We start from the raw sequence: 477,637 nt of genomic DNA, 5'->3' as shown, positions 1-477,637 counted from the left end.
CTCTCTTGGCCTGGTAGAATGAGATTATTTGGTTTTTGAAAGAGCCAATTGTTAATGACAATTGGTTTTTACAGTACATCTGTTGCTTTAATCCAAATTCTTAGTTGATGAGGTTCTAGCTTTACAGTAAAATTGCAAAAAAAGGAAGTGGACAGAGTTCTCATATAGGAATACAGGCTAGTCGGCCCGTGCAAAAGCCAGTTCACAAGGAGCAAAAAGGGGAGTTGTTGAAGAATTATTAAAAAGAAAACACAAATGACCTTCTTATAAAACCCCCTTTGGAAAGGTTAGGAAAATGCCACATATCTGGCCTACAATTATCCACACTATGTTGCACTGAAAAGTTTCTTCTTCTTCTTTAATGTTAAGAGTATTGGTGGATAAGAAAATATGTAAATGTCAATATGAAGGCTGGCTCATGGTGGCTGGAGGAAACCATGCAAATCTATAAGTACCCAACTCCATCCTTCCTAGCTTAGAGTCATGCATTACCTTGACCGATAGTCAATGTAAGTGAGAAATAGCTTGCTAAGACAAGTGAAAGATATGCAGCACAATATGTAAAACAAAAGGATAATTGTTTCTGATAACTTGAAATGCTTTGAATAACTATGCAATATATTCATAGTTATGCAAACGCTGTAATTTGTGTAACTAAATGAAGAAGAGGAATATCAACAGGTTTGTTAAGCAGGCCTGTCCAGTCAACACAATAAATAATTACAAAGTTAATTGCAATTCTCAAACCCATACACTTCCAACAGTTGAAGCCTGCACCTACAGTACACTATATACTGCACAAATATGACCCCTATTAATGCACCAGTTTCATCCATAAGACCAGGGAGCTTGCAACAACCAACCAAATAGTTACAAAACTGTGCAGCATAAGTAAACAGTCTTAAACTCTAGAGGCAGTTAAGACAATGGAGGCCCTACTTAGGACCCAATCGTGCATCCCTGTCGTTTCAGTCGGAGTTTTTGGCTGCTTCAGTAACTTCTCTAATGGTCTTAATTTGTACGTCTCGCTGGGCTGCCTGCCATAAGCCCCAACCAGGAATCCTCCAATGAGAGTGAGGTGGTAATAACAGTAATTCAGATCAACAGCAACCTACAGCAACCGACTTTCCAGCTTCACTGTTCAGATTTGTCTGGTTTCATAAAAATTCAACCTCTTTCCATCCACCGCTATCTTTTTGTAAGTGCATACCAAAGGCCAAAGAACAAAAGAACGATATTCCAATACAACAATCTTTGACCCTTTCTTTTATCTCCTATATAGAAACCATCATTCTTAGTCTACCCGCAGGCCAAATATTAAGGATGCATCTAATAAATGGCTAAATATTTCAATGTTTATTGCTTTTACATGATGTGGTTAAAGCACTTATTTGCGTCATTGGACTCACACTAGGATCAAAGCAGCCCACCAGGAGCTCCTTTTCTGAGACTTCATCAGTCGGCCTGACCCTGACTAACAGCACTCCCCTGTGGTAGGTCTGTATTGTTACAGTTCCTCGCTGTCCTAATGAGACTGCCAAGACCAATATCAAAAATAGTTGTTGCGTTCCTCCATTTATATATGTGCCTATGTGGATTTTTATTCATATATATATGCATTATGTGTATCACCTATCTTGCACACAGCCAGGACTAATGTATAAATACGCAGGTTTGTGTCAGGTGGTCATATTTATCTGACTGACAGGTAAAGCAATACATTGCTACTCTAAATTGCTCACTCTGCTTCGTCGATCTTTTGAGATCTAACTTATTATTCAGAGATGTCTTTGCAAATACATCTTGCCACTGTGATTTCTACACAAGCTATTCTTACGAGGATGACCGCCTGGTTACGCAACATAATTATTCTGTGCAATCATCAGCTCTCCAAAATAATTATGTTTTTTATGCATTCTGTGTGCAAGTCATTTAAGAGATGAGCAATCACAGTATAGATGGACCGGTTTCAGATGTCCCCGGGCTGGAGAATGTAGATTAGTATAATAAGAAAAGATGCATACAGGCACTTGTGGAAAGGCAATTCCAACTGTGAGTGCGTTCGTTAAAATTTTGAGGTTCACTGTCGCAGAGAGGATGAGTTGTGTTTAAATAGTTTATGAGACAATGTTTCCTCTGGTAAATGACACATCTCCCACGGTGCTGCAGAGATCACTGTGCTTGAAAACGGTCTTTTCCAGGTTTGAGTGGGTTACACTTAAGGCATTGTTAACAGCGTATGGCCTATTGTAAAACTACTTTCTTGCTACTTTCAATGCAACTTGTGAATCATTGTGATCTCAAAGCCCCTGAAAGCTGGGTTGATATCTTGCGTATTTCTCTTTAATAGTAAATATCACTGACTAATAAGCAAAATTAGGGAACTGCAGAGTCAGATGATTCTGCTAAATCCACATTGGTGCACAGAAATAAGTGACCGTGATGTCACACAGTTTCCAACAGAGCGCCGTCTACTTCAAACCAGCGAGAACAGCACGTAAACCTCTCAGGTAAAACAACAGAAATGTTGGGCTCATGAAGGAACCCATGGCTCTTAGAGAGTTTTCAAGGAGAAAAGGGTGAGAAGAGGAGGAAAAGCCAAGAGGGTGAGATAAGAAGAAAGGCGGACAGAGGTGGGGTGGAGAGGGAAAGGGCCTAACTGAAGAGAGGAGGAGCGGTGAGTAGAGGAACGAGGCTAATGGCCAAAGCCCACAGCTGGCTCACTTGGATTAGTGGGGACTCATAAATAAACCTGTGACAGCGATAAATATAGTATGGCTGGTCATCAGCACATTACCCCACGTCCCCCAAGGACATGGGGACTGCCCAGCGTCTCACACACACACACCGTGACTGATGAGCGGCTGATTGAGGATCAACATTACAAAAATCCTCAGAGGAGAAAAAAAAACTGAACACAAAAAGGTAAGAGTAGATGAAGATGACCTTTAACCTGCGCTGGATGAAATGAACAGTGAGGGATCGAAGACAGCGGCGATGGAATCTATCACTCACCCGGTGTGGAGATATATTGGTTCTTATATAAGGTGTCAGTGATCAAGCCTGTCAGGGTTTAAGGAATGATATGAAGTGCAATGTTTCTGAGCTGCCTCGTGGGCCTAAAGGGCAATATCTCATCCAGAGTGCCTTTGACAGAGTTTTTAATTCCTGCTGACGTTAGAAAAATAGTTCAAACTTGTAATAACAGAATGATGAAATTCAAACCAAAGGGATTATATGAATACAATCTGTCACTGTTGTAAATGTTCTGCAAACACACACAAGAAAAACTATTTACAACAACTGATTGTCTCCGCGATAGTTTGGGGAGGTTTGTCAAACTGACGTAGTATTTCAGCTCATAATACTCGTGTATAGCAGTCAGATAAAGATAAATAAACATGATAAATAAAGTCTTTATTATCTCAGGTCAGACTAATCCTGAAAACGAATGGTTCCACTCAGAGTCGTATATCACATCATGACACAGAGGGGGTTTTAAAATTACGTTACAGTTTGTCTACTAGAAGACACTCACGAGCTCAAACTCTAAATGTCCTGCTCAGTACACATGTTGTTTATACCTACATACATATCCATGTAGGTATTGGCCTCAAAAATCCAGTATCCGTCAGGCTATGATCACTATCATTGTCATCACTAAAGTATATTTTAATATATTAAGCACAGCTGTGTAAGTATGGCTCTGAAAGACTGTGGAGCTGTTGTGTTCTAAACTAAAGGCCAAGTTTAATGTCATCCTGGATACACCACTGTGGGTGTAGTATGTTGACATTTCTTTAACCTTGTGCTTTAGTCTCATCTATCAGCAGCTGTTTTATTATCGTCCATCATCTTTGTACTTATTGGCCTAGAATCAAAACACGGCTCAACTCCGTTTTGATTTCATCCAGCCTTCTGCTTTAGTTAAGGCTACATTTTACATGACGACATGCTCAGCGATAGGTTTTTAAATCTGATAGAGCAACGCACACAGCAGAACCAGACTCACGGTAAGATTGCTCGACATCACCTTCTTGTGGCCATAGATGGAGCTGCACTCCTTCAGACATTACAAATACTCAACATTAATGTGCCAACAGTGCATCTGTGCGACCGTGGAGACAGCGACAAAGTGTATAGTCTGATCCCAACGCACATACACCTGCCACAGATGTCAGCCTAACCCTCCCCTAGCTGCATAATTACAAAATGCATTATTCATCGGGAAATGTACTCATGGCATTCAGCACGCACGCACACACACACACACACACACTTTCTAGAACAGCTGAACAGTGAGTCAAGAGGTGTGGTATAATATTTTATTCTCATATTTTATGGAATACAAAGCCTCCAACCCCCCCCCCCCCCCCCCACAAAGAGTGTGCACATCAGATCTGGTGGAAACTATCGGGACAAGGAAAAGAACAGGCGAGAGACAAAAGGAAGTCGTTTCATGGGCGTGGAAGTGTGTGACTGCGATTCAATGAGTTGTTCATATAAAAAGTATACCCTCTCATCATGAATGAACCCTTTTAAAAAAAGCAGCCATATCTGGCTCGAGTCAGTTGATAAAAGGGCTGCAGCCATGACAGCTGAACAGAAGAAAGAAAAAAAAAAGAAAAAAGAAAAAAAAAAACACGAGTTTCCTTTTTGTAAAAATAAAACTTCTTTCCATCGATCTTTCCCATTATGACTACAGGTTAAGTGTTCAATCATGTGCAACAATAATTTAGCTTTACATGACTGTAGATTCAGTCGCCTTTTCATTCTTTTACAAAATCTCTCGCTAAGCTGCACAACAGGAATGAAATATTTCCCAATCTGACTTGGGAGAGAAACAAAATTATAATTACCAAAAAAAAAGAAAAAAAAGAAAAAAGAGACAAATAGCAGAAGGGATACGAACACAGCCAGCGGGGCTGCAAACGAATGCTAGCCTCGTATGTACTAGCAGCCAACCCTAGGTCCAATAATGTAAGCTTCTTCAAAATGGCTCTGAAAACTCTGGAGTGTGTTTTGACAGCTAGCCAAAACGCCCCCCCCCCCCCCCCCCAGTGAATCTGTACCACTGGATCCATAACGCAGCAGACTCCCATCAACTGGGACAAAACGACTGAAGCACATTTAAGTATTCTCAGAAAAGGTCTCCGCTAATCTCGTGACATGTAAAAACCAACCAGCTCGTAGACACACTGGGATGGCAAAAAACCACGGACAAGTATAGTGAATTAAAAATAACATTATTAACATCACTGCCATTGAATCCACACATTTCAATGAATGACTAAGTCCATTTCAGAAGATTGGGGAACCCCAGAACTGTGTCACACCAATTATCATGACACGGTTTGTTTTAGTTCATTCCCCCCCCCCTCCCCCCCAAGAATGAATTGTAATCTTTTCCTGACCACTACACATCAAAACACACCAGAAAACAAGTTAACCCAATACAATACACACAATCCAAGGTTCACAGTCCGAGAAGGTGCTGTTTGAAAAGAGCCTCAGGTCCTCTATGTCCACCTGTTAAAGTGTCCGAATCGGTGAACCGGCAGTTTCACCTTTCAGCAAGAGCAATTCATGTGGCGGACACTGAAAAAAGACATTTAAAAAAAAAAAAGAGAAGAAAAAGACATGTTCAGGATAATGGCGCTTCACCTTGTCAGCCACGTCTTTATTCGTCTTCCAACAGCTCTTTCTCAGTTGCTCTGGTCGGGAGAATAAACAGGCTGTAGCAGCTTGCCGTCCATGTCTACTCCTCTTCTTCAATCTGTATTTCAATCCGTCCGTCCCAGGTCCTCACACCATGTAGGAGTTCTGGTTCTTCAGCTTGTCCAGCTCTTTGCTCTGCTGCCTCAGAAACAGGATTCTGTAGTTGAGGAGAGAATGAGTGTGTGAATAACGGTCGGGGGACAGTGACATTGAGGGTTGATTTCTCACATCGGTAGGAGTTTTTTTTGTCCACGCTGCTCTTTGTGGATAGAGTCGGTGGCAGACTTACGTATTCTGTTGGATGGTGAGGTTTTTAAAGATGGAAAGCAGAGATTTGTGACGTTTCTATCCTCAATCCCGACTTGTTTGTTGCACGGCTCTCATTTCTCATTTTGTCAAAAAAACCAAAGAATCGACAAATAGGTGCAATTGCATTCAGAGGACATCTTTCCAGCTGGAGTTAGGGCTCCACGGGTAATTACTCGGGCTGTACCGAATAGTTTGACGCTTCATTCATAACGTTGACATTCAAATTATTATTATTTATAAACACAGAAAGCTTTTACCTTCTCTTCCCCTCCCTCTCTCTCTCTCTCTCTCTCAAACACACACGTCTCTGTAAATGTCTCAGTCCAAAAGTCAAGATTAATTGAACCAAGATAGATGAAATCTATTCTGCTTCAATCCATACTTTCTGGTGTTTTGCATTTCAAAAACTACCTTTTCACTCTCCTGCATGCTCTTGTATGAACAGGGTGGTCTAGCAGCAATCTAACAGCACCATAAACTACATTTCTACGACAATAACACAAACTCGGACACATTTTTTTTGACTCGTTACAACAATGTGGCGAAGCAAGAGAAGAAGAGAGGGAGAGCGCACAATTCATAACTGGCGATGCAGAATTGAATATGTTCCGTTATTGTGGCACAACAATATAAACGTGTGATGCGAGCGTGGGTGAAGATGTAACGGTTGCCTCACCTCTGTTCCCTCAGTGTGGCTTGGATTTCACAAACTCTGACCAGGGAGCGGAGGTTTTTCATCTCTGTGCAGATCTCAGACATGTACAAGCTGCCCATGTTGTGGATGTCCTCCCGCAACCGAGCCGCCTGACGGAGAGGGATGAGCGCTTATCGTCAAGTCAGGACTATAGATTTAATTTTTTTAAATCACACAAACATCAATGTTTTGAAAACAAAGATCAACATTGGCTCACTGATACTGAATTCATCGAGCTGAAGGTTTATTCTTGAGAAAAATCCCCATCACAAGGACCGCTTACTTGGTCTTTGCAAAGCTTTCAACCACAACTTCCTCTGAGCTTCCTCTTCAAAAGGAAGATGATTTAGCGATTATGGTTTATTGCAACCTCTGAGAAAAAGGCCACGTGATGAGCCTGAAAGCTTCGGAAACAACAAGGAAGTGGACCCTGCGATGACTTAAAGTCTCTATTTGGGCCGGCAGCCCCGTGAAGCGGTTGTGCTTCAGTAGCTCCGCAATGATGCTACTGCTAGAAAATACAGAGGTAACCAACTTGTAACACTTAAACACTGCTACGTAACATGTGTGTGTGTGTGTGTGTGTGTGAATCTCTGTGGTGGACAATACCTGTTTCTCAGTGTTCTCTGAAGGCCATCCTTGGATATGTTTGATGAGGCTCTCATCGAAATGAGACGCCAGGGAGGGGGTGAAGGTGCAGGGGTTGTCGGCCTGGGTTTGGCTGCTGCTGCCGGAGGGGACATGAGCCAACGCGGCACCAGATGCGTTTGATCCCGTGCACAGAATCTCCTGGCTGATGGAGGGAGACAACATGAGACAACTTCTTTCTCCCTTTTTACTATCACAGAATATTTCAAACACAGCTCATCATATTTTGATTCAATTTGGGTGAATAACAAACCTCACCAATGTATTTAACAAAGTCAAAGTGAGGCCCTATGATAGAACATAACATACTCCTGGTCCAGAGAACTACAGATTAAATAATTACATATTAAAAGTAGGCGCTCTGGACAGGCACCCCGCTAACAGGCACTGCACTTGTTACTCTAGATAATACACAGACGTCTTTGGAACAACTTCTACCAAAACAAATGGTCCGTTTGAAACCTGACGCATGCTGCTACTGAAGTTTGTAACGTGTTTTTTGTACACGAAAAGCCTTCTCGTTTGCTTTACCTCCAAGCAATTTGTCATCACAAACAAAACAATGTCTTCTACCTTCTCTGCTGGAGAGTTCTGGGGTCCTCTGGGCGCTTCTCTGCGGTCTGAGAGAGGGGCACTGATCCTTGTTTACCTGAAGACATGCTGCCCTGAAGACGGAAGAACAGACGGCGAGAGACAAATAAATAGGAATGAAGACAGAAGGAGGGGGAACCGGGACGAAAAAACGTTACAGTCATAACGAAGTGGAGAAGAACTCCTCCATTCTTCAAATTATTGGACTTTTCGGCTACTTTTGGTTCTGCGACTCACCCTCGTTTGTGAAGATGTGATGCTGCTGGGGTGCACGCCCAGAAGAGACTTCTGGCTGCTCTGTGGCGTGCCGTTCCGCGGTGAGACGTACGGCCGCGGTGATGACGCATCAGACGTCAGGGAGACGGGGGACTGACTGGAGTGCTGGGCTGAAGGGGGGAGAAGAGGTTTATTACTCCGCTTTCCTTTTGTTTCGATCATCTTACACATGACGAATATCAAGAAATTAAAACAAAACAAAGCCTGAAGTCATTTTCCTTATTCGGAGTGAAGAATAGCACACATACGAATAATCAGTTTAGCAACAAGGCCGTCACAAATCTGACGACAACAAGCAATTTAGAAGAGGACATCTTTTGTTTTGCCGTAGACACTCAAGGCATAAAATGAAGAACTTCATTGACTGAAGGTCAGCAACACATTGTGTCTTACACTGCATTTAAAAACCTGATTTGCAGGAACAGGGAGACCAAATAAAATAATAATGTGTTTGTGTAGCAGATGGTGAGAAACAGCGAGGCGGCCGTACCTTGATTGGAGTGCTGAGCAGCTGAGAGCAGAGCGGTGATGTTGAAAGCAGGTCCAGCAGTGAGGAGCTTATGAAGCACAGACCGCAAGGATGCTTGGGTGACAGCAGCTGCCAAGACTGAAGGGAATATACACACACAGGTGAGTGAGCAAGGGCACACAACAGGTGAGTGCACAAACAAGAACAAAAATCAATGGTAAGATTCATCTTTTCACCGGCACAGGAATTGGTTCATGTTTGTGTCATTTTACCAGCAAACCGCTATCAAACAATGAGCACACATGTAAGTCAGCCTCCCACAGAATACAAGAACTTCATCATGAATGACAAGTGCACGCCCTGGTTAGTAACAGCAGAACACAGTCACCCATTAATAACAGGATCAAAACACACACACACACACACACACAGATAAGGGTTGGAAAGATATTGACTTTTTTCCCGTACACGCAGCTGTGTGCACACACATTACTGCACTGGCCCGAATACAATAAGCCATGAAGCTACAGACTTGAGCCCGGCACTTGTTCGCTGCATGACGCACTACAAATCAAGACTCCACGGAAGACAGCTGGGTTAAAAGTGACACCTGGCGTGTCTCTGATCTGTTGAGCGCTCACCCTCGTTGAGTTTAGCCATGTCCATGCTGCCGTTGTTCATCTGCAGAGCGGCCTGCAGCGCCGGGAGGAGCTGATGCAGGAGGGCCGGGTCCTGCAGCAGCGCTGGTGACGGGGACTGGACAGACTGAGGCACCTGCCCCGAAGAGGAGGAAGAGGAGGAGGACATGGCGGAGGGGGTGGAGCCTAAAGCACCGGGAGCAGAGTTCAGGCTCTGAGAAGAAGAGGAAGAGGAGGAATGGCCGGAGTTGGACGCTGTGGACTGGTCCCCTGATGTGGTCTCTGTGGAGACGAGCAGAGCAGGAGGGCAAAGCATTACTTAACACTATATTTGTAGTAAATTACAGTAAAAAAACAACAACAATCTGTCTGTATATTAAATATTTCTCCAGACATTCTGCCATACTTACTTGTTGAGGCTTTGTCCTGCAAGGCCTCTTGTCTGTAGTCCATGTCCCTGGGGAAACTATTTGCCGCCATCTTGACTGGGTCTTTCTGTCGTTGTTCCCTGAAGCAGATTAAGCAGAAACAACAGTGACAATGTGCAGGTTGCAGTTAGACTCTGAATCCTAAGCTAATGATATTCTGTGGAGACCGGTGCGCTGTGTGATGTAATGTCTGACTCTGCATGAGAATGAGCAACTTGAATACCGTTTCCGGTTAAATATTGAATTGTCTCTCAGTGTACGTATGTGGTAATGTGATTTTAAGAGGGCTTGCCTCTCCAACAGGTCCTTGGGCTTCTCCCACTGGGACACCTCAGTTCTACAGTTGTAGTAGTACTTCTTCCCAGAGGAGCTGATGTGTTCTGTCCAGTCATCTGCTGGGTCCTGGTGCTGAGAGAGACAAGACATGGGACGTTATCAAGACCAATAGTTTATATACACTAGAAGACTTTCAAAAGACTAAAGACAACTCTATCTCTCCTCTTTAGTATGTGCCAGGCAGGCAGGAGGATGCCACTCGTCTCAGGAACGGGAGTTAATATAATATGCACACCACAGTCTGGTAAAGGTCTGGAGTGAGCGCACCTATTGGATGTTCCTGTCATTGACATTCACTATCTGCATGAGCCAAGACTAAAAACTTTTGGTAAACGTGTTTGATTTGATCTCAAGACGAGACAAAGACCGACTTAAGACGGCTCGAACTACCTCATACCAAACAATCGAGATCACAGGAGCTGGCCACAACTCTCAAAGTTCTTAAGTGTGAGACTGGCATAAGAGATATTAGGATAAGTTGAAGAGTACGACTAAAAAAAAAAGAATAATTACCAAGCTGAAAGCAGACTTGACATTCTCTGCGATGGAGTAAATTGTTTTACAAGCCTTAGATGTTCATACTTCATGGAAAACATGGCAACACATTTAAAAATTGTAATGACTTGCAGATAAATGGGCTATGCTCTACTAGGGATACTTTAAAAAAGTATTACAACATGAGACAATGCAAAAGTATGAATGAAGCATACATAAGTCTATGTTCCCTTAATAAGTAAGCATACGTGCTCCTGTCTTAGGTCAGCATCCCTGACTTTCCACCCTCAGTAATGGACAACAGCTGTTCAGTATGGATCGGTCCTGGTATGTTTAATATTCATGATCACGTATATGCCGACAATTCTAGTCATTACAACAATTCCAGGAAGACAATGTACTTTGCCTCATCTCGTTTTTCCTATTTACGATTGCACCGATTTCAAAAGAGACTTCAGCAGAAGAGGCTTGAGCCACAACAACATGATGTCATGCTATCGGGGAAGAAAATAAAGCTATGTGTCCTTAATTAGGATACATATGGACATTAGTAGTAATTGTTGATTATAGTAGGGTTTTGGCATTACAACAAACAAAAAGGGATACGAATTTACATCAACTACTGCCACAAAAACAGGTTTTTAATTGCAGTTTACAGTTGTACATTACCTCCCGACAGAAACGGAACATAATGTATAGTTTTGAATCGTCTTTTTATTCATCCTGCGTTGTAAACACTGCTGTCGCTTACTGCTCACGTCTGTTACAGCTCATACATGTTTATGGGTGATCGGCTACCCGGAGTATAGCATAGAGGTGGTGAGGGGGGTTCTGAGTCAATAAACTACAACAAAAGTCATTTTTGCAGCAGCAGCTACCGGCTAATCAAAGCGTTCCGGGCCTGTTAACCTTAAAGTAGAGCAGAGAAGAGCAAGAAGGCATAAGTATCAGTCGGCCTACGTAGCAAAAGCTAATGTTTAATAACTTAATCTGGGTCTCTTTGATCTTTCCCTGTGTGGATTTCATGATGGAAGCACCAAGGTGAACAAATGAGGAAAAACCTGCCTTTTGGCTACAAATTTGTCACAGTATCGCAGTATACATCAACACCATCAGTTAGATGGCCTGTATCCATTAGGCTGATGAGCCAATGTCCAACGAGACAATGATGAACATCCGAGTATCTTGCTTCATTGCTCAGTTCAACCAGATTCTGAGTGTGAATAATTCAATATTTTAATGAGGAAGTCTTAAATCAAATAAGACCTTTTACTCTATAAAGGGAGCCCGTTACATGAATGTGACGTTTTAATCATGCGTTGTTGTCGAGACAAAAAGAGAGAGACGCCGCTACATAATGACCCAATGCTGTGTTCCGAGGTAGCGTGACAGCGATTTCTACAGGAAATGCTGAGGGTATATCATCAGATAACACTGGACAACGTCTTACCCTGTCTGCAGGCTTGCTCTGAGTCGCATGCGAGTCGGAGCCATGGTGGGAGCTGTTGTTGTGAGAGTTCTCCTGAGGAGAGCCGCTGGTCCCTGAAACAAAGACACTTATCAGGTCACAGAAGATACACAAAGTTCTGCAGAGGGCTGAATCGTAGTAACAGCTGCAATTGCCAAATAATAAACACTCTGCTTGAGATTGTTCTAGGTTTGCATTGTTCACATGGCAGTAATAGCTATAATGTGATCTGATGGCAGCGAGATGACAATAATCTAAAGCTTCACTTTGTTCTCCATCAAAGTTTTAGTGTAAATACTTGTTTTTTTTGTCAACCTCTGCACTCACGTGTGCTGAAAATGAATATGGGTTAGAGTGGATATTTGACAAAAGATGTCCACACAGTATGTCAGAGATCAACAAAAAAATGTTTGTGTACAAAATTGATTATGCTAACTATTCCTTATCACAACCCTTTAGGATAACGACTTGAAAGCATGTATAAGATGACCGGATCCGGGCTTACCATTTTTCCCTCTAACTGCGTGAGAGGTTTTGGCCTTTCCATGCCCCGCGCCGTCTCCATGTCTGCTGACAGGACTTTCGTCTGAGCGTCGCAGCATCTTGAAAGGGGGTGTGGGGTCCGATGAGCCATCGCGCACCTTGTCATAGCGGTGAAGGCTGCTGGACTGGCTCTTTGGCTGAGATTTATGGGTCTAAATCGAAGAAAAAAAAATGGCAAAAAGACTTGTTGGGATGGGTAGTTTTAGTCATCTTTTCCTTGTTTTGTTTGAGTGAATATGTGTGTGAACTGTGTCTGTAATTAACATTACACTATGAGTATAGAGCAACGGTTCTCTGCATTTCTTGACAGTTTTTAGGGTTGCTGCATCTACAACATAACTTCATGAATTTTCCAATATGTCACTCTAATGGGAAATACTACACCTTGATTGGCTACTTTAGTGGGAAATAATGACAGGTGACTGTTAACAATTAAATGTGCCGTACCTGATAGGATTGTGAATCCCTTCTGTCGTTGCACCTGTAAACACATAGAACAAACGGCAATTTAACGGCTAGGTTGATTTTGTTAACCCCAGCTACACACTGTATGGAGCATAACGTCATTTAGCTACTGATAAATAGCTGCCGTTAGCTAGGTTAGCTTGATTTGCCACCTTAGCAACAGCTGTTTGCTCATTATGTCACTAGTAGAAAATAATAAATCGTGTTTAAATCACATCGTACATACTGTGGCCTATACACTGACGGTAACCATTACCACGTTAGTTAGCTAAGGTTACGTTCACATTTAGTTAGTCGATAAGCTAAATATCCGGAACCCAGAGCTAATTGCAGGAAAAGCTGTTAGCTCGTAGCACTGACAGCTAATGTTAACGGTTAACGTTACAGGAAAACATGAGTCACTAATCCACACACAAAAAAAGGTAAACCCCACGAATAACTTTGACAACGTTATGGTTTGTGCTTGATTTACCCATCGCTGACTCTTGTTGGTTTCCTTGCATACATCACCATCAAGGCCGTGGTGATGTGTGTGTGTGTGTGAGGGGGAACCGTGGCCTCCTGTCTATCTGCTCTCTCAGTTCTCTTTTTCTTCAGCTTCCTGATATATCTGGGCTCAATCTATCCTACCAAACAGATACCTACAAGCTGTGCACCGAGCACCAGCACTGCATAGCGGGTGGTCTTTATCGCAAACCACCCTCAGTGCATCACCTGGCATGTAGATATACGGTATACGCTTTTAGCTCGGCCGATGTTGCTCAGCGAAAAGCAGCAGAGTCAGGAGGAAGCGGCGCAGGCGAACTCCTCGGTGATGTTTAGCTAGAAAAAGGGGGTTCCGGTTGCATCTTTCAAATTAAAATTATTATCGAGTCGACTACAGCTCCAACCGTATTGAGTAAAGAAAAGTACCACAATGAAGAAAGATTACATTAGGTACACTTCATTGCGTTTTAGACAACCCAATGGATAGCTGTAAACTAACAAAACCGACCAACAAAAAAAGACAAATGGTATCACTAAATGATAAGGAATGAGCACTGACACATTGCTGCGGTTGTTTGAAAAGTCCCTCGTATAGAAAAAAAACGAATATGATAATGAAATGATAATCATTACAACACGGGAAACATCCTTGTACGCAGAGCTTTGACACAGAGACACATTTTAAATTGACAAGTAATGTAAAGTTGGTAGCTGGACTTGCCTTTAAGAAAAATACGTTGTATGTTATGTTATATTTTTCTACTTTTTATATAATTTCATTTTAGCATGACAAAGCAGAACAAAAAAAACTACACGACCTCGTTATAACAAATGTGACATTTGTGTTACCACAGTTGTAAGTCTGCGCTCTTATTTTGAAGTAAGTCGCTTCATTTCCGAAAGAGCCGTGAGAGTCGTGTCACCTCCGTTCACTAGACCTTTTTTTCTTTTTACAGCAATGGCGGATCATGGTGCCTCTGTGCCCGGAAGTTAGCGGCGTTATTGTGGATCCCACTGCTCTTCTTGGCAAGACCCGCCCTGCGTAGCATTCAAGCGCTGTGATTGGCCAGTGCCACATAGTTACAGCCTTTTTATATGCAGGCTATGGTGGCAGCGGAGAGAACCGACGAGTGATGCACTATAAAAAGGCGTTTAAAAAGAGACATTTTATTATCAGCACAACTGATTTAAATTAGCCTATGAAATGCAAATTCAATTTTTTTAAGACTATTTTATTAAACGGTGTATGATTAAAAGGGAAAAGTTAGATTTGAAATATTAAATATATATTATTATATGACAAAAGTATAATAACAAAGTAAAACAATATTTAAGAAAGATTTATTTTTATGATACATCTATTGATATGGATTTAGAGTGCATATTTGAGACTTCGAGACACTAATCACAAACGTAACATTTATTTTAGGCTTTGTGAATTTGTCTATATTATCTTGCAGCTCAGCTGATTTTATTAATGGATATGGGGGAGGGAAGTTGTAAGACCTATGTGAGGTTAAAAACAAGGTAAATTTACAATAGGCCAACGACTCTGAAAAAGATATCATACCAGACTAACTGGGGAATGTTACTCAGTACAAAAACTATACTGTATATAAATACTTATATTTTATACATATATTCATACTTTGTCTGCAAAGCTCTCCATGGCTGCCTGTCTCACTTTAGCAGAATAAAGTGTTCAGAGAATAACATCTCAGCATGTCTATCGTCATTCTAGCTGGTAACCAGTCATCGCTCTCCAGGATTAATCTGGATTAATTGGCATCAACACCTTCCATTCATGCCCTCAGCACCACATGTTCCCTGGCCTCTCACATCTCTACCTGCAACCCTGACTCCTCCAAAAAGAAGTACCCATAAAACTAAACTGCAGTCTTAATTAAAAATTTTAAATGCTTTAGTTTTAGACCTTTGACATTTGATGGTTGCGACCATCCCACTCGTGCCACGATTTCCTGGGAAGCAGCTTTCTTGCGGAGAGTTAGTCGAGAAGAGCGACACCAATCTCATATCTGTTAGCTTAGTTTATGGGAGCAGGAGGAAACTGCCTGAATCTGTCAGAGGCAGCTGTCGGTAGACTCCATGAGGTCACTGTGCCCAGCCAGGGAATAGTCCAGCACTCAAACTCAAACGTTTTGTTTTTTATACGGATTAAACCAGAACACCCTGGTAATTTATCACAACAGAGAAGTCCAAGTGTGAAATTAAAATGAAATGACAATCAAATAAAAAGTTACTGAAAGGATGTAACTGCTGGCCTCAGATTCATCATATGTGCAAAGTGAACATGGTGAACATTACGCCCCATGCTCTTTGATTATTGTATTGATTGCCCGTCGGCTTGATTTAGGTCAGACCTAGCACATATTCACTGAACGAGGGACGGTTTCTTTTACAATCTGAGCAGCAGAACACAACCTCTCTCTTCAAGTGGAGGTTTAAATGTTGCTCATGAGGCACTAAGCGATATGGCTTGCCTGAATTTATGGAATGCAATGTCTCTGGTGAGTGCAACTTCAATTTTGATTGATTGTGCTGAGCTGCTTTTCCTACTTAAAATGTGTTGGAACGGACATAAACATGTGTGTTACACTCCTAATCTGTACCCCAGATTAGGTGTATTAGTTCAAATAATTATTTTCTCACAATATTTTCACTTATCTGCTATTTAGACATTAGAATATAAAACAAACAGATATTTCTGTGGATATAGTATTGTACTTCTGTAGATGTGCTAATTGAGGGATCCTGGACAATATTTCTTTACATGTTCTATTATATAACAAGTGCATTTCTGTTGAACCAATCCTCATGTTTTTCAACGGAATTCTGCATATTTGCATATATTTTCTTAGATTTATCAAACTATGGTCTGAGAAAGGGTAAAAAATCTATTCATTTTATGCAGAGGACATCCAATATTTATCATAGTTATGTTTTCATCTTCTGCTTATTGTAATATTAGGTAATTAATACTGGCCAGTCATTCATGCAGACGTGTTAAGTTTAATCAAATGAAGACAAAGAACCCTGAATATTATTGATACAACATTAACTGATTGAATAGTTTACCAATTTAGCTGTATGGAAAGTGGAACATTGTTTTAACGTAATGTTTAAATACCTCATACCAGCATTAGGGGGCGGTAATATCTCAGAAGAAGCATCTTCCCTTCTTTCCTTTCTCTCATCATTTCTCCACCTTCTTTGTCATGCTCTAGTCTCCCTATCTGCCAGTAAAAACAAGAAATCTGGATCAAGTTACTCTCTCTCTATATATATATATATATATATATATATATATATATATCAAGGATTTCGATATTGGTTGAATTCTTCTTCTCTATTCTCAGAGTGAGGAAGATGCTAAGCCGAACTGAACACAGAGGTACATCCAAAGTGTAGCAGGTTAACAGGTTGTATGTACATGAGAGGCAATGTGTATGCAATTTGAGCACATTAGGTTTCTTTTCTTTTCACCTCCCTTATAGATGACATATCTGTAATACTGGAAAATAAAGCAATGATCCCCATAACAGAAAATCCTTTTAGGGCTTTCTTTTTTGTTATCACACCCTCTGTTTAACCTTTGATTTCTATCTCTGGGTTCTTGACCTCACCTCATAACCTTAAAAACAAGCTCTCTGAGTTAGAACCAGGTGCAGGTGGTGTATGTATGTGTGTGTGTGTGTGTGTGTGTGTGTGTGTGTGTGTGTGTGTGTGTGTGTGTGTGTGTGTGTGTGTGTGTGTGTTTATACATGTGGTTGTGCTCTGCTCCTCCTCCTGCAGGTGTGTGCAGGCTGCTATCTTCAGTGATGTCTGGAACAGAGTCTCATACAGACAGAGAGGAGGACTACAGGTTCCTCCACAGCATGTTGATGGAGAAGAAGCTTCATCTGCTCTTTAAAGTGAAGACATGTTTGTGCTACAAGGATTCATGCTTTATTACATCCACTCATTTCAGTGACAGCATCTATTTTCAAACTTGTTTTAGTAGAAAATACAGATCTTTTAGGATGCCAGTGTAAAAATACTGCATTGCAACTAAATGTTCATGCAATCAAAGCTTTACTGAAGCAAAATTCATTAGTATTGTCAGTGAAATAATCCAACAGTAAAACACCATACGTGTTATAGTACAGGACGAATGGCTGCTGTCACTGTTAATTTATTATATATTTTAGATATTATTACTAATGCATTAATATGCAAGTGGCACTTCAATGTTGCAGCTTTTCTGGATGCAGCTGATTTTAACAACTGGACTGTGTTGTATTTACTGTTACTGTCAAATATTAATCTCTATAGTAAGTCATATACAATACCTCAACATTTTAATTTTAATTTTAATTTTAATAAATGTACTTAGTTGAGTTAGTATTTTCTTCTTTTTTGTTTTTAAAGAAACATGTCACGTAAATGCACTTTCACATTAATTGAACTACAATACATCCTTGCATTTATTTTGTGGTTGTGTTGTAGCCATGGTACCATTGCAGTTCTTTCAATGAACAATATTTTATCATTATGAATGTTATTAGAAGTATAAGTATAAGGTGTATTTGGAGTTTTACTGCAGAGAAAACCTTTGTTGTGATACTTTCCTGACTTGACAGATCCACGAGCGGCTGAGGCGTTTTGAGAAGCGTAGCCCCGTCCCCGTCCAAGAGCACGCAGCGAGTCTGGCCTCAGATGTAAGTGACTCTCTCCAAACATCTTTTGCAGATGGACGCGTCGCCGAGGACGACAGTTTGACAGCAGAGGGAACGGGGAGGATTATTTCTTCTTTCAAATTGTTTCCTCCTCATACAGACGCCTTTGCCTGTCACAGAAGCATGAATGGAACGCACAGTCCTACTTATGTGTCGTGAACTATGAAATCTCATATCAAAACTCTGTGACCGCTGATATTATCACTTGAAAGGCTACGTTTTATAGCAGATATCGTTTTGCATTTACATGCCAGGACTTAGGCCAACAAGGACAGTGCCGAGCAAAAAGCTGCTCCAATCATTTTGTGTGGAGTCTAAAACTGCAACGACCAGTATATTCCCTTCAGTTGTGCTTCATATTTCATGTACCAGTCCTCTTCAATCCTGTTACCAACCAATCACTCCTGTATCTCCATCTCATCCCAATACCTTCCCCGAACCATTTTGGTCACGTTCCACTTTCATTCCCTGATGTCCCCATCTTGTTCCTGGACAACGTGTTGAACAAGGATGTTCTTTTTTAGACTTTTCCCCTTACTCTACGCTTCCATCTGTTCTTGTCTCCATCCCCAAACCACACTCTTCTTCCATTATCTCTATTCTTCTTTATCCTTTCACCTCTCTCTCTCTCTCTCTTATACCCTGTGTATTGTAATTCCTGCCATGTTTCCATGCCGTCTATCTAGCCCTATCCTCTCCCCCAAACTCCTCTCCTTCTCTTCACTCCCTTTACTTCAGATTCTTTGAGACAGCAACTCTCCGCCTGGCTTAAATCATCAGGACCTACTGAAGGGCCAAACCATGGGTCTGTTTCCCCTCAGAGAGGCTTCTGTTTGCTCACAGTGGAAACTAATGACCTTCATGCATTGTGTCTCTGGAGTGTGCCTCGACATCTTGAAGCAGTAGAAGTCATTACAGTAATATGCTTGACAAGACGGTGCGACTGTACACAGTCAATCGCCGCCTCTTCACTTGCCGATGACGGTCAAGGCTGCTTTGTTTTAGCCGTCGCCGCAGCCGTCGTGTAGCCTTGAACATTTGGGAGCTTTGTTTTTTTCCCCCGATGGTGGCTAAGAGGCACAAAACAGGAACACGGAAAAAAAAAAGTTATCATCAAGAAGAAACAAGCATTTCTTTGTGAGGTGAACGAGCCGAGGTCACATGAAAGTGTAGAAAATAAGGACAGTATGTGGCACTGCAGTCTGAACAAGACACAACTCTTTTTGTCTTTCTGCATGTTTCTCCGTCTCTCTTGGCTCGTACAGTGTAGACTAGAGAAAACCTCTGAGGCCATGATATAAATGTACACCTCTAATTATAAAAAAATACATATCCTGCCACTCCTCTTTTTCGTTGCTTCCAGTTGGCGGAGGAGCTGATATACCAAGACTGGAGAGACGAAGTCAAAGAACTGGTTGCCCTCTTTTCCAAACCCAACTTTAAGGTGAAGAGTATTTCCTTCCATGTGTTCGTTGTAGCTTCACACATGTGTGTCAACCTAAAACTCCCCCAGCCAATTCCTTTGTCCAGTTTAATCACATCATTTCTACCAATGGAATACACACACAAACCTTTGGGGAAATACGCTTGTTTGCTTTCTTGCCAAGAGTTATCAGAGAAAATGGATACCACTCTTTTGCCTGTAAGTAACGGCCCTCAGCCGGTAAGCTTAGCTTAGCACAAAGACTAGACTAGAGGGAAGAAACTAAAGCCTGGCTGTCATGATTGGAGAGCAGGCAGCAGGGGATGGACCCAAACGCAGACAAAAACGACTAAGGAGCCGAAACAATGCAGTGATTTATTTCTAAAAAAAAGCTTCCAATTCAATTCAAGCTTACAAGCTGGAGTTCAACATAACAGACAGGAAACAGCAGGCAAGACAATATGGTACAGAACTCCCAACATAACGGAAGACAAACCGATGAAGAACAAAATAACTGGGCTGGTATAAACAGGGACTGAGTAATGGGGAAGTGGGAACAGGTGAGCAGGAGCATAAGACCTAAAACATGAAATTCTCTGGCGACAGAAAGATGCAACACAGTCCAGAAATCAAAAAATAAAAAATAAAAAGTCAGAGTGAGTGACGCTGGCTTTTCCAGGGTTTCCTCATGAAACTGCAACTTGACATTTTTACACTTCATTATATGTAACAAAAATGAGATACAACTAGTTAAGTTAGCTATTTCCTCCTTTGTCCAGTCTTTGTACTGAGCTAAACCATTAAAAATGAAGCTACAGACAGGAGACGGTTATAGCCATACAAGCCGTTTCCATCTCTTTAGGCCACTTTCTTGCTGAGAGTTAGACAAGAAGTATCAATATTGCTTTCAAATCTACGCATTAAATATAAAACTACAGCCAGGGGATGGTTAGCTTATCTTAGCAATTAGCATAATGATGGGTGCAGTGGGAAACAACAAGCTTTGTTATGTCCAAAGGTTAAAAGAAACAGCTTTACTCTCGCAAAAGCCACAATCGCTCCTTTTTTTTTACACTTTAGTTTTTGTACGAATCAAACAAACGAGATGTAATGTGTTACAGAGTGAGGTTTAGAGGTGTCAGTCGACAAACTTGTTACATTTGGACAGAGCCAGGCTAATGTTTCCCTCTGCTAACTCTAGCTTCATATTCAACAGAGAGCGGTATCGCTCCTCTCATCGAGCTCTTGGCAAGAAAGTGAATTTACAAACGGTTCCCTTAAGTGACTTCCTAAAATCTGTAATATTACCGCACACTCACACTCACATAAACATTCCCCAAACTGTGCAAGAGTGCAGTTTTCTGTCCCTGAAGCGTAGCCTATGATTCCCATTCACGCGGACCATTCATGAAGCAAGAATGTAATTAGCTCGGAAGATGTTTTGCTTCCTACTACTTCAGCGCCCCGATGGATCATTAACAATAAAAGAAACCTTCTCATGAGTGATGTGGTTACATGTTCAGTCATATATCCTGTTTGACCTAACACTAGAAGTGTAATCTGAGAAACTATATAAATCCATGCAGGAATGCTTCATCTGAGCTATTCTGATGCTGTTCAGGCGACTAAACATAGGAGCTGACGCGCACATCAAAAGGCCTTTATGGCTCACACAAAGTGACAAATTCTACTGCAAATTCTAATGAAATGTATTTCACCTCATCATTTTGCCCTCTGAGAGGTGCTGACATATGTTAACCACACTGGAATTGAAGCTAATCTACTCTCTAATCATGTTTATTAGTGTTCACTCATGTAGAGGCCCAGACTACTCAAATGCATGTTTCCTTATTTTAGTTCTGCTGACAGTCATATTTCAGACAAACACACACACACACACACACACACACACACACACACACACACACACACACACACACACACACACACACACACACACACACACACACACATCGTTTGGTTTTCCAGAAGGCTGCAGGAGTCGTGGTTCTTCTTAATGAGGAGGCAAAGCCAGCCGAGAACTAACAGGTTTGTTTAAAGAGTCTTAATGACCTGTTTGTTCTTGGCCCGAACGCAGGAGCTCACACATACTTATGAGAGACTCGGGGTGAAACGTTCTGTGAATGAATGTTTGTTTTTGAAAACCCGTCTGAAAGTGTCCAGAGACACATTGCTCACGCGTTGGCAGCTTCTGAGCGGGCCAACTGTTGATGGACAACATGGATAAGCAGACGAACTGACAGATGGATTGACTGATTGTTAAAAGGATGAGCAGATGTACGCGCCCCCCCCCCCCTCTCTTCTCATTATTTCTTACTACATTAAATTCCCTTCTTTGTTTTTGTACCTTGTGCAGGCTGACAGTGAGAGATTAACGTTTAACCGGAATATTGTTTTTCTGCAAACAAACCTGGAGCTTTGGCACGGCCAAAGTTAACAAAGAATGAACTTAAATGAACTGTCTGGGCATTGATAGTGAGTCGTATATCAATTCCAAGTCCCATCACTGGAAAAAAACTTCTTCTAAGACGTGTGTGATGTCTGAGGAGAGCCAGTATGACTGTCAGCAGTATAGGGGTTGCTTTCAGGTGGCCCACAGGCTGGCAGTACATTCCAGACTAAAATTTGGCATGTTGGCACCTATCAAAACTGAAGGTTTGCAACCAAAAGGGAAGTGTTGTATTTGGATTCAATCGCTGTAGTGAGTGTGAGCAGGCCAGTCAAACTTAATGGAATGTTTGCGCAGTCTCAGTCACCTTTGATTAGTCAACAGTGATTGGTGGCATGTTTGTTTGAGTGCTTAGCATTTTTCAACCTTACAATTACATTTAACCATCTCTAGCCTAACCAGTTGGCCTAAAGTGTTTGAACCTGCACTGGTAAAACTGGTGACAGTGGTTCTTCAGTGCACTTCCATCTGGAATGGACGCCAATAAATGAGCAGACTCTTGCAGTGATTACACTGGCATTTGTTCACAATGCTGAATTTGAGTGGCTTGGCAGCTAACAGGTTTTTTGGGTTGTTTTTGTTATCATACTGTTGATCTTATCCAGCGCCATTTTTCCAAACAGAGTGATTAAAGGATACTATCCCTGTGCCACATCTTTTCACAACACCGACAATTCAAAGTTCCACACCTGAACACAGATCAGCATCCTCACTGTATTTCTGTTTCCTCCACAGAGTCTCCTGTCTGTCCATGACGCTGTTGCTCAGAGAGACTTTGAGCCTAGTCTGCCACCAATACCCGATGACGCACTGGAGGACGGCGAGGATTCGGTCAAAATCGTCAGTCTGGTCAAAACTAAAGACCCCCTGGTCAGTAAACATGTCTTCATCTTCCAGAAGTCAAGTTAGAAATTAGATTTGTCTCAGGCTCAACTTTAATACTTCAACATTTTGGGAAATACACTTAAATGCTTTTTTTGGGAGAGTTAATGAGAAGATTGTTACAGTATCACTCTCGTGCCTGTATGCTAAATGTGCAGCTAAAGCCAGCAGACAGTTAGCTTAGCTTTGAATGAAGACTGTAAACAGGAGGAAACTAGTCTTGTTCTGTTGAGAGGTTTGTAGATTTTTTAAATTTTTTTATTTTCTTAGCACAACAGGAATGAGATATAACATGTTAATTAAGTTCTGGAGCTGTCCGAAGGCCAGGCCATCTGTTTCCTGCTGTTTCCATCCTCCATGCTAAGCTACGATAACCTCCTGCTGGCTCTTGCTGCATATCATCATGAGGGTGGTATCACTCTTCTCATCTAACTCTCGGCAGGAAAGCAAGGAACTATATTTTCTGTATGCCTCTAAAAACAAGCACAACTGTACTTTCGGCCTGTCAGCCTGTTTCTAATTTGGTCTACCTGGCCTTGTAGGCTAATGAACACAAAACAAACTAAAATGTAAGTATTTAAGTTAAGACAACCATGTAACAGGGCAACTGCACTCAGCAATGTGTAATTTGTCCAGCGGCAATATCTGACACACACACATACACACAGGCAGTTCAGAGCAATAAACATATCCAAGAGACAGCTGATTTTTTTCTCTGGTGACTGAATGTATGTCATGTTGTCAAACTACGTGACTGCTCAAGTATGCCAAAGTGTAGCAGGACTCACAATGAATGACAGGACACACAAGGAAAAGGTCCCTGCAGCAGCCAGGAACTTACAGTCAATTCTTCCACATCTTTGTTGCCATATATCTGCTGTGACGCACAACATACTGTCAGCATTGTTCTGTGTGTGTGTGTGTGTGCATATTTACGCATGTGTGTTTTTATATCCAAAGCAAAACTATAAATGAGTCCCTTTAAGCCGTATTGCACATTAAAATGGGAGAATTTCTTTTCTGTTTCTGATGTAAATCAACTTGTTTCAAGGTCTTTAATCAGAGCTCATTCTCTTGATACTACCGGAATGATCTGCCTTTTTCCACCTTGTTCCAAGCCATTCTCACTTATTTCTGGAAATTTCCTGGATCAAGTGTAACTGGACTGAAAACAAACCAAACTATAAAGAGTGCATGCCTCTGCCAAGGCCGCAAAATCCTCTAAAATTTGTTATTTTAACAATAAAACGAGGCTCTTTTTTTTTATCTGCATCAAGATCTTCATAAAATACATATAGAGATGGACAGCTGTGGGGTACATGTGCTTGATTTTATTCCACTCAAGTAGATCCAGTAGTTCATAAGAAAATAGCAGAAATGTAAAAAAAAAAAGCACAAAATGTTGGATCCACAACAAAAACATTTGTCTCTTAGCCTGTGTGGACTTACTTTTCACCAAATTTCATTGAAAACTGTTTTAAAGTGTTTGAGATATCCTGGTAAATAAAACACAAACAAATGGTGCCAAATATATAACCCCTATGTCAGAGAATAAATTAGAATATTTGAGTTAATGGTGGACATTTATGTGTGTGTAGCTCGTGTGTTGGTGTTTGAGCTTTGAGAGTGGAACGTGCTCCTGACCAATAATAGAGAACACACTTTTGTATTGATCCCAAAACTAGATTGCAAAGGGACTGACCTTTTTCTGACATGGTCTCTTTGATCAATCTAACATGTTCCCGTTTTCCAGACAACAGGGTTACACCCGAGCATGAGCTTATTGTAGTCAGCAGCATAAGATGCTCTTTCCATCAACAAACATCTGTTGAAAATAAAGCTGATTTGGATAACCTTTTCCAGCGCTTTGTGTGTTACATGAAGGCAGCCCGCTAAATGATCTCGTCTTGATACAAATGACCTTCACTGGAATGAAGTGACTCCGAAGAAGAAGCTCGTGATAAAACCGGCATGTTATTTCCACTCTCCATCGCTTGACCTCTCTGCCTCTGTGCATCTGCTCGTCTGTTTGTTTATCATCCTTTCATTCACTAATCATCCTCAAGGGGGCAACAATTAAGAGGGATAAATCCACTGGGGCTATTGTTGTGGCGAGGATCATGCGAGGAGGTGCAGCTGATAGAAGCGGTAAGATTATGCATTTCTGTTTCTACAGTGTATTGTTGTGCCCACTCTACTCTCTCGCTCTACCTTTGTACTGTATTAGGTTGTAGTAAGATTATGATGGCACATAGTAAATGCACATGTTACAAGGAAGAGCATGAGGTACAAATTTCCATATGTATTTCCAACACTTTGAAGGCCTGATCCATGAAGGAGATGAGCTGAAAGAGGTGAATGGAGTCTCACTGGAGCACAGGGAACCAAAGGAAATCCTTCCTCTTCTGGTGAGTGTCACACACGTTTGATTCTGTCTCCTCATTGGATGGTTCTGTTTCTCTCTTTCCTCTTGCTCTCAACTTTTTCTTTCTTCTCTTCAGTGTTGTAACTTAGAATAATGTCGACATTTTTTGGGGGATATTTTTCTTATTGTCAGCAAAGAACAAAACCAAACAAAGCATCAGTCTGTCTGTCAATATCATTCAATGTCCATACCACGTCTGTGGCTCTCAGCGCCAACCCTTACCCTTATCATTTTATTGTTCCTATCAAAGACTGTTTCAGAAAAGATCTCAGTAATTCTTGAAAACAACATGTCACCGTAGTTTTTTGTTAATTAATATCCAGTTTAGGATTAATCCACATTTGGTGGACTCGAAAGTTTGTACAGGTGCAGTATTTTGTTCTACTTTGTTTTTACACATTGCTTTTTGTACGGATTAAAAACAAGATCAACATTTAAATGACTGGACTGATAGGTGGTAGGCTGGCTTTGTTACCTTTGGACAGAACTCAGCCAGCCGCTTCGTCCTGCTCTTATGTTAAGCTAAGCTAATCGACTGCTGGGTGTAGCGTCGTATTCACCATACAGACATTTATGAGAGTGGCATCATTCTTCTCATCGAAACCTTGGCGAGAACATAAATAAGAATTTTCTAAAATATCTAACAACTGTTTTTGCGCAGACTCGTTCTCAGGGTGAAGTTACATTCACCATAGTTCCTGCCTCCTCCAAGGAAGAAATGTCACCAAATAAGAAGGTACAGTGAATATTAACTGTCCATATATTTCTGCACCATGTGTTTTTTAAAGTTAGCATGCATTCTGGCTGCATGAGGAAAGCTACCCAGCTGGTTTCAGTAAAAACAGATGAAATCAGTGGCTTCTTGTGTGTTTGGTTATATTTTGTGTTTTTGCCACGGTGCTGTCACTACCGCAGCACATTGTCATGAAGTAAATCTTGCTCAGACAGTCAAGGATAAGACACTCACTAACTTCATTACAAAATACATCTTTTTATCATTTAAACACTTGGTTTATCATTTTTCACATCACATGTATTGAACCGCACCAATTTAATTTAACATTAACAATGAATCAGCACACCTGATGTGAAAAATAACCACAATCCTTTTTTTGGGGGGGGGTTTAGGAAGCATTCATGGCCACAACCACCACATACATGAAGTGGATGTCCAAGCTGGAAACTGTTAGCGCAGGGAGCATTTGCAATGGATTAAGACAAATTATTTTCTATGATCATGGTCATTTCTCAAAAATGACACCAACACATGTGAAAAAGCACCAGACAAAGATGTCGTGTCCACATCTAGGATTCAGAAGAACTTCACAAAGCGGCATTAGGAAAAGAGAAGAATGAATCAATCGATTACATAGAATGTGCATTTTCCCTTTGTCACCTGTTTGTCTGTTTGAAGGCAAAAACATGAAACTCTTTTCTCTCCTCAGCTGTTCATGCGGGCTCTGTTTGACTACGATCCTAACGAGGACCCCACCGTTCCGTGCAAGGATGCAGCAGTAGCCTTTAAACGAGGGGACGTCCTTCAGATTGTCAGCACGGAGGATGACACCTGGTGGCAGGCATGTCACCTCGGGGACAGCAACACACGGGCAGGGCTCATCCCCTCGCAGCAGCTCCATGAGAGGTCGGCGATAGCGACACGTTTACTCACTTGAAAACACCTGTTGATCAAATCCTGTTTGCACGCAGCCCTGTTCTATTTACTTGTGTGTGTGTTATTTGTCTATCTTCAGGAGAGTTGCCCTACAGCGACCTAAAGCCCTGTTCACGCCTCGACAAGTCAAACCACCAGGTGATGAGCCAACGTTAGTGCGTAAAATCACCACACCTGAAAAGAATAAAACCCTTTTTTAACACTTCCCAATAAACATATTGGGGGCTCCTTTAGCGCGAAGCTGAGAGGTAACAGGTCATGTCTGAAGAACCCGGTCAAGGTCATGGGTGAGCTCTGCTGCCACCCCGTTGTACTCACTGCTTTTGTTTTCTCCACATGCTCCACAGATGAGGGGGAAGGTACTGTCTGTTTGAATTTGCTTATGAAACTTACCTTGAGAGTAGTTTACATGATAAAATACATACATATTATTTTAGTTTTTCTGTTTGGTGTTTTCAAAGATTTAAAAGGATGCATTATCCAAAAATAATAACCTTATGATTCTCCGTGCACTGTCTTTCCAACATGGAAAGGATTCTGTTAAATGTTCCTCAAAACAGGTTATCTGGCCTTCTGCAGTGTGCTAGTTTCTAGCTAACAATCAATTTGCAAGAGTAAGGTAGTTATTAATATTTCTAAATTGTGGATATCATTTCTAAATAAGACCATTATTTGATTTTCCAAAGCAAAACATTAGGACATTTGGGTCAGTACATATGCTAATACTTTGAGTATGACATTTCAGAGCAGTGCACGTGTCATCCCTTTGTGGTTTGTGTCCACAATTTCCTCACTCTTTCCTCTTCCCTCTTCCTATTTTTTATCCAGTCATGGAGGATGTAGACTACGGAGCGATAACAGGGATCCACATTGGTGAGATGTTTGAATTGTTCCACTCTAATCCGACTGATACTAGAGAATGGACCAATATGATACAAGACGAGAAAACTCACGGCAATTGGACACGACAGCTCGCAACAACACACACATATTAAATATATATTGAACTTAGCAATAAAAATAGATGGAGCAAAAACAGTCACAAAAGGAGACCCTGGTTATAGTTACAGCACAAACCAGTTCATATGATGATGTCGTTTCGTGGTTTGGGGATTTGAGGGAGAAGACTGGAACAGCAAATGTGGTTCCAGCCTTGCCATTTATCCCATTTGTCTTGATCTCGTGGATTGGATATGATGTGCTGTGTTTGCGTGTGTGCAAATGAGCAGTGCAGGATGTTCATATGGGGGCGTGCACTTATGGCTGATTGTAAAAAGGCTCCTTGCGTCTGTACAAGGCAAGGTAATTACAGATGTTGCACTGTATCAGTTCCAAAAGTCATGTGCCTTTAATAATGTGCATTTCATCTTATCTCAGGCCAGCTTTCACCTGATGACGTGGTTCAGACTCTGTGTTTCCTCTTTGTCTGGCATGTAAACTTTTATCAATGCTGCACGACCAAATGACAGCATGCAGAGTAATCAGAGCAGAGAGTGGCTGAAAGAGAAGGGAAATAGTGGTAATAGTTTTCATACTGAATGTTCTTGTCCACTCTTTTGGACTGCAGGTTAAGGCTCATATCAGATGATCTTAACATGAAGGGCCCAGGTCCAGTTCATGACATGCATTGCATGTATTCACTCTCCTCGCGGTCTTATCTCTACTCTTACCCTTATTTCATACTGTTGAGTGAAGCAGAAATATCTTGCAGCATTTCCAAAAATGTACTACAGTTTTACAGCTGAGAGCTTTTTCAGCAACACATGATGAATTCCACTGCCAGAATTATTCAAGATTGACATTTCCGATATGTTTTCCTCTAGACCTTATTTCATTCTAGGAAATAAGATACATCATATGCTGTATAACATATGTTTAGTACAGTATGTATTACTCTCTGTTAGTGAAATCATCAGTTTCAATCCTGTGTAAACAAAAGTTTGAAATCTCTACTCATAGTGCCATGTCTCTTAGAATGAAGCCCAGAAAGGAAATAGACAGATATGCTTACAAAGTGAAATCGCAGCTGACGTGACGTCAAAGAAAGCCTGGCAGCATCACTTAGCAGCAGTTAACATCATGAAAGAGAGCGCGCGCCTGCCAAGCCAGGCCTGACCACAGTCGCATGGCAGACGCTGGCTGTCAGACGGCATACAAGCAACGCGTGACAGTCTGAGTGGTCGTCTGTTGACTGAGATTTGTGCCGTTCAGGATGGTGCTTGACACCAGAGTTTGGGTGGCGGTGTTGATGTATAGCTCTCCCTTCTGTCACGACCCTTGTGGTCATCTGAGTACCTTGTGTGCCTTTTAATGTTGAAGAGTTTTAATGTTCACACTTTCAATCAAGTGTTGACAAAGTGGTGCACAAAGGGAAGCAACGTTGGTGTTTCGTGGAAGTATCTTAAAAATAAATCAAGCCTTACAAGCCTTTGGAGCTTAATAACGTATGATGGCACGCAAGTTATCTCAAAATTATGAAGCTAAATAACATGAAAATGAACCAAATACATTGTCATGATGGATTAATATGGCCTGGATTTAGCATTCTTGAGTCAAGTTAAAGTGTTTAAGTGTTTTAAAATCTCTTTTAATATTTACAAAGGATAAAATGAGTATGTTTAATGTGACAAACTCACAGAGAATTATCACGTGTCTCTGCTGCTCCCCTCGGCTTTGCTGCACAAACCATTTTAGCCTCGTTCAGCTTGTTGTTTGAATTTCATAGCCTTCGATTTTAGTGTGTTGATTCACTCTCACACGTACAGGTCTCTCAAAAAAACCTGTACGCATACGTGCCCAGCACCAAATGACAGACAGCCAAAGTTAGCTATAGCTGGTGAACTTTAGTGGAGCATTTAGCGGCTAAAGAGACAGATATTTCGTTGGTAGAGACTAAAAACTGAACTAAAAGGAAAGTGAATATTAGTCTTGCATTCACCAGTTGAGTGAATGTCACTCTGTACCTGCTCAATGTGTAAATTAGTAGGGGATTGTTTCCGAACACATTAACCACATCAACTTCATAAAGCGTCACAATGCCAGATGTTGTGTCGCGCTGCTGTCAAATGGCCAAATCAAATCAATGAATGCAGGTCTTAGGACTGTCTGTCCTCCAGCTAGATCTTCAGCAATACAACTAGCAGGTCTGAGGTCCCTCTCTTTATTTTCCAGCCGGTCTAAGAAGGAGTTTTCGACTCGGGACAAAGAGCAGCTGGGACAGAGAAGCGGCTCAGTCCAAGAGGTGGAGCACAGGGGTACGCAGCTCAATTCGTCCCCCTACCTACAAAGAGGTGATCCCTTACCACAGAGACCCCAAAGACAGACACCGTCTGGTTGTTCTGGTTGGTACGTATGAGCTAAAAACACCGAAAGAAACCGGCACGCTCCATCTTGTGTGGAAAGTTTGTTTTGAAAGCACAATGCCAAAAGCTTGGAAAATAGGTTCCAATGCTATGAATTAGTCCATGAGCAACTGATGTGATACATGCACAGCATTCAACATTGCTACACAAAGCAAGGTAGCTACAGTGGTTATATGCACAACATTTTTTGGTCCATATAAAACACTAAAAACAACACAATCCCATTCATTAAAGGGACAATATTATAGAAGCTGTTGTTGATCAAAAGAAAAAGTAATGCATTGATGAAGATTTATGTCCCCACTGAGTGCAAGAACGATCTTTTCCCATCAGAACCACGTAAACACTGTCAGAGAAATCAAAGTCAGAATATATTGTGTTCTCTTAAGTTACCAAGTGGCCCACCCCAGATTCACATCTCTGCCAATCCTGCAGGCCTGCTCTATGTATTTCTGAGCTATATCTCTCCACTGGGACTTCTACATTGAGCCCTGCTGAAGGTCTTTTTAATGTCACATTATGACACAACTGTAGGTCATATGTGACCAAGGGAAATCAAAGAAAGAGGAGAAGGGGAGAGATGCAAAAAGAGGGGCAGAAAATCGAAAGTGGAAGGCTGAAAGGAGAGAAACACGGTGAACTGAAGAGATGCAAAAACAAAACCAGATAGAGAGGAGATAAATAGGCGAATGTAGAGGAAGGGATGATTGGATTGTGAATAAGATCCTTCATAATGTCAGCCAAGTGCTCCATCTTCAAACTGGAACAGTTAAGACAGCTTGGATTTAGATTTAGACTTCTTTAATTCAGTTGGAGCTTACCTCGACTCTGGATTATGTTTTACTGTCTGCTGTGAAGGCTCTTCATTGTCCAGAGGTCATCATTAAGAATATACAATATAGCTTATTGGCAATAAAAGGTATAGACGGTAAAACCAAAACCTGGATCTTCTAAAACAGGACCTGCTTGATAATGGTTGATCAGGTTGGAAATGTGTCTGTTTTTACGCATTTACGCACTTTTAATGAAACAATAGACCGTTATACCCCAGGACAGCTGGTGAAAGGGACTGCCAGCCGTTTTCAGTCCTACGGATTGTGTAAAAAAGGTTAGGGGAAAGTATCCTCAGAGCTCGATGATGCTCCTCTCCAGTTCTATGGAGCAGCTGTGAAAGAGATCACCAGTGTAACAGTGGAGAGTCTATAAACTTGATATTTGGTAATGTATCAAGCTCATGCAACGCTGTGATGGAAAAGGCAGGTATGTCAAGAATCCTACTTTCAGACACCGCTCCATTAGTCTGATGCAATCTGGGGCTGCAGAAACCTGCTTTAGAAGAAAATCCCAGATGCTGCAGTATGTGTGTGTGTGTGTGTGTGTGTGTGTGTGTGTGTGTGTGTGTGTGTGTGTGTGTGTGTGTGTGTGTGTGTGTGTGCTTCATCCTGTACATCCTACACTATAATGACACTGATACTGTGTGCCTTTGCAGATGTCACGTTTAATTGTGATGCTATGTATTTTCCAGAGGGCATAGGAGCATTTAACGTTCAACAGAGAGACACGGGAGGAGGGAGAAAAAGAGCGAGGTTGAATCATTTTCAGACTGAAATCAGTATGAAATCAGAGCTCTGTCTGTCTGACTCTCTCTCTCTCTCGCTCCCCTTCTGCTTCACTGACGATAAAGACAGATGTGTCACCAGATCACGAAGCCTATTTGATGTCGGACTTGTCGTGAGGAAAACATTAGTACACAGAGATATTAGGAATGAATACCCACATACAGAACGCAGTGTTTTCATCTCTGTCTCAAGGGCCCAGCGGCGTTGGCGTTAATGAACTGAAGAGGAGGCTCCTGATCTCCGACCCTGACCACTTTGGCGTCACTGTGCCGTGTAAGACAGACATCCAAAAGTGTCCCCTTTACCTCCCGCCCACACGATGGTTTCTCACATTTTTACAGCTGCCGTCCTGTTCTCTTTCAGACACCACACGTGAGAGGAGAAGGCGGGAGACTGAAGGGGTGGATTATCATTTTGTGTCAATTCACATGTTTGAAGAGGATATTCTCAACCATAGGTACATAAACAGGTGCCACCCTTGTGGTTTCCTTTCCCATGGTGTTAAAAAATAGTCCCACTCACTCTCCCTTTTCATTAGAGTGATGTCCCCCATTTCTACTGCTGTCTGATAACCATTTGACGCTGCCTTACCGTCTTTCCTGTCCGTTCCTCTCCGTTCCTGTCCCTGTTTCTGTTCGGCCTCTAGGTTTGCAGAATATGGGAGATACAGAGGACACTACTATGGAACAAGTCTAGACTCTGTGGACAGAGTGATGGCTGAAGGCAAGGTGTGCCTCCTGGATGTGCACCCTAATGTGAGTATTATGTCATTAAAAAGTTCATGTTCACATAGCCAACTGAATTTGGTAGATAAGAAGGAAGGTTTTTTTTTAAACAAAATAATTCACATGTCCCTGGTAAATCATTCACACTGATGTTTCATACCAAATGTTAATTGGCTCGTCAGTAATAGTTTTTCATGTCACCACCACAGGGTTTAGTTCCTGGCAGTGATGCTTCCCTCCTGGCCCCTCCATCGAACACAATTGGCAGTGGTGTGGTGGTGGGAAGCCAGTGAGGGATTGCATGCTACTGGTTTGTTGGGGTCCCCGAGTAGAGGTGGGATGACATGAACCTCCACTTGTTTCGCCCTGCCAATTAAAGTACTTGCTAACATATAGCGTCGGGTGACTCCGTGTGTGTTGGAAGAAGCACGGAGCACTCTTAACACTCTCTGCGTCAACAATGAGAGTTAGCAGTTAATTAGTACCGTGGTGCATGAGGATAGTCCAAAATTTTTAAATAAGGAGATAAAATGCAAAACAAAGACATTTATGAAATGTATACAGTAGGCTGTACACATTATTACCTGTACAGCATTAATACAGCTGGAAAGTAATCCCTCATGGATTCTTCATTCTACACAAAACTAACATATTCGGTTGCAACATTTGAGATTATTCAACTTCAAGAGATGGGCTCTTCACCTTATTGTTTTAATATGTGCATCACAACCAGGGTCAGGGGATCCGGGGGTCCTTGAGGGAGTTGTGGGGGAAAATGGGGTATAGTTTATTTTCACTATTTAATTCACTCCAGAGGCGAGCTGAGTAAGAGTCATGAGAGAAACTATTGTGATCACAGGTTTCACTTCCACAGTTATCTCCTCAACTGTAGTTGACAACTATACAATTCTGGTCTTAATCATATCTAACAACCAAAATATTTTCAGATGGAGGTCCCTGAAGCGAAGGCTTGTGAAATGGAAGTCCATGACCTAATGTGTATCAATTTAGGGGTCCTGGACACAAAAAAAGCTGAGAACCACTATGAACCATGAATATTGCTGCCTACATCTAACCTTCTTTTTTGTTTTCCGTCACCACAGAAAATAAAGCACGCGTACACATCTGAATTCAAACCATACGTGGTGTTCGTGAAGCCCCCACGTATAGAGGAGCTACTCCTCACCAGACGGAGAGCTAAAGTCATCTGCGATGTGGACGATAAGAACTCAGTCAGGATCTTTTCAGTAAGATAAACCACAACATTAACACACAAAACACATGCCACCAGGTCCATGTGTGAAGTCAGGTGCTTGTTCTGTGTCTGGTAACATGAAGGGCGGTGTGAGGTCAAACACCCTGGCCTTATTGCACCCACCCAACCCCACAGACATACACACACCTTGCCTTACACATAGTTGACCCTGTGGTTTGCATTTAAGAGATGTTTAAGAGACAGGGGGAGTTACAAGGCTGCTCGGTGGGTGGCTTCTTGGTCCATAACTAACATGCAGGTGAGTACTTTTTGTCCAGGAGATGAAGGGTTACATCTTGTGTGTACATGTGATGGATTGAAATAATGACTTAATGAGGCGATCGAAACAGATCTCAAAACGAGAGCATGTACGTTTGATGGTAGATGTGTGTGAAAGAGATGCTTGGTCACTCTTAAAACACCCATCTGGCTTCTCCTTCACTGTCTGACCCTGGCGGCCGATGTTGCCCTTATTAAACCCATGAGGTCACACACCTGTGTTGCAGCATGGCTGGGGGGATGTCCAGTGCCAAGCACCACAACCATTAGATGGTTCAGGCCATAGAAATAGAATAGGAGCAGAACGGACTTTCCCATTCAAATCAATGTAGCCAGATGGTCAGAGTGGCAGCCATTTTTTTTTATGTGTTCCGATGCCATTGCAACCGTTCTAGTGGGCTGACTTCCATATAAACTGAAGTGACAAACAGCAAGTCAAAGACTCACTGAAACATTCAATGGAGTATTAAAAGAGAGAAGCACAGAGAGCCAGAGTAACGTTAGCATTTAATCATGGTGGAATTAGCAGCAGCCAACAAGCAGGCAGCTAGGCTAACTAGCTTGTCAATTCCACCATGCTTTAATGCTACACTGGTTACAGAAAATGAGCCAAACAGCAGCGATGGGTCGAAGTGTCCCACCGGCTCACTCCCCGCCGCTCCAGAGAAGGACAAGCTACCGAGCCGTCCGTCTCTGGAGCTGCGTCCGCTCTCTTCCCGGCGAGCTGTGACAACACTTTACGACCACACTGGCTTGCTTTGTCACCATAACAACTGACAACAATTGACATTTTCTTTTGTGCTCGTCAAATGACCACAGAAAACAGTTCAATGTTCGATCTACTCCTACTCTATTTCTACGCACGAGGCATATCTTATGGGGCTGTGCTTTCAACCTGTTCGACAGCTGGTGTGAAAAGTCCTCCTCCGCTCAGCATGTAACGATGTGTTACGCCTTGGTAACTATAGCTGAATAGGATCCGTTCCATATCCTGTTACGTTACAGTATGTGCAGATTATTGCAAAACAACTTCTTGGAGGATGTCACCATATGCTCAGAGTTTAGCTTTTCTGTTTCCAGCAACAGCATTTGTCAGATTTACAGTAAAATCATAATTAATCATCAATTGCTTTTTTTTTAGTTACTTCTTTTCTGTGCAGATTCGTCTCATCTTTTACTAGATGGATTATCAAAGGAAACCCAAATCAAACGATGAAAAGAGCTGACTAGAGGTATTACAACATCACGATACTGCATTGTATTAACCCAGTCGTTCTCTTTTCACAGGAGGAGGATCTTGAGGACATGATTAACTTGGCTGAAACCATAGAAAGCCAGTGCGGTCACTTGTTTGACAAGGTGATCGTTAACGGAGATATCGCTGTGGCGTTTAGAGAGCTGAAGGTGGACCTCGAGAAGATGGAAGAGGCAGAAGTCCAGTGGATTCCTGCAAAGTGGATTTGCTCTTCACCAACAAAAGCACGGAGACGTTGTGGTCATTTGGAGGGCTGGATTTGAACTCACAAAGAAACAAAGAAGAAAGGAATCATTTCTTGAATGTATGTAGTTAGAATTCAACACCTTGAACCTTGAACATTTCATTTTTGTCATATTTCAAATATTTTTCCTGTCCTGTGATTACCACAGTTTTCCATGGTGTCCCTTAGTGTGTGTCTGATTAAGCAAACATAATCCATTTCTCTCTCTCTCCCTCCGTCTGTCCAAGAGTCAGATTTTCTGTTGGCATTTGGCTGAAATAACGTCGGCTTGCAGCAGGGAGAAGAAATAGAAAAAAAAGGAAACTGTCCAGAGAAACTCTACTTGTGGCTGAGTGTAATCCCTCCCTGCCAAATTGCAAACATCAGCATGTAATTATTCTGACAGCTGCTGCACTTCAATTAACTGTAATGTACACCAGAGAAATATTATTAGTTGCAGTCAGGGAGGCATTTTGCCAAAATGCCGTACAAAATAGGGACACAAACAAGATATCAGTCAATTAAAGACTGTAGATGAAGCAGAAGAAAAGCTAGTTTTATGGCAGCAAGTTTCAGAATGTGTACATATTGTAGATGAGCCTTTTAAATGCTTTAACCAGTGTGTATGTTTCCCAACTGTACTGTAGTCACTGGAGCTTGGTTCTTGAAGATTTCTAAGGGTTGAAATTGTGTATTTTTAAGCACCCTATGCTAAAAAGCTACACCATCATGGACCCTGGATTTTAAAGAAGCCGTTTTTATTCACAATCGTATTGAGACAATTAAGAATAATTGGCAGAGAGTCACCGTTAGAGACACTCCATTAACAAATACTCATATTTGAGCAACACAGCTGCCTGTTGGTTGCAGATTAAACTGTTCTCCTTCACACAAGCTGCTTCATCCAATTCTTTTTAATGATTGCATTCCTCCACATTCATGGTGTTTCCTTCCCCCTTTTTGGATGCTGTGCTCAATTGGGTGTGAAGGAGTGTTAATGTGTCTGTCATGTTGTGTTTGTGAGGAAGAGGGAACAGCGTGACGCGTGGAGACGGTAATGGCTTTCTAGGGACTTGGGCCATCGCAGACGTACGCAGAGAAAGTAACCGCACATAAAAGCTTATACTGTAAAAGCACGGTGATGCTTTATACATCGTGGATTAGGCTGCAGGGATAAAGAGCACACCATTTTGTCTCAGGTATTTATTTTAGCTTGGCAGGCTTATTGTCAGTGTCACAAATAGACGGGTAGAGATGCAAACATTAGTGTGTCGACATGTTCCCTGGGCATCAAAACGTACATAACAGACTGTCAGGGAATAACAGTCGCACTTCTGCCAGGCCTGAAGCCCGACCTCAGACAAGCAGTATAACTTCATCACATCACTGAGAATCTGCAGGCACCCTCTGAGATCATAACGATGCCATTTAAGACACCGGAGTGATCCAATGAAAACCCACCGAAGCTCCCACTTCAAACATTACACAGAAGTATGATGTCAATTGGTCTCGGATAATTTGGCTCAATCATCTAACTGTCTATTCGAAGTATGTAAAAATAAATATGACTGATGTTAAACAATACCTTCGTCTTTGCGTGAGAAATGCATAACTTTTAAACAAGCAGCACAGTAACGTACATGCTGAAAGTATTTGGGAGAAAAATTATACAAAACTGAAGCAGGAAGGCCAAAAGGTTTTTAGTTAATAACAGAGAAAAATTGAAGGAGTCATCTACTGATTTGTATTTCCTGATATTGACACATTAAAGCCAGACTGTGGAACTTTTGAAAGAAGAAATAACAATCTTCCTCTCATGAATAAAAAGTTGCTCAATTCAATACACTCAGAGCTCAGCAAACTTACCGCTGTAAGACTAACATTACTGACTCAGATCATTATCATTACGACACAGTTGGCTTTGACATGCTAAGTTGTAGTTAATCTTTTAAATGACATGTTAGCAAGTCAGAGGGAAACACTTCGCTGGAAGGGAACGTAACTAGAAGACATTCTTGTTGTTTTCAGCTTGTGGTCGTCTTGCTATCAGTGAGGTCACCTAAAGATAACGATGCCTGTAAACCTGCAAAGTTCATGACACATTGATATTTTATCACCTTACAGTTATTAAAGTGAAAATATTTGCAAACAATTGGCTATATCTCTAGTAGACATGAGCAGTCCAATATTCTCACCTTTAAGCTCTGTTTTGGTCTCCACCAACTCCTGAGGTAAATATCTTGTTCTTCAGTCGCTAACTGTTCAAGCTAGTTGCAAACTTTGTCCGTTTTCTGTCTGAAGATGGGCGGGGACTATCCAGTAGTGTTTTGCTAAAAAAAAAAAAAAACTTTGCCAAGTATTAGGCAACAATCTCCTACTCTAATCTGCTAAATGTAACATATTCAAGATCTACATTTGGCAAAAGCTACTTCTTCAAGATACTTGAGAACACAATAAATTTCTCCATCTCACACTTTGGCCCTTTGGATAGGCCTGGAGTTTGTGAACCTGCAAGACACACACACTCACACACACACACACACTCTTGCCAAACTACCCAAACAAGAGGAGATATATGTCCTTCCACAGAGCTTTTTACAGGTCTCCAGGCAGCCGAATGAAGGTGTGTTCCCAGCTAATATCAACAGTTGAACCGGTGAACATATCGCAGAGGGACGGGAGTAAATGGTGTGTGATAAGCATGTAGCATTCTCTGACTACTGCTGAGGAATGTGAGCAAGGAATTTACTGCACCTAACGGGGATGCTTCTGGTCCATGTGTTTTTCAGCTTTGACACCATTGAAACTCAACCTGCCCACCAATACAGCTGAATTATGAACAGGGATGAGAGTTATGGAGCCCTTTAATATGTTTAACGGTTGAACAAGTGCTGCACGGATTTGAGCCATAACCCTTTAAAAGTTTCAATTGCAGGCAGGAAAATTGCATTGTATCACATGTTTGAATAAAGATGATCAAGTTATGATTATGCATGGCAAAGTCATTACTGCACATCCAAACAGTCTTACATAAGACTGTTTGGATGTCAGGAGGAAAAACATGCATGGATGACAGCTCAAGTTGAACCACAGAGTCTCTGAATACTGGGCCAAGTGCCAGCATGTTGTCATGTAGTTACACTAATGACAACGCTAAGCTTCTGTCAGACCAACTTTTACATAATTGTTTACAGTCCTTGTTCCAAAATGGAGACAGACATTGACAAATGTGAGAATTATAGTTGGTTTCGCCTCACACTGCAGAGAGCAAAAAAAAAGATCCACATGTGCAACATTGTCTGAGGATTATATAGGCAAGGATCAAAATTCATTTTCCAGTGTCTGTGTTAACTACTCTATGAGCCAATTTGTACTGAAATCCATTTCAGCTCAGCAGGCATCACTGCCTATAACACGAGGCACAGTTTGGTGGTTTTGCTGGTTATTAGCAACCATGCAATTACACTCGTAAATTTCCAGAGTCCCCTGGTAAAACATGCATTAATATCTGCTGACATGATTTTTGGTAAAACCGCGAGAGATTCGTATGCTTCATGTAGAAAATATGAGTGCTTAGCACAGGCTGCAGACACACCAGGCAAAAATCTCACTAGTAAATCTAACGACCTTCTTTTTCTGATATTCAAGTTGCAATATTTTTCATATCCTGGAGTGCTCCCGAGGTCCACGGCTGCCGTTCTGCAAGCTTCTCTTTACAGAGCTCTCCGGAGAAGTGATTGGATGGTGGGAGAGCCAATAGGCAGCTGAGCAGCAGGTTATTTGAACTCTCCTCACACAACTCAACTAAACCAGACAACATCCTCTGACTTTTAGAACATCATTCTCTCAGTCATCATCTGTCTGCTCAGTCACTGCTCCCGTGGGCACAGAAAGAAGAGGAAGGAACACTTTTAACCTTTTTTTTCTTGTTTTCTTTACCTTTACATCAAGTGTATCCAGGATGGGAACCTGCTACTTCTATTTACATCTGGAAGTCTACTGATGCACCTGTTGATCAAGGACAACTTTGTATGTTCAACAATGATCAAAGTTGCTGAGATGAAGTCTGAGACTCTGCTTCATTTTGAGGACAACATGAGAGCAGAGGAGAGGAGCAGACTGAACTGTGTAGACTTACCTCGGAGCAGTTTAACAGACGAGCAGAACACAGAACTGCTGCGATGCCAGGACACCACTGACGACAGCTCTCCGATCAAGTACAGAAGATACGGGTACGCCCTTTTTGTCTGTGTTGGAAATATTGTTTTGAACAGTTAAACAGGTGGTCCTATGAAATGATGAAATGTATCGTAAAATGCAGTATTTTAAAGACGTATAAAAAAGATAATTCTCTAACCTGACAATATGTCAAACTAAAATGTAGTTTTATGTTCTGCCTTTTCATACATAGTTGAAAAGTTCTTTGCAGTTCTTTAGAAATGTCAGTCACAGACATTTGTTATTTATAAGTTTCATAGTTTGAACAGAAGTGATCGTGGGTGGTCTTTGTGAATCAACGAGGCAACTTGTGATTCCTCCAGGTCTCATCTAGGTGGTGTCAAGGTTCGCCACAAGAGACAGGTGCTGCAGGACATGGCCCGACCGTTGAAACATTGGCTGTACAAACACCGGGACAACCCGTACCCAACCAAGACAGAGAAGGTCCTGCTGGCTCTGGGCTCACACATGACGCTAGTGCAGGTGAGAGACGAGCTTGTGCAAGAGAGCATGGATGGAACGGATGAAGGAAAATCTACTTTAGGGATGTGTTGATTATGAGTGTTGTGGGTTAGCCCGTGCTGTTCTTTAACAAGGTGCATCTGTGCAGGTCTCAAACTGGTTTGCAAACGCCCGGCGGAGGCTGAAGAACACAGTGAGACAGCCAGACCTGAGCTGGGCGCTGAGGATCAAACTGTACAATAAATACATCCAGGGAAACGCTGAGAGACTGAGCGTGTGCAGCAATGACACTGACTCTGATGGTACGGGCTACAGCATCATTTCATAGTGTATTTAAGTTCATTACTCTGCATTTGTTGAATTATGAAAAAACAAAAGTTTATATCTGAAACTTTTTCCACTAAAACAGCAGTATTTATCATAGTTTGTGTCATCTTATTATATTTAGTTTCCTTTGCTGCAGATGAAGAGTGTCCCTTACAAACTCCTATCAGCCAATCAGACTTTGGCAGGTCATCTTCCCACAAGAGCGTGCCCGAGAAGCAGGGCAGCCTCCTCGCCATGGCGGACTCCGCCAACAGTGACGACGGCGCGTCACCTCCATCCAAGTACAAGAGCGGTTTACTGAACCGGTATCTGAACGACACCCTGCGGCACATGATGGCGGCAAAGGCCGAGGGCATCCCCTCGGCCCACAAGAGGAGGAGCCACTCCGAGTCATTCAGCTCCATTGAGTGTGATCGAGATGTCGTCTCTCCGGCGTCGTCCTACGAAACAGAGGCCAACTTCGTCTACCACATGGGTAAGAGATGTCGGTGTTTGTCACTGTGCAGGACAATATCACACAAAAAGCAAATAGATGAGAGGAAAATTGAGCTTTAACACAAAATCTACACTGAACATGTCTAAGTAGAATCAGGGAAAGCACGTAATACTGCAACATTGAGGGTAATTTGGGAGGAAAATTGGTGCTAGCACCCCCTGTCCACAGAAATGATGAAAGCATATTCCTTGTTAATTGCAGATTTATGTTGAATTCGAGGCAAAATGACACTTTAACTACCCTGCTTCCCCTCGGTTCATCTTTAACACACCACAGCGTACAGTAAAATAAGAACAGACCGAACAGAAACTTCCACATGGCTCCTCAGAGCTCCCTGACATTAATAAATCTCTGCCTCGGAAGCTCTGCGAGATTCAATTATAAAGTTACAGCGAATCTGGGAGGGAGTTTGACACCTGGGTGCCCTTTCAGACCTATAGGGAGCCCAGCACACTGACAACACTCAATCCGCTAAAGGTTCAGGAGCCAAAGCCTTTACAAACATTACTAATAAAGACTCATGCAGACGCTGAAATCCCTCATTTAAAAATTGGACGGAGCTCACGCTGGCTGCCGCTTCACACCGCAAATATAATTTCCATATACTAGAATGTGCCATTTGTTCCGCTTCAGCTTCTTGCCATAGTGGAAATGTCCAGTCCAGTCTCAAGGACAATTACAGAATGTCTGAGACTTTATTCTTCCCAGGGTGAGAAGAGGGAACCTCAGCCAAATGTAGAAATGGAGCAGTCTGTCAGTAAAGCACTGAAGACGTCTCGTTGAGCGACTGTCAGAGCTGCCACTCATTTGTGAGACAACCCAGAGCAAGATCACTAATATCCATTTGGCTTTTCCAATTGCTGTTAGAGGGTGTAGCTTTGCTTCCCTGACTGATGTGTGCTTTGGCAGGCGGCTTCTCCCAAGTGTTACTTTCCTACTCAAAATCTATCTAAATGGACATTATATTATAAGAGTTGTAAAAAGATTTTTGAAACCAGTTCTACTCTTTAGCATATTTCATCTAAAAATCAAACAAGGCATGTTTTAGTTACTTTTTTATTATTTCCAGGCAAACATTACAATCCTGGTCCCGGTCTAAAGACAAATGTTTAATGGATATTATGATTGACTGTGACAACACTTCTGATCTGTATCCGGGAAACTCAGTTTAACCTCAAATTCGAGCCTCGAGATTGGTAACTTGAATAATTAGAGTAATTCATCATTTTAACAGGCTTGTACATTTAACCAGTGAGATGGTAAATTGTATAAAGTGTACTGTCATGCTTAAACATGTAAAATACGAAATTCAGAGCATATCTATAGCCTCCACAAGGCTCTCAACGTGGCGACTGATTAGCCGGCGGCTCGCAGCTAACGGTGCTAACAGCGCTAATGATGGAAACAGTGCTCACAGAGCTAACGGTGTTTACCTAATGGGGAACCGGTTTGAACAAATTGAACAAAAGAGATATATCATGTTAATTAGTGAGCTTTAGAGGTTTCTTGACTGGTTAGTTGTTTTTTACCTTTTGAAAGCACTATGCTAGCTAGTTTTCTTTCTTTATGCTAAGCTAACTGTCTGCCGACTGCAGCTTCATATTTAGCGTACAGATATTTGATAGATATCAATCTTCTCGTCTAGCTCAGAGCAAGAAAGCAAATAAGCGTATTTCCCAGAATGTTACACAATTACTTTGAACATGTTATTGCTCTCTTAGTATTTGGGGGTTTTCTTGATGTTGTCATACACTATGTGGCCATCAGCACTCTTGAAATGTTTGTGCAAACTTTTAATGTATCCCTGCTGGTCACATTAACGGTGTTTGCAACCAAGTACGACTCCTCTATGAAAGTGAAGTGGAAAGTCAAGCTGCCAGATGCATGACAGGCACTAACACCATTAACACGTGTATACTCCACCCGGGAGACGGTTAAAAGTAAACCTCAACTGACGTGCTAATAAGTGATGCCACCACACAGTGTCTTACAAGGACACTTTTTACACATATCAGTCTGAATACCACAGGCAGTAAAGTCTCATGGAATAGTGGCCTATATGTTAGTGATGTTACCATTCACTGTAGCCTGCAGGAATGTGAAGGTGTTTATTGTGGTACTCGCATCAACTTCAGTGTTTCCCTTAAAAAGACTGGAGAGCCATAAATGTGACCACAGTTGTGTTTTATTGGACGCAGAGCGACGAAAAACATATCTGGACAAATGCCTTGCTGCGTTTTCCATCTATTTTGTTTCAAATGAAAACATGCATGCTGACAGGAGAGTCTCTTGGTAGTGAATACATATCGGCATTGAGGAAACAAGGTGTTACAATATTTTCTCAGCACACAGTCGTTTTGCAGTGTTGATCCCAATGACACACTTGTGAGACGGGGGTTTAAACTGATATTTTGTGAGCACACCCAAATACTTAAATCCCCTCTAAATTGTAGTTTCGTAAACATTCAAATATTTGTTAGTTTTTTTGCCCAGAAGATTGATACCTCCCTCATGTTTGTCAACTAAATATGAAGCTGGAGCTAGCAGGCGGTTAGCTTTAGCTTAGCACAAAAAATGGAAGAAGGGGAAGACAGCTAGACTAACTGTTTTATGAGTACAAACACGCAACTTGTTGTTTTTACACTTGAGTTTTTGTACAGATCAAACAAATGTAAATTGTTAGCTTCAGAGGTGCTGGTAAGGGAATTTAGTTTTGTTTGTTCAAACAGAGAAAGGCTAGCTGTTTCGCTTCCAGTCTTCATGCTAATTTAAGCAAACTAGCTGCTTGCTAGCTTCATATTTAGCGTACAAACATGAGAGTGCTATCAATCATCTCATCTGACTTTCGGCAAGAAAGTAAATAATAGTATTTTCCCAAACTATTCCCTATTTGTTAATAAATAAGGTAAGCTCTAATATAAAATTACAATACTGCAACTCAATGTAGGCTAATATAAAAAAGTGAGCAGCTTCATTACCCCTCGTAAAATTCAGTTGTAACTGATCCGTGCTGTGAATTTGAGACTCACCAGAGGTAAAACAATGTTTTTTCTTGGTAATAAATACAACAGAGGTACTCAAGAACTTTCTTGGCAAAGCGCGTGATAAGAGAGAAATACTCAGGGACGTTCAGTAGCAAAAAAACATAAAAGCAAAATGATTTACTATCAGCAAGTAGTTGCTCTTGGCTCCCGCCTGGCTAAAGAAATCAGAAACGGGGATGTTTCGGGCTGTTAGCATTAAAAGACTGTGTTGCACAGTGGGCCTCTAATTTCCCTGTCTGTTGCTCTCTGAAGAAAAATTGCCTTTGACCAGCTTCTATTTGCTTCAATGAAAAAAGGCAATATTCCAAAACTAAAATGGAAAATAAGTTCTACATATAATGCACGGACCTCAAACAGAGAGTGTGCATGCAATATAATATTACTCTAAATTTCTATTTATTCTGCTTCTTAAAATAGTCCGAGTTTCATTTCAGCTGGCATTGTGAGAGAAAGACCGTTTATTCTTCCACAGATGAGGCCCATAGGTATTCAATCATAAAACACTCCCCGGCCCGTCGGTATAATTTCACTTTGAGCTCAGGCCTTGGTCAAAAAATATGGAGATGTGCAGGGACAGCTGTTGGAAGGGAATAACATGCAGTGGATCAACTTTATAGATGCAAGCAGAGCTTTGGAAACCTGAAAACACAGAGTCAGTCCTCATGACACATTGCAGATATTGTAGTTGTTTTTCCCACTCAAAAGCTCAAGAGAAACACTGCATTGCATTTGTTTTGGCAGGAGTAGTTGAGCACAGCCCGACTGGTGCACTTCAGTGAGTCAAACCTATCTGGCACTGTAAAACACGTCCAGAGCGACACACTGGACGACGAGTAGCAACTGATGTTTGTATTTGGGAGCAGCTTCACATGAACAACATAGATACTCACACACATGCTGCAAATTTAAAACTCATGTATTATCACTAAAATAAGGTCATGAAGCCAACATTGATTGCCCTGTGAATATTCTCTGTTCACAATTTCATTGCCATCAAGAAAACTGATTCAAGTTACATTTAGGTGAGTCCTTTCCTTCTCTCTTGCAGACACGGCGGACTATGCTTCAAAATGTGACAGGTATGTGTAATTATTTATCGCTCTGCAATCGAATTGCATGTTGTTTTTTTTGCATTCTTTCATCAGCTTGAAAAGTAATACTCGATATAATCCCCCTCTTGAAACTGAACCACCACCTCTAATTCATCCACATCATTCTGGCTGTGTATCAGAAGGAGAAGCAAATCCACTATTTCTGCTTTGGATTTCTGAGATTGCTCTTTGGCTGATTTGGCTCTTTGTCTTTTTTTCATATAATCACAGGGAGCAGCAGCAGCAGAGAGCAGGCGATCAGGGCTGGAGGGAGATCCACGCCGCCGTGGCTCTGACCAACTTGGCCCAGGGGCAGAGCTGCACAGCGGACCAGAGCAGCGCGACGGTGCCCGGATCTGGCACGGGGCAGAGCTGCACCCGAGGGCCCTTCTCGGGTACGAGGACCACTATCATGGACAGGATGTTTGTCGCAGGACCCACCGCCGCTCTGAGGCAGAGCTGCACCGCGGGGCCCACTCTCACCAGCCGCATCATCCAGAAGTCCTCTCATATCTCAGAGGTCCAGACTGTTAACGTGGCCCTGGCAAACAGTGTGTAGGCATGTCACTGGAGCATCTGGTCTATCGTTCCTTAGAATACCAGATGCTTAAGTGCCTTGCAGCCTCGGTTATTTTGTAATTCTGATCAACTTTGACATTTTAAATCTTTTTGACATAGTTAAATAGAAAAACTAACCTAATGCAGTTTAATATTTTCTACTGTTTTTGCCATGTTTCTAATGTCTTCCTATTGTCGTCTGTTGCAGTAAGTTATATTAACTTCCATGAGACTGGATTATCATCCAATGCTTAAGTTTGAGCAAATAGCAGCTATTTGAATAAACCCAATGTGAAATCTTTCGACCAGTCATTTGCTTTAAATCATCACTTTGCAGTGGCTGGAGCTGCATACTTATGTTTTACTGAACTGTATTTAGTGGTAGTTTTCATGTGTGCAATTGTGGGTCTCGCAGTTTCATGATATACTTTCAAATTGCTTTTTAAACGGTTGTAATATGCGCAGAAGGGGTGGCATAGTGGACTGAGCATGGGGGGGAGACTGCAAGCGGAGTGCTGAGGTCCTTCTGATGAGCGTCGATCCAGCTAAAGCAGGATTTGCATAGTTGGACATTTTTTATATTTGTTAGAAAGTAGGTCAGTAAATCAACAGTTTTCAGAGAAAAAGCTCTAAAAACCAACTGTAGGCTAACTTTGTAGCACAAAGTGGCCGACAGCTATCGCCAACTAGCTAGTGAAACCTGAGCGTGTAGAAGCTAAAGAAGCCAGAGTTAGCTTTGTGGTGACCAAAAACAGAGCTAAAAGGACAATTGCCAGGTCACCATCAATGTGATTTGCAATTGACGGTTAAAAAAAAATTCTCCAAAAGAAAAACTTTTCTCAAATTAAACGATGTTTACTGAATTTTCCATCCGTTTTTTAATTTAAAAAAAAGATCTGCACACTGTATTAAAATTTTAACTTTGCAATGTTTCGATCAAACAGAGATCTCCGTCAGGCATTATTAAAATATAAAACAAGTACCTGTGTTTTTGACCAGCTTTTCTGTTAAAATTGTTTTCACGATATTTCTGAAATCCCACCAAATGTTGACAAAAGCAGCCCAAATTTCCTCTCCCACCCAACTTAATCACAACTAGTCCAAATGGGCAGAAACCAACCCAAATTGGGAAGACTGGCTCCATGCATGTATATCTACTGTATGTGTAGACAGGCTGCTGGTAGCAAACAGCTTCTCATGAAATAACACGGTAAGTTACAACAGGATGTCTTTCTGGGGAACAAACTCACAGCAAACGTCGTTATGATAAGTGTCGTCTGTTTTTGACGTAAAAACATAAAATCAAAGCTCAGGAATCGTCTGACTTCAATATGGGGTCATCTGCCCAAAACGTATGATGTTATTAATACGCACACACACACACACACACACACACACACACACACACACACACACACACACACACACAACACAATAAGCCGAGGGAGGATGCCTGGTACACTTGTGGTGAGCGTCCTACATCTGGGGACATCCTGACACCAAACATAAGCTTGTAATCACACTCAGTCCTCTGGGACTAACTCACAAAACATGATTACCAAGACTTTTCCACTCCTGGTTTTGGTCTGTTTTTTGACATTTTGTGCAAAGAATGTTTTTTAGTCTTGCATGTGCAACAGGCTAGTCATCAACAAAGTATTATGGAAAGAGCACCTCACTGCTGTTCCCACTGTAAAGCTGCTCTTGATTAGACGGGCTTCTGCACCACATGGACACGTCATGGCAGCTCTCAAATGGCAATTAAACAGTAATTAGTCTTGAGGGGACGGCATCTTGAGGTTGTCATTTATTTCAGTTTGAAACAATACAACGGTCACCGGACCATAACTCCAACACGTCATTCAATCTTAAGGCAGATATCAATTTAACATATCGCTGAATATGATTCAAGTAGGCGCACAGCAAACGCAACAGGAAGAAGTACAGGAATAAAAAGGTTGAGAGGATTTCAAACAAGAAAAAGGAATTTGAACAAACAGCAACAATACATGAAATCAATACTAGACCGTGGACAGGATGCTCTTAGGAATGCTCTCATACTATAATGTGTATAATGCCTTCAATAAGTCAGTGGGACATCGCACCACACAGAAACTGATAAATAAACGGGTAAGAGAGCCAAGCTGAGATTAAATGTACAAACGGCTTGCTGTTTTACCAGGCATCAGAGAGGCAAAAGAAAGTTGTGCATTAAAGTGAGTAAGAGAGCATATGTTATCGAGCTCTTATTACCGTAAACCTTATACTTGTGGAAGTTATGGTCCAGGTCAGACATGCAAAGACAAAGAAAAGGTTTAGTTGCAACAAATCCTATGAGATCCAGATGGCTACTTGTCTTGCATATTTCAATGTAAAGAGGAAGAGAGAAAGAAACAAATCGGCTCATTTGAAAGCCTCTATAGGTTCTGAAGCGCTGGACTGGATTAACAGTGAAAAATGCACTGGTTTCAGGAACCGGGGTCCATCGTGAAAGGTCTTGTTTGGGAGCATTCACAGTGTTGTGGTGCATTATGACGGATCACTCATGAAAAGAAGTCTCTTCCACCACTATCCGCAATCCAAGTGATGTGTTGTTTGTGTAATAATGCTTAGAAAGATAGGTCTTCTAGAACATTTTAACTGTAACTCTGCCGCTAGATTTAGACCTTCAGGGGACTCCTGTTTTGATTATAATGAACTATTTTGGGTAAAATTTGGAACGCTGTGTACTGTAACCTACAAATTGGTTCATGTAATAGGCACTACACTATTGACCTGATGCCTTAATGCACAACAGAATCGGCGCTGCCATTAAGCTAAATTCAAACCAGACGTGCACTTGGCGTTGTTATGTCAATTTAAAAGGCTATACTTCCTCAGGCAAGAGGTTGTGTTTGCATGATCCTTTCGTTCATGTGTTAGACAGAAAGTAGTGACAGATGATGGTGGAAAAGGAAGTGTGCAAACAGCAAAGTTCTTTAGACGGACAGAACTACTCCCAACAATAAACCTTTTTAAAGTAAAAGAAGTACTCATCCAGTTCCTTCACCCCCCCCCCCCCCCTCCCCCCCTCTCTCTCCCCCCCTCTCTCTCTGTTTCTGGTCTGTAGTCATTCCCATCACTTTAGTGCTTTTTTTTTTCCTTCCGTCCAGTTTCAGGCTATGGAACAGTATCCTCCACATGCCCGGCCACTGCCCTGCTCCTGTTCCCCCAGACGGACCTTCTGACCCTGGCTTTCACTCTCCCAGAGCCCCGGAGTCTGGAGGATCTTCTCCACAAGCTCCTCAAAGGCACACTGGACGCCATCTTTGGTCTTTGCACTGGCCTCTGTACAAAGGAAAGAGGGTTACCAAGATTTATAAGATCAGCTACAAAAAAAAAAAAAAAAACTGGTACCACACCAAAATGTTACAAAAAAAACAAAACACTACATGTCAGCTTTTAAATACCAAACAGAGCCAAACAGCCTTCTTTTTACATTACACTCACTAATGATAGATATTTTAAAATACCCATGTGTTGACAAACATGACATATAAAGTATGACATGACTTCATTTAAGGAGCCGTGGGGTGAAAACATCCTCATAGAGGATCAAATCCACGACATCTTCTTGCCCAGCCCTTTTCAAAACCCCGTAATTTAGCCCGTTCTAAAATGGAAACTCCATAAACGTTAACGAAATTTCCCAGAGAGGGGCAGATTGGAGATGAGAATCAGCAGCACATGTAGACATGGATGGGATAAATGAAAGCCCGCTATAGATTTTAATCATAATGCAGTTCTTCTGGAGCGGCCGCATCTTTCAGCGCGCGAGTCTCGGTAAAGCCAAAGCAGTATAAACAACGCAACAAACCCAAACTAAACGCACGACTTACTAAGTGATGTCTTTAATGTTCCAGCTACGCAAAAATACCGTTCTGACTTTCAAGTACGGTACGGTAGGTTTTAGTGGCTCGACACAGGAGGTTACACGTCATGGCTCTAGTAGTTTAAGTGACCACATCTGATTCGGACTCTTACCAATAAAAAGCATGGAGTGTTTCCGAGCAAATTTCAGTCCCTCATTTCTGTCCACTTCATGGTCGTCCTGAAAAACAAAAAGACATCCTATGTGCTTTTTCTCTATGCGGAAGTCACACGGTAAAGGATAAAACACCAAAGGGAATAACAGCAATGGACGGTGAACACATTTATTAAACACTTCCAGGACTTCCAGGTATTGTACGAGTCAAACCGGCACAAACAGGACTCACCCGGTCGATTTTGTTCCCGACGAGCATCTTTACGATGTCATTGCGTGTCGTGTAGGTTTCCAGTTCATTCAGCCAGTTTTCGAGCTTTGTGAAAGTCTCGCGCTTCGTGACGTCATATACTGCCAAAAGCAAGCAAAAAGAGAAAAAGGAGTTAATGGGAATATTTGACACGAGCGCAATTACATCTTTGTGAAATCAATAACTCATTTTAACAGGAAGCTGCAGCTGTCTGACGGCCGTTGATTTACAGTTTTTATCCAAAGTGACTGATAAGATAATGTGTAATGAGTAAGTGCTACAAAAAGCAGAGAGTGGATGTGATTCTTTTACTGGAGAGAGAACATCGCCTCTAGGTCTCGAGTTGAACATGGTATGTGGCTTTATAAGCATCGCTGTTTACCGAGTATGACTCCCTGTGCACCGCGGTAGTAGCTGGGCGTCAGGGTGCGAAACCTTTCCTGTCCGGCGGTGTCCTGCAAAAGTAAAAGACACTTAAAATCAAAAGGCAGCAAAAGCATCCATGACACACCAAGCTTCAGAGCAACAGGTACACTAGCCAGCGTCCCCTTTCACAGACTCTGACTTTAACAAGTGTTCCCGATAAATCTGCAAGGTTTCAGGACCGTCCCGCAGTGGAATCGTCCATTGATTGAGAACTCCGCCCAGATATTCTGCTTGAGGGAATTCTTCCTCAGAACACTGTTAACATGTTACATTTCCATGCATTATGAAATGTACGCAATTATTTTCTAGTAGTATATTTCTAGAAGTATTTTGAGACCTGGCATGTATTTGGGCCTAGGTTATGGCCTCACCATGCATGTTGTGTTGTCATTGGACATTTATACCTCACGTAAGGAGGTTTAATCTGTTTTTCAGTTTCTTTCAGTGACTCTGTCTCTGCAATGTCGCCATCTTGTGGAGAAACCCTGTAGTGCATCATGTTTTTCCTGACAACAAAGAATAAACTACAGACAACACCTAAGCCGGACTTCAGCCTTACCCATATGGCGAGCTTTGCTTTGTTCCCATCTATTGAGAGCGTCTTTACTTTGAAATCCACACCTGATCGGTCACGAGAGAAAGAAAGGGGTCCATGTTAAAAACATCAGAAGCTTCCATACATCTGTGTGTGTGTGTGTGTATATATATATATATATATATATATATATATATATATATATATATATATATATATATATATATATATATATTATATATATATATATGTGTGTTTATGTAAGTCTGTGTGTGAGTAAGTTAAAAACCTATCGTCGCAGACTGCTCTGGGTCAAAGGTATCTTCTGTGAACCTCAGGAGGAGACTGTTTGGGGAGATTAACAGCATGGAAATAAACAGCATACAGTATAATCGGCTTTTGTGGGTAACAACAACTATACAGTTTATGTTGATAATTAAAAGATGATGAGCAGCAGCAAACAAAATACCGGTGAACATGTTTTAAACTGCCTCTGTGACGTTGAGGTTATTAGTCACCTTAATGGTCAACTTGTTTCCAGTAAGTATTTGGCCTAAACTCAACAACACTACCGGCTAGCTGTAGCATCAACTGCTGAGCAACGGAGGAATAAACTTACATAACTAGGAGAATGTCAACATTCACGACAGGCTAACAGCTAACAGCGAGCTACAAACACACAGACACACACCTGGACTTTCCGACTCCGCTTTCGCCAATTATCAACAGCTTCAGAGTCGTCAGCACGTCGTCCTCCATATTCCTGTAGGAGCTAGTCTGACTTTGCACTTTGCGGCGCTTTTTAACGGTGAATTTCACTTGTTGTTTTAGAGCAGCAGGCGGCTAAGCGGCTCCGATGACAGGCTGCTGGTGATGCAACTTCCGCCCGACCTGCCACGCGTGACGTCACGGAGGTTCGTCACGAGGTTTGAAATGAAATAAAACAAAATAGAAAACAAAAAATGAATATGTCGTCAGTATGTTATTGTATTATTGTAGACTTGACGTTGTACAGCAATAGAGTTGAATAGAGTTTTGTTTAAATTAAATTAATTTAATTTAATTTAATGAAATAATTACGAGATAATTTACAAAATTACAAAAATGATACAATGTTTTACAATGATGAAATGAATGTGTTTTATTTTATCAGGAGGTTACGTTGTGGATTTGTAAAAAGTAAGTTCCGTGACATATTGCTAAAATTAAAAAAAAAATTAAAAAAATGTTTTCACATGGCTTCTATTTTGTCCACTGACTATAAATACCTAAAACATTTACACAAAATGTGGTTTTGTGTTCATGGTTTGTATATTTTAAACAAAGCCACATATGCCTTTGCTAATGTGGGCCAGTTTACCCTGAAGCAGAGGTGGGTGGGGGATTAGAGGGAAGTCTACCATAGAAAATGACTCTCAACTGACTGACTGAAAACAAAGTAAATAAAGATCTACATTATAATAGGCCTTTGTTCTGTGCCTTTGCTACATTTCATCAATCTTCAAGGGCCCAAAAGTTGAATGTTACCTCACCCATGAGAAGGAATCACCTGGGGCTTAAGCAAAAGGAAACCATTGACAGTAAGTATTGAAATGGGACCAGTGAACCGTACTACACCAACTGTTCTACAATAGACTCTTTGACCGAGGCCCTCCTCAAACCTCATCAGTCTCTGTTCATTGCAGAGTAGCCAACCCTGTTATTATGCAACTGTCATTATGCAAATGTCATCTAATGAAGGAGCAGAAAAGAGTCTGCAGCACAATAAATACAGCTGGTTGTGAATCCTCACAGCTCTCTCTAATGTTGAAATTCATGAGAAAAGGAGCAGCTCTTCTATATTCCCCAAAGTTGTTGCAGCTATGGCCAGACTCCGCACAGATTGCATAGAGAGACCTCTAAGCATCTGTTATGAGATGATGGGTCATTTTATCGGTTCCCATCCCTGGTGGTTCTTGATCGCCCCACTTATTCTCTCGGCGAGTCTGGGGAGCGGATTCTATCTCCTGGAGGACAGAATGTCAAACGATATCGAAGAACAGTTCACACCTGTCGACGGACAAGCCAAGCTGGAGAGGAAATACATCCAAGAAACTTTTCCAAGAAACGAGTCCACGTTTTCACGTTTACGACTGAGCACGGATGGGAATTATGCAACTCTCATAGCTGCGAGTGAGAGGAATATTCTGACTGCGGAGTCACTCCAGCACATCCTAGACTTGGACTTTAAAGTTAGGAGTATGGTCGTGCATTTTGACAACCGGCTATTTGAATATGCAGATGTTTGTGCTGAGGTGATGGGATCCTGCACCTCTAATGACATTTTAGATATTATTGAACACAGTGCCGACAATATAGATACAGTCAATTTGACATATCCGTGGTATTACTCTGATTTTAGGAATATTCCTTTATATTTAAGTCTGGGGAGCGTGAAAGTGTACGAGGAGAGCTCAGTTGTTGAAAGCGCTAAAGCCATACAGGTCCATTACTACTTACGTGAGGACAACAAAACAAAGACTGACCTTTGGTTGGAAAGCTTCATTGATTTGGTCTCAAACAAATCATCAACTTCCATTCAGGTAAGCAGAACTTTAACACGTTCCTTTGTTTAAATGAACAGCTTTTTGTTTAATTAATTAGCTTCTATTAAATGTATTAATCTTTTCTAGGTGTCATACTCCACCTCCATGTCAATGCAGTGGGAATTTAGAAAGTCTCCAGCATCCGTCATCTATTTATTCTCCATCACCTATGCCACTGCCATCACATTTTCAATCATTTCATGTTGGAGGTTGGTAGAACATCTGCTGAACATGTTACAAGATAGATTTTGTACGCATGGCTCTTTCTGATCTCAGATTTTCTTTTAGGTTGGATAACGTGAGGACGAAGGTGTGGGTGGCCTCCTGTGGGGTGCTCTCCACGGGTCTGGCAGTCCTGAGCGGTTTTGGTGCGCTGTTGTTGCTGGATCAACCTTTTGTCATGACAGTGGCCTCCTGTCCTTTCATGATACTAGGTAGGTTCTGTTGAAGTTCATCCAGGTCCATGAGGTCCCATTGTCCAAGGAAGAATCAAAGTTAGAGAACTCTCAAAACCAATATAACTTCCTGTTAACCTAAAAAGTAAAACATACTACATTAACATGGCATTCTAATGAATTTCCTTTTTGGTGTTAGCATTTTTTAGACCAGATGTATTGTCATTAGAATCTTGACTTCTGATTATGTACATTATACTTCTTTTCATGTCACACAACCATTGCCGGATTAACCAGTTTGGGGCCCCCTGGGCAAACATTTGTTGTTGTGCCCCTAAAATCCAAAAGTAATGCAGAGAGGGATTACACAACACCAGTTCAAAAGTCTGGAAATGAATGGAAAACAATGGCTGCTGCTGCATTGAACAGATATAAAATCATACATCCTGCATTTGAAAAGGATAAACAAAATACAAAGAAGTCTACACATCATTTAAAGAACTGTCAAACACAGTGGTTTAGTCCTTTAAAAGATCTTGCCAAAGGCTTTTGAAAAAGACAAAGTCACAAGATAAGGCCCCACCTCAGTTTATTGTGTACTTTAGTGGCGCAAATTCCCAAACATTAGCCTTGCACACAAAACAGGAAAGAGTCACAGAAGCTAAAATCTCTCTCTCCTCTGACCTTCTACCTCAAGGTATTGGACTGGATGATATGTTCATCATGATCTCATGCTGGCAGAGGACCAGCGTTCTGGACAGCGTCCCCGACCGGCTGGCCGACACCTACAAGGACGCTGCCGTCTCCATCTCCATCACCACCGTGACCGACGCTCTGGCTCTCTTTCTGGGCTACAGCTCGCCCTTTGGTTCAGTCCGGTCCTTCTGCCTCTACTCTGGGGTTTCTATCTGCTTCTGCTATCTGTACAGCATCACATTCCTGGGGGCGTGTATGGCTTTGAACGGACAGAGAGAGGCTGAGAACAAGCACTGGTTCACCTGTGACAAAATCCCAGAAGATTTACCATCCAGGAGTTCAAAAGCCTTCAGTATGTGCTGTGTTGGGGGGAGCTACGATAGAATCACTGAGAAAGAGGAAACGGAGCCCTTGAGTCTCATGTTTGAGCGGTTCTATGGCCCATTTCTGACCCACAAATTGACAAAGGCGTGTGTTTTTGTCTTTTACGCAGGCTATTTAGCTGTTAGTATCTATGGTTGTTTAATCTTAAAGGAGGGACTCGACATCAGGAATCTGGCTTTGGATGTTTCCTACATCGTCGATTACTACAACAATCAAAGGCAACACTTCTCTGAATATAGCTACAACACGATGGTAGCAGTGAAGCATCCCTTCCGGTACTGGGATGAAGATGAACAGAAGCATCTGTGTTCCTGCATTTCAAATTTTGAGAGTTTAAACTTTGTGAATGGGACTTTTGCTTGGTTTCTTTCCTTTCTACAGTACGCAAATGCAACCAATCTCAACATAGGTTCGCAAGAGGCTTTCCAAACACATCTGCCACATTTCTTAGACCTCAATTCCATGTTCAAACAAGACATCAACCTCACTGCAGACAATAAGATTCAGGCCTCTCGCTTTTTTATCCAGACGCTGAACAACACAACAACAAAGGACTTGATGATTGGACTCAGGGAAACAGCAGAGGAGTGTCCAGTAGAGCTCCTGGTGTACCACCCTGCTTTCATCTACTTTGACCAGTATACCGTCATTATGGACAACACCATTCAAACTATCCTGGTGGCTGTGATTGTGATGCTGGTCGTCTCGCTTATCCTGATACCCAATCCTCTTTGTTCCCTGTGGGTGGCTTTTGCAGTTTGTTCAGTCATTGTTGGCGTGACAGGCTTCATGGCGCTGTGGGGTGTAAACCTGGACTCCATCTCTATGATCAACCTAGTCATGTGCATTGGTTTTTCTGTGGACTTCTCAGCACATATTTCTTACTCTTTTGTCTCCAGCTCCAAGAGTGACGTCAACGAGAAAGCCGTGGACGCTTTGGCCCATTTAGGCTATCCGATACTGCAAGGAGCACTGTCCACTATTTTAGGTGTGGTGGTGCTGTCCATGTCTGGGAGTTACATCTTTAGGACGTTCTTCAAGATTGTGTTTCTCGTGATTACATTTGGGCTGCTCCACGGCTTAGTGTTCATTCCAGTGTTTCTGACTCTGGTTGGGGCCTGTGGGAAGTGCCGTTGAAGTGGGGATCAAGGGTGTGAAAATAGGGAGTGCAGGCATAGAGTTGCACCGGGGCCTGTGGTGGCGGGTCCACTATCATACTGTTGGGCAAAGAATAGGCCCCTGCGAGTGATTCAGATTGCCACCTCAGAAATACACCGTTCACAGAAGAATTATGAATAATCTTTTTTTTAACTGTTCAATAAATGAATAATTTCTTATTTTCTTTGGTATTTTTGTCATATAGAGAAATGCAATTATGATTTCTGGGTAATATGCATGCTCATGTTGTCGTTGAAATTGTAACTCCACCTTTTGGCCACTATGTCAAATTTGCTCCAAAGCCGTAGTGCTCAATATACACAGATATTGGACCAATCATATTACAGTGCTGATGACACCATCAATCAAATGCAAAAATGTATGTGCTGTAGCTGTCATGGTGGGAAATTTCTCCTTTCTAGTAATTACAATTTTGTGCACACCAAGGAAATACTACTGATTTTGTAGTATCATAGTAAAATCATTTGTTTTGACTTCAGTTTGAGTTTAATAATTATTTTGTGATTTTCGTGTCGATCAAGTGTTGAACTAAACAATAGAATGATTCCTAATCTATTCTGTTTCGACGTGTCAAACTTTTTGTCTAATTTGTAACAGAGCCATGTGCTGCCTCATTTTATGCGACAATAAATCTTAAGAACATTCCGACTCACAGACCGAACACACAAAAAAATCACACGTTTTTATTTGGGCTTCTTTTTATTTATCTCAGCTCAACAAACATTCATTAACCACATCCATCGCATTGTTGAGAGATTTCGTCAATCAACAGCAGAGAGCCATTCATCAACAGTTCTCAGCATAAAAGCATCACTATACATCTATATACAATGTTCCCGTTACATCCCAATCATATATATACAGCTAAACATGGATAAAAGGCCAATAAACTGAAGGAATTGCGTCTCAATTCCAATGAAAAAACTGAAAAGGTAACAACATGAAGCACATATGCTGGTGGTAATCTTAACATGAGTTACACTTTCAATAAAATGTTTAAAAAAAAAGATAAAATATGGATTTCATACACTGCTGCTGTAAATTCACTTGAAAATTGGAACATTTTAAGCATAACTACATGTCTCAAGATTTTCACTTTACAATTAGACATCTTAACGTCCTTTATACAGAGAGCCAGTAGGCATTGAAGATTGGCATCTTTCTTCCACTGCACACAATGTGTGGAAACAGAAAGGTAGAGAGCACGAGATGTGAGAAATCTCTCTGCTTTGATATAATGACAAAGGAGACACCAGCGAACAATAACTGGCCTTGTTGTTTGTCTGAATAATCTAAAGATTAGAGTCTTTCACAAATTCATTTGCATTTTCAAGAAAATGCTGATATTCTGATGAGTCTTTTTCAGAAGCCAAACTCGGACTACTTAAATAAATTAGGCCAGAAATCCTAAAGATCACAAGATGAACACAGCTTGTATTTGTTGCATGCTTTGTGAGGCCGAGCATCAGTAATTGTTCCGTCTGTACACGCAGCATGAATGCAATAAAATGACATGAAGAGAGCACAAGTGCATTTTCAATTCTTACACCTGCATTACCCAAAGTGCCGAGTTCAACTTTATTTACTACATCTAACAGTACATTCCCCAAAAGGCCACCATTCAAGATAAGTAACAGGGAGATATGCAGAGGGGGAGAGGCGAGTGTAGATACATACACGTGATCCTCAGATGGAAAGTCAAAGAGCAGCACGACATTGTGACACTTCTTGGAGCTTATTTAACAGAAGTAGAGAGTGTCGCCTGACCTGGAAGACGTATACTAGAAAAATAACATATGAAAACAAACCCTGGAGGACAAGTGACAAATAGGAGTTGAGATTTAGTTAAAGTTTTATTACGATTGCGCGGCAGCTCTTTGGGCTAAAGATCAGCATTTCCCATCGACGGGTCCAAACAGACCTGGCTCAACAGATTTCAAACAGATTTCAACTCCTCTTTCAACAATTAACACTATATATCATGCTGCTTTTCTGTTTGAGGTGCATAATTACATTCATGTATTATTTCCTCCCAGCAACTGATTGAGTGACCTGAGCAACATACTTCACATTTAACATGTGACACAGGGAAGCTTTGTTTAAGTGCCACATGACAGAACTACCTATCTAGGAATATTGACGAGATTACACAGCGTGAGGATATGACATAGTCCCACATGAGCACTTATCCACTGCTCATGAATTGAGTGCGTCCCTCCTTCCACGACCCCTGAGCTCTACAAACCTGACCCCCTTCCGCCCTGTTGCTACCCTCTTGATTGTTGCTGTGCTTGCAAGTTTCATCTGGCCTCCAGCGCCTTGCCCTCCAGGGCCTTGCCCTCCAGGACCAGCTGAATCTCTTTGGCATCCAGAGTCTCATACATGAGCAGAGCATCTGCCAGGTATTTGTGCTCCTTGGTATGAGACTTCAGCAGGGCTTTGGCACGCTCATACGACTCCTGGTGACAGCGAGAGAAAAGATGGTAAGAAACAAAAAAAGTTTTTACAAGGCTGGTTGGATTTGGAGTTTTTGGTTCAGCATCAAAAACATCACACAGACCTTCAATAATACTCTGATTTCATGCTCCACAGCTGCTTGTGTCTCCGGGCTCTGGGCTGTCATGTCAGTATAGGTCATCACACCCAACTGGGAGACAGGAAGGGGGGGAAAAGAAAGCGTGACACTTTGAAGGGTTTTGGAGCTTTTACGGAGTGGAGAACTGCTTTCTGAAGAAATCATCTCAAGTATAGTTTACACTGAGTAATGTAATGCAAAGTCTGTCACTTAGTTATAGCTGGAGCTGAACCGGAGCTTACCTTTCCACACATTCCAAATCTGGTCACCATCATTTTAGCAATCTTCGTGGCACCATCGAAGTCGCTTGATGCACCTGGAGAAGAAGACATATTGAGACTTCCAACCAGCCAACCACATTCCCTCATGTTAGAGAATCAGGAGTTCCCTTATGTCCAAACATGTTTTTGGGAACTCTTGTCTTACCGGTTGTTATGAACTCATGGCCAAATATAATCTCCTCTGCTACCCGGCCGCCCATGCTGACGTCCATCTGGGCCAGCAGCTGTGAGCGAGTCTCACTCCAGCGATCGTTCTCTGGGAGCATGGACACCTGACGAGATACATTGAAAAAGACTGAGAGGAGGAATGAAAAAATGAAAAGGATGAGAGGATGTACGCAGTTTACAGTTTGCACCGGACCTGGTATTCAGAACCTAATATGCAGAGTTTAACCGTTTAGTTTGGAAGCTCACGGTTTCCTTACATGTCCCAGACTGTGGCCTCTGGGCATGATGGTGGCCTTGTTAATGGGCATGGCATCTTTGGTGTAGTAAGCCACGATGGCATGGCCCGATTCGTGGTACGCTGTGATGAGCTTGTTTTTCTTGTCTATTTCTGCACTTCTTCTCTCAGGGCCTTGGAGAAAAGAAAAGACGGTGTGAATTTAATTATTTTATAGCGACATTCTCAAAATGACTTTTATTACAGTGAAAGGAAGCCTTTGCCATGGAAGATGAAAATAAAATTTAAAAAAAATCAGGATAAGGTTTAGTAAAAAGATTCATCATAATTTAACAATTGCAGGGAAACAAGAAAAGGAGTCCGTCTTTGCCGACTAGCACATCTTCCCGATTACTCACCCATGAGGATTTTGTCTTTCGCAAACTCCAGCTCCTTCAGGGTGACCATGTCCTTGCCATCAACTGCTGCCTTCAGGGCAGCCTGGTTGACCAGATTTTCCAGGTCAGCGCCAGAGAAGCCCACTGTGCCCCGGGCAATGATATTGGCCTCAATAGCTGCAAGACATAACACGCAACATCAAACAACAGTCCGTCTAGGCCTCAGACCGGGTCAGTAAAGTAGGCAAATATTCAGCCTATGATGGTAATGATGCTGATCTCACACCTGGATCCACTTTAATCTTCTTCAGATACCAGTTGATGATCTCCGTGCGTCCTTTCACGTCTGGTTTGGGTACAGTCACCTGCATGTCAAAACGTCCTGGGCGGATCAGGGCACTAAAAAAAAAGATCAGCTGGTTAGAAAAGGGCTGATACCGCGTCGGCATCTGGGTCACTGCATCCAAAACGGCCTCGGGGTTGGAGTCCAGTCTTTGTTATTATGAAGGAAAGCTGGGCGTGAATGTGCGTTGTAAGCTCCGACATGTTCACAGGCTACAGCAAGAGACACAGAGGCAAACGTACTTATCCAAAGCTTCTGGGAAGTTGGTTGCTCCAATGATGATCACGCCTTCATTTGGTTTAAACCTACAAAATAATAGCACAATAATATGCAAGTCAGTGTCTGCAATGCAGCAGCTCTCCTCTTGCTTTCTGGTCTTTATTATCTGTAGGTGAAGAAGTCAACTGCGGGCCACACTTATTAAAGTCCTGCGACAGCCACAGATAACAGATTATTTATTTTTTTGTCTGTAACTGAACTGTATAAACGCAACAGATTTTAGAGATTACCCGTCCATCTCTGCAAGTAGTTGGTTGATAGTCTGTCTGGAGTAAGGGTGCATGGGAGACTCAATCCTTTTCCCTCCCACACTGTCCAGTTCATCAATGAAGACCACACAGGGAGCGTTGCCTTTAGCCTCCCCTACAAAACAGGAATGTTAGAAACAAATGTAAAAATGAACACATATGTACCACAATATTCAGCACAACAATTATCATTAGAGAACAGGTGTGAATGCTGAAATTGCATTGCTGGTTTGTGTGTGTGTGTGTGTGTGTGTGTGTGTGTGTGTGTGTGTGTGTGTGTGTGTGTGAGAGAGAGATTTAAAAAAATTTGGAAAATTTAGAAATTTAAATTGGTGTTTCTACTCAAATGTAGGATTGAGTAGATAAGTTTAAAAGCATGAAGAAGTGTGAAAATGGGTTCAATTGAAAGGTTCACTTTGATCACTTGAATGAGGAAAATGTCCCAGAACACATTGAATATTTGTGAAAGTATGGACGGTTTGACTGATAAAAGTAAATATGGAGCAGAACGTTTTGATGTTTGAATAACGTTTCTCTACTGGAAGGAGTTAAGTATCAAAAAGTAATAAATATAAATTCACACGAATTACTTTTGTTGCCACAATCATGCAGCCCTTGTATCAGTAGAGGTCAACTATACACACTAAGCAAGTAAAAACAAAAAATTCAAATTTTTAAAATTTAAATAATAATTAAAATAAATCCCACTGAAAAGGTTCCGGATGCGGCTGGCTCCCACTCCAACAAACATCTCGTCAAATTCGGACCCGGAGGCGTAGTAGAACGGTACATCGGCCTCTCCTGCCACCGCTCTGGCCAGGAGAGTCTTCCCGGTACCCGGAGGACCAACCAGTAGAACACCTAAAGTAGAGGAAGGGATGAGGAAGAATGAGAGAGCGATGCAAAAACAAGATCCCGGAACAGAACTGAGGACAAATGCAGTGTGAGAGATAGCGATTACCTTTTGGCAGCTTTCCTCCCAAGGCTGTGAACTTCTCTGGGTTTTTCAGGAACTCCACTACTTCCTGCAGCTCGTTCTTAGCTTCTTCTACCCCTTTGACGTGCTCAAACGTCACATTCTTCATCTGGACGGGGTCCACAGCAGAGTCCAGGCCTGATGTGGTTCGGAACCGTACTATCCAAAATGGTTAGATTAAAGTTCGAAATCACACTGCATGGCACGGTTAATGAACTGACAAACAAGCTGCCTGTTACTGAGGATTATTTAAGAACCACGTCTGATTGCATATATATTAGTGCTTCAATACTATTAGTGCTAGAATATGCTGCTGTTGTTGCCTGCAAATAGCAGAACATGGCTCAGTTATACCAAGCTTAGTTCTTTCCTTTAAAGGGTTAATACATGTTCAAGATGCATAGATTAGTTTAGCAGGCAAATGCTGGGCTTTATTATTGACATTCACATTTTGACAGATTAAAATGTTAACATATTGGAGGTGATTTGGCGTGTGATATGAAATCAAAAAGCAGCTTTGGGTAGAAAAGGAGCCTTTACCCGATATGAAGGGGGTCTTGGAGATTCCATAGATCCCAACAAGAAGCAGCACCAGCAGGATTAGACGAGTCCTCCTGAGAGAGTCTGACCAGTTGGAGCACGAAAACTACACATCAGCAATGTTTTAATGCTTCTAATGGAACAACGGTTGTGTGACTCAATTTGAGTTTGTTTGTATTAAAACTCGCCTTGTGTGCGTTGTGTCAAGACTTGAGCTTTCAGGAAACCCTCAGCGAAGCCCCTCTTGAACGCATCCTGCTGCCCCTCGGGTACGCTCTTGTTCTTAACCAGACCGTCGAGATTTTCAACTTCTATCCCCTTGTCCCGTGTTAGGAATCCCTACGGAACAAGGTAGGACTGGTCAGCAGTATCCACAAAGCCACAATACGCCTTCACTTTAACCTCAAGGCCAGCACACTGGACGAGATGTGTAGGGCCTGAAAACTTAAGGTGCACAGGCTCCGCCTTTATTCTTAAGATTCCTGCATGGGCAGAACAGCTGGAGGCCCCTTTTGTGTGGTCAGGCAAGTGCAGAGGCAGCTGCTGATAATTACTTAGCTAACATAACTGATCATATTAGCTAACTAAATAATTTTTTTAAACTGTATCTCTAACATGCTTATTACATTAAACATGTAAAGTATATGCTTAATACAATAAGCACATTAAGCATATAGCGTTACATGCTTAAGGATTTGCATAAGCATGTGGATATCTCGGAGTACTTACCTTCATAAAAGACGGCGTGAATCCTTCAGGGTCCAGGGAGCGGTCGGCGGCTGACTGCAGTCGTCTGGTTTTGCTCTTTAAAGTTTTAAAGCCTCTGTTTGGAACCCACGCTTGAAACACGAGGTAAGCGTAAGATGTTTAAATAGATTAAAGAGCTAACCATGTTTCCACAGCATATCATTTAACAAGATTAACATAAACATTGTGAATCTAGGCCACCACAGATAATATTGACAATTAACTGGAATATTTGTTGCTCCCTCAGTAATATTATTTACATTGTTGTCAAATAACATTACAACCCAACTCTAGTAATGCATTAGTAACAACTGAATGCAAAGCTTTGGATTAGTAATAAAATATTACATAATCTATAGTTACCGGGCCAGTGTTGAAGCTCTGTGCAGGCAGACTGAAGAGGAGAGGGGTGCTGCCTGGAATAAGGCATGGCAGCCCACGAGAAGCCTGGGAACAGAGAACAAGGCTTAACTGTTAACTCTGAGACACCCTGGGGGAATAAAGTGGCAGCAGAGGCCCTAGTTGATTGTTTAGACGGTTAACTAGTAACTAAGCTCATCAAAAAAAAATGAGATGCTTTCCACCTACACTAACTAGAAACTCTGCAATTCTATGCAGTCAAGTGAAACACAATATTAACAATTCTATTTACGTAGTACTATTTCCAGTATGGGAGACCCGTTTATAACAACGATGTACACTCTCACCATGCTTATTGTAGTAAAAGGAGTGTGTAGAAAGATGCGAGGTCCTCCAGGCCGTCTGTCCACCCGATCGAGGTGGTGTCTCCTGTGGACTCAGGCGTGGGAACACACTGCTCACCAGCTCATCCAGCTGCTGCGCTCCCAGGTCTGATAGGCCGAGCTCACGCAGGTTCCACGTGGGCTGCACAAATACATTACACCACCTTGTGTTTGACATTTGATTCATATTCCACACAAAGTTATTGTGGAACAGGTTTTTTTTGTTAAATACGTGGACTTGGAATACTACTGTCTCTGACTGATGCAGCAGTTACAGATTATATCTAATTTATGTGTACCTCTGTGCGGTGTAGCTCTGAGTCTGAGGCGTGCTCCTTGTGTTTTCTTGATTTGCAGGGGGCAAGGCTGCTGCTGCTGCTGCTGCTTCCCACTGCGCTCTTCATAGAGTGGAGGACATTGATGAGGTGGCTAAGAGGTACAGTCACCTGTGATCACATCAAACAGTGACAGTTCAACCGGCTAGCTGGTGTTACGAAGTCAACATGATGTAAATCAAGCTTACACGCCAGTTATTTCTAATTTTTAAAAAGTAGCAAGGTAATAACCACGTATTATTCGGGTTTGATATTCACCAGCAGCCTAACATATCGCTCATTAACGCAGTCTCCCACCTGGCAGGTTAATGAATGCTCATCGGAACAGTTAGGTTAACGTTAGCTAGCTTTAGGTTAAACTTCTCCCAACGGTCCGCACAGTCTTTATTTAATACAACAGAAAGATAACAATATTGACAGGATGTCCTCTGACGTTAAAATATATTTTAAGTCATTAAACTATAACAAACGCTCGACAGCAGTCTGGGTCACTTTAGAGAACAAGCTAAGGTTAGCTTCACTTAGCTAGCAGGAGTTAAGAACCAAAACAATAACAATGCTCATGTTAGCTTGGCCTAGCGTCCCCTGCTTTCTTACCTGTGGTTGGACTGTCATTGACAAAGAAAACATGTTGTATCCTCTCTGGTACACAACGGCCGTTAAGCTGCACAAGTTGAGACACTGTCCTTGAGAGTTAAAGGACCGTATTTCTTTAACTTAGCTCACGGTAGCAGACATAGCAAGTGAAACTGCGAACTTCAGCGGTAGCTGAAAATAAACCCGGATGTGACCGCTATCGTGTTGTAACACATTGTAACCCTGATTAATGTTCTCCTTCTTCTGACCCAGTTTACGTTCCGTTCGTCTATCTGCAGTTAATGTAAAACTTTAACATTATTATTCAGCAAATTCACACCAGTCTAAACTGAGATAATAATGACTTACTATCTCATTGAGATACTAAGTCATTATTATGAGACACTAAGTCATTATAATGACGTACAGGATCTTTATTTTTTCCTCACAGTGGTGGAAATGGGCTTCCATATAAATGCGATTTAATAAACTATATTTAAAACCTATATTTCCCAGTTCATGGTTATAGCTGAAAGTAAGTCTCCCCATTCCACAAGCTGTCACAGCTTTTCAGCCAATTATCTCAATTTTGAACATCAAAATCAAAGATTCACTACAATAAATGTGTTTGTCCAAAGAATGTGTTTATTGCATGTCAAAATGTGCTTCATGTACTTGTGTTTAACAACTGTATATTTGAGAGCACCACACCCTTTCTTTGGATACATCTTCATTTTCACTGTACAGCTGACAAGAAACCAGAATGCATGTATGGATTGTCTTTTCTCTGTTTCTTCTTTATGCAAAGATGCAATCTTTCATACTATTGCACTGATGCCGTAAAATAAATATATACTTACACATAAATACAATATTGGTCACCATCTCTATTTGGTCTAAAAGGAAATGAACCTCAAATATTTCTATATTTCTAACAATAAATATAAAAGTCCTTAGTAATCAGAAATAAATATTGTCTGACAAAACATGAAAGAAACCTAAATAAACAATTAAATTGTACAATAAATAAAATAACTGGCAATGACGATGGGGAATCGGTTAAGGTCAACAGCGACTGTATAATCATGAATTAATTTCAATAAATAGTTGACTCAGTGATGTGAGTTATGTGTATATTGTGTTCCTGGTGGTCTGTGAGACATGTCATAAATAAGACCACCACCTAATATCACTACAACAAAGAAAATGTGCCAGCATTTATAATGCACAAATCTTCTGTTTCTTAAAACACGTAAAAAGTATCCATGAAGTCAAAATGCTACACTATATGGCAGAGTCTTACACACCTTTCTGACCATTCATTTATCTAAAGTAGCCTCTCCATTTCTACTGGAGCCTCATTATACTCCGTCTGTGAAGGGAATTGAAAAAGCCGCAAAGCAACAAAAGTGCAACAATTCCATCCGAGCTTCATGTTCTTTGATTGATGCCGACGGTTCACAGATAATTCAGGGGATTTTCCTGTGAGGGGGAAAGAGATGAAACTGAGTTTTGGTAGTTTGTAGTATGGCTATAAAGCTAAAGTCATACGTGATAATAGACCAGGACATTCTTGATCAGTGTTTTGCTCCTTACCTTCTCCTCCGTTGTAAATAAAGCTGGACAAGCCAATGGGCAACCAGAGGCCAGAGTGCAGTCAACACCACAGTGAGTGGAGAAACGTTAAAAGGCCACCAAGATGGTCTCAGGAACTATAAAAACAGAAACTTGCATTAAAGCGACTGTTTGTTTTCTGATTGGATAAAACTTGGTCATAAAATGAAGTATAAAAAAACATGACCCTATTCAGTTTGAAATAAAACTCTACAAGAACCTTTTGTGCTACAGCTAGGGAGTCCTCCTGCCTTGGCGAAGATGATCTTGACTGAAAAATTCAATAACGAAATATAGAAATCTGTTAATTAATATATAATAAATTGTCACGCAACGGTACATTTCAGTAAACACACTGTGGTGTAAAACCTCTGCTCTTTCACCTGTGACACCGCAACCGTCTCCAGAGCGTGCAGCCTCTGCAACACCGTGGCCATGTCATGCTGCAGCCGCAGCAGAGCTGTAGCTATTTGCTCATTGACGTTTCCTCTGGCAGAGCTGATTGGACGTCTGCTCTGTGAAACACAGCAGCAGGCAGCATCGACACTGGCACACCGAAGAGCGCCGCAGGCAGTCCTTGGTGACCGTGAACCTGAAACAGGAGTCAGAATGCGACAGGTTAAAGGTCTAGTGTGTAGGATTTGGCAGTGAGGTTGCAGATTGAAACCGAACTGAAACTTCTTCAGGATGACAAGCATGTAGGAGAACTACGGTGGCCAACGCCAAAACACAAAAGTGTTTAGCTTGCCGTTCTGGGCTACCGTAGAAACATTTGCTGGCTCAGTGAAGAGGTGATTATACTCTCAAGAAAAGATACTTAATGATATTATACTCCATTTCTGCCAATACATCTCCCCTAAATGCTACACACTAGTCCTTCATTGCTACAAAGTGCAACTTTTGTGGAAAACTGCTGTGTTTTAGGGTATCAGATGCCTTTAAATGCCACAGGAGGATGACATAAGTACACATCTTAGAAGAAGGCTAAATTAGGGATACAGTGTCAGTGTAAATCAAAGTCGACAGGCTCACCTCTCCCTCTTCTTGACAAGGAGCTGTTTGCACTCATCCCTTCTTTAAGGGTAGTGTTGCTCTCAAACACTGAGGCAGCTCCTGATCCAAGTGACAGTATTTTTGATGTAGAACGCCCCTTGATAGGAAAAGAAGAGAGTCGACCACAGCTTGAACGGGCATTATCAGGTCAGAACACATTACATTTATTGTATTGTATTTACTTTGCAACTCTTTAAGACTTTATTTCAATAATGTTGATGTGATTAAAGGGATAGTTAGTATTTTATTTGCTTTCTTACCGAGGGTTACATGAGAAAAGAAGCTCATCTGGCTCTCGGAAAGAAAGTAAATAAGGATATTTCCCGCAATGTCGAAACTAATCCTTTGATGTTGTGCACACTATGGAGGAGGGACACCGCACCTCTTCCATGGCCAGATGCTCCATTGAGTCACAGAATTCCTCATTATCTGAGTCTGTGGATCGATGGTTCTTCTCAGGAAAAGCATCAGTATGACCTGCACATGGACAAAATGGTAAATTATATTGTTCTTCAGTGTACATCTACATAATAAACATTTAGCTTGTGATGTTTTTTATTTTCTTTGATAGTATTTTGCTGCTGCACCAATAACATTTTCCAAGACTGATAATTTATGCTATACATATATAGAAAGTATATACACACAGTGTTATAAAAACATGTGTACACATTTTGCATTAATTAATGTAATCTTACCACTCGGGTGTCCATTAAAGTGCATATAGGAGTTATACTGGACACTGGGCTCCATGCAACAGGCGAGCTCCTCCTCCTCCACCTCGCTGTTGAGGGAGCTGTGTGTCCCGTTGGTGAAGGAGGACATGCTGGGCTCCATGCTGCTGCTGGACCCCCTAGTGTCAGACCTCCACCTCTTGTCCACCATCAGCAGCCTCGGGTTAGGCCTCCAGTCTGAGAGTGAGAGTGAGAGTGAGAGAGAGAACAACAAATGCATTCAATCAATTTACTTTCCTACACCCTTAAAATGACCTCAAGGGTGTCACATTGTGGGGAAAATGTTATTCTTAAAGAAAAAATAAAAGTGTGATGGCCAAGCGGCAACTCCTGATGCTGAAATATGAAGCCAAAAAATGCAGTTCCTCTAATGGCCACGCATTGGCTCCAAATGCGAGTCAATCCCCGTAGACCCCGATGTTACAATGCCAAACCTTTCAGCAGAATTAAACATGTAAACAGCCTGCTACAAAAAATGTTTTTGGTCTCTATAGCTAATATACATTCATGACAACTGTAGAGAATATAGAATATCACCTGCCCAACCCTTTAAATCATGTAAATACTGTTGGTTAGTGTCTAACCTCTACAACACAGCACATCTCACGGCACAAAACAGCCAACAACTTCTACTACAGATGGTACCTTTTTCCTCCTCCTCTTCCTCCTCCTTGTCTTCATCGTCTGTATTGTCTTCTTCATCCCCATTCTCCTCTTCCTCACTTTTCCTCCAATCACTACTTTCCTCATTTCTCTCGATTTCACTATTTTCATTGCTTCCCTCTGCCTCCTCGCCACTTAGGACGCTTATGCAAGGAGCACTGCTGTCATTTTCTCCGAGGTTTTGTATATCAGCCCACAGATCCCCATAGCCTGAGCGGTGAGGGAAACACTCTTCATCAACTCTCTATCTAAGTAAATGAACAATGTACATCTACACAAAGCAAAGACATACTCACAGTTGACAGTCGAACATTTTACAGCTTCTACACACTACACTTATACCACAAAGGCAACGATAAAGGGCAACAGCCAACACACTGACTAACTACAGCACATTCATGACAGATTACACAAGAACGTTTCAGCTAACAATCTCATTTCTTACAGTTCCTGCAATGTAAACCCGAGGACAATGTACACTTATCACACTTTTGTCAAATGAAACTGCATTGAAAGCAACTTAAAGAGGTTGAAATAAACGTATACAGCTACAGCGAACACCAAAGACTTGCCTTCCATTATCGGTTTGATAAACTGTTTGACCAGCTCGTCTAGTGATAAAAACACAAGTAAGACAGGCTCAGTGTTAGAAAACATGTCCTCTGTGTGACCGACAAAGATGCTTAACAGCAGTACTTGAGCAGCAGTGCTCTCCCTGGAGTGTATTCTGCTCTTATTGTGGCATCACTGATCGTGTGCATTACCTGCATGGTTCGCAAAAGGCCTGGTGAAGGGTCTGCTGTCCACCTCATCATCTTCTTCTCCTTCTCCTTCTCTGTCTACCTCTGCGTAGAAGCTGCCAAGCTTCTCGACCAGATCGGACACTTCATCCGAGACTGGGATGGTCTCCAGAATCTGACAACACATTAATAATACATGTGCATGCATATTCTTCCAATCCCGTTTAAAACTATTTGAAATGGTTACAATGAAGCACTTGCTTTTGCATTAAGAGGTTTGGTACAACTTTCAACAAGCCACCAGAAAACAGGTTAATTAGATGCAATTACACATAGCAAAGGCTGACTGACTCATCTGCTGGACCATGTAATTAAAGCTGATTAAAAACAGCTGATAACTGGAGGACCGGATGCTGTGAGCTGAAAAATTCATAATAACATTTGTAAAAGCAGTCTGTTGTTGTTTAAAAGCATCTGTCATTGTTCAACAAATTGTTCAAATACATGAAGTGAGTCCTTTTTATATTAACAAGAGCAGCTGCTCTGTGAGGCTGTACGTAACATCAACATGCTAACATGCTCACAATAACAATGCTAATGCTGATGTTTAGCAAGTATATTGTTTACCATACATTACATACACAATTATACCTGCATCTTGTTGTCCTCGTATTATATTGTATTTAATTTTTTTGTTGTATTTTTTTTTTTTTTATATGTATTCATGTGTCTGGAAAATAAATGAAGTATACTATCCTAGTTTAGCATGTTAGTACGCTAACATTTTCTAATTAGCAATAAACACAAACTGGAATTGAGGCTGATGGAATGTCAAACCAAACAACAACATTTTGACCTGAACAAAGTTATAATAATTCAAAGTCATGCTCATGGTGGCGCTAGAGAGAAGTTCATGGGGTCACTTAGGTCAGCATGATACATATCTGTGCAAGTCTCACAGCAAACCATCAAAGAGTTGTTGGACTAACTAACTCTGGCTTTAAAATAATCAAAAAATGATGTGCTTCATACTCAAATAAATTGTCCTCACACATAGTGTCTTTAACGATTCAGGAATCAGTAATCTGTGAAAAAATGTTTTATTTGAGGACGTATTATTATATATATATATATATTGTACATACTGTTCGTTAGGCACACACTTTTCTGACCAAGCAAAAACATCAATGTGAGGAGAGATGTGTACTCCAAGTTTATTAACTTTTTATTATGATGCATACTGCCTGTATTGAGCTTCAGTTTTCCTTTAAAGGACTTACCAGCTGGATGTCCTCAACATAATTCCTCATGGCTTCCTCCTTTGTCATATTTCCCAAAGAGCTCCATGCATCCCTGGTAACAGAAAGTCTTAGTTCAACACTTGAACCCTGAGAGGAAAGTGAACACTGAATAACTGTTAAACAAAGGGGAAGTTACAGACATATGCAGAAATCTCACCGATCTTAATCTATTCTGTGTTACTGCAGGATTATCCATATTGCAGTATTGTGCGTAATATCTGGGTATTACATTATTAAAATAAGTCACGGATTAGGAACAATGGTACAGCAGACATGTGCAGTGACTGTGCCTTTGATATATAGGCTCTGAATGGACAGAGAGCGAGACTCTGATGGTATGAATATTAGCGAGTTAGTTTGTGTGAAACATGCAAATGCACCAGCTGTCGGAATTTAGTGGTGGAATAAAACAATTGCGTGTGCATTAAGACAACATTTTATACCATTTAGCTTTTCCACTAGTGTCCCAGAAGCCGTTGGGTCTTGGGATGTTGCAGGGCCCCGAGGTGGCCTGCTTGTAGTAACTGTAGAACATCAGCATCATGTCATCAGATGGCTGGAAAGGACCTGAGAAATGAAAGAAGCAAATATACATATAATATATATATATATATAACATATTACATGTGAGCTACAGGAGTTGTTAGACTTGAGATATGACTGATTCAGTTAATCAGCTCTTATCCTTATAGCAGCTTTATCAATAGAGGGGCAGCCAAGAGTTACAGCTCTAACGCTCTGTATGTAGGTCGATCACCTGGAGTGTTTACGCACACACAAGGAGGCACAGACTTCACCGTATTGCACATAACGCTAACTGAACACCAATAAATTCACTTTCTGACTAAGATAGGGCAGCATCACCTTCTTCAGGCAAACTCCGGATCACTTTAACTGCAGCAACAAATTTCGCCCCCAGGCTGTGTATGTCCTCCTCCTGCGCCATGCTGAATCCCAACCAGGATGAAGTGAAGCAGTCCTCACGTCTTCAACAACGATATGAAGCAATTAATGGGGGAAAAAATCAAATCAGTTCAGAGCGGGTTTAGCGAAGGACACTTCAACACAATTTGGTCATCACTGCAGCTGGTTGCCACTTGTCTTATCTAAGGAGGCAGACTGTTTCCTCTTTAATCTAGGATATTCTAGGAGAAATGTGGTTTATTAAATAAGACATTGTCGGTTTAACACCAATAGATTACATTATTTAATTCTCCCTACGGCTGATTTGTGTGAAACTCACCAAAAAGTTCATATTCGCCAGTGCAATAATTATTTCATTAGCCCGGTGTTTGTCAGCAATATGCAGTAGAAAGCTAATTTCGACTCCGGTCAAGGATGAGCCAAACAGTCAACGTCTGGTTACTAAGTAGTCTGGGAAATGTAGTTTTTGTGGAACAAGCCTCGCAGAGTAGCGCGTCAAAACCTAACGTTTACTACTTCAAGCCCCACAAAGCCCTCTCAGCCGGGATTTAAACCGCGGTGATGTATGGGAAATGTAGTGTCGTGAGGTTTTAAACAGCACTGAGGAGCACAGGACCTGAGAAAAGTCTACAGTAGGCCTATGTCTTTAAAACTCAATAGTGCATTTTATCTGTGCTTTTCTTATCTCATAGAGACGCACATTGAATTCTCTGGATTTCTATAGTGTCAAATTCATAGCACAAGTTTTATATTGTATCTATATTTTTAAGAAACGTATTTATGTAGGCCCTACCTTTCTGTTACTACCATTACCAATAATGGTTTAAGGCTATATATTCAATTTATGTTTGTGTATTTTTGTGGTGAATAAAACATAAAAAGGGTGGAAGAAATGTTTTCTATAATATGTGTTATTTAACCTAAACTACATTATTAATATTACACGTGTTATTTTATAATAATGCTAATTTATTATTTTATAAAACTACTAGAAAACCAAATTGTTTATTAAAATAACCATCAATGTTATTATTTTTAACTGAATTCTTTACCGATAGACTTGTACGTCATCACAGTGAAATTTGATTGGTCCACTGCTCTTCTCCCTCGGCCTCTCAGCCAATCACGGGCCACCGTTTATAACGTGGCTGCCATTAGTCATAGGGCTATTGTGAACCGGAGGCTCGCGGCCCCACAATGCCAGGCGGGGGAGCCCCTCTCTCAGCTACACACCACAGCATCACCGCCTCGCCTCACTGACACACACACACACACACACACACACAAAAAGAGAAAAGGACAGAGAGGAGAGAGAAATGCAAAGGGATGTAAGATGGCAGAGCTACAAATGCTATTAGAGGAGGAAATCCCTGCCGGTAAAAGAGCTCTTGTAGAAAGCTACCAGAACCTGTCCAAGGTTGCGGAATACTGTGAAAACAATTATGTTCAGGTAAGAGACGCCTAAAACGGCCATTAAATTCGGTAACATTTTGCCAGCAATCTCCGTCGAGTCTGCGGTGCTTGTATGGTAACGTTAGAAGTGTAGTGAAACCACAGGGACAGGAAACGTTGGTCGGAACGGAAGGGATCCTCAAAACCGCTAGCTGCACGTAGTGGCCTCCTTCTTCTTCTCCTGGTGTAATGATTCATGGCTGTGATTTGGTATTTTCTCGCGGTTTACCGGAGCCGTGGTCTCGTTTGAAGGCTACTCGACGTGTTGGAAGCTGCTGGGGGGCTTACAGAGGGTGTGTCGTTGTTATGACCGAGTGGTTTTGTCACTGACTGCATTCTCTGATACCTGTGACACAATATATTTTATATATACACACACATGTAGACGTTAGCGTTAATTATCCTTGTTTCACGTGACTTGAACCCCCAAAAAGGCGTCATAACAGCATTATAAACGACTTAAATCTATAAAGAGCCATTGTACTCGTGCCAAGAAATAAATGTGACATTAGCAGAGCTGTAAGTGCCTCCTAATATTTTGTAGACGTTATTAACGTACGCTTAGTCACTTTAAACTCAGTATAACTGTAGCATATTGAGTAGAGCCCCTACTATAGAGATGTAGTCATTAACAGAGGAGCCAAGCATCTCTCAACTGTTAGCTTGCTTATTAGTGGATATATCATTATGTGGGTCAAGTCCTTAAAGACTTGGGGAAAAAACACAAGTCATTGAGGACTCAAGATGTGTAGATAAGCTACTCATGATGCTGAAAGTGCTGAAAACATGGCTGCAGAGCATGTCCCTGGATCATTTGCTTGTAATCAAATGCATGGTGCAGGTTAATGATAGGTGTGTCTGCTGCTTTTTGCATATACAGACTGAATGTTAAATCAGTGTCAGTCAGGAACAAGTAGTAATCAGAAGCAGTGGCTCTCAAACTGGGGACAAACCTGTAGGGACCATACAAGTTAGACTTATTGTTCTACTAATTTAATTGGACGTTTTGAAGAGAGTCAATATTACTAGCTATTTACCCACCAACAAAACAAAACGTATATCAGTTGTGTGAATGTTGGATGGTCTCCCTCAGACACAATCACAGTGATCCAACGTCTGTAGAATATTAAAACAATTGTTGGGATTTCCAGCCTGAAGAGTTCACTCACACTAAACTCTCATCACGCTGCTGCTTTGCCACAGTGAGAATGTATTAATTCAATGTATGATATATGTGAGATTGTGAGCTCACACCGCAGACCGTCACTATAGGTTCAATGGTCTGGTGTTAACAGCAGCGTCTGCTGACAGACCGGCACACACCAGAAACCCCACTGTGCTCCAGCATGGGGGGAATCTGGACTGTGTTGCTGAGAAAAGCCCACAGTTTGCCTTAATAACGCGTCGGATTCGCTTTTGCCTTGCTTGCCATCAGTAGGTTACACTCCACATACACAGCTCTGTGTTGGAGTGTGCTCGCCCCAACATCATTATGCCGAAAGCTACCCGAGAATTTGGACATTAAGCTCAAAGGTTGTGTTGTTAAGTAATTTAAGGTCTCACAGGTACAATTCAGTTGACAGTTTGAGAGGGAATGTCACGCTTCTGTGGCTGACATATTGATTCATACATGTTCACTTATGGATGTTTTACATTTCAGTAATTTGGGATTATCGTGTGGACATGAAATGATGATTTTGCCGGCTACATCTTGTCAGGAACACCAGGTTGATAGCTTGACCATTGTGTTCATAAACTCTACGGTGTGATGATGCTTCTATATCTATATCTATATATATATATGAAGATGCATGTACGCCGCTTCTCACGGAATAGTGATTTCTTCGGGGACATTAAAATCATTATCTACAATCCTGCATCTGAATCCACTTGACACAAACACAACAGGGAATTAGCAGTAAGCTGTGCAGTTCATTACAGCGTATGCTCCGGCTGTGAGCGGTAATATTAGACGTGCAATATGTTTCTGTAACACAGCTCTAAATTTAACGTTTTATAAATGCAGTTTACACGTTCACAGCATCAACCAGAATAGCATCATTTCTCAGAATACCACACTGCCAGCGATATGCCCTGATGTGTAAATCCACTCTTATTCTGAAAGAGTTTTATTTTTAGATGAGCAATGAAAAGCTGTCACCTACAAAATGATTGCTGATGAAAGCAGAACTCCGCTGTGTTGGTACCTTTCTTCAGGCCTTTGTACACTAAAATAGCAACTCTTTGGATGATATCGGTGTTAACACTGAAAAGTGCTGTTTTCGGATGATCCTTTGCTGCTATTTCTACGTAAATGGGTCCTAACATTTCGGCTTATTGAACAGTACTTTCATCATTTTCGAAGGTATCTGTTTCAGTTTTTGTTTCCACGATAAAGAAAAAGTTTTGTCCTTTCCACAAGCACATGTGTGAAGAAAGGGGTGTAGGATCGAAACTCATTCTGCTTAATATTTTCCCTGATGTCGAGCCGGCTAAAATCCCCCCCGTCAGCTCACATGAGACCCCTCTGACTCACTGCCGTTTCATTCATGACTCATGAGCTTCAGGATATTCCAGTATCAGACCTGGTGTTCGGTAGGATATGGCACTGTCAGCACTATGCATTGTTAAAGTTGAGTCTGGTGCTTAACACAAAAGACATTCCAAGTGGAGCCCTTACAAAAAGCCTTTTGTTGGCTTGATATGAAACACAATATCTCAAAGCAGGAGAAAGTGAGTAAGAGACAGAAAGAGAGAATCATAACGTGCATAACAAAGATTTAGGCAATTATTATGAAGGGTTTTCTATTCAGGATATTTTCAGACTTTTAAAAACGAATTTGATTCCGTTAGTAGTTTAAATCCCAGTTCACTCCGTTTCTTCTTCCATCTCCTTCTCATGCGAGCGTTGCACTTTGTTAAATATAACAGTGGGTGGCTAATGTTATCTATTATTTTTTTGTATTTCATTTTCACGGGGCTCATGAGAATAGTAAAATGCGAGGTGTTTTAGTAGTTTGTACGTGTCCTCGGAAAGACAAGTCAGCGTTTTCCTATAAGCTCAGGTATGAGGACCTGTTCCGGTCTCTGTGATAATGCTGAGTAAGCCGGTATTGTTTCCTCTTCAGAGATCAGCTGACCTGTTAGTACCACCAGACATCTGCAACAGAGATTGGTGCTGCAGGTGGGAAGGGGGGGGGGGGGTGTTTGAGACACACTTGTTGGCTTTAGAGTTAGATGTGAGGTTGATGTCACTCTCTCATATCTGTATGTTCATCTGTAAGTGTGAAACCAGAGTCACCAGAGGATTGGCTCAGCTTAGCATACAGATAGAAAACAGGTAGAGTGATTCAACACTTAACTTCCTGTGAAACCACAACTTCTTGTTACATTTCTGTTGTGCAATATGTTCTTAAGTGAGCATTGGAGATGCCGTTACGTAGGCTTAGTTCTTGTTTTTTTAAGAGAAAGTCAAGCTAGCCGTTTTCCCCCTACTTCCAGTTGTTATGCTAAGCTAAGCTTATTGATTTCTGCCCTCTGGCAACATACTTAATGCAGAGATATGAGCCTATATCCTAAAATATAAACATAGTAAGTAGCAAGTCATGCGCTGAAGTACTGAAATTGTTGTTGTTTTTGGGCTTTTGCTGAAAGTAGTTAGTTTAGCATGTGGTAGTCATTTTATGCACTAATTGAGGAATTTATTAATGAAAAAATAAAATCAGGATCAGAAAAAGGGATCAGTTATATTGACAGTAGTTGCTTGTTGTAATCCTGCTTCCAGTTTCCTGCAAAAGACTGGCAGTCTCCCTGTTGGACGGGTTCTCCGTGTGGCTGCATTTCCCCCGTTTCGTTTCCAAACTATAAATATGTCCGTTCAGTCCCTTTGCTATTTAAAGGCATCTACAAACAGATGGTTTGCGCAGCCGGGTGGATATTTGGGATCCCAGGAACAACGTCTTGGCATTCCCGCTCCCTTGGCTCAACTCCCACCATGCACCTGTCCCACTTTGTCCATCTGGGTTATTCGACAATTATTGTTGTCCAATTCCAGGCTGCTTTGGGTCCACAAAGTCATTCCCTCTGAGAATTATGAACTCTTGTTTCACTTCCCTTCAGATCTTAACGGGGCTTTTTTTGGAGCTTATGCACCTTACTTCCCTCTGCCAACTTCTCTATTTCCTCCCGCCCCCACTCATCCTTCCACTGACGTGTGTTTTCTCTTCCTCCCTTTCCTTCTTTTTCCTCTTTCTGCCAGGCTCAAGACAAGAAGAAGGCCCTGGAGGAGACCAAGGCCTACACCACCCAGTCTCTGGCCAGCGTGGCCTACCAGATCAACGCCTTAGCTAACAATGTGCTGCAGCTGCTGGACATCCAGGCCTCGCAACTGCGACGCATGGAGTCCTCCATCAACCACATCTCCCAGGTCAGGTACACACCACAGTGCTGGAAGACACTCCGACCCTATTGCATTCATGTAAATGCATAATGACCAGGGGCCTTTATTTACCTATCTGCAAGGAGAGCAAAGCCCTTTTTTTTTTTTTGACAAAAGCCTAAAATTACACTTTAGTGAATCTACATTTCCACACAAGACACGTGACACTCACCACCATCTTTCACCTCAAACAGAAGAACGGTTTATATTTACAAATTATTTCCATCCGTAATGAGGGACATTGATGGATCAAGGTGTGTTTTTTTGAGGATTGTCTTCTGAAGCTTAAACCTATTGGAGTAGAAAGCTGCTGGTATTATCCATAGTGTCATAGTGACGGGGACACAGTCGCACTTTAGAAAGACGGACAGACACGGTGGGGCCGTGGATCACGCTGGAGCTGCCAAACCTCCACAGCCCCTCTTCAGTCCCTCTTGCTTCATCAGCAGTCCTCTCTCTCTCCCCCCCCCCCCCCCCCCTCTCTCACCCGGCCACCCTGCTAGCAGTCAGCCAGTGAATGTCCCCCCCCCCCCCCCGTGTGCTGTCGGGGATGAAGTGAAATCCTGACGCCAGCCTCTCTCGCCTAGTTTAGCATGTTGAGCTTCCGCTTTACTCCACAGGCAGCAGGATGGAGTACAGTCGGGCGAAGTCTAATGAAGAACAACCAAAGTCTTTTTTATCCTTCTTTGAGCTGCTCGGCTGATACTTCTGCCTCGGGTACAATAGCTCTACAGGGACTTGTAACCACACTGGACAGAAACGCTTCAGCCAGTTTATAGTCACTTAACTATAGTCGGTACTGAGTCAACCAAGGGGGAGACTCACATCAGCCCCGGTCTATCCATCCTGTTTAAAATACTTCTTTTTCCACAGCAGTCATTTTGATTACTAAAGCAGTTAAAGCACAGGTGGAACTAATAACATTAACGATGGCTTCATGTCTTATGAGAGTACCAGTGAAGCCAATATGCACTACAGCTGCAGAACTGGTAAAGCTAACCAGATACAGCCTTCTTTAAAGTTATTTATTTATTTCCTAAAAGGTCTATGAGAGGTCCTATCATATCAAGATTCCTGTCCTTGAAAGTGTCTCAATGTAGAGATCTCTCACAGGTAGAGGAACGTTCATTTACTCTGAGCTGCCTCTCATACGGGTGCGTCCCCGGGGCTTTGATTCATTATTCTAGTGGCGATGCTTCCAAGAAATTACATTCTTATCTTGCTTGGTTGTGCCAGGTGTTTATTTTTTTGTGCTTCCCAAATTTCTGCCCCGAAAGAGTTAAAATGGGATTAGAAAGTAAAAGGTAGCCGAGCACTTGCTGCCAAATCCCAAACCCCCGCCTCTGTAGGATTTAAACGCTGCAGAGGAGGCTGTCACAACGTTCGACCAGAAATGCCACGAAATGCAAAACCACAGCGGGTTTAGTAAAAGCAGAGCGGCTCCCCCCCCCCCCCCCCCAAAGCAGCGTGAGGGATTGTGTTGCGATAGCAAACACAAGTACCTTCCCATAAGTCTCTTCACTCCTCTTTTCTATTTCCTTGAGTCCCGCTGATTTGTCGTTTGTTTTCTGATTCATCCGATCCTTATTTCTCTGAAGTAGTCCTAACTCATCAGCTCAATCACACACCTGCGTCTCCATCTGCTCCATTCCAACTGGCCAAATCCTCTCAAGTGCAGGATGTATCGAGTTATATCGGAGGGTAAAATTCAAAAAAAGGATATTGACACTGTTGCGGGAAACTTGTGAGGTTTCATTCATAACTCCAGAATATTATGTCTACTGTCGAACTGGCTGAATTTGTAGACGTGTTACTGAGCCGCGTACGAGATCATTGATGCATGAACTCACCGACACGCCTCGTAGTTTCAATACAGACTGCATCATATTTTCCTCAAGCCAATAACGATTCAGCAAGAGTACACAAACATGTACAAGTTGTTTCAACTGCACTGCAGAGACCAATCCTTTTGCTAAAGTACAGATCTAGAGATGTGGAGCCAGTAGTGGAAGTTACTGCGGTGCCATCTGCTCACAGAAACACACTGCAGTGGTTGAGCAGACATCCAGATGTTTAATGGAGTAAAGATGTTACAAAAGACAATTAGACTGAGAGAGCACAGAGGTCCGTCATCAAGGATTAGGTAACAGCTACTATGTGTCATAAAGACACAAAACTTTGTGTTCAGTAATGCATGTGGAGAGGAAACAGAGACCAGTCATCAGCTGCAGATGTGCACCGTGCTTGCTGCACTGCTGCTTCAACTGTTCCTCATTGTCGAGAGTAACTCTGGATGCTTCTTTAATGTTATTACAGTACAGACACAAGATGGGTTGTGACAGTTTCGTAAAAGTGTCTATTTTAAATCTAGAAACTGAAAATGTTCTCAGCGTCTGTCCCATCCCCACTTTACTTTCTTCTTCCATTTATTTTTGATCATGACAGCCCAACAGAATCAGCTCCTAGTTTCACATTACAGTAATTTATCTCGGCGCCCTTCGGAGTTTTGTTCTCGCTTTCTCTAATCTGCGCTCCACCTCTACTCGCCCGTCACTGGCAGGAAATAGGCGTGTCTTTTTTCTTTTTTTTTTTCTTTCTTACTTCCCAGCCGAAGCTGGGCGTGTCGCCTCAGTTTCCTCTCCTAAAAAAAGAGCCTAGCATGTCCTCCCCAGAGAGAGGCGGTGGCTGAGCGGTGATTGATGAGTGACCTTGTTGCTGTCTGGGACTCTTTCACACACACACACACACACACACACACACACACACACACACATAATAACCAAACATCTACTTCCAAAACATGCCCTCACATATACCTAAATGAACACACACTTGTGTTTATGTTTTAGTTTAATATCAAATTAGTCTCCTTGACAATCAATGCTCAGATGCAGGGCTAGGTACACTATGTAGAGTATGATTAACAACATTCATGGATTCATGTGTGTCCTTTAAAACACTCGTCAGCGCTTTTCTCCCAAGCGTGACCTCATATTCCTGAGATAAAGCCGTCCGTCCTTCCCCACGTTTCGTTTAGCTTCCCCCTCCTTTAATCCCTCAATCATTCAAGTTTCATCTATCATTCATAAATTAAAGAGCCAGTGATAAGACCTGCTGTGAACGGGTGCTGCGAGCGATAACGACCGTAATCGCGGAAGAAACGGAGGTCGCTGGTATTTTCAGTTGCGAGAGGTTAGAGGAGAGCGTCGTCAAACGGGCCCCAGGGTGTCGGTCAACGGAGCAGAGTGGGTCAGGAGGAGTTCTGAGGATAGACCGAGAGTGTGTGTGTGTGTCCAAGCAGTGGGAGGTCGGAGGATTTAATAATGATAAACTGGCTGGATTTCTAAACTATCATTACTTTGATAATCTTCTTTTACACACACACACATGTTAATTTAGTTTCTCTCTGTTGATAACCGATGTCACACAACGGTGGACTCAATCAAGGTATGAAACAACTAAGTGTAGCAGGAAGCAGCAATTGTTCCTGCAAATAATTCTCATATAAAACACTCGAGTATTGACTCGGTCTCAAAAAATATAAATACACAAATTATATATATTTTAATAATAAATATGCTAAAATAAAAAGATGGGAGCGATTCCCGTCAGGTGTTCTTATTTCAAACGGGGCCATGTTCTTTCTGTCGCAGTCATTTTAGGACGGGTTCAGAAATATATTTAAAAAAAACATATTTTACAATAAAATCTCACCGGGGAGGTGAGGTGATTCTGCCCCCTGAGCTCCTGGGAGGCTTTTAATGTGAAACAGACGGAGGAAGTATTGGGTTTGCATTAAAAGCAAATAAGTGCAACAGGCACAGGGATCAAATCTCTCTCTCTCTCTACAAAACAGGGGGAACGTATAAATCATATATGCCTGTTATGTCTAAAACACATGCAATACGTTTGGATCATTTTGAGCATTTGAAACATGAAGAGTAAACCCTCAAAGTCTGTTGTACCCCACCACTCATGTCCTCCCTCGTTTCTCACCTCCTGCAGACGGTGGACATCCACAAGGAGAAGGTGGCCCGTCGAGAGATCGGCATCCTGACCACCAATAAGAACACCGCACGCACGCACAAGATCATCGCGCCCGGCAACATGGAGCGGCCGGTGCGCTACATCCGAAAGCCCATCGACTACACGCTGCTGGATGACGTGGGACACGGCGTCAAAGTAAGACAGATATTGGTCATTTTGTCAAAAATGCATTCCTCACACCAGACTCATTTACTCGCATTAAGAGGACCCTGGTTTCTGTACACTTCCACACTGTTCTCGCTTCACCACAACCAGTGTTGCAGCTAAATCCCAAAGCCATTACTTTGTTGTAGCATCCTGATTTCCAGTGATAATCAATTTCGCTGGACAGGGAAGCACATACTTAGTCGAGTTCACACTTTCCACTTTCATGTGAACAAGCTTGACTGTCTCTCCTCCACTCACACTGCAAGCCGATCAATACGCTGGCCTTTCAGTTAATTAAGTCCAGACACACCTAGAAATGTATCAGACAGAATGATGTGGGAAGTGGGTAGCTGACTGTGGCTGAAAAGAAAATCTGTTTCGTTCACGCCCATTAACATCGTCCTAGTGTGAGTAGAAGAGACGTGTTGGCCAAGTGCTGCACGCCATCACATCCTCTATTGAACTGTGGGAAAATATTCTTTCAACCCTCTTCCGGCTCCTTCTTAAATTTTTCATTCTCTCTCTCTCCCCATGATCCATCTTGCCGTCGCCCCTCTTCTTCTCCTCTTTTATGTGACGTTGTGTGTGTTTTTGCTTGTGTGTGAGTTTGTATACACACACACACACACACACACAGTTATGGGCATTGATTGCTGGTGTCCCACATTTCCGCAGCTTGTTTGAGTTCATCCCTCTCTCCCCCTGTCTGTCTCTGTTGAGATAGCGGCTGTCTGCGGATTTTTCAAACATCCGCTGATTCCAATTGAAAGCGCCAGTGTTTCCTCCTGCGAGAGCTGGCTCACACTGACACCAATTTGGCATCGGTCCGCTATGCAAATGAAGCATCATTCATGGATGCTGCGGATGATGGATCTCTGCAGAAATCACTCAGTGCAGATGCTGGAACATGTGCGAGCTTTCTTTCTCCCCCTTTTCAGTTATACCTGTGTAGAGAAGAAAACAGTTTAAGCTGCCACCACTAAAACTACATTACCCAGAGGTGTGTCGAGTCACTCATTTCAGGAGTCTACCTTTGGGGAGGACCGTTTGATTTAGTGGAGTTTAGATATTTTGATGAGGGTTAGATAAACAATTTTATGCTTTAAGAAAAAGGTTGTAGACTCCCTGGCTACTAGTCCATTTCTGTCTGTGTGTGTGTGTGTGTGGCTACATTTTTGTTCATGGACAGAAATGCATAATATCCCATTCCACATTTTTCTCGCAGAACTCTGTCTGTCTGTCTCTGTCTCTCTGTCTGTCTCTCTCCCTCTCTCACTCTGTCTGTCTGTCTCTCTCCCTCTCTCACTCTGTCTGTCTGTCTCTCTCACTCTCTCTCTCTCTCTCTCTCTCTCTCTCTCTCGCATGTTTGTGAATAATTCAGAGGGATTGATATCATTTCACACTCACTACTGCATCCCACAGAGACAGACGGATAGATGGTTTGTTGTTAATGGTGAGTTCATACTTCGTGGGGGAAATGGCAGCTTATTATTACTCCATCGTTACAGCCTATTTCCTCATCGTAGTGGTGGACCGGGATCATCACCCTTCTGATTTTCCTCCACATAACTAGAGGAAGTCACACATGGATAGATGGAAAGTCCGACTCGAGCATGGAAAGACCCCGTTCACACATTTACGGATGACTGTGCTCACCCCTCCACCTTAACAGCCTTTACTGGCACCACTGCCAGTTACCAGGGTGACATCGTCTTCGACCACATTACAGTCTGAACATCTCACAGCTGTTATTTATGACCTTGTTGTGCTTTACTGCCCGGGTTTCTTCTTCTTGCAACACTTAAAACGCCATGTAGCTCAGGCACTGCTCATTATTGTCTCGCGATTTAAGTGATTCCAGTTCTGATTACGGTCCATAACACAAGTCTAAACACTGACACACACTCACACACACACACACACACACACAGGGTTGGTGAGTAGTTTCACTATGTGTCAGTGGTGGTATCACCTTTTTCTGCTCCTTTTTTTGTCAGTACAAAAGGAAGTTATTTTTTCCTCTTCGTTGGGTAAAACCTAATTTGGGTTGTTTGGTGGGTTTCTAGCAGGCAGGTGACTGACGTCATGGAACAATAATTATGGTGATTTTGGGCTCAGGGAAATGAGCAAGCTTTGAGTTATTTTCTGACATTTTGTAAACTAAACAGATTAAATAATAATTAAAAAAGCATCACCAGCTTCAGCCCTAAATGTGCTAGAACCTGTTAATGTTGCATTAAATAATATTAGATTACGTCATTTAAGACAACGGCAATTTGGCTTTTATTGACATTAGAAATGTATAATTCAGTGTTATTAAATCACCAGAGGAAAATAATATTAGTCTAAATTAATGAACACTGATTGCTGTAATTCATCTTTGCCCAGTGTGTTGACGTTGGTAGCTTGAAAAGCTGCTATATTTCCCCAAGCTTTTCACACACACACATACGCACACATTCACACATACTGGCAACTGACGTAAACATCACACATTAGAAAGGAAGAGACCCTCGACTCAAACATCATGTTTTCAGTATGTGTTCATTCGGCCAGCTGGTCAGTTCAAACCACGTGAGTCTCGGGGCAAAATGTTTCATTAGATTCTAGATTTCTCTACCGTCTTATATATTATTCATGATGCTCTTCTTAAATGTTATATACCGTTTATAAATATGTACAGTATTAATTATGAATACATGGGGCTCCTGCATACTGCTTAAATATCCCACTTGCTTTCACTAAACTCACTTTAACCATTAACCGATGAGCATATCTTGTTTTCTGTCTTCCTTCTTGCCTGCTTGCTCTCAGTGGCTTAAGGCCAAGGTAAGAGATGGATGTCTTTCTCTTATTTTTCTTTCATTTGTAAAAAACATATACATGAATTTTAGATTTTGATAACCTGGAATTAAGTTTTCATTGAACAAAAGTGATTCCATGAAATAGCTGATTTATTACGATGCTACAAAGCAGCGTCATTACACCGACTGTGTCTCTTGTTTCCTGTTGTCGCCATTGATTCACTTTAATTAACTTAATTGACCTTTTTCAACTTAACTGTTGCGAGTATAAACCCGGTGTGAAATTCTACCATGAATATACTTTAGCGTCAACTCTATATGTATGTTACAGTAAATGCAGAAACATGGTAACAGGAGATATGAAATATTATATTTGATATTTACAGTAATTACCCGTAACACATGTTCCTATCTCCTGTTATATCCTCATCCATTTACAGAGAGACATCCACAGAGGCAGCCAGTCACCTACATAGTGCTGCCTTCTGTTCCCTTTGCCCCTTCATGTCTCTCTTCATGTCTTTATATGGACACAAAAAAAAAAAGCCTTTGTGCCAGTGTTTCTCCAAAAAATGTATCATTGGAACAAAATTCAAGTTTGTCTTAGTTCTTATATTAAGTGACTCCTCAGCCTAAATATTAATTGGCAGGAGAAACACTGGTGTCAGCACCTCAGATTATACAAAAATAATGTTTTAACTTCTCTTTGCTCCTCTAGCAACATGGGAACAATGCAGCAGGAAGAGGAGGGACACTTTCCAGGACCACCCCACCCTCACAGAAACCCCCAAGCCCCCCCATGGCTGGTCGTGGCACCCTGGGGTAAGAACATACAGCCGTGGTAGTAGTTTTAAAATATATGTATTCTGTGTATGTGTATTCTTGCACAAACAGAAATAAATACGTTCGCGGTATAGGCCCTCTGGACCATTACACCATTACATCTTTTATATGTTAATACTGTCAGTTTGAGACTATTCCTACATTACACAGTGGTTGTCATAAACACCAGGACCCACCCGATGTTCCATAAACAATGTCTGTAAAAGCCCAAAGTAGCTCCTCTCACTTCATGAAAACACTGAGAAGTAACTGCGTCCACTTTGGCTGTGTTTATCTGTGCCCAGGCGTAACACTCCCTACAAGACCCTGGAGCCGGTGAAGCCTCCGGTGGTGCCCAACGACTACATGACGAGCCCGGCCCGACTGGGCAACCAGCACAGCCCCGCACGCACAGCCTCGCTCAACCAGAGGCCCAGGACACACAGGTAATCCCGGGAGTGAATGCAGTGCTGCAAAGCTGTAATAATAATAAACCGATGTCTCTGTTCTACTTAAGTGACCCGGTATGACAGTGAGTCAGCATGCACAAAAGGCCCCTTTCACAGCAGCCATTTTGACTTGTCATAGCAGGGTAAACACAGGTGCAATTGATAAAAAGATAATTATGGTCCCATTGTATTTAGTGTGAGCCAGCATACACAATACCAGGCCGTAACAGGGCCATAATTAATCCTATTAATTACACCTTTGTTAACCCTGCTATGACAGCTTGATGTAATTCAGCCATCATTTATTTAATTATTTATAACCGTGCGTTTCCTACTGTGGTATGTCAACATGTCTGTGTTTGTGACAAAGGCCTGTTGCCTGTGACTTACTTCACTAAAGGCTCTACACACCACACTTCATTCACTCCCACAGGTGCTTCAGATAAAAGCTAATTAGACCTCTCCTCAACGCTGTGTGTGCTTAGTTGATTGAAATCCACACTTAATCCCGAGAGGACACCTGTGTATCTTTTGATCTTCAACTGCTCAGTTTATCGCTGTACTCGCTTGATAACTTTATAGTCTTAGCTTGTGTATTTTCTTGTTTTTACTTTGACCATCCTAGTCATTGTTATCAGTACAGACCCATGTGGCTGGAGCACCAATACGTCCATCCATTATACCCATGTATCCACAACAGCACAGTGTCAGTGCACCAGATTACTGGTGCTAGCGTTTGCTAAAATAAAGACTACATTTCCAATTAAAATATTGTCTGTTTTAATATCAGCAGCTAACTAAAGCTATTACATAGAGCATAGAGTTCAGCATGGCATTCAACTTTTATCTCTATTTCTTGCTCATGATAACTACACTAATATTTCAAATTAAAAGCAATAGCAATAGCAATTTATACAACATTCCTGCATCTAAAGGCGAAGTGTAATTACTTTTAGTCTGAGCTTTACAGATTTGATCGTGGTTCTTTATGCCTTCCAAACAAGCCTTGGCTCTCGTGTTGTTTTTTCATACACTGTGTAACTGCAAATGTGACTGTGTGCTCCCGAAATCTGTGCCCAGTATTCATGTGCGAATGTGCCAGACGGCGCATTCGCAGAACTGTGAATATGTTGCCACAGCGACGATGATGTTGTTGTGACAGAGTGACATGTGAGAGAGTAATGATGGGATGTCAAAACTCTTGTCATGTAAATTAAGTTTGTCACACGCACACATCCTCTGATGATCGCCATAAAGACTCTTTCTAACTCCGTCTGCAGTGGCAGCAGTGGTGGTAGCGGCAGCAGGGAGAACAGCGGAGGCAGTGGAGGCGGTATTCCACTGGCAGTTCCCACCCCCTCCCCTCCCAGTATGGGCCAAGGTGAGTCTCAGCAGCCGTACTCTAACTGCCCATCACAGATGTACACAGTGACGACTCACTGCTGGTTACAGTAATATTGTATTTGTAGGCTCGGTTTGTCCCTGTGTGTCACTTGTCCTCTTTATGCACACAGTCACATTCAAAATCAGAGAAAAATGATTAGCATTTAGCTTTATTCAGGCCTTAACTTAGTGTTTCAGCTTGTATAAAATACCTATGAGGAAACATTGCAGGTACACAGATTATTGTAAAGGTATCGTCTTATGATCAGGTTTTTCAGTTTTTTCTCAAACATACATTAAATATATACAGAATAAAGTACTTTTCAGGCAAATGTTTGCATCTTGCAGGAAGCAAAGGAAGAACATTAGGACAGGGGGCAACAAATATTAAAGTGGTTAAGAAAAAGGTTTTTATTGTACTGTTTTTTTAATGTTTATTTTTATTTATTTATTTAGTGTAAGTAAACTGAATTTAAATGCTCTCATCATAGCAGCAACCTATTATTTTTTTCTCACATTCTGCATGGAAATATACTGAAAATGAATGCATACTATTAACACTTCACCCTCTCCTGTCCTGCAGTGGTGACATCCTCTGCCTCGGTGCCCCAGGGCCCCGGCTTAGGTCCCATACCCATGTCCCAGTTCGGCACCATCTCCCGCCAGATCTCCCGTCACAACTCTTCCACCACCTCCTCGGCCTCCATGGTGTCGGCCACCGGCACCTACCGCCGCGCACCCTCCGTCTCTTCCCAGCAGCCCCACATCAACGGGGGTCCTGCCTACCCACAGAACTCAGGTAACTAATAAAACGTCATCATTAATGTAAGCTTGTAGATGGTCTGCTTTACGAGATGGTTGGTGCGTAGGAATAGACTTGTCTGACATGATGGAACTCAGTCATACAGGATGTATAAAGAAGAGAGGAAGCTTGTATTTTACTGTCCGTTCTTGGCAGTCGTGCGCTTTGACTCCACAATCTATAATTATGTGAAACTGCAAAAAAAAAAACGATCCTCTGGGTCTAAAAGATATGCTTGGGCTAGCCCTTCCAGAGGCTAATGAAAATGAATGATGAACCATAATTACTGAAGTCAGGGTATGTTGAAACCTTCCCACCTCACCACTGCTGTGCAGAGCGTTTCATTACCGTGAGTTATGACTTCATCACTTTAGTCAGCCGGAGAAGGCTTCTTGTTCAGGAGAGACAGGCAGGCAGGCGGGAGGCATTTCAGGGCAGCATACACATAAATAGCTGCGAGACAAGGGGAAACCCAGGACATATGCATATTTTCTTGTCAGAAGACATAATTTATTTTGGCAGCCATCACTCCGAGCCATTCTCATCTAATGGCTTCTCTCCCTCAAAGGACAAGCATCTTCCTTGGCACAGACGGAGGAGGCTGTTTGTCTTGTCTGGGAGGAGAGAGACAATGATGCAGAGCTGCATCGACCAGGGTCTGTAACTGGGTCAGCATACGATCTCCGTAATGTCTACTCATTGAAATTTAATTCAAGTGAAATATACATTTTTGGATTTCTGCTGAATGTAGTGGAAGCCTTATAGCAGGGGGAAAAAGGCTAGTTAGAGTATGAGGGAGTTCATTGATCTCTCGGGGGCGTAGCTGTGGATGGATGTGGAATAACATTACTGCCCACATTACTGCCCAGCGAGTTCACAGACGCCTTTTCCATTACATGTGATTTACGAGTCAGACCTGGCGTGCGCTCGTGTGACATCATGTCTTTGTCAGTGAGGAAAGCTGTGTTTGTCTGTTTGTTTATCTCCTTTTTAAAAAAAGCAAAAAGCCTCATTAGGCAGATGATGGAGATTGTGTGGATGCTAGACTGTTCAGTGAAGGGTGGACTAAATGTAGCACTTGATCCAGACATACCACTCTAATTTAGCATTTAATCAGATCAGATACAGATGCTGCAGCTCTACCTGTAAATGCTTTTTTTTACGAACACACACACGCCTTGTTATTCCCACCACACAGCCCCTGAGCTGCCACCTTGCCACCGTCATGTCTTTAGGTCCGTGTCGGGCTCTGCAGCTCGTTCTCCGTAGCAGCAACATGTTGCTAGCTACAGCCTTTCTGCTCTTGATGTGAATCGGATGCTGATGAGGTAGATTTCCAGACCGAGATGAGACGAATGCCTCCTTAAGCCTAGCTTGAAAAACGCAGCACACAAAAGAACAATGATTGGAAAATGTGTAAATGAGTTGCTCAGCAATGCTTTCTGCACTGTTTCGCTCACTCAGCAGCTTTTTTTTGTTTTCTTAAGTGCACCTCTCTTTCTCCATTTGGACTTTATCTCCTCTGCTATGTCTGTTTGCTCTTCCCTTGACATTGTCTGTCTCCCTGTGCACCACCTCCATCTCCCTCTCTGTCGCTCTGCTGCTTTGTCTGCCTCTCTGGGTGTTGCTGCTCCAGTGTCTGTGGCTCCTCCGCCTCCTCCTCCAATGGTCCAGCTGACCCCACAGATCCCTCTGACCGGCTTTGTTGCCAGAATGCAGGAGAGCAGTAAGTAGAAAGTCCATTTAAAAACATGCACGTGCACTGAGTTAAGCAGATACACATGTGTGAGTTCAATTAAACCCATTATAGATCACACACACACACACACACACACACACACACACACACACACACACACACACACACACTCACTTGTGCACATACAGGCTGTGCGTTTCCAAAAATCTCAAATAGTCTATTTTAGGTCCCCATTAACATACATAGAGAGACACCTTTCATCACATCTCTTATCAATGCTCTGAAACAGCCTCTACATCCACACGCAGCCTCACTTCTACACTCTTCTCTGTGGCTCGCTACACTCGGCACACCTTCCCGTGCACTGTATTTGGGGTCTGGGGGGGGGGGCTGTCTGTTGCCATGGTGATGGATCACGGAAAGCGTGCGTCCCGTTCCTCATGTCCACCGATGAGAGAGAATGTGACCCGATGCCGTGTCCTGATTCACCGTCTGCCTGTGTGGAGAAATGCAGCGGCGTAGCGATCCAACTGTCTGTGTTGGTCTGGTGATGCAGACTGCCGGCCTGCTACACTGCTGGATATGAGTCATACAAAGAATGGATTATTTACATACTTATGGTCTTAGACCGTTAAATATTCTGATATAAAGGACTGTGAACCTATATCCATTAAGCTTTCTTTTCCTTTTATTCTTCTAAGCAGACCGAGGCACACAGGAAGTGCAGCATGTCACAGGTCCCACCAGAAACAAGGGATTAATATGTAAATAAAAGAAGAAGGCTCGTTAGTATGACCAGCGATAGCCACCCGCCTGACTGAACAGACAAAGAGGGTCTCAGTAATGTCTTAACAAGTCATCCACCGTGAAGAAATATCCAAACAATAAGCCAAGAAATGCTGATCTCATATATAATCACTTGAAACACAAGCTTTTCAAATTGTAATTTACTATTGATACAGTCAGATATAGTCCCCGCCAACTGTAACGTATGCTGTGTTTACACACACCTTAAAGGGCCGGTGGACTGGACTTATAAAATGCAAGACAGCTTTTGTTATATTGTGAAGCATTTTCAGCTCTTAATGCTTAAAAAGATTAGAAGTCAGTTGTTAGACCGGTGGAGAAAAAAGGGTACGTAAGCAGTTCTCTGGTGCGTTATTGCAGTTTGTTTAATTCAAGAGCCGGCTTATGAATTAGTTAGACGAGGAGGTTCAGTTTTTCTTTCATCTCTGGACATGAATGTGTTTAAAAGACTGTAGCAGCTGCAGCGGTGGAAGAGTGTCGGGACCAAGTCAGGCTTTTCTCACGCTTAATGAATGGTGTGAGTTATTAAGCCAGTCAGAGATGCGGATGATGAACCTTTAGCCTTCAGACACAGAAGCACACCGACTGTGTGAGTAAATACTCAAAACTGACTCCAGGAAATATTCAGGCTGCATGCTTCTAATGCCGCTGCTCATTTCTCAGGGGACAAAACTAAAATACACATCCTACAAGTTTGTGAATGGAGGCCATCGTAAAAATAAATAGGAAGAGGCTTTAAAAACATCTGAAACATCCTTTTTATGCACAATAAGTAAAACAACATGCCGTAAGTTCAAAAATATATAGTAGATAGCCGTTGAAAATTGAAAACAACATTTAGAACTTCATGTTAGGAAATAGAATGTACAAAAAATATAACTGAAGTAGTAGTAGTAGTAGTAGTGGTGGTGGTGGTAGTAGTAGTTGAAGCTGTAGGATGACATACTAAATAGCAGAAATGACCCTAAGCTGCCCTCTAGTGAACATTTAAATGCATAAGTCTCCACAGTAACCGGGTTCATAAAGGTTTCTGTCGGCCAACATGATGGCTGTCAATATGGAAACATTCATTTAACAATATGTATGTAAGTTTAAAGTCCCGTTGTCCCTCTTCACAGTGACATTTTTTGTTGCAAAAAAAATAGTTACAGAATCAAAAAATAGAATAAATAAAAGACAGCCATTTTGAAATCGGCTGCAGTGACGGATGAGATCAGCAGAGCAAACACGTTATCTGTGCACTCCTTTTTCCTCTTGCTTATTGTCTCACATGATTTTCTTCTCCTCCGCTCTCCGTCCTCCTTCAGTAACAGACAGCCCCGCCCCGCCTCCTCCGCCTCCCCCAGAGGACATGGGTGTGTTTGAGGAGCCCTCTCCCCCTCCTCCTCCCCCACCTGTGGACTATGAGGAAGAGGAGGCCGCGGTGGTCCATTACAGCGACCCCTACGCTGACGGAGACCCCCTCTGGGCCCCCAAGGTTTATTTAGAGAAAGGTTAGTGGCAGCTTTCCACTTTTCTTCTACAAAACTGACTTTCTTACTGAAAAAAAACACTCAACTTAATGTTCGTTTACATTTTTGTAAACGATAACTTTTGTTGATTTTTTTATTTATTTTTTCCTCCAGTTGTGGCCATCTATGACTACAGCAAGGACAAGGAGGATGAGCTGTCCTTCATGGAGGGAGCCATCATCTACATAATCAAGAAGAACGATGACGGCTGGTATGAAGGTGTCGCTAACGGCGTCACCGGACTCTTCCCAGGAAACTACGTGGAGTCGATCATGCACTATGCTGACTAAACACAAAAAAACACACCCAGAATGGCACTGCAAGTTTTGAGCGGCGGTGAAACCGCGAGGATGTACAGATGTTTTGCAGTCCAGTGATTGCGGTTCATGAATGAAGTGCCATGGTGGATTTTTCAAATGCTTTTCATTTTTTTGCGGGCGGGGGGGGGGGGGGGGGGGGGCTTGTGCTTGCACGGTTTTGTCATGCTCCCAAAAAAAAAACACACAAAAAATGTGTCGCACAAAGACGGGGGGGTGCTGAAGCTTTGGACTGGGGTCTGTTAGTTTACACTGTGGACGAAAGGGAGGCGACGAAGGCCTTTCTGCTGCCGCTGGTACACCCGCGTAGGTCGGCAGCACTTCTCAAACTTTTAACACGTCACATTTTGCCTCGCGAGACATTACGGAGTAATTTCAAAACAATGCCAAGTAAATCTAGATTGAGTGGTTTAGTGTATATGCAGCCAGTATTTCCAGTACGCAGTAGATCCAGACAGTGAAGTATTAGTATGATTTCATGAGGCAGTGTAGCTCCCACTCCTTTATTTGCACTGTAGACCAGCAGACCGACCGTTCCCTCCTTTCAAAAAACATCCATCATACCTTACAAAAAACAACAACCCGAAAAGGACAAACAGACATCAACAAGTGCATTAGGACACGACTGAATGTTTGATGCCGTCGATGTCCAAATCACAAGATGTTTAAGAGGCAACAAAAGCAACCTCGAGTTGTGTATTTACTATGCTCTGTGTATGTGGGGCTGCTGTCAACAAAGGGTCAACTGAGTGTATAGAATGCATTACAAAAAAAAAAAAAAAAAAAGACGACCGCTTCTTCTTTCTGTTCTCTTGTATATAAACTGTGACGTGAGAAGCTGCCAGTACAGTACATTTGTCAGTTGCTGTGTTTCACCTGTGAGTTTTCCATCAGCGTCAGCGGAGGTGATGCCGAGATCGGATGTTGTTTTCAATTGAATTGTTTATTTTTTACTTGAATATTCATTTTTATTCATCACTCACAGTGCCATTTTAACTTCATCTATTTTTCTATGTTCAGTCACCACTATATCACCTTTGATCATCGCTGTCCAGCTACTGTAGCAGAGATTGCTTCGCAAGGAGCAGCAGAGGAAGGACTAATCCGTGTGTGTTCATGTCCTTTTCCATTGTGTTGGAATAGCTGCACTGATTAGTCATCAACAACCGTGATGACTTCACGATTTCCCTTCATTGCTTTTGATTTTGACTCAAGAGTTGCTTATCCAGAAGTGTCCCCTAAACCTTGACACTCGTCCATTCCTTCAGTGGTGTGTGGTGCTTTACATCGGTGCTAAACAACCTCAAACCAAGACTGCTCTGAATGCTGTAGAAGTGGAACAAGGGGTTTAAAGTCGCATTGCTTCGTTTCCGGAGGATGAACATTTATCAGATTTGATTGTTATCGTCTTCAATCACCTCTGCATTTTTTTTAGTGAATGTAAGCAACCCGGCAGTGATGTGCTATAGCTCGATTCTGTCTGCTACTTACGGTGTGTTTATGTCGATCTACACGCAAGATACAAGTCTGTGCTACATATGAATGACCTGCTAACTGCAGTGAAGGAATGAATCGCGATCCCGAGGTCTTAAAAACAGTGCCGATATGAAGACCTCTGTTCTGATTTCTACTACTTTTCTTTTGCAAAATAAGATGCCTGCTCTTGAAAAGTGATTGTTGGTTCAAGTAAAAAAATCAATATCATTGAAGCTTATCCCAGAATCAATGTTTTTTTTTTTTAACTATCCACATAAACACAATCATACATACTTTGGGAATAACGGGCATTGAACACATGCTTTTATTTTGAAATGGATAATGTGTTGTGAGGGGATTATTATCCAGAGGTAACATTTTCAGGTTTCCACACAGACAATGACTCAAATCAGCAGTATTCATTCAGCTAAGAAAAGAAAATCGTTACAGTGAATGATTTGCCACTACATCCCATTCTTGATTGTATTTTTTCCATCATGAGGTAATCTTTTGTGAGAAAACAACTTTTTCTACCTAATGTATTTCTAGCTTCGCATTCAACTTGTTCTTTGTGTGTCGGATACTGCTGAGGAACGTCCGCTAGCAGTTTGTATGTAACGGATTAATTTATACTTTTTTCATCGAGAAATCATGAGACAACCACTGATGACTTTGTAATGTTTACCACTTAACGTCTCGCATTTCAGGGCATCACAGGTCAAGGCGCCTTTCTTTGATGAGTGTTTTCTTAATGATGAAACGTGGGTGGGGGGGGGGGGGAAATCAGTAACTTAAATGTTCATGGGAACAGAAACTAATATTTGTCTTCTCCTCTCAGTTTGTACATATTATGTGTTCATTGAAATTTATGTACAGTCTTTTTTTAATAAACAGCTCATTGAAACAGTGGACATAAGTGTGTGTGGTCTGTGTGTTGTAAAGCTGAATGAAAGTATACGTCTGGGAATAAGTAAAAGCTTTTAAAATGTGATCTATTGCATCATATTCATGTGACGCTACTGCTACACTGGAGCGCATTACTAAAAACATATTATTGGCACATTTGTCCAGACATGTGCATAGGGAGGCTAAACTGGCTTAATCCAGGCTGAAGGGAGGGGAGGATGTGTCTCAAACGTGTGTTTGTCCGGGAGGAGGAGGAGGAGGAGGAGGAGGAGGGATGAAGTCAGGTGGTGGCTCATGTGGATAGTCCTCCACGTTTGTGGTTTTGGGTGGAGCCGGATCTGGCTTTGGGCTGTTGTATCTGTCTGTAAAGACAAATGAGAGTAATTGCAGAGATGTGGGTTTTAATAGTGGTATTCCTATTCTATATTATTTTGTTTTTTCAAAAGCAGCTGTTTTCTAACCTGGGCCTGTCTGTACAAACAGCTCCAAGTAAAATGTTGGTCTTAAGTACATCAGAATTCTCAGACTGGTTTCATTTTGATTTTATTAGAGTCAAGAATAAATACCATGCATGCATTTTTTTTTTACTTTTAGGTTGAGTTCTGTTTTGGATGGAAAAGTAAAACGTAAACATGCAATTGAACAACATACAAACTAATTCTAACTACGAACAAATTCTATACTGCCTCCACCCAGTACAGACATACCACCTTTTGAGCTGAATCAGCTTTTGGCTGATTCAGTGCTTGAGCGAGGGAATTTTGGGTAATCATAGTGCTTAGGAGTCACTGCAGTCTGCACTTACTACAAAAATCACACACGAACTTTGCAAAACGTCACTTTAGGTTCCTTAATGCAAAGCTTCTAAGAGATTACAACAGCTGCCGTTGAAACGTGTAGACTCACCTTTGTGTGCAGCAGAGTGGGGAGGTTGCGAACTGGAGGCTCTCTTCATTGCAGCCTGGTAGTTCTTAAACAGGACAGTCCCATACTGAACACATAGACAGAGCACACACACTTAGATGAAATGTCTATAATTGCTTTTTAAATTCCCAAATTTGAAGCTGCAAACAGATTCAATAGATTTCTAATTGAACTGCTCACATTAAAGTGATTTGTGTTACTGACGGTGTTGAATCTGACCTTGGCTATTCTGATGGAGTTCAGCCAAAGCAACAGTGTGTGTTCGTCATCACAGCACAGGAACTTGATGTAGTGTGACTCTTTCTGGATGCAGGGATGCTGGGGAAAGAGTACATGCAGAGAGAACAGTGAGGTTAAAGGGCCATTCCCTTGATTTAGTATTGCATATATATATATATATATATATATATATATATATATATATATATATATATATAATAAAAACAATGGTCAAAACTGATCTCTGCTGCCAGTTTGTGTATCTGTTGTAGTACACGTACGAGTCAGCAGAGGGCAGCTGGTACCAAACTGTTGCTGCACTTTGGACCTTCACTCATGACTACAACTGTTAAAACAGGACCAGAAAAATATTTTCACTGGGAATGTGGCACTTGATTAGTTGAATTGAACAATTGGAAAACTTAGATGTGACTTTTTTTATTTATTAGGAAAACAAACGGTTCTCACAAGCAATTCTTTGAAACAACAACAAGGTGCCAGAAATACACATTGCAGTCACAAGTCAAAACCAGTTGAGGGTTGTTGGTTTCTCTTAAGTCGTCTCACTTCCCCTCAACATGACAAAGCTGTCATTGCCAGCCACACGTTTCGTGTCTTCTGACAGCTTTGCTCTTTATCTGTTGACGTGTAGGAGTGCAGTCGTGTAAAGTCCTCCTCTCGTTATCTTCAGCCTCCCTCTCAATCTATGCTCATGTTTGATGTAACCAAGCTGTTGTACTACAGAAAGCACCATAGTGGATATAGTGTGATTTTAACAGTGCTCATTGTCATGGTCCTGGGTTGTTTTTGTCATAGTTTGTTTCCTGTTTTATTTTGAAGTTCACTCCTCATGTGCCATGTTTGGCTTGACTTCCTGTTTTGGTGAGTTTCCCCACCTTTTTGATTGTCTGCTCTGCCCTGATGAGCTTCACCTGTGCCTCAGTAGTCCTGCACTCACCTCACCTCCTGGTCACCTCTTCTCACTTCCTTTTGTTAGTCAGACAGTCACTATTATACTACCTCAGTTCCTAAGCTCCTTATTGGTTTGTCATTGTTGCTGTCTAGAGTTTTTGTTACCAGTTACCTGTCAACCGATTGCTTGTTACCTGCCTGCTGGACAAACATGTCTCCTGCATGGACTCTTAAAGAGATAAAATTCATTAAAATATTGAAGTTAGCCTACTGTCTGTCCCGGCTTTCTGCATTTGGGTCCGATCAAGATTTCACTGCACCATTGACACTCAAAGGTTGCAAAGTCTATATTGACCACCAAGATGTTAAACCCCGCATATGTTCACCTCTGCCCAAGTGACTATACTTCTCTGCTTTTTTCACTTCTCTCCTCCATCCCATCTTTCTCTCTCCTGTCTCAGATGCGTTGTTAATCTAAGCTGCATGGGCCTCCAAGTGTAGTGTCGTCATACTGCAAGAGGCCAACGAGTGCCCAACACAGCTTCATTTAAACATACACATGAACTGACAAACCTCTGACCATGTTGTGGAGAGACTACTTGTCAGATAGAAAAAAAAACTTTTTTTATCCTCCCGCCTAAAATCACAACCTTTTTTTTTGTTAATGCAGATTTCTCAAATATCTAATTTCCTCACATTGGTGATGATTGGCATTTGATGTTGGAGAACACAGAAAGGTTTGAGTGCAGGATGATGATGACGAAGATGTTTTGGGGGGAAAACAATTATATGTATCTTGTAAATCACCTGAAAGTGCACTAGCTCAATTTGAACATCAAGTTATGAATATGACATGGTTTGATTCTTAAAACAGTAAAAACCACAGATGGGTAAGTAAAATTTTTAAGAAGGATTTTTAAGAAAAAATACCAGAAATAGGTGCTGCTTGTTATTTATAGTTGTAGACGTCAGCCTGCGTACATTTTTCTCTCTTGTCAAGCCAGGACCTTTTTGATCCACTAGGTAGATTACACAAATGTGCTCTGCAATGACTTTACCTCATTAAACTTTTAGTGATCACATGTTTTTGAGTTTACCTTTAGCATGAAGCAGAAGTTGGTGGGAGCTCTGTATTTCTGTTTGTAGTTGTTGGTGGTGTAGATGTTGACTTTTTCAAAATGAAGAAAGCAGATGAGATCACTGACAGCCTGCCGGGCAGAGAAAAAAGCCAATCACCATCGTAGGAATGTTATTATGTGGAAAATATTATACACTATACATATTGTACAAATGTAGGTGGTTATATATATGAACAATTATTCTCTGGTTATCCTGCAAATGTGTTGTGCACAGCAGAGATTCTCTTAAGTGGTTGGAGGGAATAGTGGAAAAATTCACATATGGGCTTTACGGATTACATTTACGCACAAACATAGAAATGGTAATTGGAGTGGTCTAAATGCTGTTTCTCTATTTTGTCATCATGTCGTGGAGATGAAATACATGTTCTCAATCTCATTGTATGGAAGGTATTTAAAAATGAAGACACGTCAAAGAAAACAAGTCAGTGCGAGGTCATTTGTCTTCATTTAATTTCCAAAGAAAGTCCACCATGAAGCTCCGTGTCAAGGGAAATATTTTGTTTTTCTTTCTAAAGCATTTCTTACATTTTTGATTTGAAACACATCGTGTTCACACATGAAACCACACTGACATCGCTGCTGTGATTCAATGGAAACTACAGAGTGAAGCTTCCTGGAAGTGGAGGTGACCCTAAGAGGATGACTGTTGCTCTGACTTCTCTCTTTTCTGCTCTCTCGGGTTTCCTGACTTGATCTCCCACCTTTGTCCCCCTTTCTTCTTCCACCTCTTACTTTATCTCTAACTTGGCCTGCTTGAGGATCACAGCTCCAGTATTCTCTTTACTTATGATAGTAGCTGTTGTGTTTTTTTTGTTCGTTTTTGTTTCTGTCTGATTTGGTATATTTCTCTTTCCCCTGCCTACTGAACTATCCTTTCTAGATCGTCTTCTGCTTCGTTCTTGTGTCCTGACCTCAGAAGATTCCTGCAGCTCTCTTATGTTTGCGATTTGCACATCTGCTTCGCACAGTTTGCCCTCCATCTATTTCTTCCTCTTGGATGATTTTTTTTACAGTCTGCATGGACGGTGTTTTTCCTTTCTGTGTCAGTAACACAGTTACAGTGACGAGGCCTCAATTCACACAGTCCATCTTCATTTCTCTTTCGCTCTCTCTTGCCTTTCTGCCTCTGCTACACTTTGGAGCTCAGATGTGAGCAATCATAGACTTCACAGGGGGGAAAAGTATCTTGTAACAGACTGCATGAAAAAGCTGACACCATTTGTCAACATTGCAAATGTATAGATGCACCGATGCATCTTAAAAGCACTTTGTCATGAGTCATAGTTGAGAATGTCAATACCACACTCGTGTCTGCACGTCCAATATAACGCTATGGCTAGAGTTAGCAGCTGGTTAGCTTAGCACAAAGACTGTAAACAGGGGGAATAAGCTAGCCTAACTCTGTCTAAATGTAAAAAAAATAAACCCAAACAATATTCCCACTACTACATTTAAAGTTAATCATTAACATGTTATATTTGTTGGTTTTCTACCGTTAAAAGTGTTTGATAGACAGGTTGTGGTTTTATAGGGGATTATGTGTCTGTTAGTTTAGCTAATGTTAGCTAAGCATGGAGCAACAAATAGCTTGATGACAACTTGTTATTCTGACATTTAGTTTTTTTAAAGGAATAAACAAACAATTATAGCCTGTTACTTCATGAGATTTAGATGGATTTTTTTTAACCCTTGGAAGGAGCCTTTATGCTAAGATAAGCTAACCGACTGCTAGCTATGGCCCGTGAGGCGTTTCCCAAAATGTCAAACTATTTCTTAAATATCGCAAGGAAGGTAGTTAGTTAGTTACAATGTTAAATTTATGTAGTTTATGTAAATGAACCTAAAATAACGCTATATACTTTCAGACACAAGTCACTTACAGCTATCTAAGAATAGTAAGAAAGCTTCACTGTCATGACGATGTTCTCTAGGCTTTGTGTCGGGAGGTGGTTTCACCACAGTCGCTATATTACTAACTGTAATCTCCCACCTTTACGGGTTGTCTTGAATATGACGTGGATTTTTTCATTGAAAAACGTATTTGATCTGCCATACCTTTGTCTTTCCCTTGGGTACATAGTAAATGCCCGAGGCCCTGAGCATGAAGTAGAGAGGTTTCCAAAGCTTTTTCCCATCTTCCTTTAGGTACAGCTTGCCCTCAAGATCAGGAACAATCAGAGTGGAACCTCCAAAATGCTCCTAAAGGGTCAGAGATTACATGCAAAACTTAAAAGACATTCAACTTAAAACATAGTTCCAGTAATATGGTATGGCAATGTAACTGACCTTGAGTAAGAGCTGTTTGGCTTGCTCGTTAATCCCACTCAAACATGCTTTCTTCTTCTTCCACATGTAAAATAACTGCAAGGTGAGAAAAGCATAGTTCAATTTACCGAATAAGCATTAAACAGTGTAATAAAACGTTGGCAAGAAGAAAACTCTTACTCACTTGAGGGTCAGTGAACATCACATACTTCTGAGGTTTTGACACAAAATAGATTTTGTTTTCACTGACGCGAGTCCACGCAGACAGGGGCTCCACTAAGTGCTCATGGTCCTCAAATCCTCTTTCTGAAATGATGAGAAAACATGTGGGCTGAAAACAGTGTCTCCTGCCTCTGTAGATGATTTATTTTTTGGCATGTGCTATGTTTTCTGCATGTGATCTGAGTGCGTATGTACAGCATATGTACATGTTCATCTCACCAATCTGCAGCTCAGGGTTGGTCTCACACAGGCTCCAGTCGATGCTGCAGTCACAGTGTGTCTTCTCAAACAGCTTGTCCAGAACCTCTCGGACAGTCTGTCTCTCATCCACCATCAGTGTCTTGGAGCTGCCGTCACTCATCAGCACCTTGACTATCAACTAGGGGAGGCAGCAAGCTGGGTTTAACTTCATAGGACTGCTTAGTTAAGAGAGACTCACACAAAGCTGCTGACTTACCTTCCTAACTTTGGCTTCTTTCAGCTTCTCCAGAGCCAGTTTAATTTTCTCTGCCTTTGTCTGGGGTTCGCTCTGTAAGAATAATAATAAGAGGTAATCAGTTATTATTTTCATGACATTACAACTTTATTTTTTATGATCAGTGACGTATTCTAGTTTACCATCTGCAGCCCGTCAGAGGATTCGGTAGAGTTCGATGGTCGAGGACGGGCAGCTGCTGGCTCAGGTTCCCAAGCCATTGCTGAGGCTGCTGCACAGCTGCTGGTCTGTTGATCTGCGGGGAGTCGCCCATCTGAGGTGGTTGATTTTGATCTGAGGTCAGCCACCAGAGCATCCAGGTCGTGGTCCTCCAGTTCATTAAGAGACTCTGTACAGAGATCAGGGCACAGTTGTGGCCCCGAAATATTAGAGAAGAGGACTTATAAAGGTACCAGTCCAGGTTTAATCCCTCAACATCACACTGATGACAAGATCCTCAGAGCCAGGCTAGCTGTTTCCCCCTGTTTCCAGTCTTTATGCTAAGCTAAGCTAACTGCCTCTTGGCCTTAGCCTCACATTTAACGTACAGACATGAGAGCGGTAACAATTTTGTCATCTAACTCTCGGAAAGAAAGCAAAGTTTATTTCCCAAAATGTCAAGTCATTTCTTTGACACAACTCTCTCACTTTGCATTGAATCAAAGGTAAATATGTTTTGCTCCTTCACTTTTGTTGAAGCAAGAGACTAGCTTGGTTTTTGACCCAACTTAATTTTTTCCCCCCTCGTAATTTAATTTGATTTAATTTATCTTTTTTTTTTGTATATCTAAATCCCCAAAACATCATGGTGTTTCCAAAACATCTCCACTTCTATCCCTCCTGGTTGCAAGAGGTTGGTGTGACCTTCTAGCGCAAGAAAAAACGTCACTCCCCGTCTCTCAAATGAAACCTTATCTCTTGAAAGACTGCATCACATCTCCTCCACTTCTACATCACACTTTCAGCCAGGGCAGTGTGACTCTTAGCTCTGTCACATTGCTGATCTGGAGATTGAAGCTTTATTATCTGCCATTCTTGCTTTTGATGAGAGCATCATTATCTGAACGAGCACTTACTGTACCGTTTAGGTCTGTGAAGCCAATGGAGAAGGTGCTGTGTGTCTGTGAGTCAGGGTCCACTTCTGCAGGCATTAAACTCTGCAACGAAGAAATGAGATGGTAAATGAACAACACCTCACAGCACCCATGGCAGTTGTATATTTTGAAAAATGTACTTTAATTCCATTGGTTGTTTTAAATTGCATTTTACACAGAAGTCATGTGGGCCATATGTGTCCTTGAAAGGCTCTGAACTGTTTGAAATTGTTACATGATGAGCCTGTTATTTATCAGTGATTGTTTCCCGCCATTTTATTATGCTCTGTTTTCCAGCTGTTCCTTTAATAGAGAACACACTGCACTCAGCTCCTGCACAGACAATAAATCATACAGTCCATTAAAGAATACAGATTTTTCTAAACTGGGATGTTGGTCATGCTGGAGCTGCTGCTCAAATGACACCTCCAAAGTTCTTAAAGTCACGGGTAAAAAAAAAAGAAGCAGAGAATGAACCCAATCAAGGCGATGAGTGGAATCACTTTAAATCCTTCTGTTTCTCAGACTCTGAGAGGATCTAGGTTTCAATCAAAAATGCTCTTCCTGCCAAGTCTGTTGACAGTCTTTGGAGTGGTGTTTGTCACTGTGATGGCTTTCTAAGAGGGCGCATGCCAAAATGACATCTAGAGCCTTTTTTTCTAGTATGGCTGATGTAATGTTCCAGATTGATCCTGTTCTCGGGGCTGCACTCATTTAGCTTGCATCAAGAGATTTGAAATGGACAATAATGAATTGCACCTCAGGGTCGCATCAGTCAGAAGAGTGTAATGTTTTTCTTGGCGAGCCGCAGTTATATTATGAGCAGCTTATGTGTGCTTAAGGGAATCTGCAACGATGGCCTACGGTCCAATCCAGATGCGATGACTTCACTCTTCAGCGTCGCCTCCCATTTCTCTGTCTGATGCTTCAGTTTCAAAACAAAGACTGCCATGTGTAATCAGATAATGTCCAGATTAGTGAGGTAAACATTGAGTGATTTTTCTGATTCGCTTCTTGTAACAAAAGCACTCATGGGACCAGTCGGCCAAAGTGTAAGAGTCAAAGATGTTTGATGTCACACTGTTGTTTCTCAAAATTCCAGATCAATTTTACTAATGAATCATGGGATGTGTTGTACAAAAAGCATGGCAGTTTGAGTCGGATGGTCCACCAGTTTGGCCCAGATTGAAATATCTCAGCTACTGTTTGATGAGTGGATTGCAATGAAATTTAATGGAGCCATTCATGGTTCTCAGAGGATGAATCACCATGACTCTGATGATCCCTTGACTCCTCTAGCGCCACCACGAGGTCTCTTGTTTAGACATTCATTAGGATAAATTGTATTATTTTTGTCTCCCGTTTACTTTTCAAAGCGTCATCATCAGGTTTCTGACTAACTACCTACAAAACAAACTCAAAAAAACATTTGTAGGCCCTTTAAATGTCTTTGAAAACAAAGACATTACAACCAGCTTAAGTTGTACGTTACATAGTCTCATTTAACAATTGTTGGGTGAATTAATCCAGTAAACATCATACATGCTAAACATCAACATGTTAGAGTTGTCACTGTGAGCATGTTGTGTTGATGTTAGCATTTAGCTCACAGCAGCAGCTGCTGTACGTCTCACCTGAGAGAGATGATCCATCTCTCCAAGCAGGCTACTGAACATGGCGTCTATGTCGTCCATCTGAGAATGGTACAGAGAAACATTTTAGATTTTAGCCGCAGTACAGGGATTAAACACAGTGTAGGAAGTGACTAATGCAGTACCATCAGGAACTGAAAAACTTTGGATAATTTCAGTTCAGTTTAATTTCAGTTTCTACCGGCACCAGCTGTTGAATAGCTTGTCATGCAGCAAGCAGAAAAGTTAGTAAATAAACTCTATAACAACATTTTTGTGGTATAGAAATAAAAACACTCTTGGACACATGCAAGCCCATGCACATATACAGTTTGGATATGTCTGTCAGAGTTGTAAAAAACAGATAAACAATATGCAAAAAGAGCTTAATCACTCCACACAGAAACCCCCCCCCCCAGAAATGTGATCTCTATTTCTAGACATGCTCAAAGTTACAAGCACTGCAATGCAATGTCATTGCCATTTCTTCACGAAGTGACAAAGCAGCATGCGTGGCAGGTCCAAACAGTTTCCATGTTGCTCTGGCAGTGAAGTTGCACACGTTGTTTTTTTCACTAGTTAACCAGTGACCTTTATCTTCAGTAAGCCGTGGAGCGAGGTGGTTTGAGAATAACTCTGCTGAGTGTGTCACAGGTAAAGAAAGCAAACACACCTCACCTCATCTGCATCATTTGGGTCCACATTCCACTTACTGATTTACTGGTCATTACTTTGTCTCATTTTGCTGAAAGACACCATGTGAGGTGCACATTCTTTGCATTTATAATTGATCATTTCTGGTGGAAACAAATTGCTTCATTGAGATCAAAGATTTTTATCAGGAAAAACATGATGGAAGTCTGGGTTTGACCATATGGAGGCGGTACTTTGCCAGCTTTAGGGTCATCAATAATACATCTCGCATGTGGAGCGGCTTAAAAAGCAAACTGAAGAATGAGCTCTGTTCATCTTGCCAACTATTTGAGACCGTTGCTGTGTGTGGTTATCAATAATAATATATTGTGAAAGCCGGAAACAGCAAATGTAGAGGCAGTATTGGTGGTAAGATTTACAACCAGCAAGGATTGGAACCAAAGTTTGACGTGCTGGGCTACCCAGCTTCTTTAATACTATACGTTTTTTCAGCTTATTTAACTTTCTTAATACTTAAGACACGGGTTGGATCACATTGTGATATAGGTGAGTGCATCAGAAAGAGTGAATACATTCTCAGAAGTAAAAATCCCGGTGACTCTAAATAGGCGGCGAGCTATAACATCTGTTTGGCTTTGTTTACCTTTACGCTGATACATTTTACACATTAAAGCTGCAGCTGGAAGTGTGCAAAGTGCATATTCTGTCCTATATACGGAAACTCATCTGGAGACATTCATTAGTTTAAAGCCTCTGTCCTGCTGTCTATCGCTTCATGTACCACTTGTTCTACTTCATGCACAGTTATATATGTATATACACACACACACACACATGCAGCCTAATGTGCATACCGAAGTACATTCAGTATAAAGTCCTGCCTGTGCTGTTCAGTCTGTGTTTATGCTGAACAGTAAACAGACCATCCATTAAACTGTAATGAGGTGGAGGGGGAAGTTGAGAGGACGGTAGTGGACTAAGTATTGCTTCCATATGAAAGTGACTTTTGTTAATCAAGAAAGTGAACTTTGCCTTTGTGGCCTCTCAGGACTTCTGCCTCACATGTGTGAAAGTCAATCCTGACTTCTGTTTCTGTAACTTCTTTATTATAGGTATGTCTATTTAATTACTGGTACTTGTCAGTGATCCCTGGCATGTGCTCATCAAAGCATCCATTACAAAACCACCGTTTGTTTATATATGCCATGCTCTCATCAGGCATGTCAGAGTGTTGCTGCCGTCTCCCACTGTGGTCTCACACATCAAGAAAACAAGGAACCGCCAGGAGACAGACGGACAGGCAAGCAACAGGCGGACGGGCCAAAAAGACAAAAAGCGATTTCTGGAGACTTATATGCATGAAAGGAATCACAAAGCATTGCCTAATGACAGTAAATCACCATGTTTTCTCTTCTCTTGTGGTTGAGAGCTTTACTGTTTTCTAATTAGTTGCACAACTATCCATTGGCGGCTGTGAGAGGACATGTGTTTGCCCTAAGCAAAGCTGATGTGGCTGCTCAAGTATTTAACTCTTAAAGGGACCAACAGAAAGGATAATATATATATATACATATATATATGTATGTATAAAATACATACATATATATATTTACATAATATATACAATTAGTATAACGATTTAGTATACAGTTGCCATAATACATATCTATCATTCATAAATGTCCTTAAGAAAACATTGACTGTCATTTAAAGTTCTTACCTTCTCTGTCTCTTTCACACATGGGAGCATCATAGAGTGTGTGTGTGTGTGTGTGTGAGTGCTAAAATGCTCTCAGAGGTCAGTCTATAAGAAACCACTTGAACACGTGACTTTGCCTGCACTGCCTCTGCAGATATTAGCTGAACTTCCTGTGATACCAGGAAATAGATTAAACTGCATTTCTAGTAAAGCGGAGTGAGGTTTAGTTTTCTAATTATGTGCCACAGCTACTGACCATGATGTTCTTTCCTCTTCTCTTCATTGCTTACACTCCTACACAATCATGGTTGAGCCATGCAGGTGTCACCACCTATTTTGCCTGATTATGTAGCATAATTGATGAACATCTCTCTTACTCTTCTGTTGGTTTTGTTGCACGTGTCAGGAGGGGATATATTATATCATGTTGTGAAATATAAAGAGTTTGGTGACATCAGCAAACTTCCTGCATGACTCTTGAGGTCCAGTTCTTATAAAATGTTCTCTTTGCAGTGCTTTGAAAGAATCATTTAAAACTATGTATTCATATCTTCCCCTGCATTGTAACTGCAGTGTAATTCTCCTGTTTTTTTCATGTGTTTTGATACATTTCACTTCTACTTTATTTGTCTCTTATTAAATCCTATTTTGTGTGTCTTTTCATTTCGCCTTGTGTTCCTTTTGCATTTATGCATTTTTATGTCTAATGTAAACATGTTCCATTACCACGTTGTTGAAAGGTGCTTTACAAATATTCAACCTTGCCTTAGCGAGGGAAAATAAAAAAGCCTAACTGGAAACACCAGCATGTAACTAAGTAACGACTTGGAGGTTTTGATGAAAGAAGCAAGATTGAAGCCACTATTGTTTTATAATAAGACAACCTTTGTTGACACTCTGCAGGGAAATTGATTCAACTGCGTGATCATTTTGGAGGCTGCTGTTTGGGCTGCTGTGGAATTAAATTGATTCATGCTGACTGGTCTTTAGTATTGTTGTCCATCCCATTTATATAAATAAGGGCATGCTGAATAACAGAAACAGCTCTCTTTATACTGCACTACAAACCGCAGCCACCACAATGATCATGAAGTTGACTCAGCTCCTCTCGAAAACAGCTTCAACAAAAACCTTCATGAAGTAGGATGCATTGTGGGATGTTACTGCATTTGTTTTTGGTTGGTGTACAACATAATAAACCTGCAACTGAGTGTAGACTATAATAACAGTTGAAGTGGCAGCAGATTTAGAACGTCACTGATGATAACAGCATCACTATAAACAGTGCAGACTTTAAAAGCCTCTGAAGCTGTGACCGTTTCACAGTGGTTTCTTTTTTAAAACATAGTTGTTGTCAGTTTCAGAGTCATGTGTGGTCCCACTTTAGTTTAAGTGAGTAAATTAGTAACTATGTCTAAGTGCGACTCTGCTGTGTATACGTGCGGAGTGTACATCCGTCCTTCAAAAAAACAAAAATTTCCAGACTCAATATATTTATCATGTGACTGTTTATAAGCAGAAGATTTATAACAAACTACTTCTGAGAGGTGGAGGGTTTACGTACTGACGTGCATATAGTCAGTGTGTGTGTGTGTGTGTGTGTGTGTGTGTGTGTGTGTGTGTGTGTGTGTGTGCGTGTGAGAGCGAGAGAGAAAGATCCATTTTGCCAAGAAAATGAGAAGAGTGGGAAACATTTAAATGTTTCTTATGTGGGTTAAAGCTTTAATCAAAGCCATGTGGGGTCAGGGGAGGGAAATGAGAGTAGCAATAAACTGTAATAAAGTTTACATTTTACAGGAGAGGCAGTTTTGGCTTCAAAATATGACAGAGTCCTACCACAGCACCCTAATCTAGTTATACAGAAGAGATTAAAGCCTGATGCCATATAAAGCAGAGGCTTTAATTCTGACAGGGCTTGTAAAAAAAAAAAAAACACAGGGCTGTTCCGGTCATCAAAAGAAATGGAAAAAGAAATGGAAAAATTTAGAAAGAAATAACTATTTTCCCTTTGAATAATGTAGTTAAATGTGGAAAACCCCATAAAGTAAATATCTGAAAGTCCACTGGACTATTTGGAGCTTCCCACTATAGTTCAGGCCACTGTACAAATCTGCTCATGAATGATCCACAGGAGTGTGAGAACAAAAATAACACTAGAATAGTCGAAATATCTACCACATGCACAGCTTCCTAGGAATGGGGTGACTCTGCAGAGTGCTATGTCCGGGAAAGCTACGGGTTAATTTAAGACTAGGAGCAAAGCCTGTTGCCAATTAGGAGCAGTGAGCGCCACATGTGGGCTAGACGTAGCTATCTCCAGAAGGGGCAAAGGGGGCAGAAACCGCGGTGTGCGCAATGGAGACAAGCTAAATGTCGGCGCAACCACTTGTTCAAGATCAACTGGCACTTTATGGACAATTACTAATTTGGGCGATTTTGTTTAAAGACATGATCAAACAAGATCTACAGGACTGAAGGATTGATGCGCAAAAAGGGGCCACCATTCACTCGTGGCCTGATTTCGTTTTTACCTTTAAGCATTGCAACATGGCACGTATCTCTACCATAATTTTACTCTGTGTAGCCTCTCTACTCAGTGGGGCTAAGAGCGTATCTGAGATGTGCAGGGGGACGCATTGCTTCTCTGGCCAGGATTGGAGACCGTGCGTCGGAGTACACTGCCAGGGGCGCACGGAGTCAGCGGCGTCCCGACGACACCTTCACAGCTCTGCACAATCCAGGCAAGGACAAGCCTACCCGAGTTACCAACAGGATGCTCATTTCAGTCACCGCCAAGCTCAGAGCGCGCCGTTAGCACCGTACACCATCATCCAACCTCAGCAGCGAGACTTTGCGCAACCAGCGGGAACGGATGGCACCAGGAGGACGAACCCGAGAACCATCACGGCGGAGGTGTTCCATCCTGGTTGCGCCGGTGGGACCTGTCCGACTACTGTCGCTCACCGCCCGACGAGTGATGACAGCCCAACATTGGAGTGCAAAGGGATTGGATGTAAACTTCCTCTTCGGATGCGCCAGAAGCCCAAGCCTTGCGTCGGAGACGGTTGCGGTACGCATGGAGGAGACGACAGGAGAGGACACTCTTCACCGGTTCATGTGACAGACAGAGCGGCGCAATTTCTGGATGAGCTTCCAGACTTCGGGTCGGAACGTGGTGCATGGATACAGTTGACATGTGACATGAAACCAGGTCAGTATAAGCCTGTGAGTGATTAGCCACAACATGGAAAGATAGATAACCGAATCTACTTTAAACGACAGCCTTCCCAGTGAGAAAATAATCTCTTAAAGTGTAATAGTTTTCTTTCTTTGTCTCAGGGACCAATGATCTTCCCGCAGAGGACGCTCTTGTGCTGCAGCTGCAGCTGTCTAAGAGCCAGGAGAAGCTGGTTGAGGCCCTCAGGGGCCAGCAGGACGAGGTCCAGGAGCTGCAGAGGCTCCTCACTGAGCAGCAGGGGACGCTGGTCAACCAGCAGAGAGAAATACTGGAACAACAGAGGAAGATGCATGACCAGATGGAGCAAGTAAGGCTGCTGTGATTGATGATGCAGGAAGATGTTGGAAGTTGTTTGTTACGGGGCAGTAGAGAAGCATGAAGTGGATGGAAAACACCTCACCTACAGAAGTTGTATGTGTTGGATGATACTGACCGCTGACCTCCCTGTGGTGGATCTTTTCCATATGGGGATCAGAGGAAGGGAATGTTCTGCACCACAATAGTGTTGCAATTATAATGATACACAGAGCAGACTGATAGGGGCTGTACTGAATAATCATACATATATTTGAATTTGTGTACTCATAACATAAGTGATGGTGATTATTATCAGGATCATACAAAAAAAGGTTTGCACTTTTTTTAATTTTTCTGCTTCCAGGTTAAAGCCCAGTACAGCACAATGATGGACAGCATCAAACAAACATCTCTCCAGAACCTCCAGGGGGCGCTAGACAGTCACATGGAAACCATGAACGGGCAGGTTAGAGCTCACTCAGTACAGCAGGCTCTCTCGCTGCACAAGGTGGACATGGAGGCCAGCGTGATGGAGGTGAATCAGGAATCAAGGGTGTACGAGTGTATTATAGTGTACAAAAAACAACCACCAGACAGTCGATATGATACCAGATGTTTCCATCAAGAGAGAGCTAACTAGTTTGAAAGAAAAGGCACCGTGATCAAAGTCATTTGTTTCTAAAGTCATGTACAAAACTTAAAAAAATAATAATGTAATTCTTATACCAGTTTGGAAATAAACTTTGTCTTGGGCTACTTCAACTAGCAAAATGGATTGGACAAGTAAATGACATATATGCAATATATGACATCTGGTTAGCTACTCCACATAGCCATCTTTATACGATGTACAGACCTGACTGTCATGTTCAATGACATGTTTGATGCCCCCAGGTGGGGCGCCCCCTGATGGCCTGTGGGAGCTGCGGTCCTGAGGAGTACTGTGGCTTCAGCAGCGGTCATCCTCGCTGTGAGAAATGTACCGTCTGTCCTGCCGGCTTCTTCCTGGTCGCACAGTGTTCAATCCACGCAGACAGAATCTGCCAGGTTAGTAGTACTATCTTCATGACAGTTGAACTGGTGGACATAAACGAGACTAATACGATATGACAAAGCTTTAGCTCAAAGCGTGGTGATGGGTCCCTGAGTTACAGCAGATGTGTCCACTGTTTCACCACTGAATACTATCTAGAGTAGAAATTATCTAGATCAGTCATGACCCAGAAGGCAAACTAAAGAAACATGTGAACAGGATAAGTGTGTGTGCAGTGTGGGGGTTTGGGTTTGGGGAGGGTTGTTTTGCAGGAAGAAAGCTGGGTGAGACACGGAGTGAGAGGGAAGCAAAATATACAGTTGTGACCGGAAATCCAAAACAATGAGCTGAAGACGGAATCACAGAGTCGGGTGACTTTGAGTATTAATCACAGCTGCTTTGAAATTGATTCAAAGTGTCGATTTATTCATCGTTACAGGACAGAGACGAATGCCTTGAAATAGGTGATCTGTGTGGAGACCAACAGAAGTGTCTCAATACTCCAGGTAACATGAATTACTGAAAACCTTTGTCAATATTGCCTGCAGTTGATTACAACTTTAATGTCTTTTGGCCTCTCTTGCATTTGTTGAACTACAAACTTAGTTTTAGACGTAGCTCTTTGTTTCCCTATCATCAGGTGGATTCAGGTGCCAGGGCATGACAGAGCGAGAAGCCAATTCAGGAATGTGTGGCCACAGCTACTTCTACATCTTGGACATGGACGAGTGTCAGGCCTGTAATGAGTGTGATGGAGAGCCCGTGGCTTCACCTTGTACCTTTACCACAGACACCATCTGCTCCGGCCATGCTGCTGCTGGTGACAGCGCCCTGTCTTTGTCCTGGTCTGGAGACGTGAGGCTGCCCGGCGCTAAAGGCCAAACCCTGGCTCACGCCTTCCCTAGCGTGCAGCTTCACATCCAGGAAAGAGGGGACACCGCTCTGCTGTCCGCTGAGGACGGGCACCTGGTGCTCAGGCAGCACGGTCTGGTCTGGCTGGATGAGAATCTCTCTGTAAGCCACGGCTGTCGGAGCTTCATCCAGTTGTGCGTGCATATCAACAACACAGACGGCTCTGAAGGCCGTGACCTCAGTGGCATTAGGGTGGAGCAGCAGGAGGGAAGGTCGCTCCAGAGCGTCAGCATCAGCGGGGTAGCAGAAGTCGCCCCAGGGCACATGATCTCCCTCCTCCTCCGGAGCGCCAGCCACCACTGTAACCAAAGCGGTGAAGGTCTGCGGCTGTACGACCCTTCAGCAGCTCCGCTCAGCCTCCTCTGGCTCTCCCATGACACCGGGGCTGTGGCCATGACAGCACAGGCCATTGTGTCTGCGCACTACCACACAAACTATCGCCCGGTCTTCCGCACCACCTCCACCTCTGACCCTTACGTGGTGGGGCTGACTCATGATGGCCGTGGGATCCGTTTTGCAGAAAGTGGCACTGTGCGTTTCGTGTTTCAGCAGGCGTTGTACTCAATGGGCCAGGCGTGTGTGAGTGAGGGCTTCCAAATGTTGGCGTATCTCAACCATAATGGAACGGGTATGGAGCTGTGCCGTAGCTTCAAACCAGGCGTCCACTATCGAGACACATCCATATCTCTGTCGGGAGCGGCAAACGTTGGCCCTGGGGACACACTGGGCTTTGAGATCCTCTCTCCTGCTCAGTGCAACATACGGTTCTTTGGCGACGAGACAGGCATCAGTATCCTCAGCTTGGTTTGGGTCCCCGCTTCTCTCTCTTCTTCTCTGTCTGCCTCCGTGTCTCACACCGGCCTTCCCTCAGGAGCAGTTCGAAACAAGCCTCTGTTCTTCCGCCAGACCAGCGCTCAGGTGTCCCAGATGGGGATGCTAGGGAAGGGATCCACCGATCAGAGACGAGATTTTGTCTTCAGGGAGAGTGGCACAGCCGGTGTGGCTCTGGATCTCAAACTTATTCACTCCTGCAACCTCATCAAGGTGACTCTTCTAAGGCGAAGTGATCCAGAGGGGTCAGGAGGAGGACGGGAGGCGGAGGGTTCGCGACCTGTCACTCTGGCCCAGCAGGTTGGTGGTCAGATGCCTGAGGGAAGCCAATGGGCCAGTGTTAGCCTGCGGGCGTCTTTCCAGGTTCGTAACGACACAGCGGTGTTCTTCACAATGGACTGCGTACGCGGACGAGTCAACCAGATCAGCTACGAAACAGGAAGCGGAGTGTCAATCCTCTGGGTGGCAGCATAACATAATAAAGACAAAACTTAACCATGTTTTTTTTATGTGGTTTCCAGTTCAGTAGACCAGATGTTAAGCAATTTATATGATTGTGTAGTTTCATTGGTTTGATTTAGGAGAAATAGTTTAACATTTTGGGAAAAATGCTTATTGCTCTCTTGCCTGGAGTTAAAAGAGAATATTAAAACCACTCTCATAGCTGTCTGTTACATATAAAGCTACAGCTAGCAGCCTGTTAGCTTAGCTTAGCATATAGATTAGAGACAAGGGGGGAAAAGTTAGCCTGGCCTATCTCTGCTTATTAGCACATGTAAAACTCACACATTTTTGTTATGTCTTGCTTGTTTAATCCACACAAAAAGAATAAAAGTGGAAACGCAATAGATTGTAGTTTTCTGCCAGGCTAGCTGCTTCCCCTTGCTCCCAGCCTTTGTGCTAAGCTAACGGTCTCCTGCTGTAGCTTCATGTTTAATGAACAAATATGAGAGTGGTAAGTTATCAACATTCTCATTTCTCTCTCAACTCTTGGAAAGGAAGTGAATAAACATGTTACCAGGGTACCCCAGTGTTTTAAAAGTGTAAAAAAAGAGAGCTTGCCATGAGTCAAGTTTCATCACCTGCAGCCCGAGCAAATAAAGTGACGCCGGTAACGGCACAGTGGCCTCATAAATAAAGTTATGGACTAAAACCACCATATTATCTGATGGAAAGTAACTAATAACATTTACTCAAGTATAACTAAAACATACTGTACTTTACTCAAATAAAAATTTGAGGTACTTGAACTTTCCTTGAGTATTTATATTTTCTGCTATTTTACTGTATACATCTGCTCTACTACATCTCAGAGATACTTTTTTAACATACTGTATTAATATTGCAATAAGGCTTTTGTCATCTAAGTGGTATTAAAAAGGCCTTAAAAGTATTACATTTAACCTGCACAACCCTGGAGGTACCCTGAGTACCTACATTTGAACTATTCCTTTAAGCTGCTTTGTAGTGAGTAGCCTACAGCTAATTTGACTTTTTTATAATTTGTGTAAAAAAAAGCTCTAATATGACTTTTATTTTAAAAAGTAGCATTAAGCATCAATCATTGTATTTATATCAATGCGAGTATTACTATTTGAAGGGCCTATTCATTTCTACCGAAGTAAATGATGACTCTAAACTATTTCTCACGCTTGAGTCTTCTGCTTTTTCATGTGCTGTATTTCTGTCTTTTATTTATGTAATTCAATTACTCTGTTGACGCCAAAGGACCTCCAGCTTATCCCCACTGTGACTACAGCATTTTCTGCTGTCACCATAAGCGGTTGACTGGTGCTGCTTTCATTCAGGAGTGGGTTTTTTTAAGAGCATGTGTTTCATGTTAGCCGCCATTCTTCTAATGTGAATATCTACTGCAGTGCATGCCTTGTTTAATGACCACTTTCTGCATTTCATGGACTTAAAGAGAGTCATGTGTCTCACTAAGGACTCGTTGACACTAAAGTGTCCTGGAAAGACAGCATGCTGTCTTAAATATTAACACCTTAAGATATAGTCACTGTTTACTCAAACTAGACTGTAACTAAGTGTATATTTGATGTTTTATATTAAATAAAAATAAAATTGTTTTGCTGGATTTTTTTGCGGCTGCACTCGTCTCATCCCCAAAATCTCCCATATAGAGACTGATAGGTTGTGCTTCAAATTGCATACTGTAAAATATGCAAACTCTAAAAAATTACCGGACTTCTTTAATTTATGACCTAAGTAAACATTTATGGTCTCAATCGCTAGTTTGAAATCTTCAATACAGCATGATGTTCATTTCGTAAATGATGGTCCCATTTAAAGTAACATAGATGAATACCAAGGCGTTGTGCGGTCTTGGAGTTGTACATGTTTTTGTCTTACAACTTTAACCCTTTCACAGCGTGTTTTCAGTTCATTAAACATGTTTCATGTTTTATTCAGCGTTTGAAAGTACTTCGCTTCACCCTCTCGTGTCACTGCTGATTGCAAGAACCAAGATGGCGACGGCCAAAATCCCGAACTCGAGGCTTCAAAATGGCAGCAGACCACAAACCAATTGGGTGACGTCATGGTGGCTATGCCCACTTTCGCCACACAAAGTATGAACAGCGTATTCGTTTGTGATTTCGAACAGAGCCATAAGCTTACATGTACTAATCCTATCATGAGATGTGCCGCAGGACAAAACGTGGAGACTGAATTGAACATGTTTGCTCCAGGCAGAAGCTGCCAGGTGTTTCCTATTACACATCAAAGAACAGAGGTTCTCTATCATGCATACAAACAGTTGAAATTATATTAGCCGGGTAGTTAACCTCCTAATGGCCTTCCTACGCACGTCCACCGACATCCCCTCTCATTCTTAATGTGCTGCTGCTCTGCTTTGGCACAAGATCAAAAAGCGTATTATGACCCTGGGCATATGTTCTATGAAAACCAGTAGACCAGTTGATGTTATAGTTTCAGCCTTTGAAGCTATGACCCCCAGGTTAGTGTGTGTTATAGATTATTCAATAAATCATGACTTTTAGGGAATTAGTGAGATTGTTATGCAGGTTTGTGTCTTGAAGGTCCTGGAGTCTCTGGGATCAAAAGAGTGCCGACACAACCATTTCCCGCTCCAGTCGTCTAATTCTCTCTAGTTCAAGGTTGCTTGACCAGATTTTACTATGAATAAAGCATGAGCTGCACAGTTTATAAACTAAGCCTTGTGAAAAACCTTTGTCAGAAACTAGACGGAAGACAACAAGCAGACCTGAGTCGAGTGACAAAAGAGAAAGAAAGCGTATCATGAGACAAATCAAATTAAATTCTGATGGATGACTTGCTGGGTGAGTTGTGGTGGTCTGACGATGATAAACGTTGAAGGAAAAAGGTCAGAGCCCCACAGGATAAAGAGTGGGGCTCTGTCTGGCAGGGCTAGTTGCCCTTACACATTAGCACTCTGGGTAATAGAGCACAGATGGAGGGAAAGACAAGCGTACGAGTGTGTCGAGTTGGTGTGGGTGTGTCTTGAGGAAGGGCATAGGTTGTTTTGTATGCATGCATGATGGAAACACAGATGTTAATGATTAGGTCCTACCTAGAAACATTATCACATGGCTTTGAGAATTTCTTTGGGATTCTCTGCCAATTTTCACAGCCTCCATATGCAAAAGAAATCATATTGAATGCCATAACACTAAATTATAACACCTAAAGTGATATACTTAAAAGGAGCAAGATGATTTAGTCCATTAATCTGTGAAGTCTTGCATCATGTTGTATGGGGATTGTACGGAAATTATTAGGGAATGAGGAGGGTCATGAAAGGGGAATGTTGTGAACAGTCTGACATTTTTAAGAATGGAAGAAATTGTCCGTGCAAGTTTTTCTTTTTTTTTTAGATTAATTGCAAAAAAAAAAGATGCTTGATGCTTTTCCTCTGTGGGTGATTAATCTTGAATAGAGTTGTAGGCTACTAACTTAATACTTTTCTATTGAGATATTAGGTGAATGGTATTGCAGTTTTCTATTCTTATTAGGTGGAGGATATTGCAGTGTTTTTTTAAGATTTACACTCCGCACCTTTGTGTTATATTAACAGGCATGTGTGGTGCACACAGCCCTCTCAGCCAGAGAGATAGGCAGGCTGCCAAAGTGTAGCAGGAAGTGGCCGTAGGGGCTACTGGGCTGCATATGGTGCACAGACTGTGGATATACAGGTAGCAAGAATGTGCATAAAGCAAGTTTTTCTTCAAACTTTGCCCTTCATACTGAAACAACCATTACATCAAGAATATGAAGGGAAAGAAAGATACAGAGGAGTGGGAGAACGAGAAGTAGAAAGCTGGGGGGGGGGGGGGGGGGGGGGGGGGAAGTGACAAATCTGCATCTGGAAGCAGTTCTCACTTGTTTTTAACTTTTTTTCCCCTCTTATCTGCTTTTAAGGCGCCCAAAGGCGTCCCACTGTTTCTGTACTCTCTATGAAGTCTAAATGTTTTGCTCTAGATGTTGTAAAAAAAAAAAAAACACTTTTATATGGCTTGGGTTATGAAGCCACAACTAAACATTATGAAGCGATAGGCACAACAATACGTCTTCATCTTTAACATCAGAGCAAAAATGTTTAGAATAATACCAAAATGTTCATTAAACAGTAGCATACAATAGGTTGTGCAATTATAAAGAATATTATACAATTGATTCCCCTATGATTTCACCAACTGTCATTTCTTCCTGAAATGCACAACATACAATACTGCTAGTGGTGAACTACTGCCCTCTACAGGATATAAGAACAATCTTATTTTGATGGAAAATAAACAAACATTGCTGCATATGTATGCCACATTATTTTAATGCCATTACAACAGGTATCAATAACTTCTTTCAGAATTTACTGTTTTCGTTTGCCATATGACAATACAACTGTAGATATCAGTCTTATACATTTCTGTTATCTGGGGTTTAAATATAAATTATGCTATAATTCCATACATGGGTGCAGACTGTGTTTATCAGCGGTTGTCCTACAGGGCAAAACATCTCTTTTTTAATGTTATCATCGTCTAATGATGCTAAATGCACAATCATGTCCAAGTTTTACACAACTGTTATGTAGGACTATAACTGTAGTAAATCTAAATGGAGTAAACCGTCTCATAAAGTGTGTAAACGTGAGAGGCAGCATGTTAGCTGTGACTAAAAATAACACTACAAACAGTTAAAAATCCCACATGACATTTAGGGACGTGGTTACAAAAACCCAAATACTGCATACTTAAAAAGAGTGTAAGCTTTTGATATCAGGGCAATATATTCATGTATAATTATTTCTCTAGTGTACACAGATATCAGAGATCAAACGTGATAATTCGGCACTTAAGTGTTGAGTGTTGCAGCAAAAAGTAAATTGCATCGCTATCATCTTATGAGAGGCATCTTTGAGGCAAATGGTTAATGGATGATGATGAGAGAAATGAGTAAGGTGTCAAATATAAGCGGCCATATAATTTATGTTGAGCAGCAGCTTAATGTTTACAGCCGTGGGATACGCTTGAAATGGTGGACTACAGCTGAAACATGACAAAGACTGTGAAGCTGTTGATTGTGAATAAAGAACTGGACTAACGCTATTCATTTGGACAAATACATTAACACGATGCTCAGCTGCACAAGTTCCACATACGTTCAACAACGCTGCTATAATATTGGTAAAGGATTAACATTCATTGTATGTTGGAATAAAATAGTTAGAGAAGTGTATCCAAAGACTATGAATGTAAGTTTACCATTTAGAAAACACAGTATAAGATAATGAGTTGGTTTTTGGTCCATGCTGCAATGAGAACTGACTGTCACAAAGACGTCCACGAAGGGAATGAGTAAGAATGGAAAAAAGGAGTATAAAGAAGAGGAGGAAGGGTGAGAGAGAGGAAAGACTGAGTCACGATGGTTAAATAAGGCCTGTAGGAAGGAGGGGGGAAGTTTTAGTGCAGGATCTCGATGAGGAGGCGTTTGAAGTCTCCACCACACTCTGAATCCAGAGCGTCTTTCAGGGTGACATCGTATTTCTCCAGGTACATGTCCTTCACTGTCTCTAGGTCGATCTGTGGGTTAACAAGATAGCACTGCTGTCACAACAAAATCCCCCTTTTCAACAGCTGTTTTTTTTTTTTTTTTAATGGGATTGAACATTAACATGGCCCTAGAGCACATTTAAGACCAAAGTTTAGTTTGGGTAATCTGGAAATAAATTAGACGTTTGACTAGCCTCAGAGCGGCCTACAATCAACCGGATGAGTGTGTCTTCATCGGTGCCCAGTCCCTTCATGGCGGCATTAATGCGTCGGGCAAAATACAGCTGCGGGTTCTTAGCACACCTGACTTTAAAACACACACAAAAGCAGGAGGTGTTATTACAAGAACTGATATTTGATTTTTCATGGCCGTTGAAGAATTACAGTATAACCCACCCAGAGTTGTGTAGCACTCCTTCAGAGTTCCTGTTGCTTCAGAGTCAATGGTGTCCAAAATGTCTGTTCCTGAAAGCTGCAAGTTTTTTAATTAGAAGTTAACATGATAACTTATAATATTGATAATGATGTAAAGCCCATTAGAAGCGTTTTTTCCCTTACCGACTCATAGATCTTAAAGGTGGCCTGAAGCTGCATGTAGTTTCTGTTTGTCAGGATGAAGGTGAAGGTGGACTCATCTGTGCCACATCTGCCTTCTCCTGCCTGACAGTCACAGAGGAGGAAATAATGCAGCAACATTGAGTATTAAGGATAATTCCTGTTTTATTACAAACTCGTGTATGCCAACCCCAGACCTCAGCATCGCACTGGTTCCCCACATCACTGTCTCTGCACACATTTATATTTGTACAGCGTTATCAGCGTGAAATTTGAGATGAACCTTAGTTGTGAATTTCCACAAAAATCCCATAATCCTGTTCTGTAATAAAAACCACACTACAGCATAACCACAAAACAAGCTTTGATTTAATAAGATCTGTACTTGTGAGATTTGCCAGTCATCCTGGGCTCACATGCTCGAACTTCTAAATCTAGGATCACATTACCATTATCAAAATACGGGTATTATTTAAACGGCAAACTCTAATTCGAAGGAATCGTGCGGCACCTCAGAACGTACCTCAAACAAAGATGTGGCATCCTGTTCGGCTAAACCCTCATCCACTTCATAGCCCTCTTCTCTGCTCGCCTGCAGATATGAGAAGAGGGGGACACAGAGATACGGGTGGGGAAGAAAGGTTTAAGTGGATGGATAAGGGAGGCGATGCACGTATAGAGAGTGAGGGCAAATGTTTAGTGAGGGGAGGAAAGGTCAAAAAGATGGATTACTAAATAATCGCAGGCATTTAATGGGATAACAATCATCTGCTCCACATCAATTGGAAATCTTTGAAGGCCTCTTTGGATAGACGTCGCTGTAGAACATGAGTCACACTGCGTTTGTCTTTTTGTTCTGGGGGAAGGAAGCGAGAGAGAGGGGAAGCAGAAACGGTCTGGGAGCGCTGAAAAAGTTGGCATAGAGGCCGAAGCATGCCCACTGAGACGAACGTATTCTTCTTCTCTTTATGGCTTCCATCCAGATTCAAGACTTCCACCTAATTGTGCTTGAAAATGTGGAGACTTTTTTTCTTCTTTGTGTAGTGCAACTCCCCTTGTCACTATCAATGCTGGAAGTGTCGCTAATGTTTAAATAAAGTCAAAAATAAAGAGTCTTCACCTGCAGCAGTGACATCAGCAGGTTCCTCACGTCTCCACTGGTGTCATCCTCAATGTCTGCCTCCAGTTCACGCTCATGCACTGTCAGGTAAGAGGCAAATATAGTGCTATTCTTTACACCATCAGCACATGTACAATATCTGTATTAAAGTCCTAAAAGCAGAGTGCTACAACATATTTTGCGTTAAGTGAAATTTGACGCTGACGAGGATAAAATCCGACTGCATTTGTAGCCAGCAAGAGAAGAAATCATGGCTCATTACACCATGATTCACTCCTAAAACTGAAACACCCACAACATTATGACACATATATAACTTGGTATGTATTCGTTCCACATGCTGGTTGAGTTACGAGTCTTTTCAGTACGAGAGGAACATCCTATTGTTAACAGTTTGTAAGCTACATGACCCATTATGGAAGACAACTCACCCTTTGCATAAGTGTCCTTGAAGCACAAGATGTCCTGTTAGAAGTAAAATAAAGATGACACTGTGAACAGTGAAAACAAATAGTGCGTATCCGCCTTCGTGATCCAGATCCACCACAAACTGTAATGGGTTCTTTCTTGGCTCGTGCTACAAGCTTACATAAAGTTTCATGAAAATAGGGCCGGTAGGTTTTTCCTTAAGTCTGCTGATGAACAAACAAACATAAACAATAAAATAATGACCTCCCCACAGCTTAAGTTACTCTGTTTTATTGACTAAATACTTTTTTTAAACTATAATAACCCATCATATTATTATATTGAACCTTTTAAAAACGAGATGCAAGAATGCCTTATTAGAATATGGTGGCCAAAATGGAGCCCATACCATAATGTGTTCTTTGAATAGAAACTCAACTGGCGTGAAAATAGAAACATGTAGTATTAAAGAATAGAATCCCATATTGACAGACCTGATTGGTGGCTGTGCACAGGATCTCTACCAGTACATCTTCGTCCGTGCCCGCCCCCTTCATGGCCTTCCTCAGCTCCTTGGCGAAGAAGATATGAGGAGACTCCAACATGGCCATGGTGGCATTCTCAAAACTACCTGTCAGCTCCTTCTTCAGGACCTCCTCCAACTCCTGAACAAAGACAGAATCAACTGCATGCATGTGTGCGAGTGTATCTAAGAAAGAGAGACAAGGCGTGGAGGCAGGTATACTTACGTCATCATACTTCTCAAAGTAGGCCTGTTTGATCTCCACGCGCTGAGCTGCAGAGCGATTGGCCAAGATCTGAATAATGGGCTCTTCATCTGTGCCTGGAGAATATACAGCAGCGCACACACACACACACACACACACACACACACACAAGGATTGACATCAGGCTGCTTCAAAAACAGCTTAACCATTATATTTTACTACTACTAGACACATAAAGCGTCTTGAAGACGTAAGACAGGCCTTTTATTACAATGGCTGCTGTCAGGCAGACATCCGTCTGGTAAAAATGGGGTAAAATTGCTGTTTTGAATGAAATATTCAAAATACAATAACCTCATGTCATATCATTGTGCATAACTGACAGTAATGTGCATGTCATACTGAGGTCATTTAAGACCGAAATTCTGTTAGAATTATGGTAACTTGCATATAGTTGTGACATTTCATTTGACTGGCTGGGTAGCTGCAACGGCAGTAAATAAAAGCGTCTGCAAGTATTGCCAATTTATTCACAACAGCGGTTAATATAGCATCTCCCAGTGGACAGGGGCTATTGACAGATTGCCTTAAAATGTTCTGCATGGTCTCTGGCATCAGTCCGCAAACTTCTATCTTTAATTACCTTGAAAATTAAGGATTTTTGTTGTTGTTATTATTCTGATTTAGGAAAGATGTAGTTATAAGTTGATCCATTGTAAATGCAGTCTAATTAGGTGATAATGGATGCATCGTTCACACACACAAATAGAGATACTGCATGACTAAACAAGAACAAACGGAACCAACTACTTGTAGAGGAATGAACACAAGCTCTGTTCACTTACCGAAACCTTTGCATGCTTTCCTGATAGCCTTGATATCAGCGGTGACATCGAAGTCCTCATATGGGACGATGGTAGGCTGGAGAAGGAAAAGTGTTTGAATCATTGGAAATATAAAAAAATCATTTATAAAATACATCTTTATATGTAGAAATAAATAAATCTAATCATGATCTCTCAACACATACTTTGAGGAGTCATGTACTGTTTATGATAAAATATACACAACAGCAGCCTGCAAAAATCTGAGATAGTAAATATATATATACATAATAAACCTGCTATATAAAGTGAACGCCCTCCACGCAAATAGATTAAAGAGTGGGGCTGTGGAGGCTCCATTACATCACTGTACATCCAGGCCGCAGGAAAAGGGTGCAGCCTGTGTGTGATCGCTGAGTCATGGGGCAGCAGCAGTATGCAGTCTCCTCTCCTCCCCTCCTCCTCTCCTCCTCTCCCACCCTCCGTTTCATACAATGCGTCCTTATTGATCAGCGTTTCTGGTAGATTCCTCCCTGCTGCTGCTCGCTGGGCTCACTCCCTCTGCTCAAATTAACTGCGCAAGTTTTGCTTCTCAGTACCGACTGTTTACAGACGAAAAGTCTTCCTTTCGTGTCCTGAAGACAAATCATAAGCGCAGTCGGTTGAAAGGCTGTCTGTGGTACAGAAAGACACGTCAGTGGTCTTTTTAATCGTGTTAATTCATGACTATGACTTATCAAACCCGATCTTCCAGAGCTGTGAAAGTAGCTGACGCGTGAAGTCGCCCATCGCAGTTGCATTGCACTGATTAACAGCTTATTTTGGAAGTTACAAAGCTAGAATAAATCCAGTTGTCCTACCTGCACGTTGCCCATGTTGTTCCAGAGCACTCTGTCGTGTTGTAAAGTGACAAACGGGAGCCGTGGTCGTCCTGGAGTGTTGTGCTGCGTGTCAACTCGGGTCGGATGTTCCTGAAAGGACTCAGCCCTGTCCGGTGCGGCGGGGGTGACGTCACTGCCGTTTTTTTATTTGGTAGGAGGGGAGGGGAGGGGAGGGGAGGAGGTCTACTATAATATAATGGACTCGCTGAAACATCAACTAGATGGATTGGTTCTTTTGAATTATTTGAATTAATTTGTATTTGTTTTACTAGTACTCATGTGCTTGCACTCAAGTAGCCTAATTGGGTTAATTGGGTATGGCTATTGATCTATTTATTTGTTTATTTGTAAGGGAGAAGTAACGAGGAACATTGACAGTTGCAGAAGCAGTGTCTGAAGTCGCTTAAAGCTAACTCACCAGTTGTCACAGTCAGCTCCACACGCTGCCCGTCAGCCACTCCCTCCTCATCAGTCTAACTCCCTCCAACCGGTTCACTCACCTGCCTCTGATCACTAATCAAGCCACTATATAAACTCCTGCCTCTCACACACTCATTGCTAGATTGTTCTACTTGCTATCCCATGCCAGGCTTTATCCCGGACTGATTTCCTGATCTACCCGCCCCGTCCCGCCTGACTCCTGGTAAACTCACCAGCCTTCTGTTCCTGACCTGGATTACTTCTGCCTGCCTGCTCTGCTGCTCTGCCAGAGACGTTGATGTATCAGTCTGTGTCTGTTAAGTTTATAATAAAAGCCAACAGTTCCTGGAATGTTGTGTGCTGCAATTGGGTCCATATACAATCCGTTACACCAGTCCCTTGGTGGGCATTGATGAGTTCTCGTTAAAAGTACATAAACAAGAACAAACAAAGCAGAATGCACAATGACTTGGTGACTATCCATACTTTATTTAAGTATCACAGATTCTAGTACTCTTTTCACCTCATGGTTACCAGTCACGTAGGAATTATTGTTATTGTGTAGCATCTTATAAAATATGATGATTTGTACAATAAAACTTCCAAACAGTAACCCAAGAAAGTTATTGTTTTAAGATGAGCTCAATCTCAATCAGGTAAAACATTAAAATGCTACTTAAACCATAATACATCAGTAATAATAGTTTCCATTAAATATGTAGAATTGTGAAAGCATATATGGAATATTTAGTCGATGTTTCTTGCACTCGATCCCTGAAATATAGCCCTCATTGATTCTCAAATCTACACTAAATTATGATTGTATCAAATTCATTCAGACAATGGTTGATTCCCTGTCTTAGGAAGGCTGCATCATCCCCTGTTAGGTAATTATCATGCTTCTATTTTGAGAGGTAGCAGAAGTATTCAGATCTTTTACTGAAAAAGTAAAAGTAGCAATACTCCTTTACAAGTGAAAGTCCTGCATTCAAAAGGTTTACTCAAGTAAAATTATCATCAGCAAAATGTACAAAAGATAAAATTACATAAGTACTTCACTTACAGTACTTGAGTAATAGTTCCCTTCCACCACTGACTAATCTAGACATGAAGAGTGTAATTGTCCTCATGATGGCAGTGTTGCACAGGCTGCTACGATAGAACTAGAACTCATTTAGTTGTATTCCAGATGTGGCAGACAGGAGCAGCAGGTAAGGTTGAAATAGTAGAGGATGTGTTGCTTTGTATTGAAGAGCAGTTTTTCAACCTTTTTTTGAATATTTTGAAATGTTGGTTGTGATGTGGATTGTTTTGGTTTTATGGAAAATGTAGATTCCTCTTATGAATTTCAGTATCTACAGCGAGTAAATGTGATATTTTGAAAGAAGTATTTAAAACATACGATGATGACGTTGTTTTATATATGGTGATCCATCGATGACTGATCAATGGACTGCATGTACGGAAACCACAAACCCTGATGACGTTAAGATAAAATGTTTTCTTGAGGTGATTCAACCACAGTGTATGAGAGAGGAGTTGGACAACGTGTTTTAATTTGGACAGACACTGGCAGCAGGTCAAGATATTATTATTATAAACATTTTACAAACAATATTGAAAAGACCAAAGATATGAAAAGCAAACTGGGGTTTTATAGAAAGATTTAATCCAGAATTGAGAACGGGGCATTGACTGAATGTACATGCAACACAATATGAATGTACAATATAAATACTCCCATGTGGACGCTACAACACATTACAGTATAACTAGCATAAAATACATTTAGTGGGCAAGTTGCAACATTCCATTTCATACAGCCGAAAACCATCCGATAGAAATAAACGTGTGAAAGTTAGAGAGTTGCGGTTATTCATGTTCATGTTTATTACTTTATGGACGCTTGATGAGGTTATCTTACACACGACAACGTCTGACATCTATATCTGTGCTCCTAATTCCCCTTTAAGTATTTCACAATATATGCAATGATTGTTATGCTTTCTGGTGACTCTGAGTGTATCATTACTCTGGTATTTTCTCCGTCATGCACACATAACATTAATGAAGCTGAACCGACTACCGTGTGTGGCTGCATTTCAGTAGGGTGCAATTTGGTGGGTGGTTTATTAACAGGACAGAAAGGTGGTCTGTTGTTGTTGTTGGAGATGACGTTAAAATGTTAAATTACTCATCTTCTGTTCGCGATAAAGTGGCAAAAAAAAAAAAAGCTTTGGTCATGCATAGTTGTGGTTTTAGCGATTGAATATGTGGAACGCTTTGAAGGAAAGGTGCTTTCAAGCAGATGTAAAATGGGCAACTAAGTGACAGTGGGGAAAAAAATGCATTATTCACATCGTCCTCCCTCGTCAGTCTTGGTTTCGGTCCCTGAAACAGCCTCTTCTGAGAAGGGACATCCAGGGCACGAGTAGCGAGTAAACTGCAAATAAATATCAACCGAAGGGAGAGCCTCATGGATATTTTAGTACTGCGCCACGACATGTAACTGCACGCCATTTGAAATATGTACGTACATTATTGATGGCAATGCACATCATTTCAAAAGCCTTGTGTGTGTGTGTGGTACGTAAGGAGACGCACATAAGCAACAACATCAAAAATGACCCTGTCACAGTTGAGTACAAGTTAACCAATGAACATTTAGTTATTGGATGCTTGATAGCTTGCCACATGCAATGGCTTTTCTAGAAAAATACCTACTGTATATTTTACTGAAACATACGGCTTGTCTCTTATTTTAAAATCAAGCTGTATTACAATCCTTTTGTTATTCCCATGTTTCACTAATCAAACGGATCATTTTCATGCCATGCATTATGGCGTCACAGCTGTGTCTGGGGCTTTGGTCCTGCTTCTCAGAGCTCGTATCATATTGTTTCCTTAGGTCTTGTTTGTCGCTGCCGCCTGCTTGTTTTTCCATCATCAACGTCTGACGCATCAATCTCCACTGGCTTATTGCGTAACGTAGACTATCGTCAGCGTAACTGGAGACGATAAGCTCATCAGGCGAAGCGTTTACTGTGTTTGTGACTGATGATTGTCTCACCTGCTGGTAAAATACAGATATGATTCATTCTTCAAATGACCTTGATGTACTCAATGTGATAAAACATACAACATACAATGTAAGTCTGACGAATGTGCAAGCAAAAGTGTAGATTAAAAAGTCCTCTAAAGTGACTTCAAAGTTGCATTCACTGCAATGTAACGACGACATGTTGGTTATTTAGCAAGTAGTTATGTTTAGATTGCATCAATGGACGGCGGAATAAATGTTGTTCTCCTTGCAAAATCTTTTTTTTTTTTCCACTTATGTCATCCAGAGAAAAATGTTCTTGTCAAATGCAATCTAACATCTTTGTCGTTCGGTAGCTCTTCCCTCTGTGCTGTCAGTCTGTGAATACAAAAGAAAATACAGTCATCACAGCAGTCATCATGCCCTCTCCCCAGAGTCTTGCTCCTGAATGTCCCAGGGGCAAACATCAGCCACCTTTGCCCCGCTGATGACTGCAGGTTTGTCACTAGTACTCGAAGAGCTCTCTTTCTTCTTCTCTGTGGATTTCTTAGTCTGAGCAAAGCTGGTGTGCGAGGGCTCGGTGTCCCGGGAGAAAACCTCCGCCCTCCTGATCTCCATCACTTCTGGGTCTCTGGTCGAGCTCCTCCGCCGCTCAGAAACCGGCCCGCCGCACTCCGACGACTGGCTAACGCGCCTCCTCTCCGATACCGGCTTGCTGGATGAGCTCCGTCTTTCTCTGCTCTTCTCCCTCGCTTTCTCCTTCTCGGCTTTGTGGTTGGACGAGCAGGAGCCTTTCCGCTTCTTCTTGTGCGTGGTGGGGCTGTTGCAGGACTTCTCCTGCTTAGGCGAAGGTGGGCCGTTGTAATCCCACGGGCAGATCTCTACCATCAGGGAGGGAGGCTGCAAAAGGCTCCCTGTGGACTTGGAGTGGTCTGAGTGGAGCACCTTGGGTTTCCCATCAGTGGGCGTGACACTTTTCTTACCCCTGATCCTGTCTGGGGAGATGGAATCTGAATCTCCTCCCAGCATGGGCTGCTCATCGAAGTCCCAGGGACAGACGTCTGGTTTAAGAGGGAGCGGTGACCTGGGTGGTCGAGGTTTCCGTGCTTCCCTGCCTTCCTCCCTTTCTCCTCCTTTATCTTTGGAGCGGCGTCTGTTGGAAGGGGACTGCCCCGCTTTCTGCCTCTGCTGGGACCGGCTACTTTTGCTGATTCCAGAGCCGCTGCTGCCTCTCCGGTCTGTGGTGGTTTCTTCAGGAGCAATGGAAACATGTTTCTGGGCCTTTGCTTCAGAGGGAGTCTGCTGTTCTTCCAGCTCCCAGGGACAAACCTCGGACACGTCGTAGAGGTTCCTACCCGTCTCGGAGCAAATGGATGGCTGGCTGCCACTCACCTGTTAAAGTCAAACGATAAAATATCCACCCAATAAGTTACCTGTATGCTCTGTTAATCAAATTATTAGAGAGCTAGAATGTCCATAAGCTTTAGCTTATGTCTTCAAATGGCTTGTTTTGCCTGACCAATGGGCAAAAACTAAAGAGACAAAATTAATTTGCTCCATTTGCTCACTTTTTCCAGCGTTTTCAAATGCATTTCAAGACCTTCGTCAGAGCATACATTTGCTCAGTTGTCATGGAGATGTCTTGGTTGTATTAACACGAACCAAGTATGTACATTCTCACATGAAAACAAAGGACTTTTGATGATTTACAAATTGAATGTTGACTACAGCTGCTGCATCTCAATCTCAGGAGCCTGCCTTTAAGGTGTACCAGCAGAGAACAATTTGTTCTAAATGCTGACGTTCTATAACTTAAAGTGGCTATAATCAATATGTTTCACATTGACAATGGATCAAATATCAAATGACTATGTGACATACGCACAGATATATACCACCCAACTCTTTAGATCAGTCTCTCTCATCAGTGTTCCAGCAGGGCAGCCGTTTTCAGTAAAAGTCTGGTGAACTGTACATTACCTTCACAGCATTATATGGCAGACAAAAGTCAGCAACTAGCTGGTGAACATAGTGCAGCATTTATCAGCTAAAAGGCTATTTATTTCCCCCAGACATTTGTGGAGACCAAAACAGAGCTAAAAGTAGAGTGAGAATTGGACTTAACCCAATAATGCTCCGTCTGCTTTCTGTAAATAGGCATCTGTTGGCTAACAAAATGGCTTTGCCATATGAGCTAAAAAAAGTGATATAATAAGTGTTGTGTTTACAGCTTGGTTTAAACCTGGTCTAACGTCTAGCCAGTTTTCTCATTATCCACTTGTCTTTGTTGGCCAGAGAAACGCATAAGAAACAAGCCCCAACTCAATCCCTCTATCATCCTCCTCCTCCTCCTCCTCCTCTCTAATGTCCTGATCTGTGTATAAAGGTCTCCATCCTCTAAAATGGAATTAGCATTTCTGTAAAAAGCTGGTAAGTGGAGGTTAAGATTTTGAGTTATGAGCTACTATTTCCAAGGTAAAGATTACATTTTTGATCAAAAGGTATTTTATTCAAAACAATTAAACAAAACCTCAGATTTGAGGAGCTGTTAAAACAGACTGTTTAGTATTTCTTTCACAAATTACTTATTTAATCTGGGTAAAGGAATGCCCGAGGCCTGGTGATAAATTAGAAGGTTAATCGTTACCCATTACCCAATTTTCTGTTGATGGACTAATTGATAACTTAAGTAAACATTTCATCACTAGAGCTAAATAACATGGTAATGCTTTAATCAATTTGGATTTGGAATGTAAATGTTAACAGTACCTGTTGTTTCATGATTCCCATCTTCATGGGTGTCTTGGAGTACTCCACTGACTGACTAATGATCATCTTGGGGTAATGCTCAGGGGTCTCATCCACCTCGGACAGCATCCTCTCCTCCTGTCCCTTCGGACCCTTCTTACTGGCGTCCTCCACGCTTTGGGTCTTGATGGTCAGCCCCGGCATTTTCTCCTTGGCACTTGCAATCACACTCAGAGACTTCTGCATGATGGAGGTCCGCAGGTGGACGGGTTTCTTCTCGTGCGTCAAGTTGTGAGCGCTGGCTGATTTCCAGAACAGTGGAACAGACTCGGTGGACTCGGCTGGTTCCAGTCTCGGTGGGTTAGCAGATGGTTCCAGCTGCTTCTTGGTGTGTTTCCGGCCAATCAGAGAACCCAGAAGAGATCCTTCCCCACCACCTCCAACGGGAGTCATATTGTCTCCTGCAGTCGAGCCAGTTTGACTCGCAGTTTCTTCATCCTGGTCACAAACATGGTCATAGCTGAGCGACTTCTTCAAGCCTATGACTTTGTTCTTCAGGGAGTCATCCCGAGGTTTGCCTGAGGAAAGATTAAAATGGCATCAAAGCGGAATACATTTACTGATATGACTATCATTTTTAAGTGTTGCTCGCAGCCACACTGCTAACTTTCAGACGTGTTAGGCATTGGCCTGGGGTGGTTAGGGTCAGGGAAGGCCATTGGTCAGGGCAGAGGACCTGAACAAGTTGGGTTACCGTTAACTTACGCAAGCATGGATGCCTGGCCAATCCTAGCGCTTGCATGCTATGCAGGGTGTGTCTTGCCAAGAAAAGCAGTGGGATTCATAATAACACTGTGTTTCTATGGTTGGTGATATCTGCCCATCAGTCAGTCATTCTGCCACTTCCAGACTGAAATATCTCAGCAACTGTGGTCAAAATTACACGATGGTCAAAATATTAAAAAAAATTGGTTTATTTCTCTATTTTGGTTTGGGGACAAATACCTGTGAATTAGCAAGTGTTGGTGTGCTAACACGCTAAACAATGGTATGTGTACAATGCTGTTTACATACTAATAGGCCGTTCACACAGAAATAATTTTGACATGTCACAGTTGTAAAAGATAACATCAAAGATGGCTGAATTCCATTCAGCTGCTTCAGTTTCAGGGTCCAGATTGAACAGGTGGAGCCATGATCTCACCGTGATGACTCGGCTCAAATGGGTTTCTCCTCAAGGTGCTGCGGTTGCTGCCGTGTTCGCTGTCGTCCTCACGACTGCACTGCCGGTGTATGTGCATGCTCTCTGGGATCTCCGTTATCCGCTTCATCAGGGAGCGACCCAGACCTTTCTTGGAGTTGCGTTTCTTTTGGAGGTGAGGGTTGTTGGCTAGCATCTTCTTATGTTTGTAGACTTCCAGCTGGGCATACAGCTTCTTCAACTCATCCTGAAAACAGCAGTGAGACTGTAAATGCTGGGCCTCTTTTGAATAAATGCATTGATACATTGACTTCCAGGTGTACACACATTTAGAATCATCTTGCTATGATTCTAAATGCTACTTTACCCGTATATCCTCAGGGTCCAAGCTGTGCTCACTCCAGGCCGAGGTAATGCTGTTGTTGAGGTAAGAGCCAGACCTTCCCATGTCCAGCTCCTCCTCGTAGGCCTCGGTGGCAATATCATCCCTGGCCTGAGTCCCTTTGGACAGGAACTAAGACAGATGGAGAGCAAGGTTAAATAATGGTATCACTGAGCCTGCTGGAAGGGTGAGAAAAAGATGTCAAATTGGAAATGTAGTTCCTCCAACAATATTACTCAGGCTTATGATCAGATTTATTGAATGACAGAATAAATATGTTGGCTAAATGGGTCATTGGAGGTAAACAAAATTCCCTGCAGCAAAAATATTTACTGATATAGATCTCATATAATGAAAAAGTTACCTTCCTAAACTTAAAGAAATGACAAACAAATATGAACTGCAGAATACAGAACAATGAACACTACATGAGATTTGCCTTTTTCTAGATTGTGTATTTACTGTGTTCTTGATTGCTGCATTCAATAATTACCACTAAACTAAATACATGTTTAACTCCAATGTCAAGTTGTCTTAATGCAAGTTGATCCTCCTCCTGTTGACTGCTGGAGCAAACACGGCAATATCAACAGGTTGATTATTGCTATTTTTGCTGGCACTAATTTCCTCCTTGATTAAAATAACACATTTATTTAAGAAGAGAGAATAATCTGTTTGATTTTGACTTTTCAGAGCCAACTTATTCATCTTTGCTTCAGAGAAACCAAATATTTAGCCGAGATTCAGGAACAGAAGCGGCGTGAGAAGAACATCCTCCCATTGTGCTTAATTATCCTTGTGTGCTCAACTGACTTATACTTCTGAGGGGCCTAATTAAGAAAGGATGAAGGAACAGAGAGCGCTGAAGGTGTATTGCATTCCTTACACAGCAGGATAATTAAATGTTTTCCATCAGACTTGAGAGATTGCACATAAAGACACCCACGGGAGTGCTTAGCTAAATTACAGTAACTACTAATGCTGTTTGAGTTTAATGGCAGCAAATGTGCCTGTTTGCATCTGTGTGTATGTGTGTGTGTGTTGTGGACCGCTAATATCAAATGAACTTAAGACGATTAACGGACTATTGTATACACAAGCTACAGTGCAGCAGAAGCCATTAAGGAAATCTCTCTGTACTCAATGTAACCTTCTTGACAATTGCATTTTCCAAAAAAACGGTCTCGTAAGAAAGAAAAGTATACGACTGCTGCACTGATCTTATTGATGCAGCACTTTCTGTAAGAGCTGCTTCTCCTCTACTGATTAGTTTCCCCAATCAATTAAACAAAATACCTGAACTCTATGCCATTAAATATGTGCCGATATTCTGAGCAAGCAATGACACATTTTGAGCAGAGAAATGTTACGTAAGCACTTAAATTGTATTTTATAAAAAAAACAAAAAAAAAACAGTATTCAGATCCTTTACTCAAGTACCGCTTCAACAATGTAAAAATATACTAGTTGCAAGTGAAAGTCCTGCATTCAAAATCTTAGGTAAAAGTATTATCAGCAAAATATATTTACAATATTTTAAGTGAAAGTACTGATTCTGCAGTAAGATGGCCTTTGTGACTAATAAATTATACCCAATTAGGTTGTAAGAATGTACTGTTGCAGCTGGTTGAGATGGAGCGAGTTTATCTACTTTAGAAACAGTTTGTTTTGTCCAGTGGTTTCAAACCTACTGCAGCTGGCCCCTCCAAAGGGTTACAAGATACATCTGAGGGGTTGTTAGAGTACTTGTTAACTCTTTTTTATGATGAAAGAAGAAAGAAAGAAAGTTGTGCTTAACAAATGTTGTACTAATTTTCTGGACTATATAATATTTGCTCTCATTGGCGAAACTACAGACATCTCATACACATCTGAAACATGACGAGGAACCCCAATCACAAATCAAATGGTTGAGAACCAATGATTAAATCTTAGCTTTGTCTGTTTTTGTTTGTAAAATCTCAATATATAAAGTAACTAACTATATATGTCAGATAAATGTAGTGGAGTAAAAAGTTCAATGTATTGCTCTGAAAGGTGAAGGAGTAGAAGTACACGTACAATAGATATACAGTATGGTGTACAAGTACCTCAAACTTTTGCTGCCCGCACAGTTACTTCCAACCACTGACCCACAACCCAGTAAACTAATACCTGACATGGTTCAAGGGGTGTTACCTTTGGAACGAGCAGCAGGCCCAGAGTCACAGTCACAGTCAGATGAGTGTGAGCAAAGAACAACATGAGCATCCAGTCGGGGTGAAGCCCCGGCACCAGAGAGAACCTGCAGAAAGACATGAACAGGAGAAATTCTGTTCATTCACCGGCACTTTATCAAAGCAATGAATCGAGTACCCGGTGAAATATATTCAGACGCACACAGGCACAGACATTAAAAGCAGCTTTTAGTGATTCTTGAGAACAAAATGTAGGCTGCTACTAACCCAGAGGCAATCACTACTTCAAAAACTGTACAGAGAGATAAAAGCAAATCGGAGGGGAAATGATAAAAGTAGCAGAATATAGAGCGCAACAGTGATCCCCAACTTTTTGAACGTCTCCACTCTGGAAGGGAATTAAACTTCATTCACTCCATTGTCGTTTCAAAGAATCCTTTTGAAAATAGTTTTTAACCTGGAAGTAAACCAACATGAGATGAATAGCAACCATAAAACATTTGTTTTCGAATAAAAAAAAGAAAGAAATTGGAACAATGGAAATAAGCCAAAGGTACAAGGATTGTGTACACAACTATGTTAAGAGTGAAAGAAGCAAGTCGTCCCATTAACCATTATGAATGATACCTTTCCAACCAAGTCCAAAGTTACTGTTATCTACACAAGTACCTAACAAAATAGGTATAAATATATATATATATATATATATATATACAAAGCAGAAGTGACCAACAATAAAATAAGAAAGAAATGTCTATATTCTAGTCAAGTGTTCTGTATATTGTAAACAATACACATAGTGTACAGTGTGTACACATAAAGGAGTCTATGTACTGTTTGACAGACGATACATAGTAAAAAACATGTTGTGCATTAAAATCTGTAAGATTATGATCCATAACGGCAGCAGTAAATATCTTGGTGTTAGAGGGCTACTAACAGTGCATGACTTTTTTTGATTTGTTTCTTCTGCAGGAAGAAACTGTTCTCTCTGGTTGTTTTGGCGTTTTCAGCGTCGTATGTAACGGAGGCTGTAACATTTCCCCATAGATTAACAGTGATCCACAGCTGGTCACAACATATGAAATTATACTAGCTGGCTTGGTAGCATGTCAAATGTATCGTACGTTCACAAAACCTGACCTGGAGTGCTACCTGGACACTACACAGAGAAACTACGGTAAGGATAGTAACCTAACATACCCTTGTGCATCTCCTCAAATGGTATCCCAGATAATGGCCTCCACCCAAACACAGACTTCATGTAGAATCTAGACTGATGTGATTTTGTACATCCTTGCTGCCCTTCACTGGCTGACTGATGACTTTCAAATTGATTTTACTGCTCGTATTTTAAAGCCTGGCATGGCCGCTTATATTTGTAGTCTGATTGAAATCCTCTGGTAGGCACAGGATAAAGTACAAGTCCCCTATTAAAAAACAATCGTTATCAATCATCAGTTTGCTGTTTCACCTTATTAAGTATCTCATTTAATTTGAATCTGTTGCCGGTATTTTTACACAGAAGCAATTTGTCACGTTTTAAAAAGTGCTACACAAAAAATGTATGGGGCTGAACATAGACGTTTGTTTTCTGCCACTGTCTGAAAAACACCAAAGAAGTATTTTTTTTTTTTTCAAAGGAATTGTGTCCCATTTCTGTCAGTACTGACTCAATCCAGACATGTGGAGCTCCATGTCAAAGCTCACAGCAGCAACGTTCTTTCCAACATGACATCGTTTCCATTATTGTGGCAGTTTTTAGTCATAGTTTGTATTGTATTCACAATACAAGTACCAGCACAGGTTATCGCTCCAAGTATTGCTGGAAAATATGAAAAGAACACAAAAGCCTCAATAGGCTCTAACAATGGGCGGCTTTTTGGCACCAATTTTCGACAACCAATCAACTCCAGACTCCATGACAGATACATCAATGGAACTATTAGGCGGTAGCAGTATTAAGCTGATTTAAGTGTATTTCGTCCAAAGTCTGTGAAAGATACCTCTGCGCTTCTGTGTGTGTGTGTGTGCGCGGGTGGGCGTGAGTGTGTTTGTGCACGCGTGCATGAGACAAAGTTGTTTCCTTTAAAGTTTGTGAGAGATCCACCAAGGTGGCTCAGAGGTTGTTGGTCCTTTGTCATCACGCCCAGAAATCACATTCATAATTCAAATTAGATATCCAAAAGCATTGTGTGCGTGTGTTTTCATCAACCCTACCCCATTGCACACACACACACACACACACACACACACACACACACACACACACACACACACACACACATCCCGCTCAAGTCCAGCCTTATCTCCGGGACGCAGCAGAAAAAAGAAGAAAAAAAAAACACTTTTGTTCTATTCCCCAGCAAGCGGCGAGCGAGAACAGCTTGATTTATAACAGTTTCACACCACTGATGAAGGTGTACCCATTTGACTTTTCAGTTTCTCAACAGATTGAAAGAATGTGATCTTTTTCTTTTTGTCCAACTGAGCACAATAGGGCGCTGCATAAATGAAAGAATATTCAATCACCAACAGTTTTATCGGAGGAAGTGTGACAAATGGAATGTTTTCGCCCTCAGGCTCCTGCAGACATAATATAAAAGAAACACCCGACAGGTTTTATTCCCACTGCAACAGGATTGACAAAGTATTCTTTGCTTTAGGAGTCTTTTAAAAATGTAGGTACTACTACTTCCACCATTCTTTGAACAGTTCTGTTTTTTTCAACTCGGATAGTCAAAACCGATATTCAGACATAGACGCATAACACACAGCTTATAAGCTTATTTAAGCAGTAAATAAGCTCCATGAGAGCCACACAGGAAGTGTGCCTCTCAGGTAATAGTTGTAGGTGAGTCAGGATCAGGCGGCAACCTGCAGCGCTGAAGAGTGAAGCAGAAGTCCCTTCAATTTGCATTTTTTTTGCCAGGGACGACTCATTTGGTTGTAAAAATAAGTCAGATTGTATATAAGTCTGTAAGAAAAGGACTCTATTTCTAACTTTATTTACTACCTCAGTAAACATGAGTTTATGGTCTCAATTGCTAGTTTCAAGTCTTCAATAAAGCATGATGTTGCGTTGTCCTGTCTGGGAGTTGTCCATGGTTTCGTCTTAGAAGTTCAACCCTTTCATAGTGTGTTAATTGTGACATTTTAACATTTGTGGTCATTTAAAAATGTCTTACTCAGCATTCAGTTTTACTTAACTTCACCCTCTCGTGGCACTTCTGCCAAAAGTCAAGATGGCAACGGCCAAAATGCTAAACTCAAGGCTTCAAAACGGCAATCCACAAACCAGTGGGTGATGGCTCGATGACTACGTCCACTTCCTATATACAGTCTGGTCAAATCATTTACAATATAATTTACGGGTGGGCAAGTAATGCATTGTTTTACAAACCTTCCACATGCATTTAATGATAACAAAAGAAGAGTTTTTCTTTACCCTCAACTGTGTCACTACTCAACAACATTGTGAGGTGTTACTTGTATTGTAAGGTGAAAACATGGATCGCATTCAAGTTTCAAGTCTCCGCATCTGATTTCCATGCAACACAGACATGAAAAAGGCTGCCTAAAGGTAGGGAAATAACATTCATCAAACCAGCCTCCAGTATGTTTTGCATTTGACACAGTTTGTCTTCAACGCGTGATTATATTTGCATCCAAAGCAGGAGCTGTTGAGACGTTTAGCTTAGGTTTGAGACAAACTAGGTTTGTAAAACTTTGTAGCCTAATCTGTTGCTGCATTGTTTTGTGTGAGAAATGACACAGAGGGAACTAAAACCAAACATTGGCAGAAGATGCAATTTTCTTGCCACATGGGGGTTAAACAAGCTGAAAATAACATATTATTATTTATCAGTTGTTTTTGTCCACCTGATGAATGTAAGTCCAATACTCTCTCCTTTTAAGCTCTGTTTTGGTCTCCACCACTACTCCCGACCTACATATCTAGGGCTTCAGCTGCTAAATGCCCCATTATCTTCACTAGAGACTGAATCAAAAGTGTTGTGGGCCCTGAAACTAAAGCAAAGAGTCAAAGATGTTAAAAGGCTCCAGATAACTTTGGGTGAAAGCTCTCTGTGAGTTTGCTGCTTAAATCAGAGAACCCCTTTCACATTAGCCTATACATAGTTACAGTATTCATTCCATTGTTGATATCGAATAATATAGATTTTTGATAAGTGCAGCTTTAAAGACAGAACTATGATACTGATTCTTCCTGCCCATGTGGAATTCAAGAAATAACTCCATGACCTATTATCACGTCAGGTTTTGGGAATCATTTAGCTTATTCAAGGTATTTTTTATAGCAAATATATGACGATTACTCAATTAAAAAGCCGTTCAAAATACATGTTACAAAGAGTACTGCCTGCTGTGTCTCTGCCTGGGGAAGACATTTTTTATTCACCTCCCTTCAACTTGCTCTGCTGACGCTGTTCATTTCCCTGATGAAGGGGGCGGGTGGAACTCTCTGCCTTTCATCTGACATGTTCAGCATTTGTAATGCCCTGGTCTAACACGCAAATATCTCTATGATTATGATTAAACAACGGCTGCAAGAAGGGGTAAAGTCGTCTAAGCCCCTTGTCATTGTTCACGCTATTTCCTCATTACTGTCGCAGAGATGTTCATCAAGAATAGTAAGACCATTGTTCTTCCCCTGTTTTGATTTTCTGTCAAGACATAATTATTGCCATTCACTTCAGGCCAAGCGTACTGTTCTTCACGCCCACTCGTGCCCGTTCCACCCGTTTCCCTCACCTACCTGATGATGTGGAAGATGGCGGATATGAGGAGCTCATTGTAGATGGCCACAGCCATGTAACGTGGCTCGTGGAAAGCCGAGGGTACGGTGCGGACTGCGTAGCAGAGGTACACCCCCCACAGCAGGAACAGGAACTCCGCTGGGACAAACAAACAACAGAAAGGTCACGGGGAGGGTTAGAGGACGGATTTTAAGGCTTTATTGTCTTTAATTAATCATTTTCCTAATTTGATTTAGTGCCATTAATTAAATCGTTGTATACCCCGCAAGCTGGAACAAGCCCATATAATCCGAAAAGTATTTTTATGTATAAAATGCCTCTCTTGAGATTGGAAACTTTTCTCCCTTTTCAAAGTGCCAAACTCAATGAAAGCTTAACAGTTATAGTTCAACTTTTAGGGAAACACACTAATTAGCTTTCTCTCTGAGGGTGAGATGAGAACAATAACCACGATCATGTCTCTGAGTTAAATACAAAAGCTGGAGCTGGGAGACGCGTAAAGACGGAAAACAGACGTAAAGGGCGAGCCTGGCGCTCTCTAAAGTTACTAAACATGCCCACCAGTGGTGAGCACAGATTATTTGAGTATACTGCAGGGCTCCATACAGGCATGATGGTGCCAGACTGTGACAAAAACACCCATAAATATATATTTTTTTGTATTATTTATTATTAACTTTTCTGTTTGTGTATTGATTAAACAACTGAGACACATGTTAAATAGTCAGCTTTAAAAGGTGCTGGTAGGCAGATTTTGCTTCACCTTTGGACGGAGCCAGGCTAGTTGTTTCCAGTGTTAATCATCTCCCGGCTCCTCATCATCTCACTCTCAAGAGAGAAATTTCCAAAAACGTATCTCTCAAAATGCTAAACTGTTCCTTTGAGCATTGATTTAGTCTCCGTTTATATTATGTTAAATGATAGCAGCACTGTTGCTCTGACATGTTGGATGCAGAGTCACTGCGATAGTACAATACTGTTAGTCATCGCGCACTGCATGAAACAAAGATGTTGAAAGAAGTTGATTGTTGACCCGGCGTTCAAGGCAATAATTTGGCAAGAGTTCCCCGTGTTTCTGCAGTGTTTCCTTGACAATGTGTTGACACTTTACTGCTGTCATCTGATCTCACCGAGGTCACACAGCCCGACTGCAATTTTACAGAAAATATGTATTTAGAAAATGAGCTGCTGTCAGCATTATCAACATAATTCAAAATATACTGGACATTATATGTGCACAGATTTAGGGTGGCTGCGTTTTGGAGGTATGAAATTATGTTATGAAGCAGTCTGATGGCTCTTATATTTGCTGCTCTTTGGTGAAGAACAAAATTATGATTCTTGCTTTAAAAAAACCTTTACTTTCCGTTATAATACGCTGCATAGAAAAATGTCAAATGAGGTTTTCCTCTGATGGTAAGCTCAATGAGCTTGTTGTTTTGTTTGCAGACATAAAGGAGCACCAAAAACGGTGCCAATACTGTGTGTTGGCACATGAGTCCTTAAAGTCCTTATGGTGATTACAGACCATTAATATTCATGAACAGGCCCAGTCTATAAATCATCACTAATTACTTGGTACTTAGCATCTGAATCAGGATGCACGAAGAGCTGCGTGAAAGAAGAAAGGGATAACGATTCCAACTAATGCAGATTCATTTCAGATTCAAATGAATTGCTTATTGTTGGCAATATCAATATTGTTTGGCTTCAGCTCTATTTCGCAACGCATTTCAAGACAAAATAGGATGATTTATTAATTTCCAGACAAACATGTGTTCCCTTGTCAGCATTATAATAAAACAAGTGAAAACACAAAAAAAAAAAGGAATTAGTTTTTTTTTTTTCTTAAGCATCGCATGCATTGTTAAAATCCTCCAAAGCAGCTTTGCAGGGTGCTTCCTGTCCTTCAGTGTAGCCTCAGCACACCCGTGTGTTCTCACTGGCTGTCACAGTGAACAGCGGGGATCCTTCATTTCATATCTTGTCCTGAACACAAATACACAAATACGCACAGACCCGAACGGAGGGATTGTTGTGCTCTACGTGTTTCATTCCATTTAACTGCGATTGTGGAAAGCTGTCATGGCAAGAACACACCGCCACTTCCTCTGAAGCTGCTGCGTTACTCAGTCGTGTCTCTTGAGTGTCCCTTCACCAGCTCCCTCTTCTTCTTCTTCTTCTTCTTCTTCTTCTTCTTCTTCTCTTCCTCTCAAGTTCTCCCCCTCCTTCTTCCCCAGCTGGTGAAAAAAACTCTCTCTGCATCGTTTCCCACATCCCTCCAAGCTTCATACTTCACAGACTCCACTCTTCTTATTCCCTGCCACTTCCATCCCTCTCTCTCTCTCTCTCTCTCTCTCTCTCTCTCTCTCTCTCTCTCTCTCTCTCTCTCTCTCTCTCTGTCTCTCTGTGTCTGCCTGTCTATCAGTTTACAGAGGCAGACCAAGCTTCTCTCAGGGATCCATCCTTTGCCTCTTTCCAAACAGGATTAGTCTCCCCTGCTGTCAGACCGGCTTCAGTGAGGTGCCCATCACTGCCTCCTCTGTCATTAGGAAGCTACTGTTAGCGCACACACAAGGCCCTTTGGGTACTCACCGGATACATGAGGGAAAGGACCTGAAACTTCTCACCGATGCAATCACTCTTAATGCTTCTTAGCTTGACAGTGTTATAGCTTCTGGTCATTTTCGGGACTGTACGGAAATGATTAGTCGGGGCCAGAAAAGAGGGAGTTGTTGTTCTTATTGTCTCATTGTTTTGAAAGAGCAGAAAGGGGGTCTTGCGTTTTTTTCTCTCCCTATATTTATAATTGAAGTCATGCTTTGCTTGTGAGATTTTTCGGAAAAAAAAGATTGAATAGTCGCATAAAAATAGTTACGTCCAAAAATGCTTTTTGTGTGTGTCATGGACCGTAACTGTGAGTTTTACCATATGCAGAGGACATACATTTTTGTATCTGTATTGTGGCTTCATTTTCCAATTTGCATATTAACTAGTAGTGGCTGGTAGAACCATGAAACATAACAATAGACGGAGATCTTTATAGTCAGTAGGAGTTTGAACATTATTGCCCGTGCCCCACTCATTTATTCAGTGACGATGGTGATAACTGTTCATCAACACACCATTTGTTGTATTTCTTTAATTCTCAGCTTGAAATTGGGGATACATTTAGTTTTTGTGGGGGAGTGTGTTGCAATATATTTAAAGGTTAAGTGAAGCTTCCAAAGGAAATGTTAATAAGCCTGTGTTGTGTTTCCAAGTCAGCCATAAGATTCATTTTGAACATTTCTTATGCGGCTTAGTTGTAAATCATGATGAATGGATGAATGGGAATGTAAAGAAAGGGAAACTCAAAGGGGTGTGAGCACAATATGAAAGGCTTGGATGAAATATATAAGAGAGCGGAACGGCGCGTGAGAAGTTAAGGTGAAGTTGCTGTAGCTACAATGTAACAAATACACTTCAGTCTAGATAACAAAGCCAATAGATTGTGGTGAGTCTGTTATTGTGCTTGGATTTGTTTTTTATATATCCCGTAATACATCATACCATTTAATTCTGTGATCGATCTTTGTCTGTAAAACTAGATGGGATTGTCCTCCGGAGAGCTCTTAGAGACATGCTTGTGGTGAAGGGCTGTAAAAATACATCAGGGACTTCGTGGCAGCTCCCGCCCTCTGGAGGTGTTCTGCTTTTATGGTGGCAGCCCCAAGACACTAAGAGGCGCACTCCATCTTCTTTTTATCAGAGCATCCCATTGTGAATTAAATATACAGCATCATCCATTAAACTGTTTGTGAGCAAACCCTTTAGGTAAAGGTGAATCAAACAATGGACACTATCGTCAAAATTCACAACCGCATCCATTTAACCTCAAGTCAGAGAGCCGAGGTTTTCTTTAAATGCTGCTTCGAGGGCAGGGTGCTGAATAAACTGCCCTGTTACAGCATAACCATGTCTTCAGGCAAGCGGGCGGCATGTTTGGGAGCATTTTAAACCTCACTTAAATAAGTGGCTCCATTTATCGCCAACAAGAAGTCTGCTCAAGCACAGAAGTTTATCGCATTTATACGATTCCCCAACCCATACCTGTTTATTTCTGTCTGAAGTGATTTGTCACTTGAACAACTGTGCATTGTGCTGAAGACTCGCTGGAAATTGCAAGATGCAGTTTAACGACTTCAAACAGTCCCTTCTATTTTATGCAATCCATTTGCTGTCGGTACCATCAGTTTCTATAAAGCATAGGAGAGGACTAGACTGTTCTAGATAAATGGGTCAGATACGGTGCAGCTAGACTATTGAAAACTCAGTCTTTTTTGCCTCCCTGTGGCAATCTGTCTCGGTTTACCTTTCGACCACGCCAGCATTGGAGCCTCAGGACTTTAAACTCACTCATAAAAACATCGCTGCACTCAAAACAACTTCCCAGGGTACCTTTAAGTTACTCTTTAATGAGAACCTCGCTCTCAGAATAAAAGACTATGTATGTGTGTGCATGTGGAATGTGTATCTACACAGTATTCAATGCAGAGTCAAACAAAAGTTTTGGAAAATCAGTAGATTTCTAGCATTTACAATCAAAATGTTCAGAGTCACTTGAAGGTAAGAGGCAATTATTTCCCCCTGACCCTGCCTGCAGTCTTTTCCAAAAGTTTCTAAACTAAACTTGTTCTTTAGCCTTACCCGAGCAGCCTACCCCCAAGCTATAAGCCCAAAAGCTCCTTACAGTTAAGTGGTAAGTAGGAGCAAAGTTTTCTCACTCGTCCTGCAAAGACATCACTATACACATCGGGTACATGTACGTAAATACAGAAAACACACACTTACCGACAGCCATCATGTAGTCCCATCGATCCAGCAGACACATGCTGAACTGCAGCCCCTCTAGGGTGAGGCCTGCAGCGATCATGGCCCGACTCAGCTCGGGGTTCTGGCACACGGAGGAGGTCCAGGCCACCAGGAACCACAGCACCACCAGCAGGATCACCACCAGGAGCCGCAGTACCCGCCAACTGGTCATGTAAGGCGTCCTCTGGGCCGTGCGGGACAGGAACACCTTTAACACCCTGAGAGAGAGGAGGAGGAGGAGGACAACATGAGCCTGAATACTTGAGACTGCTGAGTGAAATCATGATGAGCAGTGTAGGTGAGTCAGAGATTCTCTCCATGCGATTGACAACTCACACCCCCGGCTGTTGCTCTTGCAAACACGCCAACTTGAATTAAAAGGATCAGGGAGAAAAGGGCGCTGTTATCTAATTTCATTCAGGTTTGATTAAAATATGTTGTAATATGTCTTGTCCTGACAGGAGAATCAAATGAATGTAGAAGACTGAGAGTAGAATGAGGTTACAGATTATTTATTTTTTTCAATCCAAATTTAACAAATTGGAATTTTCTTATGGGTGTCAGTTTTTTAAAAACTTTTCAGCTTAGAGGTGGTCCAACAAATGCGATCGGAGCTAACATATTAGACTGCAGAGGCAGTTTATTTGTAAGCTGCACAGTATCCTCACTGCAATCACACAAGACAACTCTGCCTCTGTAAAGGGAATTAAAAATGCAACACATCAGCCAGAATAGTTTCAAAGGGATTTGATGCTGGGTAAGGAGAGCTATAGGGGACAGAGATGAAGTTATATAAATATCCCCATCTAGACAAACAGTCACTTCTCCGTTTACTATCCACTCTACACTGTGCTCATCTTCCCTCGCGACCAGAGTGTGACAAATCTATCTTATCTCTGATATATATTCAGTGAGACCGGGCTATAAGAGCTTGGCCTTGGGGCACACTTAAAACCCAGCGAGCCCTGAAAAAAAATCTAAATGGTAATTTTGCCAAGGGAACACTCTGGGCGGCCTTTGACCCCCCCTTCTACCATCTCGCCAACACTTGCTCAGAGCAGGAGAGCAGGACGAGAGTATGTGTCTTAATAGATACTTCAGCAGGCAGATGCAGATAGACCTTACCTAATGGGAAATAAAAATGTGCTTATTGACAGCATGCATGTGTGTGAGTGCAGACTGAGAGGGAGAGGAATAATTAAAACACTACGGCTGACTCAAAGGGCAAGTTAATATCTGGAGAGGATAGAGAGGAGGAGAAAGTAGTTGGGAAGAAAAGAGAGGAGACAGGAAGAAAGAAGGGGGGAGAATATGAGGTGATTAGAGGAAAAAGAGAGGCGACGGAACGACACAAGGAGAGGAATATAGGATAGGAACTAAGAAGAATAAAGATGAGGAGTCAAGGAGACGGAAAGAAAGGAGAGACAAGGAGAGGAGATAAGGGGACAAGGAGATGAGAAGATAGAAAGAGAAGCAGAGCAGAGACAAAATTAGATGAGGAGAGGAGGAAGGGAAATTAAATGGAAAGATAGGAGAAGGGAAGTGGGGGGGGGCATGGTTTTTTTAACATACAGGAAATGTCATTTCTCATATGATCACTCTTTAATTCCAATAATTTGAGTGTACAGTACCTGTACAGCTTGAGGATGACAGTGCCGTACATGACAGCGAAACCCAGGAGGCGAACCCACCTCAGGAGGATGCACCGAAACACACTGGGATGGAAGTACATGATCATCACCTGCAGAGTGTTGCAACAGTTAGTGTTCACACTGATAGACACAGACTTTATACATATATTTATTTTAATTTTTTTCTCCCCCACTCCTGTCACAGTCCTCTCATGCTCACACAGAAGGAATCGGTAATGAAAACGGGTCTCCAGCATGTGATAACCAGAGCCGGAGGCAGATTTGGCCTCGCTGATATCCTACGCTTCCAGAGCTCCCGCTGGCATCTCTTAACTGCACGTTGTTCATATATGTCAGCTTCCAGAACAAACTATGAGAGTTTGAAGGGTTAGTTCTTATCTCACTGGTGGTATTTAAAAAAGCGGCTGCATCGAGTATTTGCAGGTTAATTTGTATCAACAGTGCGTAGACTCTCGCATGCTTCTGATTGTGCACATGTACGGTCATTTTTGGTCTCCGTGTGATTCGAAATATATAAAACGGAGAATTTGCCGGTGGCTCACAAAACGTCAGCCTTTCATTTCCTTCTTGGTGTGAGCACCTATTACTGTTAAAGATGAGGCTGTGACAGGCGGACGCGACATGTCTCATGTCAAGCTGTGGAGATCCGAGCTTCCATTTGCGCTTCTGTTGCTGCTGCGTTTTATTTCATTAGTGTGTACCTCAGAGGGGACGCCCCACATCAAATCTCCAGTGACCCGAAGATCCAGCGCAGTGACTCTATTCTCATTTCCACTGAAGCAAAGAAAACCTGCTGCTTTACTCACCAGGCGGATACACATCCTCCAGGGTGTTAAAGAACGACTCCTTCCTGAGTCAGTCTTGCTGTTTTTAAATATGCTCCGCATCAATTCACACAAAGCATACACAGGTTCTCAAGTTTTAACCTTGATGATTACAGACTGCCGAGAGCAGTGTTCCACATGTAAGTCACCCGATGGATGATGAATATAATACTACAAATCTGTAATCCTTTCTCATATAAGAATTTTTTTACAGGCCCTTTATGATGGTCATCTTTATACCAGCTCCCAAATTGTACAAATTCTGAGTTCAAATTCCATACCTCTGAGATGTGCTTTAACTGAGTTCTCTAAGCCAGCAGTGAACCATGTAGCCGACACCGAAGTATGGAGGAAAACTTCTCCTGCTCCTTTTGTAAAATGTCAAAAAAAAAGAGACGGGGGCTGGATCACGGTGCCTCCCGCTTTGCACTCTCCAACCAGCCAGTATTTTTGACTTTGATATTTCAATTTTTATCTTGTATGAAACAGAATATGAGGTACAAAAAAAAGCTGAGCTCTTGTGGTGAAGCTGCTTGTTCCATTAATAGCAAATAGACATATTCTTAAAGCCAGAGTTCCAGGTTGGCACAACTATAGATTTCCTTTTCACGAGTATGATCATCTCTACTGGAGCAACACACTGCACCAATTTACTGTCATATCTGTATTACTGTACATTTCATATAGTCTCTATACTTTTGCACATTTCCTGTTCAATATTTCGCTCATTCCTGCACAAAACGATGCAGCTCTTTCCGTTTAAAACGGATATACTGTACATATTGTCTTTAGTATATTTCATATTTTTATCGTACATTCTACTATATTTATGTTCCTTGGCTTTTACGGTACTTGATTTTATATTCATTGTCTCTTGCTATGTTTATTGCTATAGCACCTAAACACCAAGGCATATTCCTTATCCTAATCCATAAACTGGAAGTTATAGTTAACCATGAGGCCGGGATATCATTTCAAATGCAGTAAAAACGCATTCCAGAGATGTACAGCCAGAAGTTAATCCCAGCTCCTATGATGCCTTGGCATTCAAGAGCATACAAACGGCACCTGTAACCTCTTTCCCTCAGTAAAGAAGCAGAACATCTGTGGCAAACTCCACTAAGAAACCAGCCAACCCTGAGGCTGCAAAAGTCTGGGTGTAAGATATCTTCACAGAACGGGGAAACTAATGTGTGTACTACGGCCTCAGCAATCGAGTATTTTTGTAATCAAGTCCTCTACCGATTATTCCATCGATTTAATAGAGTTGTCGGACAAAAAAAATAATTTTGCTTTAAATATGCAGCTATAGTAAATATACAAAAGAAAAAATAAGACGATAACTAATTGGTCCCAATTTTAGAAAAAGCAACATTGCTTAAATTGCATACGATGTATCTGTCGAAACTAAACTAGTTAGCTGTTAAGCTAGCAGGAGTAAAGATGCTAACTGCTCAGCTGTAGGTTGCTAGCTAGAGTTACTTGAACTGTATTGGTAGCATCGGCCAGCAGAGCAGTCTCTTTAGGTTAGCTTGAGTGACTAGTGGAGAAGTGTGACAAGTCACGGTGACCCGGAGCCATGTGGGTACCCCGATGAAGAGAAGTCTGTTGGGCTGTTCAGATACCACAAGGTCGAAGAGCGCCATTCCTGACCAGAACCGCTGCCGTCTTCTCTCGAACCACGAACTGTTTCTCCAGGACTGACGCCAAACTGTGAGTTGGACTCGGTGTTTTTGCGCCGTTAAGGGTAAGGATTCTGTCGGCCTCACTCGAGCAACACCTGGGCCTTTTGCGTGTGTGAGACTGGTGTTTAGAGTCCAACGTTTGTTAAGAATGTTAGGAAAGTAACGGTTAAAGGGGTGAGAAAAGGGGACTTTGCCAAAGAAACCTGAGATGATTTAAGTTGTGTGTAATACTATTTTGGTATAAGCCAATTCCATTTTGTTTTTTAGGTAATTAATTGCAAATTTATTGTTTATATTATTAGTAGGTTACTATTTGTTATTTTAAAGGAGTCAAATTTGTGTTTTTGTTATATTTTCATAACATAAAGTGTAAATACATTTTAAACATTTCAAAAAGCAGTCAGTAAACTATTGTTCCTTTTCATTCCAAATACTTGTCTGGAGGCAGTTATTCATAATAGAGCACAGTCTACATAAATAGATCCACTGTTGAGTTTATCAGTGGCTGAGTTTAGCTGTAGGGTTATGTAAGTTTCACCCAAATCAGATGAACCTTTGTGGTTAGCTATCTTAGGAAACCAAACCCGATCACAAATATACTATATGTGACCTCCAACAGAAATGCAGAGTAAATGGTGTGATTAAAAAAAGACAAAGCGATGAAATAACTAACTTCTCTATTCAGGAGGTTAAAAATAGATTCTCAAGATGACACATAGTGAATATGTATTGAAGTAATGTCACAGGAATATAAACAATTAAGTGATCTAGCTTGTATCTTGCTTTCATTTTCACATTTTTTGCCATGTTTGTTTGTATAATCTATAAACAGAACTGACAGCAGTATCACCCATTCTACCAAAATGTGGCTCAGTGTGTAATTAAACTGTCATAACGTCCCTATTTCAGCCTTCAGTCTGTCCACTCTCAGTTCAGCTATGCCATATAGACATTTCTCTCACTTCCTGACCAAGAATGTGTCACACAGAGTCGAAGCCGTTTCCTTGCAGACACAATCACCATCAAAACCTTGCGGTGACAAAGTCCGTCATTGGTATGCTGGTCATGAGAAAGAGGAGACCCAAGTCCATTTTATCATAAGAACAGGAATAATACGGGTGGTTCCTTTTTAGTGCTCCACTACTGACTGTGAGTCACTGTTGCAGCTCACAATCTGATCAATTATTTGACATATGGTTTTAATTTAGAAAAGAAATTGCAACCAAATAATTATTCTCTCCATATTTCAGACAGACAGATTTTCAAAATGAGAGTGATTTTGTGGAAGACATCCTTGACGTGATTCATAGCTTTAATATTAATAATGTGCTTTACTGAAAGAAGAGAAGTTGGGTAAGAATCACATGATATCAGTTTCATGTCTGTGTTTATGGAGCTAGAACCAGGAAGTGCTTGGCATAAAGATCCACTGGGAAACATCTAGCTCTGTCCAAAGTTTCAAATTCTTTCTACAAACACCTTTAAAGCTCATTCATTCATTTGTTTAATTCGTAGACAAACGGAGGTATGAAAAAACAAACAATCTGTGTCTTTATGAGCCAAACTATTTCTTGGCCAGCAACAATCGGGTGCAGTGACTGTGTGCAGACTCTCGTTTGTGAGGTTGCCATGTTTCGTACCATTGTGGCAGCAGCCCCAACGTAATCTGCCAGATACTACCCGTCAACCCACAGAGAGGTGCTGTTCTGACTGATAGACTCTTGTTTGTCAAGAAATAATTACAGTGCGTAATCCCCCCTTCATGTCATTGTTTTTACGGAGGAAGCAAACAAGACGCAATGTTTTAGTCAGCTTTAGATGTATTGAGAGGTGTGCCAGGCTAACTATTTACCCCTGTTTGCAGTCTTTATACTAAGCTATGCTAACCAGGCCCGTGGCTCTAGCTCCATACCTAACACACAGACATGAGCCTGGTATCAACCTTTTTATCTTGGTCTCAGAAAGAAAGCATTGAGTGTATTTCATAAAATATTGAGGTATTCTTTTAAATCTGCATTAATTGATTTTGTGTCCACTTCATGGTGCAATGCAACAAGCTGTATACACATCAACATCATCGTTGTATTACCCTGTAAAGCTGATATGGTGGACGTTTTAGGAAACTGACTTATTTACAGATTAAGCAGATGCAGAGCAACATTTGGTCTTACTGGCCACCTGATGAATATCAGGCCAATATTGACTCTCCTTTTAGCTCTTTTAGTCTCCACCAACTCCTGAGGGGAATATCTTGTTCACCAGCCGCTAACTTTGTCTGTCTCTGTGTGTTTGTCACATTACGTGTAGTCTTTTGATCTCTTGTTAATATACCAATATTTATTAGAGTAGCTTTAAGCATTATGTATCTTTTTAGTACGTAGAAATGAATTTGACAATTGATTTGATAATTGAATAAAACACATTTGTTCCATTTTTCCTCAACGTGACACTTGAATGAAGTAATTGCAACTGTTAGTGCTGAAACAAATAATAGAACAGACATATACACAAAGAAATAAATGCGTTAAGAACAGATTAACAGACCAGATGCTGCCAACCCTTAAGGGTGCAACAATTCACCGTGCACTTATGTTAACCTGCGGTTAGGATTAGCATCCTGCTTGGCACCTTCATCTCTTTGCCTCCTGAGCAAACAATCCTGCCTCCCAGCTCTCTGGTATAGCCTACATGACGGACAAAAACAATAAATCACCTCCACAAATATGAGGTAAAAGTAGGCCACGCTGTTTCTTACACCCACATACCAATGCAGAAATGCAAATCCCTGCACAAATGCACATGAACACATTCATGTGAAGATTTAAAGCCACTCCATGCTGCCCATAAACACAGACACAAACACACCCTTTCTGCAGTGCTACCCATGTGGACTACAAAGTCACGGGGGATTGCACAATAAAAAGCCACAATTTTATATCGCCCAGAAGAGAAGGTGGCCCTCCTGGTTTGCATCCAACCTCCCATGCCTCCACCATCAATTAATCAGCAGATGTATTTTTAAAACAAGTTGTGCTAGAACTTGATGGACTGTTAAAAAATGCATCGAGCACCAGAGCGGAGCAGCTGCGCCAAGCTCAGCCGAGGAGGCTGGTTGTGGCTGCAACAAAAGAAACGGCAGCAGCAACAAACGTTGAGACTGCGGGAGAGGAGACAAGACACAAAGGTGGGACGGCGAGAGAACACGCAGAGGGGTAATGAAAGTAAAACATGGGGGAAGGGTGGACGGGGAAAAGGTATAGTCTCAGGCAGGCAAGGTGCTTGGAAATGAAGAGGCGGAGGGAAAAGCTTGAGTTACAGCAGAGCAAAGGGAGGAAGAGGCTTTTGATTGTATCAGAGTGTGTGTGAACATAACAGAGTGGCAGGATATTTTTGGGGAGGTTTTTTGTGGTACTTGAGTTATCCTTGGTGTGAATGGAGGAGAGGGTGGATGCAAAATCAAATCCATTTTGAGCATCGCAGCTAAAGTTGGCCGATATTGAAACTCCCTCAACTGACAATATTGCTTTAAAAAATATATATATATATAGATACGAAATTGTCATCCAAAAAAAGCTGAAAAGAGAGACGCACGTTGATATGAATAGTTATGGCCTTGAGACGCATATGTTGCAACACCCGTGAGTCGCCACAGCATATAGGCAGTAAGAGCTATTTTACCCACGAGCATGCTGAGATCAGTAATTGGGATCAATCAACCCGTAGTAACTGGCCTTGTACAGTGATTGTCACGGTTATATTTAGTTCCCTTTGCTAAAGCCCCGATGATTGTGAGAGTTTTGGTCCGGCTGCTCTTCGTGGGTGCGTCGGTGGCAGACTATTTTGTTGGCTGGTGAGCTGTAAATCCCTAATGGAGATCTGTGGTGTCTTCATCTTTAGTCCCCACTTGTTAATCGCGCAGCTTAAAAATCACTTAGCTCTTCTGTTTAATTTTGTTTAAAATCTAAGAATCACAGTAGAAATATATACGCCAAGTCACTCCAGGACAAACCTAGAATACCTGCGGCTCTTTATCTGCTGCACCAAAACTATCAGGCTTTCCATTCTAATGCAAATGTATTTCTTACGGTAACCCTTCAGTAACTTTAGAATGAGGACAAAGTCCTTTATCCCAAGAGTCAGCCAAGCACTCTGAAGCTTTTTTCTTCTCAACAGATTGTTTCTCCTTTTTTTTTAAATGGCTACCATCCAGCCATCAGGCCCTGTGTTTGAGGAGAGCAGTGGCACACTGTTCGCATTCTGTGCAAGTATTTGAAGGGGGCGAATTCCCCAGTTACGTCTGATCTCCCTATTACATGGCGCTCGGGTTTCTTCCATCTGTTCTCCTGCTAAAGATGGGCTTCTGACGCAGTGCTCCAGGTGCACTGTGGGCTGTGTACACAAGTGCAAACACACACCTATACGGTGCTCGCTGGCACCTAACTGGACAGGTTTACACATTCAGACAACAGAAAGGCTGGCAGAGGCACACGCACAAAAAGACACACTCGTACTGATCATGCACACCAACTCTTTGTTTTTGTCCAGACAATGATAAGTACAGTACTGTAACAGCACCTAGCTGCAGCAGAAGAAGTAGGAGGCAAGGTTTACTGCCTTATTTACACACTAATATATTCAGGACAGGAATCCTTTTTTAATAAAAGTAATGTAATAGACTGACTAAATGACTGAGTAGATTGTGGGTGCTTTAAGATCAGAACACAGACTTACTGGGAAGTAGAGCAGTAAAGACCCAAACAAGATGGCTTCCAGTAGAATCAGACCAGATGCGCGGATGTTCTGTTTTGGGGAAAGAGACACAAAAGAAAAAAAAGATCAATTTATCAATCACTTACAGGGAAAAGGTGATGCCTTTAGATTAGTTAAAAGTTTCCTCAGCTTTGTGGATTGGCACCAAGTCATGAACTGCAACATGGCAAACATGTCAAAAATAATGCATCAATTCTTGCTGCTGTAAATCTTTTATCGCTGTTTGTTTTAACAGAGTACTGTGAGAAGTTGTGGCTCCAGCTTCTTTGCCATTGCAGGTCATTGCCTCTTTCAAAGCAAACGGAGAGGAGTTGAATATATAAACATTAGCAAGTATACATATACTTGCTAATGTTTTGCCTTCCCCTAAAACAAGAATATAAGTGACGATAGCCGCTTTTCTGGGTTGGATCCACATTACCTCTTATTAAAGGACTTTCAATGTTTTTTTTATGTAAATTCAAAGGGCTCCGGGGACATTTCTTGTGAACTGAAGAAATGTAGGAGATTTTGAGGCAACAACGCACAAATGTCTATAAATAGCACACCGGGAAAGATTCGACTGAACTTTGCCTGAGGAGGGGTTGTAATAATTCTACACCGTGAGGATCTCATATTTATTTCACTTAATTCTATGAAAGTCTATTCTGAGCAAAAGATTTTTTTCCTCTGGGATTAGATAAAGGCTGACTGGAACGCTTCGAAGCTCCTACCGTTGCCATGATAATCAACGTCAAAATCAGGATTCCAATGCCTCATTTATATTTTTATATACAATACCCCCAAAAGTCCCCTAATTCCCTTGAAATAAGGAAGAGCAGTCACACATTATTTATTATGCATCAACATTATTATTATGTGCCGTTGTGTGTAGAAGGTTTGTGTGTAGAGCTAAGCCAGGTTTTTAAAATGTTAAATGTTGGCATAGGCCACAGTTAACTGTATGTATTTATTCATTTGTTTTTGCTATTACTGTAATTAATTTGATGGTAACTTTACACATTTTGTGGCCGTTTTCGTTTCAATAAAAGTAAAATCCTTTTGTCCTCATCTTTCATTAGACGTTAATAGCAAAGTAAAGGGGGAAGCTAAGCCACTGCACAATGCACTACTACTACTACTACTACTAAATGAAACATTCAGTTGGTTTTAACTGTATTCTCATTGAGTTCGGGAACTCATGAATGACAGATTATTATTTTTTTAAATGGCCAAAATCCAAGCAACAGAAGATGAGATTTTTTGACTTTTAGTCCAAAGTATGAGTCAATCTCCAAAAGTTGGATCCTACAATTCCCATAATGCAGTTCAATACTAGCTCTTTGTTGATGTACGGTAACGTTAGTTTTTTTTAAAGGATGTGATGGAATGGCTATAGTGTCGGGAATAGATAGAAATGAAGTAGGGCGATCAGAAAACTGTTGTTGTATTGTACTGGCAGGGAACAATAACCTTTACATTTCCAATCACAGCACATACTTTAAGTGCCGTTTCCCTTTGAATTCACAGCATTTGATTTCCCCCCCCCCTCACCTTCTTCCTCCTGAAGTGGTATACCACCACCATGCAGGCCAGGTCCAGCACCATGCACAGACCCTGGAAGGAGGCCACAGCGAGCCGCAGGGCACCGTCCTCCTGCACCAGGCAGGGTGTGTCGTCTCGGCAGTAGGGGCAGCCCTCGCGGCACGGCAGGCACTTACTGGACACGTCGGACGTCTCGTCTCTGTTCGAGCGCTGCTCCTTACCTGAGGCACACGACAGCACTTTAGTTGACAATCACAACACTAAATGTTGTTGTTTATTTGCATACTATATAGTACTGCAAAGCAGAAGTATTTGTCTTCTAACCGATGAAAGACAGCCTTTTGAAAACGTATCTAATCAGAATTTAGAACGTGGGTCTGATTATAGTGTTTTCAAGGATTGTCAATGTAATTCATTTGGTTCAGCTCTCACACACTGACTCCTCATTAAATGCTCAGTTGATCAATTTGAAGGAATCAAAATCATCAATCCAATAAATCACAAAGCCTTGGGGGTGATAATTACAAGAACACAGCCTTTAATGAGGCAGATGAGGGAATAATGAAGGAGAGGACGACATGGCTCCCTTCATCACTCTGGTCTGCATAATTGTTGTTATACCAGCATGTGGCACATTTTTCGAACATCTCATTTGAGAGTGTTCACATTAGCATGGATGTGTTATGTTATGTGCCTTTGAAACCAAAATGTAATCAATTACATGTAAAGAAAGGACAGGCGATGCCAAAAAAAGAAATCTGTTTTTCATTCTGTGTGATTTAGAGTTTGGAAAAGAAGGGAAGGAGGTGACTCGTGATCTTCCCCCTTTACTGTCTTTTGCCTTTTTGCTGTGAATTCCAGTTAAGCCTTTTATCTTCTCTTGTATTCATGACTTTTTTTAAGGGGTGGGCCAGGTGATTCCACACCTCTCCGTTTGGGGGCAGTGGTCAACACGAAAAGTAGTTTTTGTACCTGCATGAATAACAAAAGTGGAACCAAAAAAAAATCATAATCTCAAGAAGGACAACCTCCTGCTTAACTCAGAGTGCAGAATTAGTTATTAACTCCAGCTACCTGGTGAAGGGGTGAAGTACTGAAAGGTGGTGAAAGGTTTTGCACAGAACCTGGTGAGGAATGGCTTCTTTAAGTCCAAGTGAGACCGTCTTCATCTTCCATGTTGCTAAAAGTTGCGCATTGATTGATGAATGGATGCGATGATATCATTGCTTGAAACAGTCGGTACTAATTTACCAAAGCACATTTGATATTTTGTTTTACAGGAAGAAAAGATGATTGGATTCTGATGACGAGATTTTTCTTGAGTATATTGTTAAATAGGTGCACAATATGACTGGGGATGTGATCTAAAATGGTGAAAAAGGGCTTGATTTTAATGAATTGTGCAAACATTTGTCAGTTTGACGTGTTTTTGTTTTATTATCTAAATTGTCTTTTAAGCCTAACTTCTATATGTCTAGACACAGATCCATCTATCTGATAGAGGATCTCCAGCAAAAGTGTCATTGTGACGTTCTAATGAAATGTCATGTTTCATGAGGTTCTACTGCACATTTCAGAATAATTCATTGTTTTTGCTGTTTTTCTCCCTCCATCTTTTCTCCCCTTTGATATCTGTCCTATTGGCCTGTTGCTAGGAAACAATACAAAATCTATTTCCAGTCTGGTCTGTTTTTTGGGATGCACGAGGAATAACAGGCAGGTTCCAGTGGGGCGAAATCAGGGTCGCAAACTACTGCGACCCAATCTGAACCGCAGGGATTTGTAATGACTGGGTCTGCGTTGGGTCTCTTCACAGACTGAGGAGACTCATCGCGCTGCATTACAATAAAGCTCCTGCTTAGCATATCATCCCCCTCGGGGTGCTGTATTGTTGGAGTCGGGGATGAAAACCACAGCAGTTGCTTGATTATCTCACTCATCAGGGCCAAGCTTTGTGCCCGAGGACACTGCAACGCTTTCAGTCAAAGTGTCAGAATACAGGCGTTCACAACCAAAGCAGGAGCATGAAGGTAAAGTTAAGGAGAACAGGTCCATAAACAAGCTGTGTGCACATGTTCAGATGTATACGTTTTCAGCCCATATTCATTGTGTCTGTCACATCTGAATAAAAAAATAAAGAATAGTGGAAATATGAGATGAATAGCCAGATTAGGACAGACAATATCAATTGACCATAAGATAAACCTCTCCCTCGAACAGTGATTGTCCAATCATAGTTTAGCAAAACTGGATTTCTCCAAAGCAACTCCGGCCAAACTCGAAGTGTCATTGGTCGTTTCTCATCGTGGAATACTTTTCTCTTGTAAAAGTGGTGCAAACTGTTATTAAACTGCAGTTTAAAATCTAAGCAACAAAGTGCACAAACCATGAATTAAAATTTGTATTACATTTTTACAAATACAATATAACTACAATAATCGAGATAAATATCTTTACCCCCAGATTAACGATACTGCTGCTTCATTTCCATGTCTTCTACAGAGTTCAGCTGGAAACATTAAAAAGTACAATTTTGTTTCGGTGTTAGCATTAGCTTATGCTAGCTACAGCTGAAAAAAATCTGATGGCGACATTTGTCATTTCAGCCGACGAAATCCATAGTTGTTGACTTCTGTTACTTTGGGTGAAATCAAAGATCCTTTTTTTTTAAATGACTAAGAAATTTAAATAGTAAATCTGCCGTTATGAGCCGCATGTCAATTAAAGTGTGACTAATCCTTTCTTCAAGTTTTTTTCCATCAACATGCGTTCTCTGTCGACAGTACACAGCCATATACTCCAACAGGTCTGTAATTCAGAAGCCACCAGTATCTCCCACTAGAACTCAGAATAGAAACATAGTAGACGTTTCCACAACAAGAACAGTCACAATCCTTTGAATGAAGCTTGAGGTTTCATAACCTCACAGGCCCCAGGATACCCATTCAAAGACAGAAGAAGAAGTTCAAACAAAATGTGTCACTGTCGGCTGAAAAAAAAATGATGCTTTTTTTCTTCATGAATCCCAAAAGCTTGCTTTTGAACAATTCAAAGTTTTGATCTGACAGCTCACTGCAATATGTTTTTTTTTTATATCACAGAGGGATTTTTAACCTACTTTTGAAGCCATTGAGCACCACTCGGCTGGGATGGTAGAATCCTCTCCTGCACTGGCACTTGTACTTGTCCAACACAAATCCATGGCCGACGATGGGAGTGCACTGGGAGAAAGAAAAAGACAGGTGGATATTGAAACAGTGTTGGTTGTAAATAGAATATCACAGGAGTTAGTTGCATGGGGGCAAAAGTGAGAAGCATAAATGGAAATTCCGTGAAAGTGAAACAACAGGATGGAGGAGGATGACTGGGTGACTAAGCCGATGTAGCTTTGTTTTGCTTCTTCAATCCAAAAGCAAGTGGGAGTAAAGTGATGACATTCTTTTCTGGTATTTAGGTTAATATAGGACACAACAACAAAATCTGTACAAAACAAAAGCTGTGAAATTAGATATTGCATTGTAATAAGCCTATTACAAAATGTACTGTTTTATTGTTTATTAAATTGAATATTTGAGGCTCTTCATTCTTTTCTGAAATTGCAGAGGCCAAATACGAGACAATACTCTGTAGAGTAATACAATATAATTGTTAGTTGAAGCCCTGCAGTAATAAAGAGCCAATTATATCATCAAGAAATGAAAATGAACCACAATGTACGTCAAGAAAGCATTAGGTCTAAATTAGAGTCGCTGTGTTGATTTTTCTCTTCACACATTCATTCATATTTTTAGCATTTCTTGCTCCAAGGTATGCCTTAAAATGCCTCTTGAGTAAATGAGATTTGCATTTGCAGTAAATATTGTCAAGAAATGGATGATACACGAGTTTACAAATTGAGAATGCTGTAACATTTACAATGTAAAGAGCTAGACGTAATCTACAGTGTTTTACAACCTTTATCTTTTTACTGACATCAAAGAATTTGAATGTTATGCAGCGTCTCAGTGCTGTCGTTGCAAACTGACGTGAGTACAGTCCTATGTGTTTTCACTTCCGGCTGATGATTACGCTCCCCGCCAGGCCCCTGCAGTGGTCCCAGTTAATGAACTTGTTTCAATCATGTTATTGAGTCTCCTCCATCGTTTACATGCTCCTCTGCAGCGTGAAGCAGAAGACGCTCCAGTTATAAACATGCGTGGTGTCAGGGGAAATCACAGGGCTTTGCCAAGTAACAGGGAAACTAATTAATATCTAAATTAAGAATTAAGGGTTGTTTGCAGAATTTAGGCGTGTCTGCATAATTCCACTTTGCATTGATAACTGCAAGAGCTCTATGGGCTTACACACCATCTGGAGCAAAACACACACTCACATCTAAAGCCACACGTCCCTGTACTTAAATAAAGCTGCAATAAATTTGACATGAATGTTCATAAATAGTGCATCGCCTGCTTACAATACAAACAGTATATCTTCTCTGGGACGGCTGCTGGAGAACAGCAGGACTACATTCATACTTCATGAATCTGTGACAGTCGCTGGTCTTTATATATGTTTCTGATTTTCAAATCAGAGCCCCTGCTGAAGGAACGGACATTTTGGGAAATAAGCGTATTCACTTTCAGTGTTCGATGAGAAAATCGATACCATTCTCATGTTTGTGCGCTACAAGTATGGAGCTACATGTACCGGCAGCCATGAGGCAATTAGCTTAGTGTGGCATAAAGACTGGAGGCAGGGGAAACCAACAGCTAGCCAGGCTCAGGCTCAGCTCAGTAATGAACAACTTGTCATTTTAACAATTTACCTGTGAATGTATAAAACACAACAAAATACATTACTGCAGAGGTGTATTTTTGCACTTTCATGCTTAGCTAAACTAACTTCTTTCAGCCTCCAGCTACACTAAAGTTCACAACACGCAGTTACCATTATTTTTGAACAACAATTCAGTGTATTTATATGTATGTTCTTCACATTTGTTTTACTTTAAAGCTTCTTGCTGAACTTCTGCACAGATCAGCTTTTTTTTCAAAGCTGACAAACAGCCCCAAATCTCTAAACTGGGAAGCAGCAGCAGCAGGGATGAGCTGCCTATAGGGTATAAATGTCTGAACTGAAGTGCAAATGGTTGACAGAATAAACATATGGTTCTGATGAATATTTCTACTTTTTGGAAGAGAGTACTAGCTTCTTTCTTCATAAGAAAGACCATGTATCCTGATAGTGCTGCACCGTAGTTCTGTAAAGTTTATTTATAAGAAATGGATTATTCGCACCATAACTAGCCACAAGACAAGAGTACATATTTGAGAGAATTTTGAAGTATTTTTAAATACTTGTTGCATTTCCCTGACTGAAAACATCAAATACAATCCAATACAGCATTGTAAGCTTCCTCCTGGACAACGGTTACAGAATAATTCTTTCCACCTTACAACATTCACCACCTCGCAGCCCGAGCCTTTTCTTTTTTTCTGTACCTTTTCTGCCTTTCACCTTGGACACAATTTCAAAAATGTCTAAATTTCTTTTAGACATTTAGACAGAAGCTATGCTTCTCTCTTTTACAACAACTTCACTGCTTCCTCCATGATGAACCTCGAGGTGAAAGTAATTCATTATGTAGATAAATGGGGATATGGCAATATGCTGATTATAATTAGCAGCCTGTCAGTTGAGAATGATTCTGATTCACGAACATACGCACAGTGGTAAGAACTAAATTGGCCGGTGTGCACGTGTCATGAATCCGACGGTAATTTTGCATGTGCAATTATTTTGTGCGCAAAGTAAGAACATTTCACACATATTAGTGAATGAGGTCCTTTTTATATAAAGACCTCTCTCTCCACACGAGACATGAATAGAAATTAGTCATGAATAGAAATTAAAGAGCAAAATTCCAAACTGCCACAATAGTGAGTGCATATAGTCTGAAGACAGCTGGACACCCACACAATGGTAGGTGCTTAGCTTCTCATAGCCGGGTTGATAAATGGCTCTCTCCTGCAGGCAGATGAGTCGTGTTTCGTGGTTTTGGGGTTTTTAAGTTAAAGTACAATCTGCATACAAAACATGAATTGGAACCCAGCAAACATAAAAAAAAAACAAAACCAAGCTGCAGCTCATCTACTGCTGGAGCAAATATGTGCATGTATGTGTATTGTCTCTCAGGAGATAAGCATACTGTACCTGTAGAGTCTAAAAAAACACAGGAAGGGGGCATTTATTTGAACTAGAGTCTGCTCATTCTTTATTTTTTCAAACAAGGAATAAGGGTTTTTGACAGGATGTTTCTACCTCTCTGAGTGAAGGAGCAGTTTGCGAGCAGAGGACTCAGCCTCCCATAGGGCCCCAAACACAATTGAAGTCCAACTTTTAAACAGAAAAGATGAGAGACATAGATGGATGGATGGATAGATGGAGCATACATAAAAAGCACAAATACTGTACGGCAAATTGAGAAAACTGCCCAACCACACACACACACAAACATAAACGTACACCACCAGCATTTGTTATCTACTTATTTTCTGCTTACTCCAAAGGAAGTCATTAAGATACAACATACCCAGGGACAGTGAGGTGGGCAAGGATGAAATATGATGCTTATTTTAGACTGTTATTGGGCTCTGTGCATCCGAATCGTTGCAATTATTAAACCTGTCTGCACTATCACAGCGGAGGCATTTACTGATTCCCAAGTGCATTTTAAAGCTCAGCAAATAAGTGTAGAAGAAATAAGTGCACATTACTATAATATCCCCATTCATTTCAACCTTGTCTGAGGCGAGTAACATTATTTCCAACCTACCTACAATACTTGAGTTCTCAGAACTAGTTCAAGTGCAGCTCTCACAAGTACAATGCGGGAAACATTCATGGCACTCAGAAGATTGACAAGAAGCATCAAAACTAGATTAATGCACCTAATACTCCTGACCTGCCTCACTAGCAAACCACTCCATATGTCGTCTATCACCAGCAAATTACACACAATCATGCAGCAACACACACACACACACACACACACACACACACACACACACATCTAAAGGCAGGGGGTTTAGCTGTGCCACGGCCGGCCTCACTTTTCCTCAGCCACCATGAAAGGGCTGTGAAACGCTCGTTTGACGTGTCTCAGTTTGATGGATCACCTTCATCAGACCGCAGGCTGAAAGTGAAAAAGTATTTTATAATTGCACCTTACTTTGGATGCAGTGGGAGCTTCTAATTCCACTTTTTTTTCTAACGCTTGGCTGGCAGGGTTCAAGGTTGCATTGTCAATCACAGAAAGTGCAAACGACTTATCTTTTAAGAAGGACAGCCTGAGGAGAGGATGTTTTATTACAGAGCCCAGACCTGATCCTTCACTTTCTTCACTTTCACAACAGGTATAGTTTTATCAATGGCACTTCATTATTCAGACTTTAATTATTTTTCCACATGGTGCCAAAGACGGATATTGAGCAACCAGTCATGTCAACATTCATTTGACTGTGGTTCAGGTTTTTAATCGTTGTAATCTGATTGTTGTACTGGATGAATGTGCTGGTATTCATATGTTGATGTGCATGTGTGTGATAGAGACTATAATGGTGTTGCATGTAAGTGAATGTATTTAGTGTCTGGTGATTGTTCTGCGTGTATACCTCCCCAGAGACTGCAGTAAATTAGCTAGTAGCTAAATAATCTCTTCTTATTGTGAGATTAATGTTTGGTTCTTGTTTAATACAGACTAATAATAATTAAAATGCTTATTTTGAGGGGAAAGAATCATTAGCATACAATAATAATGGGGTTGTAAAGGTAAACAATGTGTGAAGGTTCATGCAATACAGCAGTGGTCTTATGATATTTAGCTAACTCTAAGCATAAAAAAAAAACCACCAGTGCCCTACATCACTGAAACTGAGCGCAAACACACGGAAATAAAATTGCTCACTGAAAACTCGACTGAATAGCGATTTTGTTTCATTCATTTAGCTTGAAATTGTGTTTGTTAGCCAATTTTATGTTTGTAAGAGAAGCTTATCTTGTGTTGTGTTGTGATTCGGTGGTGTGTCTATTGGCTGCATTGCATTGTGGTCTTATGAGGCTGCTCTCAATTCCTGCTTTTGGACTTTTCTAAGTATAAAAGATGAATGTTGTTGATAAGTGATGGGTCTGTTGTTGCTCTTTAATTCCAAAGGACAGACTAATGCTTAAATTATACTGTATGTTTTTGAATTGTAATACAATTTTAGTCTATTGTAGCTCAGTTTGAAATATCTCCACTTTCTCCAGGATTAATACACACTACCAATTAGACGCAGCTGTTTAAGATGACTTTCCCCTTGAAAAAGTTTGAATTAAACTCTATAAAATTCAACTTTACCACTGCAAAATATTAAATCAACAATCACATAAATCCCAGTGAGCGCATGCTAATCTGTCTAACAAGTACAAAACCACAGGTTTTAGCAGCGCCCGCAGCACAACACCACATAACAATATCTCTTGATACGCAAAGTGTAAAACATACTTCACATGTAGACTGAAGCGTTAAACCTTAAAATGAATTATCTGTATAACTTTCACATTGAGGCCCCTCATGTTTGGACTGCAGTCTGCTGTTTCAGGTTTCTCGCCGTACAATTTGATAAAAAGCTGTGAACATGACACCAAGATGGGAGTTGGTAGGAGAGAAAAAGAGGGAGGGAGAGATAGAGAGAGAGAGAGCACTCTGCGTCCCTCAGAGATCTATAAATATACTAAAAAGCATTAAACCCTAAAAGCATTACAATCACTCTGTCCCCTGGGTGTGGGATCTGCCTGCTGCTGTTTCACAAGACTACCAACCACTGCCACAGTGGATATCTGAGGAGAGGAGACCTTGGACTTAAGCCTGTCTGGTATTTCTCCAGCAATTTAAGAGGCAAATACTGCGATATATAGCCGCTTATTGATTGGTGGCTTGTCGCGGTTACAGTGCTGTGACTAGAGATAGAGTCGCCAGCTGAGTGCTGCTGTTGGTCTCGCTGCATTCTTAGAGGACATTATCTGAGGGAATAATGGGATTGTGAACTCAGGACCTCAGGGCTCTGATATAACGTTAAAGAGGAAAAACATTCAAAATGTCACTGCTGATTGGCTGTGGAGCCTTAAAGATATATGACAGCAGTGGAATGCAAGTCTCACTTGGAGTTTTAAGACTTATGAGATGAACGCTCAGTATCCCCACACAGACATCTGGGTGGGTGGTCCCCAGCTCCCTACGTGGACTCGATCGGGAGGCCTCATTCAATTAAGATCCAACTGCTCTTGCCGACTTGACAAGCTCTTACACTTCTGGTTGTGGCAGACGCTGAGCTGCAGGCAACAGATTAGAGAGTGAATGGTGTTTCTCTGTGGAGGATGAATCTTCCCCGACGACTGTCCCCCTCTGCTGTCACTCCTCATCCCTCCCTCCCCGTCTCATCCTGCTCTGCATCCCCGTCCTTCTGCTCTCCTTCCTCACTTCATGCTACAATGCATGCGTCATCAGCCTAATTAAAGATCAAAGAAGGAATATGTTTGACGGAAAATACTACAAAGTATATGCACTGGCTACCTTCAGCTTTGTTAAAAAGAAAAACAAATCATGAATCTAATCTATGTGGTGTTTTATTGATATAATGGTATACTGTTAACTAGAAAGCGGGCATGAAAAGGCCACTCCAGCAATTTAGTCATTTTAGTAGAACATTTAAAGTGAAAGTTGGGGTACTTGTAAGAGTTTAAGAAAGAGTTCAGCAACAGAGGTTAAGATGTTTTGGGTCCTGGTTTGTGTTGAGAAAAAAAAATCCCCAAACTTCATTAATAAACCGACTCCAGCACCAGTTTTAATATACAGTTTAATGAACTTCACTGATTTAGGAAGCCTTTTCAGAGAGGAGTGTTTTCCCAATGAGACATCTGGACGTCCAAGCGATACAGCCCAAAACAACATCCATCGGCCCATCTATAATGTTTAACAGCAGTCTAGTCCATCGCGTTGCACAGTTCTGAATGCCGGTTGAAAACAAACGCTGATGTGAAAATGATTGATGCGTTCCACCATAAATGCCTGAGAAGGCTATATGGTGCCTTCTGATTCAACAACATCACAGCCTTGGAATTATACAGAAAATCAAAAAGCAAGAACATCATCACATAAATAAGGCAAGAGGTTACTGTCATGGCTGGGCTTTGTGCTCCGAATGGAGGCAGATTGCATCCCAAAGTTTGCACTTAACTGGGCTCCAGGCAAAGAGAAACCTGGAAGAGTATAAATAACCTGGTGCAGAACTGTTGGAATATGTTGCCAGGGATAGGGAACACTGGAGGTGGCTTTATGTCCCAAAATGTAACTTGACAGCACTTTTTAATTAAACCCTCCCTGCCATCTCTATCGAACTTAATGCCCCTAGCTTGTAACCCCGGCTTTCTGTGGAAACTTTCTGTGGAAACTATGAGGCTCCAAGTTTTTATTTTAGTAGTTATGCCTATGAATATACATACACTGATACAGATGTGCTAAATTGGTGGATGTGAAAAATTCTCCATATAATTCCATAAATCCCACTCAAACGGGTGGTTTTCCTAGAATCAGCCTCATTGTTGTTCATGCAGCAGCAGAGCACTGTCACCTTCTTTACAGGCTAGTAATGCAACTAATAAATACATGAAACGTGATTTTATGATAAACTCAAATATTACTATCAAATATAAGTCAAGTTTTAATCTGCAAACTTTGAGTTATTCACGAACACTAAGAAAGCTGAGACATTTACCTGCAATATTGTTCTCCCTGAGGAATGGAACGATATTGCAAAATTCCCTTTTTAATAAAGAATGTTCACCGTCAGTGCACCTGTATTGACAAGATCATAAAGTTAAACTATGTGGATATCCATAGTGGGCCCATTTGTATTATTGATGGATGTGGTTTTCATATTAACAAAGGTACAGCAATACCTTTCTGGTGGTAAATAGTGCTACACAGCTTTCATCTGGACTGTGTGTTCAGTGTGTCTAACATCTTAATGTACAGTACAAGAAGAAATAAGCAATGACCAAGAATTATCACATACACCTTTTGTTGGATACCAGACACCTTAGAGTGGCGTCCGTGTTTTGCACAAGTGGGCCCATTTGGAAAGAAACCCCTTTGTGTCACAGTCATGGTGTGTATAGGATCACTTCAGATGGCAATAGGCATTAATGGATACGATACTGTATGTAAATTAACAAGAGAAATTTGTGCTCTACTATGTGTATTCCCTGCAGCCCCCAGAAGAAGTCATTTTCACAGCTGTGTACTAAAGCTTGCTTCATAAATTTACCTGCGTTTGACCTTTTCTTTTTTTAAAGAAGCTTTGAATATTAACACTTATGGTCTCTTTGATGATGAAAAAGAAAAATACTTAAACACACACACACGCATTGCCAATTGGTATACAGATGCAGTAAGTGTTGCGACACTTTAACCCAGCTTTAGCTGTGCAGCTTCAAACTCCCCGAGGAAAGACGGAGAGCCTCTGGCAGAAGAAAACAGAAAGAGGAGAGCGAAACAGGAAATGACAGAGCAGAACTGGTTATTTTATGTCTCTTCTGCTCCTCAAGTCACTTTTTTTTTTTTTTTGCCTGCTAGAGATAAGGCAGGTAAAAAAAACAGGTATTGTGAGTGTCTACTTTCCTGACAAATACAGAATGACATATCTAAGAAGAAACCCAAAATCCAGCATATTCTTTCAACCTATAACCATCCATTACTGCTAACATTCTGCACAGGCTTTTGCTGTCTTATTCAGTTGGATATCCCTCTCCTTACATGCAGTATTTATACTGACTTTAAGACTTTTGAAGCTTAAATCCTCTTCTTTCTCCGCAATGTGCCAGAGACGATAAGGATTGCAAAAAGACACACAGTAAGGCAGAGACAAATATTTAATTGATGTCCCTTTTTTCACCCCATACAGCCTGAGACTGCAAAGCCTGGTCTCTTGCAGTGGGGCAGAGCAGGGCCACATATGTCCAGGTAATTCATTTTTTAGAGTAGAGGGACTCACATCACTGTCAACAGTAGCTGAGCTAAAGCTGGAAATAATGACGGCTTTTTCTTTGTCATATTGTGCTTTTCTAAAGGTTTTTGCTGCAGCCTTTACTGTGTCAAACTGGCAAAGGCAGAGCAGAACATGCAGACAGATGGATGGATAATTTCTGACTTGTCTTGTCTTTCTGCCCTCCTCGGAGGAGTTAATTAGCTTCAAGAAAACGGAGACACAGAGAGAGCAGTAAGGGCAATGGAGGAGGCTAAATGAAAAGCAAAAGAGAGATGAGGAGGGAGTGATAGCCAAAGAAAGAGAGAGATATTTGGGGGAGTGTGAATAGCCATGGAAACAGGAAATGTAGCTGATTGAGGAGAGAAAGCGCGAGGAGAGACAGAGAGGGTAACCCTCCTTGGCCGTCACAGCAGTTTAAACTCATTAGCAGAGCTCTGCGTTTGATGCCCGTTATCTCCAGCGGCACGTTTCACAGGACGGGCGAAGAAAACACACACACACACACACACAGACAGACAGACAGACAGACAGACAGACAGACAGACAGATGCATTACATTTAAAAAGCACACACAAAGAAAACATATAAACCTACTCAGATGCATCACGTCACAAATCACCAACACTAATCATTCTTATTCTCACAGTACTCGTCTAATTATACAAGCAATGGCTCCTTATGTAAGCTGCTTCCTCTACGACTGACTGTCCATAATGCATGAAGTCTTGTATTTGGTTCATGGTGACACATCCTACCTTCCTCCACAAGCCTCGCTGTATCCGGGCAGACCAAAAAAAAAAAGGCCTAGAAGAAGCTCATGTAGCTGAGCAAAAGGATGCTCATCTGTAGCAAATTTAAACCAAAACTGTTTTGTGTGTATTCTTCATTTGAACCAGGGCACTAATATATCAATTAACCTAAGTTCAATTAAGAGCTTAAAGATTCACTAATCACTATTGTGGATATTAACAATGGACCAAATGTCAATGTGTACTGTGAAAAGGGACCCAAAGATAAGCATCTCCAAACTCTGATGTCCTCTCAGCTCTGGAGAGGCAACATCAGCATCTGAGAACTGTAAACATGGGAAAACTACCCGTTATTCCCACTGGGAGTCTTCACGTGTTATTCCAAGATGGCTGAATTCCCTGAATGAATCACATTTGCGTTCGGCTGATTGGGCGATATTGTATCTGTTGGAAATGTAATAACGGTGCGTTCCATTTGACCGAGTTCAGAGTCAAAAATCTCAACTTGAACGCTGCGGTGTATTGCCAACAATGGCTAACATGGCTGGAGCAAAGCCCATCAACTTTCCGAATTGTTGTACTAGAACGGGTTCGGGTCAACTTGAGTGTGACCTCTAAGCTCCAACTTCAGATTTTCGAGATAAATCGAACGCATTTCGAGATAAATCGAACTACAACTGGGAGGCTAACATGAGGAATATTTACCACTTGTCTGGTCATAATAACATTTTATACAACATAACAAACTCAGACGTTCTTGTTAACCGACATATTTAGCAGCTAATGCTAGCTGTTGAATGTAGTGGAGCTATTAGCGAGCGTAAATATTCAACTTACATTCGTCATGTGGTCAGAGACACGACTCCAGATAAATGCTGATGCGGCTACATGTTTGATGTACCTTTAAATAAGTAACTGTTTGCTAACAGTTTTTATGTATTCTGCTTGTTAAATTGCCCCCAAGTGGCCAAACGTTTTTTTTTATAATTGCATATTTAATAATGATCCTCACTATTTCTGAAACAACTTGTGAATAAAAATGTGTCTCATTGAAATGAGACATACAGTTTGGGGGATGAATTGCCAGACATTGCGAAACCTCCTCAGGTTTCACTAAAGTGCCTTCACAGCAAATCAGAGGACACAGAATTCTCCATCATGCAGAATAAACAAAGTTGAAAAACTGCAGACTTAACATAAAAGTTGTTCAGTTACAGATTAAGCCATTAGGCCTACATCTTAGTAACAATGAGATGTGTACCACTGTGGTAATACTCTGGACTGTCACATTACTGGAGTCTGTCTCGGTATTATCCTTCTCTCTGAAACAGAGCCTCGGGGTGTGTTTGTTCTCAGTGGGGAAAGCAATGAGCCTCACACTGACTTTCCACAGCCCATTTCCCAAAAAAATCGATTTATCAAGATATAGAAAAGCTTTTTAATAGGGACTTTGGGACAAAAGGCAATTCTTACTTGGTCTGTGAGAACAAGCCAAAAAAACCTTTGTATTTTTATTAAAGTTGTTTCTAAATGTTGCATTGTGTGTGGTGCACTGGGACGGGATACATTTTAGCTTCCAAATCATGTTTTCCTGAAAGCTTTTGACTGCACTGTTTTGAGACTTTTGATTTGAACAAGAAAAATTTAGGTAAAGTCTCAAAAGTACTACACCAGCATGTGGGTGTTGCACTGGCAGAACAACAGCAATAAGCAATTGATAACATCAAGATGGAAGAATCTGGGAAAATAAATGAAAAGAGAGAATATTGAGAGGGAAATACCACAAAAGTAGAAACCACAGGGGGAAGAAATAAACAAGACATTGAACATTTCACAACCTAAATTTAAAACTAAATCTAAATATAACAGTCTACTGTGATCATCAGCGAAACTGCTTGTATTTCCACTTGTTTATAGTATGTCTTGTTCAATTTTATTTGCTTTAGATTCCCTTTTCTTTGAAGAAGACTCTTGATGACGTCTCCTTCTATAACTGTGCCGATTCTCACCTCTCTTTATAGAACAGGGATTTAAGTGACAGTCTGGAGATATTACAGAAGCTCAAACACCATCAGCAGACTGTCAACTCCAATGATGGAAGCATTTTTGTTGCTAGAAGTGCGGCTCTGTGAATGGTGGGGTCGGACTGTTGGTTGGCCCACCACTTTGGTTCTGATTCAAATGTCTCGACAACTATTGGATGGATTGACATAAAATTCGGTACAGACATTCATGGTCCCCAGAGGATGAATTGTAATGACTTAAATGATCCCCTGACTTTTTTTCACATCCAGCCACATTAAGATTGACCTTTTTGGGATTGAGTGAAATGTCTTAAAAACTATTGGATTGATTGTCATGAAATCCGGTACACACATTCATGCCAAAAAACTTCCAAACATGAACATGTTAGCATCGTTATTGTGAGCATGTTAGCACGCTGGTGTTACCATTTCACACAAAGTACAGCTGCAGTACAAATCTGTAAAACTGAGTTTCTCCAGAAAGAATCACACAAAGCACCACTTTAAATCTTGTGTTGACCAGAGATATGCTCATTAGTTTCTTGAACATAATTCATTCGGCATGAAAAAGCATGAAGAACAACTAATCGACTAAAGGAATCTTAGACCAAAACAACCAATTAGTCGACTAATCGCCTAAATAATCAATCCATCGAAGGAAAAGATTGATGGCATTGTTAGAAACAGATTGATTTTATTGGTCAATACTTGTCCCCTCTAACAAAACATTTCATCTTTCAAAGTTTCAATTCTGCTGTTTTCTTAATTATTGCTTCCCACATTTGAAACAAGTAACACTGCTGATTCGAGATGGCACTGAATCATTGACTGCCGCTTTGCCAAATATGGTGTGTGAAGTAGAATCATCAGACGAGGAGAGTAATGAGTGGTAAGCTCTGTAATGATGCTCTGAATATCTCCTCTAATGGTGTTTCATGTTCAGGTCTAATTTTATCTACAGAACATAAGCAGTTTAAATGTTTGCACAGAGAGAAGAAGGAAAAACGTATGCACATACTGTACACAACAATGTACATATAGTAACAACTAAAATACATAAACTTGCATACACACACACACACACACAGGAGACACCTCGGATAAGTCCATGAAAGTAGTCTTCCATGGACTGGTTAGAAGGGCTAAAAGGCACACAAACGCATATCTGAACAGAAGATATAATTCTATAATCGGCGCCATTCAGATTTGATCAGACAGTAACCATGAGAGAGTTGCTTATGACAATGGAACAATGCAGAGGAAACATCAAAACAGATCTAGACAAACATGGAGACATGTTTCCTCTTTAGTTTCCCCCCCATGACAAACCGAGAGCGGTTGAGGCACACAGACAAAGAGCATGGTCAATTATTCACCACATCTTGCAGCAATCCATTACACTGCATTTATAATACATCATATGGCCAGCGACATGCCACGCAAGCCTTAACAGCTACTCTGCCCTGGTGGAGTGAGAGAGGCTTCATGCAATACATAACACTAATGCATTGGCCCTGACATGAGCGAGGCACCAAACACACAGCCAAGCCCACACACTGACACACACACACACACACACACACACACACAGGAGCTCTAATAGATACAAACATGATGTATGGCTGCTGCCAGTTCCATCACAACGGTCACACAGGTACCAGCACTATACCGTGGAGAAGACACTCTCACACACATATCACCATCATCAACCCTCATCATCACAGACAAGCACACTGCAGCCCACTCACTGATGTCTACAGACACACTAGGGTTTTGTCTTTTTACACAATTTACCATGTGATGACGAGTGACGTTTTAGCCATGCATTGTGGCTCTATCAATGGCATCTATCTATCATTACACCGCTTTGGTCCAGACTGTATATATATATCCCCTCAACTAATTGCTTGCCATGAAATTTGTGCGAGCATGCATGGTCCCCAGAGGATAAAGCCTATTGATACTGATGATCCCCTGGCTTTTCCTCTCGCGCCACTGGTTTACTTTATTTTTTGTGAAATGTCTCCACAGCTGTTGGATGATTGCAGAGACATTTAGTGATGATACCCATGGTACTCCAAGGATGAATCCGAACCACTTTGGTGATCCTCTGACCTTTTGTATAGCACCACCAGCACGTCAAACTTTTCACGTATTCAGTCAAATATCTTAACATCTACAGGATGGATTGGCACAAAACTTTGTACCGACATTCATGGTTCCCAGATGATGAATCCTGATGCCTTGATGATGATTCCCTGGCTTTTACTCTAGCACTACCATGAGGTTGAAAATAGTGAAATGTTGCCATTCAATTTGATTCAAACATTCATGTTCCCCTCAGGATGAATTGTAATAACTTTTCCACTATCAGGTCAATTTAGATGTGTTCAATTATTTCTATTAGGAACAAATAACTAGCAAATAACAATGCTAGCATGCTAACATGCTAAACGCAGATCGTTGACATGGAAAACATTATACCTGCTAAACATCAGCATGTTAGCATTGTCATTCTGAGCATGTCAGCATACTTGCATTTGCATGTACTTACAGTAAGTAGGCTAAATCAAGGACACTTTATAATAAGGAACATTTGTGTGAGAGGAAATGGTGAAAAACACTCGTGTCCAACAGGGTAGGCTCTTGTCAAACACCTCTTTAAAGTCTTTACTCTTTGATATTACACAGCTGTTGATCATCTTTTTCACTTGATGCACACTTGAATGCTGTGATCGCAGTGTTTGGTTGCATTTTTTCAGACAAAAGGGTGTATGGTTGAACATATGGTTGAATGTAACAGTGAAATACACTAACTTCACTTACAGCACACCAGCATGACAAAATAGACAAGTGACAAAAGACTGTTATTGCTGAGCAGACTCACTTCCATGCTAGTGAGATTACAGCGGTGAGTCCCAGCGAACCAGCCACTGTTGGAGCACTGGTCAATGTCCACATCCTGCAGGTTCACATCCACACGAACCACACCCCTGCCAGAGAGAAAGAAGGGAGGAAAGAGGGAGGAAATAAGGAGAATGGGAAGCATTGATGAGTAGAGTTAGAGGAAATAGTGAGAAAATCCAAAAAGAAAGAAGCCGGTACAAAGATAGAGAGAAGATATAGTGATCACAGAGATGTTACGAAAGAGGGAAGAGAGAAGATGAAGGAAATGATAAGGAGTAAACATTTTAATTGTAAAATTATTAGATTGTGTTATAGTTAAGGAAAAAAACGGGAGGGGGAAAGGTGACACAATAGTATGAGGTTAGGCAAATTAGTGTGAGGGAAAAGGAGGGAAGAGGAAATGGAGGCAGAGAAAACCAGAATAAAAGAGAACAAAATTATAAAGAACGAAAGAGTGGCGCTCAGGGGAAGTAAGGTCAATGGTGGGCGAAGCAGGGAAAGGGAGGGTGGTAATAGAGAGGAATGAATGAAATAGATTGAAAGTGAGAAATAAAGTAAGAGTGATGGAGGTGAAACAGAGAGAGAGAAAGAGAAAGAAAAAAGGAAACAGAAGCAATGTTGAAATTTCAATAAACAGCACAACAACTATATGCTCCCCAACGGCAGACATTAAAAATGCACTGAGAGATATATAAAAGTTGTATTGTTTTGCTCACACGAAAAATAGAATAAATTCATTCTTAAACCTCCTCTAATACGGTATGCTGAACAACAGTACTGATTTAACAAAATATGCTTTATCACGTCCTCAATAAACAACATGTGTATGTTGTTAATGTTGTTAGGTTATGGATGTGGGGAGATGTGTAACGATCGGAGCTGTCTCTAGAGCTGTCCTTATATTTGCACCAGCTGGCGTAAATCTCTCCGTAAACACCGAGCTGTTTTCAGTGAAGGGGCTCTGATAAACCCACCGAACTCAATCAGCAAAAAAACAAAGGTACCGACAAGCTGGTGAGCATAGTTGAGCAGCTATAGAGTCAGATATTTTACTCAGGAGATGGTGGAGACCAAAACAGAGCTAAAAGGAGAGTGAATATTGAACTTACATTCACCGCAGTTGCTCAGAAACACGACTCCAAATTGAATAACATTGTTGCCCTCTGAACTGTTGTATACTGCTTTTTAACCTATATAACCTTATAACCCAAAGCGTTCATGAAGAAAGGAATGCTTTAGCGTTAGCCTGCATTATTTTAGTTTGGTGTTACTTATAAACTGGCAACTGAGTGCAATTACCTCAAACAGCAGTGCATTGTCGTTTACGGCAGTTATTGGGGACTATTTTCAGCCGCAGATAAATTCACATTCAGCGTGTATTACAGTAATGTTTGTTCTCAGTATTCATTGAAATGAAGGAATATGTTACCCAGTAAAACAGCGTAGCTCATTTATTTACTTTTTGGAAAACGACGGAGCTCCAAAGCTTTATCAGACTTTGGATATACAGGCAAGACTTTTTAGAAAAATCTATTTACTGTTTGGTTTGTGTGTTTTCATTGGATTTTTCAACAATAAGAGGTATATAGTATATGTCACCAGACATATTCTTTGAGATATTGATGTAGTTCAGTTTATCTGTGGCCAGTGCAAATAGTTCTGGAAGTAGCTTGTCCTTGTTTTGTGTTTCAATGTAAACTTTTAAAGACGGTAATTGGACGTGTGTTCTCTACTGTTCAGGAACACTGCAGACTGCAGCTGCTTTCCCACCAAAGGTGAGAAAGATTCTCACGTTTCCTCGCTGCTTGGAGACCCAAACATGTCTGCAGGACGTTGGAACAGTTCAAAACTCGTATACTGCTGGCCCATGCAGCCGTGAGCCATCACAAATCCATACTGCGAAGTGAATACGTTTAAATATTGCTCAGGGATGTTACTGGAATACAGCAATATAGAGGAAAACTACCTCAGACTTAAACCAGTGGTGCTAAGTTTAAGCTGTTTTCATTAGTCTAATGTGCATCGCCAAGCCCATCATCTCTCTCTCTCTCTCGCTTTCTTTTTCTCTCTCTTTCCTCTTTCTCTTACACACACATACCCACATGAAAAGCATTCTTTGTCTTCTTTGATTTACATTCTCCTACCCATTTCTTCCACCATCGTACAAGCTGAACATTCACGTTCACTCTCTCATCTTTCTCTCTCCTCTCCGGTTCGGTGGATGGGTCTGACACCCGTTACTTCCATCTGCCTGCTGGGAAGTGGAACAAACAAGCATGGAGAGAGGCTTTGGCCACCGGCTCTCCTCAAGTACACAATCCGACAGAAAGAGAGGGAGGCAAACGTGGTGACACCGGAGTGACAAAAAATATTGAGCTTTATAAATCAAACTTACAGCCAAGTTCGATTATATTTTTAGTCTGTCGTTGTTTTACATAATCTTTAAGATTGTTAAAATGTATTAATTTTATTGTAAATCTACAAAAAAAAATCATTAGTCACTCAGTTTTCTTCCAAAACTGTCCACAGCATTAGCTTCATGTGCTCTGTTTAGTGCTGTTCCTGTGCAGTCTGACCAGTAGAGGTTGTGTCTTCATATGGTGAAATTTGTTTCTTCTATCTATTGTTGTTCTGACTTAGAGAAAATGGTACTTGTTCCCCCTTTAAGTAGGGATGCACCAATCTGACTTTTTAAGTCCCGGTACAGATACCAATATCTGGGCTCAGTGTTGGTTAATAAGCTGTATGCCTTAATGTGTGGAAGTGAATGGGATCATTCTTTTATGCAGGGCAACATTAGGGCTTGACTTAAGCATTGCTTCCCTAACTTTATAAATCAAAAAGTAAAAATGTACATATCTTCATTGATATAAAGTTTGTGAAATGTTATTTATTATTAAAATAATAAGTCTTGCACCAGCAAATTGGTAGAAACAATCTTCAAAATTCATTAATTTCTTGACGTGATGCTTCTGGAGGTGCTTGATTTAGTTAGTTGTGTTATGTTTTGCAGCGTTAATGCCACACATCGAAGAATTGGCTTTGCAGATATTGCAAGTATAGCCGGTAGAATTTGAAGTGTAAACTACTTCCAAACAACATGTTTGTTGTTATCTCCCTCAGCTATGCAGTCTATCAGCTTGCTGCTGGCGTATGACGTAGCACGAGCACATGTGTAATCAGGCGTACACACAGAATTGAATTTAATCGATTGGGCCCATTGTCTCTGATCTCCAATCCAGCTATTTGGCTCAGTGTGGGCCCGATATCCAATATCAATATCGGATCAGTGCATCCCTACTTTAAAGCCAGCTGCAAACCTATAGTCTGACAGCTGGTCAGAAATAAAATCACCTCTAACAGTGCTACTGAACGTAAAGAGTGCCCTGCTGTGTCTCAAGGCAGTCCCAGCTCCCTACTTCATTATTCTGATTCAAATCTGCATCGTGTACATTTAGATTTGGTTTGCAAAAACAAATAAGCTCTGTTCTGTAGTGCGAAAGCTGCTCCCAAAACTAATTGCACTGGCCACAGACTGAGTTTTGAATTTGACCTTTGAAGGACAGAGAGAACGACAAAAAAAGATGAGAAAGAGGTTGCTTTGAGGTAGAGTATAGTGGAACTGACTCCATCATCTACACTAGCTTATGCTCTGTTCAGAGCCAACCGGCTTTCTATTTTTAGAAATGTCCCCACAGGACTGAGATGAGTGGCAGAAGTCATAGAAAATTGCAGACCACAACCCACTTTATAAGAAGTAGAGTGAGCAGGAAAACAGCATGCATCCAGTTGAGTCGTTGTAGTGGATAGTTCTACTCAATTGGGGAGTGCATCTTTGTCTGAGACACACTCTGGCCTTCACGTTCCCTTCCTAACGTGGTTCCCTCTGCTGACATCAGACCTTTTGCTGACCAAGTCAAAGACAAACTCAATGTCCACTTAATACATTTTTTTCTGGAGCTTTCAACTATTTGAAATGGTTATTATCAGCAGATACAATTTACTCGGCTGTCACCGAGATCGATCTGTTGACAGCTCAGCTCAGTGGCTGTTATGATTTCATCAATTGCATCTTTAGGGCTTTTCTCCTTGTTGGCTTTAAGTTAGGCATGAACCATGGGCTAAAAGTGCTTTGGATGAAATTATAACAGCATGCACTCGCATGTCAACGGATCCATCTCACAAAAAAAGAAAAATGACACATGGGATTTGGATGCACAAGTGTCTGACTTCTATTTTTCTGTCACAAATCATAGTCACTTGTAAAATGTCACTCATTTAAAATCCCTCTTGGCTGAGCTTGAATAGTCAATTGATGAATTGTGAATTAATTCACTGAATTAATTTAATGAAACTTAGCATCAGCAGACACTTAACTGACACAAGCAGATCTTCCATTTCTCTCAACTAGTTAAACATCCTCATTACTGCACATTGATGGTTTCAGACAGACAATAAGTCATTTTTGGAGACAAATGGGGCGTCTCAGCCAGAAATATGTGAGCTGTGATAGCAATTAGAAACTGTACTGTATAAGACTCTTAACTCAAGGGAAGTGTCTCACTAAGCTAAAATGGAAGACCGTGACGATTCTGATCAAACTGATTCTGTGGTAACTCCACAGTTACCACAACTGCAACCGCAGTACAACTCCCAGAAATGTCCAGAGCAGCTCCTGGCCAGATAACGAGCTCCATAACCCAAAAGGGACAGTCCCTATGGCAGGTAGTGATGCAGCACTTTGCTCAGGGACACCTCAGCAGGGTGGATGCCTGCCAACCTAAGGCCCAAATCACGAGCACGACACACTGCTGCGTGTGAACCACGAAGCAACATTTCAGTATTTTGTCACCCACATTCATTTGTCCTATGTATTCTCTAGTGTTAGGGTGGATTTTACTCAACATTTGCTGGTGTGTAGTAGAATAGTGGCTCCAAAAAATTAAGAAAGTGGGGTTTTTGTGCACTAAATGATTTATGATGAGTAAATCACTGGACATCTTTGTGTGTGTGTGATACATCTCTAGACAGCCGTAAGGGTTTATTGCACCTGAAATTCAGAGTGGCATCATATTGCAGTGTGTGCTCTTTCATCGTTAATGTCTTAATTGATCTTTTCAAGACACTCTTTGAAATATGAGAGCACTGGGTGATTGTATATGCACCTAACACAAGCACACAGATGCCAGCTTTAAACACTTTCCCAACAAACGCACTTTGTAAAGCGTGCAGTGTTCATTAGATGCTATAGGCTGCAGCAGTGGAGATGCACAGCTGCGCTTTGACAGGCGAGCATATTAAATGAGAAAGGTCTACCTGTGTCTGTGAAGCCTCTTTTACACCATCTGTTTCTGGCATCAAGGCTGCAGATCATCATGATCCATATTTAAATTTACTTTCACAGAGCATTAATATGTGGGATACTTCTGGTTGACTGAAAACCTTAATATGTGTAAAATGAACTTGAATACATTTTTATGCATTTAGAAGAAAATAAATGTTGTCTCAAAACGTATCAAACACAAATTGCATGTAGTTTCTCTCACTTTCTCACACACACAAACACCTCCTCTCACCTGAACTCTGGTGCAGAGTTGCTCTTCAGTCCATAGAAACCAGCGGACAAGGTGAGCAGCCAATAGGGCACAAACGCCCCATGTTCACACTCCAGGTACGGTGCCGACCACTTGATCTGGTTTTTGTCCAGAAGGTAACTTCCACTCTTGGTGCCGGATACCTCTGGGACTCTTCTGTGCATGTGTGGTCTCCTACCGTCCCTAAAGTCGTTGAACCAGTCGGACTCCGGGCTCCTGCTCCTCAGCTGACGGTGCGCAGAGCCGGACAAGTCCTGCAGCACCACCTCCTTCTCGGTTCTGGTCGCCTGGAGGAAAACGTTGGGGCCCGGCGTCGGCGCGTCCGCGTGGAAAGTCACCACCGCCCTGTGGATTTTGGGGTCCCCCTCGAGGATGCTCTGGACCAGCGCGTGGTACCAGTGGATGTCCCTCCGAGAGGTTTGCTCCCGGGACCTGTTGGCCTGCAGGATCATGTTCAGGAAGTTTGTGGCGTGCGCTACGGTGTCCAGGATGCTGTGCAGGGAGTAGTGGGAGGCGACGTGCAGGCCGCCTCGCAGGCTGCTCAGCTCGTACCTCCGCGAGCAGTTGACCTGCCTCAGCGCCGAGGAGTCTCCGGTGTGCAGGAACGCGGTCACCACCCTCGGGAGGTCCTCCTCAATTTTGTGCGCCACCACCGCGCGCTCGGTGCCCGGTACCGAGTAGTAGGTCGGGTGGTGGGGCGGCTCTCTGTTCATGTTTTGGGTGCTGAAGATCGGTGGGTGCCTTTCTTCCCGCTCATTATCCGACCACTCCACATAACCGTAGTTTGCTCCCAAAACGAGCCCCGTTTGCAGAAGCAGCGGCACGACCAGGAGAGCCATATCGTTCCGTTTTACAGGCACAGAGAAGAAACCGTGGGCACTTGGCAAAGTGTGGCGAGCATAACCAAAGCTACTCTATTTATTCTACTGCTTCGCGGTATTAGAAACACTTTAGGAAGCACACGCCAGAGAATGTCCTGAATTTCATACCCATGAATCAAGCTGAAAACGATGAAGCCTCTCCACTTCCCGTCCTGGGCATCTTTTATCCGCGATAACGCAGACTTTTCCTCTCTTCTTCTCCGTTTTTAACAGTAGCACTATATGATCCAAACACCCCCCAGCCTGATAACTCCTAAAAAACAACAACTACACAACCTTCTCATCGGCCCCGCAATCCATTCATGTGTAGCGACGTTATGAACGAGCGCTCGCGGTCTCTTTTGACTCCTTCTCGGATGAATCCATGTGAGAGGAGTACGATGACGAGACACGGAGCAAATTCTTCTTGAAGTTCCGTCCCTCCCAATATAACCCTAATAGGCCACTTAAAGTGTCGCCCACCGGTGTGTGTGGTTGTTTCTCACTGCCAGTCTGCCGGAGGTGGGCGGAGCGTGGGAAAGACCGGAGCTGTCCGGTGCTGAAATTAGCAGCCGTAGGATGAGAAGCGAGGGTGGCGGTGGGGATCAGAGGCTGTCAGTGACGAGGACGGAGGAGCAGCCTGTCAACTGGATCTGACAGGCTGCTCCTTTGGATGATTTAAAAGAGAATACAAATTAATAGTGTGCATGAGAGAGAGACCAACAAAAGCCAACCATACAATGTGTTTATGTTATACTGAATATACAATATACTTGTTATGTGTACTGTTTAAGGCCCAAAGTGTGTGGACGGCAAAACATTACACATTACAGGCGTTACAGTTTCCCCTCACATTTCTAGAGATAAACATTACCATCTGCTTCCTAAAACCATACACTCGTTTTACTTAACTTCATGTTTCACACCAAAATGATGCCTTTTAATACCTTTTTTAATCCTGATTGTTCATACTGTCATTTTGCTATACATCCCCAGTTAAAGGGGTCTTTGAGAGAGTTTTCCTTGTCCAAATTGTGGGTCTACGAATAGAGGATGTTCTGAGCTGTAAAGATTGTAAAGCCCCTTGAGGCTAATTTGTAATGTATCTTTACACACACACTTACCATATCCATTTGAAATGTACTAGCAACACATGCTCTGAACTAAAACAAATTAGAAGTAGAATATAGCAGAATATAGCTATGTGTAGGTCTCTCACAACTGCCATAGTTTGCATATTGGAGACCTAAACTGAAACACAGTTGCTGAATCTGCTGTTGAGAAGAATACTGGATCCTTTTGCTGAGACACTCATTCAGTCAGCAGTGCAGAGGATACATTTTGTCATCTTGTCCTTCATGACTGGTGATCAGATGGAGAAGTGAAGACAGCAGTGGGCGATATTGTAAATGCAGCAATGTTCAGCAGCCAGAAATCATTATATCGTTATATATACATAGACATAGGAATGTCCAATCCCTTACCCATCAACTACATGCCAAGGCCTGGTGATATTATTGGTTAATCGTAAATAAAAGAATATGTGAAAATGTGAACAAGGGAAGTCAGAGAGATGATCATTTGTGTGCCACCTGCCTCTCTTTCTCATTCACACTGAGGTTGGAAATCCCACTTTATGTAGCCTACTCCATGTGTTCATCTGTTGTTGATCAAAAAAACAAACAAACATGAAAGCATTGTTTTTCTTGTAGTGCAAGAGTTTTGTGTGTTCACGTGTCCGTCTCGGTCTGCTCTGACGTTCTCTGGGGCTCATCGGGACTCGGCCCCGGATTTTAAATGTGCGTTGCAGCGTATGACCGGCCCGGGGTGACTCACAGGACGTTGTCATGGCAGTGGAAGGTGACGACCGCAGAGTTGTCCCCGTGCTGCCCGCTGCAGCAAGAGACGGGGAAGGTAGCCTGTCTGGCCCTGCAGCACAAGATCTACAGTATACACCTCTCACACACAGACACACTCGCACACTGATCAATCTGCTCCAAATCAGACTGATATTTGGACATCATAAGGACAGATATTCATAAAGGTAGATGGATAACTGGTGTTAGAACAGATAATACTGACATGGAAGTACTTGTAAGTCTCAGAAATCACTAAGAACTCTTTCATTCATTTTGTACATTGGTTTAAATGACTAAGCAGCCTCAGGGCCCCATCAAAACCACTGTGCAGTGGTGGAGATGGTGAATTAGGTGGAGGAAAGGAGACGGTACCGAGCAGTGAGAGAGCATCAGAGGGAAGGAGACGAGAGACTGTAGGAAACGATTGCTCCTGCCCCCTCTATTTCATCTTCTTTTACAAGCTGCACTGCCTCCCCTGGCCCGATGAATATTTGATAGGCATTTGCTGCTTCATCTGCATGCTTTACAACTTGAGTGCGTACAACTGCAACAGTGGATGAGAGGCTGCTGTACCAGCCGTTCTTTCACCCACGCTCTCTGTTCTCCCAGAGGTTCCTTTAGATTTTCTTCAGAAAAGAGCAAGTGAAGAAAAAAATAAAAGGCTCATGAGCGAAAGAGTACTTCCTCTAAAGCTTTTTTTTTTTTTTTTTTTTTTTTTTTTTAAGTGCATGCTGTAGTTTGCTGCGATGCCTCACCCATGCAGGGAGACGTATTTGGAATGAAACAAGAGTTGCTGTCAGTCGGAAGGTGACCAGGGCTCAATAGATAAGTTTACAGTTTCTTGCTTTGAAGTTTGTGTTGTAATGAAAAGGGCATCAACATTCCTTTACAAGTGTATGGATGTGTGCTGTATGCCCTGAATTCAATTGTCATTATCCAACACAGGGCTGCACAACTAAATGCAGTTGAAGCCCATTTGCTATAAAAACAAAAAAACAACAACAACAGAAGTGCATTCCTGTCGTGCTTTTTTTCACTTGCATCAGGAGGAATGCTAACAGTAGCAACAAAACAATTATTTGGGCAATATGGTCGACATTTTACCATTAAAAGTTTGATGTCAGGGATACACTGTCCATCAGGTGCAGCTTGATCCGGGATGCCATGACGGAGCCAGTCATTTTCAGAGGCTGAAAAGTTTTTTCAAATTCTATAGAGTCATCTTTCTTCACACTCCCATGCAATTTGAATACGTATGAATTATGGTGTTTTTGCTCCTTTCACTGCAGCAGTTTACTGTCATAACAGCATCTTCTGATGTAAAAGGTTTATTTTCAACCATAGCTCTCCATCATGTAAGCTGTCAACAACATGAAAGTGGGAAAAATGTTTAATCTTCGGTTGCTGGGCAGCTTCTGTAGCAAGACTGTTGGAACCTATGATTACTGACTTGGTTTAGCCTCAGTTTGAAGTCTCCTTCTTTGACCATGCATCTCAGAGGGTATCAGGAGGGTAACCAAGAGTGATGAAGAAGAATGAAGGGGAGATGATAAAAAATAAGAAGATGTGACTTTTAAAAGCTCCATTTTATCTTTAACGTTCAGCAGAATTCTGAGTCAAATTGGCCAGTTTTGTGGCGGTATAAAACAGAAACAGGCCATCAAGATTAAAAGTAGGAAAATAGTATAAGTTTCAAAGTAATGATTTTGTTAAATGCTAATGCTCTGGCTGCCAGGTTACCTGCAGTTGTCTAATGAAGATTAAAAAGGCTGCTGAAAAGTGTAACTATGCTAATTTCCCTGTACAGTCTGCCAAAGGAAAGACAGTTCAATCAACTAACGCTGGTGAAAATAAAATTAATTTCATCTGCAAATATCAGCACAATGTTCCAAAATAAATGGTCTGATAGTGTATTGTTACAGTATCTTATCAAATGTTAGCAAAATGTTGTGTTCTTTATCTATAGACACGTGTCCCCCTTGTTATTGGTAAGTAAAATACAAAAATACCTATTCCAGCACACTAAGAGCCTGTGTGTAAATGCTGGATAGTTTGCCAGTCTATCACAAGCCAGACAACATACACAAACACATTCACCTGAAAATGGACAACTTAGTGCATTTGTGTCACCATGTTGAAGTTTTGTAACTGTTGTAAGGAAAACTCATTAACAGAAAGGACCCATCGCTGGTCCTGCTTACTCTGCAGCAACAGTGTAATCACTGAGACACTCTGTCACCTGCAGAGACAAAAACACATCAGACATAATGTCTGGGAACATATGGAAGACATATTGATTGGTGGGTTTTCTCCAGCTTCCTCCAAACCAAATACAAGCAGATTAATAGAGCTGTAATTGGTCTCTCTCAAATTTGTCAAAGACAAATGTCCAGTGTTGCTATTAGTGATAATGTCCCTTCTCCTGTCTATAAGTCATAAGGGTCCCTCAGTACTCACCTGGCCTCAGTACCAGTGCAGTATATGACCCCCCTTGGCCATATTAGTTTAGTTTAGTATTAGTTCAATACTGTTTCCAACAGCAATTATACTGATAACACCCAGCTGTAATTATTGTTAAACCAGAAAGGCACATATTGAGTCCATTTATTATAATGCAACAGCAGCTGAGACTTAATTAAATCATATAATTAATCCAATTACAGCCTTATCACGTCAGCTCTGTTTGACGAACAGGTGGGTTATTATAATTAGAAACCAGATGTTTCCACAGACAGTCTGATGGGGTTTTGTGGAAGTGTCGGAAAATATGTGCATTGTGATGTTGTCAGTGAGGAAGTGGGGTCACAGGACACCGTGTGTAGGGGAGCTGAGTGAATTCAGCCTTTGCAAACTCATGCTGTTATGAACGTCAAAGACATATGACAGTTATGAGCAGCAGGTAAGATAAAATATGATATTCTCCTCAATCATGCAAAGCTCTTACTCCCACTAACGTAATCACAACCACTACTGAAGGCGTGCATCAGCGTCTGTGCATAAGATTTGCAAGACATTCTGGGCCTTTATCAAGGTGAGACACGACAACCTCATCTACATTACACCCTCAGGTGTCTGAAAGCCCCATCTGACTGCACACATGCACCTCGCCACAAATCACCTCCACATTATCCCCGGGAATTATACTGTGGAATGTGTGAGTGTGTGTGTGTGTGTGTGTGTGTGTGTGTTCTTGAAGTAGGCTTCATAAATTGTCTTGTACTATGCAAGCGTGAACAGACAGGTGTGAAATCAGCTTGTCAGGAGACAGGAGTGAATCTCCAGCTAAAATAGGGGATAACTAAGAACTATATTCATCCTGTAGAATAACACATGCTTTCAAACACCCAGACAGCACACAAACATCTCTGCCTGACTGATTGTTGAGTTTACTTTCTTCCTATCGTTTTAGTCTGACAGGATAAGTTGTTTGCACAACTGGCACACAGCAATGTGTCACAGTATAGTCAAATAAATTAAATATTTAGTCTTTGCTGCCCTCTAGAGGTTGCTTGTGTCCTTCTTATGTTTCCAGTGGTCTCATTTTGGAGTTATGTTTGACACAACAAATATATGAGCCCACAGAGTCACTCATTAATTCAGTGTCATTGGGCACATTTTCAAAAGAATACCGCTTGGTTAATTAAGTAGCCTAATTAATTCCGGGTTTGATATTCAAATGTCACAATCTACGTAGCAACATAATTGTCGCTGACTAATATTTGATAAGAGGACACACCAAATGTATACTGCAGAATATTAGTGTAGTTATATTCCCACAATTTTTCTTGCAGAGAAATCTTGACGGCGTGTCTGTGCGTTCGGCAAATTCTGATATTTCCAATAGCACTCAAAGGTAGCACGACTGTAACCGTTAATGACGACGGAGGAAGTGAACGTATCAGTTAGCATTCTGCTCCGCACGACAGCTAACGTTACAGAACTTACACACAGTGAATAAGGTAATGTTTAAGATTTTAAGTTTGACAATATTTTCATCCATTTTCAAGCCGTTAGTCGTGGTACGGGTTGCGGTCTGACTGACATACAAGTAGTCAGTTAGATAACGTTGAACCAAAAACCTGCCGTTACAGTTAGCATAGCTGGTGCTAGTCATGCACAGCTAATAACTGTTAGCTAACGTTAGTGAACTGTTAGCCGCTAATAACTGTTAGCTCACGTTAGTGAACTGTTAGCCGCTAATAACTGTTAGCTCACGTTAGTGAACTGTTAGCCGCTACGTAGGACAAAAGACAATGGGATGATACAGAGTTTGTTGTCTCGTATTGTCATCATCCAAATGTACGTTAACTTTATGTACGATTAAGTTGATTAAATGTCAGTCACGTTTACGTTAGTTATTATAAATAATGCACAACTAATTTATGCTTAATGTAAAATGAGAGGACTGCGTTACGCAGCAACACATAAGCTACTGATGTAGCATTATAGCAAGAGCTTTGATTTTCTTCAAATTCATTTAAGATAACTATCTCCTATTCTAAACATGCTTTTTGAGTGCTCTGAATTGTAATCATTTGTTTCCTAAGTTAAGCTCCCTGAATGAAAGGTATCATACTGTGTCTACTGTGTGATCGAAGGGCAGCACTCATAATTTATGCCATTTGCCTTTTCAGTGACAGCCTCTTTAAGGATTGCCATATGGATTCCCCTCGGCAGGCGAAGAACCTGAATCGAGAGCCAAAGCGCAGTCAGAATCGGTCAAGCAATCCTCCTCAGAAAGATGCCTACGCCAGGCTCCTCAACCAGCACAGCAGCAGCAAGTTCACTCTGTATCTAGAGCAATATGCAAAGGACACAGCATTTCAAAGGGAAGGAAATGGGCCAAGCACCCTGTTCAAAGCCCAGAGTGACAGGCAGAACATACCACAGCGACAAAGGGATCAGGTGCCCAATGATTTCTCTGATTCAAGTGACTTCTCCCCCTCTTCCATGAAAAGTAGAGGAGAGGAGAGTTCACTGTCCTTGTACATGGAGAAGCTAAGCACCCGCAGTGCTCAGCAGGACTTTGAAAGGAAGCAGGGTGTGTCTGACAGACAGCGATGGGGACAGAGAAGAGACACAGCCACCAGCCAAGATGGAGACGTCGAGTCTGGTGAGGAACTTGGCTCTTTAAAACCCAATGAACCAAAGAAACACCAGAAGCAGCAAAAGAAAACCAAGGACTCTCACAAAGATGTTACCTCAAAAGAGACTGACGCCTTTGTTGGACGTCCTGAGTCCCCAAATACAGCCGGTACAAGTGGACAGGAGCAAGAGAAGATGAAGAAGTCAAAGAAGAAAAAAAATTCAAGGCAGCCAGAAGAGGACAAAAGCGGAGAAGGGACATTACAGTCTGGGGTTGATGCTCAGAATTCAAGGCCCAAGTCCCCTTATGGCAAAGAGAAAAAACTGCAGCAGCCTAGAGGTAAATTGCATATTATGTTTTTGAGATAATGGTATTTATGGTAATGTAGTTGTATACATTTGATGGTTTATGAGGGATGAAATCAATTAGTTAAATATGTTTCAGCTTCAAGTGCCAATTCTCCTGCTGACAAGAGTAAGAACAGAGGACCCAGAGGATCAAAGAAACAAGTTTTTGAGTCCTACATGACATGTGAGGAGGTTTCCCATGGCCTTAAAAGAGGAGAACTCCTTCAGGTAGAAACCCAGAGTTACTGTTCCTGACCTGAGACTGTATTCAAATCTATTGAGTATGGATAGTTTTACTCAAGGTGGTCAAACTATTAAAGCAGTTAATATCACAATATACTGGTTGATTAATTTCTAAATTCTTCATGCTTCCTCTGCAGGGACAGTTGAGAATCAACCCAAAGAAATACCATGAAGCTTTCATCCCATCTCCTGTAAGTTCAACCCCAAATTCATTTCGCAATTAATGTTTTGCTGCCTCAACAACTTGTTTAATGGGTTCTATTAAAACTCTTTATTGTTGCAGGATGACGCACGAGATATATTTCTGGATGGGATTGTAGCTCGCAACAGAGCACTGAATGGCGACGTAGTGGTGGTGCGAATCCTCCCTCGGGAGCTGTGGAAGGTAGACTTCACTCACTTATTTATCTATGCACAACATTTGTAAGACATCAGTTTTTTAACGTTTGATTATTATAACAGGCTCCATTTTAGCTCCACCGGACAGCAGCGTGGCAGAGGATGATGACTGTTTGTCTGTTTTAGGTTGTGAGGTCAGACACAGAGTGTGAGGGCGCCAGTGAATCAGACACCCAGAAAGAAAACACGGTGCGGCCAGCGCAGAAGAAGACGGAGCGCACGCCCAGGCCTGATGGTGTTTCGGAAGACCAGTGTAGCGACCAGGATGAACTCACCCGCAAAGTGCAGAATACCTCCCTCACTGACACAGGTACTGGGATGGAGTTGTGATTATAACAGCTGTTGCCAATCACAATTAACATGGGTATCAAATTATAATAGTTCAGTTGGTATTTGGTAATGGTCAGTGAACTGTGTGTTTGAATGTTTATTTATTGGTCTGATGAGAGTATCAATGCACAGAAGCAAATGCAAATAAAGGCAGTAGTTCAGGTAATCTAAATCTTTCCTTTCATATGATGGAAATAGGGGAACATCTGGAAGACCCCTCAACCCCACGGCCCAATGGGGAAATACTCCAAAAGACTGCTAAAGTGAGCGTCTCGCCTATCAGCTCTGATGTATTTCTTACTCAACCCTTCCTGTTTTTCACCCCAAGAATTTTCCAGATAAAAATGACCACAAGAAGCAGGGTTTGTGCTCGGCTCATGAAGCAACGGTAGGGGCATGACGAGAAGGTTCTATGTGATTTTGATTGCCTCACCCTTCACCAAGTTGCCACAACAACTTAACTCATTTGGCTACTTTACAATACAAGCTAACTATAAAAATAAACTAACATTAACGATATCCAAAGACAATTAAAATATTTTAAAAAACACCTATTTGTCTTCCAGGTGGTTTACATTGTTGAAAAGAAACACTCGAGAGCTGTGACGGGCTTCCTGAAATTCCTGCCAGACAAGCCTTTTGCCATGTTCTCGCCTGTGGACCACCGTGTGCCACGGATTAACGTTCTCCTTGCCGACTGTCCCGAAGACTTCAGTTCCCGCCCGGGCGACTACGCCAAAACCTTGTTCATATGTCGGATCACCAACTGGGCAGCTGACAGCAACTTTGCAGAAGGGTGAGTGTTGCATTCAAAGCTTGATGCGGGGAACCATTTCAACGACCAAGCTGACTCTCTCCTCGTGTTTTTCTCCAGTCAACTTGCTAAGACTCTGGGTCAGGCTGGAGAAATCGAGCCAGAGACGGAGGGCATCCTGATAGAGTACGAAGTGGATTTCTCCGAGTTCTCCGATGAGGTGTTGAACTGTCTGCCCAAGAACCTGCCCTGGACCATCCCTGCTGAGGAGATGGCAAAGAGGAGAGACCTGAGGTAGCGCTCTGAAGCCAATACATGACTGCTGTATTTATTTAGCTAATAACTGGGCTACTGAGAATTTCAAGATTTGCCATCCGATGACAGCAAACGCATATCTAGTTTTAATTTAGGATTTATATGATTCAAAAACCACTGTTTTATCATGTGTAGGAAGGAGTGTATCTTCACCATCGACCCGGCTACCGCCAGAGACCTGGACGATGCTCTGTCCTGTAAACAACTCCCTGATGGTAAACTGTCCTAACTGAGGAGTTCCGTAATGATGATGAATTGTGATTATAGATCTAGATGCTGTTTTTTCCTGTGGGATGTGAGGCTGTGTCATAGACTGTCCTTTTTAAACACAGGTAACTTTGAGCTGGGAGTTCACATTGCTGATGTGAGTTATTTTGTGGGGGAGGACAACGCTCTGGATGCCATCGCCAGCCAAAGAGCAACTAGTGTGTACATGGTTCAGAAGGTGAATATTCCTTGATCATCTTCATCAGTGTTCTATTTAAAACTACTACTTGATCTTACCCCAGTCAAATAAAGCAGTGATGAATGATAATAAACATACCTGTCATGTTTTGTCCAGGTGATCCCCATGCTGCCCAGGTTGCTGTGTGAGGAGCTGTGCAGTCTCAATCCTCTCACCGACAGACTCACTTTCTCTGTCATTTGGACAATCACACCGGAGGGGAAGGTATGACCATTTAAAACTTAATGGACCTGTTTGAACTGCTCTCAAACAATGAAAGGTTAAGTTCACAGGTTGATTGATTGAAGCTGAAGTTGGGATGGCATTTGCTGTTTTCCTCACTGGTTCCACTTCGCCTAACTCCCCCCACAGATCCTGAGAGAGTGGTTCGGCCGCTCAGTTATCCGCTCCTGCGTGAAGCTGAGTTACGACCATGCTCAGTCCATGATCGAGGCCCCTGACAAGATGTTCGCTGCCGAGGAACTGCCACCTGCGGACCCCGAGCACCCCATTGATGAGATCCATCGGGCTGTGCTCAACCTGCACTCCATCGCAAAGAACCTCCGGGCTCAACGCTTCTCAGGGGGAGCCCTCAGGCTGGACCAGGTCAGCCCTCTCTCCCTCTATGGTTTCCTTTCATAATGTAGCTGGTGATCATGGCTTCAGCACTCCACTCATGTTCCCTTTTTATCTCAAAATAAGAGTTCATCAAAGATAATTGAACAGTTTGTTGGTAGACATTATTGACATTATTTTCACATACATGTCTTGTGTTTTTTGTTTCAGTTGAAACTGTCCTTCACCCTGGACAAAGAGACCATGATGCCTCAAGGCTGCTACGTTTACCAGTACAGAGACAGTAACAAGTGAGTAACAAACCCTCCTCCGATACATCTGTGTTTTTGTCTTCAAATGAAACTATTTGACGTGACATCTATATACACTTCACCTCTCAATCATTCTGGAGTGCTTGCATATCAGTCCTCGTTTGTTAGTGTTTCTTTTTTTTCTGCCGCTCTGGTCATTTAACCGCTGTATCGTTCAAACCTGTGTTCTGTAGGTTGGTGGAGGAGTTCATGTTACTGGCTAACATTGCTACAGCCCACCACATCCACTCCAGATTCCCCCAGCTGGCCCTGCTCAGACGCCACCCTCCACCCAAGACCAAAATGGTGGATGAGCTGCAGGAGCATTGTGACCAGTTGGGAATCGACATAGATCTCTCCTCTGCAGGAGCCTTGCATGTCAGTACTCGCAATACAGCAAATGTAGCCCAGTTTCTAATACCTCAGAAAAAAATAGAAGTTATATTTTGTCTGTATTAATGATTGAAACCTTTTATTCTGCATTTCCAACATGCAGAAGAGTCTCAACACTACTCTTGGGGATGATGAGTACACCACTGCCAGAAAAGAAGTCCTCACCCACATGTGCTCCAGACCCATGCAGGTTAGAGCCGAGTGACACCTACCGTCTTATTTATCACGCTTGTGTGGAATACATTTGCTTTTGTAAACCGTTTAATGCGGAAAATGAGACACCCACTGTCATGAATAGTTGTTACCATTAATGAAAAACATGCAAGGATGGGCATTTCAAACAAACATAATATTTGATAATTGTTGGGCACTATTCTATCATTCTTTAAAGGTTAAAGTTGCATAAACGATTTGATTTTTCTTACCCCATCCCTACTTAACATAATACAGAAACATTTAGTTTTGTCAGATTCAAACTGAATATGTACTATGTGAACATGAAACCTTTTCAGTGATATTTCTGTGTTTAATGTGTGTTATTGTTATTTCACAGATGGCGTTGTACTTCTGTACAGGTGAACTTAAGGATGAGCAGTTGTTTAAGCACTACGCCCTCAACGTTCCTCTCTACACTCACTTCACATCGCCCATCAGACGCTACGCTGACCTCGTAGTCCACCGGCTGCTGGCTTCCTCACTGAGTGCGTACCTTCTCCACTAAAGTCTCTTTTAGACACAAAAACAAACGCACACATTTAAATGGATAACAGAAGGTCCTGTTTGCTTCATACAGTGGTGCGGTTGTACTGCAGGACATGTCTGGTTGATGACGTAGAATTTGAAATGCAGAAGAGAACAAAGCAGCCTCAGAGCTCACGTTGAGTTGATGCATTGTTTGTGCTCGTGCCTCTGCTGTTGTCTCTGCCCTTCCTGCTTCTGTCTGGCCCTACTGTGCGTGTACGACAGTTTAAAATGTGTAATTTGTTTTAATTCTAGTACTCATTATGTGCATGTCTGTCCATTGAATGTTTACATGCAGATTGTGGGCCTAGTTTGGGGCTGTCGACAGAAGAAGTCCAAAAGCAGTCCTCGCGCTGTAACGACAGGAAGACTGTGTCCAAGAGAGTCCAGGAGCTCAGCTCTGAGCTCTTCTTTGGAGTGTTTGTAAAGGTGGGACAAGTACTTTTCTCTCTATCATTAAGCTAAGTGTTTATAAATATAAACATAAATTAATTGTTTAGGAAATGTGGTTTTACATAAATTGAATGACTCACCTTTTCAGATGTTATAGATCTTTTCTATGACATTAGATGCATATTAAATACATACATTTAGTTGTACACTTCATATTATTCAGTGGTTATATTTTCGGGGACTATGGCTTTGATGCTGAATGAAGTGAGTTGAGTTGGAGCTTATTTGTTTTTCTCCTCAAAATAAAAAGGGTTCAGCCTTTCAACTGGATGACAAAGCCAAGGATTGAACCAGTTTATTAATATCAGGTGTAAAAGCATTCCATCAATCTACTTTTTTGGTCTGTGCGCCACAGGACTGTGGCCCTCTGGACTCTGAGGCCATGGTGATGGGGGTGCTGGATCAGTCCTTTGATGTGCTGGTTCTCCAGTACGGAGTGCAGAAACGCGTCTACTGCAAGGTGAGCTCCAATACACAACTTCAAGAGAGCTATATTAGTAGTTTAGTCATAACACACAAAACAATAAGTTTGAACAACATATACAATCTAGTACAATATGACTGAAAAGGCACGGGCAGACTTTTCAGTTTCAGCTTTATATACATTTGTAGTATTGTTATATTGTTTCGTGTTTTTAGATGTTGCCTTTTTAAAACTGCACACAATTATGAAACGTGGAGCTAATGCACCAACAAGAATACTTACTAACTTCTTGTTAAACTCCCACAATCCCGTTCATTTCACTCAAATATAAATTCTAAATCAGCAAAGACTAACGTCTTAAGGATTGCCACTTTAAGACCTCTTTAGTTTTTAATTGTTGTTGACATAACTTACATTTTTAGAGATTATTTTGACTCTTCAGATGGTTTTCAATTCAGCTATGTCATCTCACTATATAAGCAAGGAGTGTGTGTGTGTCCTTCACATATCTTGAGAACCGTGTATTGCCGTTTGTTTCCACCTTCAGTCTGTTACGGGCCTGGACTCGTTCCGCCATCATAAGGTGGGGAAGAAATCTGAGCTGACTCTTATCTGGACAGCAGAGGACCACGAGAAAGCTCCAGTAGAGCAGGTGAGAACGGCAGACACGGAAAACGCTTGTGTCGTGCTATATAGCCTGTCAATAGGAAATAGAAATGTTATTCAATATAAACAGAAAGGGAGAAATTAATCTCAGGTTTCACACAGAGAAGCTACCAAAACAATTGACGGCATAAAGATTAAAAAACCAGGAGAAGACCAGATTACTACCTTGTTCCTCGAAGAGACGGACCAGACCAGCTAGCTGGGGTTAAGACAGTTAGAAAGTGTCTTGGACCAAGCAAGGTGACAGAATGTAAATTCATCATTTCTTCTTTCCACTTGCAGGTCATTTCAATCTTCACGTTGGTGGAGGTGCAGCTCAAAGCTGACGGTGCACCCATGAAATACAGCGCAGTGCTCAAGAGGCCCGAGGAGAACGAGTCAAACACTTAGACGTGCTGAAGAGCACTCGAATGCTTGAATGGAAATTTTGAATTGCACATTTTCTTTTATTGATTGGGTAAAAAAGAATAGTAGTAGCTTAGAAGCAGTATTGCTTTGGTAAGCAGGGCGCATCACTGATCAGCTCAGAGTCACATTTCAATTGAGGTTCCCACTGAGTTTCAGTGACCTTTATGATTTATAGTGTTTTAAAACATGTAAACTCTGATGTTCTAAGTTAAGCCTTGATGGGCACACTGTTTTATGTAATTCAGTGGTTGTATTTCAAATTGATTTGTGACCCAGGTCTGACAGGAAAAGAACCGAGTCAGCATTAGTTGTATTTTGCTGTTGATTTATTGACCTTTTATGAGGACGGTATTGATGTTGTTATAACTGTTGTACACAGTCTAATGCGTGAAAGCTGATTTTCAGTTTAACATCAATATATTTGTGTTTACAAAGCAACAGAGTACAACACACTACTAAAGTTGACTTATTTGGCTGTCTTGACTTGCTATGCTGGCTGTAGAATACCTTCTCGTGGCGCAACAGTAAAACGGTAAAAGCTTTGACTGCATCAGATGAACAGAACAGGTATCTTAACATCTGCATAGAGACAAAATAACAGTTACCACATGCCATCCAGGATTTTTACATTGTCGTATGTATTTATAGTGTTTTATACAGGAAGGTTTTTCTTGTGTGTGAATGAAGGGGCCGGAGGGCTTCTTCAGGTCACAGTCATGAAGAACAGCTCGTAGGACCTTTCATTTGATTTCAATTCTTAACATATTGTTCAGTTCTTGTCTAAACTAAGGCATGTTTTCTGTACTTGGTTTGAAAGAGGAGCCAAAGCTTAATCATTTCTCAACGGTTATTGTTTTTAATAGAAAACATAGGAATGACTTGAATTGCTGCTGAAAGTGGATGTTGATGAGCTCATGTGTTTGTGGGTTTTTTTATGCTCTGAGTCAGTCTGACTTGATTTGTGCAGCAGAAATACTTTATGGACCTTATTAATATCGACTGTGAATTTCAGCCTTAATGTAATCAAGCAGAAAAACACTTATTTTTGTGTGTGAAGCTGCACATGTTTAAGTGTTTGTGGGCCTCCCATTTAGTTTTGACTGAGTCAGTGTGCCTCTCTTTAGTCCTCGGTGCCATGTAGTGTCATAAATCAGCTGCTGCTGCTGCACAATTTTGTTTTATTTTTGAACAAACGAGCTTGTCACATTTTTTTTGCTAATGTTTTTAAGTTATTTTTGCTCACATAGACTGTCAGTCTGTGATGTGAACTTTAAATGTATTTTAAACCAGCAAGTTAAATGTTTGTGCAAAACAACTGGACTGACTTAGTAGGATGTGTTTCTGTGATTTAGGGTTGGAAAAAAATAATAATTCATTCTTAAGTTTGAAAACCTGAGAATGCAGTCAAAAGTACACTTTCTGTCTTTTTGAAAAGTTATATCATGACATGTAACTTTGGTTCTTGTCTGTATTGAAAATTCAGTTGTACTCTGCTAAACCACCATGAGGCGCAATACATAGTTGTCCTTGTCACTATGAAAATAAAAACATATGTGAATGACTCAAACCGTGTTTTTTTTGAATACCAGTGTAAAGATGAATACGTTTTGATGCTAGAGTCACTGAAGAGGGAAAAACAGAAAAAACAATGTGGCACTGCCCTCTTCTGTTTAGTTTATATTATGAATAAACACAGATAGTCTCTGTGTTATTTATTACCAGGGAGTATTTGTAATTAATCCACCATAAACCCACTGCACCGTCATATAGAAGATAATGAGGAAGAGAGTCGTGTCGCAGTTAATGACCGCGCCTTTTTAAGATACAGGTATTGTATACATCAACACCCCACGAAATACTTGTTGAAAGAAAAGCTTTGTCAATATTTTTTCTCCCCTATATTTTTACAGAAAAGATGATGACCATCATGACCAGAAGACTGTTCAGTGTGCCACGTCCTGAAATTTCAGGTCTGCTTCAAGCTGCTATAATAAACACTTTTTCTTAACAATGGATCCAATGACTTTTTATATATAAAAGAGCCATTTGTAGTGAGAAACACAGAGAACTGATTTAATCCTGAACTCTAACAGCATCTTTTTAGTCATGGTTTTGGTCGGCCGGCAACTCGACTGCTTTGATTCCCCATCACGGCTCTCGTAGCGTAGTTTTTGTTACTGTTTGTTTTCAACAAAAACTCTGATAAACCCACTGTACACTGTGCAGGAAAATCAAGCAGCAAACCAAGTTAATGACCACTAGCGAGTGAACGAATGGAGCATTTAGCGAACTGATGAAGAGCTTTTCCAGCAGGATAGAGTGAACAACTGGTTATGAACGGGCACCGCCTCCATCGCTGTATCCAGCTCTTTTTATACAACCATGAGTAATACCCTTTAGTGTATTGAATCAACAAGGTTTTTTTATTGGCTACAAATTAAACTTTTTCATTTGTAAAAAAAAAAAAGAATAAAAATGAACTTAAAGATCAGGCAGATGAGTTGAGACAGGAAGCTAATCTGTGATGTAAGAACATTTTACCATCACCACACCTAAGTTCACAGGCAGTGTTGAAGTGACTCACCTTTGGAACAGTAGCACGGGCAAATTGCAGTGACGTGTTTATGGTTTTTTATATTCCTCTCTATACCTTGAGAAGAATTCCTTATCAGAGCTAAACACATTGACACCAGTCTATACCCGCATTGACTCCCATCTCAGCACAGTGCACTGTTTGACTTTAACCCCACAACCATATGACTGTAATTGTATAGTAGTGCAGATAACTCACATTTTCCTTTTAGAGGGAGGTTTCCCTTAAGGTATGAAGTCCAACTTTTAACCTGACACAGCAGATAACTGATAGAATATCATTACAACTGTACCACCACACAAATAATAAGCCTAAAGCTGGTCCTCCTTCGATTCGAAAGATAATTTGTTTAATCTCATATTTACATCTTTGTTGCCATGGCTCCTCTGATTTCTACAACAAGGGTCCAAAGGTTGCACATAAATGCATCACAATGACTATGGTCAGTCTACGTGAAAGCCATTTATACAAAGAGTTGTTCAATGACAATATATGAATGAGCTCATTGTTCTAAAATAGCATCCGATTTGTATTTTTACATGAACGCCATTGATTTTTTGATCAGACTGCATTTGCAGATTTCCCCATCAGATAAAAAAAAAAGAAATTTGACCAGCGTGGCAGCTGAAGACACGACTGATATGACATAACCTCTGTGTAAGATCAGTTTCTCTTCCTCCTCATTTCTGCTACAGCGGGTTCAAAGTCAAAGTGCCATAAAATGAATCTGTCAGTCAAAGGAGAGCTGCGTCTCTTCCTCATTCATATTGAGACGGATTCAAGAGCTCGTCGGGACAAACAGCAGCTCTACAGCCGGCTCAAAGACTGGGAATTAATGAAGATCACTGATAAAAGGACTGATAGGTAGATCTCTTTTTTGTTATATGTTACATTACATGCTTTATTATTCTGTTACCCATGTACACTGTAACCATTGGCATTGAGCACAACAGTGGGCTTTAAAATAAATACTGTATAACAGAAGTTACGTTTTCTATGATGCCGATGAGCTAAAATTTCAGCTGAATATGATTTTTTGGAATCAGTTTTGCCTTTTCTTTGAAACTTCACAACTCATTATATGGATTTCTTTATGTAGGGAGTAGGAGAGCTGAAAATTGGTGATGCTGAGAAAGGTAAGCTGAAAAAATGAGTCATGAGTACGGATTTTATTGATGAGATTACTGCTTCCCAGAAAATACTTTCCTGCAGTCATTCATTCAAGGAAATACTGTAAACCGATAAAAGGTAGTCACATCAAACATTCTGTATTCTGAGGGACATTAAAACACAAAGGTGGATTTGTTAACATATTTATTGTGCTCTGTATTTTCAGGGGGAGTGGGTCTGGGTGGACTCTGACATCGGGGTACCCATTGGAGCGAAGGTCAAAGTAACCCCATCTGGTCAACGGTTACTCGTGGACGATGAGGGAAAGGTAAACACTATTTACTGGCTAGTTGAACAGCAAAATATATATGTTGAAGCATCGTAAAAACATTTTCAGTCGGGATCCACCTTTTATTTTGCCTCTGCGATGGCATTAAGTTGTTGAGTTCAGGTCGTCCATATGTCCGGATCATTCTCGTGAATGCGATATCTCAAGAACGCCTGGAAGCACTCGCAAAAAATTGCCTCAAATGTCCACTTGGATTTGAGAAGAATTCATTTTTTTTTTTTTTTTGTGGTCAAAGGTGAAAGGTCAAGGTCCCTGTGACCTTACCACAAAACACATTTTTTGGCCAAAGCTCAATAATTGATATGCTAGTAATGCCAACTGACCCTTAATCAAATGCAGACTGGCCAATAGTAGCGTCGCATCGGCCGGCTCTAACCAGGGTACGTCAACAAACCGGCTGTGCTCCGTAGACTCTCATCAATCGTTCCAGATGTTCTTCATTTTCAGGCTGGTTTTGTGGATTTCGAGCGAGTCATGGTTGAACGTTGTGTAATAAAGATACTCGTTACCCGGAGAGGTTGGAAGGAGATATGCGTTTGTTAAACTGTGGAGCTAACATTAGCACAGAACGTTAGCACATAATTTACTAGCGTTAGCACGCCCATGCTAAACAAGCTACTGAAGGGTCCCCGAATGTATACACATGCTGCTTTTTGCTTTTTAATGATTGTAACAGTGAATAAAATAGCTTTACAGGCACAGTGCTGCTCCTTAATTTCATTCACTTTTACACTGTGATCTGTTGGCTTTAGCTTCTATCTTTATCTTTTTAACCAGTTTTCGCTGATCAATCAGCTTGACATCCAGGATACATCCTTCAAATGCAAATTGTAGATCCTTCTCTCTGCTTCTTTCTGAAATCGCTTTTTTTTTTCCTCCAAAATATTAGATATTTATCGAGTGAGTGCAGTTAGTGACAGTGTGAGCTCCATAGTTAGCTCTGACAGCTTGAGGAAGTAGCGGCGGGGCTTAGTAAGCGTCATTTTCACTTTAATGTGTAATAGGATACAATGATGAAGTAATGTAATTTTGGACATAAACTGCACCTTGACTGTTTGGCGGAGGCATACAACCACGAGGCGGTAATTGTAGTTTCTTACTTTGACCTCCCAGGAGCAGAGTCTTTCCCAGGAGCAGGAGGCCTCTGTCAGGATCATGCACCCTACGTCAGTGGAGGGTGTGGATGACATGATCAAACTTGGAGACATGACCGAGGCCGGTCTCCTCAGGAACCTCCTTCTCCGACACAAACGAGACATCATCTATGTAAGGCACACATGCAACACGCAAACTGTAGTATACATTTGAAAGTGAGCAACCTGCCACTGGGGTGAATGAATTTGACATTTGAAAGTACAGCTTCACCTGAAATGTTTCCTGACAAGAGTCAAGACCAACAAAACCAAATTTGACATTTTTCAATGAGCATTTCAAACTAAATCCTGGTAACCCATAATCTGGGTAATTTAACTGTCCTATGCACTAAATGTCTTACACAGCCATTTCCCTCTGATTGTAGACCTACACAGGCTCTGTGCTGGTGGCAGTGAATCCATATCAGGATTTCCATTTGTATTCAGGTGACCAGGTAAGGCTGGTAGTAACTGCTAGAACTACTAATAGTACAACAGTTTCAGATCATTTTGCCTTTATCATCTAACTTTGGATCTCGTCGTCGTAGATTACAGTGGTGATTCATGTGTGTATCCTGTTGTCCTTCAGGTGCAGTTGTACCATGGTCGAAAGCTGGGGGAACTCCCCCCGCACATCTTCGCCATCGCTGAATCCTGCTACTGTAACATGATGCGTCATCTCAGCAACCAGTGCTGCATAATCAGGTCAGAATGAATCACTTGTAAACTGTTGCCGATAGGCAGTCTTAAATAGAGTTAGTGTTCAGGTTTTTACTTTCTGATCACTAATTCATTTTTTCTGACTTTTCCTCAGTGGGGAATCAGGAGCAGGGAAGACAGAGAGCACTAAGCTGATCCTGCAGTACTTGGCAGCAGTCAGTGGTGAGCTCTCTGAGAAGCAGATTGAACAGCAGATCCTGGAGTCTAACCCAATACTAGAAGGTACCACATCAACACAACTGTGCTTCAATGATACCGAGACATGCAGTTGTACTCAACAGACAGGCAACAACACAGAATAAGGGGTAAAACAAAAACAATCAGTGCTCAAATATCCCTGTTCTGTCTCGTGCAGCGTTTGGAAATGCAAAAACAATCCGCAACGACAACTCCAGTCGCTTTGGGAAATATTTGGAGATCTTCTTCAATAAGAACGGAATGATTGAGGGTGCTCGTGTGGAACAGTATCTTCTGGAGAAATCTCGTGTCTGCCATCAGGTGGGTTAGCTCTTTCCAAACACCTAGCTCCTCTTATCTGGGCAGATAACCTATAAAGGCAGGGCTGGTTAGATAAACATGCTGTTATCATGGTCAACAAGCGATCTATGTCCTGTAGAGCAAGTAAATCATTCCATGTTGCCTGTCATCCCTCTCGTTCACTGTACTGAGGAGCGAAAACACACAAAGCCATATGAAATATTACTAGCTCATTTGACTGTGTTCATTTACACCCACTTGACAGAAAAGTGACACCTTTCACACACTTTTAGTTTATCCTTTTGTAGCAATAATAGCACATTTTTTCTCCACAACCTCAGGCCCTGGAGGAGAGAAACTACCACATATTTTACTGCATGCTGGCAGGAGTCACGGCAGAGGAGAAGAAAACCTTGAGCCTTGGAGATGCTAAGGAGTACAAATTCCTCTCTAAGGTATTACAATATCTACCTGCAGCTCATTCTGTCACCTTAGCCAAAACAAGCACGTCATCTACAGACAGTAAAATAATCTAAACCTTTGCTCACATGTGCTGCAGGGCAGCAGTATCGTGTGTGAAGGCAGGGACGATGCTAAGGACTACAAAAGAATTTATTCCGCGATGAAAATCCTGACCTTCTCAGAGAGCCAGTGTCAGGAAATCCTCAAGCTGCTGGCAGCCATATTACACCTGGGAAACATCTGCTTCCAGGGTGAGTGCATGCATTTTAGATTCCAGGTCATACAGTTCTCTTTCCCCCATTTCCAGTCTGCCTCTACACCGTCTTCTGTCAAATACTTTTGGTGTTGTTGTTGTTGTTACATTTGATCTCGTGTTCCCACCAGCAAACACGCAAAATAACTTGGAAACCAGTGACGTCAGCAAGTCAGAACACTTCAGCATCGCAGCATCAATACTGGAGGTGGGCACTTTCTTCTCTACGCTCATATTTAGTGAGTGATTGACAACGAGACTCTGTATGTTTTTCACAGTGTGTTTTGCGAATAGGAGATTGAGTGAACATGAACCAGCTTGCACCATCAACGGATCTTCATTCTTCAGCATTAAATGATGACGTTCTTATCTGTTCTTTTCAGGTCCACAAGTCTTCCCTGGCGACGAGTTTGACCCATCGTTCCTTTATGACCAACAGAGAGAGGGTGACCAAACCCCTCAGCGCCGATCAGGCCTCTGACTGTAGAGACGCCTTTGTCAAGGTAATGAAGCCAGTGGCAGTAAATCAGAGAGTTGCATACTTCCTTATTGGATCCTAATCCCTGTCCCTAGATGAAACTAATGAACATTACCCTATGAATGCTGGATAATAATTTATAAGGAAGTATGCCAATTCAGCTGCATGGGGCAATTTTGACCTTTGATTGCACAGAGAATATTAAACAAACAACCATACAGTCACGAATACATTTTAGGGGTTAACATTCCTTGGTTATTTGTGGCCGATCTCTCAGGCAATCTACAATAAGTTGTTCATATGGATCGTTGGGAAAATCAACGGTGTCATCTATAAGAAGTTGACCAGCAGCCCCAAATCCTCCTTCCAGTCCATCGGCCTGCTCGACATCTTTGGTTTTGAGAACTTCAACACAAACAGGTCAGGACATTTCTTCACACTCCCTTAATTAAAGCTGAGCGTAGCACAACTCTGTGGTAACTTGAAAGTTAATGTCATCCTGTCGCTTCACAGCTTTGAGCAGCTGTGCATTAACTTTGCCAATGAAAAGCTGCAGCAGTTCTTCGTGGGCCACATCTTCAAGCTGGAGCAGAAGGAGTACCGGAAAGAGGACATTGTGTGGAATAACATCAAATTTAGTGACAATCAAAGCATCCTGGACGTTCTGGCTGTGAAACCCTGTAACCTGCTGGCTCTCATAGATGAAGAAAGCCAATTTCCAAAGGTGGTGTATTGCTTTTTAGTTGATTCACAAACCAAACATTAGTTAAGCTTTTACTGTAAAATCTGCCAGTTCAGTCAAATATTTCCATTTGTTTTTAATTCGAAATATGTTTTGATGTGTCACAGGGCTCAGACTTCACTTTGCTGAACAAGATGAACCAGCAACACAGAGGGAACAAAACCTACATCGCCTCCAAAAGTGAACACGACACAGACTTTGGGATTCGCCACTTTGCAGGCGTAGTTTACTACGACTCCGAAGGTACAAAGGCAAAATGCAAAAAAAAGTCAAACTAAAGACTAAAAGCGTAATGTGAGCTGAGCAATGTTTTTTTTTCTTTCTGTTTAGGGTTCCTGGAGAAGAACAGAGATGCCGTCAGTTTTGACATAATCAAGATGATTGAAATGACCACCAACAAGCTGCTTCGTCAGGTTTTTGAGACTGAGCTTTCAACCAATGGTGTGAAGATTAGTAAAAACAAAAAGATCATCATGACACCTAAGACCTCCCTTCGGGTATGAAACTATAACCTCACCAGCCAGTTACTTTCATTTTGCTACAAATATAATCCACTTGTTTTTGATGGACATTTATTTGTGGTGCATATTGGGATACAGTGAACAAGCACCGATAGTGACATTGTGTGACAATTTACAGTTCGCACACATTTCCACATTTTAGTGTCCTCTCTATCATCCGTGCAGGCTCAGACTGACAACCGTAAACAGGTGGCGACGCTGAGCGGTCAGTTCCGTCAGTCTCTGGACTCCCTCATGAAGGCTCTGTCCGCCTGCCAGCCCTTCTTCATCCGCTGCTTCAAGCCCAACAATGAAAAGCAGTCTAAGGTGAGTGACACTAGAGCTTTTAAACATAACCGTATAATTGAGCAATTATGTTCGATAAACAAATGACATGAGGGTTGAGAAAAGTTGCAGTACTGTTTACAAAAATCAAGACATTTCTCCTAAATCTTGTTGTTGTGAGTCAACCGTCCCTGTCTGCATTTGTTTGTTTCTCCTTTGCCTTAACTGAAGAAGATACAATTAATTTCCTGCCATTCAGCCCCGCTACCATCTGTCCTTGCACTGGATAAACAACGAACTCTTCCTGTTTTGTGCCATAAAGTAATTGACCAAATTTCCGGAAAAATAAGACAATATAATATAATATACCATGTTGGGATAGTAACCGGGAAGCTTTCCGCACCCTTTTAAATTAAAATGTATCTTCATCCGTCCACCATTATTTTATGTTAGTGCCATGGCTGTAGTGAAAGAAGTTGGTCTACCACATTGGTTCTGATTGGAATATCTCAACAACTACTGGATGGATTACCCCCCACTTTTATACAGGCATTCATGGTCCCCAGAGGATGACTTTTCTTGTTACTACTGTGTTGCAATCCCCTGAGTTTTCTTATTGTGCCATTAGCAAGCCAAAGTTTAAATCTATCCTTTGAAATATCTCAACATACATGATGAACATGCATTCATGGCTCCCAGACAATGGATGATAATACATTTGGTGATCCTCTGACTCTTCCTCTAGCAATGAGCTTGACATTTGACATTTAAATTGAAATTTTTGATGGATTGTGGTACACACGTTGATGTCCCCCTCAGGTTGAATATATATATATATATATATATACAGTATATATATATATATATAACAATATGAACAGTGGACTTGCAGAGGTGATTTTGCTGGTGCTGTGTAGGAAGAAAACAAAAATGATACTCTGGCCCGTATAGAAAGAATATACAAACCCCCTTTAATGTGCTCTCCTGTAGGCGTTTGACAGAGAGCTGTGTATGCGTCAGCTGAGATACTCCGGCATGATGGACACCATTCGCATCCGGAAGCTGGGATACCCAATTCGCCACACCTTTGAGGATTTCCTGAAGCGCTACAGGGTGCTCCTGCAGACGACCGTCTGTGACCCCAGAACTGTTAGTCGTGATGATCATACGTTACAATGATTTCATAAAATCTTTCTGGAATCTAAAATGTTATTGCTAAATGTCACTCAAGATAATACTGTTCATGCGATTATGATGGCCACATGATGGTGTACTTTTTTATCGTCTTTCCCCTGGAGGAATTTGGGCTATCATTAGTGTCTCTTCATCATCTTTATTGTCTCCAGGAGACATCTGCTGCCTGTTGTGAGGCCATCTGCCAGACAGTGTTTGAAGGAGCTGACGAGTGGAAAATAGGCAGGACCAAGATCTTCCTGAGGGTGAGGAAAACTTTTAATTCAAACCATGATGTAACACAGCTTTACTGCAGATTAACAGTAACAATATTAACTGGTAAAGTAGTAACAGTATTACGAACTAGCAGCTAAACTGTTGACATTACTTCCTCTCTTCGGTGATTTGTGCATATTTAAGTCCTTACTGTATGCTGCAGTTTACTTGATTTATTTTTTATAAGATTTGGATGATTTAATCTTGGAACATCATGGATCGCAACGATGTTTTTCTGGATAAATCAGAAAGTAGAATTGTGTCTTTTCTCACTTTATTTCAGGATGCTCATGACTCCGTCCTGGAACGAGTGAGGGAACACAAGCTCAGCAAGATAGTTCTGGTGATCCAGAGGGTCATGCTGGGACACAAAGACAGGTGCAGATTCTAAGAAGACTAAAAGGGGAAATCACATAGATATAAAGAACTCAGAACTGAATGAGGTCATGGGTACATTTCTTTGTTTATCTCTAAAGGTCTGGGTATTACTAAACTTTAGCTACAGATTTGGTATTTTTATTGAGATACATATACTTCCAGATGAAATGTGGTGTCACAGAAAAAGATGTGTGATGGAGGTTTCTTTTTTTGCTTATTTTACAGAAAGTCTTTCCTGAAGAAGCGGAGGGCAGCTGTGGTGTTGCAGAATCACTGGAGAGCTTACAGACACAACCAAATGACAAGAAAGGTCTGATGCTTAATAACCTTTTATAGAACTCAGAGCTTGCATAGTTGACACCCTGCTCTCTCTTTGATGTTTGCTATAACTTATCTCAAGTCCAGTGGCCTTGTCCTTTGTTTCCACTCTTGCTTCAACCAGCTCCGGCACGGCTTTGAACGGCTGGCATCAAAGATCCGCAGCCGTAAGCTGTGGTTACAGTACCAAAGACAGCGAGCAGCAGCACTAACCATACAAAGCCAGGCATGTACTATACATACTGTACATGGTATTTACAGTGTAGCGTTACTACATTTTCAGTGTCCGAGGTTGAAAGTTTAACTATTTTTGTGTGTAGATATATACACGTACGTTAACGTGTTTAAAATGCATTTTTGATTTTAATCAATTTTACTACTATTTTTATATGTTAAATGTGTGAATTTCACTTTTATTATTATTATTATTACAGCGAAGCAAAAAACTACTTATTGTCGGTCCTTTTGCAACACAAACTTAAAAAAAAGAGATTAGTTAATTATTTCGTGAGAAAATTAATCATTTCTGTTAAACTGCAGGTTCGAGGCTACCAGGTGAGGAAGGACTGGAAGCAGAAGAGAGACGCAGTCATACTGCTGCAAGCTCATAGAAGAGGACTCCTGGCCAGGAGAACAGCTCAAAAGATGAGAGATGACGTAAGAACTGAAAGTCTTGAAACTAGAGATAACATAATCACTGTTAAGCAATAGGCGTGTTGTATTAACAAACCTTTTCACCTCTTGTTTCTATATCTTCTCTCAACCCAACCCCTCCTCACAGGCCTCTCTTTTGCGCCTGGCGAAAGAGAACGAAGAGAAGATTGCTTTGGAGCTTCAGCAGCGACTGAAAGTTATCGCTCAATCCCAACTAGCTGAAGAGGAGCCTGAGCCAATCTATGAAGAGCAGCCGGAGCCAATCGATGAACAGGATTCAGAGGAGCACACGTATGATCTCCAGCCCACGCCTCCTGTGGAAGTGGTAAAACAGGAAGCACACCGTTCAGATGAATTTGAGGTTAGGCAATATTTCAGATGTGAAATGTGACATTAATGCATGGTTAGCCTTTTTATCATATATAATTAATTTACTGAATCCTTAAAGTTAATTATATTTTTACTGTTTAGAAGAAGAGGAACATGCCAGAGCCGGTGGAGGAAACTTCAGTTGAGACATCAGAGCTGGAAATCATCGCTCCGGCCTCACGCTCACCAACCCCTACCCCGTCGCTGGAAGAGGACGAGGACGAGTTTGATGACGCCAGTGATGAGTTTTCCTTCTTCAAGTTCAGCATCCTTCACTTCGAGAGCAACACCGGCCACACGCACTTCAACCAGAGACTCAAGCAGCCGCTTCTGCCCCACGATGACGAGGGCGATGCACTGGTGAGTGGACCGAGAGGAACAAAGAGGCAGCTGTCTTACCGTCAGCTGCAAAGATTTCCAGCTTTTGCCAAAGCTCACCCCCAGTTTCGTCTCATCTTTTGCTAATTTTTCCTTCAGGCGTGTCTGACTGTATGGTGGATTATATTGCGTTTCATGGAGGACTTGCAAGAACCAAAATCTGTGGACGCAATGTCTCAAGCATCCAGCACCATCTCCCGTCATATGCCTCAGAGGCAAGGCAGGAGGCTGAGCAGCCTGGTGGGACTGGACCAGGTAACATATTACAAAAAGTTTCTTTTTCTGCTGCTGCATAATACAGAAGATCACCTTGAATGTCAAACAACAGCCTCTAATTATCATGTCTTTTCTGAATAGAAAATACTGAGGAAGAACAAGAAAAAGCTCGGAGGTGGAAACAGAAAAGCTTCCGTCATTCTGGAGGAGGTCAGCACTAATGTTGCTCTAATATTAATCAATCAATCTTTATTTCTCTGTTGCTTCAGTATGAGCATCTTATGCTAATTTTTACTTTTTTTTGTCATCTTTACCAGCCAGAGAACATTATGGAGGACGACGACATTTTGATCGGAGAGGGCCCGACACTGGATCGGCCACTTTCATCTTTGGAAAAACTACACATTATCATCGGATACGCTCTATCGAGACCAGACATAAGGTAGAGATGGAATGATTGTTGACACTATAGGGAGGAACAAACATAGATATGCAGATATAACGTTTGTATACGGTGGAGCAGCATTGTGCAGCCATATAACATAAGATTTATATCAATCAAATTTGTTCCTTTTTTTCCATCATTAACGTTTTAACCGCCTTCTGAACTATTGATGTTTCTCTTGCATCTTGTTGCATTCATTGATCAGTTCTTCTTATACTCTTCTACTGTCTTGTTTATCACTGTTGCTCTCATGTTTCTCGGCCTGTGCAGGGATGAGATTTACTGCCAGATCTGTAAGCAGCTGGTGAACAATAAGAACAGGAAGAGCCGTACGCAAGGTTGGATCCTTCTTTCCATCTGTCTTGGGATCTTCCCCCCAACAGACCTCTTCGAAAAGGTCAGTCTGCAGCAAGCATTCAGTAAAAAATATAAATTTAGTAAAAAAATAGTTTAGAAATTGTCATCATTCTTTAGTTGGTGGTGTATTCTATTGACACTGTTCTATTCTCCTCTGTTCCACAGTATTTGGAGACTTTTGTCCGCAGAGGTCCAAGTGGTTACAGACAATACTGTAGTGAGCGGCTGCGCCGTATAATAGCCAACGGAGGAAGAAAGGAGTTGCCCTGTTGGATAGAGGAACAGGTAGAAGCACTGAATCACATTTCTTTGTCTGCGTCGTCTCTTGACATTATTTTCTTGGCCAAGTTTATTGTTGAAGAAAAAATATTTTCTTGAGCAGCACACGTCGCATCAATCAGCTATGAAACTTTAAAGTATTGAATTTTTTTCTTGAATTTCTATAAGCATTTGGCGTTATCTATTTTTCATACTTTCCTGTCATTTCACACGGGTATATGAGGTATGAGGGGGGGTCTTACCCTACATCAGTGGGCAGAGATGATTTGCAGGTGGCGGTGGCAGTTGAATACAATCATGTAGCTTAAAACTGCTTCTGTAGTTTAAAGAAGAAAAATCCATAATTCCCCCAAAATGCGGCAGAGGAATTTTACTTTTATTACTAGTCCTGTAACTTTATCCACACCAGTCGAAGTCACCTGTTTTTTCGGCTCAGCTGCCTGTTCCACAAGTAGAGACTAACCTCTGGTGGCGCGTGCGGTGCACTACAATAAAGCACATCGATACAGCGTCATAGAACGTGGAGCTTCTGTATTTATGATGGTATTGAAAATCCTACCGTCAGGATTTGTAAATACCCTGGTATACCTTAATAAAACCAGCTAGGCCTAATTTCAATTCAGTCGACTCTTTCTTCTCTGCTGACAGGCTGCCAAGTCCAAGGAGCCCATAGATGTGTCTGTGACCATACTGGACGACCGCACTGTCAGTCTACAAATGGACTCGGCTTCCACCTCTGCTGAAGTCTGTCAAGCTGTGGCTGACAAGATTGATCTTCGAGACACATACGGATTCTCCCTGTATATCAGTCTCTATGACAAGGTGTGCTTCACTTCCACATGTCTTGTCTCGTCTTATTCAGTCAGACCTTCCCCTCTTTTTTGCAAACAAAAGTGCACATGTGTTTGGTTGTCCCATAAACTGTGATTCCAGTTTCTTAATATCAGTGCTGAATTCCAGTTCAAAATATTGTAGTGAACCACGCTCTTAAACCGTCTTTCGTCTCCAGATGTGGTCTCTGGGCAGCTGTGGGAAGCATGTATTCGATGCAGTGTCTCAGTGCGAGCAGGAGATGAGGAGGCAGGGCAGGGAGGAGAAGGACACCCCCTGGACACTTTCCATCCGCAAGGAACTGTTCACACCCTGGCACGACTGCTCAGTAGACCCGATCAGCACAGATCTAATCTACAGACAGGTTATCGAGGGAATCAAGACGGGAGAGTACACCAGTGATAAGGTGAGGCTCAGGAGTGAGAGGACTTTGTTTACTTTTACATACTTATTATAACTTCATTTCTCTTGTAAAACTAAAAGACAGAACCCAACATTTGTATGGTCACGGGTTGGATTTTGTCTGTGAAAGATGTGAATTTTATATCGAAAAAGCACAGAATTTGTACCCCTACGTCTTCTTCTCTCCACCTTTTTATATGAAGAAGTAGCAGTTCTTTAACAGGCTAATTATATTGGCCCTTTGGTGTGATGCTACACTAGGAACAAAGAACAATAACGAGGTTAGCATCATAATGTTGCTCCCTATTTCCTAGATGTGTAAATGAGCGACGTTGGCAGCATGTTACATGATATAAATGACCAATTCAAAATAAGGAACAATTTCTTCAGATTTTGTGTAAACTGTATCAAATAAAAACATGTTGCGTCTCTCAGGAGGATGAATACGTCCAGCTGGCAGCAAAGTACTATTACATCCAGTTTGGGTCTACATACAACAAAGACAACGTCCAGAAGGTGGTGAAGGAATGCATCACCACAACCCTTATTGAGAACAAATCGATGACAAAGTGGGTCCAACTCATCAGCGCAGAACACTTAAAGGTATAGTGCATGGAATTAAACAACAGGCCAAAATTAGACTCTGTATGCATTTTATAAGCCTAAAACTAATTTGTGTGTGCCATGTGTAGTGTTCTAAATACAATTTTCAGTTTTATTTCTTTATCACATACAAAAAAAGGTGAGTCACCTCTGGATAATTCTTACCTCCTGGTCCTACAGGGTCCTTATGTCAACGCGAAGCCGAAAACAGACAGCGTAAAAGGAGAACTGGTCAACAACGCCCAACACGCATGGCCCCTGCACTTCTCCAAATTTTATGAAGCTACATTGATATCAGGTCAGTCATCATACAGTTTATATTACCCACAGTATTTAACATGCAATACATGTTTTACTCAACACCCAGAGAGGTTTTAATAAAATATATTTTAAAAAAAATCAAAAAACGAATTTGAAAAAGGGTAAAAAATATTTTCTTACTGCAGCTGGGTTTACTGCAGATGAATGTCACCATTTAATGTTATTAGTATGTCTGTGCATCCCCACTGATCTCAGATTACTAGTTGTAATTTAAGAAATGGCAGAGCGCTGCTTCTGAAACATTGCATTCCTATATCTGTCCACAGGACCTCCTTTGTCCAAAAGCAGATTTGTTGTGGCTATAAACTGGAGTGGCATCTTCTTCATGGATGGCAGAGACAAGAGCCTCCTTGAGATTCCTTACCTAGAAGTAAAGGAAGTACACATGATCAGGTATGGACAATTCATGTTCTGCTGATATAATCATTTTTTTTCCTTGCAAAACATTCTGAGTAAAAACATCAAACAAATAACACTTTGATGTATATAACCGTTCTAGTGACAGTCATTTCAGTAACACCCAGTCACTGAGTTTGACCACAGTCAAAGGAGAGTATGTCCTGAAATCATGGGACGCTGCGGACATGGGCGCACTTATTGAGAAAAACCTGGACGGGCTGAGACAGCGCTCAGTGTATGCACTGGCTCAACAGGATGCCAGTAAACCAGGTAAGAGTCTACATATAGTATTAGGCTCAAACACACTTGCACATATGAAGTCTATTTTATCCCATTCATGCACAAAAAACACACATATGTCTCTCTTTCTCCATCCTTCTACAGATGACCCCATGTTCGTGGTTTGTAAACGAGGCGACCTTCTGCTAGTAGAGAAAGATGAAGAACGTTCTCCTGATAAGAAGTTGATGGAAGTTACCAACCAGCGGACCGGTGCCAGTGGTGCGGTCCACAGGGATACAGTGCACTTCCTGCCGACTCTCGAGAAGCCCACTGACGTTATGCTGGTAGAGTTATCCATCTTTTATTGTAAAATTATTATATTTCAGCATTCAACTTCACTATTATAAAAAGAGGACATTAGAAGAGAGTGAATATGAATAATTTAAAATCAGTTTATAGAAATAGTGGCATGTATAAATATAGCCTGTAAATAAAATTGTTGTTTGTATTTACATAATGTAACAACGTATCAAAAACTGTAAAGGCCAAATTTAGCAGTGGATCCATGAGTGTGATGTTTCGTATGAGCTGCCCTTGTGGTGTAACTAATGAACTGCCTCTGACCCCTCAGGAGCTGCTCAGTCCAGGCCAAAGGAAACCACCAACAACACAAAACGCCACACAGAGAAACGAATCAGTGGCTCCTACCTCTTTAAAAGAGTTTGCATTTGAGAACTTCAGGTATTATTATTTTTCAAATTTACATTATGAATATTCGTCAAACAATATGTCAGACATTTATTTTACTCTATATGAATGGCAGGTTGTTTATTAGTGTTGCAAAGAGCAAAAAACTCTCAGGAAGCAAGTAGGACCAATGTGCTCACACAGTTTGCTCCCTGTCTGTCGCAGGCCTGCAGGTAATGCCGGTCGACAAGGTGCGTCTAAAGGGGTCATCAGGGAGAAGCTGTGGGCTAGCTCCAGAGAACCTCTCAAACAGCCCCTCATGAGAAGTCTGGCCCACAACTCTGATCTCAGCAACCTGGCCTGCAGCACCTTCACTGATATCCTTCAAACTAATGCTTCCCTGTTGCAGATGAGGGAAAGTTTGGACGCCGTTCCACTCACATCCCTGTTTCAGTAACAGCTGAAACATTTGATAATGTTGACCTTGTTAAAACCCCAAATTCTCAACATGGTTCAGGGGATTTTCCAAACCGTATTCTGTTGCAGGGAGTTTCTCCCAGCTTCACTGATGACGAGAAATTTCAAGTTTCGAATGAAAACATCAGATAATAATGTTGTTTTCACTCACAAAATTGTTTATTACACCTAATTAACTGCATGTAATCTGCACCTTTTTTTTTTAGAGGAATAAGTCACTCTAACAGGGTTGTCAAACTCATTTTAGCCACCCATAGGCCATACAGCCCAATTTGAGCTCGAGTGGGCCGGAGCATTAAAACCATTGCATAATAACCTATAAATAGCAACACCTCCCATTTTGTCCCTTTCTTTTAGTGTGAAGAGGTACGAGAAAACATACACAATTGATGAACAATCCATTTACTAAACAGATGATGAACAGCCTGAGATGTCTCGCTGATCTCTCGGCTACGACTAAAAACTGTTTCTTCAAACCTCAATTAAGTTATCATTTCTGCTAATTAATTTCTTTAGCAGGCCTCGTGTTTGACACCCCTGGTCTACAACACATAAAGGACTATGTGATACAGAACTTAGTCTGTGTGAATCCTTAACCGTGGCTGCTACCTATCCTGAAGTACATGGGCGACTACCCCATCAAACATGCTCGCAGTCCTTTAGAGCTGACTGACCAGATCTTTGGTCCTGCCACGCAGCATGAAGCTCTGCAGGACGAGGTCTACTGCCAGATTATGAGACAGATGACCAGCAACAGCAACAGGTGCTCCCTCCGCGTGTACTTCTGTATGTTAAAGCATTCACACACGATCAAGAGCCAACATATAAAATCCCCTATGATTCCCCCCCCCCCCCCTTGCTGTTCTGGCTCTCCCTCCCTCTCAGGTTGAGTATGGAGCGTGGGTGGCAGCTCATGTGGCTGTGTTTGGGCTTGTTCCCGCCCAGTCAGAATTTGATGAGACACACAAAGTGCTTCCTGGAGTCACGTCCCAGAGACCAGCTGGCTCCTGGCTGCCTGCAGAGGCTGAACGGAATGTGCAGGTCAGCCTGGAGTTAGATACTGAAATAAGAAAAATAAATGTAGAATGTAATGTGATGACTGCAACATCCTGTGCAAAGGCTTTGTTACTGGTAGTTAGGTCATGAATGAATAACTACATTTGAAAAACTGTTGGTCCATATTTAGTTCATTACTGTTTTAGTCATAATAAGTAATAGGAATCATCAGTGCATGTTTTTAAATCACAATAGTGTGTACAATACATGTATTGGAATGCTTTGTAACCTCAGTAAGGAGCCCAGGAAGCTTCCTCCCCATCCGGTAGAAGTGGACGCCATCCAACAGAACAGCACCCAGATCTTCCATAGAGTCCACTTCCCAACTGACACAAGTGATGTAAGACACAACACTCGCCTCTAAACACTTAGATGAGATGTCCATTAGCTTGCACTTGATCGTGATATTGATATTAACTAGCATGATTTTTTTTTTCTGTTTTGAGCTTAGCTTTATTTTTGGTCATTCTATTATTATCGGTATATCCATCTGTGAGGAAACATCTTTTCTCCCACATTTATTTCTTAACATGAGGTTCTAAAATGACTTCCAATTTCCATATTTAAATCTCATATCACAGTCCATTTGGATAGCAGCGAAGGTTTCTATCCTAACTGTTCTTTGTGCAGATATTTGAGGTGAAATCGACGACCACAATCAAAGACCTGTGCTACAGTATCGCCTCTCAGCTCAGACTGAGCTCACCTGAAGGATACGGCCTGTACCTGAAAACGACAAGCAAGGTGGGGTTGGCTAATATTCCTGCAGGAGTTTGTTTGTTTGATTCTTTTTAGCCATTCACTACATTGTAGTTTGACAAAAAATATGAAGATGTATTGATTTCTAGACAGCCGAAGGGGATATTTTGTGCTTTGGTTTGCATTGAAAATATGACTCACTTTGATTTAAAAACTTTGATACAATGAAGTCATACATTTCAATCTTATCTACACTGATGAATTAATAGTCTTCTTCACAGTTAGTGATTGGAATAACCCCCTGTGCCTCTAACCTGTTTAACATACTGATATTATTCTGTTTTTAATTCTTAGCTCGTAACCTTGGAGGAGCAGAAATACTTTTTTGACAGTTTAAGGCAGACTTCAGAGCCTGTTAAGAAAGGAAAAAAAGTGAAAGAAGGTAATGCTTCATATACTGACACCTTCAGGTCTTTATAGTCGGTGGTTTTCCATATTTATAATTGAGGTTTTGTGTCCCAGGCAACCAGGCCAATGTGCCCTACCGGGTGATCTTCAAGAGGAAGCTCTGGTTCAATGTGAGCCCGGGGAAAGACCTGGTTGCAGACCTCACTTTCCATTTCCCACAGGTGTGCAACCAAAACACACTCTTCATTCTGCTGCTTTTTACTCTTTTTCAACAGGCGGAATTGTCTTGACACATAACCTCTTTTTTTTGCCGCCACATAGGAGCTGCCTAGGTACCTGCATGGATACCACAATTGCACCAAAGAGGACATGACCGACCTGGGTGGGCTGCTCTTCAGAGTCGAAGTAGATTCAGACAGGTCGCAGTTTGTCATGATCCCCAGAATGCTGAGGAAGCTTGTTCCTGCTGACCAGTTAAAGATGATGTCCCCTGACGAATGGAAGAAGGTAGAATAAGGAATATACAGAGGCAGGGCAGACATTTATGACAATTCCTCTTTTAAAAAAACATCTCTTTTGGAGAGGCACCAGGAAGAAAACTGGCTTTTTCCATGAATGTGTCTAAGTTAAGGGAAGTCCACTGAGTAGTTCTCTCTTTGCTTTTTGTTCTACTTGCAGCACATCATCGCTGCCTATAACAAGCAGAGTGGCATCACGGTGCAGGAGGCCAAAATCGCCTTCCTGATAGGCATCTCGAGTTGGCCGACCTTCGGCTGTTCCTTCTTTGAAGTTAAAGTGAGTCCTCGGGATGAAATGACAGCAAAGTTGGCAGACAACAATTTGAGGAAACTGTTTTGCCTCATTATGATTTCATTTGCATTTGACTTTGCAGCAAACTTGTGAATCTAGCTACCCGAATGCAGTTTGGATCTCCATCAGCAAGCAAGGAGTTTGCATAATAGACCCAATTACAAAGGTAAGTTTACTAATATATATCCTCTTCCTTATTAGTAATAATATATGTACAGTCTTGTCATGTTTCTTGTTAGTATTTTATTTCCCTGTTAATCAAATCTAGTCTGTTACATTTAATCTCAGTATATTATATTTTATAATAACCCATTGTGGGTGGAGGATTACATCTTAATGTATCTTAATCATACTGTCAACCTTTTAGGAGCTGCTTGTCATGCACCCATTCAGCCGCATCACAGATTACCAAAGTGAAGGCAACTACTTCGAGATGACCATCGGCACCCTGGGCAACATCTTTGTCTGTGAAACCTCAAAGGTAAGTGGCTGTCTTTTAAATTGAATTTCACAAAGTCCAAATCCACAGAGCACAAGCCAACACACATTGTTCTATAAGTCAGTCTGTTGAGTTTTTTTTTTTTAAATGACACATTTTCTGACAAATACTTCCATTTCCTCCTTTATCAGGCCAACACAATGGTGGACCTCCTTATATCGTACATCACCATGTACGAGAGGCAGAGGCAGAACTTTCGACCAAGGAAACAGATGTTTTCCTGAGACTTCAAGAGCAAAAGCAGAGACTGAGATGCTGCGATTTGCATCTTTCAGTGATGACAAATGACAATGACAAAATTATATAGATTTGCTTCTACTTAACAAGATAGTGATGTTCAAATTTGTCTTATTGTAATTTATTTTGTTTTGACCGCAATTCCTAACGTGTCATTGTGAGAACTGTTGAGAGTCTAGAACATGAATTGAGATGCATGTAAAATTAGTGATATAAACCTTTAACATGTCCAACATTGAGTCATTTAGATTAAAATGATTGACTTTTTTTTGTCATTTATTAATAACTATTGCAGTCACAGAGGAGTGAATACATTTTCCTGCTCCATCATTAAGTTACAGTAGATTAATTAGATTACGATTAGTAGATCGTTTGCCTTAAATTAATGTTTTTATATATTTTATTAAACCTCTAATTTCATTATGGTTTGGATTACACATTTAAAGTTACACACTCGATGATGATAATGACCATTTTGCATTGTTTTGCATTGTTTTGCATTTTGCATTGTTTTGCAAGTGTCTGTGTCATCACAGACACTTCAACTCCTTTCACTGTTTCAAAACGCTTCTACTATACATTTTTAATCTCAGTATATTATATTTTATAATATAAACATTTCAAAACATAAATTCATGGTGAGGTTTTCCTTTTCACCATTAGTCCCATAGTGCCCTTTACACTGGAATATTATTTTCTCTGCCAGTACAATGAGACCCCCATTTTTTATTTTATTTAAAATGCAATTTAACATATCATTATACTTAACATACTTTTTTATTTAATAGAGTTACAGTTTTCTGCACATTAAAATATGCCAAATGCAGGATTTTATCTGAAAGTCAAATCCTGCATGAAGACATGTTCAGTCATCATTTGTTCATCCGGCTTCACAACTACAACTCTTCAACAAAAATGTGAATAGAGATTTCTTAATTTATTATTGTTAGCATTTTCCACTGAGAAAGTTAGCCTACAATGCTAAAAGATACATTGCAATTCATACCATCAAACATGATTATATTATCTAGGATCTAGTTGATGCATATTGTGTTTATCATATGGTACTAAATAGAATTTCAAAATACTGTACATATGTTCATACATTTATATATGGACACATATACTTTTACATTTAATTACCTCGTTAATTGATATCCATTGAAATTATATGAGAGGAAAAGGGCTATTATAAAACTGTAGATAGCATCCATGAATGTAAATATGAAAAATGAAATATCACACCTTGTGTAAATGTACGACTTCTTCTTTTCCTCTTTAATTTGTTTGTATTTTCAAACTTGTATTAATATTTGAGGGGCCATCATTGTTTTAGGCAACAGTTGTGTGGCTTATACACAAGCTGAAGACAAAATCAGCTAACACACAGCTTTCCATCAGACATTTGATGCTCCTTCAGTTTACTACAACACAACTCAAGTGTGTATACCTGAAATGACATCACCAGCTGTGTGTGTGCGTGTGCGTGTGTGTGTGTGTGTGAGTGTGTGTGTGTGTGTGTGTGTGTGAGTGTGTGTGGTGTAGCACGAGTAGTGTAATGTAGTAGACTACTTAAACAATCCTCCTCATTGCCTGTCAAGACTATTGCTCTGTTACTATGGAAACCATGTGACCAAAAAAATCAGGTTACCATAGGCAGGTGCATATGAGGTGCAGTATTATCGTCTGTGCCTCACAGTCTATCCCTGATGCAATCTGACTGCAAGTGGAGCGGGGGTGGGGGGTAGACCGACACGAGACCCTTTAACAGTGTAATTACTATCATTTTAAATCATCTGAACCGATACAATTACCATAGACATTACCATTCAGATAATAAAGGTTAAACAGTGTTTCTGTATCAGGAAAGACACATTTGCCGACTCTCATCTCACAGTCTGGCTTAAAGTAAATGTATTCTGTTACATTCAAAATAAATTAGAATGGAATGTAGGAATAAGATGGAGGCCAATCAGTTGAATATCGAAGTCTGTATGTTTTGTGTATGCTGCCCTACAAGAAGGCAAAGGCATTTTGATGCACTGCACCAAATTTGAAACAAAAGACCTTATTGCCCAGACCACATCACTATCCTCCCACCTGCATCCAACCCCCCCCCCCACACACACCTCCCCCACACCCCTTTTTGTATTTTAAGACTGAAGAACAGCATATCAAGATCAGGCCTAAAATCTACTCACTCATACAAACAACATATGAATAAATGCCTGTATATCTATATATATGTATATCTATAAATATGTATATATATAAATATGTATATGTGTGTATATATATATATAAATGTGTACATATGTATATATATACACATATATATATATAAATATATGTATATATATATATGTATATCTATAAATATGTATATGTTAATATATATATTAGTAGAAATATGTATATGTGTGTATATATATGTGTATATATATATAACTATATATAAATATAAATATCTAATATACAGTAAATATGTATATATATATACATACAGTATATACACATATACATATTTATATGTATGTATATATATATATATATATAAATATATCAATATGTATATATACAGTACAGTATACACACACAAAAATATGTATATGTGTGTGTGCGTGTATGTATATATATACACGCACACACACACAGACATATGCACGCACACACAGAATATGGCGTGTGCGCACGCATATGTGTGTGTGTGTGTGTGTCCCTATTTTCTGTCGTTCTCCTCAAGCAGAAGCTGTCAAGAACTTTCGGCCATGTTTTTTCGGGGTGTCTGTTGTTTTCACCCAAACAAGAGGCTGTTCTCAGGTCGACGCTGAGACGTGCCCACCAGTCAACCTATGGCTAGTTTGGAGGAGGGTAAAATGATCTCAGATCAGTGTCTGTTTCAGTGTCATGCCATCCCCTATCGCGCTGCTAGGTGCGCGGCAGCCTCGCGATAGCCTCGCCTACTAGAATCAAAGCTCCGTTCGCGAGCTGGATGCTGACAGGCGCGCGGTGCGGTCGTCATGCAAAGGTTACATTGGATCCGTTTCAGCGAGTCTCTGAAGAAGCTGCTCCTCCACCGGACCCGCACGGAGCACAAAATGCGAGACGTGTAGCAACACAACAACGCTCGGACTCGCGTTTACAGGCCTGTTTGGCAACAGCAGGTGTCAAACGATGGACGAAAGTTTGGGATTTCCGCAAACGGCAGTGTGTACGCTGGCTCTTATCAGCGGTAAAGTGGCTTCATGAGTGTCCAAAGTAACAGTGGAAGTGGTGGTGGAAGTTTGGAGGCGACGCCATCTTGGTCGCAGCTCTCCTCGTCCCCAACGATTTCTCAACAACATATAACGGCGACCGCAAAGAGCAAGGAAGGTATATTAGCTCGCCAAGTGCACAACTGACTCGTATCCTCCTTAAAGTGTGTCCTTAACAGGAGAAGTGGACTATTATGGCCGTGTCGAGTTAACGTTTGTTGAAGTAAAAATGGATGTCAAGTTCACTGATGCCGTGAATTGGAAGCCAAACGTCAGCTGTCAGTTCAGTTGATGGCCAGTCTAAGTAGCAGCGAGCTATCCTGTTTGCACAAAGGAAGCGCTAGCTTGTTCTGTGTGTCAGCTTACATGATTTCTTGTTACTTGTAGCTGTTGATGCGATAGCTGTTTTTGTAGCAGTTCGTAACCCCCCTCCCTATCAGTATCATCTAGTTGGATATTCAACAACATGGCTATGCATGCATCCATTAAAGCATTAACATGCATGCTCCTACTGCTATAAACTTGAGAACAGGCCCTGGATTTTGCATTTTTTTGTCAGTTATGGATGCATCTATTCATCCACATTGTGTTGTTCAGACTGTATTTACTCTATGTTGCGGAGTTGCTGGATGTGATGTGACAAAACGGTGATCACAAGTGGGAGCTGTTAGTTATATTCTTCCAGTATCTGTTACATGACATGATGTGTAACGGAAAGGTTTAGACAGCGATGGTTGTAAATAAGTCGTTAAGAAAGAAAATCCTCGTTATATGGACTGTAACGTTACGGAGGTAATCGTGTGATAATTAATGTTCCACCTGGGACATGTTGATACTAATGTACTGTACAAAGTAATGCTGTAATATGAAGCTCTAGCTAAGCTTATATAGATGAATTAAGCTAAATCACCCCCCCCCCACCTGTCCTTAGGTAACCTCACACAGGCGCGTTGTTATGTGCTCTCTGTCTCACTGCTCAGGGGTTTCATAATGTCCATTATGCCTTTTAGGGCTTGCCCCTGTGCCAGAAGCTACATAAAGATGACAGCCAGGAAATATCCAATGAGGAAACAAACACTTGCAGCAGTAGAGTCAGCAGGGAGCAGAGGACCCCTGTGTGTCTCTCCCTGGAAACTGGTTGTCACAGAACAAGGCCCAGTCAGGCAGCATATATGTTTAGTGTGTGATCATCGTCGTATGAACATTGTGGTTCAGATTTGCAGTGGTGAGGTCTAGCACTCGGACATCTGCAAATCTGGCTATATAGTGTTAGCAAAAGTCCTGTTTCACCAGCATAAGGAACATCGATGCAGATATGTAGGATTTGAATTGGCCCGACTCGATTCCTCATTTCCTCTGAAGCTTTTAGATATATATATCTTCCAGCGTCCTTATCTCAGCTGGTCGGGCTCTATATGCAAGGCTTCTGAGGTATTGGGAGAGTAATTTAGCTCTGTGCAATGAGGCCGTTGTGACGGTCTAACTTATGAGATAATAGAAGGGCTGGTTGAAGATTTCTGTGGTGACAAACTGGGAGACTCGCTCAGCCCGGCCTCGACTCTTCCCCCTCCTGACTTCTCAGTGGTAGAATGACCTTCCTGCTGATGTTAGAAATGCAGTGTCACTCATCCGCAGTATCTTCCATTATAGCATGAACGTGCATCTTTTAAAAGAGCTACCTCTACTGCCCATTTAATCGAATCCATTTATCTGTTTTTACCGTCTAATCTCTCGATTTTCTCTAATCCTCCCCCAGAAACTGTCCTCTGTTTCTTCTCTCAGTGCCTATTTTTTTTCGACTAATTTGGTCACAGAAAAATGTTCAGGGCTCAATTGCTCTTACGCCTTTTTACTTGTCGCCACTGTTTGCTTCTAATGGTGATAATGTAAGCGTCTAACCTTCCGCTGTTGATCCCCTTATGCCAGGCCCCATGGAGGAGCTGCACAGCCTGGACCCCAGGAGACAGGAGTTGCTGGAGGCCAGGTTCACCGGAGCCGTCAGTGGCAACACAGGAGGCAGCACTGGGAGCACCAGTGGAGGTGCTAAGGTAACCATGATACAGGAAAAACTGAAGCCTTGTTTTTGAGATACGTCGCACACACACGCAGTCGACCCAGGACCCCTCATAATTCCCTTTGTTTGGCCAGTGAAGGATTGAAAACTCACAATCTTTGTTCAAAAGACGACACTTATTTGAGACTATTCAAGAAACGGATGCATCGCTTAGATATCAATAACAACAAGAAATCTCCAACCTTCTTTACTACTATCAACACTAGCGACAACCAGTGCTTGCTTGCAGCAGAAAGAATGCTGTAGACGTTAGAAGTTGTAGCAGCCTGGAGGCTCGTGTTAGTCACTGACTATAACTCCACCATGATAGTTCCTAGGTCATCAGAAAGTACTGCCTCAGCAACAGGGACCTTTTAATAGGCAGGAAATTTAAAAAAAACACAGCCCGGTCTCATGGTGGAAAAGCAGGTAAAAGTTCCTGTTTTCTTAAATAAGGACGCAGGCGTCTCGTCAATATTAATGCGGTGGAAAAGAGCCAAGTGACACACCTAATAACTAGAGATCTGGATTCCTATTAGACGTGTCATACTACGGGCCTGCCTCAGTCTTAGTTTGACTTTATTTTGGACAATATTTTCGCAGTGTATGTGTTGACTAATTTGTTTGAATCCTCACTATGTGCAGGGTCTGGCCAATGAGTCTTCTAACCACAGCTATGGCAGTCTGGGCTCATCTAGTGACAAGGAATCGGAGGTAAAACACACACACAGTAATTTTTGCAATGGGCGTGGATGACTATTTATTTTGAATAGACGGAACAAAATAAATGGAAATCATATATTTCTTACTTTATTACACAGATACCAACAGTGAAGTCTGGTTAGACAAAGTTGCATGTTGTCAGTCCATCCTTGCTCTGCCCACTCGTCTTTCTGTCTCTCCCACTACCTCCACCTCTTCTCTTCTCTTCCTAGAACTCTGATTTGAAAAGAGGGAGCTCCCCTGCCTACTCAGTATGTACTCTTTCTTCCTGCTGCTCTTTCCTGCTCAACACCGCCACTCGAACCAGCTTTGTTAGGTAAAACACAAGGGATTTATGCCTTCTTTTTCTCTCTCTCTCTCTCTGTGTTATTTCATATCGATTCACAGACCCCGGAGAAAAAGCACTCGGAGTCGTCCAGGGGGAGGAAAAGGAAAGCCGACACCTATTCAGAGAGCAGTCAAGGTATGACTGACACCTGCGTGCAACAAACCGATATGACGTAGATGTCCATGCCTTACCGATGGCTTACATTAAATCTTTTGTAAATTTTTCTATACAGGGAAGACCTCCACACGTGGGCCCAAGATCAGCGACTACTTTGATGTGAGTATTAAAGCAACTCCCGCCATTCCAAAAAGTTACAATCCGTATTATTTTGTTAAATGGGTTTTTAAGTCTGCCAATTTTCTCTGCAAAGTTCCAGGGTGGGAATGGTTCCAGTCCAGTCAGAGGTCTCCCATCAGCTCGCCGCTCTCCACAGAACTCACACTCTGCCCCGGGCTCAATCGTGAGTTTTCCACAAACGATACAATGCCTCACACATTATTGATGGAGTAAGTTGCACATGAGGTGGATGTGATTCTCTGTGTTTCATTACAAGGTTTGAAAATCCCCCTTTGTCTAATAGATCCGGCAGAATAGCTCCTCCCCTACGAGTCTGTGTTTTGGTGAACACAATCCTAAAGCCTCCTCCAGCAAGTGTGTCCAGGTAATGCGATGCATGCATTAAACTCACACATGACACACTTTGCTGTATAATTATTAATACACCTCTGTCTGAATCCTTTAGACGGAGCTAACGGGGCTAAAACTTGCCGCTCTGGAGAGCAACAAGAGTCTGGACCTGGAAAAAAAAGAGGGACGAATAGATGACCTGCTCAGAGTAAGTTCAGCATCCGTACACCGCATTTTGATGGAGAGTGCATGAAAGGACAACTGTCTAATGTTTATAACTACACAACCAAACATAATGCAGTCCCTGCTATCTTTCCCTTAACAGGCTAACTGTGACCTGCGGAGGCAGATAGATGAACAGCAGAAACTCCTGGAGAAATACAAGGAGAGGCTCAATAAGTGCATCACCATGAGCAAGAAGCTGCTTATAGAGAAGGTATCTGTCTTTGCATGCGTGCACCCTTTTGTGTATTCATCATACACATGATTGGAAAAAAAGAAAACATCTGTATTAAGACATTTCTGTTCCCTTGTGGGCAGAAAGAAAACCAACCTGACAGACACATCCCACTGTTTATAAGCCTGACAGACGCTATCGTCTTATCGTGTTCTTACAGTTAATGTGTTAGCAATATATAGAAGTTTTGAAACGTATTGCTTGCAAAATAACTGCCTTCTTGCACCTGCTACTGACGGAGAGCAACAGCTTCTCCAATAATACGTTCAATATTCTCTGGTGTTTTAGCTCTGCTTTGGTCCAACTCTTCAGGGGAAAGTTCTGTCTGTGGGTTGGTAGATCTTTGAATCTCTTCAACAATTACCTGTTTTCCTCATGGGCTCCACCATTTTTGGGTTTGGAGTTGCAATTAGCTGCACAGTAGCGGTGGGGATTTATCGTACAAGCTACCTTTTCACAATATGATAGACGTATGACATATCACAGAGGAATTTAATGCGGACCTACCGATGCGTTGGATCCGTCACATTGGTCAGCCGTCACTCTGGTCAACCGTCACTCTGTTAGTAGAGACTTCAGTCTGCAGTGTAGTTCATACACAAACCAATTAATTCAACATATGCTTGAAGGTATTTTTAAACAGTTGTGCGTTGGTGTAGACACATTTAGTCTGGGTGGAGAGAAGTTCCAGGTGAGGGCTTTTTGTCACTCGTCACATTTGGTTTGTCTAATGTAATGTGTGCCTGTTTGTGTGAACAGAGCACCCAGGAGAAGCAGTCGTGTCGCGAGAAGAGCATGCAGGACCGTCTCCGTCTCGGTCACTTCACCACCGTCAGACACGGAGCGTCCTACACAGAGCAGTGGACGGACGGATACGCATTCCAGAACCTGATCAAGTGAGTGATGGCACACGCGTGCATATTTTTACCTAATTACAGGAAGTTTAACACTCATCCTTTGCACGAGTGTTGCAGCTCTAAATCATGTTAAAAGGTCAGAAACACAGTGGCTATAAGAGTAATTTCTGTGCATGCTTCTCTTCACGGCCAGGGGCAAAGCATATGAAAAGGCTGTTTATTGTCTGCTACAGTGTTTCCCACATGACCCCGTTCCTTATACCACACTGTATAGGCAACAGGAGGGCATCAACCAGCAGAGGGAGGACATAGAGCGACAGAGGAAGCTGCTGGCCAAGAGGAAGCCTCCAAACCCTGCTTCTCCCTCCCTCTCGATCGCCTCCTCTTCTGAAGCCAAGCAGCGGAAAACTAAGGTGGTCAACGGCAACGACTCGGACCCGTTTCTCAAGCCCTCCTTGCCCCAGCTGTGAGTACACTGAAATCACTACGTACTGTCAGTGGAAGAACTGGAAGATGTTGAACCATAAAGAATGAGGGATGATTGTGCCCTGTTTGTGGTGTTTTGTCTGTAGAACTGTCAGTGGCCGTACATCATAGGCCTCTTTTAGATCTTCTCAATTTTAGTCTTCACAATTGGAGGCTTAAAAATATCATTGCAAGATGACTTTTTTGAGATTTGTCTGTCCGGAGATTTTGACTTGTACATATTTTATCAGACTGACGCTCGCTGAGTACCACGAGCAGGAAGAAATCTTCAAGCTTCGCCTCGGACATCTAAAGAAGGTTGGTAGAAGAAGAAAAATAAATCAATTGACTCAACATATTGTGCCCATTAGACATGTTTGTCTATTTAAATGGCCATAAATGTACATTGAAACATTGAGAATGTAATTAAAACAATGCATAGATGGTTATTCATTCATTTAAAATGGCAGCTGGAGTATTACATTGTTTGATTATATTCATGCGTTTTAAGTCCATGGAAGAATTTCACACGGTGTAATTATTCAGGAGGAAGCAGAGATCCAGGCAGAGCTGGAGCGGTTGGAGCGGGTGAGGAACCTCCATATCAGAGAGCTGAAGAGGATAAACAACGAGGACAGCTCAGCGTAAGTCTACATACACTACCACTAAGACTTGCAACATTTAGGTTATTCTGTCAATACAAACCTTTAACTAATGGAGAATGCCTTTTCTAGTTAAAAGACAAAATATTAGAATATGGAAGTGCAGTAATATCTCATTTGAAAAGCGCTTGTTTAAAACACAAGAGTCGGGTACAAGCAGTGAACATGAAGTGTTGTTCCTCCTCACACAGGTTTAAAGACCATCCTACCTTGAATGAGAGGTACCTGCTGCTGCACTTGCTGGGCAGGGGTGGCTTCAGTGAAGTCTATAAGGTAATGTCTGTGTGGTTGGACTAGATTTTCTTTTCTATTCCGTCTCACTGTAAAGAATGTTTTAACAGACAAGTGTGTGTTTTCTTGTCACGCAGGCTTTTGACCTGTTTGAGCAGCGCTACGCAGCTGTTAAAATCCACCAGCTCAACAAGAACTGGAGAGAGGAGAAAAAGGAGAACTACCACAAGTAGGTCTCATACACACACACACACACACACACACACACACACACACACAACTTAAGATACACAAAGACAAGATGTTTCTCCAGCAACTCGCACACTACTTTGACATTTCTTTCCTTCCAGGCATGCATGCAGGGAGTACCGGATACACAAACAGCTGGACCATCCCAGAATAGTCAAACTGTATGACTACTTCTCCCTGGATACTGACACGTGAGTCACCTCCGACCTCTGCCAGCTGCAGCGCTGCTTCTTTGACATATTCTGAGGTTCTTTACCACCCAGCACTGGGTTAATAAGCATTTCTACAGTGGCTTTAAAACAACATGGTGCACATTAGGAAGATTCAAACCTTCCAAAGGGCCCTACCCAGTAAATATTCAAATAATGCACGAGTTGTTTGTATTGTGCCTCTAGGCTCTACGTCAGTGCTACACGTAAGAGCAAACATCACAGGGGTGTTATCGGATCGGGAAGGAGTAAATAGCAAAAGCACTTTATCCTCATCCACATGCCCGGACAATGGAAGTATTTTTTAAGGTTTAATTGTTAACTAAGCATGTGAACTTTAGTCAGCTGCTCTCAAAAGAGAGTTAAATGTTACGATACTTTATATCTGCTCAAATACACGGATGAAAACATCTATATGTTGAGCGTGTGCCCAGCTCATATTGTACCATGTTAGCAAAGCTTTCCAGCTCACATTCCCGACTGGAAACTTCATTCAGTAGCAGAGAGTCCTGACTCTGACCCCTGACCTCCATGCGGAGGAGGGGAAAGTTGCCTTCAGTCTTTCCAGCTCTTGAAAGAAACTCTCCGTCCTCTGCCCTCGCAGGTTCTGTACGGTTCTAGAGTTCTGTGAAGGAAACGACCTGGACTTCTACCTGAAGCAAAACAAGCTGATGTCGGAGAAGGAGGCCCGCTCCATTGTCATGCAGATCGTCAGCGCCCTGCGCTACCTCAACGAAATCAAACCCCCCATCATCCACTACGACCTCAAACCCGGTGGGTCATGTGTTCACAACTGTTCTGGATGAATCATACGTGTAGCTAGATGTGTTTGATCTGAATCCTTCCCTGTTTGTGCCAATCATTCTGTCTCACACGCTGTTCTGAGTCTCGTGGTCTTGTGTGGTGCGCAGGTAACATCTTATTGGTGGATGGTACTGCATGTGGAGAAATCAAAATCACAGACTTTGGCCTGTCTAAGATTATGGATGATGATAACTACGGTGTGGACGGGATGGACCTCACATCACAGGGGGCAGGCACCTACTGGTAAGACACACACACACACACACACACACACACCAATGCCCTGCATAGACTGACATAGTAACGTGTGTTAACGCCTCTTTTATGGTCAATCTGAAAGGTTCAACACACATTATCCATCTTGTATTTTGACCATTTTCTTGTAGCATATTACCTAAATTCCTAATACTTTTGTGTTATGAAATAATCACGGGAAAGTCAAGGAGTCTGATTCCTCTTTAACATTGTATGAAATTGATTGCATTCTGTGTGTTTCAGGTACCTCCCTCCAGAGTGTTTTGTGGTGGGGAAGGAGCCGCCTAAGATCTCCAACAAGGTGGACGTCTGGTCTGTGGGAGTGATCTTCTTCCAGTGCCTCTACGGACGCAAGGTACACTAAACATCTCCTGCTACACTGGAGAACGCAGACAAACTCAGAAGACCATATACACCTATATGTATTTTTTTCTTAGTGAATATATTTTTCCGGTTCCAGTGACAATAGTCGAGGCAATGGAAAAGACATCGGCTCGGTGGTGATTTTATGTTTTGTTTTCCCAGCCGTTTGGTCACAACCAGTCACAGCAGGATATTCTCCAGGAAAACACCATCCTCAAAGCCACAGAGGTCCAGTTCCCTGCTAAACCACAGGCTAGCACAGAGGCCAAGGTAGCGCGCGCACACACACACACAAGCTCAATACCATGTTACAGAAATGTCACTGACCAAAGATAATGATATTTAGCAGCAGTCCCGTGGTGTCGGAATAATCAGAAGAATTAGTTCTTGATCATATTTCATGGTTCATCTGATACGTGATTATGATGCCTCCTGGCTGGCTACTACGTATCCTTGTGAAATTTCTTATTTAGTGAAGCACATAGCACAGGCCTTCGTCACATGGTTATATGATATTAAGCTGTCCTATTTTTTTTTTTTTTCCCACTTCGGGTGGCATCCCTTTATATACCCAAAACATCAAGGTATATCAACAAATTCAAAACGGCCATAAAGCAGCCCTTCTGAGTGCTACTGTAATGTATAGAGCGGGATATTAAAGGGACGGTACCCTCGGTCTGAACAACAAAGCAAAGTGAATTGTCTCAGGGTATTTATCACCGTTCTGCCCAACCCTTGTAGGCATTATCTTAACTACGTTGAGACATTAGTGTGTTGTAATTTAAGTATTAATGTCAACCACAACTTTTGAAATGTTTGGCTATTTAATGACGTGTAAACATGCTGGAACATCTCCATCATCTATAATGTGTAGCTGTGTGTTTACCTCCAAGTAGACAAAAGGTAGAATTGGTCAAAGTAAATACATTGTGTCTACAGAAGCTCACAGCCTGCAGCTCTTTTTATGAGATGTTCTGATCTGCAGGCATTTATCCGGCGCTGTCTGGCTTACCGCAAGGAGGACCGGTTTGATGTTCACCAACTGTGCTCGGACTCCTACCTCCTCCCTCACATGAGACGTTCAAACTCCTCCGGCACCCTGCAGCCCTCCGCCTCATCCCTCCCCACCTACTGACTGGCTCTCTCGCATGACTGACAGGACCCTCCGGCCAATCTCAAGGCAGGATTGTTGGAATCTGAAGATAATGGATTTTTTTACCTGAGCTGTTTCCAAATGGATGAATAAGCAACAGAGCAGAATTAAACGGAGAACGTGAGATGGAAAAGAGTGAAGAAGTGCAAGAGGGATACTCCCTTTGCACACGTTGTGGCCGAGAACTCGACTGTGTGAGATGGGGGGGAAAGAACATAACTGGAAGATAGAAGGGAGGGAGAGAGAGAGAGAGAGAGCAAGAGCAGGGCAAGAATTGAAAGAGAGGCTCAGCATTGTCTGGAGCCAGAAAAGAAAGTGATGAATCTAGTGGATTTCTGTTTGGACTTTATTGAATAAACCCTTAGGAGACATTTCAACAGCTATAGGAGCTCTGAGATGCCGTTACCAAGCCCACCTCTCTTAGCTCTACAGCATAGTACATCTCACAAGATGGCTTAGAATTTCTTTAACATCAAGCTGCTGTTGTAGATGTTCTCTTATTGCTGATTTGAGGGTGGCATTGACCAGCAGGAAACTGAATAAAAAGGGTGAACAGGTGTGCGTTGCAGAGAAAGTGTGAGTGTCTGAGCATCAGACATGGCTACCTGCTCCAAGTAAACTCTGCAATCCATTGTTATAAGGCACAAAATGATGGTTACATCTCATCGAGTTTACCCTTATAATCTTAAAAGTGATGTTGTAACCTTGATGGGACTCCACTTAAAAAAAAAAAAAAAAAAAAAGAAGAAGAAAGTTCCAGATAAAATGTCTGGCGTTGATTTGCACTTCCGGTCCAGGTCGTGGTGATCTGGTCTCGCACATTTGGCATGAAGTACTACAGCTCGGGCTGGTTCTGAACCAGCACGAGCTCGCCAAGTCCTCTGTTCACATTTGTTCTTTCGTTGCAAAGCAATTCAGATCAACTGCTGGGTTTACGGGAAGTAGGTCTGTGAATCTGTCTTAATCATTTTTTGTTGTTCAGGTAAGAGTCTTAAGTATTACAGTACCACGTTTTCCTCGACGTCCTCATCAACCTGACTGAACTGAGTGACTGGATCAGCTGTTACTGTACTGCAAAGACTCGGGACTCAGAATCTAATGTACATTTCACGTGCAGGAGACATTACTCACTACCAAATCCATCATAACGAGGCTTATCCTTGCTTCCCAGTGTCTCACTTTGCTCTGTTCATTTGTGTTTCCTCCTGAAAGCTGTTCTCAGTTTGCTGCTATAAATTTTGCTTTTAGTTTGTGATGTGTGAATGGTTTTTGCCTTGAATATGTGCATACTTGAACTGTTAAGAGGAACAGTCTCCATAGCGCCTCTTCTGAAACACCCCACTGTGCTATTCGGGGTGGGCAACACGTTCTCGTGCCACCGACGTCAATGTCCACATGGGTTTCTGTTTATTTTCAAGTCCAACACACATGGAGCAAAGTCCCAGAACGCTGTGTAGTGAGGAGTGAATCGCACCTGTTCATGCCAGTAGAGGTGGGCACGCTCCCCAGTTGGCTGTGTTGCAGCATGATTTACTGCAGCTAGAGCGCAAGTGGACATACCCAAATGTTGTCGTCCTGTAAATAAAACACCTGTACGTTGTTGTGACATTATAAACCCTCTGACATACAGGCAACCTGGACTCTGTGCAAAGCACGTCTGTCAGATGAAAGACGAGCGGGAGCAGTTAACGGCAACTTGTGGGTGTTTCATCTTCTCGCTTCGCTCTCGTTTTAATTTTTTTTTTTTTTTTTAATGTGCGAGTCATTAGATGAACAAATTAACCCAAACAGGGATGTAGTTTCAGAAACATGACAGGCAGATTAAACTACAGGAAGTACCGGCTTACGGTTTGCTTCCCCCAAATGAATGCAAGTGATGAAGAGCAATGAAAAAGGTAAAGTCTTTGTTATTTTTTGGCACTTGGGTGCAGTGAGGCCTAAAACAAACTTCTCCCCTTAGGTCAAACATTTTTTTTTCTCCCTTCTATTTGACAAAACAACTCTAGAAAATAGGTGCTAGCATCAAGTGCACGTGATTAATGACAACCTTGTGTAGACAGATGTAAGTACAGACATTTGTAAGCTACTTGCAGCGGTGTGAGACGCTAGGCCACGGTATTCAGATGCAATAAAGCTTCCCTTAGGTCTTAATTCATGTGGTGTGACCCATCTATCCTGTGGAGGGTTATGCAATGTTACCAGAATGAGCACATTAAGCTATGTGTGGGGGGGGGGGGACATGTCCTCCACCCTTTTCCAGAAGACTATTGGACCCCTCCAGCTTTTGCAGTTAATATCAAACTAATATAAAAAGGTGAGTGAGGTCTTCAAACAATCTATATCAAGTCAGCTAACGTAACGAATATTCATAGGTAGATCATGTTGGAATATCTTTTATCACTTTGTAAACGTCTTAATGCCTAACTATAAATATCACTAAATTCCATAAAAGTGCATTGTTGTATGTTTTTACTTTAACTGTCAGTTGTTTTGCAAGTTAAGACAGGTGCTTTTATTTGTCACACACGCATACATAATGTGGCTTTAATGGATGACGTCTGTGAAGAGGGAACGTCATACAGACCACCTGAGGCGCCTTCTCTGTGCTGAAGCTCTGAGGTAGGATGCTTGTGCTCATCAGTAAAGCAAATGGCTAAGATATTCAGTCAACATTTATGCCTTTTCTATCGATAGATGGTTAAAAATATTAATTATATAATTTTGTGAAATACTACACTGACTTTTTGTCACAAGACATATTTTGACTTTTTTGTCTTACTATTCTTTTATATGACCATTTTTTAATGTATTTTTTCACGGTGTTATATTTTTCCTTTTTGGCACACTAAACTGACATTTTATGGCATACCATACTATTACATTTGACATACAACAACATACTATGCTATGACTTCTTAATTACTTTTTTTTCATGCATTCTATACTATGACATTTGAAATATTTTCTTTAATTTTTCATTTTTTGGCATTATATAGCATATTTTGCTTTTTATTCCACGCTACAGTGGCGGGCCGTGCATGTTATACCTGGGCCTTCTGTGCTGTCCTACTGAGCTACGGTTATTTGTTGGTCTAATAATACACGTATTCGTATTAAACCGTTTGGTACGAGGCTTACGAACCGAACAATACGTTTGAATAATACTAGTGTATTTGGAAAATGCAGAAGCTTAAATTGTGGGAAATATGTTTTCGGTGGACTGCGCTCACGTAACAGACAACGGGATGTGTGACCTTTTGAACCCGGAACAATAACAAAAAACTGAAATAACCACGCGATGGCGGGATGCTTCGTCATTAACGGACAAGTCAGAATCAATGTAATTAACACAATGACAAGAACCGCATAAAACTGTGACCGTGACCCCCATGTCATGGGGGCATTGATGGAGCACTGTCTGGGGGGCGGAACACCGGGCTGAATCTCTCCTTACAACAAGCTGTGCTGGAAGCAGAGCAACAGAGGAAGACAGGAGCTGTGCAATGAGAAAATAAGATAAAGGGAAAAAAATTATTAAATTATAAAACAGCTGTAACTTTGTGATTCTGTTTATGCCAGCAGAGAAGGCTTAGCTGGCCCTGACGGCCCACCACTGCCATACTATGACTTTTTCGTGACATACTATACAATTACTTCTTATTCACCTTTTTTTTCATGATATACTCTCTACAATGACATTTTTCTGACATTTTCATGGCATACTATGCTATGACATTTTTAATGAAATACTATTTTTCTACACTATATGACTTTTCCCATGACTTTTTCATGACATGTTAAACTATGACTTTTGTATGCCTTTTTTCACGACCTACTATACTATGATATTTTTATGGCATAATACATTATTATTTTCGAGATACCAAATTCTTCTGAAACAGGACCATTGTTAATGGTATGGTGATGTCGCCACCTACTGGTGAAAGTAATGATTGCAGACTAAACAACCTGCATCACCTCGTCGGATTTAAGATTGTCAATTTGAGGTTTGATGGTGACTCTGATACAATGTTCTACTTGTCTTTACCTCGAGACAAATGTCAACTGTATCTGAACAATATCTGTCATCTAAGAGGTCGACATTTTAACAGAACCAAAAAAGAAAGAGGAAGAAAAACAATATTTCTTAAGATTTTCATATAATCATTAATTAAAGCTGTGCAGATAGAATCATGCCCCTATCCAATTAAAACAAACAAGTTCATTGATAAAACAAGCGTTTATGTGAAACTAGAGCAGGAAACCACCTGAATTGTAACCTCTGACAGTGTGGGAGATGCATGACCTAGACCTACATTTTGGTCAGCCTATCTGTGAACGCCCACGCTATAAACTCCTCCTTTGCACGCTAAAGCCACAACAAAGCAGAATGTGATTGTATTTCTCTTGTATTGTCTCAGGTTTTTCATTAAGAGTATCGGCCCGCTTTGGCAACACCTCTCATAGTCACACTTCTGCCCCAGAACAACAACGGGTCACCATGAAGTTAAAACAACTGGTGTCTGCGGTGTAAATGTGCTGTCAATGTGCAGGGGCAGTGGGTAGCAGTACTTCCTGTTGATGTTTTTAACGTGTTGATAACCAGAATAGAACTGCCAGGTGCCATTTTTTCTCTGTTTTAGAACCACTGAAGCTATCAGTTGGCTTCTTAATGTCTGTTATGTGTAATTTATTAATGTTGGGAATAGAGGTGGATGAATAGCGCCTCTCTAAGGGTGATGGTGCTGCAGTAAGCTGGTCTGGGTGCCCTTTTTTTGTTCTTGGTGGCAACTAGCACAGGAACTGGCGCAGGAGGATTGTTTTGGCCCGCTGCCACAGATCCACAGGTGTTCGATTGCCTGCCACGTCTCAGAGGAGATTGATGATCCAATCTTACTCTGCAGTATTGTTCGTTTTCCCAGGAGAGGGTAATGTAACAGCATCCATCTGTCGTAGTTATGCTCTCTTCTTCTGTTTTAAAAGACGAGGAGAGTCGTGTCCAGATGGTTATTTGCACTGGCCAGAGGCACCATTGTCTGTTTCTTACCCTGAGGTTTGACAAGCGTCTCAATGAAGGTATTGTCCTGATGTTTTTAGTAGTGGTGATGACTAATGGCTCTTCCCCTGGTGTTTGGAATGTCCCTCAGGTAAGGGTGGTGTCTAGACAACCATTTCCAATGGTGTCAAGTCACAAATGAAGCTCTGATGGTGGAAAGGGTGACCAGAGTATAGGGAAGGGAGAGACCCTGTGTATGGCCAGTGTGACCAATCCCCCCCCCCCCCAACACGTTTTGAACCAGGAACTGCATATCTGCAGTAAAAGCCTGTCGTCTATTCATGACCAGCAGATGGCAGGAAAGCACAAATCTACCAACTTAATCAACACAAGTTTTAATAAAAGTGATTTGTTGAACAATGAGGCAATGGTCATCTCTGGAGTGGTATCCGCAACCTTAGAATATGCTATTCAAATAATGCCCAATTTTAGCATGCCATCTCATGAAACTTTTATTTTTACAATCAACACCTGAAATGATGAAGGCACTTGCAAATGACAAGGTAGTGCAAAATGTAAACCATGCTTTGGTGTTTAATTTGTACCGCTTTACTTAAGATTTCATTAAACTTATTTTATTATTTTTACCAAATGTACCAAAATACTGGCAACGAGGAAGATCTTGGGTAGATGGTAACAAGAATAAATATGAAACAAATTTAAATCATACCCTAAACATACCCTTTAGTCTATTGATCATATAATGTGGTTAAACACAATACATACGATGAGTTTATATTCCATCTCACTTCCTGGTGGTCTATTATATTCCTATAATATTTCCATAAGGGGTTTGTCTAATTTAGCTCTGGCATGTAGGCTGACAGTCTGTTGTATTTTTAAAGTTTATTTTAGGGTTAAGAATTTGCTGTCATCGGGCCTAGGGATAGGGTCATTTATATTTTTGGTTTTTGGACCTCACCTGTGGTCTCAGTAAAAGCCGCGCTCCTTGTATCAGCAAACTACGACTCCCAGCATTCACCGCGGGGATCCTGGGAAGCAGTGCTCGGCTCGCCCGGACCAGGCTCGGACGCGGAGCTGCAGTTGCACCTCTACAGCGGGTTTGGGAAGCCGTGAAGCCGCTGGATAAGCGTTTTTAAACAACGAGTCAACGCAGCGTGGCATTTCTTTTCACCGTTGTATTTTCCAGACGGGATCTTTCAGCATGGGGAATGGCATCAATAAGGTATGATTTCCCATCTGTTGCACGCGACCATCGTTGAGTTCACACTCACGAGAGGTCTTTCGGTGTTTTGAGTGCAATTAAGGAGATGTCATCCTCACTAGAGTCTTTTAGATGTTTATTAAAAAAAAGGTTGTGCTGATTATATTTGACAGGACTCGGTTAGAGAGTAGACGTGTCTTCAAAATAATCAAACATAAACCATGAACTTAAGTGGTCAAACTATGAATATTTAACATGATGGGGATTGTTTTACCTTATATGTTGGTTATAATTCTAATCACATGATCTAAAGTTTAGACTTGAACCTATTATTCTTAATAATCACTGTTTCCAACCCATTAACGACAGATGTAAATTAGTTTATAGCTAACTCAGCTAAGAAGCTGTGCACTGTCCCTGTTAAACACACAAATAACTAAAAAATGCTTTTACCATGTCTTCCTTATGTGTACATGTGTATCTCTGCCCTTATAGGTCCTGCCTGACCTGTACTTGGGGAATTTCAGAGGTTTGTCTAAGTGTTCTTTTTTTTTAATCATTTTGATTTGGTTCGTGCATATGACAACACAAACCCATTATATTTGTTTGTGGTGTCATTTGTTTGTGTCAGATGCAAGAGACCGGGAACAATTAGCCAGAAACAACATCACACACATCCTGTCCATCCATGACAGTGCAGCTCCCATACTCCAGGTGAGAAGCTCTCTATTGTTATAATATATATATATATATATATATATATATATATATATATATATATATAGATACACATATACACATATACACACAACATCTTTGCCCTAGTGTGCATCTTAAATTGCCTATTAATATGTTAAGTGAAATGGACAAGCAAATGAGGCTGAACAGATGTGACTGGGCCCTCTGCATGTGTACTAGTACCGTGCACATGACTCGAGCTCTCAGACCATAAACTGGTCTGTCAGGTCGGTCGGGAAGAGGCGCCATGCTACCTCTTGAGCAAACGGTATTCCTTCCCGAGTGAGTGAGTAAACAACAAGCAGGAGACTTTTACCCTCATGTGATAGTTGGAGTATCATGAAAAACGCAAGTCAACCACAGTTGGTTCGGTCAGTGTGCCGAGTTGTGTGCCTGCGTGGGTTTGAGAGTAGGCGGTTGTTCTTGCTTCAGCCAGTGTGGACTGTGCTGTCTCGCTCCATTATTTGTTTTTCAAGGTTTTTTTTTTTTTTAAGTAAAGTTTCTCTTAAAGCTGTAGGTACAAAATCTGACAATTTTCTCAGTTTTGTAATTTTTTTTTAAGGAGGGATGCACAGGTGTGACTACAAACCTGCGTAACATTGCCTTTATTCTTCCACATACAAAAGCACGGCGTGTGCCCACCATCAGCAACAGGCACATGGAACCTGGAGAGCGTTGATGATGGTGTTCACCAGCTGCTGATTATTGATTTGTGTTATCAGAGCCAAGTGGCTGCTGACGGGTAACAAGTAGTATACTCTTTCCCTTAGGAGATGACCTATCTCTGCATTTCAGCAGCTGACCTGCCCACACAAAACCTGTAAGTACCAAGATGCAGCACAGCAACACAGCACAGAACAATGAACGGCTGAGGCACAGAGAGAGAGAGAGAGAAACATCCATTCGTGTGGGCGTCTGAGGTTCATTTTCTTCAAGCTAAGGTGTAAATGATATGCTTTCACAAGCTCAACATTTAACTGTGCACTTGATCACATGTAACACGGCTGGATCCGGCTCTTGGTGCATGGTTGTTTGCATGTTTTATGTAACGTGCAGGGAGATGGGAGAAGAAAAATCAAGGTTTGATCATGTATCACCAAATGACACCCTGGTTTAGACACACACACACACACACACACACACACACAAATCCTCTATGGCCAAATTGACATATCAGGCGGCCTTTTAGCAGGAAGGAAGTCTCGCAGCTCAGTTCTGCAGTTTTAGCGTTGTGGTTGGGGCTGTGCCTCTATTTATACGCACCCCCCCCCCCCCCCCCCCCCCCCCCACACCCTCCACACATTTGCACATGGACATGCACATATATATATATATATACACACACACATACGCACACTAAATCCCTTGTCACCATTACTGCCCCGGTTGCCTCATACCTCTTCGGTTCAGACTGCGAGGTGTTTGAGACCTGTTATGCGATATATGACACCAACTCTCTCAAAGTTGACGTGAACACACCCCCATCCTTATCCATCAAGGATAAGAAATAAAAAGGTTTGACAAGTCAGGTGCATAAACATACACTCGGCATGTACAAACAAGTGTTTGTACACTACCAATGCAGCTTTAGAGGCATGCAGGCGCTGTGAAGTGCCAGCGAGGACAGAATAACAGCACATAGTCACAGCTCGTCTAACAGATCTTGCTGTGATCTCATAATGGTTTAATTATAACAAACATTCTTATGCTCCACAGAACGAAGCACTTTAAACAAAGTATAATGTTCATGCACGAGTCCCGCCTGAAAGGAGAAGGCTGCCTCGTTCATTGGTGAGTGAAAGACATCTTGCTGTATCTTTACCGCAAAGCTATAGATTGAAGGTTCACTCACACAAACAAGAGAGAATGCAAGTAGCTGAACTAGATCGGTTTCCTCCATCTATCTTCTAATAAAATCTAGATGTGTTGAATAGAAGTGTACAATTCATCTACAGCTGAAAAAAAAAAAAAAAACCAGAGATCAACCAAGTCAACAAGTGAACTCGTGTGTGTCTGCTGCAGAGAGGCGATTAAGTGATAAGCAAAAGCCTATTCTTGAACTTCCTAAAACAGAGTACAGTAACAAGTCTGACCCACATTGTGTTTGTGTAGTTGGGTAGCTGACCTGTGTTCACAGGGGAGAGTTATATTTGGTTAGACAGAGGGTCTTCTCAGAAATACAGGGGAACAAGAGGCTATTTATATGGCGCTGTGTGTATTTCATCAGTTTCTACACTTGACAAATGATGTGTTACATGCAGTGTTGGGAAGGTTATTTTAGAATAACCCTGATAATATGTAACTAGTAATCTAACTATTTGAATAACTTAAGTATACAGTGTAAAACCTGACCATAACCCGGATGCTCATGTGCATGCTGACACACTTATTGGTTAAAGTGTTGAGGAGAAATTGGGCTGCTCACTTTAATTTCATGCATCATACTATTTGTCCACCCCTCTCTTCTTACAGTTTGGCAGGCGTGTCTCGCAGTGTCACCCTGGTGGTGGCTTACATCATGACGGCGACGGGACTGGGCTGGCAGGAGGCGCTGGCTGCAGTGAGGGTGGTCCGCCCCTGTGCTGGCCCCAACCTGGGCTTTCAACGGCAACTCCAGGAGTTTGAGGCTACTCAAGCTGATCAGGTCGGTCCTAGGAATTGATCAAAGATGGAGCATGAGAGAGTGTGGAATATCAGTGTTAAGCCTTTTGTAAAAATGTTTACAGCGTCATCAAAAGACAATCTGTTTTTTTTCTTCCCCCTGTAGTTTAGAGAATGGCTACAGAAGGAATATAAGGACAACTCCTTCAATGATGAGGCTGATCTACGAGACCTGCTTGCCAGGATGTCTAAAGTCAATGGTGAGGGGGTGGAAAAACAGGCATCTACCCCACCTGGAGGCAGCTGATCAGATCTTTTGATAAGATATCTCGCCGCTCAACCTGGAGGATTACACCGCCGTTCAACGTTACAGTATTCAGGACCTATCTGGAAGTCAAATTTTTCTTTGGCGTGAACTACCGTCAGGATGTTTATCACAGCTGTGATCCTCAAAATATCACGGACATGAACACTGAAAGAGTCAATTAACATGTGAAGCACACAGGCACTGTTTTAGGTTTGGTTGATGTTTATGGTGCAGGTTTCTTTTCCTAATTTATGAATTGTTTATTGTTTATTTATGCACAATGTTTTTTTTTGTTTTTTTTTGTACTGTGTCACGATGATTTCAAACTGCGAAATAAAAGGAGTAAAGTCAAGTGTTTTGTGAGGTTGTTGTTGTAGTGAAGGTGATACAAACGCATGCTGTGCCCTGTTTACATCACTGTTTCCTGGTTGCCTTCCTGTTTGTCTTATTTGCAAGGGAGGTCATGCATGTGATATCCAAAACACCAAGATCACGTTATTTTATCAGGCTCTCTTCAACATTGTCTTAAGAGTCTATAGAGCATAAAAAAACAAAACATTAATTTCAGCACGACGAGATATCGCATTAAATAGCAGAAAGCTGGGCATGCGCGTGGAATGCCACTGGAGGGCAGTAATACTAAAGTAGCCGAAACATATTTTGGATTCAACCATAGCGTCTTCTGACCTTGGTTCCTCATGCCTCGATTCAATATTTCCCCAATAACAACATTATACAATTATAGTGAACAGGTGTCACTGAAAATCAGGTTGAAGGCTACTTATAGGCTTTCTGATGACAAAATATGTGTGAATATTGTCGTATTGGTAACATGCACGGGTATACTGTTCCATTCCGTCGCGGTGTCTGCTCGTGGTGTCACGAGAGGGATTCCCCACCGAAGTGCTGCGCTGGAGATGAGTTTCACAGAATTAAGCGCATCTCCTCTTGAACTTCTCAGAGCACGAGAAGCTCCTCCCCGTAACAAATCAAGATGTGATAAAGGACACCGAAAAGCTTCAAAAGAGAGTTCAGCGGGGAGAGCTTGCATGATTTACGGTAAGCGGCAGCAGCTCCCTTTTTTTAATGCATTGACTGCATTTTCCACATTGAATTCAATAAAGACTTGTAATTTAACAATTAACCCCAATAGCTTCAGTCAGGAGAAAATAGGTTCATCATTCATTTTAGAATTTCTGATATTTGCATAATTGTTCAATCTTACTGAAGTTGAATTATTGTCATGTGATAAGATACGTCGTATCAGCATATATTCCACCATGCATTGTTGTTAAAATCCTTTCTATAATTCTCTTGTGTTTCTATTCATGCACGTGCCTCAAATGAGTCATACTCTCTTTTCACTGACAAAACTGTGTTAAACGTGATGAAGAAAGTAACACTTGAACCTCCACCCTCATACCCTTCCTTTTATAAAACAGCAAGACCAAAAGTGTCAAAAGCATGGCTAGATGAAATATATTACAACTATAGGGCTGCTGAGGATAAGTTGTGTGGAGCACAAACTAACCCTGGCATCTCTTTGATCACTAAAAGAGTTGCAATTGTAACTACAAATTGTAATAATGGTACCTTAACAGAGGAACCTTATTCTTCCAGTCTTTCTCGGTTTAATTTCAATGAGTGAATCTTACATGATAAAAAGTAAAACATTGTGTCGCCTAGCTGTGCCTATACTGTTCCGTTATGCGCTTTTGTTTTATTCTAGTTTGCAGAGATGAACCTTGATGAGGACAGTGGCCTGTCAATCAGCTGCGGCAATGGAAAACTGAGACAGTGGCTGATCGATCAGATTGACAGCAGGATATACTCCGGCCTGGTTTGGGAAAATGATGAAAAGAGCATCTTTAGGATTCCGTGGAAACACGCAGGAAAACAAGACTATAACAGAGACGAGGATGCAGCGCTCTTCAAGGTCCGACCATCCCACCTATACCTTCTCACACTGCACCCGAAACCTCCAACAGTTCCATTTTTCAAACACACTATTGGATATGAATCACCAAAAACTGTTGTAATATAGTTACTCTGAAAAGCAGATTTAGATTTTGTTTACTTTTTTTTCTCGTTGCACACGAAGTGTTCATGCAATGATCCATTCTTCAGAGCCACTCTTAGTATATAGGCACGACTAAAGAAGAAGTGTAAATTAATCTAATCAATAATTGTTTCAGGCATGGGCGTTGTTCAAGGGAAAACATAAGGAGGGAGTCGACAAGCCAGATCCCCCCACATGGAAAACCAGACTACGCTGTGCTCTTAATAAAAGCAATGACTTTGATGAGTTGGTAGAAAGAAGCCAACTGGACATCTCAGACCCCTATAAAGTCTACAGAATCATTCCAGAAGCAGCCAAAAGAGGTGAGTGTATGTCAACAGCATCCATCAAAACTGCAGTGTAGTTTGTGAAAATTACATTCAGCCACACTATGAGGTGTCAGATGTAATTTGGTGAGTAAAATAGTTTATGGTTGAAATTTGACAACTGTAAAATCTAAAGCCCATTGCAATGGTTACTGTATCTACAGACCACTGGTGCATTTCACACAGAATCTCACATTGTTTGCAGGCTATTGGCAATTTTTCACATGCGCCACTGCAGTTGTTTCTGATGAGGCAGGAAGCACAAAGGAAGCCAAAGCATGTACCAAAAAGGCCGTAGTGCTTTTTTTAGAGGGCTTCGGTTAGTAAGCGCAGGGTGCACATAACACAATCAGGCGACCTCCAGCCTTGCATAACTAAGTTTCTGCCATCGTACAACAGTTTTTGTCACACCAGAGCAGTTTTTGCTCTCTGAGCTAACAAGTCGAAATCAACAGGTTTCAGCCTCGGCCGTCTGTTGCACTCACTTTGCAAAGCACCCTGTCACTCAAATGAACAAAGCAGGACCTCACAAAGTGCACAAAACATAAGTTTGAACCTGCCAAAATGAATTAGGTTTGTTAAGTCCATAGAATCGTTTGCCTTATATGTTCTCAGTTTACTGTTAATCTGCACAATAAAACTATTTGATCATCCTGGATTATTGTCAAAGATGTTCAGTTTTATTTTTTTGAGGATTGGAGACACAATGTCTTCAAAACAAAGCACGGACAATATTGTGGACTAATTATCTGACAAATGCATTTCTAATTTTGTATGTTTACAGGAATGAAGATAAGCATGGAGGAGACTCCATCACATGTAAATGCCCTTGGCTATATTCCTCCATATACGTCTTCACATGACCAGGTCAGCATGCTGGTCATGAGCACATACATGAATGTGTAGTATTACTGATTGCACATATATTGTTTAAATGGCAACTTGTCTGACTGACCATCCGTGTGGTTCTTTCTCAGGTATCTGGCTATATGGTTTCTCAGGAGAGAAGGGACTGGAGGGACTACTCACCCTCAGAACAGCAGCCGCTTCCTCCTTCACACCAGCACGGGCCACTTGCAGAGCTGCAGTATGGTCAGTTCCACTACCCATCACCGTTCAGCCGGGCTTGGCCCGGGTCACACATAGAAAATGGTAAGATATGTCCAGGATTATCAAATAGATTTAATCATTGCCTCTGTACGTGAGTGTGGATGTCGTGCTCAGCATATGATGCATGTCTTATCTTCAATGTCACCTTATTGTCTATATTCTAGATTTTTAGATTGCTTTAATGTGTGGAATTATGCTTTTTTTTGGGAATAATGTTGTCAATTTACTGACGTAAAATGTATACAGATTAGACATCAATAATTAAAAACAAGGCGCTCACCTCTGCACAGCGGCGTAATGCCCTATGACATTCAGTACTCAAATTATGACCATTATTTATTTGATTTATTCTGCACAGGTTTTCAGCTCTCCTTCCACACCTACTTTTCAGACTCCCAACCACCGGTGTATTCTATCAACCAAAACAATGGCATACAAGGTAAAGAATCATCTGGGGCTCATTTAGAGACAGACGCACACAGAAGTTCTCTCACATGCCTGTTTACTATTTTGAAAATATTTGCGTTTGCAGATAAGAAACTACAGAAAACTTTGTACAGCACTTACTTACTTCCCTATTTTGAAGAACAGCAGACCATGATAGTGAATTGGGAGTTTTTTTTATCTATCACCCGATGATAGATTATAAAAAAGGGTTGAAAAGGAGCTTGAAATACTAAGAGAGAAGTGAGTAATTCTCTGCATGCCAAGATTATTGATAACAAAGTTGTATTTAGCTTGTTATTCCAGGGCTGCCATCAGATCCGGCTGTGAGGCTCAAATTGTTTCCTACAAGGATGTATCTGCTGAACGCTCGTCTCTTTCTTCCAGATTTCAGCCTGCATGTGTCCCTATACTACAGAGAGTCTTTGGTGAAGGAGGTTACCACCACCAGCCCAGAAGGTTGCCGGATCACCTCTCCTTCCTCCTCCTCTCCATCCTCTTCTTCCTCCTCTTCCCCATGCCCAGAGGACAAGCTTCATAGCGGGGCAGAAATCATCCTTTTTCCATTCCCGTACCCTGAGTCTCAGAGGCAGGGTGCTGAGATGCTTCCTAATGTACTGGAGAGGGGGGTGCTTCTGTGGATGACGCCTGATGGCTTATATGCTAAGCGCCTCTGCCAGGGACGGGTTTACTGGGAAGGACCTCTGGCTCCTTATGTGGATAAACCCAACAAGCTGGAGAAGGAGCAGCCATGCAAACTGTTTGACACCCAGCAATTCCTGATTGGTAAGCAAATATGTTTCTTTTGTGTTCGGTTCACATCTGCAGCTTTGGAAGCAATGGCGGAAACACATCGGCAATATAATGTAGTTCATATAGTCAGAAAGTGGTGGTATTCAGAGAACGGCCAAAAAATATAACTTCTCCTCTGAGGACACATTTAATATTATCAGTTTGGTGTTTTACTATTTTGTCATTCATTATCTGCACCAGCATCGACATGTGAGTGCCAATAGGAGGACTTGACAAACCCATGAATTAACACTTCTGCCACATTGTAGAGTGATATGAACAATGTATTAGTGTATGCACTGCTCATACTGTAGGCTTACACTGGGAGTCAGGTCAATTGTTACCACGTAAGCAGTGGATTAGAACTTCTTTATCTATTTAGCTTGATCGTAAGCGATGCGTCATGTTTTATAAGATGATCGTATATCCCCTACAATGTAGTTCAGTATAAAGTATCGCATAAAGTGGACTCCAATAAAGTACAAGTGTTTTAAAATTGTGCTGAAGTACACTAATTAAGTAAAAAATAGCACAGGTGTTGATTCTTCTTCATAGTAATGTTTAGCTCATAGTTTAGGGTGTCATTGTATTTCAGTATGTATTTTGTCCACTGGTGTTTGTACAGTTGGTTGGTGTCATGACAACTGTAAAAAACAACAACATAACCTTTACAGAAGGTATTCCACCTTCTTTTCATTTTTTTTAAAGAAAATGCTTTTCACAATTCTTCAGTCAAGTTCTAATTAAAACTATACTTGACTCTCTCATGCTGAGATTGTAGTCGTGAATAGTTGTACTTTTTATCCAGTTGGTGTAGATGCTCTTTGGTAACCGAGGTCATGGATTTGGGTTTTACTGCTCATTAAACTCTTTCAGCGATCAGAATAACTAATGCACTAATAACCATGCTACTTCAGAAAACAACCATTATGACAATGGTTGTGGTCCTGTTGATGATGGCTGTGATGTTAATGATTACGATGAAGGACGGTCTGCAGTTGCTTTAGCTGGGTAAATCCCGCACAGTGTTGAAGTATAGCGTTAAAAGCCTTGTCACAAAATCATCAGGGGGCTAAAGTGTGTGAAGTCCCCACCCACCTCCTGTGGTCCAACACGCTGTATGACAAGATGGTGTTTTATGAGCCATCTCACACTGAAATTTCCATCATCCAGATCAGTGGTTTCCAGAAAGGACACAATGATAAGGGAACGTGTTGTTTGAGAAATGATTATTTCTTTTTTTTAATGTTTCTTCACTGTATTTTTTAAAAGTGGTACACTGGAGTGTGTGATAAGTAGCACAAAGGGGATTTGTTTTGCAGCTCATTCCCCTTTCTGTTCTTGCTCCTCTTCTCCCAGAGCTTCAAGAGTTTGCCCATAACGGCCGACATTTACCGAGACACCAGGTGGTGCTATGTTTTGGAGACGAGTACCCCGACCCACAGCGCCCGAGGAAGATGATCACAGCACAGGTAGCCAAACATATGTTAGACTTATTTGTCACTCTAACAAGCATTTATGTATATTGGCAAATTCATATATGGTTGTTAGAAATACGACTGTACTACAAACGCAAAATGCCGTAATTAGTCTTCATATTTGGTTAACATTAACACCTGAATCCGACTTTTAGTTTACTGTATACTATGTAAATGTGTAATTTCTGTGAAAAAAAACCCTTTTTGAATTTGAGCTTACTCCAAAACAGAGTTAGAATAAAGTCAAGCTGCAGCCAAAGCAAGAGAGCTATATGTTGCCAGCTGGTGAGCTAGTCACAGCTAAAAGTAAAGTTAAATTTACTCATCAACTTTCCCTGGTTGTTATCTGTAATTGAAGATATCCATTTAATATGACCTGACATGTTCGGTATTTAGTTAGTTATTCCCCTTCTTATATACAGTCTATGGCTATTACACATAAATGAGGCAGTATAGTTACTGGGTATAAGGGTAATTAGCTTAGCTAGTTGAATTCTTGCAGTTCAGTTTGGTTAAGCTGCCATTAAATGTACTAAATTAATTAATTACATTGAATGCAATAGCAATATGAAAAGTATTTATAATACGACAGACAGACACCTGAACAGAGACGCATTTAAGTCATATTCATGGACCGTCAATAAGCAAAATAAAGTTTACAAGAAAGCTGCAAGAAGTGCAGTATTTGCATATTTTAGGTATTATGTAGGTTCTATGACAATAACCCTATCTTCATATAAAAGACATTAAATGAAGGCATCGTTGGGGCACAGTATGCTAGCCAACCAGAACATGCACTTCTAACTTCTTTTTCTCAAGTTCACTGCTTCTTTAGATCGGTTTAAATACTGCTCTCTTTCTTTATAGGATGACATAATTAATCAGTCACAGACATATTTCATACATAGACCTAATTTCATTTTAGGTGGAGCCAGTGTTTGCCAGAAAACTGGTGTACTATTACCAGCAGAACAATGGCCACTACCTGCGGGCTTTTGATCACGTCCAGGAACAGAACACATCTACAACAATCGACTATCCTTCCCAAAGACCGCTACAGCATATTCAGGAGTGACAAGCACACACATACACACACACACACACACACACACACACACACACGTGTGAGGGCATGAATGTAAACGTAAACCACTGACTGTTTCTCATGCCCTGTGACTGCAGTGTACTGTAAATGATAGAAGGTGTCCTGGAACTGAGGGGTAAAGATGGGGAAGACCCTGTTGTTTTCACTTGCACACCTATGCGTCGTAGTCTTTGTGTCTGTGACTGCAGAGTTAAGTTCTTTTTTTTTCTACAAGTATTATTGTGACAGTGTGAAGGATGCGGTTTGAGGGTGAGGGGATGAGGGGAGCGGAGGGCGAGTGAGACAGGAAGTACTAGCACAGGTGCACAGGAAGAATGGCCCCTAACACAAACACTGATATGTCAAAGGGACAAAACTGAGTATGAATTAATAATTATTGTATTTTCAATGTGATTGGTGCACTGAAGTGGCACAATCACAATCTTTGCTTTTTAAACTGAAAAAAAAGCTCCTTCTGTGATTCAAAACTTTTGTTGAATACAGTTATTGAAGAGCAAAATAACAAAATTAGCTTGGTGCGCAAGTGTCAACAGTATCTAAGTCCATTGTAGACCTCAATTCTGTTATGGTGGTGTAGTTGAGGAAGCTGCGATACACATTGTTTATCTTTTGGCTGTATGTTGCAGGATGCACTTACGAAAATGTATCGATCTACTGAATCTGGTCAGCTTTTAAAAACATGTGATTCCTTTAAAACTGAACATTGTTTTGAGATGATTACAGAGATTGTAAATATTCATTTTTTTTCTATTCATTGTTTTTTTTTTTGCTTTGTCTTGTAAAATACTGTGTAGTTTTACTTCTTCGGGTGTCAGAAACAATCTGATTTGAAAACACCACCTTCGGTTGAACTTCTAACAATTGATAGAGATGAAACTTCTGACGAGGGTTCGCAAGTAGACATGGCTTCATATTCGATGCTCACAAGCAACATAAGGTTGGGGACCACTGGCTTACAACTCATGATCAGAGAGAAGCTTTGGCCTGAAGGTCTGTGTCACCAGAAAGAGTGGGTGGCCTCGACCAGACTGGACTCAGGTTGACTGGAAAAATCACAATCATCCCGTAACTTGCAAGGAAACCGTTCCTGTTCCTCTTTACCTGAAACTTTAGGCCTCTCAAATGGGAAGAAAAACTACCTTTGTGGTCAGCGTGCAAGTTGAGCCATGGCGGAGGCCTCTGGTTCCCATGCTGATACTGTAGAGGTTCCCATACTGGATGTAACGCTCACACAAAACTAAGATCCTAACAACCTACAGAGGAATGTGTATACATCATAAGACGTATAAATCCAATAGTCAGGATAATGCAATTCCTCAAGCTCCTGAAGTAATAAAGGCTGATGCTGCAGCAAGAAGGGATACATGTTTTGTTATGTTTTTCCTCTGTGGTCCAGAGTTTCGATCTCTGCATTTACTTCCCTCTCACTTAAACCACATCACTTTCACAATGGCTTTAAAAGTCTGACCAAAATCACAGACGGGAATGTTTTTTTTTTTTAATGTGTGTGTGTGCATGTGTGTGTGTGTGTGTGTTCTAAACCATAAATCATTTTCATATCATCTTTCTCTCTGATTCTGTGCTGGGTGAAATTTAGTTTCTCATTATTTCACAGTCAGACTCATTCAAAATATAACCCTTATAGTGAAAATGTTGCTAGCTCCATGTACAGTGTGCTGTTGTGGTAAACACTGTGTGTGTACATGTGTAAAGGGCTGTGTGTGCATGTGTGTAGGTGGGTACATATGCGTGTCACGCAGTTGCACTATTACTGTTGTCAGGAATTGACATTTATGGACTCAGGATAAAACATGTGACTCCCCCGCCTACAACATCAGTGACTCAAACACAGACACACACACCCATTTCACATCGTGCTTTACAGTAAAACAGTCAAGACAAGCTACACAGGAAATCACAAAATAAAGTGTACACTGAAGAAAATTAGGAAACACTTTATGTCTAAGTCTGTAATGCGTTATAAACATAATTGTAACCTGTTATAATCTGCAAATATTCACAATACTTTATCAAAATAAGTATAACACATCATAATGCATTTTGAAATTACTTTTATGCTCAAGTATCATAATTCTTTATAATTGATGGTCACTCATTTGTTGTTACAAGTATGTATGTATGATTATTATACACATAATAGAAAGAGTTGCTGAAAGTTGTTCTGTATTTTGTACAACATATATGAATAATCACAAGGAATTGAGATTTTAATGAGATAGATTAATAAATGGATGCACGATTTATTTTGAAATAAACACACCAATCTTCTACTTCTCATGTCTGATGTGCTGTTTTGTCTTTGAGCTCTTTTTGATTGTCAAACAAAGGGAGGGAGAATGAGACTACTTTTTGGTTAAAAAAAAAAAAGGAAAAGCACACTCACACATGGTGTTTCCCCCTCTGCAGGAAGCCACATCATTTGTAGTCGGGCTTCAGTTTTTCCGCCTGTTTGAATCCGTTACTCCAAGTGACACGGCCTTATTCCTTCAGTCGAAGCTTTGAAATGGACAGTTTAGTTTTTGATGCCCGCAAACATCACCGAAAAAAGGTTTTACACAGAAATGAAACTACCGCGAACATTTCAAATGCAACACTTTCTCCAAAAGAAAGTTACATCTTGACTCAGTGATGAGTAATCTGTCTGGGCAAATACTGAAACATTATTAATGTGCACTGTGTCAATCTTCATGCTAATTGTTTCCACCTCAAAAGAAAGCAACAAAACATTCACTGTAACATTGTATTTGCTGTGTAAATATCTCTATATTATTCTGTTAATGCTACTTTTAGTACCCTTCACACATGGATCATCTTGTCATTTGGGGGTTTCACTGCCACTACAGTGGCATCAACACTGTTCACACTTACTGGAGAAGTTGTTCATACTTATACTCTGATGTTCATTTTAAAAGGATTCTGTTAAAAAGCTACAGATTCAGAAATCATTGTTGATTTGTTGATCTATTAATGCTTGATGAATACATCAAGGGTCTGAGGCAAGAAAAAAAAATATGGGTGCATCACAATAAAACTGCAGCAATGTTTTGCTGACATCTGCTGGTTAGCGTAGTTGTAGCTAAACAAGAAGCTCTGAATTTAAAAGGGATGATCATCAAGTTAAAAGAGAAGAACAAATACATGTTTCTGCTGCATAAAATAATGTTTGTTTCTAAAAACATTTTTCTGGGCTTTCTTCTCATAAAATACTTTTACCTCTTCAGGCCTCTAACAATTATTTAATCTTTGATGAGGAGATTTGACTCAATCTAAAACTGTCGGGAACCACTGGGTCATAATACTAAATCCTCCCCACAGTTAGAGTTGTCTAACCAAGGTACAGTTAATACAAATCTCCCTGTTTGTTCTGGGTTGTCTGGTCATTAGGTGTTACATACAGTATATGACATGGCTGTATATGACATGGCTGGTAGTAAGGAGGGCATGAGGATACTGTAAACCATCTTTAGCTGTCACATGGTGTCAGACATAAAAAAGGAGTCCAGGGGTTAACACTAAAACAAAAAAAAAAAACAAATAAAATGAAATAAATAAAATTAAAATCTGGTTGGTGTGCTTGCTGGTTAGATTTCCCTGCTTACTGAGAACATACCTTTGGTAATTCTACACTAGACTCAGAGTCCATGACCCCAGTTTGTTTAGGGTCAGACCTCTGCCCTGGATTTGATGACAGTCCCGTTTAACCCTCAACTCCTGCTTGTTGACCCTGCGGTAAGGAAGGTGTTGACCTCATTCTCCCTTTTTTTAAACAAATTTTGACCCCTGAAAATGATGCTGCAAATCCACCAATCATCACTCTCAGGCCCACTGCGGATGCTGAGTTCTTATGAAGCAGTGACTGATGGGAACAAATACTGAAATAAACTGCTGACAGATGATCATGTTAAGACTTTTGTAATGGCAGAACAGAGGACAATAAAACTGCCTTGTGTAAGTGTGGCTGAGTACATATCATTACTCTCTATAATCCTCTTATTATAATGTCAGTCACTATCATTATGTTATTATTATTATTATGAATTCTCAGGATATGACCTACAAGGCATGAGAATTGCTCTCCTTCACCAGTAAATAGAACTGTTATCGCCACAATGAATCGGCTTGAATTGTTTTCAGATGTCTGTGTTTATCCGAGACTCTTCAGATAACAACGTACTTGACCAAATACATTATGATGTCGGTAAAGCAATAACAGTTGTCGGATAAGGAGCAGCAAAGTAATGGAAAACAATAGGAGGACTCTGGACAGCAGTGTAAACAGATAAGGGTGATAAGCAGAACAATATGGTGGTCTACCTGGCACTGATGCAAGGGCAGGGCTGCTTGTTTAGTTTGGCTGGGAACTCACAGAGGTTTCGGCGATAAAGGATGTCACACTGTAACGTCATTAGACAAAGTAGGAAATGCTGCATTTTCACCATAATCGAGATTTCCTCCAGAGACACACAACAGAGATACAAAGTTACCAACCAACCAGAAACAGAGGGGGCTGTGCACGGATGTGTATGCAGTGAAATAAATGACCAGCAGGGAGTGATGTATCATTGGTTGGTTGCTGTACTTGAGCTGGAGAGAGTGGAAATATGAATTCTCCACATGCAAAGAACGACATGATGCTCACACATTTGGGCGGTTGGACTGCAGTAATCAGTGCATTCACAAAACCCTTTGATCACGCTTAATGGTGCAGGGACGTGACTCTCTGTAACACCCATGCCTCAACATACAATCATACATCCACACATGCATACGCACACACACACACACACACGCACACACACACACACACACACACACACACACACACACACACACACACACACACACACACTCAAAGTTATTATGAATTCCCTCAATTGATTTGGATTCATCAACATTATCAAATCATGCTCTCTCTGGATTTCCTCCTAACATTTTCCTATCAAAATAAAGAGTTTGTGACTCCACTTCTTTCAATTTCCATCTTTCTAAACACAGTTGCTTTGTTCCGAGTGTCAAGTGACGGGCAGAACCAGTGCTGACGGAGAGACGGAGGTGGTCAGAGTGACAGCTCGTGGGCTGTGTTGCGTGAGAGTGACTCGAGCTGTTCTCAGACTCTGTGTGGTCTGGGTGTGTGGTCTCCAGCTGACGGGCTGGGAGGAGGACAGGAGAACCCTCTGAGTGTGTGTGTGTGTGTGTGTGTGTGTGTGCACGCTCATATGTTTACTTTATCCAGACTCAGGTTTGGGGCTCTCTGTAGCCATGGCTTGACTAAAAAGCTCTGCCTTCCGCCACTCAGCAGCCCCGGTCTGAAGGATAAACACATACTGCCTCTACTCTGACATGGCTCATCTCAGGATCATTGTTATCCATGTATACATGTGAGACCTGAGAGACCTTTAGGTTAGAGGGTCTTAGGCTGGTGTGTATTTTCTGAAACTATAGCCTTGTATAGAGTAATTGTTCGACTGCCTTTTCCTAACATTATTGAATTAGAAATTGACACAATTTCTTAATCTTACCTTCAGAGTGTATTCATAGACTTTTAGCATATTTGCACTTGTGACAGGTGTAACCATAGTCATGATTTCTCATCATACTTATTACTTTTTATCCTTTACATTTATTTTTTACTAATACAGTCTTTTAGCAAAACATCAGAAGCATGCCACATTGCATTTTACCCAAAACATAATACTTACATATAAACCTTTGAATCCTTAAGTATAGTTGATGACCAGATTCTTTCTGTCATTTATGCTCTGAAGTAAGACATGCATACATGTTGGTTTTATGACTCAGCACTATGCATAGTGTAAGTATAATGATATAATTTCCTTTTTTTTCTTGTTTGTAAATATTTTGACAAAAGTGTTATGTTCAACTTATTTATGACACAATCAAATTTGTCAATTTTATTTTACTATATTTTTTATAGTGCCTTATTCCTTTTTTATTAAGTCTGCAGACAGACCCAATTAAAAAAAACATAGGCAACACAGAATATTTAAAGGTCTCACCTTTAAGATCATAAAGTGCATATTCACATTGAAGAACATTAGACCTCATACGACCTCTATCACGCTTCCCTCCTGCACACATACATTCAAACATTGGGCTACTCTACACTCTTCTCCCTCTCCCACAGCGATCTCAAGGGAAGGCGATGTAATGCAGCACTGCTGAGAACGCGCCATGAAAATATAAATACAACCTCGCCGCATTTCAACCATGTAAATAAACAGGGCCACCCAAATTTCCAATTAGAACTGGTGTGGAAGGCAGGAAATGGGGTAGACAAGAAGAGACCACACCCCCTTCTCTCACTCCTGCAAAGAGTCCAGGTCCAGGTCCAGGTCCAGGTTGGGGACACGGGACAAAGGCAGAAGAGAGGGGAATATAGCATTCAACATCCCACTCAAAGCTGTTTTTGCACATCCCCCTCCAGCTCCACTGCTCCTCCTCATTACCTCTCAAGGAAGGGACTCTCAGTCTTCCACACAATTCAGATATGGACATGGAAAGAATGTGTGGGATTTAATGCTTATACCTATGAAATCACTATAATCTTGGTAATACATACGATTTTTTTTGGTTCACATGCCTTCACCTCACGAGCATTTGATTTACTTCATTTTGAGAAACCAAGCTTTACACCAGCTTGCCTTATCAGTTCCATCAAGGTTATCAGGCGATTCCTATCTGGCTGAAATGAAGCATTCTTGCTGTATTCCACGTCTTCTTGGAACAGCTAGGCACCGTTATTACGCAGCTAAGCCCCGAGACCACCCAGGAGCTTGGGTCCAGTTGTGCGAGGCAAAGGCAGGGTCGTTGTTGAGATAAGAAAGACAAGCATTCTCTAAGGAGGGATGGTGCTTTGATAGTATAGCGAGATTCCCCTGATAGCTGCCGGATCAAAGTCTGATAGACCCCCTGGCATTCAGGTGGAACTCATGTGCCTGTTGGTCGATCAGTGCTTCAGCTGATGCCAGTTGGCAAACATCATGGGGCCTATTAGTTAACATAAACATACAACTTAGTGAAACTACCCCAGAGAGTCAAAGAGCTGTGTCATGAACGTCACTTTCACTCCACATATGGCTGTGGGATATCACCACAGTTCTTAATGACTTTAATTCACCCGGAAAGGGCAGAGCTCATTTAGATAAAGTAGTAGAGAAGAATCTGAGGTCATGATTTTTCCTCACTTTGTATGTTTGCAGCAAAGCTCGGCGGTTGAGTTGAGTTGAGGGCACCCACACAGATAGCCTGAAAAACTGTGTCTTTGGACAAAATTCTTCCCCGTCCACCATCCATTGTTCAATGTTTATGTTTGAGTGGTCTCTGACTGCAGTGTTTCTTCCCTCATAGGCTCCCAAACAGCCATACAGGAAACAGACAGTGTAAACACGGGGCTCAGGAGATCCTCTCTGCCTTGACTCTGGACTGCAAAACCTCAATGTCAACACACAGAGACACCGGCTAACGTTTACCATTTTCACTAACGTAGTTCAGTGTGTTAGCATGCTAATTTTGCTAATTAGCGCGAGAAGAAAAGTGCAGCTGAGGCTGATTGGAATGTCATTAGTTTTGCAGGTTTTTTACACAAATATCAACTTCATGGCACAGCTACAGGAAAAGTCAGGAGGTCACTAACGTCATTAGGATTCATCGTGTGGGCACCATGAACGTCTGTGCTAACATTTGTGCTAATCCACCGTTTAGATGTTCAGATATCTTTCTGAATGACTTAAAATATTGACCTTCTATTGTCGCTACAGGAAGGTTCGCACCAAAGTCATTAAGATTCATCCTCTGGGGACCATGAACATCATATTAAATTGTTGCGATATTTTAGTCTGGACCAAAGTGTTGGAGAGACCAACATTGCTGTCTTTAGAGCCACACAGCTAACATGGCTAAAAAACTCAAATGTAAGAAGATGTTCACATTAGAAGTTAGTCGTTAAGATAATTAAGAATCAGAAAGCTGCGTATCATGTCTGACTGCACAAAATAAACCACGGGTCAAAGCTCTCATGAGTCACAGAACAGTCAAATCCTAGAGATATACAGTCCATTAGGTCTCGCGTTTGCTACTTGACGTTCCACAGTTCAGGATTCTGCCAGACTGGATTGAAAATATGGGGAAACACAATAACGCAGCATTAATTCTTAAGTGCACCACTGCAATTACATTCTTTGAGGTGTAAAAATGAAAAGGACACACTGCAAACCAATATTGACCTTCCATTAAATGAGACTTAAAGCTTTCTGTCCTGCTTCAATGTTAAGACCTCTGCAAGCCCCCGGGGGAATGTATTTTCATCAGCAGTGTGGTGGTTTTAACAACCTCGGTTAGAACAACATGCTACAGACTGGTACAGCGGGGAAACACCCCGGTGCTGGATTAAATGGCCTGCTGAACATCAGTGGGAACAACTTTGAGATCTATTTGTCTAGAGAATGTTAATTTGGTGTGTGATAATAAAGATTAGTGAGAAGCTTGTCTGTCTCTAAAGGATATGAATGGAGCTCTTGTGTGCTGGGTTATAGTTTTAATGTTGTTAATCTTGTCTAAGGTTTGACTTTGTCTCATAACAGGGTGCATTGCTACTATGAAATATACTGTCTGGAAAACGGTTCTCAAAGCAGAATGTTTGGGATATTGAGAATGTGCAGTGTACTTGTGTTGTGACCATAGAAGGCAATCATTTAGTGTAATATAATTCAGCGAGTGTAAATGGTGAGATCCCTTTCCACGATTTGTTTTAAACAAATTCCATTAACTTTTACTAAGTTTTACACAATTGTTTTGGGCCTGAATAAATAATGAAGTGTGTGTGTTTAAATTAGAAATAAATGACAATTTGAGGCTTAAACAGGCCAGTGCTGCAGTAAATGTTACTTTTTACTATTTATTTTAATGAGCTCCAATCAAAACAATTACATAAATAGTCTAATAGTACCCTTTTCTGTCTTATATCATTTTTGGAGATACATTTCTTGAGATAGAAACTTAAAAATAAATTTCCTAAATTCATTTTCAGAAATAATTTAAAGAGGAAAATATTTCAAAGCAATTAAAACTAAATGTGTTATTAGTATTAGTTTTTTTAATTTTTTATTTCATTTTATGAAACCATAAATATACATTTTATTTCTTATTTCTAGTGACACAACCTGAATGGATGCTTTCACATCAATGAAAATGCACCAGAATCACCAACTAAATCAAAATCAGCACACACTCAATTCCTTGATATGAGCTCGACTGTGACTTTTCTATAGCACTGCAACTTGCAACTAGCTTCTGCAAAACTATTCTAAAACCTTTCCTAGTATTTCCCTCATGCATTTATCAATACATATTAATACCAATACTATTTAATATGTATTGATTTAGTGTATGATGATCTTCATTGTTATCTTTCCCACTCTGATAAATATGTATCTGTATAAACCACATTATTTGCACTTTGCCAAATACATATTACAATATTGACAATATTTAAATACAGCATGCTATTATCATATTGTATATTATATTATATAATTTATGAAATTTTGACAGACAACAGTCTTATAGACCAAAACATGTCAGTTTACACATCACTTAAATTCATCAAGTCATCGGCTCTTTCCAGCTGAGACACATTGGACCACCTGTCTCTTCTGCCCAACAGGGGGCATGGTTGATCCCACCTCTGGGACCATTTTGAATTTACTTACATCGATTGTTCGCAGAGGCTTTCCAGTGTACTGTGCACGATCTGGATTTAATCATTTGAATGTTAAGCCTAAAAGCAAGGAGGTTAGAATGGCAGACTCTTTGATAAATAACATTGTTCACAAAATACGGGATGTTTATTCTGCCAATACAAATCATAATGTTATCATTCAAGCCGTTGATTTGAACCTCTGTGCACCTTTAACCCGTCCACTTAATGTTCCATGGTGGTAGTAGAGGTGTGTGTGTGTGTGTGTGTGTGTGCGTGTGTGTGTGTGTGTTTGTGTGTGTGTGCTATGGCATTTCAGTTCGGACCACATCAGACCTTTGATCCTCCCACTGAGTGACCGCCTTGCTCTCTTGCACAACGTTTATCTGCTCACTACTAGTGCCACATAACCACTCCTTCCTTTGGTTATTTACATAGACACTCAGACATGACCTTGCAAACTCATTTGCAACTTTTCTCTATTTTCCATGTCATCAGTCAAATTCTTTACACAAGATTATTTTCAGTACGCAATCAAAGTGAAAATTCCTCTGGCCCTGCAGGATTTCATAAACTCCCAAAGCAAAAATCTGAAACTGAAAATAAGTACTTGTGAAATGACCCCTTAATGTCTCCAGAAGACTAAATAACATGTCGTATAACGTATATGTCCGAACTAGACAGTTCAGGAGTGCAAGTTGGATCCAACCTGTTTACAAGTAATTTCAACTCTCTACACATTATGTCATGAGGAAACCTTCCTGAAAAAGTATATTTTTAAAGCTATTGAGCTACTCCTGTGACTCTCTGACCATAACAGAATGATTGTAAAAGTAAATACACTGACTAATCTACTATTATGTATTGCTACTGTATATCATCAATATTAAGTCATTATCTAACACTATGTCAGAGAGAATAAATACAGCATTTAACTAAACATAAATGCATTATAAGACATGTGAACGCTGCACCCTCATGGGTAAATACGTAACTATTTGGTTATTAAATGGTCTTTGTCAGCTAAGATAATATCATCATTATGTAAGAAGCACTGTTAAAGTGCAAATTACCCACACCTGGTTTCAAAATGGAAACAATGGTGATGGAATTTAACTGCAGCCCAAAATAAATACGACATTTGCTTTCTTTCTTTAACGTTCCTTATTATCCTAAGCACAACAATTACAGTCGTTGGCAAAGTCTTTGATCTCAGGCTCCCTCCAAGAATGCTCATTAAATATATACGTATAGTAAAAGCAAAATGAGAATCCAAGTGTAAACAGGAATGTAGCAAATGCCAATTGTACGGTATATGCATAATGATAAGTAATACAAATATATACAGGTGTAAACAGTTTGTAAGACAGTATACTTGACTGTACTACCCTCCTCCCTTTCTTCTTCATCTGTTGATTTCAATCCATCAAGATAGATTATGTGATGGATAAACCGCTCTACAGCCTTCTGGCTGATTGAGTTTGGCAGTTTTGGCTCCCGTCTTTCTGGTGGTTTTGGTAATATCACAGGCATTTCTAAATCAATAGTCTAAAAAGATCAGAGTGTAACTCAGAGAGGCTGTGACGCCATATCTCGCCATATTTAATTGACTATTTGACATTAGGTTTTTATGCAGGTTTGCAGTCTTCTCACTCTACCTCCTTATTCTCTCTCCGACTGCTCTTTGTAACTTGATTAAATAAACGACATATCGCTCAACAGAAAGATTAATAGCTGATTGTTGATCATTTATCATATAACTAATGCAGCCATGTGAGGACAATGCAGTCTAGGGTTTAACCACGGAACATGGATCAAATTAATCACTTTATCAAAAGCAGTGTGTAGAAAGTAGGAGTGTCACTTTTGCATTGAATGCCTTAATGTGGTTAATATAGTTGTCCATTAAGATATCATTGTAACTTGGACATTATCCTGCAATTAGTGCCGTCTAGGTTCGCTTGTGGTCAGGGTATTATCAACAAATCAGAAGAAAAGAAGCGGACTCTTTAACTCTAGCGCTAGAGGGCCCTGCAGTCAGAGGTGGAGACCACTGCTGTGCCTCTATAGCGTGACTGGGCAGAACACAGCTGTCAGGAGGTGCGGAGAGGCCTCTCTGCTGCTCTCAGCTGTGAAAACAGTTAACAAGAAGCCCTTCACACACACACACACACACAAACAAACAGGAAGATATATTGCGATATTAAGCCTTGTGACTTTTTATCTGTTGATGGATAAAGTCCTGATCATGTAATAGATGTCTCTATTCTCTAAAGTTCTTTGGCATTGTAAAAGAGAAATTGCTGCTGTAAAAGTGCAGTTCGACCTAGTGTAGTACATCCGGAGCTGATAACAGTGGGTCTAATTAGCCACAATACTGAGTCAGAGAGCTCAGCACAATGCGTCTGGGAAGCTGTACTGCATTTGCTTATCTAAATTAAGGCAACATGACGCACCAGATCACAGCTTAGTTACACAAAATTGGTGGCTGCTGCTGAAATGCAAATATAGTCTTTAAATATACAAACAAAACAAGGCATTTCTCGCATACATATATTCTAATCTAAAACTTCACATGGTTTTTGCTGATACGGAGTCATCTCCGGTCTAGTAGGTGACATATTAACACACATATAACGACTATAGTCAAACCAGGACATATCACTTGTTAAAGGTATGTCACGTGGGCTATAAAGAGGATATTGTTTCACCATTCATTGTTCCAAAGAGTAATATGAATCCTCGGTTAGTATCAAATAAATACATTTAAAATTGAACTGAGGCACGGCCCATAAAACAGGTCATTTGAACAGCTTCGTGAGGCTGCCTGGCATTATCATGAAGAGAGAGGGGGAGGAAAAAACAATCATGTATCACGTATCTTTAACTTGAAATGTTATCTCTGGTGTTCATGAATAAACTTATAGAGCAAGCATGATGCACTGAGATAGACAAGCTTTTGTCTTCAAGTGCTCATCAAGCATCTGCACCCTCTCTATGCACAATTGAAACATGTGAACAGACTCTTTCTTGTTAACCTAACATAATTGTCTGTTTCTAGTTCTTAGCATGTAATACAAGGTGATACGTATATGATTTCCCACATCAGATGGATCGTACATTGGACCAGTCTCTATCTGGACCTGGTGGGGTGTTCCTGTATCAGGAAAGTTGTGAATGTGAGCCTCGGGCGGAGCCAGACACAGGTTTGTTTATGTCCTTAAGCCCACATCGCGTGCCAGACAGGAGTCACCCATGTCAACACCGATTCCGAAGCATAGAATTCCCTTCCATGGAGACATTAGTCATGACTGTTTACTGTGTCTTACTCATCAGTTAGCTTATTAAGTAAGCTTCAAAATCCTTAGAAGAATAATACTGAGGAATGTCAGGGCTATTTGTAAATGTGTGCCTCGCTGCTTCTCCTCAGATTGTTTAGATATGGGCCTCACCCCAACTGACAGCTTCCATTCAAGTAATGCTGCTTTTATTGTGGAACTATTTCGCTGTCGCCACTGAATTCATGTCCGTGCTTAGGTGCTGGGTATGGTTCCATTTTTCTTAACTGTCATGCAAACCTTATGCAAGATATTTGACTTCCTTCAAAATGTGAACGCGTAGGATTTTATTCGACATTTATTTGATTTGTCCTTAGGTTGCACAGAAAGATACAACTCATAACAATCACACGCCAAAAATAGCTTCGCATGCTACAAGGGTGTGTTTAACTGTCAGCCGTTGCCAAAATCATAATGAGAAGGTGTTCAACACTACAGTTAACGTAACGTGTTTTCAACGGTTGCTTAGCAGCGTGTGTTTATCTTTATATGTTTTCCACCTTAAGAAACAGTTATAAAACATAATTTAGTGCTCATGCACAGCAGTGATTAAAGTTTCATAAGAGCAGTTACTATTTAGACAGCCATGCTTTTGCAATTACAAGCATTACAGTTACAGGACAAAAAAAACCTGCTTTATACTTTCAGTTCTGAGGTCTTTGCACTGGCTTCTTGTCCAACAAAGAATTGACTTTAAAATCCTGCTGTTGGTTTGTAAAGCACTGAATGGTTTCGGGCCAAAATACATCTCTGATCTGCTGCTACCTTATGAACCATCCCGACCCCTTAGCTCATCTGGGACCGGTCTACTTTCTGTTCCCAGAGTCAGAACTAAACATGAAGAAGCAGCGTTGAGTTTTTCTGCTCCACATATCTGGAACAAAGTCCCAGAAAGCTGCAGGTCTGCTGAGACCCTCAGCTCCTTTAAATCATTTAAATCAAGATTGAAGACTTTTCTGTTTGCTGCTGCCTTTAATTGAACCACATTCAAGGATATTAATCAATTTCCTGCATTTCACTACTGTATTTTATGTCTTACACTGCACTGCAAGTTTTATTCTATTTTTAGCTTTTTAGTGTTTTAATGACTTTTTAATGTTTCAATCAATGTTCTTAATTGTTTTTAAATCTCCTTTTCTTTTGCCTTGTGTTTTGATGCTTTTAATGGATTTATGAGCACTTTGAATTGCCTTGTTGTTGAAATGTGCTGTACAAATAAACTTGCCTTGCTTTACACCTTTTGCCTACTATTCAAAGTGTAAGTAGGCAGAACACCTGTGGTATAAAACACCAGTTATTGAATAACTTACTGAACAACAATGTTTCTGTAGTTGTGTTACAACTTGTGTCTCACAGTCATCATTTCTGTCAGTTATAGTAACACTATACTCAAACTATTTGTTGAGAAAATGACACCATTACTACAATGAAATCCAATAGGGCAATAAACACAATCAGTCAGACTATCTAAACCATTTTATTTGGAAGTAACGCTGAATGTGTGTGCACCCGAAATGTCAGGAAATCCGTCATTGCTCAAGAAATCTGTTTGCATGCAGAACTACCATATTACAGTAGGTCAAATATGAACCAGGAAGTTGATCGGGAAACTGTGATAGACACCTGAGGTCATATTTATTTTATTTTCTTCTGGCTAACCCTGTTGTTTGTTTGTCTTATTGTCTGCCTGCTTGTGTTTCTTGACCTGTTGGACTTCATAAAGTCATAAAATCTCAGACTTCATCAAGTCTCGGGATGAACACAAATGTTTCGCTCAAGTTGAAACATCTTCAACTTGCATTGTCCCTTCTTCCCATAAAGTGGGCCCTGGGCCAATTTTGCACCCACTCATGCATTTCTGTGGATGTATGCAAATGCAACACCTCTGAAACTCACTTCACATTCGGTCTCCATTCCGCTTTGAATTTGGTCCCCCATCACTTTCATTGGAAGCAGGAAGGGATCCCTTCATGGCCTGTTTGAACCAGAGGAACAATTACAGCAAGCAAAACCAGTTTTAATGTTCAGGTAAGCACCTGACTATTGTTTGAAGACAGACTTGAAAAATTCTAAACCTCTCCTTTAATTAACCAGTCATTGTGTATGTTAGAAAGCTATGTGCTATGTTAGAGGAAGATGGCACCACCCTAGTGCGCCTGTTGTTGTGTACAAAAAGATAATCAGTTTGGATATTTGATGCTTATTTTCCTGGGGATACTGGTACTGTGTTGTAAGGTGCCAACGATGAGTCAGAATATAACAGAAGTAACAATGTGCTAGCACATAATACTAGCTGTTGTTATGCGATAGCAGCTAAAAACAACTTCTATTCAACACCGTTCATTCTCAGTGATCTCATTATTACGCTCTCATTGTTCTGTTCTTGAAAGAAACAACTTCGTCCACATTATATCTGAATGGCTCGCTTACAAAGAGAAGCCACTGAGGATTTACAAAAATGTTTTTATAAAGTTGACCTAATGAGTCATACCGTGTTTTTGACTTTATGAATGGACATCACAACCTCCTACACTCGGGGAGTGCTTGTTGGGGCCAAAGTGTTCATAGTCGTTGCATGAAAAGGGCTATAAATCAACAAACACACCCAACATGCTAATAATTAACTTACATTAACTTTTAGATGATTTGCAGGGTGATTTAAGGAAGAAATCCGTTAGAGGTTTTTCACTCACCACAACTTTAATGACACAGTTTGCAGCTGTGCTGTGAGGAATTTGAGCTATTTCAAAAGTCTTATTCTCTAGCTCTCTTGAAACTTGATAGACTGTGTAAATTGTTGGCTCTCTCAAGTGTTTTTTCAGAGATCAACATGTGTACTGTATTAGATTTATTATTACCATTTATTGCTATTTCTTGTGTAGCTCTCCTGCATTACGGTTGCTTGCCATTTTTATTTTGAGTTTCACGTCTAGCAAATTTATCATCCCTGTGACTGAATGACTTAAAAAATAGACGTAGAAAGCAAGCAAATTATGCCAGTCTCCCATGTCTATTTCTGCGGTTACAATGGCATTGTGTTACGGCCCTCACCCAGACTATTTTTGTGCCCTTTTACCTCATAGTTTGTTGTTTTGTTGGTAGTGGTTGTTTGATCCTGAATGTAGATCAGATTACAAAGGCTTTGTTTTGATCTTGCTCCACAGCACGGCGGGCTTGGAATGACAAGAGGTCAATAGACGGGAAATGCTTTCATCGTGCCTGACTCTGTGACTCCGGCCCACCATTGTGTTTATGGGCCAAGTTCACGCCTCATGATGGGGTTCCCAGATCTTCATTAGGTACCAAGTGAGCACTGCTTTATTTTGAGAGACATCTTTATATGTTGCTCTATACTAAAGTAGGTTACAGGTGTACTGACAAATGTGGTGGCAAAGATGCAAACAAACAGAACTTTAATGTTAAGGACAGGTAAATTATATTTTTAGTTAATATTCGCAAGATCCAAATATATTGCAATGAAATTAAACATCACAAAAGTAGGATTTGTTTTCTTCTCCCCCTTGACGGTTTGCGCTTCATCTCTCGATTCACAGTCTGAGTCAAAGGAAGGAGTCAGTCCGCAGACCCCCAAAGGACAGATGACTCCGTCCTTCAAAGAGACTGAAATAGAAATGACTATTTACCTCCTTCGACCTCATCATAACCCACCTTCCCTCCTCAGACCTGACAAACACTGGGCGTAGTAAAGACAACATCCTTTCACAAGTTGTCCCACTGCCAGTTTCCTGAGAAAGATGTACCCAGTCTCTTGCAGAGTGTCGCAGAAACCTGAACTTCCCTGTTTAGCAACAACAGCTGGTGAGTCATCGCAGTGGGCTGTGAGATTCCCGTTGAAGATAACTGATTCAGTGAGTGTAAAGGTTTGGTCTAAAAATGACAGTTTTTTGGCATAAAGCCTATAAAACAGATTTACTTTCCGTAGACTATGTCGTTAGGCAGAGGAAGAGTTTAGTCTGCCATGATGTCGCTGTGTTTGTTTGACAATATTTTTGGTCATCATATGTGCACTTTAACATGTGCTAGAATAATGTACTGTATTTTTAACTTCTAATAATCGAACCACCTGGGAACATGCTAGCGCTCAACAGTCACAGTGGCGCTTCCTTCTAGCTAGCTTACTATAGCCTTTTTCTCACAACACCGGACAATGTCCTGAGAATCAGGTCCGGACATTGTTCGGAGTTGTGAGAAAACGGCTATGGAGTTTTCCTTTCACATATGTAACACACAGCAGGAGATTGTGTCAGATGCATTCTAACCTATTGACAATACTAACTTTGACAAGAGCGTGCAGGAGGCAGGTAACGATGCGAGTCACACCGTGGTCACGTAGCCGGTTCATAATTTGGTCATAAAGAACAGAGTCTCATGCCATTCCTTGACTTTGATGATTTTTGCGTTGGCCCTACCAATGGAAGTTCACGAAGCTCGTCGTCTCTCCAGTGAGACACTTTCTTTGGCTGAATGGCCCTTCTTCTTCAAACTCGGATGTTTGTTTTCTTCAGGTTTGGTGCCATATGTATGATATATGAAACATCATGAACACGCCAACTCGCTCTCTGTGAATTCTCTGGACAATGAACTTCCCTATACACACGTGGGCTCAATCGCACATTACACAGACTTTGTACTTGGGAGATGGCAAGGTGAAGTCTGTTTAATGTGCCGTACGAATGATTGAGCCATTTGCGTTCTCGCATACGGCCCCTCCGGGTAATGTCACGATAAGTTAAGGGTTGCAGTGCATGTGTGAAAGGGGCTTAGCAAGACAGTTATCTGTACCATCAACTCCTGCCTCCTAACTGTTTGTAAACCATTCCTCTGTTGTGGAGCACTTTGTACTCCGGCAGAGGAGGGTTGAATAAAAAAGATGTGCAACACAGCTAATGAATATGATAGCTTTCTCTGTTTTGGACTCCTCAGCTCTCATTTCCCTCAAAGTTCAGCACTGTCAAGAAAGTTTGCTACTAGTGCCAAATTTGCATGCCAAAGTTCCCTGAAGTTGAATTCAGGGAATCTGACAAGGTCAGAAAACACTTGACATTTCTACTAGCTGACCAGATTCTGGATACAATTCAGATTCCCATTCCCTCATCTGGTTTGAGCCTTACCGACATAAATAATGCATAGACTTGGCTCCTTTTCAATCACTCATGTTCACCAGTCATAATCTTAAATGTTTATACATCGACATCTTGATTTGTGTTGCTTTAGCTGATGTAACTGATCAGATAGATGAGGAATGATTTATGAAATGGGGTGGAGCAGAGTCTCTCACGCACCTTTACTGGCATGGACTGATTGTCCTTGCAAGATTCCTTGAAAGCCATGCCCAGACAGCCTATTGAATTGACCTTGGCAACTGCTAGTAAACTGCAGGAAATAAAAACACATGAGCTGTTGCCTTGGCCTCAGGTATAGCTCACATAAAATTGAGGGAATTATTAATTAGCATTCACAACTATATGGTGAAACCAGCTTTTAAAAGTCAGCAATCACTGCTGACGACTTCAAACGCCGCGCATGCGGCTTTAATCTCTCTCAGATCTCTGAACCTGTGAAGAGTACAACAGCAGAGATCATATTTCAAGCACAGTTTACATTATCCTCATTGTGAACATACCACACACCAAGTCACACACTTGCTGTGCTGGAGATTGAAAGAATTCATATCTTGGTAAGCAGAGGCATGTGGCTCTTACAGATGTGTCCCGCATTCATTTTATGGGTTATTCCTCAGTTCTTTAGAATTGTTTTTTTTGATGACTCCTTTATCCTGATTTACATTTTAAATTTCACATTTATATTGTAGAAGGAACAACTACTAACTTTGGAATGTGTTGTACTAAAACCCAGACTGAAAGGATTTCTGTGTGGGCAGGAATACAGCCATTACTTATTTATTTGTATTAAGCTACTATTAGGTGTGAAGGTGCTGCATTACAAATTCTGAATATTGCTCAACATGAGTAACGTGACTTCTCTCTGTCTGTCAGGTCTAGACTAGTGGCATTCTTTTAAATGACATTTGCCATCTGAAAGTCAAACATAGATTTCCAAAGATTATGACGAAGATAAAGAAGGTGTGCTGACTAACAACTGAAACTTGGTTATCGAAGCTGATAAAAAATACTGCTGATAATAGATGTTTAACTCTAAACAATGCTAAAAAGACTACTCAGTTGGCCCATACTGTAAAGGCAACTTCATCAAACTGAAAGATAATCACCTCTCTCCTCCCCCCGCCCTTTTCGTCATACTAATATGCAATAGATGACTCTCTTGCAAATGTTAGTTGTTGTGTTTGAGTCTTCAGATAGAACGACACCTGGTTGATTAGACAAATGTATCGCTAATACGAATTTACAAAGGCTTATCATTCTGAGGTAATTCATCTATAACTATTTCCATTCTTAAGCTTCACTCCTATTTTTCAGTTTCAGAGAAATGTTAGCACACTTCTATAATACACTCTGGTATGTGGAGACTCAACAAGCAGTGCGCTACACACCTTTTTAACAGAAGACATTTTAACACGTCAAATTACGAAAAGCACGGTTGAAAATAAACTAGTACTTTTCTAGCATAACCCGACCATTAGGTTCCTGATGCTGGCTCACTGTCACACTGTCATGTTCATGTTATTAATGATACCTGTGCTTCTTTTACTATGATACGTCAAAGTGTCGGCTGTGGAAAAGGGCCTGTTACAATAATCTGATATTTAAATGAAAAAAAGTAATTGTGAGCATCACAAATCACACAGTGGTTGAAATGACAACGTCAATACATCACACTGGCAGCATTGCTAGCAGTTGCATCTCTCAAAATTGTGAGACACACAATTACACCTTACTTAAAAGCAATAAAGTATAAAACAATCTCTCTTGTACCTTAAAGAAATCCCGCAGACAACATGGAATGTGGAGATTTTTCTAAATGTCTGAAAAGTAACATGGTGACAGATTAGGTGTTAAAGAACAAAAGCACATCGCATTGTGTGTTTCTGATATTATAACTGTTGTAGATCTCACTAACAAAATATTAAGGTTAAGCATAACCAAAGACAACATACTTTATCAAAAGTAAAAGTCAACCTTAATAAACACCTAAAAACACCTGACATTTATTGTTTTATATGCAATGGCATAAACTATAATTGCCTTTGTTCCACTGATAGTTAACGCAGTATATTTAAACTTGTGCTTACAAATCAGACCATAAAATGCCGTACGACATGAGGTAATGGTGCTATTGCACACCATCTGAAGGTTTACAGTCACTGAAGTAAGTCATCTTTGGAAAGTATTCCCATAACTTGCAAAAGCTTGTCTTCGTCTCCAGACGGAATGAAAAATTGCCAGTATGTGCTGACATGAAAAAACAATTAAAACGTGTTGAAGAATTCTCTCCATCCTTTTATTGTACATGAGTTAGATTCAGTAAAATAGAGAAAACAGTGACCGATGTTGCAGCTCGAGTCTGTGAGACCTGGTCTTGAGCTGATGCCGAACAGAGTGAAGACCTGATGCAGCTCTGCGGTGGAGCTGAAGGAACAGAGATGTTTGGACTGCAGCCCAGATTGTTAACCATCTTGGCATGGCAGGTATAGGAACAGGCTTATTCACCTTTTGGAGGGTTTGTGTGTATCCAAACTGTCATAAAAGATCCATTACTGTTGTCAGCATGTGTGCAATCACACTCTTACAGAGACAGTCGGTACACATACCGATGGCGACGCACGCCCACACACTACTTCATACACACACTCATCAAACATGCTGTAAACATTCCCCGTTCACAGACATTACAAGTAAACTCACACCAGGCTTGAGGCATTGTGCTGAGCTGAGGTCCAGCTGAAAGAACAGATCCAGAACAGGTCTGGAAGCGTGTGGCTTGGAAATAAATATCATTAAACTCAGCTGTCAGACTGCATTTGGCTCTGCTGAGCAGCGTCGCCATCCATAAGAGCTTGGCTTTCCTCCACGCGAACGCTGGTTTTCTGTCTTTCTTGCCTCTTAAACACACACATGCTACAACCACCATTCGCAAAGAAAGACACAAACACATGCAGGGACAAATCCACACACACACACACACACACACACACACACTCAGACCACCAGGGAGATCTGTTTATGGAATCCGACGATTCCATAAACAGACGTTGAAACAGACGTTGGTTTTATTTCGCTTTAAGCACAAAACATACCACATTCATTCACAGCCTCATTCATTTACATTCAAAATGTACTTTTGTCGTTGTGGAACATGGATTACAAAATCATGCTGCGAACACAGACAAAGGCCTGCTGTTGTACACGAGAACGAACACATTCTGGAGTGGAGTTACTGGTCAGTAGCTTAATCTTTGAGAGTAAATGTTTTTAACATCTACCTTGCGTTGGGATGTTTTATAGAGCCAAGGCAATCAAATTAGGAAAGACAACCCTAGTAACAAAAGCAACAAATATATGGCAACCAAACACTAAAATAAATGGGAAGAAAAAGATTATGATTATTGTACCACAGTACATTAAATCTTCTTGACAAGGTAGCATTTGCCCTCTGATTGACTTCGATCTGAGTAGGTGTAAATAAGGTGTGTGCTGGTAAACCTGTGTTGCTTTCGTGCAAAGCCAACCTTTTACAGGCACTCACCTAAAGGGAGTTCCTCCTTTCATTTGCACGCAGGGCCCTTTGTTGTCATCGCTGAGAGCATTTTTTCCCCCGTCTTCTTTTCTCTCATTTGAAAATAACCCAAACAGGTCCTGCAGACGTAGTAACAGTGATATTATCTCAGCATATTTTACCTCAAGGGGATCCCATCACACAGATTTTTCTTCCGTGTCGCACGAATGAGGCCCGGAAGCCTGAAGGCAGGCAAACAAGTTGAGCACAGTTGGGGCTGGCCAGGCTTCTGTTTTTAAGGTGTAAATAGCAATTTTGGCTGATACACACAAAGTGTCAGGACCTTTTGGTTTGTATGTACATTAAATGACTGAATGAATCATTTACGAATTCTGACGATTCTGTTCTGTAACATGACTTTAAAATATCCCAATCCAGGTTTTGTGTCACTATAAGCTTGAGATGATGTTTCACTGAGACCGCTGAAGTGGTCAGTGTGTAAAACATGAAAAACAGAGACTTTAAATACAGTGTGATTCAAATGCTGATGCTATAAGAACTTCCATCGAGATCCCACATGTCGATTACGAAAGCAGCCTTAACTGCTTAGGCACAGGGCAGCAGAGTATGGCCTCACGAGACTGTGATTTCTGGTAAGTAGTCGTGCTGGAATATGAACTTGTTTGTAACAAGGAAAAGAAACGCACTCAAAAGCAGCAGTAAAGCTACTGGGATACACACAGTCCACATTCAAAACCAGACTTTCTTTTGCTCCACTCAAGAGATGGAGTTTCTATCACATCACATCAGGCCATCTCTTTCCCCTCTTTGTAGTTTGCCAGAGAGCCTTGAGAACATGTCACAATGTTTACACTGTCTGCTTCAGATTTGTTACATTATTTACTCTGGTAGCTGGATATATGGCACCCTGATCAGAGAGGGAAGTAAGAGCAAATTGTTCAGCAGTTTCAAGAGTTTAACAACGGTTCAACTTTATACTGGATCCCAGAAAATGCTGAAAAGATCCGGTGATGTCTTTAATAACGCAGGGGTGTGGAGCAAACTAATGTCGAAGAAATGCAATTTAATTTGTTTGAACATAATTTATAAATATATAATATCCTCTTTCAGTTTACACAAGGCACTCACTCGGGGTTAAAAGATCCGCCGTGTTACCTTGCATATGGCTCAAGCTTCCTTTATGAACCTCTTTATCTCATGTGATTGAATTTGACGGAATTTGCCATTGCAACATAAGTTATACACAGGAAGTAAAGAGAGAACTTGCCTTTGCTTGTTTACAGCTTTATTTTATTTATGTGGTGTCGTGTTCTGAGGCTTTGGTTACGGAAAGAGATGGCAACAGAAATATATCGAGACTGAAGACAGACTTAGGGTTATTTGCAGGTGATGATGAACCTCTAGTACACAACATAATGTGTAACAGCACACCTTTAAAATGAAACTTGATAGCTAATCATTGACTGGCTATTAAATGATATGGAAGTACTCCGTTTACTTATTTATGTACATGTATGTCAGTTCATGGATACAAAACAGTGAATAATACAATTCAAATAATTTACCAATGTGATTGCATGGTGACATTAAAGAATCTTGCCGTTGTTGAGAGGGGTGCAAACATGTACAAGTATATGTATATGTATATGTATATACTGTATATATATATATATCATCACACGGATTTCATTTTATATTTCTCTCTGGGTTACAGTCTCTCTAAACTGTGACATGGGGGAATGAATGTGCTACAGCTAATGAAAAAAAAGCTGTGGGTAGCATTTATAATTCCCACAGCAAAATGTTGCACTGACACTGCAAAAAGTGTTGAATGTAAAGCATATGTTTGGAGTTTGGTGCCTTTTAAACTAAAACAATGCATTCGAGGGAAAAAGTCGGGAATTATTTCTGTCAAATTGTTCTCATTTCAGTTTTGATCCTAAGTTCTAAGAAGAGAACTAACCACTGAAAAGTTGAGACACCTCAGATGAAGATATTTGTCCGGCATTTCTCTCTATTTTAAAGTGTGATGATGTTAAGAGTTGTGTAGCCCTGCTGCTTGTCGGCAACAGCTTACTCTATCTAACTTACACGCTAGGCCTCAACACGGACCTCAGTACCCAGAACTCCTAGAATAAATAGAGAAGATCGACCCCTTTTCTAAATATATTCACTGTCATCACTCACGCTGTTTGACGTTATACGCCCATTCAGTGTGGAAACTGTTTCCCCATTTCTTCCCTATCTCAACCCCACCCTCGCTGCCGAGTCTTCGGCAGTGCTTACTCCCATTCCCCCTTTTTTCGTCGAAACACGAGAGAGGGGCGAGGCGGTGTATTCACACAGATGGCTTGCATGAAGAACGCTAAAAACAACTAACAGCTACCTGGCCTCTCAAACCTAGTGCCAGGGTGCCTGTAACGGTTTCAACTGGAATAGCCTCTGATGCAAATATGTAAACAAAATAGGAACTGCATCAGGACGTTTTCTAACTTTTCCCCCCAAGTATACCGGTCTAGTTAGCCTGACTTTTACTCTCAACATCAGTTTGTCCCTGCTTTTGACTGATGACATTATTTCACTAATATATAGCTGGTATAAATAAAACTACAGACAAAGCAGTGTATTTAAGAACGGAGAAGCTGGGTAACGTGGCTGATTGCAATATAGACCATATGAAAAAGATGTATCATTGAAATATGACAATATGGCAGGAGATACAAAAAACAACAGTTGACCAAGTAAGACAAGATGAAAAGTATAGAGTGATAGAGCAGGAAAATATATGCTGCATGAAACTGAATGAAAAAGAAAACGTATGCATATTATTTGATAAATGAGAGTTAATTGCACAACAAAGTATAGACAGAAAATATGACTGTGTTTCTTATTATGAGTCTTTGACAGTATGAATCTGGTTTCTGTAGTGATGAGGAAGTGATAAGGAAAATGCAGGAAAAAGTACATTTCCATCCTTCTCCACCTGTAGATAACATCTCTTGCTTGATATGTTTACTGCTTTTTCAATACACTTGTTCATCCCGTTAACTTGGCAGCTCATTCGTTTTAACGCAGTGACAAGACCAAAATAGAAACTTCCCAAACCAGCAACAGGCGGGGGCCTGTTTGCATTCCTTTTTGTATTGCTGCTTCTTATATCAAGAGACATGAGAGAACTTGAACTTTGTTAGCTGTCATCTTTAAATTTGTGTCTCACACATCACCTATATTTAAGCATAATAAAGTGGAAAGAACTTACGACAGAGTCTTCCATAGAATAGGTACTGACAGGTGAAAGAGTGCATAGGGCGGGACCAGATATACATGAAGAAACATGTGGAGCCAAGTATACACGAAGAAACAAACTGACGATGACTAAGAACACGCACATGTTTGTGCAAAACCACAATGCTCCAGTCAAATACTGAGACCATAGTTTCAAAACAGAGCTGTCAAAATATAATTAGTGGCTCATGAAATATTTTGAGGTGGGATGTATTGTACAACGATAATAAACACACAGCTGCCACAAATAGCATGAAGGAATGCCTGGAATCAACATGAAATTCAGTTTCTATTTTGAACCTTTGAATACTTCCCAGACTCTGAAGCCACTCAGTGATCTTTGCGCTCTCAGCAACATAATCCTTTGTAAAACATCTGAAATGATCTGCTGCCTCGCACGCAAAAGCTTTTGTGTTTGTATAGAGAGAGAGAGAGAGAGAGAGAGAGAGAGAGAGAGAGAGAGAGAGAGAGAGAGAGAGAGAGAGAGAGAGCGAGAGAGAGAGAGAGACTCAGAAGCCTTGAGTAGGTGTTATGCAAACTAAATCCTCTTCAGGTTGACATCTTTACAGGGTTATTTTTAGACATTTTGTGGAATCTGCTGCAACAGTTTACATCACTGAAATGCTCAGCGGGGTTTGGATATTTTTCTCAGACACTAGAAAAAGGGTCATAATCGGTCACTCGGCTCTGTTTTATTTACATTATTATTGGAGACTTGTGTATATCCTCAACATAATGTACACTCTGTACGCTAAATATATTGCGTGAGTTTTGAAGGCTTCCTCTTCACCGTCTCATCTCATACAGTGCATCATAGTCTTAACACCCGTTGTCAACTAAGAATATTTACTCCTTTCTCGTGCCCTACAACAAATGACTGGAAAACAATTTCCCTTCACAAACATCTGAGACAGAGGGAACGTATTAGAACTCATGGACTTGTGACTAAATGTCTTTCTTGAGCTACGGCTGGGCCCGATCACCTTCCAGAAATCAAAGTCCTGTTGAGCTTTCAAAAATGTGGAATAATAAACAACTGCAGGATCCAATATATTGTGCACTACATACATTGAACTGTAAGTGAGTTGTCTGCTGTATGTGTGTCTGCAGTAGTGCTTTGTATTCATTAATCTGTCCATGCAAGTTATTCTGTTGGCATCAGTTTGCGATTCTTAAATGTTTATGAACTGAGCACTGTGCCAACGAATCCCCGAATGAATTAGCAACAATAAGGGTGTTAGTCCCTGATGTGACGTCTGACTACGGGCTTCACAGTGTTCCTCATTCCAACACATCAACACATCATACCTGAAGGCCAGAGTCAGAGCTGCAGCGACAGGACACGGCACCCAAATTGACATTGGCATCTGAAATGTGTTGATCAGTTCAAATGTGACAAAGAAATATGAAGCGTTAATGGACGGAGTGCTGCTCAGAGTTTAATGTCATTATTTAATTACGACATTGTTCATACTGTACTTTGAAAGTTTTCAATTGTCATGGCTTACAGGTGTGTGCTTTAAAACTGAGTTATTGAAAACTGAAAGGTGTTATCTGATCTGGTGTCTGCAGAATGCCACCACACTGTTACCTAATGCACTCGTAGATGTCACCACATGGTCTTGACAGAGAGTCAGAGAATGATTAATACAAAAAGAACCTCTAGTTTAAATGATTAATGGCAGTGAGTTATTGTCTGAGGAAAATGTGACACATATCTCAGTGGCGCAATTTCTTTATTTTTTTTAAAATCTATTGTGTAAGATTAATATGCCTGCCAAGCTTATGAGCTTCCATAAATATCCTTGTATGCAGTACTTGTATAGCCTCTATAGTATACTATGTTTGTAGTAAGTAAAGCCAGTTAAACAAGCTGATTCAATGTGTTTGTTGTAAAAAGATACAATGTGACAAAAAGGGAAATATAATCATTAAACAACTACCACTGTATTACAAAGGGCTTGTAAGTTGTTTAATGATTAATACATTAGTTACTAATGCTTTATAGATAAGAACCCATTTTTGGTTGCCAAAACGATAACAATAATGCTATTGTTATCGTTTTTGTTTTACTTTTAACATTTATAAATGTTGGTAATCCATTAATTAATGGGTTTCTCCCTTTCTAATAAGCCATAAATTCAGTAGATAACAATGTTAATGAGAGAAATAATGAATAAGCATCAAGTCTGCAGCTGTACGTGTTCATAAAATGTTAATACAAAGGTTTATGATCTACGTTGTTTGCGTCTCCTTTCTAGAAATAAGTGACATTAGTAAATTATACAAAATTCTCATGAAGCCAATAGTCACTTATAACTCCTTTTCTAAAAGGTGCCTTATAAAAAGGGGGCCTTTGGCAGCATATGAGTTGCACGTATTGCTCTGTGGTTCCACCTGTACAGCTGTAATTAAGTAGATCCTGATGTATTCAAGAACACACTACGGCCTCACAAGCTGCTACACGCAGTGACCAGAATGAATACGAGGTATTTGAGCTCTTGTCATTGTGTGGTTAGCTTACAGGAATCCATCTTTCAAATGCCACCTTTCAAAATAGTGACTTCACCCTGGATTGGGAGTCACAGACAACACAAACAGATTATCTGAAAATCAAAACATCCACACCAGCACAAACGTGCAGAACTACATGTGAAATATAGCACCTTGACACATACAGTTTGCATAAACAAAAGCTAAACCACTAGTCCCAGTAACAACATGTCAGCAGCTGGTGTGATGTCAACATTGGTTTCCAGTTGATGTATACGGTTATTATTTTTGCATTTACCAATTTGGTGACAGTGTTGCAGCACAACCAATGAACCCAGTGATACAGGAATTAATATCACCAATTATACAGGTTATCGACTGCCGGATTAACCTGAGGGAGTGAGTGGGAGGAGAAGGTATCCGGGGTGTGGAGCGGCAGTAAATGATAATGAAAGACAGACATTAGCTATCAGAGGCATGATATACAGTCTATTCAATGGGTCTGTTCACCTGTCGGCCTTGTTGTCATAATTGCACTGTCTCCTTGGAATCACATCACAAGTGACAGCCCCTGTTCCATCCAAAACCTCAAGGCGGTTCATCCCTAAAGAAAATAAATCACAATCCATCTTGGCACTGAGCAACAGGAGGGACCAGACCAGCTGTTTGTTTTAGGAGAGATAAATAGAGTATAGCAACGGTTTCTATGTGGGCCGTTAAACATCTGAAGGGCACTTAAGTGGAATTCTTAGGTGTGTCTACAACCTTCAGGCACATGGGGCATCTTTTCTCACAGATTTGTTTAAATATCACTCGGTTTGAGTTTAATTTGGATGCAAAGAATTTCATCTATGAAAGGACAGATCATACTAGTGTTGCCTGAAATTCTACCTGCAGGCGCCACACCTGTAAATACAAAAGGCAACATACGCCACCTGGTTGTCTCAGGTGAAATAGTCCCAATGTGTCTGACGGATCCCATTTCACAGGTGAGAAAGAAATAATAAAGCTGCGCTGAATTTTCAGTGAACATCATCATTGCTAAATATTATATTAGAGGCTCATGATGCAACTTTTATTATGATCTTACAGACTATCGTGCTCGCAGTGTGAAGATGTTTTGTGAAGCTCCAAAATGTTTTGAAATCATTTAACTCCGCCCTCTTGGGTTGGCCTTGAGGTGAGCCGCATATAAACAGCTGCTCGCGCAGAAGGTGAGACTACAGTGCTGTGGCAGGTATGACAGCTATACAGGACTTCACTGGATTCACTTCAAAGCATTGCGCTTCTTGACGCACACAAGATCCGGACTTTACGCGGAGAGCATATTGGAAAGGTTTAATACAAAGAGGACAATTCTTCAAAGAACATGAAGTTAGAGGTGTTGTGTGGAAGCCACTATGGCATGAAGCATTTAGAGATGTCTAGTGATGCAGAGGGGAGTGCGCGCTCTCCTCTTTCTGCTGAGGAGGAGCTGGGGTCGGATGGGGACTGCGTGGCTTCCAGCCCTCCACCTGTTACTCCATGCACCAGCACCAAGTCCAAGCCGTACACACGGAGACCCAAACCCCCGTTTTCCTACATCGCTCTCATCGCCATGGCTATCCGGGACTCCACCTCTGGACGTCTGACTTTGGCGGAAATAAACGACTACCTGATGAAAAGGTTTCCGTTCTTCAGAGGCAGCTACACCGGCTGGAGAAACTCGGTTCGGCACAACTTGTCTCTGAATGACTGCTTTCTCAAAGTGCTGCGGGACCCGTCCAGACCTTGGGGAAAGGACAATTACTGGATGCTCAACCCTCACAGCGAGTACACCTTTGCTGACGGAGTGTTCAGGCGCAGAAGAAAACGCATCGATAAAAAGTGCAGCAGGGAGCCAAAGGTGTCCGAGCTCACAGAGGAGCCGCAGAGCATTCAGCGGTCTGCATCCGCCACCAACACGGATTCATGTGTCAAGTTTACTAGTTCATTTGCGATAGACAGCATCCTCAGCAAGCCGTTCAAGAGGGACTCAAACAAAGAACATTTACCACTCCACCCTGCCTTCACCTGGCCGCGCTACACTGACGTAATGATGCCTCATTTAAATACACCTGCCTCATTTCCATACTTCAAGCCAGCCTGCTATGTGGACTCTTATGCTGCGCCTGTGTCAAACGCCTATTTCATTTGATGATTAAAAAAATCATCATTGTTCACTGACGATGGACACAGACGAGAATTGAAAATGTTTTGGACTTTATTGTGGTGGCAAGGTGTTACCCTTATTTGTGTACCTCTTAATTAAAGCATTATAAGATTTGATATTTGATACGCAATTATTTGTTGAAAATGTTCCTGAACTGACCATTAACGTTGTTTGGAAAACGTGTTAAGAAATATGCACTTTGACTGTTTTTGTGTCTCTGTCTTTCAAAAACGAACGAAATAAAAATCTAACGATGGTCTGCGTTTTCTGATGTTGCGAAATTAAAACGTATAGTCATTGGTTCTTGTTGAGACAAATGGACAGACACATGAGACATCTACACCTGTTAAAATAGTTTTGAGGTCATGTGTTCGTGACTCCACCTTGCAACATTCTTAGAGAGCTCTACAAGGATTGGTTGTAAGTGTACTAAGGGCCTGATATATACACTAGCCTCCTCCTATTATGTAAAAGCCTCAAGCTTGCTGGCCTTTCCAGCCTATTATGTTGTACATATACAATATTTTGTATTAAAAGGTGAGAGATTTCTCCTGAATTGCTTAGGAAGAACAGCCAGTAACGGTGCATAAAAATAATAATAATAATAATAAACAAACTACAACAATAATGATGATGATAATATAATACAATGAAATGAAATAAAGTAATCGTAATATGTTATTATCTTATTATTAGTAGCCTAGTCGTTTTTTGTATGATTTCCGATGCAAAAAGAAATTGCCTCACAAGTGTTTCTTTTTCAGTGTTCATGAAGTTCGCTGCATGCCGAAAAGGGGCATCCAATATTTATGTTTTCTGTCTGGCGCTGCAAATAGCTGTCGCCTCAGTCACCACACATGCGCAGGAAAGGCTTTGTACAAATGATGCATCCTGAGCGACCTCAACTGGAATCCACAATAGGAAGAAATGTCTTCCAAGTAGGCCTCTTCTTCTGAGGCTAGAAAGTAAATGTCCTTTTAGACTATAGCTGTGCATCCTGGACCCAGCGGGGCAGCAGGTTTGATGCTGATATTCTGGGTAGATTGTGTTGTGCTGGTGTGTGAATTTATAAAACGACCTTATTATACTGCTGACTTGCTCTGTAATGACGCCTACATTTGCACAACTCTAAGTCTCAAAAAGACATTTCTAAACGTGGCACAATATATATGAATATGAAATGATCTGAATTGTTCCTTACAGCTTTAGAGTTTCTGATCAATTCATTTCTCCAGGGATGTAAAACAGGCTCAAGGAGGTAAACCGACACGTGTGCGCTGTGTGTGGTACGTTGGCACGCTCTGATGGAAAAAGCATGCTTCCTCTGATGTCAGAGTCTAATCTTGAACAGATCCCAAACAAATGAACACTGCAGGACTATTTCTCTCATATACCTATACAAAATAAAACCACCATCAGCCATCGTACTTGTTAAAAGGTACACGAGGACAAAATAAATCATTTGTCCAAATAGTTTCGCTTATACATCAGGGTTTGTCAGATTATCGTGCCGAATATGTGCCTGACAAATACATTCAGAGGTGTTTTGGAAAGTGAGTCGTGGGAGGAGATTTGTCTTACTCCACTGCGCCGCGTCCGGCTCCTAGTCTGGATCCTGGCCAGATGGGGAGGGAGTAGTTCCTGGCGATTTCTTGGAGGGATTTGGGGGGATAGAGGGGCAGAGAGAGATTTAAGAATTGATAGGTGGTCGGGTTGTGTTTGGCCGGTTGGATATGCGCAAGGAAAGTCGAGGAGATATATTTCCCCTCTCTTGTGGGATTATTGCCAGCCATGGACAGAGAGAGAAAGGAGGAACAGCGGCTGGTGTTTCTTGATTGTCACGGTTATAAACGCGCAGAGCATCGCCAAGGGACACTGACCTTTTAATCATTTGCCTTTTTTTTTTTGAAATATAAGAAACGTTAGTTGCTCAACTGTTTTCGAGTCCCAACAGGGAAGAGATTCAAAAAAGAGGCGCAACCATGACGACCGAGACCCCCAAGCAACATTTGGATCCATCTAATCCTCGCTCCAGCCCAGCGGCCGCTGCTCCGAATGCAGCTCTGCTGAGCGCACAGCCAGTGATGGAGAGCGCGCACAATGCATCACCCAAATGGAAAAAGGGAAACTCCGGCTTGAGGCGTCCTGAAAAGCCTCCTTACTCATATATCGCCCTCATCGTCATGGCAATTCAAAGTTCGCCGACAAAAAGGCTAACTTTGAGTGAAATCTATCAGTTCCTGCAGGCCCACTTTCCTTTCTTCAGGGGATCATACCAGGGATGGAAAAACTCCGTCAGACACAACCTGTCCCTGAATGAGTGTTTTATAAAGCTGCCTAAGGGTCTCGGCAGACCTGGCAAAGGGCACTACTGGACCATCGACCCGAGTAGTGAGTTCATGTTCGAGGAGGGCTCGTTTCGTCGCAGACCTCGGGGGTTCCGTAGGAAATGCCAAGCTATGAAGCCGATGTACAGGATGATGAATGGTATCGGGTTTGGTGCTTCCATGCTGCCGCAAAACTTTGATTTCCAACCACCATCAGGCTCACTAGCGTGCCATAACAGCTACAACATAGACCTGATGGGCAACACAGTGCCAGCTGGCTTCGAGGGCCTCGGAGGAGGACATCACGTCTCACATATGTCATCAGGCTCCGGGTCATCGCACATGGCCGCCTGTCAGGTGGCCTCTAATGCGGACTATTGCCCAGACAGCAGCAGCAGCCCCCTGCAGTCCTCCCCAGCGATGGTAGGCACTTTGGACTGTCAGTCTCCTTATGCAAATGCAGCCTCACACTGGAGTTCACCTGGTGTATCTTCATACATCAAACAGCAGTCGCTGGCAACAAGCAGTCCCACTTCTTCTGCTCTGCATACGGGGATGTCATCGTACTCTCTGGATCAGGGCTATCTGCACCACAATGCACGAGATTCCTCAGAGATCTCAGGTATGGCGCTGCAACCATTTCTGATTCCTGGTACATGCGCACCACGACGAGCCGTAAGCAATTGCATCAAAGTTCATGGTTACCTTAAACTACAGTGATGAGTTATTAACTAAACTTTGCGTAAAAGTCTCGAGACTTTCAGCTATCTCATAAATTGAACAGTATAATTAATAACAAATCTATAGAGCTTTGATTTTCAAAATGCATTTTTTATTAAATGAAGTTGCATTGGATAAAGTGATCGATAACATATAGCGATTCCGTTTGTGACCCAGGCGAACCGTTATGGAAATGCAGGAAGTAAAGCTAGAAAAATACCCCGACGAGCTTTAACTAATTAATTCATCAGATTGTAACGTTGCACAATTTAGACCTTTGCTTTTTCAGTTTCAATGTACACAATTTACTCTGCCCATGTAGCCTATTCGATTGAAATGTTTCACTACTCCATTGCATTCTCACTCAGGCTTTCTTTAAAGGCCTCTGTGATAGCGAAGGTCGTTCAAGTCGTTTACTTTTTTCATGTTGTTCATTGTTATTTGATGCACATAACAACAAACAGTGGAACCACTTTCCATTACAAATGTTAGTGTGTAACTGATATAAGATGAGCCTTTATTGATCTTCAGATGGGAAAGTCAGGTGATGGCTTTTTAAGGTTGTTAATCCATTTTATTTAATCCATCCATCAAAAGCTACTCATAGGCTACTGTAAGCACTAATGTTAGGATGCCATGTTGTGAAAAATCTATCTGGCTGTTAAAGATCTTCCACAACATTATACGTGCTTTATATTTTTATTTAATGTGGAAAGTCAGCCCTCTGAAAAAGGGCTGCACAGTATCTGTGCAAAACATTATTTTCAACCACTATTAATCAGCATTTGAAACAGAATATGACTTGATTACTGAAAACAAACAACACATCTATACCCGCAGACTACATTTTTATTAGAAATAAGAAATTCACAATCGTCTAATAATGAAACATTTGCATTATTGACAAATAAGGATAAACATCAGCCACAATATTTTTTGCTACCTGTCAACCAAAAAAATTGCTTTTATAATTCTCTTATAAATGATCTATGAAGCCTTAGTAAATTATTTGTAATCATAAATAAAGCCATTATAGAACCTAAAAGCGGCACCCTAATAGAAAGTGGTAGCCCACCAACACATTTCAGCAGGGCACATAATACAAACTCAGAGCCGTTTGAAAAACAATAATCCAGATTATACAATTTCGGAAAAGGGAAATGCTTTGACCTCATGTGTGCTGTGTTTTGTTTTTCAGTGGGACTGTCTCGATACTCCAGCCACTCCGCTCCTGTGTGTGACAGGAAGGACTTCGTTTTGAACCTAAATGGAATCTCTTCCCTCCACCCCAGCACCGGCGGATCGTACTATCACCAGCTCCATCACCACCACCAAAGCGTCTATCAGGACGTAAAGCCATGTGTCATGTGACATGACAACAAAGACAGAACTGCCTAGAACCTTTCTGCTAAATGTAACCCCCGGGTGCAATTATTTTAACAGAATATTTTGGTGACTTTTGTTGAAAATGGCAATTTTATGCCAGTAAAGTTTGACTTTTTTAAAACAGTTTAATAGCTTAATGGTTATGATGAGAGGACTTGTTTTGCCACTCTCGTAACTAGCTTTACACATATGAAGAAACAATATCAACAGTTTTACTGAAAAAAAAAAATACGTATACCTACCTGAATTATTCTTTATTCATGCACTTAATTTTGTGTTCCTGAAGTTGCTGAGATTGTTGCTGATTTTTTTGCAGCAGGCCATTAAAGAGATTTATTTTTTAAGGATAATTTGGAGGTGTTTTTAGCAATAAAAGTTTTTTTTATACACAGCGTTTTTCTTTTTCTCGGCACTGCAGTTCTTTCCTTGTATATTAGTATTGTTATTATTATATAACCAACTTATAAATAAAGGGTGCAGTTGTGAGCGATTTCTATTGACCCTCAGGGTTGGGTTTGATTTAGTTATTTGATTACCTTAATGGCTATTTTATTTTATTTTGCTTTCAGAAAAATCAACAGGTCCTCTTCAGAGGCACTGTCACCCCATTGAGCACCATCACGTGGTTATCATCAGTTTATTATATGAACCAGGATAAGGTGTAGTTTTTATTAACACTTGTACCTTTTTGTAATGAAAAGACGAGATTGAAATTATTGATGAGAAAGTAATCATTCTTTGATTCAGTTCACACGCGGAGAATAATTGAAATGTATTGTACGTCTCAAGAAGCCTGCCTATGTTGTCATTATGTAATTATTGTTATTAGATGAATTACTAAAGAGAAAGGAAGAAGGCAAAAGGCACATTTTATACACAACTCTGACCTGGATACTGAGCTTAAACACCATCCTTCATGTTGCGTCCTGTTGGTTTCCACGTGACTCTACCGCCACCTCGTGGTGATAGAAAGTTGAAGCGCTCAAATTATATTTCAATCATACGTTATGGCAAAATGCGTTTGCATATCTTCATGCTGCTAACGAAATGAAAGCGTCATGCAGAATAGTCAGTCGACAGGTTTCAGTTTGACTTGATGAATCCAGTTCTGACTGGATTGCCAAATCTTTCCAGCTTAATCTGATCAAGGAAGTCGACATTTCATCGTCAAAGAATGTTTGCACACAAATATGCTTTCAGTATAAAGAAAATGGTTGTTAGACTAACACACACACACACACACACACATGCAAATCCATTACACACTATTTGTTCAGAATATATCACAGTCTTTTCATTTGATCATGCTGTAGGCAGCATGGCAGACGTCAAACATCAGATGCAAAGCTGTGTTTTGAACCCCAAATCTGGTCATTTCATAAGTCTAATATTGAGTCCCGGTCTGAGAGACATTGGTATATAACCATAGAGATAATGTAATTTATGTTGAACAATGCTGCACAGATTAGAATGACAAGCGTCACTTCCCATAACCAGCTTTTAAGAGCGAATGCACCGTTGTTGTTATATTAAAAGAATAAGAGCTGATTCATGTCTCTGCTGTCCATGGTGCTGAAGAGAATTAGTGATACATTTTAGCTCCATGGTATATGTATTGAAATACATACACCAAAATAGTAAATCAAAATTGATAAATTGTTACACTGACTGCATCACTTTTACGATCAACTTTCAGAGCTTTTAGCTTGCTGCATTTGTTTGTAATGCTTTGGAAGTTAGTTTAAGTGAGCGAATATCTCAGATGTTTCATGAATTAAGCACTGAATGCAGTGTCCGTCATTAAATTAACATTTGCGTGATAGACTTCTGTCGGGAACTGGAAGAAGTAGAACATGTGGCTTTTATGGTGAGACGACACTTCATTGAGTTGTATTACTTGATACAATGTATCACATAGTGGCTGCATTCTATGATATATGTAATGTTCCAAACAATTGCAACACCTCTTCAGTGAGTTGTTCATTGGGGAAAATGGTTACTGTCCCTTCAATGTCTGTAAGGATATTCAACCACAATTCTTGAATTTGTTTTACATTTAATGTGATATTTTGCAATTAATCTGAGTCATGTTTCAAAAGAAAAATAAAGACTGCACACATGTTCACAAACCCAAATCAGTTATGGATTGTAACGTTTCTGTTTTTGATGTTTCTATCTTAAAAACGTAAAGTTAAAATGACAAAATATCTAGCTTGTATTGTTTGACCCAACCCCCTCTGTACTAATGGCTGGTTATGCTTTGTACTTTCTCCGTCCTGCTAGGATTTTTACCCCATGATCTTCATGTTCATGAGAGATATTCTTCTACCAAATTATTTTCAACATATGTACAACCATGCAGAAAAAAAGGATCAGGCTGAATCTGTAGAAAATGTATCCAAAAGGCAGAAAAAAAAAGACAACATGTCAAAATCATTTTAACTTTGAAACTGCATCATGCAGACGGAAGTAATTCAATGCATAGTCATAATATCGAAAGATACAACTCATCTTTATAACCATTATCATCCAAACTCCACATGCAGAGACATTTGCAGCTCGAATATCTCTGTCAGTGCCTTTAGACTTTAGACTTTAGAAGATGTGATAGTTGTGGGTTTTGCTCTTATTTTGTATTGAAAAATTATATTTTTATTTTGTGTTAGCATTCAACCAAGAAACAAATAGCAATGTTCTTGTGTGACCAATGAAGCCTTCTGCTTCCAACTACTGGACTGATACCACATGTTTAGTGCTAAAGAGTTAGTGTCCGTCACACAAAGCATCCCATTAAGAAAGCACTGCTCTCAATGTATGTCCCATTCTTCATGTCAATAATGCCCTTGCTGAAAAAAAAAGAAAAACTGCATGGACAAGGGGGAAAAAAACATTAGAAAAACCAAATGAGATTGATATGATATTTGAAATATAAGCCAAAATTGCCGGAGGATGATGGGGAGAGAAGTTTGCAACTGTAAATGAGTTGAGGGATGTGCACTACATGACCTGTGTGGTGCAATAACCCACTTCATTTAAGATGTTTCTGTAAAGAGTGATAAAGGGATCCTGGCGGGGCCGTGTCAGACCTGCTGTTTAGTTGTTTTCACTGCTGCATGGAGAGTAATATTTGTCTTTCCATTTAGAATATGTTATTCTATATGTTGAAAAAGTGTTACATTACAGTAAGATAAAGCGCATATACAAAGTCTTCTACAAAATCTGCACACCATGACCCGAGAAGAAATATGTGCCCATGTAGTAAACTATAGGAATACTAAAATGGCCTGTGGGTAAAAACTCTATAAGCATTTCAACTTACTGACAGCAGGTTATAATGCACACTGTGAGCATTATGTTTGAGGTGTGTATCTACCTCATAGTGTTCTGAGTAGCACGTCTTACTATTCAAGGTCATAGTTTTCTCTTAACTCCCTTCTTAATTAATGACCCATTGTGTCCTGTCAAGTCATGAGGCCCTTAAACTGAATCCAGACTGCAGTATACACATACACCACGAGGTGGCAGCAGCGTCTTATTAATGTTCTAATACTCTCTACTGCTAGAGGCTCCATATGGTAACGCCACACACACACACACACACACACACACACACACACACACACACACACACACACACACACACACACACACACACACACACACACACACAAGGTAATAGCTGACTAGTGAAATTAATCTCAGCAGTATTTAAGAATGCACATATTTCATGTTCTAGGCCAACATCAATGAAAACAGATGGCTCTGGTTTAATGATATTCTTCAACTGAATTGGAGCACAGTTGACAGTTATATGTTTTTTTTTTCTTTTTAATTTCTCTCCAGAAATGTGGGTTTGACAATTGTCTTGTAAAATGGTTGGTGGCCATAAAACAAGGGACTTCATCAAGGTTTGAAATAAATAACTCCAATTAAGTTACACAAATCAGCGCAGGCCAATGTATGGATAGCAACGAACGATTTCTAACTTCCCCTTTGTGAACACTAGAGGGAGCCAACATCACAGTTATGAAGTAACTTTAGTAGTAATAACAGCGCTCTCTCTGGACTCAATCACGTTAATTGTTTTTATGTCAACACCCGTCTGATTTAGTATAGAAAACGGCATCATTTTTATTTGTGCTTCTCTATAGACTTCCTTTTAATAACATAATTATATTGTAGTATTTGTCTCGTTATTTGTTATGATCTTGTCGTTTGTTTTAGGAAGAGAACAACTTTACAATGGGCGAAGATTAAGAGGAACAAATGCACCAAAACAAAACAAAAACATAAAATGGCGTTAGACAGAACACATGATATTAAAACAAGTTTCTTAGTCACTTTAAAATCAAAGCATGTATAGTGAAAAGAATGGTGTTATATTGTAGTTCGGCTACAAAATTCCATCAAATGTTTTGCCTGTTTTGTTTATTATTTTTGACATCCATCGTGTTTTTCGCTGCTTCACTCGTGGATACCTTAAATAAAAAAGCGTTCAGGAGGACTGGGTGGGCAGGCCGTGGTATTAAGTAAAAAGCCCGTCGTGAATTGTGTAAACAGCTCGGGGCGGTGGAAAAAGTTCATGCCCGGGTCCATGTAAGGAGAAACCGGCGGAGCAGCAGGCCACTGCACGGACATTTAATTAAGACGACCTGCAGAGGATTACGTCGATACGTCGACTGTAACTTTGCCTCACAATGGCCATTAACAATTTCATGCACAGTCGCCTTTACAGCAGGCGATACAGAGGCCTCGTGGGTCGGCTTGTGTCGATCTTTGATCACAATCGTCTTTTATTTCACACTTCAGCTTTATTATTAATTACGCAGCATTCCGTAAAACACCTAATAAATCTCCAGGGAATTTTGAAAGTGAATGGAGTTACATGTGTGTGAAGAATGAAGAGGTATTTTGTTTATTTGCTGACAGAGACAATACATTCTCAGTAGGCCTGCGACATCCCCAACACATATTCAAACATTTTGATGAAAAGCCCCACGTGCGAGGTGTCATGCTCTTCCCATTTGGTTCGCTGGTCTTTTTGTCTTGAATAAACTCTCACACCTCGAGCCCAAACCGTCCTTTAGTTCCCGTTGTAATGAGATCTCACTCAAGCGCCCATTGCCAACGATGCGAGGCTCTGACCTGCTTTGATCTCCCAGTGATCTGCTGCTGGTGTTGAGTCTTTTAACTAATTCAATGCATTTTTTTAAAAATACGTTAAAACTGGACGTAAACGACGCCATTTGGTTTATTGGTGTCACTATATTTTCTATTAAAAAAGGAAATAAGTAATGTCACATGGGAGGACCGCCACCATCAGAGGACATGATCTGCATGCCTTTCATGTTGTGTTTTTTTTTTTTTGTGAGGAGAAATATAAATGTATGTGATGCTATAACATTTAGATTCATGAGATCTTACATTTCTAATTTGAAAGACAACTCATCTGTTTTCTTAATACCGCGAGAGGTCTGATAGAGGACGTCTTTCTGTCACAAAGTGTGAGGGAATATGCACTCCATGATCTGACCGTGTACATCAGTATACGTCTGAAAGTCTTGGCTGCGTTCAGATGGGCTGGGGAGTTACCGACACCTCCTCTCCTTCTAAAAGCCCCGAGTGTGACCAGGAGCTTCCTCGCTCTCCTTGCAACGGCCTCACTTGCCATTGGACGACTCGCGCAGTCTTCTGGGAGGAGCTCCACTGGCAGGAAAGAAACTGCGCAAAAAGTCCTGTGTGGTGACGGATGTGCAAAGTTCAGAACTTTTTCAATTTGAGTTTCGTAGAGACACGGGGATGGGGACGGCTTAAACGCGGCTGAGATCCAGCACGTTGCATTGAAGACTTTCCTCTCCTTTTTTCCCCCTTTTTCAAGTGAGCAGCGCGGGACTGTGATTTGAGCGCTTCAGCATTCAGAGGAGGGAGAAGTGGAGCTTTTCCGTCTGTGTATTTTTGGAGCTTTATTTTCGCCGGATCAAAGTGAAGACATGCAGGCTCGCTACTCCGTCTCCAGTCCCAACTCCCTGGGCGTCGTGCCGTACATCAGCAGCGACCCGAGCTACTACCGGGCCGCTGCCGGCGGGGGATACACGGGGATGCCAGCGCCTATGAACATGTACTCTCATGCGGCCCACGACCAATACCCTGCCAGCATGGCCCGGGCGTATGGACCGTACACCCCCCAGCCTCAGCCCAAGGATATGGTCAAACCCCCCTATAGCTACATCGCGCTCATCACCATGGCTATTCAAAACTCGCCTGACAAGAAGGTGACCCTGAATGGGATTTACCAGTTTATCATGGAGAGGTTTCCATTTTACAGAGACAACAAGCAGGGCTGGCAGAACAGCATCAGGCACAATCTGTCGCTGAACGAGTGCTTCGTCAAGGTGCCCCGTGATGACAAAAAGCCCGGCAAGGGCAGCTACTGGACCCTGGACCCGGACTCGTACAACATGTTTGAAAACGGGAGCTTCTTGAGACGGAGGCGACGGTTCAAAAAGAAGGACGTCATGAAAGATAAAGAAGATCGGCTGCAGAAGGACGTGCCGCCGAGGCAGCAAGGCCGCGAGCAGGAGCAGCCGGTGCAGGGCTCCAACCCTGTGAGGATCCAGGATATTAAGACTGAGAACGGGACTGTCACGCCGCCGCAGTCCGACTCGCCCTCTTTGAGCACCGTGCCCAAAATCGAGAGTCCGGACAGCAGCAGCATGTCCAGCGGGAGCCCTCACAGCATCCCCTCCAATAGGTCCATCGGCATGGACAGCTCCGACCACCACCAGCACCACGGCCAGGCCTCGACGCAGGGCTTCAGCGTAGACAACATCATGACCTCCCTCCGGGGGTCTCCACAAGGTGCCACTGAGCTCGCCCCCAGCCTTACCGCGTCCACCAGGACGGGTATAGCACAGTCTTTGTCCTTAAACTATTCTCCGAATCAGACATCCGTCTATAGTTCACCGTGTAACCAAAACTCCATGTCCACTACCTCCAACGCAACCTATCATTGTAACATGCAGGCCATGAGTTTGTACGCGGGGGACAGATCTAGCCACTTGGCGCCGAGCACCACCGTGGACGAAACGTTGCCAGATTACTCGGTCACTACCACCTCATCTTCCATGGCCCACGCTAATCTGAACTCAGTGCAGGAGGGCCACCACCCCCACCAAGGGAGGCTGACCTCATGGTACCTCAATCAGGCCGGAGACCTGGGCCACTTGGGCGCAGCGTACCCAGCGCAGCAGCAGAACTTTCATTCAGTCCGAGAGATGTTTGAATCCCAAAGAATTGGCTTGAATAATTCACCGGTGAATGGGAATAACAGCTGTCAGATGTCGTTCCCACCGAGCCAACCCATCTATCGCACTTCGGGAGCTTTCGTATATGACTGCAGCAAGTTCTGACCCCCCCAAAAATAGGCTCGAATTTTTCCTCACGGTGTGTGAACTCTTCTAATAAAATCCAACGTGCCCCCCCCCCCCCCCCCCCTCTCACCTGCCCACACCATATGGACTAATGTGAGACAGAAAACAAACAGAAAAACAGAAAAGACTCTATCTTGGTTTTTCTAAAGAACAGTGTTACTGCAAATAACACGTAAGTCTCTCTTTGCTTTTGTGGCTTTCTGTGATATGTTAAGGATATGTCAGTTTTCATGGACGTGTAAATTGCATATAGTAATTTATTTCTAAAAATGTAGCCGGATATTATGGACCAAACACCAAAGAAGTGTTTCTAAATTGAATTGCCTTAATTGTCCAAACCATTGTTCCAATATAAAACGTAAGAAAAAGGAACGTGTATATCGCCGTACTATTTTAAAGATTCTTCATTTGTTGGAAAGTATTCTGAAGGATTTGTTTGTTTGTTTAATAAATTTTCATTTCATGTGAGTTAAAGTTACGCCTCGTTTCTTACAGACTTACAGGATATTTTACATTAAGTCTGGCTCGTGTTAGTCATTAATCTTAACTGACGCTCTGAGATTTAGCTCTTTTTTTATGCCGTGCGTTCGTCATAACACGTTTGGACTGTAATCTGCTGCTCTTAAATAATTTTACTCTCACCCAAAAACAATATTTCCCTTGTAGCATTTTGCTTCTCCAAAAAAAAAAAAAACTATCTTTGAGAAAACATGAAAAAAGTATCGAGGGAAAAGCAAATTTGTATCCCCACGTTGAAAGAGAAAACGCCTGTTATGGATGTGTTTATTTAGGTCTTCTAACATTCAAAATATCATGCACTATTTGTGTTTTTTTGTCATATTATACATGAGTATGGCTTTATACGAGATAACTGAGATGCTGTTGACCCGAGGCCTAGACCAGCCTGCACACAGCACAACTTTGTTTTGGATTGCATGTGTGTTTACTGGCGCATACCAGTGCTTACTTAATATCATACCACACATGCCAAAGATAGTCCCGTTGTCACTTCAGGTTTGACGTTTGAATACTCACCGGTCTGATGTGACGCCGACGTGAATGGAGACAACCACCGTCAGGTTTTATCATTCTGACACATTGTAGTTTTTCAGAGTGGGCATTTAATTGCAAGAATTAGTATTTATTAAATCGGCCCTTTATTCAAAATGTCAGATTGATGTTTATTGTAATTGGCAGTTTTCCCCTTAAATACAGGTTCCTTCAGTGACATTAATGAATGGGAATCGATTTATTTTAATTACGTTAAATGGAAATCACGAATTACTTCAAAATAGGCATTCATTTAGTGCTATTACGCTGAATGGAAATTGTTTCATTTAATACACGTCTCAAGCCAACAATCAAAGTAGGTTTTTTTCCTATCTATCTTATATTCTTTTTGTATTTAATGGATTTCAAATATTTATCAAGTACAGAAAGATATTTTTTTTAATATGCCAATAATATATACAGCATGTAAAAATACATTGAAATAGTTGTTTGATTGGTGCGTGAGGTGTGCGTAAAATTGCGCATGGCTACAGACCGTAAAAAGACAAAGTCAATAATAATTATAATATTTTGGCTATAATAAAATAACAATAATAATAATGTTACTACTAGTAGTAGCAATAATAAAAATAATAAACATAAGTGACGATAAAACATTTGATAACACATTGTGAAATAATAATACCAATAATAAAAGTTTGCACATTTAAATTCCAAAAGCGAGCTTCTTGAATTTTTAACAAAAGTCGTATTAACTTTTTGAGAGCAATGCGAGATACTTTTTGCATCTTTTCAGTGCAAGGCAACATGTCCTCTGACAGATGCCAAGTCATAACCCAGCCCAGAACAAGTAGCATATCAAACTTCAATATGTAAAGTGCGATTCTGAGAGAGGTTTCTGAAAAATAGAAGGCTTATTCCTCATATCCTTTTCGGCAGCTTCAGGCTTTTATAGACCAACAAGACACATCAAAACAAAACATCTTGAGCGCACTGTAGCTGGAGGCCACGTGCATATCCCAGACTATAGACCTCATAGGCATGGTGTACACGTGTGAACAACGACAACAAAGAACAAAGAACAAAAAGAATATTCATGAATTGTTCGGTGTCGCCAAAACGAAATGCTGCTCTTATGTCTCTCCCAGCTCCCCGATTGCACCAACTGTAGTCAGGCTCATAAAAGTCATTTCAGATACGTTCCCAAGTTGAGGCCTAATAAACAAACGTCGTGTTAGTCAAAAGATTGATTGCGCCCTCACAGAATAGACCAGGTCAGGAAGGAATAAAATTCAATCAGAGAGCTGGAATCGTTTTTCATGAGACGGAAAAGGCAGAGAGGGAGACGGGGGTCAATGAGGAGGATGTCGGCCGCCAGAGCACCATCAACAATATAACCGGACATGGCACACACACAGACAGACAAGGAGAGAAAGGGAGCTTATGGTTTGGTGAGACTCCTTAACATTGTAGTATACGGTTTGTAAAAGTTTTCATAAATAAAGGTCCAACAGACATATGCAGAAAACGGTGGATTTTAACTTGTACTTTTGGCACTGATAATGAACTGATACTGTAATTAACAATGAGCCTGTGTTTTCCTACGTGGGGCCCGGGGGCCCTCATCCTGTCCCGAAGGGTCCCACAGCAAACTGTACAAACTTAATTTCACTTTCATTTCCCTTCTCAGAAGGAGTGGAAAGGTTGTCTATATTTCCTGTAACAGTTATGCCCCCACAGACGGTTGTGGTTGCTATTTCTCTCTCTTCTTTTTTTCCAAACAACTCAAATCAGATTTTACTCAGGGCTAAATCTCACTAAACAGGGTCCCCTGTCTGTTTGGGGCTCCTTAACAGAATACATTTGGGGACCCCTGTTTCACTCTGCGTTTTCCTGAAACTCTCCGCTACATTCCTGAAAATGCACAACTCCCCTCATTGCTCTGCGCCAAATAACGAAGAAACAAAGCGCCTATGTTGGCCAAATATATATCTAACAAATCAAATCGGTACATTTGTTACATCATGGGTTTAAATGCAGATACGAAATTAATTCAAAATATCTTCGTTTTTTGTTGTTGTTTTTTAGCCAACCTCATTATTAAGATGAAGTAGGCGTATTTATACGAAAAATACAGATCCAAACCATCTAATCATGTAATCTGAATTTGACGTGACGCACTCGAGTGCCAGTAGGTGAGATGGACAGCGTGTCAGTCTGCTTGTTTGGATGTCAGGTCAAAGTTCGAGAAACGCACATAAAAAGAGCACATTGTTTTTGAAGACAGCCTGCATGAAACGTCCACTAAATGTATAATTATCTCATCAATGATTATAAAGAGAAGAGCCGTGATGTCTATTTTGACTCCTTTGTTGTAGGTAACAATCATGTCAGCTGATGATGCACAAATCAAATGTAAAACTACGATTTACAACCTTCAGTTTTGACGCCATTATTACCTTGTAACAATAGACCGGAATTCATTATCGGTATTGTTGTTATTATTATTATTGTTGAAGTGTTGAAGCAAACGATTATGTATTTATTTATTTGATAGAAGTTTTAGATGTATATGGTTTTTTTATGACAGCACAGTAGTAGACGAGATGAAACATCGATATAAATGAGCTGGAGCCCTGCAGACAGTGTGCACCTGTACTGCTGAGTTAAGGGCTCAGCTCACAATGGGAAATGCTGTGTTTTAACTCTCGGTTAGTGTACAAGGCCCGAGCTCCACGCGCCATCTGTTTCTAATTAGGAGTCCATAGACGCAAATTCTGTCTGCACTGCGGCCAAACGAGTGAAAGGTTGGAGGTCCAACACTTGTCTCTCATAAGGGAAAATAGCTTCTTATGTCTCATTTTATAGACAAATTAGAGTTTTCTAAAGAAATGATTCACTCGGCTTTGTACAAACAGGCAGAGCGACGAGGTGTAAACAAGGCTTCTGGATGAAATAATGATCTTGAAATTGTGCAGCATGTTCAAGTCATAAGAATAAAGTCGCGCAGACCCGGTGAGCGCTGGGCGGTGGGATAATGGGGTACTGTGGATTCAGACCGACGGGAACCGGCCGACCTGCGAGTAACCCGACAGCCTTGGCGAGATACCTTAAAAACGAACAGAGCTGCCTTCAAGTTACACAAAACCTGCCTTTCTGCTGCTCGGGCCTGCGGTTACTAATAATAGCATCTTTTTTAGGCAGCGAGCACTTGAATGCACCAATTATACAGCATGGCATACAGTATTTATGGTCAAGCGTTAATGTTATGAATATATATTTTTAAGGTCTCATTCTCGACGACGTTAATTAACAACCTTTTTTTTAATCCGAATGGTCAGGGTGGAAAAAAACTTCTTCATCTTGATTCTTAATTTAGATTTTTTGTAATTTCTTAATAACTATATTGATTGAATCTCTCGAATTTATTAAATTATATCAAAACAGGCGTGTGAGGTAATTCATGCACTTTATTAGTACATTCCATAAACAAAGGTGTTAACCGAAATAACGATTTGCTCTTCAGTGGATTTTACGCACCAATCATTATTCTTTTTTTTACTTTTGTAAAACACATGGCTTCTGGCTCATAGTAAAATAAACATTACAATTATGTGAATTAGAGTTGAATATAACAATTCAATAGTACTAAGCTACAACAATGATTGTATGTGTTTTGTCTGGTCAGTTGTACTGCTGAATATAGGTATGTAAATTGCAACTTAGCACAATAAATAAACAGGGCTAATGTACATAATACATTTTAATCACAGCTTAACGTGGGTTTATAGGAGTAAAAGGTCCCTGATAGCAGGGAGCAAACAGAACAAATTTGATCTCTGTAACTTGGGACATGAGAGGGCCACTTCAAAGCTGCCCAACTGCTGCTATTTGAGCCACAGTAGCAGTTGTCTGCATCTTTCGCGGGTCTCATCTCATTTTATGGTGCCACTGGGCTATGAAAACATCAACAGCAGACTAGCTGTAAGACTGAGGAAAGAAGCTGCATAGTTTTTTGTTTTTCATTGAGAAGGTTTAACAGTCACAAATAAGAAATGTGTAAACATCCTTTTTAATGTCATAAATATAAAATTACTTGGATGAGGCTATATTTGGTTATATGGTAGCAGACTAAATGCTGTTGGAGTTGTTTTTTAATATTTAACAACAAAATAGGTTTTAATTCTAAAAGTGAAAAAATAATTTAAATAAAGCTGATCAAGTCATAATTTGAAGACCCACTTTTGTCACATAATTCATCTTAAAAAAGTAACCACATTACTCAACAATCAAAAGAAGAAACATTCTGAAGACAATACATTTACATTATTAGATGTGAATTCATTTCCGATGAATATAAATGAATTTTTAATGAATATTATATGTGCCCTGCTTATATGTGCACCTGTCAACGTCACATGAGTTTTCACCAAACTCTTCCTGATCCTCACACATTTTAATCCCAGGGAGAAGTGTGTCATCCACCAAAAGAGGAGGAGACAGTGTCGGAAGTGACAACGTCCCAATTCGGAGTCCTTTAGTTAGTCGAAGGAGGAGACAAGAAATTGTCACACCAACCAGAGGCAGAATTGGACTGCAGTGAACATGTAATTTCCTTAAAATAGAACAAAAGTTGCTTCACATAGTTGGTAGGTCACTGAGGATCTTGAAATTTTATTTTATTAGGGGGAGCTTTTGTTTGTGTGTGGAGGTAAAGCCATCCCTCAAGCAATTCATTCCTGGCAGAGTCAGTGTAGTGTGCTCCTGCATGCAGTATTGAGAGAAATTGTGAGTGAATGAGGGGATTTTTATGTATGTGATTAAAAAGAATGACCACCAAAACATTCTGCTACAGCCTTCCTCTCAAAGTATTTCCCACTAAGCGCCTCGTCACATCTTCCCTCTGCTGCCTGCGCTTTTATGTTTTGAAGTTCAGATGGCAGCAGTGATTGTGTAATCAGAAAGAAGATAATGTTGACAATAGCTCTGTGCTCCCAGGGACATCAAGATTGGATTAATCCAATATATTGTAATGAATTCATAAGAAACCGATACATGTGCTATTTTTTTTTTTACAACCGTCAGTGATGATGATAAGGTCTGTCAATCATACAAAGAGATCAGTGGGTCATGACATTATCTGAATAAAAAGTGCCGAACATTCAAATCAAAAAGTCAACAACAAGACCTCCAGTTGAAGGAAATTCCTCTTCAGTCTCCCCTTCTCTAGCCTTGCCCCCCCCCCCTTTATGATGTTGGTGACAGATTTGGTTAATCATGATTAGATAAATGAGGTTCAGAGGTGTAAACACAAAATTGAATAAACCACATCTTATTGATTACTCGCTTTAAATTGTACTCAAGAACAAATGAAAAACTCACTTTTCAGGATTCTCTGATTTCTAGGATGACACTTGCCGTCATGATGAAACAATATGTCCAGCTTGAGACACGATCAAGCATTAAATACGTCAGCACTATTTCCTTGTAGATCGATAACAGTGTGACTGATTCACTTTGCAACCGTTGCCTTTTTTTATTCAACACTGCTTCCGAAAGACCGAAAGAGACTATGAAGTAACAATGACAATGTGAGCGAGTGAGTGGGAACCTAAAAGGCATGGTTGTGTTTGAGTGACACAGTCTTGCACTCATTCATTCTCCATGTTTCATACAGTTTATTCATACAGAATAGCAGGACGCAGGGATTTAATCTGCTATCCCTCAACATCACCACCACCACCACACACTTTCAAAAACACAAACACACACAAATAACATGCTGCGATGGAGAATTACAATGCAGAATGGGGTGTGAGGTGAAACACAGGCACGGAAAACAAGCCGGTTAAAAGAATGACACTGATCTAAGCAACAACTATTGCAACATTTCTGAGGAGATGCAAGTTGCAGTTAATTAAAAAAAATATAGAACTTGTGTGCAGATGGAACAACACATCCTTCACATGGATGCAGTCTGCAGCATTGACAGTGAATGAACACATTTCCTGTGACTTTAAACAGTATCAACATACAGTGTGAGGTTGTCTAAGCAATCAAATATACAACATGGAACAAAAATGAGAAATTCTTGGAAAACACGTAACAAACATATGAAAAGCACAACATAGCTCTTTTCAGTTTGAAATCTGTCTCGAATGTCAGCTGTCTGAGCTTGTGTCAATGGACAATCTAACCTTTGACTTCTGAGAGGAACACTATTCCTCCCAACGGCCTTTTACAGGGACCCATTGTTTACTCTTCAGCCAGTTAACTAATTTTCTTCAAGTCGTCCTTTCTCCGTTTTCATGCTTGGTTGCATTGTAAACACCACTCGAACACAGAGGAGGAGGAAGTCAAGGAGGAGAGTCTATGGAGAGCACAAAAAGGGGGGGAAAGAATGAGAGATTATAAACAAAACAAGTTAGTCGAATCTGATCTGTAGACACCAAAAGAGAGAATTAATACAAGAAAATGCTAGTGAGGCGGGGGTGAGGGATTGATTGATCTTCTTCTCAAGTGGTGATACTTCGCAGTATGTGTTAACCGCCTCATATGTGAACCATTGAAGCTTTTTCGAACATCAGTTGTACTTTATCTGTGCTGGAGACGTCCTCAACTCCACAGCACACCAGGCTTGAGAGAAAAGCCTCAATGTGGTTTGAAGAAAAAAAACTTTAGTTTTACTCTAAAAGCTAAAGAATTAGTCTGCATTAGATTTGTCAAAGCTAAAAGTATTCCGTGACCTTCTGTGACAAACATTTTCAAAATGAGCCAATATGAAAATCGTAGGTGGCTCACACAAAAGTAGAAGCACGTATCTAACATATTTCACATTTTTTTACTGTGTTGAACTAACCCAAACAAAAGACAGGACTTAACATTTACAACAACTTCATATCAAATCAGTGGTTCTTCATGTATTTCTGTGAGGTGAGCAGGTGTGAGGTCTTCTCCGTCTGGTGAGAGGCAGCCAGATGGTGTTTGTGTGTGATGGCGAGCAGCAGCGATACAGCGGTGGTTCCTTTCACAGATCAGCACCCATATCTCTGTTCCATCTCCAGGCTCTCGGCTCATATAAACATCCCCAGTTCATGGGCCTCTGATGTTTTCGCCATTGTGTTTACAGTGAGAAGTCAGGCAAATACGTGAACTTTAAGACAAAGAGAACAAGGATGAACAATGGACTGGGTGGCTAAGCGCTTGAATTCGTTGAAGTTAAAACCTACAAATGTTCTAAAAAAAAAAACATTTTCTTGATAAATCGTTAATAAAAACTTCAGAAGTAAAGTGTACTTTTAATTTGTTTGTTACCAAACAGGCAATATTGACAGTCACTCTGCTTCAGCACATTAGCATGACGTTCCCTTTCTATGTCAATCCCCAGCAAACAGCATTCAAACCTGTGAAGGTGTTTATGTACGCTCTTCACCCTCAACCGGCACACTCCACAAGCAGTAGGAAGTTCAATTACACCGATTCAGCATGGACATGGGCGGACCCCCCACAGAAAAAAAAGAAGTCACGTTTCAGCGCTTAGAGCCTGTGGCAACCGAAATGAAGAGTTCAGGAAAAGTGGAATGCAACACACACACACACACACACACACACACACACACACACACACACACACACACACACACACACACACACACACACACACACACACACACACACACACACACACACACACACACACACACACACACACACACACACACACACACACACGCACACACACGCTTACTCATTCTGACAAAAGGTTAAATTGTCTTTGCCATGGAGCAAATGAGATGTAGCAATCACTTCAAAAAATTGAGCTTTTTCCGAAATTAATCTCACAAAAAACAACCATGCACATTTCCAATCAAACCCCATGCAATGCTAAAGCCATGACTCCAACATCAAAGCGGGCTCAAAGCGATTCTCTCCCCCCTGCTCCTTTTAAACTGCCTGTTTTTCAACAGCAAAAAAAAGAAGAAAAATCCCCCCAACATCAAAGAGGGAGACAGAGAAAGTAATTTAGCCTTATCTTAATTGAGCTGCAATTTTAATAATGACCTTACACATTGGGACCGAGGAGGAGAGAAGGAGCTGCAGGCTTGCAGGGCGAGTGGCTGGCTTCCCCCGCTCTGTGCTCCGCTGCTCCACTCTGGTTGTCTAATCTCAGCTACAGACATGTCATTGGCCAGTGAATTATGATGACCTAATGTTTTGTTTACTTCATGCTCATAACAGGCGGGCGGATTGCATGGGGCATGGCGTATGGGGAAACATCAAAGCGTTGGGACTTGGAGGGCTGCAGTCTCCAGCAGTTTGCAGAAATAAACAGCTCTGAACTTCAGCCACCTGGCACAGCACCACCTTCAAATTGAGGGCCAGGGCTGCCGACCACTCTGAAGTTTACAAAAATCCCAGGCTGTGTTGGCTGCATTGGCTGTCATGAGGCAACCATCAATCTGTAATGGGGAGGATACACACTTGATTTAACCTCTGGATAAACAGGTTGACCCCTCTGTTCATGCACTTTCTCAATAATTGTCTTGCCTTTGCCATGCAAAAGGGCAAACACATGGGGTCTGACAACCGCCTGACGGAAAGGTCAAGAGTCCAGTAAGACTGTTCACTTTTAAGCATCTTTCATTTGGCTTCTGTTGGTGGTTTTTCTGGTATTAAGCGAAGCAATTAAAAAGGACTGAAAATAGTTTTACTGCTACAGATAAATAAACACAACAGTAGCTTTCAGTCATATTGGCTTTTCTTTATTGGTAAGGCATTATGTGGCATGTACACATATCTGATATGATAGTGAGTAAAGTGCCTTTTCTCTGGAAGTAAAGACATATTTTTGGAGTGGTGGTACATATAAGCGGACATTTAGGGCGGGGAGACATCAGGAAGACACCTGTCTAATGCGGGCAAGTATATAAAGGGTTTTCGTCAAAAAAATATTTAAGCTTCAATTACAAATTTAAGTCAAGCACATTCTTCATATGATTTTTAATTAAATATTTACTTTCTTACAAGCAATAAGGGAACAAATGCATTTTCTGTGTCTTGAGTCCTTTAATCCTAAATGAGCACAATTTCTTGGAAAAAGGTTTATGACTATTTATGATCATATTTAGGTGCAGGTTATATATGTTATGGTCATGCCAAAAATGTTATTATAATACACATTACAGAACAAATGAGTTAATGAGTTGTGTCGAATGTATCAACAAATTGCCTCTGGCCAATCTCACCCGATCTTTTAAACTCCATCTGTTTAAGTTGAAGTGTTTCTTATGTTTACAACACTGCCCAGAGGTCATGCCCACAACTCCAAGAGATGGAGATGTCAATTGTGTAAATATTTTACTCCTTCCCTGTCTGGCCATTCAAAATCCAATTTGAAAATCCCATCAGATAGGCATTTCCTCCTTCAGCTGCAGCAACCAGAGCAGGCGACTACTACATTCTTATCTTATCAGAAGCAACAATCTTGCATCTCGTCGTGCCCAAACAGGGAGAAACACAATCATATTGAAAGTGGTAATTTAGCTCCCACCTCCGCCACAAATAATGCACATGCTGAAACTAATACGCAGCCTCTTCAGTCATCGACTCAGATTAGATATTGGCTTTTTGTCAAGCAAAAGAGTATAAAGGAAAAACCCTCTTCTTGCACTTAATACTCCCCCGGCTTTCCCTTCTCTCCTGGCAGCGTGACATGCATGATAAGAGCGGCGAAGCATACTGTGAGCTCTGTCTGGGTCTGTACAGGAAGTGCAAGGGATTCAGTGGTGCTGTCAATCAACAACAGCTCTGCTGCCGTCAGGACCCAGAACAATGGCCACAGACTCGCCTGGCATTGGGGAAACTTTGTCAGCCTGCTATCTCACCAGCACAGAAGAGATAAAGTTAAGAGGAAAATGAGAGTAAGTTATCCAAAAATGACATTTACTGGCATGTACGTGAAGACACATGCACATGTAGATCCACCTCTGGTTTTTAAAAGCTAATTATTATCTCAATCAAGATTACAAGCCTTTTAGTTAGGAGTCGAGAAAGTGGGAGGTTCACTTCATAAGTCAAGCCAAGATTAGCTCCATGGGTTGGTTAAAAACACTTAGTTTTTAATGTTACCGGCAGACTTGTTTTAAAAAAGAAAATCCTTGTTACACGCACTTAATGCATGACGTCTCCATGCAAAAATTCTGCATCCTCACCAGTTGATGATTCAAGGCGATGCTAAATATAGAAACAGCATTGTTCTTGTATTCTGGTGCAGAGCTAGTCCTAACATTATCAGAAAAAACCCGAAAACTATAAGATAAAACTATTATTTTGTTCCAACTTAACCCGATGTGTCTGTTTAGCTTACATACATGTGTGTTTTGTTCGCTGCAGGTGTTAACATTAGTCTAAGCTCTGATAGCTTTGAGGACCGGCTTCCACATAGTGGGGGAGTACTACTAGGATGCGCTAGTCGTGAACGGTGCTTTTTTAATGTAACCCCACAAACTAATGTAGTTAGTTAATGATATCAGTATCAGTGCAGTTAATTAATGATGTGTTTCTTGGCTTTGGAAGTAGCTTATGTCAGACAACATTGGCAGCTTATGCATGTTAAAGCAGAAAACACCTTGTTTGATCCATTCCAAACTCTTTAGACACACAATAGCCAAAATCTTATTAGAGATGCATGCACACTGTTTCGGCAAATGGAAGAAGTTTGCACTGTAACCAGGTGTTTACGGTTGCTAATCAATCACTGTTCGTGGGAAAGATCAAGTACCACATTGAGACCTCACAAACTTATCCCACTGGAGACATTTTTAAGTGTCTAATACAAATTTTGGATAAAACACGGACATTCCTGCCATGGCTGTCTTTACACAGCAGGAAATCTAACCCCAATCACCCAATTGCTAAGTAAAGGCCAGATACTCAATGAAAACAAACAAAGCATAGAGTGTTGTTAATGTAATGCCATGGCATACATTATTGCAGAGGGAATGTTTTTCACTGCCAACACAAATACATTCTATCCTCACATTGCACATACTGGGGATGAAATACAATCAATAATGTAGTAACTAGTGTAAATAATAGCCCTCAGAGCAGCCGTAATGATGATAGATCTAATTGCTTCTGTACAGAAATGCTTTTAGGCTTCTGAAACTGAAACATGTGGGTTATTGACGGCTAAAATCCCCGAAAAGTCTTTTTACATTGATGGAAAGTATGGAACACATATCTACCGCCACTCTGACACACACACACACACACACACACACACACACACACACACACAAGCCATCTGTCCAGGACAGGACACAGCGCATCCTTTAGCTGACACTTACTGGAGGGGAAGTCGGGCCTTGAGGCTGTTGTATGACATCAGCACAGCAAAAGTGACACCATTTATCATCGACCACCGCACATGAAGACATTCATAACATCCTGACAGGAAAATCTTGTGGAAAATAATCACTTGGGCTTTGATAACAACTTGGCTCCTTCTTTTGCTCCTCATTTGGACAGTGTCCTGTTCTCGTAGCGGTTATTTTTCTGTCACTTTTATTAATCCTTCATGCTTTGAACCTGAGATTGTGGTAATCTGTGTTCATTATTTTTCACTTTAAAAGTTGTCATTTAACAAAGGCCTGCACCGTACTTACTTATTCCGTCTGTGATTGATATTTTCTGATGCTTTAAAGAGAAGTAGAAAGAAGAAGAAGAAGAAGAAAGACAAAAAGTCATTGTGCACTTAAGTTGATCATTTATCATTTCCCGTGGAAAAACAGTTATCAGCGTCATATCCATACTATGAGAAAGTTAAGATGACCAAATCTTTCCAGAGCACAATCATTTCAGTCCAAAGGTTAGTTAGCCCTTTCCCGCTTTTAGCAAAGCCCGGAGTCTTTCGCAACTCTTTGTAAACGACCTGCTCTCACATTTGTGCTCGCGGTGAGAGCGGAGCTTTTGTCATATGTCAGAGGAGCATGGACAGCAGCCAAGCCTGTCTGTGGGTCTTCCTATTTTGACACCCTAAAGCACCTGCCCTCACTGGAGCATGGCAGGGAACGTCGTGGAGAGAACAATAGAGAAAGGGCCTCTTTCCAGCCCCTCCTCACCGGCTGATCCAGCACTGACTGCCTGTCACTCAAATCCATTAAAGGTCAGTGTAGCTTGCTACCCTCCAACCCTCAGGAGGACACGCCCTGATGGACCCTGCCAGTTTTTACACTCACTTTTTCCTCTCCTGCATCTCTCCCTTTCCCCTCAGAGGTCATAAGGGGGGGATATCTCAAAAGGAAATGCCTGAGCTCTGAAGGAGGTGCCTGTGCCCCCCCCCCCCCCCCTTACTTTAAGCATAGCCCTGGGTGTTATCGCCCTTATGTAATGGAGTGCTCGGTGCTGATAACAGGATTTTGATTTCTTTTTTTCTTGGCAAAAACACAATCACTTAAATTCAGTTGGTGACAGACAGACAGTAAGGAATTTGGAGAAACTCTGCATGTGTGGAGCATGTGTGGAGCTGTTGGATAATCAAAATCATATAATATCATACAGTATACTTATATACATATATGTGTTGTTATTAATGAGCTTAAGTCAAAACAGGCAACATTTCAGATGGATTGATGTGTAGGTAATTTCATACAATGCTATTAGCTAGATTAGATTCAACTGTAATGTCATTGCACAGAGTTCAGGTGCTGAGACAACAAAATGCACTTTAGAATATAACCCTTTGCACAATAAATAATTCTCTTGCATCTGGAGTTACTAATTAGTGTCCAAAGGTAGAGATTTATTGAATGTTGTTTTGACCGTTTTTACGTTAAATCTAACCGCCATTTAACAAACAAAGGTGCCTGAAATAACCCCACTTAATTAAATGTTGCCAAAAATGTCACAGTGAATTACTTCTCGAAACAACTTTTCAGGTCAGGTGGCATAAATCAAACTATGAATGGATGGTTTTCTCACCTTTGTACCTGGCATAATCTCTCACATGCATTAGACCACAGTGAAGAGAGAACAGCAACAAGCGCATAAGCAGAGGCATGCACACAAGCAAGCATGCAAACTCCTGGCATTCCAACTCCTAGCTTGGGTGCAAAAAAATGATTTAGGCGTCTTCCTCTTGATAAATGCATACCTTCACTGTAGTAAAATGAGGGGGTGCAGGGAAGGAAATATGAGGCACCTGAAGCATTGAAACTAAGGAGACAGCTCGTGGTGGCGATACTTCATCCAACACCTCGTTCGTCTCTGGTGTTGCGAAGACAGATAAATCTCTTTTTTTATGGCAACTCCATCATCGAGTGCAGGAGGTAAGAGCACTCGCTGCCATGGTGATGACGACTCACCCCCATCACTGCACCAAACAGGCCTGAAGTAGGGAGTTATGTCTGCCCTCCGCCTCCATCAGGACCAGACATGAAAGGACTGTTTGTGATTGATGGAACATGTAAAACGCATTCAACAAATATGTTTTACATATGGATACAATGCACATCAAGAGCACAAGTTCACCCAAGAATAATAAATGTCCTTGTCGTATCTGGGATTACACATCCCATGACGCTGGAATAAATGGCTAACCTCAGTTATCTTATTCTCCCTGTTTAGCAGCTGAATCACATCAATATCCTTTTTTGTTCCCTACCAAAGAAAGTAGAGGACGTGAAGGGAGAAGTAACTCCTCCAATGATCTACTAACAGCCTCGGGCAAGCATCAACCACAAGGCTTTCCATCATCAAGCCACAGTTCCTGCCTCTGGGTTAATAGTGAACGTGTAGATAGTGTCAGTCAGTTTACCTGCTGCACTGACATCTTGTTTGCTCCTAACTCAGATCTGGGCATTTACAATATGTCTTTGTCTGCCTTGTGTTTTTAGAAGGATTAGAGTTAAGAAAAAAAAAACGAGTAAAAGTTGAATGCTATTTGTTCTTGTAATTTTAGAAGTCGCTAAATAGAAACGTGGGTAAAAAAATTGTTTCGTTATGTTATCATTCAATCTCTGCAATATATAAATTCCAGTCGGCACAGATGTTTGCGTTTTTCAGTTTTTTCCTTCAAGATCAGATTGCTTTTGAACTTGCTCGAGTACAAGAAGTTGAAGAAAAGGTAGTTGGATTATACGCAGGTTGAAAGTAATATGAAGCAGAATGAAAACACAATTGCTCCAGATGCCAAGATAATGTCAAGATAAGCTATTTCAACAGGTGAAATCATAAATGTGCTCATAACTATCATATCAAAACTGTGATACATATTCAACTGACAACTGAACTGACATTTGAACTCTTCTTTCGTTTGGAAATCAACACAATTTCAAAACATCTCATAAAGAACTTTGTGGTGACAAAAAAAACAAAAACAAAACCCGGACATATTAAACCATGAATTGTTAACATTTAAAAGTAGCCGAGTAGAACAGAGCTCATCTGAAACTCTTGAGAAGAGTTGCAAACCATGTGAGCCAAAGAGATGAGAGCAGGTCGCCTGCCTCGTCCATGGCAGCTGTCAGCCTTGGCTCGTGGTTCCCTTCTCTGGGTCAGAGGTCATCCAGCTGTGGCCCCTCCCCCTCCCCCCCCCCCCCCCCTACCTTCTCCCCCTGACACAGCAGATGTGGTTGGACCACCATGGCGAGGGCCCTGACCACATCTGGCTCTGATTACAGCCAGACAATCCAGCTTTATCAGCTCCATCCACTTTGCTGAGCTCTGCTACACTTACTCTCTCAGAGGTGATGTGTGACACATTCTCAACTCACCAATACTGGCTTTACAGGGTGATTTATGCAGAAACACAAATGGGTTATAGGCTGTTAAAGTTATATTTTGTTTGAATACAGAACACAAAACCTGACTTGTTATATTATAATGACCATAACTAAGACATTTCTTATCTACCTGCATGATAAACCTTTACGTTCTCTTGCCCTTCATACTTTCCTCTTAAAGAGATGTGACTTAATGATATCCGGCCGAACCTCCATCAGTTTGTCACCGTTATTGAGCCCGTCTTTAAATATTTGCCTTTACTGGAACATGTGCATTCAAGTCAACAAAAGATGTCACATAGCACTTTGTTACTCATGGCACTCCATACCTACCACCTTTACTCGGATGGGCATTCATGTGATCTGGATGAGAAATATGTCACACTTGTAGATAGAAATCCCAACATCCATAAACAGGGGAGTTTGAGTGGGGATTATGTTGCATACAGGGATCCCTGGCAGCAGTTTATTTTCCCAGGGTGCCTTTCCCATTATCTCCACCCCTTTGCCAACGAAACCTCCAAAGGCCGTAGTTCCTGTGGTTACATTGGGATATCTGAAATCACTTCAAACAAACAGTTGACAGATGAGATGGAATTCCACATTCATGAAAATATGAACCTGAAATCGAGTCTACCATGAAGCATCTATGAATACCAAGTGAGGGGCAGAAGCGTAGTGCTGGTTTTAACCTTTATGTTGCCAGTTCCAGGAGAGTGACTGTGGTGCTTGACATCTCATGCCATGTCACATTCATGCCATGTCTCCTGTGGCCCGCTGTCCTCATCCCATCTGTGGCTAATGAGAGACGTTGTCGGGGTGGTTATTGCAAAACTTTAAACCCTCTTCTTCCTTTCAATCCTTCCAACCATCATCACCCACTTTAACCTCACTCAACCCCAACGGCAGCCCAGTGCTGGGTCATTCTCTGCAGGCTTCCGCATGTCAGGGGTCCCTGTGCAGTCCACTCGCAGGGACACAGGCATGTGCACTAAAGCTGTCACCGCCTCCTACTGCCGCCAGAGCTGGAGGTTATCTTCCCCACAGAAGTCCCAACTGGCCCACTGTTCGCTGTTTGATCTTTAATACTACTGAAACACTTTTGTTTCCCCCACTTTTAACTGTCTTGGAATTGAGATTCGCACTTTGCAAAAGCCCTGGCAAGATATCTAGATTCGTGACATAAAAGTTCAAAGTTTGATGCACATGGCAACAACGCAGAACAACCCACAGCAATACGCGTCAAGAGCTTGGCTACAGTGCAACTGTAATTTTTTGACAGGCTGCTGATGACACTCTGGGTTTATGGATCATATCAGTAACAGGAGGAAATGGGTGAGGTTTCTGGATCTTGAACTGTAAGAACAAATAAACAGAATGCTAATTAGAGAAGTTTAGTTGTAACTGCCCCCCACTGATGGCAAAAAATGCTAATCAGTGACGAGGCTCTTCATTACTGGTAAGACCCCAAAAGTAAAGTAACTTTGAGGAAACTTTCCTTCTTAGCACTGCAACAAAACAGATAAGTAAGAAAGCATGAAAATTACACACATTAGTTATAGCAACAAGTGTAATGTAACGCTGGGCAAGCTTGATTTAAAGATGAACAGAACATAAAAGAATAGTTTGGCATTCTCGGAAATAATTGAATTTTGTTATCAATCTTCTCATCTCAGCTCTCCACCAGAAAGAGAATAAGTGGAAGATAAGATAAGGTAATGAAAGCTGTAGCTCCAGTTTTCAATTATGAAGGGCTATTTGCCTTGAGTCTGTTATTTAACATCACTCCATGATCATTTGCATATGACACCTAAACTGAGAGAAACGTATGCAGATGACGGCGCAGGTCTGCGATGCATTCACTCACATGGGACAGCTACAGTGTGAAAGCCAACTTCCACCAAATTGGTAATCAGGGTTTACCGACACTGAACTCTCTCTCTCTTTTAAAGTGAGAAATTATTCAAATCAGACATGCTGCCAACTGCCGGAGGAGTTTGCTATTTTTTAAAAGTGTCATCAAAGTAAGCCAGTTGGTTAAACCTCCAACATGTGTGAAGGTGTTTTTCTTTTGGGGGAGGAGAGAATGTCTAAGGGACTGCAGGGAGCTAATTAGAAGCTATTCTCTAACTCAGGGCCAAATGGTGCAATTATCTGGCCGAGTGAGTAGATAATTCCCTCACATTCATCTCTCACTGTCAGGCTCCCACTCCCCACCAACCTGCACTGAGGATTGGATGCTGGGGCCTGTTGACACCTAACCTCTTTGTCCTAGTCCCTTACTTGTAGGTAACTCCCTGCTGTCTCTTAGCCAGCATGGTGGATCACCTAGTTGATAATTTCTCCCATGGCTGTCACATACCATGGCCTAACCCCAACAGGATTTATGACTACTGCATCTCAGGTTCACCTAATGAGTCTGTTGGACACTGGTGGGAGAGCTAGCTTAAAAGGGATGATTAATGCAAAAGCCTGATAGGTCCCATGCTTGAAAACAGAGGAGAAAAAAATGCAACGTATGGACTTGATGATTGAATTAAACATGGGGTTGGCAAAGGGACAAAAAGAAAACCCGATTACCTAGAAAAACAAAAGCCTCGCTACAGCGCTATATACCTTCGAAGCACCCTCTTGCTCTATGCACGACTTTCACCAGGTAATCAAGTTTATTTTCATTCAAGTTCAGTATTTTGGAACGCTATGTGAGAATTGTAGGCTAATATTTTCCACACACTGGGAGTTGAAGACCTCTGTCCAAAAGTTTTACGTTTCATTGCACATCCAAGGTTAGCAGGAAAGTTCATGCTGCTGACAGGACTTGCCATTTATTATGGTGAGTGCCTCACTTACAACCAATACAAAGAAGGCATCCTTTCAACACGATCCCTGTACTGACAAGTGTTGAGGACTAAAAGTCCTCACTCGTGTAGAACTTCAGTGCGTGAGTCATAGGCAACATGTGAGCATAAAGTTGTTGGAGTGGGTCCGAAAACGAATGACACATTCATTAATAAAAGATGTACATGGCTTTTTCTTGGTCTAAGTCTCTTAATCAAGGCCAATACATATTTTGGTTAAGCCTCAGTGTCTGCTGTGGAATCCGATCAATAGAGGCCATGCCTCTAGCCTCTGCCACCACAGAGGGGTCACTGAGGCGGAGGGTAGATTTAGGAATGTCTGGGCGCCACTAATGAAATATTCAATCACTGAAGATGGAGAGAGCTCATGAAGGCAGCACCAGGCCTCCCCTGTCCTCCCACCTCCAGAAATACATGCCCCATCACACCTGAGTAATCTGTGCTCTCAGATCTGTTGCATGATGGAACTTCTCATTTCACAGCCAACAAATGTCTGTGTGACGGAGCTACTTTTGAAAGCCTCACTTTGTCTGCCCCCCTCTACCGTTTTCTCTCCCCGTCTTCCTTCCCTTGCAGACGAGGTAAGAGGACGGGGCGAGAGAAAACGGGCTGACGCATCCACATGACCTTGGAATTAGCAGAGCTCTGGGGACACAGCTTGCTGGGTGGGACTGCATTGGCAGCTGCTGGATTTTTCCCTCCCGGGTGTATAAGATTAATGCATGCATTGGGGTTTGGGGGTGCTGAGGCAGTGGGGGGGTTGAGGCATGTGCAGTAAGAGCAAAAGTGATTCAGCAGGACAGGTCTACACACTGTAAGGGAATCATGCAGGATGTTTTGTAATGGGACAACAACGTATAAGCATTTTAAGATGTCTGGAGTGTGATCAGGGATCATAATTAAAAGATTTATCTCTCGGTCTAGATCCAGTCTTGTTCGAAAACTCAACAGTGGATTGTGTGACCCTTGTGTCACACCGCTACACAGGACCTGTGTACTGCTTCCTGTAAGACCGCACACACAAACACATTTCCCCCTTTCTTCTCCTGTGTATTGTTTTCCTTGAGGTAGAACAATGATCCATCCGTACTGTGCATGCTTTAGCCATTTACTACAAATCATGCATATTTTGCACAATGTTCCTCATTGTTATATGCATTATTTCACCTTTTTGACGGGGTTTCCATCCAATTGGTTGACTTTTGAAACCCTGCAGTATCATGCAAGGAGAATTTGTAATGGATGTGATGGATCAACTGTCTAAGAAAGCTCATGGATTCTTTGAAAAATGATCTGCAATAACACAAGTTATACATGATTAAAACACTGGCATGGTCCTTTAATAAGACAAAGAAATTGAGCAGAGAGAACAATTGTAAATGTGTTACTTTTGATTTTAGCTGAAAATGTTTGCACCTTACAAGAAGTTAGCATGGCCATGCGTTACTTGATGTCCCCACTAACAAATCTTCTGTGGCTCTTTTCCCAGAGCTCACCACCCGGAGGCACTTTCCTCTACAGTAGCACTTTTAAAAATGGAGCCTCCAGACCTCAGTTTAGCTCAGCTGCTCAGGCAATCAGTGCTTTGGCTGTGCGCACACGTGTGTTTGTTTGTAGACTGCGAGTGTGTATCGTGCGGTGTGTGAATGTGATGCATATAACATATTAGTGTGACATAAATCCCATGGCCTCAGGTCCTAAGTGTCACCAACACGGGAAAATAAATACTGGAAATAAAGGCGCAGGCTGACTGACTGACTGACTGACTGACTTCTGTATGTGTACTCAGGCCACATATATCTATTTATCCAACTGTATTTTGATTCGGTGAACAAATGTAGTAAGATAAATGCTGGGCCCGTCAAATAAGATGTATATTTATCCTGGCACTGTGAGGTACTTTATAACATTAATCCTGTGGATTTTTCATGTTTAAACAGTATTTGTGATTATGTAAAACATTTTAGGATTATGTAAAAGGTGCAATTAGTCAGCAATGCTGCTGGCTCCGCAGCATGCACGAACACAGCTCAGAGTGGCTGTACTCAACAAGCCCTTTCATCTGGTATTAATTGAGAGATTTCATTTAAGTTTCTCTCCTCTCACATGTAAGTTTGTCTTTCTTTCTGACAGGTGTTGACAAAGGAAAGCTACCACACATTCTAACAAAGCTATCATGTCTGCAGTGCTAGGTTCAGCAATTCACTCATTTTATTTCATGATCCCTCTCTTTATTTGAATTCCCACTGACCTCATGACGTAGTGTGGAATCAGGGAATTAATCGGGACTTAGGCCCAGCCTGTTCCCGGCCTCTCATGTTGGGAGTGCCTACAAAGGTGCCCGAGCAGACCAAATCCTGGCTTCATTTCTCCATATGAACTCATTTCCTTGTGGTGGTTCTCGAGTTCATGGTAATGTAACCTGAGGAGAGCATGGACTGAAGGCCTCCAGGGGATGAAAGCATCCAAAAGCCTGAGAATTAACCCCTCGGGTCAACTGCATTATCCACCTCTATTTATAGTTAAACTTTAATTTTTACCGGGTGAAAAAAGGCAAAAAAACAGGATTACAGGGGTCACAGCAAGAGATTTGCAGTTAATTAAATCAATCGTAGAGATTGACAAAATCTGTGGCTTTTTCCCTTCAATATTCGATCCACTTAGTGTCGTCTTAATTAGATTATGACTAAATTTCACAATTAAGTTTTGTGCTCAGGATCCTTTTCTTTGTGAAAGCTGAAAAAGCTAATGTTCAAACGACAGTCCTATACAGTATTAATCTCCCATTGTTTAATTGGAGAAAAAAATGTTTTTCATCAATAACTCATATACTCAACATATATTGTAATTAGAAATCTGAGTTTTGTACTGGGTATTTCATTTTAACATTGGTTCATGATTAATTCATCATTCAGTCTCCAGTCCATAATCCCCCCCCCCCCCCCCCCCTTCCTCAGTTGCCCCCTCACGCTCACTCTCATGTTTGCTGATTGGTTGTGAACTAAAAACAGCTATTCACTGAACAGAAGAGTCCTTTTACACCGTAGTGGGGCTTTTTACCAATTTCTTCCTGGCTGTTCAAGTAGTTTAAGACACATTAAGAGCTGATACGTATACTGTAGAAACAATATCGTCAATCAGGAAAAAAACGTGCTACTGATGGCAGATTTGCCAGAGAGGAACATTGACAACAGTGTAAGCTATAAACAGCCACATCGTAGGAAATTCACTGAAATATCTTGACAGCTATTCCGGAATAACAAACATCTTAAAATATTCAGTTTTTCACTGTTCCTCTAGATCTTTTTGAACACCCACTCAGCTCCCATTGGGAGGAAGTAGAGCACTCTGGCCAGCTATATTTACTCAAATCTCATAATCAGTTATATCAGTTTTGTATGTGATACAAGGACATGGATGAGGGAACTAAATACAAACAGAAGCAAAGATTGAAGCAGTTATGTTTGTGTAAGTATGAGTATGTGTGTATGTAAGAAGGAGAGACACAATCAATGCATGCTCGGGTTTCTTTGTGCAATCACTAAATATCTCATTTAGCAAATAATTTAATAGTAAATTTGTATATTGAAACCTCATTCACCTCATTAAGCTTCACAGAGTATAGCATACTTCAATGCATATGCACCAATATTTTCACAATAGTCAGTTAATTGTGTGTTTTTGGGGTTGAATTCATGCTGATTATGAACAGTATAGTGTCTGACTAGCTTGAGTTGTTCAGGCTATATTTCAGCAATCTTTCCAAATTACTTATTGACATAGCAAAAAAAGCTCAATTCCATAAATGATAATTATTACAGTAGTGTTTCACTCAGGTTATTAGTTACACCTGTGTTTGATAAGTCAAACTGTGAAAAGCTGCACTGGTTGTAGGAGTGAGAGAGAAAGGACCTGGTCCTAGTCAAGCGTGGGATATAATGGATGGTTATTGAGTAGAAAATGCAGACCAGGTGACACCTTCAACGAGAAGATAGATGATCATCTGTTTGAGCGTGATAATGACCAAGTGGTAATTGCCCCAACAGTATGGTCTTCTCCTTGTATTGCTCTCATATACCCCGCCCATTTCTCTTACTGCAGTTTGCAGCTGCCCCCAACCCCATAGTAATGCAAACCGCTGCCCTGAGCACAAAGGGAGCCTGTGTGAGGTGTGCGTGTACCCCCACCCCCCACCTCTCCGCTCCCACCCCTCACCAGGCTCTCCCCATCAGTGGAGCTGATGTGCTCCATTTGCTGGATGATGGACTGAGCGGGACAAGGCAAAAGTTCACACACCTTTCCTGCTCACATGGCAGGGAGGCCGGCTTGACCCCGCTGGGCTGCTCAGGGGCCACCCCCCCCATGTGCCACTGCTGGCCCTCCTCCTCCTCCTTACACTACAATTTGTCCCCTCATTTAAGGCCAGCCACACCTCTGTTGTCTTAATGCCATAACTGCTCTACACTGCGCTGGAGCTGCCATTTCCTTGCCAGGGATGGAGAGAGGAGGGGATGAAGGGGGAGGTAAAGAGAGAGGAGTTTCTTTGTATAGGGTCAATAGTTCCTACTATAGGAGCAAAGAATGACCATACTATGGTTTAGCTAATATACCAATTTTGCTGAGAGAGAAATACCGGTCTTTCCCTAAATGAATGTACTAGTTCTTTTCCTCTCATAACTACACCTCAACATCCTGTTAAAAAGTCATGGATTGCAGTTTGCAGAGGCCACAATGTTCAGGAGAAATTTAGTCCACAATGTTACAGTGATGTCTATGTTTGCATCTTTAATCAGTATGTACTCAGCATGTCTGGGCATGAGGCAGCAGCCAGCAAAACAAATGGCAGAGCCACCATGCTTCCTCTTTTCCCACAATTCAGCTGTCTCAGAGAAAACGATCTGTCGGTTACCCAGCACAATTTAGCATTCCCCCCCCCCCCCCTTTCACCACCACCTACTCTCAGCACACAGACAGCCACCCTCTGACCCTCACACATGCGCGCTGTCCTCACTTACCCTCCTCGTGAACACGCTTCCCTTTAGCCCAGAGGAATTCATTTTCTAATTTTCCCTGACTGAGAAAACAATACACATGCCTTAACAATGTTGACATCTCTAATGCCTTAAAACACAGTAGTAATGGAGCTTTGATTGGTAGTAAGTGGATTCAGGATTACAAATACACATAAGGAGCTCTCTCACTATGCTGTAGTCTCTCAGGTGTTACGGGCAAACATATTGTAGGTAAAATAAAGCAAAATAAGGAAAAGTAATTTTTGTTTATGAATTTACAATGAATATCTTGGTAAAATAGGTTGGAAAAAGTAAAAATATTGGTGATTGATGGACCAAACAAAGTAACAATGTTGGGATTGGATTTCTAATTTCACAGTCTTGTGCATTCTCTGTTTGTGGTTATACACTAACTATTGAGTAACACATTTAGACTTTATATGTGATTTATTTCTATTGCAATGAAGGTCAGTTGGAGCTGGCGCACATGACTTAGGCACAGGACAAACACACAAGCTGGTTGATTTGTTTTATCCTTGTACGATGGGATGCGATTATTTGTCAACGCAGTATTGTTTAAGCATTAAACTGTGTAGTTAATTAATGAACAATAACTGGTGTGTCTCAGAGGACACACACACACACTTCAATTGACACATTTTATCCTCCTTTAGCAGTGATTTGGTTTACAGTTGAAAAGAGAGGAGACTTACAGGAGACATGATTTATTAGTTTATTAATGTTTTTTATTAATAATATGCATTTTTCTTGACAAAATAACTATTTAAAATTTGGCATTTTATTCTTCACTTTGTGATCGACATATTATATAAAAGCCTTATATATTGTGGGGGTGGGGGGTCTTCCTCTGCCACAAGTTTGATACTCTCAGCCCCCAGCAGGGCCATGACCCAAAAAGAAATCAAGCGCCTCATTCACAGTTTGTTGCTCGCTCATTGTGGTTCTACCACAGAATGACATGCGAGCGAAATAGAAAGCCCTAATTTGAAGGCTAAAGTTATGAGGAGTCGTCATAACTGATCAGTGTGGTAACATGTCATGGTTCAGTTGGATGAAACCTGGATGACATTCACCGTTATGCAAATTAAATATGTTATCTTTCAAAAAGTGAGACAGTTTAAACATATTGTATTCAAAACCTGCTGGCTAACCTGTATCTCCGTGTGAACAACAAGCATGAGTTATATCTCTGCCAACAGTAGATCAAATTGCATAGAGGACTAAGCTGCTGCATGTGAGGATAGACATTAAGTCAAAACAAATAAGCCATGCACGCAAGGTAGTTTGCAGACTGATGCAATTCGGTCCTTTTGGTTCATGCTAAATGTAATGAAATCTTTGTAGAAGTGCAGATGCTTGCATTACGGTAAAGCATAATGTAAAAAGAATCATTTATTTGCCAACTACAACATTGCAATGATCTTGTACTAAAGCAGGGTAGCAGAGTGCAAAATCATAGAAATGTTGCAAGACTGTCAACTATGATGGAAACACATATCTAAGGTTACTTTCTTCAGGCTTCCCGTATAGCAAGTCCTTGTCTGACAGCACTCATTAACCAGTTTGTCTCCCATGAACACCTCTGTCTGTTAGAAAGGCTAATTGTTAGCCAGGTTAACGGCAGCACCAACTTCCCTGCCTCAGCCGGCTGATTTATAGTGGTCCACATTTTAGCTTAAGACAATTCACGTCAGTGAACCTGTCACATACCACATACTAAAGAGGTAGTGGCGGGAATACTTTATGAGTACTTTGACACTTGCATTGCAATGCCACGCCATGCAATAAATGAATCAGCTGAATACACTATTGAGTAGAATGGCTGGAGAACTTTCCATTTAAATACTCAAATTGATATTTTTTACAATGACAAGTTTAGGAAGAAACTACGCCACATTTAGACTAAAATTAGCAAGCACAGTGTTTGCACATGTCAAAATTCACCGACCAGCACCACTGCTGTTCACTACAGTTTTTCAAGGACGGGCTCACTATGAGGTTGCAGGGCGAAGCATCACACTGATATAAGAGTGGTATTTTTTTATCGTACAGAAAATGAAACAGACAATTTCCCAAAATATCCAGCTATTCCTGTTGAACCTCAAGTTTAAAGGACATGCATGGAAAATAGTGAAAAAGTCATGCAGTCATTGAATAGTGTAGTATTTCTCATTTATTTGCATAGGCAGGACACAGGACCACTCAAACAACTTCTTGCCTAGTGATATGAGACTTCTGTGTAACCCTTGAGAGATGACATCTCTCCCATGTCCATGATTCCCTGACCTCATCATGTCCCCCACCATTTATGCGTTACCATAAAATCATCTGTTTCTGGCAAACCAGTCGCTGAATGACTTATGCCTGGCTCAGCAGCTGGGAGGCGGCAAGGAAGGCAGTCCAATCCTGGAGACAGGCTAGTTCAAGTTCAGCGGCCCACACACACCAAAAAAATAAAAAATAAAAAAAGACCCCTCAATCATTCCCATGGTTCTTATTCTGGGCAGCAAGCGTGGTGTCTACAGTTTCCCAGGCCCCTCCTAAAAAATGACACATTCTCAGACCAGATGCTTCAGACAGCCAGTTACAGAGCTGTGATTATTAGCAGGGCCCTCTTTTTTCGGTCCGACAGGGGGGCAGGCTATTTTTAACCCACGCTGAAAGTTTGAATATCCTTCCACCCCCTGAGCACACCAACAACCGCTGCCAGATATTGCAAGGTTTCAGCCTAGACAAGCGGCGTCTGGTAGGCATGGCTCCCATTCAGCGCAGCGAGACAGCACTATGTCATTACTGCCAATGCTCCATTTACTTTCTCTCACTGCACATAACCCAAAGTTGCTAAAGAGGGCTCTCGATGAGAGATTGAGAACGCTGTACGGTCTGTCAGGAGCTCTGTGACTGCCTTTCGGTTCCTTTGTTCGCTGGCAGTGACATTCCAAGAAGCTATATTTCCCATACATTCCTACATGTTTGGAGGGGGTTTCTGTAGTGTGGGCTGTCAAGAGCGACATGTGGATGACAAGCTGGGATCGAGAGCAGAATGAGGGCTGTCAAAGCGCCGCTGCATTAGATCTGATGAAGAAAGCCAACCGCTTAAAGACAACAAAATACCGTCTGGTGCACAGAACAGGCAGGAATCGTTTTTGGTGCTTGGAAACTAAAACAATGTTTGTCTCTCTGATCTTTTTTTTTTTTTTTTTTTTTTACTTATAGTTAAATGTGATGAAAACAAATGCTGCTGCACACATGTAGCATGGGAATAAGTACTTGCAAACAACTATATCATGCGTGTTCAAGCTCAATTTTATCCTTATATTTCCGATTTTATAAAACCGATCACACACACACACACACAGGCTGCAAGGCCTTTAAATCCTTTGAGTCTTGTGTGCTTTCTGTACAGTAGGGGGAGTGATGGAGATTAGTTGTGAGGTCAGACAAAGTGCATTTACAGTGCATCAATTGAGTCAATGTCAAACCTTCAAAATGGGTGTGTCGAGAGGTCCTGGCTGAAGTACAAGGGGTGTACAGTTCACACAGCCTGTCAGGCCCTCATAAGTTTAGCACTATACTGAAATATGTATATGTTAATGAACGTCTGATGGTCATTGCAATTCCCTGCTTATAATGTTTATTCTCCATTCATCTGATGAATACATAATCTCAGAGAAACAAAGAAAACAAAAGGCAGAAGCAGCCATAAATCCAGAGCCCAGCTCCAGTGTCAGCGTCTAAGACAAGGTTGATGGATAATGTGATTATCAATGTCCTGCACCCACAGTATTTGTCAAAATCTCAACCACCCCCAAGTGGTGTTAGATCAGCTGTGTGCACATAAACTGTGCCTCATAAACAAGTACAGGCACAGAATATGCAAATTGTTTTTGCATGCACATGTAAGCGATAAACCTGACATGCTATATCGTTATAACGATGGCCCTCTGCCAAACAACTAGTAAGAATTCTTCCTGCTCCTCAGACTTGTGCAGGCGCCAGCCACCACGGCACTGGAAATGACTTAGCCAAGGGGAGGAGAGGAGCAAAAGACTATTTTAGGAGTTTGCTTTAAAATATTTCATAAATAATGACAGGAATGAGCGTACACAGGTCAATGTGAGTTTATGAGTCACTAATAATGCCTGAGATTGCAGAAGGGCTGGAAAATGTATGTGATGCATGGAGAGAGAGTGTGTGTGTGTGTGTGTGTGTGTGTGTGTGTGTGTGTCTGCATTCATTGTTCTGTAAGGGGGGTAAATGGAAAGAACATGTAAAGTTCTGTCATTCTTCTTCTCTCTTAGGCTCCATCGCTCTTTCCCTCATCTCTCCATCTCTCTAGGGGAGGAAGGTCTCAGAGTTTCTCAGGAATGTTGACTTCTCTGTGCCTTGGTCCCCTGGGGGACGTTGGTAGGGGTCTTGACCCTTCTCCTCCTGTATCCCTGGAGCCTATCAGCTAACTAAGTTAGCATGAGATAACTCTCTGCTGCTGGCCCCCCACTGCAGCCTCTTTTCCTTTCCTTCCTTTTTGTTTCCCTCACCCTGGGCTAATATGAGACAGGAGCTTCATTAGGAGCAGGAGAACATCTATCACGCTACTGTCCAATCTTGGCCTATGGCAGAATTTGTCTTTCAACCCGTGTCCTCCTCACTCGCACTATGTGCCCAGACACCGAAATCTCTTTCGCTAATCCATTTCTGGGCCGTAGTGCCATCCAGACATCTGTTGGTATGTGTCTCAAGTTTCTCCTTCACACTCTGCATTTTCCATTTCAAGCAGTCAGCTTGAATTCATGAATGTGTGAGATTAAAGAAATATTATTATTATACGGTATGTGAGAGCAAACTCAGACATTCAAAACATATATTTGGAAGGAATTATACTGGGGTGGAATACCATAGAAAATACATTACAATGATGTCCTCTCCAGCTGACCTCTCACGTGCTTCCATCACCTGGAGGAAGCTGCAGTTCAGCCCTGCAATATAAACTGATGCCGTGGGGAGCATTGCATATGTCATCACAGTTGTACAGGTCAGTCAAATCCTTTGTGTGTGTGGTGTGTATGTCTGTTTGTAGCCACATGTCTATGGGAACTATAGGTCAGAGGCAAAGCAGCTCTCTGACAGAAAGAGGAGCGCTAAACATAAATATATTACACTTTGGTTGTTATACACAGTTAAGAATGAATTTGATTTGTTGCAAGATAAGACATTTGTATGCTACACATTTTTAATACTAGGTCATTATTCTCGTGTTGTGGTTAAACCCTGATATTTTTGTCTTTTGCATAATTTATTTTTACTTGACTTATCACCTAGTCAGTGGTTGAATACCCCATTCAGTCTGGATGTAGAGAGTGGGAGGGGCTTCAGTTTAGGCATACATTGCATTCAGACCCGTTTCTCTCTGCTGTCAGCTGTGAGACCTTATAGACAGGTGTTTGCCTTTCCAAATCATGTCCAATCAACTGAATTTAGCACAGGTGAACTCCAATCAAGGGAAGCACCTGAGTTAAATTCCAGGTGTCATAGCAAATGGTCTGCTTAATTATAGGGTTGGGTATCGTTTGGTTTTTTCTGATACCGGTGCTAAAACGATACTTTTAAAACGATACCGGTGCCTAAACGATGCCTGAACCGATACTTTTTTCTTCAAATTGAACAATATATTAACTGTTTAAAGTATACTATAAATACAAAACACTTGGCTTCAAACTTTTTAACTTCAAACTATGAACAATATATTAACTGTTAACAGTTTACAGTATACTTAAATAAATAAAAATAAATACAAAACACACACACTCTGTACACACACTACAGCTTCAAACTTCAGCAATTATTTTGCAGAAATATGAGCATATTTGCCTTCTCTGGCAAAATACGACCTCTCCTGACTTATTTTATTATAATTAACCAGTTGGTGGCGCTAATGCGCCAATTCATCGTTTGCCAACCGCCACTACACCTCAAAGAAGAAGAAGAAGGTTTCGCGTGCTTGTGGATGTTAGCGCTAAGTACCCGGATGTCGATGGAGGCAGCCAATAGCCTGCCAGCCGTATGACAGATCTCGTTCTCGGTTTTTTTAATAAATCATGGCCGAAGCTTCGCCAGAATGATGGAGGGGTTTGTTTCTAAGCGCGTACGGCTCGTCCGGTTGTAATAATACTATGAGTGAGGAGCGGAGGACCGATGGGTCCTAGGACGAGCTAACCTAGGACGGAGTAATCAGAGTGGTGTAAAAAAAAGTATTTCAATCGGCTCAGGCACCGAAAGGAAGCACCGAAATCTGCGTTGCATTTCGGTCCGGCGTAGGTTTGGTCTCAGCATTGGTAGGGACACTGCCACTCCCCCAACAGAAACCTTAAACAGAAAACAGACTGATAATATAGCCACTGGCTGATTGGCTGACCCATGCTGTGACCTCTCCATGTCACGCAGACAATATTTATCAGGACCATGAGTTGAAGATGACTGATCTGCCTCTTGTTTGTTGTCTATTTTCTCAAGCCTTTCTTATTTCCCTATAAAGGTCAGTAACCCGACAATTTTCTCCCACACACTGGTTAGTATTGCCTGGCTCTAGCACTGGTCCACCACTTGTTCTCCTCACATTGCCCGGGGTGCTGCTTGAACTTAGGGACACACTTCGTCCCTCAGCGGGAGAACTTGGAACCAGGAGGAAATGGGCTTTTTCCCAAGGTTGGGACAAGCAGTGCTAGAGACAACATGAGGATTGGCTTAAAAGAGGAAGTATGGAGATTAGTGGGGCTGAAAAAGAAATGGATAAATGCTGTTTAAAAAGCGTGTCACTGTAGAGAAGATGTTAAAGACTGTGTTTAGCAATGCGTGCCTGAACACGGTGACTTTTAAATAGCTTGAGGGTAGAATGGCTCGATTAGAAGGTCAAAGAGCTTCAAATAAGAGAGGCGTCTGTGAACTTCTAACCTGGAATCTGGATTTGGTTATTCTGTTACAAGTTATTTTGTGCCATCATTTCTGAGTGCACCCTTGTTGTGCCATGCACGCTTAATATGAAACCCCAAAATACTGGCTATTATTTACGATTTCTATACTGGAACTGAAAAACAAAGGAGATGGACAAGTCTATACCTTGCTTAAAATGGACCGCACAATTTTTTCCTCCCCCTCACATGAGCCATTTATTGCTCGTCTCTTAAATGGACTAGCGGCCTGAGGACGGATATTACTCATAACTCCAGCCACTGCCAAGTCCTGGTCTGAGGGCCATTAAGGTGTATAAAGTCAGCCATTCGTATTTGTGCTGGATCGCCTTTTGTCTATTTCAAATATTCCCCTGATTTTATTTTTCATGAAATACAGCCATGGTGATTAACTGGGAGTGCACTGCCTCATGCCTAACCATACTGCAATACCAAGCATCATACACTACGTATTGTATAGTCAACATTAACTTCAATTGGAGATTTGCACAGGGAACTTTCGCCAATCTGTGGCAATAAATAAAGACAATCAAATCCCAGAAAGTATGGTAATTTTTCTTCGTTTACTGTCTCTAGTTGTTGGCTGCTAATGGACAACTTTACAAAAGCTGGACGACATTTAATGGTTTGGTCACTTCATTTCATTACACTTGAATTGTATATAAAATTAATATTGTCCTTCCACAGCAGTTTTGGTTTTAAAGGTAGAATTCATAAATAAAACGTATTACTTGTTACAATCATGCACAAACCTTCCAATCTCATGCATAATACAGTAGCATACGTATTAATTTCTTAAGCAATCGTGTGCAGCTTAAGACAAAGAGGCTGCAAGTTTCCAGTCTAATCACTGAACCAGGTGATTTCACTCAACCACCCCTCCTCTCCGATTGAGGGTAATTAGTGAAATCAGCTAGTGTCAGTGGTGTAAAAGCCTGCACACACTTGGGACCCGAGGTAACACTGTTGCATGTCCTGCTGGAAATCATCTTCAGTACAGTCACTGTCATACCGTCTGAAAACACTATCTTAAGAATGATGAGTTTGCCAATTCATAGCTTGTCTCAGCATTGAAACTCCTTTTTGCTGCTTTGAATTACCAAACTATGAGGCATTGCAGTGGAAGTTCAATAAAGGAGTGACTGCAACTACCTTTTCTGTGTGCTTGTGCAGAAAGGCCCCTTGGGGGTGCTTTACCCTGGAAGACTCTTTATATGAGAGGCTGGGGAGGCGTCCATGCAGCTTGAGTTACACCAGGCCTCTGTGACCTCGGAGTCACAGGGCTAAATGCAAAAGTGACAATGTGGATAATTGCCTGCTAAGGATAATGGGCTGCTGATTGAGATCAATGACTTTCCCAAACACAGAAGTGGTGTAAAACTGAATGAACTCGAGGCTAAATTGTGTAGAAGCCCTCAACAAAAGGTGGCCTGAAGTAATGGAGATGCTCAGTTGACCTGGAATGTGTAGAGAGACAGCTTTCTAAACACCAGTGTCACTGAAAGCAAACACACATTCACACTCTCATTGATAGCTCACAAACAAGGAGGCAGGCACGCACATTCACAAATACGTGGTACATGAAGAAAACCTGCACTGTATTATCTATGTTATGATCTTCCTGCGTTTTAGAAACGTATATCTCCTTCCCACCTCTCTGGATAACGAATATCTTTACTACACATCTTTAACCATGACTAGCTTGAAATCCCAAAAAACTAGCCTGAAAACGAAGACATTTTGTAACAATTGGTGAGAGTCTATGGAGGAGAGCCGGTTAGTTGTTGGACCCTGGTCAGAGCTGACTGAAGCTACGTTCAAGAGCAGGACTTAGGGAAATGGGTGAATTAGTTGGGGATACGGAAGACATACAGTATATTACTTGTCTATTCTATGTCTTTTTACACACCAACTTTAAGTGTCTGTGGCTTAGAAGGTACACATATCTGTTACTCTTGGATTTCAGCTTTAATTACTAAGCCAGGTTTCCTCACAGTGTGTTCTCACATGGCGATAGTGGTTCTCTTGAGGGAACCTCTACTAAAGTAAATTCAAATGAAAGAAGCAGGGCTCCCTTGTGGAGTAAAGTGTAAAAATATTGTAACATAAGAGTTTTGGTTGGACATTTATGAAGACATTTGATAGGACTTTAGAATACCTTTTTTATTTCCCTCTAAATCGGCCAGTAGCTGCTGGAAGCACTTTTATTGTTAGACCTTAGACAAGTTAAAGAGTTATGATTAAACAACCTGGTCTTACTCCCAACTTGTCAAATACCATCGCTTGGTCAGTGCCCCTCGATGTCCGACACCTATGCGCTTTCAACTAAGTCCAATGTAGACCCATCCATAGACGGTCATAGCATTTGATGTAGTATAAAGCTCCGCTCAGGTGGGAGGATATTTGGATGTGTGAAACAAACGAAGGACTTTCATCCAGGAGACTAATTCAACATTGACTTATTTTACCGTAGTTTTGTTACCTAACTTCCTTACTTTACAAATACCAGTTAGGTAACAAGCATGTTATTTTTCATAACAAATATACTTATTCTAAACCAAACCATAATCTATTCTTACAGTCATGTATATAGTTTGAAGTGTAGGGCCACTGACCAAACTGTCATAGTTGATGATTTGGGAGTGAGAATGTGTTGGAAGAAAAGCCACATTATTGCATTGGCACGTTGACATTTTAAGGATGTCACAGATTGTTTAGGGAGCTAGCCACATCCCCTGCTTGTGAGAAAAGACATATGCAAAACTAGCGCAGCAGGACCCATCTATCCTCATCAGAGAGACAACAGATAGCTGGCTTCAAACAAAGTAAGTACAAAAAATAATTGACCTTGATTAGGACTAATGTATGGCAGGAAAAAAGGCAGTGACACACCATGACAGAGTTTAGCTTGGGTGGGGCTGATGCATGGGTCTTAAGTGAGCGAGGAGGAGCGGGGCGGGTATGGAGATGCTTTGCGGCTTTGATGTAAACAAGATGGATATCTGGCATGTTTATGCTTTAATTTGGTGCCCAATTGTAAAAAGATTGGTTACAAATTGAAAAATGAGTATCAGGTGCAGAGTCTGGGAGCAATACTCACCTCCCCTTGGTAAAAACTGCACACTCAAATGCTTACAGTACATTCGGCTATCGGCTATCACTTCCCGCTTCTGCCAGGCTGGAAATTTGCGTTACACAACTCCTTTTACTTTATACCAACCAACCATTCGCCCATAAACTCTGTGTTAATGTATTTTCGTCACATATTTAAGAAAGTCGTAAGAGTATTCATAGAGAGTCCGTAGTGAGGAGGGGAGAGGGAGCCCTAACTTGAGCTGCACTGCTTCTACCCTCTGTCCTGCGAGAGTAAAAACATCTGGTTTTCATTACTGGTGGGGTCAGGGGTGGGGGGGAGGAAGAGGGAGGAGGAGGAGTGGAGGTAGCAGTTTAATGTGTATGTTTGTCTGAATGTTTCTGTGCACACATGTGAACAGCAAATTTGTGGTGTATGTAATTGTCCACAGAGCCACTATATACCATCAGTTCTTTGGGGGAGATGGTTCATAGTCTGTGTGGACGAAGACAGAATGAAGAGCTGATGACATCCAGATATCAAACATTTCCTTTTACGCTGAGCCATCTGTCACCAAAGAACTGGCTGACATGACATTAAATAGCATCCCATTTACTACAGCAAAGTGCTGCTCTGCAAATGCGGTACTGTGGTCTGCAAGTTCGTCTGAATCACAACAGAATGCACAAACACAAAGCAAGAAGAATAGCACTGACAACCTCTCCTTATTTTTTTTACTTTATTACATTTATACGGACGGTCATACGGACTGTTTTACTGGGATGCGCGCACACAGACCTACCTCTTCGACCGAGAACAGTGCTGTTTTTTTCAAAAGCCGCTCTACATGCCTAATTCGGAGCTAAATAGACCATGTAGATGAAATTAAATTAAAATCTCTATTTATCATTGATATTACAAACTATCTATTATCCATCTCGTGAGCTGCAAAAACTACAATGAAACAATTTTAGGACAACTTTGGCTCAAAGGCGGTTTACACATAGCAAGACTAAATCTGGACTATATCTAGCAAGAGATTGAAATTACGCCTGTTTCTTGCTGTGTACTGACTTTAGTGAAAATTCTGTTACTGAATTTAAGCGTAACCCTTTTTATTAAGACAGCTGTGTTTGTTTTCCTAATGATAAGATGATATTACTGAAAACTTTGGATCAATCGATGAGCAGCAAAGTTGTTTATCAGTGCAGATTCAGAAGGACTTGTAAAGTGTCGGAGATCCTGTAAAAACATCACACACACACACACACACACACACACAGAAACAATCACATCCTACCTGAAACACCCTGCTGTTATCAACAACATGGGAGATAACACCGTTTCCTCTCCTTCCTATGGCCGTTATCGCTGCACATGTGTGTTTTATAAATGATGTTATCTATTCATACAGCAGGAGTTTTGATACAGAAAATCCTGCTTTTTTTCCTGAAAATGTTTTCCCTCTATCCTAATCACACATGGCTCATCCCCTGTCACAACCACAATATTGACTGTCCATCAGTGTCATCATAATACTGCACCGTATGCAATGTTCAAAACCCTGTTTTTCAAGAGACGGTCTCTTCAATAATCCGGTGGATGTGTGTTGCCGTGTGCTTTCATCAGATGAATGATCGTATATTCAAACCAAAAAGCTTTTATAGGCTTTGTGAAAAAAACGTTTTTTTTTGTTAAAATGCTAACACTGCTGCAGAAATAACACAAACTGACAAAGTGTATTAATTAAAGCGGTTATATGCAGAGTAGATCCAAAGGCAACACGACTGGTGTCTCCATCCTCCAAAGGCTCTTTGAACACAGCGGCAAACACGTGTAGTGGAAGTGTCGGAAACAGGTGCTTTGTGGCTCAGGCAGCTCTCCCTGTTTGATATCCTTTATAAGAAACAGACGGTAAGAGTCGGGCGTGTCCATAAACACAGCAAGCACAAGCCTGCAGAGACCACTGCATGTCAGCTCCCATGTGCTATTAGACGGTGAAGGATTTTCAACACACTTATTATGATGGAGGTTTGAGCAATAAGCATGAATAAAACAAAAACATTACACAGCTACATGGTCTCGTTTAAATATATCTTACAAATGTTTCTGTTGCATTAAATCAAACAAAACAAAAATCAATTGAATTGAACAAAATTAAACAAAGTCTGTTAATTGTTGATAAAATATGTTTTTGCTGAGCTTTCAGTTTTATACCGCTTTTCAAAATTCCCCAGTAGGTTTGTGTCCATTTTTATTCAAAATACAAACTACTGTTCAAATGCTCAAATTTAAAAAAGCATCCATGTCATAAGTGCGAGCTGGGTTTTAAAATGTTTGTCTTACCCAGTGGCCTCAGTACATTGTCCTATTGCTCTTCTCTTTACGAACGCAAAATGGAGACCGTTAAACGTGCGGACACCAAACCATCTGAAAAACAATGTGAGGAAGCATTTCAATTCAACAACACAGATGAAAAAAAAATGCATAAAGATGAGCCTGATTGCTGATTCAATAAAAAAAAGAAAAGAAAACTGCTGCACTAACCTCAGTTTGTAATTCAAGTGTGGCAGGCATCGCAAATGAGCAAAACATTGATTCTACAACATACTTGAGAATATCATGGGTTTTGTGGGTTTCATTTAAATTGATTGTGTCTTTTAATTCCTGCAGTGTAGATATTATGAAAAAGTGATAAAAAGACAAAACTCATAGCAGGCCTAAGTACTGTTTGGGCCTGTGACATCATTACAACCTAAATGATCAATATACTCGAACACCTGAAGCAAACAGGTCTTTGTAATTCTTCAAAACTGTCATCTTCAACTTTTCTATGATTTTTTTATTTCATTGTAATGGAGTTATGGTAATAATCGGCAGCTTAGTTTGGCTGACGGTTACAAGTTACACATCCCAAACTGTTCTACAACTGAAGTGAACACATGAATGTTAAGCAACTTCTTTTAAAACACTCTCATCCATTCCCAGAAGCGACCGTACGTCACAGATCAGTAAAAAGACATCAAGGCTTAACGTGTCCCTCCGATGCTTCCCCCGGGAGAAGCAGAGGCCCAGAACTACTGACATGCTTGACCTCCACCCAAATGATGCTGGCACAATAAAAATAAATCGTTTCTGATGATGTGTTAATCCGCTCTGACAAAGCGTCTTGCCTCTGAATTAAGATGTCATTTTTTTTATCACTAAAGTGACACCTGTTTATAATAGGAGGCCTGGAATGACTTATGTGCCTGTTGTCATTGCCTTTGAGCAGAGAAAGTGAGGGGAACTGGCCTTGTACTTTGCCATCAGTAGAGCTTGGTTGAAATGTGCTCACAAGGGAGTGTCATGAAATTTAACTATAGAAATGTATTCATTTGAACAGCTCGATTGCGATCGCATTAAATGTGCAGATACCTCAGTTCCCTAAGTTCCTTCCATGCCACCTGTCATAATAAAAAACATATATACACTCGGAACTTAAAATCTAATATATGTGATAAATCACTCCAATGATTGTTTACACCATCCTTCATTTATCAGGACTTGGCTTAGTTGACTCTAACACAACAGTACAGTCTGTACACTTTCGGAGTTCTTTCTAACTGCACACACACACACACACACACTGCACACAAAGGCTGCTGCCACCAACGTCACTGAATGATCAGAATCAGCTTCCTGTGCAGCTGAATGCTTCGGCTATGTTGCTGTCAGACTAAACTGTCGGGAGTCGGAGCATGCAGTCCAGATGTGAGGCAAGGTGTCCGCCCTCTTGGGCTAATCAGATTGATTAGGAGCAGTAATCTGGCGGGCTGGCACTGGACCCTGCACTTCATGAGGTTGAGCAGTGAGAACTCACAAGATGGCTGGATGTTACACAGACCAGAGCAGCGTAGGCCTGCCAGCGTAGGTTTGGTAGAGTAGGGTTCTATCGTATTGTGTGTCTGTTTTAAATCAAAACCGCAGACTAAAAAAGACCCCGCCGCATTGGGCATTCTCAGACCAGTCCTAAGCATATTTTGATCCTTTAAAAAAAATGTAATATTGAAATAATTTGTGCCTTTTCAACTCAACTTCCTTCCATCGGATGAAACTGCCCAAAAACTTCAAATCAAAGCAGCCAGCATATAAGAGTGGAGCGGAGCTTATAAACAGGCGCAGCAACAGGAGGTCTCATTCAGCTCCGGCCTGAATTTCAGACTTTGAATCCAACCCATTGAAATGGTTTGAGAGGGATGTGGGAACTGAGATAGTGGTGCTGACAAGCTCGCCGAATGATCAGAAAGGAAATGCTGCTCTCAATGACCTTACTGTTACCCTCAACATCGGCACATAAGTCTCCTCTTTCTGATACCGGTCTGGGTCCGAAACATTCAATTCAGTCCCATCCCAGGAACTAGCCTTTCTCTCATTTCCTGTCTGCACAACAGCCGTCGCCTGTTTAAATTACGCCCCAGTGCCTCCCGAGTTCCCCTGCACATTGCCTCTCTCTCCTCCCAATGTTTCTCTGGAAAGAACACAAGACGCTAAAAGGGTATATTGCTGCACTTATTGCCCGTGAACAGCTGATAAAGAACAAATACATCGGGTATTTTTTGTTTGAAAATGCCAGGAGGTGTTGAGAAATAGTTTGTGTGCAGTATTTGCTTGCCTAGTTAGATGAGAAGGTCAATGCAAGGAGTGTGTACTGTAAATATAAAGCTGCCGCTGGTTTGGTTAGCGTAGCTTAGCTTAGCACAAAGAGTACAAAAACTATCCTGGTTCAATGAACAGAATCCACATACCAGCCCCTTTTTAAAGGTCTCTTATTAACACATAATACCTTGTTTGTTTAATCTGTACAAAAAAATGAAGTGTGAAAAAGAAAGTTTTAAGTTTATGGGGGTGAAGTGCCGGGCTATTTTTTGGCTCTGAGCAGTTGCCAGGGAAACAGCAGAGACTCCAGAGGCTCCAACAAATAGTCCGCCACGTACCTTGGGTAAAATGGCAAGTTGTTTTTTTAACACTATTTTACGGGTTAAACAAACGAGAGATAGTGATAGAGCCAGAGTCTAGCTGTTTCCCCCTGTTATCAGTCTTACTGCTACGCTAAGCTAACCAGCGGCTGGCTGTAGCCACATATATGCTGTACATATGAAGAGTGGCATCCATCTTCTCATTGAACACTTGGCAAGAAAGCAAATATGCCGAACTCCTATAAGCCTCACTGGTTTTATGAGTAAATTGTAACTTGATTAACGTAAGGTCCATGAATAATATGCATAATACCCAACAGTGGTGGCTAACTCACTTGTCAGGCACAGAAGATAACCAGTTGCCAACAATATCATCTTTGCACAGTTGAAGCTGCGAATGGCAACAAGGCATAACTGTGTGAACTTGAATTTGAACCCTATAGAAAATGTGACTTACAACCTGCAGGTCCAAAAGAGGGCTTGTTCCTGTGGCAAACTACATAAATTGAAGTCGGAGTTAATTTATATACATCCATAACTGAAATCCTCTCCCTCTGTCTGACCCAGCTAACCTCCCCTGAGATATATTTTAAAATGTCATCACTGAAAGTTTTTTGTGCAGCAATTGTCTTCATCCGTCATTGAGTGGACACTTAGCAGAAACACTACATAAACATGGTGAACCATATGAAAACTAATCAACAATATGGCTATAAAAAGGTCAATTTTGGAAAGTGTGAGGAGATACTGGTGAAAACCCAACGCACTCATTACCTCCATGTTTTCACCGCAAACGTCTCCGAGCACAGATGTTATCACACAATTTCACTACACACATGCTGCAGCCTCTATGAGATGGACATTGTTACTTTAACAAGGAATGATGTGGCTTTTAATGAAAGTATGAGAGTTCCTTAAGTCCAGACTATGTGGCTGATTCCCAGGAAGGCAGTTAAAAGTGAATTTATTGTACTCGTTTACATTTCAATGCATGTTCCAGAGAAATCAGGGAATTATAAAGCAGGGGTCTATTTTTCTCCTCTGCGTATGCATAAATGTGGAGAAAAATGCAGCCAGTGTTTTACGTCTCCCCCATTGCTCTGACTGCAGTCTGTGGACACTGAGGGGAGGGTGTTCTACATCGCTGCTTTTCTCTATGCATCTTGCCATGCAGTAATCCCACACACACATACACCTTTGAGACATATTTTGCTGCACAACAATCATTTCAGACTCAACACGACAGTACCTCCTCGGCTGCTTTGCAAAACCATATCAAATTATAATTTGCAGAACAAATACTGTAAAGTTTATGTCTGAAAGTCATGATAGTTTCTGTAACAATTATATTCAATGTGGATTCATGTGCACATGTGTATATATGTATGGCTCCACAAATTGTTGTATGTGCACACAGACTCAAGCAAAACACGGGTGGAGGTGGACTTTTAGATAAATGGTGGTGAGTGGGATATTCCAGTTTAGTCTCCACAAAGAACCAGAACAATAATCAGGCAGCAGATAGGGTGTTTCCCCACACAGCATTTGTCACAGACCCACCCTGTGGGATCACTTGGTCAAGCCAAGTTTGTTGGTCCCTTTGGTAAAACCATCCACTGACTGGTAAGGCACGGTCAAGATAACTGGTTGCCAACAATATCAGCTTTGCACATTTGAAGCTTCAAATGGCAGAAAGGGGTATCGTGAACTTAAATTTGAACCCTAGATCCCCAAAATTGAGCAAAATGATGCCAGTGAGTTGCACACAGCTTGCTCCGGTACAAACCCGGCCAGTCTGTGTTCACTTTATACCCATTGTTAGCAAGTTTGTCTTTCTCTTAATAGTTTGCTGCTGTTTAGAAAATTAAAAGAGGTATGGTTTGATATTACATTCATCCAGAAACAAGAATTTTACTGTAGAGCCTGTAAAGACAACTTTATCTACGTCTGATTTCATCATTTAGCTCAATAAGATGGCTATAAATATCTCATCTTAATTACATTTAACACAATCACCTCAACATATGTTCACAATTTTATTTGCCTAAGGGGTTCTGGGAGAAATGTAATTCCTGCATGGATTATGTTCACTGTCAATATTTTTGGCAGTCAAAGAAGTGTAATATTACTATGGAGAGGTTGTAGGAAGAGTTCGGGGTGAATGGTTGACAACACAAAGTACAGAACTTTGGTTACTGAGACTGGGCTTTATGTCCTGCATTCAAAATGTTGTTAGGTTTAGGCTACTAACATGGTTAAGGTTAGGGATCATATTTTGAATACATTTTGAGGAAGTTAAAGGTGCAGCGTGTAGGATTTGGCGTCATCTAGCGGTTTGGGTGTAGATTGCAACCAACTGAAACTTCTCCTGTGTGCCAAGCGAATAGCAGAACCACAGTGGCCGACACGAAAATGTGAAAAGGACCCGCTCCCTATGTTGATATAAACAGCTAATTTTATGGTAATGATAAAAAACAGTATTTTCAAGTGATTTTTATATTTCTGCAGCATTGGATATAATATAATCTATATTGATAAAAATTAAATACATTTTTGAAACTCGAAACCGCGAGTATAATAATGTGATTTTTGGGAGAGGGTCCCTTTAAATCACATTATTATACTCGCGGTTTCGAGTTTCAAAAATGGTATCATTTTACTGGTATGTTTTTTAAACATTACACACACTCTACAATGCAGTATGTAAAATAGACGGAAAAACACTGGAAAATACTCCCATGAACATATATTTAATTACAATCAAGTAGTGACATTTCGAGCGTCAAGCTCTTCTTCAGTCTGACTACATTTTTTCCGTCTTCAACACGTTCTTCTGTCCAGCACCTAGTACTTATTGTCTGGATGTGCATGCTTTTGTAAACTTTCCTGTATGTAAAACTAAACAAGAATTTGATGTGCCCCGCAAGCAGGGTAAACTCAGCAAAATTGAGTTTTATGATCATCATAACTTAGAATTACCCACAGCATAATATTCTATATCATTGTGGTTGGATCAGTCATACGGGAATCGCTCTGTATATTGTTGTCTCTACAAATAGGACAAGAATTCAATCACCAAACCCTAACATATCATTATACTGCTGTTCAGCAATGTCTCTACAAAGACTTGTACTGTTGTAATGCAGGTCTTTTTACCACCAGACAGCCCGACATGGTGGCCAATAAAACCAAAAGTACAACAACCCCTGTTGGGTTTCATGGTCACATTTGACATCAATCACTGATATCCAGGGTCAGCAGTGCGATTTTGTCCGCAGGACTCCTCTGATCACTCCCTCACACTCCTCAGCAAAACAGGCCTCTACATCAATACTTCACTGGGAGGGCACTTACTGGACATGAGGTCGTTACTGCCAGCCGAAAAAAATATATATCTTCAAGCAGTAATACCGCTGGAGGTCTCTTTAACAGCTCTCGCAGGCTATGAGCATCAAAATGGCAAAACCTGCAAGTGGGCTTTTTTCTTTCTGAAGACAGAAAGAAAATTGTGTTGACTTTGGAGTCTCCCTTGTTTCTCTTCATCACAGGAATGAGGGGTCCAGTGATTTTTATAGGGCATACGGCTGACATTTTGATTTCAGCAGTGTACTTTTGACTTTGATGTCAACCCCTGCAATTTTCCTCGCAAAAAAAGGTTGCGACACGTCAGGGTGGTATGTCCAATATTTACTGTATATCCCTAACAGTACCTTACTCTGTCCTGAGAGACAGTTTAAGTGTGAGATATTACAATGGAAATGATCAATCACTAAAGCTCATAAATCCACAGATGCACAAACACACACATTGTTTTGTGTTTCACACCCCATCGTGTCTTCCATTCTCTTCCTTGACCTTTTAGTCATGTTGTCCATGAGAAACTGTCTGAATCACCTCAATAGGTTAAGACACATTGGCGTTGTTTTGCCTACAGCCCAGCTCTGGAATCAAACAACAAACATGGGGAATTCCCCAGTATGTGTACTGTATGTATGTATCTATCTCTACGTGAAAGAGCGTGAATTCTGCTGCTTGAACTTGAAATAGACTGCAAAATGTACACAGACATTGTTCTTGTTTATGGTATCAAAAGCTATAGTTACTGATTTGTATTCAAAATGTATTCAAATTTCATCCTCTGGTGCCTAAATTCTGAAGCCGAACCATGCCCATGTGTTTTTGTTCTTCTTTTCTTGCGCATGCAAAAGACCATTTGGAAGCAATTTGTCTTTGTTAATATGAGTATTATTTTAATTGTAGTAATTATAGGTTAAACTGTTCGACCACTCGCAAGGTGCTCACCAGCTTTAGACAAGAGGACAACTTGAGTCTTTTTCTGTCCATTTCTCCTCTACTTTACTACTACTTTTCCCCTGAAAATAAAAACAAGACTTTCCATGCATACAGTTTATTATTGCACTATTTCAAAAGCTGGATTAACTTTTGCACTTTCAATGATCCTGTAAGTGCTTTTTGTCTTTCTTACTTGAATGAGCGACTATGATCATTCCCTGAATACAAAATATATAATTATACATTCATCTACCCACATTTTGCTCAAACATAACTTTGACATTTCTTGCACTGTGACAAATGAGCATGTGATGGGCAGCAAAAACTCTGTGGAGAAGGTTTTTGGGAGCGCAACTGTTTGCTGGCTAACCTCTTTGCGGTTCCCTCTTTCTGTGACCCCTTTATCACAACAGAGATATAGTAGTCCAGCACAAAATGTAACCTTCAGCAGACCTTAGTGGTGGGTGGTACAAGATATTTCTCTTACATGAAGCTAAAACTCAATTATGTTAAAGGATTGCCTGGTTTAAGTGAAAAATCATCTTTTTGCATGAAAAGTAGTCTCCCTTTTAGTTTGTCCTTGCTACCAGAGAGTTGTATGACATGGGAAGCAAATTCTTTATCTGTTTGAACCAGCCCTGGAGGCTCATAAAGCTCTTTAAAGTAGGATTTTTGAGAGAATAGTTTATGTAAACTGTATTAGGGTTTTTGTGAGAAAGTGAAAGTGGTAATTGTCCACATTCCAACAATTTCAATATATAAACTATGGGACCGTCAGCCGTGAACAACCCAGCTGCTAGCAATTTGTGTAGCAGATAATAATCAGGCTACATGCAAGGCAGCGTTCCTCTGTCAGGCATTGAGGCTGTGGCCCATGCTGTAAGGGATTTGAGACATTTAAAGGAATGGTTGGTTTAGTTTAAATAACCTTGGACAAGAGGAAAAACTAGACCTCCTCTGGTCACATTAACAATCTCACTCCAAGAGCAATCCAGATCATTTATCAAGATGAACCAGAGCATGAGTACGCTCATACTGTAGTCTACACAAAGAACACATGTGGCACGTCACATATTCTACAGTCAATTTTCAGAGGCCAGCAGTGAGCATCAATCATAGAGTCCAGTTTTAGAAATGATATGAAACCAATAAACAGGCTTGTTATGGGCTTTTAATAGAATCTATTGTTTGTCATCTATAATTTAATAGACATTGTGGTAGTGGTTACTTTTAAGAAACAGAAGTGTTTATAGACAGCACGCGATTTATCACTGAGGGACATATTTACAAAACCCAAGTGTAAACATAACAATAACAAAAACACGTCTAATGACAAGTTCTTAAAAGAAGCTATGGCAAAAATCTCAGCGTCTTCACCACGTGCAGACAGAAGCAGCAACTGCAGCGTCCTCTGTGATTTATGTCCATACTCACCGAGTCCCACTCAGCACATGGTCACCTCATGAACAGCTGGCCGGGATATTTGATTGGTTGTCAGACAGGACACGTAGATTGTATGTCTTTTCATTGGTAAACTATTCTTACATGAATGATCTGTGTTTCATTTCGGTCAGATGTCTCCCTCAGCAAAGCCCGCTTGACTGTTTCCATGAGATTATAGTATTTCTGCAGCTAGAGAAGATCCTCAAAATAGAACTGATGGAGTGACTGAGGCATAATAAAATGCTAATAAACATACTTTTTTGCTGCTTTTATTTATGTGTATCGCGCCTTCTGTGCAGAATTATAATACAAGGTGCTAAACAATACAAAAAAAATACAGCAATAACATTTACATAACAGTGAAAGAGGGTAGATAAATAATAAATAATCTACGTATATATGTAATATGTTTTTTAATGGATTTATTTTATGAATGATAATATTTTCAAATCACAAATAAATAAGAGAATAACTACATAAATAGGTCTCTAAAAAGTTGTCCATCATTCATCTTATCTGCGCAAACTGACAAGTGGTTGTTGAGTAGCAGCCAGCATCATCTGATACAGAGTGAGATGTATCGGGTCAACACCGAGCTGCCACTGATGTGGATTTCCCCCCCCCCCCCCCCCCCCCCCCCCCCCCCCCTCCGCTCCAGCGCTGCCCCAACAGGTGCTGCTTCAGTCAGAGAGATTAGGTGATCAGTGTCCTCAGATTCCTTCCTACTTGGAATGTCATACATGCAGAAGAGCACAGGCCTTTCGGTAAGGTGGGCAGCTGGATGAAAGGGTGAGGGTAATAGACTTCCACGACCATATTGTGAGACTATGGAGCAAGAAAACGATTAATCAGTTATTGTATTTAAATAAGAGGGGAAGGAAATTGAATTCCAAATAAATATGAATTTGCAAATATTCTGACAATCTATTCATGGTTTCAATTTCGGAGTTTTGGAATGTTGATCAGACAAAACAAGCTGACAGGCTAACGTGTTAAAGAGGTTACATAATACATCAATGACCACTGCCTCAGATACACCATGATGTGTTACTGCTGCTTTTAAAATAAGATGTAAGATTTGTGGAGGGGGTTTAACTGAAAAATGATTTTGTCTGAGACTGTCAAAAAAACTAAAAAAACACTTTTACTTTCAAGTGACAAAGCCCGAGTGGGCGCTGACCTTATCACGGAAGCAAAGGCGAAAGTCACGTGATGTTATAGCAAAGATGTGAGGAGGTCTACGTGGACAAAATGTCATACTTTAACACAAGAGACCTTTGTCTGTTTCACATTTCCTTCTGGAGGTCAGTGCTGTTATTTTTTTAAGGGCGTGACCGCATCATTATTACTGGGATCATAACAACAACGGCCCCCTAAACTTAAAAAAGTAATGATGTTAAGGCTACCTGCCTGTCTGTCTGCCGCACACGCTCTGCCCCTGCACTCATTGGGCATCACTGGAGTCTTCCACAAGCTGCTAGCTTGACAGCTGTGAGTACTAACAATAGCTATACGTTGTGAACGTTCATTATGATAATTTGGGGAGAGTGGCTTTGGAGGGAGGCTTGAATGGACGCACTGTCGGTGTTGCCGACTTGGCGACTTATAGTGCTGATAGTCATTTTTATAGGAAAAGAGTTTCCGCAACGTCCCAGTTTGAGTCTGTGTAATAATTATAAGCATAGTAGGATGGAAATTTAAAAGTAAAGGGCTATTCTGGTGTTTAGTAAGAGTCTGGCTGTCAGGGGGTTGAGCGTGGAGACAGTGATGATACAGTGAGGGCACTGGAGGGTCCTGTGGAGATGGGGTTCCACGCTGGGTAAAGGGAGGTCACGCATGCTTTGTGTCCCCCAGGGAGTCGTGTGGGACGAGACAAGAGTGGTGCCTGCTTCTGAGGTGCAGCTCCCGGGCGCCACACAGATGAGCTCATGAAACGCTATGCTGTTCGCCTAGCCGGGGGTGGGGCGTGGAGGGTGAGAGGAGAGGGCATCCCTGCCATCAATCACTCAGGGTGGAGCTGGGACCCACTGCTCCCGGATCAGCCAGACAGGCAGGAGGAACATGGGGCCAAGGCCACATTAAAGGCATTGAGTGTCCCCCCTCAGCATGAGAGGGTGGGGATGGAGTCAAAGGAGAGAGGCTGAGGGGATAACAACCAGGAGGTGTGGTGCCAAGTAACTGGAGAGGTGTAGCTGAGCGTGGAGACAAAGTGAGGAGTCGAGACAGGGGCAGGGGAGGGAGACTTGTGAGGGAGAGCGGCCTGTGAAACTTGAAGACAGAGGCAGGGATGGAAAGAGACAGACATTGTCAGAAGCCGGGCTTACGACTCAAAGCTTAGTCCATGAACTCATCACCTTTGGTCACATGTTGTGTAGCTTGGACAAGAATGCTTTCTATGTCTTCAATGTGTCCGTGCTCCTTCGGAGCCAGGAGTCAATTTCAGGACCCCGTTATGTGTGCCGGGCTGGAGCGTGATCCACCCCTATGTGTTGGCAACAGTTACAGACTCTGGGTGGAATGGCCTGCCAGCACACAGGCTCACGCTCAGGGTATCTGGTGTTGACAGACAGACAGCAGATACACCAGGTACCAGTCAAAGTCCATCAAGAGGCAACTCTGGAAATGAATTTGAATAGAGACCATCCTTACAACGTGGACAGTGAAAGCTCATATTACTGAGAGCATGAACATTCACTATTGTAGCATTCTCAATAACTTTATGAAATGAAAAAAATATTGAATACGTATTATGTAATTTGTTTGGGGAAATGAAGGCTTTAATGAAGATTTTTTGATTGATTACAAACAAATATGTGCTTAAAATTGCATCACCTGTACACAATCTAACAATTTTTAACAAGTATTCCAATTTGAGTACACATACTTTTGTTTACAAGCCAGCACTTTGAAAAATACAGTGTTAGCCACACTCCACCCATGTTGCTTTGTTAAAATTGTACGGTAACCATTGCACGCTTTTTAAAGGGAGCACCTGTGATGCATAAATCTGTAACAAACTCCCAGACTAGTATGTTACATTTCTAATAAGCGTCACCAAACAGGGAGGGGGGGTAAGTGAAAAAGAATGGCTACTGTATGGGTTTGTAATAAGAGCCAGCTGTGGCTGGCCATGTGGGCTCTGCCGGGAGCATGTTGCTGGAAGATTTGCACCAGGGAGAAGCTGGGAGGCACATCATAAATTCAGCTTGTTGGGTATGGTTGCTTTTTCAATGAGGTTTGAAACAAGCAAATTGTCTTTTAATTAGTATGAGATCGTTCCTGAGCATGAAGCACGTGATCGGACAAATGGATTTCGCTTTATGCACTCAAGCTGTGTACATAAGAGAGCAACAACTCCCCTTACCTCAAGGCAACAGGTATTATGCAGCTTTGTCCACCTGACATTTTCTGTTGACACTAACAACAACCTTTGACAGTAAGCCTTACACTTACTTGTATGGAATGACACAACAACAATACATATGCATGGGAAGCATAACACCATAAAAACACCACAGAGTTAAAGTGGATGAACTATAATTAAAGTCTGAGCCCTGTCACCTTGGTATTCTGATCTAACAAGTTTTCTGGATTTGCTCCAGAAAGCAACAGGACAGAGCCGGAGCCCCTGTAATAATTCTGGGAAATGTGGTGTCATTTCACAGTGCTAAACCTGCCCCAAAAGAATTTCTCCGTGTCCTCTGCTTAAATAATTAAATCAGCGAGGGTCTGAAATAAACCATGCGTTCCCATGTTTTCTTCCTCTCTCAGAGCCACATGCAAACATGTGAAACTGCGTGTAGGTATGAAAAAGAGAAGTAAAAAAGAAACATTCCTGTCCGAGCAATCACTGTAAGCACTACATCATGTTTATTAACAGTACTAAATCAGAGCAGAGGGGAGCTGCAATACTCCTGAGGAGCCTCCAGAATGACTCCAGCTGGGTGAGCACAACATTGCACATTTGGAGTATGTAATATGAGGGCTGGGAGCTTTGGAGGCAGACATATTTTCTGGTTTCCCTTCTTTCACCTTTTATTGATCCTCTCGTGTCTAGCTAATTCAAAAAAAATGTGTTCATGTTAAGAATTTGCTCCGAGAGTGAGTAAGGTGAAAAGATTTAAATAGCCACAATCCTCAGTCTGTCTTGCTTTTGTTGTCTTTTTTTATTGATTTATTATAAACGTTTAGAGCCAGTGAGCATCTCTCTTTACCTTTCTCTTCTCATTCATCCACAGCTGTAGACCTTCAGGGCCCCCCGCTCTCTGTGTGGGCCAGGGGCTGTGCCCAGGACCCAGGCAGCCAGGGACGAAATGGTAAATTCACATACATGCCCTTCTAGCCCTGCACTTCCTCTCTCTATTGGCCCCTGCGTTTAGTAATTACCACTGTGAGCAAATGCATTCTCCCTCAGCTACAAATTGCTGATAAGTCCACTACTACGAGTGATTTGCAGCACGATTTCATACCGCATGCTCACCATGGCGCCACAGAAAACACACGCACCAAGTGAAAGTGGCTTCATGATGGTAGGCTTACTGTTTAAAAAAATAAATAGCTTTCCAGAGTGCCAGTGACATTTACCACTGTGCATCAAAGTCTTTGATTTGAATGTTCTGGAAATGTATTATGTTCAGTACATCTTCCCTGCTGCTTCCATGTCATGAGTCCTTTTATTAGCAGGCATGTTGTCATTTGTGACTTATAAACAGAACTGACAATGTTACCCAATCTACCTCAGCAAACATGCCCCCCGAAATCAGCACATCACTAAATGTTCTAAAGCTCAAGCGGTAAAGGAAGATGAGGTGATACATGTAATTATCCTGCAAATATGCAACGACATATTGACAGTGTTGACTAATGTGTATATACAAATGGACACCCAGACTGCTGGTATTAATAACTTTATTAGGTATCATTTAAATCAAGATATCTTTTTTGAAAAAGACTACGGAACAAAAGTAATTCATAGTCAGACAACCATACAATCAGCATCCAAGAGCAACGCATCAAAGGCTGGACAACCAGCAATCAAGAACAAAAATATACAAGAGGAATGAAATGATCTAGTTTGAGGGATGTTCATTGTACAGTTTATTCCATTTGAAAGATGCATATTTCCTGGAACTAGTTCTTCTAAGGTTAGTGCATAAATACGGGATATCTAAGTTTGATTAGTTATAGGCCCCAGTCGTCCAGACGAGCTAGCAGGCTTTGGAAATTGAATTAAAACTGTTACCAGCATCAAAAATGTTGTGTTTCTGCTTGTTCGGTTGTCAAAATCGATATTCCATTGGTGGACTCAAGTTCTACTGAATTCCACAGGTTCAGGATCTGGACTGTTTCAGAGCAACAGGTGTTTTAATTCATGAGTGACCTTGTCAATAGTGACTTTCAGACAACTGTGTCTGTAGTTGCTCTGAGGTAAATTATGTAAATGTTTGGTGTGGATAATAAACACAGATGAGTATGTATTTAAAATGAATTGAAGGCTTTTACAAGGACACCTTCATGTGCTGGTCATGCTTTCAACAGCTGCCCGTAACATTGTGCCATCTCCATAAAAATGAACTTATGTTTAATGGAATAATGGACCAAGAACAGATCCTTGCAAAACTGCAATATTAATGGAAAGAGGACTTGACTCAGCATCAAAGCTTGAGTATTGACTTACTGTAGACTAAAACCTTTTTAGCTTTGTCGATTAACACAATACAAGGATGTCAGTCTTGTGTGTCTTCCATTGATGGAGATTTGTATTCCAACTACGTGCCTTCCAGTTATCTTCATGACATCCAGGTGCACCTGCTCTTTTCTGTCTTGTTTGGGGAATTGACCTAAGGCAGCAGTGGTTTTTATTTGAGGTTTAGTAACAATGTGCTCTTGTTGGAGTTTGTTTTAAATTACCTTGATTACACTGGATGCTTTAAAGTGCTTTTCCAAGTTTTAGAAAGCTCTGACAGATTTTTCCCAAAAAACACAGAACAACAGAACTGTGTGATGAGGTGTGCATCGGTGTGAAAATGGGCAGGATTTTCAGTGGCTGCTAATTCTTCACACATTTTTACTCTGGTCAACTGCTTACAAAAACAACTTGGAGAAAAAAAAAAGTATCAAGCTTGCAAAAAGTACCAATGACGCAGCTGAGACGTGATCACACAAAACGTATATGAACTATCTCATCTGAAGCATGCCTCTGCTTTTACAAGAAATGGGTCGGGGGAGGTGAAAGGTGCAAGGGAGATGGGGCGAGGCAAGGGCCTGCTTGTAAGGCCTCCAGGCCGAGGGATGCTGAGTACTCTTCACCCGGGCAAAGGTTCACTCCGATCATCTGGGCCAATCTGTTCCAGACGTGGTAAATGACACATTATTGGATCCAGACCTGACAAGGGCTTTGTGTATATTACATTACCAGACACCAGGCTCACTTAAGCTTCATTACCTACATCCCTCCTCCCCACCAAGAAAGAGAAAAAGGAGGGTGAGAGAAGAAGAGAGAGGGCAACATAGATCTTACCCCGATCCATGCACATAGGGTGCTTTTACCTTCAGGTCAGGCTCTCAGCTTGCCATCGCACAGCTTTCTTTCTCCCTCTCTTTCCCTCTTCTTTCTTCTCCCAGCTCTCTGTGCTGGGAACCCGTTAAATATAACAACACCAGAATCCTCCCTGGAACACCCAAGACGACTCTGCCCGCAGGGATTTTTGGGGAGATATTAGAAACACACCAGAGAGGTCACCCCACCCTCCTCTCTTCCCACACTGATGGAACTAACTGCGTGGGTTAATTTGAGAATTACGAGGTTGTATGGAGGCAGAAGATCTTTTCAGTCAGGCTTGTTGTTGACACCGAGTCAACGCATTCGCTGTTGAGTAGTTACTTATTTGAATGAGGCATGTTTATGACAAAACCTTTACATCTGCCTTCAAATTAAAGATTGACTCCCTAAACCGAATAGCAGCAACACTCAGAATAACATCTTAACGACAGCATGTTATGGTGGGAGGTTTGTGGCTTGGATGCCTCATGGTGGTATATGTGCCATAAGCAGTCGGTGGATTTGGCCAAACCTTCCTTTATTTGGATGACATACGCACGAACACCCATACCACAAATTTCTGGCAGGGATCACTTGCTGAAGTTTCCATTTGTTGCTTATGAAACTGCAGGTGTCTGTGTGTCACAAAGCGAGCTTCTGTAGGAGAATATGTACATCCACAAGTGTTTGTATGACACTGCTCAGGTACACATTCCACAGTGTAGTCTGCTGGCTGAGGTTCCTTCATTAACATGTGGCAATCGGGCTACAATCTAAACATGTAATCCCAGACAGCGGCATATCATAATAACATTATTTTGTGCAGTAAGGACACATCCATTGCCTTAGCACTTCTACCACCAAATAGATTACCCATGATGATTTACAGCCTATAGAATAGCTCTCTATAACACACAGACCACCACACCCTTGTGACCTCCACCCACAAAGACCGTAATCGCATGGCAAATGGATCTATTTTCCAAACGGCAAGAATTTAAATGACGATCACCTTCCTCGGTTTCTCTGTCCCATCACCTGCCAGGGGGCAAGGACAGGGGATGCTGCAACAGAAGTAGGACTATAGAGATATATGTGCCTCCAGGAATGATAACTGAAATGTGCACTCACGAGCGTCAGTTAAGATATATGTGCCACAAGGATTTCTGTTACAGTAAGAGGCCCACAGCTGTAGCTTCCTCAGTAGCAAAAGAGAGGTTGAGAAACCACATTAGGTACGCTTTGCCATATGTAACATGAAATAATAACAGCTGCACCATGTAGGACCTTAAAAGGGATGATGTTTTTATTCTTTTTTTGTTCATACACCACTTTGGCTTATTATTTTTTTATGTGATAACTGGGTATTAGGCAGATTATATAAAGCAAAGAATAGACTTAAAGAGTGTAGTATATGGAGACATTCACTACTTGCCCGCACATATAATGGAGTCACACGTGCATTTTAGCATGGCATGCCTTTCAGCGCAGAAAAATACTTGGGAGTATGTTGATGTATCAACATCAACTTTGTCATTCGTCACTTTCTACGTGACATCACTTACGTATAATCTGTTTTCTTCCATTTCTCATTAATCGCTCTGCTTTCTTGTTTGTTTAAACTCTTTTCCTTACAACCCACTGGTTACAGGGTTCACTTTGATGCCAGGAACTATGAATACATAACGGTAAGTTTGCAACTTTGTTAACGTTATTGAAGAAAGAAATTTGGCACGCAAGTTTTTTTTTTTCCTCTTACTTCAAAAAAAGACAATGTAGTGCTTTATTTTTACAAGAAACTTCTTTATATTATTTATCTAAGAATTATTAATGGAAAATAAATATTGTTGCCTCATGAGAAATAAATGATCAAAAGTAATATTTTGATCTTGTTAATGCCTTTACCTTCAGTAAAAGGTCTGTGCTTCTTTATCAATGACCATGTTTAAATAAAATAGCAGACAATACAAATAAAAAGTGTTTGTTATTCTGCCCTTCACACCATGTCTGACATTTTACGTCTGTGTGCGTGTGTGTGTGTGTTCGTGTGTGTGAGTGAGAGAGAGTGTGAGTGAGAGAGGTTAGATGGTCATGGAAGGCAGCTCGAGCTACACTGTTCCAGCTCATTAGCTGTGATTAATCGGCATGTGAGCTTTCCCATGGTCCCCTTCGCCTGGTGGAGACAGAGCTCACCTTGGAGGGCACGGGGAGTCCAGGCAGCTACACACAACAACACACTCTGAGACGAGTACAGTTCAATGTATACAAGTCATTCTTGCATGTGGCACACATTATCTGCTTACATTCGCACTGCTTCTGTGGACATGTAGGAATGTTTAAATGGTATTTTACATTTAATTGATTATTGTCACATATTTATCCTTAATTATTCATAGTTGCTGATACAACCAAAGTATGAGATCATTATAAATAAAAATGAAATATATGAATGAAATATATTTTCCCAATATGTTTCGGTAAAAAGTAAACTACAATTAAAGTCGGTCATTATTTTAATCTTTGATTTGAGCTCATACTGTAAACATGTATGTAAATAAAGCTGTGTATTTGTATTTGAAGGAATTCATAACTGATCTTTAAAGAATATTTGAGAAATATAAGATACAAGGGTTTAGGATAATAATTGAGGGAAGTCAAGTTTATTTGTAAATCACATTTCAATAACAAGGCAATTCAAAATGTGATGGATAAGACATCAACAATAAAAAGATGCTTAAATAGGGTTTAAAAGAGAAGCAAAATAGAAGGTAAATTAAATAAAAAAGATACAAATGTAAATGCAATATACAGCACGCGATATACAACTTTTATTTTTAAATTTAAAATGTTCATGATAATAACATCTTACATAAGGTTTATATATTTTTTGCTGTATTTTAGTTACATAATTGTTATTTCTGTGTCATGCCAAACATCTGGCCAACCCCCATGATGAATAACAAGACACCACGACTTTACAAAACATGCACACAGACTGTACGGCATTATAAATACTTTATGCTTTCAAATAACATGTATTCTACATTATATTTTATATTGTGCTATTTCTCTCAATCCATTTGAATGCAATTTCCAACTGGAACCATAATCAAAAAAATTAATTAAGATAAAAATATAATGTGAATTTGGATCGGGAACCTACGAGAATTTTGTTTATAAATATCTGAACCCACAATACGGACAAAACAAAACAAAATCCTGGTTTGTTTACACAAAAATATACATTGATGTAGGTCTCCTCAATTAAGACGTAATAAATTCAGTGAAGCCTTTGTTTTTTTCACTTATTGGGGAAATATGCTCTCTAATCCACTTATATAAGAACCATCTGTGTAAATTTGTGCCCACAGAGGATGGACACTCACTGGCTGCAGTGTTCTGTATCTGCTGTGAACAGCAGTGAGAAAACTGTGATGAACTTGCAGTGACTGGCTGAAGACTTTCAAAGGGGGATCTGTCTCATCATCATTCTGCCCCTGATACCTCGCCATAAATGAACTACATCTGGATCCTGTTGGGTCCATGGCCGCCCAAACACATTTACTGACGTAACCGGGTTCATTGTCACATGTAAAAGTTGGGGAGTCGCATGTTTTATTCAGATAAATATAAAGCGCTTACACTGTTATCTGTCACACACACTCGCAGTACTTTAATCCAGTTTGAGAAACCAAACCTAGAGCACGAGTCAATGTGTTGTTGATATTGTCATCTTCAGGATCATAAACTAAATCGGGAAGCAAGGTTTTCTGTATTGTTACAATTTTTCTTAAGCGGTTCCTATATAGTTGCAGTAATTAAACAAACCTTCATGTAATACTCAATCATCATATTGAATTACCAAAACAGGTTAAGGTCACAGAAAAATACATACACATACAATAACAAAATGTATTAGAAGTACAACATTTACGGGAAGACAACAAACTATTTTATTCTCTTAAAATCTTTTACGTGTGAACTTTAAACCACGGACAACTCAATATTTTAACTGACAGTTGTTACTGACCACACATGGCCAGAACGAGCACATGCTGAACCTTGTTTCACTTTTGTTTAAATCCGCTGTTCCAAGATAATTCAGACACAAATATGCTTAAAGCTGCAGAGGTTTCTTAATTTCCTGTGTGGGCCACACGCAACTACACAGATATGTTGGCTGCAGACTGCTCTCTGAAACTAAGACCCAGAATCCCCTGTCATTATTTTACTGAAGAAATAGATGAAGGGTCTCCCACTTGTGAAAAGTTATCAAAATAATTAATGGATTCATTAAATGCTTGTTCATCTGTGCCCAGCATTTTTCTGATAAATATATATTTTTTCCCACAATCCCATGTCAGGAAAATGCCAAACGCCTATCATATGCACATATAAAAAACACAAAAGTGATATTAAAAGATAATAGAAAATAATTTCAGCATCCAATACGTTTATTCTCTAATGCATCAATGTTGACTCATGCTGATGACAAACCCCGTGTAATGTTTTCAAAGGTAAAATAGAAAGACAAGGGTGCAGAACTCTCTTACGGACCATTATTGTCCTTATTTAGTTATGTTTTTATGCTATGGATGAATGAGTGAGTGACCAGCGCAGTTTACTCTTTTTAAACACCTGCTTGTGTGACGATGTCCACATTGTCTGATTGGAGCCAATTAGTCAGCAATCCATCAGTGCCCAGTCCAGCTCAGCGTGCTGAAACCCATCTCACAGGACGGACCCAGTCGCCCAATAAATGCAGAGAACTTGCTGAGAAGAGAAAAGCAGAGCAGCAGGAGAGAGGCCAAGAACCTGGAATTAAGCAGGGCCACCTGATCCACACCAGCAGAATCACAGCCAGCCAAACAGAGCGCTCATTGTCTGTGGCAGACACCACTGAGCTCTGCTCTTTGTCGCCCCCCTCCCACCTTCACATACACTGGCCTTACTGCTAGCTGCAAGGACGTATCATACTGCTTGTTGTAAGTGCTGGGGGGGGGGGGGGCTTTCTATCTTCAACAAATCTAGTTTTAAAGAAAAGAACAGCATTTCTGAGTTTATAATAGCTTTTTAAATGATTTAGTCAGTTTTGAAGTTTTTTCATATAAGAGACATCATTCTACTGAAGTTGGAAATGAAAGTTCAAAAGCTTACCCTGCGACAGTAGACTGTCCTGCATGGTTTCAAATTAGAAGTTCATTCTTTTATTCCGCCAGACAATAACAATCAATACATATACATAAAGACACAATGACGTAACTTAAGATATACTGAGAAATGTACACGCATGCCCCAATCCACAAGCACACAAACACACACACACACAGAGGGGAACAAGAGTCAGCAGGCAGCACTGAAGGCTGAATAATTCAGAAGTGGAAATGCATGATTGATGTGGGGCGTTTCATTTCCACACCTTTAAAAGGTCCCTTTTAGCACTGGCACCAAACAGGCCAAGTGGTCTTTGCAGTTCAAAGCCTGCCATGGATCTGGCCTTCCTAGTCAGGCTTTTTGGGACAAGAGTGGCTTTATTCTGTGGCGGGGGCACCAGTGGTGGTGGTTGGGATTCCACACCTGTGTTTGCTCCTTACCCAATAATTGAGAGCTGCGTGCTATTTTGAGCCCCCGAGCACAAAGTGCCTCACTCATGAGGAACTCGGGGTGAAGAATCTTGGCTCCCAGTTTGATGTGGCTGGAAAACCTGAAAACCGTGTGGATAAGCCCGGCAGAGTGCAGATACTAGGGACATGCGAGTTTAAAAGCTAAACACGTCTGAGATGTTAGATCTACATATAGCTCCGTTGTGACTCATGCATTATAATTAGCATCTTACACATTATTAGTTTTGTCCTCAGAATTTTTCAATACAAGTGAAAGTCCTGGATTCATAATTGACCTCAGTAGAATTACAGAAGTATTAGCAGAATAATGTAATTAAAGTATCGAAGCAAAAATACTGATCATGCTGAATGGCTCCTTGCAGAATTTATATGAATTGTTATTATCGATGCATCCAACAGGATGTTAAAACGGGTACTCAAGTGTTTGAGCACTGCACTTTCATTTGCATGATGCAAATTTGTAAAAGAATCATCAAATTGAAGCCGCGTAGGCAAAGACCTGATCCTGACTTTTAGCCCCAAAAATGGACAGATCTGCATCCTGTGTTTTTAATGCAACCAGCATTAGATTTGTAGTTTAACTGATTTTACAGGCTAAATGTTACTCTGTCTTTACTAATCTGTAAATCATTGGAGATCCTCTGTTATTGCTGTGGGGATTGTTCTAGTTTGAACTACTTGATATACTCTTGGGTAGTTTATTCTGTAACAATTAATCACATTTTATCCGTCAATCATGAGTTTTGTATGTAAAACATTTTGGTAACTATAGCTGTCACGTAAATGTAGTGGAGTAAAAAGTAAATCTCCGTCTGAATTGTAGCAAGTGGAGTAGAAGTAGCAGCAAATAAACATACAAACCAACTACACCATGTGCTCTGCCAGTGCAATAAATGGGGAATATGAAAATTCATAGACAGGCTTAAGAAGCTGACTAAGTAAGGATAGATAAAATGGAAATGAGCAAATAAAACAGCGAGAGTGAGCCAGCACACTGTTACTGAGCTAAGTCAGTTTAGTGGCGGGTCAGTCCAAGTGCAACGTGAACTCCAAGTCAAAATAAACACTCACTTTGGCTTCTGATGGGACTGCACGCTCACTTTTTCCCACAATTCTCCAGAACAGCTTAATTCATACCCGCACACACTAGGTGGTCATCAAACTCATCACAACAAAATGTTCCAGATGTAATTTAATTTGCACGAAAATGTCCACTTTTCTGGCCACGTAATGCATGTTATAAATTTCCAGAGTGTGACGAAGACGGATGTCAGATTTAGAGTTGTGTTTCTTGACAGCTCTGTGCTGCCAGTTCATTATGACATTAATGGGGAGGGTCTAAAATGTCAAAACATTCCTTAGTTGTCAAGCAACCTTGCCCTAGTTAAACCTTTAAAATGAGAAAGACGTTGTTACCAACCAACAGAATCCAAATGGGACCCATTTTTATTTAAAATGTTAACTGGCTGGCCAAGCTGGCTGGTGATTTATTACCAAGAGAGAGGAATTTTGACAAATCATTCAGCTCAGCAAACTAGGCCGTGGCAAAGTTCAGCAATTAGGCTCCTATGTAAAGACAGTCGACTCCTCTGCATCGGGTGTGCTGGATTTATGTGCGCTCTCGAGCTAGCGGGCAGGTTCAAAGCCCTGCATAGGGGAGCTGGAGGTTGACACTTGGGGAATTTCACAAATACGGTGGAACACACACACACACATTTTGCAGTAAATCTGACCAGAGAACAGTGGTCTTTTGGGGAAAGGAGGTGGTCAGTGAGGGGAGAGAGGTGGAGTGCTGAGTGAAGGCATAGCTAAATAATCAACCCGAGATGGGGATCAACTGTTCTCAAGTCATCTGTGATATTAAAGAGGCAGAAAGCAGGATGACAGTGATTTTTCAAAGCCTGATTGCAAAATAATAGAATTGCAAATAGCTTCATAAGCTTTCAAAGCTACTTTAAAATGATGCAGCTTACACATGTTAAATTTTGACTTCCAGTCTGCCAAGCCTCTGTCAATATTTAGCTTTCTTTTAATGGGCTGACTTTATGCTACTGTCTGACCATGATGGCCAATGAGTAGCTGCTTTCTCAGTGTCAACGTGAGTGTACCGGAGAGTAGTTCTGGGTAAACCATTACGCTGCAGGGGAATCAGGACTTTTTTTGGCGTAAGATTGTAAGATACACACACTCGAATGTTTCAAGACACATTTGGTTTGCACATCTGCTTAAGCATTTATGTTGTGATTGAAATCCTTTTAAAAAGTGTTGCAAATAGAGTTTTTAAACAACTGCCATGCTTATCTATATCTTTAATCTGATATATTTAACTTTTCAGAAGGAAACAATGTCATTATCATGGCTGATTACTATGAAAGTCAAAATATTTAAAGAGCCATTCATATCTTTGCAAAGATGTCATAATTCAGGGAGTAATTCATTAATTCAAAGGTCCAAAATAATGTCAAAATGTGATATAAAGGTGGAATAAGTGAGGTTTTTACAGTCCCACTGCACTGAATGACCACAATATACAGATGTTTTATAGTTGTAAGATCAATACAGTGAGCCATCGAGCACTTTGCCAGGTGTTGATATTTTTGGCTTTTCCCACTTTCTGTCCTGTATGAAAACGCACACCTGCTCAAATTTCAACTTAGCATATCTTGATGAAGAGCAGACTTATTTGAATATGTGCAATGTCTCAATCTAATATTATGTTTCCTTAACCAAAGGTGAATGGTGCAGACATCAACTGTAAAGTAAGCCAAACTCGCCAAATGTTTGACAATCTTCGTTAATTCTTTAATAAACCTGAAACTGAAAAAAGTCAATCACAAATAATTAAGATATTATAAAAGCTGACGTTTCAGTGACCTGGACTCTTTTTTTTTTATTCAATCAAGGTTATATTTTAATAGAGCGATATGACAGCTGGCAAAGTGAGAGCACAATGCGATTACTTTAAGGGATCAACATTTAATCAGGCCTAATGTAGCAAATTCTGATCATTTGAAATATGCTTTGATCAGCTCTGGTTCTAGTCCAGTAAGTCAGCTTAGGACACCCTTATAGTTATGACAGCTTAAGAATGGAGAACGCTGCTATTAACAGGCGTTGGGCCTTGCAGGACGTTTCATCCTCAAGCCATGAAGCAAATAATGAAGCCGTATTTACAGACAGATATCTGTGTATTTATAGACCAGGTAACTTCCAGTGTTGCAACTCCAAGGTGAATAAGTCCTATTTGCCCTATTTTTCTTTACTCCACAATGAATCAGCACCTCATGGGTTCAGGAAGTAGTTAATTCTCCAATTAATTAATTCACTCACAAAATTAGACGATCTGCACCCTAGTGGTTATGAGCAGAGGCACAGATTTCAAACTGAACTTCTTTCACTCTTCTTCCCTGTGCAACAGTGCTGAACTGTAAACATTTTATTTGATTAGCAGATGTCTTGTGTTTTGTCGTAAAAGCTGTAACAGCGAGTGAAGTCAGAGCACCAACAGGCAGGTGAAACAGGTTCACTGTCTGGCTGCTGGCTGTACAATCGCGCAGGGTTTTATGTTGTGGACTGGAGTATTTTTCAGAGAGTGACCTCTTGTTATCCCCCCCACTAATGAAGACCAGACACTCGACATACGATGTGTATAAGAACATGAGCACACACAAAACACATACTGCCAAACTGATAAAACATACACATTGTTTCAATTGTCTGGCACTTCACAATTCACATTTTATTTTCTCTTAAATGCAAACATAAATGAGGTTTATTTCTAGTTGTAGTATAGTAGTGCATTAGAACTCTGAATGTTAATTGTATAATTTCTTTAATATTGATTGACAAAAATCCACTAAAGCACAAGAGGAGATATGTTTGGAATCAACTGAAGTAATACAACTAGAAAGGAAAGGATAGCACATACAAAGGTGTCATGACCCAAACATTTTGGTCTACACACAGACCACAGACTACAGAATTATTACATTCTACTACACAGTGGGAAAATACTACAAATATCTGCTTGTTAAGCTTGTTTTGCCTAAATAAAAGATAGCACAGATTTCTACTTTAAACTTGAAATAAAATCTGATATAATTGCTCTCCCAGAAAGTGGGTTTGAGGCATCTCTTTCAAGGGTTTGCAATATTACAAAATAAATAAAAAATCACATATAGATTCAAGCTTTTTTTAAGGCAAGTTTGCACGTTTACATACCAAAGGGATTTCATGTTTTCATTTGTTTGCATGTGATAGTAAAAGCCATATGGAAGACTCCATTCAATGACTCTTATCACCATTTTGTAGCAGGTAATTGTTAAAGGCAGTTGACAAGCATTAAAGTCTTCACACATTAAATGTTTATTCCAGCTAAGTACCCACAGGGTTGGTGGGCGGTTGATTGTAATCATGTCCTGACTGCTGTTGGGGAACGGCATCTGTCAGCAGACTTTAAGGCTGGAGATGCTGCCAAAAGTCTCTGAAAAAGGAAGGAAGTAGGAAAGGTGAAGATGGAGGGGAGGGAAAAAAAAGTCTGTCATTTTAAAAATACAATCACCAACAATTTAAACAATGTTGAAAACAACACTAGTTCCCACCAATGTTTTCTACAGCTTGGAAATTCAAGACAATTTTACTTGTGTCAAAATGTTAAGTGTGTAAAAATCACCTTCCATGTAAAACTGTCACTGGAGAGAAAGAGAAGCCCTTACAATCACCACTTGAACTAACTGAACTCCATTCTGATTGAAATGTAAAAACACTTAACTGCTACTTATTATGACTACTAACTGATTGGGTTGATAGTATTTGAAAGATTGCCAGTGGATGTAAAAGCTTCTGGTTACACAATCAGGGAAAAACAAGCATCTGTTTTCATCTTACACTCAGCAGGGAACACCTTAAGCTGCCTAACCTTTCAGCCATGGTGTGTGTGCGTGTGTGTGTGTGTGTGTGTGCGTGGGAAGCTGCTGTCATTATCCCCCTCTTCACCCTTCTCCCTGAAGTCAACTTCAGAGAGATGCAGCAGCGCAGCATCATATCCTCTGAGTTTCATAGACTCTATGCTGTTCATGGTGCTCTCTTTGATACATGATGGCTCTGTTACAGAATGCAGTACGATGTGTCTATAACTGCACTGCAACTTCAGCATCAGTTAAAAGCCAGTGCTGAAGGGCTGCAAAGTTTTCACACTGAGTTGCTAATGGGGCACTTGATTATGCCTGTAATTGCACTATTGTTTTGGAAAATGCGTGGGTATTTTGACCCATAAAGCACACTGGCACATACTGTAAATACTCAGAGTAGAAAGAGTATCTAATTTCAGATAGGATGGCATCCAGATGACATGTGGAAAAAAAGTTCATGGGAACTTTGATGAAAAAAAGGAGATATGCTTCTGCAAATCATTGACATCTTTGAAATGTGGACTCAGTCGCACACAAATCACAGCCTGGTCAGGGCTATAAGCTGTGGCTTCAGAATGATGTCACATGTGTTTGTCCTACTCCTTATCTCCTGCAGGACATGAGCAAAGTGGTCCGGGCAGCAGGACACGCACACTCATGTCTGCTACAACTTTACAGCAAATGTGCAAATCATGGGAGTCGACGTCAGCCATCATTTAGTTGTCAGTGGTGGAAACAAAATAGATGAGAAATGAAGTGCTGGGACTGGCCTGACCTTGTGGATGATTGCCGCCTAAATAGCTGGGACTGAAATTGGGCATTTTACACCCTGGCAGCTGCCCAAGACACAATTTGTCCCCAGGTTCAGAGCACAAGATGGACTGGATAGTACGCCACTTCAAATAACAGTTTCCTGGGAACTCTCATATCCCTCTTTGTATAGAACCATGAGTAGAATAAAACTAGTGTTCATCAGAAAATTACAAAAATAAACCGGTGATAAATCTCTATGGCCCCTTAAACTCATGGTATAATATAGTAGTAATTATCTCTGCCAGGAGGATCATGCGATTGGTTGCATGTGCTTGCAATCGTGACTGAGTGAGCGTGCACCTCTGTCTGTCCACAGCTAATCTCTTATTCTGATGCACCAAACTGCATTATATTCTGGGTGCCCAATTATGGCTGCATACTCAAGGACATCTCATGGTTGACTCGCACATTCTTAAAACACTATTGCCTGTTTTATAAGCCACTGACTGCCTGCACACCTCACTCACTTTTAACACGCTCACAGATGGTAGGGGCCGCTATGATAACAAAGCTGAGTGCATCTCCGACCCACCATCTACTACTGAGCTTCCAGAGTGGGGGGATAACAGTTAACGGTGTGTTTCGCTAACAGCTAACAGCACTATCATTATGAAGCTATAGTTCCATCAACCATTAGCATAGCACAAAGAGTGTAAACAGGGGGAAATAGCTAGCCCAACTATGTCCAAAGTTACCCAAATCCTCCTACAAACCCCAGGTGCCAGCTCACTAATTGAACATATTCCCCAAAAAGTTGAACTATTCCTGCAAACCAAAGCTTGCAAAAAAAGAAAAGCTTATCAAATGTATTTTTTGTAATTTTACTTCAGTTGTGGTTCCAACATCTGTACCATCCAGAAATAGTATCAGCCACAGGTATTTTGGGCTGCTACTGTCAAGCAAACTGTATGTGGCCCTTACCTCAGTTATTTTGTTAGTTTAGGAGCTTAATCCAGAGGTACACCTCAACAGCATCTGTCTGGGACTGGTGGGCTTAAGACTGAGCAGGGATCACTTATAATGGAATCCAATCCCTAGCTGTCTGTTTGAGAGGGCTGGAACTAATCGATCAGAGGGGAGCATCTGTGAAAGAGATGTTCAGAGAGGCAGCTTTGACTGCGATGGAGCCAGAAGGGCTACTGTCTGATGCCCCGGTTCTGGCATTACAGCACAGCATTACCACGTGATACGCCGGTCAAGCTGACTTTGATGCAAAATATAGTGAGATGTGAAGCTGGCACATTTCTGTCCCAACTTCTAATTTTGCCATCTCTGCTGTCTTAGACAGAGCCCCCCCCCCCCCCCATGGACCCTGTCTTAGAAGTTATCATTTCTTCCCTTCTATCTTTAATCCTCTGTCCATGTCTCTCTCCTTTTCGCTGTCTTGCATATTTTATATCAGTTTCTGTGTTAAGTCCTTCCCCTCTGAACTCAATCCCCAGTCTGGCCCTCTGCTTGAGCCCCTCAGCTGCTGGTCTGCTCTCACACTAACCCCGTTGTTTATATCAGGGACGCAATTAAGTCGAAGCCAAGTAGAGGAGTCCCAGAGAGAGAGGCAAGAGTGCAAGCTTGTGAGTCAAATTTCAACTTCTTCGCTCACACACTCCTCCCTCCTCTATTTAACTCATTTTCTCTTTCCCTCCATCCGTTTGGCTCCGTCTCCACTCTTGCACTCTCATTTTAAAAGATATCTGTTCCTCTTCAAAACAAAATAAATGAAATATTTTTTAAATTAATGCCCAATAAATCTGGCACTTGTTGGATTTATTTTATGTTACTGGAAAAGGTTCACTGGGAGAGAAATATTTGGCTTGATGAACCATTGAAAATGGCTAAAGGGAGACATTACCTCATCTCTGAGTGATGTAACTTGAAATGCAGACAATTTATTTATTCTTATTCCAACAACGTTGTGCAACCAAACATCAATTTTATCCTGTGATTAAGGCATCATTATATATATATATTTGTGTGTCAAAACATTCATTTTTTTTGAAGAACTTGTTTCATTGTCTACTGTTGACAACAATTTCTTGTATTTCCTTTTATGTTTGTCTTGGAGGAACTGGTACGAGGGCTGAGTTCACGTTCTCCACATGTGTGGTCTGTCGGCCCAGGGGACCTATCCAAGAATCCCAGACACACGTGTGCAGGCAGAAGCAGTAGTGCAATGCAGAGTAGATAAACAGTGCTCTTACCGGCCACTGGGCACACTCCACATCTAAACAATGCCGAGTTAACTACTTTGCAGGAGAGCAGCAAAAGCAAACACAAATACAAGCATGATCACCTGGTAATTTTGGTTAAAACCTTTTCTCACCCAGACACTGTGTCAGGACATATATTTTTGTAAGGTTATGCTTGAGTCGTAAATTGCATTTATGCAGTATACCTAAGTTTCAGCTGTGTGGGCATTAAATATGTTTTAAAACATCATTCTTTTCTCGTTTAATTTATTATCAAGCACCTCGATTGCCCTAATTCAACATTCCAGCCCAGCAGCGCAAGTGTGCCTCACTTTCTCGGGGGAGATGCGGGAGAAGCTCCAGGGATGTGTGCAGCGTTGACGGACAGGGGGATAAACAGAGGGATTGTCCCTGACCTCCCAACACTAGACTGGAGGAAGACGAATAGCCCCCCAATGGGCCCTGAGCAGATAAAATACACCCTACCGTCTTCAACACCAGGTGTGACAGCCATCAGGGGTGGCCTATCAGCAGGGGGTACAGAGAAGGGGAGGTAAGGGTGAGGGGGCACATTAGGAACATATCAGCAATTACTCTCTGGGTTTATTTTTCTTCCTGCTTTAACGCCTGGATACCAAGTTACATTCATCCTGGGTGTTGATTGTATCTTACGGTCTAAGTGAGAACACTTTGCGGTCATTTGTCGATTAACATGTTTGAGTGTATTATCAGATAATGTTATAGCAACGATTTAAAAGCCCTGTAGTTTGTTTATTTGTCAGAGTTTTTCTTCAGTGAATTCTGTGGCCTTGACTCTTCAGGCTTTAGGGCTTATCTGGTAAGCCCAGTTTCATCTTTGCTGTTAGTGTACTCAGAGTTGCAAATCAACTTCTTTATGTAATGGAATTCACAGGGTCGAGGACATGTTTACCTCTTTTTCCAGGCCCATTAGGCACCAAGCGGCTATATCATATCTGACACAAGAGAACAGCCTCAATCTGTTTAAGCCATGATCTCTGACTGCATGGGCCCCACATCTTCAGAGTGGCCTTTGCAAGCATAGATATGAAGAGGGATGATAGTCATTTATATGTCCTGAACTTTAAACAGTAAATGTGTTATGGGTGCAGACGTCCCACAGACTAGACAAATAAATGTGCTCCGCCATGTGTAGTTTGAGCTGTAGAGCAGGACAAAGCTTTTGCAGACGCTCATGTGAAATAGCTCCACAGAGGGGACATTTTAGTCTATAAAATGACATATTTTTATTCATATTCATAACCTTTTTCTCATGAAACAGCATATGCTAATTCTGTCAAAATAGTCTTTTGTGCATTGTTAAGTGTCAAACGGATCTGCAAAAATAAAAGAAAGAGGCTCTGTGCAAGAAGAGCTCGTGTGAAAAAGGGAAGCCCAGACCTCTAATTTCCTGTGTGAGCATTTGCCGTAGAACGGGAAGGCCAAACCGCTCTGCGGCTATCAGAAATCAGCCCAATAGTCCCCTGAGCCACCCCTGCCCTCGCGATACCCTCTCTCACCCCCCCCCCCCCCCGCCCCTTTCCTCTGAGCCCAGGCCTCAGGGCCACTGTGAGTTAACCTCGCTCAGCCGTGACCAGAAAACAGAGTGATATCTTACTCATCTAATCCCCCTCTCAGTCATCATGCAATAAAGTATGCCTTGCAACCCTTGACCTCACAAGTCAGAACTACCCCCTCCGCCCTGCAGCAACACCAGCCTGCCAACCCCCACCGAGGGACCTATAAAGACGGGAAAAGTCAGAAAGGTTGGAACCACAATTAAGCATTGCCATTGCCAAGTTAGAATGAGTTTGAAACTCAGCCTTAAAAATTCCCAGAACAAGAAACACGTCATTTTGCTACAATATAAACTTTGCTACAGGCTTGATATAATGGTTATTTTAAAAGGGAAAAGGTTGGTTTTTTTTCTTTTGATGGTTCTAAATACTGCACTATAATACTACAATACTATTGCTATATAGAAGAAACCAATCAAATACAAATCGGAGCTGTAAATACTTCTGTTTCATTTAGAAATAAATGCAGATCACCAATCATTGTCTATGTGGAAAATAGATGTGACTTTAACTTCCATCATTTTTCCCACTTCACTTCTTTACCTCTAATGAACTATTTGCCCACATGGATCTCCTCCTTCCCCTTTGAAATATGTTTACTACACCAAGGTTTTCTTCTTTCTCCAGCATCAAGATGCTTTGGACAGATGCAGACCACAGCAAATACATCTGCTGTGGTCCCACCTCTATCCCCGCCTCTACTCACTCTATGTAGGAGAATCACAGAGGGGGACTTTTTGGCAGAGAGGACATGAGGAGTACAGAGGACATGATGAGCACAATATGACCATGTGACAATTACAAGAAGAAAGACATGGACACATGTGGAGACCCTTGTTGTCCCGCGTCTCCATGTATAACTTGGAGTGTGCCTGCATGCTCCTCTTGGTTAACTTGTGTGTGCACATGTTGATACACAGTGCATGTATATGTGCATATATGTGTGTGCAGAGAGAAATCTGCTCACAGGGGTTGAGGGCTCCCTTGCTCCTGCACATCTGGGCTTTATATCAGGCCTTTAATTAATCCTGAGTGAAGGCCAGGCAGTGACAGGCTGACTGGGCAGGCTCCAGTCCAGGACAAGGCCTGATTTATTACAACTGAGCTCCAACCAGCATTGATTTATTTCAGACTCAGGAAAGGGGAGAGTGGAGGGGTTGTGTTTAAGGGGATTGGGGGGGGGTGAACACAGAAACAGCACTGTTACACTGGTAAGGGGGACACTGAGGTTGAGAGTGACTAAGAAAGGTGATTAACAGACGGATAGGCCAGGAGGCAAGACAAGGGATGTGGTGGCTTGGTGATGTTCTGTTTGAAAGGCAAGCTTTGCATATCGCTGGAGGCATTTTTTTTTTTACTGTTGGTAGGCAGTCAAGCGGTGGAGAAAGAGAGAGCAAAGGATGATGAATGTGATGGGGGAAGAGGGAGAGATTAGGAAAGTTGAGAAACCTCTCTTCATCAGGTGGGTTATGTTCCCTCCCAGGCATGTGCTGTCAGTCAGAGTGACTCCTCTCGCCTTATCTTCCCACACAGGGGGACTGTAAATCCTCCCTTGCTCATTTGACTTAATCATGACAGTCATCTGAACTCAGCAAAACACAGCAAAGCATGTCCCTTCCCCCTTCTCACCTCCCCCAGGTCTCTTGGCAGGACAGCAGGAGGAGTATAAAAGGATGTTCTTTTTATTGTCTAACACATGCATCAAGACGCCACAAATGGTCCACAGTGTTGTGGAATGTGATTGCCGTGTGCATGTCTGTGCATGAGGTTATATTGCTGACTCACTAATTGTTGTCGCATCCTCGTGTTGAGCAAAAATGCCAAGTGAGGCTGAGTTTTTATGAGCCTCGGTCGCCGTGTGCCCTCAACATGCTTCCCTCTGATGAGGACTTTTACGACAGTCAACTTTTACACCAATACACAGCTTCTTGCTTAAAAGATAAATAAAAAAGATTCACCAGAGCAAACATATGTTGTTGTTTTTCATTATTGTGCACATACAATTTGGTTTTATTCATATCTCAGTCAAAGCATCCCTTAAAAGGAAAATTCAAGTTTTAAAACTCCTGTGATCTGAATCCAGATTTTTGTTGGGGTTTTTATTTTGTGCTATTTCTTTTACCTTTGTAGCCATTCAAATAAAAAATCATGTAAAAACCATTACACTCAAAATCTCATTGGACTTTGACTTATTATCAATACAGCTGAGGACATAGATATAGTTGGTTCAATTTATGTTCGCAAGAAACAGTAGCTGGTGCCACTTTTAAGAAGGAAAACACAGATTTTTGTTTTCAGGAGTGATATTTTCAATGTTCATTTTAGTGCTGACTTCTGAAAATCTTATATTTTAAAGGGGCAACACCATCGTACTTTGAAGCTCAGGGCCACCAATTCAGCAGCCTGCTGTGATTAATGGGCCTTTTTAGCGATATCGTCTAGACTTCAAATCCCAAAATACCTTGGGGCGTTTGGACACATCATTGCTGTTAGAGGGTTGCCTCCCCCTTACCCTCCCCTTGCTCATTTCAGAATTTGTGTAAGAAACCGCTTATTGTTTTGACCATGAAGGGCCTGCCTATATATGATCTTGAAAATAGAATACAAATATGCTATATTTAATCATTTAAAGTGCTGAAAAAGCACTTTCTAACTTTGTTCTGAAAGGTACCGTGTTTAGTACATGTACACATAAATGAATGTGTATATGAGTACATGTGTACATGAATGTATGAATATTATGCTCTGACATCCTCATAGTCCTCAAACCTGACAACAGAGAATGGTAACATGTTTTTAAAGATGAAAGTAAGTTTAAGTAGTGAACTACATACACTGCTGCTTTAACACGAATAATTGTCAAGCTGATTTAATGTGTGAAGGCCTCTAAAGGGTTTAAACAGCGGGCCAGAGGCTGGTTGGATAGTGAACTAAGGATTCATGGAAAACAGGAAATACCCTCATGGGAGAGGCCAGACATGTTATTGTCAACATCTTTCAGTTCCTGCAGCAGTGCTACAATAAAGCGATTAAGTCTGGCTGATTAAGGATATAACTGTCAGTGTCTGAGGAGGTGACAAATGAGAGAGAAAAACAACAACCCAGTGGCCACAACCTGAATTGCTGCATTTATAAATTTGATCCAGAAGCCAGCAGGGTTCCTGTTGTGCCGAATCTTCCCGCCATCGCTTCACGGTCGCCAGAGAGGAAACAGAGCAACAGAGTTGACGCTCTTGCCAAGAGTGGAATGAGCCTGGGCTGTTTGTGAGGTCGAGGCATGGGCCTTTGAGTACCGCAGACTCGTATCTCCCTCCCTATCCCCTTCCCTCACATCGGCCAGAGACAGCCACTTTCAGAGCACCCATGGGAAATGGAGAATTCAGCCTGCCACCCCATAAGAACATATTTCTAAGCAAGCTCTTCTCATAGACATATAATAGCCAACATTGCAAGGAATGTGTTTTATAAATAGAAATGCAAAATAAAGGAATTTTGTTTAATCCTTTGCTCAAATATCCTTGTTTAGATTGTGGGGGTTTGTTGCATTAAAGACGAGAGCAACTCTGAGGGCCAGCAGCAAATTGAGACTTAGGGGGAATTTTAGGGATTTGTTTTAAAGACATTCAATAAAACATACCATGACACCCTAGAAGTGCTGGAGCAAATATTGTGAGACTGCTTGGACTCACAAACCTTCATTCATTAGTCCATTAATCAGGAAATTCACCATTCGCTAAATCCCTCCCTTCGATCTGTGATTGTCCAATCATAGCTTAACTTTAATGCAGACATGTCAAGCTTTGGCTTTCTCAGAATATATGAGCGGTGTGTATTGAGCTGTATAAGACCAGTACTCTGTATAGGGTAAGCAGAGTTTGGTGGTCTCTGATTATTTCGACTCCATCTAAAACCAAGAACAAAAGAGTAAGGAGCAGTGTAAGGATGGATTTAACGTAAACTGCAAATATTAGCTTAGACCTACCTAGACCAGAGTAATTCCTACTACATCATTTTTTGGCGCTACAGGTTACGCCAAAAATTTCTCAGTCATTTATGACTGTGTAGCATTTGGAGATTTTAACCAATCAGCGGAGTTGTGCCGTTAGCTTGTGCTAACTAGGTCAGTTGATCAATTCCTCCGGCAAAATTCATCATATCCACTTAGAAAATCCACAGATGTTTGCTACAAATGCCATTATTATTTTATATAAACAGTGAATTGGAGATAATCACTGGAGGGCATAGACATATAAGATTTTAGTTACACGGATCTTTATCTTTGTTATTATTGTCATCACCAGTATCTTCATCATCGTCTACACTTTCATTAATATCATCATCCATCATTATGAATATTTGCGCTGTCATCACTATTGTCATTAGCACACTCATGATATCTGGTGTTCATTTGGAACAGGCTGCACAAATAGTCCGTCTGTTCCCCTTAAAACTACAGAGATCATATTTCTGTTTAGGTCATTTTTACATGCTTGAGGAATCGTGTAAATCACATTTAAAAAGCATATACAAGTCATTATACCACTGAAACTCTAATTCAGCAGAGTGCACTGGAGAATATTCAGACCTCATTTGTGGTGTAAACATGTCTTTACTTATCCAGATTAACTCTGCAGATCAGATTACCCTTTCTTACCCGACGTCCCTCAACAGAGCAGTTTAGGAAACCAACCCCTGTATCCCACAGCAACTGGTGGCCCAACAATATTTTCTCTTAATTGGATGTGTTCTAAGTCTTTGCAATCTATTTCATTCCATGCTCATGTTACAGCAGTTAAGCATTTTCTTGTGTATGTTACACTGAAGTGCGCTCGGCCTGCTTTGCTGGATGTCTCGTGAAGCCCAAGGCCACAAGCAGCGAGACCCGTCCATCAGTGGCGGTTATTAGGAGAGACCACCGGTGAACCAGGGCCATTTGGTGGGCCTAATAACAACGTGAATGGCAGAGCTGAGGGACAGGAAGTGCAGCCAGACAGGTCGGTGCTGAGAAAAGCACTTCTCAGTGAGGGAGGCCTCCTTGGGGAAAAAAAACAATGACGAGGCCTATTTCAGCCTCAAACACTCCCATGGCTTAGTTCCAGATGACAACCCAATGCGATCTCTCCGTGCTTCTGCTCAGGGACGCGGTGGAAAAGGCCAAGAAGATAATCACAAATCCCATCTAATTTTACAATGATGAACAGAAGCGATCGTGAAAACAATTGCAACTACAGCAAATTGATTTTATCTTTCCTATATTGCAGGTGCTGGGTTAGAACCAAAGCCAGTTTGACGGTAAAGATTTGGGACCCCATATGTTTTAACTGCTCGTCAACATGGGAGGCTTTCACTTTACAGCTCAGGGTTTATTGCGCAACAGCTTAAACGTAGCTCAGGTTTCACACAGGACTGTTTCACTGTTCAACTGCTCTTCTCCCCTCTCCTTACTGGAAGATGAATGGGAAAGGAGGCATCTTGGCTCAGGCAACCAAAATGAATTAAGTGTAAAGACAGAACAAAAAAAGAAAAAACACTAAACTGTGATAACCTAGATAATATCAACAGTCAAACCTGATGAAAATAACTCACTCCTAAATGTATTTACTGCTTAAAAACCTGACCTGCTCTATGATACAGTACCACACAGTAAAATGCACTTTCTAGGGATCATCCTAAGTGAAGTCGAAATCCTATGAAGGGATCAATTCCAGGAAAAAGTCATTCTCATATTCAAAGATATATGAGTTGAGTGGTTTTGCACTTTGCGCAAAATTGAGGGTCACATGTGTGTCCAAGCTATACAATATTGTCCGCCTACACCAACCTATAAATATCAGCGCAGGCTCATTTAACAGTTTATTTCCTGCGATATGTAAAAACACCGAAAGCCAGCAAAGTCATTAGTGGCTCTGACATCAGACTTGTGTGAGGCCTGGAATCACTCCTTATCTGGTTAAATGGACCAATGGCCGAGACAGATTTACTGTTCAGCATAAAGTCAGCCCTGTAACAGGAGACGTTACACCAGTGTTTTTCTATCACTTTGAGCACTGTAATTGCACAGAAGGGAACAAGCGGCAAAAGCGATACTCTAAACTAGGGAGTCACAGTTTAGGAATTCCTAAGCTATCATTCTGAACAAAGGTGTATTCATCTCTTGTATATGCGACATGGCAGCATACTGTGCATATACTGATTGTAAATATGGCGTGGAATTTCTATTACAGAAATAAAAATCTGCATTGTTTTTATACTTGGTCACTTAGAAACAGATCTGGTTTGTAGGTATTGCTCCGCCAATATTTGCCATATCTGGGGAGCTCATTGGGTTGTCTGCTATGAGAGACTGAGGAAAGATGAAATGAAATGATGCTTGGCCAGACAAAGATCCAAATCAGCAGCCATGACGCTGACCACTACAACCATCCACCATAAAAACAGACAGAGGTTTTTATTTACCATGAAACCTATGAGACAGACGCTAAAACTAACAAATGGGGAGTTTTGCTGAGATTTTCAGTAGATCTGTAACTACAACATATGGCGATTTATTAAAGAAGAAGACCTGCACCTTTTCAGTGACTAATAGTGCAAACTCAAAATGATGGAATCTAATTAAGAGCATAATATCTGAGCAATCTGAGCCAGTAGTGGATGACTTTACGCTCGTTCACGTAGCTTACTGACCTCATGGTTTATGGTTGATTGTCTAAAGAGCCAAATAAACATTTTGATTATTCTGAACAAATCGTCAAATGTCAAAAAACAATGTTAGTCCATTTCTAAATACGTTCCGACTTCCTCTGTGAGCCCCAAGCCCATTTGTTCCTACTGAGGATGTAAACTTTAAAAAATGGTCATGAAAATATACTTCAATTTTTAAGAAAGGCTAGAGAATTTCCTAAAGCAGCTGGGCAAGCTCAAAATAAACTGCAGTGCCGGTGTTCATCTTAATAAAGGAACATGTCACCCAGTGCAACAGAGTGGCTCATTGATGTGTTTGAAACCCTGGACAACAATGGAGGTCAATCGCACAGAAGAATAAGCTGGATCATGCTTAGAATATACTGTGCTTGAAATTAGAATCATTTCATAATTGTTTTGTTCATGGGATTTGTTGACAATATTTAAGACTAATAAATATAAACACTAAAGAGAAAGGGAAAACAAGATAAGTAACTTCTAAGAACAATAAAGACAATAACCATTGATCCCTTAAGAGTATGGCTTTACTCACTGCCACCTTCTGTGACGTAAACCGTCTTCCTTGTCTGACCAGTTTTTGATTCCTTTGCAGCATTACTATCTGGAACAATAGTGCGTGTTTTTGGCCCTGCTGAATTCTGGGAATTTTAGAGTTGTTGTCTGAGGGTCTCAGCAGTTCTGCACTCCCTCTTGGCAGAACTTCATAAGAGGACTCATGCAGCTCAAATATTCCGGCTTCAAATGATCTAGAAAAACATATTCCCACTGGGTGGTTAAAAGTGTGTGTGCACTTGTGAAGGATGGGAGAGTGTGTGTGTCTGTGTGTGTTTATGAGCTGTTCTGTGTAAACTTTATTTGTCTATAACTTGTGACTAGTGACTCAGAGCACTTCAGATCCTGCCGACTTCAGATACTCTTCCAAAGGACTTATCTGTTACACTGTGTGATTATTTTGTTGATTAAATGAACCCAAACACGTCTTTTGCACGGATGAAAATTCAAATATGTCTAAAGGAATCAAACCACAGATCGGATTAAAGAGCCCTCACGGCCACGCATCAACTTTTCCCGGGAGCTATCGTGAGAGAGTCCAAAAGCCCTCATCATGAAAGTTGAAAGCTATGCATTCTCACTTCCATGATCCTCATCCAACCACGCAACACATTTGTATAAGGTCAGTATCAGCCGTTGGGCTCGTGGCCAAAGAATATCTGATGGAATTCAAGTTTATCAACGGAAAATGTACAAAGTAACACAAATGGCTTAGTGAGGCGGGTGCTGGGTGGTGAGTAAATCAGAGGCTATATTGCTTTAGGCCTGTAGACCACCCTGGCTTTCAAGCTCCTAAAGCCTACCCACAGGCCAGAAAACAACTACGCCGCCCAACCACTGAACTCCCCTACTTCTTATAGGATAAAAATCAGGCCATGGGCAGCCCGGAACCAGAAAAACAAGCAGTCTGATCTGCACACTCAGGCCGCTAAAACCTACAAAAGCTCCTTTCTACTAACAAATACTTGGGAAGACAAACCCTCCAGTGAGGAGGTGACTGTGCATGTATTTAATGCATGAACAATACCAGATCTAAGATATTACTGTTTTGGAGCGGGAAAGGAATATGGGGCGGGTACTATAAGTCAGTTATCATTCATTGTACACGTGCATATGCACTTGTGCTTCAAGTAGTCGCACAGTAAAAGATTGTTGATTTCAATCTCAGTCAAACACATTTTAATAATCTCCAACAATTACAATATATTTGTATTTTACTGGAAACAAGAAGAATGTTAAAAAAAATACCATTTTGCTAAAGCAAACAACCATCCTGATTTTGAATAACCAACATACATGTGTACTATACAATTAACAAAACATTTTGCTACCAGTGTTTTAAAAATTCTCACTGTAAATCAGTGCAATTACACCTTTGCTCTTTTCTCTGCTGGCTGGTGGTGCAAATTTTCCCTCTGCTGGCGTCCATATCCACAATCATAAAGATAATAATAATTTGCAATGATAATAAAAAATGTAGATTTTTTTTTTTTTCTGGGAGTTGTATTATTTTCTGAGGGCCAGAGTGATGTAAAGTTAATGCAACAAATAAAGAAAAACTAGTTGTTTTTTTAAACCCCGTGTATACAAAGCATTTCCCTAACGTATAGCACATTCACAGTTCCTATAGCAACCGGGTGTTGTCACAAAAATACAGGTGTAGAGACCTGGGAGAGCTCACAAATTCCCTTAGAGGTGTCCTTTACTGATGTGAAATGTCTTGAATGTGCCAGCCCCACACTGACCACCTCCCACGGGTAAAACCGGTGAACAGGCTCTGTGCGAAAACTGAGAGGATGAAGTAATTTCCTACTCATGTGGTCTATTAAGTCTGGCAACTGTGTGGCACCGTACCTCCCCGGCATTTCTGGAGACAATGATGTCATAGCTGTTACCTCAGTCGTACAGGCTAAGTGCTGTAAAGTACCACTGAGGCCACAGGCAGGTGACTCTTAGCATCACTACTGGCCCCAGTTGGGCTGTAATAATATCCTGACTTTTCATAAAATACTCTCCCTCCAGACTTGTATTTCTCAGGTTGAGACAATTATGTGCTTCAAGTTGAAGTTGTGCTGTATTGAGTCTCTTAATCTTCATGCTGTGACACACTATGTTTGTGAGCGTTAGCTGCAGTTCATTATAAATGTCACGTTTAATGTGTGAATTTTGGTATGTCCAGATTACTGTGGATACATTGAAAATCAACTTTTACATCAGATTCAGCTTTATTGGCCAGGTTTGAATACATATATCCGAAATGTTACTCTGATTGTTTTTGCTCAAATGCAAATCAAAACAAGGACGATAAAGCTATACATGAATAAGAAAGAAAGCCAAACCAAAGCTGCACGTCTTTGGAGTGATGGAGGAAGCCGGAGAACCTGGAGAGAACCCATGCTGCCACGGGCAGAACATGCAAACTCCACACACAGTGTGTGTGTATATATATATATATATATACACACACACACACAGGCGTGACTCCTCTCAAAACGAGTTATCAGGCTGCCTTGCTATTGCCATTATTTACAATGGCTCCACTCTGCTAGAAGGGTGCAAAGTGCTTCTAATAAACGGTTTAGGGTTTCCTCATCTGCTCGCTGCTTGCCAGCCGCTTTACAAAAGACCATTAGAGTACTGACAGTAAATTGAGGAGCCGGACCCTTCCCGAAGCAATAGCTGTGCGTTGGGTGGAGGCGGGGTGGCAAGTGGGTAACAGATGCATGTACGTAAGGGCAGAGAGACAGTCAGATATAGAGTATAAATAACAGGCAAGTCATGGCATCCACGAGTGAAACAAGAGAACTATTAGGCCTTGTTGAAAGAGCACTTGTGTGGAGACAAGCCAGCGATAATATTTCACAGGTAAAGAGATGTCCACATGATGATAACACCGACTAGCAGAGAGGATGAGTAGGGGATGAGTGAGAGGTCCCAGGCCCTCAGTGGATACCCCACCCCCCCCCCCCGCCTCACGGCTGAAAGGAGATACCACAGGAGCAGGGAGGCTGTTATTCTCATGACTATCCCGGTTCATCAGCAGATTCTTATCATGCCTACAGACTCAATCTTTACTCCAGTTCAATGATGCAATCTCCCACAAATTCCCTAAAAATGCTTAAACTGTGACCAGAAATGTCCCTCCAGGTCATCTTTAATTAGTGAGGTTATCATGGATGAGATTGAAGTCGGGGAAGGTGGCGTATGATCTTTAGTGGTGGAAATCCTATCTCCCGTAGGCTCTTTGCTATACTGTATTCTGACGCGTCTCATATCGCCGGCGTCATGCTGCCGTAAGTGATGCATTTAGCCAACAAAGACTATGAAACCTAATCGGCTCCTTGGCTTTATCTCCTTAAAGCATCAGTTGGCTATGGAATTAGACGTTTAATAATTGATAGCGCTGGCGTCGTCTCCATTCATGAGAACTCTGAACACTTACCCTTTTATATTTTCACAGAACATGTCCAGAATTTCCAGAATTTGTACTTCTCTATGCCACCACCCTGGTTGGCCTCTATACCCTAAATTATTATGGTTACAAATAAAAACTTCTCGCCAAGAGTAGGATGAGAAAACTGTACATGTTTTAGGTTGGAGATATAGTACCGTCCTAAGCAGCACAGTGAAATTGCATGTGAGAGGGGAGGAAACGTGTGGGCCGGGGGCCAGAAAAGGTCAGAAAGGATGAGATGTCCATCCCTCCTCCCCGCTGTCCTCAGGGAGATGGAGAGTGAAAGAGCCGCCTATCTGGCTCTGAATTAATCAGCCGCATCTCACCGGTCAGTGAACTGAAGTTCATTACACTGCTGGGAGAAGAAACTAGTGGGCGGACATAAAGAGGGAGGGTGGAGGTGTGAATACAAAAATGATCAGGGAATTAATTTAATTCAAACATGCATAGTGAGTCAAAATAATCATAATTTGGTGTGTTTAGAGGTCCATATCAGAAGGTGTTATTAAAGCTGGTGTTTCTTGTTTGTTTGTCTCAGTTATTCAAACAATAGTTGTAATTACAGGGTGAAAGAATGGGAAGACAACGGTACAATCTAATTGCTTCAATTTAACAGCTTGTGGTGTAATTATCCCATTATTATGTCAACAACATAACATCAAATCTGATCCGTTCTTTTCATGACGAGCAACCTCAAACAATATTGTTGTTGTTACTTTCTTACCCGGTCCAGAGGCAAGGATACTTGACACTCAAGAGTTTAGCTATTGTAAAAGTAGAGAATTCATTAATATTGATTGTGTCCTCACAACAGCAATGTCACACTCATGAAGTGGAAAAGGAGTGATTTCAGATACAGATTAGATCCGATCAAAAATCAGAACAACTATGTTACATATAAGAGTCACAAGCAATGTAACATCAAAGTGTCATTAAGGTAAACACAGGTGTGTAAAACCTTTGTTCTGATGTTGTGATACAGATTTGACAGAGTCCTGTATTCCAACATGTAGTCAAGTCAATCTATTTATAAAGCACATTTAAAAAGAGCAAAATGTGGACCAAAGTGCTGAGATTAGATAGAAATACAAACATGATTAAGATATTGTTCAGTAAATACAAACATGAGAATCAATCAAGTTGGATGAAAGTATAAAATGTCCTCATGTGACGCTTACATTTCAATATTTTCCCCTTTGAAAAGAAGAAGTGAAAAGAAACAAATTAGATCAAATGATGCAAAAAAGTGTAAGATTGTCAGAGAAATTGTGATATCCTCAAATAAAGGTGTGTCTGTTTTGATTCACTAAGTACAAGTGAATGCTGATGTGACCTGAAAGAACATTCAGCTTTATAATATATATGTTTTTAAACAAACGCAATAGTGTTATATATGCTATGCTGTTATTCTGTCTGGATGTGAGCATGTGCTTTTTGTGTAAAACAGAAAAGATACTATTTCCTTATATAAAAATGTTGATAATTATAAATTCCAATTCAAGAGTATTATGAAAGAAAATGAACTGAAATTACACAAAAAAAAGGACAAGATAAGACAAAACAATTCTTCACATCCTACCAATCCTAAAACGTGATTTGCACTAAAGAATTTTAAATATAAACATGAAAATGAATGCGTCAATCCTCTTTGCTTGACGTTCTCTAGTCAACTCTTTCACCGAGTTCATCCCTCTGTCCTGCACCCCTCCGTCCTTGCAGGAATGTGCAGATATCACTGATAAAGGAGGCGGTGAGCTGAGCGAGGAGAGGAGGGAGAGCTTAAGCTGCTCCTTGTAATAAGCAGAGCCGTAAAACTGTGTCAGAAAAATGTTGCCCCCTCGTTCTTCTTCTCTCCCCTCCCTTTATTTTTTATGGGTCTGTAACCGCATTTGTTACTCGTTTGATGGGCTGGGGGAGCCGTCCGGGCCCTGGAGTACAAGATATTATTCTTCACTCGCCCCCTCGCCCCTCAGCCCTCCCGAAATAACAGCCTCCAGCCTACTGTTTAAAGTCTCTCACCAGAGGGAGTGAGGGGGAGTAGAGCAGGAGGGAGGGCGAGGAGAGGAACACAGAGAGGCTGAAAGATGTCTCCATAGCTCTCCTCTGAGGAGATCAAAGTGGACTATTCCTTCAACCCTGTGGCACCATAATGGTTTGGTGGAGTCAGAGTGAGAGCTCTCGCTGCTCAAGATGTTGTAACATGGATGATTAGTGACAGTGTAACACTTTGAACATGCTCTGTACAAAAGGAGAACCCAGCTGAGCGAAAGGCTTTAAACTTTTGTTTGAGGGGGCTGGGGGGGTATGGGGGTTCCTCAGCCACCGGAGAGCATTCAGGACTGAGATGTACGAAGATATCGCATTCATTTTTCCGCTTTTTATACGCGTCTCGGGAATAAAGTACAACAAATAGAGTGTGGGAGGCAGCGGGCGTGCCTGTCATACTTTGCCTTATTAGAAAAGGGAAGTCTGGGACATGTTTTCCAATGTCTCAATGGCACGTTTGTTCAGGGAAGCGTAGATATTTGATCCACAAGCTTATATCCATTTACATTATATTCAAGAAGACATTTGTTTATGCACATTTGAATTTTGATCTGTAATTAAAAAGTTGGTGAGTCTGCACTGATCATGCAAAGTTTAAGATGCATGGATTACTAAAAGTGTCATCAGTAAAGTATCATCAGTATGTACATTACATGTACTCTACATAATCATACTGTTCACGTTTACCCATTCGGTACTTATTTATTTGTTTTGTTTACAACTCACATAACACTTAGCATGTAAACGGACATTTTATTTTCCTTCTATTGTTGTTGATTGGTGCTTTTTATACATATATCTATATAATATTTATCCTAACACCTATCTTTTCTTCACTACTTGTGTGTTTTACAGTGCTGTCTGTTATTTACCTTTATCTGTCCAGCTTTGTTCTCCCTGTCCCGAGTTGTTGTTCTCTTTCTATAAGTACATCAAGAGAGATGCAAAATAATAATTAGTAAGTAGAATTCCTTGTGTGAGCACACATACTAAATCTGATTCAGAAGTTTTGTGTTACTGTATAACAAGATGAAGTGATTATGGTAGTTTTGTTTTTTGTTCAAAATAGGAAACATATTTACAATATATATTTTGTTAGTAGATAGTGTACATACATTTTTCCCAAGTAATAATCTTACTTGCGTAGGAGAAAAAGTACAATTAATGCAAAAAGTTATTTGTAGCATAGTACCTCTGATTATCTGAGAATAGCAGTATAAAAGACGTCTTTCATATTGTCTGATTGCTCAGTCCGCCCACGTGTCAGTCCAACTCGTGCCTGCTCTGTGACTTTGTGCAGAGTCTTGTCAAAGCCTCCAAATTCCCATGTTGTGACTAAAGGAACATGCTTTCTCAATGATTACTCGCTGAGGGCCTTATATAGCAAAAACAACACGCACTGCTCTCCTACTTTGCGGTTCCACTACAGGGCTGTGTGTTGTGTAAAGTCAGTGCTAGATACCATGCATTGTTGATTACAGCGACAATCTACTTCAGTTTGGCAAAAGAGTTTGAATTGTTTCACTTCTTTCAGGGAACAAAAGTGGAAGTCGGTGGCAGTAATGTGAAAATAACTTGAATATAATCGGTAAAGGAGTCAGTTATGATGTGGAAGTGATTGTTTGTCTTTATTCCCTATGTACTGTCTCTGTACGTGTTTCACTCAACAAGCTTCTTCTTTCCCTCACTTTATCACTTGCGGAGAGGCATCAGGGGATCACAGCTTACTGACATGATGAATCTAACAGTACTTTGAGAAGCCGAAGCATTCCTCACAATTATGTAGCTTTTCTTGTGGCTGTGAAAACTATTATTCTGCACGGAGAGGTCTCTTACGCACTCCCAAAAGACACTTAGTTTCCCTGTATTCTCGCATCTCCCTCATTCTGTCTGGCTCTGAAAACTGACTCCAGTTGTGATCTCTGCAATCAAGTGTTAGTCTGTTCATTAAATCACTATCTACTGTATATGTGAAAGGTTTGATAAGATAAGATAAGATAAGAAAGACTTTATTGTCCCGAAGGAAATTTGTCTTGGAAACATACATACAGTGTACAGTGTCTGCCGTTAAAAAACAATACAAATAACATATTGCTTACATATACAGACTGTCGCCAGTCCACATACCCGCCCGCACACACAGTACCTACAGTACTTGCAAAAGACTGCCACCAGCCAACAAACACATTTCACACTGCCCATTGTATAACGCACCAGTAGTGTATTCAAATAAATAAAAATCGGTGTTACAGGGGTTAAGCTCTGGCTAGCTTGCCATTTAGGGCCAGGCCGAGATGCCAAACCGCAGGACGCTCTCAACTATGGCGTGATGGTCCATCCCCCGGCGTTGATGGTCAAGGGTTCAGACAAGGTCCTGTTCACCCTGACCTGCTGGGTACGGTTGGTGAGGAATGAGTGGTACCACTTAATAGTGAAGGGGTTGATCATATGATGAACCCACATGAATCATCACCCGACTCTGCAGAACATCTTTCAGTCTTAAATTTTTTGGTTCACTCTCACTGCTCTCATTGTGTTATTTTCATCTGCAGCAAGCGGCTGTAAAAACCCACTGTAAAAGAAAAATAAATAATAGACTTATATTTGTCCAACACGTTCTCACTTCCTATGCATCAAATACCACAGCTTGGGCAGTGCTCCTTGGCGTCTGATACCAATGCACTGATCATCTGTATACAGCGCACCAGCTTGCAACTAACTCCAAGTGAACATTCCCTGCGTTGTATTAGATGCTCAGAACAACACATGTAATGACACGTCATACCTCCTGTGAAGACAGAAGTTTATAGAAACTATGTAACAAGTATTGACACCCCGTCACTGACATGTCCAAAACTGACACTAGAGGTGTCATACTATGAAGGAGCACTGACCAAGCTGCGTTGTTTGACACTTTGTGGTGGCAATGTGTTGATTTATCAGGTGACCAGAAACATGACTCCAGATGAATGCTAATTTTGCTCTGCATCTGCTGCATGTGTAAATAGGCAACTCTTTGCTAACTCTTAACATAACAACTTTGCTTGTTGAGCTGCCCCAAATTGGCCAAAAATTATTTTTAAGTTGTAAAAAAATCATATAATTTTATTCTTCCTAAAAGAAATCTTTAAAAACTGCATAATCATCTTCTCCTTTCTTGCTCTTTTTACATCTAACGTTCTCTCCGACACATGTTAAATGAAATGACATTGTAAGTACTAATTGTTTTACAATTATTTAAAGCATCATATGTATCAATTATTTAAGACCAAATCAACATAATAAAAGAGAAACAATACTAGCAACCAGCCTGAATTAAATCTTAAATTGCACTTTTGTCACTCTGTTGGACATCATACACTCGTCTCTACTTCTTAACTATGAAAACATGCCCAGTGTGTCTGTGCAGACTAACAGGTTCACTGCCAGGTTTAAGATACAGGCTACGTGATCCATTTATCTTAAGTGGGCTTTACCTGTCTCACCTGCCTGGCTTTTAAGAGGAACAGGAAAGAGTGAGGGAAGGAAACGCTCACCTGGCCTCAGGCAGCCATGACAGAATGAACCAGTGCACTCTGCTCCACAGCACATGAAGGGCACATGTTATCACATGTTGGATCACTTCACAGGTGGAGGTGTTTTGGTGGTCGCTTTATGGTTGCAAAGCACAATGCCGGATGCTGTGAAATCGACCGTTACGTGACGCGCAGACAGTTGTAATGTGTGGTGAGTAGTATGTGTGTGATGTGCCGTGTTTGTGTGTTTAAAACATCTGCACTCGAGCGAGTTCCTCCTTTTCAAGCCCCGGAGACTTTTCATTTGGTCTAAAAATATTCTAAATATTCCTCTCAGAAATAAACAAGTTTAAAATAAGACAAGAAATGAGCCTTTTATGGCTCAGAATAGACTTGTCTCTTTCTGTGTGGCTTTCATGTTAGAGGAAGTGCAAAACAATCATATTGTTACATTGTTACATTTCCTTTTCTTGCTGTGAAAGCCTCACATTGATCTTTATGAGGTCACAGACAGTCCTTTGGGCTCCCTGTAGATTATGTTAACACTATATTTATAAATAGGTATAACTTGTGCTATAAGGATCTCTTTATACTTCAGTGAGATGTACAAGTAAATAGCACAGAAACAACCCCACTATTCTGCTTTTCAAAACCAAGTTTAAAGATGTATTGCTGCAGTATAACAGTATAAATATGAGACAATACAACCAATTCATTCTACATTATTGCAAGATTGATACCTTTTTTATTTTATTTTTTTGTTTGTTTAGTTTAAGCACCCTGATTGGACTGATATTTGAGAGAACTTTAAAAAAACGAATCCAATCAAATTGTCACTTTTTAACATAAACACAGATCCTTTACATGATGAAAAGGGTGCGTGTGTTCATGTGTTAGCATTCTGGAGAAAGATATTTCACATGTGGAATGTACGCAAACTACATGAGCCTATTCATGAATTAATTTCACATGAAATGTTGTTTCCTGTGTTACACTGAAAATGTAGTGGTGCTTTTTCTTGTACAAGATAACATAAACATTTGGACAAAGGTCCCTTAAATTTAGTTATCAATGAACAGTTTCCAGGATACATACTGAGAATGATTGATTCAGTGATGAATTGTTGTTATTTTTATATTTTTATGTAATTAACACCTTTTAAAAATTACCACAAACATACATTTGGCATTTTTGTATCATACATGCTATTCTTCAATAATGTTATAAGTTAATTATCAGCTAAAAATATCAACCTGCTACAGGGGCGGAGCAGGGATGTGGTTTCTGGTGCTTCAGACTTTTTTCCATGCCACCTATAATTTTTCTAGTACCAAATGGCTTTTGTAATTAGAATTGTAATAGTACATATTGCTGCTGTAAATGGAAAAAAGGTCTGGACTAAGCCCTTGTGTTTATAACGTCTGGCTCCACCTCTGCCTGCAAGTGTGAGAACGTTTAAGAGAACAACTTTGTCAAAGCTCACAATTAAATATTTTTCTAATTAATCAAATGGTAAAGTTAATTGTAAAATGTTGGTCCCTAAAAAGGTCTTATTCATTGGATTGTACTCCACCCTTTCGTGTCACTTCTGGTTGCAAAAAAAAGACAGATGGCGAAGGCCAAATTGCCGAACTCCAGGCTTCAAAACCGTCGTCCACAAACCAATGGATCATGTCACGGTGACTATACGTCCACTTCTAATATACAGTCTATGATTGATGTTAGTCTCGTTCAGCAATGCACTGTAGCTAGGTCACTACAGACACACGTGAGAAACCAAATAGAACCTGTTTTCCTTTTTTATTGTCTTGTTAAAACCACTGGCCTTTAAATGGCTGTGGTGCAGGACTGTGTAAAAACATACCTGAAAGGCGGAGGGGAGTAAAACAAGAGCAAGAGAGACATAAGATGAGACTGAGACAGGGGGAAAGATACATAATGCATCAGAGATGTCACGATGTTGAGTCATGCACTCAAACTTGGCAGGGAGTGCTGAGCTCAGATGAAAACAATAAAAACCTTGATTATCTCTTAACCGTCGCTGGCTTGCTCTCACTGTCAGGACCAATCACCCAGGAGGAGGAAAAACAGCATTCTTCTTCTGCAGCTGGAATTAATTAACTGACAAACTCTGTAAGAGTAAGAGGCACCTGTGAGGGGCACAGATAATGGAACAAGAGGAATACAAGGAGGTTAAATAGTCGGCTATTGCCATCAGCACAATTAGCATTCAACCCTTTTTTGTCTTGAACACATAATACGTCATAGAGATACTGGAGAAAGACTAAATTCCTCTGGTCAGTCCCAACAAGTGAAGTATTAGGCTGTATCTGAAATATTTTGGAAAGTCCCTACATGTAATTGCTCCTTTTGTTCCTTCTTACCCTTCTTACCCTTCTTACCCTCCACCTCCTCTCACCCACACACTGTTGTAGGGCCCAGCTGTTGCCGCTGCTGGCCCATTTGGTGGTAATCAGGTTCAGGCCAGAAGGCCCACATCCTCTCCCTGATTAACACTTCTCAAATTCTAACATAGCTCTTGACTTCTTCTCTTCTTGAATATTCGAACCACTATTTGCTCACCTTCTGAGAGATGAATAGCCCTGTTGTTGACATGGAAAACAGCTCCGTCTTTGCTACCCTGTGGTAGACGCTCTCTCTCTTCTCTCCTTTGAAGAGAGAAAATAATGTGCCCTTCGAGTCTAGCTCACAACTCTATTACAACTGATGGGTTTCGATGCCATATTTGTTTATTTGAACAAGCCAGCAGTGGAAGTGTTCTCCTTTTTTGTAATCAGCTGAGTTTCTGAAAGGTTCCTGGCCTCGGGTTTTCTACCTGTAGTGGAATCTGGACCATTCATACGCTCCATTACCAGGGCTGTCAGGCCCAACGAAGTCAAAGCACAACACACAGATTAATCTATGATTGTTACAGGACATTGGGCGCGGACATTTTTTTTTGTCTGGCCTGAAAAGTCTGAAGTGAGGGGGAAAAGTTCCCTTGAAGCAAAATTGTCCAATTAAGTTTTCCCCTCTGATCTCAGCGTAAATGAAGCAGAATATACAATGTTTCATTTTGAAAGTTCAGAGCTATATGCACCCACTGGGGTTTTCCAACACCAGTGATGCTATATGGAGCAATGTTTCGATGAGTTAGTCTGTCTTCAGATCAAATATATACACAAAAATAATTTGTTGCTCGTGGATTTCCGCTATTCCACGGACAATTGTTTGCAGTAACAAGTCCATAAAACATAACATCATTAATGGATATGGAAGCTAATTTCCAGAGCTGGGACCAAGTCATTGTTTTGCAAGTCTTTGCACTCAACTCCCGAATACTAAACTTTGAGTTTTGAGTCCTGAACAAGTCATATTCCGCTCTTAACTAAATTGAATGCCATCATCTACTTCTGTAATTTTTCGACCCGCACGTTTTGCATACTGCAATTCGTTTTTTTTCTTTACCACCACGTAGTTTTAGTTCATAAAGGAAATTCTTTGGATTGATTTTTTTTCCCACTGGCACTTGGTAACGTAACGGTATTTCTTCATGGTTCTCTCCTGCATCTGGATCGGATGCTGTCGGAATGGTTCAAACAAAGTGGATCTGAGGAATTAAGTGTAAACTTGCTGGGAATGAATAGCGTTGACGTGAGTTGGTTCAGGAAATGAATTGATTTGTGGCAAACATTTCAAATAACATGCTTGGCCTTTGAGGAACTCCAAATGCGTCATTGGTGTTAAAGTCCAAGTCGAGTTGCAAAGTCCTGAGACTCGAGTCCACACCTCTGCATATCAACACTTTTCTAATTTTACTTTAATAAATAAAACATTTGTGTAATTTGTTTAAAAGGGACTGTGCTTACACATGTGTATCTCTAGATGACTGTAAATTGTGGGCGATCATCTAAATGTCTTGAACGGCAGCTTTTAACTCTCACATTGTTTGAGCCAGAGGTGATTCAGTCAGTAGGCACGAGGATCTCTCTGTGTATATGAGTGTGTGTTTGTGTGATTGCGTTATTAGGATGCAGCCTGCTACCAAAACTGGAGCGGGCTTTGTGGTTAAATAATCACAGACTGCGGGGGTCTCTTCCCTCCTCGGCTCAGGCTGTGAAGTTTACAACCTTTCCATCCTCCTTTTATTTATCAGTTCTTTTCTTTTGATACATTCAACATGCCTGACCACATTTCCCTCCGGTGACATGCTCCTTTTCATTCAATCCCAAACATGGTCTTTTGTGGCAAGGCACCCCACTGCCAAAACTACTTAGAAGTTTCTTTGAAGTTTTTCACCCTCTGTCTTTGCTTTATTAACCTTAGACCCATGGTGACAACATTTTGACTTCACAGTAGTCCCATTGTAAACTCACAATGCTACTGACTTTAGTTCATATTTATCCTGACAGTGTGGCACACTTTTACGTGACCAACAAAAAGCGAGTAACCTTTTCTGAAATCCCATCAGCAGTGTTTGATTACGAGGGGATTGTTTGGCCGTAGATCTATTTCTAGTATGGCATGGCATGAAAAGGAAGTGACCTAAATTCATCTTGGGCTGATTGGCAGATGCATCTGCTTCGACTCCATTCATCACGGACAGAGTGAAGGCCAGAGGTCCTCTATCGGAGTTAACCCTTACTGTAAAGGCATTAGTTGTGTTTTGATAAGGTTTTTGATAAATATGCATAGATTAGAATTCAATATACAGTAAGAGGAAAATGTTTCTGTGTAGGCAAATGTATGGGGGGAAAGTACTTTGGTTTGTTACCCAGGTTTGCATGTTACCTGGGCAACTGCTGTATTGATTTTTCTTAAAGACAGCACCACCTGTTGGACGGCCAGGGTGCCGCCCTAATGAAACCGCATCGTAACTTCACATACAGCTGACAGAATGTGGTAGAGGTCAGTTACCAACTCCAAAAGTGTGACCACCCAGCACAAATGAGCTCCCCTGAGATGATTTATAAACTCCTCATCTGAAACCTCAGACCCTAAACTTTTTCTCTCTCTATCTATCTACAACAAATGACTAACTGAAATACACACAGAAATACACACATGACCGCCTTGTTATATTCACAAATGCATATACTCTCCCAGCCTTCCTGGAAACAGAAATGTAGGAGTGTAAAAGTGACAAACTGGGTGTGCAAGATGAGCCTTGCCATTATTTGTCTAATGGGGGTCGAGGACGAAATCTGCCAAGATCTTGAAAAGCTGCTAAAGTTTCCAGTTCCTCTTAATCATATTTGTCCTCAACATTCTTGCCGAAGCCTGGGATTATAAAGAAAATCAATATCATTTTCAACAAGTTAGCGGAAGGACAGAGATCTAGTCTCGCTGAATTTGCATTGTATTACATTTTAAACTCTGATCATGCATTAACACCAGTGTAGAGAGTGCTAATGGTATGTTATCTTGTTGGAGAAGTCAAGGAGTACAGACACTTGGCAGCGAGTCCTGATGCAATTTTACACTGAAGAAAACCAGAATAATTTCTTGTTTTAGAATAACAAACTGGCCTCTGAACAATTTACATGTATGGTATTTGTGTGTGAATTATAATATATGTTGTTTTTCTCTGTTGTTTCCTGCCTTAACTTGCCTCTTCAGGGATGCATATATGTAATTAGAAGTGAACTGAAAACAAGGAGTCATTCTTTGTGTGAAGTGAGCCACAGAGAGGCAGAGAAAGAGAGAGGGAGAGACTGATTTTTTTTTTACTCTTTCTGCACAATTTCCTTTCTATTTCCTCCCTGAAGACCCTTGTCTGCAGAATGTGCAGAGTATGCTTTCCACGGACAGGAGGCTATGGAACCTGCCAGAACAAAAAAATGTGAAAAAAAAGGGAGGGAGAGTGAGAGAGACGCTCCTCCTCCCTCTTGCACTGCAATGCAAAAAGATGGAGTTATTACCCAGAAATCCTCACCGCCTTGTTTTTTCACTTTTTATCCCAGAGTTCCCGGAACACTGAGCTACTATTACGACCAGAATACTTGGACCGCACACCAGTTACCCGCTCTGACGTTGAGAAGAGAAGAAAAAACAAATGGTCCTCATAGCAAAGTGCATCGGCCTTTATTTCTGTCCTACATCACGCCTAATTGGTGTTCATGTGAGACAGCCAATGGTAGACTGGGGCTGAGGTTCAGCTGTGGGTAGAAATATTAGAACAGTGGGATAAAGTTCCCAGCCTGCCCCCCTGTTAACCGCCTCAAACATTCGTCTTGCTTTCAGCTAATGACAGCGAGGAGGCTGTTCTAAGATATGCAATTTGACTGTACACTGCAAAAAATATCCATATGAAGTAAAACTAGTATTAAGTTCTTGTATGAATCAGTCGTTTTTTGGATAATATAAATATGAAGCATTATCACATACATTTTTGAAAACAAACGTATATTTTGTGTTTCTCCGCTGATCATTGTTTTAAAAATATGTACTAATACTATTCTGATGTGAACAAGCATTTACAACCTCTATTTTGTTTGAATGAATGAACTGTATCTTTTAAAATTATTTTTCATATTAAAATGTTGCCAAAAAAATACAAATAACATATTTTCTGCCACTTTGAGATACTCACACTTCTTGCTTGAAAATGTCTTTTAAATGAATGACTTACACTCTAACTTTTCAAATGAGGACCATGCACTATACATTCACATACTACTCAATGAAACAACACTTTTTTGTCTTGCCCATCAACTACAACAATCTTCCTTGAATACACTCCACCACATTTGGTGCTAAAACTCTACTTATGCTGAGTGAATATATATTACTCTCACAAAGTTGTTATCGTGTGATTTTTAATTCCTCGAACAACATGTTTGCCCTTCAGTGACAATCAGTGAAATAATATTTGCATTCACCAAATGAGCCTTGGTCATCCATCAATAGGTCATTATCCATTTTGGTCAATTTGGAGGAGAAAAAAAGAGTAAACATCAACAAACCCTCCCAACAAGGTCACACGTTTTCACTGACGGATGACTACATGTGAGATATGTCCTTTAAAGCCATGGTCAGTGCCGGCCCTCAGCATGATGTGTCTCAGGACAGGTGGTGAGAACGACTGCAGTTAGTGGCCATTTGTCCTGAACAAATTAAAGTCAAAGTCTAAGGGCCACTTGAAGCACCCTCTAATATGCAGCGGGGGAACCTGCGAAGCAATGCATTCCACAATGGGTGTTATAGAGCAGAGGAAGTTTGAGTCAAAGAAGGAAGGATGCCCTCTTAAAAACCAGGAAATGAGACTCCAGGATGCCAACTGCTCACCACCAAGGATCAGGTCACACGGCGAGATACTTACTTACTCTGCGGTGTCTATTTAGCCTTTCATGGTGGCAACACACCTAATTTCAACACACGTCAGACGTAGAAACAAACCACAGGGATGCCATGTTTAGTCATTGAGGAAAAAAAGGTGCTATGGTGATTAATATTCTACAAATAGACTACAGTGTTCCATGCGTCTGTTCGCATCCTGGTATTATTCAAGTTACAACAGGTGTGCTTTTATTTGTATCATATTTGTTTCTTGGACAACATGACATTGCTCATAATGTCCTCCTCCCTTGTCATGAGTCATCAGCCACTGCTGACACTGGCTGTCAATAAAGAATACCTTATTTTGCTCGTAAATCACACTTCACTACAAATCATGAGGCGGCTCAGTAATGGCGTACTCCCATCTAGGACAAACACACACACACACACACACACATGTAATGACAGAAATCAGCTCTGGATATTTTAACAGTGGGAGGATGCAGGAGCAAGGCCAAGGGCTGGGGAAAGGGAGAGGAAGGAGAGGGGAGATGGGTAGATAGACGGAGTCATTAAGATAGCTGGGGTGTCAATGTAATTCATCAGGCCTGATAAGGCCATGGCCCGCGGCCAAAGAGCAAGGTGTGGCACCTTCCCTCACCAATCACTGTCAATGGTAGCGTCCCTCGCAGCCAGTTTGTTGTTTTTACTCTTGCTATTAATATCAATATTGATGAAATGGAAATGAGAAGGAACAGCTGGATCATTCACCATCTGATATTATGTTCATGTGAAGTTTATAGTAAACGTTCTCTTCACATTTAAATGTCTCACATGATCACAATGTTACGTCTTTATGACACAGTACCACACGAATGGAGTCCAGGATAAATCATTTTATTCTGTGTTTAGTACTTTTTAAGCTGTTCTTATAGCTGAGTTTTGGGGAATAAAAAGGAGACCATGCAACAAAATGTAAAGCTGCCAGGAACCCCAAAAATGAAACAGGTGCCTATAACAATGTCCACATCTTTCGTGATATACATTCAAGATATCATTATAGAACAGTTCAGGGTTTCAAAATATGGTGTGTAACCATTTATAAATGAAAACAAAGCAGAACAATTTAAGAATTTTAAGGTTTTGCTTTTCCACTGCTTCCATCTCAGCCGATGCAAAGTATGAACTGTGCCTCTGCATGTTAACTTTCCACCCATGAATGCGATTTTTGAAATCCAACGTGGCGTCATTGCACCTGAAGCGAAATTGTAAGTTGCACAATCTGTCAAGGACACACCCACAAAGTCAAACCCATCCAAAATCAGATCAGTCCAAATTGAACACATTGCAACTTAAAGGACGTACAGAGAGGAGAGCTCCCTGTTTTTCCTCTTTAAATTACCCAAAAAACGATGTGTGATCCATCGCTGTGTCTCCAGGCGATGATGGATGGATCCATCAGCTGCGTTGTCTCCTGATTAAGTGGCTGTATCTAAACACAGCTTCCAATCTACCAATTTGTCTCAGTAGCAAACCACAGATGATTGATCTCTTGCACAGTATTTTCTCTCTTCACTCATCCATTTCCCCCTCTTTCTCTCTCGTCAGCAAGTTCCACCTCCACTCCGTCAAGCATCATGTGACCAAGGTGCACTGCTCCCCAAGTGGCCTGGCCTTGCAACAAGTTCTTTACAGTGAAAAGTCACACAAATGGCCATTCATATCAATCACTAAACACCATCAACCAGGCTTTCTGTTACCAATGGCACTGAGGCAAACACAGCCAGACCTGTTCTCAACATGAAAAGTTGCTTGTGCCCAAAATTCAAGGTGCTAAAACCGAGTTGATACTCAAAAGCGAGATTCTCTCTGTTGGGTTTTATCAAGGTGGCGGAAGTGAAACTCAAAAGGGTTTCGATTTCCAACACTGTCCTGATAAAGTTTGCAAAATATTTCATCCAGTTAGTGATGCTTTTGATGAAAGAGAGCACTATGGGGATCTCAAGGGGTGTAAGTGGAGGAAAAAGCTAAGGCCTCCTGCTGCATTTAGGAGGTGTGAAGGGCTGTCCAGGTTCCAGTGTTAAGCATCTGTCCCCCGAGCAACAAGCAAGGCTGTGTGGGGACCCGGCTTACCTCTCTGCACAAAGGATGTCCTGTATTTTCCATGCACATACACACACTTAAACACACACTGAAACACATGACCCCTTAAGCTTTTCTCTTTGTCACAACGCACACGTTTCTGAGGCCCAGCTTACAAATACTTGTTTGCTGACAGCCTGCTGGTTTTCTGAGCTGAGGAGCAGAAGAGTGAAGAGCTCTAACCCACATCTCTTTCCCTCAGGCTGATAAAGTGCTCTGATAAGCTCCGAGGTGCTGGTGAAAAGTGGCTGGCCCTCAGCCCCCAGGGCTACAATATGAAAGAGTGGCTTGTCTGGAGCAAAGCACAATAGGAGAGATGATGAAGCCAGAAAAAAAAAAAAGGCATGGAGGAAGTCCAGAAGAAAGGAACTGGATTGATGATGAAGTGGTCTGGGTGCAGTGTGCATGTCTGTATATGTGTTTGCTCAGGTATGCGTGTGTGTGTGTGTGTGTGCATACATTTGTGAGAACTTACTTTCGCCACCAGCTGTGGGCGGCGAGAGGGGGGCAGGGTGTGTAGAAACGGGGGAGTCCTGCCATGTGTTTATGTTGACTAATGAGCTAATTACCCAACCCCTAATCTACTTCAACTTGTGTCATTTCACAGGAATGCTGCAGCAGTCAAACGCTTGCAGATTATGGGTCATTTCCTGACAGTTAAAGGCAAACTACCACAGCAGTAATTCCTCCACACACCAGGCGCTAAACCACAAGGGCTACAGCCTCTCCATTTGCCTCTTCATGAGTTTATTGTCCTAAAATTTGACTCCAGGATTTACTCGTAAAAAGAGAACACGTTTACTTCAGCATCTTGCAGTGTATTAGTTAGATGATGTGACTCTTGGCGTACTTCTTTGTCGGCCCTACTATAGTATGTGTCAGCCCAGACTCCCATCATTTGTACGATAAAATGCATCATAAGTTTTTAATTATTTAATCAACACTGGCTCACATCTGTGCACGGTAGATCCAGATTGATAAACCAGATGCAAAGATAAGCATATACTCATTATCATTATCATTGTCATAATACTGCTTCGATGTTAAACTCACATTGTAGTTGTCTAAAAAGTATTACAAAAGAGTACTTTTGTTGTGAGATTTTTTTCAATATTTTTGCTGCGACCTGTTAATGTACCATACAGGGACCAAAAATGATCTTCAAATGTGGTGATTTTGATTTTTCCTCAGTAAAACTGAAGGATTATTTGTTCCTTGTATGGACATTTACCCTCCTACTTCATAAAAGGGCAACACCACCTGAATTCCAATATGTTATTTACATGGCCTATAAAGTACAATCAATATTTGTTTTCACAGCATGCAACAATACATAAAAGGCTTAAAAGGAGAACTGCACCTTCAGGAGTAGTACTTATATCTTAAATAAGTTGCATAAAGCCTTTTGTGCCTCCAGATGTGGTGGTGCAGTTTGATACATTACCTCAAGTGATGCCACTTGAGTCAGCGTCGGCTGGGGCTGAGGAGTACAAGTTTGAAACTGAAAACAAAAAAAACAAAGCTGGAGGTGTGGAGCTAAAAAGAAGTGAGGTTACCAAACCTCTGCAGCCCGCTCCTCGTCTCTGCTCGAGGCTGGCAGCTTGAGGCTATCAGAGCAGCCTACAGTAGCCAATAGCTATTATGTAAACATCGAAAGCTCTTCGTGACTTTGCTGATTAACTGCCACTGTCAGGAAGTTTCAAGTTTTTGAGAAATATGAGGCATTCTTTCTTACAGCAAAAACATTACAAAGCAGCTGGAAAGGCTACAAGTCGAGATATTTAACTTTGGGAATTGCTTTCAAGTGTTTCAGGTGAGTGTTGACGAATCCACTCAGCACTCCATCACTTGAAGTATTGCTTGCTTTCATCTAAGAAGTATTTAGAAAAAAACATACATAAAATAGCTACCTGTCCACACTGGAACTGTCAGAGGTGAAGTAAGTCATGTTTACATATTAACTACCTCTTGTTAAGTGAATGTTAATCGGCCGAAACAATTTAGATGAAAGTAAAAGATTTGAGGAAAAGCAGGGAAAAGTTTAAAGGAGTTTGGAGGATTGAATCAATCAAATTTCTAAGTCAGACAGCATGGGAGGTCTCCATCCCCTCCACCCACAGTGAGAGGTGTGAGTGGGGATTTAGTGAAGTCACCCCTTCCTCCCTCCTTGTTCATCATCCACCTCCCTGGGGTGCATGCTGCTCCGCTCCCCCTCAACAGGCTCCCATCCATCACTCCTAAGATTTCACTTTAATAGGTGGTCCTCTTCCTCTTCCACACACCCTTCTGGGAACATTTGGCTGAGGAGAACAAGACGGTGAAAGTGGGTATTGTTTAAAAAGTTGTTGATATGATTGGTGCCAATTGGAGACCTGAGTTTCCACTAAAACAATCGCTGCCAATACTATTTCTGCTGTTGTTTTTATATCTTCTCATTTTATTTCCGTGGGTATTCTTATTATTATTAAGATTTACGCATCAGACATTATATTCTTTTTAATGAAAAACAAGACTCATTCTTCATACGTGCGGCGGACAGCACTTATCATTCATCGCACTTCATACTTCTGCACTTTACTCTTTGTACTTCTTTTCTCTGTTCTTGCCGTAGCATTGAGGTTACTGTATACTGCCTGATGTGTTTTTCTTCTATTCAACAAAAGAAGACAAAGTTGCTGAATGTGTGGCTGATTAATTTAATCTTAACACAAAGTGTTTTATTTCACATACAGTAGTGAAGACCCAACCACATACAGTATATTCAATTTCACAGTATTGGCCTATACCTGCAGAAGTGAACACCATAATGCTTTGTTTTGCTGATGTTCCCCAGTTTAGTCCACTCATTGCTCAGAGGGCTGAGCACGTAACACCAGCATGCTGGACTAGCCCGGGCCGAGCAGTAGCTCCTCCATTCAAACAGGAGGCAGGTTGGTTGATATTTAAATGGCCTCTGTTTGTTTTTCTTCTGGTCCCGTGTGTGCATGTGAGCCCAGTATAAAGGGCCATGTCCTTTTGAAGGGGATAGCACCAGGAAAACGAGGGGGAAGGAAACCTTGCTTTGGTGTTTTATATATCAACGGAATGACTTCCCTCAAATAAAGACGTGCTCCATTCTGCCGGTCGGGCTGGAACAAGCTGCTCATTTCCTGTCCTGAAAATTCGCAGTGTGTTCAGAACAATGCGCCCGGCTATGAAGGAGATATCACGTCCTGAAGATTTTGGCGGACTGGTTTTCTTTGACCGCAAGTTCAGGCAGAATCATATGTTTACAGTATTTGTAACATTCGACTGAAGCAACACAATTGTGCCATTTCAATTAACAGAAATGCTGAAACAATAGAGAGCCATTCGGAACAAAAGGCAAAGATGAAAGTATTTCCTCCGAGGCTGGAAAGTCTCTTTAAACTCACTTTTCAGCCATAAACAGGAGCCACACAATAAATCTGACGACTGGGATAAAGACCCCTCTGCTATTTAATGAATTCTAGTTGAATTATTCTTCCTCTAAATGTTCATATTTCTGCCAACTGCCCTGGCCACGCAGCGGACAAAGGCTTCTCTTTGCCTCTCTCCGCTGGGAGCTCGCCATGCAGAGGTTCTCACTCGCACTGCCTCCTCATCAAATTACAGCCCTGCTCCCTCCTGTCATGTTGGCAAACAAAGGTCTTAAAGCGCACTCCCAGTGTAATTGCCTCTAATCTCGGACATAATGTGGCCTTTCATGTCAACTAGTCGGAGAGAAAAGGGAGCTGTTGTTCCCTCTGCCTTTTTTTTTCACCCACTTTCACGCCGAGGAGCACAGTTTAACAGTCCTGCTGCTGGGCTCTGGTTCCCATTTTGGAGGTGGAAACGAGATTTTTGTTGGGACACAGTGTAAACATCGTGACAATGTAAAAGTTTCCTCTGGAACTTAAAGACATGCCTGTCATTACCGAACCTCTGCAGATGAGCAAATATTTGGTAGTGTGGTTTAAATAAAAGTGTTTATGGTAGTGCAGTAGTTCTTGGTGAGCTCCTCCACCTTTGGCCTGGATTCTCTCCATGGTGAGCATCAGGCAGTCTGCAGCTGGAAGTGTTTCTGCGGTTTGGCCAGGTGTCTCTCTGCCCTGCCTGGGACAAGGCCTCAGCGGGGCCTGGGACTGGAGTCTGGGAGCAGGCTTGAGGCGCTGAACGAGCTGGCTGCCCCTCCGTGATCTAAAATGTCCCGCAGACCCACCTGACCGGTGGTCAGCTGTAATTGATACAACACGATAGCAGCGCTGGAGGGGAAACAGAGAAAATTTAGAAGTGTGTGAGCATGTGGGGAAGAGAAACATAGAGCTGTGGAGAAGAGGAAAGAGAAGGAGAGAGGGGATAATGGAAATGTTGGACAAATTCTTTAACTGAAGAGGCCTTTTGGTTAAATAATGGAACGCAGACTTTAATATGGTTTCCAGGGGCTTTGGCAAGCAAAGATGAACATATCAAGTAAAAAACACAGTATCTGATATCTGTGCTGTGCTAGATTTTAGAGCGAGTGAGGAGAGAGTGCAGGGTAAGAGGAGATGCGGTGTTTCTTAAACCATTCAGCTGGGCTTTTTTAAGGAACCCAGCTGTGCGCCCTGGAGGTCCTGAGCTCTAACTGTGGCAAAAGCAGCACAGTGAGGCCAGGCTGCAGCTTCAGAGCCTGGTTTGTGCCATGACCTGATGTTCCAGGAGCCTCTGTGAATTGATGGGCCCCAGGAGAGTTGTCACAAGGGCCCTCGAACAATCACCCATTCATCCCTGCAGCCACAGCAACAGGGCAAACACTCACAAAAGTTTAAAAGGCTGTTTTTAAATCTGACATGAAATTTTTTTTAAACACATTGTATTTTGGGGGGGGGTTTCTTGAGAATTTGAAATAAATAGCTAGCAAGACGTTGGAGACACTGACAATTACGGATAGGTTGTCCTCCACCACCCACATTGAGATTCTCAGGTGAGTAAAATAAGTGTAACCCCCCCACCCCCCCCCCCCCCCACCCCTCGTGAATATGGCCAGTATATTTTCGGATAATGTGGCTGAACTGGCTCGAGCCCATCACGCCTCATGTGCCAGGACTACACACTGCTGTTACATAAGACAGCTGAGCCAGTCCAGACATCTAGACTAGTCCTTATGTGGACAAATGGGTGTGTTTCACTGTGTCCCCTCGCCCCAAACCCATTTACCATGACTGTATCAACCAACTTCTCTCCAGAGTTTTCTAAGTCCCTCTCACTCTCAAAGATTAGAGGCCTGGAGGTCAGCTGCACATCAGTTACATTTTTCTATGCTTCGCCGGCCAGTTATTTATAGAGCGAGAACAAATATACAATGGTATACGAGGGTATAGTGGTTTGGGTAGGAGGCAGGTTAAGCCCAGGAACATCTGTCCTTTCAAAGGCATCTCTTCCTTGGTATGCTCAGAATCCACTCCAGGGGTGTCGGTGCTTCACTGGTAGTCAGAGAGATGGCATGCTAGTCAAAACAGAGCTGAAGAGGAGGGAATGAAGAACATCATCCAAGCCCAATCTCCCAAATAGCACAGTAACATGTTCCCGAAGTCACCCGACTCCTGACGATATTTGCAAGTATTTTAAAGGTTTGTCTCAATGAACAGAAAACACTCGTGTCAGGGCAGGGAAGAAACAGACCAGAAACAGCAACATTTATCAGGTGCAAGAGGAGAAATGACAGTTAAAACCTGAATTATTGACTACAGGTCTTAAGCAGCGATTATTCCAAGAGAAGTTTTTTTTGTTGAAGTTTAACCTAAAGTTACACGTGTGTTGTGTTCAATAAAAAGAGCATTCAAGGACAACACACTACCCTGACTGCTGATTTTAAGATTGGTAATTAGGCTATTAGTTTGCAGCCAATACCGTTACACATAGTATAACTGGACAACAGGTACAAATGTAATGTGTCACAGGATTTATCTTCGTCACTTTGCCTTTGTATTGTTTGTCCTTTGGGCCGACACATGACGTCTTCTCAAGGCAGGAACACTGTGTGTGTGTGTGTGTGACAGAGTCTCTGTTTAGTCTGTCAGCGTCAGAGATGCTTCATTACACACTCGTAAATCCAACCGCACCGACACTCCCAGTCCGACCTCTCACTCTCTCTTTGACTGATTCTTACTGACATGCATGGAAAACAAACACACACACACACATAAATGTATGCAGATGCGCTGGTTAGACAACGTCAACAGCTTTATTTACCTCTCATTTTCCACTGAGAACCTGAGATTTTTTAAATTAAAACAAATAATTGTGTAAATAATATAACAATCTGCATATTAAGATGACACAAATGAATAATCATGATTGTGTATAAACATCATTAAATACTTCTCATTTCTCACAAATGTACCAATTTCAACTTGTAATTTTTTCAACATTTAGCCTTATTCTAAAACGTGATTCAAACTGTTTTTTTAAATTCACTCAAGTACAATAATACTGTTAATAATTATTACATTAGTCTAAATAATGACAATTATTATTATTATATTGTCTGTTATTCGTTGAAAAAAATACTTATTGTTGCTACTTTATTTTGTGACTCAGGAGACAATAAGCAAAACTGTACAAAAGAACTAATTCAAACGTTTTTTTCTTTTCCTGTGGACCTGGTGTGTTTTACTTCCTCAGCCATGCGTCGCAGAACAAGTAAGGGAACTTTGAGGATGAACAGCAGACTAAATAAACTCACTGAAAATAGAAATATCACATTTGCACTGGCTGAGAGATGCTTTATATCTGAAACTGCTAGCTGTTTTGAAACATTTCTTGGTTTCTGGATATAAAATGTCTTCTATTATTTGACAAGTAGCAAGTTTTTATTGATATGAAATGTTTATTTTTCATTCTTTTATGATTATGTATCGGATCCATTGCAAATACATATTCTAGATTTTTGACAAATCATTTCTTACCCTTTTTAAACCCATTCACCCACTTCAAACACAGGCCAAAGCTCAAACCAACAACTTTTTATTCAAAATATGAATAAATCCCACATGATCAAAAAATCCCAAATCAGGCTTAACTTTATGAAATCTGTTTAAATGTATGCACAAGTCGTGAGAATAGAATTTCTATTTGATGTGAAGGCAATTAAAATGTGTAGAAAATGAGTATAAAATACAAGAAATATGCTTTTCTAACTTTATGGGAATTTATTTTTCAGGAAAGAGAATAAAGAGAATATTTTTTGACTAATAGTTGATTGAATTAGATGTTGGTGAAATGTTAAAAACTTAAAATCAAATGACGTCTACGATTTATTTTTTCATCAATAACATCAATTTACCTGCTTTTATTGTGCAGTTATTTTTCAGTTATAATGTACTTTATAATGAACCCCGACCACCTCATTCTATCACGATGCAATGTGTTGTAATATTCCCCCGAACAGGGACACATCGACGGTGATTAAACTTAGTTTCTCTGACCGACGCTTGTGTCTGAGGGCCTGAACAACACGCTCACCTTCAGCTTGGCTCGTGCAGAAGCGACAGCAACGAGGTGAGAGATGAAAGAATGAAATCCACGTTCAACACACAGGTCTGACCCTCATGCAGAGGGATCATTGCTAAATGTGTTCACTCTATAATCCTTAGAATATAGATATGTTTACACCGTAAAAACGAAGCAGAAAAAGAGCGGGGGCAAGAATTTAGACGTAAAAAAACAAACAGGCGATAACTTCAAAGTACACGTTTGCTGGTCCCTAGGGTGTTGCGAAACGCAATTTCATTATTTATATATGTTCACAGTGTTCACACTGAGGGTGTTTTTATTTTAACCAATTAGAAGTATTATATATGAGGAGGAAATTAGTTATTATTAAACCAAGCCCCAGTTACTTCATGGTTGTAATTGTTTTTGTTATTTCCCATCGCAGACTGGTTACACCGTACATCCTGTACCTCTTCAGGCAAAAATTATAAAAGGTCACAAATTCAGTGCATGCTGGGAAGTCTACAATGTTTCTCCGTCAGTTTGTTGCGTGGACTTTCAATTAGTAATTTGATTTTACAAAACATACACTTTATTTCACTTAAGTTTTGAGATAGTATTTATTTATAGTATTACTAAACAACATTGTATACCTGCTTATGTTTTCTATTATGAGAAATACTTGTATACAACATTTTAGAAACAATAGGGGGAAAAAAGCTAATAATTAAACCAGAAATAATGTTAAATAATATGTTTAACCAGAGGTGGATATTTATAATTCATCATGAATCAGCATATCATGAAAAGTTCAACAGAGCTGACAAATGGCTGCAAGAAAGGACTCCCCCTATAATTACACTTTAAGAGCAGAGGAAGCTGAAGGCCCGAACCCCGTCATTCAGTCGGCATTAAATAAACACAGGACCCATCAGTGTCAGATATGCCCCTCACACAGTTGCACTGTAAATAATGACTTTCATGGCCGTGAGCAAAAAAAAAAACCCCGGGGTCATGATCAGGCTACGTGAAGAACAGTCAAAAATTAAACGTGTTATCACTTTGGTGTATCCTCAATTCATATTCACCCCTTCTAAAAAAAATGTTTTTGAAGTATGACACATTATTCAGCATGGAGAAAGATCAGGAAGCAGCATGTTGTTACTTGCCCAGTGGAATAACACAACACAATATCAGCAGACAGTGAATGATGAAAACCGCTCTCTTGTAACAAATACTACAGTCCCATGGTGCAACAATATTGTTACTGAAACAAAACAATGGTAATAATGTGAGGAGAGTAACGTGTTGTTCACGGAGAGGTTTGCAGGATGAACTGAAATGTGATATCTAACACGTCATGGAATTTCTATTTTTCATCCACCCCGGCTCGCCTTTGATGCCGAGCGTAATAAAGCTCTAAGAACCTATGAAGACACGGATTAGCCGGGGATTACGCTGATTCAATGACAAACAATTATTTGGAGTGAAGTTAAGATCAAAAGCTGAAGTTTGTTCGACAGCGAAACAACAGTGTCAGACTGTGATTCCTGTCTCCATGTCAGTGCAACAATTTCTACAGTATATTAGTATGAAAAGTGGTGATTAAACTAAAAACTCAACATATTCATACCAGTCTTTTTAAGGCAAGGGAAATCATTTTTGAATCTATATATTTTTCCAAACCTAAATTCTGATTTACACCTCAATCACACAGACATTAGACGCCCCCGTTGAGCTCTGTCTCTCTCCAGTTGTAGCTTAGTGATTTAGGATGACCTTTATAACCTTAAGGTCAACATCAACATTGTTTTAAGGTGTACTTGTGTGGGCGAGCAGTGCTAATGCTCTGTGACACAATAAAGCATTTTTAAATTGGCAATAAGAAAGGTTGCAACTTTTTTTCCCCCTTGCCTTATCATTAATTCTTGCCTTGTGTACAAAAGTGCCTCTGCAAACACCTTTGGAAAAATACCCAATAATAAAAGGAATACCACAAAATATTTGAATTATAGTTTCCGTTACATTTCTAGACAATAACAACAACTACACTGTGACTTGTTTTACATTTTCTATCCACTAATGTGCCTCCAGAGGGCCCACGCTTATGGTCTTAACTGTGCGACGCACCAAATATTTAGAGTAATAGCTGGTTACTGTGCTATCTCTACCACTACAAGCTGTCAATCTCTACCCTGGAGCTAATTAAAAAGGCCCCGGCGCTTTATTTGTTTGCACACACTGAGGGCAGACTGGAACAGTCAGGCGTGGGCGGCATGACAAGCACGCCATGCCCCCTTAAATCACTCCCCTGTGCCAAAACGCTGACACCACAAAACAATCCTGACAAAACATTTTGCTCTGTCCCCAGTGTGGGCGAGACGAGAGAGGGGGGGAAAAAATCATGACTGGGATCATTTATAGGAAATTATCTATCTTTCTGTATCATTCCTCTCCTTCCCCCTCAGCTCCAAAATGACACAGCTTTTGTCCTGTTTGTGTCACACAGATTCACACCCTCCTTGTATTCCCTCTCCACATACAATAAAGGAGACTTTTGCATCGTTCAATATAAAACATGCTCTGACTTACTGTATTGTCCCAGGCCTGCATCCGATCTGGCGTGCATTGACTTTTCTTTATGTGTCACTGCTGCTGTCGTTGAAGTAGTTATGCTAGCCGCGGAAACATGCACGTCCCGAGAAGTGACACAAAGATGGAGCTGGCATGGAATAAAAGACGCGTGCATTTTAATTGTGTTGCAGTGGACCCTAGGGCATCAGCTGCTGTGGCCTCGTGGCTCTCTGCTGCCACCTGTCTGTCTGTCGAGAAGCACATCAGGACCTGCTCTGAAGATGGACCTGCAGAATGTGCTGAGTAATGCTGGGGGGGGGGGGGGGGGTCATGTTAAAATACCTTAATTATTGTCTCGATGTTGTCATTTTTTGGTTTTCAATTAATTCAATGTTAGATCGACAAAGCAAAGAGAACCAAACATGTCAAATATTCATCTTTCCATAAAATTCCAGCAGGACAGTTAAAATGTTGAGTGACTAGACCTTTTTGAGATAAATCATTTGATTGACTCTCTTGAGGGCAACAGTAAAATTGTCTTGATCCTGATTAAATCTCAAACCAGTGTTTGGAAAGCGAACCTCTGTTTTGCATGACTTCACGGCCCAACAGGAAGCCGTATAAACTGTAACATAAATAGCAATCAGGCCATGAGTAAACCAATCAGCAGCTTTGTTTTTAAATATGCACCAATCAATTAGCAAATGGATTTCCTTCCAAATTAAAAGACCGAATCAAAGCAACTCGTAACGGACAATTTACAGTTTGTTACAGTTGTTAGTTGATTTGCAGTCTTTGTAGATTTATACTCGCTTAAAATGTGTTTACATTGCAAAGATTTTAATCATTTGATCAATCATCGGTCTATTCTGTTTGATGGATATCTTTCTTTGACGCGATTATCGCCCGTTGAGCTCATCTTGATTTTATCTCTTGGCACTATCTTCTTATTCACTGTAAAGATGGGAAACAATAGCAGATAGTTACCACTTTTTAGATTCAAACAACTTTCCTTACAGGCTCTTGAAGACAGCCCGTTGGCCTCAAATGTACTCCAGTCCCACTCACACAGCTGTCTCCCAGACTACAAGCAGAGAGCTCCATCACCTGCATCCAGCTGCAAACCACAAACAGATTGAAGTATTCCCCTGGAGGGGGATTTTGTGGAGTCAAGCCATCATCGGCACGGAAAACCAAGAGGCCAAATATCAAGTACTGGCCTCATGGTCCATCAGCAAAGGACATATTGCACAGCTCTAATCTTTTGTGCCAGTGAGGGCTGATACAGTAGTAGCTAGGAATGTTGTCTGAGCATGTGACAACATTTCCCAGACCACTAAACATTGAAAACAGACCAACGAGGCAACATATTGCATCGATTTAGTAATTTGACAAATAGCTTTGGAATGAATATCCGTGTGCAGTCATTTGAAAGCAGTTGCCATGCAAGTATTGGATAAAAGGAAACATGGTTTCTTATTTTAAGAACAGGAAATGAGACAATGACAGGAGACAAACTTATCACATATTGAGATGATTGTGGTAACCGCGGTTAGAAATGCTCTCTGAATGGTGTCTTTATTGTCATCCCATTCACAAGATTTTCATTACGTCTGCTGAACTGCTGCAGTTCATGTCTACATGTTTACAGTACAGGATCATGTTATCGAGTGTATTCCAAGGAATTTTGGCAATAACCTGTTAATAAATTATATATTTCTTGTCTTGTTTTTGTTAATGCGATTTTCTGCCACATGTTCTTGTGTGAGACCCTTGTTTTGTTGAGTTTTACCGCAGTTATTTTAAATATAGCAGGTCAGCTGAGTGGTGAAAGATAGTCAGTCTTCTGTGGTATCGTTGAGCTCTGAATCCTGACACCAGCACCTTGGACTCTGGATCCTAACTGCTTGTCAGAAAAAAATCTTCCGATTACTGAAGCAATTCCTAAACTCATGGCCGTTTCATATCCTTTTACAGATCTGCTATCTCACCTTGAGAAATCCTAACTACCTGTGAATTAGATTCGTTAAACAGCACTTGTTCTGTCACGCCTGACAAGATTGTCTCAGTACTATTAATACGGGAAATTCAAAGCGCCCTCATACGGTTTTGTCGGCTTTCATTTATTATATATCAGTGTTCATGTTGTTTCCCATCAGACCTAATCCTAATTAACTTAATCCCTAAATCAGGATGGTTCTATAATAGCTAAATTCTTATCCAAATATAAGAAAGATTTTTCTTCCCTGAATGCAGATGCTAAATGCTGTAATACCAAATAATCCTAAAAGTCACCCTAAAGAAAGATAAGATAGGGTTTCAGATCTAGGAAGTTTCTGTAATGAGGCTCCTGGTGTGTGGTCCGGAGCAGGAACTTCCGTGTGTGAATCACCGTGGTGTTTTTCTTTAATCTCCCTCAACATGCTACTGGTCTGATTCAGATTACAATTCCTCACATTGTCTGAGATTGTATGGGAATTATTTTTACTTTCAACAACCCATATTTGATTTTGAAATTTGTCAACTGGACCAAAAATAGTACATCACACCTCGCACACCCGCCCTAAAGTATGTGTGAACACGAGGTTAGCTCTTACGTCATGCGTCAGGGCAATCGGCACCAAACAACCACCGAGGCTCACGATCCGAGTTTGGCTTCGCAAAACACAACACAGTCTTTGCCCTCCTTCTGATTCTACTAAACCCTGTGAACTCCAACGTGAGACTTCAGTCAGCGAGAGCAGAGCAGTTGAGAAAACAGGATTAATCGCTATAGCAACACCTGAAAGCAGCACGTGCAAGCATGAGAGAAAAGTGATCCCGGTTAACTGCAGCAGATAATAACACTGCTATATTTATATTGGCGTTTGGCAAATGGACAACTCAGCCGTTCCACTACTAACCACAGTCAGGTTTTTTTTGTCTAAACAGTGCCAGTGTGACTCTGAGCTCAGTGTTGGAGTGACGTGTAACAGAAGAGTTTCCTAATACTAACAGGGCCAATGGTGTCAAGTGACTTAGAGTCCTCAGAGTTTCTAATTACTGGAAGTAGGAGTTGCAGCATGTCAGTGAGTCAGTGCAATAATGTGGCGGACAAAGTAAGACCTGGAAAGTGAAGACAATAGAGGGTGTTTCATTATGTAAGTGACACAGTGATTATTCTGTGTTCTCTTGGGTTAACACATTAAACACACATTCTCTGATTGCACTAAAGCACCTGCAGAACATGGTTTCTGCCACAGAACACTGTTTATGTTTTGAAGCTGACTGACATTAACTTTAAATTTGATTTCTTTGTTTGATGAACTGACATTTCCTGAGTGAAGATGTTGAATAAAAGCTTACATTATTAGGAAGAGTGCTTGCAGAGCACGCTTTGAAATCAAAGGGGGAAATTGTGAATACTTGAGGAAAGGTTTGGGGACAAAAATCACTCTATGACCATATTTGTACTGAAAAAGCCACCTCATTATCGAACTACTTTTCTATATCATGTTCTACAATCAAAGTTAAAGACCCCCTCAAAATAAATGTATGACATAAAAATACTCGAGTCATAATTTGTGTCTGCTCTGCTTCTAGTGAACAACTCTTAAATGCACGTCTGCTCCTTCTCCCTCATTGGTTTACAAATTTAAATCGCTGGACACTATGTCTCCTGCTTCACTGCCAAAAGTCCATTCTCAGTGGTGCGTTCATGTGCAGTGCAGGTTTCAAGTTTCCACATCACACTTGTGTAATATATTGTTCAGTAACGGTACACTGTCAGAATGAAATATTGGTGTCACAGCCTGGCACGGAGTCCAGATGCCCTCAGAGCTGTTGTGGACTGGAACAAGTTGTTTTTTGTGTTTTCTGTTTTCTGTACTGCCTTTCCCTCCTTTGGACATCTACACACCTCGTTAGTTCGCCTCGTTAGTTCTTCTCAGTCAATCAACGCCCTGCCTGTTCTCCTGCCCAATCACCTCATTCACCTGAGATGAGCTTCTCAGCCCATCTCTCCACCTGCACTTCATCCTCTCGTCATATTAGTTTGTATTTAAGTCCCGGTCTTCACCTCAGTCTTTGCTGGATCCTTGATTTGTTGTGTCCAGTTCGGCCTTGCCTGCACAGACCCGCGATTAAGAATTATTTCTTCAAGCTCTCGTTGCCTGTAGTCTTCTGCGTTTGGGTCCACCTGCTCCACTCTTGATGACAGTTGGCATTGTTGAATTTGGAGTTTCAGAAATACATTTCACATGAGCCTTGTATCACACTTACAGCAGTTTGATTTATTGCTCCATATAAAACACTGGATCTGTCTTAAAAAAGGCTCATTGTGTGAAAAATCACTGAAGCGTCACACGTTTCACAGATTTCTCCTGTGGACGACCCTCCTGATTTATTCATCACTCCCATTCGTGCTACAGATAATGCCTGTCTCTACCCTCGCCAGGCCCCAGGTCACATTCAGGTGGAGCTTCTGTTTGACGCCACAGGGCCATGATCCCAGCCTGACAGACCTCTTTTTTTTATATATATAACTCTGTGACCCTCAGGCCCCAGACAGTACGCAAGGCTGTGTACGGGAGCTCGCTCTGCTTTTATAGAGGCTTTTCCGGTCCGTCACTGTACGCATTGTGCCAAAAAAGATGGCAACTATCAAAAGAGACGTAGAGGCCGAGGTGAGAAAGGGCAAAGAGATGTACAAACAATGGGAGTGAACGAGAGATAAGGTGTCAGACAAAGAGATAGTGATAGCAGCGGAGTGAAAAACGTGTTATCGCTGGGGCCTGTTCGACACAGACTGAGTTGCCAGAGCTATGAGCAGGGGCTTGTTGGAATATGTGTGGGGCCATAGGAAGTGCTGCGTGGAGAAGATAACAGTGTGTAAGTTTGTGTGTGTGTGAGTGATGGAGTGGAGAGGAGGCGTGGGGTGGGTGGGGGTTAAGAGAGTAACGGTGTCCTCAGCCCTGCCCTGCTTTCCTCTATTCACTGCCCGCATCCTGTCTGTGTGCTGCTCCCTAATGGCTTTTAATGAGCCACCGGTGAATCCTTCTCCTTCCTGCCTTCACACAACATGCCGGGCAAGAGAGAGTGAAAGGAAGAGAGGGAGAGAGAGAGAGAGTTGAAATATCAAAATATTTTTTGCCTAAACCTAATTTAGTGGTTTTGCTTCAATTCTCGTCAACCCCATGTTTACTGTGACCGTAGTTTAGTGTCATAGTTTGACATACTGGGATACCCAACATTAAGTGTCAGAATGTGATGAGTTAGGATGAGAACGTGTTGGTCAATATGTAGATCACAGATATTTATGATGTAATTATTTTCATCATGCTTCAAGTCTGTCCACAGATAACTTGAGATTTAAAAAGTAACTCGTGATTATCTGCTACACGGCCTTAGTTATTCAAGAATCACTTTCTGTTTATGATTTGTTCTTCTCACTCTCAACATTTTGTGCACTGTATTGTTACAGATTACTGTCGACACAGAAATGAGCAAACACACAAACGCTGTACAGGTTTAACATTTGTAGTTGCTCCCTCGTGTACAGTAGAAATGTTTGAAACACTACTTAGCACTCCCTTAAATGTCGCTCTCTCATTTGCTGGTGGGACTGGCTCAGCGTTGTGTCTTGTCGCTGTGATGGATGACAGGTGAGAGAGCCCCTCTGATCCCTCTGACACTCTGTAATCGAGTTAAGAATGCTGGATTAGAGGCTCCTTTTGAAAAGGGCTGAGGTCAGCTCTCTATTCTGCCTGATGCATAGCTCGGCAGAGCGTGAAAAGGGGGGAGAGACAGAGGGAGACAGTTATAGTGCTTGTGGAGCCTATAGGGTGCTTCAAAATGATCAGTTATTTTTGACACAATAGGTCTTAGACAAATGTTGATTTTATATCCACTTAAATGACGACAGTCGTCAGCAGATCCATCCATCTCTGTCCAACCCATTAAAGATGCTCTATTGCAGTTAATCACGTGGTAAATCTGTTCTTCATGCAGCTCTAGTCCACTGTGAAATGAATCATAATAAAAGGAGGAGAGAGAGATTCATTTTGATGAATGCTTCCTGTTTTCTCTTTGGCTTTGTGTTTCTGTTGCACCATCAATGTTTTGAGTATGACAGGCGAGCAGTTAGGGAGGCTAGAGTTGCAAAATGTGCAGCAACAGCAAGTCCTCATTTGTTACGGGTTAACATTCGGGTAGTGACAGCACAAGTCCTAAAAGTCCAACCCTCATCCTCACCATGGGAGGTAGAAACAAGCAAAGTACAGTAGGCCTATGGGACAGAAAAACAGGGTAATGTATGGCGAGATGTTTACTGCTGCCGTGGTTGTGTCCACTCACAAACCTGGCAAAACTGTGTAGGCCAGCGGGGGGCTGAGTTGATAACGATGATTACAGGAACATCTACAATGCCCAGAAAAAAATTGAAAAGCATTGCACTTTAGATGACCTGTGCTTCGCAATGAGAGAAAGAGCTTAAGTCATGTCACTGACAGCAAATATATAACGTAAGTCAGTATACTAAAATCCATCCACACGGCTTCTGCTTCCAGTGTTTTCAACCGCAGTTGAGTAATAGAGGGAACAGTCGTCTTTTCATACCTTTAAAAATCACCCATCATTACTTTGGGAAGCGCTTGAAAAAAATAAAAATGGAGCTGACCTCCAGCCAAGTCAGTTCTGCAGTGGTGAAAGCACCCAACAGCTGGTGGTTAGGTTAACATTAGTCATAATAGTCACGATGGCGATGATTATGACAATAATAGCTCCAGCAGCAGATGACAATTACAGTTGCAGGTGGGGGATACAAGGAGGAGGAAATGTGTGTGTGTGTGTGTGTGTGTGTGTGTTCATGCAAACACCTGAGTGTCTTGGCAACCCTAAGAGGAAGGGTCCCGGTCATCGGACATCCCTGCTGCAAGGCCCACTCCCTGCAGCAGACCCCCTAATCAGTGGGAACAAAGGGGGGAGGGCGTTGAAGAGCTCCAAAATAGCATCAGGAGTAGGAGGAGTGGAAGGATGTAGGGAATCTGATGCAGTGCCTCTTAGTGCACATATTAGTTATGGTCAACTAGAGAAACAGTACACATAGTTAATATCTGTCTTATTAAAAACAAATGCCTCATATTCAGGAAGCCAAGAGAGCAAAGAAGAACAGAACGTGAGGCTGTAGAAATGAGTGGATGGATTCACAGTTGTCTGCCTTGTGTTTACTTTGCGTTTTGATAATGTGAATCTGGTGGATAATTTTGCGTGTATATGCGTGCGTTGTGCGTGTATATGCGTGCATGTGGTTGTATGTGACTTCCTCAGCTGTTCATTATGAAGTGACAGCCTGACAAACTGTGGCTGTAGTGGTTGCATCGACTTCCTGACCCCACAAGCCACAAAGCTTTTTTCTGATTGACTTTTCCTCTTCGATGCCACACAAGATGGGGAAAAGAGCCACAGTTTCTGGGGAGGATTACATCTCTAATCTGTCGTCTAAACTATGGTAGATATACGATTGATCTGTACTTAAGCGTGTGTGCACACAGTTGCATATTTGCAGCCTAGATTGCTGTTATGTTAGAATATGTCTGTGCATATTTTAAAGAATAAAACCCTCAGATGTTCAAAAAAAATCAATGTTGATGACACGTGTAAGCTTCTTTGTGAGTTTCTCTAAGCAGCCCTGTCTGTCTGCTGTGGCTCTTTTTCATGATAAGTCCCTGTCCATATGGAGACTGGCCCATCAAAAGCAGGAGATGATAAAATGGACAATAAGCGGGGGCCACCAGGTCCCCCTCCTCTGGGGCCACAGATTAGGCCTCCTGACTTCCTTTGGAAAACAGGCACCGGACTCAGAGGAAGCTCCTGTCAGCTGCGCTCCCTCACCCCACTGGCCTCTCTTGCTCTAACTCCCTCTCCACTACTCTCCATCTCACTCGTTCTCTCTCCCTCTTATTCTCTCTGTCTAGGAGATGAAACACAGGCCTTTCCATCCACAACTTGCCACCGTACTCCACCCGGATACCACAGGCCAAGCCTCATCAGGCTACTGCAGCATGTCACACTGACACTCTCTTTTTCTCTTTTGTGTTGCCACATGCTGGAGTGTAGTTGTAGAGATACACAAATTGGTGAATAGAAATGTGGAGCTCTTGCTGAGAATATCCTGTTCTTCTGCTAGGGTAAGAGAGTCAGACAGTGGAAGGTGGAGAGGGGTCAGGTCAGGTGGTCAATAATGATTGAGTACGGACACTCCCTTGACTGGAGAGCCAAATTGCTGTTTAAGTCATCAGTCCTTGGTTGCCTCCACTACTCTACTGTCTTGAAGATGACCCAGAAAATTACGTATAGAGTTTTTTGGCCTCTAGCATCACAGGAGTATGTTGGGCTGCATCATTGCTAGCATATTTTTTGAGGTAACAAAAGTTGAATTTATAAGCAGTAAACAAACCCTTCCTCAATTCAGTTCGCTCCGGATTTTATTTTTTATTTTTTTGCTCTACAGCCCTTCCTGTTTTGGTATATTCAGTCACTTGTGTTGGCTAAAACCATTTTTTCAATCAACTCTCTCTCTTAGTCAGGTCGCCTAATGATGAAGTCTTTAAAACAAATTACTCGGGGAGTGTTAATTGTGTCAGCAAAAATCGACTGAAACTAAAGAAGTAACCTTTGAAAACAAAAAACTATGGCAACATAAATACTATTTTGAAATGGACAAATGTACTGATTACTGTTTTAATGCAATGCTCATTCAACAATGGGCATGCATCTGTTGGAATCATTGTATCCTCTTGATGAGTGAAGCCATCATCTGCCATCCAAAAATATGTTCTCTTCAGTAGTTCATTTAGCTGCCCGGCCTGTGGCACTAATAAGCATTTCAGGGACATTACATCTCTGCCAGTAATGTCAGCAGACTGTTCTTGGATGTAAAATGTTCAGACAGATCTATGGACTATATTTATCTACAATCCCCACTTGTATTATTAATCTGAATCTAACAAAAGTTATGACATAAATGAAGTGGAGTAAAGAGTACAACATTTCCATCTGAAATGTAGTTGAGTATAAAGTAGCATAAAAAGGAAATACCTAAATGGTAGTATCTCAAAACTGTACTTAAGTACAGTGCTTGATTAAATGTACTTTGTTACTTTCCACCACTGCCTTTTAGTGAGCATGTTATTATAACAGATTGAACCGCTGGCCACAATTAAAACCTACATTTTAATAAACTGCAGTTGTTGCAGTATTCAACCTTACAAATGAAAAATCTTTCACTGACTAGTTGAGACTGTCTGGCACACACAATGACAAAAACCATGCCGAGGTCACAGACCCCAATGATTGACATGCTTAGTGTGACATGTGTGGTTATTATTCCATCCAGGGGTTGAGTTCTGGTCTTTGTAGACATGACAGGCATTTCAGGAGACTGCAGCACTGTAGGTTCTATTTCCAGGAGAGCCGCCACAGGCAATTTGGATCTCCTGCTGGCCAAGTAGTGTGCCTGGTGCCTGCACATGGAAACCCTAAGTAGGTAACTCTGTCAGGCTTCCCTGCCGGCCGAGCGGCCATTGAAGGCTGGCACACAGTGCCCTCTACACCACAAACACTGCCACAGGTAATGTTTTCCCGAAGTCATGCCAGTGTTTTAAGAATTTCCATGCATTGAGGGAAAAGACCTACCTCCTGAAATACAAGCAGTCTTTTCAGCCAAGACCGGCACTAATGTAGTCCGCCTTTACAGACAGTGAGCAGACTAAAGCTCCCGTGTCCTAGAACCAAAGAGGTGAGAGGATTAGTGCTTGCCACAACATTTAACGACGCTGAACCTTGTTAAATTCAATCAAACGTGGTAAAAAAAACAGGCACAGACAACGACTCTGACCTAAACCTCCTGTTTTTGACCCTGCCATGCAATGTGTGGTTGTGTACATGTGTAAGGACATCAGTGTGTGTGTGTGTGTGTGTGTGTGTCTGCTGAGACTTCTGGCACTTTGCCGCACCACCACCGAGTTGAGAGGACAGATTGATCTTGAGGCAAATGTCATCATGTTTTCCCCTGACAAATTTGACAAATTCACAGGAAAGTCCCATCATTTGTAATCAACATGCACCTCTGTTAAGATTAAAGGTGAGACACTGGTCCTTTCAGAGAAGCGCTTACTTAATGTCTGAATGCTGAACAGCCCTATACCAACATGAGTCATTTTTACTGCTTAATGTGTCAACGCCTAAATGCTAGATCGACATTTTCTAAAACCGTGTTAGCAACATGTTTCTCACTCTTTCTTCCAGTTCCTATGAATGCCAACCTTGCCACCTCGGTACCCTTTCTGTATTAATTTCATCTAACATGCTAACCGAATGTTACTTTTTTCAGGTCAGAGGCTCAGCCCCTGACTGAGATGTGTCTCGCTATCTTTCCTTCCATTTCATATGAGCCAAAAGCCAGACCTCAGCCCAGACACCAATACACATTATCCTCTGGAGACAGGTTCAGTGATTTGACAGAGTCTGGGCCTCAATCTGGTCGGGCCGAAGCGGAGCGAGCCGCAGAGGAGCAACGTGATAAATGGGTCTTATCTGGAGGTTGTGGCGTTGAGAAGCTGACTCTGTTTCCCTTCGATTACATTAGCAGGCAGGAAAATGGGACGCAGGGGGAATGGCTGGAATTCCATAGAACGAGGGGCAGACGCTCGTTTTCACTTGTTTGCCGACTGATAAAGAGAGCAGGCGGAGGCACGGAGGAGGTGTGCCGGACACGGTCTGGGTATACATGTATACATGTGAGGTCTGTGGGTGTTATCTGACACTATATTCAAGTTTAGTGTACCTGAGAATACACAACCCCCTTTTTTGTTTTTTGTTCCTGAAAATGAAAGATGAAGGACACTCTATATGCTGCTCTCCGCTGACCTTGGCCCTTGAAAAAACAAACTGTTCAGAGCCAATATCCTGGTGACTGCATAGGTCCATTCCACGAGATTGATCACTAGGTACCAGAGTGACACCTGCACAGTCACAGACCTCCGCAGCACAGTTCGCTCTGACACAGGTGTAATCAGACTATGTATCGGCAGCATATTAAATATACTAATAAAACATAATAACTTTATTTGAGTTATTTTGAATGTAGTGAATGTAGTGACAGATAAGCAAAATATTGTATTGATTTTACACTAATTATATATTTTATAATATAATATATTTTGGTGATTGATGAATTCATGTTCATATTTCAAAGACATTCCAAAAGGAGCTAATTTACTGAAAGACGTGATTCCATTCTTGTTAATGGTTTTAAAAATATTCAACAAATAGCATATTTATTACACACTACATATTACACTTTTTTTTTTTTTTTTAAGTGGAATGTGAAAATTAGCTTTTTGCCAAAGGACCCCTTTTGTTAAATTTATGCTGAACATGTTGCATGTAAATCTTTGTAGATGATAACCCCCTAGCATCACCCAGTTCCTGCACAATTTGACTCATCTGCTCTGCTCTGGTTATTGTGCTCAGGAGTACATGAAAGCCATTGTTAAGTAACCAGAGAGGCTTTGAGACGCCATAACCTGAGATCATAACCTGCTGGAGATTATGGTTTTCAAAATATCAGCCTGCACCATAACATCTAACAGGATGGACCTTTTATGTGAAACTGTGATCAAGATTTTAAAGTCTATTCTTGACCCTGAATTTGATAAAGTTTGATAAAATAATCTTAATTCGACATGTACTTATAGCTTGTTCTTTTTTGACAACCATTTTCCTTTGAACGTGAATGCATTTGGCTACAATTACACCACATTCAAAGTTATCAACCTTGGCTCTTTTTCTTGGAACGGCTTTACGCATCTTGCTTAATACTTACTGGCTTTCAGCTGAAATAGTTTTTTTTTAAAGTTTTTTATGGGGTATACTTTATAAATGATTTTGTTGTTTAGTTGCTCGCCATGAAAAGAAATAACATTGTTTCAAGATTTTGGACGGATAGAAAACATAGCGATGTAGTGTGAATTGAGGAAGAGGAGGGGGAAAGGGAAGACAGAGCGCTTGTGATAAGAAGTAGGCAGCAGCCCAGACAAACATGGCGTGGCCCTTCCTCACTGACATCCTGAGGAGGAAGCTGTGGTGCTCTGGCCCCTCTGCTCCAGTCCCTCATCGAAGTGAGCCAGGATCAACGCATATTATCACTTTCCCTTCCTCTTTCTCTTCTCTCTCTGACTCACTGTCTATGGTACACACCCTCACATCAAAATGTACGTGCTGTCTGCCCATCTGTCTCTCTAGATATCTCTCTGTACATATCTTGTTAGCGTGTCTGCATTCTTTCTTGCTTTTTTTTTATCCCACCATTGTCACTTTTCTACAACCTATCTCTCTTTTTCCATCATTTCCATCAACTTCCTGTCATTCCCTTTCTTTCCACCCATCACATCACTTATTTTCCACACCTGCTTGTCATTGTTCTGAATGTAAATCATCTAACAAATAACTGCAGATACCCACCAGACACGTAGGAGAGCTAGCAGAGGGAAAACCCCACTCCCGGCTCCATAAATCACTATTCAGACAATCAAGCTAATTGCTGCTGAAATGGCTTCTAACGAAGCTCTAATTGAATCAGGTGACTGGTTCATTTAAGTAGCGCTGTAAGCTGAACTCTGGAAAAGGTATCTTAGGAGAGCGTGTTTTTAAGAGAGGCAGGCCTGCTGGCACCAGAGACACCGTGGTAAACGGCTCAGTTTAACATTACAGTGGTGGCTCCCTGTGGGCCTGTCCTCCACTGTAGCAGCAACCTGAGGAATTGCAGGCACTCTGAGAAAGGGCTGGAAAATAAAGAGTGAGAGAAGAAGAGAACCAGGTTGTGCCAGTAAAATATGTATGCTACAAACACCCAAGAATAAGCACATTTACCCAAAAACTTGCAAGTGCATTTTTGTTCGAAATACAAATGTGCCTGTACAGTGTAAGTTCTAAATATTTATAGATTTCTTTTAATTACATTTCTGTTTTCAAAGAAATGTGCACCCAGCTTTCAAATACTGAAGAGTTGATGGACATGTTTTGAGCAAGGCGTCACCGTCAAAAACACCATGTTGTGTAGATATTACTGTGTTGTTATTCTCTTTTCATTTTGTTCTCACATCTATTCATCCTCTGGCGTGGTTATCTGCCCTCTGCATGCCTGTCCAGCACAGCAGGGGTCCCCCGGGAGAACAAACCCTCACCGGCGTGTATGGAGCAGTCCCACAATCCCCTCTCCCACCCCTCCCTCTCACGGTCTGCCTCCTCCTGTCCCCCCATGTCCCTGCCTTTATGCCCCGCCAGTCGGCCTTATGACCTGTTTGCTGATAAGACCAGGGGCCCCGCAGTGCCCAGTGCCTGGTGCCAGCACTTCCCTCATACAAAGTTAGGGTTGCTGTGTCATAGATGGGATCGATGATCAAAAGCAGGAGCCCTGCTAAAAAAAAAGTAAAAACTATGAGACAATAGGGCTCCATGACATGGTAATATGACCCCTTAAACCCTGAATGGAGCTCCGTTCTCACAATGAGAGATTTTCTTTTTAGCCATGCAACCAGCATATCGCGATGGCAATGCTTATGTGTTGATCTGCACATGTGCTAAAGTTTATATTTAAAACTTTATATATTATTTGACATTATTCATTTCAGGATTTTGATGATACCATTAACTGTTTACTTTTTGGCATTTATTATCTAATTGATCATCTTTATTGTTTATATTTAGTTTTTGGTTGCACTCTTTCTAAATTTGTACTGCAACTGGCCACTTATGGCAACTTTGGGGGCAAGTTCTTAACAAACAGTTACTTATTTACACATCCAGCAGTTTTAGAGCAACACATTCATTAGGGCCCGAGCACCGACAACATCGGACCGCGAGGACCCTATTGAAACTGTAGGAATTATTATTATTTTTCTTTTTGGGGGCTTTATCATAAGTTGTCATGCCCATCAGGACTGGTGAAACATTTGAGTTGTTTTGGCTTGAACGTTTCAAATTGCCTCGATAGCACCCCCTACAAATATTCAACAACGCAGCCCCAGCGCTACGTTTGACCTACATGTATGAAATTTGGTAGGAACATGTATCACATAAAGACTTTAAAAAAAGTGTCTGGGACCTTGCTCTAAAATTAACAGGAAGTTGACCATTTAGATTTTTGTGTTAACCCTTGATTTCTAGTTGCTATACTAACTCCTCCTAAGGACTTTGTCAGATCCACTTCAAATTTGGTGCGTTCAATCTAAATTTAAATAAATCTAATTTGCAATTAAAAGATGCTAAAAGCTTTACGTTTGATGGAATGGCGTAGCGGCCATTTTACGTGAATCGCCATTAAGCAACAAGCTGATTTAACTCCACTAGACTTGCTCAAATCTGTCCCAAACTTGCCATGCTTGATAACAGTCATAGCCTGAGGATGCCTACAAGCCAAGTTTGACTCATAGTTGTAGCGCCACCTACTGGCAACAGGAAGTCAGCGTTAAGTGTCAAACGGAATCCGATTTACATGATGTGGTCTGCACTTGATATAGAGCAACATAATGCATGTTTGCACGTGTTCTCTAGCGCCACATAGTGGATACGGGAACTAGTGGAATATGTGCACTACATGATTTCTAACATCACACACTCCACGCATTAAAAATATGTCTTGTGGGCGCGCTGCCTGATGGTCGCAGATATTTATGGCCACGTCAGGCGTCATCCCGCCAGTACCCCCGGCGTGCAAGAGGATGCGAGGGCCAGTACATCGCTGCTTGCAGCTTTCATTTGGAATTGTGTTCCTGGCTAACTAAAGAACACATGTCTAATATTCACACATTTTTTGCTCTGTTTTTGGTCTCTACCGACTCTTGAGAATAATATCCGGCATTTTAGCTGGTAAATGCTCAACTGTGTTCACTTGCTAGTCGCTAAAGTACGAAAACATGTGCCGACGCTATGAAAGCAGTGAGTGAATCAAATAATAAAAACAATTTGCGGGCGGACAGCTAAACTATACTCACTATAAAGCTCCGTCAAGTGTAGGGGAACACGTTGTTAATCTCAAAGTATTGATTATAGCTGCCATTGTGAGCATGTTAGCATTTCGCTCGAAGCACCTTTAAGTACAGCTTTATCGAGTCACTAACATAGCTGTGGACTGGGCCCTGATCACACCGAGACGCGGCACTAGAAACGCTTGCCGGCAAAAAAAAAAAAAATTGTTTTCCTACGGTACCTGGCGTCCACTCCTCTCTTTAAATCCGTCTATTTTTGCTTTACTCGTATTTGATCGCCGGGTTTCAGCCCCGCGCCACAGGCGCATCACGGCACGCTTTGCTAAAGAGTTTCTGAAGTGGCTGCACCAGTAGCAACGCACCTCGGTGTAATCAGGGGCCTTGGTCTTGTTTTTTCTTTATAGGATTTTTACTGAAGTCGTTTGACCTGAGAAGAGGACTCCTCGTTCCAGTTAAACGTAAAACATGTTTTTGCTCTACACCGACACCTATACAAGGAGACACACACCTTTACACACACTCAGATGTTTACTTACAACCCTTCACTCACTCCCTCACTCAAAAGCACACCTATTAAGAGAGAGTGTGCGTGTGTGTGTGTGTGTGCCGTCTGGTTGCCGTGTAGTTATTATTTGTCTCGGCACATATAACAAGGCTCATCAATCTTCTTCAGGGACTGTTCGGAGTTTGGATCAAAAACACCTGGGCCTCCGCAGGCTGAGTCATGAGGTGGAAACACGCTCCTACCCTGTCAGAACAGCGAAGAGCGGTCAGTCTAACACTACCTCAGGCATATAGAGATGGAGACCTGGGCAGAGTACAGAACCAGGCTGGCGCTGCGGTGCTCTGGGGATCTGTCTGTAATTTATACCTTATTCCAGAGCAGCACTGGAAAGAAAAAGACAGTTTATCGTATGAGCCTCTTCCTTCAAACCCATAATAAATATGTTGGAAAAGATTAGAGGTAGAAGGAAGCAATAATTGTGCACCAGCAGTCAAAAACATTCACTCATTGACGATAAGGCTGTGACTCAACATACAATGCACCTCCTACTGGTCGTCGATTGAAGCAAAACATTCAACAGTCCCAGCAGTGAGAAGGATGTTAGCTTCCTTTGTGGTCTATGTGCCTTCCTGCGCTGTTCTTGGCTCTCACAAAGATTCAGTCAACTACAGAAACAAGAAAGGTGAGAGCTGAGGTAGACTTAAAAGTGTGCCCATGTTGAAAGGTTGGTATAATCCACAGAGGAAGGAAGAACAGGCAATCTAAGGGGGTGTTTCATAAACACATTCCAGACCAAAAGCTGTACAGACAATAAAACTTGCCAGAGGAGAAACTGAAGGCAGTCCCTGTTAAGAAAGATGATAAAGACATAGTGTGTGAGTCTATGCACATGTGTGTGTGTGTGTGTGTGTGTGTGTGTGTGTGTGTGTGTGTGTGTGTGTGTGTGTGTGTGTGTGTGGCTGAGAGAGGTGCTTTGACCCCGGTCAAGTCACTTGACTTCTCGGCACCTCTGCCTACCCCAGCTGCATCAACACATCCCCGCTCTACCCAGGCAGGCAGTGGGCCGGCGGTGTGTCAGGAGCCTGGCTTCAGCCCATCACACAGAGACTGACTGGGTGTTTGTGAGTGTGAGTGGAGGGGATAGAAGGTGGTGGAAAAGGGACCTGCAACCCTCACCACAACTCAACTCAATGGAATTCGAATCATTCCTCTCCACCCCCCAATGCCCCCCCCCCCCCCCCCAATGCCCCCCCCCCCCACTGGCAACCATGCCCTGAGTAAACAAGCAGCTGGGGTCAGGGGCAAAGCAATCAGCACCACTGGGTAGCTCTTAATGGATTGCTGTGTTTGCTGACAGGTGGCTTGGTGGTGCCTCCAAATCAATGTGGGGTCAGTAGAGAGCCCTTTTATGACATGTTGTAATGCAACAATGATAATGTTTTAATGTTCTTCTGGATATAAAAACATATATATATGATATATTGTACGTCATCCCTTAGAAACACCTTCACCGTCACAGCCTCATTTCATGAGAAGAAGTGTTAAATAACTTATCAAAACAATTTTTCATTTGGGAAATTTCGGCATATTTTTCGCTCACTCAAATTAAAAGGTGACAGGTAAATTATAGCAAATGATATAACCTTTTTGGAAATCCCATTGAGATTATAATATCTTTTCCAAGCGGAACCTATCCAAGACAGGTTATGCATCCAACACATAACAGGCCATAAACATCAGATCACAGCAGCAACAATAGAACGACAAAACAATACATTCAATTGTACAGTGCATTAACAAGGCCGCATTAAAGTCGTGTTAATTAAAACAAGAAGTAAGCACTAGGTGATTTGGGACACAGGCTAAGTGATGAACACCTCACAATCCTCCTCTTCGCTGAGATCTCAGCAGTTTATAGCAGTCTACATATAAATGCTTCACTCACTTTGGACGGTAGCCGGAAGAGGATATGGCTGAAGGAAGAGAGTGGAGGGGTGGGTGTTTGTCTAGACATATAATATGAACACATACAGAAATATGAGGAATGATGGTGTGTCTCTTCTTTAGATTGTTTCATACAGGGACTTTTTAAATTAACTTTATTTAAAAAAAGACCTATGCATTTAGCGATCACTACCACACTTGTCTTTAGGCTAACTCCTTTTCTATTTTTCCCGAACAAATTTGGATGATAAGACATTGCTATCATTTTGACACAAAAGTCACACCAGGGGAAGACTAAGGCCTTTTCAAATGGATTTAAGGATGTTGGATGCCCTTAGCAGTGACATTAAAATATATTTTAAAACAGAGTATGCTACTTTGCTAATCCTCCCTGAACCTCTAATATCATTACAGCGGTAAATTCATCTTGGGGGAGGAAGAATGAATGGGCCCCTTTGTTTTATTATTATTATTTCTGGCACGGAGAACCACACACACGTCTGTGCAGCGCTGACCGAAGGTCTTTACCCAGATGGCAATGGTGCTACAACTTATTGTACAACAAACACATCTTTCAGGGTTTCCAGCCAGCACCGGCCTCATATGGGCTGGGACAGAAGCCAAACAATGCATTACCTCTCACCGCCTAACCTCCACTGCTTCCATCCCACATAGTTAGCCCTCCTCTGAACGGGAGCATCCCAATCCCCAGGCTGATTTACTGTCTGAGGGACACTATGGGTTTTCCTGCTCCAGCGCACACAGAAGCAGCAGTATAGCACACAGCATGCAGTATCCTTGCACACAGTCTATGGAGAAGAAGAGAACGTTCACTTTTAATTGCTTATCAAATATTGCATGCTTGCGTTTGGATGACAAATGACTATTTGGAGTTGAAAGCGTCAGTGGGGCCTTGAGTGCTTGGGTGTGCGGTTCTGTACAGTCTGTGTTCTGACAGCTGGCAGAGGAAAAAATTAACCTGGCAGAAACCTGCTCTCCACAAAAAAAGCAGTCAATAACAGGAACTCAATCAAACTGCCCTGGTTTCCGGTAAGCTATGCACTCTGGACTGCCTGGTCTGACAGAGGCTGGCTTGCTGAAAGACTAGTTGGCTGCAGGTCGGCCCCCACCGCAGCACGGAGAACTCTCAGTTGGCTCGGTTGTACCACACTCATTTGTACCTCATCTGAATGAGGTTTCGTCTTTTTATCCAGCTGGGTTGAAATAAATGTGCCTGCACACTGCAATGGTTTGCCAAAGAAAGTACCGAGGTCAATGCAACACGTAGATTTGAGTTATCCTGTGCTTGCTATTCATGAAGTGATTAAAAATAGAACATTTTTGGAAACAGACACTTGCTATACATGTCAGAAAAATAAAACAAATTCGTTTTTAAAGTGGTATTCCACCAAAATGTATCCTTTAAGAATAAAAGGGTCATACATTCATAGCAACATTTCACCACAAAGGAAGGGTTACTTTGAGGTGGGGACGGTGATTGTACAATGCGCAGGACTTTGACATCAAAGACCCGGTCTTCATAAGTCCAGTGGTCACACCAGCAGTCCCGTGGTTAACTATAGAGAAAGAATCTCCCAACTTCCTGTCTGTGCTACGCGCAGCTAAACCCGCCATGTCTGTAGTAACTACAGAGATGGAGGTATTTGGTATTGATTTTTTCAGTGGATAAAAAAGCAAAGCAAACGAGTATATTACTCAAAACCTCAGAATTTAAATCTTGTATTAACAGATTTTTTTTGGCCAACTGGGGGCAACAAAAGTAAGCTGTAAAAGCAGCACTGACATATCACCTTTTGTCTACAGTTGTCTATTCACACATCCAGCACACAAAATCAGCATTCATTTGAAGTTGTCCAGCCATTTCTGACCGGGTAGTGACTTATTGTGGCCCCTTTTTAAAGTGCAAAAATTTTAATTACAAATGGTGCTGATTCTAAAATGTGCAAAGGTTGAAGGTCTGCATGAAGCAGTGTAAACTGATACAGATAGTTTAAAGCATGATGGTGGTCAGGAGACGGCTTGAGGTGGATGTGGCGGTACACGTGGCACCTAATGTCACAAACCTCCAGAGTGACAAGCAGTGTTGGCAGGGGTGAGCTCTCCACCCTTGGATTCCACAGCTCCTGTCATCACCTCCACCTTGTTTAGTCTAAATGTCACTGTCTATCAGCTCACCGTAACACAGGCATATTCCTCTTTTTTCCCTGCAGACAAAGGAGGAGGCAATGCCCTGACAATCAAACCCAGAAGCAAGCGAGACGTTTACAGAAACATTTAATGTATTTTTGTTTTTCAGATTATACCCTGAATGAGATTCTTTCCTTTAAATTTGGGACCGGTTGTTCAAATTATAACAAATTTTCTATTTCTAACTTTCTATATGCATTTCAGGTCTGCAGAGGCAAATGAAAGTTGAAAGCTCTTTTCCTAATTTCCCTTTAGATGGGAGGTTTTGTCTTTACAGTTGTTTGATGACACACACAATGAATTAAGGCTAACAGGTGTTCAATATCTCAACTGTTTCAACTGTTTTTGGCTTCCGTTTCCACCGTGACTCGGCTTCATTTCATGAGCCAACTCAACACCAAGGATCCTCAGTATAGGCAAATAAGCTTCACACATTTTTATCAGTGGTGACAGTTGGTCATCTGAGATACAGCAACAGTTTTTGATAACTTGGGTCGTCCAATCCGCACTCACATTTTGTACAGCATCTTATCATTCATAAATTCTCGTCTTCAATATCGTCTTTCACTTATTTTGAAGTGGTTCTACATTATTGTTTCACACCATGTATGGTCATTCATGTGGTGATGTCCCGTGCAGTGACATTAAATTATTACCTTTTTGAATGATGGCCAAAATTACAAAACGATGACCCAAATTGGACATGAAGAGGAGTTCCTTTTGGTCATTCTGACAGCCAGCAGCTCAGTAAGGCCCTGAAACAGCAACGCTCTGTTTTCTTTCAAACCCCCTGTCCAGTTTTGGGTCCCCTAAATAATTTCCTCATTTGGTGCCGCTGTTACTGTTAGAGGTAGCTCTATATATATGTGTGTGTTTGAATCATTTGGACAGCATCACAAATAAATGGTAACAACTGCAGTACAATATTTGCCTAACTTTTCTACAGTTAGTCTATGCATAACAATACATTTAATATGGCCAGACCCACTTATCACTGCACACAAAGGTAACAGCAGTGCTTGAAAGTTCAGCTGCTGCCTTTACCCAGTTGTCCTAGTGAATGCTATAAATGTGTTGCTTTTCTTTTGCACGCAAGTTTTACAAATGAAGAAGAACTTGATTACTTTGCATGGAATTTAAGTCCAAACTTGGTGACAGGGGCTTCAGGCTTAGTGATGACCCCTCAGGAATCTCCCGTCCCTTTTATTAAACTCCCAAAGTTATTAACACCCACTTATGAGATGTCATATAGGCGCCACCCTCTGGCGAGTGACCTCAACTACACTCAGCACTTCATATCACAAAATATTGTCTCAGATGATTCCTGCTTCTTCAGCGCTGCATGATAACAGAATGGCTGTCACAATATTCAATATAAACAGACGCAGCTCGACCAGCGGCCACACACCATCACCTCCAACAAACTCACACAGACCACCATCCTCTATCTCCACACTTTCTCACACTCTTTCCTGCCCTACCATGTTTAGAGCCAAAGCTTGGGACTAATTGAATAAGCAGCGACCCTGTGGACCGCCTCTCTGAGGGATTAGGATATGATCTCGAAAGAGCGCTCCTCTGAGGGCAAACACAGCCAATTTAGAGCCATTTCATGCTCTGCACTCTAGCACACGAGAGGCCGGCATGAAGGCCACACACACACACACACACACACACACACACACACACACACGAGAAAAGTAATTCATGGGCTCTCAAATCAAGCATGCTTCAAATTCTGGTCTTTCTCTTATGAAACACAGCTGTTTTCTTTTTTTGTCTCCCCAAATACTGCAGAGACCATTAATTATATTCCACATGTTCATATAACAACAGTGAAATGTCAAGTAATTATTACAAAAAGATCTCAGATTAGTAGTTGGAAAAAAAAAAGACCCCTCTAATGATTTCACTCCGCTGGCTCGACCCCACGGCTCTGTTTCATCAAATTAATTGTCTGAATCCTGTTTGTAATTATGTTTATTAAAGTACCCTTTATGGACTATTTCTTGTAATTATCAAGAAATATCATTGGTCAAGTGAAAAGATTTCATTTGCAGACAAGAATCCCTGGTGATCTTATGACCTAGTATCCTATTTTTGGAAAACTACAGCAGTCTATGAGAATTGCCGAATGATTGTCCAGTTTCGTAGCGTTCACTTTCGTTCTTAAATTTCTGTCAAGCATCCTAAATTATTCATGATAATTTCCCCGAATATAGTTTAAACAATCCTCTTTTTTTCATCTGACTTGAGACAAGATGTACCCCTCATTACTGAAACCATAGCTTTATTTGAATCATTTAATGATGCTGTATCGACGATGCAGTTACTTTGAAAACAGTTCTGTAATCCTCCAGTCTTTGCTCGTTTTACCTGCCTGCTTTTTGGGTTTCCACCCCCTTTCTTAAATATGAAATTCATAAACTTTCACATAACTTTAAACACCATTTCTAGGGGCTCTAGGGTTCAGAGGAATCAACTCAAACAGTGTGTGTTTTATTACATGCCTCAGTTATCCAGGAAAGGGGAAGCACATGTCTCGGTGAAATACGATCGAAATTCAGATTATCTGTGGATATTTTGTCCCGTTTTAACCCCTCTCATAAAATGAATCATATAAAAGTCTGTCCTAATTCCGTATACGCTATTTGGAGAGTTGTCTTCTTCTGAGAGTGACCAGGGCAGAAGTTTATGTCTGCCTCTCTTTTTCCAGCTGCCTATTAGGATTGTGGCTTCCCCTGTGGCGGAGTATTTCTCCCCCCTGGCAGAAAGAGAAGTATGCCATTAGTTCACCAGACCTACCATTGCTGTCAAAATACGAGTGGGGAGTAGATCTATTAGATACCTATATTTCCTGGTAGAACAGCCTCCATCTCTGCCTTCCCCCTTGGCACATTAAATAAGGAGACAAAACCCAGATGACTGGTTCTGAATCTATGAAAACATGCACTAAGTACACTGCTTTGGATGTGGATTCTAAAAGAAAATAATGAAAAAGCCACTGGTGGAAAAAAAAAATGTTTCTCAGAGGACAATTCAATTGAGAAGACACAGTTTGCTGTCATGGTTGGCTACAATGCCAACTGCATATTTTTCTTTTCTCTCTGTCTTTTCCTGTTGATTTTATTAGTTGTGTACCTTTTTGGAGAACTATTATCAAAGGAGCCTGGTTGCAAGAATTAAACTTTAGCTTCCATCTTTCCCACAAACAAAGTTAATCATTTTGCAGTGACAGTGCCAGTCGATCTCACCTCATCTGTCTTTATCATGAGATTCAAAAACAGTTGGAAGCCATCTATGGTATTTAGTACTGGGTTTCAGTTCAGCAATGAAGCAAGTCTGATTAGCAGTAGCAGAGGGAATGGTGCAAGAAAGATTTGTGATAAAAGCCCGCTCAGGTAAATCACTTTTCAACCTGTCATCACCTGCAAGGGTAATATTATTGGAAACAGGCGGTGTGTATAACATGTGGATATTGGCTACTCGTTTCACGGTCCCTTAAGACTTGGGCACCGGTGAATTCCACTCTTCTTTATGAATTATCTTTAAACCTCCATTTGGCAGACAAGTTGATGTCTTTTTCTTCCCACTGCCAATTATTTGTTAGCTCATCCTTTTATGTATAAACTTTAAATTGCAACTTTTATCATAGTTCTCCATTGTCAGTATTGGAGGAAATATTCAGATTTATTTAATTAAAAGTAACAACAGTCAAAAACAAATATCCCAGGACAAATAAAAAACGGCATCGAAAATGTTTCTTAAGTAAAAGTACAGACGTATTAGTCAAAGGTTTAAGTACTCAATGCAGAATATTGGCCCCACTCAGTGTTATAGTAATTAATTTAACATTATATGATTATTATTACTGATAAGTTAATGTGTAAGCAGCATTTTACTGTTGTAGTTGGTCGAGGTGGAGATGATTTTAACAATTTTATATACAGTACTCTTACAAAAGTTTGGGTCAATTTAGTCATTTGACCCAGTGTTAGTGTTACCATGATTATATATTGTTGTTATTTTTTACTAAACTAAGAAAGGTTATTTTGAATCAACAAGCTTAAGTTTTACCTTAAAATCAACACAAATGCAGTTATATACGTTAACAATCAGTCCCCAATAGTCCAATTTTGGCTCAGTAATTTTGCGTGTGTATAACACTGTATTGCAATCTGTTTTATATGTAAAAACCTTCATCTGCAAAGTAACTAGTAACCATTCCAGTCAAAATAAATGTAGTAGAGTCAAAAGAACAACATTTTGCTCTGAAATGTTGTGACGAGGAAGTACAAAGTCCTTCAAATGTGTATTTAAGAACAGTACGTATTGTATTTGGTAACATTGAACCATAGTCCAAACTGAAAGTTTTGTAGTTTAAAGAAATAAAATGAACAAATTAAGTAGCTGAAATTCGACGGACTAAACAAACCAAAAATAGCTTTTCTAGTAAAGTAATTATCTAATTAGCTTCTAGTAAAAAAATCAAGTTTGTGCCGTCAGTAAAATTAATTCAGCCGTTATTTGACTACCCCTTTGTCTGGCCAAAGCCTTATCCACTAAGCTGAGTCTCAGGGCGGTCCACTGTTTGTGTGAGCTCTGAATCTGCAGGCTTTACAGGCTTTCCTCTTCCCCAGGCCGGGCGGAGAGGCTGCTGACTCCACATTCTCATCCCTCTATCCCTCTTCCTCCATCCCTCCATTCCCCAGTGTCCTGTTTACTCTCTGCAGCCCTGCGGCCGTGCCACCTCGGAGACACTCCAGACCACCAAGGTCCTGGCGGCCGCCTGGGATTGGCCGTGGACGGCCCTCACCATGGGAATAACTGGGAGAGGTGCTGGAGTGGGTGGGGGAGTGGTGCTGACGGTGGCTTAGTGGTGGGGATTTTTTCATGGTGTGGACCAGGCGGGAGGGTGAAGGTATGATTACATGTGACCAGGCCTTGACGTTCAAAATATATGGGCATTGCATTGTGTGGCCAGGAGATCTCTTATAGGGCTCCTCCATGAAAAACCATGAAACCATTATGTAAAGAAATCTTACTGTGACTGCGGAGAAAAAGTAAGATGTTGCACCTCTCAGTAACACAGACATTGAATAAGAACAGTTTCTTCTTGCAGATTGTGCTGTTACATTCTGGTTGGCAGGAGGTTTTCATACCATCCTACTTAAATTTCCTCTAGAGCCATGAAGGTAATGGGAGATGTTATTTTTGACACTCTGAGAAAACTTGGCCTAATAATATGTTCTGGGATTCTTTCCAGAGCTTCGGTAGCCCTCTGCTGGTTAAAGCCTGCATTGTTCTCCTTTCCTCAGTCGGCAACAATGTGGTGCGTTTTGCGCAAAACTGCAGCCTGCCACAAAAGCAACTGCAGCTCCATCACGACATCTATTTTTTGCATGGGTGGTCCCCTTCACATTGTTGAACTCGGTGACAGCAAGCTCTTGTGACTGTAAGAAAGCACTGGTCCAATTTTGGGCAGTAAAAGGAGTTCTGCTTCGGTCAGTCTGTCAGCAACCCATCAGAGCAAGCGACATCGGCCAAGCAGTGCTTGCTGCTATTGAAGGGTTTTCTCAAAACGCTCACTGGCAGGACATTGTATTCTCTGCAAGAAGGCTGTCATTGTGGAATGATGAGGGACCAAAGGGGATATTGGTTTCTGTTTTGGAAGCGTTGCATATGAAGTGTTCAATGGCTACTTTTTGAGGGCAGACATCCAGACGGGGATTAAAAGAGACTGCTGGAGAACAAGGGGATACAGGTGTTAGTGCATTGGCCTCAACATCGAGCCACTCGGCACTAATTTTCTGCTGAGTTTTTGGAAAGTGGGTTCCCGCTCCCAGGCAATCAGCAGCGTTTTCCCCATGCTGATGTGTGCTGATGTGAGCTCTGTGGGCCTGCAGGTTGTGATGGCCTCCCCCCCTTCAGACAGAAGGGAAGGGAGTCTGCTGAGACAGCACATAAAGGGGAAGGGTGAGGCTCAGAAAGCCCCATGATGGAGCAAATTGTGTTTGTGTACCTTTAATAAGGAACTAGTACCCAACGTAAAGCTTTCTAAAGGAGTCTATACATTCAAATAGATTGCTGGAATATAATCTGTTGAGATTCCTGTATTCCCCAATGAGCAATCCTCACTTGTGTCCATAAATAGAAGCTTCCCAATTGAAACTCTTTTAGTTCAGGTTTCTAAAAACAAAACAAAATGAAAGACGGCTTTCAAGTCTCTACAAAAACTCAAACTGAAACAAAACCTGGAACACTGAGGGAAAAGGGGGACTGTGGGCCTTGACTCCAAAGTGTTTGTGTAGGGTCTTCAAGATTTTGACAGCCACAGGATATGTGTGGGCCATTGTTAGTCACTCTGAGTGCTACCTCAGTGGTACAACTTCCTTCTCTTCCACCAACCTCCATGTCCACACACACAAACACACACCTACACACCCACACACAAACACAACACGCAGGCAACAATCACGACTACGCACATTTCTGTTGTGTGTGATTTAAGGACTGAAACTTGAGTATTTTATATTGTTGTCTTACTCAGATGTTACATATTACTAGAATTAGCTTTTTTGTGGTTTACATTTAAATTTTTTGCATGAATCAAAAGTCTATTTAACTGAATGTAAAGAGAATGCAGACAATTTGTAATGATCTCAATAATATTCATATACCAAAATAGCTTAAAAGTCAGCTCCCTTTGAACCCAAAAAGAAATAAGTAAATAAAAAATTGAACATATGAAAGATGTAAAAACTGAACAAAGATGGATAATGCACCGTTTTTTAAAATGTTTGAGCAATAGTTGATCTTAATTTAGTCAATAGGTGGATTGTATGAAATTACAATTACATTGATACTTTACGTTATTCTTTTGTGACATGTTATATAAAAGTAAGTTTCATCTATTTACAAAATATGGTCGGAGGTTTAATTAATCAAAGCTTCATTATTAAAGTCGTTTTGGCATATTCAAAAAGAAGAAAGACAAATCTTTGTGTCAAAATTTTTTTACTTCCCTTATGTTGCATTTAAAGCGCTTTTTTAAATATAAGGCTTATTTTCAATCTGTAAAATATGTCGCTATAACACAACACTTGCTAAAGCACCGGACATCAGATCTGTATTTTAACAGTATGAAATCCAACCTCATTATGTGATAGAATATCAAGGAACTGGACCGCTCTTCAGAATTGCAGCGATAATTGTATATCAATACTTTTTTCTGGATTTAACTGGTAAACTATAACGGTGTGACTACCTGATATTCCCAACTGCAATAAATCCTTTACCAGTAAGAGCAATGAACATCATCCAAAACGCCTCTGAATAGACACAGACGCAGTAAATCTTTTCGCCTGCCACACAACACATAAAATGTCTCCCTCAAAATGGGCTCTTTGTGTGGTCAAGTGAATATGGCCTGAAGAGTGAACCGCAGCACTGTGACTCTTTTCCTGTTTCCCCCGTCTAAAAGCAGACTGGACTGAAATGGAGGCAGGCCCCCAAAAAAAAAAGCCCAAACCAAGAACAAACTATAGCGATGCATTTTTAGCTATAATATGGTCAGATATGAGTTATTCCCCTCAATGTTTACGATATATTTACATGATCAAAACTGCAAAGGATGTTCAGGTTATTTGGCTGCTTTTGTTTTATCATGTCTCTCAAAATATGTGGTGTTAAAAAAAGTACTTTCTCACGGTGCTGTACATTAACAAGACTCAAATCGTCATGACATCTTCTGCATCACCTCAGTCTGACCCTTGTTTCTCAATTTCAGGGTTGTGTCATGCATCGAATCCTCCTCTCCATGTCTCGAGCTCCGTCGTGGGAAACATTTCACACTACAATAGCAGCAGTCGTACGGGTTGCCATTTGGATGCCTTGTGCGGTGTTTTTGTTGGCCATGGGAGCTGTTTTTTGGGAGTCGGACGGAGAACGGGCTAAGGGGTCTTTTCCCCTCGGTCAGTACGGTCCCTGCTGCAGAGAGACCGGGTCTCAGCTCATCGATCACTGCGCACTGGGAGGGAGGACAGACGCTGTGGGTGGGATGGGAGAACATAACAGAGACATGTACAGTATGGGTATGTGTGAAGCTCATGGATGTCTATTTGCTACGTAACATATATGTGTGTGTGTGGGCGGAGTGCGAATAGATAAAGCAGTTCCAATAAAACATGTCAGGGGTATGTTGTGGGCAGGATGAGTAGATGTTTGCATGGGTAAGGGGTCAAGGAGGAGTTCATTTGTCGGCTGGAATGTGATAAAACATGCTCACAAGCGGCATGTTCATCCACCCACGCCTGCACACAAGCTTGTATTAACACACTAGCACAGAGAACGTGCTCCTTCGGTCTGTTTGAACAAGACGCTTGGCTCCATTTAGTTCCTTCAGCAAAGACCTCCTCAGCTTGAGCTAAAGCATAAGAGAGCGAAGCACGTACACACTCGGGGGGCCTGATGGATTATGGCCCTCTCGGCCACAGAGCCCTCTCAGCAGGGCTGGCAGACTGAACAGAGACCCCGTGCAGGCCGAGGGGGGAGCCAGAGGGACGAGTAAATACAAAGCTGATGGAAAGGGCCCCATGTGGGACCGCCTGACCAGCAGTAGGGCCCAACCTGGAGGTGATGTGGAGCCGAGCAGATGACCCAACAGCGGGGAACCTCCAAGATCATTAAAGGCTTCAGCGTGGCCATTTGATCAGTGTTGAAACCACCGACTGAAAACACCTGACACAGCAAGCTGCTGCGTTTCCCCCTCGTCTGGAAATCAATCTGCGCGTGGGTGGGAGATGGCTGTTTTCATTTCAAAAGTCATGTTGTACTGTTACTGAAAAGAATTGGTCGCAGAGTAAAAGTATGAAGCCCATCTACTTCAAGCTCCTAAAACGAATTGGACATTTTACAAACGAAAAAACGCTGAGTGTATTGAATTGAGCCCAAGTGCGTTTTATTGCTTATAAATTGTCCTTTTTATTCATATGAAGAGAACCTTTTTTCCTTCAAAAGTCACAAGGTCTTGCTTTAATTTAACAAAGAAGAAAGAAGATCCTTTCATAATGACTGGGTTATCAGGGATATCCAGGTTTAGGATGACAACCGACTTCTACTTCTCCTATAAAGGGATAATTGGACATTGTGTTCTTGCTGGTGAAAAATCTCAGCGGTGTTAAAAGCAAATCACTCATCCAGCATGTTCCCACTGGTGGACGTGACGACACGTGTTCTGCCATTAACTGAACTTAAACGTGATCTGTTTGCCCCTCACAAATCAGAACCACCTGCCCCGGGCCCTGAGAACTGGCTGGTCTTCTCTCCGGACCTCCTTGGAGAGCGAGAGCGCCTCTTGTTTGGACAAACGTCAGGGCCAGCTCCGGGGCTCTTACATGAAACAAAGAGCGGAGCAGGGAATCTTACCCTTCACATAGCCTCCTACAACCCCGGGCCCCGTCTCCTCCCTTCTGGGCAGGGCCCAATATTTTTTAATTACGTACAGGAAACTCCTGTTACAAAGGACACTTTCTTAGTCAATCTGCAGGGAGGCTGTGAGGAGTTCTGGGGTCACCCTACTCTTTTTTTTCTCTCTCTGTCCTTTAAGTGTGTGTGGGCGGTAGGTGTATCCACTAACAAACTAGAGAGCATGCCACCCAGAGATTCAGGTCACTGCTGACAGCCTACCTTCCCAAAGCCAAGATGTCACCTGGTCTGTGAACGCAACCCCCATTTAACACGCACATCAACACCAAAACTGTACGGTCAGCACCCCAGAACAAACAAACCACTAGCACCAAATGTTCTGTTATTCTCAGAAACTTTACAAACAATTATAATACTTGTCAATATTGATAATATTTTACATATCAGGACAAAGAAGTAGACCTTTCAGTAAGCTTTTTCTTAATGCTCAGCTTCTTAGCTCCGGTGGTCTCTAACTGACAAGAACTCAGGCACTATTTGTTGTCTTTAGGCCCAATAAGTCCATCTGGTTTTGGTTTGGCTCCTCGAGATCGCCCCTGGAGATGTGGATGGAGGGGACTTAGGGGTGAGGCGGGGTGGTGGAGGGGCAGTTTGAGGAGGCTTTTTTCTTCTTTTAAATTGAATTTCTCACCATTCCAACCTGGGCCTTGTACCACGGATAGAGCGAGAGCTCCAACCCTCAGGCTGCTGAAAGATATATGCAAAAAAAAAGTAAGAAAGAAAGGGAAATACGTGGAAGAAATCAGTATCACCTGTTTTGCCAAATGACCTGCATGTTTGGTGTAATGGCTATTAACTTGCTCTCTCGCTGCGGAGGAATGTATGAACTCTCTCTGAACCACTACTGACCTGAAACAGTCAGTTTGTCTGATGAAATGATGTGTGAAAACAAACAAATAGCAGACTAAACAAAGCTGTCAGTCCTTGATAGGAAATCAGGACGGAAAGTATTCAAAATACATGTGTAGGGTGTTAATGTTGATGTTTGATACATGTATACTACTCCAGGAGAAATGTTTTCCAAAAGATGAAAAGATAACCTCTGTGGCAAAGGTCCGTATAGTATTGATGGTTATACATGTACAGTAGCCAGCACAAAAAGTAATCTAGCTAGTTAGCTACATCTGGCTAGCCGGATGTACTTGTGAAAACATGTTTGTGGATCCCCATCAATGAATTTCTGTCAGATATTTTTTTTATATTTACACTGTACACTATCAATAACTCAGGTTACTGTTCTCTTCATTTTTCTTTTAAAGCCTTTGTGCTTTTCCTGTTTTTAAGTGAATTAAATGCAAAAAACAAAAGCAAATTGAGCACTTTTATTTTGGTTACCTATCACATGCTTCTGTGTTACATTTTCTTTTTCAGTTGGTTTTGATGCTCTGTAAACATTCCTGTGGTGGTTTTCCATATTTAGCTGCACATCTCTCCTCTTGTCCACTTTCTAGGAAAAAGACCCACAAAGGGAGCTCAAGTAGATTTCAGGTTTTCATACAGTTGGAGGACAGCATGTCTCTCTCATGCATCTCTCTTGTCACTGTCCAGTGCATGTTCTATAAATCAGAACTGAATAAAAATGAAAATAACCCCAAAACTGTGAATTAATTTGTCGGCCCTTACAATTTTATGGCCGTGACAGTCTCAAACTACTGGCTGTAAAAGTGGTCAACGACTGGGTTACTATGCTTTTTGGTGGTATAGTTTGCTTTTCTGGTATTTCTGTACAATTAAATACATGTTTCCCAAGGTACTCCTCCATAAAGTCTGCACTTATCCTTGACTAACCCTGCGGGTTCTGTAAAATAAGACCTTACCGTCTTTAAAAGGATAGAGCAAGCTGAACGTTAAGGTATACTTTGTGGAAATGTAGCTTGAAATGTACACAATGCTCCTCACAAATTTCCAAACTGTCATTCTTTTTCATTTTCAGTGTCTCCGTCCTTCCTGTGACCTCTGAAAAAAATTAAAAAGCTGATAACTTTTTTTTTGACCAATATATTTGAGTCAAAGCCCAATTCCCCTACATCATCATCATCATCATCCCACACAGTTTATTTTCTCAGGTGAAAAAAACATATTACGCACACTGGCTCCCTCAGATGCTCTTTATTAGGCTCCTGGAATCAGCTGTACTTTCATCCTGAGGAGTGTGTATTTAAGGTTTAAATAGACCTGGAAATAGTTCACTAGAGATAGAAAAAAGGCTTCATGAATAGAGTGTTGTGCTTCTCAGTAGTTTTTTTTAAACTAAATATACTCATGAGATCACGAGGAATCATGCAGTTTGTTAAAGAAATAGTGTAACACCACATCAGTTGTGTTTCTGTGACAATTTGAAAATGGATGGTTCTTCACTAAGACCTTTGTTCTTTTGGGTGTTACAAGGGAAAACCTCAATCTTCTTCGTAAAGGTCAGAATATCTAAAAATATATTAGATCCTGGAAATTGCTATTGCTATTTACGTGGTTTTCCTCTTTATTTGAAAGCCACTGGTATTTACTAAACACTTTCTTTTCTTTTTGCCCACATTAAATTCACGACTACGTTCATCATTCTTGATGCACTCTGCTGTATTGTATGATATCAAACTGAACTTCAAACAACAGTAATAAAAGGAAACCTACTCCCATTTAGGTCACTATTTCAGTTTAATGGACGTGTACACGCTTCACAAATACATGCTGAATTTGAAATTGTTAACACTCGGTGAGGATAACTTCTTTCACAAGCACTCATGTGTTTAACAACAATTAAAGTAACATTTACAATCAAGTTCAATTAAAACCACATGAATGTAGTTCCAACAATTTCATCAACTTGGGCAAATTAGGTAGGTAGTATATTACTTTAATAAACCTTCACAGAAGGCATGATAACTTTGTTTTGTGGAAAAAAGCGTCTACAGAATATGAGGCTAGAGTGAAAAAATAAGAGTTTAAAAAAGTTATTTCTCCTTGTGTCTAGTTCAAGCTTTAATGGCTAATAATACCTATAGACACATGCAATTAAGATCTAAAATGATACACTAGGCTGATAAGACCTAAACTGTTTTGGTTTGTTATGAAGTCAAAATATATTTTCTTTATAAACACCTGGACAGAGCAGGATGAAACAGAAGTAGGAAGAAAATATGGGTAGATCTGACCACACAAGCCTTTTCTAAGGCACTACGGTAGCTTATCTATGTTTAAATAAATAACATTATAAAGTGCACATACTACAGCTCATGACACCAACTGTGCAAATTCCATTCTGACCATACATACAATACACATCCAGCAATTTAATGGAGTCCATCCCCTAACATATGTGAAAATCTGAATTTTAAATCTACAGTTCAGCTTTTATTTACAGCCCGACAATAACAAGGGGGATAAATGCAACACATATTATTACAGTCAGTGTATTTGGTTAGAAATATATGAGTGGATATTTCAAAATTAAGTAGATAGTACAATGTGCTTTCAAGGCAAAGGTGCGACACACGATCAAGCTCTTATATGATAATACTGTCTGTCTAATGACAGGTCAGACTGTGACATTAGCACCGTTTTAAAATGCCACATATGAGGTGATGGAAAAAAAAAACAAAGACAAACAAAGTAAGCTGTTGAGTTGCCATTAATAATGATAAAAAATATGTTATAAAATGTTATTGTTATTTTTACTTACTTCTAGTCTAATGCATGGTGGGACTACCCACGTTTAATCCCAATTAAACAAAACTGCTTTTGTCTGCGTATTGTTTTTGTATATTGCTGACATAAACACAACAACAGCGGATCAGAACAGGATTTGTGGGGTAGGCAAAATTGCAGTCCATGCTACAGGTGCATGGACTGAAAATTAAGGTAATTTACGTGGACAGGAAGGTTGGTCCAAGTGGCCACGGCTGAAGCCATCACATCTTTATAGCCCTGAAAAGAAAAATACCGTGTACTGTAAATAGGATGACTGACTCTCAGTATATATACAGTAACAGACAGGTACTAAGTTTCTTGTTTCTTCTATGCTGCCTTGCACAAAATTTGAGACATGCTTCCCCCTTGTGGATGTTTTGAAAGCATTCCTGTACAGGCTTAATGTTTGAAGTAATGATCTCTTTTTGCAAAAAAAATAAGAAATTTAACAGCTCAAACATAATAACAATATATTATTTTAGCCTAAAAATAAGAGAGACCAACCTCAACTATCAAGTCGTGGGCACACACGATGAACGCCGTGATCTGCACATAGTTTTCTGTGAAATAAAGCAAAAAAAAGATGAATTCACTTAAGCTTCTCTACAACATTAAATTGTACATTTCAAATATTTTGAATGTTAATATCATATTCAGAAGGAAGAAAACATGTTTTCTAATCTACTCTTAAAGAACAATGATATTGAATTGTAGTGCTGTTCAGTAGTTTTGTCTATTTCTTCAATATTATTTTTGGAGAATTAAGTTATAAGATCAGCAACCTAGTGTCTCAGTTAGTTTATGATAAATACAGGCGAGGACTGTGAAGTCTACCTTCGTATGAAGGTGATGATGAAGGACTGGGTTAGACAGCCAAGGATGTCTCAAGGCCTCAGATGCCCCTATCCTCCAACTGATGACACACACAATGACACATTTGTATTCTGTTGAAGATCACCACACAGCACACACACAGCACGAGACGATGTTTACCTTTTATTCACAATGAGGAGTCTGGAGATGAAGTCTTTGGCTTCTTCAGACGTATCCACAAACTCTTGTTCCTCAAAGTTCCACTTACAGGCCAAGATGTTGTTCAGAGTCTCGTTGTCGTCGTCGCCGAGGAAGGGACAGAGACCGCTCAGACTAACGGGAAGAAACAGACCGTCATTAGCATTAGTGTGTGCGTGTGTGTGCATGCGTTTGTGTGTTTTACTTACAGCATGTAGGTGATGACGCCGAGGCTCCACATGTCTGTGTTGAACGACACAAAGTCGTAGTTGATGACTTCAGGAGCGAGAAACTCTGGAGTTCCAAAGTTCACTCGCAGCTTCTCTCGTGGTTTATATCTATGTTGGGGTAAAAGGGACAATTACATTTTTGGTTTTATTACAGCAGTCGATAAAATAATCAACAAAATAGAAGCAAATGCTGGTACTTACATCCTAGCAAGACCGAAGTCGATGATTTTGATCTTATTTGTGACTCTGCTCACACACAGAATGTTTTCTGGCTGAAATTTGAATAATTGATGGGTTCAACTTTGAGAATGCAAATAATATTACGATAAAATATGAGTGACTATGTTACCTTTAAATCCAAGTGCAGGATGTACATTTTGTGCATGTGCTGCAGGCCCTCACAGATCTGCCTGATGAAAAGAACAGCGTCCAGCTCCATCAAAGTGTGGTTTTCATCAATGATCCTGTCAAACAGCTCCCCTCCACCAACACTAAGGTTCAAGACAAATGCATAGAAAACACCAATCAAACACCCGACATTTAAAGCATTTCAAATCCGAAGTAGTGTTATATTTTAGCATAACTATCCACACTATCAAGAATACAATTATCAACAAACTTAACCAAAATTCTACTGGACATTAATGAAGTAGTTTAAAGTCTATGAAGGACAACTACTTGGTATACGGCGCTGTTTTCAAAAGAATATGTGCTGAAAATATGAAAGAAGGAGCATACTATTCAAGTACAAGGATGATGTCATTCCTTGACTCATAAGCTGCATAGAGTTGGATCAGGCTGGCATGGTCCAGATTATTCATGACCTGGATCTCATTCTTCACCACGTCCTACCAAAAACACAGGTGTAGACGGACAGACAGACAGACAGACAGATGCAGAGGCAGACAGCGAGACACAGTTGCAGACAAACACACAAACAAGCAAGCACACACACACACACACACACACACACACGGACACGGATGAGAGGTATCAGCTGTTCTCTGCTGTGAGACAATGCATCTTCTCTTCTAGGTCAAATATTTCTCACCTAGGTGAGAAATATTCCCTCTGCTTCTGTTCCAAGTGGCCTTGTAAGTGCATTAGTGTGCACTGAAAACTTTGCTTTTAATATCATGTGGTGTGGCTCTCACACTGTTGTATCAAAATAGGACTAAATCATCATGATGATACTGGACGTTACCTTTTCTCTCAGATTCCTGGCTTTGATGACCTTCGCTGCCAAAGTGAGACCAGAGGAGTTTTCAACACATCTGTGCACCTGGCCAAAACGACCCCTTGAAGAGACGGAGAGAAGAAAACAGAGAATCCTTTAGTTGCAGAGTCACCTCGACTCGTACATCACAGCAGCCTAGAGACAGTTGTGAAACAGGACAGAGACGGTGTTTCCATGAGAAATCAAAAACTGATCTTTTTGTTTTTGTCAAACGGAGAGGTTTTAGGACAGTGTTGAGCTTAATCTGTTATTTCATTAAATCTGAGCTGGTGCTGTGTCTCCTCTTTGAAGACTTGGATTAACACTTAGTGATTAGCTACCAGCTGGCACCAGGGATACTGTTTCACATACCACTCAATCCTGAAGTAAAAATAACTGGAGTGACTCTGGAGTTATGGGGAGAGGAGAGGGGAAGGGTTACGCAATTAGGCTTCATGGAAACCTCTTTCAACCTGCCTTTGATCTGCAATAGATCAACTGGTCGTCAATAGCTTTCATTTTTGACATGACTCAGAGATTTATAAGATACGATGCTCACCCGCCCAGGACCTCCTGCCAATTAATGGTGTAGAAGTTGATGATCTGGTTGGGCTTGGCAGAAACAATGCGGTGATTAAAAGGAGCCGCTGGAGGAGGAGAGGTGTCTAAAGTAGGATGGGGAACCCGAGAAAAGATATAATTGGTTTTAATAAGTTATGAGCAATGTGAGAACATAGGAGCTTCATTGTTAATCAACTACAGTGAGGCTTTGGAAAGGGTGCATGGCTGCGATAATCAAGTTAGCACATTGTGCATTAACGTGCTATGATAAACACCAACTACATGCATAGTTGTTGTCTAAATATTACCAGGAGTAACCATGCTTTAGCTCAACACATCCTCTAGTGGCAACCTACTTCATGTGCTTTATTCTACTTCATGCTACTGTACTGTACCAACTTAGCATTCTCCCACCGGCCATGAAGATGTTAAGAAAGTATTATGGATTTAATGTATGAAATATAGCTCGGACAATACTGGATTTCTGAGGCCCAGAATAATATTGATTTTGTTTTATTAAATGAAATCAAACTTTCACATTTGTGTACTGCAAGTTCTTGTAATTTATCAGCCATCATATACACCAATACCGATATATCTGGTATATTTGTAGTTCTAGTATGAAGTTATTTACAAAACAACTATAGACTCCTATATGTGGGCATTATAATTCAAACTAACGAATTAAAGATACACACACAGAGTCTTAAACAGTGTCCAACGTGTACATTTTCTAATGATTAACTGATTCTGGAACTGCCTCACAGTAGAAATAAACTGGGTTAAAATTGGGTCAATGAAGCTCAGCTACTCACATTCAACTCACATTCAACTTCCTGCCATGATTATTGTCAAAGAGTCCCAACTCACCGATAAAGTACCGCTCTACATCTTCATCATCCTCCCCTTCTGCATCGTTATCTGCATCATTCTTCTTTCTCTCTCTCTCCACCCTTTGTTTCAGGTTCAACTGGAATTGAATTCCATCTGCCCTGAAGACGGCCCAGCCCTCAGACTCGAGCTTCTGCTCGTCCTCCTCGTTGTCTACCTTCTTCTCTTCCTCCTCCTCTTCCTCTTCCTCTTCCTCCTCCTCCACTACCACCTGGCTCTTTGAGTGTTCCTCCACCACAAAGAGTTCCTCGGTCACACAGAACTTGCTGCTCGTTCTGCTGACCTCTGGAGATGATAGGGCACCTTTCTGGTTATCACTGCTGGGGGGAAAAAACGTTTTTTAAATTTTGTTTTTGTTTGTTAGTTTTGTCTCATTACAGCTTGCATAGTTTCCGGTACTGTAGATGTGGCTAAAGGCAGAGTTTCATTGATCTTTTAAAAAAAAACACAATATAATTGATTCATCCAACATAGCGAATATATAATAGGTCATGGCTGATAACAAATTACAAATTACATTTGATCTCTAAAATATAACTATCAATAACTTTTTATTAATGAAGCACTATTCTCCTGAACCGCTGAGCTCATTAGATTAACAAAGAACATTAATCAGAGAATAAGCTCAATATTTCTTTATTCTAATATTTCATTTTTTCTTGATTAATTATCTATTTATCTGTAAAACATCAGAAAACTGTAAAAATCGCCGTTGCAATTTCCAAGAGCACAAAGTGACATCATCAAATACAAATATATTTAATTTACTATATCGTAGGACAAAGAATTGCAGTTAATTCTCAAATCAAATGTTTGTTATTTTTGCATTCACATATAAGTGGTTAGATGATTATCAAAAAACATTTGCAAAATAAATGTATGTATTAATTGATTCTTATTGGGGTTAAACCTAAACTACCTTGTAGCAGTTTGCTCTTTTTCGTCCTTGTGGGCAGCAGGCAACTCTTGGGCTTTGGCTGCTCCTTCAGGAGGAGCAACCTGTTCCTTCTTTTCCTCTGGTAGCTTTTCTTTCTCTTCCTCTTTCACTACATCCTCCACATCGAGCTTTGGTTCCTTCTCTGTTAGCGCTGCTTCTGCCTCCTTCACCTTTTCCCTCATCCCCTCCTCACTAACCGCCTCAACAACCTTGCGTTTCTCATCCACAGCCGCTTCGGAATCTTCACGCAGGTAGTCCACCATTTTGCAAGCAGGGATTTCAGGTTGTTGGTCTTTAGGGGACACTCCAGCCTCCAGATCCAGATTTCCAGGGGTGAGCTGATGGCGACGTGATTTCTCTGCATTCTCCCTGTTGAGTTTCTGCACCTCATCGAGAAGCAACACCTGCTTCTTCAAGGAGATATTTTCTACAAGAAGTCCAAACAGGATTCAGATTTTGTCACTCACAACCTGTTAAATACTGTGAAAGGTTATAGGATATATTTCACTTTGACATTCTGAGCTTGTTTTCTGTGTCACAGTGTAAATACTATAGTCCGCCACAGCTGTACATGCAATAGAATATCACTCTAACGCAGATCTACAAATCTAAAAGGGCAAATTCATGTTTTTATTTACGTTTTGCTGCTGCTGTGTCTCGCTGATTATTTCAAATGGGCCTCAGAGTTTAAGCACTGACATATTTCTGTGGAATATAAGTATGCTGATCTCAGCACCTGCTGTGTCTGGAGGCTTCATCTTCTTTTGAGCTTTCAGACCCTTTGGGCTCAATGGGGGCTTATCTGTCCCATCTCTACCTTTGTCGTCCTTCAACTGTGGAATAGAAATAGAAAACAGTCAAAAAAGAAATCTGGACAATTCAGTTTATCGACATTCAATCTTTACAGTCTCAAAGAAATGATCTCAGTGAAAAGGGTTTTTTTTGTTCTTCGCTAGAACTTGCTTTATTGCTCCTGTCTAAAATAAACAATTCAGCTATGTCATAATGCACTATTTACTGTCCCAAAGCTAAATTTACCAACTGTAACGCACAGCTCTCCTCTCGTCAAGAAAATCAGAACACTACAGTATGGAGGCAACCCTGTAAGCTATGACATGAAGAACAAAGGGCAAGAAAAGCAAAAGCACACACACACTATCATAAATAAAAAAAGACAAGTTCCTGTACACATACAGACTATAAGCACAATAAACCTACACATTTTCCACAAATGCGAGAGGCGAGGTAATGCTTTGGTCCATGGAGCTTCATCTTGTGGGAAGTCTGGGGAGAACTGGGCTCACATGCAGGAGTTATCTCTTGATTCCCTTTACTGGCTTTATTAGAGGTGGGTTTCTAGCAAAGAGACAAGATGGCAATGCTTAGTAGGGTTATATGAAAAGGAAGAAATATCACATGTTAAGAATGAATGTCAGAAGGTTGATATGATGAAGTTAGGGTCACGTGTAATACACACGACACAACAAATGAATCAAACATATTAAATAACTAGAATAATTCAATGACATGACGTAAAATAATGACGAAAGGTAAAAATACAAGCAACACTTCCTCTGTTTTCATCTTGCAGATTAGCACATCCATTGCACGTCTCCATGCGCAGACTGAGTTGCATAATGGCATGCCTTTTGATTATTCATAGCAGATGGATAGACAGCAGCGGGGCAGTGAATTTATAGCTTATCACTTGTCGCACCCAGCGGTGGAATGCAATGCTGACACTGAGCGGAAAATATTACAAGCGACCGTAGGCTGTTGTTCAAATTTCTCAGCTGAGGAAACTCACTAAACACTCTCTGATCAGGTCAGCATGGAAATACCTGTCTCGAACTCTGGGCGTCTCACATTTGTTCTCCGAATGCTGTCGCGAGGTAAACAGTAGGGGGTATATTTCCAGTGCAGTGTTTCCCCAGTGACAGCTGTGTTTTCTAGAGTTCAAAACTCTGATTGGGAGTTTGGAGAAAGCGTGAGAAGGCCAGAGTAACAGCAGTTGCAAGGTATCTCACACCTCTGGAGGTGGAGGACGATGGAGCTACCACCTGACAGGTGCTCTGATGACCACAGAAATTCCCGGAAATGTGAGTCTCATAGAAGCCGTCATAGTGGTATGTGGTCGTTAATCATCAGGAAATAATCTAGCCATTAAATCGTGATCCAAACTTTTAATTGGCTTGAGCGTGTCATATCTTAAAAACTGACTGTACTGTTGCACACTGTGCACTATGACATTAATATCCCTTCAGGTATGTGAGAACCTGACATTACAACCACTCCAGTGAGTTTACTATTGTAGATCATGGAGGGAAAGAGATATGACTCTAACCTAGAGTCATATCTCAGCTATGCAAGCTATGCAAGTGATAGAAATGTGGCGTTAACAGATCTGTAAGTGCAGCTCATGCTGTTGATGCCAAGCAGCACTCAGTGACCTTAATATGAGATCAAATAACTGTATGATAAAAACCAAAACCTCCAGTTGGATTTGGAGGTAATTTAAGTTTCATAGCAGTAAAACATGTTTGATTCAGCTAAGCCACAGTTGAAACTAAAAACATTAAGTTACAATTCTGGATTCTGAGAAGAGCAACAGAAACCTCACTGAGATTATAGTTACAAAGCACATGTTTACTTTTTATAACATGTACAGATAATCCCTGAAACACTGCATGCAGTGTTAAAGACAGACATTTGCTGGAACCTCTAAATCAAAAGTGCTTTGACAGCACTATCAGCAGGACTCCCAGTACAATCTTTTGAAGAGCTATTATGCAATGCAGGAAGTTAGCCTAAGTCATTTATCACATGACATAGACACATGGCATAGACTTTAGCCAATACACTCTGTTACCCAATGTTACCCAGTGTCAAACACACATGTCCTTACTGGCACAGCTTTGAATCGGACACAAGTAAGACAAACAGTGTTCATATACAGGGTAGAAATGTGCCTCATTTAAGTGAGTCAGGGTTGATGAGCGAAGGGGAGAAAGTCTGACTCATCACAATTTGTTGACGCGTGAGTCCTGGTAAAACTAAAAGGGTTAAAGAACTTTTAGACCACAAAAACTGCAGCCCCGATCCAAGAACAGCATTTCTAAACCGGGACATTCGCATTTCCCCCCTGGCCTCACCTCTCGTGCCCTGCCAGGGGGTTCCAGAGTGAGCCTCCCGGCCAAGGAGGCCATGTTGCACTCAGCATGGGCAGAGAGCCAACAAGTGTGAGTTAAATCGGGGTTTCGTGTAAACTATAAGTGACATATTTATCGTGCAGCAGCTTACAGAACACTATAAAATTAGCATAAATTACCTTTAATCAGCAGTTGGCAAGTGTAAACATGCCAAATCCCAGACAGCTTTTTAACACAGCCCCATTATTCAACAGACACACACACACAAGCCAAGTCCCATTCATACGCAAGAGCTGAACTGTTGGAGTGGTCAACGTTGCTGCTATGATCAATTTCACATGTTCTGCCAAGAACAACAAGAAGAACAAGATCTTTGTGAGATCTGAGAAATCAAAGTCAGCAAGGAACACATATAGCATCTTTTGCAACACTATTACATGAAGACATGTCGGTAGTGATGGATGGGCTGCGATAGCATGGCAATACAAACTTAACAGTGTAGATATACACTGGCAAAAATATTAAAACCCTTAATTCATATAAAAATTTGGGTTAAATTTATCCCAAACTTACTTCATGCTAAAGAAATATAATGAAGCTTTTTCACATTTCCTTCTAGGAAAAGATATATTTGAGTTTCGGCATCACATTCCAGGCTCTTAGTCTCACCTTGTCAAGCTTCTTGTTTATTGTGTCCGTAGATGATTTCCTCTTAATGGCTTGCTTGCCTTTACTGTCTTTGAGTTTGGAGCCCTTCCGAGCAGCAGAGCCTTTAAAAACCAGCTCCATAACCCTGGAACTCTTCACCGTTTCCCCAATGAAGCTGATTACCTGCTGCATGCTGAGGACCAGCTGTTCCATCCCTTCGAGCTTCTGAGCATGCTGCTCGGACCGCTGGTTCACCACCGACATTATGGTGCTCATCTCTTGGCATATCTCCCTCACCTCTTGCCCCATGACCTGGGTCTGGCTCACCATCTTGGGTGGAATATGGATCTCCTCCTTGTCAACCTTCAGATTCTCCATATCTATTTCAATGCCGTCAATGTCCTGAGACATCCCATCTAATCGGTTTAGGACCTTTTCTTGAATGTTGATGAGCTTGTCCATCTTGCTGCTGAGTGACTCAATCCGGTTTTGGATGAGGTCAATACTTGCACCGTTGCCATCTCCTACTGTGTTCATTACCAAGGAACTCATGGCCTCCGGTGATATAAAAATCACGTTAAGTCACCAACTTGAGACAGAAATATGACCAATAACGTCCGTGAAACAGACAAAAATACTTTTTCAAAAATCGTAGCCAGCTCTACCCTTCAGTGCTCCCTGTTGGTGTGCAAACTAATTTAGATACAAAAAAGTGGTTCCAAAAAGTTTGTTTCTTTTAAAGATCACCAATCGACAACGATGCAGATGAAGATTTTAAAGCTCAAGTAAAGTGAGCTCTGACTAGTATATAGCCAAAAAAACACTTCTCTGTTCCTGCCACACTTTATCCCTGGCGTCTGCTTCTCTCCACACTAGAAATGGTATTAAGAATGGATTGAGCCGGTGTCCATAAATGTAAATGGACAGGTTACGTCAGCAGGGGTCAAGTGTTAGGGGAGGGGGCTTGGCACTGCTTGTGCAATGAGACATTCGAGAGCCTTCAAGTGTTAAGCCCACCACCGTCACTCCCCTGCTGGGTGTCAAAATGGTTACTGTACACAGAACTTCTTCAGTGTGACAATGCTCATTCAGTTTCACCGTTTTTCCCCGATTCAAATGGCAATGACATCAGCTCCTTGAGACAGATGGACACGTCTGGTCTACATGCTTGACTGGACAAAGATATCACAGGTGGGGTTCAAAGTAAAATAAGAGATTATATTGTCTACTGGCTAAAGGGACCTACAGTAAGACGTTTATCCCTTCTGCTGAAAGAAGAGATGGGTGACATGGGTGATTTGTATGATGCCTACTCACTGACAAAAACATCCACCGATAAGTATGTCATCTATTTTAACTTAGCTCTTGTAATATGACCTTAATCCATGTTCCCTTTAAATCAAAAAATGTCTGATTTATTCTCATAACGACACGTGTTTAACTCAACAGACAGGGCTATAATGCAGATATTAGATTCCTAAACAAACACTGAATGTATAGTCAAATATAGTCAAAATTATTCAAATATCTAGATGCGATTGATTACTGAAACTATTTCCGGACAATTTTTCCAAACTTCACAAACTCATTTTGTCACCATGAATTCATGGGCGATGGAGTTAAGGAGGAATCCAGCTTTGCTCAAGCCACCGTGAAATACCTTTGAGACACTCAGTTTGGCAAACTGAGGCGCAGGGACCCCAGCCAAACTCCCCCTCACTAGGACAGGCTGTCAACTTGGCAGTGGAGTCAGGTGGGGTAGGGTGAGGGGAAGGAAACGAGAAGGAGTTTACCTGTCAGTTCGTGATTACTGACAAGTCATCGCATTAGTTTGCATATTACTCTCTTTCACTCAAGATGGCTTCATCGGAAAGAACAGGAGTCTCTGACAGAGCAGAAACAGATGGGAGTGAATTCAACCATCAATCACTCAGGGAGGACAGGGACACTCGCACCTGTCCTTGAATGCCAACCGATGACAGACAACATAGGTAATTTGCAACATGTTGAGTCAACTTTCTTATGAAGGGGTGTGCATAGAAAAGACAGACCGTATTTTATCCACATAAGCAGCAAGAAGACTGTACAAAAGAAAGACAAAAAAAATGGATTTTGCCACACAGTGTTAGAACTGTTATTTTTGCTGCACTTTAAAAAGTTTTCCATACATGACTATGATGTCTTTCATTGATTCGAAGTACGGGGTACTTTAAGGTTATTAAACCCCGCAGGGGATGTACACAGACCCCTTAGCCTCTGAGGCACATTACATAAAGCAAACATCGTGTTTATATCACTTACACTTTACAGTTAATGCCAAAGAAAGTAACAACATCACGACTGGTGCTCAAAGTCCTCGCTCACCCCCTTTGCCAAGCTCAAGTAAGTTTGCACACAGAGTGAGCACACAAGCCGGCAGGTGAGAATTCACTGCCCCGTTTAGTGGTGCATGAAGAAAATGTTGTTTAGTTAATGTGACGACAAAATGAATAGGCTGTTTGAAGGCATTGACAACTGCATGAATTTTCAGAAAGTCGTAACAAACAATTTTACGTTGTTTTTTTGTGTGTGTGCTGGTTGAGCTTCTCTGTGGATGGTCACCTTGTCGTGGTGGAGAAGCTCGTGGGTTCCTGAGATCCCGAGAGCGACGCCGTCTGGAGCTACGCTCCTGGTAGGGTCGCCCATGGCGGTAAGGTCGAGGGTGAGGACTTTCACAAAGAGCAGGAGCAACCAATACCTCAACGGTAGAACAGGCGGAGGATAATGGCTGACTTTAAGAGAGCATCACACCAACTGGGAAGACGAATGAAGGCTGCAACGGGGCCCCCAGATGTCGTGGACTCCATGCCGTTGGATCTTGACCAAGATCTGTCAATGACAGTCTACCCATGTTAAATAAAGTCAGGCAAGCCTCGAGTGACTGCTGAAGATGATGGTTGACCTTGCAGTTTGAACACCTTCTGACTTACAGACATCAAGAGTGGAAAAATGTTATGGTAAAATGATATGCAGAGGGCTTAGCTCCTTTAAAGTCAGTGAAAGAAACGTTAGAGCATCTTCAGCTTCTGTAGAGTGACGTATTTCACAGTGAAACAGATTATTCGAGCAGAGTACAGTTAAAAGAGGGATTTAACTCAAGTCCTTCGCATTTGATTGGAATGCTAAAAAAGTGGGCAGGCTTAGAGTTTGGCGTGATACAGAGCTACGAAGGACTGTTGGCTACACCCCAGGCGACAACTTTAACTTAGACTTGCATTCTTTCTAATGGCCAGCAGGGGGCGACTGCTCTGGTTGCAAAAAGACATTGGATTGTATAAAGTGATGTTCATTTAGTAAATTATGGTCCCATTTAAAGTAAAACAGACGATAAAGCTACATTGTGATTGACAGGACGCCGCCACTGCATTGTCTGGTCTGAGAGTTGTCCGTGTTTTTGTTGTGTTTACATTTTTAACCCTTTCCTAGTGTTTTTTCAGTTCATCAAAGTTAATTGTAACATTTTGGTCGCCTAAAAATGTCATAGGTCTTAGGTTGTACATAGCTCTGCCCTCTTCTGGTTAAAAAAACTAAGATGGCAACAGCCTTAATGTGCACATGTGTCGTTATCGTTATTAAATAAATTAAAATCAGTTTTCCAAAGCCCAAGCTGACGTCTTCAAAAATCCCACTTTTGTCTGACCAACCCCAAAATCCAGAGATATTCAATCTGCAATGATACTTGACCGAGATAAACAGTATTATCTTAACTATATATAGGACCAGAGAATATATTCAGCATTTTTCCTTCAAAAATATTTCAAATCTATTAAGTGATTTTGAGAACACTTTCGATCAAGACATGATGATGGCAAATGAATGAAGACCAAACAAAGAAGTTGATCCCAGAGGGTATTACATAACCTCCTGTGAGTAAAAAGAGTAAAAATGCACAGAAATGCATGGACATCTTATTATTACATCTTCATTAATACAAGCCAGCACTCGTGGGAGGTACAGTCTGGTTGAATAATGTGACCTGCATGGCCTTCTGTATTAGGCCTTTTATTTGGCACAGGGACAAGGTGAACTGTTAAAAATGGAGCACCACCTCCCCAACAGAGAACACAATGTCCTGGAAGGCAGCAGGGCTGAGTGCTGTGGCTACTATCCATGTCGCCTCACCAGTCTCCACTCACACATCGCACAGCCTGCCAGCTCCGGCTATACTTTCTCTTGGAAACTTGTTGGCTTAAATGTGTGTGGGCAGCGGTGAAACTTAACTCCTCGTGCTAATGTCCAAGACGTCTCTACTGTTTTTCCCTCTCATGTTTTCTCTTGGCATGTAAACGTATTCTGCTGAGTGTTAGACTTTTTTTTTAATTTGTTGACATAAGGTTATTAAAAATACCTTCTGCTCATTCAATACGTTGACTCCCCACATACTGTACATACATGCGTATTCCACATGTCTGTTTGAAATGTGATAAATGTATCACGTCTAAACCAAAGTATCCAAATGTTGAGAGATTTCATTGGATATGCTCTGATTCCTTTTGCGATTGGACACGCCGTGAAGAACTAAATTATGTAAACTGTTCTAAAAACATTATAAAAAATGTTATAAATGTTAAACATGCTTTAATCTCGACCCGACTAGACTATTGTAAGTCCCTTTATGTAGGTGTTAGCCAGGCATCCCTTCACGCTTGCAGTTGGTCCAGAATCCCTCCATCACAAGATCAAATGACCACAGGCCCCTCGCTCTGACACCTGTGGTCAATCCTTTGAGAGACTGGTGTTGACCCACCTGAAGGACATCACTGGACCTCTGCTGAACCCCTTGCAGTTACCAGCCAAACAGGTCAGTGGATGATGCAGTCAACATGGGACTGCTCTACATTCCGCAACACCTCGATTCCCCATACGCAAGGACCCTGTTTGTGAGCTTTAGTCAACAAACAGGACAGTACCAGACTACAACGGACAATAAGAACTACAGAGAAAAACATTGGTGCCAGCCTGCCCTCCATCCAGGAAACGTCGCTGCAGGCCCTTACCGCCCTGGACTCAAACAGTTTGGACTTCTCCCCTCTGGGAGGCGCTAAAGAACGCTGAACGCCAAAACAACCAGACACAAGAGCAGCTTCTTCCAACAGGCCGTCACTCTGATGAACACTTAACATCAGTCACTCACTTTCAATAACCCTCTAACATCAAAACATCCACTGCTGCCATTAGAGAATATTATTCTCTAATAATGTACAAATGTTTTAAAATAAACTGTAAATTTAAATACTGTACATAATCACCCAGTCCATGTATTTCCACTCAGTATTTCTGTGTAAGCCGGCCAAATCCCTTGTGTGAGCACACATACTTAGTCAATAAAGATGATTCTGATTCTGAATGCTGCAGTTAACAGGAAACAGGAAAACGCAGGCGAGAGCACATGTCCCCGTACTGGCCTATCTTCACTGGCTCCCTGTACAATTTAGGATTTTAAGGTTTTATTGTGTACCTACAAGTCACTGAATGGGATAGCTGGTCTTTGTGTTTTTAGTGTGTTGTTTTTGTGGTTTAGCTTGTACAGCACTTTGGTCAGTGTTGTATGAATACATTTGGAACTGTATGCTCCTGGTCCCATTGACTCACTGAATCAGATTCTATTTTGAACAGCAGGTGGCATTGTCCATCTGTGTAAAGGATGGACAATGAGACTCCACAGCTCAAAAGTCAGATTTGAAATAATACTCCACTCAGAAACTTTTGTAACACCTTACCAATCGACTTGCAAAGTATCAATAAAAATAGTGGCAAGTTTTCAAAGAGGGAAAAAGTTGCATCTATACAACTCCTCCAGCATAATACATGTGTCTGCTCACGACCTAGAAGGGATTGTGTGTGTGAGCGTTGCGACAGCAGCAGTGTTTTCAGCCATATTAGCATACACATGTAGCACACAAGAGGATTGTGGAGTGGCACTAACTTTTGTTGTGTGCATCTGCAACTCAGGATTAGATTCATTTTTGATTAAATTATTTTTTTTTATAAAATATCAGAAAACAGGTAAAACAAATTGTCTATAACAATTTCTTAAAGCCCAAGTTAACATGTTTAAATCAACCTTTTTGTCTGACCAACAGTTGAAAACCCAAAGCTACTCGCTTTACTATAGAGCACAAGTAATCGTACTTGTTCTTAGAAATCATTTTAGTAAAGTACAGTGAGGCCTGTACTTGAGGAAGATATTCCCAGAAGCACTATTATTATCGATGTGGAAACGTAAGAAGCGTTTTACATTGAGGATGTCAAAGGGTAATAAAGGTTAGTGACATAACACAAAGAAAGCTTAGTCACATACTCATAGATCTACAACAGTAAATGTCAGTGTGGATCTCCTGAATGTCAAGAGAGGAATGGAAACAAGAGAGGGTGCCCGTCAGCTTGTCTCTGAGGAGTAATGTCTGACGGCATAAAGACCCAGTATGTGTATTTAGATGTGTAATGTTTATTTATTCTGAGGCAGATTTTGCTCTGCATAAATTAGCATTCCACAATGTGAAGCAGTTAACGAGAGAATGAGCAATATCCAATTGTTTTGAGGCAAATAACTGGAACAGAACTCCTCAAGTGAATATCGGCAGAGAAGCTCTCTTGCACTGATCTTGAAAGGTTTTCAGTCTGTTGCTTTTCCCACCCCATGCAATGTCACCATTGTATTAATACACCAATTACTACTTCACAGTCGCAATGCAGAAATCACTAGATGGCAGCAAAACACTACTATAACTCTCACGCTCTACCGTCAGAGCTCATTGTACCTTCACGCCAGATTCTCTAAACTCTGCACTCATAAACACCATCAACTCCTTATCTCATATGTTATCCTTCCTGCTGCTATCCATAACATAGTAAAACACACATGATTACCAGTCTCATCTTTCCTTCAACTACTGAGCACCACATTGCTGCTGGAAGGGTTACCCACCATATGTTGAGCTACCTAATTAAATTAAATGTGACATTTAGCTGGAGGATAATGTGGGGAAAGTGAGTGCAAAGGTAAGGAGATAATGCACAAACTAAATATATTTTAAAGACAAGAAAGAAATGGCTTAATATATTCAGGTATTAAAAAAAGTGCTGAGGCAAAACTGAAATATATAAAGTAATGTTATAAGTAGACAATAAATAAATATAAATTAAATTAAAATATCTAACCATAGTATGTTTACGTATAATTCAAATAAATATAGTGTAGCTGTCAAATAAACCTAAGTAGGCACAGACGTGTACAAATTATAATAGTTGTAAAGGTTATTCAAGTCTATATCAGTGACATTTAGAAAGCATGCATCTGTGGTGCTTGTTTGTTGTCTGAGGTTAAAGTAATAATAGTAATTAGAACACTATGATTAGTGAGGAAACTCATTTCCATCACCTTGTGGTTGACAGCCTTTCGTCATGAAATCTGATGCTACAACACAGCAGCACCAGGCCTCTGCTGCCTGCTGTTGTGTTTAGCAGAATTTATGAGCTGGATCTTTCCCGCAGAATTCAAAGTCTATTCTCTCAGTAGAACAAACACACACACGTACACACACATTTTTCTTGTCGTGCAACAGTGACATTGTGGTAAATCAGTGGTATTCAATGCCAACCCTGCATCATAGCATCTTCCAAGGATACTAAAAACAACATCAATGAGAATAAACAGAGCAAATAAAGTCGAGGCAAGGACATTGCTGTCTCTAGTTTCATTTTGAATAACTTTATGTTTAATCAACCTCAAGATTTCATTCACCTGCGAAGCGTCACCTTAAATATGCATATGTCTCTACTGTTAAACACTTTCTGGAATGACTATTCCTGGTGTCTAATAGGATATTCCTACAAGGACAGTGAGATTATCAAGTAAGGGAGGTTGTTAGATGCTGCAGCTGCTGCCTTCCCCTCTGAAGACTGTCCAAAAGTTTTTGACAGGATCTATTGTATTAGTAACTGGTCAAGGCATTGTGTTTAAAGCAATTACACAACTATTCATTGCTGAAAACAGTGAATTATGTGATTTTCATGTAGTATACACTATATTCCTGTTCATCTGATGCTTCCCATTTTAAACAATCATATTATTCCTACAGGAACCGTATGCAGGAGTTTGCAAATCGAGCAAAGTCTTCACACTTTTGTTCCGTAATCTCTCAGTAGGACACTTGACAATACAATTTGGCGGATTTTCGATAGAATACAATATAATACAACTTCTCTGTCCTCAAAGGTGGGAAACTGTCTTTCACCCACCTTTGTCATTCATTAAAACACACAATACAAAAATGAACTGTAAAATATTCAACGCCCTAAATCAACAACCACCATTACTAATAGGTTAATATTCTAGTCTAGTTCCTTTTAACAAAAATCTGTGAGTGTTCCTCAGCTAATTTTTCAATTATTATCATTCAACAAGTCAAACAGCCTTGTATATATACCTGAATGGCAGGCGAAGTGGATGCTCTGCGCCTCCTCCTGTAGCAGAGTAAATCACACAGCCTGCTCCAGAGGTAGGAGGCCACCAGACACATGCTGTTGACAAGCCAAGTCTCCCAGCCAGTGACACATTTCTCCACGGCTTTGACTTTACTCTTCATCCCACTGCTGGAGCCTTGCTTTTCCTATCTTTAACTACAGAGGAGCTCTTGGAGCTTAGGGAGAAGAGTTTCAAGAGGAGAGTAAGAAGAGATGGCGAAGACCAAACAGAACTACCCTCCACTGCCTCTGTTAATCCAGTCAATGCTCCACTCCTATCACCACTTAGAGCCAAAGGACGGACGGTTTGTCCTCGTGATAAAACAGTGACGGGTGCCAGTAAAAGGGTGTCGAGCTCTCTCAGAGACCGTCGTCCTCTCACATCATCTAATCCTTCCATCTTCACTACAAAGCAGGACTTTTGTTCTCCTCTCAGAAAATATCTGGATGAAGGAGACACTCCACCGACAGCAAAATGTATCTTCAACACATTACTGACATTGAAAAGTGAGAGAATAATGATAGGGGGTATAATCTCCCTGTCAACACAGACACTTGGATGGAGTGCTATTGGATTACTGTTCCAAATGTCACACAGACTATCGCCATGGGAGCTTCAACTCAAAGGTCTCGACTGAGGCAATTTTATATCATCTTATATTGTTTAAACCCTGAAGTATTGTGTAAATACTAAAATAACTTTATTAAATGCCAATCCAAATTAACAATTAACTCAAAGATAATTTTATAAATCAGGGATCTCTCAGGACTTTTAAACTCAACCACATAATCTCTGTATTGTGCAACAAGGGACCTTTGGCTGTGAAAGTCGAATGGCCACAAGTCCAAGAAGGCACCATCTGGCCCACAGTGGCCAATCACAGCTATGTTCAGCGTCTGGAAATCTCCCCGGCCTCCTCTGGCTTCGCCATCGGCTCTGCCAAATACAATAATGAACTAACTCCTGGATGGTGCTCTCACTGCTCAAATGAATCTCTTGGCTGCTATATGGAGGGGGGAGAAAAGCAAAATTGGTCTTTGATTACCTACAATGTCTCAGTTTGCTTTACAGTAGACTTACGTTACAACTGTAGCGAATGTGGTTAGTTGAATCCCAGACTAAATGTTTTACACTATTTTTGGCCCTCTTTGGTTTTCACAGGATTTGGCACATCGATAGAATTTAAATTTTGGGAGCGGCTGTGTCTCAGGGGATTGAGCGGGTTGTTCTTTAACCACATGGTTGGCAGTTTAATCCCATTCTCTTCCTGTAAGCATGTTGAAGTGAACCCCACTGGACCCCTTGCTATTCCCCAGGTGCTACACGGCAGCCTGCCGTTCCTAATGCTCAAGATTAGTTAAATGCAGAGGTCAAGTTTCATACCTACATGTGATCATTGTCAGAAAACGTAATATTATATTTCAAACTATTGCTGTGGACGTTTGGCTCTTATTTATGGTGTTTTGTAGGCACTCAACATCATGGTGTCATATTTAACCACTTTAAACTCTGAAAAATCATGTTGCTTGTTTTCAACCTGATCAAATCATTTGTTAGAATACCTGGAGAAACTGTCCCAAAATATTATTTTTACTATAATGAGAGCATCAGCAGTGTAGTTTCTGCTGAAAAATAGTAGCTTCGTGAATGCACCATTACATTGTTACTACATTCCTGTTATTTACAAATGTGACTTATACCACCCTCTGCTGGTGCTCCTGCAGACTCAAAAGGCTGATTCAAAAAGACACAATATATCAATACTCCGTGACATAACCTGAATATCTTTCAAATGAGCTTCATACCTCTGGTTCACACTCTTCCAGAAGCAAGCGCATTGGTTTTCATTTTCTCTAATTAGGGGAAGGAGGCCCGCTTGGTCATGTTTCAGCTGTTGGCACAATGATTAACTGCAGCTTGGCCATTCTCCCTGAGGGGGACACTTGGCTGCCAGCCGTCTCCTTCTGAGCTCTCTCTCAGTATTCCCGGCCTCGTTGACCTCTCTGGTGTGTTTCTGTTGTCCGGGTGTTTTATCTGAGTGGAGGGAGAGAGTGAAAGGATGCAGTGAAGTATCTTAAGTTAGTAAGAAAATAGCAGCACAAAATCAGTCGTGAAGCCAGCTGATTTTGAGCAATAACCCATGTTAACTTCATTTACAGACTCTGTCAACATTAGTATGAGCCATCTGAGGCCCCAACCAACCAACCTTGCATCAGCCCCAACCAACCTTGCATTTCAATGGTCACTTAGTAAATCCTAAGTGACCATTGAAACAGTGCTGGGTTGGTTGGGGCTGATGAACAGGCCTCAGATGGCTCATGCTAATGATGATAGAGTTGTTAGAGTTGTGTATTTCTATTTTCAAACCTGAACACGACTCTCTTGAGTGTAACAGCGATTATAACCGCACAACTATCTAGATTCTAATTAGAATAGAATAGAAGAAACCCTTTTTTATTGTCATATACACATACACGAAATTTGACCTCTGCATTTGACCCATCCCTGTATATAGGGAGCAGTGTTAACTGGAGAAAAAAAAAATTCTACACGTAGATCTTAAATCCTTGAATATAAACAGGACCCATTGAAATTGGATGGAAAATGTAACTCAGCAACGGTTCGAATAAGTCAATATATGTAACGTTAGCTGGTTTAAAACTGTATGCTGGTGTTGAGCAACCAGGTTCAACTTTATTTTGAAATTTACTTTATTGAAATACTTCCGCTAAAATCGTTATGATTTAGGCTGTTTTGAAACAAAAAGGAACAAAATACAGTCTTCACTAATTAGTAGGCCTACTTTAATAGTCATAAATAATCAGCTGTAATAATGAATAACAAAGTTTTTCACTTTTGCGTAGCATCTAAGCATCTGCAGAGTGCCAACTGACACTGACACTGTTATGCCTAAAACTTAAAATTTTGATTTAGCATTTGATAAAAAAAACATTTAATTAATTTCCGTTCTTATTTCTCAATAAATACCAATTAAATATGTAACATGAAAATGAGGGATTAATGAATACAGTGGTGAGACTTTTATTTTGAAATGTCAACGACGGAACTTGGAGAGGTTCAAGAGTCTCTTATGCACTTCCGCGTTGTCAGAATTGCAACGAAGTCCAATAGACGAGTTTCACATTTAACAATACCACCGGCAGTAAGGGTACGTTAATACTGATTCTAGACATCCCTCTGGCTCACCAAGTACTTTTCTCTCCGTAACTTCTGATTGAAATTAACGTGATTTTGTGGAGAATATACATCGTAAACGTCCCTGGATACACAAATTGAACTAACACCTAACGTTAGCTAGCTAGCTAGCAAATGTTAGCTCTTCAGAGAAGGAGCCGATACTCTTCTTACTGTGTCAACAGACTTTGGTCGCTGATTAGCGGGTTTCGTTTCACCTTTTAGACTCCAGTAAAAGAAAGCTGAATATCAAACTAAATCACAGGATTGTGCTACCGTTCGTTGAATGCTCTGTTTCTCAGGAACATTCGGTTGTGTTTGCTTTGTTTTGACAGGAGCATCCACGCTCAACCAGGCAGGACAGTGGTGTAATGTTAGCTGACGCCCCCCTGCTGCTGAGCTGCTGACTGTCACCTCCATCATCACCATCATCATGTCTCTGGGCGACAACCCTCACCTGCTGCTTGGCAGGATCCGCTTTCTTAACAGGTGTATAGAGTGTTTCAAGAGGAGCGAGGCGGTGCCGGAGTGTCTGTGTTATGTCTCCAAAGAGGTGTGCTACAAGATCTGCAAGGATTCATCGTCCACCTCCTCAGCCGCCGCCGGAGCATCTACAGGAGGCTCCACCTTAGGGAAAACGCTCGTCTCCGTCTTTGAGAGTCCACACCAGACTCCACACGTTAAGAAGTTAGGCAAGTTCAACATAGAACCAAAGAAAGGGACTTGTATCCGGACAACAGGGGAGGAATACTGCAACAGCCAGGGCCTGTGGGTCAAAATCAATAAGGTAAGATTCTCTCTCCTTTCCAGGTTACACTCACTGAACCAGAGCCATTAAATAGTATATCAGCTGAAAATGAAAGTTCCAGTTTAACACCAGGCTATTTTGTGAATCACATCCCGCACGACCCTACTTGTCCCTCTTTGGCGAGGATGCTTTTATTACCTGTTACTTCAGTTTAAATAATTTTAAATGTGGTGGGAAAACATGTTGACATAACAAGCCGTGTCTGCATCCAGGAGCAACTGGAGGAGCACCGTCCGAGCCAGGAGCTGGAGGAAGGCTGGATCCTGGTGTGTAAGCACACCGAGGGAGGCGACAGGCTGGTGCCGGTGGAGTCACCGGAGACCATCAGCAGACAACAGCAGCTCTTCGGCTACGACCACAAGCCCTGCAACAGGTGGGAGCAGGTGGTGAGTGTGGAGAACGCACTTTACATGGGCTCCAAACCCAAAATCGCTGAGTGTGATGACGCTGCCGTCCAGAAGCTAAGGTGAGCATGTTTGTGATGAATCGGATTAGAAAGTCAAGACTTTGTGTTTAGACTGAGCAGATTGTCAAATCAACCGTGTTGTTCCCCTTCAAATACTCAAGGTATGTCCCTCCCACCTGGGCATACGAATGTGACGAGGACTTGGTGCATTACTTCTATGACCACATCGGGAAAGAGGATGAGAACCTGGGGAGTGTGAAGCAGTGCGTGACCAGTATTGATGTTTCCTCATGTTCGGTGAGTCACGTGCGCTCAGGTGTTTGTATTTCGTTGTTTTTTCCTGTTCCTGTTGCAGTCCTTGAGATACGTACGAGTATTAAAGGCAAGCAAACATTCAGTCTGTTTATCTTCTACTTTTTTTTACTTCGATGATACAACGGATTCAATTGAATTGATTCAATTGAATTGATTGAATCCTGTGGAAAACGTGTAATAACAAGTCAGTCAGTGAAGGGTTTAATACATGGATTACCTTGATATTTGCCGACAGGAGGATCCCAGCGGAGGGGCGAGCTGTCTGACGGACGGCGACATTGAAACTTACTGGGAGAGCGACGGCATGCAGGGACAACACTGGATCCGCCTGCACATGAAGAAAGGCACTGTGGTCAAGTAAGCTGCTGAGCAACAAAGTGACAAGTCACAAGATATTAGTGCCATCTGTAGTGTGTGTGTGCGGTTTTCTAGGTTATTCATTGTAATCCGAACCCTGAACTTAATGTATTTAATGTTTTTGTTTGTCATTTTTCGATGTCAGCTACATATTATACACGTATTTCTATTATATTATCTCTGCCACATGAAACTTGGTGGAAGGGTGTAGCACGGGACAAGGAAGATCACATTTAATCTTGGCGCTTATCCATATCACGCAGGCGGATACACGCATTATTGTTCACTTTGGTTAACATTTCGAGATTGGGTATTTTTGCCTTGGCGGAGGTCTGCGCTCTTGGAGTTTTGTAATATGGTAGTTATTGACTGCATGTACTTTTACAATGCAATGTGTAAGACTTTGGACCGCGGTGTGAATAGACACTCAAGGTTTAACGATCATTTATTGTCATTCTGCAACAGACGGTTGTACAACGAAATGCCGTTGTGGCCTAGTCCATTCATGCTACACAAGAAGAACATGACAAAACAAAAACAGTAGAGCAATCATGTAGTGCATTTTTTAAATGTGCATCCGGAGGAATGTAAACCGCAGCAACAAAAACACTGGTGCTTTCTCTGGACAGATGTTATGGCCGGCATCTTGACATAAATAATTCGACATCAGGGAAACATTCTCCATCAACTATGACTGTGTTTGAGCACCAAGCATCATCGATGTAAAGACAGAGTCTGCCTCCTCCCGTCCCACTGGGGTCCTGCGCTCTGTCCGTAGACGTGTCTTTATCATATATATAACGTGCTTCTCTTTGCTCTCTAGTAAGCTGATATTGACAGTGGACTCTACAGACGACAACTACATGCCCAAGAGAGTCACAGTGTTTGGAGGAGAGGGAGACAACCTGAAGAAGCTGAGTGACGTCACCTTAGACGAGTGAGCTCTTTCTTTTATTATTATTATTGTTATTAAATGCAGGAACCTCCCTATTATTACAACAGACAAAATCTGATCTGTTAAAACGAAGGCCAATATCCACCTGATATATTGGTCTAGCCCCATTTACTTATTTCATGGTCTGTTTGACTACAGTTGGTTTGAACCACCTCTGCTCTTCTTTTGCCTGCAGCAACCTGATTGGAGAAGTATGTGTGCTGGAGGATATGACGGCCCACCTGCCTGTGATTGAGGTCCGGATTGAGGAATGTAGAGGTATGGCTTTTGAGCATGTTTTCTATGGAAATTTGAGCAGATATTTTCTGTGATTCTTTGGCTGCACAAGCTTCTGTAGTGTCGTAATGTACCTGAAACAACGTTTTTGTCTCTGCAGATGAGGGCATAGATGTCCGGATCCGAGGTTTGAAGGTGAAGTCATCATGTGAAAGAGACCTGGGTCTGAACGCGGATGTTTTCCAGTCCTCTAACTTGGTGCGTTACCCCCGTCTGCAGGGCAACACGCCCGACGTCCTGTACCGCAGAGCGCTGGTCATCCAGAGGTAACATTCATCTTACTGCCATGGCTCTTACAGTCATCATGGAGTTACATTTTTATCACCTAATGGTGGTGTTTTTTGTGACAACCAGACAAAGTGTATGTCCAGAAAGTTTTAGAAATGTCATGATAATTCTTTTTTTAATCAACCAGTGACTCCGAATATATAAATCTCTGAAATACAAGTCAGATGCAGTGCTGTGATTGTCTATGTTGCTTTAAGTATTACACCTTTGTCAATGTTTGTGTCAGTTGTATTCTTATGTCTTACTCTCTGCAGGTTCATTTGTCTCCTGGACAGCGTGCTCCCACACCTGGTACCAGCCTGGGACTACAGTCTGGGTACCTTCAACCAGATCAAAGTAAGTCATTGTGGAGTTTTTAAAATATACAAGACTGATACTGAATAACAACTAGGCAATAAGCAGCAATAATCTCCAAACCGATGTTCTTACCAGATTTATAGTAAATATACGAAAAAGGTAAAACTGACAATATAAAGTGGAGTGAAATAGCATTCTTTCAGTGCTCCGTTGTACACAATGAAGAAACAAACAGGTTTAGAAAAACAAACAGACGAATAAATTGCTCACTAATATTTGATACCATCCCACTACCACGAGCTGATTCATAAAGAGTCTTTTAAAGCTGGTAGAAGGTCATACTGATAATATGCTGATTTACCGATCTGTACTTCACTTGAGGCACACACTTTAAAAGTCTCCTAAATGACCTTCTCTGGCGCCCTCTAGAGCATAAAGCAGTTCCTGCTGCTGTCCAAACGCCGCTCAGCCCTCATCACACAGTGCCTGAAGGACTCAGAGACCAGTAAGCCAAACTTCATGCCCCGGCTGTACATCAACAGACGGCTTGCCATGGAGCACAGAGACAACCCCTCTCTGGACACCAGCTGCAAGAACACTGTGTTCAATCAGGTATAAAACACGTTGTGAGTGTGACGCCTCCTCCTTCGGTTTGATGAGATGCGTTTATACCAACGGGAGTGTTAGGGGATTCTGGCTTGGAGAAGAGTCAGGTTTCATGAATTTGTCTGATGCATTATGGGTATGGTTACCATTGCCTTATGGTTTTTATTTTTCTCCTTGCAGGTGTATGAAGGCCTCAAGCCGTCTGACAAATTTGAGAAGACTTTGGATTATAGGTGTGCAGGCTTCTCTGGCTCATCTGACATTTGTTGCCTAAATATAACTCAAACTCGAGGGGCCTTAAAATCTAAACTAACCATCTTTCCTCTTGGTTTGTCAGATGGCCTGCCCGGTATGACCAGTGGTGGGAATGTAAGTTCATTGCAGAGGGAATCATTGACCAGGGAGGTGGATTTCGGGACAGCCTGGCTGACATGTCTGAGGAGCTGTGCCCCAGCTCAGCTGAGTGTCCCATGCCGCTGCCATTCTTCAGCCGTACGTCCAACACGGTAATCACTCACCATTGCTGCCTGCATTTTTTTGACTGTAGATTTGACTGGACAGGGTTCTCATTGGCTCTGCCTTTCTTTTCACTTGCTGGCAGGGCTCCTTGGAGGCCAGAGATTACTACGTCCCCAACCCGTCCTGCAAAGAGTTCCAAAAGTATGACTGGATCGGTCAGCTCATGGGAGCTGCTCTCAGAGGGAAAGACTTCTTGGTGAGTGATGCTCATTCTCCACCTATTGTCGGTCGTTAACAACGCTGTGAAGAAAGAGTGGTTGGATGTAGAGGCTTGATTCTCTGGCTTCTTCTTCTGTGTCCCACCCTGTAGGTCTTGGCTCTGCCCGGGCTGGTGTGGAAGCAGCTAACTGGGGAGGCTGTCAGCTGGAATAAAGATTTCCCAGCTGTAGATTCTGTTCTGGTGAGGACATTCAAACCATTACATGTGATGTAATATCAAGTTTAGGCTCTGCAGACTGAGTTTCAAGTATGTACAGCACATTGAGTCTGAAACATTCTTTGGTAGAAGAATTGTCCAGATCAATATTTTATGTTTTTGGTACTTTTTTTATATTTGATTCAAGTTTACTTAAATTACCAATAAATCTCATTGTATCACGATTTTGAATTTGACAAAAAGCATGCCACACCGTCTTGTGTCTTTCCCAATGCTGCATTCCAATTGAAAAAAATCATTTATAATTTCTAACTTGTGGTGGGGCCACTAGTCCTTCATTGTCTCAAGTTAAATTTGTGTGTGTGTTCAGGTGAACCTGCTGGATGCCATGGAGAACTTGGACCAGGAGACGTACGAGTTTAGGTTTGGTGAGGAGCTGGTGTACACCACCCTGCTGAGCGACAACCAGATGGTGGAGCTCATCCCCGGTGGCAGTAACGTGGCTGTTCGCTACGAGGACCGCAGCGAGTTCATCCGCCTGGTGCAGAAGGCTCGGCTCGAGGAGAGCAAGCAGCAGGTGGGGCTTACTGCCTTCCTATACATCGCTTAATCATCGAATTGCGTTTCATGTGCCTCATTGTCTGTTTGTGTATTACAGATTGCAGCCATGCAGGCAGGGCTGCTGAAGGTGGTTCCTCAGGCGGTGCTCGACATGCTCACCTGGCAGGAAGTGGAAAAGAAAGTGTGTGGAGACCCTGAGATCACTGTGGAGGCCCTGAAACGACTCAGTGAGTGTCCAGCTTAGAATTCATCTTTGACAATAAACGCAATTTCTGCATTGATTGAACAGGTGACGCTATGTTTGTCCACTACTTTGGTCCAGATGGAAATATTTCAACAAGTATTAGTTGGACTGCCATGAAGTGTTGTACTGATATCCATGGTGACAAGATAAGCACCTTTCAGTTAAAAAGGATGTAAAGAAGCCAAAAAATGTACTCTGATCATCCAAACCACGTCATTTGGAGGATAAATTGAAAGTAAAGTTAATAAAACCCAATTTTTTATATACCAAATTGATCCTTTTAAGAAGGTGCCCAGCTATTAATTAAGTTAAGGAAAAGATTAATGATCGTCTTCAATTAAATATTGTCATAAGGACTCATTCATGTTTTTTTCTATCTCCCGACCAGCACGCTATGAGGACCTGGAACAAATTGACGTCAGAGTGCAACACTTATGGGAAGCACTGACGAGCTTCACCAATCGTCAGTTCACTGTTTACTTGTCAACATTTTACAGAGAATGTGTATTTGTTATGCCGAAAATATTCACCTCTGCTGTACTGAAGAAATGAGCGACATTTATGGTGAACACTTAAAATGTTGCTTTCAGAGGATCGAAGCAGGTTTCTGAGGTTTGTAACTGGTCGAAGTCGGCTCCCTGCACCTATCTACGTCTTTCCTGACAAACAAGGGTGAGTGCAAGTAAATCCCCTACATATAAGTATTACAGTCAAATATGCTGTCTGCTAGCGAAATGCTAACAATAGAACACGATGCTGTTCATTTTTCTGTTTTAGCATCGAAACGACCGATGCACTTCCACGGTCCTCCACATGTTCCAGCACTCTTTATTTACCCAACTACCCAAGGTATGTCAATGTTCGGCAGGATGTGTTACAATCGTGTTAAAGATGTATTGTTTTTATGGTGCTATGCCGAAACACAATTTGAATACCAGTTGCTTTCATAGTCCATCTTACACTTAATTAAATTCATAGAATGCTCTGAGCTCTTGTGAACTTTTTGTGAAACTGCTTTTTATTGACAGTAATATTACATTCATAGCCTCCAATCCTTTCCTGTCCTCTTGTTCATTCTGTCCTGCAGTGCTAAAGTTTGTGAGGAGAAGCTGCGTTACGCTGCTTACAATTGCGTGGCCATCGACACTGACATGAGCCCCTGGGAAGAGTGAACTCACTGCTGCTTCACTCAACACTTTACACATCTTGTTGAATGGAGAGACATCTTGTCATTTGCATCACCATATCTACACAACTGCCAATTAATCCTAGCTGTATATAATAAATATCTGGAAACATGGAAATGATATTGTTCTGAATGAAACATTAAATGAAGGGATGTGTTAAAAATAAATTTACAAGTTGTGGCAGGTTTCAATGTCAATGGGACATCATAAGACTTTTCTTCATGAGTAATGTTGTACAAATAAAACAGGAAACAGCATCCATCCATTATCTGTGAGTGTTTATCCTATTCAGGGTTGCAGGGGGGCTGGAGCCGATCTCAGCTGACATTGGGCGAAGTCGGCAGACTATTACAGGGCTGGAACTTAGAGACAGACAACCATTCACGCTCACATTCACGGGCAATATAGAGTTCTCTATCAACCTAAGCAGCATGTCTTTGGACTGTGGGAGGAAGCCGGAGAAAACCCATTTTTAGAGCTCGCTGATAATAAAAAAACAAATAACATTGTACGGTACATCAGGAGATGGCAGTTTAGTAACTTTATGAACATCAAACCACTGCATTCTGAGGGTAAAAATAAAAAACAAATAACTGATGTACAAAACCAGGTTTTTGTTAAATAAAATACTAGATTGTATGTAGATTGTATGACTCAGACAGTTGAATTTTGAATTATCTATCCTATTACAGAACAAATAAATGGATAATACAATTATAATAAAACAAATAAATGAAATGAATGTCCTTTCTAGCTTTTCACAGATAAATCAAAAATTATATATTTTTATATCTCTATATTCATCTGCTGTATGTATACATATGTTTTGTATTAATGGAATTAAAATAAAAGCATGCATATGTAACAATTGATCAAGTTTTATATTTAGATTATTTATAGATATTGACGAAATATAATTATAATTTAACAATGGTTAATTACAAGTATAATATATATATACTATAGAACAAATACAATAATGCAAGGGGTTAATGCTAATTACATTTTAGTAAAACATTTTTTGCTTTTGTACATTAAACTCATTTATTTAGTAAGATTTGTTAAAGGTGACTACATTTAGCAAAATTACAAGGATAGAATTATATCATTATTAATCAGTGGTGCAAAGCAACTGTGCCGGTTTGGTGTATTTGTATTTCACTTCTGTAATTCCATTTTACGCTACTTTGTACTTCTACTCCACTACATGGCAAATGTTGGCAAATATTGTAATTTTCTACTATCAGTTTCAGATTATTAATAGAAAATATAATTAACAAATAAAATATGATGGAATATCATATCGTAGATTAGACATAGTAATATCACAGTTTATACATTAAATAAATTTAGCGCCACATTTACCAGCTGCAATAGTGGTACACATTAATTTATGAATAACTATAATCAATCAATTTAATATTTTAGAATTGACCATTCTGCATAGTGAGTAGGCTACTTTTACTTTTGCCACTTTAAGTATATTTTGATGCTAATACTTTAGTACTTTTATACAAGTAGAATTTCTATACCGTGATATTACTCAGTACTTATTCTACTGCATTTATCGTTAATTAATTCAGAGGTACTACTGTATAATCTGTGTCCAACAAAACCCGTGAATGTATAAAGAAAAAAAACTCACCCTCGAGAATACCGTTCGCTTCGGCGAGAATTCTCGCGAGAACAACTTGCTTCAAGCTTCCCCATGAGCCTTTGCGATCCCTCTTTCTAGCCGGCGCCTGAGAATGGGTACGTGTTTTCATGCTCGGGTCGGAGGGAGAATCCTTGTCCATCTGATGTTTTATCGAAGGAATATTTCTTTAATGGTTTGCTATATTGTCGCTAAACGTTATTTGAAGAGATGTATCTTTAACTTAGCTGTCTACAGTCAGTTTGTTGTATTTTAATGAAGTAATCTGTTATGGATTTGTGAAATGCTCCAAGATGGCTGCACTCGTTGTCCATGGAGTTAGCTTCTGGGGCTCTAGTTTAATAGAAAACGGCACGGTTTGACGTTTGTGGGGTATTATACTATGTAAGCCTGATCCCGCGTTGTTGTATTTCTGCCGTTCAAAAGTATTGTTTAGTTCTGCGCCATGCTAGTGGAGAGGCAACGTTAATGTTAGCATTAGCTAGTTAGCAGGATGGTGGTGAACATGTCACGCTGCTAAACTGAAACTCTTAAAGTGAACCTGAGAATAATACTTACTTGAAAATGAAGTGTGGACACATTTAACATAACTTGTGTAAAAAATATAACTAACGTGAAGTTAACAAAGGCGCATCTTGGGTACACGAGTTGCATGTTATTTCTTAAAAGGCCATCGTGTGATAGTAAGGGCCCGACATTTCTGTTCTAACTTGTGTCTGGGCAGAGTTTAAATCACTACGTGCATCACATGGTCGTTCAGTAGAACTTCACACTGTATGGAATATTTTGTTTAAATTATCCTAAACCTAGTTCACCATGATCTTATTCAATTAACAGATATGCAGGCACCATTAAGCTGAGAAGGGACCTTTGCTTGAGCGATATGATGAAACTCATGGAATCCATAATTACAATTGCGGACAACCTATACCTTGGAGAACTGATCGCTCAAGCATTGATCATAATTTTGTGCTGAGTTTTCCTGTGAGTTGTCCAATAATCTAACACCGGTTTCTTGCTCTTGTTTAATCATTTATTAAGGTATCTCAAGGGATAACTGGCATAAACGCCGCAAGACCGGCGGTAAACGCAAGCCCTACCACAAGAAAAGGAAGTATGAGCTTGGACGCCCTCCTGCAAACACAAAAGTATGTATATGCCAGTGTTTACTTGCTCTAAATTGATCTGATGTTACGCGTGGGTGATGAAAAAACGACCTTAGGTATGTCTTTTTGAGCCGTTTTGGTTCAAAGTTCTAGACTTACCAATGTTAGGACTCGTCATAGTTACACTGACACGCTTCAATATATGTGCATAGTACTGTTTTCCATGAGCCATCAGAATTCAATCTCTACACATGGATAACCTGAATCCATAAGCACACAAATTGCACCAACACTAAAATAGGATGTGTCGATTTATGTAGATTGGACCTCGTCGCATCCACACGGTGAGGGTCCGTGGTGGAAACAAGAAGTACCGTGCTCTGAGGCTAGATGTTGGTAACTTCTCATGGGGCTCTGAGTGTAAGTTTATTTCAAATGCTACTATAATTGCATGACACTGCTCTTTGATGTTATTCATGTCTTTTTATGATGATAACTTTTGTCCAGTTCTGCTACTGAATGAAAATGGTGATAACGAGACACCTGAGAAAGACCTGTTGCACTTTTAAAGATCTAGTTAATGTTATTCGTTAACCAAAATGGGGGAGAATTTGCTGTTGCTAATGGCTTTTGTTTGTGTACACAGGCTGCACACGCAAGACCAGAATCATTGATGTTGTCTACAATGCCTCCAACAACGAGCTGGTCAGAACCAAGACCCTGGTGAAGAACTGCATCGTGCTCGTCGACAGCCTTCCCTACAGACAGTGGTATGAGGCCCACTTTGCCACTCCGCTGGGACGCAAAAAGGGAGCTAAGCTGGTATGTGTAATAATGTTGTGTCTCATACATCTTGTTTTTATTCGGTTGTGAGAAATATAACTGCGTCACACAACACGCGACCCTTGTGCCAATACATTGGAGAATGCATCTTTTTGTCCGATCTACACAAAGATGACACTTCCTCTCGTACTACTAGAGCTCAATGCTCAAGAGTCCAACTTTGTATGAAGTTTGTTCTTTGTGTAAAAGACACCTTTTTGGGGGTGATTACTAGTGGGCTCCTAATGTATGAATAGATTAACTTTTTTGATATGATATAATAGAAAAGGTTACAACCAGGGTCACCAGATTATATAGTGCTGTCTGACCTGGTGAATGTCTTTCCATGAAGATAACTTTGTCCAGTTCTGCTACTGAATGAAAGTGGTGATAATGATGACTCTGAGAAAGACCTGTTACCTACATGGGCTGCCGTGTTAATACCCATTCTCTACACTGCAGTGTTACATTTATTGTAAATCAACTAGTGTTGCTCAGCAGGAGAAGTGTGAACTTAAATCCAATGAACTTTATTCCCCCATCTTCTATAGACCCCTGAGGAGGAAGAGGTCCTGAACAAGAAAAGGTCAAAGAGGACCCAGAAGAAGTACGATGAGCGTAAAAAGACAGCCAAGATCAGCACCCTCTTGGAGGAGCAGTTCCAGCAGGGAAAGCTGCTTGGTAAGTCTCAACATGGCTTCGTCTACCAGTAGTTCATTTCAAAGAAATGTCATTGGCTCTTTGGGGGTTTTTTTCCTTCAATTTTTGCCTCTGGCTTTTGGTTGAATAATTCAAATTTCAGGTCAAATGCTAATTAATTTCATTAAGGCGCAAGATTCAAAAGTCTTGTAATATTTGTGAAAATATTTTTTGTTGGGGTTCATCATTTCAGATTTTGGGTGAACATTTAAATGCAATATTTCTCTTGTCCTGGGAAATGCATACTTTTTTTTTAGGGATGTGTAATTGTACTATTCTGATCCTGTGGAGTAACTCTCCTAGTCTGGGGTTGTTTACTTATTTAGACTGAAAATTCTACATGCAACCAGGGTCACAAAATAACTGTAAAAGGCATTTTCTTTACATGGCATCTGTTAAAAGTGCTGTCTGATGTGGTGCACGTCTTTCCATGAAGATAACTTTGTCCAGTTCTGCTACTGAATGAAAGTGATGATAATGATGACTCTGAGAAAGACCTGTTGCCTACATGGACATCTGCTGCAGCGTTAATTCACCGCACCTATCTGGGTGTTAAAGTTTAAGAAATTAAATGTAGAACTTGCCCCTTACATCTCTGTTGCCTTTAAGCTAGGCATTTGGCTGTTACGTGGCCGATAGATGACTGTACTTGTACTGGAATGCCTCCATGTGTAGAGTTGAACAGCTGATGATACAGCAGGGCGTTTATAGAATGGTGTCAGATTGGCTGTGAAAGAAGCACTTTGACACTTGTACTCGAATAAGATTAAATTAATCATCTTCAATTTTGCTTCTAGTTTTATAATCTGTCAATATTAACCGTACAGTGCCTTAAAATTTCTGCAACCTCAAAACTGACCTCGGCCTGAGATTATTTGATTGACGCACTATTTCCTCACTATGTTTTGATACGGTTTTTCCGCCTCATCACTGACTATATTCCCCTCTTCCCTCCTGCAGCTTGCATCGCCTCCAGACCCGGCCAGTGTGGCAGGGCAGACGGCTACATCCTGGAGGGAAAAGAGCTTGAGTTCTACCTGAGGAAGATCAAGGCCAAGAAAGGCAAATAGATGTTCAGCTGTTTGATACTTCAATAAAATCCAAACACCCCAAACTGTCTGCTGCCACTGCTTTACTTTCTGTTTATTGGTGATGTGAAACTCTATTTCTACGCTTGGCCACATGGCAATAATGCAATGTGTTTTTAATCTAATTAGCCAGGTTTGAGGAAGTGACACCTCATGAAAAATAAACATTTTAACATTCAGATTACCACTTGATGGTGACAAATGCCAAGAACCAATACATGCAATTACTGGTCTTTGTTAAATTCAGTATTACACAGATGGCTGTGGGGATAAACAGTCGGAGGCTGAGCCAGTAGAATGCAGGGTCACCTGTACTGGAAGAATAAATACACATAGTTATGTCTACATCAGTGGGACATTTGAATTGATCAAATTTAGTTCAGTCAGAGGAATATCGAGTTGCATTGCAAAGTAGGAAAGATGTACAAAATTGCCATTTTAGTGGCAATGACTATAAATTGCCCATACCTCAAGTTGAATTTAAAAAATATATATATATATATAGCAACATAACATCTAGCCTAATGTATTGGAGTAAAGGTTAAAATAGTTTCTTGAATAGAAATACTGAAAAGTATATAGTACTTAGTTGCCAGTGGCTTAACAGCAGAATATATTTACTTCATACAAATAAGAGTACCTTAGTACTTATGCCTCAGAACACACAAATTTAAACGGACAACACCTAACCAAAAAAATCTACACATGCATCTTTCTCTATTAAAAATGATCTGATTCAGTTCATAAATGGTCTTGACTATAGAAAAATATGATGTACAGTGTTGCGTATCTTACTCATTCAAACGTCAGTAATAACTCAGATTATACATTTAGCTGATTATTAAAGCAACTGTATTATAGTTTTGATACAGTTAGCTGATTCTGCCTTTTTTCTCAAGATATTTGCAGCTGCTTTCATGGAGAAGTTCTTGAACTGGAGTGTCAACAAGAGTACTGTAAAACGTTACATGCTTATGTCGGATATAAACCGCCATTCGAGAGTTGCTGCATATGACTACTTTGAACAAAAAGAGAACAAAGTTCATGGAATTGTTTGGTTTAATAAAAAGATGAATATTACCTGATCCTGTTGTAACATCCAACAACTAGCACATATTTCTCATGCCACCTAGCTCAAGACAGTGTTCCAGCCCTCATTCAATAGGCCTTAGGTTGGCCTACATTACATTACATTACAGTCATTTAGCAGACGCTTTTATCCAAAGCGACTACAAAAAGATGTCATCCCTGCACCACTCTATTGTTGAGCATGATGAGCGAGCAACAGGCGTACACCACTCTTCTGAATAGAGGAAACTAAAAAGATGAAAAGCATGGTTTCTCCACCTGAAATACTTGTTACAATTGAAAAACAAAAGGAAGGAAGTGCTTGTCTGTTCAAACACAAGAAACAGGCAAAGACAAACGTATAATACAAAGCACGTTCAACAAACCCCGGGTATCTTTACGTTTAACTAACCCTAACGATCGTGATCCCCTGGACTGTCCTGTAACGGTGGTTATCAACTGGTAAAGCAACCCAGGGCGCGTTCACATAAAGGTCACATAAAGCAGCATATGACCAATCACAAACATGGACAAGTGTACTGTCAGCCAAGTGGCATATCAGAATCAGAATCAGCTTTGACTCTGGTTTCTCCGTTGCTCTCAACGTACATACACAAATATCGACAAAAAACAAGGACGATGAAGTAGAACAGTAGAGGGTAAGCATAAACATTTAACTACTATGTACAACTATAAATATATATATGTACAAAAGTATATGTATGAACATAAAACACAACAACAATGGCATTAAAATGGAGGTAATAGTGCAGTCCGACTGCTTAATTGTTCATCAACCTGAAGGTCTCCACAGCACAGTGCTGTTGAGTATAGTGAGGGGGCTCCTCCTGAAGTCCACTGTCATCTCCACAGTTTTGAGCTTGTTCAGCTCCAGGTTGTTCTGACCACACCAGAGGACCACCTGTTCAGCCTCCCGTCTGTACACAGACTCGTCACCGTCCCTGATGAGGCCGATGACCATTGTGTCGTTTGCAAACTTCAGGAGTTTAACAGATGGGTCCTCTGAGGTGCAGTCGTCAAAGGGAGAAGAGCAGTGGGGAGAGCACACATCCCTGGGGGGCGCCGGTGCTGATAGTCCGGGAGCTGGATGTGATTTTTCCCAGCCTCACCTGCTGCGTCTTGTCTGTCAGGAGGTTTGTGGTCCACTGAGAGGTGGAGTCTGGCACAGTGAGCTGGGAGAGTTTGGGTTGAAGTACTTCCATGATGATGGTGATGATGGTGATGATGGTGATGCGTATGTCCCTGGGGGGTCACGGTGTTGCAGCATGTAGTGCAGACCTGTTTGCCAGGTAGGCAAACTGCAGGGGGCCTGTGATGTCCTTCAGGGGGGTCAACACCAGTCTCTCGAAACGATTTCATCTTTCATCTTCTCTACACTGACGCAGGGTTGTTGGCTGAAAACCTGTTTTCCAACTTTTCAGTGTAGCTGCTCTTCACTACCCTGATCTCCTTTGTGAGTCCCAAAGCTGCACGGTGGACTGACCTGTTAGTTCGCCTCACTAACACAGACCTGAGGTGTGACGTAAACACCGTCCAGAATTATACGACCGAGAAGGAATGGAAGACGAAAAGTGTTGCGAGGTAACACAAAAGTATTGCGGGCAGAACAATGTGTTTTTAATCTAAATTAGCAGGGCTTGAGGACATGACACCTCCTGAAAAATAAAAATGTGATATTCAGATCACCACTTGATGGTGAACAAAGCAAAGTTCACCAGCATGCAATTACTGATCTTTCTTAAAGTCAATAGTACACAGATGGCTGTGGGGATAAACGGTCGGAGGCTGAGCCGGAAGACTGCAGAGTCACTTATACTGGAAGAAAAAAAAAACTTGACAGATAATCAGTCGTTGAAGTATTTAGATCTTTTACTTAGTAAAAGCAGTACGCTCTAAGTTAGTTATACCATGACATTTTATAAAATACAGAAATGATCAGCATAGTGTACCAAAATATTTTATAAAATGTATAATCTTAGCTGGTTGGTGCTATTTAATTCAAATAGTCAGTCAATCAGTGGGTCATATCTGTGTGACAGTGGACGTATACACCTGCAGTGGACAAACTCAGGTCGTCAGCCATCGGGGCGACCGTGGATCACAGGGTAGAGAGGGTCTTCCGGTATCCGTGCGGTTGGCGATACGTCTCCCTGAGCAAGACACCAATTCCTTAAAATGCTCCCCGGGCGCTTCTCAATAGCAGCCCACTGCTCCCTGCATAGAGATGGGTCAAATGCAGAGAACTTTTTCAACACAACAAGTATTCTGTCTGTATCTAATATTTTAGTTATTGTGGATTTTGTACGTATTTAATATTCTTTACTGTTTTATTACTTATTTACTTATTTATAATACTTGTTTTGATCTTGTTTTTTACCATGTCCCTTAATTGTTTGCACTATATCCACTATGCTGCTGTAATCCTGTACATTTCCCCACTGCGGGACTAATAAAGGAGTATCTTATTTCATGTTATTCTCCACCGTGTGGGAGGATGGTCTCCTATAGTTGGTGAGGTCCTGCAGGCCTCTCTACACTGATGCAGTGTCTTTGGCTGAAAACCTAATTTCCAACTTTTCAAGTAGTTCCAAAAGTATTGCGGCAGAACATTTATTGCGAGTGAACGCTAAACGTCGCAGGGAAAGGTCATGGACTGTGGGTAAGGTAATGGAAAAAGCACGACATGACCCTTCAAGGGCTCCGTTGCCTACATAATCGTTACCTAAACTCTTTATACGTCTAATCTCTCACATATGCAATTGATTCTTGTATAGAATAATTACTGCAAAACCGGTAAACAGACAGATAGTGTGACACACCCCATGAATAAAAGAAGTGTAAAATCACAATACATGTGTCAGTTTAACCACTTTTCAGTTAAATATATACATACTAGAATGCATTGCATATGTGAGAGACCTAAGAGAATAGATCAACATTTGGGGTGAGTTATTGTATATAACGCTTTGTTAGGTAACGATCATGTAAGGTGAGGCTACTGGGGGAAAAGTCATTTTCCGGATGACGAGAACGACACGTGATCAATCCAGCTGCTGTGATTGGCTGAGAGGTGCATATACGCTATGTAGGACAAAGGTCTCGTTTAAGTCTGTGTAGACGGCTGGTGCAGTAGCGACACTTAACAATGCTCTTCAATAAGGTACGTATCGTTAACATAGCTTCAACTCACCGCTATATTTTCATAGTTTTAGTTAATGAAAGGTTTTCGTCCCCCTGGCCTACATTTTTACATTACAGCTACATTTCTGGAGTCAATCTAGTGAAGGCTTTGCTAACTACGTCAACAGCCGTTAGCTTTCCATAACATTGTGTTCACACCATCTTTATCATAATGCACATAAAGTAACGTCTGTGCCTCACATAGCTACATTACAACTAGCAAAGCGTATCGCTGAAATTACGGAAATGTGAAACTGTCTGCCTTAAAAATCTTAAAGCCCCAAAGCAGTTCAATGCACTGGTGAAAGACCTTGTCGTTGAACTGTCTAACTGGCAGAGTTTGAAGCTAAACTGAAGTATCTAAAGAAGCTAACAGCTGAATTACGATGCAGGAAAAGCTGGAAGCTAAAGAATGTTACTGTCAAAGTAAAAGTAGTAGTATAACTATGTATTAGTACAAAACTTACTGAAGGATATTTTTTTGAAAGATATTGTCATGCAAAATATTGCATTAATTTTGTTGTGTGTACAAAAAGAGCCACCATATGTTTGTAATATCCTGATGGATGGATAGAAGTAGAGTTGCAACTTTTTTTGTTTCTGTGATCAGATATTCATGTTGTTTAAAAGGTGACTTTAGTGATTTGGAAAATGCCTTCACTTGAGAAGTAAATGTTTACGTGATCTCTTTTTCTTTTTTTTTTAAACATGGTGTTTATTTTTTAATTTTAACATGCTCTGTGAATGCAATTGTGATGCATCAACGATGCAAACTGGGGCTAGCTAATGTTTTACTAACTTCTTACTTAAAACAGTAAAATGAGGTGTTTAAATGAGTGTGTTGCTGGTTTCTCTCTCCATGCTCAGGTGTTCAAAGCCGGTGTGCGGTCTGGGATCCGGCTGCAGAGATCCTGTTCTGCTGCTGCCGGCGCTGAATCGTCTCACTCAGGCCCACCAGCATCCACTGGCTACTCCTTTGGTGAGTATAGGATGTAGGAAGCTTTCCATGATTTCAAAGGATACCTTCACATTTTGTCATACCTGCTTCAAAACAATGCTCACTTACCCATATCTACAACTAAATAACGATTGGTCGCTGTAATCGTTCCTCCTGTCTGTACTGGCTGTGACTAGATCCCTTCCTCAAGCGAGCATGCACTGTCCTCATTCTGTGCAAAAATAAACTGAAGTTCATGTGAGGCTTCAGCAGTCAGACAGATCAAAGGCATATCAGTATCTTCCACAGTTAGGGGATTTAACCCAACAAAGACTATTTGTAGTAAGTATATGTACTTTATTTAACTTGAGGGAATTCTGTACTAAGAGACTGTAACTTTGGAAAATATTAACTTGATTTTACTAATTTTAGACTGCTGAAGCCCCTGACTGAGGACTTTGTCCCCATCATTTAAATGTTAGATTGCCTAAGGAAGGGATTTCTTCATACCCAGTATGGAGTGAAGGAATGATTACGACCAATAGCTCTTTCAATGTACATATGGTCATGTGGCTATTGTTTTAAACTAGGGATCCCTTGCAAAGCTTTTGGGGCTTTCTTTGTTTGTGCCGAAAAGATTTGACGCTTAGGGGCTTCGAATTCGGTAAACACATTGACATCTGGTAGTTTGTAGAACTTTTGTTCCGATGTGCTGCATTACGTGTCGATGATATTGTGCAATATGTTCCAGTAGAATGGTAAATAAATGCATTGTCCAAAAAGCCTAGATTTGAAATATTTGGGTTGGTATATTGACACCAAATATAAATCCACCTTTTTGGTGTAGTTTAGTTCCAGTGTCCACTGTGGGCTCATAGGTTTTACCTTCATGGTTGATATTTATGTAACCTTTCATATGATTGCAATGTGATAAAATTACATTATTACTTGGTATCAGGTTATGTCTTTCTCGTGTGCCATATTTCTCAGTGAAATTATTTTCTTGTCATTGTAACGTAGTTCAGCTGCTAAACTTTAAAAACTGTCAAACTGACTAAATGCATCAGTCACGTGGTACGCTTCACTTCACACAAGCGCCGACACCATGTAATGAAACATCGGGCTTCACGGGAGTCTGTTTCAAATAGAGTTTGGAGAAAAAAAAATGTGTTCCTGTGAGGTGAAGTTGCTTATCGTCTTCTTTCTGCTGCTTTGCCCAACAGAGCTGACTGATGAGCAAAAGGAGTTCCAACAGCTGGCGAGGAAGTTTGCTCGTGAAGAGATCGTCCCTGTTGCAGCTGCTTATGACAGGAGTGGTGAAGTGAGTCTAGCACACAGATTATAATGCATTCTGAAATACAGCTGGACTTGATAAGTTTACTGACCTAAAGGCTTTGAAATGTTATCGTACTACGCATTTTTTCTGTCTGTGTCAGTTAGTGACGTGTGCACGTGCCTCAATCTCCCCAATAGGTCATAAGAAAAGTTCAGTATTACATAGCTTTTCAATGTTTATTTTTTAAATCTCTTATTTCTTTCTTTTAAAGAGTTTATAAAATGTTTTCTTACCTCTTAGCCTGTTGCTATGATGACAATTTCTCCCTAAACTGCGTCTCAGACAAAAAAAGTTTGCATAACTCTTAAACATTATTTATGTCATTTTGCAGTATCCTATGCCCATCATCAAGAAAGCATGGGAGCTTGGTCTGATGAACGGTCACATTCCTCAGGACTATGGTATGTTACATTCTTGCTCGTTGTCTTTTTCAACATGGAGAAGATTAAACTTTAGCACAACGTCGTCCCGCGTGCCCCCTTTGTGGGAGGCCACGCAGATCCTGAAACATCTCGTCTCGTATCAATTTATAGATGACCTAAACAATAGCCACACTTAATAAATATATTTAGAATTTGCTGTGTGAAATTGCATCACAGCCTTAGTGTGTTAATTAAAACCCTGTGATGTTTGTGTGTTTGTAATTCAGGTGGAATGGGCTTGTCAATCTTTGATAACTGCCTCGTCACAGAAGAGTTGGCTTATGGCTGCACCGGAGTCCAGACTGCCATTGAGGCCAACTCTCTGGGAGTAAGTTGTCGTCTATCAGGGTTGCTAGCGTTTCATTTGCTTTTCACCAGTTTCTAAAGAAAGATGAAGTCATTTAAGATGTCCACCACGAGTGATGCCTCCAGAAACCCCGTTCTTAATTGGACATTTCTTTTAAAGGTCGGTGCTATTATCGGTACTACGGTAACATTTTACTCAATTTGCCGTCATCTGTGCTCGTTACTGTAAGTGCAATAAAACATTCACAAGTAAATATTCAATTAGAGTAATTTAGCGTCAAGCATAAACTTGCAGAACAATATTTTCTACTACTCTACCTGCAGTCCCATATTCAGCGCGGGTGTGTTTGAGCCACAGTGCAGTTCTTTGGCTAATAGACAATAGATGTGAACAAGCTGTAACGAAAGCTGACTGTACGTATGTAGACTACTAATTTAGCCCAATCATCCATGTATCCTAAAAATGAGGCAAATTCTTGGAGATCCATCACTTCATAGAGGTGTCTGTGGTGAATGTCTCAAAACTATCCCCATTGTTTGATATTTCTTTAGTGATGTGGGGGAAATTATTTCTTCCCCCCCTGCTGACTCCTATGCAAAGGAAGCACACATTTGCAAATTATAGGTCCACTCATCTGTGTTGAGTCTTGTATAATGTGGCTGTTTTTAATCCACAAATGTCACAGTATATACGGAACATTTAAAGTCACTTGTTGGGATCAAACATAAACATAACGTGTTCCATCAAACCTGTGCTGTGCATGCTGCTGCTGCTATGCAGTAGTGTTCAAAGGCATCTTAGATTTCCATTGAGTCAGGGAGGAGTGACTTTTTAAGGTTGCTCACTGACCATGTTATTTCATTACACGGGGTCATGCATTGGGGTTAATAGCACCGTGTCTACTGAGGATTATAGATATCATTTTCTACAGTCAATATTTCCAGAATGTGCATAACGGTGGTTAATAACAGTGGTTGTAGCTCAGTTAATAAGTTATTTTTGTTTCTCCCACATAGCAAATGCCTGTTATTTTAGCTGGCAGTGAGGCACAGAAGACTAAATACCTGGGCAGGATGACTGAGGAGCCTCTTATGTGTGTAAGTATTTAATAAATGGTGGAAATTAACAATGAGCACATTTACTCAAGGAGGTACTTTACTCGAGTATATCTTAATGATCTTGCTTGCTTTCATCTAATACTTTTACCAAAGACTGCATTACAAGTTTAATGCCACCAAGACGAGTACTGTATGTTGTAATAGGCTTAATGTATTGTATACATATGATGTTTTACTTCCCTAGCATGCGTACCTGGTGTTTGAAATCCAGTTATTTGCATCATGACATGTTAAATAGTAGCGCTGCAGTCACTAGTAGAGTTATTGATGATTCACATGAGTCAACGACTATTTTCGGCAGGCCTACTGCGTGACGGAGCCGGGGGCGGGCTCTGATGTGGCCGGCCTCAAGACCCGAGCTGTGAAGATGGGCGACGAGTATGTTGTCAACGGGCAGAAGATGTGGATCACCAATGGCGGGAAAGCTAACTGGTGTGTACTCGCTACCATTTCCCTTATTGTACTCTAACAATGCATACTCGGTTATGTGTGAAATTCACCTTATAACCTACATGAAGGAAGAATGCAGGACTTTTGTATTAGACTGCATTAGTTTTAGCCAGGTGTACCTAATAAACTGGACACTGAGTTTGTGTATCTACATATTCTTAAAGGAAATTAATACATAAACATCTGTTCGTTGCGCTGAAGGTTATCTGATGCATTCTTTGATGTTCCTAGGTACTTCCTCCTGGCTCGCACTAACGCAGATCCTAAATGTTCAACCGGCAAGGCTTTTACTGGCTTCATTGTGGATGCCGACACTCCAGGAATTCTAATAGGAAGAAAGGTACGATGAGGCGAAATAGTTTTGTCCTCTAACACATCAAGTGTTTAGTATTAAGATCAGTATTTTTCTTGGAGGTTAGAAACATTGTAACAAAGGTGGGACCGTAGTTTCGTAAGCGTATATATATATATATATGTCGTTACACATGTTATTACATGTGTGCTCCCAACAGCTGCAGTAATGAAATGTGTGTAGGTAACAGTATAGATAGCTGCCATTTCACAATTGATTAGTAAAAAGTCACCTATCCACGAGATTCCAACAACACAGAGTGCATTATAAACTCTACTTTCAGATTAGTGCTGTATAAATCATTATGAGATTATAATTGATGGGGAAACTGTGTGTGGGATTCTGCTTTCCAGTCAGGGTTGTCCAATAATGACCTCTGATGTGTGCACCACTAGATAACATGTTTGTTTTGTGCTCGTAGGAGATGAACATGGGCCAGAGGTGCTCTGATACCAGAGGCATCACCTTTGAGGATGTGAGGATACCGAAGGAAAACGTCCTGATTGGGGAGGGATCTGGCTTCAAGATTGCCATGGGTGCTTTTGACAACACCAGGCCACCGGTAAGTCTTCCATCTGTAGCACCATGTATCTTATCCTAAGATGGCTAACTATAAAATAAGGATAAACTTTAGTCAACAGTGTCTTCTAGAAGCAGACGAGGCAACCTTTGGATGTGTGTGGACATGTGAAAATGAGTTTAAACTGATGTGCGCCCATTTTCTTTCCATTAAAAAAATCTGTAAAATACAAAAATCAATGTTTCTTATCTACAGATTAACAACTAGTGCGCCTTTACATCGCATCTGACGTCACCAAATTAAAGGGCATTTTACCTTCATCTCCCAATATCTGATGTTCTATTGCTACAACCAAACTAATTCACGCTTTTAAACGTTGCAAATGAAACGCCCATGATTAATTGTATTGGTCACCATTGAAGATTTGTGTCTGCGATGTTACTAATGTAATTGATGCACTGCAGGTGGCAGCAGGAGCAACAGGCCTGGCACAGAGGGCCCTTGAAGAAGCTACCAATTACGCACTACAGAGGAAGACCTTTGGCGTAGCTATTGCTGAGGTTTGTTTGCTTATTTCTTCTATCAGCAGAAAAACGCGCGTTCCCTCACAGCCTTTATATGCTGGTGTACCCCACTTTGAGTTCACTGAATTACAGAGTTGACTGTAGGTTGTATAGTGGCAATACTGTAACTGTCATAACTGGTGACAACTCACTTGTACAGTGTTTTTAAGTGCGTCTTCCTGTTTCACAGCACCAGGCCGTGGCCTTCCTCCTGGCTGAGATGGCCATGAAGGTGGAGCTGGCCAGGATGGCGTACCAGCGCTCAGCCTGGGAAGTGGACCAGGGCCGCAAAAACACCTACTACGCCTCCATCGCCAAAGCATTCGCTGGAGACATCGCCAATCAGGTGGCCTCTGATGCCGTTCAGGTATTCGGAGGCAACGGCTTCAACAGCGAATACCCGGTGGAGAAGCTGATGAGAGACGCCAAGATCTACCAGGTGGGTGGTGATGTCGTGCACCTGATCTCTGCTAACAGAGATTTGGTCAAAACTTCATTTTCATGATGTTTTTTTTTTTGTATGTCCTTCGTAGATCTACGAGGGCACAGCTCAAATCCAAAGACTCATTATCGCCCGAGAGCACCTGGGAAGATACAGGAAATGAACACTTGACTCGTCCTCATTCAAATGTACATTGTTTTAACTTTAACTCTGCTTACATAGTTGTAAAATATTGTTTGGTTAGAAATAGTAAAGAATATTCTATTTCTATGATCGTTTGCCTTATCAGCATTCAGACTTGCTGTTTTCGATCTGATGCAGACCCTGAATTGGTCGACGGCTTTCTAATCGGAACATCAACCAGACCTATCGCATCTAGAAAAAGGGTTTTCTGAATGCAGCTCAGAACGGTGGCCTTATTTTATGACTTGTTGAGTTGAGGATCACCACATTCAGGCAAAAGATCACATGACTGTGTCCTGTCAGGCTGCACTAGATTGTAAATATTTGCTGCCAGGCACAAACATGGACATTAATCTGTTAAATTGTTGATATGTGATACAACAGTTTGGTGTCTGTTTGATGGGGAAACTGATGATCATAAACTAAGCAGAACCAATTAAATCTACGTCTGTACAGATCTATTTCTCACCAGAATGTGTTAGAAACAGAGCAATGTGTGTAATGATTTGTTGAACAACTGTAAAAATGCATGTTTTGTGTCTGATTTAGAAAATAAAGACCTTAACAACAGTTCTTTGTTCTAGATAGTGATTTGCATCTACCGTCTCCTGGTGGGATTAGTCAAATGTATTTTATGTTAATTAAACATAATCTCATGTTTCCTAAATTCAACCAATTATCTGCCATTACAGCCTCGTCTATATTCAAGGATCATTTATAGTCAATTTGCAACACAAGGATGCACAACGAAATTCAGTTGTAGCCCATTTTCAACACAAACGCATGCAAAAAACCATAGTACATTACTGTAGTGCATTTATGAATTTGCATCACAAGGAATGTAAACGGCAGCAACAAAAACGATTCTCTGAAAAACATTGTCCATCAACTTTGACTGTTTGAGCACCAAGCAGCAGCAGCAGCATCAGCATCATATAAACACAGAGTCCACCTCCTCTCGTCCCACCAGAGTCCTGCAGTCTGTCCTGCTGTCCTCCCGTCAAGTGCCCGCACTCATGCAACCGTGGTGTTTGTTTATAGCCTAATATTTGCTTTTTACTTCTGCTGATTGCATTCACACTTGTGCTCATTTGTGAAGATTATCCTGCTGAACAAAATGTGTAAATATAATTGTGTGTTTGCTAAAGAGCTTATTTTCTGCAATAACCCAAAATCTCGTTGGCTTTATGTCAAGGGCCGATGCTAACTTCCAGACATCACAGGGGAGTCTATGGTTTCAACATTGCATTTGTTTAGAACAACACAGAAGCGCTCAGACATGCATCTCTTAAGACAGAAACTATAGTCATTCTGTACAATCCCTCTGAGAGATAAGACCCCCGGACTCAATGTTGCCATAGACACAATAGCTGGCCTCCCACACACGGCTTGTAAAATCTCAATTGTGCCATCATCCCCCCCATAGGGCTCTCTCATCCGAGGGTGTGGCAAGTCAAACACACGACGGGTGCAACGCACCTGAGGCTGTCGGGTTGCTCAAGCTTCCAACGAGTCCTCAACAACCTCAGTCCCCAAATGGAGAACTAACTGAGATCACGAACATGATGGAACATAGATATATTATGGGAGGAGCTTCTGTTCGATATAACTCAAGGTAGAGATGGATGAGGAGCTCCTGCAGTAATTGAAAGACTGGATATTATACAAGCTAAAGCCCTGAGAATATGTAGTGGGGCGTTGCGCAATACTCCAATATTTATCTTATTGACAGAATTGTTGTAAAATCTAATGTAAGTCAAATCTAGCTTGAAGGAAATTTAAATTGTATTTGGGTACAGAAGGGAACAAGGAAGCAGATTACTTGGCAAAGAATGCTGCTATTGTGGAAGAAATAGAAATTGCCCTACAATACGGACTATCGTAATAATACAAATCTAAAATCTAAATTACTGTTAAGCGGATAATCTTCCAAACAGTAGAGGGCAGCAATACACCGTCCCGCCTCTGGTCTGCCGAAACCAACGAAGAAGAAGAAGAAGAAGCCTGATCATGCGAACACTTCCAGAATGGTAATCGGTGTCATGTTGTTAATGTTATAGTTAGTCAGTGTAGTTTAAGATAACATTATAGCCGAAGTAGATGGGCATGTCCACTTGTCTCCATTCTATCCAACGTTAGCGCCACAGTTGACCGTTATTGTGTGAAAGCAGCTAATCACAGTAAAGTCGCTAAAATGTAGCTAGCATCAGTGCTAGCATGTAGCTCGATGATAGCACAGTCTGAAAACAACTCGTCCTTTAGCTAACGTTACATTACCGGTTTACTCAGTATCGGGTTTGACAGCGACATTAGGGGGGTTGTAATTACATCAAATTGAAACAAGGCCAGTTAGAATTAGTTTTTATGTTTTAAATATGTTGATGTGTTTACTGTCAGGGTACCCAAGTGAAAGATGTCATCATTAAGCCTGACTCTCCCAGCACTCTGCTGCTGGACAAACATGCAGACTACATCGCTGCCTACGGCTCCAAAAAGGATGACTATGTGAGTAAACATCCATCCAATGGGGGTTATATTTGGTTGTTTTTCTCAACTTTCTACTTACTTCAGTGTACTTTTTCTCTGGGAATGTTTTCAATGTCACCCAAAAACAAAAGTCCAATGCATGCTCTCTTCTGACAAAGTAGTTCTGTTTTCCAACAACACCACGAGTTTTTTTTATAATAACAAAATAAAACAATCCAATGTAATGCATAGTGGTTAGATGACAGATGTTACCTCGTAAGTCTGTATTAGCAGTGGAATTAAACTTTTTAGGAGTAAGTATAGAAGTAATAGGCCATTTCCTCTGGTTAACAAACTTTAAAAGTACATTTTCTTTCATGCTATCAGTGTTAACAGAAACTGTTTTATACTTTAGATATTTGTGGGATACGGCTCCTGCTATATTTTTTTCCAGGCTGTAGATTTAATTCAGTTTTCAGCACAGCACATACACCCTGTCTACACATGGGCTTTTACTCTGTTAATCATACAAAATTCAGGAATTTGCTTCACAAACCTCTACTGAATAAACAAGAGGAAACCCTGTTTCCATCGGCTGTACAGTAAAAACAGTAACAACGTCCTGCTCTCCTGTTCGTTCGCGTCCTGTTTGTGTTTGTCCAGGAGTACACGCTGTCCGAGTACCTGAGGATGAGCGGCATCTACTGGGGGCTGACTGTGATGGACCTGATGGGGCAGCTGCCCCGGATGAACCGGCAGGAGATCATAGACTTCATCAAAGCCTGCCAGCACGAGTGTGGAGGCGTCAGCGCCAGCATCGGACACGACCCCCACCTGCTCTACACCCTCAGCGCCGTCCAGGTGACTCCATGAAATCTGACTGATTGACGGACTTGTTCTTGTTTTCTCATCAACATTCATGCCGCGAGAGGTCGGAATTGTTGCCAACTAGAAAGAGAAGAATACTTTGCTTTGATTTGAGCTCAAGCAGCCTCATTATCTGTTGTTTTTTAAGATTGTTAAAGTGGTATTTTGATTGAACTCCCAGCAAAACTTCTCAATTCGTCTGTTATCTTCCGTTTTGTCTTATCTTGTTTTTGACTTTTTATTTTTGGTTTAATCATTTCTTTTGTTGTTTTCTTCCTCAGATCCTTTGCTTGTATGACAATGTGGATGCGCTTGATGTGGACAAAGTGGTGGAGTACATTAAAGGGCTGCAGCAGGAAGATGGCTCATTTGCAGGGGACAAATGGGGTGAGCACTCCTCAAATGGGGAAAAAAAAGGAGCGAATGAAAATCACACAAGAACTTTAGTTGTCACAAGTTGACTTCTTTTCAAATATATTTGTACAAATATACGACTTAAATAATTGCTGTCATGTTGGGCTTTCAGCTGAAATCTCAGTAAAACAATAAAGTAGTTCTCATTTATTTAGATTATAGTTTGCTTTAAATATAGTATTTAAATACTAGTATAATGTTATTACAATGCTTTGTTTTTACAGGAGAAATAGACACAAGATTTTCCTTCTGTGCTGTTGCTACACTTGCACTACTGGTATGTATGTCATGTAGAGTTTTTCTCAAGTATTTCTCTTTTCTCAACACTGTCACACTTTGTAATCTGACGATGACTCTCGGTCCTCTCCTTCTTCCAAGGGCAAGATGGACTCAATAAACGTCGACAAAGCGGTGGAGTTTGTCTTGTCCTGTATGAACTTTGACGGAGGTTTTGGCTGCAGACCTGGTTCAGAGTCTCATGCTGGTCAGGTGAGTCCACCTAAGTACTCGTGTCGTGCAACACAGTTTTCTTTCATCTCTTTTTAAACAAAAGCAGCCACATCTGGAGATCTAACTTGTAGAAAGTGTGTGTGAAATTGCGGCTGTGGGCGGGTCTTGTGGGACAGAGTTTGAAAACTGAGAGACTGTCAATCCCCCGACACTAACGGAATGAAATGTTCACACCCTGAAAGGTGACTGGCGTTACATTCACACTCCTCTTGGGCTGTGACATGTGTGAAAGTCCTTCTCAAATATAATCTCTGGTCTTTTCCCTTCTGTCTGTCAGATATACTGCTGCTCTGGCTTCCTGTCGCTCACCGGTCAGCTGCACCAGGTGAACGCTGACCTGCTGGGCTGGTGGCTCTGCGAGAGGCAGCTGCCGTCCGGAGGCCTCAATGGACGACCGGAGAAGGTTTGCGCTCTCCAGACGCGTTACTGGGAAATCAAATGCCTCCTCCTTGTCATTTTTAAACTTTGATCAAATCAGAATAATTCTGGAAGTAGCTCTGCTAATTCGTATATTTCTTCTTCTCGTTCAGCTTCCAGATGTGTGCTACTCGTGGTGGGTTTTAGCGTCGCTGAAAATCATTGGTAGGATCCACTGGATCGACAAGGCCAAGCTGCGATCCTTTATTCTAGCTTGTCAAGATGAGGAGACCGGAGGTTTTGCCGACAGACCGGGGGACATGGTGAGCCGTCAAACACGTCTAACGGAAATGGGAAACGTGTTAGACCTGTCTTTTCATAAAAATCCTGTCTCCTCTTTCATCTCATGTAAGCGTTGTCTGCCCCTCCATGATCCCATCCTTTGTCTCTCTGTCTCATATGAGGTGTGAGACGAAAGCCATCTTGCAGTAGATTCACGGGGAGCTTATTAAGTACGAAGAGGTTTTAGATCAGATTAGACGAGACTAGATTGAACTTTATTGTCATTGGACAGAGTGCAGGTACTGAGACAACGAAATGCAGTTTAGCATCTAGCCAGAAGTGCAAAACACAGTAAAGTGCAGAGTATATAGATTTGATACGGTTATTCGGTCTACAATATGATGCACATCCTCAAATTTTTTCGCATTGTTTAAAACTGCTTGGATATTGTGTTAGTGTGTCATTACAACCCCAGATAATGGAGGAGGACATGCAACTCCTCTTTGTATTTGTGTCTATAGTTGTTATTGAGGCTCCCTCCTTCTCTGCAGGTGGATCCTTTCCACACTCTGTTCGGAGTGGCAGGGCTCTCCCTCCTCGGAGACGAACAGATCAAGCCAGTTAATCCCGTCCTCTGCATGCCCGAGGATGTCCTTCAGAGGATCGACCTGCAGCCTGACCTCCTCAGCTAGCCCTCTGTCATCACCATCCCACCACACACACACACACACACACACACACACACTCACTAAGGACAAAAGGAGTCGGGCGCAGTTCTGACTCGGTTCCTCCGAGTCTGTCTTTACACCCTCAGCCGCTCCTTATGTTATCACGTCACTTTTGTTGGTTTTACTGCAAGAGATGTTTTGAAGTGCGACCATCTTTACAAAATCCTGAAATTCATTAGACAACATTACTTAGCCTTTTGACTTACTCACCGTGTCCATGACTGTTTGCAAACTGTTTTGTAAGTCTTTATGGCTCTTATCAGATAGGTGGGATTTTTTTTTAATTGGACAAGCATGAGCATGTTTGCTCTGTGATTTCAATGTTTTTGGGGCCTAAGACACTTGACTGGTTTTAAGACACCACATCTTTTTTTTTTTTTTTTTTTTTTTAACTTTTTTGTTGGCGAGTTTTGCCTTTTTCACGCACCGACCGTTTCAAATAGAATAACTTCCCTGTTTGAAAAGTGAGCGTGTGAAGGGCGAGCTTTCCTCATCCTGTTTAAACTAGAGCCATCGCACCACTGTGCTAAAGGGTTAGAACTGGAGATGCAACACATGACTTGTTGCAAACAAAGATAGCTTTGTTAAAATGACTTCAGTTTACAGTCGAGGCAGAAACTGTTTTTAGCAGGAATTGGTTTACGGGGCGGTGTTTTTGTTTGTGAGATCCAGATGTTAAACACATGGCGGCGTTGTCGTCTCTTGTCAAGTATATTTAACATCTTATCCACAGTCTCAGCTACACTATTTATTTAAATCCCTGTTACTCAGCTGTGTTTTGTTACGCAGCTGTGGGCAAAGGGTTTAGATCCCCCCCCCCCCAAACTAAGTGTAAAAAATCCTGAAATATTTCCAGTCCTACGTTTTGATTCTCAAGCGTTGTTTTAGCTATACTAATTTGGTTATAACTGTTTTTTTCTTCCTGGAATAACTGACCTTTATAATGCTGCACTCTTGTCTTACTGATTGTAGTTGGATAACTGTTCATTATAATAGAAGGTAAATAAATCACATAGGTCTCAGTTCTTATCCAAAAAGCTGCTTACTGTTGCCAACTTTGTGTGTATATTAATGTAACTTATTTGTTATCTTGGTTAGTAATAAATATTTGATTTCGACCTCAACAGTGATTCAGTTCTTTTGTTGTTTTTTGCAATAAATGAGATTGGAGCCTTTTTAGGAAGCAGATGCCCGTGCCTCAATTTATTCATGAATTTATCTAGTGAAGAAAAATGATGGAATCTAACCCAGTTCACTTGGGTCAGTGGATATCACCAGACCACTCTCTGAAATCACTGGTGAATCTTGTTGGACACAAAAAAGCAGCTGCTCGAATACTGGATTAAACAGTTTATAAAAAGAATGTCTTTTGTTGATGAGAAATGGCGACTGTAAACATTGCCTGGATTAAAAATACAATCAGGTTATTAACTTTGATGCAATTCTTTAGTAATTTCCTGTAAAACTACGTTATGGTGTTGATCAATCTGTGAGTGTGGAAATAACTGAGAGGGTTTCTGCTGTAACATTCTATGGTTGTAACACTTATGAGCCAAGTACCACCTGCTGGCAGCAGGAAAAAAGGCTGCTTTTATACTGAGTAATGTAGAAATGAATATAATTCTGTTTTAATGCGCGCCTTGGTTTACATATGTTATTTATCATTATACAATTTAAAGTCAGCGACTGATATAATAGTTTTAAATGGTGTTTTAATTGCGCTTCTGTACTGCAACGTCAAGTTCCCTGAGAGGGAAAACGACAGTATGCTCAAAAGTGATTGCTCGGTATTTGTTGCCCAAACATTTTTTCTACATTAAACGACACTGTGTGTATGTGTGTGTGTGTGTCTGTTTTTGTTTGTGAGAGAGAGAGAAATCGGTGTAGTGGACAATTTGAATATAATATAAAGTGTTCTGTTGCTTTTTAGGTGATGCTTTTGTATCGTCCCATGGAGGGATTCTTTCTGTAAAATCCATTTAAATTTGCCCTCTGTGTGTCTGGTTGAGTAGATGCCACTAGATGGCAGCCTAATCTTTCCAAATGCATTTATTTTGATGCCAACCATGTGTTATTTTCTCATCAATGATCCTCTGGTTAAAAAAAACTCCGCAAATTATGGGTTGTTTGTGATGTGATTGCAAGCAAAAATGTAATTGCAGGTTTAAGTCTCTGAAATAAATGCCGCTTATATAAAACCAAAGCAGGGAGATGTAAATAGCAAAGATCTTTTACGTTTCTTCATGCATTTTACATCCTACATCACATCCACACGGAGGCTGTAGTAATAATGCTGGCACCCCAGAAATGCCACAGCTGATACTGTATGAGGAATGATGTTTCGTAGCCGTGGCAGATTGTAATAATGGAGCGTAAAGATTGATGCACGCCTGAGAAATTAGAGGCAATTCCTTCTTCCATGTTTTCTTCCTCGTAGTATAGATAATGACTTCTCCTGCAATGTACAGCCTGATAGGAAAAGGACACTTTACCTGGAACAACAATGACTAACAATGACTTTCATATGATAATTAATGAATACACGTTTGAATGGGGTTGTGGGTAGTGAGGATGAGACTTGTTGTGGTTGTTTTGCATGTCTTTGTTGTTTTGATTGACTTTCCAACAAGAAACCTCCTACAGAGTCTGTGGTCCAGGGTCCACCCAGGTTGGTCGTTTTTCATCTCTTTGTAATTGATTGCCGTCTCTTGTTGTTGTTTTGCATCCATTTTTGGTCATTTTGCATCTTGTTGTCGACATTTCGTTTGTCTGCGGTCGTTTTGTATCTTTGTAGTTGTTCTCTGTCTCTTTGAGGTCGATTTTAATCTTGTAGATATTTTGTGTCTCTTTGTGGTTGTTTACAGGGGCCAGTCAGTTTCTAAGGAGGGGGCCCATGCCACTTTTCTCTGGCCCTCCTTCTGTCCCTGCTACATGCATGTTTCATCAAGTGATATTCTCAGTGCAGCTCAGAACTGCAAAAGAATATGAAAAAAAAAATTGCCAGGCTTGTGAGTTTTCTATTTATTCCTGTATTTGTAAGGGCTATGGGGGAGCAGTAATCTGTGCCCTCCTGGTGTCTGGGCAGAGACAAACATGCTGGTTGTTAGGCTACTGAGAAATCCCACCGGCTCTCATTAGTGAGGACGAGAAAGACAGAGAGAAGGAAAAAAAGAAAAGTGTGAATGAGAGATAGAGACAGAGAAGCAGAAGGAGAGATGGATGGATCACAGCCTTACCCCTCAGTCTTGTTTGTTTGTAAGGAAAGGCGCAACCCATTTTTGCTCCCTCTCCTCTTCTCAGTCTTGTCATCCTCTTGTTATCTCAGCACAAAATGCTGAGGATTAGTCCAGGCCACAGGGGCTGAGCCAAATGCGGCTGAACCACAGGCACAGCAGACAATCACTTAATAAATGTTTAATTAAACCGCTGCAGTGTTGTGTCTGAATGTAGATGACTCACACGTTTGGTGGAAAATGGAAATGCTTTTAAAACGTCTCCACAGGAGATTCATGTTCAACTTTTCACCCAGGCTGTGGTTATTATCAGGGACTGACATGTTGTACTTATTTTCCCTCAACAGCTCTGGCAAGGTCTGATTTTTATAGCTCAACACTTTGGCACGGACAGAAGACGTTTGTTTGGAGAAAAAGTTGTTTCCACTGAATTAATCATTTACCTCATGTCACTGTGGCCTTTTTCACCCATCAAGTTACAACAGTTTCCTCTGACAGAGCAACAACTGCTCTGTTGGTGTGGTTGCTTTGGTCAAAGTTCTGCTGTCCTCTGACACAGCCGTCACACGTTCATGACAGTGCTTTGGTAAAAGTGGAAGAATGTAAGCAGATGTCTAAAAATCCAACCAACTCCACAAAACTAAGGTTCAGCAGCAGTCTAGCTGAAGAAAACAAAACAGCGATACTGCCCTCAAAACAAATTGATCAGTGAGGTCTGCTGAGGCAGCACAGACCTTCTGTCTGTTAGAGAATCCAGATATACCAATTCATGTCAAGGAGGAACCACAATGTTTTGTTTTTACACTTTTTTTTTGCGCGCATCAAGCACAAATAGAACTTGTTCATAGGTGAGTTTGAGAGGTGCTGGTGGATGGATTTTTTTATGCTTTCAGACAAAGTCAGGCTAGCAGTTTCTCTCTGTTTTTCTCTTTGCGCTAAGATAAGCCAAACTAAGCTGTTCCTGTTGCATTCATTCATTTGTAGTCGTGTTTTTGTCAACCATATAAATGCAAGTGCAACCTTCCCTCTCTTTTAGCTGTTTTTGTTCTCTAAGCAGCTCCCGGAGTGACAGCTTTCACATCGTCTCCATGCATTGTAATTAAGAAATTAACAATTTTATATGCTTAAAAACAAACAGCCATTTTTCCCCCCTGAAAGAGTTTTGAAAGAATCCTGAACATTTTGACCCAATATCATATTTTTTATATATATACAATTTTTTGATAAATGTAGTGAAGTAAAAAGTACTACATTTCCCAGTGACTTGTAGTGGAGTAAAAAGTAGAAATGGAATTACAAGTACCTTTAAAAATTATACTTGGTATACTATATATACTTTGTTATGATTGCACTGCTGCATCAATACAATAGTTAGTTAATTAGTTAGAGGGATATACTATTTGTCATGCACATACAAGTGCCCATCCTAATCACGCTCCTTCATTTCCTATCAACACATTGTTATAACCACTAGGGGGCAGTAAAGCACAAATGCTGCACAGACATACTGCACCGTGATGGTGACATTTATCAGAGGTTTGTTTTAGTAGACAGATAGAGATACTGTTAAAATGACCTCAAAGCTACCTGAGGGCAAAATAAATAAAAAATATGATTATAGATGACGCTTATGTTTTAAGATGAACCATTACACACATTATCAGAATGAGACAGCATGCAAAAATAACACGTGGTAATTAGATTTGAATATATGCTTCCTTTCAGTGGCAGGAGAGTCAAATCAGTCATATTGAGTCAAGATGATTCATCCTGGTAAACCGTCTGGGGAGCAGGGAAGGAACATGGGACAGCAGTTTATCCGCTGTTTCTGTAGCCGGAGGCAATCTGATGTGCGAGTACATCCTCTGTACAGAGTTGTGGTCTGAAATGCTCCACTTGTGTGAAAGTGCAGCTTGAGTTTCACTTTATCCAAGTCACAGCGAGACTATATACCTGTTCTAGAAAGTGACTATTGGATTACCACTCGATTTTAAACGGTTCATTAAAAGCTAATCAAGAGGTTATTTACAGGAGCGTGAAAATGAAAACTGTGAAAGTCAAATAATCATTCGGATTACTTTTTTTAATCTTTTAATTTATTTTTTTCCACGAGGCAGCAGAACAAAGAGGACTGAATGTTGTCGACGTTTTTTAGACAGCAGAGATTACAGCTGAAAAATGTCTCTGAAAGAGAGCGTTTGATGAACAAAAGTTACACTGATGTAACTTTCCGTGCTGCTGGTAAATTTCCATGGGAGTTGTAGTTTTTTTTCTGTACTCGGAGTACTCACAGTGTAATCTTTTTTTCTTTTTTGGTTCTAATAACGAGTACTGTAGTGGATGCCGATTTGTTTGTCGAACACTTAAAAACTGCTCTATAGTGCCACTAGAGGTCAAAAACTCCACAGGATACCACATCTGTTATACAAAAAGCAGTTCTGCTTATTCTTAGAGGGTCCAAGGGGCTGGATTGGGCGAGAGGCGATGCACTGGTCAGGACTGAGGAGAGCAAAGCTTGTCATGTTTATTATGTAATCATTGAGCATATATCATAGTTCAACATCTAAGACAGTGAAACATGCAGTAATGTACAAACACCATTATTCCTATTTTGACAGTTCTTATCCTCTTCTCTAACATACTGAAGCACGTTGGTTATTTGGCATAAAGATTTACATCCACTAATGAGATTATTTGTTTGAGTAAAAGATGTAAAACTCCAATCTACATATTTCCTGTTCCCTCCCTCTCTTTCCATATTTTGTCTTCAACTCCAGACCATGTCTCCTCCGCACTGACAGACTGTGAAGAATGACTTGTCTCCATCAGCTGGGAACCTCCACCGGTGTCTTTGTGCGTGTGTCTGTCAGCACAGGAGGAGGGTTTCAGGCATCATCACTCAGGCGTCGTCTTACTGGGCTCACTGGACTAAAGCCTGGGAACCAGACCAATGGTGACCGCTCTCATCAAGCAAATGGATCCAGGTACTCTGAAACTGAAATCAGAGCCCTGCTTCTCAGCTTGGTGTCCAGCATTTTTAGACATTAACTTGGAGAGAAAAAGTACTGAAATGTCCCCACTGTGCACATTTTTAGGTTTATTCTTCACTGATGAGGGGGGAAAAAATCCTTTCAATGAGGTCAAAATGACTTTTTGAAAATGTGTTAAACAGCTTTGTGAATGTGACACCCAGAAAACAAAATAAATCCTTTTATTAAATCTTGGAAAAACATTTTTATTTTAATTTATGTGATTTGTTAGTGACACTCATAAAGTCGCAGATCGACATGCATCAGCGCGCGTATTGGCTTAAAACTAGCTTTAAAGTTGATAAAACTATAACATTTGTTTTTATTGTATAGTAACTGCAAAAACGTTACACTAAGAAAATGAGTATATAGTATATATATGTTATAATGGGATGTCACAATATCAGATTTCGATCGATTAAAAAAAAAAAAATTCATCCCTAACTTTTTTTTATTGTGCGTTTTGTCTCTTTTTTTGGCAAATGTGTGTATATATATATATACATAACATAATTTTAGTGGTGCTGGATTATTAACATGATGATTTAATTATCACGGTTATCATCATTAATAGTATATTTTGACACCCGTAATTGTATACAGTTAGCATCTCGTATGAAACTGGGACACATCATTGTTTCCATTTGGAAGTTGGAAGTAAGCCCCACAATGTGCACGTTTGCTGCTAAATGGAGAGTAATTCAAGAGCCTTATCGCGAATGCATTGTGTTACGCTCCCCAGCTTTTCTGAGGCTGATAGCTCTTTATCACATCCAAAAAAGATGAGAGGTTGTATTATCCACAGCCTCTTAATCACCCAGAGGTAATTTCAGATGCATGTTCTGCAGATGACCTTGACTTCCTCTCTCTGAGCGGGATGCGCTCGCTGAGTATTTAATCTGTGATGTGGCACTCTCAGAGTTTGAGGATTACTTTTCTCGTGCTCCGTTTGAAAAGCTTTAACAGAGAAGAGTGAGAGTGAGATTTGGTGATAACCCCCGTAGAGCTCTTGATTTGCTTCGAGGACCTGCTTCACACCTGGCAAGATTCAAGAGAAAATAGCTGAGAAATGTAATCAATGTGCTGACGGCTAATCAAAAGAAGTGTTGCGCACTGTGGTTACCTGCTCAGAGGGTTTGAGTGTATGTTCCTCTTTCCACCATGCAAATGTTTGTACCTCGGTGGATTCATGCTTGTTTGTGTGGCAGTAATTACAGATGGTGTATATCAAATATATTCTGTGAGGGGGAAAAAAAGAAAAAAACTCAGATTGGTTTCTTTCATTTGCAAACAAGACTGACATCTTGGAGAATTTCTATTTGCTCAAGGTGTCATGTCATCTGGCAGAATGGCAGGCTGCAGCTGAACTCAATTACAGCCTCCCTGTGCAGGCAGCCCAAACACTAAGGCAGCATCTGAACAATTTACCTGAGTTTGCATCACTTTTTCATGATGATTTCAAAAGTGTCTGTGCAAATATACAGAAAATCTTCTTCATAAAAGCAAAACATTCCTAGAATGCAGCCTAGTATCAAAGAAGGTGAAATTGAAATATGTTGTCTGGTTGGTTTTGTGGCCAGGCCTTGTGCTCCTCTCCTTGGCGTATTTGAATGGCCTTATACCAACTATTCAAACCTTTCTCTGTGATGAATTCTGTCTTGTTGTAACTCCTTTCACAAACCTCCTCTCTGCATTCATACAATTTGAATTGTTGGACCATGGACCGTAAACAAAGCAGGGTCTACCACTGTAACCGGCCTCTTAAAATAGTTGATCTTTTTTTTCATATAGTTTAAAGTAAAGAGAGACAAGAGGACGACATGTAACAAAAGTCCCTGACTTCACAAGAGAGTTTAGGAAGCCTGGCAGTCTTCAGTAAGTACATTTAGTTGAGATTTTTATCATCTGTAATGACAGGTGTTGTTATTTACTATAGTCATCATTTGAAAGGTTGTGACATAGGCTTTTAAGACTGACCATAACAGTGGGTGCACTATTGAAGCCCTTCTTTTCCCTCATAGAAGGTCAACATATCTGCTTCCTGGGTGGTGCTAACGTGTTCTCACCATGTCGGCTCACGTTTCGTCTTGGTGCTCGTGTAGAAAGGGCGGACTGGACACTCTATTGTCAGCAGTGTGAATATGTTGTGTGATAGACAGCAACTTGACCCCTAAGGAGGCAACCACAGACTGAAAACAGAAGCACGGTCACATCTGTTTGCTGGAATTTAACAATGGCCTTTTTTAAGGTTATTCCTGAGATGCAATTGGAAAAATAGATGAACCTAATTTGGCTCACTTGTTAATATTTTGGGATTGAATGCAGAAGAGTTTCCCAATTCGAACCCTAAATGCAACTCTTTGAGGCAAATAATATCAACGAGTAGTACAATTTCTGTCAGGATCCCTGAACGGTGTCCAAGACGTCAATTCTGTTCACTGCAACACTTTTAGCATTCAATTCAGCACTTGGTGAAAACATATATTATGTCTGCATGCCCGAGTTTATCTTTCACTAAACTGTCTCCCCACCAGATAACATAAATATTCTCAGATAAGAAATGCAACTGACATTCTACAAGCACAGTAGCCTGAATGCAAGAGTTTTATTTCTCATTTTATCAGCATGACTGAAAGAAAAGGTACATATTTACCCAGTTTGTGTATTAGATAGCAATTGGTTCCTCTAAAAGATAATTTACCGTCGCCATTCTTACAAAGAGCCACCGCTTCCTCACTTTGAGAACCACCGCAACAGCAAATGTGTATTGCACTAAAAAAAAAACCACATCTGCATCACACGGAGGGGGGAACCAACTCTAATGGGTTAGCAGCTTCCTGGTGTCTCCAAAGTGGTCTTGTTGTCTTGCATTATGTTGTTTATCTATTGGAAAACTAGATAAAAGGTGGTAGAGAGTGCACTCAAGTTAAAGCACTGAGGTTTTGTTTAAAAGATTAAAATCTCCACCACTGATATAGAAAAGTAAAGAACAGAGTTGAAGAGAATGAAGACCATTTCATTTGATACTGTTACATATATGGTGTATAT

The 477,637-nt window shown here is 41.2% G+C and overlaps 24 protein-coding genes and 4 non-coding genes across 40 annotated transcripts; 20 read left to right on the top strand and 8 right to left on the bottom strand.

The window, feature by feature from the left end:
- Positions 1-5,230: 5,230 nt before the first annotated feature.
- On the bottom strand, positions 5,231-14,519 carry LOC142956278 (WW domain-containing adapter protein with coiled-coil-like). Of its 4 annotated transcripts, none has more exons than XR_012956014.1 (13): positions 13,551-13,891; positions 13,061-13,094; positions 12,576-12,765; positions 12,053-12,144; positions 10,064-10,179; positions 9,754-9,851; positions 9,347-9,625; positions 8,727-8,843; positions 8,198-8,346; positions 7,943-8,034; positions 7,331-7,514; positions 6,008-6,831; positions 5,231-5,875 (listed from the first exon to the last, which is right to left on the bottom strand). XR_012956014.1 is itself a non-coding variant. In XM_076097791.1 (13 exons), exons 3-13 carry the CDS (start codon positions 12,670-12,672, stop codon positions 5,806-5,808), a joined length of 1,422 nt encoding a protein of 473 aa, XP_075953906.1. In that variant the 5' UTR covers positions 12,673-12,765; positions 13,061-13,094; positions 14,414-14,519; the 3' UTR covers positions 5,231-5,805. The 4 variants fall into 4 exon arrangements, 3 of the variants coding, with proteins under 3 accessions (XP_075953906.1, XP_075953905.1, XP_075953907.1); XM_076097791.1 differs by lacking the exon at positions 13,551-13,891 and adding an exon at positions 14,414-14,519 and having other exon boundaries at positions 6,704-6,831; XM_076097790.1 differs by having other exon boundaries at positions 6,704-6,831; positions 13,551-13,890.
- A 2,432-nt stretch (positions 14,520-16,951) lies between these two features.
- Positions 16,952-35,930, top strand: LOC142956463 (MAGUK p55 subfamily member 7-like). The gene is made up of 18 exons (XM_076098069.1): positions 16,952-16,976; positions 17,378-17,496; positions 18,205-18,282; positions 19,664-19,744; positions 22,929-23,063; positions 25,142-25,223; positions 25,398-25,483; positions 26,162-26,236; positions 26,946-27,142; positions 27,252-27,310; positions 27,520-27,531; positions 28,001-28,045; positions 30,344-30,517; positions 32,346-32,426; positions 32,517-32,610; positions 32,800-32,908; positions 33,982-34,125; positions 35,700-35,930. The coding sequence occupies exons 1-18, from the start codon at positions 16,952-16,954 to the stop codon at positions 35,928-35,930; spliced, it is 1,827 nt and encodes a 608-aa protein (XP_075954184.1).
- Positions 35,931-39,637: 3,707 nt separating this feature from the next.
- On the top strand, positions 39,638-46,087 carry LOC142956250 (homeobox protein Mohawk-like). Its single transcript, XM_076097713.1, has 6 exons — positions 39,638-40,122; positions 40,432-40,591; positions 40,719-40,872; positions 41,034-41,372; positions 45,486-45,516; positions 45,760-46,087. Exons 1-6 carry the CDS (start codon positions 39,893-39,895, stop codon positions 46,085-46,087), a joined length of 1,242 nt encoding a protein of 413 aa, XP_075953828.1. The 5' UTR covers positions 39,638-39,892.
- Positions 46,088-47,880: 1,793 nt separating this feature from the next.
- On the bottom strand, positions 47,881-52,202 carry LOC142956251 (ras-related protein Rab-18-B). The gene is made up of 7 exons (XM_076097715.1): positions 52,013-52,202; positions 51,611-51,666; positions 51,346-51,407; positions 50,743-50,815; positions 50,343-50,461; positions 50,110-50,176; positions 47,881-49,413 (listed from the first exon to the last, which is right to left on the bottom strand). The coding sequence occupies exons 1-7, from the start codon at positions 52,078-52,080 to the stop codon at positions 49,241-49,243; spliced, it is 618 nt and encodes a 205-aa protein (XP_075953830.1). The 5' UTR covers positions 52,081-52,202; the 3' UTR covers positions 47,881-49,240.
- Positions 52,203-53,183: 981 nt separating this feature from the next.
- ptchd3b (patched domain containing 3b) lies at positions 53,184-57,056 on the top strand. Its single transcript, XM_076097639.1, has 4 exons — positions 53,184-53,903; positions 53,994-54,115; positions 54,195-54,340; positions 54,999-57,056. Exons 1-4 carry the CDS (start codon positions 53,184-53,186, stop codon positions 56,516-56,518), a joined length of 2,508 nt encoding a protein of 835 aa, XP_075953754.1. The 3' UTR covers positions 56,519-57,056.
- A 184-nt stretch (positions 57,057-57,240) lies between these two features.
- LOC142956202 (ATP-dependent zinc metalloprotease YME1L1-like) lies at positions 57,241-65,192 on the bottom strand. 2 transcript variants are annotated; one of them, XM_076097641.1, is made up of 18 exons: positions 65,005-65,192; positions 64,372-64,518; positions 64,037-64,214; positions 63,693-63,776; positions 63,312-63,421; positions 62,771-62,921; positions 62,583-62,666; positions 62,028-62,180; positions 61,775-61,927; positions 61,049-61,181; positions 60,782-60,844; positions 60,483-60,595; positions 60,218-60,373; positions 59,842-59,993; positions 59,562-59,688; positions 59,378-59,451; positions 59,121-59,207; positions 57,241-59,019 (listed from the first exon to the last, which is right to left on the bottom strand). In XM_076097641.1, the coding sequence occupies exons 1-18, from the start codon at positions 65,035-65,037 to the stop codon at positions 58,861-58,863; spliced, it is 2,157 nt and encodes a 718-aa protein (XP_075953756.1). In that variant the 5' UTR covers positions 65,038-65,192; the 3' UTR covers positions 57,241-58,860. The 2 variants fall into 2 exon arrangements, with proteins under 2 accessions (XP_075953756.1, XP_075953755.1); XM_076097640.1 differs by having other exon boundaries at positions 62,028-62,201; positions 65,005-65,191.
- Positions 65,193-65,606: 414 nt separating this feature from the next.
- On the bottom strand, positions 65,607-72,386 carry LOC142956203 (acyl-CoA-binding domain-containing protein 5A-like). Its single transcript, XM_076097642.1, has 14 exons — positions 72,332-72,386; positions 71,953-72,074; positions 71,532-71,655; positions 71,068-71,140; positions 69,812-69,962; positions 69,620-69,658; positions 69,030-69,257; positions 68,349-68,561; positions 68,033-68,127; positions 67,630-67,747; positions 66,981-67,189; positions 66,818-66,868; positions 66,580-66,695; positions 65,607-66,465 (listed from the first exon to the last, which is right to left on the bottom strand). The coding sequence occupies exons 2-14, from the start codon at positions 72,032-72,034 to the stop codon at positions 66,453-66,455; spliced, it is 1,512 nt and encodes a 503-aa protein (XP_075953757.1). The 5' UTR covers positions 72,035-72,074; positions 72,332-72,386; the 3' UTR covers positions 65,607-66,452.
- Positions 72,387-73,232: 846 nt separating this feature from the next.
- LOC142956300 (abl interactor 1-like) lies at positions 73,233-92,826 on the top strand. Of its 3 annotated transcripts, XM_076097823.1 has the most exons (10): positions 73,236-73,462; positions 77,723-77,890; positions 81,908-82,084; positions 85,619-85,722; positions 86,028-86,168; positions 87,452-87,552; positions 88,138-88,353; positions 89,993-90,082; positions 92,170-92,355; positions 92,488-92,826. In XM_076097823.1, the coding sequence occupies exons 1-10, from the start codon at positions 73,346-73,348 to the stop codon at positions 92,661-92,663; spliced, it is 1,476 nt and encodes a 491-aa protein (XP_075953938.1). In that variant the 5' UTR covers positions 73,236-73,345; the 3' UTR covers positions 92,664-92,826. The 3 variants fall into 3 exon arrangements, with proteins under 3 accessions (XP_075953937.1, XP_075953938.1, XP_075953936.1); XM_076097821.1 differs by lacking the exon at positions 89,993-90,082 and having other exon boundaries at positions 73,239-73,462; XM_076097822.1 differs by lacking the exons at positions 92,170-92,355; positions 92,488-92,826 and having other exon boundaries at positions 73,233-73,462; positions 88,925-90,023.
- Positions 92,827-94,468: 1,642 nt separating this feature from the next.
- LOC142956301 (amyloid beta A4 precursor protein-binding family B member 1-interacting protein-like) lies at positions 94,469-106,342 on the bottom strand. Its single transcript, XM_076097824.1, has 13 exons — positions 106,331-106,342; positions 103,960-104,019; positions 102,313-102,388; positions 101,375-101,580; positions 101,214-101,285; positions 100,976-101,135; positions 100,719-100,840; positions 100,556-100,630; positions 100,325-100,468; positions 98,225-98,335; positions 96,216-96,314; positions 95,979-96,063; positions 94,469-95,410 (listed from the first exon to the last, which is right to left on the bottom strand). The coding sequence occupies exons 2-13, from the start codon at positions 104,017-104,019 to the stop codon at positions 95,298-95,300; spliced, it is 1,323 nt and encodes a 440-aa protein (XP_075953939.1). The 5' UTR covers positions 106,331-106,342; the 3' UTR covers positions 94,469-95,297.
- A 10,653-nt stretch (positions 106,343-116,995) lies between these two features.
- Positions 116,996-123,259, bottom strand: LOC142956482 (annexin A13-like). The gene is made up of 11 exons (XM_076098095.1): positions 123,166-123,259; positions 122,327-122,402; positions 121,503-121,597; positions 121,248-121,418; positions 120,777-120,810; positions 120,346-120,425; positions 119,749-119,817; positions 119,229-119,330; positions 119,067-119,142; positions 118,865-118,977; positions 116,996-118,700 (listed from the first exon to the last, which is right to left on the bottom strand). The coding sequence occupies exons 1-11, from the start codon at positions 123,178-123,180 to the stop codon at positions 118,581-118,583; spliced, it is 951 nt and encodes a 316-aa protein (XP_075954210.1). The 5' UTR covers positions 123,181-123,259; the 3' UTR covers positions 116,996-118,580.
- Positions 123,260-127,063: 3,804 nt separating this feature from the next.
- On the bottom strand, positions 127,064-177,422 carry gpr158b (G protein-coupled receptor 158b). The gene is made up of 13 exons (XM_076098408.1): positions 176,566-177,422; positions 170,970-171,075; positions 156,360-156,462; positions 153,251-153,462; positions 151,679-151,747; positions 144,418-144,527; positions 142,766-143,004; positions 137,932-138,070; positions 133,156-133,261; positions 130,963-131,109; positions 130,599-130,842; positions 129,416-129,972; positions 127,064-128,038 (listed from the first exon to the last, which is right to left on the bottom strand). The coding sequence occupies exons 1-13, from the start codon at positions 177,420-177,422 to the stop codon at positions 127,064-127,066; spliced, it is 3,864 nt and encodes a 1,287-aa protein (XP_075954523.1).
- Positions 177,423-183,105: 5,683 nt separating this feature from the next.
- dis3l2 (DIS3 like 3'-5' exoribonuclease 2) lies at positions 183,106-192,733 on the top strand. Its single transcript, XM_076097678.1, has 21 exons — positions 183,106-183,261; positions 183,937-184,727; positions 184,833-184,963; positions 185,116-185,169; positions 185,262-185,363; positions 185,504-185,687; positions 185,906-185,970; positions 186,274-186,503; positions 186,582-186,755; positions 186,912-186,991; positions 187,109-187,221; positions 187,339-187,446; positions 187,594-187,827; positions 188,008-188,087; positions 188,282-188,465; positions 188,584-188,670; positions 189,034-189,181; positions 189,520-189,650; positions 190,030-190,134; positions 190,646-190,750; positions 191,047-192,733. Exons 2-21 carry the CDS (start codon positions 183,962-183,964, stop codon positions 191,152-191,154), a joined length of 3,189 nt encoding a protein of 1,062 aa, XP_075953793.1. The 5' UTR covers positions 183,106-183,261; positions 183,937-183,961; the 3' UTR covers positions 191,155-192,733.
- A 2,156-nt stretch (positions 192,734-194,889) lies between these two features.
- LOC142956314 (unconventional myosin-VIIa-like) lies at positions 194,890-212,898 on the top strand. The gene is made up of 49 exons (XM_076097837.1): positions 194,890-194,901; positions 195,102-195,203; positions 196,338-196,490; positions 196,744-196,812; positions 196,947-197,062; positions 197,172-197,299; positions 197,433-197,575; positions 197,896-198,009; positions 198,114-198,267; positions 198,401-198,477; positions 198,653-198,772; positions 199,025-199,167; positions 199,261-199,471; positions 199,597-199,732; positions 199,820-199,986; positions 200,176-200,316; positions 201,265-201,423; positions 201,621-201,713; positions 202,007-202,101; positions 202,327-202,411; positions 202,544-202,645; positions 202,960-203,092; positions 203,193-203,434; positions 203,548-203,802; positions 203,920-204,075; positions 204,178-204,246; positions 204,354-204,478; positions 204,752-204,878; positions 205,004-205,123; positions 205,766-205,939; positions 206,127-206,354; positions 206,786-206,953; positions 207,134-207,251; positions 207,529-207,667; positions 207,774-207,943; positions 208,058-208,239; positions 208,527-208,636; positions 208,808-208,959; positions 209,669-209,822; positions 209,945-210,100; positions 210,350-210,455; positions 210,746-210,859; positions 211,169-211,256; positions 211,337-211,443; positions 211,544-211,729; positions 211,901-212,017; positions 212,115-212,198; positions 212,400-212,513; positions 212,663-212,898. Exons 1-49 carry the CDS (start codon positions 194,890-194,892, stop codon positions 212,753-212,755), a joined length of 6,507 nt encoding a protein of 2,168 aa, XP_075953952.1. The 3' UTR covers positions 212,756-212,898.
- Positions 212,899-215,796: 2,898 nt separating this feature from the next.
- Positions 215,797-226,710, top strand: LOC142955919 (serine/threonine-protein kinase tousled-like 1-B). 4 transcript variants are annotated; one of them, XM_076097180.1, is made up of 22 exons: positions 215,797-216,000; positions 217,949-218,070; positions 218,721-218,789; positions 219,011-219,049; positions 219,186-219,261; positions 219,359-219,402; positions 219,497-219,586; positions 219,707-219,787; positions 219,869-219,961; positions 220,079-220,189; positions 220,970-221,106; positions 221,342-221,533; positions 221,784-221,850; positions 222,079-222,176; positions 222,386-222,467; positions 222,563-222,654; positions 222,776-222,865; positions 223,488-223,657; positions 223,795-223,930; positions 224,186-224,297; positions 224,468-224,575; positions 225,291-226,710. In XM_076097180.1, exons 1-22 carry the CDS (start codon positions 215,943-215,945, stop codon positions 225,438-225,440), a joined length of 2,217 nt encoding a protein of 738 aa, XP_075953295.1. In that variant the 5' UTR covers positions 215,797-215,942; the 3' UTR covers positions 225,441-226,710. The 4 variants fall into 4 exon arrangements, with proteins under 4 accessions (XP_075953295.1, XP_075953292.1, XP_075953291.1 ...); XM_076097177.1 differs by having other exon boundaries at positions 215,858-216,140; positions 219,503-219,586; XM_076097176.1 differs by having other exon boundaries at positions 215,858-216,140.
- Positions 226,711-230,767: 4,057 nt separating this feature from the next.
- dusp22b (dual specificity phosphatase 22b) lies at positions 230,768-235,677 on the top strand. The gene is made up of 7 exons (XM_076097175.1): positions 230,768-231,700; positions 232,175-232,208; positions 232,311-232,393; positions 233,188-233,237; positions 234,134-234,208; positions 234,890-235,061; positions 235,185-235,677. Exons 1-7 carry the CDS (start codon positions 231,680-231,682, stop codon positions 235,323-235,325), a joined length of 576 nt encoding a protein of 191 aa, XP_075953290.1. The 5' UTR covers positions 230,768-231,679; the 3' UTR covers positions 235,326-235,677.
- Positions 235,678-236,313: 636 nt separating this feature from the next.
- Positions 236,314-244,930, top strand: irf4a (interferon regulatory factor 4a). 3 transcript variants are annotated; one of them, XM_076097174.1, is made up of 9 exons: positions 236,314-236,384; positions 237,055-237,261; positions 237,521-237,707; positions 238,495-238,529; positions 238,688-238,862; positions 239,179-239,259; positions 239,652-240,050; positions 241,416-241,528; positions 242,460-244,930. In XM_076097174.1, exons 2-9 carry the CDS (start codon positions 237,064-237,066, stop codon positions 242,607-242,609), a joined length of 1,338 nt encoding a protein of 445 aa, XP_075953289.1. In that variant the 5' UTR covers positions 236,314-236,384; positions 237,055-237,063; the 3' UTR covers positions 242,610-244,930. The 3 variants fall into 3 exon arrangements, with proteins under 3 accessions (XP_075953289.1, XP_075953288.1, XP_075953287.1); XM_076097173.1 differs by having other exon boundaries at positions 238,495-238,577; positions 239,212-239,259; XM_076097172.1 differs by having other exon boundaries at positions 238,495-238,577.
- A 26,606-nt stretch (positions 244,931-271,536) lies between these two features.
- On the top strand, positions 271,537-272,343 carry LOC142956010 (forkhead box protein Q1-like). The gene has a single exon (XM_076097292.1). It carries the CDS (start codon positions 271,537-271,539, stop codon positions 272,341-272,343), a length of 807 nt encoding a protein of 268 aa, XP_075953407.1.
- A 1,705-nt stretch (positions 272,344-274,048) lies between these two features.
- On the top strand, positions 274,049-276,776 carry LOC142956730 (forkhead box protein F2-like). Its single transcript, XM_076098462.1, has 2 exons — positions 274,049-275,307; positions 276,604-276,776. Exons 1-2 carry the CDS (start codon positions 274,341-274,343, stop codon positions 276,774-276,776), a joined length of 1,140 nt encoding a protein of 379 aa, XP_075954577.1. The 5' UTR covers positions 274,049-274,340.
- A 5,098-nt stretch (positions 276,777-281,874) lies between these two features.
- Positions 281,875-284,200, top strand: LOC142956743 (forkhead box C1-A). Its single transcript, XM_076098478.1, has one exon. It carries the CDS (start codon positions 282,782-282,784, stop codon positions 284,198-284,200), a length of 1,419 nt encoding a protein of 472 aa, XP_075954593.1. The 5' UTR covers positions 281,875-282,781.
- A 135,208-nt stretch (positions 284,201-419,408) lies between these two features.
- Positions 419,409-428,091, bottom strand: mylk4a (myosin light chain kinase family, member 4a). Its single transcript, XM_076098578.1, has 14 exons — positions 427,561-428,091; positions 424,961-425,098; positions 424,467-424,575; positions 423,725-424,169; positions 422,785-423,125; positions 421,913-422,018; positions 421,342-421,435; positions 420,876-420,985; positions 420,487-420,628; positions 420,339-420,409; positions 420,117-420,245; positions 419,890-420,042; positions 419,731-419,809; positions 419,409-419,456 (listed from the first exon to the last, which is right to left on the bottom strand). Exons 1-14 carry the CDS (start codon positions 428,089-428,091, stop codon positions 419,409-419,411), a joined length of 2,496 nt encoding a protein of 831 aa, XP_075954693.1.
- An 11,060-nt stretch (positions 428,092-439,151) lies between these two features.
- On the top strand, positions 439,152-446,696 carry hectd3 (HECT domain containing 3). Its single transcript, XM_076098041.1, has 20 exons — positions 439,152-439,214; positions 439,576-440,027; positions 440,261-440,514; positions 440,616-440,751; positions 441,005-441,126; positions 441,950-442,063; positions 442,257-442,339; positions 442,458-442,623; positions 442,900-442,981; positions 443,372-443,554; positions 443,729-443,781; positions 443,886-444,054; positions 444,150-444,263; positions 444,378-444,467; positions 444,814-445,020; positions 445,102-445,231; positions 445,637-445,711; positions 445,839-445,920; positions 446,026-446,097; positions 446,336-446,696. Exons 2-20 carry the CDS (start codon positions 439,674-439,676, stop codon positions 446,418-446,420), a joined length of 2,571 nt encoding a protein of 856 aa, XP_075954156.1. The 5' UTR covers positions 439,152-439,214; positions 439,576-439,673; the 3' UTR covers positions 446,421-446,696.
- A 1,454-nt stretch (positions 446,697-448,150) lies between these two features.
- rps8a (ribosomal protein S8a) lies at positions 448,151-451,830 on the top strand. Its single transcript, XM_076098159.1, has 6 exons — positions 448,151-448,187; positions 449,131-449,237; positions 449,516-449,615; positions 449,842-450,017; positions 450,569-450,698; positions 451,677-451,830. The coding sequence occupies exons 1-6, from the start codon at positions 448,184-448,186 to the stop codon at positions 451,784-451,786; spliced, it is 627 nt and encodes a 208-aa protein (XP_075954274.1). The 5' UTR covers positions 448,151-448,183; the 3' UTR covers positions 451,787-451,830.
- On the top strand, positions 449,284-449,390 carry LOC142956957 (small nucleolar RNA SNORD46). Its single transcript, XR_012956070.1, has one exon. It is a non-coding gene; the product is annotated as a small nucleolar RNA SNORD46 (small nucleolar RNA).
- LOC142956956 (small nucleolar RNA SNORD38) lies at positions 449,677-449,747 on the top strand. Its single transcript, XR_012956069.1, has one exon. It is a non-coding gene; the product is annotated as a small nucleolar RNA SNORD38 (small nucleolar RNA).
- Positions 450,359-450,427, top strand: LOC142956955 (small nucleolar RNA SNORD38). Its single transcript, XR_012956068.1, has one exon. It is a non-coding gene; the product is annotated as a small nucleolar RNA SNORD38 (small nucleolar RNA).
- LOC142956949 (small nucleolar RNA SNORD38) lies at positions 451,142-451,210 on the top strand. Its single transcript, XR_012956063.1, has one exon. It is a non-coding gene; the product is annotated as a small nucleolar RNA SNORD38 (small nucleolar RNA).
- A 4,113-nt stretch (positions 451,831-455,943) lies between the features above and the next one.
- Positions 455,944-463,273, top strand: acadm (acyl-CoA dehydrogenase medium chain). 2 transcript variants are annotated; one of them, XM_076098281.1, is made up of 12 exons: positions 455,944-456,053; positions 456,941-457,052; positions 458,234-458,331; positions 458,678-458,747; positions 458,996-459,096; positions 460,092-460,172; positions 460,495-460,625; positions 460,875-460,983; positions 461,417-461,557; positions 461,980-462,075; positions 462,269-462,517; positions 462,612-463,273. In XM_076098281.1, exons 1-12 carry the CDS (start codon positions 456,039-456,041, stop codon positions 462,681-462,683), a joined length of 1,275 nt encoding a protein of 424 aa, XP_075954396.1. In that variant the 5' UTR covers positions 455,944-456,038; the 3' UTR covers positions 462,684-463,273. The 2 variants fall into 2 exon arrangements, with proteins under 2 accessions (XP_075954396.1, XP_075954397.1); XM_076098282.1 differs by lacking the exons at positions 455,944-456,053; positions 456,941-457,052; positions 458,234-458,331; positions 458,678-458,747 and having other exon boundaries at positions 459,095-459,234.
- Positions 463,274-464,599: 1,326 nt separating this feature from the next.
- On the top strand, positions 464,600-469,451 carry rabggtb (Rab geranylgeranyltransferase subunit beta). The gene is made up of 9 exons (XM_076098120.1): positions 464,600-464,733; positions 465,101-465,208; positions 465,833-466,030; positions 466,318-466,423; positions 466,675-466,727; positions 466,829-466,939; positions 467,238-467,363; positions 467,491-467,640; positions 468,151-469,451. Exons 1-9 carry the CDS (start codon positions 464,731-464,733, stop codon positions 468,289-468,291), a joined length of 996 nt encoding a protein of 331 aa, XP_075954235.1. The 5' UTR covers positions 464,600-464,730; the 3' UTR covers positions 468,292-469,451.
- The last annotated feature ends 8,186 nt before the right edge of the window (positions 469,452-477,637 follow it).

Source organism: Anarhichas minor, unplaced genomic scaffold (assembly GCF_050575085.1).
Source record: "Anarhichas minor isolate MPS153535 unplaced genomic scaffold, ASM5057508v1 ptg000024l, whole genome shotgun sequence".
In the NCBI taxonomy this organism is placed as follows: domain Eukaryota; kingdom Metazoa; phylum Chordata; class Actinopteri; order Perciformes; family Anarhichadidae; genus Anarhichas; species Anarhichas minor.
Note: the sequence above shows the minus strand (reverse complement) of the source record. Positions and strands in the feature narration are given on the sequence as shown.

Excerpts from the sequence above, each read along its gene's own strand:
- hectd3 (XM_076098041.1), top strand. The coding sequence starts at position 439,674 with ATGTCTCTGGGCGACAACCCTCACCTGCTGCTTGGCAGGATCCGCTTT. Across the intron at positions 442,624-442,899 it reads AGAGCGCTGGTCATCCAGAG|GTTCATTTGTCTCCTGGACA; the intron begins GTAACATTCATC and ends TACTCTCTGCAG. Across the intron at positions 443,555-443,728 it reads AGAACACTGTGTTCAATCAG|GTGTATGAAGGCCTCAAGCC; the intron begins GTATAAAACACG and ends TTCTCCTTGCAG.
- LOC142956482 (XM_076098095.1), bottom strand. Across the intron at positions 120,426-120,776 it reads CAAGGACACTTATGCAAAGG|TGCATGAGCGTGAACTGGAG; the intron begins GTGAGTTGTCTT and ends CTTACCTGACAG. Across the intron at positions 119,818-120,345 it reads TGCTGATGTCACTGCTGCAG|GCGAGCAGAGAAGAGGGCTA; the intron begins GTGAAGACTCTT and ends TCATATCTGCAG.
- LOC142956730 (XM_076098462.1), top strand. The coding sequence starts at position 274,341 with ATGACGACCGAGACCCCCAAGCAACATTTGGATCCATCTAATCCTCGC. Across the intron at positions 275,308-276,603 it reads AGATTCCTCAGAGATCTCAG|TGGGACTGTCTCGATACTCC; the intron begins GTATGGCGCTGC and ends TTTGTTTTTCAG.
- rabggtb (XM_076098120.1), top strand. Across the intron at positions 466,940-467,237 it reads CAGAGTCTCATGCTGGTCAG|ATATACTGCTGCTCTGGCTT; the intron begins GTGAGTCCACCT and ends TCTGTCTGTCAG. Across the intron at positions 467,641-468,150 it reads CCGACAGACCGGGGGACATG|GTGGATCCTTTCCACACTCT; the intron begins GTGAGCCGTCAA and ends CCTTCTCTGCAG.
- LOC142956314 (XM_076097837.1), top strand. Across the intron at positions 198,268-198,400 it reads GGGAAACATCTGCTTCCAGG|CAAACACGCAAAATAACTTG; the intron begins GTGAGTGCATGC and ends TGTTCCCACCAG. Across the intron at positions 205,940-206,126 it reads ATATCAGTCTCTATGACAAG|ATGTGGTCTCTGGGCAGCTG; the intron begins GTGTGCTTCACT and ends TTTCGTCTCCAG.
- LOC142956203 (XM_076097642.1), bottom strand. The coding sequence starts at position 72,034 with ATGGCGCAGGAGGAGGACATACACAGCCTGGGGGCGAAATTTGTTGCT. Across the intron at positions 69,258-69,619 it reads TATCAAACCGATAATGGAAG|GCTATGGGGATCTGTGGGCT; the intron begins GCAAGTCTTTGG and ends CTCACCGCTCAG. Across the intron at positions 68,128-68,348 it reads CTTTAATGGACACCCGAGTG|GTCATACTGATGCTTTTCCT; the intron begins GTAAGATTACAT and ends GTCCATGTGCAG.
- LOC142955919 (XM_076097176.1), top strand. The coding sequence starts at position 216,014 with ATGAGTGTCCAAAGTAACAGTGGAAGTGGTGGTGGAAGTTTGGAGGCG. Across the intron at positions 219,262-219,358 it reads CTATTCAGAGAGCAGTCAAG|GGAAGACCTCCACACGTGGG; the intron begins GTATGACTGACA and ends TTTTCTATACAG. Across the intron at positions 223,658-223,794 it reads CCACTACGACCTCAAACCCG|GTAACATCTTATTGGTGGAT; the intron begins GTGGGTCATGTG and ends TGTGGTGCGCAG.
- LOC142956010 (XM_076097292.1), top strand. The coding sequence starts at position 271,537 with ATGAAGTTAGAGGTGTTGTGTGGAAGCCACTATGGCATGAAGCATTTA.
- LOC142956202 (XM_076097640.1), bottom strand. The coding sequence starts at position 65,037 with ATGTTTTCTTTGTCAATGACAGTCCAACCACAG. Across the intron at positions 61,928-62,027 it reads GGGAGGAAAGCTGCCAAAAG|GTGTTCTACTGGTTGGTCCT; the intron begins GTAATCGCTATC and ends CCTCTACTTTAG. Across the intron at positions 59,208-59,377 it reads GATTTGGAATGTGTGGAAAG|TTGGGTGTGATGACCTATAC; the intron begins GTAAGCTCCGGT and ends CCTGTCTCCCAG.
- dusp22b (XM_076097175.1), top strand. The coding sequence starts at position 231,680 with ATGGGGAATGGCATCAATAAG. Across the intron at positions 231,701-232,174 it reads TGGGGAATGGCATCAATAAG|GTCCTGCCTGACCTGTACTT; the intron begins GTATGATTTCCC and ends CTGCCCTTATAG. Across the intron at positions 235,062-235,184 it reads AGGCTACTCAAGCTGATCAG|TTTAGAGAATGGCTACAGAA; the intron begins GTCGGTCCTAGG and ends TTCCCCCTGTAG.
- ptchd3b (XM_076097639.1), top strand. The coding sequence starts at position 53,184 with ATGGCCAGACTCCGCACAGATTGCATAGAGAGACCTCTAAGCATCTGT. Across the intron at positions 53,904-53,993 it reads AATCATCAACTTCCATTCAG|GTGTCATACTCCACCTCCAT; the intron begins GTAAGCAGAACT and ends AATCTTTTCTAG. Across the intron at positions 54,341-54,998 it reads CTGTCCTTTCATGATACTAG|GTATTGGACTGGATGATATG; the intron begins GTAGGTTCTGTT and ends TTCTACCTCAAG.
- gpr158b (XM_076098408.1), bottom strand. The coding sequence starts at position 177,422 with ATGGCTCTCCTGGTCGTGCCGCTGCTTCTGCAAACGGGGCTCGTTTTG. Across the intron at positions 153,463-156,359 it reads GGTGCTCAATGGCTTCAAAA|GTAAGGAGCAGCGCTCGAAC; the intron begins GTAGGTTAAAAA and ends CGTGTGCCTCAG. Across the intron at positions 130,843-130,962 it reads TGGACCCTGAGGATATACGG|GATGAGTTGAAGAAGCTGTA; the intron begins GTAAAGTAGCAT and ends TGCTGTTTTCAG.
- irf4a (XM_076097172.1), top strand. The coding sequence starts at position 237,064 with ATGAACCTTGATGAGGACAGTGGCCTGTCAATCAGCTGCGGCAATGGA. Across the intron at positions 237,262-237,520 it reads AGGATGCAGCGCTCTTCAAG|GCATGGGCGTTGTTCAAGGG; the intron begins GTCCGACCATCC and ends TAATTGTTTCAG. Across the intron at positions 241,529-242,459 it reads GGAAGATGATCACAGCACAG|GTGGAGCCAGTGTTTGCCAG; the intron begins GTAGCCAAACAT and ends ATTTCATTTTAG.
- LOC142956301 (XM_076097824.1), bottom strand. The coding sequence starts at position 104,019 with ATGGACGACATAGACGCCATGTTCAGTAGCCTGCTTGGAGAGATGGAT. Across the intron at positions 96,315-98,224 it reads ACTTCTGCTTCATGCTAAAG|CATCCCTGCATCCAGAAAGA; the intron begins GTAAACTCAAAA and ends CTCTTTCCCCAG. Across the intron at positions 95,411-95,978 it reads CCACTCTGCTGCACACAAAG|ATCCGGCTCCACCCAAAACC; the intron begins GTGAGTCTACAC and ends GCCCAAAGCCAG.
- LOC142956250 (XM_076097713.1), top strand. The coding sequence starts at position 39,893 with ATGCACCTGTTGATCAAGGACAACTTTGTATGTTCAACAATGATCAAA. Across the intron at positions 40,592-40,718 it reads CACACATGACGCTAGTGCAG|GTCTCAAACTGGTTTGCAAA; the intron begins GTGAGAGACGAG and ends GCATCTGTGCAG. Across the intron at positions 41,373-45,485 it reads CAACTTCGTCTACCACATGG|ACACGGCGGACTATGCTTCA; the intron begins GTAAGAGATGTC and ends TCTCTCTTGCAG.
- rps8a (XM_076098159.1), top strand. Across the intron at positions 449,616-449,841 it reads CTTCTCATGGGGCTCTGAGT|GCTGCACACGCAAGACCAGA; the intron begins GTAAGTTTATTT and ends TTGTGTACACAG. Across the intron at positions 450,699-451,676 it reads CCAGCAGGGAAAGCTGCTTG|CTTGCATCGCCTCCAGACCC; the intron begins GTAAGTCTCAAC and ends TCCCTCCTGCAG.
- LOC142956300 (XM_076097823.1), top strand. The coding sequence starts at position 73,346 with ATGGCAGAGCTACAAATGCTATTAGAGGAGGAAATCCCTGCCGGTAAA. Across the intron at positions 90,083-92,169 it reads TGCCAGAATGCAGGAGAGCA|TAACAGACAGCCCCGCCCCG; the intron begins GTAAGTAGAAAG and ends GTCCTCCTTCAG. Across the intron at positions 92,356-92,487 it reads CAAGGTTTATTTAGAGAAAG|TTGTGGCCATCTATGACTAC; the intron begins GTTAGTGGCAGC and ends TTTTTCCTCCAG.
- LOC142956743 (XM_076098478.1), top strand. The coding sequence starts at position 282,782 with ATGCAGGCTCGCTACTCCGTCTCCAGTCCCAACTCCCTGGGCGTCGTG.
- LOC142956278 (XM_076097790.1), bottom strand. The coding sequence starts at position 13,591 with ATGGTGATGTATGCAAGGAAACCAACAAGAGTCAGCGATGG. Across the intron at positions 8,844-9,346 it reads CATGGCTAAACTCAACGAGG|TCTTGGCAGCTGCTGTCACC; the intron begins GTGAGCGCTCAA and ends TATTCCCTTCAG. Across the intron at positions 5,876-6,703 it reads GCCACACTGAGGGAACAGAG|AATCCTGTTTCTGAGGCAGC; the intron begins GTGAGGCAACCG and ends CCTCAACTACAG.
- LOC142956463 (XM_076098069.1), top strand. The coding sequence starts at position 16,952 with ATGCTAAGCCGAACTGAACACAGAG. Across the intron at positions 28,046-30,343 it reads GATAACAGGGATCCACATTG|CCGGTCTAAGAAGGAGTTTT; the intron begins GTGAGATGTTTG and ends TTTATTTTCCAG. Across the intron at positions 34,126-35,699 it reads ACTCAGTCAGGATCTTTTCA|GAGGAGGATCTTGAGGACAT; the intron begins GTAAGATAAACC and ends CTCTTTTCACAG.
- dis3l2 (XM_076097678.1), top strand. The coding sequence starts at position 183,962 with ATGGATTCCCCTCGGCAGGCGAAGAACCTGAATCGAGAGCCAAAGCGC. Across the intron at positions 185,170-185,261 it reads AAGCTTTCATCCCATCTCCT|GATGACGCACGAGATATATT; the intron begins GTAAGTTCAACC and ends TTATTGTTGCAG. Across the intron at positions 190,135-190,645 it reads AGAAACGCGTCTACTGCAAG|TCTGTTACGGGCCTGGACTC; the intron begins GTGAGCTCCAAT and ends TTCCACCTTCAG.
- acadm (XM_076098281.1), top strand. Across the intron at positions 457,053-458,233 it reads ATCCACTGGCTACTCCTTTG|AGCTGACTGATGAGCAAAAG; the intron begins GTGAGTATAGGA and ends TTTGCCCAACAG. Across the intron at positions 461,558-461,979 it reads TTGACAACACCAGGCCACCG|GTGGCAGCAGGAGCAACAGG; the intron begins GTAAGTCTTCCA and ends GATGCACTGCAG.
- LOC142956251 (XM_076097715.1), bottom strand. The coding sequence starts at position 52,080 with ATGGAGGACGACGTGCTGACGACTCTGAAGCTGTTGATAATTGGCGAA. Across the intron at positions 50,816-51,345 it reads AAGCAAAGCTCGCCATATGG|GACACCGCCGGACAGGAAAG; the intron begins GTAAGGCTGAAG and ends TTACTTTTGCAG. Across the intron at positions 50,462-50,742 it reads TGCACAGGGAGTCATACTCG|TATATGACGTCACGAAGCGC; the intron begins GTAAACAGCGAT and ends TGCTTTTGGCAG.
- mylk4a (XM_076098578.1), bottom strand. The coding sequence starts at position 428,091 with ATGAGTTCCTTGGTAATGAACACAGTAGGAGATGGCAACGGTGCAAGT. Across the intron at positions 424,576-424,960 it reads CTCGCATTTGTGGAAAATGT|TTGAAGGACGACAAAGGTAG; the intron begins GTAGGTTTATTG and ends TCTATTCCACAG. Across the intron at positions 420,410-420,486 it reads TCCTGCACTTGGATTTAAAG|CCAGAAAACATTCTGTGTGT; the intron begins GTAACATAGTCA and ends TTCAAATTTCAG.